This window comes from Podarcis liolepis, assembly GCF_965112155.1.
Source record: "Podarcis liolepis genome assembly, chromosome: 7".
Taxonomy (NCBI): domain Eukaryota; kingdom Metazoa; phylum Chordata; class Lepidosauria; order Squamata; family Lacertidae; genus Podarcis; species Podarcis liolepis.
The window spans coordinates 34,524,142-35,100,857 of record NC_139561.1 but is presented as its reverse complement, the minus strand read 5'-3'; the positions used below and the strand labels follow the sequence as shown (position 1 = coordinate 35,100,857).

Sequence of the window (576,716 nt, the reverse complement as noted above, 5' to 3'; positions counted from 1 at the left end):
TTGTGAACGACATATAGCAGTTATCTAGAAAAATCTCTCTTGTGCAGTAGCACTTAAAACAGCAAATTGTAATTTCTCCCTGACCAGCAGACCTTTAGTTTATCGTGTTTATTTCTTTTATAAACTGTTGGTTTTACCCCTATTTTCATAATTTAATTTCCTCTACTGTTTTTAATGTTGCTACTTTTAAATGAATATTTTATACTCTTATGCAAACCACATATATTATTAAGGGGTTTATAAATCTTGCTTAGCAGATATATATAAAAAACAGACTATTAAACTGGCAGTATAGCTAATAGCTATACCCAGATGCATTTGGTCCATGTTTTGTTAAACTCTGTTTCATCAATAATTACTTACATGGGACCTTGATTCTCGGGGAAGTAATGAGCAAAGAGTTTGTCTGTTCCGGTTGTGGGCATCAAGGTCTACAAATATGACAGACCATGAGCAACCCTGTAAATGGAATAGAAAATTAACACAACATAGTATATAGACAGCCCAAGCCTGGCACAGCAAAGACAAGAAAAGTGAATGGGTTCTTCAAATATCATGATTGCTATCAGCAATCATATACTAGTAACTTCAAATAGACAATGACATTTCCAAGACAAATGTACATAATACCATTTCACTAATATTAAGGGGATTAAATAGACATTTTAAAACCAGTTATCAGATAAGAGACTTGAGATTACAGAAACTTAAATCTTCTCATTTTTTTTAACACTATTATTTAATTACACCTCTAGGAAACAGATAAAAGCTTTAATTATACAGTCAATAACTTGATGACTAAAAACAATTTGATCAAAGAATACAGATCTGGAAGCAGGATAGTGGTTTGGATGCATCTAGAAAATCCTACTACCAACAAGGAGCTTAAGGAGAATTTGTAGGGATTTTTATTTATGTATTTACAGTATTGCATTTGTATCCCTTTTTTTCCTCCAAGGAGCTCAAAGTGGCATACATGGTTCTCCCCTTCCTTATCTCCATAACAAACCTGTGAGCTCCGTGGCTGAGTGGGGATTTGAACCCTGGTCTCCCAGGTCCTAATCCAGCACTTTAACCACTGCATCAGACTGGTGATGGTACATCAAATGCAAGACATCAATATGAAAATGCTGTGGGACCACACCTGTTGGGTCAAGAAGCCCCTTCTGGGCCCAAAGTATAAGCCCACCTTGCTGCTATGTCCTGGGTCAGTTGGCCACTGTGCTGAGAGTGCGAGTGCACTGCCATGGCTTGTAGCTATGGCAATACAGCAGTCCTTGTGCACATGCTCAGTGCTTTACACTTATTTGACAGTGCAACAGATGACAAGATCCACACAAATTAGTAGCAGAAGCTAAAATTGTGTTGTAGTACCACTAATGTGTTACAAACAGTTTTAGCAAAATAGCTGCTTGCCCACCTACTGTGTTTCAGCCTATGAAATATGTCGAAGTCAGAAATTTAATTCTTTGTGAAAAGAAACAAATGAGCTGGAGTGTCTGACAGATGCTCCCATGCTTACTGGATTCGCTAGATCTTGGAAAGAAAACATCAACGTGGTGAAATGACCCTGCCCTCATCCCAACAAAGGAACATGCCAGGGAACCTATTCAATTGCAAGCAAACAACCAGATGTGGAACAGGGGTTTCCAACCTCCTCCCTCCCCATAATGCAGCTTTTGCGAACCATGTGCCTTCCAGATGTTTTGGACTACAACACAACTGTGCTGCCGGGAGCTGATGGGAGTTGTGGGACATTGGCAAAAGCAGCTCTGTGGCTTTCTGCCTTGCTCCAAAAACTGCTCCCAAGGTCGAGGGAACTCTCTGCAATGGGGTATGGAGGCTGCATCCCATGATTTGAACACATTATGAAGCATATGTCTGGCCCTGTGTCAGGTTTGAGGGGGTTCTGGGCAAAGTGGCCTCTGGTGGGCTCCCACTGACTTGCAGGTTTAGCTGGGGGGGGGGAGGAGACAGCAGAGACAAGAAGCAGGGTTGTGATCAGTGCCAGGTGGTTTGAAGCACTGGGAGCCACCATTTTATTCTGCTACAATGCTCTACGAGTTATGTTTTGTTGGGGCACTATGAGACATTAAAATTGTGGTTTCCACACCTAGCCATCCCATACAGGGAAACCAGGGCAGGTATCAGTGCAGTGCTGTGCCTGGTTGAGACACTGGAACCCTCCCTGAAAGCTGTTAAAAGGTGCTGCCTGCTCACAGTGGCCCAGATGCTAGCATTTGTGATTGCATTAGCTCATGTTCATCCCTTGCTACTCTCAAATTTCCCTCCCTTCCCTCTGCTGTCCTTCCTAGGCTTGATTTTAAGCTCCTAGGGGGCAAGGATATGTGATTCTTTGCTTGTGAAACTGCAGGAAATACCATGTGCACAAAATGTTAGCATGTAATATATTCTTGAAAGTTACACAAAAGTTGAAGGCCACTTAAATTTTATTTTTCAGGTCATTTAAGGTTTATTCCATTTTGTTAACAGAACAGAATTTTACAGGATATAATTTCTTTTGTTTCCTGCCAATCCTAATTTTAGAACTTGATCATTTGTAAATGTTGAGACAGTATTTGTTCATATAAAAAGTTTAACAACAGCTAGTTTTCTATCAGTCAGAGATCTCACAGAAAAAAACAACTGGTTCTGAGTTACTGAATCGCGTACGGTATGATTTCTATCTCGTGCATTTAAAAAAACCCACATATTGCAGTATTTCAAAGGCAAACGTAGGTCAACAACCCTAGATTGATTTTTTAAAAGATTTGCAATTATGTCATCTTGCTCCTTAACAGACATGCAAATAGTTCTCAAATATATCTACATTCATTTACATGGTTTCAAGTGTGGGATCAGTGTGTTGGGGGGGGGGATTGGGGGGGGCGATGCTACAAAATCTAGCTGCACTGTTTACAGCAACTGCTTCATGATCAGAAAATGTTGTAGCATAGAAAGAGAACAGCAGCCAGTGATTTCAGATCCAAGGGGAGGGGAAGTAAAATGCATAAAAATAATTAAATGGATAAGCAGAGGCTAGGATTAGGGCAGGTCTATTCACCCACAATGAATTTTAATGTGTACATGGGATGGTTATTCCATTGAGTGGGAACCCCAAGTTCCAAATGAAATAGCACAGGATGTGGTCCTCTGGCCTGGGGGGACAAGGGGTTCAAATTAGCCCCATGGGCCTCACTATCTGGCCTTTGAGACTCTCCCCAAGCCTTGCCTCTTCCCTAAATTATGCCCCTCACTGGTTCTGCTCAATGCCTTCAAGTGATTTGGACTGGTTTGAAAGTGCCCTTGAACTGTGATTAACACCCTTTTTTTGCCCGATGGAAGATGTAGAGATTATGTGTTTGTTTATGACTTCTGCATGGCTAAAATACAGCATATTTTGCAAAGGAAAGGGTCACATCCTTTACTTTTCCCACATTTGCCCTGCCCACCATTTGACTGTGCCCTCTTGGACCCTGCCCATGAGGGAATGTGGCCCTCAAGTTGTTGTTCTTCTTTCCTGGAATAGTGCTCTGAAAAGTAACTAAAATTCAGAGGCAGTTTTTGTGAGGATGCAGGGGTTGTTGCTGGAAGCAGATTCCAGTACAGTGGTACCTCAGATTATAGACACTTCAGGCTACAGAGGCTTCAGGTAACAGACTCTGCTAACCCAGAAATAGTACCTCGGGTTAAGAACTTTGCTTCAGGGTGAGAACAGAAATCACGCCGCTGCAGCGTGAGGCCCCATTAGCTAAAGTAGTACCTCAGGTTAAGAACAGTTTCAGGTTAAGAACGGACCTCTGGAACAAATTAAATTCTTAACCCGAGCTACCACTGTAAAAGGTTTTGGTTTTCTGAAAAGCAATAACCTCTGTTTTTAATGCACCTATTACTTACTTCTACTGAAACTCACTTCTACTTGAAAGCATGGAACTAGATGCATGGATCAGCAAGGGAAAGTCAACAAAAATTACTATACTGTTGTGAGGTGCAATGAGACATGACCCAAGAGAGTTGCTCCAGAAAGGGATGAGAGGAAGTAAGACTACTGTCATTTTCACTTTTTATTACTAGAGAACCACTTCAATCTTGACAGAGAAAAACATTCAGAATTCATCAAGAGCAAACTGAGGACACTGAGCTTTACGCCCACACCATCACACAGGGAGCATGATGAACTCTTCCCTTGTAAAGGGAAAACAACATTTTAATGTGTTTTTTATTGTATGCTTTTATGTATAGTTGTTGTGAACTGCTTTGATAGTTTATAACAAATAAGTGCCCTCTTCCAGGATACTGTAAGTTATAAGTCAATCCACACTCTCCTCCCACCTACTTGGTTTTCCATCTTTTGGCTCCTACCTTGCACAGTCCCCAAAAGATTGGGAGAGATTTTAGAGTTGGGGGGGGGGTTGTACTGTAAACCCAAGACCTCCCCCAAGCATAAGGATTCCTCTTTTTCAGCAACTCTATTTGAGATCCATTTCTATCAGTACTCACCACTTGTGCTTACTATTACAGGGAGTGATGAGTGCAGGCTAAGCCTAGTGGGAAGTACGCTAGCATAAAATGACAAAACTGAACATGCAACCAAATTGTTTTCAGTTGGGTGGGGGTTCTTTCTGCAGCTTGAAGGATGCTGAGATAGGACATTCCTCAGTGACCTCCAGCTGGGTGCCTCAACACCACAAATCTCCACCAGGACAGTTGTTGGGACAACCGTGAGAAATTAAAGAAGTTGTCCCGGGCTAGTGGTCCATGAGGAAATTCCAGTAGCATTAAGGATTAGTGGCAGAAGTGGCATGGAGAAATCATATTCAGTATAAAATATAGCAAGGAGAGTACCTGTTACTCTTGGAGGGAAATGACCATATAATCTATGTTAAGCCTTGGGGACAAAGGCCATGTTTTGTATAGGAGCAGCAGGGAAGAACCGGATCATAACAGCATACCACTTACTGATGCCAAGAGTGAAAAGCAGTTAACCACCACAGAATTTGTTGACAGGAGGCCCAGAGAGGCCCTCAGAAAGTCCGAAAAGTGAGGACAGCAGTGGCCATGACTTTCAAGGGCTACATTTTTTACCCAAAGGCCTTCATGCAAAGTGGGTCACCCCAAAGGGTTAACACCAGGGGGGCAGGGTTCTGGCCTCTGTGAATGCTGATCCATGAATTATATGAGGAGCTGGTAGGAAGAATGTGCCTAGAAGTGCTGCTTGGGCTGGAAAGGTTGCAGCTGTCTACAGTGAAGACTACAATTCAGCTGGCTGAAGAGGATTAATTATATTAACTGAGTGGTAGGGATTGGACTCAGCTATTAATTTCTTGAGTAGATTTTTTAAGTAGTTGACTGGCTAAACAGTAATTTAATGATTACCTTGATATATAGTGCAATTAATATTTGTCATTACTGACTATAGCTCAACTGTTCTGATTCAAGAGGAGTCAATGTTGTGCCATCCAGATGTTGTTGGATTACAACTTGCACCATACCATGCTGGTTGGGGCTGGCAGGAGCTGGAGTCCAACATCTGGGAGGGCTCCATGTTTGGTTCTTGTGCTGGTTAAAGTCCTGTATTGGTATTATACAGGTGATGGGGTGAAAGGAGTGAATTAGAAAAGGAGGAGAAGGGAGAAAGAGGTGCTGTGGTGATGGACAATGGAGGTGTTGACCAGGGCAAAGATGGTTAGACATTTTAGTTCTATCCATCTTCCAGCATTACAAATATTTTAGGCTTATCTTAGCCCTCACGGGGCTGAAGCAAAAAATGCTAAGGTCAGTCAATGGAAAGGTCTTGTTATCATTGACCTTATCCTAGAAGGACATGCCAACTTGGCCTGTATAAATGAAATGTGGTTGGATGAAGGGAGGTGTAAATCTCCCTAGGTTTCTATGTCAGTGTCAACCATGCTTTGAGGGGTGGGAAAATGGAGTAGCTGTGACCGTTAAGGATTTCATTTCCCTGGTCAGGTACTTTATCCTGCAGTTACATTAGACATTAGAAACTCAAGACAGGAGCGGGATTTAGCTGGTGCACTACCCACCCTATTGCCTAACAGTCTTCCCTATTGTCAACAGAGTTGACAGAGGTAGTCTCAGAGGTGGTGTTGAGGACCCACCCCCTCAAGACTTTTGGTCTTCAGGGACTTCAACATATATGCTGAAGCTGACTTGCCTGGAGTGAATCAGGAGTTTATGGCCTCCATGACCATCATGGGCCTGTCTCATGTATCTAGCCCAATGCACACAGCAGGACACACCTTAGATCTGGTCTTCTGTACTGAGGTAGGGGATAAACGTAACGTAAGGCAATAAGGCCTAAGCCATGGATTTCATGGATCCATTTTGTAAAACAAATCAGCTCTATATTCATGGAAAGCATTCAGAGAGCAAGAAGGATGAGCTCTGTTATTTCAAGGCCAAACAGAGGTTACTTGCAAACGCTCAAGCTTCCAAATCCCCCAGATTAAGACATAGTTAAATTAAAGATGAAAGGTTCTTTTTTCCTGGTAGCTGTTTACACTTTGCCCTGTGCTCACCATAAGGATCCAGTTAAAACTAAGCTGAATCCCTTTAAGAAGCCTTAAGCTTTTCAGATAAGTGTGTCTGCTGCTCTGCATGCCAGTGGTCTCTTTGACAGTGGTGTCCTCAGATTAAACAAAGGCGACAATATTTCCACAAAAAGAAACTGATACCATTGGGGGGGGGGTGTCACTAATCCTTAAGAAACCCTTGGTGTCTTGGTTTTCTTTTCTTTTTTACCATTTCTACGGTCTTCCTATATATAGCTAATAATAACTTTATTAATGTGTAGCTATATAGCTATCTGGGACGCAGGTGGCGCTGTGGGTTAAACCACAGAGCCTAGGACTTGCGGATCAGAAGATCGGTGGTTCGAATCTTCATGACGGGGTGAGCTCCTGTTGCTCGGTCCCTGCTCCTGCCAACCTAGCAGTTCGAAAGCAGTCAAAGTGCAAGTAGATAAATAAGTACCGCTCCGACGGAAAGGTAAACAGCGTTTCCATGCGCTGCTCTGTTTCGCCAGAAGCGGCTTAGTCACGCTGGCCACATGACCAGGAAGCTGTACGCCGGCTCCCTCGGCCAATAAAGCGAGATGAGCGCCGCAACCCCAGAGTCGGCCACGACTGGACCTAATGGTCAGGGGTCCCTTTACCTTTTTATATAGCTATCTATCCTGCACTTTTGATTTGTAAATGAAAACAGCTCATTTCATGTGGGGGAAACCCAACGCACACAACATGATTAATACTTTATCAATTTATTGCACTTTTAGTAGCATTAATTCACACTAGAGTAGGAAAGCCAATATTTTTAGACAATAAATGTACAAGATAAACACATACATAAGTATATAAACCACGTGTCTGAAATAGTACAGGAAAGCAATCCTGAAGCCGTTTTAACTCTTTCAGTGACCTCAAATATTCCTCTGCAGTGAGGAAGGAAATGGGGAAGCCTCCACATTGTCTCTTTGCACACAAATCCTGTCTTAAGGGCGTATTTGTGTATGAATAGGGTGAGCCTGTGACCTGGATTCAGGAACTAAGTATTTAGCATCTCAAAAGGAATAGCCAAGCTGCCCAGGTAAAGCAATCAGTGACCATTATCAGGTGTCCTGACAAACAGGATTTCTATTGGAGACCGCCTTCTTCTGTGATGTATGTATGATGTTATGGGGGGGTAGTCCTGAGCTACAGGGTGGACAATTTCAAAAGTCTATATAAGGTCTTGCACACCATGGTTCATGCATGCATGAAAGGTATCTGAAGAAGTGTGCATCTGAAGTAATCTGAAGAAATGTGCATGCATACAAAGCTTACACCAGAACAAACTTAGTTGGTCTCTAAGGTGCTACTGGACAATTTTTTATTATTTTTTATTTTTACTTCTGAAAATGGTTCTATTGTAAAACAATTCTAAACTAGGGACATACGGATCGCACACAAGGCATTAGACCTTTTCCCTTTGTGCTTTTGCCTTTTCTTTTCATTTTTAATGGCCATATAATACGTAGAGAGTGAGACAGAGCTAGGACCAGTTTCTGTGATAATCAAGAGAAGGCTATGCATATCAAAGCAGATTTGGAGCAATTAATGAAAAGCATGGCTATTCAATGGATTCCCAAATTATCTGATAGGGGGTATGGGGGGAGACCCTTAAGAAGGTCAGTAAAAGAAAGTGATGGTGTACTGTATCAGAGGCTGAAAACAGAAAAATGGAAAGAGTATTTGTATAAGCAGCCAGAGCTGTTTAATGTCTTGATCAAAAGACTAGAACAGCAAAAATTTTATACTTTTCATTTTCACAAGAGTTAAATAAATGACTGAAAGGAAAAGTAACTTCTGTTAACTGAGGAAAGAGCTGGTTCTGTTAGCCTTTGAATCCTGTATCTAAAGTAGAAAGAAATAATTTGTTAGCCTAGTTCTTTAAAAAAGAATAATAGAAAATTGGAGAGTGAACAGGCTTTACCATATGGATATTAGGTGTCCTTTGATCTGCAATGAAAGCAATTTACTGAAGAACAAGCAGTTAATTAAAAATGGAAAATGAACAAATACTTAAATATTTTTACTACCTGATTGCCAAAGAGGTTGAATCCATTAATTGCTTCTAGGGCTGCTTTTGCTAACCCAACAGAACTGAAAAAGAGAGGAGAAGAAATAAAAGTTTGTTACGCTCACAACTCTGGAAATAAAATCCAACTCCCTCAAGGCTACCTTGCTCATCAGATCTGTTCTTGCTGAGGAACTGAAAAAAAACAAAACTAGGGTAAAATGATGATATAGTAGGCTTATTCTTTATTATTTTTCAGCCGTTTGTCCTTAAAGGTCACTGGCCATCTGTTATATATATGGAGTCACCTTGTGTTTGGACATCTGGGGCTATGGGTTTGAAGGTCTTGCTGAGAGGGCACCAGTGACAGGAAAAATATCAGTGCTCTATGTGCTCATCTTTCAAGGGCCTGATGATAAAGCACTGGCAGCTTTTGCACATGTGAACTTATTTATTCCACGTTATCCCACCTTTCCCTCAAGGAGTCCAAGGTTGTGTACATGGTTCTCCCCCTCTCCATTTTATCTTCACAACAACCCTGTGAGGTAGGTTAGGCTGAGAGAAGATGGCTAGTCCAAGGTCACCCAGCACCATCGCTAGACATGGAACTGTGCAGAATAGTACCACATGCATAAAACCTAAATTTTGCCAGGCTGGGCAGCAGGGAGAGGCAATAACAGGAGGGATGGCAATAGTGAGGGTAAGCTTCATTTCAGCTGGGGTGAGGACTAAAGAGCTGAAGAGCAAAAATTTCTAAAAAGCAGAAAAGATGGGAGGTTATTGTTGATGTTAGCACTTATTAGTTGCTTGTTACCCTAAGAAGGTCTCCGAATGACTTAAAATAAATAAACACGAATAAATTATACCATAAAAGAGACTAAAGAAAAGTAATATAAATCAGTGACATTGTTTATCATTCAGTGAACACACTCCAACAGACAGTAAATCTGGCAGCACACTAACAAAGAAACATAATCAACTCAATCAATCAAAGGGCTGGGGGAAAAGAATAAGTGCTTCTACCACTATCATGGCAGCCCACATGGTAACACACTGTGTTGGCTTTAAGACTGTACATCAGGAAATGAACAGACAGGCAGGGACCTTTGGCCCTTCAGGTGTAGCTGGACTCCATCTTCTCTCAGCGCCAGCTGGCATGGCCAACAATTGGGGATTATGGGAGCTGGGAGTCCAACCTCTGGAGGGTCAAAATTCCCCTACCCCTGTTCTACACCAAGGCGATATATGACTATCCGACCTCCAGCATCATATTGGGGTCACATTCTTTGCTGAGGAAGACATATTCTGACAATTGAAACATTTCTGGTCCAGTTAATTGGGCATTACCCTGTCCCTTTTAAAATAAACACCTCATTAATATCTACAGAGAATATCTATTTTATGAACCCGAACAGCACCAGCTGTTTCTGTGAAATTAAATCATTAAGAATAGGTGGTAGATGGACTGATGATTCGTTTGTGTGTACCCTGAGGTTATCTGGTGATTATTTAGCAGCAATTGCAAATGTTCACAATGGAGGGTTGTTGCTGAGTTACACACACAGGTGGGTCAGAGATCAGGAGACCACAATAGATAGAAGAAGGGGGCTGCAGCTCAGCTGTAGAACACAGACTTTGCACACAGAAGGTCCCACGTTCAATTTGCCATTATCACCACATAAAAATAATCTTAAAATTGTGCAGCTAATCCTGAGTAAACTGCTGCCCGTCAGAATGGCAATATGGTAGTTCATACAGGCCAGTGCATGTACATGGGTCTGGTGTGTTCTGGGTGTAAAGTCCTTCATTAGGGCAACTATCATTTATGAGGGATAGTGGTGAGAGAAAAGTAAAGTAACTTAATGTAAAAATGGCACTGACAACAGACCCTAAGATCAAAGTAGAAAGCAATGATGGATTTAACCTTGGCCTTCACATTCAGTAGCATGCAGGCGTTTAGAAAATTAAAGCCCAGTCTGTAATACAGATACTAAATACGAGCTGGAAAAACTAATCAGATTCAAATTAAAAGCAACCTTAGCCTGATGATTTTACTGCAACCTCACAGAAGCAGGAATGGAAATGGGAACAAACGTTTTGCTGCGTGTAGCATATTTATCATAAATATAGCTTCTGTCGGAACATTTTCATTAACAGCTTACCATGAAACATTGATTTTAGACTCTTCCTTTATTTCTAACCGTCACACCAATAGGTTTCAAAGCCTTTCAGAAGCAGTGCCAGGAAAAGAAGAGAGAGAAAAGGCTTGTGGGGTTTAATTCTAATTGGTTCAACAAGGAAAAGCTGATTAGGTTGGCTACAAAACTCCGCTCTAAGCAGCTGCCATCAAAGTGGAGTAAAACTCCACAATTTTCTATCTTCTGCTGATTAGAAGTTATTGTTATCCAGATAATGGGATGACACATTAACAGAAGCTGGACTGGCGAGCATGCTGTTTCACTAACAGCAAGCCTCTAAAAGCAGTAAAAGCCAATCTCTAGGGCTAATGAGCCACAAGCAAATTCAAAATATTAGACAGTGCCATGATGGGGCCTGAGCTACACAATGGGGTGGTGCAGTAGACCAAACTTTTGACCCTGTGGGTGGGATTACTTTTTTTGAATGCCCCCTGCAATGTAAATAAAAGGGTTCCTGCAAATGGAAAGGTTCCACATCTGGGTAAAAGTATGGAGCCCTCTCCTTAATGTATTTGATTTATACATGCGGGAAGGGTTTTTTGGGGGGTGCCAGGCCTGTAGGACTGAGCCAATCCTTTCTTTCAAGTTTCTTTTTATCTGTTGCACTTGGGAGTTGATTTCGTTTATTTTGGGAATATATTTCTTTAATGGTTTTTAATGTGATGTGAGCCACCCTGAGTGCTGTTTTACAAGGAGCAGGTAGGAGATAAATACTTTAAATTAATAATAAATACATAAAAATCAAGTAGCTTCTCTTTCAACTCATTCTTATATCCAGTCCAATTCCAATTTATTTAAAAGGTTTATTCAAAGAGCAGCAAATCTAAAATGGATGAGAACACAAACTTCACACAAAAATCTCCAGGAACTACAAGTACAGCAGTTCAGTAAAAGTGTAATAATACCAAGCCATGATCAACTCATCACTTGGATAATCACTTGCATTAGTTATTAATGGAGACCTCCCTGTTTAAACCAGCAAAAATGAGTAGCTTTTCCAGAAACAAGATTAGCCAACTGGTACAGTTCCCCTAGTTTAAGACATCAACTGCGGCAGAAATATAAAGAAAAGGGAACAGACAATATACTGCAATGAGGAACAGCAACATTAGCTGCTGCCTTTTGTCTACACATAGGGCGTAGACACCAATAAAACGGATATAAGAGCTTGTTAGAGGTGCCAATATACTAACAACTAACAGGAGCTGGCAAGTCTGAAGAATGCCAAAGAGCTATTTCCAAGAACAAGCTCTGTGATTAGGTATTATGGCTGCTGTAAAATTTTGGGCACTTGATTGATGCCTTCATGATTGCTGGAGAAAAAGATATGAAAGACAAGGCACTCCACTACTAAATTACAGTCCATTGTCTTCTGGGCATCTTTAATTGCAGGCTCCAAAGATTAATATAAGAAACATGCAATCAGAGCTAAAGACTTCAGGAAAGGTGCAGGTTTTGAAGACTATGGGAAGATTGTCCTTTAACTGCATGAGCCAAAACTCCCCCAAATTATGAAAGGGATAGTATGTACTGTATGTATGTATGTATGAATTAATTAATTAATTACATTTCTATCCCACTTTTCTCCCAAGTTGGGATTCAAGATGGTTTACAACATCTTTAAAACATCATAACAAAATACAAAGTAATAAAAACAAACTTGTTAAAATCCAACAGAACACATTTAGAACCAATATTAAAATATTGATGGCAGTGACAGCAGCTCAGTAATCCACATTGTCCGCACCTGGTTTTCAAAACCCTATCCGACGTTACCTTGTTGACACTAAAAGCCCCTTGGAAGCTAGTTAAGATTTTCCAAAATTTCAGCTACAGACACTGCAAGAATAAAAGCTGCTGTCCTCAAATTGCCTCCCATCCTGGCTGTTCACCCAGCTCACAAGTTCTTTGCATGCTTACAGCTGCCTGCTGAATTCTTCACTCATTCAGGACATGCTGGTTTCCAGCCACTACTAATTAGGAGATCAAAAGCAACAAATCCAGACTAGATATATGGGATTAAAAAGAAAGAAAAAGCTTTCAGACAGAAAACAAAGAAACTAGGTTACAAGCAACGTAAAGAAACCCAGCTACTAAGACTCAGATTCAATTACTGAGAACCTCAGAAACCTACTATGTATCCTGAGTATAATTTCCCCATGTTCACAAATGATGAATCTGTGTGAAACGTTGGGAACAGTGCTAAACAGCATTAAAGAAAATAAAAGAAACCATACGTAGGTGTTTGGGACTGAAAGCTACATTAAAAAGGCAGCCAAGCAGACAAACAAAATAACCCTAATAGGGACAGGCAGCATGACAGCAGCATATTAGCTGTAGAACAAAGGAGAACAAGTTGAAGATTCCGGTGCCTTTCTAAAGCTCGGGAGTACAAAGATGCTGCATTTCAGAAACACCACTATTATCAGTAACACAGATGGGAGATGTCAACAGTGTTTTTGCAGAGGTATTCAGCAGATGCTTGGGAACAGCTTGATCAAAATGGTTACAGGACAAATGAATACTTCAGGAGCTCGAACACATGGGATGGAATCGTACGATTCTAGCAAGATGTTGCAAAGCTTGCTGTTCAAAAATCAGCGGATGATTGCAGGCCGGCAAATCTTCCTCGCTGAAAATTCAGCAGTAAAAGCTGTGCTGTCTGCAAGAAATGTTATGAACCTATTTTTCACAAGGAGCCCAAAATACAAGGTTTTGATTTTGTGTGGGTTTGAGACTGCCCCCCCCCCCCCCGGAATTTCAAAGTGCGGTGCATTTTTGAAAGTATAGACATGGCTGGTAATTATCACACTCTATTAGGGTGCAGCTCTCTTTAAACGAGCAGTCTTACTAGGCAGGACCAACAGTAATTTAGAAAACATGGCATTCCTCTTTCATGAATTTGTGTCGGGCACAGATTTGGGGACCTGATCTAGAATCCCCAGGGATGGCTTTCCCTGGTCCAGTTTTTCAGGGCTGCTTTATTCTCTCACTAGTATTTAAGGTTACACCACCCCAGGGTTGCATTGGCTGGTCCATGTATTATCACTTGGACTCCAACTACAAAATTCAGGCTGCACAGGTGTTAGTAATCTGATTTATTAAGAGGCTTCCAAACAGCTCCCAGCCAAGACACTTAATGCAAGTGTGCAGAGCTGGGTTACCCTTAAAGGGACAGTGAACAGTTAATTTGTTGTGCCTAAATACAGAACAGTCAAGTTATCAATGTGTCAGTAGGAAGAACTGTCTAACTAACTTCTAAGGTTTGCCTGACCTTACCCTCAGGTTGTTCTCTGCGCTTATTCCCATGTACTCCCTGAAATGCTATCCATTTCTGACCCTTGACTCAGTTATTGGCATGACTCTTCTAATTACTGAGACCGGCATATGGCTCCTGCTACTAACCCTTCCACACAGCAAACTGAATTGGTTTTTCATAACACTCTGATCTGTCACAATCTGTCTCACGGCTATCAGGTGCACACCTAATGAAAAGCAGAATTCTCTTTCCCCATACTAACTAATTGGGCAGGGAGAAAAGTCTCCTTTGGTCAGTTGTTTCCTCATTATTTTTTTCTTTGCTATGGCTACATTTGTTAAACCTGAAACAAATATTTTGCAGGTTTAAAAGATAGCTGATAGAACTGTATTGCTGTGCCGCAGCTCAAGATTACAGGGGGAAAACGCAGCCTGAATGGTTCCTACAACTTTCAAGGATCTGACTGGTGCCAAAACACCTTAAATCTGCTTTGAATGTAATGGTTTGGCCCTCAGGGTCATTATCTATCATTTATCTATCTATCTAATAATACCACTTGATCGTAGAAAAAAACCTCAAAGCTATCATGCTCACATGATCCTGCGGCTTCCAGTTTGGCTTTAAGTGTAAACAATGGTTCACATGCAATGGCAAATTATGACTATCACAAACCAGAAATAAGGGAAGAAAAGAGTATGCAGACTCGAGACATGGTCCCAAAAGGCATTCCATGGTTTTGCTGTGACGTCTGAACTGGACATAACCAATTAGCTGCTTGAGAAGGCACCTTTTCTGTGGTCAAAATATCTAGGTAATGTTACATGACCCTAGGATGCTTCAGGTCCCCCCGCCCCCCTTCTGCCTTGCTGAACATCTTGTACTTTGCTTGCACTGGGAAAGAGTACAGTCTCTCCAGCACAGAAACAGCCTAAAGTTTATGACCTTGACACATTCTCTGAATACAACCACTCAGATCAAGGACTAAAGTCTGACACTAAAAAAAAACCAGTAGTTTAAGGTCTATTGAAATAGCTCGGCTTCTTGAGTTAAGTTACCAATATATATTTTAATGTGTACTAAAACAGCAAAAGGAAACATCTAAAATTGTTACAAGTATCTCATTTTTATTGCAAGGAGAACTTACAAATACATAAAATTGCAGACACAAGCGTCCACCTGACTCCCTTAATGTTACTGCATACTGAAATAAACGCACTGAGCCAATACAGCAAATTTTATATATAACTATTGTCATTGTGACTTCTCTTTTAGTCTACAGTATTTGTAAGCCGTTTTCCCGGGAAAATTATTACAGTTGTCATCTAAAAGGCCACAGTTCTACTGACTTCACTGGTAATGGAGCACAAACAGAGGTAACATATAATTTCAGAATTTTATTTCAAGAGGGTATGGGTAATAAAAAGAGCACAACTACAAAGAATATTGGCACTCTTAACACAGAAGCAGTCAGACCACGGAAGCTTTAGCATTATCCTGGAGTCTGTAATGATCTGGCTACATGAACCATAAGGTGTATTTGTCTGAACACTCCCAGAATAATATCAGGCCTAGTATGGTCTGATATTCAGAGTTATATTTAAAACAAGGGGAGCCTGCCACTTGGTCCTTAAGATGATCACTGCTTAGGAAGTGAAGTGGCTTTAGAAGGCTCGCTTTATCGCATGGGGGAGGGAAAGGAACAATTTTCAGTTTCCAGTGTTATTAATCCAGTAGGATGTTGGATATGCTCCTAGGCTGTATCAAGAAAACTCAAAACTTTGCACTCAAATCAAACTGAGAATAGAAATGTACATTAGCTATTCATGTCTATCTGGCAATCTAAGTGATTTCATTTACACTACAGCCAGAGTGCATTTTCTATACAGTCATGTGAATTGATTCAAGTCATCTTTCATTAACCATAAGACTGACAAATAAAGCATTGTTTTACAGTATCCAGGTTGATCAGAAATATAATGGCTTTCCCTAACACTACCGAAGCAGCCATTTGGACTACTGCAGTGCTGTGCATGTGGGACTGCCCCTGAAGACAGACCAGAATCTATCATTAGAATAGAATATAGCAGTTACTACATGGTACTGGGCACGTAGGACAAATCCCACCAGTCCTGAGACAACTGCATGGGCTCTCAATACCTCTGAACACAAATCAAGGCACTGGCTGAACTGTTCCAAGCCCTGAACAGCTTAGGGTCAGAACACCCCAAGGACTGCCTCATTCCATACAAATTTGCCTAGGTATCAGAAGCCCTCCTATGGGTCCTTGTGCCAATGGAGGTTAGGCTAGGATAATCCAAAATTAGACCTTTTCAGATGTAAAGTCCTCTTTTGGGGATTCATTCTCCAGGCAAGCATACTTGGTGGTATCTCTATTAAGTTATTATTATTATTATTTGTAGTGTTTATTTGTTGCTTTTGATCACTTTATTATTCACCAGTGGATTTTTTAGGATGTTTGGTCTTAATGATGGGTTCACCTGGCTTTTTAAAAAGCTGCCATCTTCTGCTTTATCATATTAATATTCTACAAATACAATACTTTTGTAAATATTGTAGGAACCATAGTTTTGAACCATTTGCTAAATTCACTTACAGATACTCCATCTGAAAGGAAAAGCAAAACCATTTTCTTTTCATCTTGAATTAAGGCTCCAATATTTAAGAAACCTGATATGAACTGACCTCATCTGTACCTTCCAGGCTAATGCATGAATCAGAACTTTGCTATCAACCTGATTTCACATTTCTAAATGTTCCATTGCAGTTTTGGAGAGAAAATTCATTTGGCAATGTGGCTTTGGAGAGAAGGTATATTTTAACACACATATTTAAATAACAATTTTCATGTGGGTGTTTTTTTAATGTACATTAATGTGGAAATGGAACAAAATGGTTTTACGGATCAATACATGCAAAAGCGGCACAGACTGGAAACAGAAGGACTTGCCCACACTATACCTGGAGTGCAGTTCAGCACTGCCGTTGTTGTATTTGCTTCCTCTTTCCCACACACCAAAGTCGGGCACACGATATGCCCTTTCCACACAAAATACAAGGTTTTGTATGAAGGTCACCTAAGAGAAAAAGAAAACAGAAAGGAGATGAAGGGGAAAAAGAAAAACCTGAAATACGCCAATATTTCTTCCATAGTTGGATGCTACAAAATTTTCAGATGTCTCTGTTGCTCTTACTTTCTGTTTCAGTATATAGGGCAGGAGTGGGGGACATTTTTGGCTCTTGTTGACTGTATCATTATCTGCCACCACCCCTGAGGGTAATGTCATGATGATGTTAGATGACTGAGAGGTAGGTTGTCCCGCCCACCTGTCAAAGTCCCTTGTGCAACATTTGGAAGCTGTAGCACAAGGGGTTTTGCCAGACCCATGCTTGACACTTGGCAAGTACTGAGCACAGGGCTCAGAAAGTGCTTTCCGTCATTCTTGAGCTCAGCTGATGGTCAGTGAGTTCAGGTCTGATTTCTACAGGGGTTGGCTGCAAGATTGAGTTCGCCATGGGGAACCTGGCTGCGCAACCAATTCAGTGGGCTAGAATTCACCGTCCATCAGCTGAAGGGGTGTGAGCTTAAGCCTGATTTCTGCAGGGCTCGGTAGCACAAAGCAGTTTGCATTGGCACACCAGTTAAAAAGGGGGGGGGCTCAGTTTTAGCAGTGATTTCAGAGCAAATTGAGAGCTCACTTTAAGCTCCTGATTCTTCCCATGTAGCCATGTTGGTACCTGCCTATGATGGTACTTGTGGGAAGAGTGAGCATGGTTTGGGGGGAAAGGTTTCGTGGACCAATATGGGACATCTGCTGGGCCAAATCTGGCCTACAGGTCAAAGGTTCCCCACCCTGGCTATAGGGACATATAACTTGGTACTGTGTTGAGTTGATTGGTCAGCAGCAGTCTGTGCTATGGCAACTGCCAACTCTTTCTCTCCTCTTCTGCATTGTTGCCAGCAGAGGAGGAGAAAGATACACAGCTACAACTGCTAGAACACTGCTTAATTTCTATAAAGCACCCAGAGGACGCAACTGATTGGGCAGTAGAGAGGTGCCTAAATAAATCAATATATTTCACTGCTGAGGCTATTCTCCTGTCTTCCTTCTTTCTGCCTCTTCTAGTACCATTAACTAACAAACCGGTGACCGTTGTCTTGCCTAGTGGTTGCTGCTTTTAAACAACCCTGGCATATAAATATCTTGTAAACATGTTTCTGGCTGTTCGGGGGCCTATAGAAACAGAGATTCTATTGAACGGTCTAATCTTGTCCAGGAGCCCCACACAGAGCAGACACTTCCTAGCTGACAGCTTTGCAACCACCGGCCATCTGTCTGCATCTTGTTAATCCTGCAAGAAAACTACACAGAGCCTAACACATACAAAATTGTTATTTTTCCTCCCAGGTTGGAAACATTCAACTTAATGGTGAACTTGGGCAATTAGATGGAAAACAATGAAGTGATGAACAAATGGAAATAAAGGAAAGGATTAAAGGCATTTCTAAATTATACTGGTATCATCCAACCTTCAGCCACTTCAGTATGGCCATCTTGCCCACTTTTTATTAAAGTTAATAACCAACCACTACAATGAAGTCTTGGCTCTGGAGTTCCAGAAGCAGAATGAATCTTGTGGAATGGAACTGACCCCTCCTCCCCCTCCCTTGCAGACCTCCTAAAAGCCTCTCCAGAGTGTTGTGAGAATCTCATGAACACTGCTCACTCATGGTTCCCAATATAGGTGATTCCCTCCAGGAGCCATCTGAGTCACAAAACATTCTGTTCAGAAGAGTGCCCTGAGAAGCTTTCCAGGAGGCAAAGGGGACCCAAATGTCTCCTTCCACAAGTCCCCCACTCCCCCGCTCAGTTGCTAAGCCATAGTTTATCAATACTCATTTTTTATTTTAAACATATACATGCCATTTCATATATGGAGTCCTGAAATGATATTAGGCTATAGACCAGGTTCATGGATACTTAACCAGGTATAGTGCATTGTATACATCTGTTGCTAAAATAATAAAACTGAAAATAAGTCGTTGTCGTCCGTCCCCCCGCCCCCCCGTTTGTAAGGATTTAACAAAATACTGCTGTTCTATGCTGGGAAACAAACCCCATTAAATTTACCCAACCATTCAAACTTGCTCAGCATTTTCATCTACTACCAGAGGCAGCTCATTTACCTCCGAGGGAAAAAGGAGTAATAATGAATTGCTTCACTGCATTCAATAGGCGTAACATCCTGCACAAGTGAATTGTCTAAATGTGAAATAAAGGAAGACGAGAGGGGGAAGAGGTCCCAAAGAAGTCTTCAAGCATTAAAATAGACTCAGCTATACAGAAAAGGGGCCAATTCAAAGGAAGTCAAAAGCAGTTCAGAGCTAGGAGCAAATTCAAAGTGTATAACATCCAGCTGGGCAACAGAGTCTTATTACTGCCTTGCACAGCCGGATCAATTTTCATCACATGAAGAGGCGATTTGGTGTAGTGTAATGGATAAGAGTGCGAGCTGTGAACCAGTCAATCTTGGGTTCAAACCTCAGCCTAGTAGTGAACCTATCAGATGGCTGTAGGCAAGCCACTACCACCCAGTCCTCTATCTGTAAATGCCAGGATAGTTGTAAAGATTAATGAGGTTAATCAGCTGTGTCCAGTCAGGCAATTGGCAGGTGAAATTTCTGGCAGTCGCTATATCCTGACAAAGGTAGGATGGGGAATCCTAAACCTTACCTTCCAGAACTGGTGGAGCTGATGGTGGGGGTACTGATGAGTGGCTAACGGTCTGGGTGCAGGCTACTGGCATCAATAGGGGCAACTCAGCTGGGTACTCAGCACTGAGTTAGATGGGGCACCCCATCAACATCATCAACAGATCAGGGTGGAAATCCTTTTCTCCACTCTTATCACACCATGCAGTGGTCACTAGCACTTCTCACCTAGCAAATCTCACCAGCCACTGTACGTAACTCAGGAGAAACACTCTGAACACTGTTTAAATACTGTTTGAGATGCAGGCCACATCTCAAATTTTGAGAAAGGGCCATGAACGCCAGCTACAAAATGGCTGCTGTGGGGGCATGGCACAATGCAAAATGGCTGCCACACCTAATAAAACAAGCAAAGAGACAGGACCTCAAAATGGTATGGGCATGCTTCCTGGTCTTTGGGGGAAAGGCGCCTACATCAGCTATCACCACATTTGCTCACACAAAGAAGCTCTTTGCACCTCTCCTCTGCTTTGGGTGGAAGCGCAGGTATCCAATCCTGGCATCCACTGAAGCGTGAGCAAGTTTCAGGGAGCATTTCCAGGTAATAAAGGCTGAGGCTGTGCAAACAGGAACTGAGCAGAAAGAGCAAATAGATTGTGCAGATTTTTGAGGGGATACTTACTAAGACCTTTCACAAGAGCTGTAGGACGTAGGGTGGGCACACTTGTGCACACATGGATCATGTTTGGAAACCCATTATACAGGCTGAATATCAGCTTTGCATGCAATTTCCATCAGGAAATCAGTCCAGAATAAAATGCTGCAACCCGCAGTTGTAAATGGAAGATTGAATTACACATTGTGACTGCAAGATTCAGATTTGATTGAAACAGATTGTCAAAATTCTAACTTTGTTAAGACTAAAACCACATTTAAAAAACCAGCATTCAAAGGGCCATTTCTGAATCTATTCATAAAAAGAAATGGTGGGGACTGTGAAATCTGTTGTGACTCATTAACAAGGACTTGCATGGACATTTTGTATGCATTTTGAACATGTACAGCTCCTAGCACAACAATAAGGGCATTATTCGTTATTAATGGTAATCCCTGCTACACATACATGTACACACACAAAACCAACAAAGTAAATTCCATAAAAGAATGCAAGGTTTTAATGCACAGCTTGTAATACCACTAAAAAACCCCCCACTATTCCTGCTGAGATTAAGGCTTTTATATTATTTTGAAAGGCACTGATTATCCAAATCAATCTATATGGGCTTTAGAAGCAGCTGAAGGATGATGAATGAAAATGGTATGAAAGGAAAAAGTCACATTTAAATGACAGTTTGAAGTTCTACCAACCTATCCTTTATTTCCATGACAGCACCATGAATTTTTGTTTCACATTTGTTTCCCATCCCCTCTTCAAACAGCTCAGAGAGGGTAGCTTCCACAGGGTTACATTTTTCTTCTCACAACAACCCCATGAGGTAGGATAAACTGAGAATAGTGATAAACTGAGAGTAGGAAGCCTGTCATAACTCCCATTGGCCTAAGAGAGCATGGCCAATGGTCAGAAATAAAGTGAGTTGTAGCCCACCAAATCTGGAAGATTACAGGTTTCCCCATCCTGGAGCTTCATAGCTGAACATGGATTTGAACCACAGTTTCCATATACAAAGCCAACACTACTAAGACTGAATGTCGAACAGAGCAATCTCTGCTGCTAGAATATTCTGAAATTGCAACAAGTTGTTTAGGTTAGATTACTGCAATATATTATATATGGGACTGCCTCTGAAGACAGTTCAGAAACTTCAGCTGCTGCAGAATGCAGCGGCCAGGTTGCTCATCGGGGCAAGACAGTTTGAGCCTATAACACCAATCTTGGCCTAACTGGCTGCTGATTAGTTTCCCGGCTCAATTCAAAGTGCTGGTTTTGACCGATAACACCTAAAATGGCGCAGGACCACAATACCTCAAGGACTGCCTCTTCTCATATGAACTGACCTGGACCCTACAACAATCATCTAAAGCCCTTCTTCATATGCATCCTCCATGAGAGGCTTGGAGGATAGCAAGCACAAGAAAGGGCCTTTTCTGTGATGGCTCTCCACTTATTGAATGCACTCCCCAGGGAAGCTTGCCTGGCGCCTTTGTTACATATCTTTAGGTGCCAGGCAAAAGCATTCCTCTTCTCCCAGGCCTTTGGCTAATTGAGCAATCTATGGCATTTTAAACTGGGGGGTGGGGGGATATTTTGTTTGTTTGTTACTATGGGGTGTGTTTTTGTGTTTTTATATTGTAAACTGCCCAGTGGTCCTTGGATGAAGGGCGGTATAAAAATTAAATATATAAGTAAAAGGAAAAGTTATGGGTCACCACATATGATATTTTAAAAGCAACCTTGTGGGTGAAACCTTAGATGTAAAACAATCCAGATGCAATCCACAGAACATCTCTTAACTAAGTTGTATGGAAGACAGGCTAACCTGGTGTAGTTAGTGTCTAAAGCATTAGGCTAGGACTAGCAAAACTTGGGGAACCATAGAACACACTTGGTGACTTTGGTACATTCCCCTTTCTATCAGCTTAACCTACCCCATAGGGTGATTTTATGAAGACTGTAAGAATACCTTCAACATGTTCTAATGATTCATGGGGTTGGTGAATTCATACCTCATCTGTATTGTAGATAATCTGCAAACCAGATGATATCATCTCAACTAGGTAGAGGAGGAACAACGACACAGCATTTATCTGTTAAAAGGAAAAAAGGACAAGAATGGTCAGACAGTAAAAGAAATGACCCTCAAAGCAAAAATGAATCACCTATTATATCTCATGTTGAGTTTGTGCTCCCACTTGAATAAGAAGTCCTGCAGCAAAGTTGTCAAAAACAAAAACAAAAAACGGAGGTGGCTAAAGTGAAACTGTCAGAGTGAGCAGAAAGAACAGGAACAGATGGAGAATTAATGCATGTCCTGTACATGAAGGGGTATGTAAGCTAAGAGCTGTTGGCTTGCTCCTGTAATTAACTATCATCTGTTGATATGGCCCATGGGAATATTAAAGCACACTTGGGGCATCAGGAGATGTACACACACACAATCAATGTTGCTTACAGCGGAATCCACACAGCATCTGTTTTAGAAGGTAAAAAAAAAACTTTTACCTGCAGTTGGAAGTTGTGAAATTAAGCAAATTAAGTTGTGAAATTAATCTAGCTAGCTAGCTAGCTGTTTTTTGGTCTTCTGTTTTAAACAAGCAGGGATTTATTTCAGTGCCATTCATGTCAAAATGCTTCTAGTAGATGCAAATGACAGTGCAGATGACAAAGCAAAAAGAAAAAATATACAGTGGAGGATATTACTGCATCAGGCAGTATACCTCCATCTCCCACCTTGTAAACAAAACATTCATGCAGCCTCCTGCAGAGGGAAATATTAGTCTCAATCAACTCTTCCACATTTGATTAATAGAGTTTAAATTATATTTACGAAAAATGAGTTGTTTTCTTCTGTTAACATAATTATCCATTAGATATCAGCATCAACTGCCGTAGCACTGCCAAGATATTGCATCGTAGGGGCAAAAAAAAAAAAAAAGGTAAGTTATCAGAGAAATGAATGCACACAAAATACAATCATTTCACAGCAGCTTAGATTACATGTTGCTTATTCATGCACCTTCCATTTGGAGATAACAGAATAGTTTCAATTTATTTATTTTTAAAAGAATTGTAACCCTCCTTTCCTGGCAGTTAATAACAATAAAATGAAGAACAAGCAATTAATTACAAACAAACATCGCTAATAAAATGGCAGGAATAAAAAGAGCAACTGCCGTTAAAATAGAAAGTTTGAAACAGCAACAACGACTAAGCAGATTATGGTCTGGTGCCGAAAAATCATGAGAGGAGGCACCACGCAAGCAGCCTTGGGTAGGGCATTGAGGGTGCTACTACCAAAAAGGCCCTTTCCCCATTTTCCAACCACTTCACCTTGATGGGGGTACCAGGAGGAGAGTGTCTGAAACCATAACAATCTGGTTTATACAGGTGCATGCCTCTTTAAGCACCCAGTTCTAAGCCATAGAAAGATGCAAAGTCTGAAACCAACTGTGCTGACTAGGGCTGATGGGAATTGAAACCCAAACATCTGGAGGGCACCAGGTTGTAAATGCCAGATAAAATGCTAGTAGTTATTCTAAAGGTGATGATATGTATTATGACTAACCAGTCACAGGAATCACTGTTTTATGCTCACCACAGGTTACATCCAAAAATCTTTATGATTATGGCCACATTATTGCCATATATTTAAAGCACTATGCCACTTTAAGCAGTCCATGGTTTATCCCAAATACAGTGGTGCCTCGCAAGACGAAAAGAATCCGTTCTGTGATTCTCTTCGTCTAGCAGTTTTTTCGTCTTGTGAAGCAAGCCCATTGACAGATTAGCGGCTTTTAGAGGCTTATCTGCTGATCGGATCAGCTGATAAGCAGCTTAGCGGCTTAGAAAAAAGGGGGGAGGGGAAAAACCCCGCAGGAACTCGCAAGGCATTGTCGTCTTGCGAAGCAAGCCCATAGGAAATTCGTTTTGCGAAGCACCTCCAAAACGGAAAACCCTTTCGTCTAGCGGGTTTTCCGTCTTGCGGGGCATTCGTCTTGCGGGGCACCACTGTAATCCTTGGGAGCTGTAATTTAAGGGTGCTGAGAGTAGTTAGGAGACCCCTCTCTTCAAAACAAAACTACGATTCTCAGAGCAGTTTACCAATCAATCCCTTTTCACAGAGAACACTGGGAACTGTAGCTCTGAGAAGGAAATAGGGGTATCACAACAACTCTCCTCACCTTTAACAGACTACAACTCCCAGAATCCTTTGGGGGAAGCCAATGTGACTGCTTAAAATGGTGTCACAGTGCTTTTAAATGTGTGGTCTGAAGGTGTCCCCAGGCTGCCCATGCCTAGGGGGTATTTGGACTCATGATTCTGGAAGAGCAGCCCCCCTTTGAAACCAATTTTGAAGCTGAAGGAAATCTCATAAGCACTATGAGCACAAGATTGGCATGCCACAAAGAAGTACGTCCAAATTTCCACTAGAGATGTGCAAGACTCTGGTTCCCCTGGAGTAGGCCTCTAATTTAGATGCCAGACACGGGTTTGAAAACGGCAGCTGGACCATTTTCTGAAAAGTGGTCTTAGCTCTGCTGTTCTTGCAACAACATGTCTATTCCTAAGAAGTACATCAAAAAATCTAAGAAGTACATCAAAAAAGGTAGACAAACGATGCCAATAAATGGTGATGACTAAGTTCGATGTGAGAAGGCTGGTTGAAGGTATCTGCAACATTCAGTTCAGTTCCTTTGTTTCAGCTACTGGCCATGACAAATGAAAAAGTAGAATACTAAAAATAACACAATAAAACACATCAGGCAGTAAACAAAGAAATCCACATAAAAGAAAGCCTACAATGTATCAACAGCTCAATGCCAAACTAGGCTCAGCAGCAAACATAATGATTACAATCTGCAATACTGTGAGTCAAAGTAATTTTGAAGAAGCTTGCAGCCAAGGCAAAAGTAGCCATTCTAGTGAAAATTTCCTCGTGGCAATTATCCAGGAGAAACTCTAATTTCCATTGGCTGGACAAATAAATTTCTGACCATAAGCAAACATGACAAAAGCAGGAAGGAAACTGCATTTGTAAATCACAGAAATGTGAACTATGAAAACCAAAGCTAAAAATTAAATGAAAAAGCAGTATCAGAGTACATTAAGTCATTTTTATTAATTAAGCTGTTTCCTAGTAAGTGAAGCTAAAACATGTACAAAATTACAGCATACAGCATCAGATGTTCTCAAATTTTATTTATAATACAAATGGTTTTTTAAATATATATATACTGAAATTACTTGATGACAACAGCTTGTGTTGCTTCAAAGAAAGCAACTTTTGGCCATTGTAGTGCTATTTTATTCAATAAGATATACAGCAGAGAGTTGGGCTACAAACAGCTTGCTTTTATTGGTATGTTAAAGCGGGAAAATCAATTTGCCAAGCTCCAGAGTTTGGCACATCTTTAAAGAACTCTGGTCTTTAACTGAGCAGCAGGGGAAAGGAACAATACTCAAAGCCACTCAGTCCCTGAAGTATATTTAAGAATTTTATTTCATACCTGAAGATGTCCATATTCCTTGTGGGACAAGACTTCATCACCTGTGTGGGCACTGAAAACAGAATGGAGGCATTTGGATGGCTTAGGGTCTTGCTTATATTGTTGAACCTTTAGAGAGAGAAAACAGAGATGATACTCCTAAATAAATATACAGATTATTATGTTTCTATCATGAAAGTATCACAAGGCACTGAAGATTATAATTGTTGGGTTAACATTTTTTATCAAACAAAAACCCCATTATGCAATGTAAAACACTATACTCTAAATATAAAGCTAATTCTAAAGATCACCTACTGGAGCGGTAAAACCCATATTCTTACCAGTCTTATGAATAAGAGCCAGACAGCAAAGGTGGCAGGATCCATCTCCAAACATAAGCTTTCTTCCACATGATTGTTAAGGGTCCAGAATGGCCTATCACATCAATGGACTGGAAAGCCTTCCCTTTCTATGCAATTTCCACATGGCAATGGAAAATGTGGCATTATTATTATTATTACTTTGGCGAAAACCACTGATTTCATTTTGGGGTCTTTCCTTCCAGCTATTTTTATATCTTCCCACTAGAATTCTCACTACAGAGAGATCAGAAGCAGGTCAGATTCCCCTGTCTTTCCACCGTTCCCCTTTTTGAAGGAGAGCGAGCTGAGTGGCAAAACCAATATACCCTGTGGTGATTTCAATGTGAGAAGTCCTTTTAAACCTAGCAGTCTAGACTCTTCCTGACTCCCAAAGTGAGTGGGGAAGGAAGGGGTCATGGAAGCCCAAGGCCTTCTCTGGATTGCTCAGGATTATTTTTTTAATGATTCCCCTCCGCAATCACTTCTCAATTCCCTCTGTGCCCCTCTAGCCTCGTGCTATAGATAGATAGATTCTTTATTGTCATTACACTAGTGCAACATTGCACAAGTGCAACGAAATTGGATGCCATCCCTTAAAAACAACAAAAGCAAAACACAACAACAACCAAACAAACCACCTTCCAACCACACCCACACCCACACCCATCAAACTCCCAGGTCTCACTATCGAGTTACAGCATTCAAAAAGGCCACAGCTCTTGGATAGAAACTGTTTTTCAGTCTATTTGTCCTTGACTTGATGTTTCTATACCTCCTGCCAGAAGGCAGTAGTGCAAACAGACTGTATCCCGGGTGAGATGGATCCTGCAGGATGTTGTTTGCTTTCCTAAGGCAACGGGAACCGTACAGTTCTTCCAAAGGTGGGAGAGGGTGACCAATAATCCTTTGGGCTGTGGTTATGACCTTCTGGAGCACCTTCCTCTCCCTAGCTGTACAACTGGAGAACCAAGCACAAATACAGTATGTAAGTATGCTCTCTATGGAGCCTCGGTAGAAGGACACCAGCAGTCTCTCACTCAGATTGTTCTTTTTTAAAAGTCTGAGGAAATAAATTCTCTGCTGGGCCTTCTTCACCAGAGCAGTGGTATTTGCGCTCCAAGTCATGCCCTGATCCATAGTCACTCCCAAAAACCTGAATTCCGCCACCCTCTCCACCCGTTCCCCGTTGATGTACAAGGGCTGAATGTCCGCCTTTTTTTTCCTGTAATCCACCACCAGTTCCTTGGTCTTAGCCGTGTTAAGAGCCAGATTGTTCTCTCCACACCAAACACAGAGCCGCTCCACCTCGTCCCGATAGGCGGACTCATCCCCTCCTGAAATGAGCCCCACCACCGTAGTATCATCAGCAAACTTGATGATTTTGTTGCTGGAGTAGATGGCTGTACAGTCATACGTATAGAGAGCATAGAGCAGGGGACTCAACACACAACCCTGTGGTGAGCCGGTGTTAAGGCTAAGGGCTGTGGACACATGTGACCCTACTCTAACCCTCTGAGAACGTTCTGACAAAAAATCCAAAACCCAGAGACAGGTGGAGTTGGGGAGTCCAATCGTCTCTAGCTTGGACACCAGTCTATGGGGGAGGATAGTGTTAAAAGCAGAGCTAAAATCCACAAACAGCAGCCTCACATAATTCCCCGGCTGCTCCAGATGGGACAGAGCAGCATGGAGAGTGATGGTGATAGCGTCTTCTGTGGATCTATTTGCCCTGTATGCAAACTGGTAGTTGTCAAAAGTTGATGGAAGACAGGAAATAATATGACGGCGCACCAGTTTCTCAAAACACTTCATGATGATTGGAGTCAGTGCAACTGGTCTGTAGTCATTCAAACTACTGATTGTGGATTTTTTGGGCAGAGGGACAATAGTTGACGACTTCAGGCAGGGTGGGACAATAGACTGGTGTAAGGACTTGTTGAAGATCTTAGTAAAGACCCTCGCCAGCTGATCCGCACAGCCCTTCAACACCTTTCCAGTGATGCCGTCAGGTCCAGCCGCCTTCCTCGGATTCACCATCCTCAATATTTGTCTCACCTCGTGCTCCTCTACAGTGAATGAGGGGCCCCTATGGACTGGTGGCTGTAATACCGGCGTCTCAGGTGGCTCCTTCTCGAAGCGAGCAAAGAAGAGGTTAAGCTCCTCCGCCAGCAAAGGGTCACCGTCGACAGCGCCAAGGTTAGGTTTGTAGTTGGTAATATGCTGAATCCCCTGCCACATCTGTCTTATGTGCCCCTCTAGCCTCGTGCTATGGTTCCCCATTTACACATTTTTCACCTGTGGCCCCCATGGAATATCTTGGGGGCCCCCAGGGGGCCATATGCTCCCCGGTTGAGAAACACTGGCCTGGAACCTAGCCTGTGGGTTTTTTCCTCCCCACATAGAAAGTGTAATAGAGAACATAAGATATTTAATTAACTGAGTGGTTCATCTCATTGATCTTTGGTGCAGGTGATGAAAATGAGTAATTTTGCTACCCTAAGAAAGGTAGCTATCTTCACTAGACAACTGAAACAAATGCTTTATCATCAGAATCAGGAACTACACTAATCTCTTCTATGAATCCATCCATCTTTATTATTGTTTAACCACAGACAATTCTAACTTACTTGAACTGGCACATGGAAAGTAATAAATCCTGGGCATATGCAATCAACAGAAAAAGGCTGACATGACCAAATGAGGTCAACCACCATCATTTTTTTAAAGTCAACAAAAGTATACCCCTGTAAATAATACTGATATTTGTAAATTATACAAAGCACGTAATATCTGCAAAAAACTAAAATAAAAATGTAGCAGTGTGGAGTGCTCCTTCTGAGGATTCTATGAAATCTTGCCCTTTTCCAGGAAATTCCATTAATGTTCCATTCCCCAGTTTTCCATTTCCTCCAGTGAGCATTACATACCCAATTGGTTGTCAATGGGCAATTTGCCCCCTTTTTGCAGATTTTTTAAAAAAAGATCTTCTGCAAAATTTGGCATTCCAAAAGAATTTCATCTTCCCAATCAACACCTTTTGTATCATTTATTATTTATATTATTTTCTTTATTTTCAGTGTGTACACTCCAACTAACAATTACGCAAGGTGGCTTACAATAGAAATATAAAAGCAGTATCCAACAGCAACTTCAGCAAAAGCACAGAGCAATCAAGAATGTGCTGTGTTGGCAACTCCACCAAAAGGCAGTAGCAGCCATAATACATGACAAAGAGCCTTCAAAGGTTTATTTCCGCTTTGTTGGACTATCTGCATCTTAGATTACTAACCAGAAACAGCTTTCAAAAGGTGACCCATCCCTCACTCCTCAAATAAGATATGGATAGATAGATAGATAGATAGATAGATAGATAGATAGATAGATAGATGATAGACATACCGTATTTTTCGCCCTATAGGACGCACTTTTCCCCTCCAAAAATGAAGGGGAAATGTGTGTGCATCCTATGGGGCGAATGCAGGCTTTCGCTGAAGCCTGGTGGTAAAAGCTATTCAAAAGTGGAATGGACTCCTTCAGAAGGCAGTAGACCCTCCTTCCTTGGAGGTTTTCAAGCAGAGGTTGGATGACCATCTATCATGGATACTTTAGTTGAGATTCCTGCATTGGCAGAGTATTGGCCTAGATGACCCTTGGGGACCCTTCGAACTCTACAATTCCATGATTCTATATATTTATTTGTCAAATTTGAATCTTGCCTTTCCAACAAATCGTGCTCCAAGAGGCTAACAATAATAAAACAAATACAATGCAAGATTATATAGAAATATAACACTGGGCAACTATTTTTTACTTTTTGAATGTTGTCTAGATTTCTAAAACTGATTTAGGGTATTTTTGCACTGCTGAATCAGGAAATGGCATCCGTTTCTCTCCATCAGGTCAGGTTTACTGTAAACTGAATGGTGGGAATTGATAAAGGTAAGTACATGTAAATTGCATGTTGCTTCACCATTTTTCAAACTTCAGGGCTTGAACTTCCGTTTCTTGGAACTCCTGGAATCCTCAGCGGCAGGGAGGTCTCTCTTCAGAGTCCAGCAGTAGTCAGCCATCATGACTGCGTCCCAGCGACCCTGATACCTGGTCTCCATCTCTTTCATGCCCTGATGGAATCTCTCCCCCCTGCTCATCACTCATTGAACCCAGGTTCTCAGGAAACCGGTCCATATGTGAAAATAGGTAGTGCATCTTGACACTCATGTTGCAGCCCAGGTTTCTGAAAGTAGTCAGCATGTTGTTGACAAGTTCTGCATAGTTTCTGGCCTTATTGTTGCCAAGAAAGTTCTTCACTACCAGAACAAATGCCTTCTACACTTCCAGTTCCACTTCGTTCATTGAGTTTCCGAACTCTGGATCTCTGATGAGCAGATGGATCTGAGGACCGTCAAAGATGCCAGCTTTCAACTTCTCCATGGTCAATCCTGGAAAAGCCTGGCACAAGTAAGTGAAGCAGTCACCATCCTTGTCCAGAGCCTTGGTGAACTGCTTGATTAAGCCGAGCTTGATGTACAGCGATGGGAAGAGTATTCTGTCTCTGTCCACCAGAGGGTCGTTGATGACGTTCCTTTCTTTGCAAGGCACCAATTTCTCCTGCACAGGCCAGTCCTTCTTCATGTAATGCTGAGCACGGTCCCTACTATCCCACATGCACAGAAAACATGGGTACTTGGTGAAGCCAGACTGTTGTCCCAACAAAAAGTTCACCATCTTTAGGTCAACACAAATAAACCACTTATGCTGATCCCAGTCACATCAACAGCGCGGAAGTAGCAGTCAGTGACATGGTTTTATGACTTCAAACTGATCCCTTTTCGACATAATCACCCAGAACTATCGGACCTGAATACTTCTTGTCATTAAAATAATCATTTCCAATCAAAACAATTATTCGACATGGCATTTTACCCCCACCAACTTCTTCTAAAATGCTCCACACAAGCGTACATGTGAACAAAAACGTAAAAAAAGACATGTGGCCATAGCTCAAAAACTTGACCTGATTGAGCAAAACCAATGTGATTTGTGGATTCAGTGCATCAGATTTGACCTAAATCAACTGAAAAAACGCAGACAACAAATTTGTTGTTGACCAGTGTAATTGACTAATTAAGTCACCACTGCTTTGGACACAACTCCTCCTCAGAATGATGCCACTCTACCTTACAAAAGACATTTTAGTTTTTCTAACCTCCACTGAGGACAATGCTCTTTCAGCAGTTACTAAGTTCTCTTTGCAAATATATTTAACACAAAAGCCTGCATACTCAAAACAATGCATTGGAAGTGTAACAGAGAGCTGCTTATTCTCCAGTTCCAGAAAATGCTCTCGGCAGCTTCAGTTCTGAGATCAACATTGATCTTTTTTTCATACCAAAGACATCTCAACATGTAAAGATTGTATCAGTTTAGCAAAGCAATATGGGCCTCAAATAATATTTCAGTGCTTTATCATTTGTATCTCCCTCTAATACACATGAGATCAGAGCTTAAAAATTTCAAGACAACCATTATGCAGAGGGAATACTAAGTACAAAGGTATAAAAAATTATTTAGAAAAAGAAACAATGAAGGAAACAGTATCAAGGTCCTTAAACTCTGAAGCTGTTAACAGACAACCAATTTAAAAATACTAGGTAAAAAGGCAAAATTGATAACCTTTAATGATTAGGGAGGCATGCTATTTGGGGATTAACATAAATATTACAGGATTAGTATAAAGCAGGAATGAGGAATCCATGGACCTCCAGATGTTGGTATACTACAATGCCCACCATCCCAGCATATTGGCCATGTTGGCAGGGCTGATGGGATTTGTACGCCAATGACGACTGGAGAGCCACAGCTTCCCCATTCTTGGTATAAAATGAAGAAAAGCATTTAACAAGTTTTGGACAGATGCCAGAAAATGCGCTGGTTTGTGTGTGCGCACATGTGCAAACACACACACCACTAAGATTACAATATTATGTGCACTAGGCAAGTTGCATTAAATTCAGTGGGACTAATTTCTAAGTAAGCAGGCACACTATTGGGCTAAGGGTCCCAGCCTGTTAGAATTATCCTTACACTTTTTTATGAGGATTTCCAACTCTCATGTTCAAGAAGAAGAAACATATACCTAATAATCAGAAGTGCATCTGAGTGAGGTTCGGGCTCAAAAGTACAGAGAAAATGGTTTAGCAGTATGCTGCCTTAAATCAGGTCCATTGAGATACACCTTGGGTATTTGCTAGAACATTCATGCTGTAAATAAATGATGAAGAAGACGAGGAGGAGGAGGAGGAGGAGGAAAGGTCCAGATCCATCTAGTCTAGTATGGCCTGTTTTGTTCTGAATGTTGTTGTTTAGTCGTTTAGTCGTGTCCGACTCTTCGTGACCCCATGGACCAGAGCATGCCAGGCACTCCTGTCTTCCACTGCCTCCCACAGTTTGGTCAGACTCATGTTTGTGGCTTCGAGAACACTGTCCAACCATCTCGTCCTCTGTCATCCCCTTCTCCTTGTGCCCTCCATCTTTTGTTCTGAATAGCAATGGTATTTTTAAATAACAGGGTAAAGGTAAAGGGACCCCTGACCATTAGGTCCAGTCGCAGACGACTCTGGGGTTGCGGTGCTCATCTCACTTTATTGGCCGAAGGAGCCGGCATACAGCTTCCGGGTCATGTGGCCAGCATGACTAAGCCGCTTCTGGCGAACCAGAGCAGCACACGGAAATGCCATTTACCTTCCCGCCAGAGTGGTACCTATTTATCTACTTGCACTTGACGTGCTTTCGAACTGCTAGGTGAGCAAGAGCTGGGACCAAACAACGGGAGCTCACCATGTTGCGGGGATTCGAACCTCTGACCTTCCGATCGGCAAGGCTCTGTGGTTTAGACCACAGTGCCACCCGTGTAATAACAGGGTAGGTGGGGTTAAAAAAAATCACACCTATGACCTATCCTACAAAAGGATATGGATAAAATTGGATAAACCCTCAAATATGTTGCCTTGAGCTCCTTGGAGAGATTATATATAAAATGTGATAGATAACCTGTATATCTACTATTTACTTAATAGCTATCCATGCATTTTTGTTATTCCTATTTGCTTTGGAATTGCTATCTTCAGCATGGCACTGTGCACCATCAAATAACAGCTTACAGAAAGTGTTTAGCTTATGCTTACCAAAAGCTTAAAAGCTAAAATTAGAGAAAACACAGGACTGCAAACTCAGTTCACTTGTGCTATTCCATTTATGATTAAGTGAAGCTTATTGCAGGCATCTTCAATCTCAAGATATTGACATTGCTCACATACATAAAATGAAAATATAGGCCATGGTGTAACTATTGGTATATTAGATTACTCCTTCAAAATTCATCAGTTATGGCGAGATGAGTTGGATTTTTACACTGCCATGCTGTAAATGACTGCCACCATTAGCACAACTGGTTACCTCTTTGTACTCTGGAATGAAATTAGTTCTACTGTAGCATAACATTTGAAAAGATCTTTCTTGATAATGATGTGCAATGTCAAGCCTGGGTAGACAAATTATAGGCTTGTTAAATAGCTCTGCCATCAACTAATGAATACATTCACTTTCCTATTTGTTATCATTTTAATGCATTCTTTTCTTGGCAGAGTATTCTCAGGTTAGCTGCATGCATAGGTATCTCAAAGACTGAACATATGGAGAAAGTGTGTGTGTGTGTGTGTGAGAGAGAGAGAGAGAGAGAGGGGGGGGGAGGGGAGAGGGATTCAAATAAGACAAAGAAATATTGTTTCCCAAAGTCCATAAATGGAAAAGATCAATTATGAAAACTGAGCCATACAGTGATATTTCTATGAACACCCTGTCTGCAAGATATTACCCAGGTCATGAGTGCATCCATTTCCCTAGCTGGAATGTTCAAACAAAATCCACTTGAATGATGACATCTAGACAGCAGGTTAAGGCTAGTTGTAAGACTGTGGAGGCCCAGCTTCAGCCCCACAGGGAAGGTTGGAGGCAATTATCTGCCCAGGCTGCTTTATTTGGCAAATGGCCATAGCTCAGTGGTAAGGCAGATACGCTGCATGCAGAAGACCCCATGCAGTGATTGTGAAGAAGCTTCTGCGTGAGGGAAATATCTGAAAGACTGAAAGACTTTGAAAGACTGAAAGACTTTAGGGAATTAATGTTACTGTTACTTTTACCTTTGTTGACTGGAGGGAGCCAGGGGAGACAGAAGACAACTGGAGTAGAAGGTATTACATTGATTTTTTCCACTATATCATACTATGGCCTTGGAAGGATATAACAAGAAAAAGAGACCTGGAGGTCAATTACAGTCTCCAACCCTGCTAATTCTAAAACAATATAAAATTGACAACTTCATGCTAGGTAGTTCTGGCACCCTGGCATCCTCCCTTTCTACATTGATGTACCATGATTAACACAAGGTCGAGTTTGTTTCTTACGGATCACTTTATTACACTGTTTAAAAATATATATATGGGGAGGGGTGGGGAAGAACACCTAGAAAAGTGAAAGGCTTGGGCATGCCTAAAGTAGCTTTTTGATCCCAGCTTTTCTGCTCGTGATAAAGTATTAGCGGGAAACTAAGACTTTAAAAAGTTATTATATGGAACATCCTTCGTTATCTTCAAGCAATATCCAATAATTACCCTTCAGGAACAAGTTCCAGTTTCATTACAGGGAAAATGGTCTCCACATACAGAGTAAATGGAAGGAAAGAAAGTTGTTCCATTTTTGAAGAGCAAGACAAGATCCTCTTGGGGACATGAGCTCATAAATAATCTTTCCTGAATTATCTCTATCAAAGATGTTTGCACAGCACCTTGTCAAATCAACCCATACAGAAAGGAGAGAAATACCTTACTTAAAGGAGACCTTGTCACATTGAATTTTTCAAAGCAGATAGATAAATAAAAGACATGTCAAGTGAATCATTCTTTTAATAGCATGGTCTGAATCCATTCTTAAAGTTCCATGCTATTTTTTTTAAGGTTTAATGAATGGGGACAATGTGTTTTTTTAAAAAAAAAAATACAGTCATACCTCGGAAGTCAAACAGAATCTGTTCCAGAAGTCCATTCAACTTCCAAAACGTTCAGAAACCAAGGTGCAGCTCCTGCAGCCAATCGGAAGCTGCGGAAGCCACGTTGGATGTTTGGGTTTGTGGCATTCGGGAGCCAAAACGTTCGACTCGCAAGGCATTCGGGATCCAAGGTACGACTGTATTTGTTATCCCTTAAGATCTTTTCCCCTCACATAACTAAAGAGATGGCAAATGTGCAAAGATTTTTAATCTCTCCCAAACAGCATTTAAAAGGAGATAAATTAAAAGGTGAGCTCGTTTGCTAGTTCATACAAGTCAACTGCATTGGACAATGTTGTTCTGAGGACATGTTTCCCTCTCTACCGACAGAAAAGTGTTGGGATGGCCCCAATTGTTCAGTGTGTATCCCATACACAAATGTTACACCACAATATAGTTTATTGATTATATATTTATTAAATGTATTTTCCCAAGTTGGGATTCAAGGTGGTTTACATTTAGAACCAGCATTAAAATACAGTTTGCCCTGATAGCCCAGGGATCAGCATCATCTGCTCCTAAGTTTTCAAAGGCCAGTCTAAACAGGAAGGTCGCAGCCTGCCAGCAGAAGGATAACAAAAAAGAAGCAAGTCTAAACACTCCTTGGGGGAAATTCCACAATATGGCAGTAGCTGCAGAAAAGGCTTCCTCTCATGTCACCACTAACCATACGTCTGATGTTGATGGGACCAAGAGAAGGTGCTCACCTGAGGATCTTAGCACCTGGCCAGGTTTGTAAAGGGAGATATAATATTTACAGTAACTTGGGCCCCAAAGCCATAAAGAGCTTTAGAAGTCATAACCAGCATTTTGAATTGTCCCTGGAAATGGACCAGTTGACACATGTTGTAACCAGAATGGCAGAAAGATGCTTCCTAACACTAAGAATGGCTGAGCAACAGAGGTCATACAAATTCCTTTCCCAGGTGCTTTTAAGAATGTATTGACATTTATTGAAGGTGATTTAAAATCTCAAGAATCCTAGTTGGCTGCATGGCTCAGTCAGTTCCAACCATACAATGTAAGCTAATTTGTACAAAAACGCTGCTGATGTAAGCAGTCTACTCATGTGAGCCATATAACAAGGTTGGAGCAAAAGCAAACAAAATCAACTGCTCCCTCCTAGAACTGGAAAATGCCACTTTTCAATTCACAGAAAAGAGCAGACTATTCACATTCCCTGCTCCCATCTGTACGTCGCTCACAGAGCAGCCTTGTAAATGTCTCCCACAAGTCGTTGTTGTTGTTGTTTATTTATATCCTGCCTTTTCCCCAGACTAGGATTCAAGGCAGTTTACACAAATTAAAGCAATACAGATAAAACACCAAAGGCTAAAAATATATAAGATCGTTAAAAAGCAATTAAAATATAATAGAACTAAAAGAATATAAAAACAGATCTATTAAAATACAGAGAGTAAAAACAGCACAGCACTATTTAATAACCCTTTCCTTAAAAAAAAAAAGTCAGTCCCCAAAAGCCTGTTAGAATAAAACAGACTTCACCTGCTGGCTGAAAGACAACAAGGAGGGAGTTTCTAGTGTCTTGTCAAAACCAGTTTTCAGGAAAAAATATTCCCAACTCTATAATTTGATAGTCTATTTATTTATTTCATGAAATTTACACACCACTTGATTGGGCGGCTAAAAACAACAAGGCTCGTAAAAACAACAAAGCTCAAAGCAGTTTATAAAAGGATAAAACAAGAAAATCAAGGAAAAAAATACAACCATCCTTTAAAACATACCAAAGTTAAAATACCAAAACAGTTGTATATGTTTTCCATAGTGTTCCAGCTTGCTGTGCATTTTCAACATTACTTAAGCCAGCAAGCTCCCGTCTGTTGTTTGCTTAAGTTCCAAGAGCAACTGAAAGATGGGATTTCTGACATATATTCAGTTGTTCATTTACAACATCAGGTGCTTCTTCACCTTCACCTTTTAAACGCATTGGGCCCAGAGCCTGGGAACTGACCTTTCCTAGCAGGCTGTATTGTGGCATTACACCCATTGCCCTTTTAATTTGATTCCCAGTCGGAACATTTTTAATGCTTACAATTAACTTAATCCTTTAGAATTAAGTGTGTGCTTGTGTCCACACTGCAGAGTTTTACCTTATCAGCCTGGCGCATGTAGCAGTAGAGAATTCCTCGCATACATTTTATAGCAGAATGCTCCAGCTCATGGGTCCTTCCCTTGTCATCATCAATACGCCTGGGTGAGAGAGATAACCCGTGAAACAAATTGGAAATGCATTCAGAAGGAAGTAAAAGGTACCAGCATCCCTTTCCTGATAATTAAGTATTAAGAATGCTTTATATAGTGGCACCAGCAAACTCTGATACACTCGGGCCTTATCAACCTTGCAACAATAAAGCCAATAGCTTTTTTAAAAAAATAATAACAATAATAATCAAACACTATGTCTAGGTTTCAGGAAATGAAGTCAAATAAAGGTTGCCCACAAACTTGATACCCTTTTATTTGCTAGTTTCGATTATCATCATCATTATTTCAAGGTATTACTTGCCCTTCACCATAAGGTCTAGGGTGAGTTGCAACAATTTAGAATACAGTACTAAAAAGTTTAAAGCAAATTTTTAAGAAAGTAAATCCAAATAATTATGAATCATCAAAGGACAGGCAGAAACAATATTTTTATTTGACAAATAACTGTGACATATTGATGGTTTGCAATGTTGCTAATCATTTCTAAACAGTATGAAGTGAGCATAATGCATCAGATTCCTTCGTATTACTTCTGGGGACAGCACTGGGAAACAGGCTATTGCATCTTCTGCCTCCCGTGCCAGTATGACTCGCAGTGTCCTTACAAAAGCCTTGCCCTCTCGTTAAAAGTCTCCACCCACCTGGTGTACCTCAGTGTCATCATAGTGTTAGGAGTGGTGTCATGTGTGATTAAGGCATTAATACAGTTAGCTGTCACCTTAATACACTCAACGGATTTGCTCAGGACACTTAGAATGCCAGGAAAATTAGCTTGCAGAGTGGCATTCAGCCTTCAACATACACACAAACATACGGCTCATCCCTCCTCCTTGGCCTGTTAATGCAATTACTGTATAGCATGTGAGCTCCTTAAAATTTAATGCATTACCTGGATTACCAATGGCTCAGAAAGCGGAAACCAAAAATGACAGGAGAAAGTATGTGATGCATAGAGATATGCAGGATTAGGGAACAATGGCTGATATGCAGACTTATAGGGTTGAAAGTTCAATTGAGCCATTTTATTTGTTTATTTATTTAGAACATGCAAATCCCAGACTGAAGACCCAGAAGGCTCTCAGCGCAGTTTACAAAAAAATACACAGTACTGGGACTATCAAGTGCCAGCAAGCAAAGATGTGCCTTCATCATGGGATGAGTGAGATTAAACTGCACTGTCCCCCATTTTTGTCCCAGATGAGAGATGTCACCAGTGGAAGCTGTGGCCTAGTAGGTGGTGGCCGAAGGGTAAAACAAGGATGGGGACAGAAAATGCTGCTGGAATAATCCCTGAACCATATGGACACACCATGTTATTGACACTCCTGGTATTATCTTCTCATTAAATATAGAGGGTGGTAGTCTGCTAGTGCCTGGGAGACCAAATTTCGAATTCCAACTTGGTGATGAAGTTCATTAGCTGGCCTGGGGGCTAGTCACCATCTCTTAGCCTAACCTACCTTGAAGAGTTGGAGACGTGGGGACCATGTATGCCTCATTGGACGAAAGGTGAGATATAAATGTAATAATTAATAACAGTGCCCTGCATTAGTAAATCTCAAGCACCAGGCGAGTTAATAATCACTGTTGCTCTACTATATCGGAGGGTGGGGAAACTGAGGCTCGGGGGCTAAATGTGGGCCTCTGGGTCTCTCTATCTGGCCTTTATGACTCTCTGCAGGCCACACTCACTAGCCCCAGCTTCACACCCTTCACAAGTGTCTCTGCTTGTCAGAAATATATGTCTGTGAAGTGCAATAATCTTGCTTGCCTGGATAGAGACTGGTGTAATGTGTGCAGGTGCCAGAAACCTTCGACAAACATAGGGAACCTCTGACTTGTGAATGGGTGGAATACTGCCTTTTGTACAAAGGATCTGCATCCATTGCTCTGCCCACTTTTGCCTCTGATCCCTGCATACCACTAGCATGCACTGCCCAAAGGTTTCTACATGAAGGAATGTGATCCTTGGGCTGAAAAGGTTTCCCTCTCTCTGTGCTACATGAATGCTTTCAATCACCACAGTGTAAGAGAGTCTAAGGCCAGAACTGAGTACTGTGCAACTGTGCACTCACTTTCAGACTTATTTCAATACTACTTGTGTGAGCTGTGCAACAAAGGTGGAGAGAACACACAGGAAATCAAAGCAAAAGCTCTCAACCTAGAGTAGGGAAAGCTTCTAGGAAGATCTTGTTTCTTTTGACAACATAGAAAGAAAAAGTAACATCTGCACAAACCTTCAGATCATCGCTACCTAGTTCTGCATGAATCCCATGGGGAGAAGGAATTAAAGCTATAATGAAAGGAAGATGTCAAGGATTTCTTCCAGAGGCACAAGTAACAGAACGCAGGAGACATTCTGGCTACCTTTTATTCACCAGTTTTAATATGTTCAGTAACTGCATTTATTACTAAGTGTTTTATAATATTTTTAGAAGCAGTGGAATGAAATTAAACATATAAATTCTAAAAGCTGACATTTCTATCTTGTAATTAAATGGAACTCCTTAGGAGGTACTTTGCTGGTTAAGAACCTTTGGGTTTTGATTTGCAGTTACCAAGGGTACTTCAGACAGAGCTGTCATTAAAAAAAAGAGAATAGGACAGGCTTTTAAAAGGTGAGTAGGCTCACCAAGAGAAAAAAAACAGTCTGAGGAATCAAACAGTAGCAAATGAATATTTCAAGAGAAGGCACTGATAGAGCTATCCAGCTTTCAAAAACAACAAAGTCTAAGTTTAAACCAGGAAGAAAAAAAGATTTCATTGGCATATAAGTTCTTTGGCACAGAGATCATCCACACTTGATGCAAAGTCTGTGCAGGAAAACAAAATTATAATTAGCTCTTCAATGAAAATCTAGCAGAGCTAGAGCAATGCTCAAGAAGAAGAAGAAATTATCTCCCTACTGTGTGATGCTGACTGGATATAGAAGTAAATTATTCAGCATTCCCAAGTCATTTTTCTTCCCTCATAAATATATCAGTTAAACTAACACCACCTTCCTGTGTATCACACATTAGAAAAAGAATGCAGAGTTTGATGACCACAGGGAAGCAGTATTTTAAGGAAATAAACACCTTTTCGAATGAACCATAAAGAAATTTTCAAGCATTAACCCAATCGTTCTTCATATCAACAAATTCCTTGGTTGTTGTAGAATGGTTTACCCCTGCCTAAGCTGTACTGGAAGCAAAAGCAAAATCTTCCCAGAAGTCCATTAAAGCACACAATATTCTTGAACAGGTCATTGCTAATGTATGGGTGTTTTATTTTTAAAAAACCCACAGACACCACCCAAAACTACAGGCAGATGCAAAAAAAGACATGGTTGTATCCAATGTTGTGCGAAATTAAAGTAACTTAGCAGTATACTTGTTCTGCTAGTGAAATGTTTTGCACTAGCAGAACTCAGATGCACAAGAGAATGCATAAGAAGGGTACTTGTGATTTGTTAACTTTACTGTGCAACAGATCGCACAATCAATTTGGGGATGGGCCATAGTTCAGCAGTAGAACATCTGCTTTGCATGCAGAATGTCACCGGTTCAATCCTGGCATCTCAAGGTAGAGCTGGGGGAGACTCTTGCCTGAAATCCCGGAGAGCTGCTGCTAAGTTAGTGTAAACATACTGAGTTAGATGGATCACCAGTACAACTGTTGCACTGGGTTCCTCTGTTGCACAACATTAGAATTCACCTGTCCACTAGCAGACACAGAATATTGAGCTATAGCCATTGCATACAGAGTGTGGAAATTGTTTCAGTGTAGCTTTTGCACCATATAGGTAACATCCTTCAGGCCATGTGAAAAGAGTTCACACTGTGGCTTCTCCACATACCATCACAGTGACAGTTTCTGGGAGTGGAGATGCTGACATGGGGAGGAGTCACTGCAGTGATCTAGAGATTTGATCCCATGCCAATAAGGTAATGTGAGAAAGGCCTTTAATATTCATTTGCATTCCTTTATGGATATGAGAACACTATCTGAAACTTGAACCAGAGACTCCAGGCAGTGCTGACCTTCCTGAAAAGGCTCAAATCTTTGAAATGGCAGCAGGTAAAGGGCATACTGGACTCCCACTTTAAACCCTGACAGTGGTACTGAAAATCTGACATTTGAAATAAAGTACAAAATTCATGAACTGCAATAGGGCATGACCTCAAATAATTAAATAAATGTTAAAAGGGATTAATAATTCAGTGGGAAGCATGAGCAAAACCATAGTGGTAAAGCTCTGGATACAAACCACACTTGAATCCCCAAAATGGTACATGCATAACTTCTTCAATATGAAGGCATCCTTCAAAGAACATGAAGGTCGAACCTATTTAAATGAGTAGGTAGTGGGAATTGGAAGAGGAAATTATGTCTATAAAAATGATACTGTGAATGGCACCAGATATTTAATCAACCACTAAATGAGGCTGGAGCTTCCAAAACCATATATGCTGATTTTGAACACTGAATGTAAAACGTAAATTAAAATGATACCAAATGACAAGTGTGCATTATACCATGCTAAAGAAGATTTTGATTGAAAATTATTAAAGTTTGAAAATACTCCTAACTTGAGGTAGGGGAATTTCCTTTAAGTGTAAATTAGAGTAAATTGGACAAAGATAACAGGTGAACTACTAGATTAAAAGTGCATTTTAAGAGTTTGCAGAGAAAGTTATATTTTTTAAAAATAATAAAAATGACAATCTATTTCTGAGGGAAGTGTTGAAATATGTGCCTGAAGACCTCAAATTCTTCCAAATTAAAAATCAAAATTGTACAGTTAAAATTAGGTGAACGAAATCACCTGCCCACATCTGCCAAAATGACACACCATTTCAGAGGACCCACAGGAACTCAAGTTTAGCTGCAGGTCAGGGGTGGGAACCACAGGCAGTTCCAGCTGAGACAGATACGCAGGAAAAATAGAATATTATCCTCCCAGCCTATGGAGGTCAATCAAAAATTTGATAACTTTCCACAGGCTGGCAGAATGAAGGGAAAACACTAGATTATGTGTTTTCCCTTCACTCTACCAGCCTCCCAAAGGCAGTTGCCTGCCCTCGGGACGGAGTGCTTGATCTAACTTCTTGGACAGGATAAATTTGAAAAAATTAGAGACCAACTAAGTTTGTTCTGGTGCATGCACACGAAAGCTTATACCCAGAACAAACTTAGTTGGTCTCTAAGGTGCTACTGAACTTATTTATTTATTTATTTATTTATTTATTTCGTTTGCGTCAGCCCAACATGGCTACCTACTTGATTCTTGGACAGGGAAAGTCACATAACTAAAAAGGTTTCAAAATTATGTTTCCAGGAGAGTACACATAATCTCTTCTAGCCGTTCTGGAAAATGCTCATGAAAAGTAGCATGGCCAGACTGAGTGTTAGGCCAACACAATGGAGAATTTAGAACTACTGTCTTGTCTGTGAAACAAAAAAAGGAAGTTGTCTCTTCTAGGAAGACAGGAACACAGAAGTGTTAAAAGGCATACAAAAAACAAGAACACAGAAGCATTGGTAAAAGGTACATGTAGCAGGTTTCAAATCCCAAGTGATCACCAGTAAATCCAAACATGACATGAAACCAACAGCCATTGTGTCTAAAAGCACACTGGTATTCAGGGCTTTAGATGCATTTAAAACCTCTAGAAATCCATAAAAGCTCATGGGTCAGAGGAAACAGAGGACTGCATAACATGTTGTGGAGAAACAAGCTTTTAAGCAGCCACTGTGGGATACCCAGACAATAATTCAGCTGTATGTGTGAACACAAGACACACTGATTTCAATCATTTAATCATGGGCATTTTACCTCAGGCAAAAACCTGTGCCCTCCCACAGATATTTGTACTTGTGACAACAGCTCCCACTTTGTGCTTCCACACATGGCTAATGTAAGGGTGCACACCATTTTGCTTTACAGTTTGCATTACCTAACAGAATTAAAAAGCTGAAAGATGAATAGCTTAGCCAAATCAAATCTCTGATGATGTGTGGACCACTGATCCTCCAGAGTGCGCGCTCTCTCTCTCTCTCTCTCTCTCTCTCTGCTTCTGGGCTCATCCACACTTCCACTTGTCCAACCACTTTCCCCTGGTGAAAGCCGCTCTTTACTGCTGAATGAGAGCAAATGTCATTCATGTTTTCTGCAGATTGATGTTTGTTCCAATTCAGCAGCAAATAGTGGGTTTTCCCAGGGAAAGTGGCAGGGCAAATGGAAAACCGCTCAGACCCGTGCCTAGAAAAGGAGAAGCAGGAAACCTGTAAGACCTGTGCTTTCTAGGCATGGGGCAAATGAAGTTTGAATGACACCCTCCTTGCACAACCACACATGTACTTTCTCAAGCTGAAGATGGAAGGCATGCAGAGAAGGGACTCTTGTCAAGCGTTCAAAATCCATGAAGGAAACATATTAGAGGTCCACAAACTCATTTCCTAATGGCTCTTCCAGTTTCTCTCAGACTTTTTAATCCATGGGATCAGTCCCCAGCCCAGCTTTAGTTGCTTCTAGCTCTTCCTCTTCTCTCCCAAAAGTTGCAATGAACACAAGAAGAGCCTCACTGCATCAGACTCAGTGGTCCAATATCTGGTTTCCCAGTGGCCAAACCAATGTCCTCTGGAAAGCTGACAAGGACTTCCTCATCTGCTCTAACCTCTCAACACTACCTTTTTGCTGTGCTCTCCTCCAGCCTTAGAATGCTCTGACCCAAATAACTCCACCTGCAGCAGCTCAGGCCCACCAATTCCCCAAGGCACAATCCTATGCTGCCCTGGGAGTGTCTGAAAAAAAGAACCATCTAGGTGAAGTCAATGAGATGGTTCCTTCTCACATGAATGCCACTCATCCTCCAACATTCTTTGGCAAGAAACCATCTTATTGGTCCTGCCTGAGTGACTCATTCATTTTCAGAGCAGAAGACCTCATAGGGTAGCAGCTCCAATACTACTACAGCTGTGAATTAGTCCTCTGAACTGCTTCAAAGGAAAACAAACTACCAAACTTGGGAAAGGTATGCTAGAGCCCTTGCACAGCTCAATTATCATCCTATGCATTTCATTTCGTTAACTTCTGTTCCATACTTTATACACCTGGGGAGGTAATTTGGTTTGAATTAAAATTATAGTTAAAATAGATCCTATTTTATAGATGAAAAATATTTATTGAACACTGATGCACTGTAAAACTAATTCATATTTTAAAGTATTCTCACTAGTTACTATGGTAACACCACCCTGTAATGAATCTTTCTATAGCTACAATTGCTCATCATTTATAATTTAGACAGTTTCATCATATTTAATTATGCAATGTAGTAAAGTATCATACATTAATTATGATACATTTATTTCTGCTTTCCATTTGATATGTTCATCTCCTTTTTCAAGACTGAGTTGTTTTCCATTATTTCAATTTGCCATTAATTTCTGAATTCTAGCACCAAGGCACCACTAAAGATATCCAATGAGCCAAAATCACACAAAACAACAACTTTCAACTATGTGTAGACAACAAAGCTGTTTTTATTCATTCTTACATAGGTGGAAGAATTAACAGCAGGAACTGCACAAGGACACATTTTGACTCAAAAGTTTTAGCAGGTTCTGTTCAGAAATACATTGTTTGGGTTAACACAATGGGCTACAGGTGGAGGACACCACAACTGAATGTGAACCCACCTAAGAATGCAAACATAAACACCTGCAAAACAAACAAACAAACAAAGCCCTCTAAGGTACCTGGGGGAAATGTTCTATTTATTTATTTCATAAATTATATTTTGATTTTCACGAACATATCCTCACAAAGTAGTATACATGATACATTAGTTATACAACAAACAAAAAAACCAATTTAAACCTTTTAAACACTCATACGACACAATCATAACCAAATCCACTCAAAGGAAAGTACTGCTGAATACAACTGGACCAAAACACTGGTTAAGAATTCTGCTTAGGTGAGGAACCTGCTTAACCAAATTTAACACTGGTGCCAATGTATCTCCTATGTGTAAGGCTGGGGAAAGAGTGTGCCCATTTCCCATCTCTTGATTGTGGCAAAGGCAGCACCCTTTGCCACATTTTCACGTGGAGGAAATAGTCAGGAAGCCTACATGGAAGGAATGGAAGCCTAAATTTTAGTTAGTCAGAAAGCCTAACTAAAAACTGTGCTGTTTTGTTAGCCGTGACCCCCGCTAATTGATTTATGGACCTCAATTAGCGATTTATTGCTGCCCGGCACGCTTCCACTCCGGCACTTCTCCGTCACGGTTCAGCAGAGCTTCGCACAGCGATGTAAAACTGTCACCAACTTGACTCAGCTTTCAGACAAACACACAGAGTCCCGTTTGTCTCTATACAGCTTTTATTTCCAACATTTCTCAGGAATTTCCAGGACTAGTTGCAGCCATCACAGCACTACGTCCTTTTCCCCACAGCTCACATAGTGGGACTGGCAAATCTTGCCCAAGCTCCTCCCGAGCTTCTAAAAGTGACGTCAGAATGGTGTAGCATCCTGGGAGAAGCTTAACCCGTTAAGTTCCAGCTCCAACACCCCCCCTTGCTGCACCTTCTGACGAGACCCTTTTGAGTTCAACACCTTCCCTTTTGCCTTGTGCTCCTTCCCAGCATCTTTCCCAGGCACCTGTTGAACCCCTTCAACACTCCCAGAATCACACTGTGCGACACTTTTCCACGCACCTGTGATCTGATACCCTACTGACCCATTAGAGCCAGCAGTTGTGTCTTCTCCGTCAGACTCTTCCCCCTCTGACTTGACAACCCGTCCGTGAGCTTTCTCCATTACCGGAGATGAAGCCTCACACCTGGACACTCCTTTCACAACCCTTGGAGATGCCCAAACCTGCCCTGAACCCTGAACCTGGATCTGGTCCCCATCACCGGGATCTGAACCCTGATTCTGGACCTTATCCCCATCACTGGGTTCAGCCACAGCCTCCCTTCTCCCTTGAGAAGACTTTGCACCCGTCACCTGGTGACGTATTTCCTTTTCCTTGAAAAATTCCTCCAGAGCAGACCCAGTAAACTGTGACCCTCGGTCGCTCTTGAACCCTTGCACCCTGGTGGAGAACCTTAGTTCCACCTCCGCAACCCTATCCTGGAACAGTTGCGCCACCTCCCCCTGTGATTTGAGAGAGAAACACCAGCCAACCTGGCTGTGGTTACCTGTCAGCGACAGCACATACCTGGCCCCACCCAGACTCTCAGACCTCTTGGGTCCTGACAGATCTGTGTAAACCAGCTCAAAGGGCTCTTTGGTTAACCTCCCAAACCCGGGAAAACCAAGCACCTTTGCACCTTTGCATGCCCTGCACCCTTGGGACCTCCTCCCACATTTCCGGAGCTTGTACCCTTTTGTGCACCTGTGCAACTTTTGCACATCTTTGGGAACCTTAGCACACTGCGCCTGTGCTTTTTCAGCATTCCCACCACCCTCCAGAGGTGACTCCAGAACAAAGACGTTGTTCTCCCTCTGCATGTTGACCCGTTGTCTCCCTCCTCTGAAAATGGAACAGGTGTCATTCTCAGAACAAGCATTGTATCCCTGCTTCATTAGAGCTGATACAGATAAAAGACAACACTTCAGTCCCGGCACAACGTTGATTTTTCGCTCCTCCTGTGAAGTAGAGGAAAACACGTTAGCCATACCACAGACTGGCTTTTGTGTTCCGTCTGTGAACCTAACAGTCATCCCTGTTAAAACAGCCCTGCATTTCCGCAGCTTCCCAGCAGATGTCTCTGGAATCAAATTGCAATTAGCAGCAGAGCCAATAACAAAACTTTGCTCTGTCCTTGTCTCTTCCTGGCACCTGGCACGTACACCAGCCTCAGTCCCGCGCCTGGTTGTTTTTCCAGACCGGTTGCCATGGTAACCCGACTGGTTCCCATGAGATTTCAGCAGTTTGACCTTGGCAACATCCTGCCTTTTCTCTCTGCTCCGGTGGGGGCAATCTCGCCGCAGATGTCCCGGAGCTTTGCACACGTAGCAACGACGAACTCCAGTGGAAAAACACTGCCTGGGGCTCCCAGCTGGCTTGGCCTTCCTCCTTCTGGAACGGCGCCTCCCACCAGCCTCGCCCCCCCCTGAAGCCGCTCTCCGCTCCAGCAGGTTCAGTGGAAAACTTTTCAAACTTGCCTTTGGAACTTTCCGCCCCCCCGACATGCTCACCAGCACTCCTTGAGGCTGAATCATCAGGAACAGGGGCTCCAGCCATCTTTAGGCTTTTGTAGTCCTTCCCCAGGGCTCTGGCCTCCTGCTGAAGCTTCACAGCAAACACAGCAGTACATTTCCAAGCGCCAATAGTCCCTTTGCCCCCCCCTCTGGGGCCCACAGCCTTTCACAGCTGTGCACCGGCTCTCACGTAGGTGATCAGCGCCATCTTGTCTTTCTGTTCTGAAGCAGCCATCTCCCGGCCCTTGTTTTCCGCCTCCAGCCTCACAAACACCCTGGAGCGCTGAACGGCCTCTGGCTTCCTGGCACCCAGAACAGTAGACTTCAGATCAGCAGCCAGGTTGCCCAACTTCTTAAAGTGAGCCTCCCACAGTTCTCCAAGACCTGGCAGCCTGCCATCTTCCCCCGGGGCCCAGCGTACTCACGTAAACAACCAGCCGCTCTTCGGCTCCCGGTTTAGCAGATCAGCGCCCCTGCCTCACAACTCCAGGCAGAACTTCAAGCTGGCATCAGCATCGCCGTCAGCTTGCCTTCAAACGTTAGACACAGCCCCAAGCTCTCTGCAGCTTTTTTCAGCTTGCTTGCCTGCTTGCCTCAGATTCCGGCCTCCCGTTCTCCAAAAGCGCCCCAAGCTGTACTCACAAGATTTCCAGCTCCCCTGGCGTGGAGAAACGATTCTGCAGCTGCCCTCGGCTCCTGGCTCCTCAGCAGTCCTCTGCGTTTTTCAGCCAGCCGCTTTTCTTAGCTCCGCAGCTCTGCTTGCCTCTTAACACCAGGCAAAAAGCAACCACCGTCTCCTGCCGGCCCCCTGCTCGACACCGCAGATTCACAGCTCCCGCGACAGTTTTACAAGCGGTAATTTAGGACCCATAACCTGTGCTGTTTTGTTAGCCGTGACCCCCGCTAATTGATTTATGGACCTCAATTAGCGATTTATTGCTGCCCGGCACGCTTCCACTCCGGCACTTCTCCGTCACGGTTCAGCAGAGCTTCGCACAGCGATGTAAAACTGTCACCAACTTGACTCAGCTTTCAGACAAACACACAGAGTCCCGTTTGTCTCTATACAGCTTTTATTTCCAACATTTCTCAGGAATTTCCAGGACTAGTTGCAGCCATCACAGCACTACGTCCTTTTCCCCACAGCTCACATAGTGGGACTGGCAAATCTTGCCCAAGCTCCTCCCGAGCTTCTAAAAGTGACGTCAGAATGGTGTAGCATCCTGGGAGAAGCTTAACCCGTTAAGTTCCAGCTCCAACAAAAACTACATGGAAGGAATGAGGTGAAGACTTCTGGAAGCTGAATCATTCTAATGAAGAGGCAGAGGACATGCAGTGGCACTTGTAGTAGAAAGCCAGAGGATGATCAAGTCAGATTAGTCTGCAGACATTAATGCCTGCCTATTCTACTAATGTGCCCAATGTAATAGGTATATCTGCCAAGTGTGGGAGGGACCAAAGCTCAGCGGTAGAGCACATGTGCTGCATGCAGAAGGTCCAAAATGCAACCCTCAGCATCTCAAGTGAAAAGGATCCAGCAGAAAAGCGCGCAAAAGATCTCTGCTTAAGACCCTGGCAAGCTACTGCCAAACAGAGCAGGCAAACCTGGGCAAATAGTTTGACTGGGTGTAAGACCAGGTCACACATATATGTACCACTAGTTCACACAAGCTATTTGCACTAGTTCTCCCCTACCCAGATGCTTAGGTTTTCCTATAGGAAAGTATCCCCACACACAAGACACACAGAAAGGATTGAAATTGAAGCAATTCTGTAGCGCTGCAAGACTATGATTAGAAAATCAAGTGCTAGTTATTAGGGTTTTCAAAAGCTTTCTTTTCCTTCTAAGAAAATGAATTATTGGAGTGTTTTTAAAATTAATATTATTGTTACATAGAGAGTGCCAATATTTGACAGACAAGGCAGCTCTATTTGCTGAAACAGCCTCTATAATTAAGGATGGGGGAGAAATTGGGGTCAGTTTTTGATGACTGGCATGGAGCTCTGCTGATCAAATAATTTCAATGTATAATAATGATGTACATTAATTACATAAATTAACTGTTTTATTCAGTTGTAAAAGAGTTTAATGGGTGTTTTGAGTTATTTGGGTATTTTCAAATATTACTTTTGAATGTTTTATTATTGGATGTCTACTGCTGTGAGTCTGCATAGTTTAGCTACTTGGTGCTTACTGAAATGGTCTCAAGAATGACTCAAGAAACTGAAAATGAGGAAAGGCAACATGACTTTTTAGATTCAGATTGCCAAGCCAACAATCAGCTATGTGAGAATGACCGCTACTGCTTACAGAAGCCAAGGTAGTTGACCTTAATGATTTTCCATGGATAAAAGTGATACTAAAATCTAGTGATGAGATTCTGGGTTGCTAAGATTTGCAGGGCAGAAGACAATGATTATAATACAACAACCTGAGACATAGTGCATATAAATTTTACAAAACTTTGTGGTGGCTGCCCACCCCCACTCCATTGACACAAATGCCTTTTTAGCATAAGAAGGAAGGAAGGCTGGTCACTAAACATTTTAGTGGACTAATAACTTAAGTGCATTGGACCACACAAACAAGAACTCATCCATTTTTACCTGTATGCAAGTGCCAAGGCCCAGGCGCAGGCAGCGCAGTAAAGACTGTCATGTACTTTTGCCCTTTGGTTGTCACCCAGTGTTTTTGTAGGAAAGAGGCCAGTGGTTGGACTTTGGAAAAGTAACACTGTTGACTTGACTGCCAAGATAAACAACAATTATTACTATTACTTCAAATTTATTCCAGTTTCGGAAAGTACAGTATTTTTAAACAAAGGAATACGACCTGCAAAAACCAGATAACATGGAAAAGGAAAAGTGAGAAAAAATAAATAAGTTAATGATGTTGCAAGGAAAAAGATGCACATACAAAACTGAATGTCAGTTTTCACCATTTCCCCATGTTTCTCTATTGTTTTTTCTTTGTGCCTTTTGCTCTGGATCTGTTCTTGGCAACATCTGTTGACTGCTGTTCCTAGGCTTTGTCTACACTACAAAAAGCAGTTTAACTGTGATAGCATCCCCTCAAGGAACCCTGAGGACACTAGTTCTATGAGATGCCTAGAGAATGCTATCACAGAATTTTCAGTCCCTGAACAAAGCTACAACTCCCAGTTCCTTTGGAACTCTGCATGGAAACAAACTGCCATTATACCACATATTTTAGCATACCCCAACACCTAATAAGAGGCAAAATCCTCCTTAACACTTGCTCATCCTGCCCAGTAGCAAAAAAAAAAAATCTTTTACAATGCGTCAGGTGCAGAGTTGGCCATGTCTATGTCTGTTTTATCCAGTTTGTGTTTCTAGTTTAATGTAATCTTACTATCCTATTTATAACACCTTTAGTTTAGATTCTTCCACTTTTTATGCTTTATAGAGAGTTTAGTTATTGAACAATCACATTCAGAGCATTATACTGGTACCTCAGAACAGAATACTAAAGAAATGCCCTTCCATGTGAAAGCTATTTATGGTTCAATTATGGCTTCTGGGGGGGAAATTAAAATAAAAATCTTTTTTACTCTGTGGATAGTCTTCAGTTCCTTCTCTCTTTACAAGTAAACTTTTTTTCAGTATTTATATAAAATGCCTACAAGCAATGAAAACCATAAATTTTAATTATTCTCAAGGAAGTTCTACCAATAGTATTTTAAAGTTTATTTTAACTAGGCTAGAGGTTCCAAGAACAGCCCATTACTACTTTAGAAGGTCATTTTATAACTTCTATATTGGGAGACAGATGAAAAACAATGATGGATTTATTTAATGTAATATAGAATGTAAAATGAACTGGAATCATGCTCAGAGAAGGAAAAACATGTTTGTCTGAATATGCTGTTTCTCAAATAATAACAACTTCATCATTACAACTGGGCTCCAAAGAGCTTCTTGTGCTATCTGAATTGCAGAAACAGATGCCCAATTTCTTCTGATTTCCTCCTCTGCTTGTAGCCCCTCCTGCCACAACACCATGTCCCATATCACCATTGGGAGTAACTTGGGGTGGGATGCAATCCACTGCACTGAGAAGAAAGAGGCAAAAAAGCCCTGCAGTCCTTGATGTTATTTCCCTAGGAGCACTCGTGTTTCATTGCTTTATCACAACATCCAAGTGGGTATTGTCACAATTTCACAACGCCACATGTCAAAGGAGCCAAGACTGGTAGCAAAAAAAAAAGGTGGCAGGCACACCACAGTCATCCTGGCTTGCCAAAGGAGAGAGAAATTGTTGCAACCAATTGAAGCTGTCCATCACTGTAGTGGACACCGTAATCTGGCCACAACAGCTACCAAGCACAATAAGTCAGCAGACCTGTCTGCTCAGAATTCCCCCCACCGTCTCTCTTTATCTGACCTGCCATAATAAAAAATGAACATTCATTTAAAATATTTTGAACTTTAAGATACGAATTCTTTATATTTGAACTTTGCCAGCTGGGTCACTCAAGTGAAGGCACTTCATCCTAGAGTAGGCTGTCAATTATGAATAATTATGAAATGACGGCATTTATAATTATGAATAATTTTGAATAATTATGAATACTTTTGAATAATTATGAAAAGGATAGCAAAGAGCAGTAAAGTTAGCCATTGCCAAGTTTTAGAATTTAAACTGGATGGTCTGTGTGAGAAGCTCTACTTGAAGGTAGTGTTGTACACACTGTACAAGTGCATCTGCTTGACTGTTTGATGTTGCACTGTCATTGCTTATTTTTTGCCACTGAATAATTAAGCTCGCTGCTCTAGTGGAATCCTACTCTGGCAGGATTCAAACAAATGGGTAGGCATTCACTGCTTGAAAATACAGCACATTTGAGCAGGCCGTATGGCTCACTGTTGGTTGCTTATTTGCCTTAATAGATTTAACGTGACAGAACAACTGAATGTCCCTGAATATAAGCAATGTTCAGTCCTGAACAAATATAATCTTAGTCTACATCAGGGGTTGGCAGACTAAGGTTTGCAGGCTGGATCAGGCCCAACTGCCTTCAGGATCCGGCCTGCAGACTGTCCGTAGATCGGCATGGGAATTCTGTTCGTTCGGCCTGCGCCATTTCCCCCCCTGCGCCATTCCATTTCCCTACCTCTCCCTCACACACAATGTAGTGGCACCTCCTCCCTCCCTCCTCCTGGCTTCTCCCCACTCTGCCTAGAGGAGGAAGGGAGCTGGGCTGGGCTGGCTGAGCACCATTTTAAGCAGCCCCTCTCTGGAGCCAGTCCTTTTGCGCCACTCATCTTCCCTCCACCGGCACCCCCCTGGTGCTCCTGTGGGCCAGAGAGTAGAGCGGACAAGTTCTCTCTGCCTACCCACGAGAAGCAGCGGTGGTGGTGGCAGCAGCAGCAGCCCCAGTGAACGAAAGCGCAGCGGCTGGGGTTGGGGAGGAGGACTACTTGCCCCCCTCACCTTTTCTTCCAGCTCCGCCCCCCCCCCCCCCCGGTGCCGCTTCTCCAGCCCACCACAAGGTCTGAGGGACAGTGGACCGGCATGCGGCTAAAAAAATTTGCCGACCCCTGGTCTACATGGTACTTTTGATTGAATATGTGAAAACAGGTGAGCATTGCTACAATGTAAACACCTGTACTTTTCATGATCCCAGTGATATTACAATAACGTAGAACTATGTATTCAAATTACTTCTTTTACTTTTCATGAAGGCAAAGCGGCTGACAGTAAAAGAGGGGGGAAATAAAGCAAAACAATAAAACAATCAATAAGAAATACATAAAGCACAGCCAATATATCAGCAGAAAGAAATCAGCAAGAAACTAGGGTATTTTGCCCAGCAACATAGCAGAGAGAAGAAAGCACAGGTCCATTTGCCCCCAAAGGAAGTTCCTTAAACAGCTAACTGTGACAGAAGATTAGCAACAACAACAACAACAACAAAATAGGGACCAGGCAGACTTCCCTGGGGGAGGACATTTCACAGTGTTGACATCATAAAGGTCCTGTTCTTGTCCTCAGCTGGTGGAACCCAGAGCAAGACCTTCAACATGGATCAGAATGGAGATAAATGGGAGGAGGTAGTCCTTTTCTAAGGTATTCTAGTTTCCAAACCATTTAAAGAACATTTGAATTTTCACTAATACTGATGGTTCACAGGATGAGACACAAAAATTGTGATTTCCTAATTGTTTAAGTAAGTTACGTTCACAAAAAGTAAACATATTACTTCCAAAACAAATTGCCTCTCCTTTGACTTACCTATCCGATAGTAACTATCCAGCTTATCCCACAGACTTTCTCCATCTGGCCTGGGAAGGTTAATGCTTTTAAGGGGTTCATATACAGAACCTAAAGGAAGAGATTATAACACCTTGATTAGAATTACAGCAGTAACATGAAATTAAACCTTAAAGATATTGCCAAGAATGCCCTTTTATTCATTTTCATGTATGCGTTTTCAGTTTTTATACTTCACCTTTCTAACAGCCAAGGTGGCTTACAAAGGATTAAAAAAATAAAAATAAAACCAGCAACAATATTTTGAAAAGATTTTTAAAAAGCCTATAGTAACATAAAATAATGTGGATAAGCTACTGAAAAGCTTGCTGAAGAAGCAGTCTATCTATAAGCAAATAGTGAAGGGGCCAGGCAAACCTTCTAGATCCTGGGTACCACAGCTGAAAAGGCCCCCATCCCAAGAGTGGGTTGGAATAGAGCTTCATATTCATATGCAATTCTTTGTATCTAATCGCTGGACTGCTACAATGCAGAAAATTGACAAACAAAAGGAACTCCAGATCTACAAATGTAACACAAGTTAACATAAATAAAATTTGTGCAAACCTGAATAAATGAAATTAAAAGTATAGACCAATTTAAAATTCTGAATTTTCCTCACAAAATACCACATTATTCTCCTTTTAAAAAATAATCCTAGGTCTTCAACTTTTTAAAACCGAACGGATAAGGACAGTCAAAACGGGGCCTATCCCTGTGTATTCCTTCTAAAACAGCTAAAGGAGTCAGGATGAACTAAGCTTTAGTACAGGAAATCCCATCTGGGAATTTCTTTTTTTAAGTGGGGGTACTTCCACAACAGACAGAATGCTGAAATTTGGTACACTAGGAGCAGAATTCACCAAATGAATCCATCAAATGAAGCCTTGCACAAGAGCTTTCGCTTGCGTAACCAGCCTGCCCCCATCCTGCCCCCACAATTGACTCAGGTGGAGGGGGGAAACCCCTACAAGAGCACACAGGGGAGAAGGGAGAGTGGCTCTTTTATCTGGCAAGTGGATATGCCTTAACAGACAGAACACATGTGACAGCTTGACAATGAATGCAACCCAAGGCATCCACGATACCGTGATTACTAAAAACCACCTGACAACAGTGTATTTACCTACAAAGTACAAATGTTTCAGCTCCTCATAATAGCAGTCTGTGCTCCATCTAAAAAGTAGCTGAGCCACATGGTAATGAACAGAGGGGTGAGTGAGAGTTCCCCCTTCTCCAGATGAACCAGTTGAAGAGAGCGGGAGAATACGGGCTGTGAGATGTACCATTGGGAGTGGATTACAACAGACAAGTCCTCAGAACCCCACTTCTTATCTCTAGTCCGGGGGAAGCTTGCTTTTGCTATAGCCCCTATTCTACAAAGGGTTTTATTCAGTTGGCTAATACACTAACCTTCCTCGGCACTCTACCCCAAGCCTGCAATGCAGCACCAGTTTCTTCTCTTGGGCCTTGGCTCACCACTGGGCTCTCACCATGCAGATTACCTGCAGTGTGTTGGCTGCCCCAAGGAGGGTGCTCAGTCAGCTTCTAGGACACCCAGCAGTGCTCCCTCTGCCTCATTTTTCTGCCCTTACTCTGCTGCTCTGCTTGCTAGAGCCACCCACCAGCTACCTCTGCTCTTTGTACAGTCAGGGAAAGGATAGAGAAGGATCAGATGGGTCTGTCTGCCATTGCATGCTGCCTCTAGGTTAGTCTTGTTTACATCCAGTCGGGCTGGCTAAGGAGGCAGGCGTCAACCAAGACCAAAACTGCAACAGCAAGTTGTAACTATGTTTACTACCTTGCAGTATTTTTCTTCAGCAATCAGTTTTCACCAGAAAGAATAATTATTTGGATAATTATTTGCAGAGCCTTATACTGTAACACAACTGCACAGAAAAGACAAACATCCATTCTACACCTTTACAATAACGATAGCTATATTATTTCCTTCAACATCTGAAAACTTATTAGTTCTAAATAAAAGTGTATGCAATAATTTCATTTTTTTCTTTATAGGAGATAAAGAACTTCAGGTACTGGATGAAGTGTCAAGGTTGATTTTATTATTGTTTCTATAATTGTGAAGAATAGAACTGTTTGTGCTTCCATCCACTTCACTTTGCCTTTGTATTGCCAACCTTGCTCATTAAAATCAAGAGGCTAATTACAAATCGGTAACTAGCTAAATATATTTTTTAAAGTCTGTTCCTTGAATAATATATTCATAGCTTGTGTATATGGGCTATAAAGATGGACGCCTCTCTAATTAAGCTTGATGCTTCGTGCTCATTTTTTCAATGGAGGTAGAGTAAAAGATTAACTATGTGAAGCACTAACAATGGATTGATTTAGAACAAGTAAACGTGGTTTAGATGCAATGCCAAACTATGGTATAACGTTACATGCACAATCAGACTTAAGTGCTTCTACATTCCCCTCCCCTTGCATACAACAGATTAACTTAATTCTGCGTCCTTGACAAATCACAGTTTGCCAAACCATCCACACTTGGCAAGCTATAGGTTGTGCATGCTAGTTGCCCTACAAATCAGGACTAAAATATGGTTTGTGATAGCATCTTATGAGCAAAATAGGGTGCTGTTCTTCCAGGTAAAGAAGGCAATGAGTAAGGCTGTTTGTCCTTGAATTCTGCAGTCTGTTCTACTTTTAATTTGTTTTATTTTTAATAATGTTAAAGTTTTAAAGTCAGTTGGCTCAGCAGTTAATGTTAAATGCAACATACAGGCTAGGAGCATATCTGTTTTACTTTTATATGGGCTTAAAAGTCATATGTTTCAATTGAAGGACAGATGCTGGGACAGCAACTGTTTTAACATGGTGACTACATGAGCACAGAACCTGGGTGCTTCAGATAAATCGTCCAGAACTCCATTGCCAATTTAGTCCAGAAATCTATGCTGGACTATTGTGACTCAGCAACTGGATCAAGGGAGGCAGAGTTAACTACAAACCAATTGCAGCAAGGTGTAATTAATATGTCTTATAAGGACAGCCCTGGTCCTTTATATAGCACGTATGCAAGTAACGGGGAAGGAGATGTCTTAACCCAAATAAGAGATTTTGCTACATATTCCTCTAATGAAAGCTTAGCTAACTGGTCAATTAATCTGGACTTGTTAAGAACTAATATATATGGCTCCCAGAAAACCTCAGCTCCTCCATATAACGAAACTTCAATTATGTTTAATAACAATCTTGGCATAATAGACTCTGCCACAACAGAGACTGAAACTCCCATACTGTGGAAAATTTTGCTAGAGCAATTAAGAATATACCGTATATGGTGCTTAAACCACTGGTGTATAAACCATATTCTGCTGGTTATGGAATCTGAACCTTGGGACTGGGGAAGCACGGAAATGTTGGGCATACATGGTTTGTTCACACTGGCACAGTCACCTCTGCATTCTTGGAGATGGAAACAGAGTCAAGAGAGCCAGCTTGCTGTCAAACGTATCCTCAGTTGCCTCCCCCAAATGGGAAGATGTTGTGCTGACAGAGGAAGGCACCAGGATTGGCTCAATGGCTTGTGACTTTGCACCTGGGACATCCAATGTCACAGGAATCAGGATGGCCTGCTCTCCAGATAGCCCACCAGGATCTCCCCTGGATCTGGATCTCCAGCTCCCAATCCACTGATGCCCTCCTCCAGGTCAGACTCCATGCACTCATGACAATAGGTATCTCTACCAACTAGCGATAACACTACGTTTATGATGAAATGGAGCTTGCCCACAAAAAGTTTATACCACAGTAAATCAATATTCTTTGCTGGTTTTGCTGAAGCAGACCAACACAACTACCTCTCTAAAATTTGACATGTTAAATTATATAGTATGAATCTTACATTTATTTGTCAGTCAATAAGTAATTCCTTAATGTTATACTCTCAGCATAAAAACAGTTTTAAGTCACAAGTTTTTCTATCAATGCTTTACCAAAAAAAAAATCAGCTATACAAAATGTAACCAAATGTCTTTAAAAATAAAAATCTATTTCCACTCTAACTTGCCGACACATTTTTGTAAAAACCTCAATACTTGAGATCAAGAGAACAAGTGGCATAGCTCTAATATTGCATTTACTTAGCATGTTGATGGGGGAGGGAGGGAGAGAGGAGCCACAAAACATGTTTTTGCTATCATTATCATGGTTAGGAAAACTGGTCAGTACTTTGTATACTGAGAAATCCTGTAGACTATTAAATATGAACACAACTGATTAATTCTAATTAAAATGAACCCTGATGTCAGTTTACGCAGTCAGCATGTATAAAGAATAGTCCTAAATACAAACATGAAAAGGTTTGCTACATAGTAAAGTTACCAAATTAAACAACAACCCTTGTAAAGATTGAGCAGAAAATGAGTCTGTAATACTGACTAAACGAATTCAGCAAAATAAAGGTAGGACAACTGCTATTAACATTATCACCTCTACTGAAAGTATTGTTCACTATTCTATGCAGCCTAGTTCCATAAATATATATGCAAAAGAACTGGAAAACAAAGTCAAGGCACACTTCAGTATTCAAGGTTGCACTTGAGTCAGTTCAAAATTAGACAAAACTAATTCCATATCAATGAGACATAATGGAAATCAGCCATGTACTCTCAAGTCTTTGATGTATCTAATTTGATTACTCCGTGCTGCTTCTTCCACTTACAAAGAAAATTGCATCCTTTTAACTTGAAACATCACCTTCCATTTTCATGGTGTCTTATAAGAGAACTTATGAAAGAAAAGAGGTATTGACAGAAGCCTCTGATTTGTATTAATTTATTAAAATATGTTTGCTTGCTTGACCACACAAGCTCTTGAGTGTTCACTGATTGGAGGTTCCACTGCATTCCTCCACTGGAGGTTTCATAATAAAGAGCAATTCTACCTAAGAAACCATATGAAACCTGCAGTTAATCATGTTGCAAATCCTTTTACACACACTGAGAAGCCATGATTTGCTACAACAAATATACGTGTGCATTCACCATACATTTGTTTATTTGAAGGCATTTGTATTTTGATTTCAGGTAAAGCTGAGATATTGAGTGTAATCTACAAAGAAAATAATAGCATGCCAGCTGGTGATTTTGCAAATTTCCTCTTACTTGAATGCACTATTGCTTAACAGTTTTGAGATTCTATACTTGAAGACCATAGGGGAGCTCATACTTGGGCATTTTTCTCCTGTTGAGGGTTTACATTTTAGACCTCCATGCCTGCCTTGCTCCACTATTGCCCTAATTCATCTGAAGCTAGTTGAAACTCACACATTTGCATTACAGACCTAAATACATCAGGCAATGTTCAGAAATAAATGTGTATAAATTAATGTTTCCCACATGGGAGAGGGGCTGCATTGGTAAAAATATAAATATAAGACACACTCTGGTCTTGAGGCTTACAAAGCACTTAAAGAAATAGCAATAACTATGCAGTCAACAAACACAAATATTTTTCCAAAATATCCTGATACAATTGGATTCAAATTCAAATGTTTCTTTCCCAAACAAGTAGATGAGCTAAGACCAAGGTCAGTGAAGCAGGACAGTTGCCTTTTACTCTAAGCCAGCAGAGGATTTCAAAGACTTCACATCCATATATACCATAGGTTCTTGTAAGGAGAGAGTTTCCATTTGGACAGTAAGTTCTCTGTTGCCCATGGGCATAGCCAGGATTTTTATTTGGGGGGGGGAGGACTTTGTTAGGGAGGACAGGGCTTCTGGGGGGGGAGGAAGAACCAATGTGATTGGTCAGTTAGTTAAGTATTTCTATTGTTGAGCTAGGGGGGCAGCTCCCTCCCTTCCCCTCTTGGCTACACCCTTGCTGCTGCCCCATTCTGCCCTGGGATTCCCTAGGAGGAGCTGCATTGCTCCATGGAGGAAGATGCCTTCTATTTCTATCTGTCCTCTCTTCCCACAGCTGCAGCTTACTTTGCTGCCTACCAGGCCTGCATGCAACACCCCAACAAAACAGAGAATAATGTCAGGGTACATCTTCTGCAGAAATATACAATCTAGATCCATAGTAATACAAGACAAGAAAAGAGACACTCTTCTGAAAGCCCTGCATTGCATTGCAATCCTGATGGTTTAAAATGCAAGAGGGCTTTGGGAAAATGGCATTAATTAGTTCCTTTCTAGGTTTAAGGAGTGCATTAAATACCCATAATGAATCTCAAATTAACTTACTTTCAGCTTGCCTCTTGCCATTTTGTTGTACAGAATCAATTATTACTGTATAAGCCCTAATAGTGCATCAATGGAAACATAAATTAAATCAACCCTTCATGCTCTTCGAACAATCCAAAAGCAGATTTAGGCCATCCAAGTTACATGATTGGAAAAACACACAGACAAGACATTCTACATTAAAGAAGAAAAAACATGAAAATCAACTTGATCTTAAGTTTGCAACTGTAAGCTGATTTGTCTCAAGTTTATTTCACAAGTAGCTTGTCCTATACAAACATTTCATATTGTTGTTTTTCAAAATATTATGGGAAGTGTAGTCATGAAACTGCCTTACAAGGCAGCGGCTTATAATGCAGTGTCACATTTATGAATCTGCAAACATAGTTGTGGAAGTTCAGTGCAAAACTTCAGTTCAAAATCCAACAAGGCGAGACCACAAAGTAAATTAGGATCGTGCATATCATAAAATGTCTGTTACAGAGAATAAAAACTGTTCTTGGCATCATCTGAAATAAGAACTATAATTGTATTTAAGAAATATGATCACTAAAGATACTTATGCAAGTTGTAATGCAACATTAACGGTACTTTTCCACCTCGCCTCCAAATAGAAGTCTTATTCTAATACCAAACAATGGCACCCTAAAAAACAGTCCTAAAGAAGGCCCATTAATAATGTAGCAGAGTAGATTACAAAAAGAAATGTTGGCATTGCAAAATATATACACTTACCAGGAAATCTGCCATCTGCAGCCAACAAAGAAATAAAATAACTGTTGTTACAATCACAGCATTCTCTCTCTCTCTCTCTCTCTCTCTCTATATATATATATATTGACAATGGGAAAATTTCAAGCAGAGAAACCAGTCTTCAGTGTGTCCATTCAATACATCAATTTCCTTTAATCATGTAGCACTTAGTGCACAGTCTACACTGGTCTCCTCTTGATCTTCAAAGAAGATGCTGGGAATAGTCAAAGTATCATAAATTGGCATTTATTCCCAGTTATAATTTCTGACTAAATGTAAACTTGCTCTAAAATATAAACTATCCCTCATTCACTTTGAACAAAGACATTACTCATATTGATGAGAGGAAAGATGCAAACAGCCTCAGTAGTGAAGCCACTACTGGGAAATGTTTGAGCACCGTGACCATTTATTCTTACTCCAACACAAACAAGAGGTAAGATCACTGCTTATAAATTCATGCAATTCCTTTGAAATGTGGGGTGCAAAATGAAACACAATGACAGACTTTCTCTGGGAAGATGATAAAATCTTTTGTCATGTGACTACACCAAATCCTTGCCCTGTGATGGCTTCCTATTTACTAACACATAGCTACCACATCAGTTATTTTAAATTACCCAGGGGCACTGAAGATGTTAACCAGTATCAGGAGCTACTGGAACTAGAACCGGGAACTCTCAGCTCAGCATTCAGCTGCCTTGTGTGGTGAGCCACCAGAGTTGCAGCATCTTCTTGGGAAGTATAATGTACTCTCTGGATTGGCTCAACCCACACAGACTGGCCAGTGGATCCTCCTAGACAGAAAGGACTATAAAATGGCTTCCTGTTTTGGTTGGGACTTTGCTTAAGTAGCAACCATCTACTAGGCTCTGCTATATTATGGTTTTCTCCATTGGCTCTGACTTTTGGCATAATAACTCTGGTCTGGCCCTTGGTATGGCTCTTTTTTGCCCATAGCAGATAGCTCAGTCATGACTACCAGGTGCTTTTAGCCCAGCCAAAAATCTCCCAGAGGTGTGGTTACACATGTAGTGCACTCCAGGATCCTGTAATCACACACCCCTTAGTAGTTTGGTTTCTTAAATGCATGAACATCCTTTCAGCTTGATTGAATCCTGTGTTTATGGCATGCAATTGTGAATTATAGGTGCCTTGAAGATACCATCCCAACTGCCATTCACAGGGTTAGCTAGCCAAAGGTGCTGTTAAAATTAATGATCCTGTTAACTCAGCTCAGGCTCATCCTTTGATCATGTAAACAAATCCAAGGTTGAAACAAGTTAATGAGATCATTTCAGAATAATGGATCCAGCTTCGCAACCATTTCAAAAGTGAAAAGTAAAATGGGAACACCATGTGAATTTAAGACTTGTACACAAATTAACAGTGACCTGTGTTTCTTTATAAGTAACCAAATGTGAGAAACAATTATATCTTGTCTGACCAGCAGAACACAAATCCATTTCTCATATGCTTCATGATTTCCAGACAGCTCATTCTGCTCAAAAGGATTTTAAATGGACAAAATATGTTGCTGTGATCAGACAGCTTAAATTCTCTGCTTAACAAATCCTATGTTAAAATTACGCTTAATCAGTGTTGCAATCTACTCCATAGCAACAAATGGAAGTCATAAACACGGGATTATGGTTTCACTGCAAAATCAAGCAGAAAAAGATATGCATAAATATCTTTCATAGCCTATCTTGATGATAAGCCAGGGAAGGCATATAATGAAAAAAACAGTGTTTTGCTACAAAGCACTGTATGTGTCCCACCCACCCCCTTTCAAACATATTCTGTTGTGAAAAAGCTATTATCTATTTTATTAAAAAAATCATATCCAAATGTTCACAAATTAGCAAACATTAAGATAAGCAGAGAATTATATTCTTGATAGGGTGCTGTGCTTATTTTCTCATTTAACCAACAGCAAGTTTGCCAAAATAACAATGTTTTAGAAACACAGCTCCATTTTACAGCAAGATGAAACAGCCCTGGATTAGTAGCTGCCACATCCAAGAAAGATTATTTTACATTAGAAAGCATTTAGGCATTGACTTGGGAGGCTCTGTATTTTACTGGGCAACCATTAATGCACAACACAATATTCATTGCTCAGTCTCTGTATAGCCTAAACCATTTATGTAGCATCAATATTGCTGAATGGTCATTATTTACAGCTTCATGTTACACAAGGGCACTTCACATTGTCTTTTCAGACTATCTACTGCAATTTCTGCTTGGACAACAGGAGGCAACAAAGCACTCTAGAAACAAACATTAGAAAAGCGACTTTGACAGTTAAACCTAATCCTATGCTTTGTGGTAGATGAACCTAATGCCAAATGACCTTGATGTGCCTAGTGCCGGTGCCAAGCTGTCCCACAAAAAAGGTGGGCAGAAGTTGGTGGGATGGATCAAACCTTTGTGTGACAACAGCTTCAACAGAAGGTAGCATATAACTATAGTAATACCTTACAGGTTTATGGTCTAATCTTATGAGTTGCTGTAGTGGGACATAACATCTCACTGCCTATGTGAGGTCAAAGCTGGTGTCCTTGTTCCAGCAGGGACATGACACAGATTAAGAAAGCAAACTCTGCAGTAGAGTAAGGTCATTAACAGATCAGAATGAGAAATATCCATATTAAAGGACAAGAACTGTGTAGAAAAGACAGCTCTCTTTTCTCATAAGGCATTTTACGTCTTCCCCAAGCAATATGAAAAAGTTAGAAATTTCTCACCCCCGTCAGACACTCAAATGTGTATGACTGAAGCTGTGGTGGTCTTACAGTATCCTAAAAACTACTGGAAGAGCCACCTTTATGTACCTGGATTATTTTAGGATGTTGCTGCTAAAACAGGAAAGGGTTCACATTGGGTGTTATCCAACTAAGTCACACTGAAGAGTAGACCCACTGAAATCAACTGACCTAAATGATGAGTACATTGATTTAACTGTCTACTCTAAATATGACTCAATTGAATATCACCCATTGTAGATTGTTATTTGGTTTATAGATTTTGTTCTTGTTACAGGGACAGATCTTATGTCCCTCTGTAGTCACAACTAAAAACAGTAACTAGTTGCAGCAAGTACGCCTCATTTGACACTTTAAAGCAGGAACTGTCAACATTTCAAGCCTGTCCCTAAAACCTATCAAGATTATAGCTGAATAATTTAACACAAAATTGATAAGCTACATCAAATGCCTGGCCCTGATTTAAACCTAAAAGCAGACCCAAAACTAGATCACATACTTAGTATGTATATAGCACATATACTTGTTTAAAGCACTTCACATATATAATGTTGTAATCATTGCAAAATATCCTGTAAGGTAGGTCAGTATTATTATTTCCATTGTGCACACCAACAGCTGGAGCTGTGAATGGCTGGTTTGTGCAACAGCACACAGTGACTGCACAGCATTATGTCAAATTGCAGCCATATTTTCCTCAGTGTCTGCCATCAAAGACTGAGGATAAAAATCACCTGCTACTAAACTAAAGCTGCTATCCTAACATCTGGCCAACAACAGCAGGGTTCATTGAAATGGCACCATCAGCATTACATCCACAGCCTCAGGACTTGGACCAGCCAGGGCAAAAGATAGACCAGAAGGAATAAAATGCCCCTTTGCTGCATCAGTCTCAGGTTCAGATTGGGTCCATTATCATCACATGCTGGCAGCAGGGTCGCCACAGGATCTTCCAGGGTTTCTGCCAGCTTCTACCCACCCACACGTTAGCCAGGCACATTGGGGCATTCCTCATTGATGGGGTTTTCTGTCAATGGAAGATCTTCCATAACAACAGAAGCCAGCATGGTTAGCAATAGTCAGACAGAGAGACACCTCTGCCCCATCCAAATCCCTCCAGTATGGTGGTTTGTGGTTTGGATTGCTCTAAAAATGTATTCACAGTTTTAAACATTTCCTGTTATTCTTAAAGGTAACATGCTATGTTAACAAACTGGAATTCATCAAACAACTGAAACTGCAGTTTATAACTCTCCATTTTTCATGCTATTCTGACAACATAATGTAAAATCCTTCATTATTCCCTGACAAAGCCTGTTATCCTCCCACAGTTACATGTCTGGGCAAATTCATCCACACATGACTACCTAAGGATATTACTGTATATTGCCTAAATGACTGGTTTACTTATTTGCTAAAGCTGAGCGGTCAACTGTTGTGTGGGTATAGGCTACAACTGCAAATGAGCCCTACTGTCTTGTATGTTATGCAAAATTCAATTTACAGTCTAGAACTGTGACCCAAGCATTTCAGCTAATGAATCATTTCATCACAAGGCTCACAGTAATTCCAATGACAGTCTAAAATTACACTGCTAATTTTGCAATTTTGTACTAGCCTCATAGAACAAACTTAATAAAGCTTATGACGAAAGGCTACAACTACCAGGACTTTTTCGTTTAGAAATAAAGGCAACTAGGACACATTAGTGAGATTTATAAAATTATGCATGGGGAAAGGACCATAGCTCAGTAGCAGAGCAACTGTTTTGCATGCAGAAGATGCCAGGTTCAATCCCCAGCATCCCCAAGGTGGGGCTAGAAAAGAATCTTGTCTGTGATACTGGAGAGCCACTGCCAGTCAGTGCTGACAGTACTGAGCTAGATGGACCAATGGTATGACTTAGCATATGGCCGTTTCCTATGTTATTACGCAGAAAATGGCCAGACAGAAGTTTTCCTCCTTCTCGTAACACCACATCTCTGGGTCATCCAATGGAACAACTTAGCAGGAGACACAGGCCACAAAAGAAAGTACTTCTTCACATAACACAGAACTTTATTATGAAATTCCCTGTCACAAGCTTGGATGGAGATTTGTGGAAAATAGGTTTATCACTGGCTATTTGCTATGATGGAACCTCAAAATTCATAGGTGGTATGTCACTGAATACCAGCAGCTGAAGAGCAAAGGCAAGAGGGAGGGTATTTTTCTCATGCCCTGCTTGAAGGTTTCCCATAGGCATCGTGTTGGCCATTGTGGGAAACAGGATACTGGACTGAAAGGATCTCTGGTCTTATCCACAGGGCTCGTCTCATGATCTTAAGCATCATTACCACTTGTGGCAATGCATATGAGCACAAAAGAAGAAACATTGTTATATTACTGATCATGTGGTTTTGCTTCACAGGTGATTGAGAACTTGTCCTGCTAGTGCAATGTGTCTGTGCTATAAAAATGAGCATTAATGTATTTGGACTTTTTTACCTAAAGCTTTTCGAAAACCTCCAGCAATGCTGTAAGAACTTGCATACCGTGCACAAACCTCTGTAGTTGATAGCCCTACACCCCCCAGATGCATCTGTCTTGATGGTAGCCACTGAAGTGAACAGAACACTTTGTGCTCTTGCTGCTTCAGATTATTATGGCTAAGAATGCAATAGCAATAATCATATTTCTCTCTCTTTGAAAGGGGGAAATTATTCAGCGTGCCGAAAGGAGTAAAGCATTCTTATTTCTGAAATCCTTATTTTAAATGTAGCTTGATACTTCTATATATTCATTGACAGTTTCTTTTTGCAAGAAGTTTACAAATCTGATCAGACACACAGGGCAAGATCCACAAATTCCTACATTTGCCAAACCCTGGCAAATCTCACATTGACAAGCAATTGTGCGACATCTACCAGAGCAGCCATAAACAGTCAGTAGCAATAGCTCCCAACAAGAAACTGAAAGCCTGGAGCACCCAGTAATGGGAAGAAAGGGGAATCATGGGCATGTGGCTCTTGACTGTGGAGTAAGGTAGGGGCGGGTGGTGATACTAAAACCACTTTCACCATTAATTGCTGTGACAGGCACAGCACGCCCCTTTTTGCCGCACAAGGCGAAATGAGAGGTGCCCCCCACTCTGCTGTCGCTGCCAGCACCAACACCATGCCACACTGCCAGCAGCATAAACAGGGGGCAGTTTGGGCACCCACAGTGGTGCCAATGTGGGGGCTTCCACCACCTGTGGCAGCTGCTTCACAAAAGACAGCTCAAAATTGCTTCAAAATTGACAGGCACAATGTTTATTATTGACAGACTGAATAAAAAAAATATAATTCATTCTTCACCAAAAGGATCAAGGGTGGAAATATATGCAGCCCAAACCAAAAACATTAAAATTAAAAATATGCAAGACATAGTATAAAATTAAATTATTGTACCAATATGACCACCAGCAAAAACAGAAATTCAGATGCCTAGGATACCTCACCCTTTCCCAAAAGCCAGGAAGATGAGGCATGTCCGCACCCAAGATGCACCTCAGGGGAAAGTTCATTCCAAAAGGCAAGGGGCCAGCACAAAGAAGCTCACCCACAGCCCTCATTAGCACACATGATAGCTCTTCTTATGCTAATAATTCAAAAGTGCATTAACAAGCAGTAACACACACAAGCCTTAAAAACAAAAACAAGTGACCTGTAAGAGGTCAGCACACTTACCAGACCATGAGAATACACGGGCAGAGGTGGTTCTGTCAGCATCCAAAGTGGCCATTTCAAGCTCTGCAGCTAATCACAACCGTCTCAGGCTAAGCTACAGCAATTTTTGAAAATATTTAGTGAGGGTTAGAGGCAATCAGCTTTGAATTAAGCAAAAGCAGTGTTAGCAGAGTTATTAACATGATGCAGCGTACAATAAAGAGGATAATTAGATTCATTATATTTTATGTTTTCCCTCTACTGCAAAACTTGATTTTCCTATATCATAATTTTCAATAAATCTCGCTGGTTGAAGTACCATTACCTACTTTTACATAATGTCAGCCTACTGTTCTATAACAAGAATGTTATTTGACATTAACATATCTTATTATGCCAGATAATATTGGATATTTACAACAAAGAGAGGGGGAAATCCTCCACTAAGTTGAAATAAATTCCAGGTCCGAACGAAATGCATTTATTCTTTGCTTAATGAAACATATAATTGTTCTAAACCAAAATAGTATGCAATTACACACATTTTTCAATACAATATTGCTTTTATAGAGTTTTGAAGCTTTTCATTAACGTACCCAACAACAGATTTCAAATTTGTTCAGTACGTTTCTGTACTGGCTCAGATTTCATCTGATGATTTCGCCATAGGGTTATGTCAACCCTATTTTAGACATAACACATTAATTTATAATATCCTACTTAAAATTCAACAAGGTTTCAGCAACCTGGTGACTGTTCCCAACTCACTTTTGGGGAAATTAGTGCTAAAAGGAATACAAGAAAAATCATAAATATAAACACTGGCAATTCCTCTGTTTCTTGGATACAGAAAAATATAAAGGAATGTGTCTGTTCTGTATGAATTTGGAAAATGTGGATGACAATTTGGGAAGCAATTGATTCTACAGTATCAGGACTGTATACGCTGCAACTTTTATTGCATCCTTCTGTGTAAACAAAGGTTTTAATTAAGCACAATTCTTCATCAGGCCAGATACTAGCATATGAAGGACACAGATTAACTCCAGTATTTGTAGATAGCACTGTTTCTATTACATAATGTATTTGTTTTGGATTTGTAGTATCTATGGTAGCAACCTCCTTTCTATTATGTCTGATAAAGGGTTCTACACAACACAGTCTACATATTCTTACATTGCAGAAGAGTGTCTTGGTTAAATCAACACACAGGGAGAAGCAAGGACAAGCAAGTTAGCCCCAACTCCCTTTGCTCTCCAAATGTTGTAGGGATAACTTCTTAAACAGGGAGTGTACTCTACCAGTGTCTGATTTCTGAGAAATTTAGAACCCTGAAAATCAGTGTTCTTCATTGTGCAGGAACCTACATGAATAGAGAAAGCTCCCTGCTTCAGAAATTAGCATTTCAATTTGTGGAGGGATACAGAGCAGATCTAGCACACTTGTCCTCACTCTCTTCTATCACATGTTGGCCTAACACTTCTGTAGAACACCTGAACAGGGCCGGTTTCTATTTTTTTAAATTGTTTAATTAAATTAAAATCTACATTGAAGAGGGGCATACTCAAAATTTCATTTAGTTAAACTTGGGTCTACTCCCATGATCACCTTAGCACACAGTGGCTAGCAGAAGCAGCTCTAATAACTAGACTTGTGGTTATGTGCCAAAATTTGACCCAAGATGAATTTTAGCAAGGCATGTACACGACAATCTCAATGACATGGCATGGAACTTGGTATTAATATGTTTCTTGTGGCCTACATCATACACTGAGGGTGCTGTGCTGCAAGAATACGTATTTAATCCTAGAAATAACCACACTCAGCAGCACCCAAAATTGTAGAGATCAACTACATACTATTCAGGCTCAAATACAAGAAGTATGCATATCTGGCAGTAAGGAAGCTATGATCCTGTTCCCCCATTGGCCATAGGCTCCATGTCTCTGAGAACCTCACCAACTACTGGATCACTCTCAACTATAGTGCTTGTTCATTCATCCAGTTTTGCCAGGATTGAAGGGCCCGGGGGCCAAGTGATACACAGCTGCATAATATGGATAAATAAAATTATTTTGCCAGTCTATAAGGCCTCAAAAATTATTTGATCAGTCTAACTCTGTAAGGCCTCAAAAAAAAACCACTGCTTGCAGCACAGTTTCCAGTAACAGTATCAGCAACAGTATCTTGAAGAAGATAAAAAACACTTCTGATGATGAGAGGAAGTATGACAACCATCTTCAAATATCTAAAGGGCTGTCACATGGAGGATGGAACAAGCTTGTTTTCTGCTGCTCTGGAGGCTAGGACCTGAACCAATGGCTTCAAGTTACAAGAAAGGAGATTCTGACTTGTATAGCTCAGTTGATTAGACTGTTGCAGCTTTGATCCCCATATAGGACAGCTGCCTATTCTTGCATCGCAGGGGTTGGACTAGATGATCCTCAGGGTCCCTTCCAACCCTAAAATTTTATGATTCTAAGACTAAACAGAAGAAATTTCTGACAGTAAGAGCTGTTCGATATTGGAGCAGACTCCCACGAAAGGTGGTGAACTCGCCTTCCTTTTAAGAAAAGGTTGGATGTATGATCTGTCTCAACCTGTGGGTCCCCAGATGTTGTTGGACTACAACTCCCATCATCCCTCACCACCGGTCATGCTGGCTAGGAATGATGGGAGTTGTAGTCCAACAACATCTGGGGACCCACAGGTTGAGAAACACTGATCTAGAAGAACTTTCTGACAGTAAGAGCTGTTCGATAGTAGAGCAGACTCCCATGAAGGTGTTTAAGCAGAGGTTGGATGTATGATCTGTCTGTCATATATGATCTAGTTGAGATTCCTGCATTGCAGGGGGTTGGACTAGATGATCTTTGAGTTCCCTTCCAACTCTACAATTCTATAATTCTATGACTACACTTTTCCTATTTATTACCACATATTTTAATATGTCGGCTATTTTTGGTTGATAAACTATTTGGTAAAAAATGTATTTTTAAAAATGTACTGTGTACCATCTATGTATTATGCTGGTCAAAATAACTTTTTGCCATACTTATGGCATTTTTTTAAAGTACTATAGAAAAATGTGGGCCCCAATCCAAAGAAAAGGTAAGTTTTCACTTGTCATATACTGAGTCAGTAATGGTCAAAAGGTTTGCAACATTTTAACACAATATCAATGTACTGCCAGGTATTCTTGTGCATAAATGATTGTGCCTATATAAATACTTTTTGACCTCAGTGATGTTTTCAGGACACCTATTAGAATAATTTAAATGATCTGTTTTAAAGTTCCCAGCAGTTTTCTTCCTTGCACACAATACAATTAAATAATCACAAACTTCTATTTATAATCAAATAAATCCAAATCAAAACATGTTTGCAGTTTTTACAGCTTAAGTTTATACTTGATTTGGCAACACTCCTTTAAGGCAGACTGGGAAACAAATTCAGCTCAAAAGATGGAATGCTGAAACACTTTTGAAAAGGCCTAGAAAATGTTTTAAATTCATGCCAGAGCATAATTTCTTAGCAGTCAAAAGCTTCCCAACTCTGAATGTGGATATCTCGTACTGAAATTGTGAACACCTCTGATTAGCTGGTGGGCATATAGTACTTTCAGCGGAAATTACACATACAGTGTCATGTAAGGTTAAGTCTGGGGTGCAAGTCATTGGTTATAGATCAATTTACACCTGGTCAGATTTGGCAATGAAAACATATATCCATAAGCATGTATACTGCCGTATGAAAGTTAGGTTAGCGTATGTATTGTAGAAAACGTGTGCTCTCTGTGATATTTTCTTACTGCAGTTTGGGCCAGCCAGCCTTAGGATTCAAACAAAACTTCATAGGTTAAATACAAAATGTGAGGGGAAAGAAAGGGTATCTACCCTATTTACTTTTGCTTTAGCCCTGAATTTTAAACTATCATTTGTAGAGTCACTATAGCCTATTCTATACTATTTGTCAGGTAAATAATTTAAAAGTCATGTTCTGAAGTGTGTTGTAATGGAACAAGCAAATCAAGGGAACCATAGTAATTGTTCAAGGTAATAGTAATTTAAGAACACATTAATGTTTATTAGCTTGTCAAACACAATGATGTGTGTAGTAGGCTCCTTATTTACAATGTGCTCAACAGGACTTTGTTCTGGAAGTGCATGGCCCTGGAAGTGATTTGAAATTTAACTATCTAATTAAATGAAATAAGTAGCAAAGTCACTCATCACTGGATAAAGTGAATTTCAAACATCAAGCCCAAATGATAGTCATTTACTGGCCAAATTTATTTGTAGGGATCATCAGTACTACAAAGCAATGGTCATGAGTGGTTGGTGGTAGAAAACTAAGTTTTCTCTTCTCAAGGGAACTACACATTTGATACAAGACTTTGATGTGTTTCCATAAAGTTGAGAAACTTGCACAGAAATAAGGCAAGATGCAGCTGAACACATGCAAGAAATTATACAAGTTACTGAGACCCAACACATGCCTCTGCTAAACTTTCTCTTAAGACTTTTATTAGTGATATTTATAACAGAGCCACAGGGAGAAATATAAACAGGCAACAGCAGAGTTTGCATCTTCAGTGTCAGCCAGAGCTGCTGCCGCCTTTTCAAGTGACTTGCAAAGCTGCCAGATGGAACAAGCAAGACAAAAATAGCTACAAGCTGAGGCAGGGAAAGGTTGTTGATGGACCAGGGAAAGTGAGAACAGTGGGAAACGAGCATGTAGTGAAGGGAAGAGGAAGGAGGAGGATTTGAGGGTGCTGGAAAAGTTGAGAGGCCAAATCATTGGGAGGGGGGAGAACAGAGGGAAACCATATTATGAGGGTGACAAAGAAAGGACAACTCTGAAGGTAAAGAAAAGTGGGGTGGGTAGAGAGAGATGCTTCAACCTCTGCCTTCAGTTATGCAGGGGAAGAAGAGAAAAAGTTGAAGAGTCTAGGACTTCTAAATTCTGCTGTGCCAGAGTTTCTGTGTCTTCAGCATCTATGTGACAGAAGAGATAAAACTGTGATGCTTTTCCCCATTAGCTCGTCCCCATGTCACTGCATGTGATGATGAGGGAAAGTCACATCTGATGCACTTCTACTTAGCTTGAAGCTCTTGTACAAGACCCTGTCCTTAAAAAACAAGGGAGAGGGAGGTTGTCACCTTTTGTCTTTAAAGGTAAAGGGACCCCTGACCACTAGGTCCAGTCGCGGACAACTCTGGGGTTGCAGGCGCTCATCTCACTTTATTGGCCAAGGGAGCCAGCATACAGCTTCCGGGTCATGTGGCCAGCATGACTAAGCCGCTTCTGGCAAATCAGAAGCACACGGAAATGTCGTTTACCTTCCCGCCAGAGCGGTACCTATTTATCTACTTGCACTTTGATGTGCTTTCAAACTGCTAGGTTGGCAGGAGCAGAGACCGAACAACAGGAGCTCACCCCATTGTGGGGATTCGAACTGCAGACCTCCCAATCGGCAAGCCCTAGGCTCTGTGGTTTAGACCACAGTGCCACCCGCGTCCTTTTGTCTTTAGCCATTGCTTAAATGTGCAACGTTACTGGGAGATAATGTTTTATCTCCATGCTGTAAAAACTAAGGGCACCCCTCCCATGAGGAAGTGGCTAAAACATCTGTGGTGTTGTTGTTTTAGCCAAGCCGTCAGAGGTTTGTAAAAACATGCACATTGTGGAGGAAGTGAGCAAAGTAAAGTTTTTCTCCTCTTATAATACTACAGTTCAGAACAGGCAGATATTAACTGCCACAAGATGTGATAGCCCCTGTCTTAGAAGACTTAAAGTGAGATTAGACAAAGCTATGGAGAATGAGTTTAATCAACAGTCATTGACCATAACAGCCAACTCAGGGGACTACTAGATATCATTCAGGTGGGAAGAGAAAGGGAGGGCTGTTTCCTTCATGGCCTGCTTGTGGGCTTCTTAGGACAAGACTGTGTCCCTTACAGCATGCTTCCAGAAAACAAAGTGCGTAAGATGGCAACCATGCTGAGCACATTGACTCAGATAAGTATGTACCACTGAGTTACGTGAGATCTTAACATGACTTACTTTTGAGTAAGCATGCAGCAGATTAAACGGTGCATTAAACTGGACAGTGACCTTCACCTGATTCAGCAGGTCCCTTTTACTTTAGGAGAAAGGCCTTCATCCTTCTTTCAGTGGCGGAGCACCTCTTTTTCAGGCAGGTGTTCCTGATTCAATCCCTACCAACTCCAGCGAAGACTAGAAAACGACTCCTGCCTAAAACCCTGGAAATCTGCTGCAGGTCAGAGCAGTCCAGGAACGAGGAACCTGTGGCCCTCGGGTGTTGCTGGGTTACAAACACCTATCAGCTTCCCACCCTCTCCACCCGCCCGCCCCCGGGCCTAGCCGAAAACTATGGCTGTTGCAACCCAGCAACATGTCGTGGGGCGCCAGTTCCCCACCACTAGAGTAGCAACACTGAGCCAAGAGGGTTTGTCTCAGCGCTGGGCATCTTCTTAGGCACGGAACCTCCACATTCAGGGGTAGTATAGCTGCAAATGCCAGGCCCTGAGGGCAGGTGCTCTGTCTCTGCCTCCCTGCTTGGTGAGGTTCCTGTCCAGCAGATATCTGGCTGGGATGTCCGCCGTTGGAAACAGAGCGCTGGGCTAGTTGAGTTGAGAGAGAAGGAAAAGAGAAAGGCAAGGGCCGAGGAAAAGGAAGAAGCAGCGGGGGCAGGGAGGGGAGCCAGGGCAAGCGGGGTGGGTGAGGCGGGTGGGCGGCAGTCCAGTCAAGCGACACCCGCCGCCCGCCCCCTCACAGCCTCAGGCACAACAAGCGCGGTTCCCCTTCCCCCTGAGGAGGCGAAAGGGCAGGCGAGGGGGGCAGAGGTCAGACCTGAACGCTTGGAGCGGGCCCTCAGCTCCAGCACTTTCCAGCTCACGTCGGCCAGAGCGGACGCCATGGCGAAGGGAGGACCGGCGGCGGCGGCCGAGCACTCAGAGGAAGCCTCGGAGCTCGGCTCTGGCGCTCGCCTCACAGACCCGGACTCTCCCTTCCCCCGCCCCAACTCCCGAGGCAGGCGGTTGAGCGGTTGCCCGGCCCGGCCGTAAGCGCGTCCCTGCGGCGCATGCGGGCTGAAGGGCGCGCGGGCCGTGAAGCAGGGAGCGGGCGCGACGCTGTCGTAAAGCGAACCCGGAAGCCGGTCGGGATTGTGACAGGCGCGCCCCCTCCGCCCTCTCGCTTCGCGGTGGTTCTTCTCTCTCTCCCCCCCCCCCCACCTTCCTGACATTCCTCGCCTCAGCGGATGGGGCTGTAAGTGATGTTGGTGGTCGCGGTGGCAAGGAGGAGGAGGACCCGGTTTGTTGGCGCTGCTGCTGCTGCTGCTACCCGTGCGCGATGAGGGCTCCCTGCTGCCGCCGCCCGCGGAGGGGCCTCCCGTTCCCCCCCTTCCTCCTCTTCCTCTCGTCCCTCCTGGTGGGAGCGAGGCCCGGCTGGGCCCTGCAGAATGTCACGTCCCAGCTCTTCGGGAACCAGGCCTACGGGACGCTGGCCGCCTTCGGGGACTTCAACTCCGACAAGCAGACGGACCTTTTCGTGCTGAGGGGAGGTGAGGAGGGAGGTGAGGCGGGAGGGCGGACCTTGGCTGGGTCGGGGTGGACTTGACATCAACATTATCCTCATCTTCATCATCCGTTTATTTGTATGCCACATCTCCACAGCTGTGTTTACAGCATCCCTCGTGCAACACACCACATAAATATCTTCTTTATTTATCTATGTTACTTCATAAAATTTATACACTACTTGATTGCAAAAACAAAGCAAAACCTCAGAGCGAATGAGAAAAGAGGGTAAGACCACGGTATTATCAGCAGCAACTGCTTTTAAAACATTCAAAAAAGCAATGACACGTCATTTTCTTGTTATATTAAGAACAATTGGAAGTAATCATGAAGTCAGTAAATACAGAAGAGAAATGCATATAAGTTAACCTGTTTGAGCAGCTTGGACTGAAGCAGGAGAGAGAATTATACCCAACATGAATGGGAACAAAATGGTAGTACACAAAACTTTTTTGGGCGGGGGTTGATTACTATTCCCAAGGGTGTTTCGCAGATACTAATCACGATGAACTTTTATACACTGTATGGTAGAGATATCGCCCAGCTTTCAGCTACGTCTCCTCTCTCCATTAGTGGCCCACCTCTCACCTGGGGAGGCAAAGGACCTGGGGGTGGGGAGGTGTTGGACCCAGGCAAGTGGCAAGTAGATTAATCAGTTGCAATGGATCTGCCAAAAGAATGTTGAAGGGTTGTTTACATTGTTAGTTCTGATCACAGTAGACCTACTGAAATGAATGGGCATAGCTAAGTTTTGTTTCCTTTATAACAATTTATATACCACTTGATTGTTTTACAGACATTTGACAACCGTATAAAATAGAACATATAGGTAGAGTTAGGTGCATTCATTTCAGTAGGTTTACTCTGACTAGAGCCAAGTAGAGCAATTGTGGATATGAAGTGAATTCTGTGTTTACAAAAGGAGTGTTAAGCTTTAGCGTGGAAAGCTCTGAGCTGGTGAAAGAAACCTGTTGTTCTTTATTGGTCCTCATGCATGCCACACCCTAATGACTCAATACAACTCACATGTCTGCAGCATGCCTCAGACTTGGTAGTTGATTCCAGACTAAATCACAATTAATAGAAGTAGTTGGGATGGGCTTTTGTTGTATACTGAAGCCCAGCAGCATGGTTAAAGCAACTTTTCTGCCCAGAATTCTGTAAGTTTCATAGGTTTTCTTGTTCTGTGTAAATTCATATAAATTCATAGCAGGCAATTGTCTTTGTAGTGATAAAGAACAAGATTTGTCAAGATATGTCTCTGTTACCCTTGTAACTGATAAGAAACATATTGAAATGGGAAACTGCATAATGCAAGATAAGATTCATAATGCCCAGATAAAGAAAGATGTGACTTTGAAGTGGTTCAGTTGTGAAGCCAAACTCACTTTCCTTCACATGCAGCAGTTACCTCTTTTTAGGCAAACCATAGCTTACAGTTTTGCGTTAATCAGAACACTATGGTTTGTGCTTGCCCTGCAAACAAGAATTGAAACCCATGATATTTTTCAATTCATGGTTTTCTTTTTGAGGCAAAACAAAAGTCTAATTTTTAGGGGAACCATGAAAGGAGGGAAACCATTTATGAAATGAGTGGGAGTAGGGAGCATGTTGACCTGAGCATGTAGACCAGTTAGACGTGTTCATGTAAAGACAAAGTATGATTTGGCATTACATTTAGACCTGAGGTGTGTGTGTGTGTGTGTGTGTGTGTGTGTATCTCACTATAGTTCAACAGTGGCTTTCAAACTTTGTTCCAGGGAACCTAGGGCTTACTCAGTGAGAAGTTTAGTAATGCTGAACAAGGTTCCCTGCAAAAGTTTGTTCATCATTACTTATATTTTCCTGCAGCATTCATGGGAGTGCTAGGTCTGTTCTAGGGGCACTCTCCCACTTTGTATAGAGAAAGAGTGAAAGTCTAGTAGAGCTGGCAGTGTGCCTTGTGAACTGTGTGTGTGTGTGTGCACGTGTGTGTACACTTACCCTAGAAAGTTATGTTAAGCATACGACACTTACTCTAGGGTTCCTTAAGTCTACTCCACTTCACTGTGGTAAGGAGTTGTGGTGGACCACATGGCAACCCACTCTCCTCCGGGGGCTGGGGATGAAGTCCCGTGTTGCCCAGGGGATCCTGGCCACGTCATTGTCCAGCCAGCCAATCCAGTGGCTGGGGGGCGTGGCTGGGACCATTTAAGCTGAGGCACGAGCCAGAGGGCTTCCTCTTGGCTCGCTTCTTCAAACTCCTGCCCTCCCTCCCTATTTTCAGGTTTCTTTTTCGTTCGCCTTGCTATGGACCTCGGTTGGTCACCATTGAGGGGCCTGGTAGGATTTTTTCCACTTGGCAAAATTGGCATGGGGCCATTTGGTTTTCACCTACCTTGTAGCAATGGTCACAACTTTGTAAGGTTTTGTGGTTAGGCACTGTTTGACCTTACGATGGGGAAGGGGAGGTGTGGCCATCATCTGCCCCTCCAAGCTTAAGGGTATTCCGTTAAAGGAATCCAGGGGGTGGGTGAATTTTGTCCGAAGCCCAGGGCAGATTAGGGCCATGACATGACCCCACCAGGAACATCTGGGGGAGCTCGAATTGGTCTGCATCAATGGGGCTCCCCTTTCTGGTGGTTTACCCTTACTGGACTTCCTGCACAACGGGCAGGAGTCAGATAATCGGGTCCATTCAATGCCTAAGCCAATACCACTCGCAGTCTGTAATCAATAAAGTTGTGGCCAAAATTTGCCCAATAACATTAACATAATGTCTGTGTCCTGGTGTCTTATTCTTTACGAGGGGGTGGTTGCAGGAGCTAGACACGCAACAGATGAGTTATTGTGGAACAGGTTTCCCAGAGGGTCGTTCAGAAACCATGTTTTACATGACAGTTTCCTGATCTGATGTTTTCATTTTAGACTACAGTCATGTTTTTCTTTGGTTTTCAGATGGTGAATTAAATATTTTCCTGGCAGACCAAAAAGAACCCTATTTTAAGCCCAAAGTCAAATTATTATTAACGTAAGTATCTCTTTATAAGGTATGTTAAATACATCTGATATATAGCAGACTGAATTCTGTTCTCATCCCATCAGAACAGGCATAAGCCTTTCCAAAAGGCTGTTGTGTGCTATTTGTTATAACTGTCTGATTGCTGAACTTAAATGAGCTGTCCAAATGCTGAATTTATTTACCATGGGATTTAAGTCTGAAGGTTGTGGCTTGTGGTTTTGTGATTTGCACATAGGAAACTTGTGGTAACCTGATATGTGATAACCTTCATAATTAGTGGCTTGTAGACTAGAAATGACGCTTTACATTAAGAATTGGGCAGAGCAATCCTGAACATGTTTGTTATGGAAATTACTGTCCAATAAGTTTGTTTAGGATTGCAGTTTTGAATACTGGCATTGCCATTAGTTTGTGAAAAATTACTGAGAAAATATTCCACTTCTTTCTTATGCTACAGACAAGGGCATGTTTAATTTTTCCTCATTTTAAACCCAGCTGAAGCATTTTTTGTGGGGGAGAGCCTTTGGGGAACTTATTCTAGGAATGCCTCTTATCTCCTTGTGTGTCACACGTAGAAAAGAATCCTGTGCACCACCAAGTGTTACTTAGGGGATCATTCTTGGTTGGTGCAGGGAACTGAAAATGTGAGCCAAGGTAGAGACACTGGCTCCATTGGTAGACTTTGGAATGGATGTTAGCCCTGCCATTTGCCTAATGTATGCCATAATAAACTTTCTATTTATCTTTCAAAAGCTTTATGATGACAGTCCTTCTTTTCCGCTCGCTCCTTCTCTGTCCAGGGTTTCACCTTTGAGTCTATACAGGGACGCAGACTTATAAAAAATATTGGGGGGGCCCGGGAAAGCTCATGAATAATAAATAAGCTCATGAATATGCAAATAAAGTGACGCCGCCTCCTCGTGAGCGAATAGGGGAGAGCGTGCTGCGCCTATTAATCAGCTCCGAAGGAAATTGGGTGGAGCTTTTGCTCGGGAGGGAGGGCAGGAGGCATGCAGCCCGACCCTGTGCATTTTGGGCTGGGGGAGGGGCGGCGATGGCGCTCTGCTGGAAGGGCGCCAGAGATTATTGGGGGGCGGAGCCCCTCCAAACGATTTTTTGAGGGGGCTCGGGCCCCCTCAAGCCCCATGGAGTCGGCGCCTATGAGTCTATATTCTATGTGGAAGCAATTTATTAAGCCCTATTTTAAAAGGATGAAATAGATTTAGCAGTTGGAAACACCTCAGGAGTTTTGTGGGCAGAATATAGAGAATGATATAAGCTCAAATATTGTGCTGCATTAGAAGAGGAATTATGTGCAAGAATTATGTGCAAATCACTGTTAAAGAAAGCATGATTGTTTGCAATCACACACTAAGTAATTAACAATACTTTACCTTTTTTAATTTTAGAAATGTGGTGATAACCAGTGTGGTTCCTGGTGATTATGACGGTGATTCACAAATGGATGTCCTCCTGACAACTCGTCCTCAAAAACAACCTAACGCTGACCTATCAGTTTTAATTTTCTGGGGAAATAATCAAACTTTAGGTAGGCAATACCATTTTAAAATTTCTAGAAAGTGATCATCAAGTTCAGTCCTGAAGGATGTCTAGCCATTGCCCTGTTCACATGTATGGAGAGGGGGTTGGAGAGTTAGTGTCGTACTTGCTCATGCCACCATTGACTTCCATGTGTTCAAGGGCCCTATGGGTACGGTACCTTCACACATAGGTAAGGGCCATGGGTCAATAGTAGAGCACATCTAAAAGGGTCCAGGTCCCAGGCATTTCCAAGTAGGACAGGCAAAATCCACTATCTGAAACCCTGGATAGATAGACAGACAGATTGTCTGGTTTAATATAAGGCAGCTTCCTATGTTCACACATACACCACTATTGTTTTGGGGTAGAGTGAATATGCCTAGTTCAGATCTGTCCTTTCTAGGCACACAGTCAATAGACAACAATTTTATGACTTCCTTTACTCTGTAATGTAGCAATAATAATGCCTCATAAGGGTTCATGTAATGGATATTGATACACGATTAGACTGTTGGGATATATGTTCAAGTAATGTGTGGAGCCAGATCCTCACACAGTCTCTGTCTCATACCTTCATGCACGCACACACTCAGACTGCTATCTATGGAAACAAAGGGCATATATTTAATTCTTAGCAACTGCACTCCTGTTTCTCTTTCCAAGGACATTGTAAAAAAAAAAAAAAATCTGGTAGGTTTTAGAGGGGGGAAAGATCCTCTCTAACACTTTCTTTCGTGACTGCACAAAAAGCAAAAGGGACTCCTTAATCCCAGCAGAAGAATGCAAATAATGTCAATGCACAACTGAACAGCAAGTACTGTCTTAACAACTATTCAGAGACGCAAAATGTAGCTGCATCCAGAAAATTGTGTGGATGCAGTTATAAAATCTATGAACAGTTCTTGCATATTTGCAAGGAACACAAGTCTATGTCTCTGCTTTCATATACTCCTCTCTGATTTGATCTGGCAGCGTATCTTCTTCTCGAGAAAGAAACTGCAGTTGCTCAGTTTGCATGACATCAAAACCCTTTTCCCACTCAGCAGCTCCCCATGGGGAGGAGGAGACCCAGAAGGCTGGATTAAGTCCTGTGGGCCAAGGGGTTCCCCATTCCGGGTTTAGTGCTACATGCACATCAGCTCATTTAAAAGTGTTAATTTAAACAAACTGTATTAATAGTCAGCCCACAGAATTAAATCAGAATGCTTGAAATACTTAGCAGTTGAGAGAACCGAGGTTAACAACTGTATTTTTTCTTTCTTTTCAGATGTAAATCGTAAGTTTGTATTAAATAAAACATTTCATGATGAGCCACTAATCATGGAGTAAGTATATGTTCATTATTATGAGAAGAGTTTACAACTGTAAATTAGAATAAAACAGAGAAAATATAGTTGACTCTCTGTGCAGTGTCCACTCTGAAATAAACTCAATTGAGTTCAGTGGGACTTTTTCCCAAGAAAGTGAATATAGGATTGCAGTGTAAATGTACTAATCATTTAAAATGTGGTATTTAGCCAACCTCTGTTCTTCAGATTTTAAGAAAGGGCTGTAGCTCAATGGCAGAGCACCTGCTTTGCATGCAGAATGTCCCAATTCAATTGGCTGCATCTCCAGGTAAAGAGAGACCTTTGTCTGAAACCCTGGATGGACACTTCCAGTGAATGTGGACAATACAGAGCTTGATAGACCTGTGACCTGATTTGCTATAAGACAGTTTCATATTTTTCTAAGCTTCTGCATACTTGGGGGGGCAGTATTAAACTTAGGGGAAGAAGAATTGTCATATTATTGACAGAGTAGCTGGAAAGTTCAGCTTATCGTTGTTGCTCCTGCAGTTTCAATGGTGACTTAATTCCTGATGTATTTGGAGCTACAAGTGATTCTGACAAGCCACAGGTACTGCTTGGCAGGTAAGCTGAATTCATTCATTACCTTTTGAAAAGATGCATTGTTGAGTCATAAGTTTCTGTCTTACAGTATTGGTGTCATAAATCCTCCTGCTGTGACAGAATTTTGGGCTTGCACTGAGCTGAGCTTTAGATATGCATTTGGTACTGGAGCTTACAGGGAGGTAGAATTCAGTGTATAATTGCCTCTGTAGACACACCAGCCTGATTTGCACATAACACTTGGTGCATATGAGAAAATATCCTGACTCCCAGAGGGGAGATTGCGGACACTTTGCTCTTTCCAAGTCATTTGCCACTGAGCTGATCCATGGTTTGGCTTGGTGTGCTGTCTGAACCTCGGCTTGTGGTTTAGCACTCTCTAGACAAACCATGTGCCATAAGTCATAGGACAGATCTTGGTTACATCTTATGTTTGTCTGGAGAGAGCAAAGCCAAACCACAACTTTTTACAGCACAATGTGACAGCAAATTGAGTGATGGGGAGCAAGGCGGTCGTATTCTCCTCTCTGGAAGCCTGCATGTTTGCTCATTCACACTGAGTAATGGTTTGGCATAGCATTACATACCAACATTTATGTGTGCTTTATCACATTTTGGCATCTTTATCGCTTGTCCTGTATCATGACCGAAAAGGAGGCCTTGTAAGTGATTGAGAGCAGATTATGTGCTCTCTGATACAAATCCCTACTTTCCTTCTCTTGTGGACTCCCAAAGGCATTTGACTGACTACTGAGGGAAGAGAATGCTGGACTAGACAGGAGTTTGGTCTGATCCAACAAGACTATTCTTACACGGTTTGTTTGAGCAGTAGTTAAGAATTACTTCTGCACTATGATGCTTGCCATTGTTAGTTTCACACTTAATCAGGATTTGCAAATGAGCTTTAAACCATGGTTTCAGATCCTTGTAAAAGGACTCTAACATAAATGATAATATAACGGTGTGGATGGTGGTGTTAAACCATGGTCGATGCAAACAAGAGCTTGGAGGGAAATTTTGTGCTGAAAATGTGGAAGGGTACATGACTTTTTGCGTGCTGATGTTTCAGCTCTAGCTGCTGTGTTTCTTTTTATTTATCAAATCAATTTTACGAAACACTATAAACACAAAATTACCAATATTCACAAATTATGAACACAAATGTCTGTTATTCAGAATAATATCTAAACCTATACATTATCCGATTAAAATTGAATTGTTAGTTTACTCGAATCTTATTAAACAAATTAGATTCTACATCTGACTGCTGTGTTTCTTTACAATACTGCAATGGAACAAGTCTGTGATGGTTGGTCACTAGGAACAATAGAGAAAAGTATGGCAGAATGTAAAGAAGCCTATTGTAGAAGCTTAGTGTGAGCTGACTTGTTGAAGGCATAAATGCACAACACTTGTTCTTACCAAGATAAGGCAGTACAGTGGTGCCCCGCAAGACGAATGCCTCGCAAGACGAAAAACTCGCTAGACGAAAGAGTTTTCCGTTTTTGAGTTGCTTCGCAAGACGAATTTCCCTATGGGCTTGCTTTGCAAGACAAAAAACGAAAACGTCTTGCAAGTTTGTTTCCTTTTTCTTAACACCGTTAATACAGTTGCGACTTGACTTCGAGGAGCAACTCATAGAACGTGGTGTGGTAGCCTTTTTTGAGGTTTTTGAAGACTTTGGTGATTTTTGAAGCTTTTCCAAAACTTCTTTTAAACTTTTAAAACTTTTTTTGGTGGGGGGTTGGATTTTGGGTTGGGGTGTTTGGAATTCAAGGACTTGGTGTTGGGGAGGGGTTTGCAAGAATCTGGAGGCTTGTGTGTGTTTTTTCTGCATTTTTATGATTTTCTGTGACCATTGGGCCACTCTGCTGTTCTTAAAAAAAAAATCTGGATTTGAATTTCTGTGTGGTGGGTGACTGGGGGAACAGTTGAGGAGGGGGTTCTTCAGCAAGAAGCAAAGAGTGGAAGAGGAACCTTCTTCGAGTTGTCCCCCAGAGTCTTAGAAAATGTACTGTACACCTTGTTGATTTTTAAATGTTTTTCTGTCATGTTTAGAAACTTAATTTATTGTTCCTTCAATTTTTGAAATGCTCTTTACAGTATGTGTGACTTTAAAGAGCACTTAATAAACTCTTGTTGTACCAAATTTGGCTTTGTTTGGACTTTTTTTTGACCATAGGAACGCATTAATTGAATTTCAATGCATTCCTATGGGATTTCGTGCTTCGCAAGACGAAAAATTCGCTAGACGAAAAAACTCGCAGAACGAATTAATTTCATCTTGCGAGGCACCACTGTAATCACTATGGCTGGGGCTGTTGGGAGTTGAGTTGCAGGTTCCTCCTGTTGTTAGAGGAAATCATCTTAGAAGAGGCATCCTTTCCTGTTTGTGAGAGAAGGGAGGATGCCTCTTTTTAGGAGTACTGTTTATTTGCTATCTATTATGTTGCTAGAAATCATCCTTTTAATAGTAATTTTAAAAATCAGTTGGGTAATAAGTTGTGGCTCTATTTGAAAATCAAATAGGGCCATGTGCCCTATTTTTTACATTTTTACATGTGCTCCTCTTTTCTAAATCAGGTTATTAAATAAATTAATCCACATGATCAATTTTTTAATGTTTCCATCGTTTTAGAGGTATATATGAACACTAGGGGCTGCTGCGCCTTTGCTAACTGTCCTTCCCCACCACCTGACCAAACCCCTCCACACACAGCTCGCTCCATTCCCCATACCATTTTAAAGGAGGGAGGAAGCATATCACAGAGTAACTTACTAAACTTCTATGTGAAGCCTTTCCCTATGTGTTACACCTTGCTGTAGGTGCCTTCAACAAAGCAGGGTGGTGCTTCACAGCTCCTCTTCCTCCATTAAACAGCTCTCCTGAGCCACTTGCCACCCATACCACTTCCTTGCTCACCTGCCTGCCATTTGTCATGCTGCAGTTGTTGTGGCTGCCTATGCATTGAACCAAAGGCAAACTATTCTGGAAGCTCTGCAAATGCCATCTTAGTAGTCAATATAATCCCACAATTAATAGGTAGTTGTTGTAACAATGAGCTCATATATGTTTATATTCACTTGCTTTGGTATAGGCTAATTGACTTGTTTTGAAGCTATCCATATCTGTGAGCTTGGGGTGCTGGGCTCTGAGCACAGAAAAGGGAACAATCTGTTACCACCTATGCCCTTATCTGGTCAGGTGAAGTCATGGGAAGTCCTGGACAAAGTGGTGTTTGCTGCTTTGTGTATAAAGAACATAGGAACATTTACTTGGGCATGGACAAACCATCTCCTTGATGTGATGCCCTGTAAATGCTGGGAGACATGGCAGGCTAATTTACTGCAGGTCTAGACCAGGGCTCAGCAAACATTTTCAGCAGGGGGTCAGTCCACTGTCCTTCAGACCTTGTGGGGGGGCAGACTATATTTGGGGGGGCGGGGGGAGATGAACGAATTCCTATGCCCCGCAAATAACCCAGAGATGCAATTTAAATAAAAGAACACATTCTACTCATGTAAAAACACCAGGCAGGCCCCACAAATAACCCAGAGATGCATTTTAAATAAAAGGACATATTCTACTCTTGTAAAAAACACGCTGATTCCCGGACTGTCCGCAAGTCGGATTAAGAAGGCAGTTGGGCCGGATCCGGCCCCTGGGCCTTAGTTTGTCTACCCATGGTCTAGACCTTTCTTTTAATGAAGCACTAGAACTAATTGTTCTGGTTTTTTGACATCCTTCTTTGGTATCCCTGCACCCAGCCACTCCCACGAGCTCTTTGGACTTAATGGATCAGGGCAGCCTGTCAGTGGCTGTGCGAACTGCGGAGTATGATGACAGGCTTACATTTTTATGTATGTAGGAAGATAGACATATGGAAGGGTACTGAGTGCAGAATAAATCCAGGTGTCTGAAGCCTTTGACAGATGTTTCAGTTTTATATGTAATCAATGGTGATGCTCATCAGCTCTAAAGGAAATGGTTTGTTGTGAAGTGTTTTGCACTTCCCTGGGGCTTTTTAGCTATTGTGTCAAGAGAAGCGCATTAGACCTAGAGAAGTCAATCAGATTATGCCACTGTTTCCATAGAAACAGTACATCAGTTTTTCTAACTTGTGTCCCCAGGCACTTAAATGTTTTAATTAAGGAACCTATTTGTATCATTCAGGCTAAGAGTACTGTTCTTCAATAAAAAGGTAAAATATTCCCTCATTTAGGTAAATCACCCAGTAATTTAATATATCTATATTAGGATAACTAGATGGATTGTTGTCCTTTTCCTGTTTTTAAGACTTGATTTTTTCATCTCAGAAATCTGTTTATAACATCTGTTTTTGACAGGGCAAATTATTTTGTACTATGAAAACAGAAACAGTGTTTAGATGTTGAAATCATTTTAAGTGTCTAGGGGGAAGTTCTTCTGCCCTTCTGAGATAGTTTTATGGCCATTAATCTCTTTCATTTTTATCAAGATGACTTCTGTTTAAAAACTGTGACTTATGGAACAAAGCCTGCACATTCCTCAAGGGTGTGGATGACAGCAACCATAACCTTGCAATGATTGTGTTGGAAGATTTTATCAGCTTTTGAACAAAAAAGTCTCCTTGCTCTTTCCTCTCCCCGCCCCCATCCCCAGTGAGGGGGAATAGTTTTAGTAGAAAGTAGCGTGGTTGTTAGAAATAAAAGGTTGAATATTATGGATCACATTATAATAAATTCCTCACAGTGTGTGAAGAGCACAACTCTCCTTTGCATTTCATGCTTTGTCTTTTAAGGGGGAAAGTGTATAAGTTCATAGGGAACTTCTGACGAAATTAGTGCAGACTTATCAAGGATGGTGTCTTTATCCATTTGGAAATGGAAACATGTGTCTGTCAAATGTAGAGGACATTTTTGGAAAACGTACTTGGACAGCAGTAGGTGCAAAATATGAACAATAGAACTAATAAGTATGGAATAAAGAAGGTGGGGATAATATATTTCATCCTCTTCCCACTAGGCATTTAGTCGGTTTGCTGTTTGCAGTTTGCTGACTTGTCTCCTTAGAGAAGGGTAGCCAAAATGGTACACTCCAGATGCTTTTGGACTGCAACTCCCATCAGTCATGGGAACTCATGGGAGTTGAAGACCAACAACACCTGGAGGGCAGCACTTGGCTACCGCTGCCTTTTTAAGGATTCCCTATAAGCCTTGACTGACACGGAGAAGCCAAAACTGTGTTGTTGTTTTAAAAAACAAAAAGCAAAAACACTACATCTCTATGTTGCCCTTCCTTCAACAAGCTCAGAAGGATGTACCTTTGATATGTAAGGATGGCTTAAGCTGAGATAGAGTAACTTGCTCACGGTCAAGCAGGCTTAGAATCATAGAATCATAGAGTTGGAAGAGACCACAAGGGCCATCGAGTCCAACCCCCTGGTTAAGTTTGAACATGTGTCTCCCTGAAGCTAGATCACACAGGCACTCACCTGTCCTGAAGTGTTCATGTTGATGCTGTGGATCATCCAAGTTTTTTCCAGTGTGGTATGTGTCCCTTTATAATGGGGATTAGGACTGTGTGGCCCTCCAGATGTTGTTGGACTACAGTTCCCATCATTCCTGGCCCTCAGTCATGTTGGCTGGGACTGATGGGTATGGTAGTTCCAGAACACCTGGAGGGCCACAGGTTCCCCAGACTTACCCTAAATGAAGAAACAGGTAATGTTGGCCTGATCCTACTTGCAACTAGCAGTTTCTTTAATTTATTTTCACCTCCAAATACCTCAAGCAAAGAAGTCAAATTCAATTGAGCTCTTATCATCAAAGGACAGCCTGACTGGGATTTTGTGTGTTTTTTTATTTTTTATAAGCCATTAATTTTCAGTTTCTTGCAATGAGTAGGCTTCTGCTTATAAGAGCTGAAGGTTAAATTCTGAGACAAGAAAGGGGCATCGGTTTAAGTAAGAATGAAGACTTTGAAGGAATAAAGTATCTTAAGCCAAATCTTCTTAAAGAATACCTAATCATTGGATGAACTAGTCAGAAGTTCAGCAGGAGCAACAGCAATACCAATTAAGTATGTTTAGGCAACTGTTTGGAAGTAAAAAAAGCTCCTCACCCGGTAAATGACTCAGAGAGATTTCACATAAGCTTTCTTTCTCATTCCTGTTCCAGAGTGCCTTGTCTTATGCAGTTATAGCTATTCTGCATGATCTAAAAATCGAGTTCTTCAAATGTGTAGAATACATTTTCACTATTTGTCTGCTTGCTTAGTCATTCTCACAGGGGCAGAATCTTGGGTATAGTTGTCTGGCTGAGTTCCCAGCTGTGTGTTGCATGGTACTAACAACCTTATTTGAGATTCCATTTATTTGTTGCTTGGAAATGTTCCTATGAATATGCAGAATACAGGCAAATAAGTATGAAACTGAACAAAAACAAAAATCCTAACCATTGTCACTCAGTGTAAATCAAAATATGGAGAGAGAGGAGATGGTGGTAATGCAAAGATCTTTTGGTTAGCAAGTTACAATACTGGGGATGATCGGTGGAATACTAAACAGAGGGAACACATAGCGTTCTGGGCACTACCATTTGAAATTGTTGGCTGGCTTAATTCAAGACAAATTGGCCCATTGGTTTAGCTAGCTTTGGGGAAATAGGGGCTAATTAAAAGGTTAAGATGACAAAATAGGAACATCATATTCCAGAAAATCGACAGCAAATTATCCCAACAAGCAAGCTCATTGTTAAAAGCAGAAGGCAAGGTAACAACTCTGTAATGGGAGAGTGGCCTTTCTTCTTCTGGAAAATAGAAGTATTATGAATGCAAGTAATGTTTACTCAGATCAAACGTTAGGCAGTGTTAGTCCTTTGAAATGGTATTGTGTTTTTCTGTCCTCTTACTTTGTTCTTCCATTTGAATGAACTGTGTCAAAACAGCATGAGGCTCATTGCATTTTGAAGGCTACCAGGTACATATATTGTAGCATAAGCTCTTTGTCAGTAAAGCCTGCTTTCTCAATTACATGAAATGATCACCTGAGTATGTATAAACTAGAGGTTGCTCTCTCTTGCACACATACTATATAACTGAAGTCAAATCAGTTATGTGCAAGTGATTGAATGCCAACATTGATGATCTTCAGGTGTTAACCTTGTTATTAAAACTAACTGTTAACAATTTCCCTTCATAGGAATTTATCATGGCACATAGCTCTGGACACACAGAAGAAATTGTACACACCTCACTCCCATGCATTCATTGATCTGAATAATGATTTCACTGCAGGTGAGTCACTACTTTTGAAATATCTTTTAAGTTCAGTTTGGCATTACATCTACAAGCAATTAAACTGAACATTAAGCAATTGCATATGCATTGAGAAATTTCCAAGGCTGAGTGGCGTCCAGGACTCAGATCCAACAATGTTTTTTTCCCATGCTGAGAAAAAGAGTTTTTCTCAGGAAGAGGAGAAAAGAATCCAAAACTTAACGGGTTATTCTGTGTCTATGGGAGTCCTATAAGAAAAGCTCCTTTTAGATAAAAGAGGGGCCGGCAGTAAAAAACAGTGCTTGAATTATAGGACAGCATTTTGTTATGGCCCTGTCTTCACAATATCTCTCTGTCATAGGAGCCAACTCCTAGGAGCCATGGGGGCTTCGGCCCCCACAATAAAATATTGGAGGGGGCAGGGGCCCCCATAGTTGACGGGCATTGCTATTCAAATGTTGTGCATGTACCTCATGTGATCAGTTATGCAGGGTGGGGCTTACCTGCCCCCCCCCCAAATATATTTTATTCAAGTTGGCACCCCTGCTCTCTGTGCCTGGCTGAGGAGCGCAGTCAGGTCTGTAGCTCTCCATCGCTTTGTTTGCACAGGATGTCTGTTCAGAAACATCCATGCTCAGTGCTTTAATGACAAGAGAATCAGAAGGTGTATTCCCTGCTTCACTTTTGAATGCCCCCTTCTAAAAATAGTGCCTCACTTTGTGGAGGGTATTATTTGGAACCCACAGCACTTTGACCAATATAGAAATAGCAACACCCCGGTTTTTAATAATTAAAAAACACTGTTTAGAGCTATAAGTGCATTGCACTTTCCAAAGTATAGAAGGACAGGTACAGCCTCAAAGAGTTTGCCAGCTAAAATTCTACAAGAGAGGAGCCAACAGAAGTACAGAAGCCTTTCTATTGTTGCTTAATTTATTCTTTCATAGTTTAGCTTCTTGTGTTCTTTCTCTTTCCTACTTTTAGTCTGGGATTTTTTTAAATGATGGATTATTGTTTTATACTCATTTTTATGCTTTAGCTGATCTTTTTTTGGAAGGGAAGAGCGGGGTGTAAATTTTTGCATAAATAAATGCAAATTACATTTCAGTTACGTGTACTCAGGTTGAGTAGGAGCCATGTGATACAGGGACTACAGGCAATGTCCCAAATATTGCATTGAAAATGTGGGATTTGAGAAGGGATTTAAAAAGATTAACAGTGCAAACCTATGCTTGGGTTCAATGGGACTTATCCTAAGGTAAGCGGGTATGAGATGGTAACCTAAACTTGGATTGTAAGGGACACAGTAGGAATGGGGAACTTGGTGCACTCCAGATGTTACTGGACTACAGCTCCCATCATCACTTACCATTGGCCAAACTGGGTAGGGCTGATGGGAGCTAGAAGTTCAGGAACATCTGGAGCACCACAGATTCTTCATCTCTGTGAAAGAGGAGGACAACTAAGAAGGGATGCGAATGATCTGTGCCTTGCATGTAAAGAACACGCTGTTTATTTTTGCAACAGATGTAGCCAAAATAGTCACGCCAGCTAAACTATTTTTGACAGTTATATCATTATAAACAGCTTAACAGCTTTAAATTGTGCCTGAAAGGGGAGAGGGATCCTCTCTAGTCTGAGCATCTTTATGCCAATTTAGTTTAGGCCTAATCCATTTTCCAACTGCCACACTCCTTTTCATCTTTTAAAAAAAAATACTGTATGGATCTGTCCTCTCATTCTATGCTGAAGCACCATGTACATAGATGGTGCTATATAAGTCATAACACAACATTGCAGCAATTAAAACTTTATTTAAAAAGTTGAAATTATTACCAGCAATAATGGAATTATGTAGCAGTTATCTAGGAGACTCTGTTGAAGAGTCATCATTTTTCATAATAGAATTCCATGGACAAATCTATGCACTCAAGTCCTCACTTAAAGCCAGGATATGGCACCATGCGCTTTCTCGCCCCTTGCATGTGAGCAGCAAAATAAACTGTAAACAATAGCTTTCCTATTAAATGTGAACCCATAAACTACCGTTAATGCCCTGCAAACAAGCCAGAATATTAAGCCTTGATTTAAAATTAGTACCCTGGCTTGTTTGTAAGCAAATAAGCGTAGTTTTTGAGGTGGTTCATAACAGAAATGTGTGATTAGGAGCTGAATCCTGGCTTGTTCAACCACCTCTGTATACTTGCATCAGGGCCAGCCCACCCATGAGGTAAGGTGAGACATCTGCCTCAGGCGGCAGAATCCATAGAGGCAGGAGATCTGGCATCCAAGGAATGCATTGCCCGCTGCTGCAGTAGCAGCGATGGCTGTGGCACGCTGCTTGGATCTGCCTCTTCCTCACCAGCCCTTACCCCACATGCCATCTCTACAGCGGCCTCTCAGCCCTAGCAGAGAAAGGCGCCATTTTGTGGTTTGCCTCAGGTGCCAAAATATATTGGACCGGCCCTGACCTGCATGCAGCTCGTGTGTATCCTGCCTTATTAATCCAGAGATTGATTGTGCGGACCAGACCCAGTTTGGTAAACTGCATAAGAGTTCTCTCAGCCTTGAAAATAAGTACAGCAACCAGAGTGAAAATAGCATTGGCCTAATCAATGAGATACCCTGGAAAAGCATCTGAAATAGTGTTATTTTAATTTGGCTACAAAAACAGATTCGTTATTTCAAGAATTATTCCTGGTCTTGAAAACCTCTTTATCAGTGGAATTAATAGTATTGGCCTAAGTAATGTATTTCCATGCATTGCTGAACAAATTCACAGGTTATTTAGATAAATGTGAAAACGATCCTGCCTAAATAAGTATAGAGCTGCCACCATATTTTCTTGGATACAAAAGTACTTTCAGCATATAAAATATAGACTCCATACAGATAGCCGTGGTGTGAAAGCGACGTGGTTTGCTATGAAGGAAACTGTTCAGTCTGAGTGTAGTCAGTCAGATTGTTATTGTTTGTAGCCAGTGGCCATTATCATTTATTGCAGTAGCTATTTGGTGGCAAGTTATACCTGCACTCTTCAGTTCTGCTCAGCTTCATTCACAGTCTTTTTTTCTGTGATGACTTAACCAGTACTGTGCACCCAACGGGCTTTGGATTTGTGGTTATCAAGCACCAGTGCTTGGTAAAGCTCTTTTTTGGTTGTTTGTGATACTATTATTGTTATTAATTTAATTTATATCCTGCCCTTCCTCCCAAAAGAGCTCAGAGTAGCACAGACACAAACAATAAAGCATGATAAGGTCTTGGTGGGGTCCATTGTTCAATAGAAGAAGCCAGACATCCCACCAGGTAGCACAAGTCCTTGTATTCCAAGTTACATACTGGATTGTGACCTAAAGCTTTAAAGAATTGCAAAGAAACCTTTGTGTGATTGTCATATTTGATGGCTTTATTTATCATATATTAGTATTCTCTGTGCAACATTACTTTTTTTCAGCAGGAATAGTGTAAGAGAGGAAGGAGTAAGGTGTGTAGAAAATTGATGCGATGTATGCAAGAAAACTGAATTAACTGTGCACTTACTCCATGAGTACAGTTCTGCCTCCTCTTCTATCCCCTAATCTGCCTTCCTCATTAGGAAAACCCCATGAAAGCCTGTACTAGGAACCCTTCAAGGAAGCTGTGTATGATCTTGTTAGTTATCATCACATGCGTAGAGTCGAGGTTCAGACAGCACAGGAATGAAGGTGCAGAAACTTTAGTGGGAAGAATGTGCATTATAAAACAGACATTTTTGTCTATGTGTGGAAATTGCACAGGTGTCTGCTTGCTTAGATTTTTGCGTCCCAATTTCCTTATGCACAGAATGTGCTTATTGGGAATGTAGAAATCACTGAGTTCCATTAAATCGGCTGCAGTGAAGAAAAATAAGTACGTAAATGTCACACAAGATATCTTCTGTTGGAATAAATGGAAACAATGAGTGTTGGGAAGAGAATTAAGTGGCTGTCTGCAAAGATTTTGCTCAACAGCAGTCAATGCAAATCTCAACGTGTGTTTCTCTCTTTAAACATCTCGTACAGTGTAGGCATTGCAAAAAAGCGTAACCTGATGTGCTGCTGGCTGTTTGCTTGAGATGTTGGATGCTTTGTGTAATCAGTTCTTTGAGGAAGCAAGCAAAGACATTTCAGAGAAAGAGACAGCGCCTTTCTGCCCTGTGCATTGATAATTGTAATGCAGGTAACATCCCTCCCTACACAAGCAAAGGCGCTTCTTTGTTTACTGCCTCAATTCCTTTCCTTTTGGCAATAAATCTGCTAGTTGGACAATAGTTCACAAAACTGTTCCTAGTATCCTGTTCATTACAAGACTATCTAAAGCCTGAGTTTGAGCATGCAGCCCAATAACTTCACAATACAAGCTGCCAAATAGAAATTAAAAGCACTCTGGGGTCAGAGCGCATTTGAATTGGAAGGGATAACGGCATCCATTCATAACTACATGTTCATCTCTTATCTGCATTCATCTGCCCTCTTAGCTGCCCTGACTGCACCCTGGCAGAGAATGCCACAGGGAGATTTGGCTGGTACGATCGCATTAATCCATTTTGGGCACTGCCATTTCTGTGCTGCTCTGATGGTAAACTGCATAGCAGAGTAATGCAGTCCTGCTGCTGCAGTAGCCCTACTGCCAAGGGTGCTGCAGGTTCAAGTGGAGGAGGGTCATGAGATTTACCTAGGCTTCTGGGAAGAGGACAGAGTGGCTCCCTCCCACCCTTCGTTGCTATTGCCATGCATTTTCTGCTGTCATGAACACTGTCGGTGATCACAGCAAGCAGGGCAGCTGGCCTGTGCCAAGCTGGGAAGGGGGCAGGCAGCAAACCAAGTAGAACAGCAAGAGTTGGTGGCAGCATCAGAGCACAAAGGCTTGCATCTATGTAGTTAAATGAATTTTTATTTTCATTATTATTTAATGTATTAACATCTTGCCTTTCCTCCAAGTTGGATTCAAGGCGGCTTAAAACATTTTAAAGCAACATTATGAAACACAAAGTAATAAAAACAAACTAGTTAAGGACAATAATTAAAATGCATCGGAACCCATTTAGAACCTGCAAATAAAATGCAGTTTGACTTGACAGCAGCCCAGGGATCAGTATCATCTGCACCTTAGCTTTCAAAGGCTTCTCTCAAGCGAAAGGTCTTAGCCTGCCAGCAGAAGGGTTACAAAAAGGGAGCCAGCCTAACCTCTCTGGGGTTAGGGTTCCTTCTCCACCACCGCCACTATATTTGCACATGTGTGAAATGAAGAAGTATATGTAAAGTAAAGACACCAAAACAGTTTTTTAATGAGAAAAGGGCCAGAGTCTCTTTATTAATAAACCTGGTTGTAATTGGAACAATCCAACCCTCCCATTCAAACCTGTTAGTAATCCTATTTATATGTAATCATCGTAAGGGGAAAAGATTTCCTCTCATGTCCTTCACCAGCCCCACTGCCCCCTGCCTAACTTGGAACTTTTTAGATATTTTAGACTACAACTCCTCATGCTAACTGGGGCTGATGGGGTTGAACTACAAAGTCTGGAGAGTGCCAAGTCGGGGGAATTGGTCCTTCACACATGTACCTGTACCCTGCAATGCTCAGGATTTGTGCTGTCCTCCGGCAGCACGAGTTAGTTTACCCTTCTTTAATTGCTGTTAACAGGCGACTTTATTTTAGCAATGCTTATCCTTGCCAATTGTGGCACTTGCGGTGTGGAGTGGGGAAGAAAAGCAAAGCACTCCTCTCTTGGGGAACCTGACAAATCCTTGAAATTTCCTTAGCTGCTGTTGCTGCCCTCTTAATGTTGATTTCAATTACCCTTAATGTTGATTTCAATTACCCTCCAAAGAATCCTGTGCTAATGACCCTAGAGTAGTTTCCGTTATGTACATAGTGTGTTTTTCCTTGCATGTGAGAAACTATGTATTCATGTGCATTTTGTATAGTGAACCTGGCTGGGCTTCTAGCTGGATTTTCCCCGTGGAACCAATATTCTGACTGGTTTGCCCCATGATACTAAAGTGTGGCTTAGCAATGTGTGGCCAAGCCCCTGAGCAAGGCATTGGGCTCGCGCACTCCATGCTTTCCCCCCGCTGGTCAGTAAAACAGACTCTGGCTGGCTGATTCTTAGCTAAACAAGCCAACTTCAACCGTAGTTAAAAAACCTGGCTTGTGTAACTAACAATTGCTTGTTTTTAAGTCCCTATTCCTGGCTCACACGTCATACTAAGCCAGGATTCTTTGAAATTGAAAGTACTGTAACCTCAGCTGAAGCCCTTTTCATGGAGGTGTGGGGTGCATACCCTCCAAGATTTTAATGGTGAAAATAGGGACGTCCCATTCCATAATGATGATTTTACTGTTTATACCCCACACATCTTACTGGGTTGCCCCAGCCACTCTGGGCAGCTTCCAGCATACAGTGGTACCTCCGGTTCCGAACTTAATTTGTTCTGGAGGTTCGTTCTTAACATGAGGCACACTTTCGCTAATGGGGCCTGCCACACTGCTGGCGCACGACTTCCACTCGCATCCCAGGGCAAAGTTCGCAAGCAGGAGCATCTACTTCCAGGTTAGCAGAGCTTGTTACCCAAAGCGTTTGTAAGGAGGACGATATGTAACCCGAGTTTCCACTGTATATAAAAATATAATAAAACATTAAAGATTTTAAAAAAACCTTCCCTATACAGGATTGCCTTCAGACGGCTCTGGGGTTGGATAACTCCATACCTTCCAACAATTCTCCAGTGAAAATAGGGACATCCTAAGGAAAAGTGTAACATTCTGGGATCAAATCAGAAACCGGGCCAGCTTCTGTAAATCAGGGGCATCCCTGGAAAATAGGGACACTTGGAGGGTCTGGGGTTGTAATGAGAGAGGAGCATGCAAACTCAATGCCTTGTTCAGCTGACTGAGGCCACTCCATTTAACTGTGAACTGTGTTAGGTGCAAACTAGCCCTCTGATTCTATGTACCTGCCCAGATGTTAATATATTCACCAAAGGCTCAGCTCTGGCATTCTGACCTTCTGAGGAAAAAAGGGTCTCTGGTTGACAAAAATAAGGTCTTTCTTGTGGCAGCATCTCAATTGTGGATCCCGCTCCCCTTATCAGTCTTTGATGTCACTTAGGTACCAGGTAGATATGGTTTTGATTGTCCTGGATGTTTACTGGGTTTAATGCCTCTTTAAATTGGTTCTTAAGAGCCATCATTGATAGGCTCTGTTGATGTCTGAAGCTGATGCTGCTTTTTCTGTTTGTTATCTTTGTTCTTGTATTTTTTAAACTGTATTTTATAGCCTACCTTGAAGATACATTTTTTAATAATTCTGAGTAAAAGGGTTTTAAATGAGTAAGGTAGCCTATAATTGGTTACCAAAAAGCATTATGAGCTTGCAACTATATTTTGCAGAACTACATTTCAAATTATATGCAGGGGGCTAATGTTTTTGCAACATGGTTGTGTTGGGATATTTTTTTCCTCTGGTAAAGTTTTTTTTAATGAGAATCAGATACTGAATGCAAATGAGAAATTAATTGGTTTTCTTGCAATAATGTTTGGCTTATGAACTGTTGAACATAAAAATAATGAGTTTCAAAAGCCTGCTGATGTGGAGTGGGGTTTCTTCCACTGTTCATGGAAACACAGGAAACTTTGCATCCAGAATAATGGTATTTCCCGTCCTCATTGCCATGCAGTAAACGTAAAAATCCCAGAGGATGAATCCCAGTTGATCTGCATAATTGGAAACATAATTTATCTGTAGAGAAGAAATCTTAATACCTGTATGTTTAAATGAAACTCCAGGGTTAAAAATGTAGATGTAGTCGATCGTATTCACAGATGAGCCGTTAGTTATGCCCAATATAATCTCTGCTCAGTGCAGTACTTAACAATTATTGTCATAAATCAGTTGAGTTTTGAAACATTTGTTTAAGGCTTTGCTCTAGAAATCTAGAGTTGCCAGTTGTCCTTGTTCCCAGTAAAATATTTTGTGATAATCTTTATTAGTAGTAATAGATTTTTTTGAGGCTTTGTTTTTAATTACTTAATTTAGTACTATCTGAAAGAATCAGTGCTTTAAAAATGTTGTTATTACATCAGATTACCCAGCGGACAATGCTGTTGTTCCTGTTGCAGCCTAGAACTATTTCTGTACATCTCTCAGGTATTTGCTAAGTGCCTTATAAATTCATAAATAAATAAACTCAATGTTTGGAGTCAGGCAGCAGCGGCAACACTAAGCCAGGGGGTAGCCAACATGGTGCCCTTCAAGTGCTGTTAGACTACAGCTCCCATCATAGCCAATGATTGGGGATGGGAATTGTTGTCCAACAACACCTGGAAGGACCACTTTGCCTACCCCTGCATCTCGCCATGAGGCTGGTTTATGAAGCTGTAATGTGCTTGGTCTGTTTAGTGGTGCACACCGCCCAAACACTCCTCCCTCTTTTCTCCTCCCTTCATGTGAGAGGGTAAATAAACCATGAAGTGGGCTACCTTAACAGTCCACCTGAACCTAGGATATTAGTTTGTTTTACCATAATAAACCACAATAGCAGGTCAGCCTGAAATCAAGGGTTGTTTTCAGCTTAGTTGTCATGGTTTATGACAGTGAAGCCAGTCACAATCCAGGGTTCAGATTGCATAATGCTATGCCCACCTTTTTGTGGTTTGTTTATCTGCTTGCACCCATGCACAGAAAGGCTTAATAAACCAAGGTTTGTGTCTGCACTGTACGAAAATGCAGTTGTCTCTGGCCTCTGTCTCTGAATGCACTTATTAACAACTTGACCTCGCAAGATTGTGACAGGGAATGAGATAAGGGGAACGACCATAGACCTACTTTCGTCACACCCAGTAGGACTTTTGATATCCCCACCCCAACATCCTTCAACCAGCAGATCCCAGTGACATTTCACAAACTGATTCTGTAGATTTGTCATGCATTATGGGGGTGGGGTGCTGCTTAAGAAACAACAACCCAAAGTTTCCTTGGGTGTGGAGAACTAGTTATGAATTCTGTTGATCCCAGCCAAAGACACGTTTAAAGCTCAGCACAAGGTAAAAAATAAAATTAAATCAATGAATAAAGTGACTGTAGCATAACAGACACAAATAAATAAGAATTATGTTTGTCTCGATAAGCAAGGTTGCTTACATGGTTTTGGTGTAAATGTTGAGGTGGGGATAAATTGCAAACTCTTTGCAGACTAATTTCTGCAGAAAACAATTACAGAACTATATTTTGAAACCTGGGGACAGAAAGTCAGAATTGCCCAATTATTATTTCCTTCACATTCCCCAAACACTAACAGCCTAAATGCTGTAATGCTTGAAAATAAGTGTTTTAAAATAATTGTTTTTCAGGTGAGTGTTACTTAATGCAGAATGAAAATTCTTCAATTTAATATAGTTTATAAGATTATATTTTATGTTTCAAAGATTAAAATGCATTAGCTTTCTTATTCTTTTCAATGTAATTACATTTCAGGTTTCCACAAATAAGCAGAATATGAAATATTTTTGCAATCTGTTTTTATGAAATATACAGTCCTTCATTTCACAGTCCAGGAGTGTGAATGTGCAGCATCCAGAAATATACTTTAGGCTAGGCCTAGGGGCATATAAAGAGAGGGTGTAATTTTTTAAAAAAAGCTTTTGAATAGGTGACCCCTGTGTCGCATGGCAGGTTTTTTGAAAACTCCCCCAAAGCCATTTATGTACTTATAAATCCTGGAAATAAATTAATATCCTGCCCTTTGCCAGTAAAGCTCTCACAACAGCTATCAAACAAATAATTTAGAACCTTCATAGAATAAAATAATGCTTTAAAATCACAAAGTAAACGTTTTACAATCTCAAAACAGCATCAGCTTAAAAAACAAAACAGCAGGTGATAACATTATTCAGTTGTATTTTAGAATCCACCGAATGCCTGGTCTTCCAGGTAGCATTGCTATTGGAAAAATACAGGTCAAAGTCATTACACTCTGCATCCTGGCCAGATCGAGAGGCTGCACTGCCAACTCCAGCACAGTTGCCCCTCTCACAAGCACTGTTTGATGGCCATACATTTGAGGATGGGGTACAAGCCAACCAGATTCCCTGACATAATTCCAGATTGGATCTACTATATTAAAAGCAGCCCTCCACTTGAACCGTGGGCTAACAAGGCTGCAGATCTTATTTGCTGTCTGTCTATTCGGCGCTCAGTACAAAGGGACCCTCAATACAAAACTAAATGCACACAAAAAAACCCAAAGACTTAACCATATCCAATTTAAGCATCAGCATTGAGCTGGGATTGGCCAATGGAATTATAGAATTGTAAAGTTGGAAGGGACCCCGAGGAAGTAATGCATTAACTTGGAATTCAGTTTGAAGAAGCCGAGTGGTAGACTATCTCCTTTGCACATGCAAAGTCCCAAGTTCAGTCCCCAGCATCACCAGTATAAGGCTGGGAGCAAACCTGGTTTGTCGTACTCGAGAGCCACTGCCAGTCAAAGTAGACAGTACGGATGGGTCTTACTCAGTTTAAGGCAGCTTCCTGTGTTCCTAAACTGACCTGATTGCCTTTCTGCAAGACACACTGGGCTCTCACAGTAGAGATGGGTGGGGAAAGAGAGAGAGAAAGAGTGCAACACCCATTTCTCCATCAACAAAGAAGCATTGCAGTTAGCGGCTCTTAGTTTAATAGCAGAAACACCAGTAGTGTGTTACTATAGTCTTTTTGTATCTCTCTCTTTGTGACCCAAGGTGGAGCTGAAATCCAAGATGGATACCACCTACTTCAAGGCTGCTGTGCAATACAAGTACATTTCTGGGTTGCTGTCATAGCTTTCCCCAAAGCTGGTACCAGTTGTGTGATTTGTGCTAGATGTTTTAGGCAGCCACTTACCGGGGGGAGGGGCAATATCCTTTCTTCTTTCTCCTCTCCCCCTTTTTCAGAAAACAAACAGAACAAACCAATCTCTTCCTAAAAGTGAGGAAAAGGCAACATGCATTACAGTAGACAGAGCATGCTTCTCTCTCTATAAACACCTTTTTTAAAAAAAAAACAACTCACCAAACCTTTTAGACATTTAAATTATCATCTTTGTGTTAGCTCTTTGTAGCTTGACTTGTGCTTTTGTTTTTTTTAACAAATCCTCACATTTATTCCTCCCACACAGCAAATAGCTAAACACATGTTTTGTTTTATTGCTACGCTGCCCAACATCAGAGCCATTGTGTTGTTGGCTGGTTTTAAGAAAAACAAACCCAATCTCCATTTTGTTTTGGAGATGGTTATTATTCCAGTCCTATTGCTTTGTGGCTTTTTGTGTGTGTACACTTTCCTTAAAACAAATTTATTTTAATGTAGAAGGTTGATGGTATATTGCTTAATCAAGGTAAACTCTAAGCGATTTCCTTAAAATAATTTAAAACATTCATAAGAAAATCTTAATAAAATCAACAGAATTTGCAATCTATAGTTTGTAAGAACAATTATGCATAGTAAAATTACATGTCAGGGCATGCTTGCCTAACCATAAAAGCTTTTAGCAAGCTTCAAAAACAATGAACTTTCTCCTCCGCATTCTCTTCCCACTGCTCTTTTTCCACAACATAATACTGTCTATAACATTAGTGTCTCCATCAGATGTAACTGACCTTTAGAAAGGACTCTGTGAACTGAAAACAGTTGTACTTCTGTATGTATGTACTTTTGTTCCTCAAGAAAATCTTTATTAAAGAAAGGACTTTTATTTAGTGCAGGTAACTTCAACTTTTTTGGACCCACTTTTAACCCAAAGATGCATTTGGGGACCCATTTCTTAATATTTTACTAAATATTTGCATGGTGATGGTGCTCTTGTTACGACCCACCTTGGATCAGGCTGCAGACCCCCACTAGTGGGTCCCAACCCACCAGTTGAAGACCAGTATATTTGTACAAGGACCTCTTCTTGCCCGGCAGAGCTTCCCCTCCTTCTCCTCTTCCTATTCCCCCCACCCCAAATCTGCTCCAGAGGGTTAGAGAAACCCTGATAATAGATTAGAGGAGGGCACAGGGGTTGAAGAAGAAGAAGAAGAAGAAGAAGAAGAAGAAGAAGAAGAAGAAGAAGAAGTTGTTTTTATTTATACCCTGCCCTCCCCAGCCAAGACCGGGCTCAGGGTGGCTAACAACCAATAATAAAAACAAGTTGATTAAAATAAAATTTATAAGCAAAAGTCCCAATTGGGTGACTTCTTTGGATTCAACTATGTACAGCGAAGCCACCTACTTTCTGTTCATACGTGGTTGAGCTTCTGTTGGTTTCTACTATTGTGCTGCTTCCTGACATCCGTGTTTTTTAAAGTAATAGGGAGTAGAGAACCTCACCTCTGACGTGGTGCAGAAAAATGATTTGTAAGTGTCTCTATACCACACATAGAAATAGAAATAAGGGGAAATGTGTCTGAACCTTTCCAAGACTAACTCTAAAACCTCTTCGGTACAAAATAAGGCAGCTAGTGTATTGGTAGCGACCAGCTGTATGGAACACATTTCCTCAATATCAATATCATGCTGGGTCCTTCCAGGCGCAATTGAACCTTATAGCTCTTTGCACCTAATGCAGCAGCAGGCAAAAGGTAGATCAGGATCCAGCTAAGAAATCTCTGGATGATTTGCAGTTGATCAGCAAGCACGTCTAGTTCCTTAGTAGCAATGGCAGAATCTTTCTCATTTCTGGCCTTGTGCTAATTGCTTACCTCTCAATCTGTGAACCCCACCTTTAGAATAATAGTATTGACTTGTTTGCTTTGGCCCAGGCAGGCATCTGTGCAGCTCCACTGAGCAGTTTTAAAATAGATGTTCACTGATCTTTGTGCACATTTGTACATGCAGCTTATCCCAGTTTAGGGCTTGTTTCTACAGTAGGTATTTGAATCCAGCTGTTTAGTGTCGTAACAAATAAAATGGTTACATGTATAAAAACAGTGGAAACAATTGCTTATATAAAAATCATTTTAAACACAGTTTTAATGAGTTCAGATCCAATACAGATACAGTGGTACCTCGGGTTACATATGCTTCAGGTTACATACGCTTCAGGTTACAGACTCCGCTAACCCAGAAATAGTGCTTCAGGTTAAGAACTTTGCTTCAGGATGAGAACAAAAATTTTGCTCCGGCGGCGTGGCCCCATTAGCTAAAGTGGTGCTTCAGGTTAAGTATGGACCTCCGGAACGAATTAAGTACCTAACCTGAGGTACCACTGTACCAACTTGTATGGTTTTGTTAATGTATATTTTTTTATTCAAAATATGGTAAGCTGCTTTGGGAATTTCTCTTTAGAAAGTTGAAATAAAATAAAATATCTCTAAATAATCTATTTTATTCAAACAATTTATATACTGCTTGACTACAGTTGTCCCTAAGCAGTATGCCACATTGTGGTGGTTGGGGCTGATAGGTACAACAACACATGGAAAGCATCATGTTTGCAAAGAATGGGCAAAGGTTTCAACCTCAGTCCCTGGGGAGACACACCTTCAGATTACCCCTCAGCCATGACGCTTACTTAGTCACTCTGTCTCTCAGCTTAGCCTACCTCACAGGGTTGTTGTGAGCATGAAATAGGAGAGGGGCTGTGTGCTACCTCGAGTTCTTGGGGCAATAGACAGGATATAAATGTAATAAATAAAAATAAATTCTGGACTTGCTTGCAAAGAATCTGAGAGCTGTTCTAGGTGTGAGCGGTGCGTGTGTTTTCAATTTCCCCTTCCCTCCGTGTGTTTGTATTTATTTATATAAAAGTTTATTTATAAATCATTTAATACTTTGAAATCTCTAAGTGGTTCTTTGAATCATGCATCTTTTTATTTATATGCCTCCTTTCCGTAGTCAAAACCATGCTCATGGCAGCTTACAACATGAAAAATATTGCATAATTACGAACATAACGAACGTAGTGATAAACAATAAATGAGACATCGAAAAGTAAACCAACAAGCTGAAGCAAGTTCCACATAAATCATAATAAGATCTAAGATAATAATAATAACAGCAACAACTTCCTCCAACAAGTCCCCAATCCAAGAGTCTGTTTGGCAGCCTCAGCTTTTGTAACTGGAGTCACTCAGGGTCCCCCTGTCCCAGGCCCTGGAACAGTGTTCTGGCCAAACAACACCTTACTTTAATCTTAATTTCATTTAATTTGTAGATCATCATGTCAACATTTGTTGTTTGTTCTAAAGTTGTTTTTTCTCTCTTTAGTTTTAGAATTTGAATCAGCCATGAAACTTGTAAGCATTAGTCACCTGGTACAGAGTTGGTAGAAGTTTTAATTGTAAATACACAATTCTCACAAAAAGCTGTTTTAGTTCTTGAGTGTGTTTTTGTTACCGTTCAGACAGAAAGAAATCTCAGAATTCAATTTAGCTCACAAACTACAGCCTGTTAAATAAAATGTGGCTGGCTTTTAAATTCCTGTTCTGAATGCTTCAGTGCCGGACACCTTGAAATAAGCAGGATTTTTTGCTCATTGGACAATTCAGATTTAATTTCTGTAGAGTTTAGCTAAGAGACCAAAAAGTTGTATTTCCAGCCACTTAGTTGCACAACCACAAAATGCATACTGAATAAAATTTACTGCCAAGAGTAGTGTGATGGCCATTAGCTCAGTTGGTTGGAGTGTGGTGCTGATAATTCCAAGGTTGCAGGTTTGGTTCCGTGTATGGGACTTGATCCTCAAGATGGCTTCCAACTCTACAGTTCTATGATTCTATGTCTGGATAGCTTAGGTGGCTTTGAGAAAAGAATTAGATGAATTAATGGAGGATAGAGCTACAGTGGTGCCCCGCAAGACGAATGCCTCGCAAGACGAAAAACTCGCTAGACGAAAGGGTTTTCCGTTTTTGCGTTGCTTCGCTAGACGAATTTCCCTATGGGCTTGCTTCGCAAGACGAAAACGTCTTGCGCTTTTTTTAAAAGCCGCTTGAAGAGGCGCAGTTGCGACAGACCGTGCTTCGCAAGACGAAAAACATCGCAAGACGAAAAGACTCGCGGAACGAATTCTTTTCGTCTTGCGAGGCACCACTGTACCTACAGCTATTAGCCAAGATAGCTAGGAAGTGCCCTGTTCAGAACCAATACAGCTCTGGATACCAGATGCTGGGAAGAGGAAAAAAAGGGGGGAGTCTATCCCATTTATCCCTGCTTATAACCTTCCCAGAGCTCGATGAACCTCTAGCAAGGTTTTATTTTTGTAACTAGACAATGGATGATTTGGATGTAATAGCAAAACTGTTGTCTGGCCATCAACTCTAAGCCTTTAGCTTGCATGCTCCCTTTTCCCTTCCCTCTCCTTTTTCTGGGTATTCTAATTCCTTCCCTGACTTCTGATTTAGAACCAACTATAGTTTGCTGTTATATCTGAATTGGCAAACTATGGACTTTCTTTAGCTTTCAGATCAGAATTTGATGCTGATTCAAATCCTGGTGAGGAGAGGGCAGGATAAAGCCATCATTTCCTGTATTGGATGTCGTGGCAGACCACTGTTTTCTTGAAACCATAATAAGTGGGGAGGAAATTGCAGAGCACAAGCTCAAGGGTGATTTGGAGTTACATGTGAACTGACTTGAAGTGTGTTCATTTGTTTCACTGAAAGCTGGGAGACACAGTACTCCTAACAGGACTGAGTGTGCTGATCGAAAATGTTATACAGCAGGGATGACAAACCTGTGGCCCTACCATTGTTGGGTCTTCTACCTGTCAACCCCAGCCATCATAGCCAATGGTCAGGGATGATGAGAGTTACAGCCCAGCAATATCTGAAGGGCCACACATTCCCTGCCCCAATCTAGAGAATACGTATATTCTGGGAACCTTTCTGCAAGATATACATACATGTATTATTTTATATTTAGGATTAATTGTACCTAGGCTGAATTAAATCCTCAAGCAAAATGTAAACGATACATTTCTTGGTCTCCTGTTGACCTTGTCCTTTATTTTATCTTTACAGATTTGTTTCTTACTACATTAGCACCTTCCGATGAAATCCAGTTTGAAATCTGGGTTAATCAGGTAAAGAAGTTTATATGTAAATGTTTTAAGATAGATATAATTTTTTAAAAAATGTATAAAAGCATGCTCAGAAAAAATAGATAAAAATAAAAGCATGCTTAGGGCCTGTTAAATGAAGAGGTTGTCTGATCATACTGATTTCAAGGATAAATAGTTGTCATTATAGTAAATATAACTTCAGCGCATTCAAATTTCAAAGATTGCTTGGAGGCAATGTTTTACTCAGCATCCCTGCCTCTGCAGGATTTTAGCATGACTGCCAATTAAACCAATCAGTCTGCCCTAATGTGTGCGTTAACAGGGCTCCTGTAGTGATGTCATCTGTTGTATGAGATTACTGTCATTTAATTTGTCAGCATGATGGCTTACAAAGAAAAAGAAAAAGATTTCAACACAGTGCTCATTCTTTGTTGCCCGTAGGCATTTGTCTAGGTTTAAACATGGCTGAAATTTCTTCCTTGGAGAAATGGCAGAAGATAGTTTGGTTATTTATCCAGGCTTCTTCCCAGCTGTTTAATTCCCAAGGAAGACATCCCAGTGCAATTTGGTGTGTTGCAAAATAGGAATCACCCATCTTAGGACAAGTGGCTAACCACAAAGTCGGTATAATTCTTACAATTCCTGCTGATCATGAAAGAAATTAAATATCAAGAGGAAGAAAGTCAACTCTGATGACAATCTCTTTTTAAAAAAATGCCCAGATGCTTGAACATCATTTTTAAGGAGTGACATTTCAGGTTATTTCTGAGTTTGCCATTTAGAAAGGGTGGAGGGGGGTCACCTGACACCCCACACACCTTTTTGTTTCAGAGAGATTTTTGTTTCGTGATCTGAAGGAATTGTAAGAATTATACTGACTTTGTGGTTATTCGGCAGAATAATCTGCTTCACATTTCCTAGTTCTCTGCAGACATTGGCATATTGTTTTTCAGTTTTTTGAAGATCTAACATAAATGTGTCCTCAGTGAACTTGAAGTGTTCTAGGAGTTCAACAGTGTTTAGAAGACAATTCAATTTTTCAGTTCTAATGATTTCCACATGACTAAAGTACATGAAAACACACTCCGAGTTAATGGGAGATTGCAGTTTAAAATCCAAATTGTTTTCAAAGCCACTCAAACATTATTATAATGGATTATTCACATTAATGATTCAGGTGTGTTGAAATAAAGTTGTTCAAAATTGGAACCAGCTTTGATGCACAATGACCCAGTTCAGATTATCTTGGTTTATTATGCCATGAATATGTGCAAGCCTCTTGCCAGTGCACAGAGCCTCTTTGCTTCTTCTTTCCTGGGGGGCCACAATTAAACCAGGAAGTGTCTCATTAGCCACAGTTTCCCATTTTGTCTGAACTTGAAAACTATGATTAGGAACTTTGGATCAAGCCAAGATCCTACACAAATGCTTAGTTTCCTTTGTTCAGACGAAATGAAAAACTACGTAATTGGAGTCTTCCTAGTTTTATTACAGCTCATTGTGATGTGGCTACATGTAAAAGAGAAACAGGATCACCAACACCTCATCAATGATTACAGCTTACCAGAAACCTCATTTGCTTTAATTAATAGGAATTGTGCAAGGCTCCCTGAAATGTGACTTTTGCAGGACATGTTCCAGTGACAATACAGTCAAAAGTTTTATTTGCTAATTGTCATGTGCTGATTTCCTATTCAGCAATAAACTTCTATTTGCCATAACCAGGGGTCAAAATTTTGGTCCAGAGGCAAGTAACATAACTCTTAACTTTCATGTTGTGCTTTAAGGAACCAGAGAGAAAGTCCCTGTTTGCATCTAAGAACACTGCATTGTGTCCCGTCCCATTCCCAGGGGTGCAGCAGGGTATGTTATATAGCAGGCATCCCCAAACTCAGCCCTCCAGCTATTTTTGGGACTACAATTCCCATCATCCCTGACCACTGGTCCTGTTAGCTAGTGATGATGGGAGTTGTAGTCCCAAAACAGCTGGAGGACCAAGTTTGGAGATGCCTGTTATATACTGTAGTCTCCCGTAGCTCATCTGAGCATCCCACACTACTAGTGATGTTGCTTTTCAGAAGCCATCTACTCAGGGTTTCCTGTTCTGATTACTACAGATCTTATTGCGGTGATTATTTGGAAGGAGATGTGAATGAGTATTCAGGAGGTGGCTGTTCTGGTACAGTGGTACCTCGGGTTACATACGCTTCAGGTTACAGACTCTGCTAACCCAGAAATAGTACCTCGGGTTAAGAACTTTGCTTCAGGATGAGAACAGAAATTGTGCTCTGGCGGCGTGGCAGCAGCAGGAGGCCTCATTAGCTAAAGTGGTGCTTCAGGTTAAGAACAGTTTCAGGTTAAGAACGGACCTCCGGAACGAATTAAGTACTTAACCCGAGGTACCACTGTATAGTGTATGTGGTGTTCTCCTGCCATTACCCTTTTGGGTGGTGACCAAATTGTTCTAGTAGTTGAGAAAATGGATATAGGTAACATAATCCTTCTCCAGTGATTGCATCCACTACAAATAAGTTGGGAAAATGCATTGTTAATTAGCACTGGAGCCATTTTACAGACAGGTTTTCCCCAAATCAAAGTCAAAATTAAAAATGATTTGCAAATCATCAGATGTGAAAATCCAAGTAAATGCTTGCATGGCATGGCCATTGTGCTGAAGGGTGGCATAAAGATCCATTAAAAAAAACAAAGTAAGACAGAATTATATTGGTTCCAGAAAGTATCAAGTTCTACTTTTCCCCATGTGTTTATGCTGGGGTTTTCCCTACACTCACAGAGTTGTTTATAGATTACTTTGGGTAATATTTTGACTTTTTTATTTATCTCTGACAGGATGGGAATTTTTCCAAAGCTACGCATATGAAGAGGAAACCCAAAGATGTAAAAGTTGTTGGGCAATCAGTGTTCGCTGATTTTGGTGAGATTCTTTTCTCCTTTTCCAAAATACTTGACATTTGCCAGTGCAGAAGAGTGGCACGACAAAGCACATACACAATAAGCTCTTTTGTTGACTTAACAAATGGATTTATAGTGCTGCTATTATTATTTTTTTAAAAAACACCTTTTCTACAAACCTAAGGCATTCATTTACAAGACTTTAACAGATAAACTGCCTATAAAACTCTGTCATGCATGAGAAACATTTAAATTAATTAAAGTAGCTTATAAAAAGATTGATAAAATGTGTTAACATTCTTAATAGTTATAATTGCCAGTTGTTTCACTAAGCTTTAGAACAAAGGGAATACGTAATTTATATGTAAATCTAGTTTAGAACAGTCTTTGACCAGCAAAATGTACTTTTTAAGCAGTAGCTTAGCTTTTGGGAATCATTGTGTATATTTTAAAAGCCTAAAATATAGTTGTTACTAATACGGTAATCCGAAAGGTCTTTTTCTTTAACTCTAATTTTATTGATGATAGATAATGCTATTGTTTTTATTCTATCAATCCTAATTTAAACACATAGGTTAATATAGGGACTTCTTAGGCAGAGCTAGTACATCCTCTGAGAGTTAACTTTTATAATAGTTAGCTAACTGTTAGTGGCCATTCATATAGTCTTTTGTGGCAAGTCAGAACCTCCCATTGGCCACGAAGAGAGCTTCACAAAATTTTGCTCTTTTTATGCATAACTTATGGGTGGTTTTTTTGGGGGGGGTTGTGGTTGGTGTGTTTGTTTGTTTCAGTTAAATTTATAATCACTAAGGGTGTGCGCCAAAGTCAGGATTAGGTTCAGATCCTATTTGTGGGGGAGAAGGCTGCTTCAGCTCATTTTGGAGGAAACCCACCTCCACTCAGGTCCAAGTCAAAAACTCTTGCTTCAGAACATCCAAGCTTTCCTTCATTGACTAGAATGAGGAACCAAGCAAATACCTTTCACACATATAACCGTGGTTGGCCTCTGGTGGGGTTGCTGAAGACATTTAACTGTGTTAACTACAACAGACAAAGCACAGGGCCATAGGATCCAATTTGTGGCTTGTTCCCCTTTTTTGCCATAGTGTTAACTTAGAATGCTCATTAAAACTCAAATAAGTATCTGCATGCAATTCCTCCCCCCCCCCCTTGTCTTTTATTTGAAAGAAAGAATACCCATGAGATTTGATTTGGGGGGGGGGAGATCTAAACTCTCTTTTGTCCATGCTGCTTCAGTTTTACATTGTCCTGGTACAGAAAGCTGTTAATGATTCCCCCAAAAGCAGATGGTGCTAAAAAGTGCCATGAATACTAATAAGCATAAAGTATATGTCAGATACATTTATTTTGAAAGATGTAAGAAAGAGAAGTAATCTGGAATCGAATTTCATCTCTCCAAGTGTTATAGCTAACAGCAGTGGATAATATCACCAAAGGCTGCACTGTAATTTTAGAAATCTGCCATATTTCAAGGAAGTATGAATTAACGTGGATTTCAGGAAGTGTAGAAACAAACCTTTTGCAACATATACTTTCTATATACAATGCGCCATTTGGAGTTCTACTTCTTGTTATCATTTTAAAGTAAGAATCCTGACAAAAAATTAACAGTTTCAGTGTTGCGAATAAATAAAATACTGAAAAAGAAGTGCAAAACTTCCTTCTCCTGAAAGCACTTATAGCTTTGAAGAGTTTTGTTACTTGGAATTCATTGAAAGATGTGTAGAGATTGCCAGGGGCAAGAGAGTCTGGAGACTAAAGACTGAAAATTTCTTATGCCTAAGGGTGCCTGTGGATAAGAATTCAGTTCAAAACAGGTTGGGTTTAATAAAGCAGAGAGCTCCATTCTTTCAGTGCCTTTCTGCTTTTCCTTTTCTCTGTTAGACTCGCATATCCCAGCCTTGCTAACTTTCTAAGTGATGAAAGGATGTATCCGGTCCTCACTCAAACCCTCACTCAAACCCTGTTCATACATTTACCGTATTGGTCTGAATATAAGCCTCACTTTATATTCGCGACCTTACGGTATGCAGCCAGGAGCGCAGGGCAAACAGTGCCAGGAAGGTGGTGAAATGGCGCCCGCTCTGCACATACTTCCCCATCCTTCTCCCCCAAGGCCAGGAAGGGAGAGAGCGAGGAAGGAGAAAGGCCACCGGCAACGCAGCGTGCCCCCCCCCCAGTATGCAGCCAGAAGCAGCGATGAAGGGAGCAGCTTATATTCGGGGGTTTTAACCCCCCCCCCATTTTTGAAGTTATATTTGGGTGCAGCTTATGTTCGGGCCAATACGGTATTTGTACCTTGGTGGCCCTGCCCTCAGCCCCCACATGCTTAAAGATGCCGTCTGCAATGATTTTGTGCATTCACACCCAACCACATGTAGGCCTCTGTACTCGCAATCCCAGACTTTTTTCCAAGATGCTAGATCACATGTACAGAAGTCTACATGTATTCAGATACGCCTGCCTAGGCGCCTTGCAAATATCACCTTTGGAATATGTGGGAGTGGAAGCCTGATGAGTTACCTCCATATGTTCAGTTGTATCTGAATGAATCTAACTAGATATAGCAACAAAGACACTTTGGCTCGGATGGAGGGAATTATTATAAAAAGAAGTTTTGGTACATTTTTTGTTTGTTTGGATGCTATACTATAATCTAGCAGGAAGACAAGGAGAATTTACAAACATTCTTAACTTTACAAATGGAAAATAAAAATCTTTTCTTCAGAGTATGTCCAAATAATATTTATGGAGCAATAAATCATCCTGCTCTTCTTTTATTTTATTCTGTGGAATGTAATGAAACGGAGAATGGAATAGAAAACGTTTTTAATAAATTCTTTAGAAGCAACAGAACATACATTTTTCTACTGTCTTCTTCAAAATGAATCCAATATAAAATTTGTAATTGTATTTTGAAGAGAGAGACATATACATTTGCAGCTTACGTCTCGTAGCCAATTGAGTAAATGTACATTAATGCCATTTTAAAGCAACAGTTTTTCTACTACCATGAAACAATGTTTTTCCCTTGACTGAACTAAATTACATGCAGTTAAAAATAAAGTAAATTCAATGCAAAATATTTAGACCGATAATTCAGGCAGCATCTCTGCTTCGATATTCCCTGCCTGTTTTCTGTGTTGATTTTGTTTCGTGCTTGATTTTGAATTTGAATAAAATATAGGGTATATTTGCATGCCAGGATCCGTAAATGGTGTAGCATGGGCAGATACTGAATTGTTTTTCGCAGCTGTTGAGTGGGTAGTTGAGGGTAGTTGAACCAGACACCACCTAAGCTTGGGTCCCTTTTCCCACCCATGTTCACCATCTGCATAGAGTTTCTCTATGCAGCAGTAGAGTCATATTCATATTCATTCTGGATGTCAAGCACATTCACAAAAGCTGGCCCATAGCCATTTTTGCTTGAGCTACAACATGAAAAGCTTCTTTGGTACTGAAGCCAGCATGTAAGACATTTGAGTGGTCAAAGGTGCTTTCAAAGAGCATACATTTATGGCCTTTGAAATGCACCCTTATCAAAGCTGATTGCTCTGTGCCCAGGAAACCCAGTTTTTCTCTCTGTCAGATTGAAGACTTCAGTTTAGCTTGCTTGGTTTGTATAGTCCTGGTGGCAGTACTGCATTTGTGCATTCAAAGGATTGGTTAGGACAAAAGGTGAGACAAATGCATTTAGAGAGAGAATGGAACTAACACACAAGTTTCATGAAAGGAAAGTTAAGAAAGGTTCATTAATAGATAACAGAGAGCTGTGCAGGATGCATGTGAAGCCTCACCCAGTCTCGATTTGGTCTTTTGTCCAACACATAAGTCCTCCGTAACCATGAAATTGAAAAGCCTGGAATCATGTGGGAGCCAGTCTGCATGTGTCTGGATTGGGCAAATGGCACGGGAGCTGGTGTAATGCTATAGCTGGGTGCCGGTCTTGACCCTGCCTCCCATCACAACTTTGACAACTTGGGACTAGGTTGACTATGGAAATATATTCCTCCATATAAGCCTGACTGTTTCTAAAGCTCTGCATCTGAGGCTCTGGCAATTTCCCCTTCAGGCTGCAGTCCCTTCACCACATTGAGTGTCCCACCAGACAGTCCCCTGGCCTTCACGGGTGACTTGTTAGGCAGCACATAGCTATGACTGGAAGCCCTGCAAATCCCCAATATGTGGGTGGTCCTTTGGATCCCAGGCATATTATTCATGCAGCAAGTCAATATAACTTATCCCCATGAAGTTCTAACAGGAATCTGTGTAGTGTTGATGGGTAGCAGGGATTCTCTTATGAGGTTAATCAAGTCTGTAGCTTATATATCTGTAACAAAGGGGGCAGAAAGCACCACAAGGTTATATCCAGGTATGGTCCTTCAATTTAGTTTAGCTTTATCCTGCCAAAGACATAGTAAAAGGTAAAGGGACCCCTGACCGTTAGGTCTAGTCGCGGACGACTCTGGGGTTGCGGGGCTCTTTTCGCTTTACTGGCCAAGGGAGCTGGCGTACAGCTTCCGGGTCATGTGGCCAGCATGACTAAGCCACTTCCGGCAAACCAGAGCAGTGCATGGAAATGCCGTTTACCTTCCCGCCGGAGCGGTACCTGTTTATCTACTTGCACTCTGACATGCTTTTGAACTGCTAGGTTGGCAGGAGCAGGGACTGAGCAACAGGAGCTCACCCCATCGCGGGGATTCGAACTTCCGACCTTCTGATCGGCAAACCCTAGGATCTGTGGTTTAGACCACAGCGCCACCCATTTCCCTAAAGGCATAGTAGCAGTACAATATTCTGGCATCTCAACTGAAACAAAATCTGATGACAAATAAGCAAATGTCGTTCAAATATAGTTGCTGAGGCTTTTATCCCATACCCACTTCCCTAGGAGTGAGCAGCATTTTGCTCAGTGGGACTTTTCAGAGTAAACATGTACAGGTTTGTGTTGGTGATGCCTTAACAAAGCTGCCTCGAGTGCTGTAGAAGCAGGGGAAGAGATGTTCTAAATAAATAACTCTTAGGCTTCCTTGCATACATCATAAAAGCATTTATAACATGTTAGAGGTGGATGCAAAACATGCATTGATATATTTCAGCATCTGATATCTTATATTTGTGTCAGCTTTGAAGGGGTAAAATTAATCAGCTTGCTGCAGAAAAGAAGTCCTCAATTGCCACAGATAAAACTGGATAGGTCACAGTGCCACAATTATCATTCACCTGACACCGCTGCACCTCCATAATAGGATATAATTTTGCCGAGATGCATTTTCCCTAAGGAGTGAGGGCTGCTCTTAGGGCTAAACGGGAAGCAGCAGCAGTGGCGGTTTTTTGCTTGTCATGTGGATCTGCCACAATCGCCAGAAAAATGGATGGAGGGGGCTGCTTTTTGGCAGCAAAAGAGGCACAAAGACAGTGATTGCAGAAATCACCAGTCCTTTCCATATCTGAGCTCTGCTGTGGGTGGTGAAGAGGGAGCATACTGTGTGTGGGGAGGAGGATAAACTTCATTCCCTTTGCTTTTTAAATACCAGACCTCCAACCCATTCTTTTCTAGCAGAGTTGTGACAAAATCACATAGAAACTCACAGATCTGATGCCAGTCCATCTACTCTGCCCCTTAGTAGCATGGTCTGTTCCTGTGTGTGCATTTTCAGCTACCAGCTGCAAAGCACTCAAGAGAACACACACAGAGCCCAGATGGAGCAGTTAGGATGCACTGAGGTCAGTGCGGCTACTTAACGTGCATAGTTCCATCTTTATAAGAAGAGACTCCTTTAATGTGGAATATTCGTCAAGAGTATTCTTTTTTTAAAAGGAAAGTCTCTGCTAGATGGGCCCCATTGCTGGTGGCATTATTTGCAGAGGCACCATGGACGTTCCCTTAAAACGTAAGGTCGGCTTTTCTGTCAACATTACCCTCACAAAGTCCTAGGTTGAAAGCAAAGCATTGTTTCTCTGGTTGTGAACATCTCCAAATCCAACTTCTGTGAGGAGTTGTGGCAAGGGGAAACAAGTTTATGTGTCAATGATTCATTCAGAAGTGGGGGCACATGCATTCTCGCTCTCATCCTAAGGCTTTGTAAACATAACAATTTTGGTATGATTGTTATTAGAAATTCGGAGAAATGAAATGCCCCTATATTTTACATGATGCTTTAGATTCCAGTCCTAGTTTATACCAAAGGGTCTTCAGACCAGCTGTAGGCTCATGGCCAACCAGAGTGGACAAAGAAAAGATGGAGTTTGTGGGGAAGGCAATTTAGACCAGACCTACCCACTTCAGAGTCCTCTAAGCCACATGAAGCAACTACTGCTCCTTTTCTGCAATCGTAGGCAAGCAACCAAAAAAGGAAGTGGGCCCCACTTGGCCACCAAGTGGTTGGAGGACTGCATTCAACTTGGTATCATACTAGAACATCATTCTATGAAACTTGTTGGCTGGAGACTCAGGAGAGACAAAAGAAAAAGACTCCGAGTTGAGAGTGGATTTCATGCTCTTTATTCAACTCATAGTGGTGAGGAGGAATTGAAGTTCCCTCAGAATGTCTGCTTTATATACATTATTTACACAGTGGGCCCCACGTGATTGGCTAATTCCGAGATTCACCTGTAGGGCAATCAGGTTGTGGATTCACTTCCACCTGGAGCTGGATTGGGTGGCTCCTGTGGACCAACCCGACTGCTGCATTCTGAATCCTATTGTTCTAGAACCAGTCAGACTGCTGCCTTTTGGATCCTATTCAACTCAGTACATAACATTCACACGGCAGAATTAATTGATGGTGATGGCTAGTTTAGGTGACTGAAAGGGAATTCATAACATTAATGGGGGATAAGTATTTCACTGAACATCAGTTACTAAAACTGGGACCTCACCTCTAGACATAGAATCATAGAGTTGGAATAGACCACAAGGGCCATCGAGTCCAACCCCCTGCCAAGCAGGAAACACCATCAGAGCACTCCTGACATATGGTTGTATATATGACTTTCTTCAGTATGTTCCGTTGTGTCTCTTCCCCTTTTCCAACTGATACCCAACATTCAGTGGCTACTGAGTGTTCTTGATCCTCAGTCAGATTGAATGGGAGGGTGAGTTGCCCTTTATGTTTTATTTAGGGTCTACGTCTGCTAGCACTGACCATCTCAGTTTACTCTTGGAGAGAATTTGCATGTTCACAGGCAGTGTCCTTGAAGTTGTTGTGGTGCAACCACAGCAGAGGAATCTGCCTTGTTTGTGGAATTACCAGAGGTGGCTTGTTGGTTGCTGTGGGTAGCAGGATATTGGAATAGATGGACCTTTAATCTGATTCCCCTGCCCCAGGGATGATCTTATGCCATTATCTCTAGACACTACGCCTGCTGCACTTGTGGCTCTTTTGGGGGGATTTTGTGAAACTAAAGTTGCCCATTTCTTAAATTGTTTGGAGCAATTTAAGTTTCACGAAAGTCCCCAAAGACCTATTTGCTCCCCAGGAAATGATAGAGGGATTAAAGCCTCAGTATGTCAGGTCTTCCTTTCCACTACCCGCAACTCCCTCTGAAAAAAGCTGCTCCCTTTGTGATGTGATGTGAGCTCCTCTTCAAATAAAATTCATCTTTAATATCTGTATTGTTCATCTGCTACAATATTCCTCTTAATCAGTTTAATTTTCTTGTAAAAATTGGTTTTGAAGCAGTACTACAGCATTAAGAAAACTGGAAAATATTATTTCAGCCACTTCAGTTCAACAATGAGCATTAATAATGGGTAAATTAGAAATCTTCATCTATGACTCATTTTCATTGAATTGCATTCTCTCCAGCGCATGCGAATGTCTAGAATATATTTACATGCAAAGTGGTTAGCACTGGGATTGATTAAAATCATTTAATATAGTTGCCAGTAATTTCTAGAGATGGCTGCAATTTTGGAAGCATTCATCTCCTGGAAATGGATTTGGAAGCTCGATTTGGAACACTGATGTTGGGTATATCCCATCCCTTGTTTCAGCCTTCAGTTTCCTCCCTCTTTGGTGAGGTTTTGGAAGTGAATATATACTCGCAACTAACTCTGCATTAAAACAATCCCTTTTCATTTCCACTGATTCAGACTCTTACTGAAGGGACAAAATTTGTAATAAAGGATCTTTACGTGCCTTTATGTTCCCATTACAAATAGGTTTTGCTCATTTCTGTTTGCTTATTTTTAGCCATAACACTTCATTTAAAAACTAAATAATCACTAAAGATGACTAGACGGTGGGTAAAACCAGGATCTGCTCCATAGGTTTCCTGCAGCGGAAAACACTGAAACATCTAGTCAAGGTTACAAATAGCTGGGGTGGGTGCATGATGCCGCTGTTTTTTCCTGATTGCTGAATAAAAGCAGAAAATGCAACTCTCCTTTTGAATATTCAGGGTAACATTTAAGTCTGTCGGAAAGGCACAGTTGGCTTTTAATATGCTTTTATTCTGCATAATTTGATTTAAATCGTTGTTTTAAAAGTGGAAGCAAGTATATGAAACACCATTTTAAGAATGCCCAGAATGTTTACATGAGTCGAGAGTTTAAGGCTATATAATTTAGAAATGCTTTCTGCAGGATGTAAAATATACAGTGGTACCTTAGTTTTTGAACGCGATCCATTCTGGAAGACCATTTGAGTTCTGAAACGTTCGAAAACTGAAAACTCAGTAGCCAACAGCTAGGCCTCAGGATCTTGCACTCAGTGGAAGCTGTGTGACATGTTCGACTTCTGAGGTGTGTTCAAAAACTGAAGCATTTACTTCCAGCTTTACGGCATTTGAAAACCAAAACGTTCATCAACGGAGATGTTCGAAAACCGAGGTACCACTGTACTTAGACTTGTCGTTATTGTGAGGTTCATGTGTATAACTGCCTAGCTATCAGTCCTGGAAAGCCAAGAAAAATGTTGACCCAGTCATAGTCTTCATCACTATGACAAGATGTATTTCTACTTAAATAATCATATTTTGAAATGTGCACATAAAACTTATATACATTTTATGTAAATTGGTTTCCTTTTCTTGTATTTCCTCATTTTTTGGCAATATGTCAGTGGACACACTGGACTCTCTGCCTCAAATTTTTCTCCTAAAATTATTTGTGGTTATCGCATCTTTTAGCTGGCCAAATCTTTAAATTGTTTTAGCATCTGCTAAAGTAATATTTTCATTAGGAAGCTCGGCAGGGGCTGCCTCGTCCTATTTTAATAAGTTGGCCAAGGTGGAGAGATTGTGTTACTATAATTCCTTTCCCATCCCTGTCACCTCCTGCTGAGGTATTTACATCCCTAATTAAAAAGGACAAAGCCTTGGGAGGGTTTTATTTAAATTGAAAATTAATCTGAACAGTGACACAAAAGTTATCTCAGTGGGTGGCAGAACAGAAACAGAATGCTGGCTAATGCCCACAACACAAGTTTTGCCTGTCTTGAGAGCACAACACTGACCTCCTTGTGAAGTTGATTCTCAAATTATTGCCGCACGCTACCCCAGTCTCCAAGCAGTGTGAGATTCCAGGGGTTCCAGGCGCTTGCCCAGGGTTCGTGTTTTCTCCTGGAAATGAGGCACAACAGAGACTGTGGTGTCTTTATGGCATATGGTTTATTTAAACATACAGTGGTACCTCGGGTTACAGACGCTTCAGGTTACAGATGCTTCAGGTTACAGACTCTGCTAACCCAGAAATAGTACCTCGGGTTAAGAACTTTGCTTCAGGATGAGAACAGAAATCACGTGGTGGCAGTGGGATACCCCATTAGCTAAAGTGGTACCTCAGGTTAAGAACAGTTTCAGGTTAAGAACAGACCTCCAGAACGAATTAAGTTCTTAACCCGAGGTACCACTGTATATACAACCTGAGCCTACAATGGAGGGATTCACAACACCCATGCCCCCAAAGGGTCTTGTTTCTCCCATAGCCACAGCCTTGGATTGACAGCAGAAATCAGCCATGGCGCTCTCTCTGCCTGTCCAGTCTGCAGCTTTTTCTTGAGCTTCTAGATCATATGACAGCAAACTCTGCTCCTTGCTGCTTTCCTCCTTGGTGACGTCACACACACCACCCTACTATAAACTCTGGCTTTAACTATTGAGAAAGGGAGCCCTATCCATGTGCCGTATTGCACCGAGCTTCTAATCCTTTGTTCTCTTAATGGCCCATCCCCTGGGCGATCACCTGATGAGGAAACTAGCCTAGCTTTTAAACATTTGCTGGATCCAGGAATTAGAGGAGTATGGCACCCACAAACTCATAACACTTATGTAACAAAAGTGCAGTCTCAAAACACCATTTTAGTGTGCATTTACAGGTAATGAGGCATCTGTAGTATTGGGGGGGGGGCTTTAATTGCTGTATTAAAAGTGTCTCCTATAGATGAATAATTCTCATAACTACTCATAATGGAATCAGTTTATCACATAGTAAAGGAAATGTATACTTTGGGGTGTTTATAAGTTCCTGGCAGTTTCCATTTAATTAAAGGTTATTTTAATAGCAGGACTATAGAAGCAGTTTCACCCGGCCCATTGTTCTTGCTGGCAAAGAGCCCAAACCAAAAGCCTTTTCCCTGACATCTAGTTTGCTGTGTGTAGCAAGTCCCCACCACCACCACATACACACACGTAATCACGAACCTTCAATTTTTGTTTTTACAGACAAAAAGTCTGTAGTAATGTGAGTCTCCCGCCTTGGTAGATTGAAATGGTTTGGCCTTGATCTTGTCAAAGGCTCTTTGTGAGACTAAGGCCATGGCGATCTTGCTGGGTTATGTATCTTCCTTTGTCTTAGGGATATTATTACCCAACTTCTCCTCAATGAAGAAAAGGAGGCATGAATGAAATTATCACATCATCAATAAAATTTTGTGCATAGGCCTAAGACCAAATGTAGATCTGCTGTCCCAAACTTTATAAGCCTAGGAGCTTATTTAGATTGCAGGGTGTGCCCCCCCCCCCGTTGCTTTGCCCTTTTCAGGAGTAGCCGTGGTGCAGTATTCTGTTTGCATTGGTGTTAAATCCTAACCAGAGTTTGGATCTCAAGAATGGTCCCTGTATCCAAGTCCCATGTGTTGGATTTTTTCAGTCATAAAGTGATTAAATATTCTGTACTACCCTGGGGATGAAATGGAGCAGTCAGGCTCACCTCACTCCTCTTGGGTTGCAAGTCAGTGTCATATTAGTAATATAAATCAGCTTCAGCATTTGACAAGGGAGAATCTTGTGCGTTTCGAGATTAACGGAAAGACTAGATAACAGGCTGACAAAGTTTAGCATTACAGCTATCTGGTTAATTATCTTGACGCCTCTATTGTTTACATGCTATCAAAATACATTGTCTTCCTGTGTGAGTGCGCTGTTCTTCCCTGACGATAAAAAGAACACCTTTTTTATTCTCCTTTGCGGAATTATTTTTATCTCCCTCTTCTTTTGCCAGATGGTGACGGACAGACTGAGCATTTGCTGCCAGCCTGTGCTGATTCAGCTTGTCAGAAGAGTGTCATCTACCTATCTAAACCAGGATTGGATTCGGTATGTTGAGCTTCTGTTTGCGCAGATTAAATTAAACCGTGTTTATATTTTGTACATCAGATGAAATGACAAAGATCCAAATCTAGCCCCAAAGGGACAACAATTAGGGCCATGCCAGATGTCAGCAGCAGCCACATATGCTGCAGTAGAAAGTTGGTGTGAGTTTTAATTTGTTTTTAGTCTGTTGTTATTTTAACATTTGTGCATCTTCCATTGTTTTTCTTAATGATAATTTTATTGTTTTATCTTCTTTGTAAACCACTTTGAGGTTTTGGGCAGTCAAGCATTGTATGAATTTTATGAAATACATGAATAATAAGAAATAAAACCGTAAATGTGCAAATGAGGAATGTGCATCCTAACCTATTTCACAGGGTTGTTGTGGACATTCAGTGAGGAGGAAGAGAACCACATACACCACCTAGAGCTCCTTGGAGAAAAAGATGAGATACAAATTACAGCTAATGCTTTATTATTACACAGTTATTGTTGCATTCCACCCCGATCTGCACTGAGCGGTGTGTGAGACTTGGAAGTTTTCCATACACTCACCTAGGGTTTGTGTTTACTTTGGAAAATGAGGCACAGTGGAGACCAGGCATAGGCAAACTCCAGCCCTCCATATGTTTGGGACTACAATTCCCATCATCCCTAGCTAACAGGACCAGTGGTCAGGGATGATGGGAATTGTAGTCCCATACATCTGGAGGGCTAGAGTTTGCCTATGCCTGGTGGAGACTGTGGTGTCTTTATAGGTTTATTTACACCTATATACAACCTGAAGCCTTCAGTGGAGGGGCTCGCAGCAGTAGCAGCCCCAAAGGTGCCAACTTCCTCCATAGTAACAGCATCAACATTCTTTCTCTGCAGCCTCTCTTGTTCTGCAGGGCACATCCCAGCTTAATTGCTTCTCTCTCCTACCTGATTGTGGCACTCCACCCTCCCTAAACTAAGCCCTGTTTATTGACAGAATTTGCATTCTAACACCTTTTTCTTTTTATGCTTTGAACTCTTAATCCTCCCAGACAGTCACCTCACAAAGAAGTTTGCCTGACTTCATTAACACGTGCTGATTTGGCTAGGAGTACCATGTCCAATGCACAACCCAGGAAATGTGCCTAACCTAATTAGCTTTTACATGCTAATCACTGATGCTTAGAATACACACTACACTTCCTTAGATTCTAACCCCTGGATAGTCTGATACAGTTTTTGACATAAGCTTAATTAAGCCCCTCAAACTTTATACATTATTATTAACATCTGTATATTTGGAGATGTGTCAGATGCTCATTAGAGAGATGTGAGCCAGCTCCCTAAATCATTCATTAGTCTTCAGCCGGACGGTCGAAACCCACAAGTGGGTCATGGCCAGACCCAAGGTGGGTCACAACAGGAGAAAATATATGATAAAAGATTAATAAATGCTTGATTAGGTTAAAAGCTTCGGTGCTGAGAAGGCTGAAGATACCTGCCCTAAATGTTTACAGGCCAGTATGGTGTAGTGGTTAAGAGTGGTAGTCTCGCAATCTGGGCAACCAGGTTCGTGTCTCCGCTCCTCTACATGCAGCTGCTGGGTGACCCTGGGCCAGTCACACTTCTTTGAAGTCTCTCAGCCCCACTCACCTCACAGAGTGTTTGTTGTGGGGGAGGAAGGGAAAGGAGAATGTTAGCCGCTTTGAGGCTCCTTAAAGGGAGTAAAAGGCGGGATATCAAATCCAAACTCCTCTTCTTCTTCTTCTTCTTCTTCTTCTTCTTCTTCTTCTTCTTCTTCTTCTTCTTCTTCTTCTTTAACCCCTTATGTACTTCACTACAGCGAACAACCAGGCACTCCTTGTCACATGTGACAACTTTATAATTCACAATGTCTCCCATAGACTAGAAAGAGGCAATGGCTTCAAGCTCAGGAGAGGCAATTTTCGGAACACATTTCTAACCGCAAGAGCAGTTCAGCAGTGGAACAAGGCTGCCCAGGGCATCTATGGAAATTAATAGGGGCACCTTCTTGAGTCACTCAAAATGGTGTTAATCAATCAACCTGGGTAATCAACAAAATGTTACAACCCTACTTAAGCAGGGTTGTTGCCGAAACACTTCCAACAGCTGTATATACGCAGAACAGTAAAGCTCATGTATCTCCAGAGCATGACATTCTCTTTGAAAGCCTGAGAAATCCTCGTTCTGTTCAGCCATTGTTGGAATCTTATTTGTATTCCAAGTATCAGCACAAGCTGTATTTGAGGCTTCTGTTTACAAACTAATCTTCCTGAGGAAGGGGGTGGGAGGGGGGGAGTGAAAACCCAGTAGATTTCTATCAAGCAACTCCTTTATGCCTTTAGTATTGTAGTGGATACAACTGAACCCCTATTTTTAGTGTTTATAGCTCCATCTAGAAGATATTTAGGAATGGTGTATGAATGATCTCCCCATTTCTGATTCTCTTTTGTTTCTAGTAATGGGTTTTTTGCAGTGTAAATTCTTCTTCTGAGTGAAGTAAAACTGCAATTTGAACTTGATTGTTCTGTCTTAAACCAGTGGGAGGGATTGTACAAATGATTTGTCTCAGGCAACAAGAGCGTTTGACTGTTTTCTGTTGAGCAAAAACCAGCGTTAACGAATCTATCATTACTTTGTTTCGCACAGTTCCCCAAAGACAACTTTCTCTCTTTCACATCTTGCCATAGACTTTTCAAAAACCTGGCAGCCCACTAAAACACCCAGATGCATAAAGCACAAAGTTTACAAAAGCCAGGAATAGCAGGAATGGTGTATATGTGTTTCAGAAACAGAGAGATACTGTCTTATTCCTGTTGCTTTTTAATTCTTTAATATGCAGCTCAGTTTCATGGATGAAACAGTCCTATAGGATTTAGAGCACTCCAGAACAGAAAGGCAGAGGGGGAGAGAGAGAGAGAGAGATTGAGCAGCCTTGGGGTCACCAGGGTGGAAGTCTTCAATGGGCTCTCCATATGCACCTGGTTGGTTAAGGGGATTCCTGTTCACCAAGGCCTTTCTCTCCCTGTCCTTCTGAATCAGATATTGCAGTGATTTAATCTCTGCTCTGAAAAAGTATGTGCAGTCATTAGTATTTGGCTTATGTACTGATTTTATAATCAAGTTATTGGTTAGTTGTAATCCACTTAAGATAATTTCAGTAGAGAGGTGTTGTTTAAAAAGAGATTAACCATCTCTCCCTTTTAAGAAAAGGAACACTATCTACCAGATGCCTGCAGCTAAATACTTGGCTCCTTTCTTCATCCACTCATTTTTTCTGCCATCCATTGGCTCCTCCAGCCACTGTTTTACAGCGCACAGCCTACTTTGCCTAATTTCCTTAGGCCCCCCTGCCTCTTGGTCAGTCTCCCTAATACTCCTGCCTTTCCTCCCCCACCTACACACATACCCTTCTGACTCTAAGCACTACGAAATTTCTTGAGTCTCCCTCTCAGTAGCCACTTCTGACAATCTGCCCACATAGAAGTTGGGCAGACAGCGTTCCCCCCTGCACAATTGGAGTGCTTGTGAACAATCCTTACTGTCACATCAGAAGCTACATTGCCACCAGTACAATGTATGTGTGGGTCAGGTCAGTGCCTTGATGGGATCTCATGTATGCAGTCTAGGGTTCCATGATGAAAGAAAGGTAGGGTTTAATCTAAGGAAAACAAAGCAATATGTGTTCAATAAATCCTGACAATTTGTGTTGTTGTTTTTCTGGTTCTCAGTGGTTTCCAGTGTTGCAAAACTTCACATACAAAGGCACCCTCTGGGGCTTTGTTCCATATGATTCCGCTCAAACCAACTTTTCCTTCCCAATCACCCTTCACATTGGAGATTATAACATGGATGGCTATCCAGACGCACTTGCCATACTGAAGAATACATCAGGAAGGTACAGTATATTCAGTAAATAGTGTTTTCAAGTGTTTCTTCTACTTGGCATAATGGTGCATGAAATTATTCTCACCTTCAAATACCGTAGGCCCATGGAGAAGCTGAATCGCTTCTTCTAAAAAAGAAGTGCCTGAATGGTATGAGAATGGATCTATTTATCTGTATCAAGCAGCCCTTTTATTCTTTTCTGCTGCTTAGCAGGATGTTACAAATGCCATCTAGGAAGAAGAGTGCATTGTGAAGAAATGCTGCCTGTTCCACCCTTTCCCATTGGAAAAATGTGTGGAAGGAGCATGGGGAGCTCTCCCCCCCCCCCCTTATTAAGTTCCAATTGTCTGAAAAGCACATACTCATCATGGTTCCTTGTGGAATGATCTCCCCATGGAGATCAAGCAAGCTCCAGTTGTGGTTATTCCTGCCAGCAGTTGAAAACTTACCTACCCAGGCATTTTCTTGACCATTATTATGGGCTCCCATCATTCCTGTTTACCGTGACTGAGATTTTAATGTTATTTTGTTGTGATTGGTATTTTAACTTTGTTTCATTGAACTGGTTTTATTGTGTAGTTCTGTTTGTTTGAAAGCTGTTGTGTAGATTCTGTAAATATATCTGTAGCAGAAGTCTTCAGAAATTGTACTTAAAGATGTGTAATTCCTAAATTTCTACGCTGACTTGGAGAAGCCTTCCCCAAACTAGTGTCCTCCAGATGTCCTCAAATTGTCATCCTCCCACTCATTTGAAGGAGGCAGGAGAACTTCATCCTTGCACTGGATTGGAGTTCCTCCCCTTCCTTGGGGGCTCTGTTTGTTTGAAGCAGCCTTCCCTAAGCTGCTGTCCTGCAGATGCTCTGGACAACAATACCCATCATCCCTGACCATTGGCCATCTGAGGAGCACCATGTGGAGGAAGGCTGTGGGTCAGTACACCTGACTGGAGGTTTGAGCCCACTGAGGGAATCGTATGGGCAGGATGCCTGCATTGCTGGGGGTTCGGCTGGATGACTCTTGCAGTTCCTTCCTCCACAATTCTATGATTCTATGATTAGGAACATGCTGTGGGCTCACATGCTCTCTTCCCACCAATCCCTCCTTCCCTGACATTGTGCTGATTCACTCCTTCACGTTTGCAACAGGACTTTCAAAGGCAGTCTGTGATATGTCATGAACAGCTCTGCTGTTGAAAGGGAGCTAAAGTCAGAAAAGCAACTGGTCATGCACAAGCCATTGCTGGAGACCAGAGGAGGAAAGAGTGCTGTTGCACTCAGCTCCTGCTTATGGCCTTCTTATAGACCCACTGTCAGAACAGGATGCTGGGGCTAATCCAGCAGGCTCTTCTTATGTTCTGATGCCCAGCCACTTTGTGACATAACAGCAGATTAGTCACTCGCTGCCTGACGAGAGGCATAGCCAACAGGCTCTGACCGTACGTGCATACCCAGAGATGCCATTTTCCTGTTAAAGCAAGTGTCAACATCTCAGTCCCTTCATCAGCATCAAGTCCCTTCAATAATAATTCACACCAGCTGAAGCGTCTCTAAAGACATTTCTGCTGATCTTTCAAAGATGCTATTCCTCCCCTCCCCCTGCCAACCCTTCCTCTTGGCCGGCTAGATAGGAAGAATTTTGGTTCTGCTTCTAGGGCATTGTCTCCTTTTATTTTGACATTATGGCTGGCAAATGGAGGCAGTCTTTATACCCTGGAGGATCTTGGTTCATGGCCGTGGTTGTGAGTGTGCATTGTCAGTTCCATTTTTGCCTGAGGCAGCTCCTCTTCCCTCAAGCAGTTGTTGACCCATTTTATTTTGATGGATACACTGCAGATGCATTTTCTGGTAGCTGTCATACACGCTTTTGCTCAGTCACCAGCTCTCCCACCACTGGAAGACCGCCGCTGTCATGACCCTCAGCTGCTTCCTACCTCTGCCCCTTTACATTGTCATGTGCAAACATCTGGATGAATTACGTTGTGGTAATGCATTGCCTGGAGCTGCTGTGCAATACGAAGGATGCATGTTGGAAGTGGGAACATTCCTATGAATGCCTGCAAAATATTTGCAGGGTACATATTTCATTTATCGCCAGGTGTTTAAATCAGAGTTGGTGATCTTAACCCTGTTCTTGAAAGCTAGCTTAAGACAAAGGTTTAAAGTAGCAGAGCTGATAGCAATGTATAAATTTACATTGCTCTTGTAAAGAATCAAAGGGTACGATTAAAATACAAAGTTGATTTTTAACAAGAATAAGGGATAAGGGAAGGTTAAACTGATTCCTGAATCGGGTGGACAGGCAGTTGATTGCAGTCCACCAGTTCTCCTAGGAGCTCCCAGGATTCTTGCAAGTAAAGACATCATGTTAAACCAATGTTAAAAAATAATGTATGGTTTATTGTGCACAAGCACCATGCTGGTGTGTGCTGCTCATTACTGCCCACTTTGTTCTCAAGCAGGAAACAGACCAGAGACTGGCATTGCATTAGATACAAACCAGCATTCACAGTTTGTTCCCCTCCAAACAAACAGTAAACAGTAAGCCAAGAACAAAGCTTGGCTTCCATTCATGGCTTGTTTGAAGAGAAATAAACCACACCCGCCGGTTCATACGGACCATAACATCAGCCCCTGGTTTGATTCTTTCCTCGTGTGGCAAGAGGAAGAGCGAGGCAGGGACTTATGAGCAGCATATGCCACCAGTGCACTGGTCTGTCACCTTTAAACCATGGTTGGTTGATTGGTTAAAAAAAAGTTTTAACATAATATTGAAACCAGGCCATAACAAGGCACTTCCATTCCTCCGCGAGAGTGCATATTCAGAAGCGCAACAGTTTGCCAGTACCACAGAGCTGAATGAACCTGTGTTTTTATTATTTATTATTGGATTTACATCCTGCTTTTTCCCCAAGTTGGGATCCAACATTTTAAAACAACGTAATATATGTTGGGTGAAAGATCCCTGCCTTGCAGGGGACCTGGACCAGATGACCCACATGGTTCCATCCAATTCTGTGTTGATTCTATTATTGTATTTATGTCATTGTGTAGCCCCAGATCTGTAATATTGCTTGAGTACAGGCTTGGGTTTCAGGGCATGTACAAACCTCCTTGAGATCATACGCGAAAGCATTAGTCCCTTGCAGAGCCTTTCTAATCACCTAATTATTATGGTATGATGAGTCTTATCAAATAGCCATATCCCAAGAATCTGCAGAGCTTGATGGATTCAGCTTAACATCTTGACTATCTATGCCCCAAAAGCACACTGTAACTTGATGCTGAGCACAAGCATATTCCCTTTAGCTATTTAAATCAAGTACACACAGTTCAAGTAGCAGGGCGCAGTTCCTGCACATATATCGCCCATCTGCTTTTTCAATCCCTCCCAATAATCCAGGGCTTCATAGCTCATCAAGACAAAATCTTCTTTTTTCCCCCAAACAGCTTTTGTCATATTTCAGTGGCCAGCCAAACTAGCACTCTAACATCACACTGCTGTTTAGTTTGGAGCGGGGTGGGGAATCCTCAAAGACCTTGTTAATACTTTGGAAATCCTTTAAAATCCCCATTTTAAGAGCTGTATAAATGCAGATTACAGCAGCAGACATGAAATGTAATCCATAATAAAGGGGGAATTTAAAATGTGTGTGTTTTGAGCAAAGACTCTTGTTCAGTCACTTTAAGGTTTTAGTGACGTCTAACAGTGAAATAGTGTTTCTGTGCTGAGCATTAAAAAACAATGACAGAAGGAGATGCTTTAATATGGGCAACCTCCAAGGAACCAATTCACTTTCTTAAGTTAATTTTTAAATTTATTTTATTTGTGCCCTGTGTTTTCAGCCAATATTATCTTCCAAGCAGCTTATAATTAAAACCCACAAAAGTGGTACAATATATTAGGGCTAAGTGGAGGTATTTCTGATAGTCCTTTTTGGTTCCTGGTAATGGATGACCTAATCCAAATTCTAGAGGGAGCAAACGGTGTCGCAAAGGCTCAAGGATAGACTGAGAGTAAAGGTATCAAATCCGAGGAAGCATTTATTTGATGCTCATCAAGGAATCTATTTGATAGCTGCCTTCAGATATCTAAAGGGCTGTTACATGGAAGATGGGACAAGCTTGTTTTCTCCTGCTCCAGAGGGTAAGACCCAAAGCAAATAGATTAAAGAAGATTTTGAGTAAACACCAGGAAGAACTTTCTGTTTGACAGCATAGCGAACTCCCTTGGAAGCTGGTGGACTCTCCTTAATTTGGAGGCTTTTAAGCAGAGGTTGGATGACCCTCTGCCATTGATGCTTTAGTTGAGATTCCTGCATTGCAGGGGGTTGGACTAGATGACCCTCAGGGTCCCTTCCAACTGTACATTTCTATGATTCAGCAAGTTAATATTTTTAATTTCTAAATACTGTTCTGAGTATCTAATTGCAAGGTGGTATCTGACTAAGTCCAAAAGTGGACAAGCTGGTCTGTTGATTTCAGCAGGTCTGCTAGGTATCTCTTAGCCAGATGTCAACCACACTGTTACTGCTGGGTCATTAGTAGCAGTACTGTATTCCAATTTTCCCTAATCTAAGGGACAATTGATTATTGTTTCCCAACTAGTGGTATAGTGTCTACATGGGAGCTGATAACTAACATGGATTCAAACAGTGTTGGGAGCACTGCTAATGCCAATGAAATCCAGTGTGCTGTAGTGGTTAGTGTCAGACTAGGACCTGAGAGACGAGGGTTCAAATACCCACTGACTGGGTGACCTCGTGCCAGTCCCTGCCCCTGAGCCTAACCTCCCTTACAGGGTTCTTGTAGGGATTAAATGAGTAGGAGAACCATGTACTTAACAACAACAACAAAACAACGAATTACTATTAGAATTATTTATTATTTATACCTCACCCATCTGACTGGGTTTCCCCAGCCACTCTGGGCGGTTCCCAACAAAATATTAAAAGCACGATAAAACATCAAACATTAAAAATTTCCCTAAACATGGTTGCCTCCTTGGAGAAGAAAGCAAAATATAAATGCAGTTGATTAATAAGCAAACTGTACCGCTTTTAATGGATATTTTTATGTTTTCATGTTGCTGTGCATGACCCAGATATTTTGTGAGACAGCAATATATAAATACTTTTATTTAAAAATTAATAAAGGGCAGCATAAATTCTGGAGTTGAGAATGAGACCAACAGATATATTATGAATAAGCTCAAAGCATTATTCATGTGTTTCTTAAGTCAGATCCATTAGTTTATATCAGTGCAGTTTTTCCAGAATGTTTTAAAAACAAACCAAAACAAAAAACAGTTTTCCTGAGCTAGCTCAAATATAGCACCCAGGAGCCAGTAAATGTGATATATCCTGTACGCTCATAATGCGTTGGACTGAAGTAACTTCACTGCAGGGAAAATAGCCCTACTACTTAAAGTGTGGGGGTTTTTTTCCTCTCTCTCTCTCTTCTCAAAATTGGGAGTAAGGAAAATTCCTGGCTTGCCCTGCTGAAAGCATCCAGCCAGCAAGGAGAAAAATTTTAAGGCGTTTAATGAAAGGTTCCTAAAATGGTAGGGCTGCATCGTGGGGAAGAGGGTAGCTTCCCTGCCGCGGTTGTGTTGTTTTACCATTTTCAAAACTATAGTGTTAACTGAGTGTTCCATATTGTCATGGGGCCTGGTCACCTCTAGGAGCAGTGAAGATCTGTTTCCGAGCCGTGGGCCCCTGAGCACTCTGAGACAGACCTTAACAGGCAGACAGGTTCATATGGGAGACATCAGTCCTTTCGTGATACCCAGGATTTAGCATGTTATTAGATATATATTATGAGATTACTGTAACACAATAATTCAAGAGAAACAGTGTTGGCCAAGTGGACTTCCCGGTTTCTTACGCTGTCTTTCCTGTATTTCATAATTGAACAGAACAGGTAGACATCCTCTTCTTGTGCTACTGGTGAAACTTAATAAATTTGGGAGCTCAGGAAAAGTAGGAAAAGTAGTCCGTTTAGGTGAGGATGGATTTTGCCAGCACTTCCAGCTATATCTGCCATCATTCTCCCACACCAGAGTTGCTACTGCAGCTCTCCAGAGGTGTGGTTTCTGCAAGGAAGTGATTGCACACATGCCCCATGACTCAATTGTTCCCCCTCCCAGCCTTTTAACTATGTCCCCCCCCCCCAACTTGCATGATCTAATCCTTACCATCCTCTGTAATCCTAAATGCCCAAACCCGTTCTACAGTGTTTCTGGATTGTGAATTTTTATGTTGCAAAGGCAGCGTTACAGAATCCAGGAAGGCCCAGTGCCTGCAAAATAGGTAGAATTTTCTTTGAACGTTACTTTTTCAAGGTTCGCTGTACTACACTAATAACAGGGACAGCCGCTTTGCAGCAGCAAGTATGATGTCTTTTGCTGTTCTAATTGTTGATTCGTTCAGCCAGCTTTTAATTCACTGAAGCTGTTTCAGCAGGACCCCCCCCCCAATAAATTGGTGGGCTTTCTTGACTCTCCTTGTTGTCTGTAAGTAGTTATTGGAAGGAACATGTCTTGCTGATTAGAAGGCTGCTATTGAAAGTGATTTAATTTATCTGTGCTCAGCTCTTTGCTGTGACCTGTTTCTATGTAAGGAAAGGGTCAGTCTCAGTTAGACTTCGTATAAGTAAATGTCATCTCATTATTTCTAATAATGTGTTGGAGGATCTCTTATACAGAAATTGGAGGGAAATTGATAGTGGAATCTGTTCTATGTTGTAGTAGTTATTTGTATTACTTTCACCCGTGCATCATAAAATGGCACTAATATGTAAAATTGTGTTGTGGGAGGAATTTCTTCGAGGAATTCCTGATACGGCCAAACACCCTTTGGAAAAATTTCTCTCCTAGAAACCAAAATTGGCCGTATTTTCTCCTGTTCCTTCTTGCACATTGTATTAGGCAAAATGGCTCTAAAAATGAAGAAGCTCAAATCTGATCAGTACTGCAGAAGATTCAAGTTTAAAACCTGCATGGAGAAAAATTGCACTTGAACATTTCCGGCTTAAGTTGTTTGTGGTTTTAAATCCTTGATCCTTGTGGGTTTTGTTTTGAAGTGAAAAATACCTACTAGCTTTGGTTGCAAAGAGGAAGGAGCTTGTTTCTTTTCCATCAGGTTTCGCATGAGTAGGAGGGAACCATCTGCCTTCATAGCTGACTTAGCACTTTACTCCTTAATCTAAGTTGATTAATCTACCAATTACATAAATCAAAGCATTCATACTGCATGGCTCCAGGTGCAGGTTACAGCATCTTCTCAGAAAGGAAGCATGTTCTGTAGGTGAAATACAAAAGACCAAGCATAATGTTCTTTTACAACGAGACTGAGAATAATGTCCTTCTGTTACAAATTCTTGACTTCTTGCCATACATCTATAAAGCATATTATATTTACCTTGCTGCCTCTGCCACGATTTACTTCAGCAAGCACAAAATGCTAGATAAGAAATTGCTCAGCAGTGGAACTTCTTGACCTATTCGAAGTATGAACATAAACTCTTGTTCATAACTCTAGATATGCTTCAAGTGAGTCCTTTTCAGTTTTTGGAGTTCCTTTTCCTTTTCCTTTTTTAAAAAAAGTGTTTGGAACTAATGGTCACCTAAAGCATTTTAGAAAATGAAAACTGAATCCGAAGAACCGTTTTCAGCCTGATGTATGGAATTGCTGTATAAAATGCAAAGAAAATCTTGCTGACAGTGTCAAAAGGTGATTTTCATAGTAGTATTAAAATTTCTACATGCCAAGGCTCTGATTAAGTGAAGCTTTGTAGGAAGAATTCATAATACTTCTATTATCAGCAGTCACACAGATGTTGGGTCTTAGGTGCTGCAGAAAACCTTTGGAGAAGAGTAGTAAGGAGTGATCCAAAGAAGATACTTAGGTGTGCTCATAAGATGACACACACTCTCTTTTCCCACCCCAGCCCCCACCTTGGCAAGCCACAATGACTATGCTTTGCCTCCAAGGTCAGAGCCAGTAATTCCAGTTGCTGGAAACCACAGGAGGGAAGAAATCTAGTAAGAGGGTTGCCATCTTACTGGATGAAGGATGGTCCCTTACCATTTAGGCAAAGGGCTAGGGAAGACACAGTGACCTATAGTGGCTACATACAGTGGTGGTGCGATATGGACGACATGTGACTGATGTTTGCCATGTGCTCCTCGTGGACGTATGTTCTTAGCGCTACAAAATACAAATGTGTGGAACATGTTCCCCAAAATGCAGTTCAGCTCTCGCACACTGCCAAACTGCAGGCTTATGCTTCTGAAACAGGAGCAAAATGAGCTTGTGCATCCAGTCCAAAGGCCAAAAACATGGTATGTTTGTGTTGCAAAGATGTTGGGCTTTGATTAGCAGCCTTTGATTAGCAACTTTTCATGCTAGAGCCTAGATGTGTGAATGTGCATAACATTTATAACTGTGTCTCGCAACTGAGGGCTTCTCAAATACACGGTGTGATGCGTGCGTTAGTGTTGCATGTATAATACCATCCCTTTTCTGTTTCGAAAGCAAGTGATGAAAGCAGTTGCTGATTGCTGTCATTGAGGGGGAAGACATACTTCCTAAAATAAAGAAGCATTTCCACAGCATGTGACGGTGAAACAAGGGGCATTTCCCCCCTTAATTCTGGACCATTTCAAGGTTCAGTTAAGAACCGCTTATTAATGAATGCCCCACTTTCAGTTCCAGTTAAAAGCTTTTAAGAAAGCAAGTGATTTTTCAAGGAGACAAATCGTCCTGACTTTTAAGGAGTAATTGTACACAGCTGCTTAATTGAAGATAATTTCGCTGAGATGTCAGCCCATTTTCAAATGCAGGAAGAGCAGAAGAAAGATAACAGGAAGGGTATAGAATGAAGATGTGTTCCTTGGTGTGTTTGTGGGGCGGGGGTGGGTGGGATGGAAAACAAAACAGCTTAAAAAAGAAAAGAAAGAATGAGGCAGTGAAGCAAAAGAAATAATTATATGAGTAATGCCTGAGAAATACCCATTTAATGTATGCTGGCAAATGTTTTTATTCCCCCAGATTGAGACAGCGCACATCTGGTTCAAACTGGCAGGCGTTCAAACAGGAGGAGTCTCCTCTATTCCAGCATTCTGCCATGGTTCTTCTTCCCCCTTTATGTTTAAACACTTTAATATATTGTTACGGCCTATAAATTAATTGATTAGAACTTGAATTTTAACACATTTACGCACTCTGCTTCTACTGGAGTAAAGAACTGTAAGGATATATGCTTCTTTCAAAAAAAAGAAAAAAGTGGTCGTTTAAAAATAAAATCAGATTTTCCCCAATGGCAAATGAACTGCCAAAGGTGGTTATAAATATTTATAAATTCTTGTAAAATCTGAGCTGATAATTGGCAGGGGAGACTCTTAACATGAAACACTTAGTATGCCATTTTGGAGAGGAAATATATTGACAGTAGTTAACAGCTGCAATATAAAACCAAGGTTATTGTGGTTCTCATGAAACTGGTCTTCGTACAGGTGGCCTAGATTGGATTAACAATTGATTAGATCGTTTTCATGTCTTCCAGAACCCAAGTGCTTATGCACAAGGAGAAACATTCAGAGTTCTCTCTGAATTTTTAAAGTTTTCAGCGCCAAGTGTCCTTTAAATATATGTATGAACCTTTTGGAGGCACATTTGGAACATCATTTTGATATATTCTAAGGATTCACTTTAGTTCTGATGTGTGTAGTACTATCTAGGGACTCAAACAATTCCTTGCTCTTGCTATTAAAAATGTTGTGAAGTTACTGAACTAGTTACAAAAGACATAATTTGTTCACAGTAGTAGTTTTTTGTTTTTAAGAGAGGGAGGGATGTATCGGGAAGAAGAAAACCATTTGGTGGTTTGGCAGATGGCAAGGCAGCATCCATCAGATACATTAGTGGACTTGGGAAACAAGTTCCTTTGCCCAGTAAGTGTTACTATAAAAGAACTGCAATGGTACAATTAATTGAGGTTGTCTCATCATACGAGTCAAATACTCAGCCTTGAGATCAAACAGATGGTCCTGTGAGGTTAGACATTGCTATTCTGCTCAGCAGAGCTTTCCCTTCATTCTTGTTTGCAGCAGCCTGACCTGTATTTTGGTCTTAAATTTTCAGCAGCAGCCAGCTGGCTTATTTGTTGACTCCACGTTGATAATCCCCAAATGAGCGCTTTTGACGTTGGCAGCAAAATACCAATGTAATAGCCTGCTACTCTGCCCACAGATGATTCTTTTCCACCCTGCCATTTCCTGCTTCCAGACACAGGCATCACCATACTGGTGCAGATATAATTTTGCATCATTATCTAACCATGGTTAGAAGACTGGGAGTATCCTGATGACATCTCTTCTCCCTGTTGTGTGTGAATCCCCCCCCCTTTAAGTTGCGTTATTTCGGGAGTGAACTACAGTTTGTATTGCACATCGCCACATCTGCTAACATGGCATGGTTGAAACCAATCTTTCCACCATGATTTTGAGGAGTTGGTTTGCAAACTGGCTCAAGCTAATCATGGTTAGCAAAAACACCTGGTGCAATGCTAAATGTGGGTTAGGTCAGAAAATAAAAGGCAGAGAGCTAGTGGAGTGTGCACAGTATCTTAGTCACAATTTCCTCTGTTCTGTTTGGCATGGCTAGGTCCAATCACCACGCACTCAAGAAGACCATTAAGTCAGATCCTGCAAACTTTGTAGGTTCTCAAAGGATCAAGCGATCTAGAGTAAATCATGAGTAGAATCTGCAGCAATGCTCCAGCAGAAGTTTCTCGTAGGGTTTTTCATAGCCAGCCATGTCCTCCTCAAATTCCTGTGCTTTTTTCCTGAAAATATGTTATACTGCTGCAAACCTCGGGCATGCTGGTTTTCAGTAGCTCTGTTTTGGTTTCAGTCCTGTTGGCACTTACCCCCCTGAGTTCACTAGGAGGAGGAGACATCATAATAATGTAACTGTCAGGATGCTGTTAGTGACTCCTGGCTGGTTGTCGAGGAAAGTATAAAGAAAAAGAAAAGTTTCTTACCGTCCTTTTTTATTTCGATATTTACAGAGAGAGTCTATAAAACCCAGCCTCTTAGATAATGGTGTTGTCCCTAGTGAATCTCCACCCCGTCTCTCCCACATCCTCATTTGTCACTTCTACAGGCACTGCCACATGCCTTCTGTCTTTTAGCTCTTTGGTCTCCTACTTTCAAGGCTTGCTGGGTTCTGGGAGATGGAGCGTCTGGGATGCTTTCTAATGACACTGTGTCAGCCAGCTGCCGCTCCGGTTCTGTCTCGTCCTCCTCTGCCATTATTTCCCAACTTTTCCCCTCATCTGCCTTTGAGTTGTGACCTCCCTCAAACCACTGTTGTAAATCTATACTGTCTTCCTCTTTCTCCTCCCCGGAAGGGTCAGGATGGGGAGGCGGTCTCCACCATTCCTCCTCTGCCCAGTCCCTGACAGTAACACGTCAGCTTTGTGCCTGAGAGAGAGCTGCAAAAATTGAACTGATAACTGATAAAACATCATGTTTTCCCAGAGAAACCACATTTTTCAATGTGTTTTTCTTTTCAAACTGTATGGATGTCCTGGTAATAAAGAAAAGAAATACTGATTTCAAACATTTATAAGGCAGCTTTGGCTTCCAGGTGACACTCAATCTAAATGTACAATTTAAAAATGTATAGCAAACAATGCTACACAATTAATAAAACATTAAGGTCAACAAGTAACCCTAAGAAGTCAAAAGAGCCCATTTTGAGTGGTGCAACTGAGAGAGCTTCTGCCCTGTGTCCTTGCCAAACCTCCCTTGAATGAAGGAGAAAATGCTGAACGGTGCATCTGCTGCTCATCTAAGGGATGGAGAAGAACATACAGGAGTATAGCTTTTTTAAAAGATTTTCTTTTCTCTTAACATTACAAGGAACATTCAGTATACTGAAACAAATTCCCCCTTTATTTCAGATTGTGCACAAGATTCACTTCCATGAGCCGTATTAGGTGACTCACCAAGAAATCTCAACAATTAAGTTAAGGGGTGGAGAGGGAGAGAGACCGAGAGAGAGAAATCTTAAGCTAGTTGCTAAGGATACATCATGAATTGAAGCAAACCTTTTAATTCTTTCCCTTCCAGCTTTTAATACTAGTAACCACGGATCTAATTTTGATGATTGATTACTGTGATTAAGTGATAAGAGCTTTTTTTTGCAAACCTTTGGCTTGAGGCTGTGCTACTAGTCCAGGAAGCCTTGTTCTTAATTGCTAGGATCTGTAGCAAAGTAAAATTAAAAGGGGCCATGCCTCTTTTTATTCATCCAAGGCCACACTGATGTATATAATGACTTCATGACACAGAAGTGACTTAATTATATGCTCTTACCATCATTCTCAAAAATGGATTCAAAATCGTTTGGTGGTGTTTCTTGCTCTCAAAAAGAAAGCTCTGGCAATGTGTGGGATGGTGCTTATAATACAGTACAAGAATGTTGGGGTAATTTGGATATATTTCCTAGGTGAGCTAATAAGGGGTCAGGGAGAATCCTGTAAGTGGCTGGAATAAGGTTGTTTAGTTTCAGCTCTTAGGTCCATGCAGATTTAATGCTGGCTCCCTGCAAACCATAGTTTGCAGACTGAGAGCCAATCTCAGAGTGTGTCCCCCACTCCCATCTCTTGAGCAATTTCCCTTCTCTCATCCCCTTTCCAGAATTAAGCATAGGCTATTGTTTCCTGGTAAATCAGAGTTTGAAGTAGGTTTTCAGACCAAGGTTACATTAGAAACTGTTTCGTGTTAACGATGGTTTGCAGTTGGTGCTTACATATTGCAAAACTGTGGTTAGCGCCAAGTACAGCGGTACCTCGGGTTACATACCCTTCAGGTTACAGACTGCTAACCCAGAAATAGTACCTCGGGTTAAGAACTTTGCTTCAGGATGAGAACAGAAATCGTGCTCTGGCGGCGCGGCAGCAGCAGGAGGCCCCATTAGTTAAAGTGGTGCTTCAGGTTAAGAACAGTTTCAGGTTAAGAACGGACCTCCGGAACGAATTAAGTACTTAACCCAAGGTACCACTGTAGAGAAAAGAAGGATATAGACACACCATAGAGGGAAAGTGCATATTTCCAAATGTTGGCTATAGTTGTGATCACATCAGGTTAGAATTTATTCTCTGAATATCCCAAACAGAGAACTTAAGTGATTTTATGAAGGGCTTTTGATGAGTTTGCTTTGAGGCTTTTCTTAAAGGAAAAATCTATTTAAATTCAGTGTTGGAGGGCAGGTTGTACCTTTATTTGAAACTCGTGAGAAATTCAAAGAAGCATATATTTTACTAACCACATTTGATTTGATGCAGTCCAGTTAACTGGGGAACTACTGCTGAGCCTTAGGATGGGTCAACACCTGAAGCAGGATTAAGTGGTAGAATGGACTGTACCGCAGACTGCAGCTACACACACACACACACACACACACACACACAGACACAACATGGAAAACTAGTACATCAGGAAGAAAGGCTTAGTTGAGCCCGCTGTGCTGATTTTCTTTTTGCATGAAGTTTTTAACACAAGGAAGCATTGAGAAATGCTCAGCCTCCCCCATGAAATGGTACACTCCATTCTAGCATCTTCTGCAAGTGTAGACCAAGAATCTGGTATAGTTTATAGGGAGGAGCTGTAGCTCAGTGGCAGAGCAACCACTTTGCATGCAGCAATTCAGTCTCTGGACAGCTCCAGGTAGGGCTGGGAACGTTTCCTTTCTGAATGCCTACCAGTCACAGAGCTAGATGGGCCTGTGGTCTGACTCATTGTAAGGCAGCAGCCCATGTTCCTACAGCAGGGAGAAGGCTAGAGTAGTATGCAGTGAAATTTGGAGTCTCCTCCTGTGTCCCACTGGATTGGCTCAGAGAAATAAAGATCTCTCTTGTGCCTGCTCCTTCTGTCTCTCTCACTCTCTGGCAGTTCCTGTGTTGTGTTGTTTTTACTGCTGCTGCTTCTTGCCTGGAAAGGACAGGCAGAAATGTGCCAGTGAGGTTGCTGTTTGTTCCTTCCTTTTCCCAAGAAGCTCAGAAGAGAAAGGAAAGGGGGGAAGGGGGCTCCCCATCAGTCTTAAATCAAAATACCTTCACTCTTGCTCAACTATATCTCCGTATTTCATGTTAATTGTTTAGAAATGGACTGAAAACATTAGCATAACTCAGCATTTTATCATGTTAGTGTGCTTTTCAGGCTTGACACTGGTCTTGGATTTATTCCTGCATCTTGCTATTATGTCTGTGGATGTACTTTTTCTTTTTGCAGAAGTAGACATTCTATATTTGTCCAACATCCTATATTTTAAAAGAATGGCAGATGAGCACTACTCTTTACAAACAGTAATTCCCAAACTGTTTCCTAAAGAGATTCACAGCTCGAATCCTGCCTTCCAGACTCATCTGCAGGTCTGAGTTTGTCACCCAGCAGTCACCTGTTCATGACTGACTTGCTTTACTCAGCCTTTCCAGTAGGCTTCTTATGGCTCGCTTGAAGACTCAAACCCACTATTTTGTATTATGGGATGCTGTTCAGAATTTCCTTTCTGACGGGGGTTCCTACAATTAATTATGACCCTTCAGGTCCAGGTCCAGCTTTGAGGGGGGTCTGTGACAAATTGGCTCCTCCCATCATCATCAGTGCCTACCCAGCAGACAGACAACTCCCAGAAAGAGTCTGGGAGCTGCCATGTTTATTTCCCACAATGCCACAGAACAATGTGGGGCATTGTGGGAAATTAAAACACCAGTTTCCATGCCCCCACTAGGAGCTGCCATTTCAATCTCCCACTGTCCTCTGGAGTGACATGTTGCTTCTGATACAACTAAGGGTTATATTTTATTTTACTAAAATCTGAAATGATGGGTTCTTCTGCTAAAAATTACAGAGTTGTGTCAGAAATTATTTTTGAGCCAATAATTGTGAAAAATCTCTCAAGTGCATAGTATTTATGCTATAAATGCAGTGCATAAACAGTAAATACTGCAGTTGAACATGAGATGGCAATGTAGCTTATGCTGCTTCCATGCCGTCACTAATACCAGAATCCAGGTAATTTGAATCTGCATCTGAATGTTTTAAGTTGTCGCAGAAATCATTGTCTCCGCCACTTTAACATCAAGTAATAATTAAAATTAATCAAACATTTATATAAAGAACAGACTGGAAAGTGTGATCTCGTTTGTCAACAGTAAAGGAGAAAAACTTTTCATCATTTTGTAACTCCTGTTTCCCAAAGAGCTAAGTTTCCCATCAGAAAAAAATGTAATCTGTATGATCTAATGAAAAAGACTGATACCACTCCCATGTTTGTACCACTAATGGTCCCATGGAACGTTATCCCCCACCCCCGAAATATGCCAACAGACTATTGAGAGCTGCTTTTCAAATGTTACAGCCACATCCAGAAGCACTTTTCATCAGTCTTCCTGCGGGAGCTGTAATATTTGAATTCAACCTGAGTGTCTCGTTTTGGTCTCCCCAGAAACAAAAGCTCTTGGATGCATAATTGTATAGGTTTTACTGGGCTGTTTATGAGATGGAAGGAAGGGGAATGCAAATATCCCAAGATTAATTTCGAGACCAATAAAACAATCACACAATCTTTCAAACAGAGTAATAAATGCATGGTTTTCATACCTATGTCCCCATAAATTGTGGACAATAGTATGCAAAGCTATAGGGGTAATGGGCTGACAAATGGAGATTGCATTAGTTGCAATATGCATCTATTTTGGAATATTTTATCCTCTACCATTCAAACGGTGTGACCCTCAAGGCAATTTACAACAGGTTGGAATGATACAAACATTGGCAGCCCCAGGGCAACTGACCTTTGAAGCACTATTTCATTTCTAGCAGGCGGAATATCTTATTTTACCTGTTCCTGCTGACCTTGTGAAGGGGGCGCAAACTCTGTAAGGAGAGAAGCCAGTGCAAAGCCCCCCACACCACCAGGTGGGGGTGGGAGATCCCCCTGCTGCGGGAAAGCTGGGTGTTGGTGTCTAGTCCCTCTCTGCCCCTAGAGGCAGCAAAGTTGGGCGGCAAAACGGGTGACGCTTGAGGTGGCCGTCTCACGTGTGGGTCCAGAATTGGCCTCCATAGTCACTTACGGACTCATTGTTAAAACCGTGTTTATGGAAGACAATTTTACTCAGCTATGAGTGATCACCAAAGAAGGAGGAGACCCAGCTTTATGGGCAAGCTAGCTCTGCCACTGAGTGACTGCCTTTTTCAAAATTGACATGCACTGAGGAATAGTGGGAAAGGTGTGTTTGAGCCTTGGGGAAAGGAATATCATGCGTTCAAATCACTTCTCTGTTAAGATTATTGGGTGATCTTGAGCCAATCACGGGCTCTCTGGGCAATCTGCTTTACAGGAAATACAACCAAGGATTCTTGCAGTGCTCTAAAGTCTATTGTGTTTACAGTGGTACCTGGTTAAGAACTTAATTCGTTCCGGAGGTCCATTCTTAACCTGAAACTGTTCTTAACCTGAGGTACCATTTTAGCTAATGGGGCCTCCCGCTGCCGCCGCGCCACTGCCACACAATTTCTCTTCTCATCCTGAAGTAAAGTTCTTAACCCGAGGTACTACTTCCGGGTTAGTGGAGTCTGTAACCTGAAGCGTTTGTAACCCGAGGTACCACTGTATTGAGGTCCAGGTTTTTGTAGGCCTACTTCACGATGCATGAAATCTTAACGTTCAGTTGGTTGAGAGATACAGTTATGCAGGCACTTGCATCTGAGTACAATATCAGTGCAATGCAATCCAATTCAGTAGGCCTGGAGAACCTTTTTGTGCTGGTCCCGGGGGTAAGGTACCTTGGGTGTAGCAGAGTCCACACGAAGAGGGGCGAGGTCCGTGGCAGAGAGCCGGGCGGGGAACAGGAACGCTGGAACAAGAGGCTGTGCATGGAGCAGGAACACCGGATGGTCGGGAACAGGAGGCCGAGCAGGGAACAGGAGTACCGGATAGTCAGGAACAGGAAGCCGAGCAAGGAACAGGAGTACCGGATAGTCAGGAACAGGAAGCCGAGCAAGGAACAGGAGTACCGGATAGTCAGGAACAGGAGGCCGAGCAGGGATCAGGAACACAGGAAGGTCCGAAGCCAACAACGACGTTGCTCCCGCAACCTGGGGCCGGGCTGACTGGGCTTTTATCCTCTTCTAAGGCCAGGGGCGGTCCCGGCCCCCAGGAGCCCCGCCTCCTCTGGCCTTAAGGCGAGCACTCCTCCTGGGGGCAACCAGTTCCCTTCGCCTCTCTGCCCTAAGCCTCTGCAGATCAGGAGAGGCCGAAGGGTTACTGGGCCCTGGAGGAGGCTCACCTGTGGCCACTGAGTCGTCAAGCCTCTCTGGGGCCAGAAGGGTTTCACCTGGGGCCAGCTCCTGATGCACTGCCACAGGTGCAGGTTCTTCAGCATCTAGGCCTTGCCCCAGTTCAGCCGGCCCTGGAGGCGGGGACTCTTGTGCAGGCTGGGATTCCTCTGTTTCATCCTCCGAATCGGAATCCCAGGCCATCACACTTTTTGTGTGTGTGTTGCCTGATCCCATTGTTTGCCTGTTTTCTTCTGCTCTGAACTCTCATATATCTACATAACTGCTAAGTAACACACTGTGCGCTTAATAAGGCATCCATGAAAGCTTGTTACAATGAAAGTGTTTATTCTTTTAAGTGAGCTTAAGACTCGTTTTGTTACTGCAATGTAAGCACATAAGAAGAGCATTGCTGGATCAGGCCGATGGCCCATCAGGCCAAGCAGCATGTTCTCACATTGGCCATCCAGATGCCTGTAGGAGACCTCCAAGTAGGATTAGAGCATAAGAGTACTTTCTCCTCCTCCTGTGGTTTATACCTGCTGGTATTCAGAAGTGTTATTGCCTCCTTCTATAGAGGCAGAGCCTAGCCACCATGGCTAGTAGTCTTTGATAGCCCTCTCCCCCATGAATTTGTCTAATCCTCTTTTTCTTTTTTTCCCTTTTAATTAATTTTTCTTTTTTAAATACACATATATTACAAATATACAAGCATACAAACATACATTTCATGCAATCCTTAAAAGTGTTCAAACATACCTACACTCAATCCCACAAATAATTCCTTTTCCCATCATGTCTAATCCTCTTTTAAAGCCACCCAGCTTGCCGGTCTTCACTGCCTCCTCTGAGTGCTAGTTCCATAATTTAACTATGCTGTACATGAAGAAGTGCTTTAACACAAATACATCTTCGGAATTTGTCTTATAGGTTTGCGTTTGGTACATACAAGTTTGCTTTTCCTACAATTTACAGTTGAACATTTTACACAGCTCCAGAAACGTTAATAATTTATACCCTGGTGTTAAGGGGGCATGTAGTGCCATACCAAATGGAGAAGAAAAGCATTTTCAGTCATTTTAATCTGCAAAATTTCAACCAGGAATACATCAAAAGGATTTTTTAAAAAATCAACACACAGCATGTCCCCTTTTGTCACACCTGAATGGGAACATTTATAGGATATGTAATGAAGAAATTGAAATAACCTTGTAAATTGTATAATGGTGTGTTTTGATATTTGGCTGAGACACAAAGGGAAATAATGGAGATGCAGTGTAATGATAGTTGTGACTCATACTGGAAGTAAATATGTAAATATTCATGAAAGGTGTTGAGAATAAAATTGCTGTGGTAATGAAAAGCTTCATTAGAACATTGAGTTGTGGGGGTGGGGAAGTGTGATTCATGCATTTTGAAGACTTTGCACAGTAAGGAAGCAAAGCTTACAGTACAGAATAAGTGACTTGGCTGATGAAATCATTCTATGTGTGTGTTAAGTTTTCCCTTTTCAAAAAACTTTGTCAACACATACACATAGGGAGATACTACATATACCAACAAACCCAAGAAATGTTGACAAAATAGCCTTGAGATTTATGTGTTTCCCAGAGACTTGACAGAATTTTTATAAGCTCTAGTAAAATCCACTTTAAGAGGGAACTAAGTGTTACATTGGGGGTGGGGAGAGTCATGCATTGCGGGGGGTTGGGGCTAGATGACCCTCAGGGTCCCTTCCAACTCTAAAAGTCTATGATTCTATGAACAGTGAGGCCATGCTGCCCAAAACAGTATCTCTGTGTCTAGGTCAAGTTGTGAATCAACATAATGACCTCATTAAGATCTCTACCCCAGGAGCAATCCATCCTTCGAGTGGGGAAAGGGGAAAGTCATTGTGTGATGACATAATATTGTGTGGTGAGTTTCACATTACAGGGCATAAGTTGGGGTGAGGAATCTGTGGCCCTCCATATATTACTAATCCCAAGTCCCATCTGCCCCAGCTACTAATGGTCAGGGTTGATGTGTAGTTCAGCAATATCTAGAAAGCGACATGTTAGCCAACCCTGGCATAGGTCTACAGACAAGGTGGGTACCATTTCTGGCAGCGACGCAGAATTCAGGAATGTCTAGTTCTGCCCAAAGGATCTCTTTCCCAGCACCCTCTAGTGCCTTTTGCTTCGGAATCTAAAAGTAAAAGTGGGAGTCTACTTAAACTGTCGCTCCATTCCTTTGATTTGGGGGCAAAAGGGTGACTTTACTGCAAACTGAGCTCTTTTTTCTCTTCCATGTAAAAAATGTTAAGTGTGTGTAGATTGTCATGTCTGACAGCCGTATGGCAGGCCCCGTGCCAGAAATGTGGTGAAAAGAGAGCAATCATCAGCAGAACAGCAAAAGCCTCAATATTAAATGAATCAGGATAGTCTCTAGGTGGCTTGCGGTCAAGTTTAAAATACAATGCATTTGTCAAAAGAAAGAAGCATGGGAGGCAGGGAGGCAAATACAAGATCATGGGCTGCTCCAATCAGATTCTTCCCCTGCTCCCCAACCAACAGACACCTCTTGGAAATAAGAGGGCAATGGAAACATTTAATTTTTGTTGTTATAATGTTAACTTCCCTGTGATCTCCAGATGAAGGGTGGTAAGCAAGCAAGTAAGTAAATGATGTACCCAATTGTCTATAGCAACAGAGTGATTTCTTTGGTTATGTTAAACTGTGGTTCTTAACAAGCCAGCAAAAGCCATTACGAAAGCCATTACGAAAGCAAAAAAACACCCCCTGGTTTGGCAGGCTTCTTCTCCCCACAGATACAGGTTTTGAAGGGACCCAGGATGTCATCCAGATTGACCACCCAAACTCATAACAAAACAAATAAATAAATATACTGCTTTACAGAATAAGATAATCGAGTGAGGAGGATGGAGGCTAGTCCCCGCTTCAAGTTGCTTACAATTTAATGTTGATTATGAATAAGGCTCCCTGGAGTTCTAGGTTTTTTGAAGAAAAATGGAAGGTTACGCACTCCCACTTTGCACTGCCCAAGGGGGATAGATAGAGGAATTAAATGGCGGTTTCCCTTCTGAGTAAAAATTATTAACTGACTAGTAGCACAATCCTAATTATGTCTATTCACAACTTTTGAATTCAGTGGCTCTTACTCCCAGATATGTAGTGTTAGGTTTGCAGGAGTTTGTATATTATGTTTTTATATATGCTGTAAGCTGCCGAGAGCAGTTGGAGAAACCCAGCCAGATCGGCAGGATATAAATAATAAAATTTATTATTATTATTATTATTATTATTATTATTATTATTATTATTATTAAGCCCAGCTCACAGTCAGCTTTGCAAGAATAAAGGCAGGAAAACAAAACTGCACCCACCCCATGTTTCTCTCCTTCCTTTGCAGCAACCAGCAAGCTTTCCTGCTGGAGAATGTTGAGTGCAATGAGGCAAGCTGCGCGGGTGCACGGCGTATGTTTAAGGTCTACTGGGAGCTCTCGGATCTGAATCAGATCAAAGACGCTGTGGTGGCAACCTTCTTTGACATTTATGAAGACGTGAGTTGAGCGCTCTTCCTTGTTTTCCTGCCTGCTTAATTGCCATCTGCCCGTTCTTATTTGAGCTTTCGTTCCAAACTGGCATCTTGGAATATTTTGACTGGGCAAATCCACGGCACATAATGAAAACAAACGAGTTGTTTGAAGAGAAGTCATTTAAAGCTGAAGAGAGAGCCGCTGAGATTATATGAACAGTCACCCTTCATTTCAGCTCTTTTGAATAGATCTTTGTTAGTAATGGGCTTCCCTTTTTACATTTGATTTTTATTTATTTTTAAAGGAAGGGAGTGGGACTTGCCTAAGGCACCAGTGTATACCATCACTTGTATCTGCTAAAATCTGTTTAGATGAAGTTCTCAGGCTTATTTTTATGCATTGCTTTATTTTGTTTATTTAAAACATTTTATAAACTTACTCTTTAAAGAAAACCCGGTAAGCAATACCATCAAAACAAAAATACAGAGTGAAAACAGTAAAAGAGTAGTATGAAGGCATGTGAAAGCATATGCAAACCAATATTGGGGAAGGACCAAAGCTAAGCAGATGAGCATCTGCTTTGCATGCAGAAGGTCCCAGGTTTGAGCTTCAGAATCTCCAGGCAGGGCGAGACTACCTGTCCTGAAACTATGGAGAGCCACTACCACTGAGTGTTGTTCCCACCCTAGCAACTCCCTCTCCAGAAACATCTGGGAATGTCCTCTGCCCAAATCCTGGAAAGCCTTTGCCAGTAAGTGTAAACCAAGCTGAACTAGATAGAGGAATGGTCTGACTAAGTGGAACGCGGTTTCCTGTGTTCCTAAAAACAGGAATTCGGGGAGTTAATATAAATAAAAACAGGTGGTTGCTCGCTAAAAGCCTCTTCGTGTCCAGTTTTTACTTACAGGCCAAAGTGGCATTCAAAATATACTTCCAGAACTGCATATGTGTGTATGCAGCAAATACAAGGGGTTTGCTTTTTCACAATCCTTGCGTCTTTCCTCCCAGCTAGTAGTCCGTTCTTCTATTGGTGAAAATCTCAGGCTCAAAGAAGACAAGTTGCCCAGAGCATATGATGAATGCCAGAACAAACAACATGGGAAAGGAAGAGGCATTGTTGCCTTCATGCCTTGTGTGTTACCTTCCTAACTGCCTATGATTGGCTACTGTTGGAAACCAGCTAATTATCTGCTTCATGGATGGGGAACCTATGGCCCTTCAGACATCATTGGAATGCAACCCACATTAAGCCTGCCCATTGGTCTTGCTGGTTAAGGCTGATGGAAATTGGGGTCAAACAACATCCAGCGGTTTCACATTTCTGAACTAGATGGTCTTTTGGTCTTGATCCAGCAGGGCTGCTCTTGCATTCTTACTTCCTAGACCAAGTCCATCTTTCTAGTCCAGAAACCATGCTGCCTTTAAATATTGCAAACCAATATTCCCAAGTTGTTAAGGAAGGGGTGTTTACTGCACTATTAAGCTGGACACACCACAGCTGATCTGCTCAAACCCTAGCAACTTGACCCTCCCGTGCAATTTGGGGACATTTGTATACTAAGCTAAGCTAATATAAATCATAAGGTTCCAGCTTAGTTTCTCCCCTACTGACTGCCAAATATTCACAATAATTTATTTCTGCACAGTACATGAACAGACACTGCATCTGGCTCCCTGCATTCAGTGCCAAATTTCTCCTGGCCTCAGCTTTATTTCTCACTTTTAAACTTTTGTCCACCTCTGTACATCCATTCACTCCAAATCGCAATGGCACTCTGAGTCCCTTCTTTTAGATACAATTTCTTATTCCCTTCCACCCCCAGGCCACATGTTTCTTTGAAAACTCCAAGGGTGAAAAGTACATCTCCACATTTTTCCTGCATATTTCTGCCAAATAAGTCATTCAAAACGTTTTCATGTTCCGTAATATCTGGAGGTGAGGCTTGACACTTTTGAAACATTGTTAAATGCAGGCCTGATATCTGCTTAGCACAGCAGTGTTTCCTGTTGTGGAGAAGTCATAAAACTGACATGTTTCCCGTTAAACATAATGAAGGATGGAATGCCATTGCCTGGAATGCATCAAGTTGTGCTTAAAGCAGGTGCTTGCAGCCTAGATCTGTGCAAAACTGAGCAGAAAAGGAACACACACAGAGGAAACTTATCATTTGGCCATGTGTCTCCTATATTTCCCTTGAGCTTTTAGAATGAGGATGGACATACAGTGGTGCCCCGCAAGACGAATGCCTTGCAAGATGGAAAACCCGCTAGACGAAAGGGTTTTCCGTTTTGGAGGTGCTTCGCAAAACGAATTTCCTATGGGCTTGCTTCGCAAGACAAAAATGTCTTGCGAGTTCCTGCAGGGGTTTTTTCCTTCCCCCCCTTTTTCCCAAGCCGCTAAGCTGCTTATCAGCTGATCCACTAAGCCGCTTAACAGCTGATCCGCTAAGCCGCTTATCAGCTGATCCACTAAGCCCGCTAAGCCGCTAATAGCGCTAATCCGCTAAGCCGCTAATGGGCTTGCTTCGCAAGACGAAAAAACCGCAAGACGAAGAGACTCGCAGAACGGATTCTTTTCGTCTTGCGAGGCACCACTGTATCAACCCTATGGTGCCCATAACACCAGTATGACATATTTCATTGTATATTACCCGAGACTTGAGTTGTTTAATGGAAGTTCCAACATCTCCTTTAAACCGGCCTGAAATTGGCATTTATAGCTTTAGCCAAGTCCTTGGATTTGGAAGACATGAATCCCATAGAACTTAAATGTGCTGTTGTTTTTCACTCGTGCTATCCTGTGTCCTTTGGATAGGGTGCCATTGACAGAGGTGAAAGGGACGCAGTTTTTATTTCATTTTTCTCCCTGACCAAAAGCAGGAGTATGTGGACCCTTTTGCCTTCCCTGGCCTAAGCCCAACATTTTGGTGAATTTAAAGAGATCAACATTTTGGTAAAACTATAAAAGAATTGTTTTCCTTTCCATTTCACTAAATGGAAATATTCAGTTTTTAACATAAGTTTCCTTTATTACATGCAATGCTCATAATTCAAAACTGGTGTGGCTCTAGCTACTATATTGGTGATGGCCACTCATTTTCAAAATACAGCCCAGGAGCCAGAAAGTTGCACCGCTGCATAAAGCAACTTCCTTGCAGGTTGTGAGGCTCAGTCTTAAAGTGGGCACAGGTATGGAGAAAACGTGTGTGACTGCGGCCAGGGCAATGTACTCAAAACCAAAAGGGAAATTCAATGTTAAAATGAAAAATATCTCTTTCCCCCAACGTCTGAAAACAATTTTCTTTTCTTTACAAGTGAAATTGTTGCTAAGCTTTTATTGCAGCCTGATTTACCATTTTCAGTGGGTGTTTTGATAGATAGATTAAACTCTTCGCAACTGTGATCTGACCCACAGCTCTGATTCTGGAAGCTCTGTTTCAAGCGAAAACTAATTTTGTGATCTCATGGTTTTTGCCAGCAGTTATTGTGTTTTTTTGCTTCATTGTATTGACTGCATTTTAGTGATGTTCAGGTTTCTGCTCTTTTTTAAAAAAGAATACTGATATTTTGTTGTTTCTTTAGGGAATCTTGGATATTATTGTCCTCAGCAAGGATAGCACAAAGACAGAGCTTGCCATCCACACATTAAAAAATAACTTTGAAGCTGACGCCTATTTTGTTAAAGTCATTGGTAAGTGGATTGCTACGAAAACATCAAAATGCTGTTAGAGGGGAAATTTGATTCTGTTTCTCATTGCCCACCAAGAACAATAGAAAAATGATTGCATTATAGTAATAGTGTAAGAAGGGGAATGCTATGTGTGGGAGAACTGGGTTAAAGAAAACCTAATTGATAACATATGATTCAAATTATTTGCTTATTTTAGTGCTCCCACTCATATGTTAGCAAGTTTTGTATATTTAGATCACTGTAGTGTATTACTCCAGTACAGAACTTGCTCATGCTTCTGCTGTTATGTGTTTCCTTTTATACAGTATTTAAAATTTATTTGATTTAATTCTTTTTGAAAGTTTGTATACCACCAACTAATGTAAAGTATCAAGGTGATATACTTTGCATGCAATAAAACACCACATCATCCTGCATTTCAGCACTGGTTAAAGGGTGATCCTTATTCATTGTGATTAAGGGGAGAAGGGGGGGATTGAGGTTAGTGATGCCATCAGCCAGTCTTTCCGAACGTGCAGCTGTCCAGATATTTTTGAACTACAGCTCCCATCATCCCCAGCCAACAAAGCCTGGGGTTGATGGGAGTTGTAGTCCAAAGCATCTGGAAGACACCAGGTCAGGGAAGCCTGCTACACCCTCCCGATCTCCTAAGCATGATTAAGAAGGCTCCTTCATTATGCTTGCTCTTGCCCCTTAAATGTTATTGGACTTGATTTGTACTTGAACAGGAAGGAACCTCCGCAAGCCTTGGATTTTCGGTCTCCCCTTGCCTCTTCCTGCCCTTCTGGGAGGAGGACAGTGAAGGCTGATGTTCATTGGAACTGTTAAGGTGGAAGGCAAGGAGGCTGATAGTGGGTGGAGCCAGAGCCCAGGACAGGCAGAGTCCATATTAGGCGGAGCCAACAAGTTCTTGTTCTACCTGCATCCTGCTCCCTGTTGAGTTCTATAAAAGACAACACTTAGGCTAAGGAAGAGGAGGAGGAAGCTGGCAGCCAACTTCCCTCACCAGACTTGTAAGAAGGGAGGCAGGCAGGTGAGGACTAGCTAAGCACAGAGTGTGCTTGGTGGACGAGCCTCTTGGAGGAGGACTTCAACAAACTTTAGTTTCCCTTTCCACAAAATCATGGCTTCTTGCCACATATAAACCAAAGATGGTGGTTTCAAATAAACCAGTTAAATGACCAAGCTTTGTAATCCACGGTTTGTTTAAAAACCCACAATTTGTTTAAAAACTGGCTGTGGCTTTGCATTGTGCTGTGAACCTGTCCCTTTGTTTCTTTTATCAGTCTTCACGGCTTATTTGAGATCTCTGTAACCTATACTTCTGAGTAATAATTCTTAAGTTATTGTATTTTAGTGTTTTGTTGGAAGCCGCCCAGAGTGGCTGGGGAAACCCAGCCAGATGGGCGGGATATAAATATATTATTATTATTATTATTATTATTATTATTATTATTATTATTATTATTATGTGACTCAAGGATTTGGTTTTAAACCCTGAAGCTACTGGTTCACAGTCAGCCTTGCACAAGAGGGAGGGAGAGGAAACAAAATGCCTATATTAATGAAGACCACTCTGTTTTCAAAATTTGGGATTAGAAGTGTTCACAGCAGCATAAACAGGCTCTCTTGCAAGTGTTCAGGCTGTATGTAAAAATGAGGCCATTTAGCCTTCATTACATTTGTGTGTGTGTGTGTGTGTGCGCACACACACACACACACTCTCATCTCATTTCATTCTGCATTTTAAAAGGTATTGAGCTATGCCAAAAGTTTAGAGGGTCTTTTTTTTTTTACTGAGCACCAGAAACTTTTTAATCAGAAAGGGAAAATATGCAAGGTAAACGAAAGTAAAATACTGCTTTCAGCAGCTTTTGTCCAAAGCCCAGGAGTTGGGTTGCTTTTAATCTGGGCTACGGAGAATTAATTTCAATACAATCTACCGCTTGCTGCTTCAGAGTACGTAGGCAGCAGTGATTCCAGTACACAGCTGGTTCAATAAAATAAGAGGCACACTCTGGATCACCAGGCACTCTGATGAGGACTATTGATCCTCAGCCTCTGGAGAACATAATTCATGGTGCGTTTAGGCTACTTAAAGGTTAAACTGAAATAAAGTTAACATTTTTAAGCAAATGATAAGCCCAAAGCATTAGGAACATTGTATTAAACAAAAAACATTGGGATATTTCAGACGTTTACCCTTCAGTTTTTTGCAGATGAAATCAGGGATGCATTTTGAGTGTATACCACCACCTGAGGCAAAGAAGATGGGTCGGTTCATATGGGGGAAAGGGTTCCCTATATATTACTCACACACATTTCTCTTAGATCCAGCTTGTCAAGTAGCTTCAATTGCCCAGGGTGCCATTTGCCAAGTACAGCTGGGTTGCCAGCCTCAACCCCTTCTAGACAAAAGGACCCAGGCCACAGTTACCTATGCATTGGTAGCCTCCCAGTTAGATGACTGCAGTGTGTTTTACATGGAGCTGCCTTTGAAGACTGTTCAGAAATTGCACGCTAGTGTAGAATACAACTGCTGAAATTTGAATGGGAACAGCTCGTTCCGCTGATACCTTGGTGGTCTTTTAAGAGTTTTAGTGGCTTCCTCTCTACTTCCAAACCCAACAAATGTTTTAATGCTTTTAAGTCCTAAACAGATTGGAACTGGGGTACCTACAGGAGTGCATGCTATCCACCTGCCCATGCTCTCCGGTCAGGGTAGCCAATGTGGTGTCCTGGCTGGGACAATGTGGCTGGGACTGATGGAAGCTGGAATCCAACAAGGTCTGCAAAGCACTATGTTGACTACTGTGTTGATTCCTGTCTTTGTGTACCTTCACTATCAGAAGTGAGGCGAGTGACAATCTGAGGGCTTTTTCAGCAGCTGCACCCCAATTATAGAATGTGATCTCCCATTAGACCTGCCTGGCACCAACATTGCTTTTTTAGGTGCTAGGTAAAAACTACCTTAGAGACGTGGGTGGCGCTGTGGGTTAAACCACAGAGCCTAGGACTTGCCGATCAGAAGGTCGGTGATTCGAATGCCCGCGACGGGGTGAGCTCCCATTGCTCGGTCCCTGCTCCTGCCAACCTAGCAGTTTGAAAGCATGTCAAAGTGCAAGTAGATAAATAGGTACTGCTCCGGCGGGAAGGTAAACGGTGTTTCCGTGCGCTGCTCTGGTTCGCCAGAAGTGGCTTAGTCATGCTGGCTACATGACCTGGAAGCTGTACGCCGGCTGCCTCGGCCAATAAAGCGAGATGAGCGCCGCAACCCCAGAGTCGGCCACGACTGGACCTAATGGTCAGGGGTCCCTTTACCTTTTAAATACTACCTTATTCACCTAGGCCTGGGATGTCCAACCAGTAGCTCGCGATCTACCAGTAGATCCCCAGCTGATCCTGGTAGATCACGGGATCCTTATCGTGTACAAAAAGTTGGGGGGAAGCTTAAAAACTCTGTGCAATCCTCCCCCCCAAAAAGCTCAACTCCTCTGGGCACTTCCCTCCTATAAAAAACTCAACAACTCTGGGCAATCCACCACTCACACATACACACACACACACACACACACACACACACACACTCCTCCTCCCTCCAATGATAATGGGTAGATCACTGCCAGTTTTTTATACTGGGAGTAGATCGCAGTCTCTTGGGAGTTGGACATGCCTGACCTAGGCATTTGAATTTATTAGCATTTCACTCCCTTCTTTTCTTTGCTAGCTTATTTTTATTGCATTGTTTTGTATACTGCGTTTTGTTTTGGTTTTTTGTAAAAAAAAAAAAACACACCAGAATTAAATTGTGTGACAAGTGATACACAAATGGGTTAAATAACAAAATAGCTAAATCAGTCCTGGGCTCTTCATTTATATGCTGCTGCATGGCTTACATGGAGCCCCCAGAAGTCTCCCATCCAGGCTAAGCACCTGCTCAACTTTATCAGTGCATACAATGGTGAGAGCTCCTTGCCTCATTCACAAGAGCCCATTTTGCCATCACTTTAGCTTACATCACTTAACAGGGAAAGCAAAAGAATTCACATGGTTCTATGTATGCAAGATCGCTTAATTCTGCAGAGTATGTAATGAAATTGTTCAGCTAAATACAGCTTTCTCTTCTTCTGGGTACCTGCTGAGCAAAAAAAAATGTGACCTAAATATCCTATTTAAGATGCTGTGCAAAGTTGGAAATTATAAAAAGTCCAGAATAATGGTATATGCACTTGCTGGTTTCCATTTCTATTTTCCATTGTTTCCCTCTGAAGCGCCATTCATGTTTTTTTGTGGGTATTTTTGCAACTAAAATTGCAAACCCACCAATTACTTTTAAAAGAGCAGTTTTGTAGAGGGCAAACTTTTTTTCCCCAGAAATGCCCAGCTTTGGCACTAAGTTATTATGGAATTGGCTGCTTAATCACAGCGTGCTACATGGTTGAACTAGCTTTAAATCTTGGCAGAAGGATGAAGTGCTTTCAGGAGCAGATGTTCTTGGAGGTATTGAGGGGCAGGGAAGGAAGGGAAAAGTGAAAGAGATGTGAGTTGGTAGCCTGCTGACAACAAGCCCTTTCTTCATTTTCCATGATCAGTAAGCTGTTTTCTCAGGCATTCATTACCTCTCTGCTCCTCCCCGCCCCCAAACTGATAGAATTTTTTAACATCTGTGTTTAGGAGTGATAAAATGGCACTCTTCTATTGCAGATGAGACCTAAGGTTGTGTCTATTACAAGCTTGGAAGCAAGAGACAAATACGCTTTTATAAAGCTTTATTTTTAAGTGCTTTGTGGTCTATATGATCAAGTCAGCGCCGTGCTCATCCTTTCACTGTGCTCTTCAAAAGTAAATGGACACCTTTTCATATTACAGGTGGTGAGGCTAAATCAGAGAGGCAGTCTGTAGTTGAGCCAGTATTTAACCCAGATCTTCCAAGCATTTTTCCAGCAGCATTTTCTACTCAGCCTACCGTGACCTGCTTCCTGGATGCATAGATAGGCTTCTTAAACAGAGGCTGCTTCGTTTCTCCATAAGTTTGCTCAGTTTTTTCTTTTTAGTTGGGGCTTTTCCTTCCAAATGATGAAGCACACAAACCCATTTATAAAACGTTGCTGCGTGGTACAAAAACACTGATGTGTTCCAGTGTTTTAACATAATATTGCTGTATTGTAGGTTGTGGGGCTTTGATCAGAAGAAACCTGGGTTCAAATTTTCACTTAGGCACAAAGCTCAGTGGATGACCTTGGAATAGTGACTGTGTGTCTCTGTCTCCGTCTATCTCTCAGCCTACTCTGCTTTGCAGAGTGGTTGTAAGGATAATGTAGAATATTATTTGTTCATGCTCATAGACCATTGCAAATAATACATATAAAATGGCTGTTAATGTAACATTAAACATGAGCAAATATACTTCTTATTTAAGATAAGAATGAAGTTAAAATAAATCCTTGACCTATCCAAGAATTGATGGTAGTTCTCTTAAATTAATGAATCGCCTTTTTTACAACCCACAGCCTTGCAGGATGGTTGTGAAAATAAAACAGGAGATTTCCTTGTATGTCACTCTTTGAGCTGTTTGGTGGAAGGCTGGCTAAATGATGAGAAACAATAAATGGAATATTGAATCAAGAGTTGAAAAAAAATAAGCCTGAGGAACCTCTATTTTTAGCATGCATTTTAATTTGTTTTCGTTCTTACATGAATATTGAGTCTATATTTGGCATCACGTCACCCAGACAAGAAATAGGTGTGATAGAACAGTGATTACCTAATTAATGCCTTCATTATGTGAAGCAGCATAATTTGGACAAATCAATAATGTTTTTTAAAAAAACGTTACTGTGAGATAAACAACAGTAATTAAAATTTTTAGGAGCCTTTATAAAGAAAAGGCAACTTGACTTGGATGTGCAAATTGAGCATGAAGCAGTGACAATTATAAGATTGCAGGGAGATGTGTATAGAACAAGCCTGTTAACAGCATAGATAACCATTGGACTCCTCCCCATTGTTTATCCACAGTGCTCAGCGGACTTTGTTCCAATGACTGTCCGCGAAAGATAACGGTAAGTATGCTGCTAAAGGTTGTTGTTATTGAAATGATTTGGTGTCCTTAATCTAAAAGGCAATAGACAGAGATAGGGGAGGATAGTTTTACCCCCATATCTTGCATGCTAAGTGCTATTATGATAACCCAGTACGCTTCTTCCTGGATGAGAGAAGCTTAACTTTTAATTCAGTTGTATGTAGAGTTCAAAGTCCACTATCTCCATTCCTCAGGCAGTCTGCAAGATCTTGCCCATATGGAAAAAGTGAAGGAAGGCTTCAAGACTTCTGCCAAGAGATTAGAAGCAAGGCTCCAAAATGTTAATAGAATGATGGTTAGAAGGGACCATGAGGGTCATCTAGTCCAACCCTAGCAATTTAGGAATCACAGCTAAAAAATCCCTGACCAATAAAGCCACCCAACCTCTGTAATAACTCTCAACAAATGAGAGTCCACCAACTTTCAAAGTAGTCCATTAACTGTCAGACAGCTCCTACCCTCAGAAAGCTCTTCCTCATCTTTAGTTGGAGTCTCCTTTCTTGTCATTTGAATCCATTGGTTTAGGTCCTGCCCTTTGGAGCAGCAGAAAACAAGATTGCTCCATCTTCCATATGACAGCCCTTCAGATATTTGAAGAAGGCTATCATACCGCCTCTAAGTCTTCTCTTCTCCAGGCTAAACATACCCAGCTCCCTCAACCTTTCCTCATAAGGCTTGGTTTTTGTAAAGTTATGCTTTGCTTTCTTGGTCCTTTGTTTCCTTATGCATTCTGAACTCCCCGCTCCCCTTCAGCATCCTATTTCCCCCCCTACTCACTTTGTCACACAATGACACTTAACAGGCACCCAGATTTTAAAAGCAGCCCACAGTGCAAGGTGGGCAGTGAGTGGGCTGCCTTTTCCAGCATGGGAGATGGAGAGAAAGCCCCAGTGCACATGCAGGCTCCATTGAGCACCTGTGCACATGGAAAAGTGTTTGCTAAATCACAGCGCTGGTTATCCAGCATGAAACTTTGCAAAGTTTGCTCTGCCTTTTTCATTGACCATGTTCTATCGTGTGCAATGAAGCCTCTGAATAATAAGCCTTGAGCAAAAATTTTAAAGCAGTAATTTTGAAAGGCATGTCAGCAAGGCCCAATTTGTGAGCGCTCCTTTCAGACTGACTCGCTTGACAGCTGGGTTCCCCAAGGCACGCTGTAGTTGAAACATTTGCCTCTCACTTATCTCCTTTGGACTTTGTTTGAGGATCCAAATCTTCTTGAACGGTTTGCCTTGTTCTTTATTCTCCCTTCCCAAAGGTACCGAATCTTGACACTTGGGGCGGGGGGAATGAGCAATGTTCTCTTTCCCATATGCTTTGTCCTTCTGACTTGTATCCACGTTTGTATTAATCTCCCTAGGAGGCATATGTGAAGTTCATAATGATTTTGACTTCAGAATAATTTATTTATAGTACCAAGCAACGCTGCCTTAAGTGAATACGATAAATGCACCAGAATCCCCATGCCTACAAAGTTCTTGGGTTGGGGGAGGTGGGACGGCAAGCCCTAGAAATGCTCACCCTGTAAACAGATCATTTGGAGCATTAAAGCTGTATTGATATTCAATAAATTGGTGTGTACTGCCTGGCCATATGCAGACTGCAAAGTTCCACCTGGGGAACTAAAATATCAGACCCACAGACAGATAGCATCTGATACTGCATATTGTTAAACACCGAAGACAGATTTGGCATCTTAATATAGGCAACTTCTTGCCCACAGGTTTACAGTTTAAAGAAAATACATTTCAGTGGTACCTCAGGTTACATGCGCTTCAGGTTACATATGCTTCAGGTTACAGACTCCGCTAACCCAGAAATAGTACCTCGGGTTAAGAACTTTGCTTCAGGATGAGAACAGAATTCGTGCTCTGGCGGCACGGCAGCAGCAGGAGGCCCCATTAGTGCTTCAGGTTAAGAACAGTTTCAGGTTAAGAACGGACCTCCGGAATGAATTAAGTACCTAACCAGAGGTACCACTGTATCTATATAAAGAAAGGAGGTAGGAAAGGGAAGAGGTAAATGAAGCAAATCATGGGAAGGAAGGCCTGAGCCAAGAGAAGTATTTAAGGATGGTTGTGGATGGAGCAAAGCAGATGTTATCAGGCAGTGCTGAGGTGGGAAAACTGTGGCCCTCCAGATGCTACTAGATTCCAGGCCCCATTATTCCCACCTTGCATAGCCAATGATCAGGGATGATGGCAGCCCAGCAGCAATTGAAGGGGCCACAGGTTCCCTACACCTGAGTTAGAGAGTATTTCACTGGCAAGGGGTAGCTATGAAAAATATGTCCCGGTAGATGACAGTGATTGAAATTCTGGACTCAGAAATAAGATAGGTGGTGACCAGGTAGAAAGACTGAGAAGACCAAAAAGGTGAAAGAAGATAAAATAGACAGAAAGGAGAAATGGACACATTTAAAAGATATGTAGGAGAAGCTTGAGCAGAACATGATTGAGCAAGTCACAACAAGGTGAAATTGTGTAACCAAAGTGATGCTCAGGAGACGAATGGAGTGGCAGACTCGAATAAGGCAAAAGCGGACTCCATGGTACCCCTTCCAGTGCTAAAAGAGAGAGGCCCACTAATAAAAAGCCTGGGAAATGGTTGCACAACCATTGTGTTTTTCAACTTGCATAAGCCCTTTTCCTGGCATCTGCTCTTCTTATCAACTGTCAGCCTGCAGTCACTCATCTTTTAGACTTGCATTAGCTGATGAGAATAAGTATCTTCCCTGGAAACATTTGCTGTTTTCTGCATCATTGGCTAAAAAGAACTCCGAACATTCCTTTTCCCACACCAGATTGGACTTGCAACTTTAAATGCTGTTATGCTCGTTCAAATCGACGTCAGAACACAATGACTAGGTTAGTGCTGGGTTGCTTTGGAACTGCTGTCTTCTCTTTGCAATCACAGTACATTCAGAAGAGCACGTACAGGAGCAAATTGACAGCCGTATTGTTAGTTTGGTAGGGAAGGGTAGGCACCCCTCGTGGTTATTTGCCACATGAAAACAAAATTGTATTCTAGTCTCAGAATATCAACAATAAATCATTGTAGAGTTCCCAATATTGCGCACATCAAAATGAGTCTGCAGTCATTTCATGGTGGGGTGTTGTTTGTTTCCTTTGCTGATTTTTAAGCTTTGAAAAGAAAAGGGGAAATAATCCAAGTCATTATCTTTCATTCCAGCCCTTCGGTGTGAATCAGCCTGGACCTTACATTATGTATACCACAGTGGATGCCAATGGATACTTGAAAAACGGTTCAGGTAAGACTTCTTTCTGTTGACTGCTTTCAGTGTGAGTTTCCCAATGTGGGGCACACCAGCATTGGTTCTGGGGGTGGTGTCTTCAGAGAAAGGGAACTAGTTGAAGAAAGGGGCAGTTGCCTGGATTCACCAAGCCCTCCATGTAAACACAAGAGCATGGCAGGCAATGATAATCCCATAAACCAGTGGTTTTCGACCAGTGTGCCATAGCACCCTGGGGTGCCTTGAATGAGAGTCAGGGGTGCCAAGGGCAACACTGGCCTCTGTCCCTCTCCTTCCTTTCCGCCTCTGATGCCCTCTCGCATGTCTACCTCCCAAAGGCTTGTGTGACTATTTACCTCACGTTCATCTTTGGCCAGAGGGGAGAGGGAGGAGGCTGAGGGAACACTCCACAAGGGAGGGTGCTCAAAAATGGGTGAGGGGCTGCTGGCTCTGCAAGCAAGGGAATATGGACAGGATATCCTGTCTATGCAAATTTGATGCATTCTTGAGAGAGCTGGCATTCTTAAAATAGTGGTTCAGATACTAGACAGCAGAAGCAAAGGAACAAAATAACGAAATAATCTTGGTTTAAGACCCATTATGGATCAAGACTAAGATACTTGAACTTAGATTCCATTGAAATAAGTGGGGCACGCAAGTCAGAACTTAAGTGTGTCTCACTAATTTCAGTGGGCTCAAGTTCAGTTAACTTAGTTACCCACAATTTGTACCTCTCTTAAGTTTTGTCCCATCAGCATCGTATTCAGCAAACATATTTTAAGAACCTGAATTGTTAAACAAGAAAACAGTGACAAAAAATGGATTTATAACAAATAGGCATCTTTCAGTTTTTCTGTTGTGGGTGCTGTGCTTTTGTTGTTGCCAGTGTAAGGAACAAATAGTAGCCAAATTTCTATAGAAAAAAAGAGAGTAAAAAATAAAATGTCATACTTGCTGTTATCCTGCCCTTCCCCACAGACACACACACTTGTAGCTAGCTAGACTGTTGGATGTGAGCTAATCACTCTAGAGTGTTGGTGTGGAAACACATTGAAGTGTCTCCCAGAGTTGTGAGTTTTTGTTTGGAGAGCCGCCATGGCTAGAAAAATGGTCCTGGGTGTAGAAGAAAACAGCTTTGACTGCCTAGCAGAGTTATTGTGATGGTTGTTGTCAAGGGAGATCATTGAATGATGGAAGAGATAGAAATGTAACAATCTAACATCAATAGCTTTGGGCATGTTTTTAGCAAATTACTTCGAAAGATGTTACCCCGGGGTTAACGCTATCAATTTCTAAATCATTTTCAATTTTTATCTACATTTGTTATCCTAGGGAGTATGTTGTTGTTTAAAGGCCCTGTCCTGTCTTTTACACAGCTCTGCCTGCTTGTTTCAGACTTGAGTCCCCTTGATAGTTAATTTGCTGATAGGAGCCCACTTCTTTACTAAGAGTCAAAGGTAATGATGACCCATGAATATACATGACTGTGCTATAATTGTATTCTCCAAGAGTTGTGACTTTAGGCAAATGGGTCACCTTTTCTCATCAGAAAAGTTATGTGCCCTTTTTTTAGGAATGGGAGAATGGATGATGTTTTTCTCTATATTAAAAAAAAAGCTAGGTTGTTAACCTCCTTATTAGGGCAAGGATGTACACAGTTAATGCAGCTTTGAATGAATGTATCATGACCTTTATTTACTCTTAATTGCACTCATTGGGTCTGTTTATGCAGTCATGACTTCTTTTTCTGTTTACTTTTTCACTCTGCTGGTCATGAATGATAATGGGGTCGGTGCAATCTCAGGCTTGCAATCCTTAATATTTCAAGGGAGCTGATGCCTTGTAAACGCACACAGGGTTGTGGAACAGCTGGCTGCAGGTACCCATATAATTAAGCAGATTATAATAAGCATCTCATATACAGACAGGGTGGTCATATTTTAACTATTCAGAACTGGCAGCAGACCGGATCTCTGCATGAAAACTGTCAGTCTGGGTGGTTTTATAACCATGTTGGCTTTTAATAAATGAAAACATTTTTAGCACACAGATGGTAAGGAAAACCTGTCCCTCTGATAGGAGGACAGAGGGAGAGGTAGAAAACCAGCCTGGAGGTTGTACCAGCAGAGAATTCAGCTCCCTGGGAGCCAAGCTTGTCTAAACTTCCATCAGACTGACATACATAGACTAAGTAGGGCAGGCCACAATGATCAATAACAGGGATCTTTTGAGGACCCAGCCTTTTTACATGGATCCAATTTGGATGTTCATTAGTTCCAGTTATTTCAAAAGCCTGTGCAGCTTGTGACATGCCATCAGACATGTGACTTGTGGATTTTGCCCAGGGGTCATCCAGAATCTCTCTCACTCCAATTTCCTACAGGATTTCAGTATGAAATCACAAGTACGATCCGTTTGTGCTTCTGAAATACCAACAGCTAATGACCATTCACAGCTGCTGCCTTCTGGGGTCAGTGCCGTCTGAAATGGCACCGTCACATCTAGAAGGGAAGGCTTGTGGCTGGCTGCTAAAGGGCTCAAGCCTCGTGATAAGAGATACGATGACTCCAGCACAGCTTAGATGGCAAAGAAGCATGGTTTATTCAAATGGATCAAACCCCAGACAGCGAGTGTTAGTATGGGTGAGGTGATGAATCATACATCATTTCTTTCCATAGTGAAAACGGTAAAATGTTGCCATCTTGGTAGTTTAAAAATCCATACATCTTATAAATATATCCCCTGCTTCCTCAGTGTTAGCAGAAACCCAGGTTCTAATCTATATTCTGTCTGCTTTGAAAGTAGTTGACACTTAATTCGTCAGAGCAGAATATGAATGTTTAACTAATGATTGCAGCAGAGGTGAGGAACCTTTTAAGCCTAGCGAGACAGATCCTTCACTCCCCCACTCGCAGGAGGTCACTTTGGTCACCTGTCAGTCTCATGTCATCAATGTGGCCCACTTTTTCCTTTGTGATGTGGCTTGTGCACTGCAAAGGAAATTCCCAGCCAGTCCACACAGGACTTGAAGTCACCACTGATGAATACTGACTTCCTTCTCCACTTTCCCAAACTCCACTTGGGACCAATCCCAGCAGGGATTGCATTTAGCACCAAATTTTAGGAACAATAAACACAAGCCCCACTTGCCAAAGAGCAATCAGGATCATATTTTCAGGCTTCCAATTGTTCTCTTGCAGTCATATCTTTATCTACGATACACCTGATGTTGTATATAAGAGCTTTTCATTCTGTTTGTCACTCCCCACACTCCTCCCAGGGCTGGAGAGGGGTTAGTTTAATGTTCGATTTGCTAGTAAAACTGAATTACTGTGTCGCGAAACGATGCATGTCTAAAAAGCGTGTCACCAACATGAAAAGTTTGGAAAACACTATTGTATATGATGTCAGAGGTGGGGCTGCCTTAGAAGGAAACAGCCACGTGGGCCTAACTGCTGGGCTTAATTAGACTCACAAGTCAAAGGTTCATCACTGCTGGTTTGGAGCATGTACTGAGAATTCTAGGTATTTAAAACACTCCTTAACAGTTAACCTGTTAACAGTTAAATTTTACTAGGCTCTTTCCCAAATCACAGGTGGTTCAGAAACAACTTAATTCAAAGCTGCCGGAGCAGTTCTTAACTCTGACCTGAGGGTCAAAGGAGCCCTTCTACAAAGAAACTCTTAAAATAAGGAATTATTTGTTTTGGAGCGGGTCTAATTGCATTTAGCAAATAACACTAGCAAGGCACTATGTAGCTTCAAATCATCCAAGGCCTTTTAATACATGATACAAATATGTCAGATATATATATAATTCCAGGTACCATGTGTAATGTAGTGAATTCTCAAGAAAGAGAAGCTAGTGACCTAGATGCCAATAAAGTAATGTGGGGTGTTAGTCCAGCACTGCAGCTAGCCTGCAGTCAGTGCAAGGAAAGTCGTTATCCTTAAGCAATAATTGTTAGGAGCTGGTTTGGCAACTATATTAACTTGGAGGAGAAGAGGTCTGTGAAAGTTATTATTGAGGTCTTTTCCAGCCAGAATGCTGCTCGCTAACATGAAATGTTCATGAACGATGAACTTTCATTTGAACCAAAAATTGTAGCCGTAGATAACAAAAAATATTTCTTTGTGAAAAAGGGCTCGACAAAAAGGGTTCTGGTATAATAGTTTTCTTGTATGATGGTCTGTCATTTCAGAAAAGAAATGCTACCAACTTGCTTGCAGAATGTATGTCTGGGCATAGCATTTTTTTGTTGTATGTTTGGCAGTAAAATGATGTTTGTGTTCTATATGTTAAACATATTAAAGACTCAATCTGTGACCAACATCTTCCGTACAGCATAGCCTAGGGGAAAAAGTGAACTTTTTGCTGTAGCTGAGTTATGCCTTCTCAATATCCGTCAACCTACACTGTGCAGACGTTCATCTCAAACACATTTTTAATGCTGTTAACCTCCTTGGGCACTTCACCAAAGACACCAAGAAAGCCCATCCTCTAGGAGATGAGTTCCTATAGAGATGTGGAGCACAAGGTGCAAAAAAGTGACGTTTTTCAAATCAGGGCCTAAATAGAAAGCCTTGTGGTTTCTTACATTATAAAAGAAAAACAATTAATATTGTGTACCCTAAATTTTCCAGTGTACAGTTCATAGTATAATTAACTTTGTTTTTTAAAGATTGCAGGAGGTCAATCTTTTGCAGCCCTCTTTTACACAGTAATGTATAATTACCTTCAAAATTTTCTGTCCTTTCCATTAAAAAAATCATGTCTTGTTAGACTTGAAAGGTGCAGCTGTGGAGTCCTTTCAGAATTATTTTACAGAATAGAATAGTAACAGTTTTATTTGTTTGGCTATAAGCCATAACAAAGATAAAAGATACTCAGAGCTGAGCCACAAATTTGACTCCTAATTTCCTGGTTGCCAACACAAATAGAGAAATAAGGAAGGTAGCACAATTTTCCTTGTCCGACAGCAAAAGACAGTAGTTGGGGATAATGGTGGACTTGTTAAGTTGTGTGCTGATAGATGTTTGACCTACCTAATTCCTTCCTCCAACCAGGAATCCCAGTAGCACAGGAATTCGAAAATTAGCCCCATGGCATATGACTGTTTATAGTCACAGCCACCTTTAGAAAAGCTAGTGCCGCTTAGTATTATTCTGATGTCGCTGTGATGGCTGCCTAGATAAATATTTGTAGATATATTACTGTGGTCAGCAGAAGGAACCAGAGGAGCTGCTTGCCCCACCCTGAGAACCTGTAGCCATTGTTGGACTACGGCTCCCATCATCCCTAACCATTGGCCATGCCGGGCGATGCTGATGAGAGATGGAGTCCAGCCCAACCAGACGAACCCTGTGCTCTTGATGGCTTAGGGCAGTGGTGGCAAACCTTTTAGAGACCAAGTGCCCAAACTGCAACCCAAAACCCACTTATTTAACGCAAAGTGCCAACACGGCAATTTAACCTGAATACTGAGGTTTTAGTTTAGAAAAAAACTACTCATACATTAGGGAAAATGTAACCCTTTCCATTGATATATAATTTTAGGGTATAACTCAGTGCTTTTTTCTATTAAAAATGTTTAGGGATACTCTCATTTTGACTCAAGAAAATCACCATCGGGGGAAATAAATACAGTTCTAATTGGGGAAATTAAATACAATGAATTTCTTCTCCCGTTAAATTCACAAAATGTTTAGGGGTTTGCATCCCCCTGTGTCCTCACAGAAAAAAAGCACTGGTATTAGTCCCAAAAAAGTAGTATTATGAGCCGTCAAACCTTGGAAATACACTTTTTCCAGAAGGTGCACTGGAGGGCTGGTACTAAGAGCCACTAAGAGCTTCTGGGGGGAAGGGAATTGTCCTGAGTTGTTGAGCTTTTGGGGGGGGGAGGGTTCAATAAAATCGTTCAACACCATCACAGACTTACACCAATTGTCTCCACCACAACGGCAGCCAGTCGAAAACAGCACTTGACACACCCACCAATCACATGCACTAGCGATGCAGGGAATCGCCTGCTTGTGTCTTTCAGGAGCCCAGAGGAGCCGGAGAGCACCATCCACCTAGTCCATGGGTAGGCAAACTAAGACCCGGGGGCTGGATCCGGCCCAATCACCTTCTCAATCCAGCCCGTGGACGGTCTGGGAATCAGTGTGTTTTTACATGAGTAGAATGTGTGCTTTTATTTAAAATGCATCTCTGGGTTATTTGTGGGGCAGAGGAATTCGTTCGGTTTTTCATCTTCAAAATATAGTCCGGCCCCCCACTAGGTCTGAGGGACAGTGGACCGGCCCCCTGCTGAAAAAGTTTGCTGAGCCCTGGCCTAGTCACTTCGTGTGTGCACTCTCTCTCTCACTCTCTCGCCCATAGACCCGTTGCTTCCACACTCCCATCCCCTCCTTCCATGCCAGCTGGTTGGTGGGTGCACAACTTCACCCAATGCTGCTGCGGGCAGAGCGCACTCTACGGAGCGTTTCCCACCCATAACGGCATGGGGGGGGGGAGAAGCCACCCACTTTGCAAACACCCAGCAATGTTCCTGCTTTGGCAACTGCGTGGGTGCCCACAGAGAGGGCTCTGAGTGCCCTCTCTGGCACGCATGCCATAGATTCACTACCATTGGCTTACGGTCATAGTTGGCTTGACCCCACTGCAGTATCTTCTAGTATCTAAAATTCTTATGCTTTGTGAAGCAGATCTTCTCAGGAGCTGGGGGAGTTAATAGTGTGTGAATTGCAAAGGTATGTAGGTGGAGGAGTGATAACTTCAAGTTGCAATAGAGCTCAGCCCAGAATTAAAGCCTTATGATGTATAAATATTGATGAATTTGTGAGATTAGTTTTTAAATATTAATGGCCCGTTGTTTGCAAGCAATATTATAGTCAGCTTCTTGAGTGTCAGGCTTCGGTATCGCTCTTCAACCTTGCCATCAAACAGATGATGATTAACTTATTAGCGCCTAGCATTTACTAAGCACTGAGCAATAAAACCTAGGGTAATAGACTATTCCTTTCCTATGGCTTACAAGGAAAGGAAATTTTGTTTCGAAACAAACACAGATATGAAATTAGTTCATCATCTTACCCCAAGCTATACATTAATAAATTATAATTAAAATCATTCCTGACATTTATATCTAGCATTCAGGGTGTTCAAAGTGTTTCGCATATGTTGTTCCCGTAATCCTTTCAACAGCCCTGCGAGGCATGTCTATATTTTCATCCCTGTTTTGTAGGTGTGAAGCTGAGGCTCATAAAAGGTGGGCTGTCCTGAGGCCGCCTGGTGAATTGGTAGCAAATGAACTAGGGTTTTTCCTTCATTCCCAATGCATTGTGCATTTTGTTATGCTAAGAATGCTTTTTTTTTCCTAATTTAAACACAGGACATAGGTATGCTGGTGGCTTGTATCCAATTAAGTCCCAGTGAGCAGACTCTTCAAAATCAATGGACTTAAGTTAGAGTCCCTTGATTTAAATAGGTCTACTCTGAGTATGAAGGGACGCAGGTGGCGCTGTGGGTTAAACCACAGAGCCTAGGACTTGCTGATCAGAAGGTCGGCAGTTTGAATCCCCGTGACGGGGTGAGCTCCCGTTGCTTGGTCCCTGCTTCTGCCAACCTAGCAGTTCGAAAGCATGTCAAAGTGCAAGTAGATAAATAGGTACCACTCCGGCGGGAAGGTAAACGGCGTTTCCATGTGCTGCTCTGGTTCGCCAGAAGCAGCTTAGTCATGCTGGCCACATGACCCAGAAACTGTACTCCGGCTCCCTCGGCCAATAAAGCGAGATGAGCGCCACAACCCCAGAGTCGGCCACGACTGGACCTAATGGTCAGGGGTCCCTTTACCTTTACCTTACTCTGAGTATGTCTTATTCAGATAGAACCCCTGTGCATTTTAGTGCAGACAGTTTCCTTTTTTAAGTTTTTGTAGTTTAAGCCCTCTCTCTGAAGGTCAACGCTCACTTTTGTTTTGGTTCTGTTTGGCTAGAAATTATCACATTCAAGTATCAGTCACCCAGCTGAAACTTGATTTATTTTCTGAAGTGAAGGGGGATTAGGCAGGGTTTCAGCTTTTAAACAGAGCTTCTTGCAGTTTGGGAAAGACTTCCTAAGTGTCAAACTAAATATTTGAGGGAAATCAATTATTTGCAGAACTGAGATTTATTCAGATGCTCCCGTGAGCAAGGAAGGCATACCATCATCCGGTACAAATTCCAAAGTAAACGTAACTCTGCTAGTTTAAACAACAACAGGCAGAACAACAAACGAGCCCTGTGGCACCTTCACAGTGTTATTGTGGCATCAGGGCTGCCATTCAAGCTTTTAGACCTCCGGCCTATACTGTGCTATCACCGCATTCAAAGCACTTTGCAGAACGAATTGCTGTCGAATAAAATTCCACCGCCCCAAGGACTGTGCTGCTTAATTCAGATTACAGAAGACTACAATGAGCAGCTTCTATAAGCATCTGTCATTCTCCTCTATTGCTAGAATTCTCCCATTTGTACTTGAATAGCAGGGGACCTGCAACAAAACCTGAAAAAGATTTGAATTATTATTATTATTATTATTATTATTATTATTATTATTAAAAGCAGGTTTCCTAAACTACCGTATTTTTTGCACCATAACACTCACTTTTTTCCTCCTAGAAAGTAAGGGGAAATGTCTGTGCATGTTATGGAGGTGATGCCTACGGGTAGCATGCCTACGGATTTTCCTCCTCTAAAAACTACGTGCGTGTTATGGTCGGGTGCGTGTTATAGAGCGAAAAATACGGTATATTTTTGGCTGCAGTTTTCCTGTACTATTAAGAGAATTCTCTTCAGACTTTCTTTTCCTAACTAGTTAGGAAGCTGTGTCTATAATGTTTCAGAGAGACATGACTAATCACTGTTAAATTCTGTAACATATTAACCCCGTGGCTCTGTCCGACAAGCATGAAAGGGCCGCAAGAGCATATCTCTGTCCTTAGCTCTGGGATCATTTTTCTTCTTGATTCATTGCTCTTTATGTCCAGATTCAAACTAGATTCCACAACCAATGCCTTATCACTGAGTTTTTGTTCTTTGCTGGCAATTTTTAACCCTCCTTGGCAGTCTGGCCTTTCACCTTCTGCTGAGCCAGCATCTTCGTTAGCCCTTCTGGGCTTACACCGTTTAGTAATGCCATGATTATTTAGCGCCGTTCTAGGTCCTTGAACTTATGATCTGCAGTAATAGTGTGAGCTGTGTACAAGTTGTTTGCAGCAATTTTACCAATATAGTTATGATAAATACGTTTTCAGCAGCGTGTAAGATACAATCAATTCATGGAGCAGAAGGCTAATTCTCATTAGGGAGTCCCCTCTCTTTTGTACTTGAGAGGCAGCGCTTGAAAGGAATGCTTACAGGAGGCAGAATGTTCCCTAGAAAAGGGAAGGGAGAACATGCCCTAGGTTGGGAGAATGTGAGTGGCCCATGGTCACCCAGAATGTTTCATGGCTGTGTGGGGATTTGAACCTTGGTCTCACAGGTCCTAGTCCAACACCGTAACCCAGTGGGCCTCAAACCATTTTTTCTCTGGGTCACACTATCAGAATAAAATTTTGCTTGCACCACACCAAATTTTGTATTGGTAAGAAATATGTTGGGAAACAAAAAAGAAACTACTCCTAGCAGTGGCTGATTTGTAACATAGAACACAACTATTTTATCATACGATCATGGGACATCCAGAAAATATAAAACAATGGAGCTCCATAGGAGCTTGAATCGTTCCCAAAATATAATTATAAACAAGCCTCTTACATATGTACCTTAACTACAAACTCCATGAGAGGTGTGAGCTTGCTTTTACCAGGTAATCTCATTTTTATTAGGTATAACTCGAGACAAACAAACTCTAATCTCGCCATCACCTCAAAGAAGCCTTTCTGTTTTCTGATCTTTCATATTTGTCAGCGTTGAAAATCCCTGTTCGCAACAATGTGCCATGGAGAACGGTAGAAGAATAGCCAGTTCTCTTGAAGAGAGGTGTGGATACTGTTGTGGTTGTATATTCCCACCCACCCCCGCACCCCAAAAATAAGATACTGTAGTGCAGAGCTTTCCAAACTTTCCATGTTGGTGACACACTTTTTGGATATGCATCATTTCATAACACAGTAATTCAGTTTTACTAGCAAACCAGAGGTTGAAACTAATCCCTTTCCTGCCCTGGGAGAAGCGCGGGGAGCATTCGCGCAACATACCTACATACTGCAGCTGACACACTAACGTGTCGTGACACACAATTTGGAAACCTCTGCTGTGCTGTGCTGAGCTGAGCTGAAATGTTTAAATATTTCTTTGATTGTCCTTGAATCTTCCTGGCACGTTCTCCTTCCCGTCCCCCCACACCAGTGTGGCATACCACAACCTTTGAGAACCACTGCTACAACACTCTGGCTGACTTCTACACACACACACACACACACACACACACACACACACAAACACACACACCTCTCCCTGTCTCTCCTCTATCCAGGAAAGCAAGAGTCATTAACTGACTTCAAGGACACATTACACTGCAGGGGTCAGCAACCTTTTTCAGCCGTGGGCCGGTCCACTGTCCCTCAGACCATGTGGTAGGCCGGACTATATTTTGGAGGGGGGGGGGATGAACAAATTCCTATGCCTCACAAATAACCCAGAGGTGCATTTTAAATAAAAGGACACATTCTACTCATGTAAAAACACGTTGATTCCCAGACCATCCGCAGGCTGGATTGAGAAGGCAATTGGGTCGCATCTGGCCCCTAGGCCTTAGGTTACCTACCCCTGTATTACAGCCTGCCCAAAACTCTCAACAAGGGTGTGAAGCAAGTTTGGGGGGGGGGCAGTGTGGCCTTGGGAAAGCCCAGAGAGAAAGGCCTGGCGGGGTGCATTTGGCCCCTTGGCCTGAGGTTTCCTACTTCCGGAATACGTTTTTCAGGCAAGAATAATACTTTCCAACATAAAAAAGCTTGTAGTTGTGCCAGCATCCCTTGATTAAATAAAAGGCATAATCTTAACCATGTGCACTTTTGCTTGAATTAATATGGCATCTATATTACTAACTGCTGCCAAGTGTGAGGAGTTCTAGGAAGCGAATAGTGATGGAGTTTTGAGAATAGTAGGTGGGTGGAAGGGATAACAGGCTAATACTGGAAGGCGAAGCTAGAGAGATGGGGGGGGGGGGAGTGACAACTGTCAGCCAGGGGAGGGAGGGATACTTGACTGGGAAAGCAGCGAATGTTCGTAAATCGGAAAAGAGAGTAGGATGAAGGTTGCAAGGCCAAAGTGAGGGGGAGTGAAGAAAGCACAACATGATGAGTCTGCAGACTCATGCCTGAAAAAAGAAACAAGTTGCATCCCCTTTCAAGGAGGAGTGCCTCTGTAGAAGAAAAATGGAGCCTTGTACTACCATCAGAAGATGGGGGTACAAAAAAAGAGAGGGGGGAATGTGACTGGCTTCTCTCCTCTATTTTTTTCTTCTAATAAAAAAATCATTCCTCTAAAAGGGATGCAGAAGAAAGCTAGTTCAGCCACAGTATACTACGTTCAAGCTTAAAGGTCCAATTTGCAAAACATCTGCGCAAATGAGATTGTGCAGATGGAACCTCTTCCTCTTCCTGACACCTTCCTCTTGTTTCCTCTTCCAGTCAGCCCATCTCACGAACTCACTTGCTTCCATTTGCTTTTGGCTTTGTAAGTTTAAGTAATTACCACAGTGGCCCCAGGTCCTGCGCCCTTGTCAGAGGGAATCACCTTTCCAGGTATCTTTGCAAAGGTACTGAGTCGCTCTTAGCTTTATTTCCCTAGTATGCCTGAACCTGCTATTTTCTTTTAAAATAAAACAAACCAGGGTCTCTCTTGTTTTTGTTTGCAGTTTTCTCAATAAATTGAAGAATTTTTACATCTGTGACTTCACTTTGATCAACAGTGCCAGAACTGTGGGACTTGAAAGGGGGAAGTGAAAATTTGCACAGCTGTTTTCCTTTTCATAATCACAGCCGTTCTGATCTGCATAACAATGAGAGCCAGCCTGGCATATTTGGCAGCCCACTCCAGTGACCTCTGTGGGAGGTGGTGGAGCAGAAGCAAATCGCAGGACATGGTGGAAGAGCTCATTTGAATGTGCTCGGGAGGCATTTTCTAGTCCTTGAACAAGGGTGGCTGTTCAGTGCATTCCAATCTCTGTTCAACTTGCTCTTTTATTTTAGACCAGTCAGGTTTTTGGATATTTGACTGGAGAAGGTGATAACAGTAGAACAAAGGAGAGAAGTTGCAAATGATTTCTCATTGGCTGGAGCGGGCTATCAGTCACTAATCATCTATGATCTGCCTCCACAGTTGGAGGCAGCAATGCTTCTGAATACCAGTTGCTGGGAATCACAGAAGGAGAGAGGGCTCTTGCGCCCAGATCCTCCTTGAGGGCTTCCTACTTGGCCACTGTGAAAACAGACTGATGGACTAGATGGGGCATTGGCCTGATCCAGCAGTTTCTTTTTGGGTTTTTATGTATTGGTTTTGTCAAGCATTACCATTTCCTGATTCTTCATCAGCACCTCTTTCCAAACAATAACACCATTGTTTGGATGTCCAGCCATGTTTGTTTGTTTTTCTTCGCTTGAATTGTGTGTAGCAACCTTTCTGCATCACTTATGCATGGTGGGACATGTATGAGTGAAGGAACTCCCCTGTGAAAGAATTGGGTGTTTGTCAGAAAGAACTCTGGGAAATGAGCAGTTTGTCTGGTCAAGTAACTCAGCATGTTTCTTAATGACAGAATGAAGTCAAGCCGCCGTATTTAAAAATCAGTTTAAAATATAGCATGGAAATCAGTCTTCCCCATTTGTGTCACCTGTCAGGTTCATCATCAAGTCAACAAAAGCACTGAGGTGAATTAGGCATGTCGGCCGGGCAGTCTGTGTGGGGCTTGAGCCACCTGCAACTTGGGGCTTCTAGAACAGAGAAAAGAAAGGAACAAAATGGTGCTAAGAGCAGCAGTTCTGAAATGCTGGCTATTATCCTGCCTGTGAATTGCTAGTATTTACTATGATTTGTTGTTGCATTTGAGGACACGGGTTCTTTCTCTCTGCCTGGTATGCAACGCTTGAAAATGAGAGGATGGATTTCTGTAAAGAAGATGGAGGCCTGCAGAAGTAATGTCCAGTGGAGAATTGAACATGATCTTAGTTTAGGTTTTGAATCTAATTAGAACTCTGCCATTTATTAATTATCCTTCAGCTTTTTGACAAGCAAACTATGAATGACTTGGCAGTACAAAGAAATCGATAAGCGCTCAGTACATTAGTGCTTTCCTTGAGTTGCTCCATTTGTTTATTTTGTAGAATTTGCCTCAGTTGCTGGCTGTTCCTGCATGCATATTTTTCAGTGACAGAAGCTTGTCATTCTTAACAAATTACCCCTATTTCCAGCCACTAAAACCCAAGAAGTTCACATATTAAATAGAGCAAGGAACAACTGATTTCTTTCCTAATCTAAAGGTACGAAATGTGTGGTGGGCTGTAAATTGAAACTAGAGTTTCTTCTAACATCTGAATTTGAATCCTCTAATAGAAATGTAAATTAGGAGTCTTTCTTGCACAGGTGGCACCCTAGTACCAGGCCATTTTTCTGTGTCCGCCTTCTCCCATTCATGTTTGGGTTTGTTTACCCCACAATGAATAACCTAGTCTAACATGTTTCCCCCAAACCTCCACACATGAGTTCTGCTCCACAGTTTGGGTGAGCCATAGAAATCTGAAGGGGAAAGGAGATGGAGATCCAGCTGGAGACCAGGTGGCCTGCCTTACCTTCCCCAGTACAGAGTCCCGAGCCTTCCAAATTATTTAACATACCCTAAAGTCTGTGGCTCTTGCTTTCCCCATAGTTCAGATCCAAGAAGGAAACATCACAGTTAAAATGCACTCCAGTGTCTTTAAAATTCACATTTTTGTCCTAACGTTTACCTCCTACTACTGTGGTCAATATTATTGATTTTGTTCTGCCACTGCATTTGCTTAATCACTCTGAATGTCAGAAAAACATATTAAAAAACCGGAATGACTCCGTGGGATGCCTTTATTCTGCTGCCTATACCCAAGATTCACTGCTCATGTTCCGGTGGCGATTTCAGATATTTCGGCATTGTTTGATGCGTCTATTGTGCACTGAATGCTTTTGATTGAAATTCCTATTATTGCGAAGATTCCTCCATCTTCCCTAGCTAAACACTGTACTGCTTCTTCGAGGAGTTAAGAATGAGCTGTTGTACCAGTAAACGTGGAATAGCAGGTGGTGGGAAAAGCCCTTGTGGACTGGCCATCGCTCGGTAGCAGAGCACATGCTTTTTATGTCGAAGGTCCCAATTTCAATGTCCGGCATCTCCCATTAAAAGGAGAAAGTAACAGATAGGAAAGATCTCCACCCCAGAACTGCTGCTTATGTGGCCACTTTGTATGCAGGGGAGGCTGGTCCAATAGGGCAAATGGGGCACGACCCCAACAGCCTTGGCCTGCCCTCTTACTCACATCCTGTCAAGAGGGTGTCATTGCTTGTCAACTTCCTTCTCCTTAGTCTCAGTGTTGCCCTTGTAGAGCTTGGCAGTGGGGAGCAAGGAGGGGGCAAAACTAGAGTCAGTTGGCTCTGCCTGTCATTGGATCTGGCTCCACTTACAATTTAGGCTCCCTACCTTTCACCCTACCAGCCCCAATGGGCACCAGCCACCATTGGATGGACAGATAATTTGACCTGGCATAAGGCAGAAAATTCTATGTTCCCCTGACAAGTCATGACAAGTGACATGATCTCTGCTGCTCCCATGCACTGTGCTCAAACCATATGAGTCTAAGTGAGACTGATTCCTTGGATCTGTGAGTGTTTTACATTTCCCAGTTCTTTTTGTAACACTTTCATCAACAATTGAGGCTTAAACTCCTGTTGTTGTTGTTGTTGCTGCTGCTGCTGCTGCTGCTGCTGCTGCTACAATAAGATTCCCTCTTCAAGCACTTGGTAACACTGTTCTCTTTTGTTTCATTGTCAGTGTGGTGGGTATAATTGCAATTTTCACCTGGCACAAGTATCTGAAGTCAATAAAACTGGGCACACGGCCATGCTAGGATACGAAACAAAGTCTCAGAATATGAATTAAAGATGGCAAACTTCATTGCCCCTTGTTCCTTTCGACACTTGCATAAATTGTCAACTCTGTCAATCAGTCCTAATCCCCAGATCAACATAGTGAAGGAAGACATACATTCCAAGCAGGCAGCTCACTACTGCTGACTCTATTCTCAAGAAATATGTTTACATAGTTCTGCATATGAGAGTTGAATATTTAGATATTACAGTGTGAGTTTCATTTAAATATAAATGGCCTAGAGGCAATGGAAAGTGAAAACGCTGCTGGCATGATGCAGAGGTGGTCTCTCCATAATCACTTGGGGAAGTTGTAGAGCCAACACAGGGATTGTTATGCATGCAATTTTTGCTTTGTCAGTGACACACTTTAGAACCATCATATAGAAATTATAGTGGTTGCTATTGTATATAAGCCTGTCCTATGTGGAAATAAACTTACCCTTTAAGTTAAACCATCAGCCCTGTTCGGGGAAGTTTTTAATTAAAAACAGCCCTGTTCAGGGAAGTTTTTAATGTGTGACATTTTAATGTATTTTTAATCTTTGTTGGAAGCCGCCCAGAGTGGGCAGGGTACAAATAATAAATTATTATTATTATTATTATTATTATTATTATTATTATTATTATTATTATTATTTATTATCAAGGAACAACCACATGGTTTCATTCATGTGAATAGTGTCACCGAGTGCAGTAATAGTACTGTAATACTTGGGGTTGTATCCAGCTAAGATCAACTCAGGGTAGGCACACTGAAATTAATTAGTCACAGCCATCATTTTCAAATAGGACTAATATTGGATACAAACATGTTACGTGTACAGTTTTGTGCTGAGTAAGTTTGCTGCTGCAGAACAAGATGAAGAGGAGAACCATTATTCTAGTTCATTCTGAAAATAAAGTGGAAATTCTCAGCAGCTTTTAAGCACTGGAAGATCAGAAAGTCAACCATTAGATGTGTGAAAAGTTCTGACAATTCCACTTTACCATTACATGTGCTCCTTCCTTATCTGTCCAAAAGTGTATCTTGCCTCACAGGAATACAAAGATGGTTTTGACTAAGGAAAGGAGTGCAGAGGGTGCATTAAGGTGTGATAAGTCATGCCTAATTGCAGTGACAAAACTCTGCCTTCAAGCTCCCATCTATCACAAAAGCTGTGTGATTTATTGTATTGTAATTTACATCTCCTGTATCTTACTGCTTCATTTAAGGCCCTTGATTTAAATGCTGGAGCATGTCTTGGAGCACACAAAACATAGAAAAAATTCCATCATTATAACCATAGCAAAATGAAATGATGGGTCAAGGTGGCATATTCATCACAAACATGCCTCCAGATTTATTTTATAAACAAAGTTAAGGACTAAGCGCCAGAGGTGGGTGTGGTGGGTAACCTGTAGCTCTCCTGATTTTGTTGGACTTCAACCCCAGGTGGTCATTGGTTGATAGCAATTACTATTATTTATATCCCACCTTTTAGCCAGAGCCAAGACTCAAACGGGCTCACAAAAATTAAAACAAATACCGATAAAACAAACATAGCTAAAAACATAAAAAAAGTTATGGTTAAAAAGTAATTAAACTATCTATGGAGTTCAAACTATGTAAAAAACAACATCTAGAATAAAAAGAATGGAAAAACGTGCAACACACTATTAAAAGCCCTTTCCTTAAAAGCGGTCAGTTTCCAAATCCTGCTAGGATAAAAAAGATCTTCACCTGCCAGTGGAAGGACAAAAGGGGAGAGCCAGTCTAGCCCTTCTAGGAAGGGAGTTCCAAAGTCTGGGGGCAGCCACCAAGAAGTCCCTCTTCCGCATTCCCACCAAGCATGTCTGTGAGTGTGGTGGGACTGAGAGAAGGGTGTCCTCTCAGAGCCCAGGTAGGTTTGTACAGAAGAATACAGTCCTTCAGAGACCCTAGAATCATAGAATGGTAGAGTTGGAAGGGCTGAGGGTCATCTAGTCCAACCTTCTGCAATGAAGGATTCTCAACTAGATCATACATGGCAGATTGCCATTCAACCTCTGCTTTAAAAACATACAAGGTCGGAGAGTCACCATCTCTTCTGGGTGTCCACTTTCAAACAGCTCTTGCCATCAGGAAGTTCTTCCTGATACTTCATCTCCCTTGAATCCATTAATTTGAGTCCTAGCCTTTGAAGCAGGAGGAAACAAGCTTGCTCCATCCTCCATGTGACAGCTCTTTAGATATTTGAAGATGGTTATCATATCTCCACTCAGTCTCCTCTTTACCAGGCTAAATATACCCAGTTCCATCAACCATTCCTCATAAGGTTTGGTTTCTGCTCTAGGAAGGCATCATCCAAGTCCTCAGTCTGATTTGGAGATTTATAGCAGACACGCACAGTATGGTCAATGTTGTTTCACTCTCCTACAATTTTACCCATATTCTCTTAGTCTGCCAATGCACTGCTAGTCACTGTTCACAGTAGTGAACCATATAGATCAATGGTCTGACTCAACAACAGGCAGCTTCCTGATTCCCAGACCTATCTGCAAGGTAATGTATGTGAGGTGCTTGGAACTCTCCAAAGTATTATATCAATGCTAAATGTTTCTGCTGTTAAAATGTAAAAATGGATTTTAGGGCTCAAATATGGATGAAGAGCACCTAATCCTATGACTCTAAACCAAAAATATTTTGCTTAGAAGGCCTTAAGCAATGTATTCATTGTGTCATCTTTTCAATTGCATTCCAGCGGGACAACTGAGTCAATCAGCACATTTTGCCCTCCAACTCCCATATAATGTGCTAGGCTTGGGACGCAGCGCTAATTTTCTTGATCACTTGTATGTGGGCATTCCTCGCCCATTAGGTGAAAAGGTATGTTGGGACCCCAGTTCACATATAATTTTATTGATATCAATGTGCATTTGGTTTCATACCTTGCTCAGTATCACGCTGGCTTCTTCTTAAAAGGGTAGGATGCTGAGAATGTGTTGATGTGGGCTTCAGCCAGAGAATTGTGGTTTCCATGGCTGACCTACAGGATAAAATGACCAGGTAAACAGGCCTAATGGAATGCCAGTAGACCTTTTCCCTGCAGCATGGGCATTTTTGTTGTTTAAAGTCCTTTGAGACCTTGGAAAGGCATTCTCAACCTGGAATACCTTTAACGTTATGGTTGTACCTAAGCCTGATTGGGACCCAAAGGGCGTGGATTTACATCTATTTTGGCCTCCACCGACAGGGCATTCAAACAGTTGTGAATCCTGATCAGACAGGGTCTATCCCAGGCTGCCATTTTACGAACCTGATCCACCGTTTACTTAATTTTATTTATGATAGCAAAAGGCATTATTATCCCTTGATACATACATACACACACACACATACATACATACATACATACATATATACTGAAGTGGCAGTATTTACTCTTAAGTCTTGAAAATGTATCAGGTCAAAATTGTTTTGTCTTTGAAAGTGGGAAGGAACCAAACAGTCTTTTGGAAATGTCATTCCAGCCAGTTTTTTAAGATAGTGAGAATTTTGAGATTTTGCTTTGACTACACAGTAGAATCAAGAATGAAATGAGCTCGCAAGACATTCACTGAGTGCTTTCATTTTTTTCCTCTTCCAGTCTATAAGGAAACAGGAATGGACAGCCATCATCCCAAACTCCCAGCTGATCGTCATTCCATATCCTCACTACTCCCCTCGAAGGTAATGCCACTGATTGAAATCCTGTCATATGAGTCGCAATGGCCGTTGATTTGAAGGATATTGAGCCTATGCTGCGGTTGGAGCCAGACCGTTTCCTTCTCTCACAGAAATCCTGGTATACTCAAAAATCTAACTACTTTCCTAGTCCACACAGCACATAGCTCAACTATAGAACTCACTCACATAGGAGACAGTGATGGCCACCAAATTTGCGGGGGGGGGGGCACAGAGGCTATCGGTGGCTACTAGCCACAATGACTATGTCCTACCTGCACTCTCAGAGGAATCATACCTCTGAATGCCAGTTTCTGCGATCTGCAAGCAGGCAAATGTTGTACTTGTGTGCGGCTTGCAGGCTTCCCACATACATCTGCACAGGCACCATGAGAACAGGGTGCTGGACCAGATGGGCCTGATCCTGCAGGCGCCTCTTATTTCCTGAGTTGCAGAGAGAATATACAAAGCTTTGGCTGTGCCTCAGAAGCAGAGTATAATTCTATAAACATAGGGCCATATTGCTTGGACTAAAATCAGACAAAGTCTTTAGAGCAATTTAATAAGAGTGTTGGTAGTGATGGTGGTGAAGCCTCTGGCTGTGATTGGCTGAGCCAAAGAAGCAGGGACTTGTTGCCATTGGCTTGAGCTGCTTAGAAATGAAAGAAGAGAGCGATGAGCACGGGATTGGCACTCTTAAGAGATTTAGGCAATGACAGGCTAAGAAACCCCCTGGCTATTGGGAAATTAGGTTTGGTCTGGGAACGGTCCTGAGAAATGAGGGAAAGGGCAGAAGGCTTATAGAGCGAGTCTGAGAGGATTATTCAGAGAAGCAAAACTGGCATAGAGAATCGGCAGATTGAAGCTGTAGGGGCGAAAATGGGTGACAAAGACAACAGAGGGAAATAATTCCTTTCCAAAGAATGAGCAAAGCTGAAAGTGGGCGTGTGATCAGGAACTATGGGCATGAGGTACTCACTTTCACATACTGACTGACTGCCGGTTTCTGGAAACTTAGGCAAGCCTTATTGGATGGAAGTTGTGCAAATGCAACCTCTCAGAAGATGTTCCCTGTGGGTTGAGTTAACTGGCAGGGATTTTTAAAAAAGAAAGAAAGATTCCAAAGAATTGACCATAGATGTATAATTCCATAAAACGTGTCTTCATAAAATGTGTTCTGTCTGGGGTTTTTGTTTTCTTTGTCAAGTAGCAAATGTAATTGTGGAGACAATGGCTTCCTGAGAAGTTTGGTTCTAATCAAATATACATTCTCCGTGTCCAGTGAAGTGCAAAAAGATTTCTATTCAGATTTCCAGCACATGCTGTGTGTTGCCATGGCTCTTTGAATTCTGTTGTAATTAGGGGCACGAAACTTGCTTAGCAGAGGATTTCCACAATGAAATCCCCTTGAAATAAAGTCTCATTTGTATGAAAGTGATTGGCTTTACTTCCCAGCTGCCCTTATATTTGGCCTACTAGGAACCCCCTTGACATATAGTAAAGTTAAAAATGTGCCGTAGGTAGTGTTTATTTACTTATTTATTTACTTATGCACTGCTTTTCCAATGTGTTCCTCATGGCTTCCCACAGTTGCACAGAAAAGAAAAAAAAGAAAAAGAAATAATAAAACTACAATCAACAAATCAATAAAATAACAAAAAGCTACATAGATAGATGTGTATGGTTTATAATTTGGTGATTTTATCTCTATAGTTGTGCTCTTATTGTGGAGACCAATGCAAGGAAATTTCAGTTTACCTTAAAATAAAAGAGAGAATTTTTTATTTTATTTTTGCATCAGTCACCAACCATTGCAATTTATATGCAGACTACATCTCATTGAATGTATGCAATATATTTATGTAACTATGTTGATATTAAAGCTCCGCTCTTGGATAGAAACTATTTTTCTTTAACCACGAACAATTGGTTGTAACCTGAGGTATTGAACAGGCTGTAAACAGCAACTCACCTGTTCACCTGTAACAAAGACCCATTGCTTCCAGATGCCCAGGAAAAGACCATTTCCTTTTAAGCCACACTTTGGTAGCATGGATAAATATGGGACAGGAGGGCAAGCAAAATATTTTACATGTCAGTAACTCTTGTAGCACTTATTTACAGGCTGATAAACTTGAATTTCTAGGCTGATAAATTGGTGTCCATCTCTCCCTTTCAGAAAAACAAAATCACTTGAATTACTACACTCTTTTTACTTCTCTTATGATGGTGATATTTGTATATACTTATACCATTGGTTCATATATCCAGGAACCCAGAGAAAAACTATATGAGAATAGGACCATTTTAAAACTAAAAGCTGTAGAGACCTACCTTTGCCTTAGTAATTAATCACATTTTGTGATTATCTTCTCTGTTTGTAAACTACCCTCCTCTTTCTCTAAATCTTGTGGGTGATATGCAAAGGTGCCTGTCCACTACAGCATATTTTTGCTTTTGCAAAAATCTCTTCCCCCTTCAGCCCCCCATGTTCCCCCCTTTCTGCTCCAAAGTGTTGGAGAAGGACTCTTGATCAGATTTGGGGTGGCTGAGGGATAGGGAGATGAGAGAAGAAAGGGGAAATTGCTTGTGCAGCACTGGATACCATTCCATATATCCACATTTGACATCACAGGCCATTTGAGATGAAAAGAGACTGCATTGTGCTATGAAAAGCAATCAGAAGCACCTTGCATAAAACAAGGAAACACCACCCTTTTCCCCATGGGATTTCTGGAGAGGAAATCACTCATTACACTCTTCCATACATATGCAAGCTCCCTCTGTTCCCCCCTCCCCCAATCTTTCCAACTACCTCTACTATGAAAAAAGTCGGAAAACTACAAAAACTAAACCAGGGTGTTGGTTCAGTTATTGTTTTTTTCGAAGGTGTTTGCCTTGAAATCCATTGGCAAATATTAACTCATTGCCCTGTTGGCAGAACTGATTCCTTCCGCTTCCCAGTGCCCACTAAGATGGAAGAAACTTACCTAATAGAAGAAATTCTTCCTGCCATCAGATGTACAGGTGGTCAAGACAAACTGACCAGCCATCACACTTGTAAGAAGGCAGAATGAAATGATTGCCCCTCATGGAGATATATCCTACCCCTAATTTGCGTGTCAAGCGTGATGGCCATTTCACTGATGTTCAGGCAACCAGATTTCTCTGGAGTTGTGAACTGGAGGTTTAATTATCTTTCTGTGCAGATTAGGGGGAGTTGAGACTGTCTTGGTGTACAGTAAGCTAGCTGTAGACACACTCTATATATAAAATCATAGAACTGCAGAGTTGGAAGGAACCCAAAGGGTCATTTAGTCCTAGCCCCTGCATTGCACCTTCTACCTAGGCAAGCAAGAAGGATTATCAAATTCATTTATACAATCCAGTCAGGAAAAGACACTTGCAAAGCAGGTCTGGTGTGTCCTGGGAAGAGCCCAAAGGGCCAGATAGAGAGACCAGGATGGCCACATTTGGCCCACAGGCCTGAGGTTCCCAAACCCTGCTAGATGCCATCAGTAACCAGTCACTACAAAAAGGTGGAAGGAAAGGTTGGAGCAGATTTTAATGTTCATTCTCCACCCAGTCAACACCTTGCCTTGTACTGCAGGGGGAAGAAAAGCAAATTACTCCTAGAACCAACATACTGTAGGTAGGAAGACTGACATATTCAGATACACTTCCCAAAATGCTTACCAAATATGTTGAAATATTATACATATCATGCTATTGATCACCACGTGAAGTACCCCGAAGCGTTCAGTTAACACTCTAATCCAGTTCAAGCTCCATTGAATCCAGACGCAATAAATGTCACAAGAGCGACTGTTACAATAATGTCTCATTTAGTCAAAGCAACACAGTGGGCTGTGCTATTGCTCCTTTTAACCAGCATCAAGTAAATTCTGGTGCTGATATTTTAGGAGCTGTTGGTGTAGTACTACTTCTTCCTACAAATGAGTTTTTAGTCATTTATCTCTTATTTTGCTCCTTGTGTTTTCTGAAAGAATGCTCTCTCAAATTTATGCCTCTTATAAAATGCACATTGATTTTAGTTTTCAGTCAGTTTCAAGATTTATTGATTGCAGTGGCTGACCTCAGTGGCCAATAAATCTTTATTGTAATCCTAAAACAAAGCTATGCTTGTTTGTTAGAGAGATCACAGCTTTATTAATCTTTGAAATAAAGCAACAGCACTTGAAAAAGTGATAAGAGAATGCAGTTTTGCTTTATACTAATGTAATCACATGGTAGTTGAGAGATATTAAACAAAGGAGAATGTAGTCTGCCACCTGCTTACTCCAAAGCAATCTAATCAATCTTTCCACAGATATGTGGTTCAGCTTCGTGTTCTAGTTTTTGAAATGGCCTGTGTGCCTTTGGAAGGAGAGATCGGAAATATTTTTATGAAAAAAGTTCATTATATGTTGTTTTAAAAACCAGTGAGCATTGAAATGCAGTACTAAGGGATCCGGGAAGTCGTTTTCAAGCTAAATTTAATTAATTTAACAATCTTCTATCATAATTTATACTTGACAAGCTTGTGACCTTTTCGTATGGCTTGTCTAGAAAAGCTTCTGTAAATCTTACATTTTAGTAAAATGGTTTGTTATTCTAATTTGCCTTTGCATATTTTTTGTTTTGTTGTATTCTTGTTTTTAATTTTTTTCAGTTGTGATAGTTGGGTTTTTCTTGTTGTGTTGATTTTCACCAGTCTAACAGATGTAGTAAAATATTGGATTTAGACCATAGTATTCATTGTGCCCCAGTAGGATTTTTATATAGTAGTTGAGTTAATTTGCATCCCAAAGCGGAATTTTACCCTTAGAATATAGTTTTGTCTGAGGAATAGAAGTGTATAGTGAGACTTTGCCCTGTGCACCCACAAATGAGAGTGCATCCTTACTAGGCACTTCAGGTTTTTCACCCCATGCATATTATGGGGTGTGGTGGATGCTGAAACGTTTGTGGCTTCCCACTCGGTTTGCATTGACTCAGTGTTCAATCCAAAGTAGGAGGAAACAGGAATGCTTCAAAGGAGATTCCGCCATTTACAAGGCATCTGAAGTTAGATCAAGGAAGCCCCAAGTCATTCTGTAAACACAGGCATCCCCCCAAAAATGCTGCATTTTGCCTTTTTTTTAAAAAAAAGTGATCACTAATTTTTTTTAAAAAAGTTGTCCTTGTGGGAAAACCATTGCACCTATTATACTGAAAGTATTCATCCCCTGAGAAGGGAGAATCATTATACTGAATTCTAAGACTTTTTTGCTTTTTTTAAAAAAAAAAACCTTAAAAGCTTGCTGCACAAAATCCTTCAGTGAAACTGTCTGCAATTTGGCAGGCTTAATCCACCCTGGAGGAGCGCCTTTATCTGCAAATTTTGTCCACTTCCGGGGGGGGGGGGAATGCAGCCGTTTTTAGATTCCCCATTGTAATCAGTGAGGGGGAGGGAACACTGCTTCAGACCTGAATAACAAGTTGACTTGGAAACACATGGGGTTGTAGCCCAGTAAAATCTACTCAGAGGAGACCCGTGGCTATTAGTAGACTTCAGTTATGCCATGCCCATGAATTTCAGTTGGTCTGTTCTGCATAGAACTAAAAGTAGATGCAATCCATAGAGCAGATTCAAAACAGGTGAGTTGGCTTCCCTTGGCTAGAGATAAAAGTTAAATATTTTGGCTGGCACACATCCCTAGTAAATACCTCCCGTAAAATAAGCCCCTAGAATGGAATTGAATGGAATGCATGATTTTGCAAAATGCTTTAGAAGAAGCCTTGTGCTTGGACCCCTGGGGAGTGTTTCACCTTATCCTAAAGAGTATGGTGGCAATTAACTCTGGAGCCATACTTTTTTCAATCCTAATACTTCTTTTCTTCAGGCAGACCTAAGGATTACAGAAGCACATAGTTTGCACCCGCTCCATCACTGATTGATTGCGCTCCCCACCACCCAAAAACAAGAGAGGGATCAATTACAAAATGGGAGCAGGGGTTGGAGAATGTATTTTAAATGATCTCCTGACGGGTATATTATGATTGTGTTGTTTTCTGCATGCCTGAGTTGGAACCACACTCCACAAATGGGACAGTTAGAGTTCATTTTGCTGAAACACATTAACTCAGATCAATGTGAAACCGTTGCCTGGGCTGTGAGAAAAGAGCAAAATGACACATGATGGGCTAAATGCCGCCTTGTGGCTTTGAATTGACATCCTGTTTATGAACTTCCAATAATCAATGGAGCCATTTGCAAAGCACGCCACAAGAACACTTGAAGTTCTTTTGTATTTCGGTACCCCAAAGATAATTGAAGAATTCTTATGTATATTATTTTCCTGAAATAAGGGTTTCAGGTTTCCAAACTCCATACGCTATTTTAGTCCTAGCTGAGACAGGAGAACCTTTTGATGTTAGCATACTTTGAGTGTGATGTATTTGTGCGCTTATAAACTCAGAACATAGCAATATTACCTGAAAAGTGACTTTGGTAAAGATGATGGAAAGGGTTGCCTTTGCTCTGTTTTGGTATATTTCACCAATAATTCTTCTCTGCTAAGGCCTTTGAAGGAAGCTTTATTGCAGTGTAGTTTCCTGTATTTAATAGAACCCCGTTAAAAACAGGAGCTGGAGAAATATACCTACCAGCTTTTCCCAATTTGTACAGCTTCATATCATGGGTGTAGTTCCTTCCTGAAACATGTGGCCTTTCATACTCAGAGACTAATGTGCAGTAGATTATCTTCTCTCACTGCTGCTGCCTCCTGCTTCTTAAATCCTTCCTTTTGTCTGCGCATTGTCTCTGCTTCCAAAAGCGAACATCAACTTTGCAGTGAGTCAACACATCAAGCGACAAGTCAAAATGTTACTCTGACACGACAAACGTGCCCTGGCTGGGGAGCAGGGAGATGATCTTAACTCATTGCTTTACATCCCATAGAGCTCCAAATCAAACAGGCCTGAAGTCAGGCAGCTTTTTATCATTCTGCTTTCCATAATCTCTGTGGAACATCTTGCCATCAGTCCTGAAAGTAAACTGATGTTTTCTTGGATTCTCCTTTATACCCACAGCTGGAGTGCCAAGCTGTACCTAACCCCAAGTAACATCGTATTGCTGACGGCCATTGCCCTAATTGGGGTCTGTGTCTTCATCCTGGCAATAATCGGTATACTTCACTGGCAAGAGAAGGTAAGCTTAATTTGTTACGAGTGCTTGTCTTCCTCGCATCAAGCTCACACAATACAACATTGCAAACCAAACTCTGCATCGTCCTTTTTTTAATTAAGCCTTTCACTTTGGGAAAAGTTGCCATTTTCAGCATGATGATTTTGAGTCATTTCTTCAATAAACAAGGGGAAAATAATGCATGTTAAAGTATGCAGAAGGTCCCAGAATTAGGCTCCTATTATAAATATATTGAGGGACGTGGGTGGCACTGTGGGTAAAACCTCAGTGCCTAGGACTTGCCAATCACATGGTCGGCGGTTCGAATCCCCGTGTCGGGGTGAGCTCCCGTCGTTCGGTCCCAGCTCCTGCCCACCTAGCAGTTCGAAAGCACCCTTAAGTGCAAGTAGATAAATAGGTGCCGCTTTATAGCGGTAAGGTAAACGGCGTTTCCGTGTGCTGTGCTGGTGCTGGCTCGCCAGAGCAGCTTCGTCATGCTGGCCACGTGACCCGGAAGTGTCTGCGGACAGTGCTGGCTCCCGGCCTCTTAAGTGAGATGAGCGCACAACCCTAGAGTCTGACAAGACTGGCCCATACGGGCAGGGGTACCTTTACCTTTTTATAAATATATTGAGTAACAAGACTGAGAAAAATGTCTGCTTGAGACCTTGAGAAGCCATTGCTAGTCAGAATGGATAGTGGGTTACCCCCCAGCCCCAAATCAAGCTTGGCTCTACACCTTAATGATGGGATGGGGGCAGGTATTGCAGCTAGCTATCCATCCCAGTCTTTCTGAGCAAGTCATATGAGAAGGATTAGATCTGCCCCTCCATGCTGGCCTTAGCTGGTGGATGAACACCATGTTCCTTTAATAAAGTTGTGGCCTACTTATTCCTGTGCATTTGTGTCTTCCTCTTTCTTTCTTTCTTTCTCTCTCTCTCTCTCTCTCTCTCTCTCTCTCTCTCTCTCTCTCTGCAATACAATATGTCACTTGAAATTGCAGTTGGGGGGTCACATTTTTAAATTCTCTTCAATATTAATAACAACCCTGTAAGTAAAAAGCTAGCACAACTGAACTAGACACTCCCTCTCCAATGAGCTAGGTTTTTTGAAGTGGAGTTGCTTTCCATAAGTATCTGCCATCTGCATTCTTAAGAGGTACTATCCCTTCCTCCCATCACATTTTGGTATATGTGGCCTCAGTACACAAATCAAAAAGTGCCTTCATTCATTAAACTTTGTTTGTGTGGCTGTGGCTTTGGATGTCTTGCTCTGCCTGTAGTTTAACTGAAAGATACTTGAGGCACATTGTGGCTCTGTCAATGAATGAAATTTAACCCATGCTTTCATTATTTTCAGTCAGGCTGTAATACAAAGGGATTTCTTCCCTCTTGTGTTTAAGAAACCCTTGCTGACTTTTTATTGACATGCTTCAAACGGTGATATTTTACCATGAGCAAAACTGACTGTTTTTCTCTATAGAAATGCATTGATCCGGAGAAGCCATTTGGGAGGCTTCTTTTCACACTACAAAAGGAAACTGTGTCCCAATTTCCCATATAGCTCTCCATTCACAGCAAACAGTTGAGCCAGCAGGGTAGCCAATAAGTGCTGCCGCCTAGCCAAGCTGTAATCATAACTGTCAAAATTACCGCATTTTAGACTCACGGCGCCTTGTCATTGGCATTCATGAAACAAAAGAGCAAGAGCTAAATGTTTAGAAAGGTTTTGCACGGCGCCTGGAAATTAGTAAGCCTATTGTCATAAACCCTTCCAAAGCGTTAACACCAAATGCCAAAGGCAGGAGGTACAGAAACAACCATGAAGTTAGATATTCAGGGTGGCACTCAACTCAGCAAACAGAACCAAGTTAGCAACAACTGTGCTTTTACTGAGCGGGGATATCTCTCACCTCTAAAGTATGAAATGCTCGCTGACTCCTCACACACCTCCAGCTTTATCAGGGGCATTAGCTGAAATTGGGAGGAAGACCGTGAAGGGCATTGCACTATTACAGGGGGGGCGGCGGGGAATGCATATTCTGAAGAACAGCTATTTGGGGAAGTTGACAAGCAGGTTGAGATCCGAAGGTGCCCCCTCACTTTTTATAATTCTACTAATCTCTCTTTTTAAAAACCAACCATTTTTTTAATAAATAAATAAAAACCGTTCAAATCTAAATCCCACAGTTCAAGATGCATCTTTTAATTCTGTGTGCGAGAACTGGCATATAGCGGAGAAATATCTCTGTATAAACCACAATGTATCCGAGGGGTGGTTTTTTTAGACTTTGGTGTTAAATGAGTCTTACAGGTAACCTTTTCAAAATGCCATGGAAGGGAGAGAGAAAGAGGATACAGCTGGCTTGGAATTACTGTTTGAAGGGAGCAACGGCAGGAATGGGAGAGGAGAGGAGCCAGCACATTATGCTCTGTGAATTTGCCAAGACTGGGAGTGGGATAGAAGGGAACATGTCTCAGGCTTCTTTTATACATTTGAGATGTGTCAGAGCCTTAGTGGCATGAGCATGTCACTGCCAAGAAGCCAGAAGTGATAACGCCTTAAAACCAGAGTTCTTTTCCTGAAAGATAAAAGGCCTGACAGCAAAATCCAGAAGGATACTGTCAGTTCAACATGAAGTCCCAGAGTGCCCTTAGAGAGCAAGCACAGCTTGTCAGATAAGGATGAGGTAGGTGAGGGCAAACTTTTCACAAGCCACCTTAAGATGTAACAACCATTTCCCTTTCTGCACCAGGCCTCTCCTCAATTACAGGTGTAATGTTTGTGCTTAGTCCACTAAACGGTAGAAAGACAGGTTTATGGGCAGTTTTTACTGGACAGGTTGCCCAGGGCATATGGAAGATGGCAAACTGCAGAAGACATACCTGGACCAACATAGGTTAAATATACCCCCAGTGGCGTAGCGTGGGGGGTGCAGGGGGGGCCGGCCACACCGGGCGCAACACCTGGGGGTTAGGGTTAGGGGGTGCAAATCCACTGGTTAGGGGGCGCAAATCCATGGGTTAGGGGGCGCAAATTACTTGCCTTGCCCCGGGTGCTGACAACCCACACTACGCCACTGTATATCCCTTCTTTTGTTTAGAGAACAGGCATGTCAATCATCGTGTGCAATGCTTACAAATATTTCCTTTTCCTGCATTGCAGTACAGTGGTACCTCGGGTTACATACGCTTCAGGTTACACACTCCGCTAACCCAGAATAGTTTGCTTCAGGATGAGAACAGAAATCATGCTCCGGCGGCGCAGCAGCAGGAGGAGGCCCCGTTAGCTAAAGTGGTGCTTCAGGTTAAGAACAGTTTCAGGTTAAGTACGGACCTCTGGAATGAATTAAGTACTTAACCCAAGGTACCACTGTACCTGTAATGATTATTTGAGCCAAACATTGTGGCTTATAAGTTTGCATTTCAAATAGCGGTTGAAGGAGAATGCTTTTTTAAAACACAACTGGAGCAAGCCCACCAGATGTTAGTCATTTTAGAGCTTCCCCTCACATCTCAGCATATAAGCACAGCCCAGACAACAGCAAATCCTTGTGTACCAAGAGTCATTTCTACTTTGACAATTATCGCTCTTAAAGAAAAGCATTTAATGAACCAGCCCAAAGCACTGGGCCATTAACACAAAAGAGAGTTGATCACTGACTGCAGTGGCCATTTCTCTTCTCCTCTAAAATGACACCTATTTAAGTACTAACCGTTAAGGCTTTTAGTGAGCTTTCCATTACCTCTTCACATGATAAAGCAGCTACTCCATGCAATTCAGTAACTCCGGAAGTCAAAATGCAAGATGCATTTACCAAAATACTCTCTTTCATCCCTCCCCCCCCCCCCACAGAAAGCAGATGACAGAGAGAAAAGGCAAGAAGCCCATCGGTTCCATTTTGATGCTATGTGATGCGCCTTAATATGTTGATGGAGGACGTGCTACACATTTGCTTGGTCTCAGATACTGTATTTGAGCCTGCGAGGACCGGGGGGTGGGTGGGGAGGGTATTGTTCCTGTGCTATTTGTAAATGTTGCATTGGTTTTAATTTATTTGTAAAGTGTTAAAATCAAGCCTGTTTCACATGGCCCTCCAATAATTGGTTGTATATATACTGATAAACGTTTTCTCTTTATTTTTAAAAAAGCTGTAAAATCTGCTTTAATAATGGATCATACTGCATGTGTTCAATTGTTTGCATATCCTCACTGTCTTCTGTACAACGACTCACGAAAAGGAAGTCGTATGTAAATTTCAGAAGTGAGTTTCAGTCAGCAAAATCCCCATTAGTGCTACTTGAGTAAGACTTGTCACTTACAGATTCCACAAATGTGAATTGCATTTTTATAATTGTCAGATGAGTGAAGATATCTCATGCTATTCTGACTGTCCTCCAGGGTGTTTGATTTGTAGTTCTCTGGGTTACTCAGCTTTGTATGAATCTACGCAGCCAATCAAGTGAGAGGAAAGGCTGTAAATTGGAAGATACAAACACCCTAATAAGAAAAAGAAACTGGTCACAATGTCTATTAATATATTAATATTTTTAAGATGGAAGTATATTATTCAACTTCTATTTTAAATTATGCCTTCCTAAAGTGGAATAATTTTGCATGGCTTACTCATGGTTATCATGTAATTGCACTAAAGATTAATCATGATAAAAGTTGACCAATAAGGTGAAGTTATTGGGAAAGGAATAAGGAAAGAATCCACCATGGAAAAATATGTTGTATGATCTTTCCAAATTCACTTATAATCAAGGGCTGGACTGTGCTGTATTTTCATATAATCATACCAAACCAATTATTTAATTTTTTTGCATTTGGCATGAACAAAGAGAATTCCAGCTAAGTTTAAGAATCATTTTCCAAAAAGGAGGTATGGGCTTTTTTATTAAACAGATTTTGTTGGAAACATACTTTGTATAATATGGTTGTTCCTTTATTCTTAGAGATTTATTTATAATTGACCATGATTTGAAAACTGTTGTCCTGCATTCCTAATAAATGGCATCTATTAAGTTAAATCATGCATGTTGGCTTAGTTTATGGATGGTGAATCTAAATGTTGCTTCTTTTCAATACAACATCTGTGCTCACTGTGTGGCCCCTTGAATCAACCATTGAATCAATCTTGTCATTTTGGCATTGACCTGTAAAGGAAAATCAAAAGGGGAAAAAATGAGTTGGAGAAACGGGAAACACATGAACATGTGAAGCTGTCTTATCCTGAGTTGGTCTACTCTGACAGCAACTCTCCTAGGTCTCACACACCAGTAGTCTTTCCTAAGCTTATGGCCTGAATTCGTTTCAAATGAAGACGCCAGAAACTGAAGCTGAGATCATCTATATGTAGCGCAAACTGTATGCAAACTCGTCCCCAAGCATGACTGCATTTGCTTTACTTCTTCCCAGTCTTGGCACTTCCTGAGACAGTAGCAAGAGAGAAGCAAGAAAGTGCAAATTTGCACTGGTCTTGAAACTCGTTTTCTATCTGGTTGCCACATGCCTTGCTTATTAGAGAAAGCTTGATGGCGTCTTCCGCCCACATGTTGCATGTCTGCTATTAACCGATCTAGAACAGGGGTAGGGAACCATGTTCAGCCTGGGAGCCACTTTCCCTCACGAGGAACTTTCCAAGTGCCGCATGCCAGTGGGAACAGAGACAAAAGTAGGTGGAGAAAAGCATGTAACAACCTTTGTTCAGTAGGACACATCCAAGCCATGCAAAAGTCAATGAGATTTCTATAAAGCTTCTTATTTATTTGCTGTGGTTAAAATCCACATTTCCCCCCTAAGGAGCTCAAAGTGGCATACATGTTTCTCCCCCTACTCATTTAATCCCTGCAATGGCCCTATGAGGTAGGTTAGGCTGAGAGGCCGTGAGCTTCATGCCTGAGTGGGGATTTGAACCGTGGGTCTCCCAGGTCCTAGTATAACACTCTAACCCAGGCTTCCTCAGCCTCAGCCCTCCAGATGTTTTTGGCCTACAGCTCCCATGATCCCTAGCTAGCAGGACCAGTGGTGAGGGATGATGGGAATTGTAGTCTCAAAACATCTGGAGGGCCGAGGTTGAGGAAGCCTGCTCTAACCACTAAACCACGCTGGCAGCTTGCAACAAGAGGCATTTTTACAGGTCAAGGGCACATTTCAGCCAAGCAAAAACATTCCAAGCATGCGCAAAGCTGGAATCATGACAAGTAGTCAGTGTCAAGGATAGGCTAAGTAGAGAGGTCTGGAGAGCCACACTTGCCTTCAGTAACTAAGGTTCCTCATCCCTGCTCCTGGCAGAGGTCTCCTGTGGTGCACTCCAAATATAGAGAAAGTAGGCTTTGTACGGAGCTATTTCCATCTCCCTTCATTTTATATCACTGATAATACACAGAGAAAGCTATAGGGAGTATTACGGGGATTTTGTATTAATGCTACAGTTTGGTGGTTGTACCAAGGGTAAGAAATGCCTGAAATATCTCATCTCACACTGAGATGTTTAACTTTTGAGGGGAAAGGACAAGAGTGCACATTCAGGGTAGTCTATAAACTATGGCTATTCCTATGTCTGGTGGCCCCGGATTTCCCAAATGGGCTAGGTAAGGTTTCAAAAACAGATCTCAAAGAGTACACCAAGACATGAAGCTGAATGTTGGAAAAATCCAGGACACATAAAAGGAAGTCCTTCTTCATGCAGCACATAGTTAGAACTATGGAAGTCACTCCCATAGGAGGCACTGATGGCCACCAGCTTAGATGGCTTTGAGAGAGGATTGGACAAATTCATGGAGGAGAAAGCTATCGATGGCTACTAGCCATGATGGCTATACTTTGCCTCCACAGCTGGAGGCAGCAATGCTTCTGGGTATCAGTTGCTGGAAACAACAGAAGGGGAGAGTGCTCTTGAATTCGGGTCCTGCTTGTGGGCTTCCAATAACCATCTGGTTGGCCTCTGTGAGAACAGGGTGCTGGACTAGCTGAGCCATTTGGTCTGATCCAATAGGCTGTTCTTATTCCAAGAAGCCACTAGTGTGGAAGTTGTTTTCTTCTCTCTATTCTAATAATGTGTTCACTGCTTGAGAACCACGCCCGTCTTTCTTTAAAACAGTGATGCAAGAGAAGGTGTTACTGGTTTTGCTTGTTATTATGCTATGTACTTTTGTGTTTTTATATTGTAAACTGCCCTGTGGTCTTAGGGCGAAGGGCAGTGTTAAAAAAAATGAATAAAATTAATAATAAATGCAATTCAATAAAAAAATAAAGAAATACTGTTCATCACCTTTTAGATTTTTACCGAATTGTTTGTTAGATCCATGGGATGCACAACTTCTTGAGTGTTGTACCACCTGAGTCTTGGCTAAAATGAATGGAGCTTGTATCGTCAGAACAATTTGAGGTTCACCCCTTTTATAAAGCTATGCCTGGACAGTGTTCTTTATAGCAGGAAGAGCACAATGTAATTATAAAACTGACAGATTAGTGGATAGAAAAAAAATTCTAGCATTACTTTTGTTGCTTTCCCCATTTTAATGGTAAGAAAACATGTGTTGCCTCTTTGCAATGTTCCAACTCTTAGCAGTAACATCAATAAGCTCCACTGCAAACAATAGTAGCACTGCTCAAGTTCAAAACTGATTGTTCAAGTGTGGTTTAAAAAATTCTTTTTAATGGCAAGTCCAAATAAGCTAACTGAATCATTCTGCTGGTGAGCAGTGTTGGAAGACATCTTTAGCTTCCAGCAAAAAGTGAGCAATCTCACATGTAAATTTTTGGATACAATCTTGTGTTTAAATTCCTAAATAGCTTTGACTTCGGTGTAGAAATTTTATACTCTGCAAAACAGCTGCTTGGGAGTTTTTAAAGATCTCCAGACAACTGTCTAGCAGATGCAGGATTTTTTTTTAAGTATAGCATGTTACGTTGCAGTTCAGATGGTTAGTCTAGATGAGCCTGGAGGTGCCTTTGTCAGCTGTTTGCTATTCATGTGTTCTGATCATGTGAAGTGTTCCTTGCTGTAGAGACTCCATTTGGGCATTTTTCTCTCCTAGTCTTGCTTTGGTTTGGAAATTCTAAAGACGGAATCCTATGGAGCCAAAGTTTGCAGGGACAAATATGTCACTGAATTCAACCTACTGCTGTGAGGAATAATTCTCCTTTCCACCAACACCCCCCCCCCATTGATTTATGTAAATCAGACCACAATGTGCCAAGAGAAGATTCACCTGCCTAAGGATGCCTCTGCACAGAAGCTTCATGCAGACTCCTTTTGGGAATGAACACTAACCATGGGAATGTGGGGGACCTGTATCTTTTGTTCCACAGAGCAGCAAACAGAGGTTGCATCGGATTCGCATTGGAAATGCACCACTTCTGAGCCACCTGCATTGGCTCTTGGCGCAGAGCTCCAAAATGCAGGGAAAAACAGGTGAGGCAAGCTCAAGTCTTAGCAGCAGATTGGTAGAAGCAAGGTCAGTCTTTGAGAGGCAGCATCGCTCCATGGTAGAGCAATCCTTTGCATGCAGAATCCCACAAGTTCTGTACCCAGCATATCCGATTAATTGGGTCAGATACCAGGTGATGGCAGAGACCTCTGCCTGAGATGCTGGTCAGCAGCTGCCAATCAGAGTAGACAATGCTGAGCTAGATGGACAAATAGTCTGACCTGGCACACGGCAGATTTGTGTGTTCCTAGATGTACCTTGAATCTGTAATGCACTCTGCATATTGTTTGTGTGTGAGGCGGGCGGCTTATTATAAATAAGCTTTTTTTTCAAGGCAGAGATGCAGTCTTGACTTCTGAAGCATGAGGAGCCACCACAGATTTGGGCCAAACTAAGCATATGCACGACTGAGCATTTGTGGGATAAGGGTCTATAATTTGCACGTGTATAAATGTCTCTCACCTACATATTAGAGGCTTAGGGAATCTCATGTTTTGCTGTGAATAATGATGGTACAATTACACTGGAGAGACACTGCTTCTTAATCCTCACTGACTGGCAGTCAGCTTGTATAAATTATTTCACAGGTGCTTATCTCTGTAGTGCCAAAACAGAGCCACCTAGGTTTAGAGTGACCTCGCCATACTGGAGACCATTCTTCCTGGATCACACATATGTTAACAACCACTATTTTGGTACATCAGCGTGGGGGTTCCACTTTCAGTACAGTTTGTTTCCAGTTTGCATAACTAGTTGTGCATTTTATTTTTATTCCTAGATGGAAACCTACCCTAGAATCTGACATAAGAAGTGCCATGGCTCACAGCCAGTTGAGATTTATTTCTGCATGCTGATATTACCCCCAAAGCTGAACCTACATGGTTATATGTTCTAATTGATCACCTAAGACTGCTGCATATTGAGAATTCTGCAAAAACAAAACAAAACAAAACACCAGTGAGGAAAAATGGGGGGGGGATGGCTGAAGAAAGAGCCACAGGCCCCCTCTGTTTCATTTATTGATCTATTCTTCTCTCTCTCTCTCTCTCTCTCCTTAGTGGTTAATTTTCCCTTATCCTTCCACACACACTTCTAGGAATAATTATCCACTGAGCGGGAGATGGGTAGATAAGGGGAGTAGAAACTTCCTTTCACTATCCCCTCCAGCTAGAAGAAATTAATCAGCTAAGAAGAGGAAGACATCTATACTGCTTGATATGTATAGATGCTAATTTGGAAATAATTAATGCAAATTGCAATACAGTACACCTCTCCTTAATGGGTGTGAGCAGGTGAGCCAGGTACTAGCTGTTGATGGGCTGCTTCAAATCTTCTATGATTCTGCTGCCACTTCACGTGGTTGTTTATCTTAAAAGCCCTTCGAAGTAAAAAGTTTATTATTATTATTTAGAGAGAGAGAGAGAGAATAAGTGTGTGTGTTGCCTAACACATGATGGCTATAGGCAACTTAAAACAAAGCATACAGCACTACAAGATACTTATTTATTTATTTAAACGGCATCAGCGGACACCTTGCAAAAGAGGACTCTCCTCCGGAAAATAGGACACCTTGCCACCCTCCCTCCAGCCTTCTCAGCCTATTGAAGGGGGTGTGATCAATTAGCAGGGAAAGTTCCCATGTGGTGAGTGCAACAGGTTAGCAGTGACTGGCCAAAGGTCACCCAGCCAGCTTCTGTGCTGAGTGAGAATTTGAACCCTGGTCTCTCCCAGGTTCTAGTCTAACACTGAAACCATTGGACCACCCTATGTATACTGAGGGCAGTATGGCGAATAGCAACACCCTCAACAGCCGTCCCAGTTACACCTACACAGGGAGGTAGCACAAGTTTTGAGCTGGAAGCAGCTGCCTTAGCCTGAGTGCAAGCAGAATTCTTAACAAGTTGCATTTCTGTCACTCAAGGTGACTTTTAACACTAGCATTCCAGCTTTGCTGAATAACATGGCCTTTATACAGTGCTATTTTTCTTGAAAAAGAGGTGCCAGAACTCACCATAAACGCCTCCCTTGTTCTCTTATAATGGCAATGGTACCCACCTGAGAGATGCCAGAGCTGAGTTCTGGTGAGTTCCGGCTGAAAAAAGGCCTGACTTTATATCTATATAGTTTGTTTCATTCATTTAAGTTTCACAGGCTAACAGCAACTACATCTCCAACTAGGTGTATATACATAAAGAGGTTCAGGATACCTAAGAGCGAAATAGCACAATAGTTTTACAGTACAGCATGTAGCTCAGATGTCTGAAAATCCTGTGGCTGTGCTTACCCTATGAAGAAACTGCAGGGGAGGGGGGGGAGAATTACAAAGAGAAATGCAAATTAGCACCAGTCTTATGACCCTGACTTCTACAGCACTGATGCAGCATCTTCAATGCCCAGGATCCTATTCTGCCAGAGAGGGGCTATTAGATGAAATGGCGCCATCTGCTGCACCAAAAATACACATTTCATGCCTCTATTTCCTGTGTTGCTAGCTTGTTTCCAGCCCATCCCCCTATTAACTTTATACGAGATTCATAGGCTCCTCTAAAATGCTGTGCAAACTGGAAGTGTGCACAATTTTGTCACCATTAGATGTTGACCTTGCACGTCTGGGGGAAAAAAATGATGTACAAAAGCTAGCAAATGACTTTCGGTTTGGGTAAGGGTGGCTAAGCTACCAACACAATAATGATAGTAATACCAAAAAATAATCAAAGTGGCTAAAACACATTAGGACAACACTAGAATTCATAAGAGATGGAATCTATTGTTGTTCAAGCTCTAGTGAGTAAGCTCAGCCATTAAAACAGATATCAAAAGGCAACCTTTATAAGTGTCCATCTAATTTACAGAAGTTTATTGGATTTACTAGCTCTTTGGATTCAGTTGCAAATTGCTTCCTTAAGTACTGAGACCCTGACAAGTGAAATACTGCCATCAGGATACCAACTGCAAAACAATATTGATCACTAAAGTTTGTATTGGCAGATGTGCCCACTCCTGTGCATGCTATTGAGAATATGCATTATTCTCAAGTAATTGACTTGTCAGATTTAATAATCATAGGAGTTTGTGTGATGCACACATGAACTTGTATAACCTTACTACATTGAAAGCCTAAGACCAGGGCTTGTCTTTAACTCACAGTTTTTGTAAAGCACCTAGAACTTTGAGGCCATTCATAATTATCATCACCCTTTTCAATATTGTTTAGGAGCAAGTTTGCAGGGAAAGCTCTGCTGTTAAACCTTGCCTCAAAGGTTGAGGTAGCAAGAAGGGCGGAAGTGATGATAGGCTTGTGAAAGTGGGATTATCATACACCCAGAAAATGAGGGAGAGGACCAAAGCTGCAAGCTTTCTGAAGACAGTTTCAATGTGCTAATGGCAAACAGCCCTATAGTGAATTCTGAATTATGTGTTCTCAGCAGCTATTCCCACACCTTCATTTTCCAAATGTCTCAGATGTTTCCACTGGAAAACCAGTTGGGAACATTTTCTTGAAATCATTAGAACCGACTTAAGCTTAGAGTGGCAACAACAGAGCAGGACTTTGGGGCAGAAGTTAAGGTCCACAAACAGTGGAATGAGCAAAAGCCACACACACAGCAGGAATGACTTATCACATTTTTAAATAAGTGAAGTAATTACACATTGGCATCTAGCGAGGAGGTTCAAAGTCCAAGGACTAAAATTACCTAACTAGATTTTAGCTTTCTTCCACTACTTTGCCGCAACCAAAAAAAAGAGGAAAAGCTGTTGAGAAGAGATTGTGGCTCATTGTGGGAGAGAAGCAGCATGATGAGCCAAATATTGCTGCTGGACCAGGAATGGAGATGGATGAAGAAAGGACACAAAACAATCCCTCTGGAAGAAGAAGAAGAAGAAGAAGAAGAAGAAGAAGAAGAAGAAGAAGAAGAAGAAGAAGAAGAAGAAGCAGCAGCAGCAGCAGCAGCAGCGTTTGGATTTGATATCCCGCCTTTCACTCCCTTTAAGGAGTCTCAAAGCGGCTAACATTCTCCTTTCCCTTCCTCCCCCACAACAAACACTCTGTGAGGTGAGTGGGGCTGAGAGACTTCAGAGAAGTGTGACTGGCCCAAGGTCACCCAGCAGCTGCATGTGGAGGAGCGGAGACGCGAACCCGGTTCCCCAGATTACGAGACTACCGCTCTTAACCACTACACCACACTGGCTCTCTGGAGTGGTGCAGGCATCTCCTAGATGGAATGTGTGTGCTCACACTCATAGTGGCTCTCCAATTACTGGCAGGAAATAGTTACAGTTCTCTGGAACCAAGACTTTGACAGCAGCAAAGGCTCAGTCCTGGTGTGCACATCAGCAACAGGGTGGGGGGGCGGACAGCAGCCACATGAGAGGGCATTGTTTCCAGGCAGACTTTGATTCTCGGGAGTGCCCTTACTTTAGGCGCTGAGCACGGCTTGGAACAGGGGTGCTAACCCACGTGGTGCCCTCCAGGTGCTGCGGGATACAATTCCCATCAGCCCCGGCCAACATGGCCAGGGATGCTGGGAGTCGTAGTCCACAACATCTGGAGGGCCACGCAGCGCTGGCTGTCCCCGGTCAAGACCAGCAGCTGCAGAATGCATTCATCAGCCAACCGCTCAAGGATGCTTCTTCCTGAATGTTTCCAAAGCAGCCACTGCTTGCGCATTTTTGCCGTCCACGCAGACCATGTCCAGTAGGAAGGACCTTATCTGAACGACCGTCCAGATCGAGATGGATCCGTTCGGTCGCGGGTGTATGGGAAGGGAGGGGTGTCGCTGTTTGTTTGCTTCGGCCCCTCCAGTCGCAGAAGATGGGACAGAAGTTAATCCGATAAAAAGTGCGATCATCTTAACTCACTGGGTTTCTCTCGGGCAAGCGCGATGAGCAAAATGCAGTCAAGGCGGAGGCGCGATCGGCGGGGATTTGCACTTCGCCGGAGTCTCCAGCCGTGTCACCGGCGCCACCACCGCAAATTTATCCACCGATTTCTCTGCCTGGCCCTGTAGCTGGGCAGGCGGAGGTCTTTTCCTGCAAACGGGAAGAAATGGCACTTTTAACGTGAGGTCCGTCTGCTGCTCCCCAATCAATCCGCGCGCTTGGGGATTGGAGCAGCCGATCCCTCTTGGGATCCACCCAGCGTCTCCCACCGAGCCAGGAACTTGTATCGGCAGCAATTGGGGAGAGAGACGCGCGCTTTGGAAAAGGAGACGCCGGGAGGGACACGGCCGCGCCCTGTGAGCTCTCGAAACGCGGAGAGAAACGCGTGAAATCGTGGAAGAACACCGAGGATTTTGCGCTTCGATTGGGGAGCCCAGAGCTTCCCATCCCCGGACAACCGGGTCTCTGAGCCCACCTCGCAGGGCTGATGTGACGATTAAGGGAAGGCAAACGTGCGTTGCCAGGACTCAAGGGAGTCTACAGATGGCGCTCTCTTGGTCCCCAACTCCAGCTCCTCCAGCAGAGGCAAAGGCATTTTGTGTATGCTCAGAAACGCTCTCGCCTTTAGTGTGGCTTCATGGGAGGCCTGGCATTGGTTTCTGGGCAGTCCTGGTTTAAATTAACCTCGTCCACTCTCCTTCCTATTTCTATGCGCAAAAATAAGGACCGCCAACCCCTTTTTCATTTCCTATCTCAGAAAAAAATGATAAATCATCCCATTTCCTATTTCTCCCTAGCCCTTTCAGCTGTTACCCCTTTTTTCCTTTCACTTCACCCAGAATTCCCCCTCTCCAAGCAGTCGCAGGACCTTCGGCCGAGGCGGCGTGACTGGTCCAGGTCACTCAGTGAGCTTCAGGCTGAGCAGGAATTCGAACCCAGATCTCCCAGGTCCTAGTCCAACACTCCAACCACTACGTCACACTGCGTTGGGATGGATAGATAGATTATATGGGGCAGGGCTTACCAGGCTGACCCCCCCCCCACACACACAATATTTTATTCCAGTTGGTGGCATAGATCCTCGCCCAAGTTTTTTGTACTTCTGAAAACCTTGGGATTTCCCCGATTTTTTGCGCGCGGATGGTGCCGTTTTGGCTACACAGGCAACGACATCCTCGCCGTACATCGGGAGTAAGAGGGGGTGGCAATTAAACGCGGCCGTGGCGGCGATGTCGTTATTAAGAGTGGCGGATTCATCTCCGTCTGAAAAGCACTTCCAGGCCCCTCCCTCGGTCTGGCGGCCCCCTGGTTTCAAACGCGCCCTCTGACTCAAGCCAACTGGGCGACATGAAGTCAGCCAGTCAGTGGCTCTCCTTCGTCCCGTAAAGGGCGCGCGGGGACGACGACCCTGCCGGGTCCCTTCATGGGGAATGACCCCTCAGCTCCCGGGAAGAAAAGCCGGGTGCAAAAAGCATGGGTGCCCGTGGGTGCCATACAGCGCACATGGGCCCGGCGCCGAAATTTGTGGGTGCCCGGTCCCCTCATGGGGAATTTTGCGGGTGCTCCTCCGGCACCCACCTAAAATGACTCGCAGCAAAATGAAATGAGCTCCTCGCCTCGGGCTTTTTCAGGCTGCGCGAACGAACCTACACACCCACCCGTATAGGATCGCGCTGGAAGCAGTGGCGTAGCGTGGGGGGTGCAGGGGGGGCCGGCCGCACCAGGCGCAACATCTGGGGGTTAGGGTTAGGGGGCGCAAATCCACGGGTTAGGGGGCGCAAATTACTTGCCTTGCCCCGGGTGCTGACAACCCACGCTACGCCACTGGCTGGAAGACACCCTCAGCCGAGGCTACTTTTTGACTCTTTCCCTCGGCCTCGTATATGTAAAAGGAGTGGATTCACCCCGGCCGTATCCCCTCACCTTAAAAAGAAAAGTGGGGTTATGAGGGGCGAGGGCATATGGGGGGCGGGGGCCGAAGCTGCATCACCCCACACACCCGCCCCCTCCCAGGTGCCGCGAGGCAAGACGGCGGCGGCGGAGAGAAAGAGGGCAGGCGGGACGGAGGGGCGGGAAAGACCCCGGAGGTGCCCCTTGCCTCGGAGGCGGCGCGCGAGGGGCGGTGGGCGGACAGACAGACGGGCCGACGGGGCACATGCGTAGAAAGCGGCTCCTCTCGGGCGGACTCTCCCCTCCTCCCTGCCTGCCTCTCACACACTCTCAGGCTGCCTGGGCGGCGCGGGCGCTTCGTCGTCGGAGCTGCTGCTCGAGGGGCGGGTGGCGGAGGCGGCGTGAGGGGGGAAGCCGTTTCGAAAGAGCGAGCTGAGGGGATGCGGAGCGGCGTGGCTTTCCTTCGCTTGCCGCCGCCGCCGGAGGAGGACTTGTAAGCGCCGAGGGGAGGGACCCGCAGCCTCGCTCCGTCCTGCTTCTTTCTTTGCGCGCGGGCTCCACGCGCTCCATGGGACTCGGCTGAGGCGGGCGGGAGCGGCGGCGCCGCTGCCCGTATCTTCTTCTTCTTCTTCTTCCTCCCCTCCTCCCGCTCCTCTCCTCCGAGGAAGTTTCCCGCCAGCAGGCGCGCCCTGGTGGGCATGAAGGGGCGGCCGGGCTGGAGCCGCGGCCAGAGGCGGCGGGACTCGAGGGCGTCGTGCCGGCGAAGGGCGAAGCGAGTCTGACCGGCGGGGGTCGTCGTCGCCGCTGGCGGAGGCGCGGGGGGCGATGATGGTGGCGGCGGCGGCGGCGGGTGAGGAGACGAGGAGCCCCTCGCGCTGAGAGAGAGGGAGGGAGCGCGGCGCTTCTCACCTCTCGCCCCCGACCCCCTTCGCCCCTCCCCGGCCACAGGTGCGCGGAGAGACCGCGGAGGAGGAGGGAAGATGGCTCTGGTCAAGGTCTACTCGGTGCTGGAAGGTAGGAGGAAAACTGGAGAAGGGGTTGGAGAGCGCCCAGGATTTCAGACATCATCACCATTCATCTCGATCATCGTTTTTTGTTGTTGCCATCGTTTATTTTCCTAGTCACCACTGCCGTTATTGCCATTATTCTCCTTAACAGGGGAGCCTCCTTTGCTGCTCATCTCCCTGAAAAATCTGGATGCCCAAGACTTGAGCATGGCAGGAAGCATGGAGAAGAAAGTCTCTTTAAGAACCTGGGGGGGGGGGGGAATAATTATTCCCTTTCTTCCCCCTGATCAGCTCAACGGGGACCATCTCTCCCTCTCTTAGCTCCCCAAAGTGGCCAGCCAGCTGCTTCTCTCCCCCCCCCCCTTCACATCCACCCTAGGGGGTTAAGTGGGGTTAATCCCTGACATCTAGGAGAACAGCCAGATGCTGGAGCACAGATAAGGGTTGCTGCAATCTTCCAGCCACGAACGGGGTAGGGGGGGTGGGCAGGTGGAGGTGTGCCCCAGGACATCTCCAGGGCTGCCCTTTTTTCTATTTGACAGGGATGTGGGTGTGTTGAGGTTTTCTGCTCAGTCTGTGCGTGATTCCGCTGTTCTTCTGCTCCAGTTTCAGCCATGTTTTGACTTTTCAAAGATGTGTGGAGCATTCAGCTCTTCATTCCCCTGCCCCGCCGCCACCCCCAAATTTCCGTCATCTGAGAATGCTGCAATGTTATGGGAGAAATGGGGTTGGGTGGGGTTTGCCTCCATTCAGGTCGTAAGCCTGTTTGGTAAATACTGCTCCGGCCTCACGGTTTTTAAGCTTCTTGGGAGGTAGAGAGTGAAGAGCTGGACCCATTTTTAACCAACCTCCCACCCCCACCCATATGCCCTGCGATTTGGCATCTCTGTAGGTACATGATGCTGCCAGCACATTGGGTAGTAAGCTGGACATCCAAGTATACCCCAAAGGCACCCTTTGCCCTCTACATGAAGACCTGGCATTTCCTGACTGGCACATGACTTTTCCCCCTTCCTCTTTCTATCCCCACCCCACCTGCACACACAGGAAACAGAGCCCAATGTTCTCCACCTCAGTGTGGTAGGTGTGCTGTGACTTTTTCTTGGAAAAGCTGTGGCCCACACCATGATCTTCCAAGCCCAGGGTTGCTGGCAATAGGCAAGCAGCTCTCTTCCTCTCTCTCCTCCCCATCCTTCCTAAGATTAAGGTTTGGCCCAGATTTGTATCACTTGCTCTTTGTGAAAGTTTAATGGCCTAGATCTACTAATCAGAGTCTGGGTCAAGACACTTCTGGCAAGGTGCCCTTTACCTGTCAAAGGAAATGTCAGCAGTGCTCAGCATGGCTGTGGCTGGCACGGTGCCTGTCTGCCTGGGGTCCCACCAACTAATCCGTAGCATATTTACAACGTACCATTAAACTTTTATTAGAAGTATGTGTTGCATTCAGTGGTGACAAATCCCATAAAGGGTGGAAGAAACTGCCCAGGTGTTCCTTTGTTCCAATAGGATGATCTGCAGCTATAGGCTCTCTGGAAACAACTGCAGCGCTGTAGCTAGTTATAGTTGGCACTTTCCCAGTTCCCTTCCACCCACCCCCGAAATTCCTGGGTTTTCTATACACGCACTGGTTTATTTTCCATAGTGTGTGGAGACTGGCCACCTGAGAACATCCATAGTTGATTCCTTGGGCTCATCTGAGTATGCTTCCATCCAACTACAAAGCTGGGGAAGTTTGTTTTTCTGGGGTGGGTGGGGATGACTGAGTAGCAACTGAGAGTTAGGAAATCCCAAGGAAAATCCCACCCACTAGGTTTTCGGTGGGTGGGTGGGTGGAATTCTGGTTCTGCCACTGACAAAGGTAGTCCAGGTGATTGTGGAGTGTCCCTATGAGTACCTACAACTTTAAGGATTGTCAGGTGTTCGTTTTGTTGTGTCTTGTTGCTGACTGTCACAGAGCTGCAGGTAGCAAGAGACAGCCCTTATTTTAGAACTGTTGAGCTGCACAAGGAGAGAAATAACAGATTCCCAGCCAGGTTTCTAGCCAGGAATAGCGAGTGTATTGAAAGCCAAAGAAACCTCGAGGAAATCCAAGGCTCCCAGTTTGTCTTTGGAAATGGTAGCACAGGTGATGGTATTGAGAACTGAACCTTCCAAAGTTTGCAGCTTTATTACCATTCATAAGTGGAAGCATGTTTAAAATACTTTTTTGAAACAAGAGGAAGCTGACCATAGGTTCCAGCTCCTGAATCTTTTTAATTTTTGATTTCACTGAGCAAGGTTCAAATGGTGTGTCAGTTATTTGTGGTTGATGTTGTTGTTTGGTTTTGTAAAAATCCTTCTTACATGAAACTTCCTTGGTTTATACAATATAGTATTCGTCTTCCATATTTCTGCAGCAAAAGTGTAGAAAGAGAACCATTTATATGGAAACAAGGTGCACCAGATGTTTTGCAGCTTTCTTATATTTTAATTACTTTGGACATGGCATAGCAATCAGGACATTCTGCTAAAATATCCTATCAGGAAATAGAGTTGTATGGAATGTTTGCTTTCCTAATTTAAGGAGCAAGCTGATAAATACTGCAAATAGAATGATGTTTGCCTCCTGTGCTAGGCTGACCTCTTATGGTGTTGAGGTGGCAAAGTTTATCTTCACCCTGTCATGTATTCATACATTTTGTATGACACAGAATAGTTTGGACAGATAATGAAGAAAAGAAATACATTTTAGGTCCAGGAATATTACTCTGTAACACGAAGTTTGCCTCTATGAATACCTTGTATGCGAGTTAATTGCTGTGCTTCAGTGATTTTTCAGTTTTGGCTAGGAAAACAGAGAGCTATTAACAGCACATCTATATAGATATTGAAACATTCCATTAACTATGGTGTAGTAAGATCCGTAGTATAAAGCCTGTGTATCATGAGCTCATCATTGGAAGGTTAATTGCACATGCAAAGTGTAAGTGAGCTATAAGCAAGCATCAGTTCATCTACGTCTTTTAGCGCTCCCACGCCTTTATCCAGCCTGTTTCATTGATGCTGCTAATATTTAAAATAAGTTTGTATGCTACCTAATTCTGATATTTTGCTATAGAAGGTGACAAGCAAGATTTAGCATTTAAATAGGATTGAGAAGTTACCAAGGGCCATCCATAGCTCAGCGAGGTTTTGAAGTTCAGGTCTTTCCTCCTGATCCTTGGATGAGAAGCCCAACACTTTGGGGTGGCATATTTGGGGTAGGATGCATGCTGGCAGCAGCACCAACAGTAATAGGATATTGTGGTTATAAATCAAAGTGCCTGCAATTCATCTCGCTGTTTGTTTGTGACACTTGAGTTTGTGTTGCATAGCATACTTCAAATAACTTGACACTGACTTTGCAAATAACCTATGATTACTTTATCCTGTCTGCTAGGTTTCTGTATAACCAGGTTATTGCATGAATTTAAAAGGAGATTTTTATAAGCTAATTTCTTAGCCGTAATCCAGAAAGTGTCTCCATCTGATGATCTAAAAAGAAACTGCTATGAATAGTTCTCAGTCTTTCTGAAGATTGTAATCCCTCTGAAATTCCATTTTTAGACACTTAATAGAGAATCAAGAGTATGTCATCCCATTAGTTTTTAACTTGGTGCTGAAACTCACTATGATAGCAGTTCTGTATATTACATAACTTGTGTAACGCAGTTATATTTTTGGAGGATTGCTCTGGGTGGTTTAGCTGTTTCACAGCTGAAAACATAATTGGATCCAACATGATAAATGTAGCTTCTTTCGCCATTTTGCTGACCCAAAGTTAGGCTTTGAAGTAAGTTGTATACTTGGATTAATTATATCTAGTTTACTTGGTATAAAAGTAAGTTCCTTAAAGTTCTTATGTGGCAAAGAAGTTACAGTAGACAATTTTGACAAGTTTTGGAGAAAGGACAATCCTGAGGTTGTCGTATCTGACAGAATATGCTGAGCAAGTCCTACCTGACCAGTGTCAACCTAACTTTCCACTACAGGATTGCCCCAGCAATCTCAGTCTGCCCTCAGCCAGCCTCCCCTCTTATTTATAACCTGCCCAGGGTGTGGCAATGCCTGTTCGCTTCCTCCTCCTTAGTCTGGTGTGGGCAGATCTACATGATGCATTTGAAGCACATGACTTCCTCAAAAGAACTGGAAACTGTAGTTTCTTGAGGCTGCTGGAAACAAGAGCTATGTGAAGAGAAAACTACAGTTCCCAGTATTCTTTGGGGAAAGTCATGTGCTTTTAAAGGTGTGCTGAATATGCTTTCAATGCATAGTGTGGATCTGCTCTCAGTATTGCTGTTGTAGAAGGGAGGAGGGTGAGGACAAAACTAAGAATTTGTTGGCTCCGACTCCTCCAGCTCTTGGCCTCCCACCAGTCTTACTGGGTGCCAGCCACCACTGTTCAATTAAGTGTGTTAAGACTGTGAGGAAACATTTCTCAGTGGCGTTTCCACCCTCCTCCTTCCTCCAGAACCGAATGTTAGCAATGTAAATGCCTTGATTCTAACTGTCACGCAGTATTAAGGCATAAAACCTCCCAATATTAAGACATAAAACCTAACTTGCCGATTGCAAAACCAGCTATATAGGAACACATTGTTGCTCTTCTCTGGCTGTGTAATAGCATTCCTTTGAAATGTATCAAATTCTGGAATGAACTAAAGCCTCTGTAAATTCGGTTACTCCTATTTGGTCCTGTAACAATGAAACTTCAAGCAGTGTGTAAAAACTACTCTCCTGTGAAACTAATGGATGTTTTCCAACGATAGGGAGAACTGCCACTTAATGACATTTCTTTCTGAAGATTTAACATTCCAGTCCCTTTATGATAATAAGTAGAGTTCAATCTGCATTCAGTAGAAGCCTACATTTCTGAGTCACTTCAGGGTTTGTTAACTGCTGCATTCCATTTGCTAAAGAAAGCTCCTTTTTCATTTTCAAAATGGAACCTTTGGTTTGGGAGAATAGCGAAGCCCTCACTGCAATTTGCTTCTTCCATATTGTTCTTCTGCAACAATATTAAACTTCTCATTTTGGGTTTTTGTAATTGTACTTTATCCTACCCATCCTTGTCCAGGAGTTCTGGAGAGTAATGTTGTCCAGGTGTTAAGCTTCTTGTTTCTAGGGATGAGGAAGGCAGACCCAACTTCAGAACATCTTTGTGAACTTGATTAACATCACCCTGGGGCAGCATTGAAAAAAGAATGACTATGAGCAAGATGTTGAATTAAACATGTAAGAAACTCAGACATACCCAGCAGTAATTCTACTCAGAGCAGACCAATTAAAACCATTAGATGTAACAAACTGAAGTCCATTAATTTCAGTGGGTCATCTTTTAGTAGATCTTAGCTGAATCCCACCACTTGTTATTGTTTTGAGTCGTGTGTGTGTGTTTCATTTTCTCTTTTTATGAAAACCCAGAAACAGCAGTCATTTGTACAGAGTTATAGGGTGATAGCCAATGTTCCTCATACTTGAGAGTAGACCCATTGAAATCAGTGAACATAAGTAACTTGGGCCTACTAAGACTTAGCTGGATATCACTTGTTGTGGCTTCATATCCAATACTCGTTTTTTATGTGTATTTTAAATTACCTTCTGAAATGTCTTGCATGATAGCAGCAAAGAACCCATTGACCTTTACCGAAGAGAAAGCATATTGAATTGTTTCAGCTGGAGAGGCAAAACATCAGTATAGAATAGACATTGATCTGAAGGTTCCTGAACATGTCTCCAGCTTATGATCTAAATATTGTGTGCACAAACAGAACGGGAATGCCTGAATTTCTGGGAAGTGAGCTGCCTTTGGTTCCCTGTACAGCTTCCTTTGAGACACACACAGAGAGATCATGGAATGGAAGCTAATGCTGCTTCAAGTGGAATTAATATCCCAGATTTTCCACTCACTAAAGGCCTGCTGGGTTCTGAGGAGAGCATGCAAGCAGAGAGCATCTGCCTCGGTGCTGAAACAAACTATAATAGGTCTCTAGTAACCATTGCAAAGCCCCATTGTATATAAAGGTGAGATTGATATGGCAGTGATTCCACTGTTAGCTGAGATAATGTGCTGGCGGCTTAAAAGAAAGAACAGTGGTTCTTATTTCCATTTATTTATATAGAAACAGTTCACTAAAGCAGTCATCTAATGAACCTTATTCTCTTCACAATACAGCCCCACGCATCGCCAACCCAAAGCCCTACAAGAGGAACCTCATTTCATCTCCCCACTCAGTCCCAGTCACCAATTCCTATGGAATGTACAACTTGAAGGAAAAAAAGAAGGAAAAGATATTGGGAAGGGGAAGAGAAGTGGGAAAACTAGGAAGCTTTGCCAGATGCTGTTAAACTTTTTCATACAATCCCTACTATAAAACCTATAAACTCTGGTTGTGAGAATGAGTAAGTTCTATCCAAGACTTCAGTTTATGCAGAACCAATTTTATATATAGTTTTAGGAGCAGAATTGGCCTTTGTGATAGGGTGGGGTTTTAACTCTCTAAGATAAAAACTTTAAAATCAGTTGAGAGAATAGGAAAATGATCAGGGATAGTGTTCACAAGAGTTCATCAAGTGTATGGGAAGTAGATGATGGGATAGGAGGTAGCCAATTAATATCTGTGCTATTTTTCTACACACACACACATCTTAATTAATATTGGGGCATTCAACTAAGTTTTACTTGGAGTAGACTTGTTGAAATGAATGAACATGACTAATTTTCATTTATTTATTTTGTTGGATCTACTCTAAGTAAAACCTAGTAGACTACAACCCATCAGTATAATTTTTTGTCTACCTTTCCAGTTTCTCACACAAAGAGATTGCACTCTAGTCACACACAAACTGTTCTGTTGGAGAAAGGGAATATAGAGTTGTACAGCAGATGTGCTGTGCCTTTTCCCCAGTTGTGTATAGGGTTGGTGAAATTGAGGCATCAGTACTTTGGGGATAACATGGTGAAATATTGTTGTCCATACTGCACCCCCTTTTAAAATAGTCATAGCACACCTCATCACTGTAATAGGATGCTATTTGTGTATCTTTTACTTGCCTGACTGCAACTGAGGTTTTCTGCTGGAGATTTCCCTTCCCTTTTCTGCTAGATGGCTTGTAAACCTGTGATCTCTTCCCAGTAACTGGGAAGAGGGGTGGTATATAGCGTTAGGTATGGTTGTGAAAGTCTAGCGATGGTATTATCAGAATTCTCTAACATGTAAGGAAGAATGACTCAATATCATTGGCCAGAAATGCTAGTTTGATGCCAATTATGAATCTACTACTGCCACCACTTATTAAATAATAAAAATAAAATTCGGAATGGTAAAGCTAAATTCTTAGCCCCTGTGGCTACAATGCCAAGTTTTAAAGAGTGATGCCTTCTAACTGTTTGAGATTAAACAGGCTTTGCATTGGACTTGACAGACAGGAGAAACACATTGTTCAAGGACTGATTGCTACCCCTGTTGAATTGCTATCCCCAATGAATCCTCCTTGTGTTATTGCAAAACACTTGCTTCTCTTCCTTTCTCTCTCAGGCAGAAGTTTGCAGTGGCAATAGATGCTCGCTACTGTAGCAACTGTAACTGCATAGCTCATCCTTCCCTAAACTGGTGCCCTGAAGCACAGCTGCTGGCTGGGGCTGACTGCAAGTTGTAGTTCAAAACAAACTGAGGGCACTAGGTTGGTAGAGGTTGCTTTAAGAACACTGGACGTCCTTCTCCCGCAGGCAGCATGGCCCTGTGATTCTGGGGCTGATGGGAGTTGCATCCCAGAAGAGCTGAAGGGCACCAGATTGGGGAAGCCTAGCATAACCAATATGACAGCCAGTGTGGTGTAGTGGTTAGAGCGTCAAACTAGGACCTGGGAGACCAGGGTTCAAATCTCCATGCAGCCATGAAGCCTACTGGGTAACCTTGGGCCAGTGACTGACTTTCAGCCTAACTTGCCTCACACAGTTGTTGTGAGGATTAAATGGAAGTGCAGAGAAGTGTCCCTTCAAACTCTACAATTCTGTGTTGCTGTGAAATTTTTGTGTGTGTGTGTATTCATGGATAGTTCTAGATCAGGGGTCAGCAAACTTTTTCAGCAGGGGGCCAATCTACTGTCCCTCAGACCTTGTGGGGAGCCGGACTATATTTTTTTTGGGGGGGAGAATGAATTTCTATGCCCCACAAATAACCCAGAGATGCATTTTAAATAAAAGGACACATTCTACTCATGTAAAAACACGCTGAATCCCGGACCATCCGTGGGCCAGATTTAGAAGTCAGTTGGGCCAGATCCAGCCCCCAGGCCTTAGTTTGCCGAACCATGTTATAGATATATGAAAAACCTATACGTTTACTGCATCAAGGAATGGGACCTGCCAAGGAAGGGAGTATGTCAGGGGTGCTTACAGCTGTCCCAATTTCACTACTCCCAACCTGAACCTTGCGAGGGTGATCATGAGCACTGATATGATACCAACGAGGCAGGGGCCATAACCACTTAATAGATTGCTATCAGTTCCACTTTACAGTCCTTGTGTCTGCAGCCCCCCCCCAAAAAAAGAAAGGTTAATGTGATTTATAAAGCAAGTGATAATTGCATCATGTATACTGTGGTGAATTTTCATTGTTTAGCTTCCGTTTTATGGCTTGTAGGAAACCCTGATGTCGAAATGAAGCACTGTGTGTGTGTGAGAGAGAGAGAGAGAGAGAGAGGGGGAGGGAGGGAGGGAGGGAGGGAGAGGGAGGGAGGGAGAGAGAGAGAGAGAGAGAGAGAGACTTAATATCTCAGCCAAGTTCAGTTTCACCTGTAAAAAACTTTTAAGCTAAACCGGGTCATGTGGCCAGCATGACTTAACCGCTTCTGGCACAACGAACACCGTGACAGAAATCAGAGCACACGGAAACACCGTTTACCTTCCCGCCACAGTGGTACTATTTATCTACTTGCACAGGTGTGCTTTCGAACTGCTAGATTGGCAGGAGCTGGGACAGAGCAATGGAAGCTCACCCTGTCATGGGCATTCGAACTGCTGACTTTCTGATTGGCAAGCCCAAGAGGCTCAGTGGTTTAGACCACAGTGCCTGCACTAACCATTCTGTTAGGACCTGGCTGCTAGGTCATCATTTTTTTTTTTTTGTTTCTCTAGCACTGCAGAGAGGAACCATAATAGAAAATTATTTCCTTGAAGTTTGTGTCTGCAGCACTGCCTTCTTTTTGTTATATTATTGCCCAAAGTCGGAGGGACTGAGCGGGGATGTTTTCACAATCTCCAGAAGCATGGCAGAGAGAGAGAGAGAATAAAAGAAAAGGGGCTTCCAGTAGTGAAAGGGTGCAAAAAGGGAGATGCCGAGGGAAATATAAAGAGTGTGTGAACAAAAGCGAATGGGATGGGGTCTGGTCTGGAAAAAAACCCCAAATGTCTTGCCTCTTTATCTGCTGTAATTGGCTGCTTATCTGCTACTTAGCCATGCTGTAGCGGTAGGCTTCTCTTCTACACACACACACACACACACACACACACAGAGCGCTCCAACTATTTATAGAATCAACATGAGCTTTAGTGAAAACCAATCAGATTTTATAAATCCTCCAGGAGGTTTGTTTCTGTAGCTGCAGCAGTGAAAGAAGTGAAATTGCTGGATAGTGGCACTGAAAAATGTAGCCTGTGGTGTCCTTTGTTTTCCCTCTTAATTCAGAATGCCAAAAAGGCTCGTACCACAGAAACAAGCATTGATGTTCATTGATTTTCTTTTTCCTTCTCTTAAAATAAGTGTGCAATAAAGGGGCAGCAGTAGTAAATAGACTTATCACTGTCAATTGAAAGTGATCGGATGTCTGGAATGTTAAATGTGCATTATTGTTAAGAAGCCTGCATATTTCTTGTATGGGATTCTGTGGGTGTTGTCTTGTCTTCCAGGGTTTTATTATCCCCCCCCCCATTGTGTAAAATGACAGCTGTGTATCAGTCCTATCAACTCACCTACATATGCTAGATGTAAAAGCAGTGTATGTTGTAGCTGAAGAGCTATACCGCCAATACAGTGGCCCAATTCGCATGTAACATTAAGCCAAACCATGGCATAGTGTGACTGAACAAACATGCAAGCTCCTGGAGAGGAGATTGTGGCCACTTTGCTCCTCTCTAGCAATGGTGTGTGTGCACCACGTCATGTGATCAGTGAAGTGGGGTGGGGCTTACCCACCCCAAAAAATATTTTATTCAAGTTGGCACCCCTGTCTGTAGTTGTTTTGCCACTGTGCTGTGCTGAGCTAAACCATGGTTTGATTTAGCATGTTGTCTAAACCTGAGCTCATGGTTCAGCTCTCACAGACAGACCATGAACAGAAACCTGAGTTTGTGCTATGGTTTGCAGCTTGTGGTTTGTCTGGAGAGAGCTCAACCATGAGCCTAGGTTCAGATGGCATGGTAAGCCAACGTAGCAGCAAAATGATTGGGGGGTGGGGAGCAAAGCAGCCGCTGTCTCCTCTCCAGAAGCCTACATGTCTGCTCATGCACACTATACCTTGGTTTGGCTTAGCGTTATATGTGTGAACAAGGGCATAATTTTTTCCTGGTTAGGTGGACCACCCCATCCTTCTTCTGCGAAGTAGCAGTGTGCTGTGTCAGGGGAGCTTATTGCCCATTCTTTCTCTACTTACCATCCCAGTCAGAAAGATCTCCTTTCTCCTTGCATCAGAATCTAGTTCTCTTTATTCAGCTGCACATAATAAAGCCCCAGTTCTTTCAGGAGTGTGCAAGCCAAACACAGAATGGTATTTAAACAGTCCCAGATCTGTTTGCAGTATCCATGGAACTGACACATGTACACCACCCACTCTTTGTGTGTGCAGTGCAGCTTTGAAGGATACAGTTTCACAAGGCAGAGAGACAGAGAGCATCCGAATTCATAGGGTATGGTTTGAAACCAAAAGTGCAGTTTTACAGAATCCGATGCACATGTCTGTTAGCAGTAATTCAGAACCCTGAAGAACACACTGACCTACCGGCTTAATTGAAGCGGCCTCCTGTGCAGTTGTTAGAGCATAATGGAACAGAATACTCTCTCTTTCACATGGATCCTTATCCTCAGAGCTTTGTAGAAAATACAGAACCTAGCATTAACACACAGACAGACACACACACACACACACACCTGTATCCAACAGACTTCTCAGTACCATTCCATCTTCAATCACAGATAATTAAGCATCGAATTTTTCCTCGATGCCCACAGCACTACGTAAAGCCTCCTAGAAACTCTCTGCATTGTTTCATTGCCAGATTGGTAGAAAGGTCCAGCTCTGTAGGCTTCTGTCCCTCCAGGCTGGGGTAAAAGAGATTCAGGTGTGTGTTTATCCTTGGTAGTAGGATGCTGTCAAGAGAAATTGGAGCCGTTGGCAAAACTCTGTGGGACAATTCAGGCAATGCCATCGCTATTTGGAATGCTCTCTCTTGTGAGGTGTGGCCTACACTGATGTTGTACAGATTTTGTTGGCAGATGAAGATGCGCCTCCCCCTCCAGGTATTTGGAGATGGGTAGGGCAAGATGAAGTTTTAGTGAACCCTCTACTGTTTTGGTGTTCTGCTGTTCATTTGTTTTCTGTAATACTTTTATGTAGCCCACCCTTAGGTGAAGGGCGGGTTCTCATTATTATAATCGGTATTAGCTTCATTGCACTTATATCAAACCTTTCATCCAAGGAGCACAAGTGCAGTTCATCCTCCCTCCCCATTTTATCCTCAGAGAGACAGACAGACAGTCTGTCCCAAGATTACCCTGTGAGTTTCATGACCAGGTGTCTTCCTGGTCTTCCTGGTCCTAGTCCAACACTCTAGCTGCTACTACCCCACTCTTGCTCTCTTATAAGCACTGGGTTGCATTCAATGTTAGTCCTACTCAGAGTAGACCTATTGAAGTTAGTTAGCATGATTAACTTAGGTTGACTAATTACAACGGGTCTTCTCTGAGGATGTCTGATATTGAATGCAAGCCACCATACATAAATTATGTCACCCATACTTACATCAGAGCAATCTATGTTCTGCTAGGTCTCCATAGCCCAGTAGCGGAAGTTGGGAGTGGTAAGACACACTGAGAGGGCAGTAGCCAACCTTCTACCCACTTCATTGAAGGGCTGCCCCACTTGGCCTTATCAGAGTTCTTCAGTAACTGGTTTTTCAGTAAACAGCTGAACCCGTTAACAGCAACATCTAGAAACCAAGAAACTGGTTGAAATTCGGCCCTTTCTTTTCTTGGTAGTAAGTAGTTGGCTGTTCAGCAATGCCCTGGAAACCCATAATGGAAAATACGACTTTCTCCTTTATGGAGCTTGTTCAATGTCCAGAGTAGGTCAGTAGTGAAGGAAAGCAGTTAGCCATCTGTTGCAGATGGGAGACCGTCTGTTGGGAAGTCATACTTTGCTATAGATTAACACTAATGGAACTTCCGGCACATATGGGAATTTGAAGGGCTAGAGCAGAACTGAACATTGTCTGATGCTTAAACCAGAGGGAGGGAGCAATGTCTTTTAAGAAACATTAGCATTGTTTGACAGACTTTGTGAGCTTCTACGTGCATTGGCTGCAGTAAGGAAATGGTTGTCCGTACGAAGAGGCAGTACAAGTTCATTGGGGAAGGGGTTGAAGATGGAATAATTATTCTGAAGTATGGATCTGTATCTATCATAGCAGTCCAAAACATACGCCTCAGCCCCAAGACTTTTTGTTAAGGAGACTGATTGTATTTCCCCAGCTCCTAATCTGGCCCAGATATGCTTACCGTATTTTTCGCCCCATAAGACGCACTTTTTCCCCTCCAAAAATGAAGGGGAAATCGGGGTGCGTCTTATGGGGCGAATGCCTGCAAGCCTCGCGCGCCCGGCAGGAGGTCCCACCGGGTGCGCGAGGCTTGGGGCGGCAGCCTGTCGCCCGAAGCACGGGGAGCCCTCGGGAGGGCTCCCCCTGCTTCGGGCGAGTGTCTGCAAGCCTCGCGCACCCGGCAGGAGGTCCCACCGGGTGCGCAAGGCTTGGGGCGGCAGCGGACTGCTTGCGCGCACCTAGAAGCTTGGGGCCAGCTGAGCTCAGCCCGCCCCAAGCTTCTAGGTGCGCGCAAGCAGTCCGCTGCCACCCCAAGCCTCGCGCACCCGGTGGGACCTTTCCCCGCGGCTCTCCCAAGGCTAGCGGACGGCTTGCGCGCACGCAGAAGCTTGGGGCGCGCTGAGCTCAGCACGCCCCAAGCTCCTGGTGTAGCGCAGTGATCCGCTAGCCCTGGGAGAGCCCCGCGGCTCTCCCAGGGCTAGCGGACTGCTTGCCGGCATGCAGAAGCTTGGGGTGCGCTGACCTCAGCTTGCCCCAAGCTTCTGGATTAGCGCAGGGGTCCGCTAGCCCTGGGAGAGGCGCCCGGCTCTCCCACGCTAGCGGAGACCTTGCCGGCACGCAGAAGCTTGGGGCGCGCTGAGCTCCACACGCCCCAAGCTCCTGGTGTAGCGCAGCGCACCTGGGGGGGAAATAAATTTTTTCCCCTTTATTTCCCCCCAAAAAATCTAGGTGCGTCTTATGGGCCGGTGCGTCTTATGGGGCGAAAAATACGGTATATGTTCACTTTGTAATTGAAACTCAAGCCTGGTTTATACAGGGAGCAAAATGGAGGCGGTAGAGTGGACTGTGTCACTTCAAACTGCAGTTGTGTTCTCGTGTACAAAGCTATCAGTTTAACTACTGCACCAGGTTAAAAGGTTCAAGCCCAGCCTGTTTCCTACTGTACCAGGTTTCAACTTACATGGCGGTGGTGGTTGTTTTGAAAAAATAAATAAATTGCTGGTCAGTATTCAAAAATGTGATCTCTCCCACATTCTACCTACAGCCTGAAATGTATAATGCATTGCATGTGAAGACCAGGGTTTGGAAATATTGTAGGAAAAGTTCAAAAAGCATGTGTTCTTGGTGTCACAGAGTACAAAATGCAAAGTGTTGGTTTTTATGGGAGTGTAGGATTGCAGAGCATACTTTCTGGAGCTAAGTACACCGGGACCATTGTATAACATGGCCATAAAAGACATGCAATTTGTACTTCAGTTCTTAGCAGGAAAGTGATCTGCAGAGTGTGCTGTCTTCCACATATGTTGCAGTATATCTTATCAGTCTTCTGTCATTTGTCAGAATAAAAGTATCGCTGTAGTACAGGAATGAGGAACCTGTGGCTCTCCAAATGCTGTCAGACTCAACTCCCGTCAGCCCCAGCCAGCATGGCCAATGGCATGGGATGATGGGAGTTGTAGTTCAACAAGATCTGGACTATAGTAGTCCTTGCTGGCTGTATCAGTGGTTTTAAAGAATCCCTGTACAAATTAGAGGTGCACCTCAAAAATTCCTGCATCAAGGAAGTTTCTGTGAGCCCATGACATGCAACCATGTTGGACAGCCAAAACTTGCACCATTCCTCTAACATGGACAAAGAATTGCCAATGTACATGGTAGAGGCAACACTTCTTGCTGAGCCTGACACTTTACCTGCAAGGCTTTGATGATTTCCCAGTTGGGAATTGCTGTGCTGGGAGAAAGAAACGAAAGCATTACACCAAAATAATCCTGTCATTCAAATTGTACGTATTGGACTACATTGTACATATATTAGAGGTCTTGAGAATTAATTTGTTACAACAGGCTTACCTGATGTCTACTGTTTAGGGCTAGACGACCACAAACCATTCTAGCTTTGGAGTCATGAGTGCGAGGGGAAGCTCAGAAAAAGAAGATGTGGGTCATCAAAAAGCTGTAAGAAAAGCAAGACTGATGATAACCTGGGAAACAAATTCATAACACAGTGAGATACCTGCTGCAAGGAAGTCATGTGCTGGTAGTATCAATTGCTCTGTGTTTTAATTTTTAAGAAACGCATGTATCTTGCATATATGCATTACACATATCCAATATACTTTTTAAAAAGGAAAAGGAAAAACTCAGATTCACATGACAGTCTCTGTTTCTTATTGCAATAAACTGTGTTTTAAATATATATATGTCTTCTGACATTGGGCTCCCAGAGGTTTCACATCCAGTAAAATAATAAAGGCAGCACCTGCTTAATTTCAGCAATGACACTGCACCTGGTGTTCTCAGTCATGGGTCCTATAAAATCCCTTGCTCAGTAGTTACTACCAGGTAGAAGGAAGCCCAAGTCTAAGCATAATGCAAATCACAGCAGACAACTGTTTATACAGTAATTCTACTGTACAAAATTTTTATTTATTGTTCTCAAAAAAATATTATGGGGGTGGGATTAAGATTTACATGCAGTGCTGAAGAACTGTTGCTAGTTCCCTAAGGAAACGGCGCTGGCTGAGATTTAAGTTTCTATCCTTTGATGGCTCAGCTCACTCTGCACCACTGCAGTCCTGGGTTAGACCTGCAGCAATGCTGGTATACCTGCTGCTTTGCAGGCAATGTGATAAGCCTTATCCTCAGTCCCCAGGTCTATGTAGGGCTTCTTGCTGAGAAGTGGTATAATGTTCACATGCATTTCCATTTCACTCTCAAGGAAGATTATAATCATGCAATCATGAAACAGACCAAGGCTCTCCAGAATCTCTGAAAACAAACATTGAAGATGCCTTATTCAAGTGCTCTGGGGTGGGATGCCTAATGTTTTACTGCTACTTTACATCTATCTGGTGCAAGCCGTGTGCTGAATCTTAAAACTGAAGAGGCACAGTCCCAACACAGAATGGTTGCAGGAACATTGAGACAAGCCAGTGAAAAAACTTATGCTGAGGAAGAGGAATTCTGCCCCTGAAGAATAATATTTATGCAAATCCACATCCATTTAAATATATATAAAAATTGGCTTAATTGAATAATGCTAGTTAATACTACTTTAATGCATGTACTAAATCTGTGATGGATCGCTTCTCCAGACCTGCCTTCTGGATAGTGATGGTTCAGTGCAAATGCTGCTGCCGTTTTCAGGAGTCCTTAACCCAAGAGCTGCTGGTTACTTGAGAGTATCCTAGTAATCAGTTTTCGCAGAAGCACACAAATATACAATCAACAGACTTGCAGCATGTTTCTTAATAGTGGACAGAACACTGGTTTTGTCAAAAAGCCACTGCATGATGAGGCCCAGAGAACGCCCTGTCCCCATGGTGAAATAACCAGACAAAACACAGTATATTGATTTATGGGATAAATTAAGGCCACAACTTTATTGGTTACAGATGTGAAAGTTTTACAATAGGCACTGGGTGAAGCCACCACTAATCCACTCCAGCCCGTCTGCTGAAAGTGGGGCTGAGGGTAAACCAAACTAGGAGGGGCACCCTATGACTTACATCACATAGGGGTGCCCCCCAAGGGGTGCCCATTCGATCCTTTTAACAGGATACCCTTTACCATGGAGGGGCAGGTGGAGGCTACAACCTCCCCTCTATCCAGTGCCTATCCGCATCCATTACAAAATGTGAGCTTTGTTTACGTTTCTGCCTGGGTTACATGGACTGGATGGGTATGAACTGAATTTCCCATAGTGTGAGACTGAGGAGAGTACATGAGAAAGCTTTCTAGAGTAGCATCAGCTGTTGCCATCTCCACAACAGCCCACCTTGGAGATCCATTGCCCCAGTTGGAGGCTGGAAGAGTTGTAGTTCCCAAGTTTGGGAAGAAACAAAGGATGCTGCTTTGTACTGAAATCAGGGTCTTTCCCAGTCCTACTTAGAGATGCTAAGGATTGAACCTAGGACCTTTTGATGCAGAACATGTGCTCTGTCACTGAAATACACCCTTCCCCCAACTAATGACCATTTAACAATGAACAAGGTAGGGCTTCTCTTTGGCAATGAATGCTTTTCTTCTTCTTTTAAAATTCATTTTTATTGAATTTTCCACTTTAATAATCCAATCCAATCACATTACTATTCCAAATTATACATATAATCAAATAATCCAAATATTCTGCCAAATTATAAATTTTGAATAGGACTTCCCATGCTTCAAGTTCAGAGTCGAATGCTTTTCAACTTGATTGAGAGTTGTTTATGAAAAGGGTACTAAGTGGAGATTTTTTAAAAAAAATCCACTTCAGCAACCCTTCAAAAGATAAAGATTTTTAATCACTGGGGAGAGATATAAATGGAGTTAGCATCCATCTGTCTTGAGAGACAAGAGAGTGTGCCTCCGGGGGTGAAATCTATCCACTGCATTAGCAGCACTGAAGTGCGAAGCCTGGGCAGTGTGTATGGATGTCCTGGGTTGCCCAGACAACAAGACCCCTCTCTTAGCCTTGTGGTCCAAAGGAAAGCAAGGCAATACATTTGGCACCAGCTTGGCTGCAAGAGTTGCTGGAAGGAGGTGAACAAGGCACCATCCAAACGCCTCTGGGACTCCACTCTGGATTTGTGTAAGGTTTACGCCTTAGCCTTTTCTTCTCCTGAAGATGTCCCACAAGGCTGCTGGTACATATATTAGGGAAAGTGAAGTGTGGCACTGATGAAGCACCTCAATTATTAACAAAATAGCCTCAGGAACAATAATATTGATATTTGGAGAGAGGGAAATCAAGCTGTCAGAGAAGAATATACATTTTGTTCAATATCATACTATTTGCACTCTTACAGAGACAATATTTTGACCTCACAGAAAGTGGCAGATCATATGATGAGTAAAACAGAGATTCTGTTTCTGATCATGCGTCTGAAACGACAGATGGGCAATGCCTGGGGTGGAGTAAGAGAAACACATAGTGCTTCAATGTACTACTTCTTCAAATTGAAGACCTCCAAAGGTTTGGTGCTAACCCAGAACTTTTCCCAGGGCAATATTGTTGCAGGCTCATTGGGATCTGAATAAAGTCTTTCTGCACACAGTGGCTTAGAAAATATCACCTTATGAAGAGAGAGTAATAACAGAAGGAACGCTTATCAAGGAAATTGGGAAGCAGAACATAAGCAATCTTGCTCAGATATCATTGGGTAACAAAGTTATTTTCATAGAAACTGGCAGTGGGGAAAAGGTAATTACTAAAATAAAAAGCAGGCTGCAGTCCTATATGCACTTACCTGAGACTATGGTTTACTTGTGTCTATATGCACTTACCTTCTGCGTAGGCACACATAGGGCTGCACTGTAAAGTAGTAACTTACATTATATAACGGAAGAGCTCTTACCAGAGTTTTTCCACACTTTATGAAAAACTTACTCCTCCAAAATATTGCCTGCTGTTCATAATTACTAAATATGAATACTGAGAGATCAGAAGCTCAAGAGATTACCCGTGGACTAAAAAATAATATATATTTGGGCCCATTTGGCTATCTGGCAAAATTTTATTAGCGGGTTTTTCCAGTCATTGATCTGTCCAGCCATTGCATGTATTTTTTTTGAGCTCTAGAAGCAGGAGCAGTACAAAACGAATTGGTTGGCTCTGCTTGTCGTTGGCTCTGGTTCTGCCCATTGTGGGTTTTCCCTGTCTTCTGCCCTACCAGTCCCAATCAATGGGTACCAGCCACCACTGTCTCAGCAAGATTTCTCTTGGATGCTACAGTCATCAATTGGATGGCACAGCCATCAATAATCTCTTGGATGGCACAGCCATCAATAATGAATGTCTTTAATCCTTTTTATTATCAATGCTGATTATACAGGGCCATTTCTCTACAGAATTTGTTATTCAATGTGATTTGCTATTTAAAACACACACACACTGAATTAATCTCAGAAAGCGGTCTTAACTGAAGTATTGGCATAATAGCCAGAGGAATTTTACAGCACTGGTCCCTTTATTGGTTCAGAAAAACTCAACGCTTAGTGAAAATTAAGGTTGTAGTGGGGGGAGGGAGTTGTTTCGGTGATGAAGTAGCTGAGGGATTTTACTTTGTGTTCCCTTCTAAATAAATATATTGATCCAGTTACCCTGAGATACCCAAACTTGCCTCACAGCATGGGTGTGAAGCTAAGATACAGCACCTCCTGCTATATTTATAGATCTATGGTTTTTTTTTCTGTTCTGTTTTTCTCACCAGTGTTCTTGATAACTATACTTGTCGTGGAAGGAATTGCTGTGGCCCAAAAGACTCAAGGTACTTCTCTGGAGAACGCTTGCTGTAATTACATGTCGGTACATAAAAAGTTTGACTTTTTAAAAAATGCAATTTTAAATGTTGTTCCTAGCTTATTATCCTTGTTAGTTAACTGACATTAAGCTGGAGGGACCCAATTCAGATGTTACAGGGAACTCTGGCTTAATGTGAACCAGGATCTCTGCACTGAAGCTGGTACACAATGAGAAGAGTGAGGAGCTCGTGGCCACAGTGCATATCTGGGGTGGTTTTGTGACAACCATAGAGATTGAAGAACAAGAACTCTCAATTCAACACACGTTCACATGCATATTGTTGTTAAAGACCTATGCTAATTAACTTTTTCGCAAGGCAATGCTGTGTATGTTAATTGCTCCCCGAGTAAGAAGCATTCGTGGGGGGAAAGTCACTGCTGAGTAATTAGCACTTGGCTTGCTTTCTTGGAAATAAGTTGACATTTAAGCCTTTTTGCATGATGTTTATATGCATTATATGTACCTTTGCCTTCAAAGCTTCTGTCTTTGGGGAGGAAGAGCAGATTGCAGTCGCTTCCTGTAGAGAAAAGAAACAACTAGCCGAATTCTTAATTTTTGGATGGGGTTAATTTTTTTTCTAAAGGTGTGAGCATTCAAACGTGGAACATATACATTTTTTGAAATTCTAGAAATCTTTGAGGAATGGTCTAGGGAACAGAAGTCTCAGTTATGGGCACTGCTTACAACACTGCCCATTCTTTTCAGCATGCTGCCTTTCCACCTCTGAGCAACAGTATTTCCTCTGAGCGTCAGCATGCAGCGGAGTCTTTGCTCTGGCAATCTCGGAGCCCTTTCTGTGGGATTGGTTTAGCCCATGGGTAGGCAAACTAACGCCCATGGGCCAGATCAGGCCCAATTACCTTCTGGATCCAACCCGCGGACGGTCCGGGAACCACCGTGTGGATCACCATTCTTTCCCTCTTCCTCCCTCGGCGCTGGCACCTCCTCCCCCTCCCTCCCTCCTCCTGACTTCTCTCCGCCCTGCCTAAAGGAGGAAGGGGGCTGGGCTTTGTTGGTGCCAGCAGCAGCAGCAGCGCTCGAGCGGCCGCCATTTTAAGCAGCCCCTCTCCGGAGCCTGTTTGCACTCTGCTCATCGTCCCTTCTCCGCTGCTGCTAGCCCCTGCCACTCACAAGACACAGGTGAGCAGCCACTAGGGCTCTTGGTGCTCTTGCATCATTTCCCCCCAAAAAATATTGTCCGGCCCCCGACAAGGTTTGAGGGTCAGTGGACCAGCCCCCTGCTGAAAAAGCTTGCTGACTCCTGGGCCTTGAAGAGCAAACAGTTTTAAGAAACAAGCACTTTCCCTTTAGAGATATGCTCACATTTAGTGTGGTTTTGAGATCCTTGAGGAATTCGATCTTTGCTCATTCCGATTTAAACTGACCTTATCCTCACATCTAAGACTAATGGGTGGTTTTGGAAGTTGGTTACGAACGAGATTTTACTCTTCTCTAAATGTCACAGACTTCGCACCAGTACCCAGAGCTTGCCTTTCTGAGGGGGATTGTTGTTTGTGGAGGTATCCTGGAATTATTATGAATTGTTTTCTTGTGTTTTCTTCTGAAAAGGTGGGCAGAATATTGGAGGTAACCGCTTAGCAACTACCCAGTGTAGCGACTGGGTACGGACAAGCAACGGAGGCCACTTCGCTTCACCAAACTTCCCTAATTTCTACCCACCCAACCAGGAGTGTGTCTATATTTTAGAAGGTATTGACATTGTTGTTTACATCTTTGTGTACTCCACTGATGGAAAGTATGCATGTTTAAAACATCTTAAGCACAACTTAGTGACATCTAAATAAAACAAAATCTAGAAAGCATTGGCAGGAGTCTGACAACACACCAGAGCCGCTGCCAGCCCAAGCTGGGAAAGAGGCACGTAGCTGCTGCCGTGGCCTCATGTGCCTCTTTCCCCAGCTTGGGCTGGCAGTGACTCGGGTTGTCCTCTTTTTTGTTCTACAGCAGCCCTATTTTTACCTATTGTTGATTTTGATTATCTTGTGGATGTTTTTAAATAACTCTTTCTTAATAATTTTAATGTTTTGTTTTTTATTTTTGTTAACTGCATACAAGCAGTATACAATTTTGTTTAAATAAATAAATAGCAACTGCAGAACTTTGTCGTTCTCTCTTTCCCTGCTACCATCCAGTAGAAATTGCTTCTCTGAGGGCAGCATTTGCATTTCAGGGGGAGCTTCCATTGGTGCCAGTGAAGGGTTCCCTTCAAATATCAATACTACCTGTTCTAGCCAGACTATGATAGGGAGGGTGAGAGTTAAACTTCTAAACAGGACTAGAATAATTCATGGAAAGATGGGTTAATTATTCTCTCTAATACCCCAAGGAGATTATAGTGAGTATTCTGGAGGTGGGGATTAGAGTTTCAGAGGTTTCAAATATCTTTCAACAAATATTGATATCATTGGGAAGAAAACCAGGGAAACAACAGTCCCGGTATCTAGGCAACTATTGAGTAAATAAATCACTTGGACTCTAAATGAAAATACCACAAAGCATTAAACTAAGCAAGGGCAGTGGGTTTTTTTATCATTGCTACTATGTTGTCTGAGATACACATACATACATTATTCTCTACTGACTTCAAACACTGATACAGGAAAATACTCTTCATTCACATGCAGCCCCCATACCACAATGAATCCCATAAAGAAAACACAACCATATCCGGATATCCAGTCACATTAAATCAGTTGTTGTTGGCATTTGTCTGTCTCAAGAGACAATAGAGGAATGCACCATCAGGGCTAAAATCAGACCATTGAAGGGTTACAGCGCCTGCTGTGGCTATACGGGAGAGACATGTTTTATTGCAGCTGAGGCAGATAAAGATATCCAGTTTCAATGTTACAGGTGCACAATGGTTATGGTTTTCATGAAAATGAGCAGTGTGTTCTGGTCATTACTCTCTCCTCTGTTCCTCTCCCACTCCTCTTTACTACACTGAGTCAAATCCCAGAAAAGGCATTAGGAATGATGCTTGCACAAAGTTTTTGTTGCAAAGTAAGCTTGTGTGTGTTGTTTTTTAAAGGATTATTGTCTTGACCAGAGAAAATCTTATCTCTCCACTGCAGGAAATAATGTGGAGAGACTGAGTTACAGCATCCTATGTATTTTTGGCATTAAGTGTGGCAGCACAGCTCATCTTTTCACAACAACCATTCCCTTTTCTTTCATGAAAGCACCAAAAATTGTACCCAAATGTGGACTAAATGCATTGTGATCATTTTCAGATATGGGGGCATGTTGTATTGCACATGTGTGCATGTGCCACATGACCTGGGCAACTACGAAGTGCATCATGCCAGGATGTGGCACGGGACCTCTCTAGAGCAGCCTTTTCTGCCAAAGTACAACCAGAGCAAGACCAGAAAGTAAGAATGTAACTGAATGTTGTAGGGGTTTTACCTGAACCAGGAAAATGGAAGGACTTCCTTCATCAGACAGTAAAGGAGGACCATGCCTGATTTTTCATGTCTGAAGAAATCAAGATTCTCATTGCATCTCTAGCAGCCATGGAACGGTTTACCTGGCTGCTCCTTACAAATCGCACCTGCCTTGAGCCTGGGAAATCACATGCTACACCAATATCCCATGCACTTACAGGATGCAGCATTGTATCATCATTTGCTGGGCGTGCAAAGATGACACCCTGGTCCAGATGGAATGTTCTGTCAGATATGGCTGATGTACCTCTAAGACTAGTGTACGGGCCCCATTTAACATTCCAGAAGAAACTATGCATACCATTTGAGAGGTTCATCAAACAGGTCTATAACTGAACAAGCAGGTGGACTGATCTGGACAAGACAAGAAAAAGGATGTTTTCAAATTGGAAACATCAGAAGCTGCCTTATACCAAATCAGACTATTGGTCCATCTAGCTTCGCATTGTCTACACTGACTGGCAGTGGCTTTCCAGGGTTTCAGGCAAGGGTCTCTCACAGCCCTACCTGGGACCTTCTGCAAAGGAGATGCTCTGCCACTGAGCTTCAGCCTTTCCCTCTTTATATGAACTAGGGTGAGCTTCTTTTGAGTAGCATGTAAAGAAGGAAGTCCACCATCGTGGTTGCATCAGTGGTGAGGCACTATTTTCAAGGCCTGCCCTTGCTTCCCCTATAAGCTAGGCTGGATTCAGATGGATGTTGGACTATTTGAGCCTTTCTGGCCAATAATCCCTTAACTTCCCTGACTTCTTATGAACTGTCTTGTGACTGCATGAAACGGGGTGGGAAGAGCTACAAGTGAAAAAAAGCTGGACTTATGCACTGCACTCTGCTCTTGTGAGGGGAAATGCTCCAACAATTCAGTTTGATCATCTGAAACAATCTTGGATCAGCACTGATTTTTAACAAATGAAAAACCGAAGCTACTTTTTCACAACATATTACCCAAATCTCTGCTTGATTCTATGACCCTGATATGCAACGAATAGACACATTACTTTGTGCATGTATATTATGCCCCAAATGTCTAAAAATTATAACTATATGATTCTCCAAAGCTATCCTTGTGTTTTTAATGACTTCCTTAACTGGGACTTCAAGAATGGTGTTCATATAATCTTACATTCACTATGTGTTGTACCATGCTCAAATATTGAATTGGCTGCGCATGTGCATCACCACACTGAGCCATATCTCAAAATGATCACGATGGATTAGTTCACATTTGGCATTTAAATGAAAAAGCATGTCTGTCACACCATTCACTGTGTTATACCATGCTCAATGGGTTGTGCATGCTTAAAAGTGTAATACCACAATACCCCATAATACTCATGATGCATTGGTCCATGTAGTGTGACTTTGGTGCTCATATGAAAAAGTACACAGTTGTTACGTGACTTTCTACTGTATGTGTTATACCATGCTCAGATTTATTGAATCAGTTGCAGCATGTCCCCCTTATCTGAAAATGATTACTATGTATTCTTCCACATACGGTATAAATTTGGTACTTTTCTGGAACACTGTGAAAAAATAAATCTTATGTTGCCATACTAATGTATTAATTAATGTTATAATTATATAGAATTTGGTAATTCATCTCCATGTTATTTCCTGCGGTGGAATAATGGGTTTTCTGGTCAATGAGTTGTTCCTTTAAATAAATAAATGAAAACCTGAAAACAAAGCCCACTTTCCACATTGTAACAAAACAAAACAAAAAGTGCAAACTTCGCTTTTTACAGTATCTATCTCCAAAGCTGTATGTGCAAACCAGCACTTGTGGTTTGTTTGAGAGCTTCTGTTAGAATGTGAAAAGTGAACAGTAAGCCAAAATCAAACCCTGGCTTCCCCTCATGTTTGGAGAGAAACAACCTGCAAGCACTGGTTCACAGACAACCCTAAGCCAGCTTCTGGTTTGTTTCCAACATGGTGTGGCTAAGGAGAATGGGGGAGAAGCAGAAGTGACTTGTCAAGAGTAGCTTCCTGGCATATGGGTTACTGTTGCTTACCAGCAGGGGAAGAGATGAAGCAGCAAGGGGGTCAGTGAAGTGCAAACATACCAGCAGAGCAAATCCAGTGCTCATGCTGGTTCGTTTGCACCATGCTGAACCTCCCCACTGCCTCTCCCCTTTCCTTTCTGACAAACAACAACAACCCACCTGCTAGGAAGCGAGTGCCCTACCCAGCGAGCCACTTCTGGGGTGGAGTGAAGTGGGCACTAATGAGCAGCATACCCCAGCACACTGCGCTCATTTATTTTTAACCATGGTTTAATGTGATGCACAAACTGGGCCTTTCTTTGAAGATACAAAGGTGGATACCAGGAGGTTCGTTAGGATTTTTCCAAGCTGCGTCAGGCAAACCGAAGAAGAACAATGGCCTGGCTTCAATTCCCATAGACAGCTAAATGTCATGTTCCCAAAGTAAAACGTGTGGTGTCGCTTTTCTGAGCTTTCATACAACACAGAAATGAAGTGTTTCAGAACTTAATAGCTTCAGCATTGGAGAAGGGAGTGAAACAATGTATTGCAGAGCTAGAAAAACTGCCTTCCCTCTACAACCTCAACCTCCCATGCTCTATAATATGAAGAAGTTTTATTAGAGGAAAAAAGCAAAAGGCAATTTTGTCCTGCACCAGGAACACACATATACACCATGAGATGCAGCAATAAAGTGATCAGGTTTAAGCCTGGAAGCATATATTGTACAGCAGGAGAAAGTACCAAGAGGATACTTTCTGTAAGCAGCTCCAGGAAGCACTACAAAGTCAGTTGGAACCCTAAACAAGAACAGTTTTGTTAGGGGCTGGAAATGCACTGTAACATTTTGTTGCGGTTTCCCACTTGTCAGCAGTGGGGAGTTGCAAAATGGAGCCCCCATGTTCAGAGACAGTGTATCTCTGAAGTGGGAAAGAAAGCATGGAATGGGTATAATCTTTTAACGATCTGCTGATGACTTTCCCAAAAGCAAGTTGTTAATAATACTAAATACAAGAGTAGACCCAGTTGGTAGTATGAAAGACCACCAAGCAGAAGTTAATCAGGTCTGGCCCTAGATGGGAAAGTGTCTGGGAAAACTCTGCATGTACCACCCTGGGTTCAATGATGGTGTATTTACAGGTATATAATGAATATAGCATGCCAGTACTGGTTAAAATGGTACAGCCTATCTAACTGTGCGTTCTTGCATTCAGCTTTTTCTTCCAGAGATGTTTACATCCTCCACCTTGCTGAACATTGCAATCTCATATTGAAACTGACACTTGAATGAGTCAGTATTTTGGAAGAAATCTTGAATTTCAGGCTGGCATGAACCTGCAATATAAACCAAGTGCTTTAATCAGAGTAATATTATAATAAACAGAGTAATAAACAGAGGTTTATTTCTGTTGATTGCTGGCTTGGTTACTTTGTTGCATAAATTGATGAGGTTTTGTTCTGTGTGTGTGTGTTTTTTGCAGCCTTATGAATTATTCATGTAAAATAGGTTAAAAATGTGCAAATAGGTGTGTTTTTTTAGAAAGTTACTGTGTGTTTTTTCCTTTTTAAGGATTTCAGCATGGGACAAATTCCAGAATGAAAGCATCAAATCTAGAGGCAACCAACTCATGGCGCTCATGTGTCTCTAACACATGTGTCATTTGTGTGCATGTTCTGGATAATGTTTAGGCTGCAATCCTGTGCCCAATTAGCTAAAACCATTGAAGTCAGTCAGACTTAACATCTGTGTAGGCATCTTAAATTCTGTTTGTGAAGATCTATATTTATATTCATGCTAGGACTGCAATACCAATAAACTCCACACCTATGCTGAGAAATACAAAACTTCACATCTTTCTGGAAATTGTTTTAATTCATTGTTGCTGAAAGTTATATTGATCTAGATTGTTTTTACTCTGTCACAGCTGCCCCACGGCAAAGAATAGAGCTAACCTTTGATGAACCATACTACATAGAGCCTTCATTTGAATGTCGATTTGATCACCTCGAAGTTCGAGATGGACCTTTTGGTTTCTCCCCACTCATTGATCGCTACTGTGGTCTAAAAAGCCCTACTCTAATTAGGTCAACAGGGAGATTTATGTGGATAAAGTTTACCTCAGATGAAGAACTAGAAGGACAGGGATTTAAAGCAAAATATTCATTTATACCAGGTAAAAAATAAATATGCTTTTTCCTTCTTTGCCTGTTAGAGATTCTGCCCAACTGGTGTTGAATTTAGTTGGGTAAATCAATATTAACCCAATATATTTTGCTCAGAATTGGTTATTGTTGAAGGCTGCATATAAAAATCATGGAGCAGAACTTTCTTTTTAATGTTCTTGTGCTCATGACTGCAGGAGGGTAAACGCAGCTATCCAGTTTCAAATGTCAGAAGCAGAGATTTCAAACCAAGATTGTGAATGACAGGGTGCCTTGTAGGCCTTGAAACTTGAAATCATCCTTAAATGGGGAAATTGGCATTATCTGTGTCTTGTTCATTCACTCCACATACACATGTGGAAACTGGCATTTTATATATATCCACACACCATGCAAATATGATTAGAGTTGTGTGCATGCTCATTCCCCTTTCAAAGCTACAATTCCCAGAGTTCCCTGGGAAGAGGGACTGGTGGTTAAACCACTCTGCGAATTGTAGGTCTGGGAGGGGAATAGGGGCCTCCTAACAACTCTTGGCACTCTTTACAAATGACAGCTCCCAGAATGCTTTAGGGGAAGCCATGACTGTTTGGAGTCATATTATAGAGCTTGAAATGTAAGGTACATATGTAACTGAGTGATAAGGAACCTGTCTCCCCTCAGTTCAGTATCCTAGTGTACCATATTATTATTATTTTGGCATCTAGAAGGTCCTTTTTTTGAGACACGGGTGGCGCTGTGGGTTAAACCACAGAGCCTAGGACTTGCTGGTCAGAAGGTCGGTGGTTCGAATCCCCATGACAGGGTGAGTTCCTGTTGCTCGGTCCCTGCTCCTGCCAACCTAGCAGTTCAAAAGCATGTCAAAGTGCAAATAGATAAATAGGTACTGCTCCGGCAGGAAGGTAAATGCTGGTTCGCCAGAAGTGGCTTAGTCATCCTGGCCACAAAGCTGTATGCCAGCTCCCTTGGCTAATAAAGCGAGATGAGCACCGCAACCCCAAAGTCGTCTGCGACTGGACCTAATGGTCAGGGGTCCCTTTACCTTTACCTTTAACAACTCTTGGCACCCTTTACAAATGACAGCTCCCAGAATGCTTTGGGGGAAGCCATGACTGTTTGGAGTCATATTATAGAGCTTGAAATGTAAGGTACATATGTTACTGAGTGATAAGGAACCTGTCTCCCCTCAGTTCAATATCCTAGTGTACCATATTATTATTTTTTTGGCATCTAGAAGGTCCTTCTTTCTGTTTAAACCTTCAGCTCTCCCAGGCCAATCATTATGTTTTTTCTTCTTCATTACAGATCCTGACTTCACATACCTAGGAGGTATTTTAAATCCCATCCCAGGTCTAGTATTGCAGTACTAATCTCTTTTGCATATTAGATTTTAAAAATTTCTCTTACCTTTAATTTGACAGCACATTGTTTCTGCCTCGCTTTAGATTGCCAGTTTGAGCTCTCGGGAGCTGATGGGATTGTGCGCTCCAGTCAGGTGGAACAAGAAGAGAAAACAAAGCCTGGGCAGGCTGTTGACTGCATATGGACCATCAAGGCCACTCCAAATGCCAAGGTGGGCCCTCCAAATCATTCACTGTGAAATGAGCTCTCAGGTCATTAGTAACTTGGAATGACCATTAGTAATGGTTTGCATATCGCGTCTCGTTCATTTAAATTAATTACCTGTTGGTGGTAATGAGAAACGAAGACAGATGTTGGTTTCACAGACTGCTTCTGGTGCACAAAAAAAGTGTTACTTTTTCAGACCCAGTCTGCACCGTTCTGCTGTTTAGAAACCAACCATTATTGGTTGTGGGGGTCAAAAGATGGATATAAATATTTGAATATGGTTTCTTCCAACTCGGCTCCAGTGTCTGATTTATTTTTCCTCTTCGGTGCTACTATTCTTTATATTTAACATAAGTGTTGGTCCAAATGCATGGAAATCGTATTCTTTTATCAGAAAAATCCCTTTGCTACGGGGCCAGGCCAAGGCCAGCAGACCCATGAGGTGGGATGAGGCAGTCACCTCAGGTGGTGGATCTACCCACAACCACTGCTGCCTGCCTCTTTTTACTCCCCAGGCTACCATGCATGCCAATGGGGGGCATTTTCAGTTTTGCCTAGGGCAGCAAAACACCCTGGGCCTAGCCCTGGGCCATGCTTACAAGCCAACTTACTCAGTTTAAAATACTATGCTGCGCAACATATTGGAAACTAATCACCAGTGCTTTAATGGACACCACTGTTACATTTTGTAACCAAATTTTTCTATCCAAACTTAATAAGCTTTGCTAGGTAGCTCCTAAATTACATAAAATCTCATGGAATCTGGTTGGGCCAGGGTGGTTCTGCTATAGTTTTAATTTGTTTTATGATTCAGATCTATATTTTAATATTGCAGATTGTTGACTATTTGAGGGTACAACAAAATAGTCTTCACATTTACCAGATTGCATGCCTTGTTGTGTTATGTCAGGTTAAAAAAGACTGTAACCAGTCTAGCTTCAATATACTTATTCAAATCTTGGCATCTTTTTCTAGTTGACACCACAATACATTTCTCTACACAAGCTTATGATGGAAAAAAATTTTCTTGGTTAACATTCAATAACATCTCCACCCAATCTGTGGTTAAACTTGCAGATTACCGTATTTTTCGCCCTATAGGACGCACTTTTTCCCCTCCAAAAATGAAGGGGAAATGTGTGTGCGTCCTATGGGGTGAATGCAGGCTTTCACTGAAGCCTGGAGAGCGAGAGGGGTCGGTGCGCACCGACCCCTCTTGCTCTCCAGGCTTCAGGAAGCTATCGCCCCAGCCGCGCAAGCTCCCAGAGCGATGCCAAAGCTGCGCGCAGCTTCGCCATCGCTCTGGGACCCGTTCTGGGGGCTGGGATCGGGGGAAGCTCCGGCTTCCCCCGCCCCCAGCCGCGCAAGCTCCCAGAGCGATGCCGAAGGTGTGCGCACCTTTGCCATCGCTCTCCAACCCCTTCTGGGGGCTGGGGTCGGGGGAAGCTCCGGCTTCCCCCACCCCCAGTACCGCAAGTTCCGAGAGCGATGGTGAACGTGCGCGCACCTTTGCCATCGCTCTCCGACCCGTTCGGGAGGCTGGGGTCGGGGGAAGCTCCGGCTTCCCCCGCCCCCAGCCGCGCAAGGTCCCAGAGCGATGCCGAAGGTGCGCGCACCTTTCCCATCGCTCTCCGACCCGTTTGGGGGGCTGGTGTCGGGGGAAGCTCCGGCTTCCCCCGCCCCCAGCCGCGCAAGGTCCCAGAGCGGTGGCGAAGGTGCGCGCACCTTCGCCAGCGCTCTCTGACCCGCTCTGGGGGCTGGGGGCGGGGGAAGCTCGGGCTTCCACCACCCCCAGCCCCTGCAAGCTCCGGGAGCAATGGCAAAGGTGCGCTCACCTTCGCCATCGCTCTCGGACCCTTTCTGGGGGGCTGGGGAAGCTCGGGCTTCCCCCAGCCCCGCAAGCTCCAGGAGCCACTCTGGCTCCCATTCTGGAGGCTGGGGTCGGGGGAAGCTTGGGCTTCCCCCGCCCCAGCCCCGCGCCTGGGGAAAAAAATAAATTTCCCCCCCTTTATTTCCCCCCCAAAAATCTAGGTGTGTCCTATGGGACGGTGCGTCCTATAGGGCGAAAAATACGGTAATTTGAAAGGGGCTTGATGCTGTGCATAGGTTTTCCCACAATTTAGATACCCAGAACTAGGTAGGACCATGACAACAGCATGCACATACATCAATAAACATTCTCTGGTGCTTTTGTTTTGCTCTGTTTTGTTTTTTTTAAAAAAACTATTTAAGAGTAGTTCATAAGGGAATATAAACAATATACTTGCTGTTCACATTGATTTGTGAATCTTAAAGCACTGTAAGCTATTGACATCGCAGCTTATATTCCAAGAGTAAGAAATCAAATTATATCCCTCCCAATTCATCTATATTTGAAATATCTGATGCTTATTTATAAATTTCATTGAATATTGCTGGAATGCATATCTTCAGTTCTGCGCTTATTGAATTGAATTATCTTCCTAACTCGCAGTGCTTTGATTGGATTATTTATGGTGTATCAAGCTCTAAGTTTGTCAGGATTCAAAATGCTACTGGGCTTATCTTGCTAAGGTTTGGGACCATGTGTTTTAGCACTTTACAGCTAAAATTCCATCTGGAAATAAATATCCATCTAATAACCAGACAGTACCACTGACAGGTATGCATGTAAATGCAGATGTGACTAGGTGAGTTAATGGCATGAATTGTTTGAGGAAAATATATTTATTCTGTTTGTCTGCAAAAGCACCACATTTATTTAAGCATGGAATGGCTGTTAGTCACTATTTTTAAAAAAATCAGGCTTATTATGAGAATGGCGGGGTAAGGAGTATAGCTGGAAATTGCAAGTTTATATTTATATATGCCTAAAATATATTTACAAGCTGTTTGCGCCTTTCATCTAAACGAAATGTGTAAACTTTTAAAATTGAAAATAATGTTTGCATATTTGGCTTGTCGTTTTTATTATTATTATTACTTCTTTTAAAAGCTTTCTCCTGCCCCTTACCAACAGATATATTTGAGGTTTCTAGACTACCAGATGGAACATTCAAATGAATGCAAGAGAAACTTTGTGGCTGTGTATGATGGGAGCAGTTCTATCGAAAACCTGAAAGCAAAGTTTTGCAGCACAGTGGCTAACGATGTGATGCTGCAGACCGGAATTGGGGTGGTACGAATGTGGGCCGACGAAGGCAGTAGATTGAGCAGGTTCAGAATGCTCTTCACATCATTCGTGGACCGTAAGTGTACTGTAATGCATCCTTTTAGGAACTATGGCAAAATATTGTTTAGAACTTTAAACTTAGAGCTGTTTGCTGTTTACTCCATGAATGCACGGAATTGACAACAACTGCTTACAGACACTACTTTTGCTATATATTAGTGGGTGACTCCAAACCATATAAAATATCATGTAAGGCTCATCAGCTGGAATCTTTTAAGGAGAAGGCAATTGCGAGATTCAGTTGTCATTTGCAAGCTTTGCCTTGCTATAGAACAGCTACACTTCTACAGTGTTGTGTCCTCTCTTTAGAGCGGGGCGGTTGACCTCTGTGTTTGGAAAGGTCCTGTTTCTTTATTTGTGGCAGAACTGCAGGATGAATAATTAATGTGGCTTTTAGAGTATAGAAGGAAACAGGGTTTCTTCTTTAACAGATTGGGCATTTTGAAACTGGAAGTCTATCTGAAATCATTGACCGCTTTGATCTAAATCTAGTCTTCAGTGCAGTCTCCTGGAAACTTTGGAGTCACTGCCTTCCTTAAACTAAGTCTCATAGTTAAGAACAGCTGGAAATAGCAAGAAGTGTAATTAACTTTAAATTGCATTAATGTGATACCTAATTGGTTGTTGACCTCAATAATCAGCTTTACACTTTAAGCCTCAATAAACAACAAGGCAAAAAGTGTTATAATTTAGAGAATATGACTCATAACTAAAAGCATGGGCCATTTTCAACCACTGACTAGGCTGGGGAAAGCCCAGTAAAGAAAAATGCTAGAACACTTGTATTTACAACAAAATAATCCTCAAAATAAACACCACCCAAAGATCATTGCCGGGGTGAGAGGGTAGAATAGCACTGATATGCTGCTTTGAATAAATACTCTGTGTGCTTGTGTATGATTGATGCTGTACTTTAGTAGTCACAGCTGTGGGATTATTATGAATGTGCCACTTTGTGGCATGCAGAAGACTTCTTTCTTCCTTAAATTCTAAGTCCAATTATAAAGTGCCCTTGCGTTTTTGTTTGTTTGTTTGTTTGTTTTTGTGTTTGTGGGTTTTTTTGGGGGGGTTACTTAAGGGTACGCAGTACCAGCACCTTCCCCCCCCCCCGCACTGGTTAAAAGTGTGGCACCTACTGTAACAAGTTCATGGAGAGTACCGGCACCCTTTTTCCTAGAAGAAAAGCACTGGAAGTGACTATCTATCTATCACTCTTAAGTTTGGGTAACTCATAACTCTTTCCCCTTTCCTTCCTAGCCCCCTGCTCAGGCAGCACATACTTTTGCCATAGCAACATGTGCATCAATAATTCTTTAGTCTGCAACGGCATTCAAAACTGTGCATACCCATGGGATGAAAACCACTGCAAAGGTGAGTGTGTGTTGCTATGAGGGGCAACTGGGGCTGCCTGGCTTGTGCCTTCTGATCCCCCCCCCCCCATCTCTCAAATGAGTCAAGGTCAGGTTCTGAGACCAAGATACTACAGTGGTACCTTGGTTTACGAACTTGGTCTGTTCCGCAAGTCCGTTCTTAAACCAAAGCGTTCTTAAACCAAGGCATGCTTTCCCATAGCAGCGGGGGATTCAATTTACAAGTGGAACACACTCAACAGGAAGCGAAACAGGTTCTGCTTCCAAGGCAATGTTCACAAACACCTACTTCCTGGTTCGCAGCGTTCTTAATCCAAGTTGTTCATAAACTAAGCTGTTCTTAAACCAAGGTACCACTGTATAAGCAAAAAAATTAAAATTTAATAGAATTATTCTCCCTAACGGAGATCTGCCTACCTAAACTTTATAAGGCAAAGTGCACATTAAACTTGAAGTGCAGTTCTGGATTATTTATGTATTAAGCTGCATTTTCTAGCTCGGTATCAATTGTGACTTATTTCTTCACCTTGAAGCACCTTCATTTGAGTTAGTAAACCATACAGATGCACTTACTGTGCAACACTATATCTCTCTGCTCACGGTGACTCGGTTTCGTGTTTTATAGCTTAACAAAAATAAATCAGTCACAGACCAGCTCTGGATCATTTACAACAATCTTTTTTCCTAACGAACCTCCAGCTTGCTAGCATGAATCAATCCTAGTTGGGGTGGCCTTTTTACCAACAATTCTCTAGGCAACAATTATGATGCTTCTGTATATGTTGCCTGTGTCCTTTCAGTTCAGAAATCTGTTCTAGTGTTTGTTGCATGGCTGGAGCCAAAGACCATCCTCTGGGCTGAAATAAATTACTATTCATATTTTGTCTGTAGATGTGAATGGACTTTTCTTTTTAATACCCAAGAGATAATAATGTCACTATACCCCTTCTGAATATCTTATTTTATTCATGCTCATGCCTCTTGCCATACAGAAGAATGACCTTTTCTTCTAAAGCTTGCTTTTCCACCCCTTTCTCTCTTTAAGTAGCTAGATATATAAAATTACTGCAATCCGCTAGTGCCATCTTGTGTGCTTTCATATGAAGTGCTCACATCACTTTATGGTTTTTGTCACATGGTGTTAACTTTTAGCACTTCAGGTTGTGGCCCATCTCTTCCCCCAAACCTCCAGTCATCAAAACAAAGATAAAAGGAGGAGAGGGCTGTCTGTGGCTACTAGCCATGATGGCTTCCAGGGTTAGAGGCAGCAATGTTTCTGAATGCCAGGAAATCATGGGGGAGGGGGGAGTGCTCTTGTACTCTGTCATGAAATTCTACTCCATATTGATCCAGAGTAGATTCCAATGTATAGTTAGCAGAGTAACAACTTAAACATGTTGCAGGATTCCCCCCAAAATAGACCAGAGGTAATTAATATTTCATCCAGCAGAGCTTTACTGCTACTGAAGGCAAATGAGCATAATGGTCGCAAATCCAATACAATCAGGATTGGCACTGTCCTTAAGAAATCCAGTTGCAGCAGATTTAACATAAACTTACAATAACTTAAAATAAGTCAAAACCTTAATGCTATATACAGAACACCACACCAGAAGGAAAAGAGATAGAAAGCGAAAGCGAAACCCAGGCTCCTTCTGACCCTACTTTTATAGTCAGCATGACCTTGCCTGAAAGAGATAACAGAACCAGTTTAAGTCAGCTGTATTCAGCTTCTCTGAAGGTATAACCTAAACATCATGAACCTTCTGCTTGTTTCTTTCACACAGAGAAGCTTCCAGAACCCTCTTGAATTAATTATAATGGGGAAGCTCAAATACTTTCTGCACTAAGAAATGCAAACTGACATACTCCAACCGTTCTTGTTGGGTTCCCACAGACACCTGCTTGTCCACTGCAAGAACAGGATACTGGCCAATATGGGCCCATGTCCTGATCCACAAGGCTCTGCATGTATTCTTATGTAGCGTTGCCCTCATAGCTAGTTGCCCTGCTTTCGACCATAGTCTCCCACAAAAGCAACTCCTATGTAAATAAAACAAGTGAAGAAGTTGTAGCTGGTAGAAGCTGCACAAAGAACTTGTTAAGTTTTAGAATTCCTGGGTGAAGATTACTCTGCTCCACACGGGTTCAACCTTGAGGAAACAGGGGGAAAGATAGCAGATAAAACATGTAGAACAGCTCAGTAGCAAAAGCTGGATTTTTTAAAAAGCAGAGTGCAGGGTTTTCTCCCTCTCTGTTGGGTGACAGACTTAATATTGTCATATGACAGTCTTAATGTTGCTTGTTGCTGCTTCGTTCCTTTTCTTTTCTTTTTTTAGAAAAGAAAAAAACAGGGCTGTTTGAGCAAATCACCAAAACTCATGGGACAATAATTGGGATTACTTCAGGAATCGTCTTGGTCCTTCTCATCATCTCGATCCTGGTGCAGGTCAAGCAGCCCCGCAAGAAGGTGATGGCCTGCAAAACCACGTTCAACAAAACTGGTTTCCAGGAGGTTTTTGACCCACCTCATTACGAGCTCTTCTCTCTGAGAGACAAAGAGATCTCCGCCGACTTGGCCGACCTGTCTGAAGAACTTGAGAACTACCAGAAAATGAGACGCTCCTCAACAGCTTCGAGGTGCATCCATGACCACCACTGTGGCTCCCAAGCCGCAACTGTAAAGCAAAGCAGGACCAACCTCAGTTCCATGGAACTTCCTTTCCGCAACGATTTTGCACAACCTCAGCCAATGAAGACCTTCAACAGCACTTTCAAAAAAAGTAGCTATACCTTCAAACAGGCTCACGAGTGTCCAGAGCAGGTGATAGAGGACAGGGTGATGGAAGAAATCCCTTGCGAAATCTATGTGAGGGGTCGAGAGGACGCTGCTCAAGGCTCATTATCAATGGACTTCTAATCTGCTTTTGAAGGTGAAATGGGTGTGTGTAAATATTATATAAATATAATGTATGTGAATGTACAAAAATGTACCATACGGAATTCGATGGAGACATGTGTATTCATTCTTTTTTTCCTTTTTTTTTTAGCTCATTTATTTTAGGGTTGTTGTTTTTCTTTCCCCCTGAAAGAAAACTCTTCATAAATAATTTTTTTTCCTTGTGAACTGCCCATCTGCTTGGAGAACAGAATAACAGGTTTTGCATGAGGCTTCACACACACAAACACAAAGATATAAATTAGTGTATACTCTCTCCCTTGCCTCATTCCTGCAGGTTCTTAGTCTTCGAGTCAAAAGCTTAATTACTCTCGTAATAATAAAAAATAAGTGGGTACAACACCATATAGCTTAACATCGAAAGCAGTTATCATATTTGTCAAATTGTAGCTAGAGTTATTGTGTTAAGTGCCAATTAAGACTCAAATGAGTTACACTGCATTCCATCTGGTTCATCTTGTCTAATTTTTATATCACTGCCTTTTTAATTACTGACTCCTTAAAGCCCAGTCCTAAGGCTTTCTATGCCAGCAAATAAATGGTATACTGGCGGCTGCTTCTGGTGATGATGGGACAAAATTTTAAGGACATCATACCAGCACAAATATTCAAGACCTCCAAGTTCTGTGGGGGAAATGAATGAAATGGGTTTCTTGCCTTTTAAAAGCATTTTAATTTTATCTTGGAACTCAGTTCCTTCGGGAAAATCAAGTTTTTTGTCTTTGGCAGACAAAATCCATTGGTAATTTCAGCATCACACCAAATCTCTAGTTGTGTTAACATCCTATCATGCACTGATAGCACTTTGTGCTAAGCACAGGTAAGACATCACCACAACACTTGTTTGACGGTTATCAGAAAAATGTGTTAACAACGTTTAGACCATGACTTGTATTATCTTCTTGCAGCAATACATCAGGGATTTCGAAAACTGCTGAAAGGCAATTTCTGCCATATTAACATGGTGCAAACGTTATTGTTGCAGGTACTTAACTGTGAAAGAATATTGGCCCGTGTCTTTCAAAAGATTTTCAGCAATGTTGGTGTCCTAAAGCAGTCTGAGCGTTCTTCCCGCACATGTCGTTGGTGGAATAAATAGCTTTTGCTTTCTTTTGGTGATGCAGGTTGTTGAGAAATACATTTCCCCCCCCCCCCCTGTGTTGCAAGAATTGAGATTACTCTGTATGGCAGAGCTGAGCCAAGCCCTAGGCCAACATTTTTATGATATGTGTATTACATGAACACTATTTAAATTCATTACAAATTGTGTGGAATGCCTACTTACAAGTTAGATTCAAATGCCTTTATGAGGCTTTCCTCTGCTGGAATCTTGGTACCCTTGTTGGAAGGTTCTCCAGTGCCACAATACTCAGGCTTCCCTGACCATCTTCAAAGGCAAAAAGTGTTAACCTGCGATTGGTTACCATTCATCGAGCTCTTTCCCCACAAGTAGCACTGGTTACTAGTCAGTCCAAGCCATCAAAGCCCAGATGCCAACATGAATAAAATATTGGGGGGGGGGAGCAGGTAAGCCCAACCCCACATGATCATATGATACAGTGCATACACACCATTTGAATGGCAATGCCCATCAACTTTTTGGGGGGTGACTCCCCCCAAATATTTTATTGGGTGGGCCAAAGGGACCTCAGCCCCTAGGAGTTGGCTCCTATGCCATATGCTAATCTATAGAAATTGTAATGCAAAACATGTATCCTCTCTACTTGTTGCCTCTCAGAAAAGAACCTGAGATGATGTTGGACTTCAGTTCCCATCAGCCCCAACCAGCACGGCTGATGGTCAGGGAAGATAGGCATTCTAGTCCAACAACATCTGGAGGGCCACAAGTTTGTTACTGCTGCTCTAGACACAAGGTGTTCTGTCTATCCATCAGAGAGAAGGTTCTTTGAAGAATGTGGCTTGGTCAGGGGCTAGACTAGGACACACAAATCCCACTTCTCTAGTGTCTTTGTCCTGCCTTGTCCTGTCATGGAATATTGTAAGTTGTGCTCCTTGACTTTAGGCCAAGGTCTGTTCGCAGGTCAGGCTGAAGAAAGAAGTATCACTTCACATTTTTGTAATATATTCTTAACTCTACAGGTATGGCTTCCATATTTTTATGATCAAATGGTTTATAAATGGAACTCTCCAACTTTTCTTAGACTTTGATATAACTCGACACTGTATGACCTATGTCTGCCACTCAAGCACCTGTACAGCAAACTGATTATCAGTGTGCATGTTAACAGCTATGAACTGCAGTGTTGCTACTTGTGAAGAACACCTGGTTTCTTTACCATCTAGCCTTTTATAAATCCACAGGTTTCTTAAGCTTTCTTTGTTTACATATCTGTTTTTCACTAAATGTGACCTTGCAACTCTGAGCCAATGGGCAATAACCTGTATTTTAAAAAAATGTATGATAAAGGAAAGTTACAAATTTTTTGTTGTACTGACTTGCAGGCTGCTGTGTAACTGTAAGATACTTGCAATTCAAGTACTTGTGTTTTAAGACTACTGGGATTTTGTAAAGGTAAAGCGTAACAACTCAAGTCTTTAGTTTAGGGCATTCAGCTATTGCTGTTTTCCCCAAAACAAGAATGACCAAATAATTAGTTTTGTTCTTCTAGGAAAAAACTTGGTCACGGTTACTCTGTGGAATAATACAGTCCTAAAAATAGCATCATTCAGAAACGATTGCACAAAGATGTACAGCAAGGGTTTTTCACACAAGCAAGGGTAGTACCTTCAGCATTCAGTGCAATAAGCACACACTATTTTGGTGATATTCTTTAGTGCAAAATAATCCCAAAGTGACTTCAACTTTCGGGCTCTGATATCTTGCTGGGTACAAGATTTTTAAACAGTGGGATTTTTAAATAGTGCTACTTTTGCAATCAACTGAGCCAAAGTAGACATGACATGGTCATCTGTAAACAATCTCCCAACAATCTTGTTCTTAAAAGCAGGTGTGCCCTACCTCTCCCGATGCACCTCCCCCCAAAAAACCTTGTCTTTTTCCAACTCCTGGACTATTTAGCAGCTTGTGAGGGGATTGCAATCAGAAAAAACAAGCATTACAAGGAGTAAAATACTTCCTCAGTGACATAGGGTTGGCCAAGCTGAATTTATCAAGTGCCAAGCCTATTTTATTAATCACTTTGACCTTATAATCTGTGATTTCGGCCTACCTGTGTGAAAGGTCTTCCTGGTTTCTGCAGCAGTTCTCTCAACACACAACTGGATTTCAGTCACCTAATAGAAAGGAGAGTTGTCTGTTCCCTGGAAGTTTGCTTGCTTGCTGTGAGCAAGTTGAAGCTTTCAGTCTAACCACAAGACCATTTAGAACAGTGCAGATCCATCTTAGCTGACTTAGTTTGCATGGTTAGTAAAGGGAAACGTGAAAAAAGAGGGCAGCTTAGGTAACTGAGTGGAAGCAGTTGGTATAAAATGTAATCTCCAGGAACCTCCAACAATCTTAAGAGAAACTGTGTTGTGTTCTCTTCGAGCAATATATTTCACTTGGTACCCACACATTATTGGTACAAGAGATGCAGAAATGTTTTGTCATGTTGTGGAACGCTGAAAGCAAACGCTGAATCATCCCAATGTATGACAAGCAATTCAAAAGTGGATTACTACTTCTCTTTTTTTAATCTCGTCTGGTTGGATGAACCACATAGTCACAATGCCCTTTTCTCCATTATTTTCCTAATGCAATCACTGTTCAGACCCAGCTGATGAGGGAGGGGAGAAGGGAAGGTATGGACAAAAGGGAGATCACAAATGCTGCATCAGCTAAATATGTTTTCCATCTACTTCAGGTATTAAAATCATGAAAATTTTGAAATCCAGCTTCTCCTTTTTCCAGCATTTAGCTGTTGTCAGTAATCCAGGATGCAGAACATAATGGCTTCATTGCCACAAGCCTTTATGATTCCACAAGACTGGACCATGAGGAGAGAAAGCAAAGACCTGAAAATATTGGCCACGTTTTCATTTAAATGTGTGCATTTTCAGGAGTCCTTTTAAGCTATAAGAGGGATGTGGGGTGTTTGGCTATTTCAGAGAAAGAATGTTGCTGTCTCGAACTGCATTATTTTAAAGCACTATAGCACAGGTGTGTAACTAGGGTGCCTGATGCCTCCTGAAGCTGCCCCCTTCTCCCATCCCATCAGAGTTCCTTCCCTCCTGTTTGTTCCCTATTTTCCTGGCCTTTAAAAGTGCGTTTCCTTCTTCCTATGCAGCTCCAGAATAATTGGAAGGTGCTGCTTTATTTGAGAAAAACAAGTGATACTTTGATGTTTTTTTCTGGTAGGAGAAAATAAGTTTTTAACCTAGCTGTCTTGAGGGGGGGGGGATGGTAGTCCTCTGCCACACACACTCTGTGTGTCACCTAAAGTCCTAAAAGAATTACTTCCATTTGCTTTCCCAAATGTATTGGTCTAGTGTACTCAGTCTTCTGTAGGACTGCTCAGAAATAACTTTTACTTTATTTTGCTTCTGAGCAGATCTTCCTAGAATTGGGAATTCTAATTTGAGGCAGCCATGGTGAAAACTGAAGGAGGGCAATATTTATCACTCTAGTGATAGTAAGCTGCTTTGGATTGATTCAGCTAGCTCAGTGCTGTCTGCACGGGCTGGCAGCAGCTCTCTGGGGTTTCCTACAGGGCTTTCTCCCTGGAGAGGCCAGAACCTTTTACACACAAAGCAGATGGTCTGCTGCTGAGCTATGGCCCCTCCCCATTTTCTCCTTGGACCCACCTGCTGGATCAAGCCAATGGCTAACCATCTAGCATTTTCATCTCACAGTGGCCAGCCAAATGCCTATGGGATGCTCGAAAGCAAGACATGAACATGATAGCACTCTCTCCATGTGTTGTCCCAGCAACCAGCATTCAGATGTATAATTCCTCCAACAGTAGAGTTAGAGCAGATCTATACTGTGTACTAGCCTTATCCACAAATCTTCCCACCACTGCCCCTAACAGATTAGCTCCCAGGGGAAAGGCTGTCTACCCTGTTCACTAACAGAATGACAACATGTGTGTCATTAAGAGATGGAGACCTTCCCCCACATTCGTTATCTTGTTTGTTATTCTTTTTATTCGCATGGTTACCTGGTATTATGTGCTCATAATGCAAAACTCTTATCTTGGCTTGTATGAGTTCTCGGTTTCTTTGGACATCTCAATGAGTGGTGTCAGGATTGTGCTTCGGTTTCACAATGCATAGAAATAATCATCTCAATATGCAATAGCCGAAGCTATTTAAATTTTGAAAGGATCCCCTTTGGTTAGTTTCCAGGACACCCCCCACCCCCCATTGCTCTACCTTGGAAAAAGATTCATCAGAAACTCAATCCCGAGCTGCAGAATTAATTTTATTAAGAGAACTCAAATGTATGTTGAGCTATTTAAGTTCTCTCTCAAGAGTGTCTCAATAGGAACAGTTTTCCTTTATACTTATTTGCCCGGTGGCTCTTTCCAACCTCCTGAAAGTCATCTGCTCTTAAATGTGCCTCATAGCAATCTACCATCTGATCCAAGTTTTTATTTGCCTCATTCGGAGTCAGCCTGAAGTGAGTTTTGGCCAAGTGAGCAACACTAATTACTTTGCTCTGTAACTTTCTAAGCAAGCCTCTGCAAATGCTTTGTCCATAATACAGCACAAAACATGCAGATATAACACACTTCTCCCTAATCACACCCACAGAGACCAGACATCAGTGCATCAGCTGAAGCATTTGCCATTTTTGAAAGTCCCAGTGTTGTAAATGTTGAATAATCACCTTGTTCATGAATCATGTAGCGCTCATGGCTGCAGCTGACTCTGAAACTTCAGTCACAAGGTCCATATTCTGGAGATTGACAGTAACACAATTTGGAGCTCATACCAGTTTAGATGGGGAAACAGGCTGTGACTAAATTACAGCAGTCAGAAACTATCCTTTTTGATATGGCCATATCACACCTGACATGTTTATGATGTCTGATGTATCAACATGTTCTGGTTTAAGCAAAAAGCTTCCATTTTCTTTTTTCACTTTCACAAACAGATATTAAAAAGCCAGTTATTGTCGGTTTTCACTCATTTTGAAATTATTAGAAGCTGGTAATTTCTTTATTCAGTTGTGATTAAAGCAACACACTTTGAGTTCAAATACCTGTACTGTGCCGGACACTAAAAATTACTTAAAATATTCTGGCACATCACACTTGTACAAAAGCCGAAAAGAACATTGCTAGATCTCAAAGAGTACAAGCCCATAAGTTTTTACTCAGAAGTAAGTCCCACTTAAGAGGACCAACTCTCAGGTAAGAGCAAAGGATCACAGCCTTAGCCTCTTACACCTCTTACACCTCTTTCTTTATAGCAGATGAGGCTATAGTAATTGCGCACAGGGGTGGGTTGTTGGTTTTTTTTGTAATAATCTTGCAGAATTTGATAAGCCTGTGTGTGCCTTTGCTGCTGTGGCAGAAAAAGCCAAGAAATCCAATAGAACAAAGAGAAGAGACATTATTTGTACATAATGGAGAAATCAAAACCCACCAGGGCTATTTTTAGCTATTTCCTTCCCTTTCTCTTTTGTCTGCGAACTGCCTTTAGAAGCCTCCAAGGGGAATATAGGCCAGCTCTGAGAATAATTGGTGGGGTGCTGACGTTAAAAAGCTCAGCCTTTGTTGCAGGTAGCCCAGTTCAAATATTCTGTACCAATGAAATGCTATAGAGACTGTTGAGCTAGGATCATCTGTACCAGTTAGCATAGGAAACTGCATTAGTCTGATAATTGTGCTGCATCAACTACAACTCATGGGGGCCTCCCAAAGCTTAGATCTCTGACACTCAGCTCCCCACTTTTAACCTGAACACTCTTATTTTCTTACACGATTTTGAAGCGTTTTTACGTTTCCTTTCCCCATCTACCTTAGGGCTCACCCACACACCTCAACACTTTCCCCAGGAAAACCTGCTGTATGCCACCGAATCAAAACAAACCTCAATCCACAGTCTGAAAAAAATTGATTCAGTAGTAAACAGCAGGTTTGGACGAGCCCTAAGTCTTAGCATCGTTTCCTAGGCTGGTTGGGGAGGTGGGTAGCACATCCTTCCTTGTGTCATATAGAATGTCTCTTGCCAACCCATGTTCTAAGGTTGCCAAACCAATTAGACCCACCTTATGCGTTTGCCTTGAAGGACAACACCATGCCGAGGTCAGCAAGCACATTGATTACCGAGTCGACCTCGCTAAGGTTGGACATATTCATTGATTTCCTCAAGGAAGCCCTCTGTGAGTCATTGAAGCTGCTATTAGTGGCTGATGTCAAATATCTTCGCCAGCCAGTGTGGTGTAGTGGTTAAGAGTGGTAGTCTCGTAATCTGGGGAACCGGGTTCGCGTCTCCGCTCCTCCACACGCAGCTGCTGGGTGACCTTGGGCTAGTCACACTTCTCTGAAGTCTCTCAGCCTCACTCACCTCACAGAGTGTTTGTTGTGGGGGAGGAAGGGAAAGGAGAATGTTAGCCATTTTGAGACTCCTTCGGGTAGTGATAAAGCAAGATATCAAATCCAAACACTTCTTCTATCCTGAGCATTTGTTTTTGTTTTGTTTTTTGTTTTTTTGCAAACTTAACTGAACAGCCCTCCCCATACATCACAGGAGCTACCAGAAATAAATGCATCTATTTGAATGTTTTATTCCTGCCATGCTCAAAAGCATCAGTGTATTGTAGAGGCTTCTCTGTAGTGTGGGAAGATATTCAAAAGGAAGTGTGTTTTTTTTTAAAAAAAATGCATACAAGAAAAAGGAAGAACTGTCAGATCTATAAATAGTCTCATTGTCAAAAGCAGATATGATCCAACATTTGAACTAGCCCTACCAGAAGCCTGTGGAAATTAAATGTGTGTCAAAACACTTTCTGCAAGCCCAGCAGAGAGGCGTGTTGACTCGACATCTCTGGAGTATAATTCCAAAGCAGACATGCCCAAACTGTATGTTCTGAAAGAACTGTTGTTATGCTGTGATGCTGATAAGAGCTGCCTTGACTATCTAGAGCAGAAGGCAGGCAGTGTGGTGCAGTGGCTGGAGTGTTGGACTAGGACCTGGGAGACCAGGGTTCAAATCCTGACTTGGCAATGATGCTCACTGGATGACTTTGGGCCAGTTCCTGCCTCTCACCCATCTCTGCCACCTTGAGCTCCTTAGGGCTTAGGGGAAAGGATAGGTGTAAATATAATGCCTTTTTTATTATTATTATTTCATAAAATTTATATACATTTTAACGGGGGGGGATGCTCAAAGCAGTTTACAGAAAGAATAAAACAGCAAAATTATCAATAAAAAACAAGCCATTAAAAAAGTTGGAAGAGTAATTAAAAGCAAAGCTAAACCGAAAGCCTACATCTCAACATTCTCATACACGTCTAGGTAGACAAAACAAACCAAACATGTTTTTAGCAGGTGCTGAAAAGAGTGCTGGGAAGCCACCTGCCTGATGTCAATAGGCAGGGAGTTCCAAAGTGTGGGAGCTGCCACACTAAACTATGGATTTCTTGCAAATGCAGAAAGAGTTTTAGGTGGCACCTGTAACAGGTGTAAAGAAATGTAATGTAAAGGAACAGATGTAATGTAAATAAGGCCAGATGACACACACAAACTTACTGTTAGACCTGCAGTGAAGTGGGGGGGGGGAGATATAATATGTTTCCTCACCTGTTTTCTGAAGGGTGGAAAAAGGGCTGGGAAGCTGCTGGTGTCTTTGCTCACAGCCTAAGAGATGCTGTAAAAAAATTAAAAATAGAAAAGGTAGCCTGGAGTTAAAGCAGGGGATGGGAATGTGTGCTTTCAAAAAGACAACAAAATAATACAACAGTAGGTAGGTAATAATTTTATTTCCTTAGCTGTAAGCCATAACAAAGAAGAAAGAAGATGCAGACTTGAGCTGTAAATTTAGCTTTAAATTTTCTGGCTGCCAGTATAATGAAAGAAACTCACAAAATAACATAGTTTTCCTTACCAAATAGCAAAAAGCACATTAACCGGCTAGGTACCCATTCACACCCTACATTTAAAGTAATATCACGCCATTATAAAATAGTCATGGCTTCCCTCCCAAAGAATCCTGGGAACTGTAGTTTGTTAAGTGTGTTGGGAGTTCAGGCAGAGCTTTTTTTTCTTAAGTGCTGGTACAGACCATGAAGTTGTTATAGCAAGTGCCACACTTTTAACCTTATTTGGGTTTAAAAGCACTGGGAGCTACAGTTCCCAGAGATCCCTGGGAGGAGGGATTGCTTGTTAAACCAATCTGGAAAATTGTAGTTCACGAAGGGGGATTGGGGTCTCCTAGCAACTCTCAGCACCCTTAAGAAACTACAGTTCCCAGGATTCTTTGGGGGAAGCAGTTCCTGTGTTAAAGCTGTGTCACAGATTTTTAAATGTATAGAACAGGTCGTGCCCTGAGCGTGGCAAAATTCTCCCCACAGATAAATTCCAACAAATATTTTCCCAGGGGTTTTTTCTAAAGCTGACATTGAGTAATATAAGGGACAATATCCTCTGTAACGGTTTGATGAAATGGGCTTGGGTGCAAGGGAGGGGTAAAAGGTATAGGTAAAGGGACCCCTAACAGTTAAGTCCAGTCACACAGGACTTTGGGTTGTGGCGCTCATCTCGCTTTACTGGCCAAGGGAGCCGACGTTTGTCTGCAGACAGCTTCCGGGTCATGTGGCCAGCATGACTAAGCCACTTCTGGCAAAACCAGAGCAGCGCACAGAAACTCCATTTACCTTCCCGCCAGAGCGGTACCTATTTATCTACTTGCACTTTGACGTGCATTCAAACTGCTAGGTTGGCAGGAGCTGGGACCGAGCAACGGGAGCTCACCCCGTCATGGGGATTCGAACTGCTGATCTTCCGATCGGCAAGCCCTAGGCTCAGTGGTTTAGACCACAGCGCCACCCGTATCCCTGCAGGGGAGGGATATGTCCTTTTAAAAAGGCAGTAATGTAATACAACAGCAGCAGTATATCCTGGAAAGGTAAGCCTGCATCACCTGTTTCCAAATGAGAAAGATACAGAGTCTCAGGGTGGGTGGAATCATCAGCCACCGGTTTGGAGAAAATCAGAGAGGCTTTGATGAAAATGTCAGTATAACAGCATGGATTGCGGCAAGAATAAAGAAGCAAAGGCAGCTTATTCCTAAGTTTTAGCAAACAACACACAAGCTTCAGTCGGTTGGGAATTTCATCAAAGCATACAAAATCTACAAAAGGGAGCGTTGCAGTGTGGTGATGTGGGATAAAAGCAGTGACACCAACCCTAAGATCTCTGGAGGAGTGAGAAGAGGCACACTGCAAATCCTGAGTTGTTTCATTTTGATGCCAGGATGCTATACTGGCAGCTCGGCTGGCTATTTATTGCATTTCCTGAACAGCTGTAGACAGACAGAGTCCTAAGGGGCTGCTGTCTCTGCACAGCCTCAGCCCCAGACATGAAGTTACCCAGGATGCAGTGCAGGAGGGCTGGATCCAGTGGAGCTGTTTGTGCCAAAATTATTCAACTCTGCAATGTTCCCCTGGAATATCTTCACTGCTGTTAGTTCATTTTCAGAACTGCTCAGGCCTGTGTTTGCAGTGGCGTAGCGTGGGGGGTGCAGGGGGGCCGGCTGCACCGGGCGCAACATCTGGGGGGCGCGTTCGCACTCGCAGTGCTAAAATCAGTGCTAAAATCCACGGGTTAGGGGGCGCAAATTACTTGCCTTGCCCCGGATGCTGACAACCCACGCTACACCACTGTGTGTTTCAGCCCAAAAGAGCTATATATCACCGGAGCTGTATATATTTGTTTTGTTTTTATTTATTTCATAAAGTTTATATACCACTTGCTTGACTTTATTTTTTTTAAGGAGGGGAGAACCAACCATAAAGTTTACAAAAAGAATAAAACAATGCAATGTTAAAAGCAATTGTTTAAAACCTTTAAAAAATAATTAAAATCAGCAATAAGCTAAAAACAGATCGAAGCATTCTACACAACTTGCAGAGACCAAAAATAGTACAGTGAAGCTGCCTGCCTGATGTCAATAGGTGGGGAGTTCCAAAGATGCACAGAAAGATGGGATTTCTTTCAAATTCCGACAAGTATTTTGTGGAACAACATGTAACACTTCCAGTTCTGCAGATTGGAGCAGTCAAGTATGCAAATATGGGGCAAGGTGATCTCGCAAATAAACTGATCACAAACTGTTAAAGACTTGGGACTTTTTTTGTGTGCTCTGCCTCTCTGCTACATATATCCCTTCCTGGTAGTCAACTGGTTTGCTTTTAAAGCTACAGAAAGCAAGAGGTCTTTAGCACTGCTATGAAGTCGCCTGTGCAGGAAGACATTTCTTTTTTTAAGATACTGTATAATTATATTTTATTGAATTTTCAAAAATTCAACATGTACACTCAAATGCACTATGATTTTTTCTTTTGAATCACTTCCCACAAGGTGAATCCTTGAAGTGATTTACAATTTTATAACACACGTGCACATATAGCAGTTACATATATAAGAACAATTTGCATATTGGCATTTTTAAAAAAGCAATGGCAAATATTTAAAAACAGTTTGAAACAACAACATTATACGTGATATCAATTCAAATCGAAGACAGATCGCAAGTGGGATAAAGATTTTAGAAGGCTTTCCAATGGAATTCTTACATGGGTAAGGGTTCAAAATTCGGGAATCGGAGACATGGGATTTACTCATCAACAAGAGTGTTGTGCCAGAGCGCTCTAAGTGCCAAAGAACAGCAATATGAAAAGGGAGTGGAGGATTTGAAGGCAAATACACACAGCCTGCATCTCAAAGGAAGTGACCCACCCACATCCCTTCCCTACGGATCATGTCCTCATCCAATTTTTTAGGAAACTGACACGAGGCGATCTTTTGAAACTGAAAGAAAAGCCCTGCTTTGATGGACACTTCAGCAGAAAATTAGAGAAATGGAAACCAATTTCACTTCCTTTTTTTCATAGGTGGAAAAGAATAGAAAGGAGAGGAGAAAAAGAAGGAAGGGCAGAAGAGATGGAGACGCAGGCTACATTGTTGATTAACTCTGAGATGCGACAGAATGAGCAGTGGACAGGATAGGAAAAGATATTTACTCTGGAAGTGGCACAGAGTGAGCAGCAGGTCGGAAGGTCTGTGACTGAGGAAGGGGGCCCTTGCAAACCTATCCTATAATAAGACATCTGGCCAGACTAATGTGCTTCAGTCAGAGTTAAGGTTGGATGGCAATCTGTCATATATGACTTAGTGGAGATTCCTGCATTGCAGGGGGTTGGACTAGATGACCCTCAGGGTCCCTTCCAACTCTACAGTTCTATGATTCTAAGTATTTGGGCACCAGGACTTTGAAGAGAAAGAAACCTGTGTTAAGGCCCTCTCTGCACCATACATTTACAGCCGTATCATACCACTTGAACAGTCATGGCTTTCACCCCAAAGTAGAGATTTCCAAACTGTGTGTCACGACATGATAGTGTGTCGGCTGCAGTGTGTAGGTGTGTCACGCGAACGCTCCCTGTGCTCCTCCCAGGGCTGGAAAGGAGTTTGTTTAACCTCCGGTTTGCTAGTAAAACTGAATTACCGTGTCGCATGTCTAAAAACTTTGTCACCAACATAGAAAGTTTGGAACGCTCTGCCCCTCACACAGTGTGGATAGAGGTCTCAGCACCCTTAGCAAACAATGTTTTATGACTGCTGAGAGATGCTTTAAAAAGTGTGACACAAATTTCGCAGATAATAAATGAAAGTGGTGTTGTTGTTTAGTCGTGTCTGACTCTTCTAGACCCCATGGACCAGAGCACGCCAGGCACTCCTGTCTTCCACTGCCTCGCACAGTTTGGTCAAACTCATGTTTGTAGCTTCGAGAACACTGTCCAACCGTCTCGTCCTCTGTTGTCCCCTTCTCCTTGTGCCCTCCATCTTTCCCAGCATCAGGGTCTTTTCCAGGGAGTCTTCTCTTCTCATGAGGTGGCCAAAGTATTGGAGCCTCTGCTTCAGGATCTGTCCTTCCAGTGAGCACTCAGGGCTGATTTCCTGAAGAATGGATAGGTTTGATCTTCTTGCAGTCCATGGGACTCTCAAGAGTCTCCTCCAGCACCATAATTCAAAAGCATTTAAAAAAGTGAGGAAGTAGCAAATGTGTGTGGTTTTTTAAAAAAATCCCCCTCCATATGTCCCTTCTAGAAGTCAACATCTCTAGGTGGAGAAGTCACAGAGGCCTGGCACTACTTGCCGGCCCATTGGAAACGTTTGAGACGTCTGCCTTCCCAAAAGATTCAATTATTAAGGACATACGGTCTTAATTATATCGTTACATTCACACACAAAACCAGCCTGTCTAATACCATTACCTTTGTAAGCCATAATATGATTACGGGGAACATTAAGGAAATTAAAATCGTGGCGAAGGGGGAAATAGCTCTTGAGTAATTGAAACCAACTTTCTTGCAGGGAAATCATTAGGAAGAGGATCAGCCAGCTGAATTAAAAGGGCAGATTTTGATGACTGATCCCGCTGCAGTTTGAATGCTTAAAGGTGGGCAAACCCAGGATGAACAGAAGCCCATTTGCGGAATGAACACAAGGATTTCTGTGGCAGCAATAATTAATGTTAGAGGGGGAATGCTCCCATTGCCACCATTGCCACTAATGCTATTAACTGTGCTAGTGGGGATTGTGTGTGCGCGCGCATGTGTGTGTGTGTGTGTGTGCGCGCGCGCATGCATACACTCAGAGAGAGAGAGTGATGTGCGTGTGAGTATCGGAGCCCAGGAAGGTAAGAATCAGGACAGACAAATGAAAGAACTTCTTCAGGAGGCAGTGATGGCCACCAAACGAAGATGGCTTTCAAAGACAGAGTCACAGAGGACAAAGCTACCAAGGTCTGCTAACCATGATAGCTTTGCTCTGCCTCCACAGTCAGAGGCAGCAATGCTTCTGAATCTCAGTTGTGAGGAATTGCAGGAGGGGGCAGTACTCACGTCCTGCTTGCCCACTTCCCACAGGCTTCTGGCTGGCCACTGTGAGAACACGACGCTGGACTGGATGGGCCGCCTGCCTGATCCAGCAGACTCTTCTCAGGTTCTTATGTCCTTCCTCCTTAAGGGATATTCTGTGGCTGCTGCTTTGTGGCAGCCTCACAAAGAGTTGCGGGAAACGCACAAAGAACATGTACTAGTAGCTGAGCAGATGGGCATCTAGGTGGGAAGCGAGGTATTGTTGTTGGCATCTGTCTTTCTCAGGAGACAATGGAGGAATGTGCCTTTGGGGGGGAGGTCAAGCAGTTGGAAGGTTGCAGTGCCTGCTGTGGCTATAGATGTTAGATTTCCTGCTCCATGATTGCAGTCATGAGATTGTTGTCTTTCACATGACGGTATATGTTTTGCCTCCACAGAGTGGGAAGTGATGGACACAGGATGTTTGTGTTACTGTGTTCCGTGAAGTGGGACTATTGTCCTTTGTTCTTTTTCTCTTTGCTGTCTGATGCTAGAGAGAGAGGGAGCCATGTGGCAGTGCTCTGTGTGTGTTTATATGTAAATAAAAGTAAATAGCCAAAATGCTGAGTTGCTGAGGTCTGTTACACAAGCTGTGAAGACTCTGCGGATCCCTAAGTGTGCCGTGTCAGTTGGCATCGGTTGCTGGGATGTTCGGGCTGAAGAAAGCTTTTGAAGCTCCCGAACGATCGACCAGGAGGGAGGGAACATGCCAGTTGGGCATGTGTCTCTACCAGGGTCCTACTCAAGTGTAGGCTGAGCTCCTGACAGTAGATACATGTTTTGTTGCAGCTGGGGCAGATGAAGGCATCCAGATGACTTGCTGCCAATGCAGAGAGAAGCAACGCCACTGTGATTTGCAGCAGCACAACTGGAAGCCTTCATTGCATTGCTGAAGCACCTGCTTTGTATGCAGAAGGTCCCAGGTTCAATCCCTGGCATCTCCAAGAAGGGCTGAGCAAGACTCCCGGTCTAAAACCCTGGAGAGTCACTGCAAGTCAGTGTAGACATTGCTGAGCCAAATAGACCAATGGTCTGACTCAGTAGAAGGCACTTTCCTATCTGTCTCCCAGCCACTGTAATTTCCCTTAATCCTGAGCTCAATATATACTTAACAAAGTTTTGAAGAACTGGTGTGGGATCCAAAAAGTATTCAAGCATCTGGCTACGTGCATTTGGAGGCTATGCTTTGGTATCCTCAGCAACTGAAATATTGGGGGGGGAGGGCAGTGAGGGGAAGGAGCATTGTGGTAGCTGTGTAGTCCATACAAGTGGAGGGCATGTCAAACTGATGTGATAGAAGGATAGAGGCTGACTAATTTGAAACCCGAGCATCATCATTTTCCATCCCCTGAGCCCCGGTCTCAGCTTTGAGATACTGCTAATCCTTTTTACGAAGCATTAAGATGGGGGAGGGAGGGGTCACCGTTTGCTGTATTGATTAAGCCCATTTTGGATCACAACTCAGCTCTCAAACAAATTCGCCACGGCAGTTCTGAGCCACCGGTGAGCTGTCACGGACCTGGTGTTGTTACGAGACGTTTTAATTTGTATGCCTTTTATGGAACAGATAAAAACTGTAGCAATGGTTCGTTGCAGAGCTGTGATGTAGTGGCATATCCTAAAAGTGCAAAAGGGCTCTTTGTGATGGGCCCCATAGCCATGCCCCTTTGAAGATGGTGAAAAGTCAAATGAACTTTTGGCCAATGCAGAAGGTCCGTTGCTTCAATAGAAGCATGGAGGTAGGAAGAGAGACCAGGCATGAGTTCAGGTTCTGAGAAAGGAAGGCAGGTAGAGTCAAACAAGGAAGAGCTGAGATTCCAAAGAGAAGATGTCAACAACAACAAAGAGAGAGGACAAGTTTGTGGAACCAGTAAAACAAAGTGCAGGTGAGTAGCACCCTGGATAGCTCCCTGTTAAGCTTAGGCTGGAGAGTCACACAGTAGGCTCAACCACAGGGAAATCCTCACCCTGATCTGCCACTGGGTCTATCTCTTCTCTTAAAGGGGCCTCACCTGCTTCAGTAGTTGCAGGGAGCCCTTAGTTCTTCCAGGACTTCTGCTTGAAACTTTGGAGGTGCCAGTGCAACCTCATGGGGCCTGACAGGCTTCTCTTACAGAGAACCAAAGACAGCTGCCTTTTACTGAGTCAGACCATTGGCCCATCGAGTTCAGTATTGCCTTCACTGACTGGCAGTGACTCTCCAAGGTTTCAGCCAGGGGACATTCCAGCCCTACTCAGAGATGGCAGGGATTGCACGTGATCTTCCAAGGCAGTGAAGAAATCTGGGGTCAGTTCTGTAGGGAAGCCCTTCTCCTCCTCCTTGACATTCCCTGTATCCCTATCCTTGTTCCTTCAAGACTCCAGAGTCCTTGAACAGCCACACTGTGGTCAGTCCCTCTCTGAATGGGTCTGTTAAATTTATTTTTCACAATATACTAATATGTCTTAGAGACACACTGCTTGGCAAGATCTTTTCCCTCCCCTGTGTCCTGCTTTCTATATTTTGATTCTCCAGTTCTCAGAGTTTGCTCCTCATCAGGCCAACTCAAACTCCAATGCCAGAGACCTCTCTATAATTAGCTAATTAGTCCCTGTTACAAATTAAGTGAAGTGAGCACTGCCTGTCGTTTATCAGTCCCTCCTCCGAGTTATTTATAACCCCTCAAAATGCTTACCATGACAATTGAGGGGATGCTTTTAAACCAAGCGTAAATTCTCGAGTAAGCAGCTCTGGGAATAAATACACAAAGCATACATCCATCTAAACTGAGGGAAATGATTAAAGGGGGACAGATTCCCAACTGGAAATGAGCAAGAGCGCAAGCAGCTCCCTTATGTGGAAAGGTTGCAGCCTTTGGGACTTTTTAATTTAGAGAATAGGTGAGTTGGGGGTGGTATGATAAAATTCAAAAAAATTATGCACGGCATGGAGAAAGCTTGTTGAGAAAAGTTTTTCCTCCCCCTCTCACTAGAAACTGAGCAAATTCCTTCCAGTAGCACCTTAAAGACCAACTAAGTTAGTTCTATATAGAAGGATCTGGCAACTTCTGTTTCAGTGTATCTGAAGAAGTGTGCATGCACACGAAAGTGCATACCAAGAACTAACTTAGTTGGTCTTTAAGGTGCTACTGGAAGGAATTTTTTTATTTTGACTATGGCAGACCAACACGGCTACCTATCTGTAATAGAAACTGAGCGTTTGAAGATTCAGGAGAGGCAAAAGAAAGTCCTTGTTCCCAAGGCGTATAATTAAACTTTGGAACTCACCCCTGCAGGAGGCGGGGATGGCCATCAACTTGGACGGCTTTAAAAGAAGATAGAAGAAATTCATAGAGGAGACGGTTATCAATGGCTACTCGCCATTGATGATGGCTTTGCTCTGCCTCCAGAGTCAAAGGCAGCAATGCTTCTGGATGCCAGATGCTGGAAACTGTCAGGAGTTCAGCCTACACTCGAGTAGGACCCTGGCAGAGACACATGCCCGACTGGCAAGATCTCTCCCTCCTGGTCAATCGTTCGGAGGCTTCATAAGCTTTCTTCAGCCCGAACATCACAGTGACCGATGCCAACCAACACTCACACACTTAGGGATCCGTAGAGTTTGCACAGTTGTGTAACAGACCTCAGCAACTCAGCATTGTGGCTAATCTACTTTATTTACATATAAACACACACGGAGCACTGCAACATGACTCCTTCTCTCTCTAGCATCAGACAGCAAAGAGATAAAGGACAAAGGACAATAGTCCCACTTCACGGAACACAGTAACACAAACATCCTGTCTCCGTCACATCCCACTCGGTGGAGTCAAAACATACACTATCATGTGATAGACAACAATCCCATGACTGCAATCACGGAGCAGGAATTCTAACAGGAGTTTAAAGTGTTGCTGTGCTCCGGTTCAGCTTCCTTGGATGTCCATGCGTTTTAGTGTTACGAGAGAGGGAGAAAAACCTTTCTCTAGCCACCTTCCTTATGCCATGCATATTTCTATAATCTTCTATCATGTCACCTTTTACCCACCTTTTCTCTAAACCAGTGTTTCCCAACCGGTGTTCCGCGGCACACTAGTGTGCCGCCGAACATTGCCTTGTGTTCCGTGGGAGGGAGACGGGCGAGTCGGGCGGCGAGAGGCGGGGCGGCGGCGGCGAGCACACGCGGGGCGGCGAGCGAGCGAGCTCCCACATCCCATCGCCGCTCGCTTCGGCCGGCCTACTGGAGGAAGGCGCGAAAACCCGGCGGGCTTTTGGGTGGGCGCCAAGCAAGAAAGGCGGGAAGGCTCTGGTCCCTCCCCTCCCGGCGGGGCTCCCGCACGCACCTTTCTGCGCCGCCGCGTCCCGCCTGAGCAGCAACAGGAGGAGGAGGAGGGAGGCCAGCGCCGGCCGGGTCCCCCGGGGGAGCGGGCGCTCCGGGCTGCTCACCATACCCCGCGGCTCGGGCGCAGCAGCCGGCAGTCCGAATGCATCCCGAGCCGCGCTGCTCTCGCCTTGCCTCCTTCTTCGCGCCTCCTCCCGGCTCGCGCGCCGTCCCTGCGCGGATCCGTCCAGCCTCCGGCCGCCGCCGCCGCCCCCTCCTCTTCCTCTCCTTCCCCCACCCACCAACCCGCACGGCGCGCTCCCACCGCCCCCGATGGGCGCAACCACTTCCGGGTCCGCTGCAGCCGCCCCTTCCCCGCCTCCGGCAGCCGAAAGTCCCCCAGCGGAGCCCGTCTGGCCGCTCCCCCCGCTCCCTGCCCACCTCCCGGTGTTGAGGCGCCCTCTTTCGTTGCTTCGCGGGTAGGGAAAAAACTTTAACTTTTGTGCGTCCCTCCCGGCGTGACGCTGCGCGCTGACGTCACGGGGCGGGGCTTTAATGGTGGTGTGCCGCGAGATTTTTTTCCGGTAAACAGGTGTGCCGTTGCCCAAAAACGTTTGGGAAACACTGCTCTAAACTAAAATGTCCCAAATGCTGCAAGCTTACTTCATAGGAGAGTCTCTCCATTTCTCTGACCATTTTGCTTGCCCTTTTCTGAACCTGCCTCTTGGTGTAGCCGTGCTGTCCTTTCACTTTGTCCTTTCATTTTCTTTGATGCCTCTTAAAGGAATGAAGTGCGGAAATCACAAATCCTTAGGGCTGGCTCTGATTTGCTTTGCAGGAAAAATATGTGCCATTATTAGATTTTTGCTTTAAGTAAACAAAGAAACAACAAAGTGAATCAGAACAAAATGGCGGGTAGGCAGAGAAGAGAAATTTCTCGTTGCTTTTGCAATTACACTAAAACAAAGATTCCTCAGCTACTCGCTGACCTTTTCCAGAGTGGGGATGAAAATATTCTTCCATTGTTACAAGCTTCAAAGGGTGAGTGACTCAAAAATGTTATGTTCTCTAGTTCTTGGCAGTATAGTTCAATCTTTGATCTGGGTGAAAGTGAGGCTTCTCTCTTGGTCCATCCTTCATAAGAAGGTTTTAGGTGAATATAATGTATTAGTTTAAAACAAAAGTTTTTGTACTTGGCTAATGCACTGCATCAGCATCTTAAAAAGCAGAGACATCACATTGCTAACAAAGGTCCGTATAGTTAAAGCTATGGTTTTCCCAGTAGTGATGTACGGAAGTGAGAGCTGGACCATAAAGAAGGCTGATCGCCAAAGAATTGATGCTTTTGAATTATGGTGCTGGAGGAGACTCTTGAGAGTCCCATGGACTGCAAAAAGATCAAACCTATCCATTCTTAAGGAAATCAGCCCTGAGTGCTCACTGGAAGGACAGATCCTGAAGCTGAGGCTCCAATACTTTGGCCACCTCATGAGAAGAGAAGACTCCCTGGAAAAGACCCTGATGTTGGGAAAGATGGAGGCCACAAGGAGAAGGGGACGACAGAGGACGAGATGGTTGGATGGTGTTCTCGAAGCTACCAGCATGAGTTTGACCAAACTGCGCGAGGCAGTGGAAGACAGAAGTGCATGGCGTGCTCTGGTCCATGGGGTCACGAAGAGTCGGACATGACTAAACAACAACAATGCACTGCATGAACAGGTTATCTAACTCGGAATTTGATGCTGAAAATCTCAGCTTCCGTTTTCAAAACAGCTATGTCCACAGCTCTCGTGCGTGTGAAGAGCAGCTTAAAAAGAGCTGTAAAATTTGCCCAAACTTCTCAGGCACACTTCTCCCTTGGCATTAAATTGAAACTGGAGTCACACTAGAAAGGGTCCACATTTAGAGTAGGAATAAGGTAAAGTGGATGCTCAGGACCCTCACTCTAAGCAGCAGTCTAGGCTTGACTCAAATGAGGAGGAGTAAAATGAAGGATCAAAACCATTCCTAGTTGTGCTTGTTGAACTTATTTGAGGATAATAATGAAGACTGGAAGGAAAAGGAAGTGAAAATCTCCTTTTTTTCAGCAAGAGCAACAATAGCTAAATATTAGAAATTGTTAAAGTTCATGAATTTTAGGACATTGATCCTGTAACTTTGGCAAATAATTGTTTTGGAAAGATTGTCTCACAAACCTCAAGGTCAAAGGAAAACGGACAGGTTCTTGGCAGGCTAGCATTTGTTTATTGATTTTATAAATAGCCAGGTATCTGGTAGTTTAGTTTCAGCTACATATAAAATGGCTTGGTCTTTTTAAAAGGATTTATGGAAGAAGGGTTAGATCAATTAAGGAAAAGGAAATGTGGATCTAATTAATGGAGCCATTTGTTCTGATTCTAGGTCATAGAAAACAGTGGATGCTGTAAATGGGGGGGGGGGGAAGTATTATATATTATAGTAGATCAAATATTATGTTAAGCAGAAGATTTCTAATCCTGCTAGCAGCTTGTACAGTATTGTGTTTTAAAGAAAAGTAACCAGACTCTCAAAATACTGTTCGGGAGGGGGCAATTTATGTTTCCATTTAGACAATAATTAATATTTCTTTTGTAACACAGTTTGGTATAAAATAAAAATAACTCCAAAAAGCATTAAATAATTTAATCTAAGAAGAAAAGAAATGAGGAGGGGTCAGCCAGATCCATTGGACCTGTGGCACCAGAAGCAGTGGTGCTAAAACTGACCCAGATCCCAGCACCATAATTAGGCCCGAGCCTTGGTCCACAAGCAAACAGGGACGTAGCTAGCTGCTCTGGCACCCGTGGCGCAGCTGTGGCGATCCACTCACAGAGTCCACCTGGTGGACAGAAGGCCCACACTGCCGTTTTGGGCAGCACGGGGCCCCGAGCCACCATGTCACTCGCAGGAGAGACACGTGGTTTGGGTGCGCTGTAGGCTAGGCCGCACGGTAAGCGCCATTTTGTCACCCCCTCAGGGATGACACCCAGAGCAGACTGCACTCCCACACCCCACTTGCTACGCCCCTGCAAGCAAACACAATAAGCCTGGAATGAATTGTCTAGGGGGCCAAATTCTGAATGATGAATGCTGGAAAATTCAAGAAAGGCAAAAGAAATCACTCCTTCACACAGCACATAGTTAAACTATGGAACTCACTCCCACAGGAGGCAGCAATGGCCACCAACCTCAATGGCTTTCAATGGGGATTAGACAAATTCATGGAGGAGTGATGGCCAGCAGCCACAATAGCTATGCTCTGCCTCCATGGTCAGAGACAGCAATGCTGCTGAACACCAGTTGCTGGAAACCACAGGAGGAGAGTGCTTGAATCCTGCTTGCTGGTTTCCCACAGGCATCTGGTTGGCCACTGTGAGAACAGGATGCTGGACCAGATGAGCCATTGGTCTGATCCAGCAAGCTCTTCTTATGTTCTTATCTTAAAGGTGAAGGTGAAGGACCCCTGACAGTTAAGCCCAGTGGCAAACGACTCTGGGGTTGCTGCACTCATCTCACTTTACTGGCTGAGGGAGCCAACGTTTGTCTGCAGACAGTTTTTCCGGGTCATGTGGCCAGCATGACTGGCGAAACCAGAGCAGTGCATGGAAATGCCGTTTACCTTCCCGCCAGAGTGGTACATATTTATCTACTTGCATTTTGACGTGCTTTCAAACTGCTAGGTTGGCAGGAGCAGGGACCGAGCAATGGAAGCTCACCCCATCATGGGGATTCGAACCGCCAACCTTCTGATCGGCAAGTCCTAGGCTCAGTGGTTTAGACCACAGTGCCACCCATGTCCCATCCTTATCTTACTGGCAATGTAATAATTTAGCCCCACAATTTTTCAGCAGTGCCAATAACAGACATTCCCAAGCATCCTGGTGTATTTTTGTAGCGGAGGCTTCCTTTATTGCTCCCTTCCTTTATTGCGTTTGTTTTACTCGCGCACTCCCAGGAACGCTGAGCAGCGTACAGGGGGGATGTGCTGCACCATCAAGATAATGAACTCCACGGGGAGAAGTTATTGTTCCGTGTGCTTCACATCTTGCAAATATTGTGCCTGGCACACTCATAATTATAAATGGAGCAGTATAGGCTCCCGGGCTCATTTCGGTGGTGAATAGCCCTCGAAGTGCATGGGGGAAACCGGCTAGCTGTGAACACAAAGGCTGTCAGGGAGGACTGAGAGTTAAATCCACAACGCTGAAGTCATCCACAACTGGTTTGCTCCTGACCAGCATCAATGTCCCCTTTGCTCTGCCAAGACACAAAGCCATCCGTGTACTGAGAAATTGTGTGAATTCCTTTCTTTAAAAGGAAATAGAAGGTGTGCCTCTCCCCAGTTTGGATCAGGATGCCATGGATGTGGGACGTGAAGATTAAGGGGCTTTATGCCTTTGCCCTGCAGTCCCAATCCAGATCAGGTCCTCTTTTCTCCTCAGATTTAAACTGCAGGTAAGCTACTAGCTCTTAGCAGCCTAGTTTATATTCTAAAAGGTTGAACTATCTTCCAGGTTATTTTATTCTATTATGTCTTACTATATAATAAAATTGCAAGGCATCACTCAACCTTGTTTTCATTGGCTTTGGGGCACCTGGTTGGCCACTGTGAAAACAGGATGCTGGACTAGATGGGCCACTGGCCTGATCCTGCACTGCTCTTCTTAGGTTTGTATGTTCTTCCTCCCAAAGTAACCCAGGGTGGTGGTCCTGTAAAATAATTAAGGAATATTGGGAAAAGATATATAATGAATTTTAAAAGATACTTTTAAAAACTTCCTCTAAAACACCTGAAATTTTCCTCTTGGGGATGGTAACAACAGAGGTCCTTCCAAAACAAAAGAGTTTACTACTATATGCCACCACCGCAGCTAGAACCTTTTTGGCATAAAAGTGGAGCAAGTACCCACTAAGGAGGAATGGCAGGGTAAAATGTTCGAATATGCTGAACCAGCTGGTCTGACAAACAGGATAAGAGAAAACAAAGAGAAGGAATATAAGGAGGGATGGATAATGTTTATTTACTATTTCAAGAACCAGTGTAGACAAATACATGGCTTAGCAGGTCTTGTGTAAATCCAGCAGAGTATCCAGCAGATAACAAATTGGATGATGAAAAAGATGTGGATTACGCGGAGTAGTAGAAAAGCAAAAGGAACCAGGAAAAGTGTGGAAGGGAAGCCGTATGGTATATGTATACATGCTGTATTTGGTATGAAGTTGTAAGTGGGACAGGGGGAGGGGAGGGGAGGGGGGTTAAATATGTTCTCCGTTCCTGTTTTTGAAAATGCAAATAAAAACAAAAGAAAGTAGCCCAGGGTGGCAAACAACAATGAACAAAACAAGAAAAAGTCTGGAAAACGTCTAAAAACAAAGTTACAATACATATGCAGACTGGGCAGGAGCTCTGTTTAAAGGGCATGTCAGAAGAGGAAGGGAGGTCTACAGTAGAACACAGAAGAGACAGTGCCTGTCTAATGTTTTAAAACAGGGAATTCCTAATGGTTGAGACCACCACACTCAAGGCACAATTCCTTTATGGTGCAGAATGGAACGCCTTATAAGATGGTATCTGCAAGAGGCCCTCACCTGCAGACAGCAGTGAATGTGATCAGTTGGGTATATAAGGGGTGAGACGTTCTTTTAAGTGCACTTCTATCAAATAACTTTTTTGTTTTAAGTTGCTGGCCAGTGAACTTACTGATAAGACTTTTTTACTCCCTTTGGGGAAAATATATTTCAACTGCTTAAGAAACCCCCTTTGCTGTGGTCTGTGAGGAAAAGTCTAATATCCTCAAACAGCCCATCCCCGTTTCACTGCAGCTTGCTTTATTATGGCTTTGGGATGATCAAATGAAACACTTTCACTCTAAGGAAGTTTTAACTTGGATGCTAGCAGGTGCTATGATTTCTGTAGCCCAGAAACGGAAATCATGACAAGATCTGCAGCTCTCCCTCTGGTACAAAAATATGAGAACTTTAGTTATTGCTTGGAAGGGGGGGAATCTCATAAACTAAGTATCTCAAAAGGTACAGAAAATCAACAACAGTTCTGTGCAGTTCTGGGGGGAAGTTTATCTCATATACTTCAGACTCAGATATACAGGACTCCCTTTCTATGGTACAACATGAAATGTGGCTGTCTTAATAAACTCATGTACAACACTTTTCTTTTACTGAACTACACTCAGGATTCTGGCTGTGCTTATATGTTTCTTATTGTTGTCTCTGGTTCTGTTTGTATTCCTTGCATTTCACTCCAATAGTTCATTTTCTTAAAAGGAAAAGAAAGCTTTTGAAAACCCTAAAAACTAGCACTTGATTTTCTAATCATAGTCTTGCAGTGCTACAGAATTGCTTCAATTTCAATCCTTTCTGTGTGTCTTGTGTGTGGGGATACTTTCCTATAGGAAAACCTAAACATCTAGGTAGGGCAGTGTTTCCCAACCACTGTTCCGCGGCACACTGGTGTGCCGCGAGATGTTGCCTGGTGTGCCGCGGGAAAAATTAAAAAATTCGAAAGATAGCTTCATATCCGGAGAGGCGGCCTTCAGGCGAGTTTTAATTTTAATTTTCCTTCTCCCACTTAATGCCCCACGCTCGCCCGAGCAGCTTGCAGTCCTCGGTAACCACGGCGACCCGAGGGAGGGGAGGGAACAGGGAAGTCGAGGGCGGCGGCGAGCCACGATGACGTCAGTGGGCCGCGCCGCCTCGCCCTGGCACGGTGTGAGAGCCCCGGCTAGTGGCGCGAGCTTCGGAATAAGTGGGATCTGTGTGCGCGAGACCGAGATCGCGGGTAAGGAGCTCAGCCCTGGGCAGGAGGAAGCGGGGCCGCGCGTGCGGGCCACATCCCCACAGAGAGCGAGCCTCCCCCGGCCCACCACTCCGGGCAGGTCCACTCGCATGAGGGGGCAGCGATGGCGACGGCCGTCAGCTTGCCTAAATGCCATCCCTCGAGCAGGCGAGGAGCCCGGAGGCTACCAGATGCGAGTCCTCTTTCCCACCCTGCTCGGGAGTCCAGAGCACTTGGTCGCATTCAGGATCTAGAGTGGGGAAGCGGGGCTTGTGTCTGGGCTGGACACATTGGGCTGCCTGTGCCGCTCGACCTGCGGGGAGAAATCAGGGTGGGAGTCACGACCGTGAGGCAGGGCTGCCAAGTGTGGCAGAAGAGGACACGGCCGTCGCACCTGTCCTTAGGTAGGAGCTTCTTCCGTGTCGACCTGCTGCCCTAAAGTCTTGGCTTTTTTCTTGGCTTTTTGGCGGTTGGCACAGAAGGAAGGCAAGGGGGAGGGGAAAAAATTGAAACTTACACTTTCGTGCGTCCCTCCCGGCGTGACGCTGCGCGCTGACGTCACGGGGCTGTAATGGTGGTGTGCCTCGAGATTTTTTTCATGAAACAAGTGTGCCTTTGCCCAAAAAAGGTTGGGAAACACTGAGGTAGGGGAGAACTAGTGCAAATAGCTTGTGTGAACTAGTGGTACATATATGTGTGACCTGGTCTTACACTCTGACTGAGTGCAAAGGTTTGCCTGCTCTGTTTGGCAGTAGCTTGCCAGGGTCTTAAGCAGAGATCTTTTGCACGCTTTTCTTTTTCCTTCTCGCTTGAGATGCTGAGGGTTGCATTTTGGACCTTCTGCATGCAGCGCATGTGATCTACCACTGAGCTTTGGTCCCTCCCACACTTGGCAAATATACCTATTACACTGGAAGCGTTAGTAATGTTGTTGTTGTTTAGTTGTTTAGTCGTGTCCGACTCTTCGTGACCCCATGGACCAAAGCACGCCAGGCACCTCTGTCTTCCACTGCCTCCTGCAGTTTGGTCAAACTGATGCTGGTAGCTTCGAGAACACTGTCCAACCATCTCGTCCTCTGTCGTTCCCTTCTCTTTATGCCCTCCCTCTTTCCCAACATCAGGGTCTTTTCCAGGGAGTCTTCTCTTCTCATGAGGTGGCCAAAGTATTGGAGCCTCAGCTTCAGGATCTGTCCTTCCAGTGAGCACTCAGGGCTGATTTCCTGAAGAATGGATAGGTTTGATCTTCTTGCAGTCCATGGGACTCTCAAGAGTCTCCTCTAGCACCATAATTCAAAAGCATCAATTCTTCGGCGATCAGCCTTCTTTATGGTCCAGCTTTCACTTCCATACATCACTACTGGGAAAACCATGGCTTTAATATACGGACCTTTGTCGGCAAGGTGATGTCTCTACTTTTTAAGATGCTGTCTAGGTTTGTCATTGCTTTTCTCCCAAGAAGCAGGCGTCTTTTAATTTCGTGGCTGCTGTCATCATCTAAAGTGATCATAGAGCCCAAGAAAGTAAAATCTCTCACTGCCTCCATTTCTTCCCCTTCTATTTGCTAGGAGGTAATGGGACCAGTGGCCATGATCTTTGTTTTTTTGATGTTGAGTTTCAGACCATATTTTGCGCTCTCCTCTTTCACCCTCAATAAAAGGTTCTTTAATTCCTCCTCACTTTCTGCCATGTAGGCAGGCATTATTGTCTGCAGACTAATCTGACTTGATCATCCTCTGGCTTTCTACTACAAGTGCCACTGCATGTCCTCTGCCTCTTCATTAGAACGATTCAGCTTCCAGAAGTCTTCACCTCATTCCTTCCATGTAGTTTTTAGTTGGGCTTCCTGGCTATTTCCTCCACATGAAAACATGGCAAATTGCTTTTGCTTTGCTTTGCCAATTGCTAAACGAATAATAAGAATGAAAGAAGCTTCTGCTGGATCAGGCCACAGACCCATCTAGTCCAGCATCCTGTTCTCGAAGTGGCTACCCAGATGCCTGTTGGGAACGCTCAAGCAGAACCCGAGCATAAGAACACTTTCCCCTCCTGTGGTTTCCAGCAAAGGGTATTCAGAAGCATTAGTCTGCTCCTCCATGAATTTGTCAAATGCTCTTTTAAACCCATCTGGGTTGGTGGTCATCACTGCATCCTGCAGAAGTGAGTTCCAAAATTTAACTTTGGGATGAGTGGGGGAAAGTATTTCCTTTTGTCCATCTTGAATCTCCAAACATTTAGCTTCACTGGATGTCTGCGAGTTCTCATTTCAAGAGAGGGGGAGACATTTCTTTCCCCATGCCGTGCATAATTTTATAAACTTTTATCATGCCACTTCTTACATGCCTTTTCTCTAAGCTAAAACACCCCAAACCCTGCTACCTTTTCTCATAGAGGACTCACTCTAACCCCTTGATCATTTTGATGGTCCTTTTCTGATCCTTTGGGAAGGATACAAATTTATTAATAAATTAAAATAAATGTGTGGAAACGTGCAAAAAACATACACTCATTTTCTCTAAATGAAAATTATTATTATTAGTAGTAGTAATATTATTAAACTCATAAAAGCATCCTAGCAAGCTTTGTTATTCAGAATCCATTCACCAGGTATACTTCAAGGACATGCTGATGAGATACTCCACTCACTCATCCGGGTTGCATCCTGATTTAACACAGGTTTACTCAGCGTGCCAGAGTGCGGTGTTTGCCTCTGGCTTCCGCAATCACAACTCTGCAGTTTCAAGGAGAGTCACACCTGTTTCCATCAGGAGCAAGTTTAGCCTTGGAAAGAGCCATATGGTCCTTGCATTCCACCATATGGTGCCCTCCTTTGCTCCTGCTGTCCAGCATGCAGCAAGATTGATCGTGCATTTACCAAGGATGCACTGAGATGCCAGCAGGCAGTTCGCATGCTCTGGTCTCTCGGCCCCCGAAGACTGTCCCTGGACAAACTGCAGAAAGCAAAAGCAATACATAACGCTTAACTAGACCACATCAGCAACATTTGCCTTAAAAATCACCTTCTTTAAGAAAAATTAAAGTTGGGTTGCTTTTTTAACCCACGTTAGCCTATAAAGAAATGCACCAGATGCTAATGGCAAGGTTTAGAAGAATTAAAGAGACCCCTTTGCAGTTTCAGTCTATTTCCACTTAGTATTTATAATCCACTTTTCTTTCCCGTGGGAAAGCCAAAACAGAGAGCCTTGTTTGCTTGCCAGAGTTACAATTCCTAGAGCTCCCTGGCAAGAGGGATTGATGGGGACAGAATGGGGAGCAAGAAAACTATATGTGCTGCCACCTTGGGCTCCTTGGAGGGAAGAGAAAATGGGAATCTAATAAATAACATGTAAAAAATGATGCCTCCTACTTGCTTGCTTGCTTGCTTGCTTGGATGGATAGAGAGGTGGGGTGAGTGGGAATATGAAAACCTTAAATTGCATGGCTGAAATGTAACCTACCATACAAAGGGAAGCATCACCTCTGTTGCTCCACCCACTTTTGCCACCAGCTCCACCCACACTGGAATGTGGCCCCCAGAAAATTGACAGCAAGGGGATGTGTTCCTCAGACTGAGAAAGGTGGCCCACCCTTGTTCTACGTAAAAAGCATGGGTTCTCTGTCCTGAGCTGAAAGGGAATAGCCACTTTTAATGCAATCTGAAAAATGGAAAGCATGTCAACATTTACAGTGGCGATCATTTTTCATCTTTTGTACAGCCTTCTTCTTGCTAACCTTGCAATTTCTTCGGTTTCCCTCCTCGAAATAAGGGGGAAACTTTAGCAAGCAAAAGCGCCCTCTGCTGCCAACATCGAGGAAAAGCTGGCGACATGTATCAGAGAAGAACTTCAGGAGAGCCTTGCTAGATTAGACAGAGACTGAAAGTCTATCTAGCAGGTGTCCCCTCCGGGCATCCTTTTAATTGCAGATCACGATGATTCGTGCTCATGATGGTATCAGGGCAGTTATATAGGATCCTGCTATCACTACTATTTAATACTGTTCCCCCCACCTTTAGGGCTGGCTTGGGTCTGCAAAAGTTTCAGGGTGGCTATACAGCTTCCTTTCCAATCTGCATGTCAGCAAATCACGCAGGGCCAGGAATGGACCTACTATGAAACTAACAAAGCTTCAGGACTCCTAATGCCAGAGCAGCATTAGCCCACATTGCTTCAAAATTTGGGGCCTAGTAGGCCTACGCTGTGGGTCAAACCACAGAGCCTAGGACTTGTTGATCAGAAGGTCGGCGGTTCTAATCCCCGTGATGGGGTGAGCTCCCGTTGCTCGGTCCCTGCTCCTGCCGTTCCACCTTAAAAGGGAGCAGGCTTTGTGAGTCACAGAGTCTGCGCATTTCCTGTTCACGGGAATGGACATCCGGAGGCGACGTGGGGCCATGATGGACTTTGTCTCCCTGGCAGTATCCCAACACCTGCCACCCTAGCAGTTTGAAAGCACGTCAAAGTGCAAGTAGATAAATAGGTACCACTCCGGTGGGAAGGTAAATGGTGTTTCCGTGCACTGCTCTGCTTTGCCAGAAGTGGCTTAGTCATGCTGGCCACATGACCCGGAAGCTGTACGCCGGCTCCCTCGGCCAATAAAGTGAGATGAGCGCCACAACCCCAGAGTCGGTCACGACTGGACCTAATGGTCAGGGGTCCCCTTACCTTTACCTAGGCCTAATTTGAGTCGCGTTGGGCTAAATTAATTTTTGTTGTATACATTTCAACAATCCCAAAGGTTGAGCCTAGCACAGACATTGTAAAGGTGTGGGGATCTGTCATGGAATGACCCCACTGGTTGTTATAGCCAGTGCAGGGGAACGGGTGACAATGCCTTAAATCTGCCTCTACCCAGAAAGGGAAGGGGAGTTTCTGACTAGACACATCTCTTGAACTCACTTCAACCCCTTCGCTTACCTACTCCATCACTGTTCCTGGAGTCAATGTGATTAAGCAGCTTCTAGCGACAGCAGCACAGTTTGAGCAAAACTCTCATGTATTTGCTGCTGCCCCTGAACTGCATCCCCAAGGGCCCACCTGAAGGCCTTGCCTCAGTGATGAGTCCATCTTGCCTCATGCAAAAAGTCAGTTCCTTGACCTGCTCCTGCCAGTGCCAATTGCCAAATGTCACCCATTTTATCTCTTCAACCTCCTGACAGACCCCTCTCTGACCCACACGACATTTGATCCTCTCCCGTCTGCCCACCACTGAAGAATAAAGAGCAGACGGATCTAAGAACCAAACGATGTTAATATCGGAGGAGACATATCAACTGTGTGACCTTTAAAAATGAATTTTACTGTCTTTCATTGCCAGCTGAGTCAAAGGATAAAATTGTGTCCACCCTCACCCTTCCCTGGAAACAGAGAACATCATTAAAAAGCACATAGGAGGCCTCTTACTTTTCTTTTACCTTGGTTCTTGCAGTCACTATAAGTAAAAAATTGGACATCCTTTCCAATTAAAGCATATAGGGACTTTGCTCTTCATCTTTTTCCAGAGCCCTATGGGGAATGTACATGCAGTACATGGAGTCCCCTTTTCTCTCCAGGTTCTCCAAAAAGGAATTACCAAAGGCTGCCACCACCATGCAGGCAGAAACCTGCCTGGAAGAAATACAACTCGGAGGCAGGATGGGGGGGGGATTCTAAGCTGCAGTGTTTTTCTGGATTTCTAAAACAGCCCCCTGCAAGCCCAGAGAATGCCAAACCCAACAGAACACCAAGGTTTAGTAAGATTTAGTGATGTATGTGTTTGCATGTATGTAATCATGTATGTATGTATGTAATTGCGAAAGGCTGGGCTGGATGAATCCCAAGCCGGAATTAAGATCGCCGGAAGAAATATCAACAACCTCAGATATGCGGATGACACAACCTTGATGGCAGAAAGTGAGGAGGAATTAACGAATCTTTTAATGAGGGTGAAAGAGGAGAGCGCAAAATATGGTCTGAAGCTCAACATCAAAAAAACGAAGATGATGGCCACTGGTCCCATCACCTCCTGGCGAATAGAAGGGGAAGAAATGGAGGCAGTGAGAGATTTTACTTTCTTGGACTCCGTGAACACTGCAGATGGTGACAGCAGCCACAAAATTAAAAGATGCCTGCTTCTTGGGAGAAAAGCAATGACAAACCTAGCCAACATCTTAAAAAGCAGAGACATCACCTTGCCAACAAAGGTCCATATAGTAAAAGCTATGGTTTTCCCAGTAGTGATGTATGGAAGTGAGAGCTGGACCATAAAGAAGACTGATCGCCGAAGAATTGATGCTTTTGAATTATGGTGCTGGAGGAGAGTCTGGAGAGTCCCATGGACTGCAAGAAGATCAAACCTATCCATTCTTAAGGAAATCAGCCCTGAGTGCTCACTGGAAGGACAGGTCGTGAAGCTGAGGCTCCAATACTTTGGCCGCCTCATGAGAAGAGAAGACTCCCTGGAAAAGACCCTGATGTTGGGAAAGAGGGAGGGCACAAGGAGAAGCGGACGACAGAGGACGAGATGGTTGGACAGTGTTCTCGAAGCTACAAACATGAGTCTGACCAAACTGCGGGAGGCAGTGGAAGACAGGAGTGCCTGGCGTGCTCTGATCCAGGTGTCACGAAGAGTCGGACAGGACTAAACGACTAAACAACAACAATCACACACAAACATTTTTATTGGAGAAGCTGATGAAGGTGAAAGCTGAAGCATTTTGCAACCTAAATTTTTTTAAATGTTCTGTTTGTTAATCACAGTTATGTATGTATTATTTTTGCGATTAACGAAATCCTTAAAGGGATCCAGACCCATCTTACATGAAGTGCTGTTGGATGATATTATACAAACACACACACAATCACACAGAGAGAGCCAGTGTGATATACTGGCTTAGAGTGTCAGACTAAGACCTGGAAGACCAGGGTTCAAAACCCTTGCTAATCTATGAAGTTTCCTGTGAGATCTGGGGCACTCATTGTCTCTCACTCTAACCTACCTCACACAGCTCTTGTGGGGATAAAATACTGTAGATGAGCTATGTACACTGCTTTGAGCACCTTGGAGGAAAAGTGGCATATAAAAGACACACATGCATCCATGTTCATGCATATTTTACAAAGTAGTGGTATATCATTTCCTTAGCTGGAGCAGTTTTTTGCTCCTCCTTTTCTCCTAATTTCTCTCCTCGTTGCTTTAATCTTCTCTCCTCTCCTTGCAAGTTCTCTGTCTTTACCTCCCCCCTCCCAGGCAGCCTCCTTTATCGCTAGAGTCCCTTATCTCCCCTCTCCATCGCTTGCTGATAAGCTGCTCAGCGGCTTTGTTTCAACACCCCCTTCCCTCTTTCTAAAAAAAAAAAAAGCACAATCTGCTTTTTGCCTGCCCCTGGGCAATTTGGCTCCAGGGACCACACATTCGCTCCATAAGATGCACAGACATTTCCCCTTACGTCTTATGGAGCGAAAAAGGTGCGTCTTATGGAGCGAAAAATACAGTACCTTGGGAATTTGTGAGAGAAAGAGAGAGGGGAGAGGGAGACAGGGAGCATTATATCCCTTATGGCTGCAGGTTATACAGGCCCTTTTATTATATCCCTTACAGAAGTCCCTTAACTTAATGAACATCACATACTTTGAAAAGTTGCCCTTTCTGCCAGAATAACGTAGCCACAAAATATATCACTATCATTTGTTCATGTGATGTTCCCTCTGGGTTTATTTATTTTTTAAGTGATAATTACCTAAGACAAACCAAGTCCTGTGTTACAAAGACCTTGCCCTTTTGTTGCTTACTATCTTTTTTTTTTTTTTTTATAAAATTTTTATTGATTTTACAACATTTTAAAGAAAAACAAACAAACACTAAAAATGACAAACCTACACGTATAATTTCAAACATATTTTCATAAACCTCTTTTCTTGGACTTCCCCATACCCCCCCCTCTCTGCATCCCAATGTCCATAATTCAACTAGCAACTCCCAATTGTTACTTTCCAATCTCTATCATCTTAGTCCTCTTTTATAGTCTAGCCTTGTATCCCTGTACCCTTTTGCTTCTGGAAACCACAACATTTTAGCATTCATTAAGTTTATAGTAGTCCTTAAGATAGCTTTTAAATTTTTTCCACTCTTCTTCCACCGTCTCTTTTCGTTGGTCACGGATTCTGCCTGTCATCTCGGCCAGTGTCATATAGTCCATCACTTTCATCTGCCATTCTTCCACAGTGGGTAAATCTTGTGTCTTCCAATACTTTGCGATGAGTATTCTTGCTGCTGTTGTGGCATACATAAAAAAAATTCTATCTTTCTTTGTCACCAATTGGCCGACAATGCCCAAGAGAAAGGCCTCTGGTTTTTTAGGAAAGGTACATTTAAGTACCTTTTTCATTTCATTGTAGATCATTTCCCAGAAGGCCTTAATCTTCGGGCATGTCCACCAAAGGTGATAAAAGGTACCTTCAGTCTCTTTACACTTCCAACATTTATTATCGGGCAAATGATAGATTTTTGCCAGCTTGACTGGGGTCATGTACCACCTGTATACCATTTTCATGATGTTTTCCTTTAAGGCATTACATGCCGTAAATTTAATACCGGTGTTCCATAACCATTCCCAGTCAGCTGACATAATGTTATGTCCAACATCCTGAGCCCACTTAATCATAGCCGATTTAACTGTTTCATCCTGTGTGTTCCATTTCAACAGCAAGTTGTACATTCTAGATAAATTCTTAGTATTGGGTTCTAACAGTTCGGTTTCTAATTTTGATTTTTCCACCTGGAAACCGATTTTCCTGTCCTGTTTAAAAAATTCCATTATTTGACGATATTGGAACCAATTTTCTACTTTATGCTTCAATTTCTCCTGACTTTGTAGTTTGAACTTATCTCCATCCTGTTCTAAAATTTCCCAATACTTCGGCCATCCGACCTCCATATTGAGTTTCTTCACTGCTTTAGCCTCCACTGGTGACACCCATCTAGGGGTTTTATTTTCCAATAGATCTTTATATCTTATCCAAACATTAAACAATGCTTTTCTAACAATATGATTTTTAAAGGCACTGTTAACTTTATCATACCAAAGATATGCATGCCAACCAAAAGCATTATTAAAACCTTCCAGATCCAAGATGTCCGTGTTCTCGAGGAGCATCCATTCTTTCAGCCAGCAAAAAGCTGCTGCCTCATAGTACAATTTTAGGTCCGGCAGGGCAAAACCCCCTCTTTCTTTAACATCTGTCAATATCTTAAATTTAATTCGGGGCTTTTTGCCCTGCCAGACAAATTTCGAAATGTCTTTGTGCCACCTCTTAAAACATTCCATCTTGTCAAGAATCTGCAAGGTCTGAAACAAAAATAACATTCTAGGCAATACATTCATTTTAATTACTGCAATTCGGCCTAACATTGACAATTTCAAATTTGACCATATTTCTAGATCTTTTTTAATTTCTGACCAACATTTTTCATAGTTGTCCTTATACAAATTCACATTCTTAGATGTTAAGTAAACCCCTAGGTATTTCACCTTCTTTACCACAGTCAAACCTGTTTCCTCTTGAAATTTCTCCTTTTCCATATCTGTTAAGTTTTTCCCTAAAACTTTAGTTTTTTGCTTGTTCAACTTAAATCCAGCTACCTGGCCAAACTGTTGTATTATTTCTAAAACCTTTTTCGTACTAGTGTTTGGCTCTTGCAAAGTCAATACTAGGTCATCTGCAAACGCTCTTAACTTATAATGTTTAGCTCCGACCTGCACACCTTTGACCTGCTGGTCATTTCTTATCATGTTCAGCAACACCTCCAGAACTGAAATAAAAAGTAATGGGGAAATCGGGCACCCCTGTCGTGTTCCTTTTTCTATCTTAAGTTCCTCAGTCACAACATTGTTTACAATCAGTTTAGCTTTTTGTTCAGAATATATTGCAGCCATACCATTCTCAAAACCCTGGCCTACCCCCATCCCATGAAGATTCTTCCTCATAAAACTCCAAGAAATATTGTCAAAGGCTTTCTCCGCGTCCACAAAAGTCAATACTGCTTTAGTGTTTATATTCACCTCTAGCTTTTCCAGAATGTCTATTACATTCCTTACATTGTCTGCCAGGTGTCTTTTAGGGAGAAAACCTGCTTGGTCCTTATGAATCTTCTCCATCAAGACTCTTTTAAATCTTTTTGCCAAAATGTCTGCAAAAATTTTGTAATCCACATTAAGGAGTGATATTGGGCGGTAGTTCTTGAGTTGGGTCTTTTCAGTCTCTGACTTTGGTATGAGTGAAATATATGCCTCTTTCCACGATTCAGGTGCCCTTTTTCCCTCAAGGATCTCATTACAAACTTCTCTTAGTGGTTGAGTCAGCCATTCCTTCAGCGATTTGTAGTATCTGGAAGTCAGTCCATCTGGTCCCGGAGATTTGCCCAGTTGCATATTCTGAATGGCAGCCTCTATCTCTTGTTCTGAGATTCTCTGGTTCAAGTCCATCTTACTTTGATGAGAGATGTTTTGTAATCCATATTTTCCAAGGAATTTGTCTATATCTTCTTCATTTTGCGGGCCTTGAGTGTAGAGTTTTTTGAAATAACTTAAAAAGCAATTTCTAATTTCATTAGGTTTAGATATATTCTTTCCATCCACCTCTAGGCTTGTAACTGTATTTAGTTTCTGCCTTTTCTTCAGTTGCCATGCCAAAAGTTTGCCACATTTATTTGCTGATTCAAAAGTCTTTTGCTTCATTTGCTTTATCTTCCATTCAATCTCTTGGTTCATCAATTCCATATATTGTGTTTGATATAACTTGATCTCTCTTAAAATGTCCTGAGATTTTGGTTTTGTTCTTAATTTTCTCTCTCCTTCCTTTATCATTTCCAAAATCTTCTCTTTTTTCTCATTTTGTTTTTTCCTCTTTATAGAATTTTGTTGAATCAAAAATCCTCTCATAACCGCTTTACTTGCGTCCCAGATCACTCTTTTCTCCACGTCGGTCCTCAAATTTATTTCAAAATAGTCTTTTAGGGTCTTTTGGGCCTTCGTGAGAATCTCCTTATCTCGAAAGAGGGTGTCATTCATTCTCCATCTAAATTGACCAGTTATTGTGAGTTTCATCTCCATCTTCACGGCGTTATGGTCGGAGCAAGTTTTTGGGCAGATTTCCACTTTCTTAATCTTTGGGGCCATTCCACTAGTAACCCAGATTTGATCGATTCTGGTCCAGGTCATCATTGCTTGGGAGAAGAAAGTTCCCTCTCTCTCCAGAGGGTTCCTTGTTCTCCATATGTCTATCAAGTCCATATTTTCTGTCATTTCGAAAAAAGTCTTAGGGAGTCTCCCTTCCTTGCTAACTGTTAGTCTTTGTGCCTTGTCCATGTTGGTGGAGACCACGCCATTCATGTCTCCCATGATTATCATATTGTAATCCAGATAGTCAGTGAGGGTTTCATGGAGTCTCTTAAAGAAGTCAGATTTGCCTTCATTTGGTGCATAAATTCCAACCACTAGAAGTTTTTCTCCTTGTATTTGTATCTCCACTGCCAGATATCTCCCTTGTTCGTCCTTGAATATCATTTTTGGAGCCCATTTCTCCTTCACATATATTACAACTCCTCTCTTCTTAACTTTGTCTGATGAAATAAATTCTTGTCCTAGCCTTTTATTTATAAGTAATCTCCTGTGGGCTCTGGTTATGTGAGTTTCTTGTAGGCATATCAAGTCCAGTTGTTCTCTATTCAATATATGAAATACTTGTCTTCTCTTCAAAGGCCCATTGAGCCCATTACAGTTCCAACTAAGGAATTGCAGAGCCATCTTGCTATTTTCCTGAGGCTCCTCCAACAGCTCCAAGTTGTTGCTCTTCTTCTGATGGTGGTGGTTTTTGTCCAATCGAGAGATTCAGGATATCCAGTGCTCTCCTCTGTTCTGCAAGTACGTCCACAGTCCCCTTCTGTAGGTCCTCCTGGTATCTTGCCAAAAATTTGTCTTTATCTTGAATTGTCTTTATTTTCACCTTCTTTGCCTTGTAGTCAAATGACAGTCCTTGTGGGAATTCCCACCTGAAGCGGATAGAATTTTTCTTTAGCAAAAGAGCTAAGTCCTTGTAGAAGTTTCTTAAGTCCAGAATGTATTTTGGGATGTCTTTGAAGATCTGTACAGCTGAATTTCCGATTTGCAAGGCCTTTTCAAAGTGTAGTCCTAGTATTTTGTCTCTTTCCTCCTTGGATCTGAGTGTGATCAAGCAGTCTCTCGGGGTCTTTCTGTCTTGCTTTTTACCCAATCTAAAGGCAGTCGTAATTTTGAATTCGTCTTCCTCAAGGTCCCAGCAATCCGCAAACTCCCGTGTCAAATATTCCACAAGGTTGTCTCTTTCATTCTCCGGAATCAGTCTTAATTTTAAGTTTCTCTCTTTCCTCTGTAACTCCCACAAGGCCAAAGTTGCATCATGCTCATAGACCTTCTTGGCAATCGGCTCTAATTTCTCCTGTGTCTCTCCCGCAGTGGCTTTGGCATCTTCCGCAATTTGGCGCGTGGTGGCGTTTTCCTCCACCAATTTATTTATAGATTCTGTATTCTGGTTTAATCTTGCTGAAATTTCTGTTAATTTTAGTGTGTTCTCTGAAGTCTGTTTTGTCAAAGACTCCAGAGTTTGGTTTATCTTGAGCAGGGCGTCTGTCACAGCTTCCATAGAGACGGCTGCTCCTTTGTCTTGTCCTGTTGTTCCTGCTGATCCGGCTGTTGCGCCTGAGATTGAGCCTCTTTTCTTTACCTGTTGCTGCTGCAGCTGTTGTTGTTGTTGTTGCTTGGTCTTGGCTCTTGTAACTATCTCTTCTTGTGAGCCACTCATGTCAAGGTCAATTCCCACGGGATTTATTCTCCCTTGGAAAATTCCACTGTCTTAGGCCGTGCCGGACTTTACTTTATCCTCTAGAGGGAGCAAATCAAAATGGCCATAGAGCAAAATTTCCAAATACGAAAACAAAGGAGACTGTCCAAGATGTAAAAAAGGAGATTAACACAGTCAAAGTCAATGTTACTAAGAACTTGTAACTTCAAATTACCACAGTTGCCCAGTTTATGCTGTTTCTTCTTGTATTATACAGTAGCCAGGCACTGTGGAAACTTTGTATCAAAGTATCACTTCACAGGGAAGAGTCAGTTCAGTGTGCTAAGAAGGCAGACCATTTCATGCTTTCAGATGGGTGAGACAGCAGAGGTTTTTTACTTCCAATAGATCATGCAGTTATTGATCAAATTCACCTCCCCTCTGCCCTGCTAGCTAGAGGGGAGATCAAAGGTCTAAATGTCCGGTTTAGCTGATCAAAGAGCGGGTTTAAACGGATGCAAGTTTAGAGCTCCGTTGCTTTCGCTTTCATGCAGTCGGGGGGAGGCAGACTTCCTTTGTTTAAATCTCCCCCGTTTTTAGCCCAATTTTTAAAATTTAAAGGGTCCCGATTATTTTTCAGCTCTTACTCACGGGAAGTCAGTCCAAATTTTCTTTTCAGGAAGGAATCGGCGCTCTCCGCTTATGGCGACGCGGCTTCACTTCGCAGGCTGGGTAGCGACTCTCAGCACCGCGCTCTCTCCCGATGTCGATCCGTAGCCTTTAAAAAGGCTCTTTCACGGTACCGGGGGGCGCAAAGGTGCCCACCGAGTCTCCTTGTTCTCAGGCTTCAGCGCCTGGGATTTTAAGGGTCCCCCGCTTGCCGTAGCGGGTAAGACCCGAACTTGCGAAGCAGTCCTTCTCCGGAGCTCGGAGCTAGGACCGCCATTAAGCGCTGGCACCGACCGGAAGTCCCTTTTGTTGCTTACTATCACAGCATTTAAGTATAAAGTTTGAGGAAAGCACATGCCTAAATCTCCCAAATGTTTGAAAATAGCTTATGGGTACAACTCAAAGTGCTGCTTTTGATCTTTAAGGCCTTAAACCTCTTGGGATCAGTTAACCCACAAGGACCATATACTGTAAGCTGACGTGGATCCTTAGTTCTTCTTCTTCATAGCCTCTTCTTCAGAAGTTGTGATGGGGAGCTTGACTTGCAATAGGACCTTTAGGAAGCTGAAGGTAGTGTGCATGGCTCCTCCATTATAGATACACAACAACCCTGTGAGGTAGGTGATGCTGAGAGACAGCAATGGGGATGCTGCTTTGCCAGGGATCTAGATTCAGGTAGGTAGCCGTGTTGGTCTGACGCAGTCAAAATATACACAGTGGTACCTCGGGTTACATATGCTTCAGGTTACATACGCTTCAGGTTACAGACTCTGCTAACCCAGAAATAGTGCTTCAGGTTAAGAACTTTGCTTCAGGATGAGGACAGAAATCGTGCTCTAGTGGTGTGGCAGCAGTGGGAGGCCCCATAAGCTAAAGTGGTGCTTCAGGTTAAGAACAGTTTCAGGTTAAGAACGGACCTCCAGAACGAATTAAGTACTTAACCCGAGGTAAGGTACCCCTGCCCGAACGGGCCAGTCTTGACAGACTCTGGGGTTTGTGCGCCCATCTCACATCTATAGGCCGGGGGCCAGCCGGTACCTATTTATCTACTTGCACCCGGGGGTGCTTTCGAACTGCTAGGTTGGCAGGCGCTGGGACCGAGCAGCGGGAGCGCACCCCTAACCCGAGGTACCACTATATAAAAATTAAAAAATTGTCCAGTATACCAAGAACAAACTTAATTGGTCTCTAAGGTGCTACTTGCCAGGAATGTTATTGAGTTGTCCAACCCCATTCTAGACCCCATGAAATTATTCTTCAAGAGCATCAGCATTTGTGGCCAGTAGGGATGCTGGAGAATTCCGATGGAAACAGGAGCACAAATTGCCAGCGTTCATTTATCTGTCCCATGTCTGGAGTGGAAAGTAATCCAGCAGACACCCTCCATATTCAATTTTGTTGCTTCTGCTTTTGGTTTCCAAAGGATACATAATTTATTACGTGTTTGTGTGTGTGTGTGTCCCCATTTTGCACTGTGTTTCCTTGCCATTGAAATGAATGGGGTGTAATAATGCAATGACAACCGAATTTACATAATTTCAAGAGCATTGGCATTTGTGGTCAGTAGGGCTTGATTACACAAATAATAGATGAACCAGAACGGGTTGGAAAACAGTGCCTTCTCACATCCCTAGGGGCCAGTTACTGTATTTGTCACTATTATTGTGAACAATCCACTTGGCCCGCACATTGCCTGTGCACAAATTACTGCAATGTGTCTGGTTCAGAAACTCCAGCTGGTGCAGAATGCAGCAGCCAGACTGCGAAGGGGAGCTTCTGGTTGAGAACATGTGATGCCAGCTGCAATGGCTGTCCCTCTACTACTGAGACAGGTTCAAGCTCCTTGTATGAGTTTACAAAGCCCTAAACAACTTAGGTCCAGGATACTTCAGGGGCATCCCAGCTTGATCACAGAGATAATCGGCAGGAGTGTTACTGGTCATTTCCAGAGTTGCTGATGAGGCTCCTTGACAAAAAAAAACCCCCGAACCAAGCCTTTTGCCATCAGCCCAATCCTGTGGAATTCTCTACCAATAGAGATACAGGGGAACAAAAACAGAGGGTGGAGGGGATTATCATTATTACTAAGAATTTTACATGTGATTTTTGTTAAGCCTCAATGGTGTCATCCTGGGAACTTCGTTAGACTTCTTTGTACTCCGCTGCACACCCTTTCCCCATTTTTTCCTGTTCTCTTTCAATAAACTAAGGGGCGTCCTACTAATGTAGATCAAAATAATGCAAGGAATTCAGATCCAAGTTTTTATTATTGATAAGTTTTTCTGAGTTATGCGTACTGGATTTGTTTTTCCTCGAATACACACACACATAGGCATATACTCTGTGTGTGTAAACGTGATATGCAAAATTATATGACATACACACACACCCCTATAAAAATAATGCACATTATGCGATTTGGGCTTAATTAGCTTGTTTTTATTTTGAATTATATATGCGGAGGTTGGGGAAACACAATCAGCTTTTCACCTCTAAAAAGCCTTTAATCCGCCCCTGCCCAGAACTACAATTCCCAGCATTCACTAGGGAAAAAAGGGGCGGCAGTGTTAACAACTAACGTTCAGCACAAACTCCTAAGAACCCCGATCCCTTCAGTCTAACTCCACTCCGGTGTTTCCTCCCCCCTTCTCCCCTTCACTTCCTGGAGTTCCGCGAGCAGGAGAAAGCGGGGGAGGGGCGTTCCTTCTCCGCGAGGCCGGTGAAGGTGGGCGGGGCCTCCTCCTTCTCCTCCCCGCCCACCAACCCTCTCCCTCTCGCTCCCCTGTCATCCGGGTGTGCGCTGCGGTGCGTGCGTCGCGACGTGACGACGTCGGCGCGTGCGTGGCGGAAGGCCTTCCCCCTTCTTACACTCACCCGCTCGCTCTCTCGCGCGCGCTCTCTCTTTCTCCTCTTTCCCCCCCTCCCTTCCTTCTTTCCCTCATACACACACACGCGGGCGCGCGCGCGCGGCCTCCTCCTCCTCCTCCTCCTCCCGGCCTTTCTCCCCGCAACCTACCCGGGCGGCTTCATCGTCGTCGTCTTCGTCGCCCTTCCCTCCGCCTCCCAGCCGGCCGCCATGGCGAACGTAGCCGACACGAAGCTGTACGACATCCTCGGAGTGCCGCCGGGGGCCTCGGACAACGAGCTCAAGAAGGTCTGCCTGGCGGGGGGGGGGAGCCGGTGGGGCGGCAGCGGTGAGAGGGAGGCCCAGGCGGGAGGGAGGCCGCCTTGTGACCGGGGTCATTGGAGACGCCCGGGGTTGGAGCAGGCCTCGCCTGGCTAGGCCTGGCCGGGGGTCGGGCGGGTGGGGGGAGGAGGCGGCGGCCTGGATGGGGCCTTTGGGGCCGGTTGCGGGGAGGGGGAGGCGGCAGAAGCTCAGGGTCAGGCCCGGGCTTGTTGGGTAGCGTTGGGTGGCCGTGTGTTTGTATGTGGAGGAGGAAGGGAAGGCCGCTTGTGGGGGGGGAGGTGGGAGTGAGCTCTCGGCGTGTGCTGGCCCTGGAAGGTGGCCTTCCTGCCAGGAGGAGGGGGAGGGAAGATTATACATTTGCTTATATAATTAATACATATATAATTTGCTTATGGCGCTTGTATCCAACCTATGCACACACACAAACACACACCTCCGCGCTCACCTTGCCGGTTAGTGGTGGGTGTTATGTGGAGGAGGAAGGGCCACCGGTTGAGGCGGGAGCCGGTGTTTGTTGTGGTGTTGGCTCTGGAAGGTAAGTAGGCCCTGAAAGAGAAGGTGGACGCTGATGGTGGGCTGCGTTGTGTTGGATTGATTGCGTTTATATCCTAGAGTCACTTCTCTTTCCACACCATTGAAATATACTTATGCATCCTCCCTGCCATCTTACTTAGACGAATTTGTGGAGGAGAGAGCTGATGGTGTCTACTAGCCACAATGGTGAAGTGGATGCTTTTGAATACCAGATGTTGGGGGGTGGGTGGAGTGCTCTTGTGTTTGGGTCCTGCTTGAGGGTTTCTCATAATAGGCATCTGGTTGAGCACTATGAGAACAGGATTCTGGACTAGATGGGTCAGACAGAGACAAGCTTTCTTTTTTCCTTCTCTTCCCCTTCCCGTCTTTAGTGTTGTTATCTAACCCATAATACTTTACAGGATAGAAAGGTATGTTCAGAAGCAACAATAGCCCATCCCAGCTTCCCAAAAGTTTGTACCTTGGGGATTGTTTTTAGAGTGGCAGTGAGGGAAAGCTGGATGCTGCCCCTCTCCCCATTTTCTTTCCTGCTTCCCTAGATGAGAGGTAAGACTTGCTTCATGATCACAAGGAGGGGAGGGATATTTTTTTTGTTAATTCCACTCTTTATCCTCTCCACCCTTTGCAGACTTTATTATTTAATTTGTTGCTGACCTTCAGTGGATTTCAGCATTAAAACCTAACATTCTATCCAGAACCACAGCACCCATAGATTTTATATGGCTGGTGAGTTATTTTTACGGTGGCAAGAAGAAAGACCTGGGGATTAGGTCCCCCATTTTTCAAAATTCTGTGTGCCTTGCTTCATGGTGGCAAGGGTGAGCCATAGGCTGGCCTTCCTTTTCTCTCCCCATCTTCTCTTTGCCTTCTTCTTGCACCCCCCATAAAAAACCCTTTTGTGCCTTGAAAGTTAGGGTAGCAGTAAGGGAAAACAGAGACTATCTCACCAATATTCTTATTTCCTCCCCACAGTTGAGGCTTGCTGCATGGTATCAAGAGCCTACTTGTCTTGTCTTCCCTCTCCTCACAAGTTTGTGCCTTTCTGGATTGGCCATGTGAGAACATGGATCACCTGTCAGTTTCCACTCTCCACATCTCACCATTTTTTATTCCCCTTGTCACTCCATCTCCTGTAACCTTGAGGAGTTTCTTATGATGGTGAAGGAAATCTGGAGGTTAGCTCTTTGCCCTTTTATTTTCTGCTCTTCTGTCCATTACCAACCCCCAACCAAGGCATGGCCAAAGTTGGCCCTCCATCTGTTTTGGGACTACAACTCCCATCATCCCTAGCTAACAGGACCAGTGGTCAGGGATGAATTGTAGTCCCAAAACAGCTGGAGGGCCAAGTTTGGTCATGCCTGCCCCAATCCCATGCCTCCTGGGAATTGGTTTTACCTGAAGATCATTTCTCCACTTCATTCTTGGGGAGGGTAATTAGAATGGTATCCCAACCTATATTCTCTTTATTTTTACTTCCACGTATGCTGAATCTCATTTGGGCACATTCTGTTTCTGTCTACAAAAGCACAGGCTTCATTCTTGGCCTTCATCCCTCTGTAGGTGATCCCTTCTCATCCTGGCTGTTCAAAAAGGGGAGTGGGGGTGGAAAGGTCAAAAGTCCCTAGGTAACATAACCCCTTCATCAAAATAAAAAATTCCTTCCAGTAGCACCTTAAAGACCAACTAAGTTAGTTCTTGGTATGATACTGTGTATCTGAAGAAGTGTGCATGCACACGAAAGCTCATACCAAGAACTAACTTAGTTGGTCTTTAAGGTGCTACTGGAAGGAATTTTTTATTTTGACTATGGCAGACCAACACGGCTACCTATCTACTACTATAACCCCTTCATGTTAACCCTTTCAAGATTAATTGCCCTTAACTTGTTTTTGTTAGGCACAACCCACTTCTTTTCTTCATCTAATCTTTGAGAACCCCATCCCTCATCAGAACCTTCAGCTGGTTAATAACCATGTCCTGCCTGTTTGTGACGGAAGGGTGGTGCTACTGGGGAATAGATCCTCTTCATCTGGGCGTGTAATAGTATAATTTGTTTGGGCTGGGTATTCGTTGTTATGGAAGCAGGCATTTTGGAGGAAGCATGAGCAATAAGATGGTTCTGAGGTTAACAGGAAAATAAGTTCCTTCATTTGGATTCAGAAAAATCCTATTTATATTCTGTGTACACGTTCCTCCTTTAAAGTGGTGTTTGGTCACTACAGTAATAGGTGATTGCGTACTAAGGGCTGCTGAGATTTAGCAATGTCTTATCCCTTTAAAATGAAAGTTTAGGTGAGTAGCAAAATTAATTATGCCCTGATATTCCTTTTGACTATGTCCTTTAAAAATAGAACATATCCAGGAAAACTTCATGGAAGTTACATTGATATGTGATTTTTGTTTTTGAACCACTTGCATGATCTAAACTTTTCAAAAAAATAGAAAGTCAAATTAGGGTGTGATTTTGAATAACTGGCCGTTTTAATATTTCACAAATAGATGCTTTCTAGGTGAGAGGCAAACATTTAACTGGACTTGCTAGCAGGATTGTGTTGCACTTGCATATATTTTGGAGAAATACATTCCAGAGGCTAGAGAACCTTCTTTTCACAGATGCACATATTGCTTATCACAGCAAGCAGTTTTTGAGCCCTGGGAATATCAAAGGCAGCTAACAGTGTGGCATGGGAAGGCTTCTGTGTGGGAATCAAAATTCCCACTGCTTATTTGTAAGCTTTGGTACATACAGAATGATGGTCTCTGAATTGCAATCATTGGATATAACAGATGGCTGAAGACGCCATTTGACTTTTTAAAGGTTATTCTTTAATTGGTAGATTAGGACCTGGAAGTGGGTTGCATTCCAGCCTATGTTGGTTTGCACTATTACTACCATAATTTTCCTTTTTTTTCCTTTTGGAAGGAGAAAATTAAAACAGTAAAGGTTAAAAATTCAGGATGACTTGAAGTAGAGGGCAGAGCTACATTACTTTTAAATAATGTATAAGAAAATTCTGATGTAATAGCTTGCACATGTAAAATTTCTGTCCATCTTTGGTCATTAGAGAGAAGAGATTCGTGAAACAATTACTGGTTTGTGCCTGTTACAGCTTTGGGTTAAAGATAGGTCGTAGGTCTTAAAATATGAAGTTGTGTCCTGATGAGCAACATTGTAAATCTTGATGCTACTTCATTGCATAGTCTAACAAAATACAGTGGTACCTCGGGTTACATACGCTTCAGGTTACATACGCTTCAGGTTACATACGCTTCAGGTTACAGACTCTGCTAACCCAGAAATAGTACCTCGGGTTAAGAACTTTGCTTCAGGATAAGAACAGAAATCATGCTCCGGCGGTGCGGCGGCAGCAGGAGGCCCCATTAGCTAAAGTGGTGCTTTCAGGTTAAGAACAGTTTCAGGTTAAGAATGGACCTCCGGAACGAATTAAGTACTTAACCCGAGGTACCACTGTATGTAGAGGAAAGCGTAGTTGTGTCCAGGAATCGGGATACTGTAAAAAAAAAGAGATGCTCCATTCAAATATGTACCAATGGTGATGTCATTAATAAAACAGTTCAGGATGGCTGATATTTCTGACAATGTTTGTAATCATAGTAGCATCTCAACTTCAATAGTTTGGCACACGGTATTAACTCAGAGCAGTCATTGAAAATACTTTTCAGTCTTGGTCATGTTACAGAATTACTTCTTAGTAACTATGGCTTTTCTCACTGAAAGTTTATCAGTCACACAGATTTTTAGTGAAGCTTCACTATAACCAACTCCAAATTGTTCTCATTGTTGATCTTTGGAGATTCTTGCTGACTTTGAGGAAATAGTAATGTGTCTTGTTGAGAATTAACTTTTTATTTGTGGGCCCTATTTCCATTCTGTGCATATGGACTTTGAGCACATATCAAACCTTTAGTGGTGATCTTCTTAAGGGGATGGTTGCAAGGTTAAACACAAACAGTTATAAAGTACATATTAAAAGCACTAGGTCATATTTAATTGTAGAAGTAGTGGTGGTTGTTAATGTAAACAGGGAGAGTATGAATATTGAATTGGTTGAGAATTCCCACCATTTTATTAAGGGCAGATTTTTTATGGCAGCAGCAAATATGAATAGGATTTGTGTGCATGGAAGAGATTGAGAAACTCAAGGATATTCAAAAGAGCAAGGATAATTTTAATTTTCTAAGCTGCCACGAATAATGTGGTTAACAGCTACCAGGCAGTCTTTTATTGCACTTCAGTGGTGCTGTAGTATAGTGTGATACATGAACCCCTATGGAAAAACTGTAGACAGCTATAAAGTTTTCCCTCAGGAGGATGTATCTGAGATGTGTTGGGCTTTGATAAGGTTATTATACATCTGCACTGTTCTGAAGCCTCTTCAGATTACTGTAGCTATTCCTGTTCAGACTGCTGAAGTTTGGCCATGCTTGAATAACTGCTGTTGAATTGGGTTCAATCTTTGATAACCTAATGCTGTTGAATCTAGTTTCATTTCAATGGGGGCTCATATGCAAGCTTGTTCTTGTAATGGATTTTTTAAAAAATAAAAAATAAGGTTTTTCAAGCACTAGTTGACTTCAGGGGCTTTTTTGGGAGTGGGGAAGGACAAGCTGAACTCAAAATCTGTATTCATTTCCCCACTAACTAGTTATGTTGGTTCCTTTTGCCATTTAGGCATACCGGAAGCTTGCCAAGGAGTACCACCCTGATAAGAATCCAAATGCAGGTGACAAGGTAAGACTTCTTCTGCAAATTGTTGCATTTTAAGATGAACAAGACACAATGCTGGCCAAAATAGCTTGTGAACACGTAGTCTGAGAAAAACTGAAAAGAGGAAAATATGCAAAAACGATCACACTGGTGGAAGAGTAGCCATCGGTGAGGTGTAGGTAGTACTCAGCTTTAATTGGATGAAATGTTGGTTTAAATCCATACTCTGTGGTGAAGCTTACTTAACAGCCCAGTTCTATCTCAGAGCTGTTGTGAGAATAAAATGGAACAATATTCATGCGCATTAACCTCGTCTCTTTGGAGAAGCAGTGGGATGTGAATGTTATAAGATAATCAAAGCTGCCTTCTTGCCATTAGCTGTGCTTTGACACATGACTGCAGAGAGGAGTTTGTTCAAATCAATGTGAGTAATGGAGAAAGTTCATGAATGACACAGATGTGACATGCTTGTGTAGTGAATCACTGAGATGCCTGAGAGCAAAGCATAGAAGAAGGATGGCTCAGCTGTGCAGAGCAGGATATACCTAGTCCTCCTCAAAAGCAAAGGAGAGGCCTGTTCTTTGAAGATAGGTCAGTAAAGGAATGCAGGAGAGTTGGATGCCCAGAGTCGGCTCACCTGCCTGTTGCCAGAGTCCAGACTGGGCTGGCATTTTGCATATATCTGCTTATAAAACAGTAATTGTAATGTAGTAGAAACGTATCTGCCGAAACACTTTCCTTTCCTATTGTACATATATTGCCAAACATGCAAATAATAGGCATTTCATTTACATTTACCTCCCTAGTTCAAAGAAATAAGCTTTGCCTATGAAGTTCTCTCAAATCCCGAGAAACGCGAATTGTATGACCGGTATGGAGAACAAGGCCTCCGAGAAGGTAGTGGTGGAGGTGGAGGAATGGACGATATTTTCTCCCACATATTTGGTGGGGGACTGTTCAGTTTCATGGGTAGTCAGAGTAGAAGTCGCAACGGAAGAAGAAGAGGTGAAGATATGATGCATCCACTCAAGTAAGTACCTGGCTTATTGTCTCTGGGGGAAGTTCCTGTCTTGAATGCATAATTGCTCTATTAGTGGGCTGACGTTCTCATGACAAACTGAAGGACTTTCAAGTACACATGATTTAAAATTATCTGAAGCTACCTGATACCAAAATAGCCTTGGCGATCCAGCATTTATTTGTTTTGTTTTTTTAAGTCTACCCTGCCTTCTTTTCCAAGGAAACTTAAGACAACTAACTAATAATACAGTATTGTACACACAACATTCCTTACCAAACCCAACAAAACAAATCCAGTTATTAAAATATACACAACTTAAGCCAGCACAACATTTAAAAGCTGTCTTTAAAAGCCATGTTGTCACCAGGCACCTGAAAGGATGCAGTGATGGGTCTGGTGCATCTCACCTGGCAAGCAACTTACGTAGAGTGGCACCACAGCAGAAAATCCCTTCACTTTTTTAAGGCTGAAACCTTACCTGCAGAGTTTGTGTAACACCTGACTCAACACAAATGATTAGCATGACCCCTTCCATTGTGAGTGTAGGTGGGACAAGATCTCCATAGGGCCCAATGTTGCCCCTTTGGATGTGGCAATGGAGGTATACCAAACCTTTACAAAAGATTAATGTTCTTCCTGCTTCTCCATGGAGCCTTCTCTCTCTCTCTCTCTCTCTCTCTCTCTCATCGGATGAGTTGTTGTTGTTTTTTAATTCAGATGGGGTTTTAAAAATGCTAGAGAAAAAAATTCTGGGTTTAGCCTTGAACACAAAAAAGTAATCCAGCATTGTAATAGATAGTCCCAAGGAACTGGTACCTGGTTATGTGTTGGTTTGTTTCTGCCAAGGCAGGTTACTAAAGAAATAAGGCCAAGCCACTAAATCATCAGTGAATGGAATATTAAAGCCTCACCCATGCTTTAGGTAACTTGATACATTTACAAGACGGGTTGGACTAATCATTGCAGCAAAACCACTTATTAACAGCCTAGTGAATAGATCGCTTTAAACCTGAGGCTATCGTTCTACCAAGTCAATGTGATTAAAAACATTGAAGTTCAAGTTGTTCAGAATCCCTTACAATGAAAAGCAGACAAGTTGGAACAGCAGACTGTTCCAATAAGATCAGGTGAGAAAGCAAGCCTTCGCAAGAGCAGATGGAGTGAGGCAGGTATTCTGAAATTCTAGTTTAACGCAGCAGGTGGACTAGGCAGGCAGTGATGGGTACAGAATTGAATAACCTGAAATTTATTTTTTAAAGAACAAAAAATCCTACCCTTTATAGCCAGTAAGATGCTAAGTGTATTTATCTTAGAGTATTGGTGAGTCGGTTTTTTTGGCAGGAGGCGAGCTTAATGTTCTGCATAGCTCCTTTCCCCAGTCTTTAACCAGGCCTTGATTGGGTGCCAAGTGCAGAAAGGCAGCATATAAAATTGAAGCAATAAAAAGCAGAAGCAAAATTAATGGTGCAAAATTAAGCAAATGCCAGTTTGCTTCCATTAATTATGCAAGTTGCAAAATTCAGATTACATTGGTGCAGAAATGGTTTGTTTATTTGATTCATTTTAAAGTGAGTATACAGAAGCCTGAGCAGGAGCTAGCCAAGTGTTACTTCTACTTTAGAATGCTGCATTCTGACAGAGCAAATGTACTAGAGGAGTTGTAGCATATGGTTCTTATTCCATGAATGTGTCCCAAGTCAAAACAAAAACCTTAATTTCACCTGAGGTGGGTTGGGAGTTAACCAGGAAGAGCATTTTTCAGTGCCATTGCTCCATTTATGGAATTTTCTGACATTTAGGAGTTGCCCCATTAACAGAGTTGTAGGGTGATGATCATTGTTGGTTTTGTTTTTTGCTTTTAACTTGAATTCCAATATTTTGTCATGTGAAACAGCCATGTCTTAGCAGATAACATAATTTCATCCATAGTCATGCTAAAGAGAGCCACAAAACACCCTCATTGAGCTTAAACCACAGTGAAATTCAGAGATTCGAATATTAATGTAAATAATTTTAAATGATGTTAAAAGCCCGGGGGGGGGAATACTTGACTGGTACGAAAAATATACTAAACAAGGTTCCTTCCCAGGCAGGCCCAAATAGTGCCAACATTGTTATCCTTTCAGTGCCAACAAAATATATTTTTGTTTCCCTGGCCTTCTAAATGTATTTTGATGTCTGTTTCTCTCTCTCAGTATGATATGTATTTTATATTGGGTTGTTTTTTTAATCTCCCCGGAAGCTGAAGGGTCATATACAGATCTTTCAAACAAATAATGTGTGAAATATTCCATTAAAATGTCTCCATCTGGAATTTAGTGATATTTTATTTTTCCTGCTGAAAGCAGAACTGGAATCTGCTGCCTTTAAAATCTGTATTTTTCACTAAAGGGCTGTAGAAACTGGCTGCAGCTTTTAACTGTGGTTTGTAAAATCCTTCCTTTTTAATCTTCAGCTGATGGCTTTTACTGGTTATGCTCCTACAGTATGTGTTGTCATATTTTTGCGTTGCTCTTGGAAAAAGCAGTGGTACAAAGGAAAAACAACCATGCAGTATGAGATTAGGTCTAAAATGGTTGCTGTGTTGAGTGTGAAAGTCCTTGCTATGCTGCTTGAGAAAGGATGGGCAGCAATTAAGGGAAAGAGGACAGCAATAAAAACTAGTGGCTATTCCTCTAGTCAAAATTTGAATTAAAAATTTCCATGAAACAGCTGAAGCCTCTTGATTTACGGAACACCTTGGTTTGCTGTCATAATCATGTATTTGAAATGTTTGTAGCCTGCCTTTTGAACATAGAATCACTAAAATATCTTACATGTCACCAGACTAAGATAATTGTATATTAAAAAGTCCACACTTAATCATTCAGGGCTGCCAGATTTCCTTCAACAGAAACCATTATTATTATTATTATTTATTAAAAAATTGTTTACTGCCATATACTCATAGGTTTGAAGGTGGTTCATAACATAAAATTACAATATAAAAAAGAGAAACCCCATTGGGAAGGTCAGGAAAGATGAGAGTTCTAGATATTGCTGTATGCCTGTGTGAACAGGAACACTGAGCTGGTGCTTAAATGTTAATACAGACATCTGAGAGATACACACAAGGCAGCAGTTCCTTACTTGCAGAGCCACCTGGTAGCCACCTGCCTTAACCTCTCCCTGAAGGTGAAGGCACCAAGAACACAGCCTCCACTGAAGACCTTGCTGTGGTGAGAGTGCTGAGGTAGGACTGGAGAAACCCAAGTTCAAATCTCCACTGAATTACTGGGTGACCTTGGACCTATTGCTAGCTCTCAGGCCAGGGTTAGCCCTTGCCATGCCTTCCAGATATTGTTGGACTACAGCCTTTATCAGCCGCAATGGCAGTGGTCAGGGACAATCGGAATTATAGTCAAACAATCTGTCAAGGGTGCCAAGTTGAGTATCTCTATTTTAGGCTAATTGCCCCACAGGGCTATGTGAGGATGAATTAGAAGGTTCATGTATGTTGAGTTCATTGGAAGGAAGGTAGAGTATACATGTAGTAATGATTCATTGCTATGCTATGGGGTATGGAGACTTTGGTGCACGTGTGAAATCCTGGTAAGAGAACGTAGAGCTACCGTATAATGGCAACAAGTTGGTGGGCATACTTTTTCTACATTGCAGCTCATCTAGCTCTTGGGCTGGTCTAAAAAGAATAGTGCTAACACTTTTTACCAGTGTATATTCGGTATCTGGAACAAGTTTTTGCCACTTCATGTAGCCTTTCAATAGTTGTGCTTGCAAATATGTTAAAACAAGATGTGTTCAGTTTTCTGCTGATACTTGAACCAAAACCTAAAGTACAATCCCTTTCCCTTACTCAGAGTTTCTTTAGAAGATCTTTATAATGGGAAGACTACCAAACTACAACTTAGCAAGAATGTCCTTTGTAGTTCATGTAACGGGTGAGTTGTTGTTTTTTTTGTTTGCTTTTTTTTTGCATTCATCTGTCTTCAAAAGATTAATGATTTGATTCTTGAAAAATTGAGCAAAGATTTAAAAATGAAAATTAAATATAATTTTTTGTTTAGACGAGCCTATCCAGATATGTAGAATGTTTACATGAGTTCTAATCTGGTTTTAGCTTGTCACTGTTTTTAATTGTTATTTTATTTTTTAAAAATAGCTGTTTTTACTGATAATTTTATTGGTTTCTTTTTGTAAATCGCTTGGGGTTTTTCTACAGTCAGTTGGTATATAAATTGCTGGAATCTAATAACTGCTAACAAAAAAGTCCATGTCCACCTAAGGTTTAGTTGTTTGTAGGGTTACATTGTTCAGCTTTGCAACAAGATGCCCTTGTGTGTGTGTGTTGCCTGCATCCTGCTCTTCCTTGCTAAGTGCTTATACGATTTTTTCAAGTGGGTTGCTATCCAAAGCACTAAGACCCTCCCTTCAGATGTGAAGGAAATAAGCAGTTATCCTATCTTTAAAAGACATCTGAAGGCAGCACTCTTTAGGGAAGTTTTTAATTTTTAATGCTGTACCGTTATTAACATTTGATTGGGAGCTGCCCAGTGTGGCTGGGGAGACTCAGCCAGATGGGCAGGGTATAAATAAATTATTATTATTATTATTATTATTATTATTATTATTATTATCATCATCATCTCGTAAGCTTTAAGACTTGCTACAGGATTAGATGTCCCCAGGCTCCAAAGATGTAAAGCTACATTTCCTTTTTGTGTTTATAATATGAAATCAACATATTTTTGATCTAGCCAAGGGGGTAAATCTGGAGCAGTTCAGAAGTGCGCGGCTTGCCGAGGCAGAGGTGTGCGTATCATGATCAGGCAGCTGGCTCCTGGGATGGTTCAGCAGATGCAGTCTGTCTGCTCTGACTGCAATGGAGAAGGTAAGCCAATCAATTCACCACAAGCATCTGATCTCAAGAAAAGTCCCTTAAGTTTCAATACATTATGATAGCTAAAACTAGGGTGCAGGTTAGCAAGATGAGAAGCTCATAAATCCCTGCTCCCCATTGAATTGTTTAGACACATTGGCAACATGATTTGCCCTTTGCCTTGCTTTCATTGGTGTGGTTTGTCAATGCAGTGGGAATATAGAACTCTTAAGGATGATACACATACAACTAGCCGTCTACAGTCATACCTCGGGTTGCGAACACTGCAGGTTGCACGTTTTTGGGTTGCAGACCGTGCCAAACCCAGAAGTACTGGAACGGGTTACTTCTGGGTTTCCATTTCAGAAGCACAAAATGACATTCGCTGAAGCGCCGAATCACACGTGTGCAGATGCAACGCTGCTGGTTGCCAGTGCTGCAGGTTGCCAGCGTGCCTCCCACACGGATCATGTTCGCAACCTGATGTACTAGATGCATCAGTGGCAATTGCATTATGACACCTTAGGCCTAACTCCTACATTGCAGGAGTGGTGAGGTGGTTGTTCCAGTAATGTAGGAGTATAGAAAGCATATGCAAGAAATGACATGGAAGGAACTGGTCTACATTCCTCATAACCTGGTCTGCAGGGTCATGAGTGATCAGCAGCTCAGCTGTTCCTGAATAGTTGCAAGTTGGCGGCTCCTGTGGTGGGGTCAGGTATCTTAGCCTTAGCCTGTCTTCCTGCTTTAAATGACACGCATTTGAATGGGGAAGTTCCTGACCTGGTTTTAGCGAACCACATTGAGACACCAGCAGCACTTGTTGGTAGGTGTGCCTTGCATCTTAGTAAAGAAGCAAACTATGGAGCAGGACTTAGGAACCATTTTATTATTGGAGTGGGGGGAGTTTCTTATAGATTGCTTTCTATCATAAACCCAAAAGGGTTTCCATAATAAACAAAATGATACCAGTGAAATACAGTTTAAACATACAAGAATAAAATAAGCACCAATACAATTGAGACCAGGGCTAACAGTAATCAAAGCATGGCCTCCAAAAGTTTGTGAAAACACGGGGGACTTCAACATGCAACAGAATCCCATCAGCACAGGGGGATTCAGAGGGCCACATTCTCATTTGGGCAACCTTCCAGGGGCCATGTGTAAGTGACATGGTGGCCAGGGGCAGAAATTGGGTGTGGCAGCAGATGTGATCCTCGTCTTTGTTCAGTGGGTTTCATTCTGACTTCACAAGTCAAAGCATGTTCACACACACTTTCACACACTCCATGCAGGCAAGCCAGAGGCATTATCACAGTTGGGCACATTCCAGCCAGGCAAAGGCACTCCAGGAGGGTGCAGAATAGGACTGTGGACAAGTGTGGTCTGGGGAAAGTCGCATGGGCCAGATAAAAAGGCCTGGAGGGCTGTGTTTGTCCCGCATGCCAGATGTTCTCCACCCCTTGAAACTGGGTCATAACTGGCCGTCTCTCTCTTTTCTAGGGGAAGTAATTAATGAAAAAGATCGCTGTAAAAAATGTGAAGGGAAGAAGGTGATCAAAGAAGTGAAGATCCTTGAAGTCCATGTAGATAAAGGCATGAAGCACGGCCAGAGAATCACCTTTACTGGAGAGGCCGATCAAGCCCCCGGAGTGGAGCCAGGCGACATCGTTCTGCTGCTTCAGGAAAAGGAGCATGAGGTAACTTGCTGCCTGAAATGCAAAGCTGTCTTTTTATAGCAGACCTTTGGAGCCTTTTGAATACTGAGGCTTGTAGTGGTTTGTGGGGGGGGGGCGGTGTGTGTGTAGTGGTGCTCCAGTAAATGCATGGAAGATAATGGAGTTGAACTAGATAGCCATGAGCAAAAGGAAAATTGCTGCTGGTGCTGTTCTGCCTGTTTGTGCAAGAGTGTGAGTAGTTCTTGTGTTTCGGCTTCTCAGGAGATATTGCACCACCTCTTGAAGTTAGAATCACCTTTTGCACTTGGTGTCTTGCCACATGGTGTAAAAACATACTTCCCATGAGCAGAAGAAACATGTATACAGAAGTGCACTTTTTTGTATCTAACCCAGGGGTGGGGAACCTCCAGATTCTGACCCTCCATATACAGTATTGTTGTCTTCTGTCACCCCAGCCAGCATGCCCGGCGGTCAGGAGGGACACAGGCTTCCCCCAGTTTAACCTGTGATAATTTGTGTGAACAAATTAGTTGACAGTAGCAGAGAGAAACATGGGGCCCCACCCAGTAGATTCAGCCAAGGGACCATGTGCTGCTTGGCCCCAGCTATCAGCAGCCCAGTCTCTGTTCAAGCAGGTCATTTATATGAACTACTGTACTACTGTGTGTGATTAGTCTCTTCTCTTTTTCCCTATGTGTCTAATCTTTTTTAGAAATGTAAGCCTGTGGGAAGGGCCTATCATGTTTTTAAATCTGTGTGCAGCATTTGGTACATTCTAGGCACCTAATTGTTACCTAGCAATTAAAATAGGTATGTCTGTGTTGCTTGTTTCCATGCTTTACATATGCGCAACTAGAGAAAGATAACATAGGAGACCTGCTGCTATTTTAAATACGCATTCTGGAAACCAGAGAAGCTAGCAATGGGCAACTCCTCATAATGGTCAGAGGCCATTTGAGACATGGTTGCTTTTGTTCTCGTACCTTTCCCAGTAAAATGTATTGTGAACTCCTTGCTGTTGTGACCCGAACCATTTGAAATACACTTGGCTGCTATTCAGAATTAAACAAAAAACAATTGAATGTTCAGAAGCAAAAGCCTTTCAGCCCAAAGCTTGGTATTTTTGCTCACAAGTCTCTGGGCTGCATCCAGCTAAGCCATGTTTTGAAGTATCCCCATTGAGACAAATGAAACTGGTCATAACTAAGTTGACTGAGTTCATTTTCATGAATCTTAAGTCAGATGGCCCTACTGAATTCTGTGAGTTGTCCTAGTCCTGGAGTTGTCATAGCCAAGGCAATTTCTGCTATTTCCCCCTCCCCCAGTCCTAGTCTCAAAATTTATATACAGTGGTACCTCGAGTTACATACTCTTCAGGTTACAGACTCCGCTAACCCAGAAATAGTACCTTGGGTTAAGAACTTTGCTTCAGGATGAGAACAGAAATTGTGCTCTGGCGGTGTGGTGGCAGCGAGAGGCCCCATTAGCTAAAGTGGTGCTTCAGGTTAAGAACAGTTTCAGGTTAAATACGGACCTCTGGAACGAATTAAGTACGTAACCAGAGGTACCACTGTATAGGAGTGTAGTCAGATGTAAATGTAAGATACTCCTGTATGTGATACTTTTTGTCTACCTGTGAGATTTTAGTGTAATACAAAGCATATACACACTAGGAGTTCATGATCTAGCTAGAGGCCAGTACCCATTTTTTCCCTTCCCTCACAATGGTTCCTACCTGTTTGCAGGTAGCTCAAGACAGACAAAAAGCCTGGTCTGGACCCTGCATTATCATCTGAAGTGCTTCTCTGTGTGCCCCCTTCATGGGGTGGGAATGGGCCTTTTCACTAGCAGCTCTCTGCTTATGAAGTGCACTCCCCAGGGAGGCATGCCTGGCACCATCTTTATCTATTTTTAGGTGACAGCCAAAGACTTGTCTTTGTACCCAGGCTTTTGGCCCTAAATTTTGGACGGTTTCTCGTATTTGTGGCCTCTTTTTCTGCTTTTTTTAGTGGGCCACGATCAGTAAAACGTATATTTTATGTGTGGTTTTTATTGATTTTGTTACAATTGGGTTTTACTGTTTATATTGTGTTTGGGGTAACTTTTGTAAGCGACAATTTTTTGTTTTGTTTTTGTTGTTGTTATGGTAGCCCATCTGCTCGTGCATTTGCCGCTAAACTTCTTTCCCTCCCTTTTCCAAGGTGTTCCAAAGAGATGGGAATGACTTGCACATGACGCACAAAATAGGACTTGTTGAAGCACTGTGTGGCTTTCAGTTCACATTTAAGCACCTTGACGCACGTCAAATTGTGGTGAAATACCCCCCAGGAAAAGTAATTGAACCAGGTAAAAAATCTCATGGGCTTTTGGAGCTTTTTGGAAGCCTGTTACCCTGTATTTTGCCCGTTAATGTATTTGATTTTACACAGAGGGGAAAACTATAGGCTGCCTCTTAACAACAATTGCCTTTGTCCATTCCTGCAGGCTGTGTCCGTGTTGTTCGGGGGGAAGGAATGCCACAGTACCGCAATCCCTTTGAAAAGGGAGATCTTTATATAAAGTTTGACGTGCATTTTCCTGAAAACAACTGGATTAGCCCAGAAAAGCTTACAGTGAGTACCCCAGGATGTATCTCTAAATGCTCACCTCTTCTGCACGCCAGCTGCAGAATATGTGGAATTTGCACATCACCATTACATCTGATCACTATAGGAAACAGTTTTATCCAGCTATGTTCCTCTGCTTGGAGTAGACTCACTGAAGGTGAAATTGACTTAGCTCCACTAATTTCATTGGGCCTACTCTGAGTAGGTCCGACATTGGCTGCTTGATCAGACGACACACCTGCCTGATTCTACAAGCATAGATTTAAGGATGGTGATAAAAACACAAGCTCTAAAACAATTGTACTGGGGAAAGGGCACAGTGTATGTAAAAAGGCCAGATTTTTTTTTTTATCAGTGGAGAAAAGGGTACTGACCAAGCCATGGCTTGAAACTTTAAATAAAACCAAAACAATAAAAAAATAAATAAAAGCAGACATCAGTTAACCATTGTAGTAGGATTTCTTCTTAATTTTCTGCATAGGCCTGGTGGAATAGGAAAGCTTTCAGCAGGTGTTCAAAGGTTGGTGCAGAAGGCGCCTGCTGGAACTTGTGTTCCTGCGAGTACTACATTTTTGCATCACTCTTCTTCCAATACTTTCTTTTTAGGAACTTGAAGATCTTCTGCCTGCCAGACCAGAAATCTCCAACATAATTAGTGATGCAGAGGAGGTAGAACTTCAAGAATTTGATACCACTCGTGGTTCAGGTGGTGGCCAGAGGCGTGAAGCTTACAACGATAGTTCTGATGACGAAAGCGGCCATCATGGACCTGGGGTGCAGTGTGCCCATCAGTAAAAGTTTTGTCTGGGGGTGGGGGCGGGGGAAAGTTACACATGGATTTTTCTCTTCAAATTTTGCCTGACTTGTTTCCAGCAATCCAGTTGGATTGTGTGAGCAATCCACACGAACCCAATGGACATCTGTTGCTATATGTGTAACTTTTAAATTGGTCCATAGTATCTACAGAGTGTATAATTTAAACTAACCACACAAAAAAGCTTTTTTTTCTACTGTTCTGTAGCAGAATAAAGGCACTTGAAAGGAAGATGAGATTCTCTCCTTTTCACCTGGGTTAAGTTTCAGTCCTTGTACTTGTGCTTGATTTTTACCAGTTTTTGTGTAGATTTTAAGTTCTATATTTTAAAAATTCAAATTCTACATTGTAAAGTTTTTGTGTAAAACTTTGTCCCGAGGCTTGGTATTTGGCTGCACCTGCATAAGCTGCTACAATAGAATAAAGAATTTCATAGCCTGTATCTATCACTTTAGATGCATGGTAAGTTATTGGACTTGGCACACAGTGGGGTTAGAACTGATGGGGAACCATGGAAGAGAGAGAGGAAGAAATGAGATGTGGTTGTAAAAGTTTTTTACCATCTTGTGAAAGGTTTCTGAAACTAAATAAAAGCCGTTGGTGTATGATGATACTTCTTGTAACCTTTTTCTTTCCATAAATTCACACCTACAATTACTCTTGAAATAGATTTTTTATTTCCAACTCCAGTATTAACCTCTTAAACTGAAGGCTCAGAATGGGTGGGTGGGCAGTTGTATGGCTCCTGGGCTCAATGCTTTGTTGGCCAGTGCCCCTGAGTTTTAAAACCCCTGATGAAACAGACAGTGGACCATCCTGAATAGCTTGAAACCTCAAGCAGAGAGCAACTCAGAAACAGTTAAGAAAATGGTTAACAAACGGTTACAAGGCAAATCCTATGGTCTGTGCACACTCCTATAACACAGAAATAAATTTGTAAGTAAAAATTTTATCAAAGGGAACTTAAGAAAAGCAATGCAACATTTTGCAGTAGAACATTGCAAACCTCAGCACAACTGCAGGAAGTTGGAATAGTACCTACAAAACTGCTTCATGATTACCTAGCCGCATACTGTTTTACCTGATCAATAGAAAACCCTACAATCCATGGTATAGGTCATTTTGAGCCCCCCTAAGGAGGTTCCTCCAGCCCCTTTCCTTTGCTCATTTTAGCTGCCATTAAGCAATTTAGCAGTGCACCAAACAAAACAAGTTTTCTTTGAAAGCTTAGAATGCATCTTAATTATCCTAATTGTCTCTTTACCTGCAGTGTGGAAACAGCCCTTCCAACAGTACAGAGGTCATGAGACATGCATTACTCTCGTGTCTTTGTGATCATTTTGCTGAGTATTTAACTACAACATCTTCAATCCGAGGAAAATGATTGACCCATTTTTAGGTGCAGTAGTCACAATATTAGTTCAACAGATACTAGGTTAGCCTAAGTATGATTCTACCAGGCTTTGAGTCAAACTCCAAGGGAGCATTGGAGAAAAAAATCAACTAAGGCCAACACTGCTGAAGCTTTAGGAAAGGTTTTCCCAGCTAGCAAGCACCCCTTGAGCTAGGACTTGCCTGATCTCGCTTCACCCCCCCCCCCAAAAAAAACCATTAGTCAAATACTAGCGACAATTTAAAGTATATTAGTTTTCAATGGAGTTTAACATGCCTGTTTGTTTAGCCACTTCTGACCCACTAACTTTCAAGTTAAAACATACCTTGCTCTCTGGATTAGGACCTGCAAACCCTGTGTTTATTGCTTTGCTCCCTGATGATAGCTCTTACAATGGGGATGAGTGGTCCTCCAGAAGTTGAACCTAGCTACTAGTCAGTGGTCAGCAGTTGCAGTCCAACAACTGGCAAGCCACCCATGGTTTCAATTGTAAGACAGCCACAGCACTGACTTAGTTGCAAGAGACCTAGGACTACAAGCAGTAAAATCCTATTCTAAAAGCAGGACTTAACATGGAAATATCCCTGCTGCAAAACTTCCATTAGGTTCTTGGAAACCATCCAGGCTACACTGCTGGAATATTTCTCCAGCCATTTTAGTTCAGCCAGACTGTTTTTAGACAGCCTTAACTTAATGCAGGGAGCAACACGGCATCTGCTGTTAGCTAAGAGCTTGCTGCAAGTTAGGTCACTGGTCCAGGTGCAAAAACAAACTACAACACTGGGTGTCGTAAGGTTGGTGTTAAAGGCGACACAATAGAGCCATGCAAGATCATGCAATGTGTGGAGAAAGTGGATAGAGGGAAGCTTTTGTCTCCATCTCTTTACACTGGAATTCAGTGACCGTCAATGAAGCTGAATGGTGGAAGATTCGGGACAGACAAAAGGTTGTACCTCTAGCTGTTGACAGCTTTACATGGTGCTCTGCTGGCTGGCTCTGATGAGAGTTGGAGGACCACACAGCGGTCCCCAGCCCTCACTGAAGTAGAACTTTCAGCAGATGAGGAGACAATACACTTTAGAAGGAAGCTCCACTGGCTTCCATATAGGATCCAGGTCTCCAATTAAGCGCTAGTCATATATTTCTGAAACAATGTAGAACCAGACCACAGGAAAGTACCCTACCACCACATCCTCCAACTTGGTCTGGTGACATCTGGGCTTAAATATGCTTTGGATCAGGGCACTCCAATAGATGATGGATGCAGCAAAAGAGCCAGTGTGGTGTAGTGGTTAAGAGCGGTGGACTTGTAATCTGGTGAACCGGGTTCGATTCCCCGCTCCTCCACATGCAGCTGCTGGGTGACCTTGGGCTAGTCACACTTCTCTGAAGTCTCTCAGCCCCACTCACCTCACAGAGTGTTTGTTGTGGGGGAGGAAGGGAAAGGAGATTGTTAACCACTTTGAGACTCCTTAGGGTAGTGATAAAGCGGGATATCAAATCCAAACTCCTCCTCTTCTTCCTTATATCTGAACTATGGGGCACAACAAACATATAGCCTGTGTATGGCACTCTTTTAGAGCAAGCACCATTCACGCTGAAAAAATGCCAGCAAGCCTCCATAGAGAAATAACAAGTTTAATAGTACTTTTTAAAAAAAAGCCTGTCTATTTAAACATAAGGAACCAAGGATATTCAGATCCAAGAATGAAAAAAAGGTTGTTTATGGAGTCCATCAACTTCACTTAACGGTTGCTTTTCCGCAAAGGACTGTCAACTGGTTCTAAGAAAGGGGGGAAAGAAAAAAAGGATGGGCAATTGATGGAGCTCTCCAAACATCCCTCTGAACCACCAAAACTCCAGATTCTATGCAAGGAATGCCTTACACAGAAGTATTTCTGAGAACTACTTGCATGGATTTTTCAGACCTGAGAAGGAACAGTGCAGATTGGCACAGCTGACAACGATGTTATGACGAACCCTGCCAGCCCCCCTGCGGGGACAGAGCCATTTCCAAGGTTTATTTGTTCTGCACACTTACCACAAGGCTGTGGATATGCTGGACGGTGTCCTCATTCAATAATTCCACATTGATGTTCTGGAGGTCATCGCCAGCCGAGCAGAGAGTCTGAACAAGAGCAGAAAGTTGTTGTTTGCAAGCCGCATGGGTCGTGCGCGTGCACCATTACGCATGTTATTGCTTCGTGTCATATAGAGAAAGTGGGCAGAGAAAAGTTCCTCTCCCTCTTTCCTAACACTAGAACTCGTGGTTATCCAATATAGCTGAACGTTGGAAGAGTCGGGGCGTAGGACTTATTCATGCAGCGCAGAGTTGAACTATGGAACACTCTCCCACAGGAAGAAGCAATGGCCACCAAACTGGATGGTTATAAAAGTTGATTAGACAAATTCATGGCAGAGAGGGCTGCTGGTGACTACCTGGCCATGGTGGCTATGCTCTGCCTCCACAGCTGGAAGCAGCAATGAAAGGGGTTTGGATGTGTGTCTCAACCTGGATGCATTTATATTTGCAAATCAAAGATTCACAGCCCTCCTCGGCTGATACAGTACCTTCCCATCAGACAAAGGGATGTTGACAAAGGGAACTGAGCTTTCGTGGGGCATCGACATACTCCGGAGCGTCACCGCCTTTGTTCTCTCAGAGGTAGATGTACTTTTGGAGAGACCCCTTTGTGGAAATCTAGGCACCAGAAAGGGGTGGGGAAGGGGGGTGGAGGAGAGGGAAGGCGGTTCAGAAAAGGGCAAAACAACTGATCGAGGAGATGGCGCAAGACCCCTAAAAGGAGAGGGTCCAGACATTTGGCAATGTTTGAGGAGGTTAGTTTTAAGGAAAAGGTAAGACGAGCCATGACAGAGGTGCATGGAATTTCTCTCTCTCATAATGCATTACAATTTAGCAATATCCAATGAAACTGAATGTTGGGAGATTTGGGACAGAGGAAAGGAAGTACCAGCTCAAACCTCTTCCCACACTGAGCTTCTCAGGTAGACTGGAAGGGAACAAAGGCTTGATTATCTAGTTCTTCCCAAGGTGAGGGAAAGGGGGCATAGCTAGACCTGGCAGGACAGCTTACTTGATTGTATTAACCCCTTCATGCATTCATTGGACTTAAGTAGGTTGGCTGTTTGAGTTTTGGTTATCCCACAATATTTATATCCTTAAAAACAGCATGGCTTGCCTTTTAGAGCCCAATGAGATGCACTTGGAAGCAGACACCGGCCGCTCCCGCATCGAGGTCGATCGCTCAATTGTTCTTCCGTTTGGAGTGGCGTATGCAGACCTGATGGGACACAGGGAGCATTTACAGGATTTTAAGGTTGCAGCAGCATTTCCTCCTATGCCTGTTCCTATGAGAATTCTCTATAAGGAGAGGTCAAATGGCAGGCAGAATGATCACAAGGAGCGGAGCTGTTGCAGCTGCGGAGACTTCCCCGTGTAGTCCGTAGATCACTTCATGCTTCTCTTAGGTAGTTCATAACATTATAAAAAGATCAAAAGTACAAAGTAATGCCACATTTTAAAGCAAAAACGGAATGATTAGGGGGCAAAATTCTCTTAAACATCAAGATAAACCCAATTAAAAGATATAATAACCAGTGCTTTTTCTGGGAATACACATACCTCTAAACATTATGTGAATCTTTGTACTTTTGTTCATTTACTGTATTTATTTTTCCCAATTTGAACAATAAAATGGTGATTATCTTGAATCAAAATGAGAGTACCCCTAAACATTTTTTTAGGAAAAAAAGCACTGACCATAACTACTAGCAGATAAGAATAGCACATAATAACTAAATGATGATGATGATAATAGCAGATATTATCATTATTATTTATTTGCTTATTTATTACCTGCTCGTCACCCCAATAATAACTAATAGCACATAATAACTACCAGCAGATTTAAAACACGGAAATGCAGCAGAGTCAAGAAGTCCTACTCACCTAATATGCAAGCAGACAGAGATGCCTGGAGAACCACATTCAGTTCCCAAGGCCTGAGGTTTCTCAGCCATGAGCTACGTGACTGAGGACACGGACAGGTGTTTTTTTTTAAAGCTTCCTAGTACCTAGTACCATGAGGGCTAGCAACCTGCTTTTTCTAAGACTATTCTCATAAGCAGCTTCATGAAGCCTCTTTTTAAAACAGTAGGCATTGGCCATCAACAGCCATCACTTACAAGGAGCAGAAGCAGCTTCCAGCCAGTTAAAAGCTCTAGTGATTTCACGCTTGCAGCCTCCCCCATTGAAATATGTAGAACTTGGTTTTTAGCTAGACAGCACCAAAGTTTACTGGGTGTTAGATATGGCGCAGGTGTCAGCAAACTTTTTCAGCAGGGGGCCGGTCCACTGTCCCTCAGACCTTGATTCCCGGACCATCCACGGGCCGGATTGAGAAGGCGATTGGGCCGGATCCGGCCCCTGAGCCTTAGTTTGCCTACCCATGGCATAGGCGTAGGGTCTCTTGTGCCATAGGCAGAGCTGCTCCTTTGAAAGCCAACGCACGTCGCTGCCTCACAAAAAGAACCAAAACCAATGTAGTAAGAATATAGGGTTACTCTTACCTGGATGGAGTCCCTTGCTTGCCCTTTATGGCGGAAGCCAAGGAAGCCAGAGAATTTGTTTTAAATGCCTGCAAGGGTGTTAAGCAGCAAAACAGGGCATTAGGGCCACAAAGGTAGTCCAAGGAAAAATCAAAGTTGTTTAGCATTCCTGAAAGTCACCCGATTCTCCACTGTTTGGAACAGCAATCTAATTTTGCAGATTTATAGGCAATGAGATGTTGAATAATGTGGGACTTGTATGTCTGTTTCCTCCCGCCAGCTAATAACCCCTGTGTGCCACACAAAGCATTTCCCAGCTCACATGCACTACCTCACACACAGAATGCTGCATAAGATCAGCATATACACCTTTTGTGCCCTGGTGCTAGTGTCAGAATTGAGGGGAGCAAGGGATTTCAGGTAGAGCCTGCCCCTCCCAGCACCTGTCGGGATCTGATCTTGCCATGCACACAAAATTCTCACGCTGACTTCTGTTGATGCTGACTGCACAGAGAACCTTGGGGGAATGGGCCCTTTGCCAATCTTGGAGGCCACTGAACATTCAACCTCACCAGGATGACTCCATTTCCAGGGTTGCAGAGACAAAGAACTCTCCAGCCACACCGCTAAAGAGGGTAGCTTTGAATCAGCAAAAAAGTGTAGTGTGTCTTACATATAGGACCTGCAACAAAACAGTGAGAGTGCTCTCATGCAGATTTCTAGACTGCGGAGCCCTTTCCCAGGATATTCCATTCCATTTGCGACCTCAGTTTTGTTCCCAGGACACTCAGCATTGCATGTGCATTCAGCGTACTCGGTTCTCCTTGAGGTATCTTCAGGTCATCCCTACCCTCTTAGGGTTTCCCCATCTAAGTGTTGTTGTTTTTGGTACATCCACAAACCTCCAGGTTCCTCAGAGCCACCTAATGTCTCCCTCTTGTGCATGGCTACAGAAGGATCCACTCTTAAGGGAATGAATTTGCTATGAGCACATACGGGATACTTTCCCCCACTTACCTTTCGAGACAGTTTCCTGGCCGGAGCTCCACTCCCTTCTTCCTCTCCCTTGTATTCCACAATTGTCGTGACCTTAACTAGAAGGGGCAATTTGGTCAAGGGTTATTATAGGCATGTTATGCATGCATCTTACATCAGTCTCTCCAAAGCTATGGCAGGATACTTTGGCTTGGATCAAACTGTTAGGATTTTACATAAGCCGATGCTGGCTCGTGTGATTAGTATAAATCACATGAGATGTCTGAGAAGAGTGTGGGAATGGAAGACTGTCTTATCTCTTCCGTCTGAGAGTGTTATTGGACTATACTTTTGTTTTTGCTGTTTCTGCCAGAGTTTGGAGAACACAGACGTGATTATGGATTCTCTGTATATATTGTGAATAAAATGTAGTTCAGATCTATGGATGTTTCCATCTTCTTGCTGTGTGATGCCAGAAGACTTGTGTGCACTTTTCATATGAGAAGTGTCGCAGAGGGGCACTCTGGAGTTAAGGGACATGCCATTCCAGAGACTTGCCTACTGGGAGACACTCGGAGGTACTGGGGGTCTGCTGTCCCCCCAGGAGTGTTGGCCAACACAAACAGCATCAGGTTTTGCACACTCATGAACTTTCCTCTTCTTCTGTCCCTTGGGGAAGAAAGAACACTCCCAAGGGCCCATGGAAATAAGATGACTGCTCATAGCATAATGCCATTCTAGAAATCTATGGTGTGACCACATTTGAAATTTTATGTACTCTTCTGGTCGCCTCACCTCAAAAAGGATGTGGAGCGATCCAACTGCAAAGGGGAAATGGCAGCACTGGGGTTTTTATTAGTTTAGGTAAAAGAGATGGCATGATAGAAGCTTATGAAATTATGTGTGGCATGGAGAAAGCAGATAAGAAAAAAAATTGTCTCCTTTCATCACACTAGAAGTCGTGGACATCCTATTAAGCTGAATGTTGGAAGATTCGCAGAGGAAGATAAAAGAAAGGACTTATTCATGCAGTGCATAGTTAAATTAAGGAACTCAATCCCACAGGAGGCAGAGAAGTCAAGCAACGTGAATGGCTTTAAAAGAGGATTGGACAAATTCATGGAGGAGGGGGCTATCGAGGGCTACTAGCAATGAAGGCTACTAGCCATGGTGGCTACGGTCTGCTTTCATGGTAGGAGGCAGTAAATGCTTCTGAATATCAGTTATTGGAAACAACAGGAGGGAAAGTGTGCTCTTGTGTGGGGAGTCTGTTCCCACAGGCATCTTGTTTGCCACTCTGAGAAGAGGAGGCTGGAGTAGATGAAGAGTAGAGTAGAGGAGAGGAGGCTGGAGTAGAGAAGAGGCGGCTGGAGTAGAGGAGGCTGGAGTAGATCAGGCCATTGGGCCTGATCCAGCAGGCTTCTTATGACCCCCCCCCCCAGAACAACTGGTAAGCCAGCTCTTCTGCATTTTGGGCCCCAGATGTCTACTCCAAAGTCCAGCCCTGACAGCATCACTGCCATCGAACATTGACCTGCTTGGCATGGAACAGCAAGTCAAACCTTGGCCAAGCACGAACATTCTCAATCCGTAGTTTAGCACATTCCCAGAGAGGAGACTTCACCTAGTTTGTTTCTCCTCTGCTACTCCACCTGAGAGCTAAGCTGTGGTTTGGCTTAGCATATCCTCCACATCCAGGTTCCTGGATTTTATTTTGCTCCAAACAAACCTTGGCTACTACAACTGTAGTTAGATCTGATCTGAATAATAATAATAATAATAATAATAATAATAATAATAATAATTTATTATTTATACCCCGCCCATCTGGCTGGGTGTCCCCAGCCACTCTGGGCGGCTTCCATAAAAACCAAAAATACAGTAAAATATCACACGTTAAAAACTTCCCTGAACAGGGCTGCCTTAAGATGTCTTCTGAATGTCAGGTAGTTGTTTATCGTTTTGACATCTGCTGGAAGGGCGTTCCACAGGGCGGGCGCCACTACCGAGAAGGCCCTCTGCCTGGTTCCCTGCAGCTTTGCTTCTCGCAATGAGGGAACCGCCAGAAGGCCCTCGGCGCTGGACCTCAGCGTCCGGGCAGAATGATGGGGGTGGAGACGCTCCTTCAGGTATACTGGACCGAGGCCGTTTAGGGCTTTAAAGGTCAGCACCAACACTTTGAATTGTGCTCGGAAACCCTGATCTGGAGGATATGCTAAGCCAAACCATGGTTTGGCACAGCTGTAAAGGGACTCAGCAGCAGCAGCAGCAGCAGCAGCAGCGATCTCCCTTGAGTGAAACTGGTCAACCCTCCCTCCAAGCAATGTTAAGCTTGGAAGGTCAGCTCACCTCGTTTGCTGTTGGTCCTCACTAGTCTGGGAGTTGGCATATCTGCTGCACAGCAATCATTCTGTGGACAGGAGGCAGAAAAAGGTAGTATTATCAGGCCAGAATCTCTGTTGTGGGTTTGGTTGCTGGATCCAAAGAGTTGGGCACATGGATGAATGTCAGAAGAGGCAGGTGACTGGGGCATGTGGAAATCACCTATGTAAAATCTTCCCTCTGGAGCAGAGTCATCATCCCATGGGAAGTTGACTTATACTGAGACAGACCAATGGTCCATTTATCTCAGTATTGTCTACACTGACTGACAGCAATTCTCCAAAATACCAGGCAGGAGATTTTCCCCAGCCCTACCGAGAGATGCCAGGAATTGAATCTGGGACCTTCTGCATGCAAAGCAGATGTTCTATCAATGATCTACTTAGAATCATAGAATTGTAGAGTTGGAAGGGATCCCGGGGGGGGTCATCTAATTCAACTTTCTGCAATGCAGAAATCAACACTCCCCCCCCATCCACTTTGAAACCATTCTGGACCTTGCTTAGCTTTGCAAATGTGCTAGCAGTTTTATTCCCCAAAGGGCCTGGGACAAATATCACAGGCCACCCAGAGCTTGCCAGAGCTTTGAGAAATGGGGCTGGCTTCTACTCCAATCTGCCTCTCCCACCCACTATTTAAAACTGCTTTCTCACCGCTTCCAGTGGTGTCCAAACTTTTTTCATTGAGGGCCAGATTTGATGAAGTGAGGGGCCGTGACCTTTTTTTAAAGGATTGAAGTTGTTGAGCTTTTGTTAGGATTTTACTCCAAAGTTCTTGAGCTTTTTTTAGGGTTGAAGTTGTTGAGGGTTTTTTTTTTAGGATTGAAGTTTGTTCGGGTTTTTTAAAAAGAATTTTACCCCAGGAAATAAACTGCCGCAGGGGCCAGATTTAAACGACTGGCGGGCCAGATTAGGCCCCCAAAACAGACTTAGGAGATGCCTGGCTTACACCTACGAAGTAAGGCATTCTGGTAAGGTGACACAGATCTGGCACCTGCATTCTCCTGGGTCATATCACACAGAATTCCTTGCTCTGAGAAAGGAATCCCTTTTATTAATGGGTGGACAAAAAGAGGAGGAGTGGGAGCAGTAGCAACATAAGGACGGTGCAATACTTTGCACTACTGTAGGCTTTGGGGCAGTTGCCCCAATCTGCCACAACCTGAAAGCAGCATTGCTCAAGAGGCATATGGATCTGTTACTGGTTTTTTAAAAAAGCATTTCCGTGTTACTTGACCATACTTACTGCCATGGCAGTGGCGATGACTGTGGCAGCGGCAGCTTCTTCTTCCTTAAGATCTGTGGTACGGAGACAGGCAATTATACCAAGGCAGACAGTTGCCAATTAATCAAAGGGATTAGCTTCTTATCAATCATACATTCTTTATAAAATAAAGGTTGGAGCAAAATATGAGCACAAGAAGAGCCTGCTGGATCAGGCCAGTGGCCCATCTAGTCCAGCATCCTGTTCTCACAGCGGCCAACCAGATACCCGTAAGCGGGACCTGAGCACAAGAGCACTCTTCCCTCCTGTAGTTTCCAGCAACTGGTATAAGGAAGCATTAACGCTTCTGACCATGGAAGCCGCTCATAGTTGTACTGGCTGGTAGCCATCAGTGGTCTTCTCCACAAATCTGCCTAATCTAAGTTGGTGGCAATCCTGTGGGAGGGAGTTCCACAGTTTAAGAATGCGCTGCATGAAAAAGTACTAAGAAGTGGGAAGGGGGAAAGGAAGGTATTAAAACTGCACATAGTTAAGATACGGTGTTTGTTGATGGCCACCAACTAAGGTGGTTTTGCAAGGGAGTTAGACAAATTTATAGAGGAGAGGGGCCATCAACAGGTACAAGACAATGGCTTTATATTGCTTCCAATATCAGGGGCATTATGCCTCTGAATACAGCTGCTGGGGAACACTATTGAGAAGAATGCAATTGCACTGGGGAAGAATGCAAATGCACCTGGGTCTTGCTTTTGGGCTTTAGGCTTTTGGTTGGCCACTGTGAGCAGGGCCGGCTTATCCATAGGCGCTCTCAGGAGCACCAGGCCGAGAGTCCGGGGCCTGAGAGTTGAACCCAGGGAAGTTGGATGGGCTGTGATGGCCTTTTCTGCTGCGGGCGGCCCTGCGCCGCGAGTTCGGGAGCGACCGAGCCAGCGAGACACTGAGGCGGCCGGCTGTCTCCGCCCTCCTGCACACTGGGACTGGGCAACTGGGGGGAGGGGCCGGGTAGATCTTTGCACCCCAGCGCCGCATATGCTTAAGACAGCCCTGACTGTGAGAACAGGATTCTGGACTCGATGGGCCACTGGCATGGTCCAACACATTCTTCTTATGTTTTATTAGCAGGCTTGTATCTGACTTTGTGCAGGTAGTCTTAAGTAACCAAAAAACTGTGTAGTTGTGAATTCAGCAGTTAAAATCTGTGTGGTTATAAAGGCTCAGTCATGATTCATAATGGCAAGCAATCTTATCCAAACATAAATGAAAACCGGCTCCTTGATCTCAGGATCCATCATGCAAAATTTGGTTGGGATATCTTAAGAGGTGTCTGAATGCACAACAAACAAACCAAGAAACCGCTTTTCAAAATATATATTAGATGATGGGGGGCAAATGCAGCCTTCCAGGTCTCTATCCCCGGCACTCAGCAGTCTCCCTAAGCCACACAGCCCTCACTGCCCTTGCTTTGCACCCTCCTTGTACTCTGATCGTGCTTCCTGCTTGCCTGGGTGGAGAGCAGAGATGGGTGTGTGAGTGTGTGCAGAAACTAGCCTACTGTTCAAAGGTAAAATTGACATTAGTGGCTACCTATTTTAGAGTGGTTTAACAGTCCATCCTTCTTCCAAGGGAACTCTGGGAATTGTAGTTAAACCACAGAGCCTAGGACTTGCCGATCAGAAGGTCGGTGGTTCGAATCCCCACAATGGGGTGAGCTCCTGTTGCTCGGTCCCTGCTCCTGCCAACCTAGCAGTTCGAAAGCATGTCAGAGTGCAAGTAGATGAATAGGTACTGCTCTGGCGGGAAGGTAAACGGTGTTTCCATGCTCTGCTCTGGTTCGCAAGAAGCGTCTTAGTCATGCTGGCCACCGGCTCCCTCGGCCAATAAAGCGAGATGAGCGCTGCAACCCCAGAGTTGGCCACGACTGGACCTAATGGTCAGGGGTCCCTTTACCTTTACTATTTTAAAGTGGTTTAACAGTCCATCCTTCTTCCAAGGGAACTCTGGGAATTGTAGTTCTGAGAGGGAAATAGGCATCTCCTACCCACTCTGAGCAGCCTAAGCCAACCACAGTTCCCAGAGTTCTTTAGAGAAAGCCCTGACTATCTAAAGTGGTGTGATACTGCTTTAACTGTATAGTACAGATGGGGACTTAGTTGGGAGCAAGCCCCATTGAGAAAGTGATTGAGCAAAGTCACGAGGACCTATCTGCATGATAATTCACTCAACACAATTCTAACCAGTCTGAATTCAACAACTCTTACTCCCAGCAGGTAAGTGGGGTTGGGATAGCAGCCTCACCAATCAAGTCCTCCCTCCTCATTTTTCTCATGACCACCGGCATGGCCAGCAGCTCCACCTGGAATGCCTTCTCAGCTGTCTGCAGAAGCGAAGCCAGCTCCTTCTTCAAATCTCGCAGGTTTTCCTTTGCTTGGAGAAAGGGAGAAGGACAGAGGAAGCTGCCTTATGCTGAATCAGTCCGTTCGTCTGTCTACCTCAGTATTGTCTACACTGACTGGCAGCAGCTCTCCAGGCTGTGTTCTCTCTCCCAGGTCTACCTGCAGATGCCAGAGGTTGGACCTGGGACATTCTGCATGCAACAAAGATGCTCTAACCACTGGACAATATGGCCCTTGGCAGAAACACAGCACTGCAAGACCCTGAAATGAATAATCAAGTGAAGCAGCTAGAACTGAGGCATTTCTGTCCTTTGGGGGACAAAATTGCTAGCACGTTTGCAAAGCTAAGCAAGGTCCAGAATGGTATGGATGGGGGACTGAGCGTTGAGACTCATGCATTGCAGGGGGTTGGACTAGATGACCATTGGAGGTCCCTTTCAAGTCTACAGTTCTATGATTTTATTCTTCTAAGCCCCACTCCTTGCTTTTCACTCCACTTCTCCAAGATTCATATAAGGTGGCTTATACATGGTTCTTCCCCTTCTCACTTAATCCTCACTGAAAGGCAGTGATTGAGCAGGGCTTTGAACCCTGGTGTCTCCCAGGTCCTGCCCCAGCCTTTCTCAACCTTGGGTTCCCAGATGTTGTTGGGACTACAACTCCCATCATCCCTGACCACTGGCCCTACTAGCTAGGGATGATGGGAGTTGTAGTCCAACGAAATCCGGGTACCCAAGGTTGAGAAAGGCGGCTCTTACCGCTACGCCAGGCTGGCTCACATTTGCTCACTCAGCCCACCCGTTTTGCCCGCCCCATCCCGAGGCCTCACCCTGGTGCTGGAAATCCCGCAGAAAGAGACTGATGCGCTGGTCCCTCTGCTCCTTGCTCAAGAGGCTCCGATCCGACTCCACGCCGGAGTCCGTGCTGCGCTTCTTCGCCTCGTTCAGGTGTTTCCTTAGCGCCATGTCTCGCTCCCAGCTCACAAATCAGGAAAGCCCAGAAAGGAGAAAGCATCTCTCTGTGTGGATTTATTGCAGTTCCCCGCCCTGGCTGTGGACACGCCCACTTAGGACCCTGAAGAAAGGGGTGGGGGCGCTGATTGCAGGTGCAAGGCACGCTCTTTCCCCGAAGAAGCCAAATCTAGCCCTGGGGATGGAGGAATCAGCTGCAGGGAGCTGTTCCTTTGTGGGTGCATTTAGCTCTCCCAGTTTATTGAAAGGAGGGGTGTTTTCACAACAGACTTGGCTTAAAAAAAAAGTGGGAGGCTCAATTCCTGGATTAGTTTTCCTCCATTAATGTCTACTTTTTCCTAGCTATCTCAGCATGGTGGTGCAGTGATAGATTTCACCTGCTGAATTTCACAGTTGTTAAAAGGCACTGGAGTGAGTAGATATTGTTGCATGTGTGAACAAATGGCTGTATTCAGTTGGGTTTACTCAAGAATAACTGTTTAGGGTCACAACCCCAGGGTAGTTTTGTCAGTGTATTATTTTTTTTACAAGTGTTTTGTTGGCCTAATGACAGACAGAAAGGTGCTTGGAAATCTAGGTGACCATTTTTGCTCGTTTTCTCCCTTGCATCCTAGTGGGCTGTGTTGCTTTAAAAAAAACACCTGTGGCAGATTTTACTCTCCTCTATAAGAGCCTTGCTGCATCAGACCAACTCTCTAACTCTATATATGCTTCTTATGTTCCTAAGTGTCAGCTGTGAGAAAGGCTTCTAGAAAACTCATTAAAATATAGAAAGCACCACAACAAAAGTTTCCAACCATTCTTTTATTTAATTTTTTGAAGTTGTAGGTACGTTTAAAAAGTCATCCGAAGAACAGCATGAGGAGCACCTGTAGGAAATGTGAACCTACGAGCATGCATCACAATGTTTAGATATTGCCTTACTCATTAAGGACGTACATTTTTAAAAAAGAGAACAAAAACTCAGTGTAGTAACATTCTCCACCTGCAATCTCGAAACCGTTTATTTGGGAATTGCATCCACTGAGGTCCACTCTGGAATAGATTCCAAGGATGACCACCTTGCCTCCAGGACAACCAAGTTCAATTTTAGCAGCTCATCACTTACTTACAAATGTGCCAAATCAACTGTGGAAGGATCGTACCATTTCTCAAAAGATGCAGGAAAAAACAACAACAAGCCCATTCATTCTCCCTCGGCGTACCAGAAATCAAAAGGCACCGTAACAGTGTTTAGAAAACACAAAGGTAGGTAGGTCAGGATCCTTGATTTAATAACTAAACCTCTAAGGATTCCTGCTCCCATTTTTATAAAGGCAGGAAGCAACAGGTGTGGGAGGAAAAAGCAAACCTTTTAAAACATCCCTGCAAAAAGAGTTATTTAGAAACATGTAAACCTTGCATTGTTTCCAGGAACACTGGGTGTAAACACAAGGTAAATAGAAAACCCACTGGCTTGTTAAGACTACAAATACTACCCTTCCCTCCCACCCTTCCCAAACCCAAGGGGGGAATAAAAATTACAAAAGTATATAAAAATATATAGTAATCACGAGTAGCGCACAGAATTCTCTTGCACTGTATGTTCAATGACGGCCCTTCCCAAGCAGTGAGCCCGAAGCCAGATTTCAGGGAGGGAAAGTGCAATTCCTTTTTTTGTTTAAACTGCAGTGTTCCAAGAGTGAAACATGCTAGTTTTCAGTAGTTCACATAATCAATGCTTAGGAAACCGTGCCAAGCAGTTGCATCAGCAAGCTGAGTGTTCTGTTCATTCAGCATTCCGATATCCCCATCCTTGTCAGTAAAATGGTAGGTTTAAGGGGACAAAAATGCAGAAAATACGTTTCTGCTGCTCTGGGATGGCAATGTGTCCATTTAGAATTAATGCCACCCATAAGACACAATTGTTTGCCCCTCTGGAATTCAACTCAGCAATATGGTCAAGTACGCAGGGTAATCTGCAGTCGTAATTGCTTTGTTCACATGGACCATTCTGGAAACTTGGGTCAGCAACAGCAGCAGTCCCAAAAAAAGTTACGCCAGGTTTATGTACACAGGAGCCAACTCCTAGGGGCCAAGGGGCCTTTGCTCCCCCACAATAAAATATTTGAGGGGGCCAGCCCACCCCACAAGTTGCTAGGCATTGCCATTCAAACGATGTGCATCGTGTGATTATGTGTGGCAGGGCTTACCTGCTCCCCCAATATTGAAATTGGCACCCCTATTTATGTTCAAGACTGAGATGGATTAATGGGGGAGGAAATGGTACTTTCACACTGTATCGTAAAATGAAGCCCAGTTGGACCAACACGGGAGACTCTTAGATCTACTGTAGGAGAGCAAAGTGTCATGAACCTGGGCGATAGTAGCAGTCAGGCAGTCCACTCCACTCTGGATAGCCATGCTAAATAGCCTACTGGCATTCTTGCAATCTCATTTTCACTTCTACTTCTTAGAAGAGAAACTCAGCCCGTGTGACATACCTTGGAGAAAATGCCTGTCTTTCTGAGGCTAGAAACAAAAGAAACAGCCATGGGATAGCAATTTTCACAGAACTTCCAGTTGCCTGTTCAGGTTGAAATAGCAGCCCTGAGAGGGGGCTGAATATTTAGGCAAGATTATACTACCAGATTGGACCCTTTCTCACTGTGACATTTCCACATTCCTTCAACGTTGGACCTTATTATTATCAGTCAGTGATCAACATATGCTTATTTTTTGCAGAGTATGTTGTTGAACAAAATTGGCAGATCATTTCGCACATAGGAAAATGCTCCCTCTGGTATCGGCATCTTGTATTTATTTGCTACCATGCTGAGGTGCATTCCAATTTATAGCTAAGAAGCGTCTCCTTTGCTTAGCTAATTTACTCAATATCTACATTCTAAAGCAGCACCTAGCCAAATGAAAGGAGGATAGTTCTGTGTCCTGATTATAGCAGTTCCACGCCTCCCTCTTATAGGCTCTCAATTTTATTTATTTAGATCATACTTGTGATTCTTTTCCATGCAAAGACCATGACTGGCATCAGTTCACATGCTGGGGCAGTCTAGTCTGGGTTCACTAGGTTCTCAGAGAATAAATTTGGGGCATTTCTTAAATCCTGAAACAGAAAGGAATGACATACCTAATGCCCACAGCATGGTATAGTGCTCAAATGTTGAGTCTGAACAGGACATCCACCACAAAATGTATCTGTTGCAGCCTTGCTTAGGCCAAGGAGAACGGCACAACAGTTTACACAAACCATATTATACCCAATTTACTGGAAGCATGCAGCTTTTAAAATATGGAAGATAGAAGGGGATGCCTTGTTAAAATACACAAAGTAAGGGATTTTTTTTAATTCTATAGAAGGGTGTTTATTGACACTCAATTGCCAGCTTAGTTAAATTTTGCTTTCATATTTAAGACCAAAGGTAAATTTTGTAGGGTTGCTGTTTCGAAATAGGAAAATTCTCGATGAGAATTATTGGAACTATTACTATCTTTTTTTTCAACAGACCAGCCAGCCACACAAGCTAAGAAATAAAAATTGAGTCAAGGCACTCTTTCCCCCGCCCCCCAATTCTTGCCCTTATTTCCATTTCTTTCCATGAAATTAAAGCAACAGTACACACTCAGGCTGGAGGTACGCAAATTTCATAGCTGGGCTCTAGCCGTTCTAGTGTGGATTTGATTGATTAAAAGAAGACAAAGAACATTTTCCCCTCACAGCTTTGTTTGGATTTCTCTTCTGGAAAGAGAGAGCGAGAGCAGAAGAGAGTCTTAATTTTGCTTAAGAGTACTCTTTGAGAAACTTTATGTGGAAGTCTTTCACTTTCTCCAGCAAGATCTTTAGCTTCTCTACCGGAGGGAGAATGGTCATCCTGGGGAAACAGGAGGGAAAAAAGTATTATAAAATGACTTTTAGAAGCATGGAGACCATGTCATCAAAAAGAAAGAAAATTTAATTCAGCTGCTGAGACTGCAGCATGCTTTGTCAACCCTGTACCTAAAGTGGTAAGTGCCTTCTCTTTGGCCAAAGCCACTTCCAGGAACAACACAGATCCCTGTTTCCTCCAGAAGTTTCATACAGTAGAACATGTCAGGAGCCATTTTATGAACCTGCAGAAATAAAAACGATGTAATAATTAGAAACTAGAGAGTGAATAGCAAGTCCCATTTTCATGGAATCATAGAGCTACAAGAAACCTCAGCAGCCACCTAGTCTATTGAGCAGTTACGTTCCTTTCATTATAAAAAAGGATGCTTCCAAATACTTTTATCTGTTCATCTATCTGGCAAAGCTAAAGTTGGTCACACCAGGGACTGTCAACTTGTCCCTGTGTTTCTTTAACAGCTGTTTGACAGACATGAATCAGACGGGTGGTGTGTTCACCACAATGTTTCCATAAACATTATTATTGATTGTCAAAGGACCAATATCGAAGGGTAGGAATATAATCATACTAGTGTGCTACAGGTGGCCCAAGATGAGATCCTGCAAATCCAGGACACGCCACCCCTGTTGAGTAATGGAGCTTCAGGAAAATTCAATTTAGCTCCTGTAAAAAAAGTACTGATGTCTCCCCAAAGCAGTATAGCAGCTCCAGAAAAGCAACAAAGCTCCCCTGGCCTGGAGAATGGCTCCTCCAAAACTGGAATGGCAACAATTGTACAGCTGCAGCAAAAGTAAGAGCAGAGGTTGGGGAGAAGTCTCACCTTTGCTACCTCGATGGCCTTGGAAGGGATGAAGATTCGTGGAAAAGCATACATAGCCCCCTGAAGAGGGTTGCAGTGAATCCCCGGTACTTGATTGAACATGTCTTCTGTCAGTTTGGCTTTTTTGGCGAGGTTGTTCAAGACAGACTCTTTTTCCTGATTTGAGGGGAAACACACAGCAACATCACACCAAAGGCAAAGGAACTATGTACAACAGAAATGGCTTGTGTTGCCCTGCAGTTCCTCTCTTCCTTAGGGTGGTGCTTCTCAAAACTTCTGAGCACAGCCCTACGCTTTCTAAACTTCCTAGGCCTTCTGTCATCCTCCTCCCACCCCACCCTGCCGAGCAACACAAACCACCTTAGTTTGACAGATGTGTGCAAAGGGAGCTTTGGTGAAGTGTTGTGTATCCCAGCACTGAATATAAGAATCTGCATGTGGATTCAGGAGATGCAGGTATCACTTTAGCTTCCCTCTCATGCTTGTCATTCTGATTCTCTTGTTATTACTGCACAAGGTAGATGTAGACACACACACACACCTTGATGAACTGTGCATACGATTCCTCCCCAGGTACAGGAGGATTCACGACAATATCCATGGCTGCTTGACCTGAGACCGGCGGACACAGGCGGACTGACAGAAGCTTCACAAGTTGCCCTTTAATATCTGGGTGCAAGTTAATCACCTCCATGTAGCCGCCTCTGTAGCCACACCTGAGAAAAATGGGAGAGTCAGGAGGGTGGGGGTAGTGAATAGAAAAATAGAAAAATAGAAAAGGAGAAAAAACAACACATTCTGAAACTCTCAGGATGATGATAGCATTGTGTGTATTACATGCCAGCTGTTGCTTCTCAACACCTTGAACATTATTTGATTGAAAGGCAGGGTAGAAAAATCTTAAAATAAAACCAGTCCACTAGTATAAAACCTCAAGGAAGCGTTGAATTTTAGAACACAAGTGGGACAAATCTCAAGCCAAAGGGGTGTGTGTGTGTGTCCCAATGCATTGCCCTTGGGATGCTGTTGGACTCCAACTCCCAGAAGCCCCAGCTGATGGACTAAGGATGATGGGAGCTGCAACCCAGGAACATCTGGAGAGTACAGCAGATGTCAATTGGTATGTGGAGGTCATTAGCATCTTTAATGGGCAGTCATGAAGCAGCTGGAGCAGTGTCTGTACAGCCAAAGATGTTATGAATTCTCTCTCTTTTTTTTACTGTAGCTCAGTAAAATGGACAAGCCTTTTAAAAATAAAAACACAATTTACTTTTTTGAAAATATAGGGGGGAGAGTAAACAGAATAAAGTGGGATGGTGGAGGTGAAGTCCCTTACATGTAGGTGCATAGCTGCAGACCGCCATACATTTAACACACACGGCTGCCCCACAGAATCCTGGGAACTGTAGTCTGAAAGGGTGCCAGGAAGCACATGCCACCTGCGTGTGATTCCTAGCAACTGGCAATCGGGGCTTCAACAGTGGAGGATGAACATAGTCACCACAGCCAGTTGGTGGCCATCACTACTTCTTGTGGGGGGGAAACATCCAAGAAGCTGCGTGAAGGAGTACTTTCTTTTGTCTGCCCTGAATCTTTGAACATTCGGCTTCATTGAATACTCCCCAAATTCTAGTGTCATGAGAAGAGGGCGAAGTTGATTTGGCAAGACACCATCCTGCACTGACCTCAATAGCCCAGCAGGGAGCAAAGTGGGTAGAAACTCCTCTCTGGGAGTCAGTATGGTTGGGTGGACTAGAGAAACAAAGCTCCAGCTTATTGAGATACGAAGACCAGGACACAGTCATGGGGGGGGGGGGGAGGAGGCACTACGAAAACTTACTCGCCCATGTATCCTTTAGAGGTAGAATGAAAAGAAGCAAGCTCCACATTGTTACAGTAATCTGGTCCCATCTCATAAAGGATCTTTTTGAAGGAGTGAAACTGACAGCTCTCCGAGTAGACATTATCTTGATAAACCTGTAACCAGCAGAAAAAGGCACATGTATTCTTTGTTTATGAACAAAGTAAAAGATGTGGCCTGCAATTTAATGCTTTTATTACCTCATCAGCTAGAAGGAACAACTTCTCTTCCCAGGCAAAGTGGATCACATCTTCAATGCATTTTCTGTTTTGAACCTGACCTAAATTAGGAGGTGCGAGAGAAAACAGAGAGCTCTGTTTCATAAAAATCTGTAAGCAATAAATCTGTAATCTTTCAAACCCAGAAGAAAAAATAAAGGGTGTGTGTGTTCTGTTTTAAAGCCCTTTGCAAAAATGCTCATTGAAGCAGCCCGATGCTGCTCTAAGTAAGTGATGGGGGAGGAGAGACTCCTTGCTTCTCCCCCCTCCCCTCCATTAAAAGAGAAGCACACATCTGCTTCAAAGGGACTTTTTGCAAAGGGTCTTAACTCCCACTCATGAGCTGATGAGCGGGGATTTAATTTTGCTGCTTTGGCACGCAGCAAAGGCAGGATGAAAAGCTGTCCTCCTGCCCATCGCCTAACATCACCACTAATGTCACTTGATGGACAGGTGGGTGAAAAGTCATTAGAGAAGGAAAATTGCAGCATGAAGACAAAGAGGAGTTCTGCAAACCTGTGGGATTTCCAGGGTTGATGATGCAGAGGACCTTTGGATTGCAGTATGTTTTGGCTTCATTCAAGGAGCGGCGTAGTTCATTGACGTCTAGGGCCCAACAGTTCTCTTCGTCAAGGTAATAGTTGATCTGAATGGCATCCAATTCCGATATAGCAGCTGAATACAAGGGATACTGGGGGATTGGGATCATCACTCCAGTTCGGGATCTTCCACCCCCTGAGACAAGGATCTTTAGAATAGTCTGGAGGGAGAGGGAAAGGCAAAGGTTATTTAACAAGTTTGTGTTCCATTTCTCCCCTAAACAAATAAAAGAAAGCATCAACATTACAACAATATTTTGCAGGCTTTTCTAAAAAGTGCTTAAGTTTCTTCTTGAGTGTGTTTTTAAAACCAAGAGTGTTTGGGGAAGGGCAGTATAATAAGCCCTGTGGTTCATCTAGTTAGGGGTTGTCTACACGAATTTTCAGCAGCCCTCCAGGATTTAAGACAGGGGTTTCTCCCAGCCCCACCTGGTAAATGAACCAGGGATCTTCTGCTTACAAAGCACATGCTCCCCCACTAAGTTACAGGTGGAACTTTGGTCTGATCCAACCAGGTTCTTTTTATATTTGGAACACAGAGCAGAGATGGGGGAACCTCAGCCCCAGGGGCCAAATACTATCTGGCCCTTGGAACACCCCCCAAGCCACACCCCCTTACTGACCCTCCTTTTGCCCTCTCCTGGGGGTGTTTTTGCTTGGCTGGAGTGAGCCCTTGAACTCTCTTGCTGGCTTGGATGGGCACAGGCCATGCCAAATCCTCCAAAATAATGATCCACCACTGAGCTCCCGCTGAATTTGATTAATTGCAGGCTTTTAGGGATAATGAATCTAAAGAAGCGATTCCTGCTTCTCCAAGAAGAAAAGGAGCAAGTGCGGCCAAGTACAGAGATGTGTGCCGTTTCTGGCAATGCTTCACAAAAGCAGCTAGTAGTCCACCTCGATCCGCTGCCAACCCAGAGGCCAAGAACACTGGGTGAATCAATAAAACTGCAGGCCCAACAGTGCTGCAATACCAAACTGTGCCAGGCGATGGCATTTTCATTAAGGTGTTTTTTTTTTGTTTTTTTTTTGCAAGGCAGCCAAAATGCCTGAATGTATAAGCAGGATGGGGAAGTGGGGTGTAGGATTTCAAAGTTACATATTGACAGACTCCCCATTTGCAGCAAACCTACGCCACCCTATAGATACTGAAGCCGAGGTGGGTTTCCTGCTGAAGGTCAACAAATATTGCACTGGCACTATTTCACCCACTTGGGTTGCCAATGTTAGTGGGAGGGAAGGGGGCGAGGTCTGGGGGAGGAGATCTTGTACCATGTTTAACTATGCGTTATGTCCTTTAACCATGGGTCCCTATGCAACTCACACCACCCACAGACAGCTTAGGCAATGGTCAGAAATGATGGGGGACCCAAGGTTGAAGAGCATTAGTTTATAGAATAAAGGAATTTCCCCCTCAATGTGCCAAACAAAATCAGTCCCCCCCCACAACGGTCCTTGTTTTGGTTGTTAGATCAAGCCAGGCCACTGACACACAAGCAGGGCCTTGATCTTGTTTTTCAGGAGAGAAACCTTGCAAGCAGGGCCTCCACATGAACAGGTCCTGACATAGACGCCTTTCATTCCTTTGAAATGCCTGGGGCCAGAGAGACAAAGAACTGAAGCAATTATATGGGGGGGGGGGAATGATCATAAACAGAGAGAAGAACGCCCGTCCACTTCTGCACCATATGAAGGCCGCAGCTAGAAATTTCAAAACTAGGACTATTTCTTTGCCCATCTCATCCCTTGTATGGCTGCTTCTATATTCCTTCTCCCCTTCATCTCCTCTTTTCTCTCTGGACAACTGCAAAACAAATATTCAAATCCTGCAGAAGCTCAGAAGTTGCTGTCAGAGTAACGTGTGCTGTCCAAGTATAGCTCGGCAGAGCGTGAGACTCTTAATCTCAGCACCATGGGTTCGAAACCCACATTAGGCAAAAGATTCCTGCATTGCAGGGGGTTGGACTAGATGGCCTTCGTGGTCCCTCCCAACTCTACTATTATAGGAATCTAGGGATTTATGTACAGTACATTCACTCAGGCTATGCCGCTCATGCCAAGCAATAGGTTTGTATTTTATATGGCCAGAGTACACCCAGCTTGGGGTCTCAATGTCTAGAGCTAGTGGGGTGTAGGTGTTAGGAGACTGGACTAGGACAGGGAAACTTTTTAAGCCTGAGGGATGCAGTTCCTTCTGGGCAGCCTTCCAGGGCCACATACCAGTGCTGAGCAGGGACCGAGGCAAAAAATAATAATGGGTGGAGCAATGAATGTAAATTTTTCCTTTGTACAGTAGGCTAACGTCTACACATACTCACACACCCCTCTCTGTCCAGGGAAGTAGGAGGCGTCATCAGAGTTCAAGAGTGCATTTCATCCAGGCAAAAAATACTTGAGGAGGGCATGATGGGAGAGAGCATGAGGCTTGAGGGCAAAACAGAGAGGCCTGGAAGAGCCCACTCAGCCTCTGGGCCTGAGGTTCTCCACTTCTGGGCTAGGGCCCTGGCCACCAGCGTTCAAATACGAAACTCACTGGGCGACCTCAAGGCCAGTCTCAGCCTATTATTTATCATGTTATGACGATAAAACATATATACTACCTCAAGTTCCTTGGAGGAAAGAAGGGATATAAATATAAATATAATGATTTTACTGCAGTTTTATCCCACCTTTGCTGCAAGGAGCTGAAGGGAAGGTTCTCCCCCGCCACTTAATCCCCACAACAACCCTGTGAGGTAAGTTAGGCTGAGAGACAGTGACTGGCCCAAGGTCACCAAGGGAGCTTGATAGCTGAGTGGGGACTTGAACCCTGGGCTCGCAGGTCCTAGTCTGACACTAACCACCAAACCACACTATCATAAGAACAATAATATATTAAAAAACAAAACATACAGCAATACCGTCGCTAGCTCCCGTTGTCAGGTATATGTTCTCTGGATCTGCAGGAACGCCTCCATCCCGTCGCTCAATGTAGGCTGCAACATCTTCACGGATACAGTTCACCCCTTGGCTGGCACTGTAGGAACCTGTAAGGGAAATGGGGTCATCATTAGAGATTTGCACTCAGTCAAGCAGAAACATTTGCAATCCCAGAACAGGTTTGTCACTAAGATGTCCAGAACAAAACTCAGCCACCCTTCAAAATCCACTCTGAATTTTGCAGTGCAGCTCCCCAGCCAGGTAGTGTGTACTAAAACAAACAAACGAAACACACTCATAAAAATATTAGTGAAAACAGACCAAAGTTATATTAGGAAAAACTACTTGCAAAAAAGGGGAGGGTATTAGGCAAAACTGCATACAAAAATGGATAAGAGGAAAGATTTGCACAAAAATGCTGAGAAATTTTCCTGATAACTTTAAAAAAACAAACCTAACAGATAATGGTAATGTGGAGAACCAAACTTAAGTGTAAAAATGAGAAATTAAAAACCATGAGAAAACACGAAATTGGCAAATTTGCCTATCCCTACTACCGGCCCATTTCTTTTCCTTTGAAATGTTTAGAGGCAGAGGCAATCCTAATCACACTTGTGCAAGTGGCTCTTCTGCTTACCCGTTTTCAAATGCATGGGTAGGTTTTCCTAGTAGGAAGAGCTGTAACAACGGCTCTTCCATGTTAACTCTCTGCATCACCTTTACTACCAAGTCAGTTATGAGCACATGCCTGAGAGATGCAGATCAACTCATCCAGCAGCCTACTTATAGCTAAGAAGGCCCTGCAGTCTCCATAGCAGAATGCATTCAATAAGCTGTGTACTTGTCTCTTCCTTCTCCATCAACCATGAGTCCCAATACCTTCAATTAATCTCGAAGGAGGCTGCCTTTCCTTTCTTTTGTGAGCACAGCCAGCCTAGGATGAAAGACCTGCTTTTTAGTACCAAGCACAACAGTTACCACACACAATACAGTGGTACCTCGGGTTAAGTATTTAATTTGTTCCGGAGGTTCTTAACCTGAAACCGTTCTTAACCTGAAGCACCACTTTAGCTAATGGGGCCTCCTGCTGCTGCTGTACTGCCGGAGCATGATTTCTGTTCTTATCCTGAAGCCAAGTTCTTAACCCAAGGTACTATTTCTGGGTTAGCAGAGTCTGTAACCTGAAGCGTATGTAACCCGAAGTACCATTGTACTTGTGGTACTAGGATGGCTTTGTATAGGAACTAACTAACTGAGACTCTGCATTCAAGTAGTGTGCCTGTGATACTAGCAGAGCTAAGGCTGCTACTTACCAGTTTCTAGCATCACAGGGACTAGAAACTTCCTTGTGAAAAAAACTTTTGCTTTTTTCCCCCTGGGTCAGACAAAGAGACTCCTCATTACACAGCAAAGAGAGACGGGAACTGGCTGGCTTCCCTCTCACACAGTCGCACTTCCTTATAGATCTAGTTAAACTAGTTTCAAAATTGAATCAATATTAGGCAAATCTTTATGGTCTAGGAAGTTGTGCACGAGTGGGAGTGGAAGGACAGAGAACACAAAGGCAAGCATTTGCTACGTGGCTACTTAAAATCAGCCCAGCAGGGGATTTTATCTGCCAGCTGGCCAAGGTTATTGAAGTTCAGATTTACTGTTGAGCAACAGGGAGTATTTAATGTGCAGCTTTTAAATTTTCTTGCTGTATCTCATTAAGAAATTACTGTTCAGCCATCCTCCAGACGCAGGTAGCAGTCTTAGAAGGAGGCTCTTATCTCTCATGGGGGATAAGACAAAACAAACAAACCCACACGGAACTTATGAACCTTCACCACTTGTCCAATGCCAAGGTTTCTGAGCACATCCTGGTCATCAAGACACAACATGTCTGCTTATCAGTGTGCTTTCAAAAAATGTTACATGCTGCTCTGGTCCTAGGGTATTATTCAGGAGTAAGCAGACTAGCACACAAAGTATTTACATCAGGAAAAAGCAGCAGCTGCAATGTCGTTTCTGCTTCAGTGAAAACAAAAATTGCTGTGGGATGGGGGCTGTGCTGATCTGGAAATGGTCCTTTTGGTTTTGTTTTTTTAAAAAACAAATAGCAATGTTCAGAATAGGCAGGATTGAAGCCATTAGAAGTGAGCCTATTGTAAGCTGCTAACGTTCCTTTATAATGGTTTAAAAAGATATTTTTGCAGTGAGATACATTGAAGGCCATCAAAGCGCTGGGAAATGCAAAATAAATAAATAAAAATGTCACATGCCAAACTAACTAAGAGCAGAGCTGCTAGTCAGAATTCAAGGCTGCCTACCACACACACACACATACACACACACACACACACAGAGAGAGAGAGAGAGAGAGAGAGAGAGAGAGAGAGAGAGGGAGGTGAGAAAGTCACTTCCCTATGGTGTGATCTCATTTGACTGTAGTATGCATGTGAATCCTGGAGCCAAATTGGTGTAGCCAAATGACGCGAGTCATTCCCACCTTTGTACTCCGTTTGGACAATGATCAGATGGAAATAATTAATGCAACTGACCTTCCCCATGATTCCTGTATTTGAGAGAATATGGCCGGTATGTGAAATCACACAAGAAAGTGGTGTGTGTGTGTGTGTGTGTGTGTGTGTGTGTGTGAGAGAGAGAGAGAGAGAGAGAGAGAGAGAGAGAGAGAGAGAGAGATATTTGCATGCAAGGTGCCAGGTTCAATCCCCAGCATCTCCAGCTGGAGCTGGGAGTTGTCCCCTGTCTGAAAACCCAGAACTCCTCTGCCAACTGGTGTAGACAATACTGAGCTAGATGGACCAATGTGTCCAATTCAGTATTAGGGAACTTCACATGTTCCCATCTGAAAAAAGACCTAGATTGACATTCTGAAGATAACAGAATCTGAAAGGGTATGTTCACATATCCCAATCCAGGCAAAACTAAAATTTGGGCTGGTGCTGATTTCACAGTATGTAAAAGGAGTTAACAGACCTTTGGCAATTAGCCACATTTACACTGGAAATACCCAAGCGTGAATGTATCTTTTATTCCATGACAACTCTGCTTTGTGCTTGTTGCTTTTCACAGGTCGTGAATGGATTCCGGATTGGCTGGCTCCTACAGCCCAGTCTGTTAATGCACAAAAAGCCTTCAAGTGATTTCATGAAAAGGAAAGCAGTCAACAGAAAGGAAGGAGGCCAAGCACAACCTAGAAGAACAAGCAAGGCAAACATACAGGCTGCCCCAACCTGGTGCTGCCCAGATAATTTTGGACTTCAACTCTCACCAGCCCCAAGCAATGGTTATGCTGGCTGGGGCCGATGGGAATTGTAGTCCACAGCATTTAAAGGGCACTAGGTTGGGGATGGCTGTGCCTCAGAACAATATAAAAATATTCAAAGGAAACAGGGAGCAGCACTGAATGTTATCTAATGCAAGTGACTGTACTTCCCTCGCCCTTGATTGGTCCTGCCAAATGTCAAGTAGGCTCTTATCACACAAAAATTAGCGAACAGCTCTTTTATTTTAATTATGCCTCTAGTCATGCCATGATAACTCTCTTTTCCTGCCTGGAAAGGAAGTAATAAAGGCTGTCAGATTCTGAAGTTCTCAGTCATACCCTACAACAAAAGCACTACCTAGATAACAGCAGCATAAACACAATTTCTCTTAACTTTTCTTTGGGGTGGGGGGAAGAGTTATGGCACTGGGTTAAATTAGGCTGCAATTTTATGTACACCTGTTTGGGAATAAGTCACGTGGGACTTATTTCCCAATAAACCAGGCTGGGATCGAACTTAAATGCATGTAAGAGTGAGCCCCTGAGACTGTGTCATCTTTGAACACAGCAGGACTCACTATTGAGATGTGCATAAGACAGTATTGTTGGCCTCGTATTTACTTGGGCTCCCTATTCCTGAGGAGGACAGGCTTGAGCAAACTCTATGCAATGGGAATTCTGTTTTGCCTGATTTTCCTGTTTGCAGGAAAGTTAATTCATCTGAACATGGCTTGAGCCTAAAAGGCTTTTTGGTCTGCAAGAAAACAAAGAATAAGCAAAGAGGAGTTGGCTACATGATGCAACTATGTACAGCGTCTCACAAAGCTTTCAGAAGTAATTCTGCCACTTTCATCTCTCTAACCCAGGGAACTCTGGAATGGGAAGTCTGTGAAGGGGGAATAGGAGTCTCCTAACAATTCTCAGCACCGTTAACCAACTACAGTTCCCAGCAGCCTTTTGGAAGAGAAGTCACAGCTGTTTAAAGTAGTACAATACTGATGTAAATGCATAGTGCAAATGAGGCCCAGGAAAGAAAATACACAAAGTTGTCAACACTACCCAAACTGGTGTGCAGATTGTGGAAGGTTGGGTAAGAAAAGGCATGCACATTGATAAAATGTGCATGGAAAAAATGATTTGGATGTTCTCCTTTCTTTAAAAGTCCAAAGAAATATGGCTGTATACTAACACCCTATGATTAAAACCATTGCCATGGAAGATCTATAATTTAAATTAAATTAGTAATATGAGAGGAGTACCTAAGCTGTTCCCTCCGCAACCCTGCAAGATTCGTCTCGCTCTCTTCTTAGAGTCCTCTGGGAAGCTTGGGCTGTCCAACAGGTTTGGGTACGTACAAAGTGCAACTACCTACATGGTTGAGAAAAAACAAAGCACACAAAAACTGGTTTTCAAACATGAAAAAAACCTCACTGCTACTGAACATTCCTTGTTCTATTTTCAAACATCATTTTTCAACCTTCCTCCATTACCTAAAGTACCTGGTAGGTTTCAAATCAGGACCGCTGCTTAGTTTTTAAGTCAGAAAGGTCATAAAAAACCCCCAAAAAAGTCCCTTAGGATTTGCCCGTAAAGTCTGGCAGCTCCAGAATGATCAATGACAGCTGATCAATAGGCACCAGGGCCTTAATGCTAACACAAGCAGCTTTTCAGAGATCAGGGTGTGTGTGTTTTTTGAGGGTGGTAGCTGCTTGCCCTTGTCTTAGGGCAGAGATCAGCAATGTGTCATCCACAAGGACACACACATACAACTGCAGAGGCTTTCCCTGGTGCCAACAGGGTTCCTCCTCCTCCAACTCCAACTGGGCTTGAAGTGCTTCGGTTGTAGCATAGGCTGTGATTTGTGCTCGGTGGAGAGATATTTGTGTGTGGTGCCAACAGCAATTTCTCCAGTTTGCAAAAGAACCCATGGGGTGTAGTGGTTAAGACCACTGGACTAGGGTCTGGGAGACCAGGGTTCAAATCCACACTTGGCCATGAAGCTCACTGGGGAACCTAGGGCCAGTCACTGTCTTTCAGCCCAGCCTACCTTACAGGGCTGTTGTGAGGGGAAAATGGGAAGAGGAAAATCTTGAGCTCCTTGGAGGAAAGGTGGGGTATAACTAATAATAATAATAATAATAATAATAATAATAATAATGTGCCCATGAGTCCAAACAGGTTGGCAAGCTCTGGATTAATGCTTGAAAACGGCACAGCCTCTAGCCTAGCCTTCCTTTTTTGACAGCAGCTCAAACTGCAGCAAGTGTGAATTGATTACATCTGAATCCCACTTTGCTTCCATAGAAGTCAAGGCCTCCTAGTCTTCTATCCAGGTACCTCCTTGGCTTCTGCAAAACAACGCTGCCCTCGTAAATCCGAGCAGGATGGGGACAAAACTAGAATGAGTTCGCTCTAATTGTCATTGGTGAGTCTACTGGCTGTTGGGAGCCCTGCCTCCTGCTCTACCAGTTGCAATGGGCACCAGCAACCACTGGGAGAGCCTGCAATGGCTTGAGAACTATCGTACCTGACGAAGGAAGGTGATGGGCTGTTGACCCATGGCGTGTGCGTCCCCAATGTTGGCCTTGATGACCTCCGTGAAAGGCTTTTTGATCCCCTAAGAGGAGAAAGCACATGAGCAGTACATCAAAGCTCTATTCAGATACAGCAGATTGGAAGGACACACTGTATTGCTTTTTACATGCATTACCATTTGCAAAGGACGACGGCAACAAAACAACACTGACAAAGAACAGAAGAGAATCAAGGTGCTAGAAGTTTTGCCTACTGCTATCCAGGGTGAAAGAAGGAATTGTACCTGGTCCCCCACAAAAAGGCAGAAGCCCAGAGAGAAGAGTGTTTGAGTCAAGCCAGCACAGTGGGAAAACACTGGCTTTAAACCCTGCGCATTTGCAGCAAAACAAAAACCCTTGTAACACCTTTCTCAAAAGATGGTAGATTTGTGTCTCCTTACACAGATAATCTCAGAGTAGGGCAAATGTCACCTCTGAAGCAACCCTAAGACACCCCCCCCCCACTTCCATTTTCAAGTCCTGGGAAAAACACGTGGTTGGAGTGTCACATTTGAACTGGAAAGATGTGGATTCAAATCTCTGCTCATTCCAGCAGCAAGCTGGGTGGTCATGGGCAAATCACTGAGATATCACATTTCCAGTTCTCTAGTCTAGGTCATAGCTTGGAGGATCAGTAAAATGTCCTATGCTGACACATTCTCTTCACCCCTTGCAGGCCTGGTTTAATGAATAATATCCTGGCTTGACCAAACCACAAGAGTCCTGCAGGATCAGACCAAAGGTCTTTCTTACTCAGCCTTGTGTTTCCAACCATGACCAACTGACCGTTTCAGAAAAGCCCAGAATCAAGAACATAATGACAATAACTTTCTCCGGTTTTTCTCTCCTAGTAGTTGGTATGAAGAGGCATGGAGGAAAGAGCATCTCACCTGTTGGGGCAGAACTACAGCAGAAGCCTGCTGGCACTGGCATCACGGAAGAGAGGGGCATGGGTGAAACTAGAATGAAGATGGGGCTGCATGGACATCTGGCTGGACTGCAGGATTGGCTCTGCCAGTGTGCCCTTGCAGCCCCAACAATGCTTCCACCTCACCCCTCTGAGGAAGCAGTAGGGATGCTGGTGCATGGAGGCTATTGCTGCAGCTCTGCCTCACTGGATGACTAACACCACAGTTTGCAGTTACGGTGGAAACAGCAAACTATAGTTTGATCAAACCCTCCTTTCCAGGATTGCAAATCAGGATCAAACTGTGGCGTTTAATCATGAATTTTATTTACATTAAATAAAGAAGCTTGCTCAAATGACAGTTTTCCAATTAAAACAACAAGTGATCAAACCAGGAAGGAACACATGAACCACAGGGCTTGCTTCCCATCCTCCGAACCATAGTTTGTAGAATTGGAAACATGGAACCTATGAACAGCCACTGTTTCCAACCCTAGCCTGCCTCACAGATGCTGTCTGTTCAAATCAGCAGAGGTTCACCATGGTATCTTGAAAAGATCTTTCCCAAACCTGCCATGGGAAATCGAGCCACCCAATCTCTGGGCTAAACATGCAATCTTGTTAGTCACCTAAATTGACTTTTTGGGAAGCTGTCCTGACCCTATGCTTTGACAGAGGGTTATTTTTAATTATTTCCTTTTAGACTGAGCCTAAAACACAGGAACATAGGAAGCTGTCATATACTGAGGGAGACCATTGGTCCACCTAGCACAATTTTGTCAAAGCTGAGTGGGGGTGGTTCTCCAGGCTTTAAGACAGAGGTCTCTCAGCCCTACCAAGAGATGCAAGGGGTTGAATCTGGATCCTTCTGACTGCAAAACAGATGCAGACAAGAGCCATGGCCCTTTCCTGCTGCAGTAACTCTATACTGACCGACTAAGTATAAGGTAACTCTATACTGGCAATATAAGGAAAAGAATGTACTTTGGGCGTATTTTGAACAAGCAATGACGGAGACCAAAACTAGAAAAATAAGAGAGACAGCAAGTGGAAGATTTGGATGTCTTGCAAAAATTATAAAGAGAAAAGGGGGGAGGGATAATCTTTTACAAGCATTTTGCTGAGCACTGATTAACTAGACCTATCTGTTGCATGTTTATGCTGCGATTTCTTTTGTTTCTACAATCTCTTAGTTTCACACTGTGCTTGGTACAAGGACTTCTGATATTAAAAGTATTGACATACATTTGAAAGGTACGCCATGGCCCTTAATCCTTACAAGTTACAGCTCCAGTGTTGCTGCTTTTTCCTTTCCTTTCCTTTTTTGCCGGGAACAAACCTTTCCAAGAGAACATTTGGTGAGCGCTGGCTTGCCATCAAGCTCTCTTTATATTAAAATGAAGAACCCTGCTGAAAACATTTTGCTAAGCATATATATTTACAATATTCAGTCAGCCTGTGCAAAGATGTACAAAGGCCAAGCTTGTTCTCGGTCTCCCATCAAGAGTGACAAGGCTTGGAATTAAGGGAATGTTTTTGTTTTCCCAAAGAAAAACATCAGGCAACCCCTGGATATAGTTACTAAAGCAATGGCTGTCATGGATACAAGGTTAGAGAGGTTTGAAACATGGGGTTCAGGAAAGGGAGGATATGTTGTATTAGATGAAATAATTCAGGTCCTCATCCTGGTCCCATTACAAACAAAAGTAGAAAGGCTGTCCAGAAACTGACTGTGAATTGAAAAAACAACAGAACCACCACCCCAGGCAGGGATCTAATTTCATTTACACAGGGCATCTCAGAGAAAAGGTCTTCCTTGACATGAAAAATACCAGGGGGCTATTTGCTAAAACACAGCAGGCCTGCAAACCTTCCTACTGGCAGGGCCCCTGGCAAAAATCCAGGGTACGCAAGGCAGAAATCCAGTTGAAACTTCCCTCCCTGCCATACCAGAAGAGACTTAGCTTGTGCAATTCCTTCAAAACTGGCAACCTTGGAATAGAGTCAGTTGGCCATTTATCTGCAGGCTCTCTTTCCCATCGCCTCTAAGAAGTGACAACCAGCCCCTCCACTTATTTGGGGAGGTAAAAGGGCAACTAGGTCAGAAGGCTGGTTAGAGAGGAATTGCCCCCTCCCTCAAAAAGCACTCATAGGAACACAGGACAATATGTTCATCTAGCTCAGTACTGTCTACTCTGGCTGGCAGCAGCTCTCCAGGATTTCCATCAGAGGCCTCTCTCCCAGCTCTCACCTGGACATGCTGACTATTGAATATGGGACATTTTACACACAACGCAAGTAAGAACATAAGAGAAGCCTGATGGATCAAGGCAACAGCCTATCTTGTCCAGCATCCTGTTCTCTTAGTGACCAACCAGATGCCTATGGGAAGCCCAAAGGCAGGATTTGAGTGCAGCAGTACTCTCCCCACTTGACATTTCTAGCAACTGCTATTCAGAGGCACACTGCTTCTGAGAGTGCAGGTAAAACATAGCAATCTGAGTCTCTGAATACTAAGCACCTTTGATATAAGTAAAGGTAAAGGGACCCCTGACCATTAGGTCCAGTCATGGCCGACTCTGGGGTTGCGGCGCTCATCTCTCTTTATTGGCCAAGGGAGCCGGCGTACAGCTTCCGGGTCATGTGGCCAGCATGACAAAGCCGCTTCTGGCGAACCAGAGCAGCGCACGGAAACGCCGTTTACCTTCCTGCCGGAGCGGTACCTATTTATCTACTTGTACTTTGACGTGCTTTTCAAACTGCTAGGAGCAGGGACCGAGCAACAGGAGCGCACCCCGTCGCGGGGATTCGAACCGCCAACCTTCTGATCGGCAAGTCCTAGGCTCTGTGGTTTAACCCACAGCGCCACCCGCGTCCCTTTGATATATACATCGCAAAACTATATTAGGAAGCATGAAACTTGTGTCCAAACAACTATGCAAAGCATTGCTGCAACTGGCTGCAAACTTGGGAATAAAGAACCAGCAAACTCAGCTGGAGTCAACTTCCATGAAAATGTGCAAAGGACGGGGCTGTCAACCAACCTTCTTTTCCAGTAAGAGAAAACCAATTTAAGCACGAGTCAATTCAGCTTCATAACAGACCAATGCATCTTTTAAAGCTGTCCTCGGCTGTCCTTGTGGCACTTAAGCAACCACAAAATGTTGGCAGGCTGGCAGTGCGATCCTGCATGCATCTACTCAGAAGGAAGTCCCGCTAAGTTCAGTCTAACAGGGCCAGCCTGTACACACCTGTCTGGGGGTAAGACCCATTGAGCTCATTGGAGCTAACCTCTGATGGTGCAATCCTACACGCGCCTATGCAATCTCCTGTTATCAAACAGGTTCACCGCAGATGCAACTGTCCTGCTTGTCAAACCAGCTTTACTCTGGGCTGGTGTCATTTCGGTGTAATTGAAGCCGACAAGAGCTGTAGCTGAAGGGGGAGGCTAAACAGTCTTGATAGTGGCCTCAAATGGCACCGGACTGTTTGATGAGCCTTACGGCTCCCTAGAAAGGGGTGATGTAACTAGAAGGAACTGAAGTATATTGCTATGCCTTAGCAATATAAGTGTGAATGGGCTTTTCTGATGAATAACCTCGTTTTAACGTTATTATTTGTATGTATTTATCTAAGAAAATGTATATGCTGTTTAATTGTAAGTAAAACCTCTAACAAACAGAGGATGTCACTGTACATTACTCCTCATATTAAGGGAACCCTGAAAGGAGAGTGGTCAATTTTTAAGAAAATTAGGGCAAGGGAAGGAAAGCCTCAGGTCTTTTAGGCTGCAATTCTCTTGTAATGTTGCATTATGTTGTAAAACCAATGGCTCAGTCTTGAATTTAGCATGGGGAAAAATGCTGCAGGCTTATGATGTACAACACATTACTATCAGCACTTAGTATATACCATACCCTCCAACATTTCTCTGATGAAAATAGGTAGTAGTAGTAGTAGTAGTAGTAGTAATAATAATAATAATAATAATAATAATAATAATAATAATAATAATGCCCCATCCATCTGACTGGGTTGCCCCCATCGAACTGGGCAGCTTCCAACATATATAAAAATAAAACATTAAAAAATTAAAAACTTCCCTATACAGGGCTGCCTTTAGATGTCTTCTAAAGGTTGTATAATTACTTATCTCCTTTGCATAACTCCATACCCTCCAACATTTCTGCAATGAAAATAGGGCTGTCCTCAGGAAAAGCAGGAAATTTCTGGATCAAATCAGAAATTGGGATGACTTCTGTAAATCCCGGGCTATCTCTGGAAAATAGGGACACTTGGAGGGTCTGAGATACAGTATCTAATACCCATCATTACAAGCACATTGGAGGGTTTTGAACCCTTCTGTGCAAAGCGGAGGAGGAGGGAACATTCGGTGTTCCCTACCCCACTAGGAGCTGCCACAATTCATACGTCTGCTTGCTACGTATCTTTCCTGTTCCAATTCTTCCCTAACTCAACTGGCAAACAATTCATTTTATTTATTTAACCAAGTTGTTACACCTCTTGATTGCAAAAACGCCTCTAAGCAGTTTACAAAAATATAAAAAGGTAACAACAAGCCCACAAAGTGCTTACAATCTAAACTGGTACAGGAAGGACACATTGCAGTGCCTTCATTGCCTTTATATACTGTCCAGCCTCTACCTTCAAGGAGCTCAATGTGGTATACATGGTTTTTTCCTACTCCCCTGTGAGGTAGGTTAGATGAGATATACTGCAGTGACTTGCTCAAGACCAGCCAAGTGGGGATTTGAACTTGGACCTTTCTGGGCCTAGTCAGTCATCCAAACCACTGCATCAAACTGCATCCCTTGTACGGAAAACCTGGTCACTACAGTGGTACCTCTGGTTACGAACTTAATGCGTTCCAGAGGTCCGTTCTTAACCTGAAACTGTTCCTAAACTGAGGTAACACTTTAGCTAATGGGGCCTCCCGCTGCCGCCGCTTGATTTCTGTTCTCATCCTGAAGCAAAATTCTTAACCCGAGGTACTATTTCTGGGTTAGCGGAGTCTGTAACCTTAAGCGTTTGTAACCCAAAGCAGTTGTAACCCGAGGTACCACTGTACACTGTAAGGAACAGGAGGAATGAGCAGGGCTTTTTAAGGGTAGGCTGTGTGCAAATAAACATGGCATAGGCCAGAACCAGGTATCACTTTGTTTTTCTGGTATGGATCCAGGTACAGGATCCCGGATTCTTGTTGAGTCGTGTCCTTGGCACACTTCCATGTATGTATTCAAAAGATTTCTTCCCTCTCTCTTTTATTTAAAGAAACATGTTTCGTTGGGAGAGGCTCGAAATAACTTAAGCGATGCCAATAAAGCTCCATCCTCGTTGATGTTGTACGCAAATTGGACAAGAGTTATGACAAAACACACATACTCATTTTCCCTCTGTGCTGGCATAGATCCAAAGCATTTTTCAGGTGTGCTCAAGAAAGGGCTCTGCACCTCAGCAAGTCAAACATGGTACATGTGTCATGGATGGCAGCTCACAAGGAGTGGGGCCAATAAGTCTTTGGGGGCCTCAGTCAATTTGGCAGAGCCCCAAAGGGGGTCCAACATTATGCCAGCCTGCCTCCAGGCTTGGAGCATATCCAGAGGAACTTTTGATTGTGCTCTTTGAAAATCTGATTCCATGCTATATCATGATCCATACAGTGGTGAGGCTAACTTCCAAGTGGACATGTGTAGGAATGCATTGAGCTGTCAGACCTTTTTGGCTCTACAGGCCAGATCTTTGCCATAGAAGTACACCATTGGCCAAATTTGACAAGTGGGAGAGGCTACCCACCTATCAATCACACATCTTTAGGAAGTGGGAAAATTTTGGGTTTCTGCTTGAGAACAACGAACTAAAAGCCCCCTTGGGTGTATGAAATTAGTTATAATTCTCTGGTCCTGGGCATTCACAATTTGGCATGGTGACATCCAGGAATCACTACAATGGATAACACTTTTTTGTGTGTGTGTCTGATGAGAGGGTGATAGTAGTAAAGAATGGAACTGAGTTAAGGGTCACCAAGTTGCTGATGTTTTAGACTAAATATAGACCCAGCACGAGCTTTTAAAAAACTTGGGTTTTTTACTGCTATGAATGACTTCCTTCTATATTTGCAGACAGCAATGTGCTATGCATATCGGATGAAGAGGATTTCCCTACCTGCAACTGAAATTAAGGAAAAGCAATGCAACATTTACAAATTGTGCTGCATAAAAATTTACTCTTGGGTCATGAAGGGTCAAATAACCAGAGCAGTGACTAAGTACCGTATTGACTCGAGTCTAACGTGTCATTGAATCTAACACACACCTCCATTGTCAGAATCTTGAAACCAAAAAAAGTATTTGCTGGTGAATGTAAATGTGCCACTGAATCTAATGCACACCTTAATTTTCGCATTGCAATTTGACCAAAAAATGTGAGCATTAGATTCGAGGAAATATGATATCTGCTACAAAGACCTCATTTCATACTTATGGTTATATTCAAGTAAGGCCTACTCAGAGTAGACCCATTGATATGAATGAACCAAAGTTAGTCATGTCCATTAACTTCAATGGGACTATTCTGAATAGGGCTAACACTGAATACCACCCTAGGAATTGTTGCAGATGCATTTACTCACCCCTTCACACCAACACTCCCTGCGGGTGGCACATTTTATTTGTCTTACATGTGCACAGAGAGCCTAAATGTGAATTGCTGGTAATAGCACCCTGGTAGGTTGATCTTAAGGGAGGCAGGTGGCGCTGTGGGTTAAACTACAGAGCCTAGGACTTGCCGATCAGAAGGTCAGCGGTTCGAATCCCCGTGATAGGGTGAGCTCCCATTGCTCAGTCCCTGCTCCTGCCAACCTAGCAGTTCGAAAGCACGTCAAAGTGCAAGTAGATAAATAGGTATCGCTCCGGCGGGAAGGTAAACGACGTTTCCGTGTGCTGCTCTAGTTTGCCAGAAGCGGCTTAGTCATGCTGGCCACATGACCCGGAAGCTGTACGCTGGCTCCCTTGGCCAATAAAGCGAAATGAGCGCCGCAACCCCAGAGTCGGTCATGACTGGACCTAATGGTCAGGGGTCCCTTTACCTTTACCTTTAGGTTGATCTTAAGAGGAGCACAGTAAAGCATTTTTACACCACCTTTCTCCAAACAGCCAAGTTTTATGTTTCTAAACAGAAATAAACTGAACCAAAACAAAAGTTCCCCCAAGGTTACTCTTCCCCCATCTTGGCAGTGTATACGGCTGGTGAATTCTTGGGTCATGTGCAAACATGCATCAAGACTCATGGCCCTAAAGCCTGAGTAAAATGCAAAACAACTAAAGTAAACTGAATCTGAAAAAAGCATTAGCTCAGAGTTGAACTTGTGCCTGAAGAATGCAGCTGCAGGCTCATGCACATTATTACTTTCCTCTATACAAATAATAATAAAAAATCTCTGTACAAGTAAGTGTAGCATGTTTGGAAAGGTTCTAAGCCTAGCCTCCTTCAGGACATGGTAGCTTACTGTGTGGAGGCTCACATGAAGTTTAGTCACCCAACTGAGAACTACACTATGCAAGGGGAACCTGTGGCTTTCCAAATATTTGAACCACATTATCCCTAACCATTGACCATGCTGGCTGGGGTTGATGCGAGTTAGAGTCCAGCAACATCTGGAAGGCACCAAGTTTCTTAATCCCTGAAGTAGGGCTTAACAGTGCACTAAAATGAAATTATCTTAATTAGCAGTGTTCTCTAGATCAGTGGGAAAAACAGTTTGTAAAATAGCAAACATTGTTTTAATATCCACTGGAGGGGGAAAGACCAAGGTATTAAGCCAAAAAGTACCTGGGCCCAACCCAAGGTCAATTCTGACAGTTACTATAGGCATATGTTCCATTGTTGCAAGTTTCCCAATGCTTTGGGGATTAAGGGCATACAACTTCTCTGAGCTAGGATCCAAGCATTGCCAAACAAAGGGCCAAACAACCTAGGTATGAATCACAAAGTCAGGCAAACCTCTCTGTTCTCCTCAATCTCTCCATTTGCAATAAGTAGGATGTTACCGACTCAGACAACCATATGAGGTAAGGCAACAAAATGAGCTTTGTGAAACAGCTGAATACTTTGAAGTGTTATACAAATAAAAATATTTTAACATTATTCAGAAAGGACTATTGATTTGAAACAATCTGAGAAAACATAAAACATATGAGCCGGAGAAAGGGATTCAGAAGTGAGAGATGCAGTGGAAGAGTTTACGGTAATTTATAGTGGTTTCTTTCTGCAACAGGAACTGACTCCAGGTTAACTCTAAAGAATCTGCAAATGAAGCACTGAATGGCAAAACCAAACAAAGATTCTCATGGCACCTTTAAAATGTATTACATTTATTGTGGTGTCAGGGTTTGCTGGAACAGACTTAGCATGGCTAACCTTCTGAAAAACTGACCAGTTATCTATTACCCCTTTACATAAGACAAAGGAGTCATTGATTACATCAGAGGGCAGCAGAGGCAGAAGAAAAGTAAATATTAATTTATAAAGTATCTAATCACAAAATGACGCAATTGGATGACACAGATTGGGGGGGGGGTATTTGCTTTTTTGGTTGGCTTTTAAAAAAAGAGTTCCGAGTGATTGCCTAGCAAAAATATTAGGCTGTAAAAACTCAAAATGGATATGATATGCAGCTTGAAGATCATCATTCTAGTTTCTTAATTCTTTAAAACAAAGCACTTTTTACTGTTCTTTCCTGATGTCAGTTTTACGAGCCTGTAGATCGCCCATCCCAAAAAAATGTCTAATTGAAAGTAGACCCAACTTTTTAGTGTGGTAAGAAAGCAAAGTGAAGCTTCTCAAAAACTATCTTGGAAAATATTACTGAAAAATAAATCTATGCTAACATGATTACCTCAAAGATTTTTTTTTCAGCAAAACTTTATTTCCATGGTCACAAACCTATTTATGTGGAAACATGTTCTGCTGAAAACCATTGAACTTACTTCAGTGCAAATTGTAGACTATATACTGCATAAAATTAAGGTTGCAATCCTTAAAACACTCAGTAAACCCCACTAGATTTACTTCTGAGTAAGCACACATAGGATTACTCTGTGCAAAAGCTTTTATTCTACTGAAACCAGTATTCGAACATGGCTGTTATTTTAAAATGGTGTAAGTGTAATTTTATTCAAAGCAAAGGCAGCCATGGAAAGTTAGGTCCAAGGATTAACGCCAGAGAAGTTCTATTTACATATGCCTGGTAGTATAATGGACATGACCTGCAGGAATATCTTAAGTACTGTATGTTTAATCAGAATCAAACCAGCCATTTTTGGGACGGGGATTTGCGCTTGCCTCCCCTCCCCGGGACGATTGTCCTATGTAATGCAATTGTCTTATAACTATTAATTAGTAAAGCCAGAAGCTTGGAAAGTTACAGGGCCATTCCCGACCCTTGAAGTGTGTGCGTAAAACAGAATTAATGCCGTTCCGAGATGTTGTCCACCAGCCTCCGCCGCGTTCCCTCCCTGGGCCAAACTCTGTCCCGGTTGTTGATGCAAAAAGCAGCGTGCCTCCTTCGCTCCATGCGGGCTGGCAGGCCTCCCTCGCCTGCCCCAATCAAGAGCCGCAGCGGCGGAGGAGTGGCCCGGGGGCGGCGGCCCAGGCCGGCGGCGAGAAGAGCTGCAAGCGGCGGAGGGGGAGGGGGGGAGGCGTGAAAGGAACAAAAGCAAGCTCTCTCTCCGTTGAAACCGGCCAGGTACCAGCTGTTATGCCTATGACACTTCTAGTGCCAGAGCCATTAGGCACATATTTCCGGGAGGGGGGGGTGTCATTTCCCGCATGCAAATAGGGGGTGTCTTTTTTTTCTGAGCAGACCACCCTTTTTCCCATTGCAACAAAGCTAATTCATTCAGGCAGCCCAAACCCTCCGCTCCCCACCCGCTTACCTTCCGCAGTTCGTTCTCGATCTCGCCCGCTTTCAAGACGATGGGCCCCCGCACGGCGTACTCCACCGCTTTGACCTGGGGGTTCATGGATTCCAGCGTGAGGATCTTTTCCCGGGTCTGCTTCTCCTTGATCGGGATCGCAGAGGCCTTGGCAGCGCTGCTCCAGTCTTTCCCCGGCGGCCGGCGGGGCCGGGCGGCCGATCTCGGCTGCTTGTTGCCGGCCACGAGCGAGGAGACGAAGCGCACGGCCGCCTCTGTCCGTTCATTCTTGCTGCTCGGGCGAGCGGCTTCTTTCGCGAGTCCCGAGAGGCGATGCATGCTCCCCCTTGGAGGGTGCAAATTCCAGAGGTGGTGGGGAAAGCAATCACATCCACCTCTTAAAAAACAACAAAACCCCCCAAAAAACAACCCCTGCAACAGAGATGCAGTAAGACCTCACGAGCAAAAATTTAAAATAAAATAAAATCAACGTTGCCCGAGTACAAGTGCATGCTTGGCAAGGTTCTTTTTTTCCTCCTCCAAGCTTCCAAGCAACTTGGCGGAAAGAGGGCAGAGTTGGGTCTTTACAAGAAAGAGCAGTTATGCTCTCGCCCAATGAGGAGGAAGACTCCCAGCACTGCAAGGATTAGGTCCTCGCAGTCGCAATCTGTATTCTCTGCAGAGGAGCAAAGTCCGGGGAAATCCCATTCGGCCAAAGACCCGAGACACCCCCAACTGCAAGCCCGCCCCTCCAAGACCCTCTTTTCCCCGCTACCGCCTGTGGAGATAAGAGATTGCACCAGCCAGAACTGTCAGCCGCGCTGCCTGGTGGGTCTTGTAGTCCTGCTTCCCTCTAGCTGAGCCAACCCAGTAGCACCAGGTGGTGACATATAAAACTACCACGCCCAGAATCCCCTCCCAGGCAGAGCAGCCTAGTGCTTGTATTTTGTCATTGTGCTTGCGAGGATGTGGGATGGAGTTGGCTGCGTGGGTAATAATGGGGAGATCACGCCACGTCTAAAATGCGATCTCCTTAAATAGTAGCTTGTGTAGTTTGCTAGCTTTTAATTTTAAAAGGCGAGGCTGTTTGAGAAACGTTGCCGTAATTATTGTTTCCCCCACGGCGGTGCAGTTCCAAATTGAAGAAGGCTCCCCAGGTCGTGCAAACAGTGCATGCATTAAAGAGAACCTGGAAGAGAAATGCGTCTGCAATTTCAAAGCCCGTGATAAAGACTACAGTCCTCTCGTATCCTGTGCATACTAATAGCGTGGTCATTATCCGCGTGCAGATTATTGTGCAGCGACAATGGATCCAGCTGCAGGAAACGCCAAAGTATACACCAGTAAAAATCTCACACAGAGAGAAAAAGGGAGAAGCCTTCTCAAAATACAACCCAATGAAAACTCAACAGGCTTAGTGGTCACAGAGTACATGGCTAGGGGGTGGAATGGAGTATCCTAATAAGGGGCATGGCTAGCAACACACTGTACAGGTGCAGCTATACTGCAACATTCTGTTGCAGGCACACTTAACCACAGTTTCTAGGGATATGGCTCCACTGAGCTGGATGTGACATCCAGATAAACTTGTTTAACATAAAAACTGTAAAGTGTCTTGGCTGCACTGTAAAACTCACTCATAGGGATATAAGAAGAGCCTAGTCCACAATCCTGTTCTCACAATTGCCTGTTTGAAGCTTGCAAACAAGGCCAGAACTCAACAGCCTACAGTTTCCAGCAACGTATTCAGAAACATTACTGCCTCCAATCATGGATTGCAAGGTTGCGGGTTCGAGCCCCCCATTGTGCAGAAAGGTTCCTGCATTGCAGGGGGTCAGACTAGATGACCCTTGTGGTCCCTTCCAACTCTTCAGTTCTATGATTCTTTGGCGCCACAGCATACGTATCATGGTTAGTAGCCATTGGTAGCCTTATCCTTCATAAATTTGTCCAGCTCCCTCCTCCCCACAATGAAATCTCTGGATGTTGCTCAGAAACTTGCAGCAGTGAAAAATAAGATTGTTAATATTATTACCTACAGCTGGGCAAGGTTAAATCCTCATGTTGCGTCATCCTGTGCAGGGGCGGATTTAGGTTTGATGAGGCCCAAGCTACTGAAGGTAATGGGGCCCTTTATATGTCCAGCTGTCCTTTGTCAAAAACAAATTGTTGTTGTTTTTAGTGTTGAATATATGCTATATGATAATTTATGGACCTACTAGGTATCTAAAGCCATTTGCCACTGTTGCTGTATGTAGGTTTTATTTTATTTGCTTTTTATCTTATATTTTGGAAATGTACATCCATTTTTTTCCCTTTAAAATTTTTGGGGGCCCCCAAGAGAGTGGGGCCCTAAGCTATACCTTGTTTAGCTTATACGTAAAACCGGCACTGATCCTGTGTATCTATCAACTGGCTAGAGGCTTGCACAAGATGTGAGTGGCTTGTCCTATTCTCAAAACAGATTTTCAAAGGTAGTTCCCCTCTAGTAAATGTGCCTAGGATTAAGGCCCTAAGGCGAAAGCAAAGAAAGAAAAAGTGGGAGTACAACTACTTTTGTACAAGGAAGAGCATTTATGACTCAATATAAGCCACCAGCAACGATAAGAGAACAGCACTGAACTGTTGCACAATTAATTGGGCTTGTTCAGCAACAGTGTTTTTCCACTAATGATGCTTACATTTTTGACATGGAAAATAACTATGCAGTCTGATGACTTTATATGTAAATTTGAGAGCCATGGGTGGTTGCTCCCAGGTAAATGTATATTGAACATACAGTAGTACTTCAGGTTAAGTATTTAATTCATTCCGGAGGTCTGTTCTTAACCTGAAACTGTTCTTAACCTGAAGCACCACTTTAGCTAATGGGGCCTCCTGCTGTTGCCGCGCCGCCGGAGCACAATTTTTGTTCTTATCCTGAAGCAAAGTTCTTAATCTGAAGCACTATTTCTGGGTTAGCAGAGTGTGTAACCTGAAGCGTATGTAATCTGAAGCAGATGTAACCTGAGGTACCACTGTAATAAGAAGCTGCTGGATCAGTATACTGTATACTGTTCTCATAGTGGCCATTCAAATGCCCGTAGCAAACCAGCAAGCAGGATTTGAGCACAAGAGCCCTCTTCCCTCCTGTGTTTTCCAGCAACTGGTATTCAGAGACATTGCTGCCTCCAGTTGTGGAGGCAGAGCATAGCCATCATGGGTATTGGATAGGTCCATACATTTGTGTGGCCAGCAAGAAAATAATAATTGACAACAATGATGTTCTATTCACTATGAATGATAGTTGTGTGTACTAATCTACAGCACAAGGCACATAAGGCTTTACATAGAGAATAACCAAATCCAGCACATGCTTTCATATGACAGCCCTTTAGGACGCATTTAATTGGCATCTGTCAGGGGTTCAGGAGCAGAGGCAAGGGCAAGGGAGGAAACAGAGAGCGAGGGGGAGGAGGCAGAAGAAAAGATGAGTGATGACGACGACCCGAGATCTCCGAGTCTTTCCAGTGAATCAGAAGATTCACAGAAAGGAGCACCAGTGGCCAGGGCAAGGGGGGAGCCTAGGGGGACACCCCAGGAAGAAAGGGCCAGAGGGGGCTCAGAGGGGAGCAGTTGGAAATCGGGACCAGCGTCACCAACAGAGAGCAGGGGAGAGGAAGGGCGCCAGGTATCAAGCGCTGGCAGCTCACAACAGGAGGGAGGGCACGAGTCAGGAGTGGCCACACCTCCATCGGGGAGCGAAGAAACGGTCAGACAGAAAGTGGAAGGTTGGGCGTGCACGCCAAGTTCAAATGCACAGGAAGGTGGCGCAGTAAGCAGCCCGGAAAGGGAGCCAGGTCCTAAAGCCCGGCGCAAGGAGACAGGAGGGTCCGGGGGGTCAGCGTCAGAAGAATCCCGGAAGGAAGAGACACCGGGGGGCAGAGGGACCCAGAGAAGAATGGTCAGGCGGAAAAGGTGGAGTAAGGCTAGGTTAGTAAGCTGGTGCACAGGGGGCGGAGACTCAGACGGAGCTTCGCCGGTCTAACCCTTAAGACGTAGAGCTGCGCGCAGCAGCTTGAGAATGGAAACTGTAACTCAATAAAAGACTTTTACAAGTGACCGCTGGCTAGCGTGATCCTCTGTGAGCTAGGATCTGGAAGCAGCTCTGACAGCATCTCTTACAAAATCCAGTGCACATGCTTGAGAAGAGGGCATATAATTAATTTGAATACAGTCATACCTCATGTTATGTTTGCTTCATGTTACGTTCTTTCAGGTTATGTCCCGCGGCGATCCGGAAATACTGAAAAGGGTTACTTCCGGGTTTCGCCGCTTGCGCATGCACAGAAGTGCAAAATGACATCACGCGCATGCGCAGAAGCGGCGAATCGCAACCCACATGTGCGCAGACGCACCGCTGTGGGTTGCACTCTTTTCATGTTGCGAACGGGCCTCCAGAAGGGATCCCGTTCGCAACCAGAGGTACCACTGTACATATATTATAATATACACACTGCTTGTTTTTTTTATTAAAAAAAGATTTTAAGGGGAATTGAATATTTCTGAACCATTTAAAGCTCATCTACACAGAATGGAAGATGGCAGGATCCTCAAGGACATACTCTATGGGGAGCTGGCTTCAGACGATGGGCTTGTAGGCAGAAAAACTCTACGTTACAAAGATGTCTGCAAAAGGTGTTGGCAACATCAACCCCGCCTTATGGGAATCCCTTGCCTGGAGACAGTCAATTTGTGTATCCACAGCAGTGACCAGAGCAGGAATGACTCCTGGGAGGAGTGCAAAGAGAAGAAATGCCATAGTGCACCTGTAGAAGCAAAACCAGATGCCTACATCTGCCCCACCTGCAATAAAACATGTCTCTCCTGCATTGGTCTCTACAGCCAGAGCAGGCGCTGTAACTCTCCAGTGGTCTGATTTTACCTCCAGGCGCATTCTTCCATTGTCTCCCAAGACAGATGGATGCCAACAAATTTAAAGGCTGTTTTAGCAATATGTAGAAAAGGCCCTTGCATATCTACACAGAAGCAACAGCAAAATCCTAGTCATGTCCACTCAGAAACGAGTCTTGGTGATTTCAGTGGGATTTATTTCCAGGTAATCATGTACAGAATTGCAACCGTAGACAACAATCCTATACCCATTGAATTCAATGTGCCTTCTGTATATGCAGGTATAGGATTGCTTGTCAGTGTTACAAGCTGCACTGCCATTTACGCAGAAGTACTTTGATTTAAAATTAATTTCCAAAATCTTCCGATTCATCAGTTGTACGTGTCTCAGTATGCAGCACTATAAGCTGTGACACAACAATGCCATCTCTATGATTAACAAAAAGCTGCTGGATATTGTTGTTGCTGTGCAGGTTGGTAATCTTTGATGTTTCATGAGAACTATTGGCAGAACTATGACCTTTGCAAAATAATGATGTAAATACTCTGTCTTCACCAGTTTTGATGTTTACTTAAATTTCTGACTGTTGCACAAATAACTTGTATGTGTTAAGTTAATTAAGGAAAGAGACTGTGTTGTTACATTCTTGGTTTGGAGAACTCTAGTATGATCAAACAAGTACTTTGGCTATAGGTGCTTCATTAAATTAAAAAGAAAACTAACAACATTCCAGGCCTCATTTAACTAATGCCCCAAGGGATAACTGTTTCATTCGTTGGTATTATACTAAATTTTACTCAGAGTAAATAACTGAAATTAATGAACATGACTTAGTTAAGTCCATTAATTTCAGTTGGTCTACTCTGAGTAAAACTTAGTTGACTGCTACCCACTCCGTCTAGTTTTTGTTCAGGAATTAAACTCACTTTGTATGTGAGTTTATTTTTTTTTATTTTTTGCTACAATGTATATATCAAAGAGGAAGAATGTTTGAATAACATGCTACAGCCTGTGTTATTCTGAGCCAAAATGAGAAAAGTTGATATGCTCTAAAAATAGAGATTAATTATCTCAGTAACTAGGTGCATAATTGGAGTGTTCTTTATTAAAAGGCATGCACTGCAAGGTCCCTGGTCCAACCCTCAGCTCATATGGGAACTTCCTAGATGGCTTTATATAATATGCCACATTTCTTAGCCTTAGCATCTCATTTTTAATCTGAAGACAAGCCATTTGTGAATACGGTATTATTCAGGGTGCATTCGCACCTATGTTCTCAAACAGCTGCAGTTAGCAAAACCTTCAGCAGGAAAATACTTCTCTTCTGTACTGTCTGCACTGTGAAATGTGAAGCACTAGAGAACTTAATAAATGCATTGTGCAAATACAGTACAGTAATAAGCATTTAGCATTCTGCAGGTGTGGAGAAACTATGCCCTTGTTTTTTGCTTTCCCATCTAGGATGGAGAGAGTTAAGTTCAAGCAAGAACTATAAACGAAGGCTATATATAAGTGCAAAGAGGATAGCTGAAATTATTAGGCACTGCTTCTGACAATATTTCTGAAATGTTACTAAGTTTAAAAAAGATAAAAAGAAAATAAGATACTAATGCTGGCACAGTAAAATTAGACAGTGATCAAGAAATCAAGATCATGAGAAGGGATAACTTTCTGTAACTGAATAAGTAAAGGGAAGGGCCTTTCCAATATATTTTGGTGCCAATGTATAAAGTCTGATTTATGTTTTTCCTTAATGATAAATATATACTAATACATTAAGTGGCATAAAATCTTCAGTCCTTTAATGGTGCTTGAAGTCTGCCACTGGAAGTAGCTCCTATGAGTTACATCACTTCTAGAGCCAAGATTATTGTATGCTGCCTACACTGGAAAAGACAGCATTGCAAGTACATCTTTGTAATAATGTTGACAGGTCTATGGGCTGTCTAAAGCAATAATCTTCAGAGAGATTCCCCTGCCCGGAGACCTCATCCTCCTGGATGCATTATGAAATCAAAGTGTGGAAACTGAATAAGAAGAAATGAATTAACATTTTGTTCAAAATAAGAACATTGCATAATTGTAAGTTGGAATTTCCCCTCTTAAATATGATGTTCCCTGTGTCAGGTGCATGGAATTAGTAGGTTGTTCCCAGATATGACTAAGGTCTTCATTGTATAAACTTTTAGGGGCCCTTTAATAAAGATGTATAAAATAAATATGTATTCTCAGGGGGAAAGTATTAAAATAATAGAATTTTAGACTTGGAAGGGACACTGAGGATCATCTAGTCCAGCCCCCTGCAATGCAGAAATATGCAGGTATTCCCATATGGGGATCAAATCTGCAACCCTGGTGTTTTCAGCAGCATGCTCTAACCCAACTGAGCTACCCAGGCAGGGTGTGGGAAAAGATGTAATATGTAGGATTTTTTAAATATCTGGGTGGCACTGTGGGTTAAATCACAGAGCCTAGGGCTTGCCGATCAGAAGGTCAGCAGTTCGAATCCCCGCAACAGGGTGAGCTCCCGTTGCTCGGTCCCAGCTTCTGCCCACTTAGCAGTTTGAAAGCACGGCAAAGTGCAAGTAGATAAATAGGTACCGCTCCGGCGGGAAGGTAAACGGCGTTTCCGTGCGCTGCTCTGGTTCGCCAGAAGCGGATTAGTCATGCTGGCCACATGACCCAGAAGCTGTACGCCAGCTGCCTCGGCCAATAAAGCAAGATGAGCGCCGCAACCCAAGTCGCCCACGACTGGACCTAATGGTCAGGGGTCCCTTTACCCTTTACTAACAAAATAATAGTATCAACACTGAAAAAATGGGAGAGGAGTTTAATACAAATGGTAGAGCCAGACATGACAAATATAGGTTTATAATCCTCAGATATGCTTCTTTTGTCCTGAGTCTTTATCTTGTGGGCAGAGAGGTGATGGATTCTGAATTTACTCAGTTATGTAGACTAGAAGGTCTGCTTGTTTTATGAAAACAGGTTATCAGAATTCTATCACTATCATCTTTGTTACTCATCTCTGTCCTAAAGTTTAAAGTGTCTTCTTAATTTCCTTTATTTTTGTGATCACTTTGCATTTTTATAGAGCAGTCAGCTGTGAAAGTGGTTAATGTGTAAAAGTCATTGTCCTTGAATAACATCGCATTTGTTTTCAGAGACAAATCAGGAAGACAGCCTTGCTACAAGGACTTGTGAAGAAAACCTCTTTGCTAGGCCCCTGCAGCAAGTATAGTACCTGAATGTACAGTATGAGGAAATCATTTGGAAGCTACGCAGAAGAGACAAGATTAAACTTGCTTTACTTTGGCAGATGTTTTTGCTTGAGCTGTTTATTTTTGCCATTTTAAGTGAAGGACTTCACTTCTATTGGCATTCACCCATATCATTTCAGTGGCAAACTAAAATGCTTCATGTTGAAGAGCACAAGAATATGGCAATAGCAAATACCAGGCAGAAGAATGTCTCTGTGGGTCTCTGTTGAATACATATGAGAAAACATGGGTCTGTGAGAAATATCTTCAAATTAAGTTACAACTAGGGATGGAGGAAATTTTCTTTTTCTTTTGCATTGTAAAGTGAACCTACATAATTTGCACTTGAACCAATGTATGAATTGAAACAAAGCGATCCTTCAAAATTTACACTTCTCCAAATTTTGTGAGGCAGTTCTCCAACCAAACAATATATGCAAAAATGTATAGATTGGAGGGCAATGTACATTAAACACACTAGTGAAAATAACATACAAAAATCATTTATATTAGGGCAAATTGTTTACAAGAATGTTTACAAAGATTACATACAAAAATGTGTTTATTAGGAGAAATTTGCCCTGAAACGTTGACTAATTTTCAAGTTTGTTTTTTTAAATTGTTACAGAAATGTGAAGAACGGAATTTAAAATTGGGAAAATGAGAAATGTAGAGAAACAAAAGTGACAGGTTCATCCATCCCTAGTTACAACCTTTGCTTGGAGCTGGAAGCCTGTTTGAACAGTGTCTATGCTCTGAGTCTTTGGAATCTGTCCTGTGTGAACCAATTATGATACCATTTTGTGAATACCATTTTGTGGAAATTTCAAAATGTAAAAACCAGGACACCCCAAAAGTTGTAGAAAATTGACTTGCCTAAGATCCAGGGCAAAGTGCCACCTTTTGGAAATTCCCCCCAGATGTCAATTCTGCCTTTGAAATCCCTGTAATGTCCAAGAAAATCCGGACGTATGGCAGCCCTGTGTAACATACTATATTTTGCAGAGTGTGGTTTGAGTATCTCCTTGATTCAGATAGATGAAGCCATAAGAATTAACCCCATGGTTCTATATTTGACGACTCACCCAATTTATAACTTCCTTTCCCCTTGAGGCTTTGGAAGTGTGCTGTTTCCAGCAGGAGTTCATCTACAAGCCTTGCCATTACAGTCACTCTGGATTGTTAGTACTGTACAGTACTGTACAAAAGGCCATGCAGCCTCTCCACCCCCACCCCTGCAAGCATTCATAGGAAGCTGCCTTGTATTGAGTCTGGCTATCTAGCTCAGTATTGTCTACTCTGACTGGCAGCAGCTCTCCAGACAGGAGACATTCCTGGCCGAACCTGGAGATGCCAAAGATTGAAAATGGGATGTCCTGGATTCAGTGCAGATCCCCTACCATGGAGCTATGGACCTTGCCCAAAGGGAGCAGGAGTGGAACCATTAACAATTTGATCACCAGGCTTTCAAGTTTTGTCTTTAAGGGCACTCAGCAAGGACTAGTTACCTCCTAACATTCCTAGATTTGAGAAGGTGTGGGGCATTGCCTTCACTGAGTTATGAAACAAGACCATTTTGATGTTGCATTGTTTCAATTTGTATGTTTTTAAGACAAAAAATATGGTGCTGCATGGGCGCCCAACAACATGTCTCTATGCGGCAAGCTTACCATATCAATATGTGACTCTTATTAAAAAATGTCCCTTTGCAGAATCTATTTTATTGTGATGTTTTCAAAAGTAGACTGGCTCTTCTGATTATTTTAGTCTAACTTCAATAATGCACTCCATGTGGTCATTTAAAAAAAATATAATTATCTTGTTTGTATGTTGTTCTTTTTGAAAACTGAATAAGCACCTCATTTTTTAAAAAATAAAATCCCCTAGCTATCCTGCCACACGAAGAATCAGAATGACTGAGGGGTGTAAAAAAAAAAAGGAAAAGGGTGTGCTCCTCCTGTGTCTTTTTTCTATCTTTGAGACCTCCAGATACTAAGCGGTCTATAAATACTCCTAATGATAATACAAATATGAATAGTAAAATGTGTTTATAATGAGCAGGCATGCCTAGGATGGCGCTGTTAATAAGAGAATAAGTTGAATTATGTTTCAAATGTTTTTCTTTGCTGCCTTTGTAAATAGATGCTACTCTTTTTATTTTTAAGATATTGTATATTCAGAGTTGATATGATTTACACAAGTATGATCCATGTGAGTTTGCCGAACATTTTTGAATTTTGAAAAATAATAATAATCCAAACTTGAATATTAACTTTTTTTAAAAAAAATGTCGTCGTCCATTTCTCCCCCGTTTCTAATCCGTGCCTGCTTTTATTTGATGTATTTCCCGCCTTTTCCTCCTCAGGCGTATCCCCTCCCCTTCTGCTCCATCAACCCCCAAACCGTCACTGAGGCGACTCTCCCGCCCTCCCCTCTTGCCCCCACCCTCGCCGCCGTCTTTCATATCTAACTCCACCAATCCCTGAGTGAAAACGAGGCTCGTCGTTTCACAAGCTCCGCCCCGTTACCTCTCGCAACTGATAAAGAGGTGTGGCTTTTGGAAGGAAAACGGTTTCCTGTTTCGGCTTTGAAAAGCCTCCGTTGTGCCCGCGCGCGCGCAGACGCACGCACGAGCGTCCCCAGGGTTTGGCAGTGGTCGGGCCGCCGGCGGAGCTTTGGAGGTCCAGCCCGCGCGCGCGCACAGAAGGGGAGGGAGGGGTGAGTGTGGGCAGGCGCGCGCGCGTGGCGGCGACTGCTACTGGCTGTGATTGGCGCGAGGGCTTAGTTCCATCCAGGTGGGAGGGGCGGCTCGCTCTCGGTCTCTCTGTGTCTCCTTTGCAAGCTGAGCAGTAAGTAGCATCTGCTGCTGTGCGCGAGACCAGGCAAGGAGCATGTCTGCAGGCAGGGCCAAGAAAGTGAAGATGGCCACCAAGTCCTGCCCAGAGTGCGACCAGCAGGTAAGGCTTTAGTAGTGTGAATAAGGAGATCGCCCCGAAAACGTGGACCACGTCCTCCCTGGCTCAGGTTGTGGGTAAAGGAGGACTCATCGAAATGCCCCAAGTGCTTTTTCTCCATCCTGAGTTTAACAGCTTACCTTAAGCATCCAGGTGTGTTTCATTGCATTGCATTGTATTGCATGCCCACATAGGCATTGCATGCCCACATAGGCATGTCGAGGACGAAGATGGCACTCCTCCCCCCCCCGCAAAAGTCTTAGCCTGAAATCCTGCACTGAATAATTCTATTACATTTGTAGAATGCATTTAAAAACAAATATTTTGCTTTACACCCCCCAAAGTATTTGCTGCAAATGTCATTGCATTGTATTGTTGGCAGCTGCAGTTCCTTGGCAAGAGGACAAGAGGAGGTTTGGAATGGTGACTTGTGAAGCTTTAAATAAAGGAATCCTGTGCTTTTAGCCCCTGCCCTATATAATTTTGTGGCGCTGCGAGTCTTCTGAATAAATACATTCAGTATGTTCTCTTGAAGAGTTATCTGGAAGAGGTGACAGATGGAAGAATAATAAGGCTGTTGAACTTGCAATATTAATATTTCCTGATGAACAGGATTAGGGATTGGCAGTGCACTCCTATGCACATCTACTCAGAAGAATGTCTTACTGATTTAATCAGGGCATATTCCCAGGGAAGTATGTATAAGATTGCAGCCTTAGGAGCTGAAAATGAGACTGAAGACTTACATACACTCATATATTGATTTTAGTCTTTTAAAAATACTGCTGTGCTACTTCCTGTAAATGGTGTTTGTTCTTGCCCATGTTTTGAGATTATATCAGTCAAGTTTGACTCTGCCACTATTCCTTTCAAAAGATGTAGCAGAGGTTTTGAGGTTTTACAACTTTATGTAGCCCATTGCTGCCCTATTTATTGTTTGTCTGAGCTGGAGATATATACACACAGGTACTGTCGTGACCAGGTCACTCAGTGGCTAAACATCCTTACATTTGACACCTTGTGTTGCAGTTGAGAATCAGCTGTTCTTCATTCTGCTGGGTGAAAAGGTTCACGAGACTCAAATAATTATATACCCCACAGCATTGGTATGGTAAAAATTATTGTGCGTTTCATACCTTGTTGAAATAACACAGAAACTTTAATTATATTGAAGAAAGAAGCCTGTGTTTTTCTTTTTCCAATCCCCAGATGCTATATTTAATTGTCATTTTCCTCTGTCCTTAATCTGTTTTGTTTGAGGGGATTCTTATTGCAATTTTCTCCTTAAAACTGAGATTATAAAATACTGGAAGTTGCCTTGGTGGGGGTCAATACTAGCAGAACACTGTTGTTGACTCTTAGAAATGTTATGTGTCTGGACAGAGCTGGTACATGTTGCTACCACTATGACCTTTTATTTACTGATTTATTAATTTCAATCTTTCCTTTTCCCCAAGTTGCTCAGGGGTGCAGTGAGGGCCCCCCCACATTTAATCCTCACAACAACCCTGTGAAGTAGGTTATGCTGAGAGAGACTGACTGGTCTAAGCTCATCCACAGCTCAGTAGGGATTTGGTCTTGGGGGCCCCTGGTTTCTCTATTGGGCACATTAATTACTGTTGATTGTATTATGGTAGCATTCGTCTTTTAAGCTTCAAGTTGATCTAGTTGATCTGAGTAGGCCCAGAATCACTCAAACTCAAATCTGTTGGTTCAGTTCATCTCCCCACAATGCTTAATGGGTTTAAGCTGGGTTTGAAACTACTTAACTAGCTTTAGCTTCACACTTCATGTGACAAACATGTTGCTGCATGTAAACTGGGTGTTTACTGTAGCAAACATGTAAAGTGTGGATGACGTGTCTTTGAAGGCCTCATTATGCCCTTTGGGGAAACCCGTCTCAGTCAGGTTTCCTAGATGCTCCCTCTCTCCCACAGTTTATGCGTATGCTTTAAGAATCACCAGATACATTTTCCATGCAAAGTGTGGAGCTGCTTTTAATTACGGCATTTTCCTGATGCAACTTCTCAATGCTACGCAGTTCCTCACAAAGCAAGGGTTCCTATTTTGTCAGATGGGTGTATTTTACACAGCATGGAAAAGTTATTCTGAGAGTACAAGTTTGTAAGTAGCTTATGGGATATCTTGTGGCCCTATAAGGCCTTGTTTCGCTTGCCCCAGTGAGAATCTGCTCAGAGTTTATTTTACCCTCTAAGACTACTGCATCACAAACAGCTGTCTCTGGATATGTTGGAGTTTATGCAGTTGTGTCTGGCGTCTGTGTCTTGATCTTCAACCTTGTGAAAGCAGGCCAACTCTGTTTCCTTTTTTCCCATCCTAGAGATTGCCTTTGGAAGGAGTTTGCTCTGTGCAATCTGTCCTTACCGCCCAAGAAGGAACCTGACTCAAATGTGGGGGATTCTGCATAGCTATTGCTGTCTCTGCCTGTGCTCCAGTTCTTTCCATATGCTCCATTCACTCTTACCACACTTTTTCGTGTTCTGAGGGGGTTTGCTGAATGTGTAATAGGGAGGTAGTCATCGTGCTCTGGCAGAATTGTGCCGAATAAACCGCCCCGCCCCCAAGGCCTAGTGGCACACAGCTGTGAAGAATCAGAAACTAAAAAAAGAAAGAGAGCTTATTATAAAACAGCTTCTGATCTTTAGCATTTAAACACACCACCCGGCCAGCTTGCTGCTTAGTCATTTAACGGCTGTAATTTTTTAATATTACGTACGTGCTGTGTTGTGTTAGTGCCCTGATAAAAGGGTTTGCAGCGGCACCTCAGTTTGACAATCTCTCAGCCTATCCTGCCTAACAGGAGAGACCCTATTGCCCTCACGGAGATACAATTCTCAAGAGTGGTTTAAGAAGCACCCCTCCTCCCCAGGGAATTGTAGCTCTGTTAAGTTGAATAAGGGTCTCCTAACCTGGAGGTTAGTGCCAGAGCTTGGCTAACCGTAGCCAGGCTGTTGCTGTCCAGGTGGGGTTGCAAGCTGGTGCACCAACTCAATTGGTGAAAGGTACCCAATGTCACCAGAGACTGCATTCCTGATCCTTGACGGGAGTGCAGCCCCATCGAAAACAGGTTGGACAGATGAACCATCTCTTGACAGCACATCAGGACAAATACTGAAAGGAAGTACTTCTTCATGCAGCACGTAGTTAAACTGTGCAAGTCCCACAGGAGGTCGTGATGGCCACAACCTTGAATGGCTTTAAAAGAGAATTAGGCAAATAAATTCATGGAGAAGAGGGCTCTCAGTGGCTACTAGCCATGGTCCTGTGCTGCCACAGTTGGCAGCAGTAATGCGTCCGAAGGCTAGTTGTCGGAAACAAGAGGAAGAGAGTCTGCTTGAAGGTTTCCCAAAAGAGGCACCTGGCTGGCCACTATGAGAATAGGATACTGGACTAGATGGGCCATTGGCCTGATCCAGAAGACTGTTCTTACGTTCTTTGTTGTCAGGGTGAGCTTTAGTTTATTGGCTGACATCCAGTCCACAACTGATTCTGAGAATGACTCGGCACTTCCTCACATGTGAATATGAGAAAAAGGGGAGGGAATTGTGAAAATATTAATGCCGCCCACCTTCAGAAGACATCTCATTCTGTGGTTGTAAAAAGTGGGAGGGGAATGCCACAGAGCTGAATTCTAGTCTTTTAGTATCATATTCTGAAATGGGCCCTCCAGAGAGGTGGAAGATCACTCAAACACTATTTTTTCAACTCCCTATCCAGAGGGTCAAATCTAACCGAGTAATATTCGGAGTAGGCCCATTGAAATCGGTGAATGCAAGTTAGTCATGGCCAGGTAGCTCAGTTGGTAGAACATGAGACTTAATCTCAGGGCAGTGGGTTCCAGCCCCATGTTGGGTGGAAGATTCCTGCATTGCAGAGAGTTGGGCTAGATGATTCTTGTGGTCCTTTCCAACTCTATGATTCTTTGATTAATTTCGGTAGGTCTCCTCTTAGTAGGACTAATATAGCCTCTGAGAGATCCAGGAAAATTGGCAGGGCACACTCCCTCTGTCCTGCTGGTTAACAAGTCATCAATCAGGGTGCCCAAGATGGCTTCTGAATTGAAACTAGGCCAAGCTGAAACAGATCCAAATTAACAGTTGCATCCAGGAGTGCCTGGAGTTGTGTGCATCTTAATTCTGACAGTCTGCTGCTGTTTGGCGGAAGCTGCATTTCCAATAATTAGGTTTTTACGTCGAGGCTGATTTCAGCATGCCTCTGCTTTGAGTGAAGGCTTCCCACTGACATTTACAATAATAGATCTAATGCAAATCTTTCAGGCTGCCGTCCTAAACAGGCTTGCCTAGGTGTAAGACCCACTGGAAGAAGAGGTCCTTGTTTCTGAATGAGCATGTTTAGGATTGTACTGTGGTGCTGTTACCTTTTTTTAGCTTTATACAGTTAGGTTTTGTGGCCTGGCCTCTTTCATGCTTTAAGTCTGCAGGCCTTTGCTGACACTGACAAGTTCAGCTAAGCATGACATAGTTTCCTGAGCTAAACAAGTCAAATTCTCATCTTTTGGGCCCAGGACGAAAGCAAAAATAGCAGAGAATCTACTGTGGCATAAATGTGTTATTGAGGAGTTTGGGTTTTATTTGTTTTCATACGGTCCTTCACTAATTATTTTGAATTTGTAGGTTAATATTTACAGCTACTCAGAGTGTCTTTTCTCAAGTTCTTTGGTGGAAACTTTCGGGGTCCTTACCAAAGGGAGAAAAGTCTGATTTGTATGAGTTCTCTATGAGATGCTGACGTACAGATTTGGGTAGGAAAATAAATTGGCTGTTGAATAGAGTGCCTCTGATGAAATGTTAACAAAAGTAGCACCCATTTTTAATCCTCCGCCACATGTAAAAAAGCACATTCCTCAGGTTGCAATCCTGTACTTTTTTTAGCCTGAGGACTACATTCTGGGCAACTTTCTGAAGGCCAGTGGTAGCCCGAGCCAGAGGCAAAAGTGGGCGGAACCAGAAATGTGAATGTTACCTTTCTACGATAGGCTCATTTTGACACACGCATGTCCCTTTGTCTCTTCCATGCGGACAAGGCCTGAGACGGAGTTTAAGGACCTATTCCAGCCAGGCAAAGACACTTGAGGTGTGAAGCCTAGGGAAGCCAGATTAAGAGACATGAGGGCCGCATCCATCCCCTGGGCCTGAGGCTCTCCACCTCTGCTGCACGCATTTAACTGGGTTGATTGCCAGCCCCACTGGTGTGAGAAAACACATGCAACAAATATGGGTTCAGACAGAGCACCGCGCTCCACATTATATCAAAATGCACAGAAGGCCATTCACACGTGGGGATCTCTTGAGAGAGTGGCAAACGTATTTTGTGTCTTCTGTATGATGACAGAAGCTTTAATATTAGTCAGGCGCATAACCGTAGCTGCATGCTAGGCTGTAATCAAAACTAGCCAATGCAACACTGCAGGGTGTTGACTTAAAAGGGGTTGCTGACGTTTTCCTGGAAATGGCAGAATAGACGGTTGTCGATTAAGGAATCAGTGTTTCCACTGAAGCAAGCCTTTTTGTATGCAAGCATAGATCGCTTCATGAGCAATGGAACTCCTTCCTTTCTCTGAATAGCAACTTTGTGCTGCCTCGGAAACTGCTTCTGAAAATTGTTGTGGGGGTGGGACGCTTCTTCCTGTTTTCTTCACTGGATGTGGAAGCTCCATGACTTCTGGCTCTTGTAAGGGAAGCAGCAGTAATAAATACCCCTGCAGTCTTAAGATTGCGTGTGAGTGGTGTTCTGGAAGAATGCCTTTCTCATTTTTGTTTTTCAAATGGGCTTATTCATAAAAATTACGTGAATGAGATTATCAATGAAGGTTGCCTTGGGGTTTTTTGATCCAATTAATTACCTCCAAGTTCATCATGAATGGGGCCCATTGTGAATAACGCAGAGCCTTGGCAGATAATGCATGACCCAGGAAGAGCAATAATCTGCTGTATGAGGGCTGTCTGCTCGTAAACTTGCATCTGCATGTAGGGTTGCACAGGAAACGGAGCCCTACCTCTGGTGGCACTAATAACTCAGTGTGATGCATACAGTAGGAATATTCTCGCCCCTTTTCAAAGAAATGCAGGGGCTGAATACCATTTGTTCTTCTAATATTAGCTCATGAAAGGGAAACCCATATGTGGTTGGGACAGCTTCAAGGTTTCATTCTGATTTAGCCTGGGTCTAAGCTGTTTTAGCAAAGCTATCTGAAATACCATGTTTTTAATGAAAGGGGTACGGTTGTTGTTATTATAATACGTATTTTTAATATACATTCTTAATATATTGTCTCAAATCCATTACTGCTTAATTACTTTTTCTTTGTTTTAGCGGTTTCCATTTTATCTGTGTTTTTGTACTTTTTGCCTGTAAGCCGCCTTCAGCCCCGGTCTGGGGAAAGGGCTCGGTATAAATAAATATAATAAAAAATAAAATTTATCAGGACTAATGGCAGGCACAACGACGAGCGCTATGGCAGCTGGCAGGCGTAGATTCGCGATGTGCTCGTTGTGCCAGACGTAGAACACGTAACCAATACCTGGTTTGTTAATAACAGGTGTGATAACTGGGCAGCAGGTCCTTCTGCCACGATGCTGTTTTGTTAACATTTCCCGTGGCACAACCTCTTTATTGCACGGTTCGTTTATTGTTAAGATAATGACTTTATGAATCAGAATGAGTTGAGTAGATCATTTACAGTGGAATCCCATGCTTGGGAACATGGGGGGGAAGTTGCCTTACATTTTGAACCGGGCCATTGGTCCATCTAGCTCAGTATGGTCTACACTGAGTAGCAGCAACAGCTGTCCAGAGTTTCAGAGGGAGGACATTCCCAGCTGTACTTAGAGATGCCAGAGATCAAACCTGGGGCCTCCTTCATTCAAAGTGGATGCTTGACCACTGTGCTCGCAGCCCTTGTCCTTGTCTACTCAAAGGAAGTCCCACTGAGTTCAATATGGCTTACTCTCAGGAAAGTGGAGTTGCAACCTTAAACTGCCCAAGTATCAGTATCACCAGCAGGTATTCTGCACAAACCACAGATGACATCATAAAATTGTTCCTTGGACTGCGTAGCCATAGATGGTAGTTGAACATTGGAGTGTTCACCCATTTAAAAAAATTGAAGAGATTGTCTCCCCCCCCCCCCCCGCCAGCCAGCCTTCCCCAAACTGTTGCTATCCAGATATTGTTGGATGAAAGCTCTCATCAGTCACAGCCAGCATGGCCCAATGGTCATGGTCAATGGGGGCTGGAATAAGCATTTGGACCACACATAATTGCACTCTAAAATATATGGGGGAAATTGCTATAGCTCAGTGCTAGTGCATAATCCTTGCATGGTAAAGATCCTGGGTTCAGTTCCTAGCATATGGCTGCCTGAATCCCCGGAGAGCTGCTGCCAGTCAGTATATAGACAAGGCTGTGCTAGATAAGGGCCTAAGGGGCTGCTGGATCAGGCCAGTGGCCCATCTAGTCCAACATCCTGTTCCCACAGTGGCCAACCAAGTAGGAGCTAAGCACAAGAGCGCCCTTCCCTCCTGTGGTTTCCAGCAACTGGTATTCAGAAGCATTTCTGCTACTGTGGGCCAGTAGCCATCAATAGCCTTTTCCTGCATGAATTTGTCTAATCTTCTTTTGAAGCCATCCAAGTTGGTGGCCACCCCTGCCTCCTGTGGGAGTGAGTGTTGCGTGAAGAAGTACTTTCTTCGATCAGTAATGGATTTTCCAACAGATGGACCCATGGCCTGACTCAGTGTAAGGCAACTTCTCATGTTCCTGAGTAAAGAAGTGCAGTCCTGGGGCAGTTTTAAACTTGATTTTTCTCAGTTCTTTTGAAATGTAGTCCTTTTCTCTTTTGTCTCTCTTCCAGGTTCCTGTTGCATGCAAATCCTGTCCGTGCGGCTATATATTTATCAGTCGAAAACTCTTGCATGCTAAACGTTCTGAAAGGCTGCCGTCCTCAGGTACTTTTCTACTTGATGGCTTTGCTTATACTGTTGTGGTTTTAAAAGAGTACAGCTGAAGGGGAAGGATTACGTAGTGCCCCCCCCCCGGATATCCCTGGGTGCCAGCTTCTACTGCTGGCTCCTGGCACAGACCAAGACTGCTGTACATCTCTACTATATAATATCTGTTTTGTCCAGGTGCTGTAATGGGTATTCTGCTGCTGGCATATCAGTTGGGTAAAATGTGGGTTTTCTTTTGACACAGAGGTTCAGAAATGTTTTCTGCCTCTGGCTTTGTTTACCCAACCCTTTCCCTACCTCCTTCCTCTACTTTCTTCTGTATCTCTTGTACAGTGGTACCTTGGGTTAAGAACTTAATTCATTCTGGAGGTCTGTTCTTAACCTGAAACTGTTCTTAACCTGAAGCACCACTTTAGCTAATGGGGCCTCCCACTGGCGCTGCGCCGCCATGCACGATTTCTGCTCTCATCCTGAAGCAAAGTTCTTAACCCAAGGTAATATTTCTGGGTTAGCAGGGTCTGTAACCTGAAGCGTATGTAACCCGAGGTACCACTGTACTCCTTTTCATTTATGCCAACTCCTGCCTGTTTGATGAGTTCCCTCCTTCCTTCCTTCCTTCCTTCCTTCCTTCCTTCCTTCCTTCCTTCCTTCCTTCCTTTCCAGCCTTTTGATTTCTAACCACTTTCCCTCAACCTGTTGCCCTCCAGATGCTTTAAACTGCATTTCCCATCAGCCTTCTGATGGGAATTGTAGTTCTAAGCATTTGGAGGGCGCCACCAGCTTGGCAAAAGCTGCTCTTACTTCCTGTACACCTCTGCTCCTGTTTTCTTTCTGGTTCAGCAATTTGGATATTATTCATTGTGCAGATTGTGGCAAGAAAAGGCGAATCTGTTTGGTTATGAGATCTTTTGAAGCATTGGATTTGGAAAGAAAAGCATCACTGGTTATAGAGGCAATTTCATTTTGACATTTATGCTTTGTGAATAATATCTCTTTTTAAAAAAGCTGGGTGAAGAGGCTGGGGTGGTGCAGAGAAACACTATGGTGGAGTCAAAGGGCTCACATTGAGCAATGTCAGAGAAGCAGATCTTAAAATGTACAGTATCATAATAATGGTGGTGATAATGTGTTGAAACAGAAAGCAGAAGTGAAGCTAAGAGGAGACGGACAGAGAGAGTTACAAGAGAGAGGATAAACTCCGTGGTAAATAAAGATTTAGAAAACAGGAGAAGATCCAGATCAAACAGCCATTCGGATCACAGTAGAAGAGGAAGAGGACGACCAAAGACCACCTCAGCGAAAAAACACGAGGAGGAAAGAGGTATAAAAGGCAAAGAGCTGCTGCTTGCTGATCTTAGCATGCTGTAGAGGCCACAAGCATGTGAGGGTCTGTGAATTTCTTTCCCCCCCACACACACGAGGAAGAAGGGGAGGGGAGCTTCGTTTTTGCCTTTGTGATGATTTCCTCATTTTGGTCAAACAGACTGGGGACTGTTGTGGTAGGGAAGGCAAACATCCTTCTGAGGAAATTAGTTTTATAAGCTATGCTTACAGGGCTGCCTTGTGAACCTACCCAACCTTTGCTTCTGAGGCTGCCTCTTACTTGCAGAGATAATCACTGGGTGGGGAATGGAAGAGGCCAAAACATCAAACACCCCATCACCATTTCCAATGTCAAACCTAGATTGGGCAGGTCAGGGAGTGGGGGAGCAGGATACTGTCACCGGCCTCATGTGAGGCACAATGCAAAGTCACATTGGCACAGGGCAGGATCCTGGTGGCCACAGCAAACCGCCAGTCAGATATAGTGGACCGCTGAGGATCAAGCTTAAACACTGATGTGGTTTGCCAGTGGTAAACTGTGGCTTGCCGTGAATGAGACAGCCTGCTTGTGCCACTGTGGCTGTTTTGCTCTTCCTCAAGTCCTACTGCTGCCACCACACTAGGCATGGTTTGGCTTAGTGTTTCGTGCAAACCTGGGCTCATGGCTTGTCTCATTCTGAACAAACCATGCTTTTTTCCTTGGCATGTCCCAAACGAACTACAAGCCTGGGTTCAGATGCGTTGCTAAGCTAGGCCGTGTCTTAACTCACAGCGCAGCAGGAGTGGGAGAGGAGTGAAGCATCTATAGTTGTCGCCCTGTGCACCCTGCATACATGTCCATCTGTGGTAAGCCATAGTTTGGCTTACAGTGGCATGCAAATGAAGCCATTATGATGATTATAAAATCAAGGCAGTCCCAGCTGTCATAATTTGCCATGGGGAGCTCCTATTGTGAGTGCAGTAAGTAGGACAAATAAAAGAAAGCCTGCTAAGAAATTGCTGAGTTACAGCACTTCAAAGATTTCCGACTTGAAGTGCAGTTTGTAATATATCCTGCCCCCTCCCCCCGGCCACCTAAAGCATACCTCCTAGCTTTTCCTTTCTTCAGGTTTAGGTTGTCTCAAAATTACAGGGGTCTGTTTTGGTAAAATTTCTGTTTTTCTTTAACTATTTGGTTCATTAAAGTAATGTTCTCATTTCTGAAAAATTGGCTCATAAATTAAGGGGATCTTGGGGTGAAACTAAACTTATGGATTCTGCCTTTCTTTGGCAGCTGTGTTTCTTATGACAGGCCGGTCATGGTTGTTCATAACAGTTGTTTTGTCTTTTCTGTGTATCTGGTTGGTTTTTTAATCCAATGTGTAGTCTCTTGAGAATACTTTATTTTATGAGAATGGCTGTGAACCCTGTTTGTTTTGTACAGTTTTTTTATTTTTAATAGAGTTCATACTTGGTTGTTACTTTCACTTCATAATAAAGCCTTGAAAATTATAGATTAAAAATGCCTGACACATTAATAACATTAACTGTCAAAACCTCTTTTTTCATGGTGTATACATTTGAGTCACAATCTGTTCATTTTATCTCTATGCGACACGGCTGTATATAACTAGAATGACTGAAATGGCCTATATAGGGTCATTCTTTTATAGGACGGTATCTGTCTTCACATAATCTTCATGTTGGCAAAGTGCACAGCATAATTAATTGCATGACTTAAATCAACAGAGCGATTATTGACCGCTGTCAGGTTTTATACAAGCCGGTTTTTCTTCATGGGGAGAATGTGGCTAAATATATTTAGACCAACACAGCAAAAAGAGTGTTCGTCTGCGTGTCCAATTCCCGCTTTTTAAAAGTAGTTGAAATAATACTTGGCTCATGCAATGCCTTTTCTTTCTCTGCAGAGAAACAAGAGAAAGAAGTTGACATGTATGCAAACCTATCTGACGAAAAGGCTTTCGTATTTTCCGTGGCCTTGGCAGAAATAAACAGAAAAATAATCAACCAGAGGCTTATTCTGTGATTGCCTGGCCCAGGACCTATGCATGCTATGGTGTTTAAGCCAGGCAGTGGATTTCGAACTGTCGGTGGCCACTCCAGCAAGGAATGCTGCTGCCTGCCTTAGTGAAGACTGTATGTCTCTTTTCCTTGCTGACCTTCCGCTGCGGCTGCTGCTGTTTGGATCATGCACACTTCTTGTTCCAGCTAATTGTCAAGAAGGAAGACGACCAGCACTTTGCTTGGGGGGGAAGAAATCGAAATCTGATGAACGTGGCATCTTGAAGAACTCAACGGAGTTATTAAAAACTGTTCTTTTGAACACTTCTGCAATTAAAATGCAACGTTTTAATTAATTTAAATCTCCTTCACCATAGGGTTCAGATTTTGCAGCTTTATTGAAGCTTACATGTACATAGTTAAGCTAACTTCTTAATAAATCGATATTCTGGTGTTTGTTTTTATTAATCTGCTGAATTGATCTGGGAGCCATAGCGTGCTTTTACTTCCGGTTTAAGAGAGTCTGAATAAACGCTTCTTAAGTCAGCATATAGATCATTTGTGCTCAGAGCAGAAATGTGATATATGGGCAATAAAGTGAAAATCAATTATTCCTCTTTTTTCCAGAAGCATTGATGCATTTGTGTTGGACTGTCACCCCTTTTAATCTCAGCTGCAGAATCAAACTAGTTTGATTAAATATGCATACATCTACATGTGACGAAAACAGCAGCTTTGAAGCGTGTGGAGGGGGGGGGAACGACCCATACTTTTGCTGGAAGACTAAAAGAGTTTTTAACAGGGAAGACCTGAAATCTTGCAAGGAAATCTTCCGGATAGATTCCATGTTGGGCTGTGTTTTAGGTTTTTTTCTAGAGATGCTTTGCACTTGTGCAAACCTTGTTTGTTTTATTTATAGAAGTATTTCCATAGCTTATCTGCAGATGGTCCCATTTTGGATACATAGTCAACAACATTCATACATTGAAAATAGAGGGAGCCAGCTGGGCCTGCAAGAAAAGGCAACAGTATGCAGTGCTCTTTCTAGCTGGCTAGAAGACACACTGCCTTTTCGAGGACACTCTGTTACATCCCCTCTTAATTTTATGCCTGCCCCTTCCAACAGTCATTCCATGGCCACTGAGCTTGCTCAGAGTCCACAGCCTGGGGCCACCACAATTCCGTCAGAGGCCAAGTTTGGGCCGTGAGCCACCTACTGGTTCAATCCTGGTACTGCTAGTGCACTTAGCTTATTTGAAAAGCTTTCCTTTTGCATGCTGATAAGAATTCCTTTTTCCAGGGGGCATCATGGACCCTTGCGACTGAGTGGGCTAAGTGAGTGCCTTGAAGGGCTTTCTAATGAGGATAAGCAGAACAGCCCACTAAAAGCTGTTGACAGTCAAATGGAGAAAACAAAATTTCCAACAACTTTCAGAATGCTATATATATATATATATATATATATATATATATATATATATATATATATACACACACACACATACACAGTGGTGCCCCGCAAGACGAATGCCTCGCAAGACGGAAAACTCACTAGACGAAAGAGTTTTCCGTTTTGGAGGTGCTTCACAAAACGAATCTCCTATGGGCTTGCTTCGCAAGACGAAAATGTATTGCGAGTTCCTGTGGGGTTTTTTTCCTCCCCCCCCCCCCATTTTCTAAGTCGCTTATCATCTGATCCGATAAACTGATAAGCCGCTAATAGCGCTAATCCTCTAATCCGTCAATGGGCTTGCTTCGCAAGACAAAAAAATCGCTAGACAAACGGATTCTTTTCGTCTTGCGAGGCACCACTGTGTGTGTGTGTGTGTGTGTGTGTGTGTGTGTGTGTGTATGAATGAGATCTCCTTTAAAAAAATGGAAACAAATTTCTTTGGTAAAGCATATATCTTGTCTTTTGGGAAACCCTCTCAAGAAACCAACCTCTCTGCAGGGAAAAAATAAGCTGTTGCCTCTTTAATTCCGAATGCGATTAAAAATAACTCTCGACTTCACTGGAAAATCATTTCACTTCCTGCAAGCAAAGCCTATAATTTATAACATTGTGGGGAGCTTTTGTTTCTGTTGTGTGGTTTCTCTCACCCCCCCCTCCTTTACCTTCCTGCCCAGTTCTCCAGCTCTTCAAATTGTAGGCTGTGCCTCTACATTTTTAATTCGTTGTGCATGGAGAACATTGGCACTGAGTTGTCTTTCAGCCCTTGAAAGCTGGAGCTTGGAAGCTGGACTTCGGGTGCTTATTTACAGCAAGCGGGCAAGCTTGCCATTGCTTTAAGTACTTGAGGCCAGGAGCAATTATGGAAATAGGATTGTAGAACTAATAAGATGTGTCTCTCTCCCTACCCGCCCCCCCCCCCAAACCAATATCCATATGGGCAACTTGGAACAACTTTGGAAAAGGACCAACATCATATTTATTTACATTCTGGTCTGTGAACAGCAGCAATAAGAGCATAAGAAGTGCCCTGCTGGATCAGGCCAGTGATCCATCCAGCCCAGCATTCTGTTCTCACTGTGACCAGCCAGATGCCAGTGGGAAGCCGGCAAGCTGGACCTGAGCAGAGCAGCACACTGTGTATATCAGCAAGTGGCATTCAGAGGCAAGATGTATCTGACAGTGGAGGTAGAGCTTAGCCATTGTGGCTAGTAGCCACCAATAGCCCCCTCTCCCATTATTTATTCCAATCTTTTAAAGCTATCTAGGTTGGTGGCCATCACTGCATCCTGCATCCATACTTTAACTGCTGCATGAAGGGGGACTTTTCTCTGTCTTGAATCTTGCAACATTCAGCTTCATTGGATGCCAGCTAGTTCTGCCGTTATGAGACAGGGAGAAAAACTTTCCTATCCATTTTTTTCCGTGTCATGCATAATTTTATGAACTTCCAAGCATGCCACCATGGGTGACATATGTGTGAAGCTTGTGTCTTTCCAGGTGGTTGTTGGACTCCCAACAGCCTCGGGCAGTGTGAGGTCAACATCTGATGCAGAAACACTAGGAAAGGAGGCAAACATGGACCATGCATTTAAATCCAAATCAAATTTGCCTTTTGAAAATACGCAAACCGAAACAGCTATTCTTTGAAATTTGTACTTACCTGAATTTTCTAACAAGGTTCTCCAACATTCACAAAAATGCATATATTAGGGGAAATCGTGCATGGAAATGAAAATATTAGTGACTATAACATGCAAATATGCTGTATATTCGGGAAAATAGCTTGCAAAACTGTATTTGTAAAAACCATATAAAAAGTGTTTATTGGGGGAAAATTGAAATAAAGCACTGATGAATTTTCATGAGGATTTCTGTTTGAGTGCAAAATGTAGAAAACAGAATTTAAGAATGAGAAACAGAGAACCAAAATTAACTGATCCTCCTATCTCTAATAAACACCCTGCAAGCCTTTCAGGAAGGATGCACATTGCTGCATAAACCACACTGCCAACAAAATGAAGATCAATGCTCTGCGAATTGGGATCAATGCTCATCTGGAGGATGCATTTGGGACTTCCTTTATCTAGCAGTTATTAATGCTTGGCACCTATTGAAAATCCAAATTGGGACGAGGCGGCTTCTCTTTCCCCATTCTACACTTCTTGCTCAAAGTAATCAGAGATGAAAGCAAAACTGCGGAGCTCAATGATGTACACATGATTTGCATTCTTTCAAACAACATTCCAGATGCACGCAGGAAAGAAAAATATGATTAACAATAAATCGGAGCAAATGCTTGTCAAAGCCCAGGCATAATAAACACAACAACTGTAAGCTTTATTTATGCAAACAAGATCAGGACGGCTGCTCATTTAGCAGGCTGGCCTGGAGGGGGAGCCCCATGACATTATCTTGCCTGACTTTGGGGGGGGGGAGAGATACATGGCAACTTCTACTGCTAGGTGGCAGTATATTCCCAAGAGAAAAAAGCACACCCTGTATACTGCAGTACTGTGGCTATTTGGCCATTAGAAGCAAAGGGCATGCCATGCTGCTGCCAGGTAGACTTGGCTGCCCCTTCTTATTTGCAAAGCACCCTCAGGAGGGAGTGATTTGCATCAGAGAAATATGAAGAAGGCTGTGCCTTACCCTCTCCTTGCCACATGCTTTCAGCTGAAACTGCTTTCTGGCCCACACCCAATACTTTTACTGCTGGGACGCTCCAGGCCCATGCTGGTGAGCTTTGTTTGTTTTTTAAACACCTCATCCATCACTGTGGAAGGTTGCCTGGATGGAAAAGTGGCCATTATTCTGGAAACCCTCCACTGTTTTACATCTCCTTTCATTATGCATCATGGGCTTGATGGTGGTGGTGTTGAGTAGAAACATGCCCTGCGTGCCCCTCTGGCAGATAGAGAGGAGGAGACCATTGGGTCAAGAAGGCGGTTTTTGCATATGATATACAGTAAATAGAATAAATGTTCATAAATGTACAAGGCAAACACACACGTACAGTGTCTGAAACAGTACAGGAGAGCATCCCTGAAGCCATTTTGACTCTCCCAAATTGACCTCAAATATTTATCGGCAAGGAGCAAGGTAATGGGAAAAGCTTTCCAGTTGTCTTTGGACTGTAGGGGCTTACACCTCCCTTTGCAAATACAGTCTGACAAGTATCTGTTAAGCTGAGCAAACTATCAATATATGTAAGAGATTCGGGAACTACAGTATTTACCATCACAAAAGAATGGCCAGAGTGCCCAGGTTGAGCAATGATTGACCATTATTAGGTATCCTGGGGGGGGGGTCTTCTTGAGCTACAGGGGATGCAATTTAAAAAGTCTATATAAGAGCTTGCACACCATTGTTCGGTGTTCGTCTCCTCCCTCCCTGCGTGTGGTGAGCAACAGTTTAATAATGATCAGGCTTACTTGCTGCTTTGCTTCTTAATATTCTCTGGTTGGCCTCTGTTTTTTTCTCTTACCGATAGAGAACCTACTTAAGGACTCTGTACGGGCTCTTGGATACCCCATAAGGGAAAAGGAGCAGTATTTTCTTATAATACTTGGAAACAGCATCATTTTTATTAGAGCAACTGATGAAGGTGGAAGCCAACATGTTTCGCTTTAAGAAATCAAATTTTCTGTTTTCTACTCACTGTAATAAATACAAACAAACAAACACACTTTCTTTTTCTTTAAAAAGAGGCCATGACCTAAACTCGTCTCCAGAGGGCAGCCTACGCTGGCAAACTGCATTTTATAAACAAGAAACAAGCCCTGATTTTCTCCCCAGCCTCATGTATCCTACCTCAAAAATGAGAAACAGCCGGGAGAAGTGTCCTGTCCCTGGCAATGTTGCCAGGATGTATATGTAGGTGATCAGCCTTTTGGGGGAAGGTTTAAAAATGGAACGCCTTTGGTCCTGGGGGGATTTCCTCCCTCTGTGTTAAGAGATGCAGGAGACAAATAGATACTAATTAGCTGTGGAGAGAGCCTTGTGGCTCCCTGACCTTTCGCTCTAATCCATTTGGAACGGAGCACCCTATTGAAATATGTTTGTGCCAAGGCAGGGCAGTCAGTGTAGCTCAGGCTGCCGCATGATGCCTCTTCGGCTGGAGACCTTGACAGATCCATAAGTGTATGTTCCCCTTTCCCCCTTTCCCCCGATAACAGTTTGCAACGGTCCTTTTACATCTTTCGTTCTGCCCTCCCAGCCCATCTTCCAGGCTTTCAGTGTTGCGCTGCATTCCTTCGTCCCCTCTGCTGCTCCTCGGAAGTGCTATATGCTGGTATCCAATGCGGCTTTGGTGCACGGATGGAAGACAAATGAAAGGGTAGGTACCAGTGGAACGGGCAATGCTGGCTTTTCTTTCTATTTGTGGCTCTTTCAGGTATATTTCTTGCGAATCATGAATGTGACGTTGCAGCCTGGGGCCCCCTTCCAAGCTGGTGTTTTTCTGCAACATGCAATCGTAATGGATTAGTGGTGGAATTATCCCAGGCCGCCCACACATTGTGCAAATAACTAAAATAAGCATGAACATTCTGGCTATCTTGGTAGGCTTGTCTAAAGAAAAATGCTTTCAGCAGGAGCTCAAAAGAGTACAGTGAAGGCACCTGCCTGGTATCAATAGGCAGGGAGTTCCAAAGTGGGTTCTTCTGTCTTGATTTAAATATATATGTTTCTGTGTTTGCAACTCTTTTTACGTGTAAATCGCCTTGTGGCGGTGGTTTAGAAGATGATTAATAAATCAGTAACAACCACAATATAATGTTTTGCAATACCTCCTTAATGTTGTTGCATTATTGCCATCTGGAGGGACACTCTTGTTCCACAGAGCAACAAAAGTGGAAGGAAAAACAATAACTCCAGAACACTGGCAGTATGAAAAGTTAGAGGATTTTATCAGGAAGTTGTAGGACACACAATGATTGCAAATGAAGCAGTCTGTCCACCCTGGAACTTTTGCAGACACAAAGAGTAGGCAAAGTGGGATTGCATCTCTCTGCCCTGAATGTCAGCACAAATCATGTGTCTCTTATTCCCATCTAGTTCCACTCTTTGAATTCAACCGTCACGCTGTCTCATTTTAACAGGAGCAGTATATGTTCTCTTGCGGGAACGGGGCACATTTTCTTGTTATGTTTTCTTGATCTCTCGCATAATATTGAAAATTGTCAGCTACTTGGCTGACAGTGCTATTTGACTCAGTTCAGACAAAATGGCAAAATGTAGCTCGGAGCTATGAAAGCAAGCCTTGAAAGAGGCACACACACCCCTCAGAGTAATTGGCTGCTTCCTGGGTTTTAGAAAACCATAGCTGGTTGTTACGTCAAAACAGGAAACTATGGGTTGGGTCCAGAGATCCCTAAACGGAAGTCTGCTCATGAACCAGCGTTCTTTCATCTCCTGCAAGTGGAAGGGTGCCGTGTGTGTGTGTGTGTGTGTGTGTGTGTGTGTGTGTGTGGTACAGCCATTTTTATGGGAAATGGCAAGGGGGCTGCAGGCAGCAGTGAAATATTTGTGTAAGTCTCTGCTGGATTGTAGTCTCTTCTGCAAATGGAAGGGCACTCTCGTTTGGATATCCGAGTCTATGGGTTTCAAACCATATCCAGACACCGGTTTGCAATTCTGATTTGCAGGACAGTTGTAAACTACAGCTTGGCAGTTCAGATGCAATGACAAACTATGGTTTGCCACAAACCAGGAAGTAGTACAAAATGAGAAGGAAACTTTGTATGAGCTTTAGACTTCCAGGTACATTTGTGTAGCACCAAACTATGGACTAGCCTTTGTCTTGGGAATTTGATGGCTTGACTTTGCTGGTGCATATTTTTGAAATGTTATTAAAGTCTAGTGTTTGGGAGCCGTTCTGTTTGGAGTAGGTGGCATAATACTTTTTTTTTTTTAATCAGTATCTGAAATGATCTGTGCTGCAAAACCTCTCTTGGAAGCAGTTCTCTCACAGCCATGTTCCCGCTTCCAATATTCTCTTGGGAACAGTGTGGGTTAACAGATTTGTAACGCCAAATGAAGAACATGCTGGCCATTTGACTTTTCCTCCCAAATGCCAAACACGTTTGCTTTCTCCCTGCCTGCCTCTTTTTGAATCTGAGAAATATGAAGAGGAACAACATATTCTGGCTTGCAGAAGATAAAGCAGAATGGCTCAGAGAAGCTGATCGATCAGTGGAATTATCTCCACGAATTGCATGTAAGACATGCATTGATTGAAGACAATGCAGGACGGGCGAGGTGTCCTTTTACACTAGCATTCTCTATTTAGAGCCGCTAATGGAGGGTGGCAGGGTGGTGAGTGTGTTTGTTCCAGCCTGGCTGCCAAATTTCCTAACGGGGACCCACTCGATCACGCAAGCCTTGTCCTTTTTCTTCTTTGGCACTCGCTAGTTCTATGTGCATTTGCCGCTATCTGAACGCCTCTCCTCTGCAAAGCACAGGATAATAGTGTTATTTGCAAACAAAAATATTAACTTGCCTCAAGTGCCCCTATCTAACCATGGTTGTTTGTCACATTTGCATCACTTCCTTCAATAAGCTCTTTTTTTCTGCGGGTGGAGCTTAATGGCTAAGATCTATGATCCAGGAAGTTCGCTGTCTGAATTTTGCCTCTGTCGCTAGGGAATGAGACTGATGCACATAGCTTCAGCTGAGAGCGGCAGGAAGCTGGTTTGTAGCAAAACAGACCATTGTTCCATTTTGTTCAGTACTATCTAAACCAGGGTTCCCCAAACTTGGGTCTCCAGATGCTTTTGGACTACAATTCCCACCATTCCTGCCCACTGGTCCTGCTAGCTTGGAGTTATGGGAGTTGTAGTCCCAAAACAGCTGGATACACAAGTTCGGGAAACACTGATACACTCACAGGGAATGGCTCTCCAGGGTTTCAGACGGGGGCCTTTTCCAGCACTAGCTAGACATGCTGGTTCTTGAACCTGGGACCTTTTGCATGTAGCTGTGAAGAGCCTTCTGGAAACATTCACTTCAGGTTTCTATTTGTTTATTTGTCATTTAATCTCAATCAGACAGAGGTACATCTTAGTTGTGGTTAGTGGAAACAAGGTGTCCTCAAGCCATCGTTCATGGGGGTGGGGAGGGCTATCAGTGGCTACTAGCCATGATGGCTATGCTGTGCCTCCACATCTGGAAGCATCTGCTTGGCTATTGTGTGAGCAGGACTTCTGTACTACATGGGCCTTTGGCCTGATCCAGCAGGCTCTTCTTATGAGAAATTAAATTCAGTTTTCATTTAATGGTGCACTTGCCATTCATACTTTCCGAAACAATATACCCTTCCAAAACGACATAGCCCTCCTTCAAGAGTTGCACATGAGATGCCAAGAGAAACTGAGATTGACATAGTTGCCCTAGGAGAAACAAGCTAGCCTGGCCCAGTGGATTAAAACTGCCTCAGAGACAAGCACTCTGGGTAGTTTGAGGTAAGTGTCCCCACCTCCCAACTCGGGGCATCATGTGGGGGGGTGGGGGCGGGGAGAATCAGCCCTCCCTGTGTTTCGAGGCCTCATGACTATTCCTATTGAGCACTTGTATTGTCAATCAGCCTATTCAGTCCTATGCACTGTGTTTCACAGGCACAAGGAAGCCCGTTCCTCACCCTCAAGGGCAAATAAGCATTGTGAAAAGGAGAGAGAAGTATTGGGGATGGAGGGATATGGGCCAGTGGAGTCACACCCTTATTCAAAAGCTAGGTCTTCATTGTTGGCAATGAGGATCAAGAGAATTTCTGGCCAACTCAATGGATTCTGTACAGTGATGGCATAGCAAACCATAGTTTGGTGTTACAAGAATGGGCATGGCCTCCCACTGGGCTCACACTTCCCTTCCTCCGGTGTAGTCAAAAAGAGAGCAGAAGCTTTTCCTTCTGTTTAGTGTGTTGCCTGAACCCTCATCTGTGCTTAACCATAACTATGGTTGATGAAAACAAGGCAGATTCATAAGCTTCACAAGTTTCCAGCAACTGGTATTCAGACACTGCCTCTGACTGTGGAGGCAGAGCACAGCCAGGCGGAGTAGCCATCAACATTATTATTTTTTTATTATTTATTGAATCTATATACCGCCCTATACACGGAGGTCTCGGGGCGGTTCACAGAACAAAATCAAAATATAAAACCATAAAATATATAATCAAAATAAATTTCCATGAATAATAATCAAAATAATTAAAATAATTTCCATGAATTTGTCTAATCCTCTTTTAAAGCCAACCAAGTTGCTTCTTGCTCATCCTTATACCTTTCACACACATTTTTTGCTCATCCAATAGCCAAATTACAAGGGGTAACAATGTGGAGGGGGGGAGGGTGCCCTCTTGGGGGGGGGACTTCAAATTAACAGCATCCTCTGTTTTTGCACCCACAGACTTTATCAGTGACCCAGGAAGTGAGCTGTAGGAATACAGATAAATGCCAGGGCTTGGGAGATAAGGAAGTGGCTGAAATGCCTTGTGTAGTGGCAGATAAAGCGGAATGCCTGTTATGGCAATGTCCACAGAGGCTTTGTTTCTTAATGCAGTCAATAGCTGCAGGGCGCCTTGGTGGTTTGGCCCAGCAACAAGGCCAAAGGGGGAGGGAATGGGGACGCTGTATCAAGGATCCCCGTTGCATAAGACGCTTCGCTTGAGCATGGGAGGGTCTTGCGTTTCCGATTACATAAAGAAGTTTGCGGTAAGCAAATATATATATTTATATATTTGTAAATATATATATATATTTAAAGTAACTTTAAAAACTGCTTGTATGTAAGGTCTAATTGACTGTGTCACGTTTTGTCTCAGATATCCAGACCCTTTCCAAGTTAGTCATTTTCCAAGTGACCTAGAGATGTGTGCTGGTTTTAGTTTTAATTGTATGTTACATTTTTTTATTTTATTTTTTTGTAAATCTCATTGATATGCACTGTTTTGATGCATGCTACGCTGCAGTCCTGTCTGATGAATAGTGGCATAAGAGAGGACCAGATTGATAATAATGAATAAAAAGTCATAAATACAACAAGGGATCTGTGTGTGTGTTTGTCCAGAATGGATCCTATTTAAATTATGTATTTTCATTTTGTTCTGCTTTTCTTCCAAATCTTATCACCATTGTGTTGTTGTTTTCCTCTGTCCTGTCCTATATGTGTTAATAATACATCATCATTGGAGGTTGGGGAGTAAGGTCTGGAATGGTTTCACTGGAAAACTGTCACAAATCATGCAAAGAGAGGGATGAACTTCAAGGAGTTTCCTGCTGAAAACTGTTCAGTTATTCTTCTTTTTGCCCAAGAAAGCAACACAGCATAAAATGAAAATCAGATAGGTGGGACTTGGGGAAGCCCACTTAACAATGTTTAGAAAAATAAGGATATGACAAGAATTTGTTTGTATTGTTTGTCTTTTCTGTTTGTGTTTTTTATTTGTGTTATAAAATAAATAAAAAAATTGGGAAAGAAAGAAAGAAAGAAAGAAAGAAAGAAAGAAAGAAAGATTCTTCATTTCTAGTTTTTCTCTGAGTATGCCACTTAATCATTTATCAGAGATGGCAGGGAGAGAGGGAGCTTTTGAGGCGTGGGGAATGAGTAATAACCTTGGTGGTTTACTTAAAGGATAGAAACCTTTGCTTTTAAATGTGCATTCCTCTAATCCTGGGATTGGGGACCTTGTGACGCTCCAGATGTTGTTGAGCTCCATCACTCATCAGAACCAGCCAGTAAATCTAGAAGTGAGAGTTGTAGTGGAGGCCTAAAGTTGTCCACAGTTTTTCTAATCCCTTAAATCCACAATTTATTTTCAGCGAAGAACAGTAATGCAGCTAGGGCTGGACTTTGGTGCTAAAATTCTAGGCCCCACAGCCCTTCCCTGCTCCACCCACAAATGACCACCCGGTTAAAGGCAGATGGTGTGGCAGTTGCAAATAGGCTCCATATCAGCACCTGACTTGGCACTGATATCGTAGAATATCAGTTGTCTCTATCACCGTCATTTTATAATTGACTGGCAACCAGCCAACTATGGAGATGTTATGGTACAGTGGTGCCCCGCAAGACGAATGCCTCGCAAGACGGAAAACTCGCTAGACGAAAGAGTTTTCCATTTTGGAGGTGCTTCGCAAAACGAATTTCCTATGGGCTTGCTTCGCAAGACGACAATGCCTTGCGAGTTCCTGTGGTTTTCCCCCCCTTCCCCCCTTTTTCTAAGCCGCTAAGCCGCTTATCAGTTGATCCGATCAGCAGATAAGCCGCTAAAAGCCGCTAATAGCGCTAATAACGCTAATCCGCTAATCCGTCAATGGGCTTGCTTCGCAAGACGAAAAAACTGCTAGACGAAGAGAATCACAGAACGGATTCTTTTCGTCTTGCGAGGCACCACTGTAGTTACAGGTGCTCCTCTTACGGTTTTCACCTTGAAAATATATCATACTTTTCTACATCAGAATGAGGGCTTATTTCCAAGCAAATGTGTTGATCGTTAGATGGCCACCAACTCGGATGTCTTTAAAAGAGGGTTGGACAAAGTCATGGAGGGTAACGCTACCAATGGCTGCTAGCCACAATGGCTCGGCTCTGCCTCCACTGTTGGAGGTAGCCATGCTTCTGACTACCAGTTGCGGGAAACCACAGGAGGGGCTCTTGCGCTGGGGGCCTGCTTGTTGGTAGATAAGAAATAAAGTAGACAGGAATATTTGTGGTATAAAAAGTTGCAGAATTTTGGCAAGGAGTTGATTGGAAGTGAAACAGTATGTCTACCCTTAAATTTTTGCAGGTACAAACAATATTGAAAACTTCAGAGCATGGGAAGTCACCCAAAAGATATATAATTTGGCATTGAATATTTGTTGTTGTTTTTATTGTATCATAATTTGGAATGTTTTAATGTGGCTTTTATAGGATTGTTAAAATGGAAAATTTAATAAATATTATTTAAAAAAGAAAAAAAGAAAACACATCATGTATAACTGCCCCAATACAAATGATCATGGATGCACAATGGAAAGGGCATCCGAAGGGACCATTAATGGCCTAACTCCAGTGTCATGGTAAACCAAACCATGGTTTACCTGGGACCACATGAATGCAGCTTCCTAGAGAGTCACTTGCAGCCTCATTGCCCCTTCCATAACTTTTTACTTCTACGTCATGCTGAGCTAAGCCAAAGTTTTGCTCCACATGTACTCTGAACCCAGGCTCATGGGCCCCACCTGCACATTACATTTTAAGTATCTTCATATGACTTTAAACGGTCATAGGTTCCCTCAAAGAACCGTGGGAACTGTTGTTTGTTAAGGGTGCTGAGAGTTGTTAGGAGACCTCTGTTCCCTGCACAGAACTACAATCTCCAGTGTGGTTTAAAAATTGACCCTCTTCACAGGGAACTGAGGGATTTTGCCAGGCCTGTAGCTGTTTTTAGCGGCAAGTTGATTCATGTGGAGGCTTCTGTAGGTGGTCAGTTGCTGCTGGCAGACCAGCCCTGGGAATGTGGCTCCAAGTGGGGAGACACCAAAAGGAAGACATCAAAAGAGTTGATACCCTTTTGGGTATCTCCTTTGGGATATGGTGAGGCTGAGAACGTTCCCTTTGATGATGCTTCTGAGGATGGGCTTGCTCCTGGGTGACAGAGAGAAGCAGGTACAAAGATGTGAGTCAACGTGACTTCTACACGAGGGGTAGATGCTGAGGAGCTGTATCTCTGGTGACAGTATGAATGTGGCTTGTGTATGTATTTTCAATATGATTGATGGTGCTTCTGGTGGTTTTTGCTCTTTTATATTTGTATTAACTTATTGTATTTATTTATTTATTGTGCATTTGCATTTACTGTACTTCTATCATATCCTGTATTTGTTTTAATTGGTTTCCCGCTTGTGTGTTGGAGGGGCAGTTTGGGTGAAAAGCAGTACAGTGGTACCTCTGGTTACAAAGGCTTTAAATACTTGGGTCATGTAAAATGTAGTAGTTTCTAATATGTCTATTGTAGTACAGTGGTACCTCGGGTTAAGTACTTAATTCGTTCTGGAGGTCTGTTCTTAACCTGAAAACGTTCTTAACCTGAGGTACCACTTTAGCTAATGGGGCCTCCCACTGCCGCCATGTGATTTCTGTTCTCATCCTGAGGTAAAGTTCTTAACCCGAGGTACTACTTCCGGGTTAGTGGAGACTGTTAGCCGAAGCATTTGTAACCTGAAGCGTTTGTAACCTGAGGTACCACTGTATATAAATAAACCAATGAATGAATACTGTGGTTAGGTGATCAGAAACTCTTGCTTCTCTACTAGAAATCCCCCAGAGATCTACCAGTAGATTCAGATTTACCTTCTGTGCACACCTGTGGTAAATAAAATAGTCTTAATTGCCTTTCCTACAGCAGACAGTGAAGGAACCAGGCATATCATTCTTGAGAGCTCATTAGCCAAATCCAGATGTTGCAAGGCACTAATTGGCAAAGTATTAAGATCCAAGAACTTCTTCTCAAAATACCAGTAGCTTTTAAAAATTAATTAAGCTGTGAATGAAAGAGTTCTTGGTCTGAATTGCATCTCTGCTGTGAATGCGCTGGATATTCTTCTTGGAAGGACTTGGACCCCTGCCCCCACAGCAAGAAGATAATGGTCTTGGCCTACCTCATAGGGTCGTTGTGAGGTTTGCAACAAGAGAACCAATGTGCAGTGCTTTGAATGCTTGACAGCTAAGTATTGCTGTTGCCAGGTATGACTGCTCCTCTGCTCAAGCTGTTACCCCTTCCTTGGCTCTCTGTTGTTGTGGAACTGCCGAGCCTAAGCTTCAACTGATAAATTATTCTTGTACGTGCGACTGACGTCAAATGAAAATGTCACAGAGATCTAAGTTGGCAGGTGAGCATGTGCCAGAGAGCACACACTGAGAGGAAGGTTGTGGGAGACCCGGGTATCGAAAGGGACTGCTTGGGGAGCTATTCCCATGGTTGGTGTGGTGGCTGGGAGTTGTCCCTGCCCCTCCAGGAAATACTCCAGTTACTGCTAATGGAAAGAAGATACTGACACTCTCTCTCTCTCTCTCTCTCTCTCTCTCTTTCTCTCACACACGCACACGCACACACACCTCGGTACAGATGGAACTACCGAAACAAACACATAATCAAAAGCTTGTAAGAATTAGCCTGGCCCAATGATTTCAGCGAGATTCAGGTGCTGCAAACATTTCCAGCTTTAGAGCCTCAGTAATTTTTGTGGGAAAATCATTTTTGAGGGCTAATTATTTTACCGTTAATTGTGGAAACAATGTTGACATGCCATTCTGCAGAGATTTTCTCTCCCCCCGTTTTCCTTTTACACTGGGGGCTCTCTTGGCACCGAATGAAGAATTCAGTTTGAGTTGTTTCAGTTGACAAAGGCATGCTGGCAGTAGATATATACTCCATATCGCTGTCATGACGGTCTATTTTTAAATTTCAACTGCCGGCCAAGCTTGGGCGCGGAAGGCATGTATGTGTTTTGATCATTGTGCACGCATTTCTGCTTTCACAATGCTGGCTTCTTTTAGGCCATACCATGTTGTATCCAGCTCAATTCCATCCTTTCCTTTTGGGACAAAGCAAAGCATTTTATGTGGTTTCAGTGCACACCGCTGGCCTTCCCCCAGGAGTAGGGGAAAAACAGCAAAACATTCTTGCCCTCTCCTTTCTCTGGGTGGGGATGTCTGCTACATGACCATTGCCAATTCTCAACATGCTTGGTTATCAACAGCCTCTCAAGGAAAGAATTTTAAACGATTCTGTGACGTCAGAAGGCCAAGAGGGAGGGGGAGACATCCCTCAAGCCCACCGCCAAGTTAAGATCATCATTATAAGCCTGCAGGAGGAATATCTTACATAGCAGCTAATTAGTGACACCCTCACAAAGTGTTCTAGAATTTTCCTTCCTTTCCAACTCGAGATGGAATTTCATAGAGCTATCCTCTAATTTCAACAAGTGATGGGGCTACCTGCCTAATCCATTTTTTATTTTTTTTGCCACGATGTCTGAAAGCAACCAGGAGATCGACGAAGAGTTTGTAAATAAGTCACAGGTTACGAAAGGGAACAGTTTAAGCACAATGGACCGAAAACTGAACCTTCTCAACGAGAAGGTAGACAAACTGCTGAATTTTCAAGAAGACATGACGGGAAAGCTTCAGAAGGTTAACCAAGGGATCAATGATTTGGGGAAAGGCCTTCACAGGCTCACCGTCTCACGGATGCCTGCCGACCAGATCGGTGGAGTAAAAAGGGGCCTGAAATTTGAAGACGGGGTTCACCAAATGGACACCCAAAGCACATGTACCGAGATCCTGAAGCTTATAAAAGTGACCCATCAAGATGCTTCAAAGTACAGGGAGAGGCTGGAGAAGATGGAGAAAATGGTGGACTCGGTGGACAAGGTTGTGAAATGTTTGGGGGAGACTTTCAAAAACTCAAAGGTGGTGGATTTTATCCTGAAGGGTGTTGTCCCTTGGCAGAAAGGGAGCCTGGTTGAAACCGCAGAAGAGGTGAGTCCCCCTCTCCCCACGTTGCTTGTTCAAGACCTCCTGCATTAGTAGAAATCTTATCACATTTATTTAGGGGGATGGGGAACCCATGACCCTCCAGGTGGTGTTGGCCTCTATCAGTCCCAGCTAGCATGATCAATGGCCAGCAATGTTGGGAGCTGTGGTCCAACAATATGCTTTAGATCCCCTCCCACTGTGTATGATTTTACATTCCAGACAAGTGGTCTTCAACTGATGAATCAGGACCTTGAAGTGGTAAAAATATATGAAAATATTAAAACAGAAAACCAAGTATACATAACTAAGGAACATATTTTCAATATTTGCTGGATTAATATTTCCCATGGGCAGCTGGCTGACCACTGAAAGAAACTGGATGTAATGTTGATAGTTTTTGAATAAAATTGTTTGTGCCCTGGAACTGTAGGATTCAATGCTAAGTTTAGCATTCTCTCTGTCATGGTATTCTGCCCATCCTTTCATCTGATTATGCTTCCTGAAAGAGAAATAAATTTTTAGTTTTCAGGCAGACATATTCTATAAGCCTTTACATTCTTTTTTTGTCTCTGTTTATGAATTGCTAAAAGAGCTGTTTTGACACATAGCACCACTGTTTCATTGTATTTGTTTATGTGTTAATTTTATCTGTTTTGCCTTTGTTACGTGTTGTCTAAATTTTGGTAAGTCATCACCAAGAGGGCTGGACCAGATGGTTCCCCCCCCCCCAATCCAGACGATCTTCCCTTAAGTTCTTTTGTCTGGATAGACCTGTTGAGATTCATTTGTAGCAGGAGACGGCGTCAGTATTATCAAGTGTAACAGTATTAGCAAGGGGGTGCAGGCCTGGTGTGCATGTGCACACGCACAAAAATCACCCCAGAAATATGTCTCCAGTTATCTGTGTAAGGTCGTGAGTTTAGACAAGAGCTGGGAGCTGAGTAGTAGGAGAAATGGCAAGGTGGTATGAAGGTAGACTGCTGGAGACTATAGGGTGCATGGTATATGCATGTGGCAATGTGCTGCAGCTGTCACAGCAAGATCAAACTGCAAGAGAAGCTTCTAGACCTCATGGCACTATGGCACAAACATGTGCATTCCCCCCCCCCGCCCTTCCTCCTCGCCTCACTCTGGATGCTTTAAGTACTTGGGTCATGTAAAATGTAGTAGTTTCTAATATGTCTATTGTAGTACAGTGGTACCTCGGGTTAAGTACTTAATTCGTTCCGGAGGTCTGTTCTTAACCTGAAACTGTTCTTAACCTGAAGCACCACTTTAGCTAATGGGGCCTCCTGCTGCTGCCGCGCTGCCAGAACACAATTTCTGTTCTCATCCTGAAGCAAAGCACTATTTCTGGGTTAGCGGAGTGTGTAACCTGAAGCGTATGTAACCTGAAGCGTATGTAACCTGAGGTACCACTGTAAAGTGATGTGTGTGTGTGTGTGTGTGTGTGTGTGTGTTGCCGACACAGCTCCTTGACAAGGGCAACTCTAGGTAAGCCTCCAGCCTAATGTTAAACATGCAGGGAGTTTCAAACCACTGGTGCTGCTACACCGAAAGATGCAACTCTGAATGCAGGCAGAACAAACAGCCTTGCAGAAATGTTCATTGCACACATTGAAGTGGTGGAGCAAGGAGGTCGAGAAACCACCTCCTCTTACTTGCTGTGCAGTGATATGGATTGGGTCCAGAGGGAGAGGGCAAGGGAAGGAGCATTGATTTCCATGGCAAGGACACTGACGCCATTTTGACCAAACGCTTCCCAGCCCGAATCTGAAAATGACACCAAGGGAAGTAAATGAGGGGAAAGGTTATTTAACCTTTGCAAGTTAACCGTGGCAAGTGGGTGGCTATTAGCCGCAATGGCTATGTTCCCCCTCCATTATTGGATGAAGCCCTAAACGGCCTCGGTCCTGTATACCTGAAGGAGCATCTCCACCCCCATTGTCCAGCCCAGACACTGAGGTCCAGCTCCGAGGGCCTTCTGGAAGTTCCCTCGCTGTGAGAAGTGAGGTTATAGGGAACCAGGCAGAGGGCCTTCTCGGTAGTGGTGCCTGCCCTGTGGAACGCCCTCCTAGCAGATGTCAAGGCAATAAGCAACTATTTTACTTTTAAAAGACAACTGAAGGCAGCCCTGTTTAGTGAAGTTTTTAATGTTTGATGCTGTATTGTTTTTAATATTTGGTTGGAAGCCGCCCAGAGTGGCTGGGGAAACCCAGCCAGATGGGTGGGGTATAAATAAAAATTATTATTATTATTATTATTATTATTATTATTATTATTATTATTATTATCCCTCTGAATATCCAGCGGCTGAGAATCACAAATGGGGAGAGTGCAGATGCCCTCAGGTGTTGTTTTGGGCTTCTAGTAGGCAGAGTTCTTCTAATGTTCCTTTGCTCATCCCCAACCACAAGATTTTGGGATGGCCACCGACTTGCATGGCTTGTGGGAGGGAGGGATAAGACAAACTCATGAAGGCTAAGACTTGTCAAGAGTCCTGCTCTTGTACTCATTGCCTGCTTGCAGGCTTCCCACTGAGGCATCTGGTTGGCCCCTGGTTGGTTGGGAGAACAGAATATGGGACTAGATGGGCCATTGGCCCTGATCCAGCAGGCTCTTCTTACATTGACCAGACTTTCCCTTTCCCCCCCTTTTAGACTAAAGATAAACCAGAAGAAAAAGGTGCAAAAGGGAAGCATGCACCTAGCAGCAAAGGAATCCAGGCAGAAGGCAAGTACTCCTTGAAAGGTATCTATAAATGTATCACACTGAACAGATTTGCAGAGCGGGCACAGCGTCGATTGCTGAGAAATTTCATGGCACTTTGGCCAATATCAGGACCTTCACTCAAGTTGGGGTCTTAATAAGATAAGAAATGCAACAAATGAGCTAAATGTTTATTTTATTTCTTGATTTCAAATATTCGTTCTACACCTTTAGGTGCCAGACAAAAACATTTCTCCTTAACCTGGCCTTTGGTTGCTCGACATCCAATCCCCTTTTAAAATGTGTGTGTGGAGTTATTGGGTTGTTTTTGTTTTTATTGTGATTTTATCTCATGAACTGCCCTGAGATCTGTGTGTATAAGGTGGTATACTAATACTAATACTACTACAACTACTACTACTACTACTAATAATAATAATAAATGTAGTGCACACACAGAATGGAAGGCGAGATGTGGTTGTGGCACCCAATTTTGGCCTCGCACAGGGCACCGCTGAAATTTGAAAGACCAGAGTCTACCCCTGATACCACTTTACAGTAGCTGCTCCCAAAGAATCCTGGGAACTGCATTTGTTTCTGTTTCTCTTTTTTTAAAAAATAGGGTTCAGTGACTCTTACTTTCCTCCCAGAGGTACAATTTTCAGAGTGGTTTAACAGTTGATCCCTCTTCCCAGGGAACTCTGGGAATTGTAGCTCTGAGGGGGAAATAGGGGGCCTCCAAACAACTCTCAGCACCCTTAGCAAACTACAGTTCCCAGGCAGCAGATTTGATTCCTACATATAAAATTCTATGATTTAATACTTCCCCCCAGAGAATATACATCCTTATTCAGAGGCTCCCCAAAGTTTTTACAGTGAAGACACACCTATCAAGCCTTAGTCTTAAGGACCAACATACACATCCCATGCAACTGATACAGGGAACATCATTTTTAAGATTCTATGGGAGAAGTAATAACTGCTTGAAATGGTGTGGTGCTGCTTTAAATGTACAGTGCAGATGGAGTCTTAGGAAGTGCTCTCCTATCTTTTTTCCTTTTTTCTTTTGCAAAGTGGGTCCTCCGCCCCATATATACTGCCTTCCACTAATGGTTCATCCAATGCTTTCTCTGTTCGTATCATTTCTGTCCTTAGGAAACAAAAGGGAGAAAAAGTTGGATGGCGGTGATGGAGCATGTGAAAAGGTGAACGTGGCTGGTCCGGTCCTTTCGAAAGTTGACTGCAGTCCAAGTACGGAACAGCAGGCGGCCCAGTTGGAAACCAAAGAAGCTCAGGGACAGGCAGCTGACCCCATAGCTTGCCCAAAGCAAAAGGACGCTGCTGGGGTCAGTGCCGTGCTCCAGAACAATGGCCTCTTCTGCGTGAGCAGCGGCAATCCAGCTGGATGCCAGAAGACAGACAAAGCCTCTGGCCTGGAAGATCCTCTTAAGAAGCATGTCAATCCAAAAGCAAAGGGAAATGAAAACGAGGTTTCCCGGCTTGGTGCTCCTTCTGTGAAAACTGTGTCATCTGCCTCTAAGCCTGGTGGTGAAGTTATACGGACAAGGTAATGGCATAGCCTAGAGGTGGGCAAAGCTTTTTCACCTTGCAAACAAGGCTTCCGGGGACTGCATGCTCATGGTGGTGGTGGTGGTGGTCAGGGATAAAAGTGGGTGGAGCAACAGAGGTGACTCATAATTTTGTAGGGGAGGCTACGTTCCAACCATGCAAAAGCCAGAGCCTTTGAGAGACAGGTCTGTCTCTCCTCCCAGGCAAACAAGGGGCGTGGTTGCAGTTCAAGGACACATTCTAAGCAGACAAAAGTTCTCAAGGGAGGCATCAGAGCAGGGTAGCTGAGGGGTATTACCTGGGGAAAGTCCTGAGGGCTGGATAGAAAAGCCCAGAGAGCCACATTCAGACATCGGGTTCCCCACCTTTGGCATAGCTTCTTATTTTCTCGTAAAATGCTTCAGAATGCCAGTTGCTGGGAAACACAGGAGAGAGTGCTCTCATGCTTGGGTCTTGCTTGTGGGTTTCTCATTGCAGGCATCTGGTTGGCAGCTGTGAGAATAGGATGCTGAGCTAGGTGGGTCATTGGCCTAATCCAGCAGGCTCTTCTTTCTTCCTTATCTGGACTGGAGGGCACCATGTTGGCCACTCTTGAACTAGAGTACGAAAGCCGTATACAAAATGTGGCCGGGGAGGGGCATTGCTCATGCTACAAGATGCTCTTTAGATCCAGGGTTATATACTTAAAACAAACAAACAAACACAAAAAAATTCCCTCCACTGCAGGCTTTTGGAACAATGTTATTGACAAGTAAATCTATTCAGCAACCAGGGACAGCCTGCGTATGAGGCTAGGAGAAGCAATTGCCTTTGGGTGGCAGGCTCTGGACTGTTGCAGAGAGGCAGGGAGAGACAAGGGACCGCAAGTTTGCATAGGTTGTGTCCAGCAGATGGCAGTATTAGAAATACAGGCATTGCACCAAACAGGTTACTTTGTGTTCCTGCCATGTTGAAAACTTGATCAGGCGATACCTTGAATTTACGGTCAGATTGGTCATGCTGCAAAAACTGAAGTTTTCACCTTGCAATAGTCTTAAGTGAAGGAAGTATTCTGCAGATTTAATTAGGGTAGGTCAGCCTTCCGCAACCTCTAGGTGTTTGGAACTACAACTCCCATCAGCCTCAGCTGGCACAGCTGCTCTGAATCATATTTCCAGTAGGAAGAAAAAACCCCAGAAAGGTAATACCTTCATTAGGGCCAGCTAAAACAGTGGCTCCCAAATGGGGCAGTGGGATTATCTAGTAGGGCGCTAAGAGGCAAGGGTTTGGCAGGGAGGTGCTAGAGATGCAAATGACCGTCAGACTTTGAAAAGCTGGTATCAGTGGATCAAGTTCATCCATTTGGTCGATTTAATCAAACTAAATAGTTTTAATTGGATTTTGACTAAATGTGCAATTAATTGTTACTGCTTTGAATTTTATTGTCGTATTATCTTCTTTAGTGGGTTGTGCAGAATGCAATTGTGAACAATGCTTTTCATGGGGTAGGATAGGGAGCACTGAGGATGAGTTTGTGGAACTAAGGGGGAAGTGGCCCAAATAAGTTTGGGAACCACGGAGCTAAAAGTTCACAAGGAAACATCTGAAACTGAAAAGTGTTTGCTCTGCAGGCTTTCGATCAACATGGAAATGAGCGATGCCCAAGACAAAGCGTCAAAGGGGAAAGAAGCTGATGTTGGAAGTCAAGGAGGCAACAGCAATGGAGCATCAGCAATTTGCCCACCGCTATCAAAAGGTGAAGGAACAAAATGCTTGCCAGACTCTTGTAAAGCTAAGCAGCCCTCGAAGAACAGCAGGGCTGAGCCAGCCCAAGAACCAAGAGGGGCAAAGTCTTCGGATAAGCAATCTGAGCAGGCGCCCAAACTGATGGGTCCTCCTCCTCCATCACCACTTAAGAAGACCGAAGGGAGAGCAGAAGTCAAATGCAAAATGGCTCCATGCCCAAATTCAGTGGCAAGGGACTCCGGGAAAGATCCAGGAGGCAAAGTGAAAGCTCCCAAGGAAATGACAAGGATAACGAAAGACTCTGTGAAAGACGGCAGATTGGAGACTGTGGAATCGGGTAGCTCACCTGCAGAAAGGGAAGAGAGAAGAAGACCCAGTCAGGTTGCCACGAAACTGACTGAAGATGCTGCGTCTTTAGCAGCCGGCAAAGTGGAGGAGGTCATCATTGGTAAGAAGCGGGACATGTGCTACCCAGACACGCCTGGGTCACATGGACACTACAAATCTAAAATATTTTGAAACTGATTCAGTGGCATTGAGGAGGGGGTTAGACACTATGTCCATTGAGTGCAATATTGTCCACACTGACAGGCAGCAGCTCTCCAGGATTTCAGGAAGGGGGTTCTTGTGGTCCTACCTGGAGATGCCAGGAGTTGAATCTGGGACATGCCAAGCAGATGCTCCTCCAGTGAGCTTTGGCCCTTTCATTAGTTTCATTAGCAGTTTCCTATCAACCCACTGACCAGACAAAGACCTGTTTAGGTCCAGCAAGGGAGGGCTTTCATTTTTTATTTTATTTTATTATTGGAAATTTTATTTACAACATAACATAAATCCCCCACCCTCCCCAATACAGAAATCCACCTGTGAACATAACACGGGCTTTCAGACCAGGGGTGGGGGGACAGTAGGGGCTTAATTTGCAAATAGGTCATTGAGATGAATTGGTCAATTCTGGCTCCCTTCAGCTTCTCATTTTTCCAGTCTTAAATTCCATTCCTTTCATTTCCACTTCACTTTGCATTAAAAAAAAAAAAGTCCTGATGAAGATTCACCGGTATCTTAGTGTTAATTTGGTATGCCACTTTGCCTAACATGCACAATTTTTGCAAAGAGGTTCCTAATGTAATGCATTTTTGCATCCCAATATATGCATTTTGTATGCACACTTTAACCCCAGTACATACATATTTGTACACATTCCCTTGGCTGGTGAAAGGCATGGCAAAACTGTGAGGAAGACAATGATTTTCAAGTGGGTGGGACATCACACAATATAGGCATAATTGCCTATAGCGTACAGACACTCTTGACATTTTAACAGCCTCATGTCAAACTGGTTGGGCAGATTTCAGAAGCACTCGAAGACCTATAGGCTGCATGGAATAATTAGTTGAGCGTACTCACCATAACCAGTTATGATTGGATCAAGTTAATAAATTCTGTTGATCTAATAGATTTTGTTGATTTATTTAAACTAAATAGTTTTAGTTGGATTTTGACTACATGTGCACGCAAGAAAAACTAGTGCCATAAGCACGGTTTGTTTCTGCTTCAGACGACAGCCCTCCGCCTCCTGCTCCTTTTGAACATCGGATCGTGAGCATCAAGCAAACTGAGCTGACGGCGTGTTACTCTGTGTGCCATCACGAAGTCTTGGGAGGGTGAGTCCCGCTAAAACGCCCTCCTTATTATTTTTATATATTTAAAAATCATACCAGGTATGATAACATCTAAACCCAGGGGTGAGAGACGGGATATGGTTGCCAAGCCAGAAGAAGAGGGAAGATCAGTGTGGCCCAAAGTGGGCAGTTGTGGCTGCTGGAGGTTGGTTGGGTTACCTAAGCAAGCAGGGGTGCCAACTTTAATAAAATATTGGAAGGAGGCCCAGGTAAGCCATATCCTGCATAAGCGATCACATGATGTGGTGCATGCACACCATTTGAATGGCAATGCCCATCAACTTAGGGGGAGCCTTGCCCCCTCAAATATTTTATTGTGGGGCTGAAGATGCCTCGGAGTTGACTCCTAAGCAAGGGGGTAGCAGCGGGGCACTGGAGATGTAAATAACTATCAGACTTTGAAAAGCTAGTACCACCGGATCAAGTCCATCAGTTTTGTTGAATTAATTCAACTACATCATTTTAATTGGATTTTGAATACATGAGAAATTAATTGTTACTGTTTCTATTTTTTAATCATTTATCTTTGTAATTATCATTATTATTCATTTCATTTCTAAACCACTTTATATATTTTTTAAACAATAATCTAAAAGCGGTTTGCAATAAAGCATCAAATGAAACAATCCAGAATAAGACCTTACACAAGAAAGTCAAGTATAAAATAGAGTACATTCAAAGCAACTTGATTAATGGGAACCTGAAAAGATTTCAAAACAATACATTGCCAAGGAGATGAAGTACAGAATACATTTAACGCAGCAGAGTAAACAACAGCAACAAACTCAAAACCAATTATCTTAACATTATAAAGGAAGTCGAATGTAAAATGCACATTTAAAACAACATAATTGGTGAGAGAATAAAGTATTATCTTAAGCATGGACCAATGATGCTGCTGTTGCTATCAGTCTTGCCAATGTTGGTTCATGTTAGGCAGTGGCTGTGGAAGTTTGGGCTTTATGACCTGGGTCTGCACTAAGAGGCAGCTAAGATGGTCTTCCTTAGTGTGTTGTGCAAACCGCAGTTCTGAATAATGCCCTTTTAATTCCCACAGTGGTTTAACAACTACGTAGTCTCTTTTCCTAGGAGACTCTGGAAACAGTAGCCGTATGGATCTCCTAACAATTCTCATAACCCTTAACAAACCAGAGTTCCCAGGATTCTTTGGGGTGGAGCCATGCCTGTTTAAAGTGCTATGATACTGCTTTAAACACGTAGAGCAGATGGGGCCTTACTCAGGTCCTTTCATGTCAATGGGTCTATCTTGGGTAGGACTTAGTGGAGAAAACCCTACAATGTTACTTTGACATTTCCCAACATCTGGACTGAGGTTGTAATGTAGAAATTGAGAAGGCCCGCCCGTAGCTATTGACTCTGGCATCATTTAGAAACAAACAGATTTAGCACAGAAATATCCACTCGAAGGAAGCTTCGGTAATGTGTTGCTAAAGGACAGAGACCAGGCGTGTCCAGTTACGGAGCCCAACGCAGACCACCGTCAGGTTGTCATTCCACGGTGAAAACGAGGAATACAAATGGGGTGCAATATTTTAACGTAAGCACTGGACAACTGGCTGGAAAGATCAAGCCTAATCCCCCCCTAAGCTGGGAGAAAGAAGAGCCCTTAGACCTCCCGACCTCCACGATTCCGTTCCCTTTGTACCAAGTTATTTTTAATTGACGATAAGAATAGTTTGTCTCCGGAGGCGTCTGCGGTGAGTGGGCCTCTAAGCCGCTTCCCCTCCGGGCTTCACTGCTTTGTCTTCTCCATCAACAGGGGGCGTTTTGGTCAAGTTCACAAGTGTACCGAAAAGTCAACGGGACTCTGCCTGGCAGCCAAGATCATCAAAGTGAAAGTAGCAAAAGAAAGGGTAATTATATCCTCATTAAAAATAAAAAAGCAAGGCAAAGAGTGGGGACCTTTTCTTTCAAGCCACGTCTAGCCATTGCCTCCAAGCAAGATATCCTACTCTCCCTTTTCCCTTTCTAGCCTTCTCTCTAAACCCCATGGCTACAGAGCATCCTCAGTCCTGATTAGGCTGTTTTGGGGCTCTTCTGCTCTTCGGTTTTTTTTTTTAAAAAAGCTTTTTTAAAGCTTTTTTTGTGCATTTTTGCAAACCTTGAGGTCTTCCCAATCATGGTGATACCAACCTCCTCTCTCAGCTGAATCTGTTTTGGTTACAAACTTGGCAGCACTTGCCAGTTGAGTTTGCTGTTAGAAGGGCTGGATAGAAGGACTGGATAGTTCTTCCCACAACCTAAAGCCCAGTGGGGTTAGATCCTGGGACTAATTGGGGTTTGTGAGAAGAGATCAGGAATGGTACGCAGGTACACAGTACACAGGTTTGCATTTGATCACAAATAGCAGATCCAGGCCTGCAAATGCACAACAGTGAATATTGATTCCTTTTAGGTTATGCACTTGGTTTGTGGTGGGCAGTTTGCTGGTGCGACCCAAAAACCATTTAACTGGAAGCTAGACTCCATTGAAATCAGCAAATCACACTTCCAGGCTGCTTGCATTTTGGGATACAGCGTACTCCCAATCAAGCTATTGTTTATGGGAAAGTGTCAGGCTTTGGGGGCTCTGCTTCCTCCCCCCCCAGCTGTAGATAAGCAGTACAAAGAGAAAGCAGTCTCTTACCAGTAACAGAAATGTTTAATGAATGCAGCAAAAGAACAAGCAACCATTCTCGGAGTGCAGGTGCTCCCAGTTAAGGTTCCGTCCATTTCCCTCTAGTCACTTCCGTCCTCTCATCTCCTAACCTCCTGATCTCTCAGCCATTGAGCCTTTTGCACAGCCACCTTATCTAATATCCCAGCCTTGGGACTGAGAGGCTGCTCATCTTCCAGTGTGTGAGAGAGTCGGCTAGCTCACACTCTTCCCGTCCTTCTTCTTGCTGTTCACCTCCCAGTTCTGTCTGACGATTGTCTTCTGAACTGTGCCCCTCAGCAAACCATTGTTCCAAATCAACACTACTCCACTGCTCCTGTGGAGTTTCAGGATCCTGGCCATGAGCCAGGAGGGGGGAGGGGCTCCACCATTCCTCATCAGAGTTGTACTCCTCAGCCTGGTTTCTGACAGAAAGCCACCTTAGCAGTGCAGGATCACCCAGAGCCCTAGCAATGGACAAATAAATCAATTTTGGTTCATAGAAATTTCACTGGGACCCGCTACTGTTGCTGGGCCTGTGTGGGTGCCGCCATATTACCCAGCTAAGGGAGGCTTTAGGGGTGGGGTGGGGGGTGGCCTGCAACAGGTGGGGAGGCAGCTTTCTGTTTCGCCTCAGGCTGCTCCTGCTGTGTGCCTTCTAAACCCTCCACCCCACTGAAACGCAACGTCTGCAGACTGCTGCTAACCAGTGGCGTAGCGTGGGGGGTGCAGGGGGGGGCCGGCCGCACCGGGCGCAACATCTGGGGGTTAGGGTTAAGGGGGCGCAAATCCACGGGTTAGGGGGCACAAATTACTTGCCTTGCCCCGGGTGCTGACAACTCACGCTACGCCACTGCTGCTAACGCTCACAATACTCTTAATCTCTAATATTTCAGGAGGAGGTGAAAAACGAGATCAACATCATGAACCAGCTAAACCATGTGAATTTGATCCAGCTCTATGATGCTTTTGAGTGCAAGAACAACCTCACCTTAATCATGGAATAGTGAGTCATAAAATATCTTTTGAGTGTCTTGTGCGAGCAACTGCAGGAGAAACGCTACAGAACTTGTCCGTTATAACATTGCATAAACCTGCCCTCCCCGCTGGGTGCCTTCCGGATGTTTTGGACTACAACTCCCATCATCCTTGATCACTGGCCAGACTGGCTGGGGCTGATGGCAGTTGTAGTTAAGGGCACAAGGCTGGCAAAGGTTTGAGCAAACAAAATAATACATAATATATAAAACAGCTTGGGTTGTCCTTTATTCCCAACTTTACCCATTGAAATTGAACCTTTCTGATCTATTGATAAATCAGCTAAACCTGTGATCCTGTGCACACTACAGGATGAATTCTACTGAGTTCCACTCCTGTTCCCTCTCACAGAGCTACAATTCCCAGGGTGGTTTTATCACCAATCCCTCTTCCCAAGGGGCTCTGTGGACTGTAGCTTTCTGAGGTCTGCTAGCACCTCTCAGCACCCTTAACAAGCTACAGTTCTTGGGATTCTTGGGGGGGGGGAACTGTCACTGTTTAAGTGGTATGGTACTGTTTTAAATAGGGATGGGGTGGTGCTGTGGTCTAAACCACTGAGCCTAGGGCTTACTGATCGGAAGGTCGGCGGTTTGAATCCCCGCGACGGGGTGAGCTCCCATTGCTCTGTCCCAGGTCCTGCCAACCAACAGTTCAAAAGCACACCAGTGCAAGTAAATAAATAGGTACTGCTGTGGCAGGAAGGTAAACAGCATTTCCATGCGTTCTAGTTTCCATCACTGTGTTCTGTTGCGCCAGAAGCAGTTTAGTCATGCTGGCCACATGACCCAGAAATGCATATTGTTGATGGGGCTATCAGTGGTTCTGCCTGTCATTGACTTGGGCTCCACCTCCTAGCTGCCCTGCTTTCTGCTCCAGTTGTTCCAGCAGGTACCGCCACTGCCTGATCCATCAGGTTCAAATTGCAAGACAAGGGAGTTTCACTAAAGATTAGGAAGTACTTCTTGGTGGTGCAAGCTTTCTGACAGTGGAATAGGCTGCTTTGGGAAATGGTGGACTTAGGCTGGATGGCTCAGTTGGTATAGTTGGCTAGATAACTTTTGATGTCCTTCCAACACTTATGAGCCTATGACTGATGTCTGCTGAAGTTGGGACCTAATGTATGTAAATCAATTGAGCTGAAAAGAGGATACCCATCTCACTTCCATGTTCTGCTCTGTCTCCCTATTAGTGTCGATGGTGGTGAACTGTTTGACCGGATCACAGATGAAAACTACAACCTCACTGAACTAGACGCTATCCTTTTCACCAAACAAATATGTGAGGGCATCTATTACCTGCACCAACAGTACATCCTTCATCTGGATCTGAAGGTGATGGAAATTTCTACTCCATGCCAATTTATAGCCAAAATAATTGCAGCTTATGCAATTGCAGCAAAGAAAATCTGAGCAAGAATTTTGAACCAAACCCCCGTAAGAACAACCCCAAGAAGTTCCAAGGTTGATTTTAAATTTGATTCAGTTTTAACCAGAGATTATAGGAGACTTCTGCTTCTATTTGTGCATTTTTATTTATTGCATTGACTTATGGCTATGAACAATCAATATTTATTGTATTGTTAAAATTCAGTAACACCTCCCAATCACAATCCAGTGAGAATGGTGGCACCATTTTTTTCCTGATCTTTTATACTTTACTTACTTTAAAAAAAACAGGTTTTTTGTTTGTTTTAAAAACACAGCTTTATCATAATTTATGGTTATGTGTTGTTGATATCTGTGTTGCCAAAGTCAGCTGGTAAGCTTCATGGCTAAGTGAGGATTTCAACCCGGGTCTGTCTGGTCCTAGTCCGACAGGCTAATCACAACACTTCATTTGAAATATCAAAGTCAGGCATCCAAGGCTAAAACCCAGTGGGCAAAATTAATCATGTTTTGGCGCCTGAGCAAATAGCATTTGAGCTTGGGGCTTTCCCCTTGCCATGCTGAAACATAATTTTACACAGATGAGCTTTGTAATCACATACAAAGATTGCAGATGACGACTTCTCAGATTAATCTAAGCATGCTTTCTTCTTCCTCTGCAGCCTGAGAACATACTGTGTGTGAATCGCACAGGAAACCAGATTAAAATAATTGATTTTGGATTAGCAAGGAGGTAAGCCTCCCCACCCACCACTTTTTTTGGCTGCTAATGTTTTCTTTCATCTAATACTTTATATCCTTGTTTGGGAGTTCACATAATAAGACCCGCTAATGCAACAGGTTTTCCCCTTTCTTCTTCCCCTGACCCCACACCCCTTGGCTCTTGAGGGGATGTTGGCAAAACGCCTTGAACAGTGCACAGAGTGGGGCGGGGGCAGGGGGGGGGGTTGTTCCATTCAGCAAGCTGAAATGCTTGAGCTGATATCATAATAGCATGATGCCGAATTCCTCTCCTTGCAATGGAAAGGCGAAGCCTGCATGTTTTCAATGGCATGATAGAGTGTTTAGCTGTATGTATAGTACAGCTGGGAACCTCCAGCTCCCATCAGCCCCAGTCAATGTAGCCATTGGTCAAGCACGATGGGAGTTGTAGTCCAACAACCACTGTCAGGTTCATCATCTATGCATGGTCCATGCACCTGCCTACTGGAGCACCACATCATCGATGACAAATCTGCACCTCTCTCTTTCTTTTTCCTCATTGTTCATCAAGGTACAAGCCCCGTGAGAAGCTGAAAGTTAATTTTGGCACGCCAGAGTTTTTGGCTCCCGAAGTGGTGAACTATGACTTTGTGTCGTTCCCGACAGACATGTGGAGCGTGGGCGTCATAGCATACATGCTGTGAGTAAATGCTCTGGAGAACATTAGCTCCGTAGAAAAGGCCACCGAGTGGCATTTTGTAAGGTCAGGATGCAGAAGACTTCTGTCGAGAGACTTTGTGGGCCACCAGGGAGTGGATCATTGCGTTATCCTCCAGCGTGGGGATGATGGATATGGAAAAGAGAAGAGGAGTGGTGTCACATAGCAAAAGAGGGAAAACCCCTTGTGACGCAGCTATATTTACACACTCAGACCGTAGCACCAAAGCAGCACTAGTTGGAGTGCATTGGCACATTTTATTTATTTATCTTATTATTATTTATTAAATTTATTGGCCCTCCAGATGTTGTTGCAGTCCAACTTCATCAGCCTCAGCCAGAATGGCCAGTATTCAGGGAAGCTGATGATGGGACTTGTAGTCCAGCAACAACTGGAGTGCTGCAGATTGCCCATCTCTATAGGCTGGATTGCTGCCCCCTTGCAGAATGTTCCAGAGTTGGAGCAGCCCCTGAGAAGGCCCTGCACAACGTGCTGTTCTTCCACTGCATCAGACTAGACAGATTGCACAGCCTCTTGGGCATTAAAAGAGGCAGGACTGTCTCCATATGACACCTTGGTTTCCTGTTTCAGTGTGAGCGGCTTGTCACCCTTCTTGGGAGAAACTGACACGGAGACCATGAATTACATTGTCAATTGCAGCTGGGATTTTGATGCGGAAGCGTTTGAACAAGTGTCGGAAGAAGCAAAAGACTTTGTTTCCAGGCTCCTGATCAAGGAGAAAAGGTACAGTGCCTCTCGTTTGAAAAAGCAATTTATTCCTAATAATTCTTGTTGCCACCCCTTGACTTGGATACAATCACCCAGCCTGCCAGATTCCCTTGAAAATTCTCAGCCCAGCTGAATCCACCTCTGTCCTTGTGCCCAATGAACCTGCTTCCCATCTGTTGCACACCAAAGGGATGGAGGGGAATGGGCTTCTATGGTCTGCATGTATACTGAGATATGGAATCTTGGAAAGAATGAGTCCAGGACTGGTGCACTCCCTGTGGGTCGTTTCTGATGCATGGCAGGGCATGCATCAGATTCAGAATTCCTGCACAGGCTTGTCTCTTACCTACAGCATTAAGATCTGAGATGAGTCTCTGCCTGCTATGCCTTAAAAGAAGCAGAATCTTGTCTCCAGTGGTGCTAATACAGGTAATAAGAGATCCCTTGTCTTCCAATCTTAGCAGTCGGTGCTCAGATTGCAGATAACAGATCTTGCGGATGTGATTGGTCCAGAGTTGGAAAGATGACAAAGTCCCTACCAGAGAATAATGGCAAACCAAGTTGATGGACTATGCCGCGATGGCAAAGCTGACTGGAAAACTCAGAAACCAAGGGGATAAAAACTTTATAAAAGAATGGGAAAAAATTGTAAGTTATCTAGGAGACCACTGTAAGCAGATGGAAACAAGAGCAGGATTCTGACACACTTGTAGTGTAAAAAACATTATAGATAATATGGTTCAATATATAAACTGGAGTACAGACTAATATGCAGTTGTGGATATTTAAAATAAGACTCTGTGGATGGGATGGGGGGAAGTCTTGAGATTTGGAGAATCTCCACATACAGTATGACTTTATTGATGTTTGTTTATTTGTATTTTTTATTTGTAAAACTAATAACATTTCTTGAAAATAGATAACAGATCTCAGCGACTGACAGGTGGGTGTGATTTGCCTAAAACGACCTCGCAGACCAAATTCAGAGGCCCGCAGGCCAGAACTTCCCCACCACTGATGTAGACCATCCCTGCAACCTGTTTGCTTTCATTTGGTTCCAAAATAATCAAACAAGACATTCAAGCCTAATACTGAATGACTGTTGTTTCATTTCCAGAGAACGTCAGATTCCACCTCATGTGTCCATTCACAAATTCTCTTCCACCCTCCCTCGTATCTTCACAGTGGCAGAACAAGTGCCGCAAATTGCCTTAAACACGAATGGCTGGCAGACCTGCCTGGCAAAGCCAAGAAGTCCAAGGTGCGCTTGAGGTCTCAGCTGCTACTACGGCGTTACATGGCTCAGAGGAAATGGAAAGTAAGTTCTGCATTGACTTCTGACACTTTTTCCAAGCACCATTCAAGGTTATTGTGACTGTCATCCATGATGCCCACTGGCTGCCTCTCTCAGCTTGCCAGGCCATGTTCACGTTCTTCTTACTCAGAAATGAAAACCCTAAACAACTTGGGACCAGGGGTGCCTCCAGACGACCTTTCTGTTAGCAAGCATATTCTGTAATATGTCATTGAGGCTCGCCTGGCACCATGATTACATGTACTTAGGCAGCAGGCAAAAACTTCCCTTTTTAATCAGGCCTTTGGCTTTTATCTATGGCCTTTTTGAGTGGGTGGGATGTTTTCATGTAGGCTTCATGTTTTGCTTTTTGCTTAAAGTACTGTAAGTCGCTTGGAGTTGCCATAGCGAAAAAGGTGACAAATTTAATTACAGTGGTACCTCAGGTTACAAACACCGCTAATCCGGAAGTAGTACCTCGGATTAAGAACTTTACCTCAGGATGAGAACAGAAATCGCACACCGGCAGTGCAGCAGCAGAGGGAGGCCCCATTAGCTAAAGTGGTACCTCAGGTTAAGAACAGTTTCAGGTTAAGAACGGACCTCTGAAATGAATTAAGTTCGTAACCAGAGGTACCACTGTAATTAATAATAATTGATGCAACAATGGTGCATTTATGCAGTCAGTGTGCTTCTGAGTATCAGCTGCAGGAGATGGCTGTTGCCTTCCAGCCCACCATTTGTGGGCTTCCAAAACACATCTGCTTGGCCACTGTGCTAAACACAACAGAGGATTAATCCAGCAGTTTTCTTACATTCTTATGAGATTTCCCGACAGAACATTTGCTTTGCATGCAGGAGGTTCTAGGTTCAATCCCCAGCATCTCCAGGTGGGCCTGGGAGAGTACCCTGCCTGGAATCTGCTGCCTGTCAGTGTAAACAACACTGAGCTAGATGCACCAAGAGCCTGACTCAGTGTAAGGCAGGCATAGGCAAACTCGACCCTCCAGGTGTTTTGGGACTACAACTCCCATCACCCCTAGCTAACAGGACCAGTGGCCAGGGATGATGGGAATTGTAGTCTCAAAATACATATGGATGACCGAGTTTGCCTATGCTTGGTATAAGGGAACTCCCTCTGTTCCCAGTCCTTTGAATCTGACATCTCCTGCATGGCCAGTGCTGCTCTTCGGAATCTGAGCTGTCTTGGTTGCAGTGCTGGAGGAGTAACCACAAGAAAGGCAGTGACTGCAAAAAGGCGTTTGCTCCACGAAGATATTAAGAATTCCATGTCCCGCCTCCCCAGGAGGGTTCAGGTATCGCTCTGCATTGTCTGCGTGACAAAGACCAGAGGCAGCTGCTGCTTTGTTCTTTGAGCCTGTCAACACCTTGACATGCCCCAAATGGTTGCAATTAACAGCAGGGTACCTCCAGGCATTGGGTATGCTGGCAACTGGGCAGAAAAAGGATACCCAGCAGGCTAGATGAGAAGGAAGCTGTCCAAAAGGACCCCTTGAGCCAAAAGAGGACATATGCATGTGAGACCCTCCCCGTCAAGAGGCAATACGCCTCTGAGTGAGAGTTGCCGAGAATCACAGGTGGGGAGAAGGCTCTTGTGCTTGCATCCTGGTCTAGATGGGCCATTGGCCTGATCCAGTAGTGTCGATCCGATGAAGCAAGATTCAAAGCATTTCCAGCTCCGTCTCCTTCCTGTGCGACACGACACCCAATCCTGTCACTCTTAACATCCCGGTGTTGTTTGTTTTCTTTTGCAGAAGCATTTCTACGTGGTGGCCGCTGCCAACAGGCTGAGGAGGTTCCCGAGCATGACTGAGAATCCTGCATAACCTGTTGTAGACCGAAAATGGAAGGACTCTGGTTTTTAGCCATTGGCCCACCCTCACCCATTTTGACAATTAGGATGCATTTCCTCCTCTCCCATTATCCCATAGCCACAAGCGTGCTGAAGTTTCTGCCTCTGAGCCCTAATAGGATAGAACGGGACTTGCTATACAAGGAGGAAATGGGTTCTGTTGTGGAGGGGGACAGCGACCATGAGTCTTGCCTCATAATACCTTCATTTCTCTAATTATATCTTAGTGCTTAGCAGTGACCCTATCTGAGTGGGACTGGTTTCCTTTGAGTAGTTTGAGAACTGTGAGGTGTATGCTATAACAAAGCAACACAGCATGTCCTTGCTTACAGCTGATTTCAGCCTGTTTGCTTTCAAGTTAGTACATTGGGTGGGTGCGACGAAACACATTGTGTATCTTCCCAAACATTTGTTTCCCACTGGACACTTTTGCTTCCTCTGCTGCTGCTGCTTTTTGATCTCATTTGCCTCCTTCCGCTTTGTCGCCACTGCTGGTTGCAATAAATAATTATATTAATTCAGGATGAAGGGTAGAGATGTTTCAGGCTTGCGGGATTTACTTTCTATTTTACAATAATACTGAGGTCCCTTCACCTGAGCCAGGTGTAAAAACAGTGGCTATGAGGGCAGCACCACTTACCTTAAGCATCACACCAGCCTCACAGTGGGACAACTTACACAGACAAGTCTGAATGTTCATCAAAGTTCCTGCAGATCAAGAAGCTGATCTCCAAATTCTTAAAATCAGCCAGCAGACACTCAAAAGGCAACCAAGTAACACTTCTCTTTCGGCGAGGATGCGATGAGCAATTGAAAAAACCAACCAGCTATCACAGCAAATTAATTCTTTTTCTTTACGTTTACTTAGTTGGAAATTCTTGCAGATAGACCCACTGCAAATCAGTAATTACAAATTACATCCTGGTGACACACCTGTTTAAGCCCCAATTGCCTGTGGTGATCCACACAAATGTTTGCTGTGATCCATAACATCAGTTGTTACTATCGACTTATTACAAGACACCTAAGGAGGGAGGTGCAGTCTCACTTTGTGGGGAAGGCAGGATATATTAGGGATCCACCTTTTGGGGCCTGTTTGCAAACTGAAGAAACTGTCATTCAACATGCTAAACCACTACACTACCAACTGGCTATTCTCAGTAGGGCGGGTTTCCTTTTTTTACACTTCCTTCAGCAGCCTCAGGCATGCATATTTTAGACTTCCACACAGGGGATTCATCAATGACGAGTTCTGCATGCATATGATAATTTGGAATGCGGTTGACTGGCAGTAAGATAGGGGAAACAACACTGACTCTGATTTATATATTGATCTCTGTCATTTGTAAAACAAGACTAAAAAGGATAAGAAGAAAAAATATAGAAATAAAAGTATTTATTGATGTTGCTGCAAGGGAGTAACGTCTTACACAAAGCCACAATAAAAATAAAGCTGAGAGACAGAGTTAAAATGCGGAGTTAAAAATTGTGTTGTCTAAAAAGATTTTGGAAGTGGGAATGAGTTGGCAGCAGGCATATTCAGATACCAAATCTTTGCACCCTGATTTGAAGTGCCTTCCATGGAAGCAACCTCCATTGCAAATAATGGTTTACACCTGAGCAAGCATGGTTATGGCTGAGATGCCTGGATTGCCAAATCCAGAATCTGCCATGACATGCAAGGTTCCCTCCACCTCCAATAATCTGACCTGTGGCACAGAAGTTCTTTCTCACTGCAAAAAACAGTTCCAAGCTTCACAGAACAATATAAGGTGTAGTTCACAGAGGCCCTTAACAGCAAAATAAAGAGCCCACACATTTTGAAGGGCCATTTCAGTAGTGTAGCCCTCCTGACCAAGGAGAACCAATCAGTAGGGCGGGCTTTCTGCACTCATCCCAGAAGCCTCCAGGGGAGGAAGCAGGAAGCAAAGGCCAATTCCCACAATCCATGTTTTGCGCTACGACACCCAGCTGGGAAGTGTGCGCGCTCAAACCAGCGCCTAGAAAAACCATCACAAAGGTTGCTGGCCTAAAAATACCATTGATTCTAAAAATCCCGTCAGAGCTGCCTGCTCAGGTCAAACACTGTCCCTTTGTGATTTAGCTGCGCTTTCCAAAATTCTCCTCTTCCATTCTTCATACTCTTCTTTTGCCTCCATTTCAATTTTTGGACGCTTGCGAGGGGCCTCTGCTTCCGTTTCATTTGCTGTCGTGGGGTGGAAAAGAGAGACAAGACTTTGGAGAAGATGCTTGTACAACAAGTAGTCTGGAAGAACCCAAATCAAGTATACTTCTAGCTGGTTAAGGACTTGCTCCACCCTCTCAGTCATCAAGCCCCCCCCAAGATATATTTACGTATGAAAGTATTTATAATCCCGCCTTCTTGCAAAGCACCGGGGCAGTGTGCAACCATATTAAAATAGTAATAAAAGAAATGCAAAACAATCATTAAAAGGTCTGGTTGCTCAAGGGACCTTTCAGACAGCTGCATAGGCCTGCTGGCATGAATAAAGGCCTTCAATAGATGCTGGAAATTCATAAGGGAAAATACTTGATGAATCTCCGTTGGATGAGGGCTCCACAGCATGGAGGCCAGTCAATCTTATTTAACACGGAGGACAAGTATTAGCACCACTTCTGCCATATGTCTGCAAACCTTGGGGCTCCTTTGAGCTTGCAGACACCTCCCTCTTGTGGATAGATAGCAAATGCTTTAGCTAGATAAGCAATGGCACAACACTGGAAAGAAAGGGAGCAATAGATGTGGCAGAGAGTTCTCTTGATTAATTCCCATTTCTAATGTTTGCGGAGAATCAAGATGACTAGTGTGTCCTTGTCTTCCCTTTTTATTTTACTCTTATTTATATCCTGCCTGCTGTTTCAGAATTCAAAATGGAGCCCATCCAGGCACTGCCCGAATCATGACCAGTTTAGCTTTTGCCAGGTTCCCACATCTGGTTGCCTTAGACAAAACGTGGACCCAATCTTCCAGGCCTGGAATGTGGCTTTGCACAATTGCTTAAGAAACACAGTTATGTCTGACTTGAAAGCAAAACACGTCCATCACTGGAGGAACCTGTTTCCCGCTGCAGACATTAACTCAAAGGCATGAACTGTGAGGGTGGGCAAAGGTCTTGCAGGAGATGGTTGGCTTAGAAAAGCCGTGGGGATGGGGGAACCCCCAGCCCTGAAACCTAATTCAATTCCCTATTTGGTCCATGGGCCTTTTTTTTTTTTGGCCAAGCCACGTCCACCTGTCCTGTACCTGGCATCAGGTGTGTGTGTAACAGGTAACAAAGTAGTTCCTGCGTGGTTTGCAGGCACTGCTGATCACAGATGCTCGCAAAGCACCATGCCAGCATGACAGGTGAATGACAGATGGGTGGCTAACCACACCTATCAAAGCTGTTCCACATGTGTGTCTGCGTGGAGCTAAGAATCCAGCCAGTGGTGCCTGTTCCTCACCTACAGCACATGGATGCACACACCAGCTCCTGTGGCCTTTACACAGACCAGAAGATAACAGGGTCTATCTGTAAATATATAAAATATGGTATGTCGTGGAATGTCGCCAAAATTGGGGTATTACAATTTTATGCCTACTGATACATTGCCAAGTTGAAGGTCTTGGTACTAACATAATAAGGCCCTTTACAATTTAGGACTAGGTTATCTTAACCCATAGTAGATTGCTACGGTCTGTGGGAGAGTTTATCCTGCAAGTTCCAAAGATCTCAGAACCCTGCTCAAACAGTAACTCGGAGCAGGGCTTTTAGTGTGGCTGCCCCTGTTGTCTGGAATAGCCTTTCCTGGGGAGATACACTCTGTACTTTCCAGAAACAACCGAAGACGTTTTAGTTCTGAAAAACCTTCCCAGCTGGACAAAAAGGTCACTGCCGCAAGGTCTACTCTGTATGGTCTTAGTTTGGTTTTAAATGTATTGGCTGTTTTTGTGTTTTTAACTATCTTTACCGCACATTGGTTGTTTAGAAAGCGACTAATAAAAACAACAAAACATTAATCTAAATATCACTATAAAAACAGCAAGATGACTCTTTCACTTTTACCAACCCTGGACGCCCCAAACTGGTTCATCCAACACAGCTGAGAACACTTTCCTATCACTGAAGCTGCTCTTAGAGCCTGGCTCCCAAGTTTCCGACAAAGGACCCTGTTTTGCGGAAGCAGTAGGCGAGCGAGTCAAGTTTCACCTACCAGCATTCTTGCCAAGGCCTTCCAGCAAGGTATCCTGAGGTTTGGAGGCCTCCGTGGCCAATGGAACACTTTCACCTTTGGAAGAAGAGAGAATAACCTCCTCAGTGTGGTTTATGTTAAATCTGGACTTCTAGACCAGGGCGGGAAGTTGTTACCATCATCCAGCCAATTTTTAGGGGTGATGGGAGGTGGCATTCAGCAGCTTCACAGACTCCCCACCTCTTGTTTCAGATCATGGGTAAAAATTATCACCTGCACATGCTGGAGAGGACTGAGGCTACAATGGATGAATAAGAAATACGTACGGCCCATTTGCTGGCTTATCTTCTCTAGCTGGCCGTGGAGACGGTCAAATATGGTTTTCTTCACCCCAGACGCAGCTACCATTTTGTTCTTATCCACTTTAAGTTTCAAACACCTGCAAGAAGAGGCAGGCTGATTTTCAAAAGGATCATCCAACCAAATATTTCACCATACTCTTCGCTCCGATTGTAAACAGTCATTTGCCTGTAGCAAGTAAGAGTTGACTGCAGGAAGCCGGACATCTAGAAAATGCAGAGGTGGCCAAAAATGGTGCCCTAAAGATCCTGCTGAACTACAACTCCAATAAGCCCCAGCAAACATGACCCACAGCCAGGTACAATGGGTGCTTTAGTTCATCTACATCTGGAGTTCCTTGAAGTGCAATTATGATGGAAAGGACAATCCTAGGGAGGGCAATCCTTGAGTAAAGGTAAAGGGTAAAGGGACCCCTGACCATTAGGTCCAGTCGTGACCGACTCTGGGGTTGTGGCACTCATCTCACTTTATTGGCCGAGGGAGCTGGCGTTTGTCCACAGACAGCTTCCGGGTCATGTGACCAGCATGACTAAGCTGCTTCTGGTGAACCAGAGCAGCACACGGAAACATTGTTTACCTTCCTGCCGGAGCAGTACCTATTTATCTTCTTGCACTTTGACGTGCTTTCGAACTGCTAGGTTGGCAGGAGCAGGGACCGAGCAATGGGAGCTCACCCCGTCACGGGGATTCGAACCACCAACCTTTTGATTGGCAAGTCCTAGGCCAGGGGTCTGCAACCTTTAAGACAAAAAGAGCCACTTGGACCCGTTTCCGAAGGGAAAAAAACTGGGAGTCACAAAACCATTACTACATTTAAAACAAATATAACACTGCATATATTGTTTCTGACAGTGGGTGGGAAGGTGACGTCGGGATGGTGTGTGACTAATGCACACACCACCCCCATGCGACGTCACAGCCAGTACAGCGCCCGCCACAGTGGGGAGTGTCGGGGCGCACAATGCGCCTCCTCCCCTCGCTAGTATCTGCCCCGGAGCCGCAGCAAAGGTGTAAAAGAGCCACATGCAGCTCTGGAGCCGCGGGTTGCAGACCCCTGTCCTAGGCTCTGTGGTTTAACCCACAGTGCCACCCACGTTCCTAATCCTTGTGTACTGTCTTCTAAATTGAACTGCACTCCCCTCTGTCCATGAGCTGTTGGGCAGGCTGGGGACAACATGATTGTGATGGGGAATGTGTGTGTGAGTGAGAGTGAGAGAGAGAAAACTTGTGTTGCGGGGGGGTGGACTAGGTGACCGTTGGAGCCATTCCAATTCTGCAATCTTAAGCTTCTATGAATGGGTCCATTTACTATCAGCTCAGGCCCCAGCCATGAGCATGTGGCCCTTGAGTGCCTACTCCCTGCTGCGTGTGGCCCTCTGGGGAAAAAAGGCTGCTAATTTCTGTCCTAAACGATCTCTGCATTTCTTCCTGGTGCAGAATCCTAGTTGCTATCTCCACCTGCCCATCACCTGAGCAGAACGAACACAAGGAGAACTTCTTAGTACCAACCCCACCCCAAATACAAAATGGAACCTGGCCAAACTTTACCTGCAAGCTGTAAACAATGCTGCGGTGGTGAATAAGGACTTGGACAAATCGAGATCCATCTTCTGAGCTTCTGGCAGGCTGGATTCATACCTGAAAGAGCAAAGCCACTTTCTGAAACCGCAGCTGTTTTGTCATGACACTAACAGAGGTTGCCCAGAAGGGAGTGAAGCTCTCAGAAAGCAAACTGATGCAGCCAAACAGCACCATCCATACAGAGTATCCTCACCGGCTAGAACTCCGAACAGGAAGATAGGCAGCGATTGTTTTAGGCACATCTGATATGTGCGTGACTGCACACAAACACATTGTGCCAAACCCGGAAGTGACCTGAAAGTGTCACAAAAAGGGACTTGCAGGCTTCTCAATGGTGTTTCAAATATACGTGATTTCACGTAAATGTGTGGTGCCTTGGAAAATAACCCCAGTGTAAATTGAGAGTTGCCTGTACTACAAACCAGAATGTTTTGTTACCAGCCCCGCTGACCTTTCTTAAAAGCAAGGGTAAAAGCTTGGGATGCATGGTCTCCTTAAAAATTCCCTACCTTTGCAATATTTTTGAGGCCATATTCACTGCCTCCAGGCAGCAAAACTGAACAGCCAGATCTCGGATGCCAAGGCTGGAGTTCACACCCAGGAGGCTCTCAAAGGACCTCAAGCAGCTCTGGTAAGTAGTCTTGTTCATGCCAGACAGTTTCACTAAATAAGCCTTGAGAGGGAAGAAAAGCACAGAAAACCATGAGAAAATTTCTCCTTGCAAGTAATAGCCTCTTACCTAGTCACCTGGGGTAAATAAGGATCTCTTCTATGCGACCAGCTTAACAGAAGGTGGTCTTGCATAGATATATGTAGTGTGTCACACAAGAAACTAACTTCTGTTGAGTTTTCTGCTCTTGTTACAAGCATGGGATCCTTCCCACAGCTGACTTGATTGCAAGTCTGACATTGGTGCATCAGACTTGCAATGTAGATGGGCAATTCTAGTGTTAAGAGTGAGAATGCCGCATGTACAAATTTCATCGTGCACGTGGGTTCAACAAAGAGCCACCCTGATGCGTCTCCGTGTGTCTTATAGCATCCAAGCATCTGGAAAGCCTTGAAGCTAGAATAACAAGGGGCTTAACTGCCCAAAGGAGTAAGAACATAAGAGCCCAGCTGGATGAGAGCAAAAAAGACCCACCTAGTCCAGCCCTGTTACTCAAAGCAGCCAACCAGATGCTCATGAGAAGCCCCCAAGTAAGATGTGAGGGCAGCAGCTCTCCCACACCCCCTCTAACAGCTTGCCCCCCAGCAACACGTATCATGGAGAAGGCTATGTCAATAGCTACTAGCCACGAAGGCTATGATCTGTCTCCACAGTCAGAGGCAGCAATGCTTCTGAATGCCAGTTTTGGAAACCACAGGAAGGGAGGGCGGTGTTTTGCTTGAGTTCTGCTTTCAGGCTTCCCACAGGCACCTGGTTGGCCACTATGAGAGAAGGATGCTGGACTAGGCTATTCTTATGTTCTTAATTGACTATGTCAGCTAAGGCTGATGGGAGTTGAAGTACCAAGATCCATTCTATTCACTATCTCGTCCAATAGCCATTGACGGATTTGTTTCCTACCAACTTGTCCGATATCCTGTTAAAACCCATCTAAACCTGCAGGCAAGCAGGGTGCCAGCACCTGGGATGCTGGAAGGCAAAGGCTGCTGCCCCCAGGCCCACCATGGTCGACACTGGCTTATCTTAATTCCCTTCCTCCTGAGAAAGATAATTCTTAGGGACTGGTGCTGTGAAGGGAAGAACAGAACCAGGAGGCTACAAGCACAGTTCACTGCCATTTTTATGATCTCCAATGCACCTCATCTAAGCTGAGTATTGTGTACAATGACTGGCAGTGGCTTCCCAATGTTTCAGATAAGAGGCATTCTATTTGAAGATGCTGGGGCTTGAACCTGGGTCCTTCTGGGTGCTCCAGCCACTGAACTACACAGCCCGTCCCTATATCTGCCCAGTCCTGCATTTGAAGCAAAGATTTCTAGTTGCCATGTGCAGTCAAAAGAGATGGCTTAAGGAAAAAGCACTTGGGGTGGGGAGGTGGTCGTATAGCCATTTATTACTTTGTCCACGGGGTTCTTTGTGAAGGCAGCAGCCAAGTCCAGGCAGATCACGGCTTTGCTTGTGGCAGTCATCTGAGCCAGCAAGGTGGCACATTTCACTTGAGACAGGCGCAGATACTCTTCAGCTTTCCTGTGGTGCAGCAAAGGGAAGAGACGGTTAATTCCATTTTCACAGCTGGGACAGCCAAACAGAACCTGCATATATCCTATACCTTTAAAGCACTTTCAAACCACATGCTTTCCTGCAAAGGATCCAGGGCTCTGTATTAACACCTCATGAAGCTGCAGTTCCCAGTAGCCTTTAAGGAACTACAATACCCAGAATCCTTTGAGGGAAAGCAAGCACTTTGGATGTGCTTTAAAAGTACAGCGTGCACAAGGCTAGAGCCTTCGGTCCGATCCAGCAACTGGGCCCTTATAGCGTTTAGGGAAACATTTAGGTTATCATGAAAATATTTTTGTGTTGTGCCAATTTGAATGCAGCTGGTTTATACAGAGGACTTAAATAAAGGAAAGACAAAGAAATACATTCTATGAACCCCCGATGTCATTAAAGGCAAGATAGTTTTTAACCCAAACTGCTTTTCGATGTTTTAATTGCAACTGTTTTCAGAAATGTTTTGTTTTAGAATATTTTTGCTTTTCTCTTTGCTTTTAAATAACGGTGTGTCTGTTTGCCTCCCTTTGAAGGGTGGGATAGAAATAAGCCATCATTGTTAATTTATTGGTCGCTCCCTGCCACCTCCTCCCCGTAACTCAAAACGACAATACGTAAACGAACACATACGTTAGAACTGGCATAAAAGAGGTGGGGGGTGGGGACAAAGAAAAATCTAAAAGTTTTTTTTAAGGCAGGATTAAAACATCCCTCTAACTTCAAGGAGGCCACAGATGATAAAAAAATACCAAAGGCCTTTAAATAAACAAATACAAAAATTCAATGAATGAATGCAATAAAATAAAATCCCTTTCCGCCAATTCACCTGATAACTCCGGGCGCAGTGACGCCCAGCTTGGAAGCCAAACACTGGATCACTTCGCGCTCCATTCCCGGCCCGCTAAACTCAGCCTACGAGTCTCCTTTTCTTTCCCGCGCGCGCATGGAACGACGCGACACCTTCAAAGCCTGCCGGGAACGTTGCGACACGCTTGCCGCGCCCCTTTCGAACGCTCGGCTGCCTCTCCGAACGTTCCCGCCCTGGCTCCACCCACTCCTCTGCTGTCACTCGCCGGAGGCTCTCCTCAACCCACTTCTTCCCTTCCCTTCCTTCCTTCCTTCTCCGGAACGTGACGTAGCGCCGTTCCATCCTATTACCGCTCTCCAGGAGGAAGGGCTGGTGAAGAGGCACCTAATCAGTCAGGAAGACGAGCCCGAGGAGCGTGGAGGTCCTATTGGCGGAGCGGAGCGTCCGTTGCCGCTCCCGAGAGCCAATGACTGCAGCGGAAGGGAGTCTTCCCCCTTCGGCTTTCGGCCAATGGGGAGCGAGAGTAGAAGAAAAAGAGGCGGGGTCCCGAGCGGGTTTCCTTTGTCACATGACAGTGGTGGGAAGTAGGGGGGCGGCTGAGCAGGCGCCTAGCTAGGAGGGGGTTTGTTGCAAGCGCTGCGGGGGTTGCAGTGAGCGACGCGCCACTATGGTGAGTAAGAAAAGAAGAAGGGGGTGGTAAAGAGGGGGGTGGGTGGGGGTCGCCCTGGCAAGAGGGGCTGCTCAGGCCTCCTTCTCCTCTGCAGTCCTTTCTATGGGGCAAGGCTGTTGGCCTGGCTGCTGCTGGTCCCCCCCCCCCCATTTAATTCTATTAAGCCTTATCAGTTAATTGGTTCTATTTATATAGCCGTCGATAAGTGTTCTTTGGGTGCATTGCAGTCAAAAGGAAACTGCAGAGGTGGACTACTGTAATGTGCTTTCCGTGGGGCTGCATCTTGAAGACGGCTTGGGGAACTTCTGTTGCTGCCAAAGGAAGCTGTCAGGGCCCTAAAAGTGAACGGGACAGGAGGTTTGAACACGCGACATGACTTTTGTGATTAGTTGTGCTGACTGTGATTAGGTGTGTTTTTCAGTGCAACTCAAAAGGGCTGGTATTAACCTTGAAGCCCCCCAAGCCTGCCTTTCCTCAACCTCTGGAACAGGTGTGGGCGACCTTTGACCCTCCAGATGTTGCTGAAGAACAACTTCCGTCATCCCTGGCCACTGGGCATGCTTGCTAGGGCTTTGGGAGTTGTAGCGCAGGTTCCCCGCTGTTGCTCTCGAGATGTTTTGGGCTGTAATTCCCAGGTAGCGCGGCTGTGCTGACCTGGACTGATGGGAGGGCACATTGTTGGGGAAGGCCATCCTAAATTGGCTGGGAATGAATTACTTTAAGATTGCCTGCACTCCTGTGATACTACCTGTAATCCAAGACTTGGATATGTGCTTGTGTACTGACTGGAGAATTTGGTTAGGATCAGAAGACCTTGTTGGTGGTGGCCTCGCAGTTGTGGAAGTTTTCCAGTTAATATTTCTTTGGACCCCTTCACTTCAGGCGTTGAGAATGTCTGCCAAACTTTTTACTAATGCCTTTCCTTAAGAGAATTCTGGTGATCTTATTAAGAATCTCTTACACATCTGTCTTCAGCCACTCAGTGCTTTGTACTCTAAAGTTCATTTTTCTCCATGGCTTTATAAGGGATTGGCTCTGAAAAGGGACGAACGTATAACTGTAACAAGCATATCAATATTAAAAATGCAACAATAATAACTGAATATTTTAATGCCACTCTTGTTTCAGGTTCAGGACAGTGTACAATATAAAACATATATATTTTTTTTTAACCCCCCACGATACACACTTAAAAAAAAGTTGAGCACAACCCTAAGTATGTTTACTATTGAGCTCAATGGGGGTTTATTATCTTCAAGAAGTGTGCTTAGAATTGCACTCTACAACTAAAGTAATTTAAACTGCTAAATTAAAAGACCATTTGAATTAAGGAAGTCTCTAGTTCATGTGGAGCTGCAAAGGTCCTGCTTAGCTGGCAAATACTTTTTCCAGAAAGGGGAAGCATTAAATAGCCCCAGGTGTGGCTTCCTTCATGACTAATGCTGCCATCCTGTGGAAGCCTACTCAGAAGTAAGCTCCACACTATGTAGTAGTGTCCTAGTAAGTACAGAGCCTTGCAGTGTCTTAAAATACTGAGAGGTTAGGGTAGGGCTGATGGGAAATGGGGGTCTGGCAACATCTGGTGGTCCAAAGGTTCCCAGCTCTTACATTGGGTGCTTTGTGTACATGGAAACTTCTTCATATGCAGATACAGAAATTACAAAAGAGGGGAACAAATGTGAAATCTGGATATTTTTAAATTGTTAACCTTATCAGAGCAATGAAAAAGCTACCTTGATCAACAACCAGGTTTGATAATATGCTAATTGCAAAAAACCCCATAAGTCCTACATAAGTTTGTGCAAACAGGAACTCCTAGATTTGGGTAGCTTTCTTACGTACCATTCTTTTGTTGGAAAGGCGCCTTCTTTGAGCCCAAAGAGACCTCTTCCTCTGCTGTTGGGATAGCCAACATGGAGTCTTCCAGAGATTATTGGACAACAACTCCCACCATCCCCACCTTTTGGAAGCACTGGCTGGGGCTGATGGGATTTGTAATCCAAAACATCTGATGAGTATCACTTTGAGGAAGACTGCATTATACTTAACAAGGCTGTGCAGCTGCATGGAAAAGCTGGCATTGAGGTAGATGGTTGGAGGTCAGGAACACTATTGAGTCTTGAGCTGAGGAACTTAAAAGCTCTCAGTGTGTTTGAAAATGGTAGGGATGAATAATCTTCAGATCAGAGCAGCGATAAATCATCTTCACCCAAGGAGCTTGTTGAAATAGCTGGACCAATAGTGATGATTAATTTGTCAGCTTATTCTATGTGGTGGTTTGCCTTGCTGGCTGTTATGACCATCATTGGAGGTCTTCCTCTTGGTGCCTGCACCATCAGACAGGACATGGGTGGCATCCTCGTTTCTGGAACCCTCCCCATTTCTATTCATCTGGCGCCTATTGTAATTTATATAGTTTATTTATAAGGATATATACTTGTCCCCACCACCAGAATTCCCAGGGGGGCTTCCAGAATATGAAAGTACAATAAAGCAAATCAGGTTAATGGTCTCTGGGTGTCGGCTAGAAACACTTTTGCTTATGGGGACATTCAGAGGCCTTGACATAGAGTAGCTAGACCATGCCAGCAGGGGCTGATGGGAGTTGGAGTCCAAAACATCTGGAGGGCACCAGTTTGGACTCCCAACTCCCATCCGCTCCAGCCAGCACGATTGTGCAGAAGGGTACCAGTTTGGTGAAGGCTGGGTGAAGACAGTGTTCTTCAACCCTAAGTCCCCAGATGTTGCTGGACTATAACTCCCATTATCTCTGGTGATCGGCTAAGCTAGCTGAGGATGATGGGAGTTGTAGTCTAACAACCTCTCGGGACCCAAAGTTGAGGAATACAAGAATATTTAGATTGCAGCCCTGTACTCACTCACCTGAGAGTGAGTGAACTAAATGGACTTTACTTTTTAAGTAGACACAAGCTTGCTGTTTGGGTCTCCACTGTGTTTTATGTTTTATGTTGCATTGTTTGAAAACTTAGATTGTCAGGTTGTCCTGAAAATGTGTCTTAAATGATACACTTTTAAAAACATAAACTAAGAGTGTTGGGCGTGCTTTCAAGAAAGGAGGGAAATGAGTCATGATTGTTAGCTGTCAGTATACATATGGCTATAGAATATATTTTTTAAGATTACTGAAAGATACGGGGCGGGCGGGGAGAATATAACAGCATGGACTTCTAAAAGCAAATGTACTTCACAGAGTACAATTATTCAAAATAATATACTCGGAACATACCGTAATTGGCTTTGTACACTAAAATAAATACAGTTCTTCTGGGATTTTGGTAAATCATTCAATGTGGTAACCAAGAAAAATAAAATCATTGTAAAAGTTGGCTGTATTGGCATTTCATTAAATGGACACAAGGAAACTTTGCAAGACATGTGAAATCCTTTCTAGGCCGGACTTTCTTGCGCTACCTTGGAAGAAAATCCCATGTGTTGACACTCTGCAGGGCCTTATTTACTTACTGTGAGGTGCTTATATCTTGCCATTCAATCAAGGAATCCTCAAGGTGGCTTACAACAGATTGCACCAATACAGCGCAAACAAAGGCCGCACGTTCAGCCCCACAGCCTTCAGTTCTTTGGCCGGTGGGTGGGGTGAGAGTATGCTTCTCTATGGCCAGAATGGACTTTCTACTTTTACATCTGCAGTCCCAGGTCCTTGCTGATCCTAGGGTCTGGTTGTCTTTGCCTACTCTTGGGCAGCTAAGTGCAGCATTCTCCATTACTGATCACCAGTAGTGTTGGTCCCACAAGAAATCACCATTCGCTTACTCCCACAATGGATAATTAACTTAAGAAACTGATTGCCGGGAGATGGGCTCCTGGGACCTAAACTCAGATTATTTTAAAAGAGAATTAGACGAATTTAGGGAGGAGAGGGTGATCAGCTGCTGGCTTAAAAGATCCCCCCCCGCCCCTTTCCATAAGGTTCTAGGTGGGGTTACAACAGTATGATATACAGTTATGAGAAGAGATTGAACTGCTACAATTATGAAAGGAGAGTTGTTCCAAGTGGAATGGAACCGTATAAACGGTATTTAGCCATGTGACCTACTTATTTAAGAAGTCCTGCCCTTCACTACAAGGTTGCAGGGTGGATCCCCAACCATACAGTAATGAAGCCCAATAAAGCAAATGAAAGCATGTACATCAGGCAGCAGAGGTATAGGGATCCTGCGTTGTTCGAAGATCGCACGCCAGTGGAAATGAATTCCTGGGGAGCAACAGCAGGGGAGAATGGTAGCTTCCTAGAAGCCTACAAGGAGGGCTTGAAGGGTTCTGATTGGTTTCTGGTTGGGGGAAGCGGGGTGATGGACTAGGTGGAATATCACTCTGACCCAGCAGCTCCTGCTCCCATGTTCTTGCTAGGAAGTAATCACCTGTTTCCCTTACCCCTTTTTCCTAGCCGACTACACAGCAGTCTCCTCAGGATGAGCAAGAGAAGCTCCTGGATGAAGCCATTCAAGCTGTCAAGGTCCAATCCTTCCAAATGAAGCGGTGTTTGGTAAGAACTGTGGGGCTTGATTCCCTTAATAGTTTGGGCCCAGAGTTCTTCAACCTCAGGCCCCTCAGATGTTGTTGGACTGCAGCTCCCATTATCCTCAGCCAGCTGTTGTTGATGATGGGTGTTGCAGCACAGCAACATCTGGCCCAGTGTCTGTTAAGGAGCGCCATCTCCCCTATGAAACCACTTACTAAGGTCTGCCAAGGAGACCCATCTCTTCAAGGCAATGCAGAACACCACAGGCTGCTGCTCTGGAGTATTCTTCCCCAAAGGCTGCCTCTCCAACCATTCTTAAGCATAAAATTACATTTCTTGTTCTTCTCAATTCATTGATTTCTGATATTGTGTTTTCAGCTTCTGCTGTTTTATTTGTGTTTCAATTTTATTTATCTTTGGATATAATCTTACTGCTGTAAAACTGCCTTTGAATGCCTATTCAAAATAGTGGCCTGGACGTCATATCAAAAATATATTTCAGGTTGTTCTGGAAGGGTGAATTGGCAGGTCGCTCCTTGACCTCCAGAGCACTGGATATTCCTGAAAGTTACAAAAGGCAATCACTGCCTGGTGGGGAACTAACTGGGAAATGAGATGTGTGACCAATAATCTTACTTTTAAATGTTTTGTTTTGTTAGGACAAGAACAAACTAATGGATGCCCTGAAACATGCTTCTAACATGCTTGGTGAGCTGCGGACTTCAATGCTTTCCCCAAAGAGCTATTATGAGCTCTGTATCCTCTTGAGACTTACCTTGCTGCTAGCTGAGTCTTGTTTGGGGTGATGGTGATAGGGAGGGAATGAACCTGGAACAACACCTGCAGATGGAAGAACCATGGGAGTGATTTTCTTGCTCATTGTATGATCCAACTCCTTGCTCCCATGCAGGGAATCCAGAACTGTATTATTTATTACATTTCTCAGGGTTGGGTGGATTAGCGCAGTGGTTCCCAAACTTTCAGGCCACCGCCCCCTTGGTTCCACAAACTCATCCCTAGTGCCCCTATCCCTATTAAAAGCATTCAGAACAGCGGTCTGCACGACTCACTAGGGATAATAAGAACATAATAAAATTCCAAATAATAACATTTACGTGCACATTTATTCAAAATCCAGTTGAACCATTGAGTTGAATTAATTCAGCAAAATTGATGAAGTTGATACCAGCTAATAGTTATTTACATCTCCAGCACTCCCTGCCACTCCCTTGTCTCCTAGGTAATCCCACCACCTGCAAAGGTTGGTACAACTCACTTTGGGAACCATTGGATTTCAAAGTCTTTCATTCTTCCTCTTGCCTAGCTATCTCTGCTTGAAGACTTGAGCTTTTTGCCCTCTGAAATGTCAGCGCCTTCCTTCCCGCTGTCCCTTCATCTGCTTTAAATTCTGAACTCTTCAAGGACTACTGATTTTCCCTTGGTATTTCTGGGTAGTCACCCACCCACTCACACAGCACATTACCTACCTGCTGCTCTAGTCTGAATCCTTAACTGCAAGGAAAAGATATGGCAATCTCCGATGAGCTACACTACCTGGAGGTGTACCTGACGGATGAGTTTGCCAAGGGAAGGAAGGTGACGGATCTCTATGAACTGGTGCAGTATGCTGGAAACATCATCCCGCGGCTGTAAGTAAATAAGAATCGAGGGTGACGTCTTGTGTTCTGGGCCCAGTAATCTGCTTTCTGCAACTGCAGTAGCTTTTCCATATCACCTGAAATTTTCCTGTGGTAGAAGGGAGCATGGTTTGGTGGGCCGCAAGTAAGTGGCCTCACTTGGACAGATGTTTTAGACTACAACTCCCATCACCCATAACAACCACACGATGGGAGTTGTAGTCCAAAACATCCAGAGAGTACAGTGTACGAGCAGGTTGCTTTTGCTTCTGTGATTTCACTTAAGTATCCTTAATGGTTTCACTTTCTCCTCCCTCCTCCCCTAGATATTTACTCATAACCGTTGGGGTTGTCTACGTGAAGTCCTTTCCTCAGTCCAGGAAGGATATCTTAAAGGACCTGGTGGAAATGTGCCGTGGTGTCCAGCATCCTCTGAGGGGCCTGTTTCTGCGCAACTATCTCCTTCAGTGCACGCGGAACATCTTGCCTGATGATGGGGAACAGACAGAGTAAGGAGCCTGGTGGGGCGGAAGTGGAGCTTTCGTAAGTGTGTTGCGTGTGTTTGGTAGGCAGACACTGGAGAAAAGCTGTCTGGACCCCAGGCATGGGCTGACGTCACCTGAGGCCAGCAGCAGCAGGTGCAATTAGTACCTGGAAGAGAGGTCACCTAAGACCCCTGTGTGCACTGCCTTGGTTCCAAGATGGAAGACGCTGGAGTGTAAATGGAGAGTCCAATCAGGAGCTGCCAATTTCACCTCTGATAACAGCGATGGCTCCCAACTTGGGCAGCCTTTTAAGCAGATCAGACAAATTCATGGGAGGATAAGGCTGTCAATGGCTGCTAGCTGCCATGGCTGTATTAAGAATATAAGAGGAGCCTGCTGGATCAGGCCAGCATCCTGTTCTCACAGTGGGCCAACCTGATGACCCTGTGGAAAGCTAGCAAGCAGGACCAGAGCACAGACACAGTCTCCAGCAGCTCTTGAGACCCAAGATGCTGATGCTTGGTCTGATTCAACAGGGTTTCCGTGCAGTTTGCCAATCATTTGAGGTTCCTTTTCCTGTCTGGAGAGCGGCCCAGAAAGTTTTCCAGGATCTTCTTTCTCAGTTCAGCTCATCTGCTGGCAAATTCCCACGTGGGAGTGAACATCTCACCCATTCTAGTTCTGCTTAAAACATTTAACTTGAAGAGTTAGCGTTACAACTTATACAACTGCTGGTCTAAGGAAAACAAAGTAAAAAAACTGTACAGAGAATCCTTCCATCCTGTCTGCTCTGGACAGAGTAACACGCACCTCTTTCAGAGCCCGTCTAATAGAGAAGTCGGTTGCTGGGGAGAAAACTTGTTGCTAGGGGCAAAACTGTGCAAGGATCATTTCAAGCCTTATTTTTTAGACTACACTTACACAGAGCTCTTCTGATGGTCTTAAGTCGTGGTTGGGCAGGGGAAGGGAGGAAACCTGGCTCTCTGCTTTGGGACGTTTACCAGCTATGCAAGTTGCTTCCCAGGAAGCTGAACATTGCAAGTTGGTTGCATTCTTTCGCTTTCGTTCCTTGTTTAAGAAACAAAATAGCTTGGCCCTCCAAAGTTATGAGCTGATCTTCTATTGCAGCCCCAGGGGTAGAATGTGGCCCTCTAGCCTTCTCTCTCTGGCCTCGGGACTCTTACCGAGTGCACTGCCATCACTGGCTCTGCCTTTTCCCCTCCTGGAGTGTTTTCTGCTGGGTGGAATGTGTCCTTGAATTCTGAGGACTCTTGTTTGTCTGGATGGAAGATAGAGAGGGTTGTGTGTGTGTGTGTAGAAAGTAGCCTCCTGTACAAAAGCTACCGTATTTTTCGCCCTATAGGACACACTTTTCCCCCTCCAAAAATGAAGGGGAAATCTGTGTGTGTCCTATGGGGCGAATACAGGCTTTCGCTGAAGCTTGGAGAGCGAGAGGGGTCGGTTCGCACCAACCCCTCTTGCTCTCCAGGCTTCAGGAAGCTATCAGCAAGCCTGGGGAGCCCTGCGGGAGTTCCCGCAGGGCTCCCTAGGCTGTGGATAGCAGTCTGCCGCCCGGTGCGCGGGGCGCCCTGAAGCAGAGTGCCCCGTGCTTTGGGCAGACATTGGCCAGCCCCACAAGCTCGGGGGACAGCGGGGAGGCGCAGCGCCGCCATCCCGCTATTCCCCGACCTGGTTTGGGGGGGGGAATAAAGGAAATTTCCCCCCTTTATTTCCCCCCAAAAAAACTAGGTGCGTCGTATGGGACAGAGCGTCCTATGGGACAAAAAATACGGTAAGTTTGTATTGATTTATTTGCCTACTTTTCCTTGAAAGGAAAGGACCCCCCCCCTTCACCCCCATTGCCTGATACATTGTCATGCACAAAACCTCCTTGCTGAGCACTTCTATGGGAAGAGACACATTATGTACAGGAGCACAGCACAGCTATGGGAAGAGACACACTATGTACAGGAGCACAGCTGAAAAGGACACTCAAATCTTGTTTGGAAGAGATGCAAATTGTATGATACAGTGTGCGGCTTTCTCCCTAATCCGGCACAGGCTTTTAAAATGGAGTGGTTCCCAGCGTGCGTTTAAATCCAGACAGGGGTTCTTCAAGCTGCGTATATTTAGCCCAAAGAGGGCTCTTTTTAATGAGCATCTCTCTTCGTGGTTCAAAGAGGATGCTGCTTTGTTTTATTTAAAAAATGGATTTGACCCTCATCTTGAAAGCAAATCCTCTCTGACCTCCTATATACCCGTAAAAAGGAAGTGCTTGCTCTCTTGACTTTACAGCGAAGAAACGACCGGGGACATCAGCGATTCCATGGACTTTGTGCTGCTGAACTTTGCTGAGATGAACAAGCTCTGGGTGCGAATGCAGCACCAGGGACACAGTCGTGACCGAGAGAAGAGGGAGCGCGAGAGGCAGGAGCTGAGAATCCTGGTGGGAACCAACCTGGTTCGGCTGAGTCAGCTGGAAGGGGTCAATGTGGAGAGATATAAGCAGGTGAGATGGTTTCTTGGCTTGGCTTGGCTCCAGTTCTGAGTTGGCCTTTTCAGGTGTGGCTCTCTGCTTGTGGAATGCTCTTCTATATTCAGGCACACCTGGTGCCATCACTGTGTCTATTTCTAGGCAAAATCATTCCTTTTCAACCAGGCTTTGGGCCCTTAATTTGGAGGGGTTTAAGTATATTTGTGGTCACTCCCTTTCTTATCTTTTAACCACTGGGTTGTGTTAAACCTGCCTTTTTATGTACATTATGGAGGTGTTTTTAGATTTTTCTTTTGGTTTTAATTTTTGTGTTATTTTGTAAATTGCTCTGGGTAATCTTTCATGAAACAGTGTGATAATATGCTATTAATAATAAAAAGAAGAACAGCAACAATAAAAATGAATTGGTTAGTTGTAGTTTTTTTACAGCTGCAGAAAATAAAGTTATATTATTTTGTCCCCAGTAGTCATAGCTTTTAATTCAGATTGTTAGTCACCTAACAGAGAGTTTTCTCTAGGCCATTGGTTTTCAAGCAGTGTGTCGTGGCACCCTGGGGTTCCTTGAATGATGGTCAGGGGTGTCGCAGGCAACACTGGCCTCTGTCCCTCTTTCCTTCCCTCCCTCCTCTGACACCCTCTCATGTTTCTGCCTTCCCAAGGCTTGCACAGCTATTTGTCATAGCAGCCCTGGCTGCAGGTTCCCCAGGTGAATGGTGCCTCTGGGGCTGGCCAGGGGGTGCTTCCCAGGCCCCTGTGGGGCAGTGTGAGGAGTCACTTCTCTTAGGGGTGGGGGGGCAGCTCAGAGACCAGGGGCAGCAATGGCAGCTGCTCAGAGGATTCCCAAGGAGAGGGGAGAGATGGCTGAGGGAACACTCCACAAGGGAGGGTGTTTGAGAAAGGGCGAGGGGCTGCCAGCTCTACAGGCAAGGGGTGACATAACTGGGCTCCTGAGCCCTACAGGGGTTCTCCAGAAAGAATGTAGTTGGTCCAGGGAGCCGTGGACTCAGAAAGATTGATAGCCTCTGATCCAGGCAACTAGGAATACAACTTAAAAACCACACAAAATCAAACATCAACCACCAGCCATCAAATTTAACAAATCAGTAGCAAAACCACCAGCAGCCTCCACAGGGAACAAACTAGCAACTCTGAGCAACACTAACATAAAAATTTGACACAGCAGGATCACATTCAGTCCAAGTGCCGGGGTGAAGATGAAAGTCTTAACCTGGTGTTGGAAAGCTTGGTGGTGACACCAGGCAGGCCTCATTCCAGAAAGTGTTCTGTGTTGGTGGTAGGGGAGTGGACAAGTCAAAAAGCAGCCTTCCAAGTCTTGGAGGGAAACACTCAGATGAGGGTCTTGGAGGGTCTGGGTACGTGCATCCTGGGAGAAGTGTTTAAGTGGGGAATAGATTTTAGAGATGGGAGCAAGCGGGGAAGCTTGCAGAAGGCCCAAGGGAGGGAATTGACACACAGCTCTTTTTTTCTTCTGACCAGATTGTCTTGCCCGGCATATTGGAGCAAGTTGTTAACTGCAGGGATGCCTTAGCTCAGGAATACCTCATGGAGTGCATCATACAGGTGAGCCTGCAGAGGGATATTACAGACTGCTTTGGTTAAGTGGCATGGCCAGTACATAACAGCATGCAGGGTGTTTCTTCCTTTCGACTCTTCTGGGCCAAGGAAACAGGAAGCAACTGGGCATAGTGGTGAGTCTGTGGGAAGTATGGCAAGCGTAGAGAAACCATTGCCCTGTTCTGCTCAGCCAACTGACTCTTACTGCTCTGTCTAGGTCTTCCCGGATGAATTTCACCTCCAGACCCTGAACCCTTTTCTACGAGCCTGTGCAGAGTTGCACCAAAATGTGAATGTGAAGAATATCATCATTGCTTTAATTGACAGGTGTGTAAGGAAGCATTTTAATGACACATCAGGTGGGGAGGAAACCAATAGGCACTCAGAAAGAACAGCTTATCTATCTTTTCCCGGTTATGAATTTCTCTTAATGGTTTCCAGGTCCTTTGCTCCATGCAGTCTTGTTATCTTAAGCAAAAAAAGCCCCCACTGGTACAATTCCTTCCAGTGATTGGTGGAGCTCCTGTGATGTCATGGAATGCTCACAACCTTTCTTTGGAGTCTGGCAAGAGTTAACCCAGGGAAGTCTTATAGACAGTGTAGCTTTCTGTTGGGATTAAAACACACAGTTGGGGGTTAAAAAAGAAAAGCTGGTCTTGTTTGTAAGAAGTAAAGTTAGACTGGGAGTTTGACTAGAAAGCGGAAGCAGGAGTAGAGTAAACAGAAGACTGAGAAGAAGGAGCCAGAGTGAAGGCTGGGCAAAAAGGCTGCAGGAAAAGTTTTGTTAAGGGGGGAATGCATATTGCTGCTAAGCTATATGCCGCTTAACTCCCAAAGGGAGTTCTGAGTGGCTTATAAGTATAAAACCAAAGCATGAAGATGCATATTTAAAATACACAATATGACGATTCCATCAGAATAAACACCCACAATTAAAATGTGTGAAGAAGCAAGCCAATTAAAACAGCACGGCAATTAAAACTGCTTAAATAGCCATTATAAAACAGGAGGTTAGGTCAGGTGGAACGCTTGTCTGGAGCAGGTGTGCTTTTCAAGAGCCCACTCTGCAAAATCATGAGGAAATGAGGTTTTATCTGATTTTTGTTTTTGTTTTTTGGAGGGGGCAGAAGAGATCTAGCATTGGCAAACCAGAATAGGGATTCTCAAGCTCACATGTGGCCCTCTGGATCTCTCTCTCTGGCCCTTGGGAGCCTTCCCAGGCCACAGCCCTCACTGCCCTTACTTCACATCTTCCATGCATATTTTTGCCTGCCTGAAATGTGCCCTTGAAGTCTCATGTTTCTCGCTTGCCTGTGTGGAGGGCGTGTGCAGAAACCAGCCTACTGTGCAAGGGTAAAATTTATATCCCTTGCTCTGCCCACGTTTGCATGTGGCCCCAAAAAGGTTACCCAGAAGATACTGCGGCCCCCGGACTGCAAAAGGTTATCCTCCCCTGCTTTAAGCAGTAGCAGTTGTGTGCTGTTGGCAGGGAGGAAGATAGGGAGGAGGGAAGGATGTCTGCAAGCCAGCAAAGGCTCTTGTCCATGCCGACAGCTTGCTAACAGGATTGGGGCATGTGCTGTTGTCAGAAAAGGGTATTGCTGGGTTTGGGTGCTTGGAGGGCAGAAGAAATTAAGACGCATAGAGGCAACAGGAAGGTTGAATTTCACATGGATTGTTAAGCCAGCCAGCCATGCCTGTTTTGCAGGTTTTGGCATGGTGGTTTGGGAGATGTCGAAGCAGAGTTTTGCCATTCCCTCTTGCCTTTTCCCTTCCCTTTCTGCAGATGGATAGCTGTGGTTGGAGGCAACAGTGCTTCTGAATGCCAGTTAAGGAGGGGAGACGGCTCTTGTGTTCTGGTCCAGCTTGCTGGATTCCCATTGCAGGCATCCGGTAGGACGCTGGGCTAGATGAAGCCATGGGCCCGATCCATCAGACACCTCTTTTATGTTGTTGGTTGCATCCAGCTAAGCTTTACTCAGAGTAGACCTACTGAAAAGAATGGACCCCAATTAAGTCATGCTCATACTCTTCCAAGTAGGTCTGTCTAGCGTTGGATACAAGCTCGGATGGCAGCGTTATCAGCATCTTTCCGAGAAATGTGTGTGGGTGCATTGGTGTCTGTGTTTATAAAGCTGATTGCCTTTTCAATATTGGCAAACGTTTGCTTTTGCATGGCAGACAGGGATAAGCTGTGCATTTGTGTGGGAGCAATGGGTGATTCAGCCGCTCGGAGTGAGCTGAGCGCCTGTATGTTTGGAGGTGGCTTTGCTTTGATGACCTCTCTGACTCACGCAGGTTTGCATTGCTTCGGGAAAAGCCTTTGTGCAACGTGAAGCAGGCAACCTTTGGGTGACTTTTTGTACTCTCTCGCTTGAGTGTTTTCCCCGGTTATTTCTCTGGAACATCCAGTCCTCTCTGCAGCTTGAAATGGCGAGAGATGCAGGTGCAAACCATCCATTTATTTCTCTAATTCCAGTGTTAAAAGCCCAGCGCTTGACAGATTCCCCCCCCCCCCCAGTTCATCCTTTTGGCATCTACAGTGGTGCCCCGCAAGACGAATGCCTCGCAAGATGAAAAACTCCCTAGACGAAAGGGTTTTGCGGTTTTTGAGCTGCTTCGCAAGACGAATTTCCCTATGGGCTTGCTTCGCAAGACGAAAACGTCTTGCAAGTTTGTTTCCTTTTTCTTAACACTGTTAATACAGTTGCGACTTGACTTCGAGGAGCAACTCATAGAATGCGGTGTGGTAGCCTTTTTTGAGGTTTTCAGGAATGATGCAAACTATAGTCCAAGAATCTGAAGGGCCACACGTACTGATGTAATGCTTCCTAATGTAATGTCCACAGGGGCTAGGAATTGTAAGGCGGCTGCTCACCATACATTTAAAGTGCATTCAACACATACTGGAAGCACTGATTTCCCGCTCCAAAGAATTCTGGGAAGTGTAGTTCCCCCTCATAGACTTACAATCCCCAGTACACTTAACAAACTACGACTCCCAGGATTCTTCAGTGGAAGCAATGTGCTCTTAAATGGGCATTGGATATATTTTAAATATAGGATGTCTGTACGCTCTAGAAACCTAGATTTTACTTTGAGAGGAAGTAGATGCTAACGCCCCAGCTCTCAAGCACCCTGACTTGGGAAAGAGCTTCGGTGGGTATTGCTTATGAGTAGGATTGGCCTGCAAATCACATTTCCCCAAACTTCCTTTCCACGGCTTTAGGCTTGCGCTCTTTGCTCACCGAGAGGATGGGCCAGGGATCCCTGCTGACATTAAGCTCTTCGACATTTTCTCCCAGCAGGTGGCTACTGTCATACAGGTAAGTGGAGAGTGCGGCCACTTCCCTCAGCAGTTTTTTTAAAAATCGGACTAACTCTGGGTAGTCCACAAGTGCAGCTGCTGAGTCTGACGATTGGCTAGTCAAAAGTGGCTACTGGGCTGGGTCTCCTCCCGGTCCTTGCAGTGGGCTTCGGAGACCCTTCAAAGTGGCACCTACCGCCCCCACCTCTTGTGTCATGCATGACATCAGGTTTAGGGCTGGTGGGTGTGGCTTACCTGAAACAACTTCACAGGCCAAATGGGGAGGTGTGGTGGGCCAAATATGGCCTGCAGTCCAGAGGTTTCCTGCTCCTGATGAAGTGTGTCGAGGGCATCTGAAGGCAGCCCTGTTTAGGGAAGTTTTTAATGACTGATGTTTTAATGTATTTTTAATCTTTTGTTGGAAGCCTCCCTGAGTAGCTGGGGAAACCCAGCCAGATGTGTGGGGTATAAGTAATCATTTTATATTATATTATTATTATCGGCTCCATCCTAGCTTCCTTGCGTTGCACGGGAAAATCTGAAAGATTCTTCTAAGCCTGTGTTTCCCAAACTTGGGTCTCCAGCTGTTTTTTGAACTACAGTTCCCATCATCCCTGACCACTGGTCCTGCTAGCTAGGGGTGGTCGGAGTTGTAGTCCAGAAACAGACCCAAGTTTGGGAAACACTGTTCTGAGGGGAGGGTTGGACTAGATGACCCTTTGGTGCACTTCCAATTCCACAGTCTTGTGCGTCTATGAAAAGCCTCTCTGCAATTAGGGTCCATGACTGCTTAATGCAGAAAGGTTGGGACGGAGGAGCTGGTGTTGGGACTCACTTTATGCACCCCAACCCATTTTGCAGTGGGGATGCGGGTGGCGCTGTGGGTTAAACCGCAGAGCCTAGGACTTGCTGATCAGAAGGTCAGCGGTTCGAATCCCCATGACGGGGTGAGCTCCCGTTGCTCGGTCCCAGCTCCTGCCAACCTAGCAGTTCGAAAGCACATCAAAGTGCAAGTAGATAAATAGATACCGCTCCGGTGGGAAGGCAAACGACATTTCCGTGCGCTGCTCTGGTTCACCAGAAGCGGCTTAATCAGGCTGGCCACATGACCCGGAAGCTGTATGCCGGCTCCCTCGGCCAATAAAGCGAGATGAGCGCCGCAACCCCAGAGTCGGCCATGACTGGACCTAATAGTCAGGGGTCCCTTTACCTTTAACCCATTTTGCACCCTTATACATCTGTCTGAGTGCCTCAGCAGTGCTTGTGTGTGTTAAGAAGGCATTTGGGAATCCAAAAGAGTCTCCATACGAGTGCCTCTTCCAGTTCCGATGCGTGTAGGCCTTTGACGTGGACATCTTGCAGAAGTTGCACAAGCCTGGGTCTGAGCAGCGTCTGAAGGAGAGAGCACCTGTCCCGTCCCCCCGTCCCCCATCAATGCTGCCCTGTGTCTGTGCGTGAATTATAAATGTAATAAATGCAAGTGCCCTTTCTGCAGCCGCCTGACATGCAGATCTCCTCTTTATTTTCCCCGCGGTGTCCGCAACTCCAGTCTAGACAAGATATGCCTTCGGAGGACGTGGTGTCGCTTCAGGTCTCTCTCATTAACCTGGCGATGAAGTGCTACCCGGATCGTGTTGACTATGTCGACAAAGTGCTGGAGACAACGGTGGAAATCTTTAACAAGCTGAACCTGGAGCAGTGAGTGGAGGCTGTCTGGCTCGCGGCAGAGCAGGCCGCGCTCCCTGCTAATTGGGGGTGGTGGGCGGAAGGGGACCGAAACCAATTAAGTCTGCCTGGCTAAATTGGCCTGGCTCTTTTTCTTCCAAGTGCAGCAGATGGTTCTGTCCTAACAATGAATTGTTGCTGAATGGCTGAACCTTGACAACAGGAGGTCTAAATGTTTGCATTGGGCAAATATCACTTTGCTTCTAGATCTGTTTCTGCTGTTTCCCCCCCTCTATTTTCCTGAGATGTCAACTTCCAAAAGCAGGGCCAGGGGGTGGAATCCATTTGTTGTTTTTCTCCGGAAGCCAGAGGGCCCTTGAGTGGCTCCTGCGGCAAAAGAATGAAGTACAGTGGTGCCTCGCAAGACGAAAATAATCCATTCCGCGAGTCTCTTCGTCTAGCGGTTTTTCGTCTTGCGAAGCAACCCTATTAGCGGATTAGCGCTATTAGCGGTTTAGCGGCTATTAAAAGCTTAGCGGCTTAGCGGCTAAAAGGCTATTAGCGGCTTAGAAAAAAGGGGGGGAGCGAAAAAAATCGCAAGACTCGCAAGACGTTTTCGTCTTGCGAAGCAAGCCCATAGGGAAATTTGTCTTGCGAAGCGCATCGAAAAACGGAAAACCCTTTCGTCTAGCGGGTTTTTCCGTCTTGCGAGGCATTCGTCACTGTAGAAGTAAAAAAAAGAAAGAAAAGAATATTGAGCCTAGGGAAACTGGTTTATGAAACCAAACTTGTCTGGAAACCAAGCCCCCATGGGGTTACATTTAAAGGAGCTGGGGATATTTAGCCTGGAGAAAAGGAGTCTGAGAAGTGGTAGTGTAGTAATCTTTAAATATACAAAGGGTTGTCTCAGGGAAGATGAAGCAAGCTTGTTTTCTGCTGCTCCGGAGAGTCGAACCCGAACCAATGACAAGAAAAGAGATTCCAACTAAACATTAAGGAGGACTTTGAGGGTAATTGCTGTTGGGTCGTTTCCAACTCTTCAATTCTGTGAGAGTACCAGAGTGCTCATAGCCCTTCCATACTCATGTTTTTACTCCTGGTTTACTCCTAGGCGACCTTTATTTCAGTAATATAATTTGGGGGCATGGAGTCACTTTGTTCCTGTTAAGAAAACAACTGGGAGTCAAGAAATCCTTTGCTGCTCTGCTGAAAATCACCCAGAAATCTACCAACAGATCCTGATCCCTCCTCTGCTTCACCTGTGTCCTAAACTATAGGAAACTTGATACGTGCCAATCCATTGTTGCCTGCTTAATTCTTAATTCATTTTTTTTTTTTTTTAGCATCGCCACAAGCAGCGCTGTATCCAAGGAGCTGACAAGGCTCTTGAAGATCCCGGTCGACACCTACAACAATGTCCTGACTGTCTTGAAACTGAAACATTTCCACCCGCTCTTTGAGTACTTTGACTACGAGTCCAGGAAGAGCATGAGTTGTTACGTGCTCAGCAATGTGCTGGATTACAACACGGAAATCGTCTCCCAAGACCAGGTAGGGAAAGAGCGTAATGGAGTTGGCAGCATCCGGACTTCAGAACTGCCCCCTCCCTGTTGACGTGAATACCTTAGTTGTATTTCTTTCGGTGCCTGCCTAAAACCTTTTGGTTCGTGGCTGTTTGATCCAGGCCAGTAGGCGTTGCATACTGAGCTGCAGGGAGCATGAGCTGGGCCTCACTGCCCTTATCCTCCGCCTCCTGCAGGTAGATGCCATCATGAACCTCGTGTCGACGCTGATCCAGGACCAGCCAGACCAGCCGGCTGAGGATCCAGACCCCGAGGATTTTGCAGACGAACAGGGCCTCGTGGGCAGGTTTATTCACCTCCTCCGTTCCGACGATCCTGATCAGCAGTACCTGGTATGGCTTCTTTAAAGCGTTGGAGTGGGGCTGCTTCAAAGAGATGCTGTTCAGCGGTGGGGGACCTTGGGCCCAGGGGCTGAATGCAGCCCCCCAACCACTCTTTCTGACCCTTGGGGCTCTCCCCAGGCCACACCCCCCCTCCTTGACCACACTCCCTAGTGGCCCTTGCTTTACACTCCTGAGTGCAAAAGCAACTGTATCCTAACTTGTGATTCCCAGCAACTGCCATTCAAAAGCGTTGCTGCTTCTAACTGTGGAGGCAGAGCATAGTCATCAGCCCTCAATAGCCCCCTCCTCCATGGATTGGTCAAATCTTTGTTTGAAGAGAGCCAGCGTGGTGTAGTGGTTAAGAGCAGTGGGCACGTAATCTGGGGAACCGGGTTCGCGTATCCGCTCCTCCACATGCAGCTGCTGAGTGACCTTGGGCTAGTCACACTTCTCTGAAGTCTCTCAGCCTCAGTCACCTCACAGAGTGTTTGTTGTCAGGGAGGAAGGGAAAGGAGATTGTGAGCCGCTTTGAGACTCCTTAAGGCAGCCTTTCTCTACCTGTGGGTCCCCAGATGTTGAACTACAACTCCCATCACCCCTAGCTAGCAAGGCCAGAGCTCAGGGGTGATGTTGAGTTGTAGTCCAACAACATCTGGGGACCCACAGGTTGAGAACCGCTGCTTTAAGGGGTGTGAAAAGCGGGATATCAAGTCCAAACTCTCCTCCTCCTCCTCCTTCTTCCATCCAAGTTGGTGGCCATCCTTAGCTCCTGTGGGAGGGAGTCCCACAGTTTTAACTCTGCGATGTGTGAAGGAAGTAAACCTGATACTTCTTTTAAACTGGAAGGGTTGAGGACTGAACCTGTATGCAAAGAACCTGCTTTGCTGTGGTTCCTCCGTAGCCATCTTTCTCTTGTGCTTGCACATTGGCAAATAAGATTGCCTGCTGACTTGTAGAATCGTGGAATTGTAGAGGTGGGAGGTAACTCCCCCCCCCCCCCGGTCTTGCAGGGATCTTTCAAAGCCAAGTTGATGCCTGTTATTTAGTTCATAAAGCAGGGGGTTGGTTTTTTCGGAAGGGGGGGTGGCGCCTCCCATCTTGCCTCCCGTCAGTTATGGACATATCATCGTGTGATACATATATTCTCTTGATTTAGATTTTAAACACGGCCCGGAAACACTTTGGTGCGGGAGGAAACCAGCGCATCCGTTTCACGTTGCCTCCCTTGGTCTTTGCTGCCTACCAGCTCGCTTTCCGCTATAAGGAGAATTCTAAAGTGGTGAGTGAACTGAGCCCAAGATGCAAATCCTGACAGGTTTTTCCTCTGTTAAGAACATAAGAAGAGCAGTGCTGGATCAGGCCAGTGGCCCATCTAGTCCAGCATCCTGTTCTCATGGTGGCCAAGCAGGGAGAGGCTTCTTCTGGGAAGCCTGCAAGTAGGATTCAAGTACCAGAGCACACACTTCTCCTGTGGCTTCCAGCAACTAGTATTCAGAAGCATTGCTGCCTCCGAAAGTGGAGGCAGAGCATAGCCATCATGGGTAGCAGCCGTCAGTGGCCTTTATCCTCCATTAGATGGGGTTTGGGTAGAAACAGTTGAGTAAGAGGACAGTAAAATGGCAAGCTGCAAGAGATGAAGTGCTTAAAGAGAGAGGGAGAGAGACATGTTCAGTGATCAAGGGTTAAATATCTTAAAACTTTCAGGAACCGCCCCTTCCCCCATGGCGAATAGAGCGAGAACAAGAAGCAGCTTCCTTGAGCCTGTCTATATGGAACTGGAACCCTTGTCATCTTGGGTTCCATTCTGGTGGGATATAAATATTCACAGATTTGGGTTTTCCATACAGTGGTACCTCTTCAGGTTACAGACTCCGCTAACTCAGAAAGAGTACCTCGGGTTAAGAACTTTGCTTGAGGATGAGAACAGAAATCGTGCGGTGGCAGCAGGAGGCCCCATTAGCTAAAGTGGTACCTCAGGTTAAGAACGGACCTCCAGAACGAATTAAGTTCTTAACCCAAGGTACCACTGTAATTTGTTCAGGTTGCGGAATTCCAGTTCTTGTTGCAGATAAATGTGGAAATGTTAAGTGGAGCCCTCTTCTTGGCCTCGTCTACCAAGTTTGCTTCTTTTTTCTGTCGTACTTTTGTGACAAAGTATTTTCCTTTGATGTCTTGGCGTTGTCGTCCCCCCCCCCCCCCGCTTTTAGGATGACAAATGGGAAAAGAAATGCCAGAAGATCTTCTCGTTTGCGCACCAGACGATCAGCGCTTTGATCAAGGCCGAGCTGGCAGAGCTCCCTCTGCGGCTGTTCCTCCAGGGGGCGCTGGCAGCAGGAGAGATCGGGTTTGAGAACCATGAAACGGTGGCTTACGAATTCATGTCCCAGGTGAGCTCGGCAACGGTTTTTCTTCCCATTCCTTCCAAAAACATAAGTTTGATGTGTAGACTGGTCTGATAACAGAGTTGCACATGCTTATTCTATGGGGTTGAACCCTGTGCCGGATCGAGAGCCATAACTGAATAAGGACCTAATTAGTGTTCTCCTGGAGAGCATCCTGTTCTCACCAGTAGCTATCAATAGCCCTTCATGAATTTTCTTATCTTTTAAAGCCATCCAAGTTGGCGGCCCTCACTGCCTCCTATGGGAAGGTGTTCCGTAGATTAAGTATGCACTGCATAAAGTACTTCCTTTTATGTGTCCTGAATCTTCTAGCACCCAGTTTCATTGTACATCCATGAGTTCTAGTGTTACATAATTATAGTAATAATAATTTATTATTTATACCCCACCCATCTGGCTGGGTGGCTCCCAACAGAATATTAAAATACAGTAATGCATCAAACATTAAAAACTCCAGATGTCTTCTAAAAGTCAGATAGTTTTTTATTTCCTTTGACATCTGACGCCACTACCGAGAAGGCTCTCTGCCTGGTTCCCTGTAACCTCACTTCTTGCAGTGAGGGAACCACCAGAAGGCCTCAGCGCAGGACCTCAGTGTCTGGGCAGAACGATGGGGGTGGAGATGCTCCTTCAGGTATAGTGGTCCGAGGCTGTTTAGGGCTTTAAAGGTCAGCACCAACACTTTGAATCATGCTCAGAAATGTACTGGGAACCAATGTAGGTCTTTCAGGACCGGTGTTATATAGTCACTAGTCCAGCTGGAAAGAGGGATAATTTTTTTTTATCTATCCACTTTCTCCATGGCATGCATAATTTTATAAACTTATATAAGCGGCCTCGGTCCAGTATATCTGAAGGAGCATCTCCACCCCCATCGTTAATATCCAGAGATTTCAGGGACTGAAGCAGAGACTTCGCACATGGGAATCAGGTGCTCAACCCATTCCCCGCTCTCCCTGAAAAGTACAAAAGACCCTGTATAGCCACCCTCTCCTGGCAAGGAGATCCAGCTGAAATTGATCCTACGAAGCAGAGCAAGATGTGCTACTAGACCATAGTTGTCAACGTTTCCCTTTTTTAAAGGGAAATTCCCTTATTCCGAATAGGATTCCTTGCAAGAAAGAAGTTGACAGCTATGTACTAGACAGTATGTTAGGAGACTGGCCAGAAGCATGGCATCGAGTCATCAGAGAAGTACTTCGTCCTCCAAAGTGCCATGCAAACACTTTTATTTATTTCATAAAATTTGTACATCGCTGGATTGGAGAACAACAACAACAACCCTCAAAAGTGGTTTACCAAAGATAAAATAATGACACGATCACTAAGAAAAGTTGACAATATTTTACAACTAGCAATACTTTACGACTAATAATTTAAAATAACAATAGACTAAAAACAGATTAGAACTCTCATCAACTTTATAAAACACCTGAGTTAGGCTTGTCCTAAACAAAAGTGGTGTGAGGGGATCATATAGGCCAGGGTTTCCCAAACTTGGGTCTCCAGCTGTTTTTGGATTACAGTTTCCATCATCCTTGACCACTGCTCCTGCTGGCTAGGGATCATGGAAATTGCAACAGCTGCAGGGCCACAGATTCCCCATTCCTGCTGTAGAAAGTCATCTTGAACATCCCCTTCTCTCATGTTCCAGGGAGCTGAGAGCTCTAGCTTTCTTCGCTTGTTTGTTTTTGTGAAAGCCAGGAATTGCCACAAAGCCAGTAATCAAAACTTCCGGCTGTCCGTCCTCCCTCATTTCTCTTCTGAATCAGGCATTCTCTCTGTACGAAGACGAAATCAGTGACTCAAAAGCCCAGCTGGCTGCAATCACCTTGATAATTGGGACATTTGAGCGGATGAAATGTTTTGGCGAGGAGAACCACGAGCCCCTGAGGACCCAGTGCGCCCTGGCGGCTTCCAAGCTGCTGAAGAAGCCGGATCAGTGCCGAGCTGTCAGCACCTGCGCCCATCTCTTCTGGTCCGGCCGGAACATGGACAAGAACGGAGAGGAGGTGAGGGAGTGACTTGGACCGCAGCTCTTCCATCAGCTCCAGGAAGCACAGCAGCTGCTTGGCCCTGCTCCTGGGGTGGGGTGGGAGTCAGCTACTGTCCCAGAATCTGCCCAACCTTTCCACTTGCTGATGCTGATTCTGACTTGGATTTGAGGGGTTGTCCGTGTGTCGAGGGCTGTGGTCCTCTGCGTGGTCCCAAGACACTTCTGCGTTGCGGGGGTTGGACTATAGATGACTACTTGCATCCCTTTCAACTCTGCCATTCTCTGACTCTGTGGTCTAAAGGCAAACTTTCTGAAGTTAAGCAGGTGTGAGTCTGATCTATGCCTGGATGACAGACTCTAGGGCTGGGTGATTCCTGGTATTCAACATTGCGATATATCACCAGCTAAACATTGTGATAAACTGATATATCACAGCGTCTGAAATAAGAATGGAGCTGTGTAGAGGTGCTGGCTTGCTTCACAGTTTTCCCCATGTCGTGATTTTGCATAGCACACACACACACACGTCATGATTTGTGATATATTCCCCGGTCAAAAATTACAAAACCGATATCACAATATGGGCTTCAAACCAGTTTTGGATGATACATCAGTATCTCCCAGCCCTATGATAGACTGCCTGGTAACCTCGCATTCTCTGCCTTGAGTTTCATGACGGAAGCAAGGTGGGAATCGAAATGTGCTTCAGTCAGAGGTAGGGAACCAAAAGTGCCCCTTGTGGCTTCTCTTTCTGGCCATTGGGACTCTCCCCAGACTACACCTTTCACCAGTCTTCCTCCACACTCTCCTCTTGAGTGCTTTTTGCCTGGGAGGAATGTGTCCTTGAGCTCTCAACTTTGGCTTTCCTGAACAGTGGGGGATTAGAGAAGGGCAGTGTGTGCTCGCTGTACTCTACCAAGCTATGTTTTGTTGCCTCTGGTCCCACCCAGTGCTGGAATGTGGCTCTCACCAGGTTCCCTGGAAAGGAATGTGGCCCCTCTGGCTTTGGATAACTTCATGGGCCGAGGTGAACACTGAAGCTGAAAAAGGATCCCCACTCCTGTACTAAATGAAATAGTTTCTTGCGAAAGAGCCCCGTTGAATATGGCTGGGCTAAGCTGAGTAAATGCTCATAGGTTGGAGGTGGAAAAACAAGTTGGTGGTGACAGTGACTGTGTAGCTATTTGCATGCAGTTGGGACTTGCTGGCTCAGTTGCAGTTGCAGTGGGGTGAGAGCAGGAACGGGGTACATTGTGCCCCAAGAAAGTAAGACTTGGATATATGGGAAATGCTGACCAGCTCTTTTCTGTTTGGTGCTTAGCTCCACGGCGGGAAGAGAGTCATGGAGTGCTTGAAAAAGGCATTAAAAATAGCAAATCAGTGCATGGACCCCTCTCTCCAAGTCCAGCTCTTCATAGAAATTCTCAACAGATACATCTACTTCTACGAAAAAGAGAACGATGCGGTAAGCGGAAGAGTGCCGAAACAGCACATGGGTTTGGAGGTCTTCTCAGTGAGGAAGGCTGGGCTTGGATGCCAGTGGCCTCCAAGATGTTGCTGAACTACAGCTCCCATCATCCCTGCCTGTTGGCCTTCCAAACTGGCTAGGACAGATGGGCACTGGAGTCCAGCAACATCTGGAAGACTGCAGGCCCCCCCCCCCAGTCTAAATAAATACTTGATAAACAGCTCCGCGTTTTCCTCTGAATAGCAGTGGAGTTTTCCCTCTGCTCCCCTTCCATCTTTTGGAGATCCTGGGTATTTCACAAGCCGGTCGAAGACCCTGCATGGGAAAAGCAGCTGTGATGGAGGGAATGCATTAAACACTCCACCCACACTGGCAGCGAGTTCCTGCCTTGTGGAGCTGTTTTGCAGTGTGGCTGCAGACCTACAGAGTAGTGCTATGTGTGTGTGTGTCCAGTTGCTGGGGATGATAGGAGTCAGAGTCCGGCACAATCTGGAAGGCTGCAGATTCCCTATCCCTGATTTATGTAGTTACTTAAGAGTTGTGTTCAACATAGCGCTAGGCAAAATATTACACCAGTGTCCAGATTTCATCGTGTGCAGCAGAGCCTTGTCCCCTCCCCCTGTGCCACCCCCTAAATCTGTTCTGGGGGCTCCCCCAACCCTTCATAGCCAGATTAGGGGACTGCAGGGCATGCATTGGGGGAAGGGAGGAGCATGGGGGGGGGCGTTGGAGCTAATTCAATTATGTAGTTGAATACCGCCCCTGATCATCTTAGTCCCAAGCACTGCGAGGAAAAATAGTTGCAGGGTAGCTTATCTGCAGCTACCGATTTCTTGACTGGGAAGCACCCAGAATATTTTTATTTTATCTGTTTCTATAGAGCTGTTCTTCAAAGTAGGTTGCAGGGCAGGAACCGCTGCATGGTTCAGTTGGGCGACTAGTTCCATGGACTAATAAACCCAGCTGCCTTCTGCATCCTGCCTTCGTTATATACCGTATTTTTCGCTCTATAAGACGCACCAGACCATAAGATGCACCTAGCTTTTGGAGGAGGAAAACAAGAAAAAGAATAATCTGAATCCCAGAAGCCAGAACAGCAAGAGGGATCCGGCTTCTGGGATAGCCTCTTGCTGTTCTGGCTTAGCCACGCGAAGCCTCTCCCGGGCAGTGGGATGAAGTCTCCCCCAAGAGCCGCGCTCCCCTCCTTGGGGAAAAGCCCCCAAGAGCCGCACATATGCTCCACGGGGCTCTTTAAAGGGAGCGCTGAGGAGAGCCTCCTGCCTGCATTCACTCCATAAGACGCACACACATTTCCCTTTACTTTTCAGGAGGGGGAAGTGTGTCTTATAGAGCGAAAAATACGGTACATTGCTCTCTTCCTTCTGATCAAAGGTTCTGACTTCCTGTTTTTTTCACACGCCGGGCTTCATTGGTTCTTTTCCTTTCTCAGGTGACAATTCAGGTTTTGAATCAGCTCATACAGAAAATCCGGGAAGACCTCCCTAACCTTGAATCGACCGAGGAAACGGAACAGATCAACAAACACTTTCACAACACGCTGGAGCACCTGCGCTTGAGGAGAGAGTCCCCCGAGTCGGAGGGCCCCATCTACGAAGGGCTGGTCATATAGAGGGGGAGCCTCCTGTGTGTTTGCACCACACCCAACCGGATCACCTTTCCATTTGCAACACAGTACCTGGCTTTTGTTTTTATTACGGCGATGCTAGAGTTTTCATAGATTTGTGCCTTTCGGAAGTGCCAAGTTAGGCTATCTGCTCTCTCTGTCTCTCTCTCCCCCTTTTTTGCTTTCATTTCTGTACTTGGCATGTATGTGCGACGTGTTCAGCGCTTTGCTTCCAAGCACTTGCGTTCACCACTTCTACCAGGTTTCTTCCCCCCCCCCCCAAACTTCTTGGACCAGCAGCTCTGTAGAGACCATCAGAAAAATTAGCATGGCTGAAGTCATTACTTCCTTTTTAAAAAAATAAATAAATAAAATCCATGTGGCAATGCCTCCCCCTGCCTCTCTCTCCCCCCCTCTCTTGCATTCTAATTTGTCTTAGATAACTTCTCTTCTCTGCCCCCCCCCCCCAGTTCAGAAACCTTTAATGTCCTAACCTGGCTTTCCATCTGCAAGTGTTAATAGGTAGGGGGGGTGTTGGTTAGTTTTTACAGAGAGCTTTCATTTTCTTTATAGGTTGGATTCTGCTTCTACCCTTTCCCCCCTCCCTACCCCCTGAGGTTATGTCAGATTTTTCTTCCCTCCTATCCCTCCCCCACCCCTCTTAAAAACTAGAATATATTAATGCATGTTTTTGGAGTTGTAAAGCACCATGCTTAAAAATTAAATTCAGAAGTTTATATTTTGCATATGGAGGCTCTGTGACCCACGGTGGAGGGCCAGTCATTGTGCACAGGGCGATATTTATCAAGGAAACTTTATTTCCGCATAGTATTGAGGAGGAGGAGGAGGTGGTGGAGAAAAGTAATAGATGAATTGTGGTCTCTATATAGTTCTATGTATAACCTTTGTTACTGTAAAATTTAGAGGGGTGGGGGAACGCATTACACAGTTCTGCTCCGTATCATGAATTTGCACCAGTGAAACCAATAAAGTTGCTATTAACGAGTCTGGCTCTGAATGTCTCCCATTGCATCTTAAGGCGGAGGGGTAGCCATCGTGGTGTCCTGCGGGTGCCGTTGAACTACAGCTCCCATTGTCTCTGCCCCGTTGGCCATGCTGGCTGGAGCCGATGGGAATTGGAGTACAACAACATCTAGGCAGGGACACAGGTTCTCCACTCTGTTTTAAAGGTTGGATTTCTCCCCCCACCCAGGTTTGAACAAGGTCCCATCATGCCCCCCCCCAAAAAAAAAACAAGAAAGGGCAGCCTTTTGGCTTAAGCTAGGGATGAGGAACCTGTGACCCAATGGTCGGGGCCATAGTCGTAGGCCATCAACAACACCTGTCTTGTGTCTGTCCCTACCCCAAACTCATTCAACACCAGGAGTCTATCTACAGCAGGCATAGGCAAAATCCGGCCCTCCAGATGTTTGGGACTACAATTCCCATCATCCCTGACCACTGGTCCTGTTAGCTAGGGATGATTTGCCTATGCCGGGTCTGCAGTGTGAGCAAACAGATGGCCACAAATGACCTCAGGTTTATATTTATAGTTATTCTTGGTTGTAGTTGGCTCTTCCACCCGTAGATACCTGGAGCGACCTGCAGAAAAAGGGGGCAGAAACACTAAAAGCAACCCCTGTTAAACCATCACTGAAAGTGGCAACTAAAACAGCAGCAGAATTGGATAGTAAAGCCCAGAGGAAAAGAAAAATCCAGCATTGTCAGAAAGGAGTGACCCATTGCAATGAGTAATGTTTGATGTTTTATCGCGTTTTTAATATTTTGTTGGGAGCTGCCCAGAGTGTCTGGGGGAACCCAGCCAGATGGGACGGGTATAAAGAAATTATTATTATAGTAACCACATGTAGCACAACTTAATTTTAAATGGATGTAAAGCGGCCCCTGGGGGCAGGGATTTAATGTCAAAATTCAGCACTGATCAAACAGAAAGGCCACTGAAAAGCAGACCTCTCCTACAAACTGTGACCTCTCCTGTGAGCTCCTCAGAAACTAGTCTCCTGTGTGGCACTTAGAGGCAACTCCTATGCCTGGTCTACTGCTTCATGTTTACAAGTGACTCTTGGCCGCTTTGATGCCGACGTTGTTAAGGTGGTGAGCCAAAAGGTTTCTGGTATGGAGATGCTGGCCTGGATCCAAAGAGCTCTTGCGTGAATGGAAAGGCACTTTCGCTCTTGGAAGACTCCCGCTTGTTGTACAGCACCTTCTCCCTCCCTCCTGGGAATGTCTAACCACCTGCCGTTTTAGAAGGTCATTGATCCTTGGGAATGCTGGCTGCCATCTGATTGTGTTAGATCCTGCCAAGCTGTCAATCTACAGCAGGAAGTGCAGAACATAAGAGTCTGCTGAGTCAGGCCAATGGCCCGCCTAGGCCAACATCAGTTCAATCCCCAATAGCATCTCCTAGTGAGTCTGGGAGATGCTGCTGCCAGTCAATATAGGCAATACTGAACTAGATGGACCAAATGGTAGGCAGCTTCATGTGTTTCTGTGATATACATGGAGCGGGTGGCACTGTGGGTTAAACCACAGAGCCTAGGACTTGCCGATCAGAAGGTTGGCGGTTCGAAACCCCGCAAAGGGGTGAGCTCCCGTTGCTTGGTCCCTGCTCCTGCCAACCTAGCAGTTCGAAAGCACGTCAAAGTGCAAGTAGATAAATAGGTACCGCTCCGGCGGGGAGGTAAACGGTGTTTCCGTGCACTGCTCTGATTTGCCAGAAGTGGCTTGGTCATGCTGGCCACATGACCCGGAAGCTGTACGCCAGCTCCCTCGGCCAGTAAAGCGAGATGAGTGCCACAACCCCAGAGTCGGCCATGACTGGACCTAATGGTCACGGGTCCCTTTACCTTTACCTTCACCTTCTTAGAAGATGGTGCTATCTAGCCCAGGACTGGCCCTCTCCAGATGTTAGAGTCAATTCCCATTGGCCCCAGGAGGCATGACCAATGATTAGGGGAGAGGGGAGTTGTTTAGTCCATGAAACATCTGCGGAGAAGTTTGCACTGGCATGGCAGCAACTCTGAAAGAGTTCCAGGTCTTTTAGTAGGAAATGGAATTGGGCCCCTTTGGGCATGCAAATCTTGTCATTTGCTAAGCACAGAGCTGATGCCAATAAACCCACATCTTAGCAGCTTTCTGTGTTTATTTTCCAAGTTAGCAAGGTGCCTGCCTTAAAGCATTTCCATAACATGTTAAAGGTGCTTCACAATCATGAAAGCCAATAAGCTGACTTTGACTAGAATATCAAAAGTGGATTACCTAAGGTTGAGCAAATCACCTCCTTTTGAGCCAGTTCTCCAATATTAAAAACATTTATGAAATACATACAAATGCACCATTGACCTACCAAAGGCTAGACCAGTTCACGGTTCATGATGCCAATTTATTATGATACAATGAAGCATGGGATTTTTGAGGTGGGAGATGCCAAGAGACACTGACTACAGGAAATATCTCTAAAATACATAGGAAATGGAAGTCTGTTGAACTGAACTTCAGCAGGCCTGAATGGGTCATGTTGCTAATCTTTCCGTCTGTATGAAAATTATGTACAGGAGGTAACAGCCCAGTCTGATGAACTGCAGTGACCGCTGTGTTGCAGCAACTTGCAGTTTTAGCTATGTTATGCTGTCCTTTGTAGCTATACACATCAGGGGTGGAGGAACCCGTGAACCTCCAGCTGTGGTTCTGCTCTCACAAGATCTCACCAGCATGGCCAATGGCCAACCCTAAATGACTCGGGCCCCAAGAATCTGAAAGACTGCCTCCTTCCCTACAGACCCTCTTGGGTGCTGAGAATGGCAGACAGGAGCCTCTAGGGCAGGGGTGTCCAAACTTTTTTCAAAGGGCCAGATTTGAACCAAAGTTGTTGACCTTTTTTTAGGATTGAAGTTGCTGACCTTGTTTTACGGACTTTGGACATGCCTGCTCTAGGGTGTTTCTCTGCCATCAGAAGCACGGGGAGGTGGCCTTCTCTGTGGCAGCCCCTAAGTTGTGGAACTCCCTCCACACAGAGGTGCACCTGGTACTTTTTATTACACAGCTTCCAGAATATGTATTCATTCATTTAATTTCAATTAAGTTGATTGATGACATTTGTATATCACCAATTCTTCCAAGGAGCTCAAGGTTCTGTACATGGTTTTCCCCCCCTCCCAATTTTATCCTCACAACAACCCTGTGAATGAGGCTAGGCTGAGAAACTGGACCAAGGTCACCCAATGAGCTGCATGGCAGAGTGAGGATTTGAAGCCTAGTCTCTCCCATGTCCTAGTTTTGGCACTCTAACCATTTACACCACACTAGCTCTAAAATGCAGATGACGTAAGTCTTTAACTTTTGACACTTTAGATGTCTATCTTTAGGTTTGTTTTGATACACAGGCAGCCACAATAATCCAGCTATTGAAGGCAACTCATCATCTGCTTTAGCACAAATCTTGGGAGTGGTCTTGAATTCAGCTGCACTAGAATCTGCAGCTACAGTAACTAGAAACCTTTCAGGTTAAAGCTGCTGTGTTAAATCTTGCTGCCCTGTTATACCTGCTTGCCTCGGGTTAAGCCTTTCCTCCCCATTTGCACCACTGCAATGCAGCCAATGCAGTAATCAGGCTTGGAAACAGCCTTCCATTGGCTCTAATAGAAAAGGGGAGAAAGGAGGCTGTGGGGTAGATCGAAAGACCCATGGGCCTCATCTGGCCTCCCATCCCATAATTCCCCACCCCTGCTTGAATGAAAACCTTGATTATTATTTTTTGCAGTTAAGTGCACCAACATACAGTGCCAAATAGGCAGTGCATTTCATAACATTGCAGACAGAATTCCACTGACTGCTAACTCTTAAGAGACAAGGCTCCAGTTTTAAGATGCCCAATGTATGAGTTGAGTTTCCTTACAACAATATCAATAATCAATCAGTCCTCATTGAGCATACATTAGCACTGCAGGATATTAGTCGCAAAGTCTTGTATTTTCTCAAAACAGCACTGAATTTTTTAAATTTCTGCAGCACTGCAAAATAAAATATAAAAATCCAGCACATGTTTGAGGGTAGAATGTTGCAAGGCCATCTTTCAAATGCAGACAAGTCTTTAGGTCTTCAGACTAGCGTACAATCAATGTTTCTTTCTCAAATGAAAAAAACCACATCGCTCTTAAAACCTGTTCTCTCGCCTTAAATGTTCTCACAGGAACATATTGGGGTGGATCTTAGCTTTCCCTGGGCACAACAGTTTGAAAAAAGCTTTTCTGAAACTCATGTGGCACAAAGGGTATAAAATGGGGTTAATGGCTGAATTCAACCACAGGAGCCAAAAGGAGGCTTCGTAGAGAGCATGTGGGATGCATTTCCCATGGCAAGCTGCTCTGATGATCATCAGCAGTGTGTAAGGAGCCCAACAAAGAGCAAAAATGCAGACGATGATGGCCAAAGATTTGGCCACTTTTTTATCCCGGGAAAGCCGGAACCGGCTAGCCATAGTGTTGGCAACCTCTGTTTTTCTCTTGGTGGTGGAAAGACTCTCCAGAGCTTTGTAGAAACCATCCCATGGGGATTTAGTCTGAAGTTCCACTTGCAAAGGCAGAAGATCTTGGTTGACGTTAAAATCGGCCGGCTGGCTCTGGAGGTGACCAATGCTGAGCTGCTGGACTGCGGGTTCAGCAAAGGAGGAACTGCTTGCTGTCTTCTCCTTACTCCTTTTCTGGTTCACTTTCATAAAAAAGTTGGGGTGTTCTTGCTTCTCTCGGGGGCGACTTTTGCCGCCTCTGTGACTGAGTGGCAGCGTCTCCCTCCTCAGGGGGGTCCTCTTCCTAATGTTGATGTAAATGCTTAAGTTGAAGTAGGAGACGCTGATGAAAGGAGTGAAGAACTCTATCGTGGAGGCAATCATGAGGAAGTACCAATTGTAGAAGAACTCAGCATAGCACTCTTTCTCGGGCAGGATGCTTCGATGTGCAATGTATTCCCAGCTGATGATCGCTGGGCCATAAAGGAGAAATGCTGCTACCCAGACCATGACCATTTTTACCACTGTGTTCCTGGTCATCCCCTTCTGAGCTCTGTAACTCACCTAGGTGGAAAGGTAAGAGGAAGAGTCAAGTGATGACTATACCATTAAAAACCCATTGCCATTAAAAAAACAGCCCATGTTGTTTCTGGGATTGTGGAAGTGCTCATGGAATAGCTGCACTAGCTGCTGCTCTCGGCCGGAGGCTGAAATTAATTTTCAGCCTTTCTGCAGCCAGGTGTGCGAAGGTTGAAAACAGGTTTGTCCTGCTCCCTTAGGGCAAGAAATGCAAATAGGTCTGAGAAGAGGGCTGGGATCGGTGTGATGGCTGCTGGTGTCCCAAAGTTTTCTGCTTAGAGCAGGGGAAAGTGGTGGGGACTGTGACATTAGCTCGGCAGGGATGCAGAGATACTTAGTGGGGGTTGGAATGATGTGATGAAGTTGGGTAGAATAAGGAAGGGGTGGCTTGAGCTTCACAATAGTGGGTGCCAGAGAGCCAGGGGTGGAGGGGGGGTCACAAAGGAATTGGGACAGGAGGAAGAACAGCTTGGCAGAAAATGAAAGGCAAATGGGGGCTTTGGGAGGGGGTTTTATTTCTTTTGCATAGGGGCAGCTATGGGTACCAGAAGGTGAGGTGGGGAGATGTAAATACCACACCTCTGAAATCCATTTCAGCTACAGGTCCTTGAACAGACAAATGCAAGAAAATTCCTAATATTAAAGCTATGACAGGAGTGTACATTTTTGCTTTGATAAGTGACTTCTCATGGCTGTTCTTTTGTACCAAGAAGCTCCTTGCATGTGGATGAAATGGATGCACTCAAGCCACTTTGCGTTTTACTCTGGCTTGTGTTTACAATGCTAGAGGTGGTGGAGAAAGAGGAGGGGAGGGGAGCTTATTTTCCAAAGGAATGTGAAAGCCTCATAGTGTGCATCTGATTAGCATAGGGCAGTGAGGGCTGAGATTAATACCTAGAGGAAATTATGGTAGCACCACGAACAAAACGTTGGGAAGAGGAATGCAATAAAAGCACTTTCCTTTCACCGCAAGCCCTTTGATAAAGGGAAAGTGATCTCAATGATAGAACGAGGTCCAGAATAAAGTTGGTTTTGCTGCGGGTTTAGCTCTCACAGCTCCCTGAAGGTCACTCAAATTATTCAGGGTGGCTGGCTGGTGCGGTCCTGAAATGCTATGGACAAAGATCTGGAGCAGGGTTGGGCAGCCTGCAGTCCTAAGGCCACATGTGTCTGCCAAGGCTAATTTTATGTGGTCCTTGCACTAATTTCAGGTGGGTAGTAAGGAAAGGTGAAAAGAGGGGAAAGGGAGTGGGAGGGAGGGAGGGAGGGAGGGAGAGAGAGAGAGAGAGAGAGAGAGAAGGAGATGGCAGGGAGAGAGGGAGGTAGAGAGTGAGAGAGTGAGTGAATGAGAAAGGGGTGGAAGAGAGGAAGAGAAGGGTTGGCAGAAATAGAGAGAGAAAAGGAGAAAGAGAGAGATGGCAAAAAGAAAAGTGAATTGGGGTGGCAGAGAGACTGGGATGGCACAGAGAGAGACACAAAGAGAGAAAGAGTGGCATAAAAAGAGAGGGAAGGGGAGAAGGGAGGGCAGAGAAAGAGATAAAAGACACACAGAGAGAAAGAGATAAAAGACACACACAGAGAGAGAAAGGGAAGAGGTGGAAGAAAGATAAGAATCCCCACACACTTTGACTCTGGCCTCATCCACAAATATTATGCAGCCCCTAGGGAATTTGGCCCTCAGCAATTACAGAAAAAAATGGAGCTACACAGGATATAACCAATTTTTCATAATTGGGAGGTATTGATAATGGGAATTACCAGTAACATACTGATGGAGTAACAGGAGAGCAAACAAAAGCAACTTCCTAGGTTGGCTTTTTGCAATAGTGCTGTGCTCAGGCACCTCCTCTCACTCCAGGGACACACAAGCAGCCCTGGGACTTTGGAAGGCCTTAAGAAGCTCAGGGTGTCAGTAGTAGAAAGCGATGTTCCTTACCGCCTTTGTCACAGAGATGAATCTGTCAAAACTGATCAGAACAATGTTGAAGACGGAGGCGCTGCAGACCAGGTAATCGGCCACCAGCCAGAGCTTGCACAAGCCCTTTCCAAACTTCCACTCGCCTGTCAGGATGTAAGGGATGTACAGAGGGATGCAAAATCCACCTGTGGATATTGACCAAGAAACAGCACTGGTGAGGGAGTCTTAGCCTAGCTTTCTTACCAGAGAGACAGGTTTTGATGTGGAGGAACTTTCAAACAAATATACATCCCACCCTCCCCATTACACAGAACATGAATTCTGAGGTGGCACAGTCAAATATCAGTTGGAGACCTCCATTTTGTCAGAATACTTAAGGCAGGAGTGGGCTAGGTGATTATTGTTTGCACTCCAGTTGTCCAGCTGGGGCTCTAGTTTTGTGTCTGCAATGAGGTTAGCTGACACAAGAGGGGGAGTCTTCCTTTGGTGGCCCCGCACTTGTGGAACTCTGTTCCTATGCAATACATCAGACTCCATCACTGCAGGGCTTTAAATAAATGGTGTGTGCGTGTATACGTGCATATGTAATAATTCATGCTTGTGAATGGGGGTGTATGCCATTTCCAGGACATATTTTATTTTCCATTCTGTGTAGAAAAATACATTATGGCAGTGTCTTCCTGGTGTATGTAGTGAGATGAAACATTTTGCAACCTTTCTTACACCACAAAAAAAAATCATAGAGCTTGTACAGCAGGAATCAGTTCTCATTCTGCTTTCTCCAGACTTTCATTTGCTGCAAGCAGACAGCCAGTGCTACTAAATAGTACACTAAAGGTTCCTTAAAGATTTAGTTTAGCACATGTTTGTAGGCTCAAATACACGAGCGATTTCATATTTTGCATGGTATTACAAGATAATCACTCTTGAGTGGAAAGCCCTCCCTTATTCCAGATGTTGCAACTGATTAGATACCACATAAAAATAAAAGCCACCTTTAAGAGCCAGTGTGGTGTAGTGGTTAGAGTACTGGACTAGGACCTGGAAGACCAGGGTTCAAATCTCTACTTGCCCATGAAGCTCACAGGGTGACTCTGAGCCAGTCCCTGCCTCACCGCCTAACCTACTTTGCAGGGTTGTTGTGGGGATGAAGAGAGGAGGGGGAGAACCATACACACCCTCATGAGTTCCTTGGAGAGCAAACAATACTTATTGAGAGGTGGTGGAAGCAACCTAATGCAATGTCTACTGATACAGCTGCAAGCTACAAATTTTCTCATGTACAATTAACCCAACCATGTGTTGTTGATCATCTGTATAATGCATATGCAAAAACATTTTCTAATCTTGTTTGTGCTTACAAATACACCTGCATAGTGACTTCCTCTATCTACTTACATACATGGTAAGCTGAGGGTGAGAAAGATAAAGCCACATAGAGGCCATTTCAATGGAAGCATCTTGGCTGCAGTTTACTGTTTATCATTTATACAGCGTGTTCATTTTGCCAAGTACCGTACTTTCATCTTGGGTTTCCCTTTACCAAAATCCCCATTGTGTATTATTGTTGTGTTTATACACACACACACACACACACACACACACACACACCACATTTAAACCCTGCCTTTGCTCCAAAGAGTTCAAGGGAGCCACATGCTTCTCTTCAATTTGATCCTCACAACAACCATGTTGGGTAGGTACAGCTGAGAGACAGTGACTGGCTGAAGGCCCTCTCCCAGTGAGTTTCATAGATAAGAGAGGATTTGAAACATGGGTCTTTTTGGGCTGAATCTGACATACCAGCCACTACACTGCACTGATTTTGTTACACGCACACACACACACACAATTTTTTTTTTCCAGTTAATGTTTCCAAAGTGGTGCCCAAGTAAATAACTGCATTAAAACAATTAAAAATATAAATATCAAATTAGCCTAGCACACAGGAAAAACAATATTTAAACCCCCATCAATCAGCAGGAAATAGGCAACATTAAAAAAGGTTCTGTTCCAAAACCCCAGCAAAACTAGTTTGCTCACACTTGGTTAGGGAGGGTGAAAAATGACAAAGGGTGTTCTGCTTCTGTGGGGCTGCAAGCATGAAGTTTCTGCTGCTTGTGGAATCAGTCACACCTCCAAATAAGTTGGAACTTGAAACACGGTTTCATTGGCTGACTTTAAACTTTGGGGGCTTTCCATATATAATTATTAGTGTACCCCCCATGGGGAAAAGGGGCCAAGAGAGGAAGCTTGGGGCCAGATTTCACTCCACCAGATCCAACTTTCTTGATCCCCTGTCCCAGTGTCCTTGAACCTTGTAGCCCAGAAACATCTGGGGACCCAACTCCCATCACTCATGACGATTGGCTGAACCAGCCAAGGGTGAAGAATACTGTCCTGGCCCCTGCCCCAAACTCAAGTTGTTTGTGGGGAGCTCCCTGGCTTCACTCACCTACTAAAAGATCAGCAATGGCCAAGTTGAGAAAGAAGAAATTCCCTTGGGTCCGGAGGCTCTTGTCCACCACGAAAGCCAAGATGACCAGCGCGTTGCCCAGCACCGTGATCAGAACCACGAGTCCCATCAGCGAGGCCAGTAGGGCGGAGACGGGCGCGGAGAACTGTCCGTGGTGCTGAAAGTGTCGCTCCTCGCCCGCCGCGCACCCGTTGCCCAGCGAGGCTGAGACGCTGGAGAAATTGGTATCCAGCCGCTCTTCCGCCATAGCTGCAGGGGGAGGGGAGGAGAGAAGAGGCAGGGCGGCCGGAGACCCCCAAATTGCAAGGGCGCGATTTCAAAAAAAAAAAAAAGTATTCGTGTTACAAGAACGACGAGAAGCGTTTCATTCCTTGACTGAGACGCTCTACTTGGGAAGGCGAGTGAAGCTTCTGGCTTGAGCGCGGGACTTGGTCGGCTTGAGTGAGTCAGCGGTCGATGGGCTCCCCCCGCCCTCCGGCTGGTGGGGGAGGACGGAAAATGAACGGAGGGACGCGGCCGGGGGATCCGAAAAAGAAGCGGCGAAACGCAGAGCAATACAACCTGCTTTCCTACCTAGCGCATCTGCCAGAATCTGCATCCAATTCAATGCCATTCCCTTGTACGCTTGAAACTTGCAGAAGGTGTGTGTGTGTGTGTGTGTCCCTCTCCCGCTTAGTGCTGGACTACCGAGTGAACAGACTAAGCACATGCTTAGGCACTTTTTCCTTAGCAAAAAAAGGAAAAAGAGAGGGTTCGTTTTTTTAAAGAAAGAATTTGATATTTCAAACGACGACAACGACGACAAAGACATAAGGGCAACAAAGAGCACCCGAGTGCAGTAGGGGAAAATCAGAACTTTGATAGACGTCCTATCTCCCAACGCCACACTCTCCCCACATTTTTCTGTTCTCTTTTTATTATTTATCCCCACCTAAACCAGGGGGTGTCCAACAAAAGCAGATCAAAATAGCGTGAAGAAATCGCATCTGGTCATGCGTTGCAATAAATCCATGCTTTGTTATTTTAAAATTTTGTTTTTATGATTGAATTACATATGGGGAGGGGGGCGGAAGAGACTATAATCCTTTCAGTGCTTAGAGACTCCAATTGTCTTAAATCCAGCCCTGGCCCCACTATATGGACTTTGGTCCTTTCCCCTCCAGATCTTGCAGTTCTCCCTCCTTGTAGATTCCAGAGCTTTGCTGAATATTATTTCAATTGAAAGCATTGCAAGGTACAAAATGGCTCCTGTTGTCCAGCGGAAAATGCCTACAGCTGTAGAGGGTGGGGACCATGCTTTCCCCTCTAGCCAATGGGGAGGGTGGGGGGAGATAGGAACAAGACTTACCCTACAAACTTTTGGAAAAAACCAAAGTGATTGTGGTTAAGTCAGCATAAATGGACAAGTTTCTAGAACAGAGGAGGTGGATGTGTGGCCCTCCAGATGATGCTGGACTACAGGTGGCCAGGGAACACGCTAACTGCAACCAATCCAATGTGAATCCGGCTTGGGGAACTTGGCTGCCTCCATCCCAAATGTTGGACTGCAACACATTTTCTTTTGCCTTAAGCTTTGTTCTGGGCAAGTAACTCTGAAACAGGATGATGCCACAAAGCCAGTTTTTTCCTCTTTTTTGCCACTCATACACCAGCAAAGCTCACTGACAAACTGGTGCAGGTGCAGAGAAGTTCAACCAGGTTGGTGAAACCAAGTCTGATAATGAATTGTTGAAAGAGCTGGACACGTCTAGGCTAGAGAAGGGATGACTAAGAGGAGACGTGCTAGAGGTCTTCAAGTGGTTTAACATTGAGAATGGCTTGAGGAAAATAAGTCTCTGTCTCTCTCCCAACCCCAGCTGTCTGAGAACAAATTCGCTGTGTGTGCATGTGCTGTTGTTGTTTTTTAAAGAAAAACACTTCCCCAATTTTTTTCTTCTGCATATGTGGATGTTGAGTATATCCACATGCTCCCTGCATACTTGATCGTTTGGCAAAAATATTCCCTGAACATTTAGATCTCCCATAATATTTGGATTTAGTGTTTGACAAAATGGGACAAAGAATAGTGTTCAATATTTGGTAGCTGCCATGAAGTGATATTTCATTCTTGCCAGCATCTGATGGCTGCTGTACAATGGCATTTAAAGTGCGAGATATATATAAAGTTTTCAAAGGGGAAAAAATTACATAAGTAAAAAGAATAGGAAAAAAGACAAAAATAAAAAAAAGAAAAATACAAAATACAGAAAAAAGATAAACAACATTTAAAAAGAAAACACATCAATCTTTCCATGTCATATATTCATATCCTTGCTTCCCTGACCTCCTCACACCTCCCTTTTTTGTATTCTAATTTAGTTAGTTGATTCAGCAATTTCTTTCCCTCTTTGTTTTTATCTTAATCCTTTAACTTAATATAATATAACTTTAAGTTCTCACCTGTTAATAATCCATTTTTCATACACCTTTAAAACATTACTGCTTAAACCACTTAACTTCATTCTGACATCATTCTAACATTCATTAATTTTACAATATTTCTGTAAATAGTCTTTAAATTTCTTCCAATCTTCTTCCACCGACTCTTCTCCCTGGTCTCGGATTCTGCCAGTCATTTCCGCCAGTTCCATGTAGTCCATCACCTTCATCTGCCATTCTTCCAGGGTGGGTAGATCTTGCGTCTTCCAATACTTTGCAATAAGTATTCTTGCTGCTGTTGTGGCATACATAAAGAAAGTTCTGTCCTTCTTTAGCACCATTTGGCCGACCATGCCCAGGAGAAAGGCCTCTGGTTTCTTCAGAAAGGTATATTTAAATACCCTTTTCAGTTCATTATAAATCATCTCCCAGAAAGCCTTAATCCTTGGGCACGTCCACCAAAGGTGAAAGAATGTACCTTCAGTTTCCTTACATTTCCAACATTTATTATCGGGCAAATGATAGATTTTTGCAAGCTTGACTGGTGTCATGTATCACCTGTATATCATGTTCATAATATTCTCTCTTAAGGCATTGCATGCCGTAAACTTCATACCTGTGGTCCATAACTGTTCCCAGTCAGCCATCATTATATTATGTCCAACATCTTGTGCCCATTTAATCATAGCAGATTTCACCGTTTCATCCTGTGTATTCCATTTCAACAGCAAGTTATACATTTTTGACAAAATCTTAGTTTTGGGTTCTAACAGTTCTGTTTCTAATTTTGATTTTTCCACCTGGAAGCCAATTTTCTTGTCCAAATTGTATGCCTCCATTATCTGATAATAATGAAGCCAGTCTCGCACTTTGTTTTTTAATTTCTCAAAACTCTGCAATTTCAGTCTCAGTCACGTTTAATATAAACATATTGCAGAAAGAAAAGAATGTGGTAAGACTGCTGGTTGAAAGAATAAAGGATCTTTATAAAGGAACTCCTGGCAAACCCCTGATGCTTAAAGTCAGGGTATTGTGTAGTGGGTTTTGTTGCTGATATTATTCCCCATTGGTTAAATTTTTTTCAATCGTCTTTAACTGCTTTTTAAACTCACGTGTTTTAAAGTTGGGTTTTTGTTGTTGTTGAATTGATGTGGGATGTGTCTGGGAAGAGAGGAACTGGGGAGATCAGGGGGTCCCCAATCACAGCGGTTCTGGGTAGGAGGAGCTAGGGTGTAGGAAGCTGGGCAGGCCTGGTAAGGGATGCGGCTCTGAGTAGGACCTCCCTCATCCATGACTTGATTATGGTTGAGGAAGCTAATCTGGTCTGTATCACAGAGAACTGGGTGGATGAGCAGGGTGGAGTTGGTCTCACCTGGCTACTCAGGGCAGCATCAGGGTAGATGAGAGTTGGGGAGGGGGAATTGCTGTAGTCTATAGAGATTCCATCTCTTTCTCCAGCCTTTCTGTCCAGTTGTGGGGGGCGGGATCTAGAATATAACTACCAGTCAGTTATTTTTGTTTTGTTATACATTTTGTGTTCTCTGTTGTATTTTTATGTTGTGAACCACCCTGTGACCTTTGGATGAAGGGCAGTATACAAGTTAGGTAGATGATAGATAGACAGAGCCATTCTGAATACAAGCTTGGTGGCATGGTCTAAGACTAGCTGACTGAAGGAAGGAAGTGAAGCCTGGAAAAACAGGTGGTTGCATAACAAGGAATCTGCGAGGGAGGAGCATGTTACCTCTCTGTCTATTGCCCCCACCCCCTGCTCTAGTCCAGGCAACTTATTGCAAGTGCTGTTGCTTTACTTCCAACCAGAAGAGAACAACCCTCCTCCCAGCTTAAGAGTTGGTCTTCAGGTGTGTATATGAAGGAACAACAGAAGCATTTTGGGGATCAGAGGCACAGACAGATACAGCACATGACAGATCGCCCAAGAGCTAGCTGGAGGCTCAAAGCTGTTTTGGGGTACTGGAGTGCCTCTGTGGATCAGATGGGGTTAGGAGATTGTAGATTTGCACCTTCAGCTGTTTGCCTGCGTAATAACATATGAAGAGCCTGCTGGATCAGGCCAATGGCCCATCTAGTCTAGCATCCTGTTCTCACAGTGGCCAACCAGATGCCTGTAGGGACAGAGCATAGCCATCACGGATAGTACCATCAGTAGTCCTCTCCTCCATGAATTTGTCGAATCCTCTTCTGAAGTCTTCTAGGTTGGTGGCTATCACTGCTTTCAGTGGGAGCAAAGTCCTCAGTTTAACTATGTGCTGTGTGAAGAAGGGCTTTCTTTTCTCTGACTTGAATCTTCCAACATCCAGTTTCACTGGATGTCCTTGAGTTCTAGTGATGATATTAGAGAGGGAGAAAAACATTAATCTATCCACTTTCTTTGTGTCATGCATTATTTTATAAACTTCTATCATCTCGCCTCTGACATGCCTTTCCTCTAAGCTAAAACATCCCAAATGCTTCAGCCTTTCCTCATAGAGGAGTTGCTCCATCCTCTTGATAATTTTACTTGCCTTTTCCAACTCCACAATATCCTTTTGCAGCCTTTCCTTGCAAAGCACTATATTCACAAAATATACTTGCAATTCTCTGAGGCCATGAAAAGGAACATTTCTGTATGTATCCTGAAAACAAAACATCTCCGGAAAAGCAATGAAAAGACAAAGAAATGGCAATAATAGTATACGCTAGGCTCACAGGAATGCCCAATAACCAAGCCATACTATAGGGTATAATGTATATTGCCTATGCCTATTGCAATTGACCTTTAGCTCAGTGGTGGAACACCTGGTTTACAGAGCCTGGGTTCAATCCTCAGCATATTCTGCTCACAGAATCTCAAAAAAACAACTGCTGTTTGTTTGGGAATGATCTGTATCCAAGATCTTGGAGAGCTGCTGCCAGTCAGAGCAGGGGATTCTGGACTGGTGGACACATTAGGGTGGGGGACGGGGGATGGGGGACAGGACCTAAAGCCCTTCAGATATTGTTGGACTTCAACTCACATCAGACAGCATACCCAATAGGCATGGAAACTGTATTCCAACAACATCTGGGAGCCTGCTAGGTTCTCATCCCTGCATTAGGGTTGTATTCAGCTCAGTCATACTTAAGAGTTGTGTTAGCAGAACCACTTCAATAATGCATATGGAGTCCAGAGAGAAAAGAAACTGATAATTCTTTACTGTGGGAAATTGAACGAAAGCAGGGTATAACACGAGCAGAAATAAACAGAGAGCTTTTGTCCTTCTTAATAGTTCAAGCCCAGTTTGTAGCAGGAAGATTTTCAACATATAGGGGGAAATTCCCTATGGCCTACACAGAAAGCCAGAGCATGAGTTACCTCAGCAAGGATCATGCCATTCTGACTGCTTGCTAGTCAACACTCCCCTTGTTTGGCTGACTAATTGTCAACAGAGTTAACCCTCACATGACTAACTGAATGATCCCTGCTTCTGTACTTCTAAGAAGTAGGCCATTTGAGATTAATGGACCTATGCTAATCATGCCTAATAATTTCTATACTTCTAATCTGAGTATGACACAGTTGGAGGCAACCCTTGGGATCTGACTCAGTAGAAAGCACCTTGGCATGCAAATGTTGCTGGCTGGAAGTGTCTGAGGATGTTTTATGAAAAGAGTAAGGCGGCAGGAATTACTTGATCACAGGCTGCAAATCATTCACAGCCAGATTTGAGCTTTGACTCCCTGTGGTGCACAAAGAAGATTGATCTATAAATGTTAGAGATTGGTAGTTAAGAAAGTGCTTCAGTTCAACCCAGCTCTGAAAGGTTGCAGCCAACGATTTATCAGCCAGAGAATTCAAAAAGCTTTCATTAGAAAAAGTCTAAATTTAATTAAGTGGCTGGAGAAAATCTATCACACTCATTTCCTATCTGCTTACTTCACTGCGCTTGACAAATTAACATTTTTGCGTCCACATGGATTTATTTGTGGTTACAGCATCTCCGCTGCCCTTGGGTCATTTCCAGGCAAATAATAAAATCTTAGTTTGTTTACAGGAGTGACTCTTTCCTCTACATGCCTGCACTGTAAAGTGGTAATGACAGGAGGAGTTGGCTGCAAATTCCTGAAACGTTTATTTGTGGAGAGAATGCAGTTAGAGCCCCTCACTGGCATGACCCAGCTATGCTGCCACCTGCAGCCCTCCTCCAACAGGATCCCAGAAACTTTTCAGCGGTGAGCAGCAATGCTGCTTTTGAATGGAGTCCCTTTCAATTCTACATATCTGTGTTTCTAGGAACAGGCACCCAGCTCAGCTCCCTTATGCAATGGCTGCACACCATTTTAAGTGACTCAAAATTTCAATGTTCTGGCCCACAGATCTATTGTTTTGATAGATCTCTTGATTGAGACACTGTATTTTGGTTAAGATGGCTTGGTTCCCAGACCCTTTATCAACTTTGTCACCCTCCCCTGCACACATTCCTTCTTAACCTGTGGTGCCCAGAACTGGACACAGGACTCCAGGTGGGGTCTAACCAAGACAGAATACAGTGGTATGTTTACTTCATTTTATTTGGGTCTTATGCATCTCTTGATGCAGTCTAGCATCGCATTAGCTTTTTTTTTGGGTGCTGCATCACACTGTTGTCTCGTTTTAAGCTATATCCCTTTAACATGTATATGTCAAGCCAGATGTCCCCCATCCTATACTTGGGCTTCTGGTTATTCCTTCCTAACTGTAGAACCTTACATTGGTCCCTACTGAAATTCATTTTGTTGGTTTTTGCCCAGTTCTCCAATCTGTTCATGTCATCTCGAATTTTGATTCTACCTTCTGCAGTATTAGCTGCTACTCCCAGTTTGGTGTCTTCTGCATGTTTGATTGTCATTTTCAGCTGGATCAATGTGATCTGGAGGTGAGGAGAGCAGAGATTGGCATGGAGAAAGAACTGAGTCAGATTCAGCTTGGGTTGGGTTAGCCCCAGAACATCCTGAGTCAGAACAGGCCACCCCAAGGCCACCAGGTTGCACTCCAAACTGGATCCATGGGCCTGTGCACAGCCTTAGTTTCCATCACCATATCTTGTGGGGAGAAATAGGTACTTTGTTTTGCCTTGGCACACATCTGTGCTCCCTGGGGGAAACCATCACCTGTAGCACTGGCAATTATTGTTCTGTAAAGTGCTCAGTCTGAGCTGAAATGGAAAATGTTCCATCTTCTTGACAGCATGTTCAGTATGCCAACTATGGCAGGAACACTGGCCCAAATGACAGGGAACTGACACCCGTCTGCTTGCTTTTCTGGCAGGCTTGCACCAATATGTTCCAGTGGAATGGTGCTAATTTGGAGCTGAAGCAAGGGTGCATTGGCAGAAATTTATTTCATTTCATTTATGTATTGCTTCCTATTAAACATGATTGCATCCTATGATCGTTGCTAAAGAAAACAATATAGTGGTTGTTACATCCATGTGAGGTACCATTCAGACAGAGTCTGGCTCTTGTAAACACCTGATCTGTTGCTGTGATCACATATACCCTTTGCATAAAACATACTTTCACCCATAAGAACATGCTCTATCTGCTTTGTATGTTTCATGCTTGTTGATGTCTCATAGTACTAAAACTGGCAGCTTCAAGTGGGATATATCATTAAAAAAACCAAATCTGAACACAACTGATGAGCCTTCTAATTTCCCTGAGTGCTTGGGGTTAATTATCACTTGTTAGCTGAGCAGCAGATCAAAACTATCCATTCTGAAGGAAATCAGCCCTGAGTGCTCACTGGAAGGACAGATCCTGAAGCTGAGGCTCTAATAGTTTGGCCACCTCATGAGAAGAGAAGACTCCCTGGAAAAGATCCTGATGTTGGGAAAGATTGAGGGCACAAAGATAAGGGGACAACAGAGGATGAGGTGGTTGGACAGTGTTCTCGAAGCTACAAACATGAGTTTGACCAAACTGCGGGAGGCAGTGGAAGACCGGAGTGCCTGGCGTGCAATGGTCCATGGGGTCACAAAGAGTCGGACACGACTAAATGACAACAAAGCTGAGCAGCATTGGATGAATGTGTATACACTCTTAATTTCCCAGATGACAAAAGAAGTTTGAAACAGGGAGTTTTGAAAACCTTTTTTTTTTAACTTTCATTTTTAAAAGATGGCAACCACTTTATTTTAATTGAGACAGGGATTTATCCATAGAAGTAAAATAACACCATTCTAATGATAAAAAGCATTGAAATGATGGCAGCAAACAGCTAGACTACATCTCTCTCTCTTACTAGCTTAGATTGTAAGGCAGTTGTCACATTGCAGCATTGCTCCCCAGTAAGGGAAGTGACATCAGGTGCTGTTGCACTGAGTAGATTCACATTCAGTAAGGTCACACTAAGTAGAGCCATTCTGGTTAATGGTCGGAAAAAGGGAACTGTAGCATGGCTCATTCACGTTCAGGAAAACTAGACAGAAACCCTGGAAAGCTCACAGTGTGCTATGACTGCTGGGAGCTCTTAGGAAGTCATTCATTCAGCAAAGCAAAAAAATTCCTTCCAGTAGCACCTTAAAGACCAACTAAGTTAGTTCTTGGTATGAGCTTTCGTGTGCATGCACACTTCTTCAGATACCTCTGAAGAAAGCTCATACCAAGAACTAACTTAGTTGGTCTTTAAGGTGCTACTGGAAGGATTTTTTTTATTTTGACTATGGCAGACCAACACGGCTACCTACCTGTAATTCAGCAAAGCGTTGACCTCATCTGAATTGATTGATTGAATACATTTATAACTCACCTTTCCTCTTCTCCCTGTCTCCATTCTTACCTGCACAACAACCCTGTGAGGTAGGTCAGGCTGAGAGGCAGTGACTGGCCCACGGTCACCTGGTAGGATAAAAATACAAAGATGGTAAAATAATACCCTTATCAGGATGAACATTCGCATCCTTTAAATTCTGTGTTCTGTACTCTCTGTATTTCATCTCCCTGAACCTTTAAAAGAGCTAATTAAAACTGGGAAACACGCCCCACCCTGTTCAAAGGCTGGCAGGTATTTATGATTGAAAGCTTGGTGGTTATTTAATAATTAGTGAGTGGCAAAAGGGCAGGGGGAATAGGGTGGGGATTTGAATGGGGCAGAGGGATGCTCCTACTTCATCCTGGCAACAATGGAAACTAATAACCCTTCATTGTTCACACCAGTGGGATGGAAAACCGGGAGCGCTTTAGAGAGCTCTTTAGAACATCATGAGGAACTGGTAGGGGTTCTCAAACAGAAATTAGACAGAATGGCAAGCTAATTATTAGCTGAAACAATGAGAATACAAAATACAACGTGAACGGACACTACATTTAATTATAAGAACTAGCAAACCTTAACCTTTCCATTAAAATTGAATATTGCTGATACAAATGGACATCTATACTAATTTAGACTCTCCACCCTTCCTCGAAATTTAGCAGGAGGATTAAATTTGTATGATCAAAACTAAACGCTTTGCAATATAGCTCTTTTGATCAGCTTGTGGAGGATCAGAGATGTGCCGCAAGATGCTTAGCTTTAATCCAGCAAGTCTGGTTCTTGAGCTGCTAAATTGCTGAATAACCATGACTCTGTGCAGATATTTGGTTTAAGGGTGGAGGAGGGTAATGATCACACCAGGCCTGAGCCCCTCACTCTTCTTGATAGCTATATATTGCACATAAAAGAGTTGGTTCGTGCTTAGAGTAATGTAAGCCCCGTTGAGCTCAATGGTTCTGCACTAAGCATGACTCAGTTTGAATTCTGTACAGAGTCAAGCCCTACCATTAGGCAGAACGAGGCAGCAGATGCTGCAGTGCAGAGAGGCCTCTCTAGTAGGGGTGCATAAGTGGCCTGCCTAGTCCAGTTAGCAGGTCCTGTCTGTGGAGGTGGCATTGGGTGGGGGTGGGCTGCCGAGGAGGCAGCAGATCTGACCTCCAAGGAGCGTGCCTTCATGGCAGCAGCAGCGGGCGATGCATTCCTCGGAGGCCGGATCTGCTGCCTCTGTGGAGCCTGCCATCTGAGGTGGTTGCCTCCCCTTGCCTCATAGGTGGGCCTCTAGTTCTCTTTGCTCCATTCTCCTGGCTGAGTTCTACAAGAACATTGCTGAGAGTGAGGAGGAGGAAGTTGACAGCCCTTCTACTAGATGTAAGTAGGTAGGGAATCAAGGAGTAGGGCTGAGTGAGGACAGCATCAAGTTGGTGGGGCAGCATTCCATTTGCCCGAAGGGACCAGGCTCCACTGTCTCAAACCTTGGTGTAATTCACCTAAATCAAGGGATGGGGAACATATGGTCTTCTAGATGTTGTTGGACTATGTTTCCCATCTTAAGAATGTAAGGACATAAGAAGAGCCAAACCAATGACCCATCTACTCCAGCATCCTTGTCTCACAGAGACCTGTGGGAAACCCACAAGCTGGACCTGAGAGCAAGAGCACTCTCCGTTCCTGGCCATGCTGCCTGGGGATTCTGGGAGCTGGAGTCTAATGACATCTGGAGAGCCATCACTTCCTCACCTAAATGTTCCCTTTGTTGTCAGCTGATGTGTTGGATGCATGCATTTCTTCCTCCTTATTATTCAAACTGCTGCAATGCCATCTATGGAAGCGTTCTGCCTTTGTTACCTTCTTTGTCAATGGAGATTGAGTATCCGAGTCTCCATGGTAATGTGACCCCATATTTCCTGTTTCTTGGGCACGGTACAATTGACATAATTATGTCTGCTTGCTGAATGGGAGGCATCATTTGTGAGTTTTTAGTTTTTAATAGCGTTGCGGTTCAAGCAGAGAGATGGTGTTTCATTCTAATTCATCTCGTATGGTTCAAAAGCATCAATTCTTTGGCGATCAGCCTTCTTTATGGTCCAGCTCTAACTTCCATACATCACTACTGGGAAAACCATAGCTTTAACTATACGGACCTTTGTCGGCAAGGTGATGTCTCTGCTTTTTAAGAAAAGCACTAAGGCAAATTCAGACATGGAAGGTCCCTTTATGATAATCATAGCCATGCCCTCATCTAAGATTATACAATAAACTTATAATTGTGCAACAATCATAATAAATAGGGATGCATTGCAACAATGCATGTGCTACCTTATAGCAAGACCTACCATGGTCTGTGTACGTACATGGGCAAGTGATTTGGAGTGCTCCAATATCTTCCTTCAGCATGACTTAGGTTGTGTTTTCTGCGAAATTCCATTATATGTGACAGAATTTGTATACCCTTCCCTTGAAACTGAAGCACCTTGTGTTGTCAGGTTTACTTTGGAGCACACAGAACAACTCCTCCTTGGTGTTCTTCCTACACACCTTTTCTAGACTGTCACCCAAGGAGCCAATCCTCACTGGTTCACTAGACTCCTTTCACTCTGATTGACTCCAAACCTCCCATTTCAAGCTGATTGCATGGAACTAGGAGGCTTCAGGCCGGGACCCTGCTGCAAGAAGAGTAACTCGTCTTTGAGCCACAACCTTGGACCACAATAGCACTGAGCTCACTTAAAGAAGGGGAGAGGAAACTGTGGCCTTCCAAATGCTGCTGTAACTACAGTTTTCACCACTCCTGCCCATTGACTTTGCTGCCTGGGATTGATGGGCCTTGCAATCCAATGAGAGAAAGTCGCTATGTGCACTCAGGTAGCTACTGTGCTCTCAAGAGCTGGGGAACTCTAGCAGCTTAACCATGGACTCTGTCTGTAGCCTTGGGCTAGCCACTTCGTAACCTCACAAAGATGCCCCTTCAGCATCTGCAGTACGGAACTGTTGTTGACATCTTTACGAAGGTCAAAAGCGAGGGTGAAGGGGGAGGCAGATAGTGCCTGCCAACTGGACTAGGGAGGCCACTTATGCATCCCTACAAGAGAAGACAGAGATTTGCACAAAATTTGCAAGTGCTGATTTATAAGCATCAATGCCAATTTAGAGAAAACTGTTGTTTCAATAGAAAGGCAATTGTTATCACTGTAACGCGGGGTAAAGACAGTGCCCATGTGGTCTGTGTGCTTCGTCAGCCTGCTGTCTAGGTACCAGAGGTGGATTTAGGGCAGCACAGCCAGTTCCCCTGCCCTGGGTGCTGGGCCAAGGGGGGGCATTGCAACTTTGACATAGTGCACACTCAAAACGGAAGGCGAGTGGCGGGGGCTGGGGGGCTCATACAGGGCTCTGCTGAAAGACCAAAGTCTGCCAGGGCAGGAACGGACTGTCAATAGACTATGGTTACCAGATGTTCCCATTTCCCAGGGACAGTCCCCGGATTTACAAATCTGTCCCCCGACAAAATCTGTCCCCGGAATGCATTTAATGTCCCTGGATTTATTTTTTAAGTGTTGTCGATTTATTAGTAGGGAATGAAAGTTCCGTGATTGGTTCAATGGCACAAGACACAACATATGGGGACTTCCGGCAAGGCAAAATGGCGGGTGGCACGGCAGCGAGCAGCTCCTGAAGCCAGGCAGAGCCAACTGTGCTACCAGGCTGGCTCTGGGCTGCTGAGACTGCCGCTGCCACTGCCGAGGGGGGACCAGGGACACTGGGGGAACTGCTGACCCCCTTCCCTGCGACCCAAATTGAGCCAGGAGCAAGAGCGCACAGCCACCCGGCTGAATGCCCAGCGGCGCTCCGGGGCGAGAAAAACCCCAGAGCCAATGCAGGGAGAAGGAGGAGAGGAGAAGGAGAAGGAAGAGAAAGAAAGAGGAACGAGAAAAAAGAGGGGAGCCCCGACCTTGCCGCTGAGGAGAGGTAGGAGAGCACTGGGAGGGCAAGGACACATGGCCAAGCCCAGGCCCTGCCCTACTCCACGGTGGCTAGCACTTCAAGAGAGCAGGCCAGGGCCCAGAGGAAGGCTGTGTGACAGAGGAGACCACAGAAGAGAAGATATTACTTCTTTTTTTAAAAAAACAACACAACTTTTTAAAAATATTTTTTCCCCCTCTTTTCAAAAAAAAAAAGTGTCTCCGGATTCTTCGAAAAAAATCTGGTAACCTTACAATAGACAGCTTTGTCTTTAAACTAGGCTTGGGTCAGACTATCTCTGACAGCTCTTCAAATAAAAAAGTAGGACACGTGGCCACTCTATATTGGATGCTTTAGCAGAGGGCAAATTTTTGAAATCAAGAGTTTAGCCATCACCGCATGTATTGTTCCTTGTAGACATTTTCATTCCACGGACCTTGACAGACATGAAAGAGCTCAGATGTTCAAGTCTGGCCTCAATTAACTTTTGATTTCAATAACTGTTCAGACGGCCTTCCGCTGTACAAATTGCAATGCAACCTTACCTTGTACTGCTGGAAACGTTGATACATTTGCTCACTAGGCCTGGCTCTTGTGTCAATCTGTATTCATGGAATAAACATGTGGATTTAGACACCTTGTTGCTAGGACTGAGGACGTCTCCCTCCTCCCACCCTTGTTTTAACTGGGACAGTGTGTTGGACTTCCAGTTGGCTCACTTGCTGATCAGCGATGAACCTTTCAGCTGGTTTTTGGGCACAGCTCATATATTCAGCCATCTATATAACAACAATCGCAGTGTCATTATTCACCATGGCTACACCACTTCCAGGATCAGAGGTAGCATGGAGGATATAACTAGACCTGACTGCTATGCTCTTCTCTCCATTGTTGGAGGCAGTGATGTTCCTGAATTCCAGTTGCTGGAAACTGCAGGAGGAGAGAGTGGTCTTGTGCTTGGGTCTGGACTGTGCACTACCGCCGTATACCCTCAGGTCCCAGGGCAGTTCAGACAATACGATATGATATGATACGATACGATAATCTTTATTGTCACTGTCCCATACAGAACAACGAAATTGCAAAAAATCTACATCAGACATTCAAAAACCAACAAGCCTGCTATCCCAGTTATCCCAGCCTGGTTAGCCCCCTAAAAACTCTGATACCCTATAATTAAGTACAATATACTCCCACAGAGACTACCTTATTTAAAACCAAAATCACATTTGGATAGAAACTGTTTCTCAGGTGGCTAGTCCTAGTCTTTATAACCCTGTACATTCTTCCAGAAGACAGAAGCTGAAAGAGATAATTTCTGGGGTGCACACTATACTGCAATATCTCTGCAGCTTTCTTATGACTCCTGGAAGCGTAGATTTGATCCAAGGTGGGAAGAATGCACCCAGTTATTCTCTACGCAGTCTTTACAACCCTGGACAGCATTGTTAAATGGAAGATTATGGCTATCAAGATTATTGCCATAATTTCCTCCCATTTGTCCTCTTTCCATAGGTATCTGGTGAACCACTGTGGGAAACACGAGGCAGGAACACTAGAACTCATGGACATGCAATGAAGCTGAAACTTGGAAGATTCTGGAGAGATAAAAGCAAGTCCTTCATGCGGCACATACTATGTGAACTCACTCCTGTGGGAGGCAGTAGTGGCCACCAACCTAGATGGCTTCAAAAGAAGATGCATGGAGGAGGAGGCTATTGATGACTAAGCTCTGCCTCCATGTTTGGATGTAGCAATGCTTCTGAATACTGGTTTCTGGGAACCACAGGAGGGAAGAGTGCTTGCAGGCTTCTCACAGACATCTCGTTGGCCACTGTGAGAATGGGTTGCTTGACTAGATGGGCTATTGGCCTGAGCTCTTCTTTCATTCATAGTAATTCTCAGTTGATTTAGTAGGATTGCCAACTAGGATTTTCTTGGTTACAGGATGCTGTTTGTACCTGTGTTCCCCCTCCCGGGGATGCCTGGTCTGGCCATGGAGACAGCTCCTTCTAGCCCTCTCCTGAGGTCCAGATGTGCCCCCTCAATGTAACCCTGTGTTTCAGGGATGCTGAAGGTCATAAAGGGCTCCAATCATAGGAACTGCAATCCAATTGTGAAACGGCAATAAATAGGCATTCCGTTGATAGCAGCTAATTGCAAGAATTTGGCAGGCTGATGATGCTACGCAGAGCTGCCAGGTGCAAATTTACTCTCCCAACCTCCACTGCGTGGGATGTGTAACCTTTACATAATCAACACATTCCCTTTGGGAAGACCTGCTTCATCGCAGCAGGACAATGGCAAACAAAAGGAGTGTGAGGTTCTGAATCACAGCGGATTGCCTTGCCAAGCGAATCTCTGGGTGGGCTGCAAACAGTAGGGGAGCAGCAGCAGGATGTGTTTGGTGCCTTTGAGAGCTGCAATTCTTTGTTTCCCCTATTGTCTGAGCTGTGAATACTATCACATTTTGCAATTATTCAAGATGCAGCCTTGCTTCCATTTTATTTTGCCGTGCTCAGAGGTGCCCCCGAGGAATATCCACAGCCTGCTCTGTCTTGGTAAACCTAAAGAGTTTAATAGCTCCTTTAAGCACTCCTTGTCATAGCATTTATGTTGTCATCACTATTTGGAAATAAAGCGGGTCCAGGAAAATGGAGGGGGACATATTGACATGGCATTGAATATAGCTCAGTTGCTCTGATGGGGAGATAGATCCACTCCCCAGTTCTTGACACAACTGCTCCCCAGTCCTCTCCATGTTGCTCCCCAGAACTACCACCTCTTCCTCTGAATCACAAGGGACGCAGGTGGTGCTGTGGTCTAAACCACTGAGCCTCTTGGGTTTGCTGATCAGAAGGTCGGCAGTCTGAATCCCCACAACGGGGTGAGCTCCTGTTGCTCTGTCCCAGCCAGCCTAGCAGTTCGAAAGCATGCCAATGCAAGTAGATAAATAGGTACCACTCCGGTCGGAAGGTAAACAGCGTTTCCGTGCGATCTGGCTTCCGTTACAGTGTCCCGTTACACCAGAAGCAGTTTAGTCATGCTGGCCAAATGACCCAGAAAGCTGTCTGTGGATAAATGCCAACTCCCTCAGCCTGAAGGTGAGATGAGCACTGCAACCCCATAGTCACCTTTGACTGGACTTAACTATCCAGGGGTCCTTTACCTACCTTTTACCTGAATCTCGAGACACCCCTGGCACAGAAGCCACCCCCTCTCCAGCAAGAACAATACAATGCACTTCTACTTCCCAATATTTATATTCTCTAAAGTAGCTGACAGTTTCAGTGACAAGCTTTAGGAGAGGAAAGGCTGAAGCTTAGCTTAGACTACTGCAGGCAAGCCAATACTGGTTAACATGACACATCAGAAAGGAATGAGTATGTTATAAAACCAAGGTTGAAATGTCAATTCTCATGCATTGTGCTATGTATTGGACTGAGAAGCTAACGGGAACATGATGCTCTCCATACTGTGTTGAAAGGCATGGTTGTAGCTGAAAAGGAGTGGGTCCGAGATATTAATTCTCTAGGATCAGGAACATCTTTTTGTCCTGGAATGTATTGTTATCTTATAGAAGAGCATTGAAAGGTGACTAATAGAGTGTGAGCTGAAGTGCAGAAACCAGAGGGGCTGTGCGTCAAAAGTATTATTTTATTCTTGTATTTATTTGTAAGAGTATTCACACACCAGACTCTCATAAAATATCAGGGCAGTTATTTAGAGGGAGCTGAGCTGGAACTGTATGTTGTAAAAATAAAAGTTGCTCCTACAGTAGTCATGTTTTGTGTCTGTGTTGCATGAACATGTTGTTCAGCTGCTATCATGGCTGTATCTCCCTATACATATAAAAATGTAAGGTTGACATTGCACAGCCCCCATTGGAGGATCTGCATTACAATCTTGGATTTCCATGATGGCAGGGGAGCAAAAGGGGGAAATGGTGGTTTAAAATAATGGCAGGAGTTTCAGTCAAGCAAGGATGGAGTAAATTGAGAGGAAAATGATTTTTTGGTATAAAAATATCTATAAAATTGATTTTCAGGTATTACAACAATAAAATAACAAAAGGAAAAAACCCCAATAAAAACATAGGAAGATTTAACATCAAGTCCAAAAAGAAGCTTCTCTCAGGGTTATCTCCAGCGAACATACTATTGTTTTCCAGAAAAGAGTTTAAGATATAAATAGAAAATTGCATGTTTTCTTTTTACAATGGCAGAGATTTGAGTAAAAACTTTCATATAATGGGCTATCTGAGGGCTCTGCAGCCTTTAGTTCTTTCACCCGAGGCAGCTGAGAAATGGAAGAGGGAGAAATTTGAGCACAATGAGAAGGGAGGAACACTGGAAAGAAATAAGTGGCTATTTTCAAAGAGTCCCCTCCAAAAAAAAAAATATCCTATTGATTTTGCAACAATATACATTAAATGAACATAATAAACAATGAGAAAATATAAACATCTCCTCTCCACTTCTCACACCAGAAGCCAGGGAAGTGTTCTTGTCTTCCATTGTATGATCTTCACTCGTGCTTGTTTACTGTCTATTTTTACCATTCCTTCAGCAGGCATATTGTGTATCTTATTTGTTTATTTATTGCATTTATATCTCACCTGCTTCTCCAAGGAGCTCAAGGTGATGTGCATGGTTCTCCTCCTTATTTAATTCCACAACAACCCTGTGCGGTAGGTGAGGCTGAGACGGAATGACTGGCCTAAGAGCGCTCCCAGAGAGCTTCATGGCTGAGTGGGGATTCGAACTGTGAGCTCCCAGGTTCTAGTCCGACCCTCTAACTGCTATTCCACATTGGCTCCCATATCATCACCGTCTCCATCAACCAAAGGAACCAGAACACACACAAGCGTAGTTCTAACAAAGGGAAAGCAATCAGAAAGTCCAGAACTGCCCTAATGTAGCTGACATGGTGTTCTCCAATTCCGGATGTATTAATATGTCTAATAAATGGACACCAACTGGCACGGAAAGCTTCTGGTTTCTTTCCCCCCTTCAATGCTGCTACAATATTTTGCTGCAGGTTCCACTTGCTCCCTCTGCAAGTGCTGCTGCCTATGTAGCCCAAATTGCTGCCAGAAATAACAATTTCCTGCCCTTTCATGATACCCTGAATCAACTGACTGAGACGGATGCTTCAGTCTGTCTAATTGTAGGACTGGCCCTGTTTATGCATCACTTTGGTTACATGATTTATTTTATGCTGTACTCTGTTGGACACCCTGGCCGGGGCACCTGGTTTCTACAGTCCTCCTCTTGCTTTGCAGAAAGCTACATTCTCAACTCATGGCTTTTATTAGGCATTAATGTCTAATAATGTCAATCAACATTTGATGATCTCCTTCTACCGGTCAACAATAGAAAGTGTCCTTTCATACTGCATCACGGGGTGGTAAGCTGGTTTGACATCATCTGATAGGAAGTGCCTACAGAGGGTGGTGAATACAGCACAATATATTATGGGCTGTCCCATGAATCTGCTGGATGAAATAGTGGAAGAAGGTTGCCTCAGGAGAGTGAGGAAAATTCTCAGGGATGATTCACACCCTGGCCAGCACTTTCTTGATCTCCTGCCCTCAGGCAGAAGATATAGAAGCATGGGTAAAGAACAGCTTCTATCCGTGGGCTGTTAGGCTGCTGAATGCAAAGATAACAACAGGGCAACTGACTTTTGGGTTTGGTGGGTGTGCGTCAGTAAACAAGGGGAATTAAGACTAAGAGAGCTGAGTGCGGGGTGCTCGTGTAATCGCACTGTATACAAGTTGTACAAGTGACAATAAAGTATTTCAATTAAGTCTCACACAGCACCTTCTAATTACCCCAGCCAACACCAGTGATGCCTCCCCCTGCACGTTAAACCAGTCTTCTTGCATTAGGGGTTTACACCAGGGGTGGGAACTGTATCGAACCACCGCTGCCTTCATTCCCTTATCCCTCACTCTCTAAATTTACATGTAGGGACAGGCTTCACTTGTCAGTTGGGTGATAGGGTGCTTTCCTCCCCAAACGTCTGAACTTCAAGCACCATGCCGGGCTTGAAAAGAACCTTGCTGGATCCACTGAAGTACTGATATCCCCTATTCCCCATCCAGATCTATGGTTCTCAGAGTTTCCTGTGAGGAGGCTCTAATTGTTACACAACAGGGAGGGGAATAGAGGCCTCCTAACAACTCTCAGTGCCCTTAAGAAATGACAGCTCCCAGAATTCTTTGGCAGAAGCCCATGCCTGTTTAAAGTGGTATCATGCTGCTTTAATCATGCTGGTGTGAATGAAGCCACCATCTAGCTCCTTTTATGAAAAAGCCACTATTGCTATTTTGGAATATTTATGTTTTCCTAATGTACTTCGGCTTCTATTCAGTGAAAGCCACAGAAATAGCAACAAACTCTGGACCAGGGACACAGTGTTCTAACGATAAATGAAGGAACTGTGACCCCATCAAGGCTTGCTAACACAGAAGTTCGACACACTTTTGAGGTGGAAATCGAGCATCTTTTGTACATGCAACAAAGGAAGAAAGCGAAGGAACGGCCTTGGGAGCCCTATTAGGCCACTTAAGCAAAACAAAACAAAACAAATATCCTGTCAAGAGTCAGGATATTTATGGAAGCTCTGGAAAGCATGTTTGCCAGACATTTTTCGCTGTCTGCTTTCCAGCTAGTTTAATAATAATAATAATAAAAAGCAGCGTCTGGATTAGGTTTGGTTATTGAACAGCACTGCCATTTTCATAGACCAAGGGTTGACTTGTTTATTCTACATTCCACCCCTTCGAGATAAATGTTATGTACCCAAGGGACAGCTCACAAAGCACTTGAGTATAACGAAATAGGAAATAGGAAATGAAGGTATACAACCCCCACCACCAAAAGCAGCAGCATCCCTTTCAAATAGACAGAAATAGCAATAACAATATAAGCAGTTTTTATATATATAAAAAATTGAGCAAAATATTTCTAGCCCATCTTTCTCCCTCACAAAGTAGAAGCCTCCATCCTAAGACAGCCAGCAATGAAGGGTTGATTCTAGTGCTAATCCTACTCAGAGCAAACCTATTGAAGCTAATAGGCAATACTAATGCAGGCCCATTAATTTCAATGGGTCTAGTCTTGAGTAATATTTAGTCTGACAGGACCCTAACTTGTAATTTAGTTTAAAAAAGCAAACAGCAATCAGCAGCAAAAGCACCAAAACAAACCCAAGACAAGAAAACCCATTAATTAAAATATGCAAACAGAAAAAGGAGAGACCTTAGTTGTCTTCCCAAGGGAAGTCAAAACAGAACAGCTTAACTCAATGTTAAAATGTGTATAGAGGGAACCAAATGAGCCTCCTGGAGTTAGGAATCTCAAAGTCTTGGTGCCACAAGCAAGATGTCCTTGGTCACAACATGCATTTAAAGCAAATTTATAGTATTTTAAAAGTCAGGTAGGATGGGGAAAAGCTCCCACCTGGAACCCTGGAGTGTTGCTGCCACTCAGCAATGCTGAGCTCGATGGCTTAATGGTCTGACTCTGCATAAGGCAGTTTCCTATGTTCCTTACTAAAGATGCCAGATTGATCTTGGGAAGTTTGGCATGCAGAGCATCAGTTTCCCTGTTCAGACTTTATATATTACCTTCACAATAGCAAGCATTGGGATAACTAGTGACTGTTTTCTCTTGGCTTGAGAAAAAGCTATGGGCAGTGGAGGCTGGTCCCCATTAGGACTGGTAGGGCAAAAAGCAGGCGGGGCAACAGTAGGAGGTAAAAGGTAAAGGTACCCCTGCCCGTACGGGCCAGTCGTGTCCGACTCTAGGGTTGTGCGCTCATCTCACTTAAGAGGCCGGGAGCCAGCACTGTCCAAAGACACTTCTGGGTCATGTGGCCAGCGTGACGAAGCTGCTCTGGTGAGCCGGCACCAGCGCAGCACACGGAAACGCCGTTTACCTTCCCGCTAGAAAGCGGTACCTATTTATCTACTTGCACTTAGGGGTGCTTTCGAACTGCTAGGTGGGCAGGAGCTGGGACCGAAAGACGGGAGCTCATCCCGCCGCGGGGATTCAAACCGCCGACTGTATGATCGGCAAGTCCTAGGCACTGAGGTTTTACCCACAGCGCCACCCGCGTCCCTCAACAGTAGGAGGAGCCAGTGTCAATAATGGTTGGAGCCATTGGATTCTAGTTTTGACCCCATTGACCTCCTCCCTTATAAGTTGTACAAGGGCAACATTGAGTCCAAGGAGGAAGAAGCTGAGTAGTGGCAGGCAGTACAGTGGTACCTCGGGTTAAGTACTTAATTCATTCTGGAGGTCTGTTCTTAACCTGAAACTGTTCTTAACCTGAAGCACCACTTTAGCTAATGGGGCCTCCTGCTGCTGCCGCGCCGCTGGAGCACGATTTCTGTTCTCATCCTGAAGCAAAGTTCTTAACCTGAGGTACTATTTCTGGGTTAGCGGAGTCTGTAACCTGAAGCATATGTAACCTGAAGCGTATGTAGCCTGAGGTACCACTGTAATGTCTTTGGAGAAGATGGTGCCCTGATTTTACTATCCTTTCCTACCTGTGGTCTTTTATTAGAAATTAATGTGCACTCCTCTTAAACATATTTTTTTTTACAAAGTGGCTGCCACAGGTCCTGAGCCAGGGATCCTAGAGTGATAAATCTTGGGTGCTTGACCCTTATCTCCGTCACACAAATAGTGAAAATATTTCAAGCTCTTCTGTTCCCAACATAACGGCTAAGCAGACAGGGCAACAAAAACCTCAAGTAGATTATGGCACCTTTGTAGGGCTTGTTCTACAATTGAGCAACAATGTATTTCAAGAATGGTGGAAGACAACAACTCCTCTGAAATAAGAAACAGCTTGCCTCTCAGAAGCTCTATAGGACTTAGCAAAAACAGCAGATGGAGCCTCTGAATCATGAATAGAACAGCTGTAAAGCAAATCAAATGCACACAGGTCAATGTAAAACTTCAGCTGGAGGACCTCTGTGATTGCAGAAGACAATTAAATATTAAGGCTGGGGAAAAGGATCCAACCACTGCATTCACAGACTGGACACTACTTTCCCTACTGCTAAAGTGCAACTGCAAGTTTAAGAATGTATGCACCACTCGCTGAGACTGAAACCTAAACCGGGTGAGAGACAAGGGCCATCATAAAACATTTTGCACGTTTCTTGGTTAGAAATTCTTTAACGCAGCTCTTTTGTGCAGCGGGGGTCTGTTAAATGCAAGGTCCAAGAGGCATAAAAGGAGGAGGAAGCTGCCAGGCAGGGCCGCTTCCTAGGAGTAAGTAAGAAGGCAGTCAGGTGGGGGCTGGTTTAGGGCAGTGTGAAGCTGGCGGGGCAGTTACCCATTTGCCCCAATGGCTTAGCTTCCACTGCCCAAGCAAACAGCGCCTGCACTTTCTAGAATAAACCTGTCACTTAGACTTCCTCATCGGGTGTATAGTACATCATGTTATGAGCCATTATTACTAGAAGACATTAAGCTGACACACCATATGATTCAGTGGATGTCCTCAGATGCTTCCACATACTTAGACACCGATGAACACCCACATATAAAGACAAATGAGGACACCACAGAAGTGAGCATAAGATAAGCACATGAGATCAGACCAAAGGCCTGTCTAGTCTGATTCTCTTTTTTATTTTTTATTTCCATGCTTATTACATACAAAAACAGAAATAATAGTCATAATAATAATTTATTTGTACCCTGCTCATCTGGCTGGGTTTCCCCAGCCACTCTGGGCTGCTTCCAACAAAGATTAAAAATACATCAAAATGCCACACATTAAAAACTTCACTGAACAATACTGAAAAGGGGGTACAACTTAAGAGGGGAGGGAAAAGGAAAGAAAAGGAAATTTACACAATCTGTTATTAAGATAAAAATTATGATTACAATTTCATGTTACAATAAAAGTAAAAAATCTCATTATCTTTTATACCCACCTTCCCATTTATTCCTTAATCCTTTTTGCATAAATTTACTGCCATATCTAAATACTATTTATGTTAATATTTTCACAATTTATAAATGTTTATATTTATATAAGCAATTAATAAAAAATGCTGGGATCACTCAAAAGCTGCTACAGAGTTTAACACGGTATAATTTTGTTTAAGATATATTCTGAAGGCCTCCTATTTTGATACAAATTCAATTCTCAGTTTGTTTTTTATTTTTTCAGATAGACTATCTAATTCAGCATATTCAGTCAATTTTTGTATCCACTCTTGTCTAGAAGGAATTATGTCGCTCGTCCACCTTGTAGCTATAAGAACTCTCGCTGCCACTGTTGCATACAAAAAAAATCTTCAATTTTTTTAGGAATATACTGATTCTCATGTTGGCCAACCAAAGGCCTCTGAGCAGAGATGCCCATGAGCAGAACATGAGCACAACAGCCTTCTCCCTCTTCTGTTTCCCAGTAACTAGTTTTCAGGGACATACTGCCCTGAGGTACTACATGGCCATCATGATGACAACTAGCAGCCATTGGAAATAGCCTTAGCCTGCACAAATTTGTGTAAGCCCCTTTCAGTGCCCACTATGTTGGCATCCATCGCTAGATCTAGAGGTAGTGACTAAATAAGGAAGTAAATAAGTACTTCCTTTTGTCTGTGTGGCATACACAACTCTATTAGCTTTAGAGGAAGGGGGCTGTGAGCAGGGGAACCTGAGCACGATAGGTTTCTGCTTCTCAGCAACTGGCAACAGGACAACATTCTCTCTGCCTAATGATAGGGCCGGCCCTGATTCCAGATAATAGCTGTGGAACCCTCTCCCCAAAATATTCCTTTTTTAAAGACTGCTTTGTTATCAGAATAAAAAGGGGGTCAGCAACAGAATCCAAGAAGCAAAGAGAGAGAGAAGTCAGTCTCAAAGCAGGGCATTCTCTCTCACACACATACATGGGACACATCCAGGCACACAATAACCCCTGCCCCCACAGCTAATCTGTGATTTATTGCCCAGGGTTGTGTTAATACTGTACTTTAAAAAGGTTTGTTATTGTTGTTTCTGCTGCCTGGACGGGATAAAAAATTACCCAGGGCTCCCCATCAGGTCCCTGAATTGGGGGTTGGGCCCTCTCAGTACAGATCATTTAATTATGATAAGCAACATATTTGTACAAGGCAAAACCAATTATTCATTCAAAGAAGTAACCAACGCCGTGTTCCTATCCCAGAAACAATGTGATTTTGTGTCGATCACATTTATTCTACAGGAGAGGTGAAGGACTAAGGGGGAAGTAATGGCTTATGTTGCCAAATAAATTCTTTCTTTTATCAATTTCCCCCACAAGAGCTCTGGGGAAATGTTGGAGAAGACTTTCAGTTAGAAAGAAAGAGAGAAAGAGATTGTCAAGAAATAGCAGGTTACCCTTGCACATCTTGCACGTGGTTGCTTCATCTCCCAAGAACTAGCTGTTCTTGGCCTGCTAGAATGTGTGACAATCTGCCTCCCTCCTGCCTCTCATCGGTAGCTAAGCTTTCAGGCGACCTAGGGAGATCAAGACCCTTGATGTTGCTAAACCCAAATTGCATTAATAAAAGATGATGTTAGCGGGCTCTAATCTGGCCAGCCTTGAACTAGCAGGCATCCAAAAAACCATACACAGGCCATGTTTCCATCCCCACGTATATGGCACATTTCAATAGGCATCATATTGAAAGATAATCCTGGAAGGTAGGAAAACATGCTGTTTTGTTAAGAAACCTGCAAGGTGTTAAAAAAAGAGAGTTTGCAAAGTTGCACCTCCTGGTCGGTTTGCTCCCTCACCACCCCACAAAGGCTACCAACTGCCTTGTGGGAAGGATCCTGATAATCTATGCTACTGTATTGTATTTTTAATTATGCATTTTCATTGGTGTTGCTAGTAAGCTGCCTTCGGAGGATCAGTATCCTGAAACGTTGGATATAAAGATTTGAAATACAGAAGTAATAGGGGGATTGCTCAGTGGGGCTTACTCAACCTAGCAAGCATGTTTATGATGGCAGTTTAACAGTGCAATCTTATACATTTCCAGTTAGAGCAGGGGTCAGCAAACTTTTTCAGCCGTGGGCCAGTCCACTGTCCCTCAGACCTTGTGGGGAGCCCGGAGTATGTTTTTTGGGAGGAAATGATCAAATTCCTATGCCCCACAAATACCCCGGAGATGCATTTTAAATAAAAGCACACATTCTACTCATGTAAAAACACGCTGATTCCCAGGCCATCTGCGGGCCGGATTGAGAAGGCGCCTGGGCCAGATCCAGCCCCTGTGCCCTAGTTTGCCTACCCATGAGTTAGAGGAAAGCCCCATTCAGTTCAATTGGATTTTCTCCCAGATCACGGAGCAAAAAGGATTGTAGCCTAAATCATGTTTGCTACATCTCTTTGTGGAAATTACTTACAAAGGAAACCTCTTGTAACAGAAAGTGAAGCCTCAACAGAGCAAGGCTCAGACTAACAAAAACCAATAAAATCTCTATTACTTCCAACTCAGGAAGGATTTATCCTTTAATCATTTGAATGGAGTGCCTTCTTGCATCTACTTAATGAGACAGCTCATTCTGTTCTGAGAATTACAGAGAGCATTGTGGTTTATGGGCAATCAAACTAATAAGGTTGTTTATCGAAAAATGGATTACCAGGCAAGAATCTGACCATGGAAGCAGAGTGCCTGTTTCCAAGGGCTTCATTAATGGACACTTAAAACAAAAACAAAAAAACCATATGTTTACTGCAGGCTGTCACTCACTTAGCAAAAACAAAACAAAACAAAATTACATCTATTCCACACCATAGATATATACACACACTTCCAAAGTTCCACCTCTTAGTTACACAAGTCCTTTCTGAAGGTGTAGTCCCATCAGACATCTTCTCTGTGGCCTGTCTATCTCTAGATCAGCAAGTCTGGGACTTGCAAACAGGGATGCAGAAGGTCACCTGGGGTGAGGATAAATCTTTTCCAGGTGACCAAATGGGTAAAGTTTTAATTCTTCTTCTTATTTTTCAAATTTATATAATGCCATTCATCCGAGGATGACAGGGTGGTTTAACAATATAAAAACACCAAAAATTATTTATTTATGCATTGCATTTATATCCCACTTTTCCCCCTCCAAGCTCAAGCTGGCACACATGGTTCTTCCTCTCCTCATTTGATCCTCATAACAACCCGGTGAGATGAGCTGACAGAAGACTGTGATTGGTCCAGGGTCACCCAGTGAGCTTCGTGGCTGAGTGGGGATTTGAACCCTGGACTCCGTGAGACAGGAGTGTGCAAAGTGCTGGCAACTTCCTCACCCAGGAGGTTGGTTTTCGTCAAGCTGATGGTGAGGCCAAACTCCCCGTAGGCTTGGACAAAACGGTTGATGAGCCTCTCTAGAGCGTCTTTGTAGTATGCTGGCAAGGCTGTGCCATCTGCAAACACATCTTTCAGATAAAGACCTGCCATACTTTCGTCTTGGGGCAGAGATTTGCCAGGTTGAGTCTTGGAATGAAAGGACACACCTCACACCGCTGTAAATAAATCACACTTCCTAGTTTCCCATTGTTTGTGTTTCCCCTCTTATAAAGTCCCTGAAACAGAAGCATTGGCTGCTGTGCAATTTGATGCTTCTCCTTCTCAGGCTGAAAAACAAAGGATGGCTGTTTTTTCTTGTATGCTGAACAGACAAGAGAATAGGTGGGATAGACATTGCCCTGGAATCCAAGTTTTTCAACAGGATTTGAAATGTTACATTGCCCCCTTGTGGCAGTTCTAATCAATTCCAAATCCTTCTCAACTAGTCTATTTCATACAGCCTGGAAGTTTACAGGCTATACAGACTATAGCCCTTGATTTCTTTTAACTATCCCTGCCAAACCACTTACTGAGGCTGCACCCTACCATCGTGAACTTGAGAGCAGACACAAGGCGAGGCATTTAACGAAACCCTGCTTCTGCTGGGCACTTTAGATTATTTCTATTTAGGAGGGATGAGGAATCCTGTGACATTCTAGTTGGTTGTTGGACTATTTATTTATTTATTTACCCACCTCAAGCTGGCCTGGGCAGGCCTGGTCGTCCTTTTTTATACCTGCTGGGATTGACAAAGCTGCCTCTGATTGGTTGACAAGGCATTCTGGGATTGACAAAGCTGCCTCTGATTGGTTGACAAGGCATTCTTTGATTGACAAGCCATCTGACCCTCCCCTTCATCTCATTAACCAATTAACCAATTAACCAATCTAGGCCAAACCAACCAACCAACCAGAAGGATTCCTGTTAATCTCTTTTCCTTAGGGTGTCCCTATTTTCAACGGAGAAATGTTGGGGGGTATGGAGTTATCGGACTCCCGAGCCGTCTGAAGGCAATCCTGTACAGTGAAGGATTTTTTCAACATTTAATGTTTTATTATGTTTTTATATATGTTGGATGCTGCCCAGAGTGGCTGGGGCAACCCAGTCAGATGCATGAGGTATAAAGAATAAAATTATCATTATGGAATGGGGCATCCCTATTTTCATCCGAGAAATGTTGGGGGGCATGCTAGGTATATTTCAAAAAGGAAAGGGTATGAAAAATCTGGGAGAAGGTAAAGTGGGGGAACGCACAGATTTGGAGGAGAAGGGGAAGAAGAGCTTGCTATCCACATTACATAACAATACAGAGGAGTTCTGGACGTCTGGGTGACCTTGGGCCAGAAACCCAATCTCATCTACCCTATCAACGTTCTGGCTCCTCCTAACCGTGAACTCAAGATGGTGGGTGCACCTCAATTGTAGCCAAAAGGAGGGCACTGAGAAATATTACTGTGCTTGGGGGAACTTGTGTTTCTTGTTCCTGATCACAAAGATGCAGCTGATGAGGCCTGGCTGCAATATCCACACAGAACATATACAGAAAATTTAAAACACATGGGTTCCCCCCAAATAATCCTGGGAAATGGTAGTTTACAGAGCTGCAATTTCAAGCACTCTTAACAAACTACAGTTCCCAAGATTATTTCAGGGAAGCCATTCGTCCCTGCCTCTGCCCTGCCTCCCCTCCATTTTTCCTTTCTCCTCTCTACTGAGGCCCTCCATAGAGAAATGTTTGGGGCGGGGAGAAACTGGGACAAGAGCTAGAATGATTCAACTGAGAATGCTAAATAAACCATGGAATATAGATTGGCACTTGGGGTGTGTGTGTGTGTAATGCACTTGGAGGGAATAGCCGGCTGGAACCCTAAACAGAAGCATCAGAATGCACTGCAACATTTTGTTGCGGGTCCCATTTGTGATTTACCACAGATGAAGTTCCCACTTTGAAGCACTTACCCTATAGAAATCCTCCTCCTCCTTTTGGGCTCACAATTGTAAAAGCATGAGACAAAAGGAGCTGGAAGGAAAGAGGAAACTTTGCACAATCTGGAAGAGAGTGAAAGAAGGAAAGAGTGGTAAAGGAATTAAAAAAACAAAACAAAAAATCTGAAAATAGGTGTGCGGGGAGAAGATGGGCAGACCTATGGCCTGGGCAGTATTGAAATGATTTAAATAAAACTTGCTTAGAAGTAAGTCCTGTTGTATCACAGAGTATCATAGAATTGTACAGTTGGAAGCGACCCTGATCTAGTCCAACCCCCAAAAATACAGGAATCTTTTGCCCAACATGGGGCTCAAACCTTCAGATTAAGAGTTTCACGCTCTGTTCAAAGAGAGTTTCTCTCTCTCTCTTTTGTGCACACACATATACAGTCTCTCTCTATATGTATATGTTTTCCTATATATATCGAAATAAAATGACACAAACGAAACAATAACAGAAACACTATAAACAATATACTCCCAACATTGTATTGCATTCTATTTATTGCATTGTCTTATGTTTCACTTTGCGCGTGTGTGTTCATATTGTTGTACCCAACCCTGCTCCCTGTTTGGCTGGACATAGGAGAGCTCTGCTGTTGCACCAATCTAAACTACCATCCTGTCTCCCCAATGACCAACCAGTTGCCCATTTGGGAATCCCGCAAGCGGAACCTGAGCGCAACAGCAACTCTCCCCACTTGTGATTCTCAGCAATTGGGACTCAGAGGCACATACTGCCGCTCAAAGCAGAGGTAGTAGAGACATCGCGGCTAGAAGCCACTGAAAAACGTATGTCTTTTAATTAAAAAAATTTTTTTTTTGAAAATTTTATTGAATAATACAAGAATATCAAATCAAATTTCAAACATATCCATGTACACATAATTGTTTACATATTTGCCAAACAAAGAATATAGAAAAAGATAAAGAAAAAAGAAAAAAGGAATAAAAATTACTTTCCATAAACAATAATACCAAATTTGTACTTACACACATTACAAAATACAAATCTTAGTTAAAATATTTTAAAAGACTTCCACCGCCTAAACCACTTTTATTATTTGTTCACCTTAACTCTGTTCTTCACTTCCTTCCCTTAAGTTCTTCCCTAATCCATTAAATCTTTGTATTCTTTATAGTCCTCACAAGGTTAATCTAAACACAACCAAATTTTCGTGGTTGAGCCCTGTTTATGTAAATATTCATTTAAACAACCCCACTGTTTCTGTACCATAGTTTTGGGTTTTTGCCTTATTAAGTCTGTCAATTTAGCTAACTCCAGGTACTCACATAGTTTACTTAACCATTCTCTTTTTGTTGGGTTATTATTTTCTTTCCAGTGGCTGGCTATCAGTATTCTTGCTGCTGCTGTTGCGTATAAAAATATATTGATTTTGTCTTTAGGGATATCTTTACTCAAGATTCCTATGTCTTAAGAGCAGTGCTGGATTTACGAAAAAGCTAAAGAAGTTATAGCTTACGGCCCCAAAAAATTTAAAGGGGAAATACCCTGGATGTACATTTCCAAAATATAAGATAAAAAACAAATAAAATAAAACCTACATCATTTTAAGTTAGAGCTTAATAATTATTTCACTATTAATATACTTCTTCTTAATTGTATTTCGGTTCAACAATTACTTTGATAAAATACATATTTTGTTATATGCAAATATATACCTATTAGGTCCATAAATTACCATATAGCATATATGCAACACAAAAAACAGCGACAATTTGTCGTTGACAAAGGACAGCTGGACATATAAAGCTCCCCATTACATTCAGTAGCTGAGGGCCTCATCAAACTGAAATCCGGCCCTGCTTAAGAGAGATTTCAGAGTTGTCTCTCTGCACTTTTCTTCTCAACCTTCCATTACTTCCTTTTCCCCGCCCACTTCGAACGCTGGGACACCGCCCTGAAGTCTCAACGTTCCACAACTCCCCCGCTGCCAGCGCACCGATTGGCTCCCGCGACGTTCCGAGTCTCCCCTTTCGGCCAATCCGAGCTCTCCCGCGCCGTTACGCAGAGGAAGACGGTGAGCTCATTGCCCGGGAAGGTTTGAAATTTACAAGGAAAGGCTTGTTTGGCCGCTTGGCTGTCGTTGAGGGTTGAAGTTGCGGGGACCCGGGCCGGGTTGAAGGAGAAGGGGGACGATGGCTGATCCGGCGCCCGAATCGTTGACGCCGCCGCCGCTGGAAGAGGCAGCGATGGAGACAGAAGCCTCGGATGCCCCAGCGAGAAGGGAGGAAGCGAATGAGAACGGACCAGGCGAGACGGTGAAGGGCGCTGTGATACTGGAGACGGAAGCAGGAGAAACGGAAGAAGGGCGTGATGGACGGAGAGAGGAGTCCCTGGAGCCCGCGCCAAATGCCAGCATTTCTGAGCCACAGGAAGAACCAGAAAACCTTAAACTAGGTAAACAAGTGGTTTGTTTGTTTGTTTACCTTCTGCCTCCTTTAACAAATCTCATTATTGCGTACTTGTTTTAAATCCTGTAACTGATTACTCACATTGGGGTTTTTGTTTTCCAAACTAAGCTGTATTACAAAAGTACAATATGGATCACAGTGTAACTACAAGTTTATGCCACTCCCTCTATGAACAGTTTTCCAGGATTCAAATTACATTTGTTTGAAACACAATCCATTCTATGAGTAGGATTAAGTATCTTGTTAATATATTTGTTCTACTACAATACAGTGGTACCTCGGGTTACATATGCTTCAGGTTACATGCGCTTCAGGTTACAGACTCCGCTAACTCAGAAATATTACCTTGGGTTAAGAACTTTGCTTCAGGATGAGAACAGAAATCGTGCAGTGGCAGCGCAGTGGCAGCAGGAGGCCCCATTAGCTAAAGTGGTGCTTCAGGTTAAGAACAGTTTCAGGTTAAGAACAGACCTCCAGAACAAATTAAGTACGTAACCAGAGGTACCACTGTATCTAGTTCTAATTCCCCCCCTTTACAGTGTTCATTGTTTCCCATAACTTATAACCAAAACAAATGATGCCTTTAGTTAACTCCACATTTCATTTTATTAATCCAACCCTTCTTCAGTTGATCCTGTCTTCCATTTAAAAAGACCAAACCATTTTATCTGTAGTTGGAGCTGACGTTGGTTACCATTTTTTACATTTTCCATGCCATTGTTCCTTCCAAAGAACTTGGCTTGGTGCAAATCCTGTTGTTGTTTTTTTTGTAACAACCACCTTGTTAGATAGGTTAACCTGAGAGGCTGATGCAGTGACCCCTCTGAACAAAGCCTCTTTTCCTAAACATAATGCTGTCAGCAAAACCTACTGTGTGAATATATTTGGAATACTGCGTACAGTTCTGATTGGCTCACCTCAGAATAGTATAAATGTAGAGTTGGAAAAAGTTAAGAAAAGGGTAAGCAAAATGATCAAAGAGATGAAGTGACTAAAGTTTGCAGCGTTGGGGATTTTTTAGTTTAGAGAGCAGGTGAGTAAGAGCTGACATGATGGAAGTTAATAAAATTATGTGTATGTGTATACACACACACAGAGTGGTACCTTGGGTTACATACGCTTCAGGTTACAGACTCCACTAACCCAGAAATATTACCTTGGGTTAAGAACTTTGCTTCAGGATGAGAACAGAAATCGTGCAGCGGCGGTGCAGCGGCAGCAGGAGGCCCCTTAGCTAAAGTGGTGCTTCAGCTTAAGAACAGTTTCAGGTTAAGAACAGACCTCCAGGACGAATTAAGTTCTTAACCTGAGGTACCACTGTATATATACTTTTCTGTCTCAAGAAACTCTAGAACTTGTGGGCACCCAATGAAGCTGAATGTTGGAAGATTCAGCACAGATAAAATAATTTCTTTATGAAGCACGTGGTTAAAGTGTGGTGCTTGCTCCACAGGAGGTGGTGATGGCCAACTTGGATAGTTTTAAAAGGGGATTGGACATATTTATGAAGAAGGCTATTGCTAGCTATAATTGTTATCTTCTACCCCACCCCCCACGGTCATGCCTCTGAATACTAGTGGCTGGGAGTTGCAGGAGGGCAGAGTGTCCCTGTGCTCCTGGCCAGCTTGCAGGCTTCCCATTGTGGCCACTGTGAGAACAGGATGCTGGACTAGATGGGCCACTGGCCTGATCCAGCCAGGGCTCTTCATATGTCCGTACACTGGGACCTCTGAATCTGAAGGAATACTTATTCCCATATGAAGCCACCAAGGCCTTAAAACATCTGGAGCACAGCTGGGTCCCTACCTGGGAATTAGGCCTTGCACTTTAGTAGAAAGACATTATGGGTGTGCTAAAAGCGACCAGTGTTTAATGCATCACAAGTTTTCTATATGGAACTGCAAAATATTTAAGTAGCATGTTTTTTTTTAAAAAAGGCTTCATCTGATGTGTTCAAGAATAAATCAGTTGGATGTATGATTTCTCTCTCTCTCTGGTCTAAGATGAGGGCAAAGGCGGAGAAAGCGATAGTGAATGCAGCAGCTGCAGCGATTATGGGAGTCATGGCAAGCCAGGGACCTCTTTGCAAAGGCTTGTGCCAGAGAGGAATGCCCTCTTCCCAGACACTTTCCAGACAAACAACCTCCTGTTCTATGAGCGCTTTAAGACCTATCAGGACTACATGTTGGGTGAGTAGCCTCTTGGTTTCCGAGGCTGTGCTCTTGATATCAGGGTTCCAGATGAATTTACGGTTTCTGTATTTGTCAATTTATTTACACCTTGCCTGTTTCAGGTGCAAACCTTCACAAGGTGGCTTACAGAATGACCAATAAATGAATAAGTATAAGCATGAAAACTGATGAGTTAAAACGGCAGCAGCTAAAACATTACATCGGGATGGTCAATAAAGCCAGGCAGAACAACAGCGAGTCTGTTTTAAAATGAGGGTTGTGCGGGGGTTGAATTCTGTTTATTGCCATTTCAGCACAGATTAATATCACCATTAAGCAAGTTCAAACCTGCTTCTGAGTTAACTACAGGCCAGGGATTCTACCAGCTGAGCCTTTCCCCCCTTTAAAATCCGGCTGGGATTCAGGCGCCATTTCTGAGCTGCAGATCACCCAGTGATTCACCAGTAGATTCCAACCTCTTATCATCTCTCTGCCCAAATGGAAACTATAGCCCATTGTTGCAAGCCTTGTCTCCTAGGAGGTATTTGTGTGGGTTTGCAGCAGATTGTGAGCCCCTTCTAGTTTCCGCAAGGTCTGTGCTGCTCAAATTCTTGCAGCTAGCGAAAGGGGGTTGGGGACTTGCAGCTTCTCCATATTTCATTGTCTCCAACCCTGCTCAGCCCAAGCCAGCATGGCCAGTGGTCAGGGAAGATGGGAGCTGGAGTCCTGCAGCACTTGCAATGCCTTGGGTTCCCTAACCCTGGCCTGTTGGCTTCCTTAATGTTGCCCAGTAACAACTGAGCAGTTCTCATTGTATCTCTTTGTGCATTGAAAGTGCTCACATAAAGTAATAATAATAATAATAAGTTTCCCCAGCCACTCTGGGCGGCTCCCAATCGAGTGTTAAAAACAATACAGCATTAAATATTAAAAACTTCCCTAAACAGGGCTGCCTTCAGATGTCTTTTAGAGATAGGATAGCTGCTTATTTCCTTCACATCTGAAGGGAGGGCGTTCCACAGGGAGGGCGCCACTACCGAGAAGGCCCTCTGTCTGGTTCCCTGTAACCTCACTTCTTGCAATGAGGGAACTGCCAGAAGGCCCTCGGCGCTGGATCTCAGTGTCCGGGCTGAACGATGGGGGTGGAGACGCTCCTTCAGGTATACAGGACCAAGGCCGTTTAGGGCTTTAAACGTCAGCACCAACACTTTGAATTGTGCTCGGAAACGTACTGGGAGCCAATGCAGATCTCTCAGGACCGGTGTTATGTGGTCCTGGTGGCCACTCCCAGTCACCAGTCTAGCTGCCGCATTCTGGATTACCGTATTTTTCGCTCTATAACACGCACCCGACCATAACACGCACATAGGTTTTTTTTAGAGGAGGAAAATCGATAGGCATGCCACCCGTAGGCATTCCCTCCATAACACGCGCAGACATTTTCCCTTACTTTTTAGGAGGAAAAAAGTGAGTGTTATGGTGCAAAAAATACGGTAATTGCAGTTTCCGGGTGACTCCTTTTCATTTGTTTTCTGTCTGCTCTGCTCACAAACACATTCAGGGCATTGCCTGTGTCTTTTCTGATGCGTGGATGTGTGTAATTTCCCCTCCCCAACCCATTTGATTTCCAGCTGACTGCAAAGCCTCAGAGGTCCAAGAATTCACAGCATCGTATTTGGAGAAGGTCCTTGAGCCGTCCGGGTGGCAGGCGGTGTGGCGCACCAGCGTGTTTGAGGTCCTGGTTGAAGTAAGTGCAGCTGGGCAGCCCAGAGGCTTGGTTCCACATGAACCATTGACAAGAGCTGTGTGTTTAGATGCTCGCCTTGTTCTAGGGGGATTGCTTTCGTTGCATGACCCAATGTGCAATATAATAACAAAATAAAAATTCAAAACACTATTACTTGCACGTTTACTCAGAATCCAGTGAAAACTGATTCATTTAATTAATTCAGCACCATTGATGATTTTGATCCAGTGGTACCAGCTTTTCACAGTCTCTTTTTAAATAATATTTTTTCCATATAGAAAATTACATTTGTTAACAATTATATACCAATACCTCCAGCATCGCCCTGCAGTCCCCTTGCCTCTTAGCACCCCCAGTTGGCAATACCACCCCTGTTGGGAGCTACTGTTTTTAACTGGGTGTTTTAATTGTTGTAATCCGCCCTGGGATGTTACGGTGAAGGACGAGGTATTAGAATCATAGAATTGTGGAGTTGCTCTGAGGTCCTCAAGTCCATCCCATTTCAGCACATGAGTTGCAGCTAAAGCATCCCGGACAGTCTCTGTTTGGAAACCTCCAACAAAAGAGAGTCCACTTTCTGATGGTGTCCGTTCCACTACCAAAAGCAGATTTTGGCGTCCAAAATTCCTTCCGAATGTTTAGTCGGAATTCTCGTAACTTGAATCCAGTGATTTGAGTCCTACCCTCCTCCGGAGCAGCAGAAAACAAGCTGCTTGTTATTAATTAATAGTATTATTAATACTATTCTTATTACATTGAGGTTTTTTTGGAGGGTCCTTGAAGCCATCCTCCTGCCCCCAAATGGCGCTGCGCAGACCATGAAGGTGCCTCTTCTTGCCTCTCTTTTTAACACAACAGGTTGTTGATGTGGATTACTCTGCTCTGAAGGCGGTGGTGCACCTCTGTGACCCTTTCCTGTGTGAGACTCGCGGGGGCGATGCCTTCACTCAGGAGTGTATCCAGGAGCTTTTAGAAGTGAAGGGGCAGCGGCTGCCGTTGCGGGAGTTGTGGGTTGCCTTTGACGAGTCGGGGGAATTTGACCACACCGCACTGGCTGTCGAGCACGTCAGGTAAGATTACGTGGCCTGCCTATGCTGGGGACCTGCTCGCCCATGGCTCGGCCTAGACCCAACATGATAGACATTTATGAAAGAGAGAGAGAGAGAGAGAGAAGTTTTCTCTCTCGTAACGCTAGAACTCATGGACATGTAATGAAGCTGAATGTTGGAAGATTCAGGACAGGCAAAAGAAAGCACCTTTTCATGCATTACTGTATTTTAATATTTTGTTGGAAGCTGCCCAGAGTGGCTGGGGAAGCCCAGCCAGATGGGCGGGGTATAAATAATAATAATATGTTGTTGTTGTTGTTATTATTATTATTATTGTTGTTGTTGTTGTTGTTAAACTGTGGAACTCAATGCCACAGGAGGATGTGGCATTGGATGGCTTTAAAAGAGGATTGGGCAAATTTATGGAATAAAGTTCTTCCAAAGGCTGCTACCCAAGATGGCTATGCCCTGCCTCCATGGTCAGAGGCAGCAATGCTTCTGAATGCCAGTTGCTTGAAACCACAGAAGTATTTTTATCCTGCTTTCCCATAGGCATCTGGTCGGCCACTATGAGAACAGGATATGGGGCTAGATGGGCCACTGTCTTGATCCAGCAGGCTCTTCCTTGACATCCTTAACATTTCCCCCTTTTTGATTTTGAAGGTTTTTCTACAAGCACCTCTGGCGGAGCTGGGATGAAGAGGACGACGACGACTTCGATTATTTTGGCAGATGTGTTGAACCTCGGCTCAGGCTGTAAGTCCCTCTTGAAAACATTTCTGAGCTTGGGAGTTGACTAAACAGCTTCCACTCCCAACTCCAAAGGAGTTATGTTGTATTGCAAATGTGCTGGTGGCAGTGAATCTTCCCACATAGTTTTGGCGCAGAGTTGGTGTCCTGGCTGGGAATGTTCAGTTACTTGGGCAAGAAACCCGCTTGCAGTGCAGCTCCTGTGAGGGAAGGGGAAGTTGTCAGCTTGACTGAGTGTGAAACCTTGTTGGCGAGGATGGAGAACTGGAAAGGTCCCAAGAAGCATGTGGGGTTAAGAGGCAAGAAAAGGGTGCAGAGGAGGAACACCTAGGAAGTGTATGTGGAGAATGAGGCGAGGCTTGAAGAGATGGGGAATTGAGTTGAGAGGTTAACTGGAGAGCGAGCTCTGAAGAAACGTCAGCACAATACTGGGGCCTGGGGCCACCCAATGAAGGTGAATAGGAGAAGCTTACAGGACATGTAAGAAGAAATACTTTGGTCAGTGCTTAGTTGGACTATGTAATTCACTGCCGCAACACTTAGAGATGACTTCAAATAGACACCAGACAGATTGGTGGAGGAAAATGCTGTCAATGACTATATACTAGTCATGATGGCTGTATACTAGGGCTGCACATTGGTTTTGTGTGTACCCCGAATGACAAGGCAAATCGGGGTGATTTGGGTCAGAAGCTCGCGTTTCTGAGTCAGATAGCACAGTTAGCAAGCTGTCTCAAATTGCATCATGGACTGTCTAAGCTTGTGAGCCGTTCTGTGGCTTTGGCTGCCTCAAAACATAAACACACAACTCCCTGACCCCTCCACTTTAGTTCTGGAAACATTGCTGTGGAATGAAAAGGAATCTTGGGGACAGTTCTAGGGGTGTTTTCTAAAATATATCCCATGCATGGGGTCATTTTACCTCTAGGTGGTGCTATAACACCAACAGTAGGATTTTATAGGCAAGAAGAGGCGCTTTGAGGAGTTATGTCCAAATTAAAATAAAATTGGGCGTTCTGAGTTTCCCTTCAGTGGCCCAGGGCTATATGATAGATTTAAAACAGGGTTGTATCCCCTTTCTACCCCCTCTTTTTTTTTTTTTTTTGCTAAGTCCATCTTAAAAATTACCCACTTCCCCACATGCTTCTTGCTTCACAACTCTCTTTTGCTCGGAAATATTTTACTGTTCCATTTCTGGTGCACCTCTCCCCCCCCCCCCCCGGATCTCAAAGTGGCATAGACCTCTCCATTTCACCCTCACAACAGCCCTGTGAGGTATGTTAGGCTGTGAGGGTTGGTGACCGGCCCAAGGTCACCCAGTGATGTTTGTAGCAGAGGAGGAGTTCTGAACCCTGGTCTCCCAGGTCGTAGTCCAGCAACTCTAACCACTACATCACACTGGCTCCAAAGTATCGCAGGTCATATTACGAACCCAAAGTATCAAATGTGGTGACAGTAATAATAATACAACAAAACAACACCACCACCACAAACTGGCTTATAAGTATACAGTGGTACCTCGGGTTAAGTACTTAATTCGTTCTGGAGGTCTGTTCTTAACCTGAAGCACCACTTTAGTTAATGGGGCCTCCCACTGCCGCTGTGCCTCCAGAGCACGAGTTCTGTTCTCATCCTGAAGCAAAGTTCTTATCCTGAAGCACTGTTTCTGGGTTAGCGGAGTCTGTAACCTGAAGCGTATGTAACCCGAGGTACCACTGTAAAGCCATATTTACTAGAATAATAGCTAGAATAGAGTTAGACTTGTAACCATTCAAACAACAAACATGCTAAGGTGCCATGTGCAAGACAAAGCCCGGAGATACTGTAAACATGGAGTAAATAAATATACAACTGTTGTATCTCCAGTCTTTGTCTTGCACATGGCACCTTAGCATGTTTGTTGTTTGAATGGTTACAAGTCTAACTCTATTCTAGCTATTATTCTAGCAAATTTGGTTTTATATTTATAAGCCAGTTTGCGGTGGTGGTGTTTTGTTGTATCATATTATGAACCCAGCCTTAAGAAGAACGGCTGAGGCAGCTGGGTATATTTAGCCTGGAGAAGCATGAGTGGTGATATGGTGATATGATAGCCCTCTTCAGGTATCTGAAGGGCTGTCATGTGGAAGATGGAGGAAGCTTGTTTTCCTCTGCTCGGGAAGGCAGAATCTGAACCAGTGAATTCAAATGACAAGAAAGGAGAGCCTGACTGAGCATGAGGAAGAACTTTCTGACTGTAAGAGCTGTTCGGCCATGGAGCAGCCTCCCTTGGCAGGCGGTGAGCAATCCATCCCTGGAGATTTTTAAACAGGGGGCGGATGGCCACTGTCAGATGGCTGCTGCGGTTGCTCGAGAGTAACCAGGCAGGACTCCAACCTGTCTTTTACAGGCTTTATTTTGGTGCAAACTATTTACAGTGAAGAGCGTCATAAGTTCATGTCTGGCTCAATCGCTAGCAGAATCCAGGAGTGGTCTCTTTTTTTTTGGACCTCCCCCAACATAAAAGTTTTGTTACTCCCAACCGTTTCCACCCCTCCCTGCTCCTCAGACTACTGCGCAGGATGGGCGATGGCAAAGGCGAGCTTCCCTCCTCTCCGGCTTGCTCAGGAGTGGCGTTAAGGCTCTTCCTAGCATCCTCTGGTCCTTGCACCTCTTCTCCACTAGAGGTGGGGCTTTCCTCCTCCCCGGAAGAGGAACTGCTTCACAAGATTTTCGGAGGCTCCCTGTAACACAACTGCCCTTCTATTTCTTGCCTCTGAGCCGATGGCACTTCCCTGGCAGCCACCTGTCAGGGATTCATTAGCTGTGATTTCTGCATTGCAGGGGGTTGGACTAGATGAGTCTTGGGTGTCCCTTCCAACCCTAGATTTTTATGATTCTAAGGTGCAACTAGACTCTGGGTTGTAGTCGTCCCCCCCCAGCAGACTACCCTGGCTGTTCCACCTGGAATTTCTTTATTCTGGCTTCCTTCATGCAATGTTTGATTCTTGTGCCTCTTCCCCCAACCGATGATGTCCTAATTTTGAATTCCAGGTACTATGACATTGCTGAAGATCGTGTCCCTTCCGCGCTGGTGGCGGACTACCACAGCCTCCTCTCCCAGTGTGAAGAGCTCTACCGCAGGTTTCTAGTCCTCAGGAACAGCCTCGCAAGTAGCGATTCCGACACGGAAGCAGAGAACGTCTCTGTGGTGGAAGGGATGAAACTCTACAACAGGATAGAGCACCTGAAACAAAAGTTAAAGCTGATTGAAAACCCTCTTTTGAGGTAATGCATTTTCATTTTAATTGAATTTTTTTTTTTACTGCCTTTTGAATAAAAAAATAGCAACAGCGGAGTAGGGCTTGGTGACCAGGGTTGCATTTGGGATCTTGGAAGATCTTTTCTTTCTGGATTCAGTCCAACCATGGATTAATCTGGGTGGCTTTGCCCAGTCTTGGGCACAAGACAGACAATATTTTAAAGATGTGATTGCATGTTTAATCTATCCCCCCATTTTTTAAAAGTAGCTTGTGTGTGAGGGGGGGTTGGGTAAGCTATCAGGACCATGGGGAGGGGGCTTTCTTTCCCACACTGTCTTCCATTCTGGTGGGATACTGGTATAATGGCCACATTCCTCCAAGAACAAGTAACTGCTTGGAAGTGGGAGTCCCCCCCCCCTCCCCGGTCTAAAACGGATTAGATAAATTCATGGAGAATAAGGCTTGCAGTGGCCGCTTGCCGTGATGGCTATGCTTCACCTCCATAATCAGAGGCCGCCATGTTTCTGAATCCCAGTTGCTGGAAGCCACAAGTGGAGACAGTGCCCTTGTGCTCAAATCCTGCTTGCTGGTTTTCCCACAGGCATCTGGTAGGCAACTACAGTGGTACCTCGGGTTAAGCACTTAATCCGTTCCGGAGGTCCGTACTTAACCTGAAACTGTTCTTAACCTGAAGCACCACTTTAGCTAATGGGGCCTCCTGCTGCCGTTGCGCCACCAGAGCATGATTTCTGTTCTCATCCTGAAGCACTATTTCTGGGCTAGCGGAGTCTGTAACCTGAAGCTTATGTAACCTGAAGCGTATGTAACCTGAAGCGTATGTAACCCGAGGTACCACTGTATGAGAACAGGATGCTGGACTAGAAGGGCCCCTTTGGCCTGATCTTGCAGGTTCTTCTTATGTTCTCATGGTGCCATTGTTGACTGATGGGAATTGTAGTGCCTCACATGGGTTAATCCTGAACTCTACCTTCCCCCACATACTATAGTCCTGATCCTGATTTTTGTGTGGGTGGTGTGTGTCCTCTATTTTTACAAGAGAAAATATGTTCTGTACAATTATTTATTTGTCTGTAACGTCCATCTAGGAACTGAACGTGCTTAAGGAACATTCTCTCTTTTTTGCAGGTATGTGTTTGGCTACCAGAAGCACGCTCGCCTCCAGGCGAGGGGAGTGCGCCCTTCGGGCGCCACCATCACCCATATTGTGTCTGCCACCATGATGTCAAGCCTGCTGCAGTGTCTGCTCAGGGACAAATTTTCTCCAGAGTCTTGTAATGAAGAAATGGAAATACAGGTACGGTGGTCGAGGGTTGTATGGTATGTTGTTGTTGTTGTTTGCCTGGATCATAGAATTGTAGAGTTGGAAGGGACCCTGAGGATCATTCAGTGCAGGAATATGCAAACCCATATGGGGATTGAACCTGCAGCCGTGGCGTTATCTGCACCGTGCTCTAACCAACTGAGCTATCCAGGCTGAAAACATTGCTGTAGGGAAGCAGCGCTTTCTTGACATACGCGGAAGTTGCAGTTGGAAGTGGTGACTGCATGCTGTAGGCTGTCCATCCATGAATTAACATTATTTATTGCAGAATTAAAATTTCTGGAAAGAGACAGTCTTTAGGTAGCTGCCAATGTTCCTAGACTACAACTCCCATCATTCCCAGCCAGCATGGCTGATGGGAGCTGTAATCCATCAACAGCATCTCAAGGCCACCAGGTTGGTGAAGGCTGGAGCATGGCGTTGACTTGGTCAGGCATCTTCCCATTTTCATGCGATTTCCCCTGGTAATAGGTTGGTGGAGAGAACCTTGATGTGGCCTTCCAGCTTTTGCTGGACTACCCCTCCCATTGTCCTTGGCCCTTGCCATTGGAAATGGTGGGAGTTGGAGTTCCACATCATATGAGTGGCCAAAGCTTCCCCACCACTGCCACAATGTCCTGGGTACGTGTCCTCTAAAACTGTGAAGACCTGGAATGGAGAGAAGGTCTGAGTCCTCTCCCAGTACCTGAACATTGCTTTTGATGGTATTTCTTTCCTCTTCCTCAGTTCCACAGCGACCCGCTGTCTGCTATGAACGCCTGCTATGCAGGGGACAGGATTGTGGTTTGCCCTGGTCACTACCTTGTGGAGGGCACCTTGTGCATCGCCGACAGCATTGAACTGGAAGGTTAGAGCTTGTGTTTGTTAAAAGTCTTGGTGGGTTTTCCTTCTCTATGAAACCAGGAGTGGGGGAACCTGGACTCCAACTCCCATCAGCCTCAGACTATATGGGCAGCTATATGGGACTTCCATCCCAGGAGAAATTGGGTTGGGAGAAGTATTATTTCTTGTTTTTTCCTGAAACTAAAACTCGCGGACATCCAACGAAGGTTCAGGACAGATAAAGGAAAGGAAGGACTTATTTATGAAGTAAATAGTTTAACTGTGGAACTCGGTCCCATAGGAGGCAGTTATGGCCACCGACTTAAAGGTAAAGGGATCCCTGACCATTGGGTCCAATCGTGGCCGACTCTGGGTTTGTGGCGCTCATCTCGCTTTACTGGCTGAGGGAGCCGGCGCACAGCTTCCGGCTCATGTGGCCAGCATGACTAAGCTGCTTCTGGTGAACCAGAGCAGTGCATGGAAACGCTGTTTACCTTCCCACTGGAGTGGTACCTATTTATCTACTTGCACTTTGAGGTGCCACCGACTTAGATGGCTTTAAAAGACAATTAGTCAAATTCATGGAGGAGGAGAGGGCGATTGATGGCTACGCGCCATGATGGCTTGGTTCCACCTCTACAGTTGGCTTCTGAATACCAGTGGCTGGAAACCACAGGAGGGGAGGGGGATCTTGTGCTGGAATCCTCCTTCTGGATTTCCCACAGGCACCAGGTTGGCCACCGTGAGATCAGGATTCTGAACTAGATGGGCCATTGTCCTGTAGGATCCTCTTATGTGAGCCAGATATTGGCCCTCAAAGGGGTGGGAGAGGAGACTGTACAGTGGGGCTTACACATGTGTAGCTCTTTATGTGGAGTAGCTGTCTAACATGTTCTGCACATCATGGAGGAAGGGGCATGTATGAGGGAGCAGCACCCCTTTCCGGCTAAGTCAGTGGGCCTGTCCCCTTGTTCTGTACAGAAATTTAATAGATAAAATATAGGAAGAAACCCGTGTTCTATAGAAATGTGTATACAGTGGTGCCTCGCAAGACGAAATTAATTCGTTCCGCAAGTTTTTTCTTCTTGCGAGTTTTTCGTCTTGCGATGCACGGTTTCCCATAGGAATGCATTGAAAATCAATTAATGTGTTCCTAGGGAAACCGCCTTCAGACCAGGTCCGGGGACAGTCTGTCCCCCGACCTCTTCTGAAGGCTGGGGGGGGGACAAGGGCTTTTCTTCCCACCGCCAGCCTTCAGAAGGCTGTTCTGAAGGCTGGGGGTGGGAAGAAAAGCCCTTCTCCCCACCTCCCGCCCCGCAAGCTCCGGGGACAGGAGGGCTTTGCTGCCGACCGCCAGCATTTTAAAAGCCCCCGCTGTCCCCACTGTATATAAAAGCTATGGCGATCAGTCAATCCTCTTAGCTCTGTTGCTATTCCTTCATGTTCTGATATTTTACTGGCACCGGCTGGACTTTCTGAAGCTTATCTCCATAGCTAGCCACCCTCATCCAGCAATATGGGTCCAAAATGAAATGCTTATTTATTTGTAAAAACGTTTGTATACCGCTGTGTCATTAAAATAACCAAAACAGTTTACAGTGTTAAAAACATAAAATTAAAACTAAAAACAAACATCAATTAACCGTGGTGGAGGGATGTATCCTTAATTGCCTGCATAGGCCTGGCGGAATAGAAAAAAGTTTTCAGTAGGCGTTTAAAAGTTGGCACAGAAGTTCTAGTGGCAGAGAGTTCCACAGGACTGGACTGATGGCACTAAAGGCTTGGTTCCTTGTTGTCAAACGAGCCTTGACAACTCATGCTCCTGCAGGTGATCTCCCTGACTGAGCTTGGATATATAAGGGTTCATTCAGGCAGTGCTGGAAAGGCTTCTGTCTTGTTTTGGAGAAACAGACACAAACCCCTTTTTGTTTCTACCCTGTAACTCTCTCCCTGGACTTCCTCCACTGCGGACAGCTCCACCTCCCTTAAGTTTGCCAAAAGAACCTGGGGTCTGCTGTGCGGTTGTTAGCATAATAGGCTGTACGTTGCTGTGGGGCTTATGTTGCAGTCGCTATCTTTCTCTTGTCAAAAGTCTTTAGTGGAAAAAGAGCCAAGGGTTTAATTTCCTGCTGTTCAGACTCTTCTTTCCACCCCCCCCACTCTTTCCGGCCTCCTTTAAAAACAACAAAAAACCCAACAACTTTTGCTTCCTTTATTTTTATGACAATGATTTTCTTTTTCTCCCAGTCTTTCTCGAATGTTTGATTTATATAGATATGCATGCCAGTGTGTGGTACCCCTGCAGGACAGAGGCTTTCAATAAATTTCTTTATCAGTAGGAGTGAGAATAAGATGGCTCGGGAACTCGGGGTGGTATTTATGACAAATCGCATCCTATCAAGAGAGGTCAGGCGAATGTGAGCAAGCAAATTAAAGCGTACTAGACCAGACATCGCCACGAGCTTTTAAGGAACAAAAGCCGACATCTAGTTTATTCATCGAGTCGACGCTTCTGATTGAACAAGTGCCAGGAAGTCTTATTGCTTGTCGTTTGATAGATCTGCTTTTTCCTTTTTTGGAAGCTGTGAAAAATAAAAGCGCTGGGTGGCATTTTAGCAACGTGGTCTGTTAATGATGTTGGATGGGTGTTAATGATAAGGGAGGAGTCTCTCTCTCTCTCTCTCTCTCTCTCTCTCTCTCTCTCTGTGTGTGTGTGTGTGTGTGTGTGTCTCTGTCTGTGTGTGTGTGTTTGTGTTTGTATGGACCAATTTGAGCCATTGAATGTTATTGTTGGCGCATGACATGCAGCAGTACAGTGGCAGATCCAGAAGGGCAGGGTCCTTTCCTGATAGTCATGGCTACATCCCTTCCAATATTATGCTTCCTAGAATTATATAACCTTGTAATTATACAAGATAATAACGGGGAATGCATTGCAACGGTCGGTGCAGATCTCCATGTGTTGCCTTGCACCCAGACCTGCAATTTCCTGTGCAGGTATGTGGGCAAATCATCTGGAGTGCTCTAATATCTTCTTTTGAAGTCCTATCATACAGTACAGAACTTGCACACTCCCTTCCCTTGAAATGGAAGCAACTTGTGTTTCCAGTTTTCCCAAGTGCTTAGCTTTGGAGCGTTTGGGAACAACTCCTCTGTGTTCTCCCCTGACTTCTCCAGAGCTGACCCTAGGAGCTGATCCTCGGCTGACTCCGCCTCCTTCGATCTGATTGGCTCCAGTTAGCCCAGAGGGTGAGAGAATTTATTTTCAGTGGCTAAAAAGCTCTCTTTCCAAGCTGATTGGGTGGCTCTCTAGGACAATGTAGGGCAGGGGCCCCTGCTACAGAAATAGTAATGGGTCTTTAACACACACTCCCAGTGACCCTAGGCCTCTATACTAATGGTAGCATGGACTCCTTTTTGGAAAGGCAGTGGTAGCTTTACTGATAAATTGATCCAAGACTTTTAAAGTGAGCCCACCAATGCATGCTCCTCTCAGGCGCACCAAAAATTGTAATCAAATGAAAGTATCTGTATCTGTATGTTGATGTACGGTACCGGTTCACACTTAACGGGAAACCGTGGATTCCTGCCACATGAATGAGCCTTGGGAAGCCCCTTGGGAAGAAACTGGGAACTGAAGCCACTTAGAATTGTAGAGTTGGAAGGGACCACGAGGGTCATCCAGTCCAGCCCCCTGCCAATGCAGGAATCTTGCCTCTAAAGTGGGTTTCAAACCCATGGCGCTGAGTTTTAAGAGTCTCATGCTCTACCGACACAGATAGGTAGCCGTGTTGGTCTGCCATAGTCAAAATAAAAAAATTCCTTCCAGTAGCACCTTAAAGACCAACTAAGTTAGTTCTTGGTATGAGCTTTCGTGTGCATGCACACTTATTCAGATACAGAGTGTATCTGAAGAAGTGTGCATGCACACAAAAGCTCATTTTTTTATTTTGACTATGCTCTACCGACTGAGCTATCTGCAGCTAACGTTGCTGCTTTGTGCTGACTAGAGTTTGAAGCAAACCAGTTTCCCAAGTTTGGACTTCAAGGGAAACAGTGATTTAGTTAAAAGTGGGTGTTCCCAATTTCCTCCTTGCTGTGAAAGGAGAGGCGAGGCCAAGACTCGTTGGAAGGTTCGTTCACATACTTCACTACAGTTGAACTAGTGGAAGTTTAGCACTTATTTCCGTGTAGATTGCTACAAGAGAGAGAGAGAGAAAAATCCAGTTGCAATTCCATTAACCCAGAAAAGAACCAGGAGCAAAGTGACAAAATTTGGGGTGGTATATCAGCAAATAGTTCTTCCTGGCCATTTCTGTGGATGAATTGTGGGGGAAGAGAAGTGTGCATGTGTGGAAAGGGTGGGGGAGTAGTGGCGTGGCCAGTGTTTAGGGTGACCTGCCAGTATATCAGTAAAAAGCAACAGCAACCCCACAGTTCTGTGATGCAACAGTTCCTGCAGTGTGAAAGGAATGTTACAAATGAGCACAGAAGTGCCAGCATCCTAACTGGGAAAATGCTGCAATAAATCCCGTGTCTGAATTCAGCCTTGCTATGGTTCCTAGTGCTTTCTTCATAGAGTTGGAGAACTGTAGAGTTGGAAGGGATTCCAAGGGTCATTTAGTACAACCCAGAACCACAGCTAAAGAGCTACTTTTTAGAAGATTCCTCCTTGCTGGATGTGGCTTGTGAACAAGAGTTCCTGCACTTTCTTTCTTTTTAATTCCAGAAAGATCTCATGGCTCTCTAATGGCATCGTTATTATCGCTTGCCTTGTTGTTTGTTCTTGCTAGTGACGAGCCATAAATTTTTTTTTTACATGCTCGTAAATTTCTCTTAAGTGCTTCAGAGCGAGCGGCTGTGGAGAGCTTAGTTAACTCAGCGTTGCAGCCTTAAAATGGGGGGGGGGGGCATTTGTTGTGTATGTCATTTAACTAAATGCCATAGAACTGAGCAGAATGTCCCTCCTAAAATGCAGAAGTGTGTAAGAAGGAAGCTGGTTTATTGTTACAAGTATATCCCACCGTTTTTCCATGGAGCTCAAGGTGGTAGACGTGATTCTTCTCCTTTGCTGTGTTATCCCCAAAACAAATCCAGTGAGGTTGGTTAGTGCTGAGACTTAGTTACTGGACCGAGGCCACTCTCTGAGCTTTGTGGCCAAGAGCAGGATTTGAACCCCAGTCTCCCAGGCCCTAGTCTGATGCTCTAACCACTACAGCACATTGGCTGGTGGTGTGGCTGCTACAGGGTGGTCATAATAATAATGATAATGTTATTATTTATACCCCGCCCATCTGGCTGGGTTTCCCCAGCCAACGTGGGCAGCTTACAGCATATCTAAAAACATAATAAAAACATCAATCGTTAAAAACCTTCCGGTACAGGGCTGCCTTCAGGTGTCTTCTAAAAGTTGTGTAATTCTTTATCTCCTTGACGTCTGAGGGGAGGGTGCCACTACTGAGAAGGCCCTCTGCCTGGTCCCTGGGTTTGTTGCAACCTGCCAAAACTATTCTTTCCTTTTGCCTCCTGAAACGTTCTCCGCAGGCTACGGTTTGCCAGACGACATTGTGATAGAGAAACGAGGGAAGGGGGACGCTTTTGTGGAGTGCACCGCCGCGGACGTGAAAATCTCCAGCGTGAAGCTGGTCCAGCACGATGCCGTGGAAGGCATCTTGAGTAAGTACCTTAAGCTTGCCACCTGGCTTTGGCGTGCTACCCCGTAGCCTAGACTGAGGAACTAAGTGGTGGATTGGGCCCCGTCCCTCTTCTGCTGTGCCAACCCTAATAACAGGTGAAATAGACAGTCTAGGACGATTGCCGCAACTTGATCCATGCCTGGATGACTTCTGTTACTACTCATGTATTGAAATACCCCAAGATTTTTCTGCCTTGGTGGCACTGCCATAGAGGAGAGGGTTGCCTTAACCCAGCAGGCAAGGCTCATGACTTGGCTTGCAAATTGTCCAGGCACCACACCCATTCTTCATCTGTTTTTTTTCTTCTTGTTCTTTCCCTTCCTCCTTATCTGAATTTGGGGTGGGGAGGCCCAGACCTGTAATTCCATAGAGGAGTGCTTCCGAATACCAGTTCCTGTTAACCACAGGAGGGCAGAGGGCAGTGCTGTTCATGGGCTTCCCATTGGGGAATCTGGCTGGCCACTGTGAGAACAGGATGCTGGACTCAATGAGCCATTGGCCTGATCCAGCAGGCTCTTTTTATGTTCCTAGCCTTTAATGGCAGGGACCCAGTTTAATTCTTAGAAGCATCATATTCCTAACATCATCCCCCCTGTATCTGTTGCATCAAAGCATCACCTATTTGTTCTAATTCAAGTTTCATCTTCTTACCTTTCATCTCTGCTTTCATTAATAACCTAGTTCTGCTGTCACCATTGTGGTTCGCCCTCCAGATGTGTTGGGCTGTGACTCCCATCAACCATGCTGGCAGATGTTGTGCTGGCTGCGGCTGATGGGAGTGGACATCCAAAACATGGGGGGGGGGGCCACCTCGTTGGCGGCTGGTGATCAATGGTCTGTTCCAGAGAGGCGTGTCATAACTTGGATACTTTACCCGCCCGCCCCCATCGTTCGATATCAAAAGTTTAATTTTAAATTTTTTGTTCCATAATGGGAATCTGGCACCCCTCCACCCCTATCTGAATTTGACAACAATCTTGTTGGCTCTGCCCTTCTGTCTTCTGGAGCAGGTGATAATTAACACTTCGTCATCGAGAGGTAGATTTGAATAACAAATGTTACATGGGCTAGCAAGACTATTTCAGCACCTTCTACATGTGAAAATATATTCACGCACCACGAAAAGAGAGGGTTCTTGGGCCACTGCTGGAGAGAAGTTACTAACTGTATGTCCCTAAAATGTTCTTACGAAGAGTAACTTTTTATAAAAATTCTGGCTGTTGCAATAAATACTTAATGGCGGGTGGGGAGGAGAAAAATAGGAGGTCCAGAGGCCAAATCTGGCCTGCAAAGGCTTCCTGTTCAGTTCCAGCGTTGCCCCTGCTTCCAAAGGACCTTCTCACCCCACATACACAATTGTTCATTTGTTTAGAAGATTTTCACCTGCCTCTCAATAGGACACTTCTCCAAAGTGGGTAGCGACAACTCAAACCACAAAATGCAATCCAAAAACAACAACAACAAACCACTTGAGAAAACGATTCAGCAGGAAAAGTTTCCAGCAGCTAATAATTGTAGACCTGGTGCAACTTCCAGCATGGCAATATGTCCTGAAAATAAGCCACTGAAATGTTTCCCCTAAAGACGAATCCATCACTCTAGAACTAATGAGTGACAATTTTGCAGTGGACCAGCAACCAAAGGTTATATTGTGAAGAGTTTCTGTTCTTGATGCTTTTGCAAGATACTCCTCTCTGTCCCTCCAACCCCTGGTTCCCCCTTCCCCCGCACAAAAGACACTTGGGTCTTCTGTTGCCTTCTACTGAATCAGGCCACTGGTCCCTCTAGCTCAGGATACTTGATATAGAATGGCAGAGCTCTAGGGTTCAACATAGGGGACATTCCCAGACCTACCTGGATGTGCTGGACATAGAACTTGGAACCTTCTGCATGCAAAGCAGATTCTCTACCACTGAGCTTCCCCAGGCTTACGTAACTCAAACACCCTAGAATCCCTTGCTTGTGTTTCTTGGGGTTCACCAGGAACCACTTCTAAACCTGGGCTACAGGGGCAGCAGCTCAGAGCGTTCTTCTCCCTCCCACCCAGGTGTCCATCAAGGGAAGACCACCCTGGAGAACTGCGTGTTGCAGTGCGAGACCACAGGGGTGGCGGTGCGAACATCGGCTGAGCTTTCAATGAAAAATTCCGACTTGTACGGTGCTAAGGTAGGAATTGATGCTCTTCTTGCGATTGACAGACGCATTGAAAAGGAAACAAAAGCAGCTTCGGCAGATACGTTCGACGCCGGCTAATAATCCGCTCCTCTTTCAAAAGCACACGTGAGGCGCTTCCTCGGATACGCTGGAAAATTACAGAAATTGCAAGAAGATTACAAACAGTTACTATAAAATAGGTTTGCCCTTTCAAATCAGTTTATCTAGCATTGTGTGGCGTTACGTGGCGCTTGCAACGTGTGACAGTGCTTTTGAGCAACTTTTTGTTGTTCTGGTTGGAGCAGAATGCGGACCATGCAAATGCCACCTTCACCAGCCATCGCTCGCCGCATGCGCACTTGAACTGTTGACCAGAGCAAAGTTCATTTGTCGATTATTCAGGAGTCTAGGCCTTATTGATTTCTCCAACAGCCTCTTAGAATTGCCTATTGATTAGCAACATCTCCGCCTCTTAATTGCAGGGTGCCGGTGTAGAAATCTATCCGGGCAGCGTGTGTACGTTGATGGGGAACGGCATACACCATTGCAAAGAAGGAATCCTAATAAAAGTGAGTGTCTGAGAAGAACTGGGGTTAGCAGGGCTGCTTCCTATGCTTCTGGTAACATCGGATTGGCAGAGCTGTGCGGGCAGAGAGAAGGGCATAGTTTCATGATCTCAGTAAGCTGCACATCATCTGTGGGGAACCTGTGATTCTTCAGATGCAGCTGATCTGGAGTTCCCACCATTGGCCATGCTGGCTGCGGCTGTTGGGAAGATGCAGCCCAAGAACACCTGGGGGGGGGCACCTCAACCCTGCCATAAACTATGACTTAGACTGTGTGACCAAATTGCACCCTTTTTGCTCATCCTGACTCACTCTAGGAGGAAAGAGGTCACCATCCTTGGCTTAGTGTTATGCTGGAACCTGCTTTTGGTCTCTCCATTGCGGTTATTATTGTCCACTGTGATTTGATGGGGAGGGTCTGCTGATTGTATTACACAGCACCTGGCTGTGGTCTAGAAGAGGGCCTTCTTTGTAGTGGCATCTACCCTGTGACCTCCCTGTTGGACTGCTGCCACTGGAAGTTAAAAATGTATTTATTTCTTCACATGATTCCCTGGCCATTTTTCCCTTTCTAGTTTCTGGTGTTGATCTTGTTGTCTGTCTTTGATCTGATAGTTGAGTTTTGTTGATTTTGTTCTTATTAAAGATTACCCTACATTTATTATTATTATGGGAACTGCTTTGACAATTGTCACAGTAGAGGAAAACAGAGTACAGTTGTACCTTGGATCCCGAATGTCCAACAGGGCTTCCACGGCTTTCTGCAGCCAATTGGAAGCCGTGCTTTGGTTTCTGAACATTCTGGAAGTCGAACGGACTTCCGGAACGGATTCCGTTCGACTTTCGAGGTACCACTTGTATAAACTTCCTAATAATAAATATATGAAATGAGAAGATTAGCAATCTTACCTTCTGGACTGGGCATGTCTCTCACCCTTGGCTTTTAGGACTTTTTGGATGAAAATTATGACGTTCCCAAGATAACAATGGTGAACAATGTAATACATAATAACGAAGGGTATGGAGTGGTCCTGGTGAAGCCTACTGTCAAAGAGAGCGCTCCAGAAAGCTCGGGAGGCACAATCTTAAGTGGCCCAGGTAAGTTGTTAATGAAAGGTAGTTCTATCTGAGCACCCAGAAACAGCAGGGAACAATACCTGTGAACTGCTCTGAGGCCTGCGGGTATAGGGCCGTATATAAATTCAATAAATTAATAATAATAATAATAATGCCTGTTCTGAACCCCAGGATAAGAGGAGCCATGCTGGATCAGTCCAGCATCCTGTTCTCACAGTGGCCAACCAGAGACCCCAATGGGATCTGGCCTCCTGTGGTTTCCAGCAACTGGCATTCAGGAGCATTGGTGCCTCCAACCATGGAGGCAGACATAGCCATGATGGCTAGTAGCTCTTCCCATGATGAACTGCTTTGCCTTTGGCCAGGTTGATGCATTCAGAGGGGGGCTCTCTTGGCGGTTCCTCCACCCACAGAGCCTTGGGGGGGGCAGCCTGGGCGAGGACCCTTCTCTGTGGCAGCTCCTAAGCTGTGGAACTCCCCACAGAGGTATGTTGAGCACCTTCATTATACACTTTCAGGAGGATGCTGAAGATGCATCTTTTGTCCCTGGTTTTTTGACACTTGAGGTGTACATTTTCAGGTCCTGTCTTATTGTGTTAGGATTCAAAGTTTCAAACTGTTTTTAAGATGTGGTAGTCAATAAAATCAGTTGTACGTAAGGATTCCACTTAATGTCATTGTTTCTGGCTTTAGAGCAAGCAAAGGACCTTCATCCCACGGGCGACGGCTCCATCCCGGCGTGCGAAGATGCACATCAACAGGTCGGTGGTGGGTGGGAGCCTCGTGGAAGGGCAGGCGTTTCTGAGCACACGGAAGGCAATTCTGAAATCGCCAACGAACTTTCCGCCGCATCTCTCAAGAAGAGCCATCTGCGTAAGAAGAGGCTGAGCAACCTGGGCATCACGGAAGCGGACGACAACCTGATGTCTCAGGAGATGTTTGTGTCCATTGTGGGCAACCACTTCAAGCGAAATGGCAAAGGGAGCTTTGGAACATTTCTCTACTAGATTTCCCTAGTAGAATGGCATCGGAATAATATATAGCCTGGCTGCCGGCTGGCTTGTTGCAGAGTAGCTGAAACTGTTGACACCCATCCCTTAAAAATAATTATTATTTGGCTCCATTCCTTGCTTGCATGTGATTCCGGTGTATTTATTCTCCTATGCAGCACACCTGTTGCACAACTGAAATTTCTACTCCTTGGTGTGAGTTTTGAACCCAGCACTTGAGAGCAAAAGAAAACTTCCTCATGGAACCTTTTGAATGGATATACTCTCTTTCTGCTTGCTATACATACATACATACATACATACATACATACATACATATCACTTACTGTATTTATTTCTGATAGAAGACACCTTATTAAAAAATACATTTGAAGCTCCAGCTGCGGGAGGAAGGAGGCTGTTCACAGTACCGTAAAACTGTTGACCTCTTAACCACAGCTGAAAAGAGTGTTTTGCTTCCTACGTAGTAGTGGTGGTCTATTATTTTCAGCTGTTTTTAAATAAAACCTTTTTTAAAAAAATATATTTAGGAAATTGTCCCCCCTCTTTGATTTGTACAGAGTTCTGTCTGTCCCTTTCAATAAACATTACCTGTTACACAGCTGATCCATGTGAGCATTCTTAAAATATATTAGGGTGTAGAACTGCAGTGCTTAGATTTAATGGGTGTTAGAAAACTGTAGTCTTGTGCTTTGGTGAAGAAAGACCTGGTGGTTCTCAGGACAGTCTCAGTTAACTCAGAAAATGTTTCCCTGAGTGAGTGGCTTGGAAAGGTGTGGGCAAGATCTTCCATCTTTGAACTTGGAGGAATGAGAGAGGCGTGGTCGTCCGTCCGAATGCTCGGGAGTTCTTGCGAGTGGCTGAGAGGGGAACTGGCGTTGTACCAGGGCCAGGAATGTACATCTGGTGGATTTCTTCAATAAACACACCACTGAGGCAGCTTTGCTTTCGTCAAAACATCAGTCAAAACAACGAGTCCACAGGCCTGTAATGACACAATGCTTCTTTTGAGATATTCTCCTGCCTCATCTTGACACGTGCGTAAGGATTAAGTCATGTTCACAGAGGAAAAGCATGCCTGCATTATCAGAGCTGGATGCCCAATTCAATGAAAAGAACAGGGTGCCTGATCTCTGTCAGGTTAGCTCAAGGGTAAGGGAAATTGGTTCCTAAATGTGGCTACCTGGGAGTCACTCATCTAGGCCCTGACAGAGAAGCAATGGAGACTGGGGAAGCGTATTCCTGCCTACCTGCTTAGAGTTGGTTCCCAGGGGTCTTGTGTGGGTGATGCTGTTTTGGCTACGTAAAGCAGCACTCATGCCTGAACATCAGAAATGGAGGGAAGGATGACCGAGTGGGAGCTCCATAAAAGGTTCTTTGTTCTCTACTGTGAGATGTACCTGTGTATTGCTCATGCACAAATCCACTTCCCTTGGACTGAGAAAGGTTCCCTAACCCCTGTTTTAGTGTTAGATTTGCTTTCTCCCCATCCCCTTATTGCAGGCATAGGCAAACTCGGCCCTTCAGATGTTTTGGGACTATAACTCCCATCATCCCTGACCTCTGGTCCTGTTAGCTAGGGATGATGGGAATTGTAGTCCCAAAACATCTGGAGGGCCGAGTTTGCCTGTGCTGCTTTATTGCTTAGGACAGGCTTCCTCAACCTCAACCCTCCAGATGTTTTGAGACAATTCCCATCATCCCTGACCACTGGTCCTGCTAGCTAGGGATCATGGGAGTTGCAAGCCAAAAACATATGGAGGGCCGAGGTTGAGGAAGCCTGGCTTAGGACAGAAAGGCATGAACTGTGTTTGGTCAACGTATAACTCCCAGGACTTTTAAAATCAGGGCAATCAATAATTAAGTTCTATAGAAAGCATCCTTCCTCGTGCTGCCTTTAGTTTTCAAAGGGCTGTTGCTTCTGATGTGCTGCTAGCTTGCTTCAAACAAGTTTTTGGCAAAGGCCTTGTAAACTGAAAATTGCAAACTTGCCAGTCCATGGTGCTCATCGTGGAAGGCTTTCCAAAGGAGATGCAGTTGTATAGTGCAGATGTTACATCACAGTTTCTCCACTCGTGACATTTTATGTACAGTGGTTCCTCGGGTTGCATACGCTTCAGGTTACATACGCTTCAGGTTACAGACTCCTCTAACCCAGAAATAGTACCTCGGGTTAAGAACTTTGCTTCAGGATGAGAACAGAAATCGTGCTCTGGCGGCAGCAGGAGTCCCCATTAGCTAAAAGTGGTGCTTCAGGTTAAGAACAGTTTCAGGTTAAGAATGGACCTCCGGAAGGAATTAAGTACTTAACCCGAGGTACCACTATATTTTACTTTTCATGCACCCCTGAAAACTTATTCAGGTGTAGGGACAGACCAGGTGAGCGTGCTGGGCTGTACAAATTTCAGCATTCTTCTTGGATGGGGAGTAACTTTTTAGAGTCAAAGAAGCGTGTTGGGAGGAGAAGCAGAATCTGCCCCTCACTTCAACCTATTTTTCTGGGCTTGGCTGATTTAGACAGTTCTCCTGCCTGTATAAGGTTCCAGGCTCAATCCCCACCTGGGAAAGAAACACCTGTCTGGACACCTGGCGAGACACTGCCGGTCAGTGTCGGTTCAGAAAAGGGAAATCAAAATGATCAAGCAGGTAGAGTGACTCCCCTGTTAGGAAAGGTTGCAGTGTTTAGGGAAAAGATGAATAAGAGGCGACATGATAGAAGTGTATAAAATTATGCACTGGACAGAGAAAGTGGATAGTGGGAGGGTTCCCCCCTCTCTCATAACACTAGAAATCGAGGACATCCAGTGAAGCTGAATGATAGTTAAACTATGGAACGCCACTGCCGCAAGAGGTAATGATGGGCACCAGCTTGGATGGCTTTAAAAGAGGATTGGACAAATTCATGGAGGACAAGGCCACTAGCCATGAGGACAGTGCTCTGTCTCCACAGTTGGAGGCAGCAGTGCTGCTGAATACAAGTTGCTGGAAACCACAGGAGGGGAGAGGGCTCCTTGTGGGATAACCAGCCTCATACAGCCAACATGCTTAAGTCTAATTAGTGCATGAAAGGGTTACTACCATAGAGTAAGCTGTCCTGCCAAACTTAGCTGTGTCCCTTCTCCTTACCTTGGGAGGAAATAGATAATCAAGTCTTTGTTCCCTTCCCAGTCTACCTGAGAATCCAGTATGAGGAGGTCTGAAATGGTTGCTCCAGCTCAGTCAAAGGACTTTAATCACCCCTTCCTTCCTTCCTTCCTTCCTTCCTTCCTTCCTTCCTTCCTTCCTTCCTTCCTTCCTTCCTTCCTTCCTTCTTTCTGGCAAGAACAGAGTCTGAAAGCAATGTTTTCGTATACCAATAGTTTAGGAATTTGTACTCATTTGTAACTAAGCTACGTTTTACTGCTTGTGCAACTTTTCTGACCGATGTAAAGAAAAGCACATGAATCTGACCTTTGGAAAATTTGTAAGCAAACATTTTTCAACTTACCAAAGTGTGGTCTTTTCTCTGATAGGGGAAATGGGAAACTTTGGAACTTGCTTGGAGGAGCACATTTTTAAATGCTTTTCAGTCTACATTTTACTTTGCTTTACGTTGCTGATTTAAAATCTCTTCAGGGGTGTTCTCACCAGAGTTTTTGTCCCCCAAATTGGACAAAAGGAAATTCTCCTTTTATCTGTTTTTCCTTGAACCAATGCTCGTGTGCTTGGATTCTGCTTGTGGCATTTTGGTAGCCACGGTGAGAGCAGGATGCTGGATTAGGTAGTCCCTTGGCCTGATCCTGCAGGCTCTTCTTAGTGTAAGCATCCAGTGTTCCTAGATATGTGTACTGAAAAGGCACAGTTTTGTTCTTAATGAAATAATGTTCATAGTTCATTACTCCTTTTTTATATATGAACTAGTATACCATTTTTACAGGCTGAACTGTAATTCATCTTTTTCTCTGGCAGCGGAAAGGCCTGTGCTTCTGTTTCCCCACCATGCCTTTACTCTTCCCCAAAGACTTCTTGCCAACGCAGATGCTCGTATAACTAAGCGCTGATATTTAGATGTCTTCATCTCGGTCAATAAAGTGGAATGTAAAATACTTTCTCCGTGTAAGTAGCTGTGTGCCTTGGGGGCTTGTGAATGGTCCTTTGTGGCAAATCAATAACTCCAGAGCTGCTCTTCGGAAAAAAAACAACCCTTTGATAAATGATTAAAAAGGCGAGTTAAGAGCGATCGATGCTGGAATATATTGTCACCTTGCTGTTTACTCTTGTGCATTCAGCTTGTTTTTGGAGAGGGAGATGGGGTTGGGGGGCAGAGAGAGAGAGAGAGAGAGAGAGAGAGAGGAAGCTAAGATAAATGAACATCTCCCCCCCCTCTTTTTCAAATGAGAAAAAGAGATGCGTTTCCAAAATAAAACAGGGACTGTTCCTATTGAACATCTTTTGCATCAAGGTTCCAGCTGCTTTTCAAATAGTCCGCTTAGTTTTCAGAGTTAATATGGATTAGTTTCTTTGGGTTTGCCAAACTTAAAGCTGCCTGAAGCCTGTTTTTCACGAGAACTTGAATACTTGGTTCAAATGCCTAACTTTTCATTTCAAGATTTTCATTCATCTGGGTGAGGCATACTGCAGTTCAATGTTTCTTGCTATTTATTTTCTCACATTCACATATAACTTTTCTTCTATCATGGAACCCAACAGGGGTGCCAACTTGAATAAAATATTGTGGGGGCCCATAAGTCCTGCTCCTCATAATTGATCACATAATTGCACACACATTATTTGAATGGGAATGTCCATAAACTTAGTGGGGCCCCGCCACCCTTAAATATTTTATTGTGTGGGCCGAAGCCCTCACGACCTCTAGGAGTTGGCTCCTATGGAACCCAAGGTGGAGTTCATGAGGTCATCATGCAGTCTCCCTTTCAGGCACTGACCACATCACGACCTGCTTAGCTTCAGCAAGGGAAGGGGGTGGCCTCATATACCTTCAGAGCATTCCTTGGGACCTTAGCTTGCCCACCTTTAACCTTGGAGTGGCAGGACTTGATTTGATGATGGTGCCTACACTTCATGCTTTCAGATACCAACAATCCTAACCATGACTTCTAGGTTTGTGGGATTAGGGTTGTAGTCTGACTGGAAGCAGCTGCTGTGCATAGGATCACAGATACAGTAGCTCCTTTATGACAAATCAAATCATGGTTCCATCTTGTTCAGTGCTGTCTACGCAGTGACGGCTAATGGGCCACAGCCTGTTAGAGAGCTTTGGAAGAGATATTCTTTCTCCTAGCAGAGTTAGTACAGTGGTGATTGCTACCAAGCACAATAAAGCTTTGTTAGATTTTACACCTGCCCTCATTCTTCTTTAAACAAGCATTCCCCATGAGAAATACTTAGGCTAGAATAAATTACAGACTGCTTTGCAAATAAGTGAAGATTTTATAGGGTTTCAGAAGTTAAAGCAAACAAGTCTCCATCTGTTGACAGAAATGATAAAGAAGAAGAAAAGGTTCCAAAAGACTTAAAAAGAAAGAACTTGGTTTGCTTACAAAAGAATCATGCAGTCCTTGCATTAGCAAAAGCATCAGAAATCCCATTTTGGAGAGATTTTCCATTCACATGATTTTTCTACATGAGCCATACTCAGCTGCAGTGTCTTTGAGGAAACAGGAGAAGAGGGAGAGGTAGCAAAGAGATAGGGTTGCAATACGTCCAGAATTTATTGGACATAGACAATTTTCCTTAAAAATAGTTTGTTTGTTTTTTGGTTTGAGTGTGAGTCAGTAACTGTATATTATAACACATCTGACCCACTTTCCTGGTTGGTCTATGAAGGACTCTTCATGCTCTTTAGAAAGTATATCTAAAGTGTAAGACAGAGTGCTTTATCTTCTAATCACCTGGTAAAGCTGGGTCATGCTGACTGGGGCTAATGGGAGGCCCTTATAACACCTGGAGTGTCACAGATTAGTCCTTAACATGATGATTTAGCAAGTTGTTCCTTAAGAGTTTTGGATACTTGATATTTTGGCCCTTACGATAGTGTGAACATACCCCAAAAGAAATACTGTAGATTTGGGAGATCTGTCTATAAAGAGGCAGACTTGTGTTAAAATATTCACTATAATTTCTAAGGGTGGTTTTCAACTTAATTTCACTTGGTGTAGACTTGCTGAAATGAATGGACCTAACATGCCCATTAATTTCAATGGGTCTGCTTTGAATAAAGCATGAATAGCACCAAACGTTCTTCCCCTTAATTCTGCCTGACTTCTTCTTCTTCTTCTTCTTCTTCTTCTTCTTCTTCTTCTTCTTCTTCTTCTTCTTCTTCTGTACTGCTGGCATACTTCCTTTTAAATACGCTTAAGCTACCACCTTGTAATTTTATAATCTAGTATTATCTAGTCAGAAAAGAAATGGATGTCAAAATTACATTTAAGTGGGAGGGTGTTGGTGCTGGGGAGAGAGAAAAAGATTATTAGCTGAATTACTCTTAAATAAACATCTCCCAATCTCGTTTTGGGGGTGGGGGAAGCCAACCTTGCCTCTAAAGTCTAAAGCACAGCGTTGTACAGAGTTGAGGGTTCCGTGGCCCTTTGGATCTGAGGTACTCAAACTCCCATCATGAAGGAATGATGGGAGTTGTAGTCCCACCGCATCTAGTGGGCCAATTGTGTTTTACCTAGGGTGTGGGTGTGTAGGGCATCAAGAATTAGGATCCTGGCCGATTATAATTCTTGTATCTATATATGTATATAAAGTTAAATACCGAAATGGCCTTAACTTTGCCACTGTCCTTTTCACTTGCAAGCCAAGAAAGAGGCGAAACAGAGTATCATGCTAGCTTATGTGAAATTTTAAAAATATGTGCTTGATTTATCTTGTCAGAAGTGATAATTAAGTATTATAATACAGCCAGCCTGCCAACAGCAGTATATTATCATGTGTTCGGAAAGATTTTTTTTTCTAGGGCAAAGAAAGTGCTGTCAGCTGGCTGGGCCCCCCCCACCCCATATTCACTCCTAATTAGTGGAAGTTATTTCTTTCTTACTTGGCAAGTACCAATTTCTTGGCGTGAATCTCGGTGTATCAGGATAGCACTGCTGTGCTGGTCCCACAGAACATGGGTGCCGAGTGAGTGCAACACTGAGAAACCTTGCTCACTTATCTGCATGCAATACTTGGCCGCGGCAGCAAAATATTGTGGAGTGTTTCCACCCCAGAGAAATAATGTCCCAGTCAGCTAGTCGTGCTGTAGAGGGGAAGCAGTGTATAGTGGTACCTCGGGTTAAGAACTTAATTCGTTCCGGAGGCCCGTTCTTAACCTGAAACTTCTGTAACCCGAGGTACCACTGTAGCTCAGTGGCAGAGCATCTGCCTTGCATTTAGGAAGGTTCCAAGTTCAATCCCCAACAGTATCTCCACTCAGAGCTGGAATGTTCCTCGGCTGAGACCCTGGACCGCCTCTGCCAGCCAACGTAGACAGGACTCTGGCTTGGTTTAAGGTGGCATCCTATGGCTAACCTGTTTGTAGCACAAAAATGTACAGGGGAATCCCCATTTACATAGGGGTTCTGTTCCCAGGGGGATGAAGGCAAGTCCGTCCCGTCCCACTCCCACTTCACCCCCTTCGGGCGCCAAAATTGGTGCATGTGTCAGCCGTGCGTGCATGTGCTGATCACATGCAAGTGGCAGTGTGCCTGTAGGTGCAAGTTGTTTTAAAGTGTTTTTAATACAGTGGTACCTCGGGTTACATACGCTTCAGGTTTCAGACTCTGCTAACCCAGAAATATTACCTCGGGTTAAGAAATTTGCTTCAGGATGAGAACAGAAATCATGCTCCGGCGGCATGGCAGCAGCAGGAGGCCCCATTAGCTAAAGTGGTGCTTCAGGTTAAGAACAGTTTCAGGTTAAGAATGGACCTCCAGAACGAATTAAGTACTTAACCCGAGGTACTACTGTATAACCCTGCCCTGGGACCCTAGGATGAAGGGTGGGGTAATAAGAATAGTCATACTTTCCCCTCAATCTGGAATTGTTCATGCTTTTCCTCAACAGGCTGCTTTCTATCTAGATTGATTCTGGAATCCCGCCTCCCACACAGGGTAGGTGTGATTCCTTGATACACATTTGAAAACCCCTCCCCTCGATTAGGCCTGCACATACCCCAGGTGAACGAAGAAGGAAATGGGGATTACAATCCTGTTCCATGCCCAGAGACAACACTCTCCCACTTTCACTGCTGGGACCACCGCCTACAACTCTTTTCGAATGGACACGCCCGCTGGGGAATGCAGAATCAATCTGCAATGAGCATCGATGTTGCTCGACTACAACTCCCAACATGGCTAACTATGGCTGTCCTGGCTGGGGCTGATGGGAGTTGGAGTCCAACAGCATTCAGAGAGTTTCAAGTCCCCTCGCTCCTGCGCTCAAGTAAGAGAAGGGGAGACATTTCTCGTCAAGCCTACCTGTGCCACCTTCGATGCTGTTCTGGAGGCTCCTTTGACCCTTGACAAGATTTTGAGGCACGGCGGGGGGATCCTGCAGCAGGAAGGGTGACTAGATGAAAATCGCCTTGCTTTCCCTCATGTTGGCAGACGCCTCTACTGAATCAAAAGCTGTTCCATAAGCAGAACTGCGACATTGGAGTTCCCCCCTTCGTTTCTGAATTGCAAATTGATATTTTAATGAGGTTGGGTATGGATTGAAGCAGATACCTAGGATACATCTGTCATTTACACCCTGATGGATTATTAGCTTTCTGTGCCACTCAACGGGTGTACAGCATTCCTTATTTTTAGGCACTGCTAATGAAACTTCTTTAACGTGCTCAGTGATTAGATAGGCTTATCTGTCAAATATCTGCCATGTAGTGCCGGGCCCTCAAACTCACACGCAGCATGAGATGTGAATTAATGGGATGGCGTGCTCGCGTGCTTCCTCCTTCTTCCATTCCCAATTTTCATTTTCCTCAAATAATTCTGCCATGAATTTCCTACAGTTCATACATGGCCCATGCTGCTTTAAACAAAATGAACAAGCATTTGTAGCTGGGCCTAGTTTGGAACTAGCTTGCTGGCTGGGATGAAGTCCTAAGTGCCTCCAGGAATAGGGAACCTTTGGCCTTCCAGGTACCACCAGACTGCAACTCCCACCATATTTGATCATTGCCTACGTAGGCTACAGACTGTGGGAGTTGAAGTCCAACAGCACCTGGCATAAGAACATAAGAGAAGCTTGCTGGATCAACCCAATAGCCCATCTAGCATCCTGTTTTCACAGTGGCCAACCAGATGCCTGGATAATCTGGTAGATTTCATGTAGGAGCAAAGTGGAGAACCTAGTCGTCCTGATTCCCAGGAACTTCTCTTTTCCAGAGCTGAGGCTACCGGGCTAAATCCCCGAGCCTGCTGTCCATACCACGGCCAACATATTGCAAAGTAGTAATGTAAGGGCTGCTGGCAATGTGTAAAGAGTGTCTAAAAGATAACCACCCACTCTGCTCATGGGTTAAGACAGGGGTCAGCAAACTTTTTCATTGGGGGCCGGTCCACTGTCCCTCAGACCATGTGGGGCCCCCCCGGACTATATTTTGAAAAACGCACACAAACGGATTCCAATGCCCCACAAATAACCCTGAGATGCGTTTTAAATAAAAGGACACATTCTACTCATGTAAAAACATGCTGATTCCTGGACCATCCGCGGGCCAGATTTAGAAGGCGATTGGGCCGGATGCAGCCCTAGGGCCTTAGTTTGCCTACCCATGGGTTAAGAGGAAAGGGTATTCAGGTCTGAGAAAGCTGTCTACTTCAGCTTGCTACCTACAGTGGTACCTTGGTTTACAACCATAATCCCTTCCGGAGGTCTGGTTGAAACCAAAACAGATTGTAACCCAAGGCGCGCTTTCGCCAATGGGGCCCCCAAAAAGAAAAGAAAAGAAAAAAGGGTTGTAATCCTCCTGAAATGGGTTGTAGTCCAAAAAAAGGGGCACGCACTTCTGGGTTTGACATGGTTGTAATCCAAAACGGTTGTAATCCAAAATGGTTGCAAACCAAGGTACCCCTGTATTGCTTTTGGAAACGAAATGTTTCCTAGCAGCAGCAGCAGAACCCCTTCCTCCTGCTTTCCAACCCTCCTGGTCTAACCTGCAAGACATCTATATCCACTTAATCCAGATTGACCTCAGTGCCAGAAAACAGTTTCATGAAATGGGACATGAAAAAATTAAGACACGGAAGTAGTGCCAAGAAATAACAACAACAACCACAAATCATTAAAAAAGTGCCCTTATTCACCCCCCAGCTACCCTTCTTTTTTGGAGGATGTTGTAGCTCTTAAATAATGTTGGAAACGAAACTGTCTTTAGTGTTGACACTTTGTCTTCAGATTGATAAAGATTTAGCAAGGAGAAACAATTACAATGGTTGGGCATTGTTCATTTTTCATTTTTAGAACCTGTATTGATTCCACGTATACGATTCAGTTTCAAAGCTATTTAAAAACAGGTGCTGTGTGTAGCCTCCCGTGGTTATTCAGAAGGGTGTGATCAGTTGTGACAGTCTGGCTGAGCTGCTCCAGGCTATGTGCTTTGAGGCTGTGTTGAATCCCCCCTCCCCCCAAAAAATTACCTGTAGTTTCAGAGGGCTATTTTTACACTACCACCCCTCAAATTGAGCTAAAGGTTCTCCGCTGAGATTTTTTCAGTTCGGCACTAATTAAAAGTCTAAGATCATTGCTGTCTGCTGATGTGCATAACATGCTTCCCTTTAAAACAAAACCCAAACCACACTCAGAATTCTCCCCATGAATATTTTTGATGCCTTTTGAGTGCTTCGCCCACGGTGTGGGGTTGCTGTTTTCAAGAAAGGTGCAAAAGGACAGGTGCTTGCTGTGATGAGCTTAGAATGGGAAATTCGACACAGAGAAAGGGGTGAGCAGAGTCAAGGAACTTCTGGCCGGCCAGGTCTTGCTGAACTACATTTCCCATCATCCCTTGCCCATTGGCCATTTGGCTGGGACTGATGGAAGTTTTTATTTCTTTTATTTATACAAATATTTTTATACCACAAATTCAAAAGGTAAATATTAAAGTGGTTCACAACAATTGTACGCAAAGCCATACAATAAAAACTGAAGAAGTGTGCATGCACACGAAATAAAATCTGAAGAAGTGTGCATGCACACGAAAGCTCATACCAAGAACTAACTTAGTTGGTCTTTAAGGTGCTACTGGAAGGAATTTTTTTATTAATAAAAACAATACAGATCTTTAAGAAATCAGCTGGCTTTTGCAGGAATGTGTATTCTTCATTGCCTGAAAACTGGACAGAGCAGAAAAGTTTTCAGCAGATGTTCAAAAGTTGAAATGGAAGGCACCTCTTGAATCTCTGTTGGCAGAGTGTTCCACAGGGCTCCTTTTCTTGTTGTTGTCAAATGAGCTTCGCCAACATGGAGAACGACCAATGACACTCCTCAAGATAATCTCCACAATCAAACTGGGATATAAGGGTTTGGGTGGTCTCTGAGGTACCCAGGACCTAAATAGTTCAGGGCTTTGTCAATTAACACAAGGAACTTGAACCTGCCTCTGTGGTAGATAGGCAGCTGGTGTAGATGCTTTAACAAAACGGTGCTACATGTTGTTGGCTAGATGGCCCCATCAGCAATCTGGCTGCCTCCTTCTGCACCTGCTGGAGCTTCTGAACCAGACCCCAGGGCAGCCCCACATAGAACACATTGCAGCAATCCAGCCTTGAGGTTACTAAGGCATGGGCTACAGCGGTCAGGCTAACACTATCCAGGAGTTCAACTTACATCAGAAGCACCATTCGTTTCCAACCCTGCATTTAAGGATGTTGAGAAGGGAAGTCTTCCTGTTTCTTGGAAGGTATTCCATGGATCTCTTGTTGGTTATTGCTCCTTGGTGTTTGAAATCCAGCTGCCTGATGTTCCTCTCACTGCGATTTCATCTGTCTTCTCCACCATCACTCTATTTTATTCCCGACTGGACCTTACCAGACCCCTCTTTCTTCCAGCTAAAAAGCAGCGTCAGTAAGAGGGACCATTCTGCTTCTGCGAAAAGGTAGCAGAGAAGCTCTTCTGCTCTGCTGTCCCCCCCCCCCCATGCCTCTGACAAATCTTTAAGAGACAGAACACAGAGACGCAGCTCTCATTAACATTTGCAGCGACCCACCAGGTAGAACATTTTCTGTAATATTTTCACATTTGTCTTAACTGACACCTTCGACTGCGTGACATTTTTCACAAAACCAGTATTCTGCTTCATTTTGTTACAGGAATGAGTTTTGGGGTGTGGGTAGGGGGTGGGGAACAAAGAGAAGCAATATTCCCCCCCCCCTGCACATTCAAATGGGAAAACATTTTGTTTTGAATTTTTTCACTTGGCTGGAGCCAATAAGCTGTTGGAAATCAACCAAATGGAAATCTGTTTCTCAACATCTGTTTCCTCTTTTATCTTTTATTTTTTAATGAAACAAAACCATGGCATTTACACACGGGTTTATTATATTCCAAAGCTGACTGCCCTTTTTTCTTTTTTCTCGAAGGACCAAATTGGGACTGAACAACTGCTTCCTTTTGGGTGAATCATGCCACAGTTTGATTTATTTAAAAACATTTATATACCACCTACTTTTATAAAACTGTTATGTGCTGAAGTTCTCACCCTGGGCCAGCAGGGGGATACTGTAGATAGTTCAGGTCCACATATGCAAATAAGGGATCAAAAGTGACGTTCAGTGATTGGATAGTTACAGAAAATGGTTACTGTTGCGTTCTAGTGGAGCTCTATAGAAGCAGGCTGGCTGAACCCTTCAGCTCAGTTCTGTTCTGGCCTGTGAATAAACAAGAGCTGTTTGAAGAATCGCTGTGTCATCTGATATGTTCACCCACAACTTAACAAAAACATCAAAGCAGCATACAACAATATTGTTTAAAGTTTTGGAGGGGCGGTTAGGCTGTATGCTTGAGCCCTGCTTCTAAGCCCCAGATCCAGCACAGATTCAATTGCTGGAATAGCCAGGCAAACCTGGCAAATGGGTTGGTCTCCCTCCCTCAACTATCTGTTAGTTAGAAAGACAGAAGCTGAGAGCTGTGTTATGTGACAAGCTGGATGCAAAAGTTGTTTTCATGGACCAGTGGTTGGGTAACCTGTGGCTCCCCCAGATTTTGATGGACTCCCACAAACCCCAGCCAAAATGGCCAAAATTGACTATTATAATTATTACAATATATTTCCCGCCCTTCACCCTAAGGTCCCAGGGCAGGTTAAAACACAATATTAAAAACAGTTCTAAACAACTTAAAATTACAGAAGCAAGATGAGTCCTAAACATATGCAACTCAACGTGTCAAAAGTATTGTACTTATTTAATGGAGAGAATCAGCCCAAGAAAGTTGAGATCTGGGTATATTTGAGGGCAGGGTGGGGGACAGGTGGGAGACAAATTCAAAATACAGAACTAATTATAGCCAAATGGATCATTTCACTAAAGAGACAATTCTAGATGTTGAGAGCAGAATGGGAAACAGCTGGGGAACAGTTTAATCAGCTGAAAGCAGCTTGCTTGGACTCCTTTAAGGGATGATAGATTTAATCGATGTGTGCTGCTTGGTTTAGCTGAGGAAGAGAATGATAACTCGAGTGAATGGAGGAGAGTAACTTCAGAGAAAACTGCTGCAGTGCAAAGCTCCAGGGGCCTTGGGGCCAAACATGGTGCTTGCCATGTGATTTGCCATTGTGTAGATGCAAATATATAGATCTCTCTCTAGAAAAGTGTGTGTGTGTGTTTGTTTGGGCAGCAGCAACAATTGGTCAAATCAGGCATTGGCCAAGGGCCCTTGACTCCAACTGACTTCCTAGCAACCACTCTCTCTTTTTCTGTGTGATTGGGATCGTGGTATGTGGGAGTCTCTCACTCTTTGCCCATGTTGTGGCTCCTGATTGGACATGGCCCCTGCACCTATTGTTCTCCAGAGTAGAAATGCTCCCATTGGTGCCAGCCAGGGTGATTGCTCCAACTGGCACCAAAGGGGGATGCCAGTCGGGACACAATGGGAGGAGCTAAAGTTTAAAGCCCTCTCTCACCCACACATTGGTATTTGTCTTCCCCCTGCAACCTGCTAATTGTTATTAAATCACATTTGGTTTCATAGAGATTGAATCGCTCCCCACATTCTCCATTCCTGTTTCTATGAAGTGCTCTGCTCTGAAAATGATGTAGGTGTTCATATTGTTTTGTTTTGTTTTTAAAGACAGGGAGTGCATTGTGCAGAACATGACTTAAATTTATTGTGTGACTTGATTCCCCCTTTCATTTTTTTTTAAAGCACAACCTTTCCATCTGATATATTATAACAAAATTATAGTGATCCAACTGCTATAGTGTATTATAAAAAGTTATAGTGCTCTAATATGTTTTGAAGTTGTACTTTGTAGCTGGTTTTGGAGTCTGATAACATTAGTTTCATATTTGTATATTATTATTATTATTAATTTGCAAGGCTTTGCTTTTTTAATAAAAAAATTGTATTGTCTTGCATTTGTATTTCTTACAGCTATTGAGCCTGGCTTGGATATAAACTGGTGGAGATTAATGCTTTGCAAACAGACCAGAAGAAAAAATGATTGAGGTTTGCTGCTGTGTCTATCCCTCTCCTACCTTAAAATGTATGAAGGTCCTTCAGATCCCATAGCATGGAAACTGTTCTTTGCTTCTGCCTAGTCTGCCAGCTCTTTCTTTTAGCAATACCGACCCTCTGGGAGGGAGAGAGGGGATGGATGGATATGCCAATTGATTTGATTTGATTCAATCCATTTACTACGGTCAATGACCAGCATTCAAAAAGAAACTTTTTTGCAAATATTAAAAACACACAATAAAAAAAGCAGAACAGAGAGCCGCAAAATAAAGTTACTAATAACAATTGCTCACTATAAAATGTCAGGCATGGAAAACAGTGGTACCTTGGTTCTCAAATGCCTTGGTACTCAAACAACTTGGAACTCAAACACTGCAAACCCAGAAGTAAGTGTTCAGTTTGTGAACTTCTTTCGGAAGCCGAACATGCTCCGCTTTGAGTGTTATGCTTCTGTTTTGAGTGCCACACTTCCGTTCTGAGTGTTCTGTTCCGCTGATGATTTGAGTGTTACACTGAGGTCTGTCTGATTTTGCTATTTATTTTACGGTTTTATTTTTGTGGCTTTTTTGTTATGTTTTTGTGACTGTGTGGAACCCAGTTCAGCTGCTGACTGATTGATTGTGTGACTGCAGTACATTGTTTATTGCTTTTATTTTATGAATCAATGGCCTTGTTAGATAGTAAAATCCATGTTAAATTGCTGTTTTAGGGGTTGTTTTTAAAAGTCTGGAACGGATTAATCCATTTTGCATTACTTTCTATGGGAAAGAGCACCTTGGTTTTGGAATGCTTTGGTTTTGGAACGGACTTCCGGAACAGATTAAGTTTGAGTACCAAGGTGCCACTGTATAAGCTTACTAGAATTAGTCCCCAGTTAGTTTTACATTTAGCGACCCTGGAAGGGGTGTGTGTGCCTTTTGATCTGAAAGGAGTTAAAGAGCATAAAATACATATGACTGAACATCAGGATCATTGCTGCTACTACTACTAATTACCCAGCCTTCACCCATATGTCCCAGGATGGGTTATAACATTAAAACACAATATTAAAAACAGTTTAAAACAACTTACAATCTCAAAAATAAGGTGGGACCTAAAAGTACACATCTCAATTATCAAAAGCCAGGGTAAAGAGTGGTGCATCTTCATTATTCTCCAGAAGCTGTACAATGATGGTGACAGATGAACCTATATGAGGATGGAATTCTACAACTTAGGGGCCACCACAGATAATGCCCTCTCCCAGCTCTTGCCCCTGAGAACCTCTGGGGGAAGAGGAACTACCAAGAGGGTCCCCTCTGATTATCTTACCCCCCCCCCAGGAGGGCCTGTAGGGAAGTAGGTGGTCTTTCAGGTGCGTGGGACCTCACTTGAGTTTTTGATTCTGCCTCTTCAAATTCACAAGGACATTTCTGTTGACAATAGGGGATTTTTTTGGAACCTCCCCTCCAGAACTGCTGCTGGATCTGTCCATTTCAGTCCTCTCGGTTTCTCATTGTTTCCCATCCTTAAATGGAGTTCTCCACATTTCTACAGAAATAATAATAATAATAATAATTAAAATACTCAGGGAACATTTTCGTGCAAATTTATCCTAATAAAGAATTTTTTGCAAGCCCTTTTGACTAATGTACATACCTTTCTCCCCTAATATAATGCATTTTTCTATGTTATTTTCAGTAATGTTTTCATTTGCATGCCCCATGTCATGTAACATGTGCATACAAACAATTCCCAATTTACACGGGGGTTACATTCCAAGACACTGTGCATTTAAGTGAAATCACATATATTTGAAACACTATTGAGAAAGCATGCAAACACCCTATTCAACCCCCGCACTGCCCCATTCTGCCCCTTTTGGTGATTTTTTTGGGTCACTTTTGGGTTCGGTGCGATGTATGAGGTGGTGGTCATGCACATATCAGATGCGCCTAAAATGGCCGTCTCCTGTATTTGCAAAAGCTGTTTAGTTGGAGAACAGAATTGCAAGTTTCAGATAAATGTGAATGTCAAAGAATGATGGTGGTTCATTTCTCATGTTGTTTCAGAGTGCGCGAATCATGTGGGTTCCTAAGCTTGCTCTATTTAAAAAGTCACCCCCAAAGTTGTTGAGCTTTTTCTAGGAAACCACTGAAATGGTTGAGCTTCACAACTACCCGCCTCGGTTTCTTAATTTTTTAAAACTTAATGCCTCCAGACAGTCTGGCTGTCCTCATTCTGTTGCGGCAGGCAAACCCTCAAAGGCACCAGCTACCTTTAGCAGGGAAGGTGACCGACAGTGGCAGAAGCTGTGGATTTCAATGAGGAAGACAGAAAATGTGGAAGATTTTTCTGCCCCAAACTGCAGTTGAGGCAAACTTAGCAGGGTTTTTATGAATAACCACCACCCCTCACGGAGGAGACCCACCAGCTTTCCTATAGCAGTACAGTGGTATCTCGGGTTAAGTACTTAATTCGTTCCGGAGGTCCATTCTTAACCTGAAACTGTTCTTAACCTGAAGCACCACTTTAGCTAATAGGGCCTCCTGCTGTCGCCGCGCTGCCAGAACACAGTTTCTGTTCTCATCCTGAAGCAAAGTTCTTAACCTGAGGTAATATTTCTGGGTTAGAAGAGTCTGTAACCTGAAGTGTATGTAACCTGAAGCGTATGTAATCCAAGGTACCCATCAGATGTCAAAGAGATAAACAACTACCTGACATTCAGAAGACATCTTAAGGCAGCCCTGTTCAGGGAAGTTTTTAATGTATGACATATTAGTGTATTTTTGGTCTTTGTGGAAGCCGCCCAGAGTGGCTGGGGAAACCCAGCCAGATGGGTGGGGTACAAATAATAAATTATTATTATTATTATTATTATTATTATTATTATTATTATTATGTGACACTGCGGGGCGATTGCATCCAGCACGTCTGGGTGGACACACTGCTCAGCTCTGACAGGGGAAAAAACACCCCAGCGAAAACTCCTGGGAATCCCCCCCCAATCCAATAACGGCTAGGCTTGTGGTGGCTGCGTCGCCTCCCCACCCCCAGGCCAAGGAAAGTGACCTCTCATCACTTCCACTGCCGTTGGGGTGCAGCCTCCCCTGTATTTTTTAAAAAATAAAACCAGAAAACCGAAAAAAACCCCAGGTTGCCATATGTCCCAGAAATTCCTAACATCTCTTAAAATTCAAAAAAATCCCCCGGACACTAATTTAGGTGCCCAATTTCCGTACATGTGGGGAATGTTCTTCACTTTACATGAAAACTGAACCTGACTGGAGCTCATGGGAATGATGATCCAAAACAGCTGGAGGGCACCTGATTGGGGAATGCTTGCTCAGAGTTGAACAGCTGCTCCTGTAGCATTTCCCCCTTGCATTTTCAGAGAAGGATGCGATTCTTGAAAGCCTGCTTGCCTCCCCCCCCCCCCGATTTTTTTTTAAAAAACGCAAGTATGGAAAGTGAGTCTTATTGCTCATCTTTATGCCCTGCCTTTCTGCTTTTCTCTCCCCCTTTCAACAGAACATTCCTCTCGCTAGAGCCCCGCATCCTTGCATGCTAACTATTTAAGATTTAAATCCAGCGTTGCAACTTTATAGCTGAAGACGACTCCTGCTGCGGGAAGGGAATGGGACAGATGGCGTGAGATATGACTGTAATTTTACTGACAAAGCACTAAGCAACCCACAGAAGTAGTTCAAAATGCATCCATCTCTTTCCCAGTCGAAGGAAGTTTAGCAGTCACCAAAGCGCGGGCTCGATAATCGGTGGTTGTTGTTTGTGACGAGAAGGAAAAATTAGCTCTGTGAATAGAAAGGGGGAACGTTCACACTCTCTGCCTGCTTGTTTCCATCATCCCCAGGTTTTTTTATATAATAAAAAACCCCACACCATTCTATTTAAAATAAGTGCTGTGTTCACATATTTATCAAAAGCCACAGCAGAGCATGGGCTGCGCATAGAATCTGGAGCCCTCCCATCTTGCTGTCTGGCCTTTATTAATTTAGCTCTGATCTGTTTTATAGCACAACCTCAGGCTTAAGATATTTGGAGCTCATTTGTACTGAACTGGAACAAAGCATCACACTCACCCCAGTCTCTGAGCAGCTCTCCAGATGTTGCTAGACTCCATTAGCCCCAGCCAGCATGGGCAATGGCCAGGAACAATGGGTTTGGAGTTCAACATCTGGAGGGCTACATGTTTCCCATTCCTGGATTAAACCACAAAAAGTCCAGGTAGGTCTGGGAAGCTCCAAACAGGGAATCAATGCACTCCCCTGTTGTTTATCTCTAGCAGCTGTTATTCTTAAGCTATACTGCCCCTGTCCATGCTGGTTCCCTATAGCTACCACAGCTCTATCCTTTCTGAAGTTATTTAATCCTTTTTTTAAAAAGTGTTCTGGTCTTTCAAACACAACATTTGTGAAATGTTATTGCGAGTCGGCTGTCGACACTCTCAAACGTTGACTACTACCCCATCAGCTGTCAAATGCTGACAGTTACGCATCAGACATTTTGAAACGTTGAGTGCTATTAAGAAATCATTGGCTGTTCAGGGGATATTTGTGATCAAATATGCAGAGGAGAATTTCTGGAGGCCAATTTCTTTCATGGCAACCAAGAGTGCCTTCTGGTGTGGGGAGATGAAGGCGGCCTTCAGGCTGCCATTCTTCTGCAAGAGGCATCCAAGGACGTCCTGGCACTGTAGTTTAATGCATTTAAAGTCGATTAAAGCTCCCTGTCTTCTCCAGAGGGACAAATGAACTTTTAAAAAGAAATGGGCATTTTTTTGGGGGGGTGGGTGGGTTGGAAAGCGATGGGGAAATGCATTGAAAAGTGTGAGGTGAACAAATTACTAACAGCTGCCCCCTGCTGCACAAGCAAGTCAGAAGGAATGCACAACGAAGACTGGATAGAATTAATTCATTTAAAAGCATTTCAAGATTACTTTTATTTATTTATTACATTTTAATCTCACCTTTCCTGAAGGTTGTGTACGTAGGCCTCCCCCCCCGCCATTTTCACTTCACAACAACCCTGTGAGGTAGGTTAGGCTGAGTGTGAATGACTGGCCCAAGGTCACCCAGCGAGCTTTCATGGCTGAGTGGGGATTTGAACCCTGGCCGGTCACAACTCACAGCCCCACACTCTAACCACTGAGCCACATCGGCTGTCTGTGATTCTAACACCTGATTTCCCCCTGAAACGGTTGTGCCTTCCAGAGAAATGGGACGGCACATTTTAAAAACTAGTGAGCAATCAACTGATAAGAAATCAAGCGATGTACAGGCATGCTATGAGCCTAACCAGCGTGCATCAAAGGCTACTTCTGATCCTAAATTAAAGATATGCCGGTCCACAGTGAGTTCATGTTTAATTTCAGAGCCAAATAAGAAAGAAACTATTTGAATAATAGATTGGAGGTGAGCATTCACAAATCCTCAGCCATGTCTGCCTTTTTCTCCGGGAATATGTAAGCGGGCCCAGCGGGTTCTCTGCACTCTGCGTCTCATTACTATTGACAAAGCATGAATTTATGTATTCGGAACGGCATGTGGCAAAATGTGTGTGAGGGGTTTTTTATGAAAATCCTCCATTAGCTTTTTTTTCATATTTTCTGGAGCTATTAAAATGTCACTTGGGGTAAATAATACGTGATAATGTACCTGATAAATCTCACCTGCTTTTGTTTGCTGTCTCGATGTGGTTTGGCAATAATTCAGGCCTTGGATGGCTTCATTGGTGCTCGCTCCACCGCCATAAAGAAATCCAAGCTTTTCTGCTTGTAATTCCAATTTCATCAAACCCAATTCTGTTATTCAAGGTGTCATGCGATGGGAATTTAAACAGCATCCTTTGTGCAGTGCTGCAATGCATCATCCCCTCCGGCTTAAGCAGTCTTTAATTTACCACGGTTATGGATGCATTTTGGCTTCTGTTTATCAACAAGGATCCAGGCTTACTGTGTGGTATAAGGTGGCAGAGAGCCTTTCCCAAGGAACCTGTGACTCTCCAGATGTTGTTGGATTACATATCCCATCAGCCCCTACCATCATTGGCCATGATGGGTGAGGCTGATGGGACCTTGTGTACAACGACATCTGGAATTCCCCATACTTGCTATTATAGGTTAGAGATCTGCACCAGTTTGGTTGGTTCAGATCTTCTCATCACTTTGTGGAGCTTACTCTTCCCCTCCCTGATGGAATGGTCCACAGTTCCTGAGCCACCAAACCTTCCTTGTTTGTTTTCTTTCACAACAGCACACGCTCTCTTCTGCCCCTGGACCCTGTGTGAGATTTCCTCATGCTTCTTTAATACATAATTCTCTCAAGTGTTGTAGGTTTGTATAGCCAGTCTGGCTGTTGCCCCGAATCCCTTCCAATTCTTAGGGTCCTGTATCTGGTGAGGATTGGAATGCTGGCCACTGAAGAGTCCTCATCAGCATCCTAAAAGAATGAGCTAGGTTGCAAAATCTACAACTAAGTGATGCCATTCTCCGGGTCCTCCACCCCACACACCTAGCTGCTAGGTAGGGGAGCGATAGCCAGGGAGTTGTATGTGAGCTGAGCTGGAAGCAGGCTGGAAGCTGGAGACACAGAGTCATGCTTGATCTGTGATGGATCCAAAGTTGCAATGAACGGAGAAGCAAGATCTTCATAGAAAAGCTGTGAGCCCCTCCAACTTATGCTCAGGTTGTATATATGTGTAAATAAAACTGTATATATAGTATTATATGTCAAGCTGCTGTACTCAGCTCACTGCTTAATTTGGTCCCCTTCCATCAGCCAACTCTGGGATTTGTGCATTTTGATCTAACCAGCTTCCTATTGGTTTCTCAGCCTTCAGTTGCTCTCTTGACAGCATGCAGCCATTCCTACACCCTGTCTGTGGCTTTTCTTAGCTGCACTAACCTCTAATTTTCCCAAGAATTGTTTCCCAAGAATCTGCATTGTTTGCTAACATCCTGTTGACAACAGTTTCATTCTCCTTGATATATCAGAATGTTTCTAAACATTCCATGCAGGCCCAGAAGCTCTGTCAATGACTTGCAGGGTCTCAATGAATGGTAGACAGGTTTTTACCCTATCAGGGATGTAAGGACACAACAGTACACATCCAATCAGATCTGACTATTTGCTGATATCGCTGAATATAAAAGAGGGCAATGATTCCTGGTCTGGTCATATAGAATCACTCAGTGAACTGATGGCGTAATTGAGGTCAAGCAAAGCTACTCTGGCTAATGCTTAAAGCGAATACTTTCATAGCAATTTTTGGATGCTCCTGAAAAAACAACCCCAGTGAAATTGGAAGCAGAGAGATTTCTGTTGCTGATCAAAATGTTTGTGAATATTGTGTCTCTTTCCCTTTTTACTCTTTTGTTTAGTTTTAATGCTGAATACCTAAGCTGTGAACAAGCCATAACTGAGAATGTGCTTTAGGGTTAATCTCCTTCCATATCACGGACTCTAAAAAAATAAATAAATGCCAGATTCAAAATGCTAAATTTTATAATATAAAAGGGCAAACAGAAATAATCTTTAAAAATAAATAAAAGTGTGTGTGTGTGTACAACCCCCCTTCTATTGACGGTCCCTTACAATAAATCAATAATCAAAATGCAAATGCTGCATCTAGCATGTTGCAGTGTTAAATGGAGACACAGGTAATGCTGAAAGTGTAATGGGCATGAAAAAAGGAGTAGTATTGTGAGAATGGTTTGGAGAGACTGGAAAGAGTTGGGGTTTTTGTGTGCTCTTGCACCATTCAAAGTGTCTGTCATTATGAAGGAGGTTCAAAGCAGATCCAGACTTGGCTCATGGTATAGTGATTGACAGCAGCTTGGAGTCACATGGCTTAATCTGCCCATGGCATTGTGGGTGACGGTACTTGATGGCCTGGCAAAAACATCCCCCAGCCATATCAGTCTGTATTTCGTGTCCTATAATATTCGACTTTAGCATCTGACAACATGGCACATTGTTGTCTCGTTCTGCCCTCTTACTCTTCTGCTTAGTTTTAATGCTGACTACCTAGGCTGCGAACCTTTTTTTGGTAGGGTTTGGTAGCTGCCACAAAGTCATCTTTCATTATTATTTATTTATATTTATAGCTCACCTTTCCTCCAAGGAGCTCAAGGTGGCATGCAAGGTTCTCCCTCTCCTCATTTAATCCCCACAACAACCCTAGGAAGTATGTTAGGCAGTAGCAGGGCAGGTTTATGGCTGAGTGGGGATTTGAACCCTGGTCTCCCAGGTGCTAGACTGGCACTCTAACCACTATGCCATGCTGGCTTTCTTGTGCTCAGGTTCAGCTTTCAAGCTTTTCATTGAGGCATCCAGTTAGCCGCTGTGAGAAGAAGACAACGGACTAGATGGGCCATTGGCCTGATCCAGATGGGCTGTTCATATTCCCTTCTCTCCATAAAGCTTTCGAGAGTCTGCTTTCCAGGTTAGCACCAACCTACAAAGACTGCACGCCACACACACACACACACACACACACACACACACACACACAAACACACACACACACACCTCAGACATTCTTAACGTGTTGACTTAGATCTTTCTTGGTTTTAAAATGGTTATCTTGTCTTTGGGAATAGAAGAGTCCCACCTCGGAGCCTCGCCAAGCAGCTGTATGATCAGCTAGAAAAAAGTATTACGAGCGACGCTGCTTAAAAATGCAAATGTGCCAAGTGTTTACAATTGCGTTTATGCTCCGTTGCCGTGTTTTTGCTGGGATTTCTGTTTAAGCACATTAAGATCCACATAATGAAAATGCAGCAGTGTATCCCCCGAGGCAAGCTGATTTATCTCTCCGAAAGTTTGCGACTGTAACTTAACGGATGCTTTCTCCCCACTTTTGCTTGGCTTCGCCGGGGTCTTCCTTGTTAAGAAGCAAGAACGTGAGAAAAGCCTGCTGAATCAGACCAATGGCCCGTCTGCTCCAGCATCCTGCTCTCATAGAGGCTGACCAGATGCCTGTGGGAAACCTTCAAGCAGGATTGGACCACAAGATCACTCTTCCCTCCTGTGGTTTCCAGCTACTGGTGCTCAGGAGCATCACTGCCTCCAACTGTGGAGACAAAGCATAGCCATCATGACTAGTGGCTATCAATGGCCATTTCCTCCATGAATTTGTCCAGTCTTCCTCTTAAAGCCATCCAGGTTTATGGTCATCATTGCCTCCTGTGGGAGCGAGTTCCACCCCTTAACTACCGTATTTTTCGCTCCCCTAAAATCTAAGGGGAAATGTCTGTGCATCTTAAGGAGCGAATGTGTGGTCCCTGGGGTTGGGTGGGCGGGACGTGGGCTTCCCCCGCCAGCAACACTGCTTCCCCCCAACCTGTTTTGGGGACTGGGGGCGGGGGAAGCCTGAGCATTCCCCACCCCCAGCCCCCAAAACAGGTATTTGGGGGGTGGTTGGAATTACCCCCCCCCCAAAAGTAGATGCGCCTTATGGTCAGGTGTGCCTTATTGAGTGAAAAATATGGTATGCGTTGCATGAAGGAGGACTTTCTTTGATCTTTTATCGGATGTCCACAATGAATTCTTGTGTGTTAACCTTTTTCTCCTTCAGTATTTGTTGAAAGAGGGCACTGTTCCATTTGATATCCTTGTTGTCTCTGCCTCTTCTTCCCCACCTGAAGTTGCTCATCTAAAGAGCAGTTAGAAAATGCAAACCAGAGTTTGTGTGTGTTAACGTGGTTAGAGACCATCTTACATTGCTGGGTATATTAGAAGCGTTGGGCTTGCTGTTTGAAGACAGCTGCACTGGCTGCCAGTTCATTTCCAGGTCCAATGGAAGGTGCTCGTGCGATTGTTGAAACTTAGGCTCCCTAATATCTGAATAGTTTTTGCCATCCCTACAGAAACTTATGAGTGTTCAGATTGGCTCTCTTGGTACTTATAGCACCCTTTGATTTTTGGGAGGTTGACAGCCAGGGAAAGAGTCCTGAGGCAGATTTAGGGGAGCACGAGAGGTTTGGTCGCACTAGGTGTGGAGCCTCGGGGGCATCACAGTGGACATCACACCTGTGAAGTAGATTGGAGTCTGGGGTTTTGGTGTCGCATGGGGCATCACTGAAGTTTGAGACCCCGAGGTCTGCCATTAAAAGGGCCTTCGTTGTGGCAGCCCCAAAGTTGTGGGATTCCCTACCCACACAGGTGATTCTGAGCTTTCCTTGTGTAGCTTTTGTGTTATTCTAAAGATGCACGTCTTTCCCCTGGCCTTTGACATTCTATTGTCTTGATCGTAATGTGAAGGGCAGGAAAAGTTATTGTGTGACCAGGCGGCAACAGCCCCAGCCCCCAGGGATCATAAGGAAGGAATAAAGACTCTGACAATGTTATATGGAATTAAAATCAGGCCACAACTTTATTAAACTTCCGAATGTAGGAAGACCTTGGCTTAGGCCTTGGGTGTGTATCCCTTCCAGCCCCCCAGCCGGGGGAACTGGGGCACATCAAGGTAAATGGGATATGGGGGTGCTCTGCGAGACGTTAAGTGTAGCAGGCAGCCCAGCCCATATCACCACACACAGGGTAGTTCACTGACAACCTTTTAGTGTATGGCCAGTGACCCCCATATATATAACACCCTTTAAGAGGGGACCCTGGAATCGGCGCTGCAGGGGGGTGAGTCACCACTTTACCCCCCCCCCCATTTAGGGAAGAAAAGACAAAAGGATTCCACCCAAGGCCATAACCGCCAAAGTTGTGACGAATTGCTACGGGGAAAACAAAACCTGCAAATGCAGGAAAATATCTTCCTGGTCCTTAAACAGCAACCAGCCATAGACCGTAGCAGTGCCTGCTAAACAGGAAGAAAAAGTTAATCTGCAAACAAGAAAACATTAAACTAAGGGAGGGTAGGGAGGGTGAATCTCCTAAGCCGACTGCCTGGATACTGTCGGCTCCACTCCCTTATATATATGGGACTGGCCTCCCAGTAATGAAACTTGACTACTGAGGCTTGGCGTGAACTTCTAAAAATTAACACTCAGTGGCAGGCCAGCTCCTGTTTGCCAGTAAGTTCCCTGGGAACTGTAGCATCGCGTGTGATCCCGCAAAGGGCACCCACAATGTAAAGTGTGAGTGCTCATTGTATCATGTATAAAGTGCTCACCTGATTGTTTAGATCAACCGCTGCAGAAGGAAAGTGTCTTTTCCCAAAATTCATTAGGCAACAATAAAATTGGTCACTTATTGAGGAAAAACCCAGTTGTTTTTCCTTATTGCTTTTACGCTAACCAACACGCCTCCCCCTTTTATTTCCTTGGACGCAGTGTGGCTACCATAATGTTGCTTCATTCTGACCTCTGACTGGGTGGAACTGAGCCAACACTGTCAACACACTGATTTGACGCAGTCAAATGTAAGCAGAAATTAAGAAACTTAGCATTGGCACCATTTAGTGGCGCCTGGTTATTTTGAGCTGTCCTCAAGAGTCTGTGGACGTCAGCCCAGTTTCTATTTACACCCTCTGTGTTTTCTTCACAGTGCAGAGATCTGCCAATTAGATCATGTGACTTAAACTGTTATGTGGCGATGGCTCAGAATGTCGGGGGCAGTGCCTTCACTTGCATCTCCTAAGATGGCACCAAAGAAGGCTTTTCACGGTGCTCATTGGAGATGTTAGAGCAACTTTCCCTAAGCTGGTGCTCTCCGGACATTACAGGACTCCAGCCAGGGATGGAGGAGAAATCGGATTCAGTTCAAACATAAAAACAAATCTACCTACCGTAATTCACACTTTTCGAAATGATGCATGAACCGAACCACAGCTTTCTTTCAAAATCTGCACGTCTCTGAATTTTGCAATGCAGTTCTTTGTTCAAATCACCTGTACAATCACTAGGGTAGCTTGTGCATTGCAAAAAAAAGTGCACCTATTACTGAAAATAACATGCACAAAGACATTATATTGGGGGAAATTCTTTTGCAAAAATGTGTGTCAGGAGAAATTCACACTGGAATGTGAATGGATTTTCATGAGGACTGAAAAATACATCCCCCCCCCCCGCAAACTGATGTGGAGAACTGAACTTAAGAGTGGACAAATAAGAAACTGAAAGAAACTGAAGGGTTAGATTTACTTATACATATTGCCATCCAACATGGCCAGTGCTCAGGGGTGATGGGGTTATAGCCCAGCAACCTCAGAAGGGCACCTGTTGGAGGAGGTTTCAGGATCTTATTTCCCGTCTTGAGGCTTAATAATGTAAGAACAGAAGACTATAAGAAGAGCCCTGATGGATCGGGCCACTGGCCCCTCTAGTCCAGCATCTTGTTCTTACAGAGACCAACCAGATGCCTATGGGAAACCATAAAGCAGGACTGGAGCACAAGGGCCCTCTCCCTTTCTGTGGTTCCCATCAGCTGGTATTCACAAGCATTGCTGCCTTCAACTGTGGAGGCAGAACTTAGCCATCATGGCTAGTAGCCATTGATAGCCCCCTCACCCAGGAATTGGTCTAATCTTCTTTTAGAGCCATCTAAGTTGGTGGCCGTCACTGCCTCCTGTCAGTGCAAGTTCCATAGTTTAACTAGGCTCGGCATGTAGAATTATTTTATTTTCTCTGCCCTGAATCTTCCAGCATTCAACTTCCCTGGGTGGCCTCACAAGTTCTAGTGTTAAGAGAGAGGGATGCAAACTTCCTCTCTATCCGCTTTCTCCATGTATATTTGATTTCACTTTTCCAATTAAAAAAAAATTTTTTTTTTGGTAATAATTCCTCTCTGGCTATTTTATTTAGAGACTTGAAAGGGGTGGAAGGAGAAATGGCACCCTAGACATGGTAGAGCTGTCAGCACTGGTAATGCCACGTCTGTTAATCCAACCTACATTTGACAGCGTCAAGCCGCGTCTGGCTATTTCCAGCCGTCCTTATCATTTGTGGATGTTAGCGCCGTTTTGAGTCACACTCTGTGTTTTCTTGCAGTGCTGAAACCAAGACATCTTCTTCTTCTTCTTTTTTAAAATCCATGAATAGTTGCGAATGGGTCAAACATTCAATGAAGTTCACTATGCATTCAGCTTCTGTGTCTCCAGGGAGGTATTCATACAGAAAATACAACCATGGCTGGAGTGTAATGATGGGTGCTGAAAATTCTGCTTATGTGATTGTCCTTGGAAAGCTGCAGCTATATTTAGTGGTGCTCCAGCCATACCTTTCTTTCTGTACCTGAATCAGGATGAAACAGGGGTTAAGTTTCCTTTGGGTGGTATCCAGCTAAGTTGTACCCACAGGAGTTCCATTGAAATCATTGGATCTGTGCCGAGACCACATTACACAGGTCTTGAAAGACCTACACTGGCTCCCAGTACGTTTCCGAGCACAATTCAAAGTGTTGGTGCTGACCTTCAAAGCCCTAAACGGCCTTGGTCCAGTGTACCTGAAGCAGCGTCTCCACCCCCATCGGTCTGCCTGGACACTGAGGTCCAGCACCGAGGGCCTTCTGGCGGTTCCCTCACTGCAAGAAGCCAAGTTACAGGGAACCAGGCAGAGGGCTTTCTCGGTAGTGGCACCCGCCCTGTGGAACACCTTCCCACCAGATGTCAAAGAGAAAAACAACTACCAGATTTTTAGAAGTCATCTGAAGGCAGCCCTGTTTAGGGAAGTTTTTAATGTTTAATAAATTATTGTATTTTAATATTCTGTTGGAAGCCGCCCAGAGTGGCTGGGGAAACCCAACCAGATGGGCGGGGTATCAATTATTACTATTACTATTACTCATGGGAGGAAGCACATAGTACAATGGCAATAACTCCATTGGTGTCAGTGGGTCTGTTCTGAGAATGACATAGGCTGGAATCCAAACTGTGCCCCAGGGATTTAGAATTATAGAATGTAAAGTTGGAAGGGAGCCCAAGGATCATCCAGTTCAATTCCCTGCAATGTAGGAATCACAGCTGAAGAATCCCTGGCAGATGGCCATTCAACCTCTGCTCAAAAACTTCCAGTGATGGAGAGTCTATTACCTTCTGAGGGAGTCTGTTTCACTGTTGGACAGCTCTTGCCACCAGGAAGTTCTTCCTTATGCTTAGTCAAAATGTCCTTTCTTGTAATTTGAATCCATTGGTTTGAGTCCTTCCCGGCTTGCTGCAAATTGGTTTTGGGATTGCAGCTTAATTAAGTCAAGCTTTCAACTTGAAGCCAGAGAAGTGGAGCAGGTGGACTTGTACTAAGGGACTTGGTTTCAAATCCCTGCTGAGCTATGCAGCTCTCTATCTCTCTCAAGGTCTCTGGCTTTAAGATGTAAGCTTGCTAAGCAAAGGTTCTTTATTTCTTGTGTTTGGATTGGAAAAAAGCTGAGCTGTGTGTGAAAGTGCTCTGATCTAACATGCTCAGCTCCTGCAAGGTTAACCATGAACATAACTGAACAGGAAAACTTTTAAAAATCTAGGTGCATACCGCAGCAAAGCCAAAGCTAGGTGGCCCTATTTCAAAACAAGGAGGGGAATAATTCCTAATATCTATTGTTTCCTACTTGAAGCAAGAGCCGCAGGAAGGTTAGACTGCAGTTCTTGGATGTCCGTGTTCTTCTATGGAACACACCTCCCTTCCATTTGAAATGCTTTACCTGGCATCATCCTAGCTAGGTAACTTTGCCGATCGCAAATCCGGCTGCTCAACAAGATCTCCTGCTGCGATGCTTTGTAATCTCTGCTAGGTTTGTTGTTGTGAAACTGGGATTGTGGGAATCTGGAGGCAGGGGAGTTTGGGAGCTGGGGGGAAAAGGGCATCCCCTCTTGCTAGTGTGACACTAATTACCAATGACACATCTAAATACCTCGTGTACACAAGGGGCCCACGAAAGCATGAATAAAACATGTCCCAAATGACAAACTGTCAGAATGGTAAAGATGTTGCTGCCTGCTGCAAGCAGACGATGCTCCTTGCCAGTGGTGGTTTTGTTTGCAAATGTATACTAGATTGTGCTGTTGGTCTCTTTGAAATGCTTCTCTACCTCCCTTGACGAAAAGAGGAATCAACCCGTTTCCAACAACCACCCTTTGTTCTGGGGTTATGTCAAATGCAAACCATATTTCATGTGGTGATGTTGTTGCTGCTGCTGTTTTTACAGTTTATTTATTTATTTCCTATTGTGATTTGATTTAATATTTGTAGTCAGCTTTTCCAAAAACAACAACGATGAGCTCAAAGTAGCTCAGGGTAACGTTAAAAGTTAAGAAACATTACAATCGCTATAACTGCATCGAAAATGCAAAAGCGTATAAATAAGGTGAAAAACAAGTTAACCAAACAATTAATACAATCCAGCGCAAAGTCATCGTGTTTCAGAATGCTAAAAATGGTTGCTGAGTACCAGCCCTGAGCCAGTTAATTGAAGGGTCCTCTTTTTTCTTTTTACTTGCCATTTTGATTTTGAAAATAATCAACAGAGAAAATCCTTCCATTACGATTAAATTATTAATTGCCTTCTAAGCCTCCGTCTCCAAGTGATTTACACTAAAGTTAATTAAAAAATAGTTAAAAACAACAAATGCATTTAAAACAAAGCCAACAAGTGGGCGCTCATGGTAAAGACCCATCTACCCAGCTGGGGAAATATTTCAGAACACAAATGTCTTTAACTGTTTCCAGAAAGTGGAGATAGTGGGTGCCTATCATATCCCAGTGGGCTTCTGGGATCTTTGGATCTTGCAGGAGAAACTCTCCCACAGACCCCAGCAATCTACTCTCCCTCTTGCATGTGTGCACAAGATTTCTGTAAACACTTGGACTGCTTAAAGCACAAATAGGAAGGTAAGCAACCCAAGATGGATGGATATGTAGCCTTGGTTCTTCCTCACTTCTCTCTGTGTGCTGTCACTGTTTGCTCCATCCAATAAGGTCATTGCCTAGCTACCTGATGGTAACCTTGACTGTTACATGGATGGAAAGTGTGCATGTGCTTAGTAGTGTTAAGTTGGAAGCTTATAAAAGTTGATGTGCCTTTATGGGGTTAGAATCCATTTTCCCACTGGCTGCTGCTTTGACCAAAATAAAGCTGACTTAAACGTCACAATTGGTGTAGTTACTGAAGAAATCCACAACACCACTGACTTTGTCTTGGGTTCTCATTTGTCTCAGGCTGCCTCTCCCTTGAATACCTGCTTGCCTGCTTCACAGTTCACTCTTCAGGCTGCCAGCTCTGATGTGCCACGATGTTTTGGACCAGCCCTTTTTAAAGGAAATGAATGATGGAGCAGAATCCAAAGTCTCCACAAAAGGACTTGATTTATGGCAGAGAATACTCTCATTCAGATGCAGTTCTGTTTGGCTGAGCATCTGACTTGCAATGCCATGGAACTGATTCTCTTGGGAGAAAAGACGAACAGATGAAATTCAACCAGAGAATCTCAAAGCAAAGGGGAGAACCTGCAGCCTCGATCCAGCAAACCTGGGTAGCTGATTGCCAAAATGGAGCTGGTTGGCTCACTCTGTCATAGCTGAAGCTTGCGGAGCATCTCATCAGATGGGCCAGCCAAATAAAAGCAAATGGGCAGCAGGAGAAGTAAAGGGCTCACTGATGTCTGGCTTATGATTCATTTTCAGACATTGTGGCTGAATCTGTGTCTCCCAGATAGGCTGACATAACCCACAGCAGAGGCACAGGAGCACCATTGAACAGGAAGCCATTGGCACTGATGGCTCACTCAATCATCACAGCCATTATCACGTTAAATCAGTTGCCCAGGAAGCTGCCAAGGGACTTGCCCCGGTAGTATCTTTCAGAAACCACTCTGCATTAGCCATGATGACGATGGCGGTAGCCGGTTGAATTTAATGCTGGGGAAAATGAGAATTTGAAATTAGAATAGCTGTCTAATTCTGAGAAGCAGGAGAAGGAAAGAACTTAGGAGACATGAATTAAAGTCCTCCTGGATGCAGAGCGTGGTTAAACTATGGAACTCGCTTCCTCAGGAGGCAGTGAGGGCCACCGACTTGGAGAGCTTTTAAAGAGGATCAGACAAATTCATGGAGGAAAGGGCTATTGATGGCTACTAGCCATGATGAAGGCTCTGCCTCCACAGCAGGAGGCAGCAATGGTTCTGAATACTGGTTGCTGGAAACCACAGGAGGGAAGAGTCATCTGGTAGTCGAGTCCTGCTTGAGGGTTTCATGCAGGCATCTGATTGGCCACTTTGAGAAGAGGATTCTGCACAAGATGAGCCATTGGTCTAATCCAGCAGGCTCTTCTTATGGAGGAGACTCTTTGAGGAGGCAAACAAGACAGATCCATCCTAGACATCCCTCCAGGGGTTAAACATCTTTCCCTGTATCGTCTGATGTTAGTGACTGTTCCTCAAATGGTCCTTGAACCCCTCCCCCATCACCTTTGAGTGTATTTCATTTTTTACAGAAGGCTGCCTCGCGCAACAGCAGCACTGTTTCCCCGCCACCACCAACGGAAAGGCCTTTTCTGCTTCATTAAAAATGAATTGATCATGAAATGCTTTTTCATTGTATTCCTTCCTTTGGTATTCAAGTAGTGCCATTTACCCCGCAACAAAACAGGCAGCTGGGAAGAGCCATATCTCTGTCCCTAATGTTTGCATGCCGACACACGGAGAGCATCTTGCTATTCATTATTTGACAGTAGCGTTTTTATTATGAGGGAACCTGTTCATTGACCGGAAGGAAGGGACATGGGTGAAATCAACAGCAGAAGTGGTTCTTATAGACAAATTCATGAAGGAGAAGGCTATTGATGGCTACTAGCCATGAGGCATATGCTCTACAAACATAGTTCTGTATACCAAGATCGGTGGGGTATAAATAATAAAATCATCATCATTATTTAATCCCTACAACAACCCATGTGAGGTAAGCTAAATGGGGATTCGAACCCAGGTCTCCCAGGTCCTAGTCGGACATAGTACACCATGCTGCTTATCTTTCATTCTTCTCGCCCATTTTAACTTGTCTGTTAGCTTTACAGTGAGACTACATGCCACACTCTTCTATACCAAAGTTTTAAAGTACACTTGTACCTTGAATCTTGAACGCCTTGGCTCCTGAACAAATCGGCCCCCGAACAATCTAAACCCGGAAGTGAGTGTTCTGGTTTTTGAATGTTCTTTTGGAAGCAGAACATCTGATGGGGCTTCTGCGGCTTCTGATTGGCTGCAGGAGCTTCCTGCAGCCAATCAGAATCTGCACTTTGCTTTTTGAATGTTTTGGAAGTCGAATGGACTTCCGGAATGGATTCCATTCGACTTCCAAGGTACAACCGTAGCTTAAGGTGTTTCCAGAAGCTGGTGACGACCATATGTGCTGCCACCAGAAGAAATCCAATTAAAGCTTTGTCAGTGAAGTCCTGATTTTCATTTGTAAATAGGCTCAACGGTGCCAACTCTGGGGTTTTCATGACTTGCCGGTGTGTGATTTTGTAAATTTCCTGCATTATCTGATCCCAGAACATTGACACTTTCAGGCATGGCTACTGTGTTAGGTGATTGACAGGTGGGTAGCCACATCCACCAGTCAGACTTGACCCATGGTGATTAGGGGAGGTAACAATCTGCTGGCCACACCCACACCTTGCTCTAAAAAATGTCACCAGATCCTCTGCAATGTGCACTAAGATTGCATGGCACCCCCCATGTGCATTGGTGTGCGTGCGCGTACACACACACACACACAGAGGCTGGAAGCCTCAATGGTGTCCCTCTGGAGGCTCCATCCAGGGCAAAAAACCTGGCTAGACCCCCCGGAGCCACAGCTCTGCCTGTAGGTGGAAAGTTTTGTGTCTGGAAGGGTCTTGAAACCAAGCTTTATGAGGAATAGTTAGAGAAGTTGCTGAAAACATGCATTGCAAGAGTTGGGACTAGATAACCCTCGTGGTCCCTTCCAACTCTATGATTCTATGACCTGGTTTCACCTGTTTTAGGGAATTTCCTGCCCGGTACTATATTTTCATTTGGCTGCTTTACTTTGATTTCCAGATCCTCAAGGAGGCTATATTTAATAAATATAAATTCTTCTCGTTAATGCTGTGTCCTGAGTCTTCTTTAAGGCAAGTTGGCAATGTGCCCGCAGGTCCAAAAAGACTGGTGGCCCCTGCCTTGCAACACTAGTCACCATAGCAGAGTTCTTATTGTTGAGTTGTTGTTGTTGTTGTTTGCGCTCATCCTGTGAACCCATTTCAGAGACCCCAAAGGCAAGGACCTTGGTTAATGGTTTAAGCCAGTGGTGGCTAATCTCGGCCCCTCAGATGTTTTGGAACTACAATTCCCATCATCCCTGACCACTGGTCCTGTTAGCTAGGGATGATGGGAGTTGTAGTCCCAAAACTTCTGGAGGGCCGAGTTTGGCCTCCACTGGTTTAAGCTAAAGCAATCTGTTCAGCTCAGGCAGCTTCCAGCATCAAACAGAGACCCACCAAGCTCTATTCCTGCTGGAAGGCAGACTGTTCAGTGTCAGGAGATCCAGTATTAATGTCCCATTACTAAGATATTATCTCCAGCTCATAGCGATGCCCATGCACAGTTCAGGTTAGGTTTAGCAGTACATCAAGGAAGCTGATTTCATGCCAAGGCTGAATATGCAGCTCCTGCCCCCCCTCCCCTTGCTCAGGACTACAATCTTTTTCCTTTCATTATTAATCAAAGCGTTGGTCATTTTGACCCTCTGCAACACATCAGCTTCATTAGCCATCTGGCCTCCCATGGAAAGCTCCAACAAGCATTAAAGTTGAACAAATACAGCAGTCGAGCACAGAGTGCAGCCACACTGGGGCAGAAAGCGGGGCTTTTGTGGGGGGAGTTGGTAGTTACAAACAGGAGCATAGAATCAGAATTGTAGAGCTGGAACGTATCCCCAGGATCATCCCCCTGAACTGCAGAAAACACAGCTAAACAATCCTTGGCAGATGGCCATCCAACCTCTGTTGGGAAACCTCCAACAAAGGAGAGTCCACCAACTTCCAAGGTAGTCCATTAACTGTCAGACAGCTCTTAGCCTCAGAAAGCCATTCCTAATGTTTAGCTTGAATCTCCTTTCTTGTCATTTTAATCCATTGGTTCGGGTCCTCTGCTCTGGAGCAGCAGCAAACAAGCTTGCTCTATCTTCCACATGGCAGCCCTTCAGATATTTGAAGATGGCTACCATCTCACCTCTCAGTCTTCTCTTCTCCAGGCTGAACATCCCCAATTCCTTCAGCTGTTGTGCCTCATAAGCGCTGGTTTCCATGAGAAGCCACACCTACCCAAATCATCTCTTCTGCCCAGTCTACAAAGGTGCTCAAGTCTTTGGCTGGTTCTAGTTCCAATCATACCAATGCTCAATGTAGCTTTTAGATTATGGAATTAGGAACGTAGCCCTCAAAATTTAGTTGTTTGTGAAGCCTCATTCTGGGCGCATTATGTGTGAAGTGACTTTTCCTGGCAGTGCATGACCCAGAAAGCAGTGGGGAGGCGGCATCATGCTCTCATGGTACCTCCCAAGAAGGAGGATGGGCTGAGGCTTTGAAAGGTCTCGCCCATGAGGGCTTGGGGCCATTTTGCCCCATAAGCTTCCCACCCATTCTCAGGTTACAGCCTAATGTAACTACTTGGGTCACTAGTTGATGGGGCCAGAAAGTAATTTGTTCCAAGTGACCTTAATTCACCCTTGGTTGTCTCTCTGGGTTGTGTTTTGTTTTTTTTGCCTTTCCCTCAGCAAAATATGACTTATCTATATTAGGTATTTGGCAATACAGTGGTACCTCGGGTTAAGTACTTAATTCGTTCCGGAGTTCCGTTCTTAACCTGAAATTGTTCTTAACCTGAAGCACCACTTTAGCTAATGGGGCCTCCCGCTGCCGCCGTGCCGCAGGAACACAATTTCTGTTCTCATCCTGAAGCAAAGTTCTTAACCCGAGGTACTATTTCTGGGTTAGCAGAGTCTGTAACCTGAAGCGTATGTAACCCGAGGTACCACTGTATTTTGTTCCAACTGTGGGTGGAAATGGTACAGTGCAGGATCAGCATAGGAAAGGGGCCTCTCTCTCTCTCTCTCTCTCTCTCTCTCTCTCTCTCTCTGTGTGTGTGTGTGTGTGTGTGTAGGATTGGCCATGCCCTAAGCATCTCTTACCCTGGTAAGTGAGACCCCGGATGCTTGGCTTGTACCATGGCAGGGTTCAACACTGGACACTTTTCATATTGAGGGTTTGGATACCTCCCAGTCCCCATGAATTCCATTCCACCAACAGGAAATGAATGGAAAGATGGTCTGGTCCTCACCCTACAGTCATGCCAGCCCTGTCTGCCTGCTGCAGTCGGTAAATATTTGGCCTGATTTTTCACCCAACACCAGGTGTCCTGTTCCACTTATTTCACTCTTCTTATGGGCTGCAGTCTGTGCCTGCCAGGGCAAGAGCTCTCAGCGTTAGCTTATAGAGTGCTTTCTTGCAGCAGGTCCATTAGCTGCAGTAACCCAAACTAAAATGTTTTTGAGGATGGCATTTCTTGACTTGGGCTTTTTTTTTTTTTTTTTAAGGAAGAGATCTGCACTTGCATGCACCCACCCAAATAAAACCCTAAAGCCAGAATTAATTCATGCAATTTAAAACATGACACACAATTAATATCTCAGTTCTTACTGTTTTAATTTTACCCCAGAACAATCCATCTGCTCAGTTATTGCAGCAAGCTAATAACTGTATTGGATTTCGCTGGATCATTTGTAGATTATCTTTTGCCCTACTTTTCCCCCCCAAGAAAAGAAATGATACAAAAGCGAAATAGCCTTGTTATGAAAGTTAACAATTAAATCAAAGTTGTTGTTTTTTTAAAGCAGTTTACAAATTCTTTTCTTTCCCACAGATCAATCCCACTTCCCAGGGAACTCTGGGAATTGTAGCTCTGTGATGGGAATAAGGACTTCCTACAGTGCTGGATTAGGTTAATGAGGACAGTTCTCCTACACAGGGTGCCAAGCGGAAGGGCACAACAAAGTTGGGAAGATACATACTTGACATCCATTAGGTGGGCACCAAATTTTGGCCTCCATGTTATGAAAGGAAACTAAAGTCCACTCCTGGCCTCCTAACAACTCTAGGTACTCTTAACAAACTACAGCTCCCAGAAATCTTTAGGGAAAATCCATGATTGTTTAGAGTGGTATCACAGGGCTTTAAATGCATGGTGTGAGTGTGGTCTATGTCTAGGACATACGTAGAAGTATGGAGGGCATGGAGGAATGGAAGCATTCCTGTATATATTTTCTCCCCCACTGTTCAGGCTAAGCCAGAGACACAGAGTGGCTTTCACTATTCATTTACCTCCTTGATGGCCCCCCATATTGGCTTAATTCTTTGTCACCACAGCTCTCTTCATCTAATTCTGAATCTTTTGATATGGTGCTATCATACTCCCTTTGCCAGTTTCACAGGGCTGTTGCGAATCATTAGCTAGTTTCCCTGCCATTGTCACCTCCCAGACGGACTTGAAAGATGAGCTATAAGTGCAAAGTGCTATGATGAATATATTTTCCTCTCTCCTTACCTTGAGTGGTCACTCGAGTTTCAAAGGGATCTTTTGGAAAAACTCTCCAACTTCTAGATGACACACCTGGGCATCTTTTTAAAAACAACAACAAATGAACACGGGGAAAAGATGTGCACATGCTTTGAGGTGCCAGAGGTCCCTAATTCAGTTCCTGGCATCTCCAGAAAGGATGGGAAAAAACATCTGTCTGAAGGGATGCTACCACGACAATAGTGAGCTAGATAAGGCGATGGCCTAATTTAGCTTACTTTAGAGAAGAGGCATGTGAGAGGTGACATGGCAGTAGTTTATAAAATTATGTATTTTTTCTCCCTTTCTCCTGACACCATAACTCATGGGCATCCAGTGAAATTGAATGAAGGAAGATTCAAGACAGAAAGGAAAACATTTCTTCATGCAATGCGTAGTTGACCTATGGAACTTGCTCCTGCAGGAGGCCGTGATGTCCACCAGCTTGGATCGCTTTAGAAGATTAGACAAATTCATGGAGGAGACTATCAGTGGCTACTAGTTTTGAAGGCTACTTCTGAATACCAGTTGCTGGAAACCACAGGAGCAGAGAGTGCCCTTGTGCTTGGATCTTGCTTGTGGGTTTCCCACTTGGGTGTCTGGTTGGCCACTGTGAGAATAGGATGCTGGACTAGATGGGCCATTGGCTTAAGCCAGCAGGCTCTTCCTGTGTCCTTATGAATTATGGCCTATTGATTGGAAAGGGATTCATTACTTTCCACAGACCTTTTTTCTGCCTTTGCTGTTACATACGAATGACGACCCTTCCATAATTTATGCCATGCACAGAGCAACTAGAGGGACTTTTTCTTTTATGAGTTCAATTTATTTCATTTTTGGGGAAATTTCATGTGACTAAAGAGGCGTCAAATTATTTTGATTTACAGGCGAGCTGGCAATGCATCCTTGGGCTCCACTTCAGCTGACACCTTGGGACTCTGGATTTCATGCTTAGAAATGAACAGTGATAGAGGAGAGCAGAGTCAAGGACAATGGCGGGTGGCTACTGATTGATGCAGAACAGCCGTCAGGTACACTTTGCTCACGCATTTGTTACTGGTGCTATAGATGTAATTCTGAAAATCTGTGCTGGGGCACCGTAATGTTAATGTGCTGTACGAAACATGTTACTATTATTATTGTTTTTACAAGGTTCCAGGGTGCTCAAACTAGCCAGTCATAGGGAAGGTTGCCCCGCCATGTCTCTGTATGCTTTGCTGCTCAGCTTCTGCTAAAGGCAGGCAGTTTTGCTGAATCACTGCACTAGATGAGGTTCAGGGCTGGGTTTAGGGGCAAGCAATCTAGGTGACCACCTGGGGTGCTAGGCTAGGCCAAGCTCCTGAGGACCCTGTTATGAGCTATCTACTCAACCATTCATTCATATAAATTCATCTTCACTTGTAAGGCTGGAACAGCTGACGTGTGTGGCCATGGTTGTATTAACAGTCACTGATTCATGCGAAAGATGACTCTATCCATGTCAATTCCTCATCCCCCCCTCCCAATCCTAATGATTCTCAGAGCAGTTTCACACCCCTCTCCTTAGGGAACTCTGGGAACTGTAGCTCCACGAGAGGCCTGCTTCTTGGGAGAAAAGCAATGATAAACCTAGACAGCATCTTAAAAAGCAGAGACATCACCTTGCCAACAAAGGTCCGCATAGTTAAAGCTATGGTTTTCCCAGTAGTGATGTATGGAAGTGAGAGCTGGACCATAAAGAAGGCTGATCACCGAAAAATTGATGCATTTGAATTATGGTGCTGGAGGAGACTCTTGAGAATCCCATGGACAGCAAGAAGATCAAACATATCCATTCTTAAGGAAATCAGCCCTGAGTGCTCACTGGAAGGGCAGATCGTGAAACTGAGGCTCCAATACTTTGGCCACCTCATGAGAAGAGAAGACTCCCTGGAAAAGACCCTGATGCTGGGAAAGATGGAGGGCACAAGGAGAAGGGGACAACAGAGGATGAGATGGTTGGACAGTGTTCTCGAAGCTATCAGCATGAGTTTGACCAAACTGCGCGAGGCAGTGGAAGACAGGAGTGCCTGGCGTGCTCTGGTCCATGGGGTCACGAAGAGTCGGACATGACTAAATGACTAAACAACAACAACTCTCAGCACTTATAACAAGCTGCAGACCCCAGGCGTTTTTTTTTGGGGGGGGGAGGGAAGCCATGACTGTTTAAAGTGGTATAATACTACTTTAAATGCAGAATGCAGATGGGACCCTTGTGTCCTATTATCCAGGTTAAGGGTGAGAAACCAAACCTGTGGCCCTCCATATGCTGTTGGATTCCAACTTCCATCAGCCCCAGCCAGTCTGGCCAATCAAGGATGCTGGGATTTGGAATCTGTCAACATCTGGAGGATTGCAGGTAGGCCACCCTTGGTGTAGGTCTCAAGGAAGGTGTACAAACCCATTAAAGTAGTTCTGAAGTAGCCTGGCTGGATCCAACCACAATCTCTTTCCCACAACCAGTTGCCTATGGGAAGCCTGTGAGCAAGACATGAGAACTATAGCTCCCCTCTGCTGTCGTTCCCCAGGGACTGGTATTCAGAAGCATGCTGGTTCCCATCTTGGAGGTAGTATTGTGATAAAAATGTGCCCTTTGCTCGTTCCCTGGATAGGCAGAGTCCAATTTCCTGACAAGAGATGGAGTTGGGAACAATGAGAAAGGTGCAATTGCATTTTATTATTCCAACAGTGCTGTGTGGTCAACTCCCCGACTCATGCTCCAAGGGGAATGACCCAGAACTCTGGGCTGTGCCCTCCTCTTATGCACAAATAACACAATGATACTAGTCCAAGAAATTACATATTGGCAAAAAGCAGTTAGAAGTGGTCTGAACACTCTAAGGCAGGTACAGTGGTACCTTGGGTTACAAACACTTCAGGTTACATACGCTTCAGGTTACAGACTCCGCTAACCAAGAAATAGTACCTCGGGTTAAGAACTTTGCTTCAGGATGAGAACAGAAATTGCGTGGCGGTGACGGCGCAGCAGCAGTGGGAGGCCCCATTAGCTAAAGTGGTACCTCAGGTTAAGAACAGTTTCAGGTTAAGAACAGACCTCCAGAACGAATTACCGGTAAGTTCTTAACCCGAGGTACCACTGTATAAGCAGTTCATACTAGCTTTGGCCAGTTCTGTGATGGCCAAGGTAAGAAAGATTGTATTACCATATCATATATAGGTTTTCACAGCTAACACATTCCTTAGGGGTTCAAATACAGGTCATCATGGCTGCACTTCAGCTAAGGGAGCAGATACAAAAGGCAAAGCAAGAGGCCATTTGATAGATACAAAAGTAAATCCAAGAAGGTTTCCATAACACCATTCTGACTAGTAGTCCTTGATAGCCTTCTCCTTGAATGTATATCACACCTCCTCTTCAAACCCGCTAAGTTGGTGGTCATTTCTGCAGCCCAGATACAACTTTTCCACCTGACTGCTGAAGGCTAGGCCACAATCAGGCTCTTGTGTATATGCCAAGAGGCTGCTGAAAACGTTAAGACTGAAGATGAATGGCAGATCATTGGGGTATTTTCCTGGCCATAGTGATAATCTTGGAAGCAATTTGCAGAGCCCACATGCAGGAGAGCTACCCCAGGTATTCATGCCACTGTGATTAAGAATCCTGCCTTTTTGCAGGATTGCAGTTCTCTGTCCCCAGCGCTAAAGAGGCCATTCAGATCAACAACCACAAATGCCAATGGATAGATAGCAGGTAATCCTAAGTAAGGTCTGCTCAATATTTTGTCCAGATTGGATTCTTTGTTTGTAGAGCTTGCTTTGGCTCTGCACATTTCTTTAACCACTAGAAGGCACTCTGGTATAATTTCCCCCCATCTCCCTGCTATCTTTTCAGCTATTCAAATATGAGAGAGAGAAAAAAGTCAAACAAACAAAACATGCCTGTCTTTAAAATGCCTAATTGCATAGATAATCACTCTTTCCTTTCACATGAAAATATAACTCCCTGACTTGGCTTAACTGGTGCCTGCCAGCGATCCCTGAGCAAATGTAACTATTGATTTCAGTAAAGGGTTGTGAATCAAAGATTAAGGATGTGCTGGGGTGTTCAAAACACCATGCGTTCAGTGGCAGAGGACATATTTTGTAAGCAGAATATCCCAGGTTCAACTGCCAGGCTTTGGGCTAGGAGCAACCCCATGTGAAACCCTGGAAAACTGCTGCTGGCCCATGAAGTCAAGAGGTGGCCAGCATAGTTCCCTCAAGAAACTGTTGGACTACAGTGCCCACCATCCACTGTCAACATGGATGATAGGTGATGTGGCCCAATAACACCAGGAAGGCACCTAGGCAGAGTAGATGGACAAATGGTCTGACTCAATATAAGGTACCCTCCAGTGTATAGCTAGTGTTTCCTGAAAAAGACAAACAACCCAGGGACATCTACCATATGATCCATTTCAGCAGTTGTATGTGGAGGTGTGTTCCGGGATCTTGATGTTTCCTCCCCACTTTGTTGACGATGTCAACAAGTTGGCAGCATGGTCCATGTATTGTCTTTGGAACCTAGATCACCAATTCAGTCTCCATGCAGATGTGACAGTCTTATAGTCCCCAGGCAGGGCTTCTAACTCAGGCCTGCAAGAAGGTTTCTACTCCTAGGGAAGAAAGAGATGTGGGAGGCTAGCACCCTCCCATTCCTGGGTTGGCAGTAGGACCTTACAGTATGTCAACACTGACGGTGGTACAATGTCCTCTGCTGCACCTGAGAGTGCAAAGGGAATGGGGGTCTGCCACCCTTGCCCCAGGATCTTCTGCTTGAGACCACTCACCCTGCTTTATGGTAGGTGTCCTGGCCCATCCCAGCTTAGGATAGTTACGTTTTTATTGACAAAGAAAGTAAAGAAAGAACAGCAACTCCGAAAGTGCCTCTAGCCACTGTTCCCCACAGATCATAGTCACTAGAATTAAGGGAGGGGGAAGGCATCCTGGGCTCAGGTTAACATGCCATATACTGTACAGAGCAGAGCATGCTATGCCCTATTACAAAGAGGAAGGACCCAGGTGCGCAAAAGCCAATTTGCAAAGAGATGTTCTCAGGCAGGGTACCCCCCGCCTGCCTCCACCGCAACCATAGCTGGGTTTACAAAGATCTCCCTGCATAGACGTCCATTAATTAAACATAATACTAGTTTACATAATCTCTTTCCAAACATATTATCTTCAAGCTGCCCTGATGCTGTCACTTCCACTTAATTCCTAGGGAACACTTAGCAAAGATAGTCTGGAGAAGTTGGGGAGGAAAGTCTCCGCTTCCGTGAAAGTGCAGAAGTGAATAAAATATGCTGATGTTTAAAATGAAGAGGAAGGAGGAAGCCAGACCAAGATCCCCTCAGGAAGCCCTTTATCAAAACATGGGCAGTCTCAAGGGTTAGTTCAGCGGTGATGATTTGGGGGTCCTTCAGATGTTACTGAACTCCAACTCCCCTCAGCCACAGCCAGCATGGCCAATGGCATGAAGGGGGTTACTGCCCAGTAACATCTGGACAGCTACAGGTTCCTCATTCCTAGGATAGTTCATACAAACAACAGGTTTAATATTCAGTGCATATCTAATACTTCCCATGCATGCAGAGAACTAGGGTTACATTCACACGGCAGTTAACTCTATTTCCTTAGCTGTTTATTTCTGCTTGCTTTATTTGTTTGTTTTATTTACAGTGATACCTTGGGTTACATACGCTTCAGGTTACATACACTTCAGGTTACAGGCTCCGCTAACCCAGAAATAGTACCTTGGGTTAAGAACTTTGCTTCAGGATGAGAACAGAAATTGTGCTCCGGCGGCATGGCAGCAGCAGGAGGCCCATTGGCTAAAGTGGTGATTCAGGTTAAGAACAGTTTCAGGTTAAGAACGGACCTTCGGAATGAATTAAGTACTTAACCTGAGGTACCACTGTATATACAAAAGGTAAAGGTAAAGGTCTCCTGGACAGTTAAGTCCAGTCAAAGGTGGCTATGGGGTTGTGGCGCTCTTCTAGCTGTCAGGCTGAGGGAGCCGCCGTTTGTCCACAGACAGCTTGTCCACAACCACAGCACATGGAAACACTGTTTACCTTCCTGCCGCAGCGGTACCTATTTATCTACTTGCACTGGCGTGCTTTCGAACTGCTAGGTTGGCAGGAGCTGGGACAGAGCAACGGGAGCTCACTCTGTCATGGGGATTTGAACCGCCAACCTTCTGATTGGCAAGCCCAAGAGGCTCAGTGGTTTAGACTACAGTGCCACCTGTGTTATTTATATATAGCCTTTCTGCCAAGGCACCCAAGGTAGCTCACATTTTTAAATGGCTAAAACAAATGATATAGCATGTAAAATTTCCTGGGGGATGAGGAAGGGAGGGGACAGTCAACCTGGAGCAGGCCTTGACCCTGTCTCTGTGCCTCCTTCCCTCCCCTTCTTTTTCCACTTGATGGGGCAGGTGGTGTCTCTCGGCCCTGGAGCGGGAAGGAAGGCTGCAGCAGCCCTTGATGCAAAAGACCCTTTTGGGAATCGAGCAGAAGTTTAGCACTCATTTCCATGTTAATTGCTTCTAGGAAAATAAAAAATCTGCCTGCAACCCCATCAGGTTAGAAAACTGTGGAAGTAAAGTGGCAGAATTTGGGGCAGTATACCAGAGTACAGTTCTTTCCTGCTGTTTTCATGGTGGACCAGAAACACACATGTGTGGAAAGGGTGGGGGAGTAGTGACCTTGCCCAATGTCCTCTGTTGCTGTGCTGCAACAGTGGGAATGAAATTTAGCATGACATTCCCTTTAGGATTCCAGCCACTTCATTCAATTCCATTCTTTCTCCCAACAGCCCGCCAGCATTCTGGGGCTACTGAGCATGCTCAGCCCTCACTGGTCTGTTTTCATCCCTTCCTTCACCAGTGTGTTAAAATACTTTTCATATTTCCTCAAACTTCCAAGTTCCCTTCAGGCATAGCTGAGTCCTTCAACCTGTGTATGGGTAGGTGCCCTTTTGTTGACATGCAGTGGCAGACCTACATTTTGGGAGCCAGGGGGCCCAATCGCAATGAGGTTTGGGTAACCATTGTTATCTTTTCCAATGGGAGTTATTCCACCACAAATCGCCACTTTTTAAAAAATGAACTACTACATGTCAGATTTTGATTGAAATTGCTGTACTGGATTATCTCACATGTCAAAGCCACTGGTGTGAATTAAAAATCCCTCTGCCTTATAGTTTTCGAGTTATGGGAGGGATGGAAATTAGGGAAATGCATGATGAATTTTTAGGGACACGGGTGGCACTGTGGGTTAAACCACATATCCTAGGACTTGTCGATCAGAAGGTTGGCAGTTCGAATCCCCATGACGGGGTGAGCTCCCATTGCTCGGTCCCTGCTCCTGCCAACCTAGCAGTTCGAAAGCATATCAAAGTGCAAGTAGATAAATAGGTACCACTCCGGTGGGAAGGTAAACGGCTCTGGTTCTGGTTCACCAGAAGCGGCTTAGTCATGCTGGCCACATGACCCGGAAGCTATATGCTGGCTCCCTCGGCTAATAAAGCAAGATGGGCGCCACAACCCCAGAGTCGGCCATGACAGGACCTAATGGTCAGGGGCCCCTTTACCTTTACGATGCACTTTGTAAAGCAACATTTTAAAGAAATGTGGACATTGTTGCTTTTGGGGGCCCTCTGGGATTAGGGGCCCCGAAGTTTAAGCTTCATTAGTTTCATAGCAGGTCTGCCCCTGGTGGCATGAGCATTGGGCTGCAAAGCTTGAATCTTGGAGATGGAAGCAATGGCTTTTGAAAAGGTTTCCCTTAAACTGCAATTAGTGAGAGGCGGACTGCATGGCGGAGTGAAGCAGGAGGATAGAAGGAACAAAACAAGAGAACCCCTTTCATTCCTCCAGTTCACGCCTTTACTGTAAACATGATGGACCAACCGGTGATGATCATTGACAAGCAAAGTTCTCCTCCACGATCCAGAGTAAGTTTCTCCCACTTCAGAAACTCAGCTGCGGTGCAGGCACACGGCAGCCACCTTCCGTTTGACCCTTATTTTCTGCCATCTCTAGCAGTGACACACGGTGTGCTTGCACGCAGTGGAAGTCATCATGCTCAATGTGTGATCGATGAGCAGATTGCAGGGCAGCGTCTCAGGCTCATTAGATCTACCAGAGAGATTATGTGGGTGGCCAGCAGAAGAGGCGATGTTTTCCAGCGTAATCATTATGGCTAAGGAAGGGAGGCCAGGACCAGGGAGGAGGACAAGAATTATGTGTTTTTGTTTGTGTGTGTGTATGTGTATGTATTTTTTTTAACTGTTGTATACTGCCCACATTACTAAGTTCTCTGGCTGGTTTGCAGAGACATTAAACATCCGCAATGCAATACAAAATCGACACAATGGAAACGCTAAATCATGTGTTTAAAATAAGTTGCAAGGGCAAAAACCATCTGGATCTAGCATAAGCATAGCAACAGAAAACAATTTCAGGTCAGCATAAAAACAGCTTGGGAAAAAGTTATGAGCCCATCAATATCTCAGATTAATGTGGATTGTGAACCCCTTGTGCCTCCTTTAAGCCTCCCTTGTCCATGCAGCATTCTCCTCCAACTACTGCTGCCCCATGCAATCAAAGTAGCTCTCCTATTCCGATTTTGAAAGGATAGGGAATCTGCGGATTTAGGGAGGAGACAAGGTGGGACAGTGGTAGCCGGAGGAGAACAACAGAGAGTTCAAGGAAGCACAAGGGCTTCACAATCCACATTAAACTGAGGTATGAATGGGTTTCAGGTATGAGTTTGCTGGTTGTTGGAGCAACAATTAAGCCTGCCTTGCCTGAGTGCAGCCTTGGGGCTACTTGGACCAACTTATCTATCTGGCTTATTTGCCTTTTGGACTGTGGCCTTCCCTTGTCTGGACTCTCCTATGCTGTGTCTGACTTTGCTTTGCTAGACCCTGACTTTGCTTCCTAGAGTGCTTCCAGACTTCTCATAGCCAAAGAGAGAAGCCATTCTTGAGGGATAACCCCCCCCTGTGTTTTTGCCTCTTTGACATCTGCTGCGTCAGACACAATGAAGAATCCCCCAGCTGCAGGAACGACTCTTTTCTTGAGCAGGCTGCACATTACATCTTTGGATCTTCTTGGCTCTCACTTTCTTAAGTGGAATAGCAAAATTAAGATGCAACTGAGTTCCTCTCCCACATTTTCATAATTTTCTTCCACCTGTCTGAAGTGAAATGTTCTGTGCTTGAAACTATTGGGGTAATTATCAGGTCAGCTAACCTGTGAAGAACAAGGATTCTTGGTCTTTCCCTATTGCTTCCCTGAACTTAAAGCAGCCATCTCACATTTTGCTTCTGTTTTCAACCAATCAAGTACAGGAGGGTTGTCAAGCAGCACATCATTACCAATGTTATGCTAATGAGCAACAAGGGATGCAGATTACATTTGGAGGAGGCGCCTCTTTTTTGCCGTGATAAAAATTGCAGCAGATGTCATGGTGTAAAGCTTCGTCTCTCTTGCAGATGTGTCATCACCTGATAAGATGAAGATGGTGTGATGCTCATTAGTGTAATAAGATCCTATATATAAAATCAAAGGCTTGCCAGCCTAAGATTTCTTCTCCCTCTAAGAAGAACAAAGATGGAGGGAGGGTGCTATTACTGTAGACTTAGCAGCAGAAATAACATAAAATGAGTCTTGCTAGGCCAGGTCAATGACTCATTTAGTCTAGTACTCTGTTTTCATAGTGGCCAACCACTTGTGATACCCAGCAGCTGGTATTTAGAGCCATGGTGTCTCCAGCAGCGGAGGCAGAGAATAGCCATCAAGCCATCAATAGTCCTCTCCTTCATGACATTGTCTAATTGTCTTTTAAAGCCATCCAAGTTGCTATCCATCACTGCCTCATGGGGGAGCAAATTGCAAAGTTTAATCCTGTGCTTCATGAAGAAGTTCCTTTCTTCCAGCCTGAACCAGTAGGACCTTGCCCTGCAGCCCGTCGGTAGTGACTGCCATTTCCCCCACCCAGGGACTCCTGCTGCTGTGGATGTTGGGGGTGGACGCGGCTGTCTCCCCCACTTGGAGGACTGCTGCTGCTGCTGCTACAGAAGCGAAGAGGACTGCAGAGAGTAGGGTCTCTAGGCAGGTTGGCAAAGTGGGAACAGCTGCTGTTCCAGGGGCATGGTCCAGCTGCTGGAGCAGCATTATAAACAGTGGCGGAGCAAGCCGATTGGGCGAGTCGGGGCAGGATGCTCCGTGGGGCCTCCGAGGAGTCTGCCTGCCTCCTCCCACTCAGCCACCCTACAGCTGAGGGGGAGGCGGTGGGCAGACCATTTGGGGCAGCGCGGAGCCTGTGGGTGCTCAAGCCACTGCATCACTCCGAGGAGAGACGCGTGGCTTGGGCACGCTGCAGGCCCCGCAGTGAGTGCCACCCGGCATTTTGTCACCCCGCCTGCCTCCACTGCGACCCCTTCCTCCACCCCCTAGGGGTGGGATGTGGATGAAGGCTTTTTTGCATTTTAGTTAAGTTGTGTTGTTTTAAGGGGGGGAAGGTGGGGCTGCCTGGGACTGGACCCCAGCCAGCACAATAGATGGAGGAATTGACCTGGCATGTGTGACAGAGACTTGGTTGGACGAAGCAGACGGGCCTGTTTTTGCCGCTGCTTGCCCACCAGGTTTCTCTTATGCACAGCAACCCAGGTAATATGGGTGGGGAAGGGAGGGTTGCAGTGGTTTCTAGAAAGTCATTAGCTTGCACCAGGCATCCTATTGGGAAAACCCAATTTTCTGAGTGCATGCTCTTGGCCACCTGTCTCCTTGATCCTTGCCCATCCTGGCTCATAAAAGTGAGCTGGAAAGAGCTGGGTGATGGGCTCTGTGGGGTGGTGAATGCTTCCCTCTGTGAAGGCATCTTTCCAGATCTGCTTTAAGAAGTGGTTTTTAAACAGCTTATTAAAATATCTTCTTTGGCCCGGCGAATATGGCCAACTATTGCCCAGTCTCAAATCTTCCATTCTTGGACAAGGTGATTGAGCGGGTGGTCGCTTAACAACTCCAGGCACGCCTGGAGGATGTGGACCACTTGGATCCCTTCCAGTTGGGATTCAGGCCCCATCATGGGACACAAACTGCCTTGGTTGCGCTGGTCGATGATCTCCGGCAGGCCAGGGACAGAGGTGAAAGCTGTTTCCTGTTCCTGCTGGATCTCTCAGCGGCCTTTGATACCATTGATTGTGACATCCTTCTGGACTGTCTCGAGGAGTTGGGAGCTGAGGGCACTGTTATACACTGATTCTGCTCCTTCCTCCTGGGCTGTGTCCAGAAAGTGGTGTTGGGGGATGAGTGTTCAGACCCCTGGGCTCTCACTTGTGGGGGTCCTCTCCCACATGCTTTTCAACATCTGTATGAAGCCACTGGGAAAGATCATCAGGGGGTTTGGGCTGGGCGTTCACCAGTATGCGGATGATATCCAGCTCTACCTCTCCTTCAAATCTGAACCAGCGAAGGCAGTGAAGGTCATGTGTGAGTGTCTGGAGGCAGTTGGAGGATGGATGGCAGCTAACAGATTGAGGTTGAAGTACTGCTTTGGGGGGACAGGGGACGGGCAGGTGTGGGGGACTTCCTGATTTTGAATGGGGTAACTGTGCCCCTGAAGGACCTGGTGCACAGCCTGGGTGTCATTTTGGACTCATTTTGGAGGTGCAGGTCAATTCTGTGCCTAGGGCAGCTGTCTACCAGCTCCACCTGGTACGCCGGTTGAGACCCTACCTGCCTGCGGACTGTCTCGCCAGAGTGGTGCATGCTCTGGCTATCTCCCTCTTGGACTACTGCAATGCACTCCATGTTGAAGGTGACCTGGAAACTACAACTAATTCAGAATGGTGGGAGTGGCCACCAGGACCATATAACACTGCTCCTAAAGAATCTTGTCTCCTAGTGTGTTTCCAAGCACAATTCAAAGTGTTGGTGCTGACCTTTAAAGCCCTAAACAGCCTCAGCCCAGTATACCTGAAGGAGCGTCTTCTCCCCCATCATTCAGCCCGGACACTGAGGTCCTCCTCCGAGGGTCTTCTGCTGGTTCCCTCACTGCGAGAAGTGAGGTTACAGGGAACCAGACAGGGGACCTTCTCGGTAGTGGCGCCGTCCTTGTGGAATACCCTCCTTTCAGATGTCAAGGAAATAAATAACTATCTGACCTTTAGAAGACATCTGAAGGCAGCCCTCTTTAGGGAAGTTTTTAATGTTTGATGTTTTAGTATGTTCTGATATATGCTGCAAGCTGCCCAGAGTGGCTGGGGAAATAATAATAATAATAATAATAATAATAATAATAATAATAATAATAATGATGATGATGATGATGATGATGTTCTTAGCTCAGGGCACATGATGCCACCACTTGGCTAAAGTTAAGCAGTACTAGGTCTGGATGGGGGACCTCCTGGGAACCATAGAGAGATCAGCTTAAATTCCCTGATGGAAAGAATGTAGGATAGAAACGTACAACAAAATAAATGCCTGCCCACCCCATGCTTGGAAGGGTGTTCTAAGCATGAATCTGCACAGACCTAGCTAATTCACTAGCTCAGGGCCCTGGCATCAGCCCTTGAGGTTGGTGGATCAGGCCCCAGAGGCTCGACATTTGCCATACTAAGTGATGGTGCCTGGGAAGTGGAGGCACTACATTTTTAGAACGGGCCAGTAAAACTGTTCCCCTGGCTTGCTAGGCTGATCTATCATAGGTTCTGAAATAACATTCTTTACGATGCTTATAAATGCAGGAGGCATGGCCATTCACCAAGGATCCATTACATTTATAGAGGCGGCCGTGAGGCTTCATTTCTTCCTGATTCATGCATCAGATTGAGTAATAAGAACACAAGGCTGATGATCCAATAATAGGCTATTTCCTAAGTGGCAAGCCACATATCTCCACCTTCCCTTTCCCTCTCCCTCTCCTCCTCCTCCTCCTCCTCCTCCTCCTCCTCCTCTAGTCTAATATGTTCAATGGCAAGCAGGGCTTATTGACAATATATTCCAAGGGAAATTAATCTCTACCCCTATCTAAGGTATTTTTTTTGTCAATTATTGACACTTCCAGACAAACAAGTTTCCATGTAAATAATGTGATGCAGTCTTATGTGTAAGTTACTGATAGGTAGGGCCGGCTCCACCATTTGGCAGAGTGAGGCAGCCTCCTTAGGTGGCATATGCTGAGACATGAGAAGAAGAAGAAGAAGAAGAAGAAGAAGAGAAGAGTTTGGATTTGATATCCCACTTTATCACTACCCGAAGTAATCTCAAAGCGGCTCACAGTCTCCTTTTCCCTTCCTCCCCCACAACAAACACTCTGTGAGGTGAGTGAGGCTGAGAGACTTCAGAGAAGTGTGACTAGCCCAAGGTCACCCAGCAGCTGCATGTGGAGGAGCGGAGACATGAACCCGGTTCACCAGATTACGAGTCTATCGCTCTTAACCACTACACCACGCTGGCGGAGTATGCAGAGCTGTGTGTGCCTGCTCTGTATCCTTAATTTAGCCTGCTGCCCTCTTGTGCAGTGGAGAATTCATTTGGGGGAGAGCCCATCAGACATTTTCTGTATTTCATTGGGTGCCTGCTGGCATGTTGTGGCTGGCATGTTGGACTAGAACATGGGAGATCAGGGTTCAAATCCTCACTCGGCCATGAAGCTCACTGGGTGGGCTGTGGGCCAGTCATAGTCTTTCAGCCTAACCTATCTGAAAGGGTTGTTGTGGGGATAAAATGGAGATGGGGAGAGTTGTGTACACCACCTTGAACTGCTTGGAGAATGGGTGGGATATAAATATAATGAATAAATAAAGATAGGGATTACGCTATTCTGTCTTCTTGGGTTGGGTCTTCAGTGTGTGGATAATGTGGATAATGAGCCATTTGGGGGCATCTCTTTCAGGTGGGGAGTATTATTGAGTTTTACTCCAGGTTGACTCACTGAAATGAATGGACCCACATTAGTCAGGTCCATTAATTTTCACCCTGAGTTTGACTAGCATGGGATACAATCCTCAAATAACAATTCAGTTCAAAACAAAATAAACGGGTAGCCAGGATGGTGCTCTCTAGACCTTGTGGAACTCCATCTGCCATCATTGGCCGCACTAGCTGGGGCTGATGGGAATTGGAGTACAACAACTTTCTGGGAGCGCCACAACAGCTACCCTCTGGGTCTGGGGGCTTTCAAGCCACATTGAGATCCAACTGTGGGACGTTGCTTCTTACCTTTCCCAGCTCTAAAGGAAGCCCATGGAAGAATGAAGCCAAACAATCTCAAAATGATTAATTTGCATTGGCGCAAAATCTCTAAAGCTGTTCTATTGCATTAAAAATTATGGCATTAGATTCTCTTTGCTCCCCCTTCCTCTTGCTTGCCCAAACGGGCCACTGCTAAAGTATTGCTAAAGTGCTTTTAGCAGCTTAGGTTTTTCGAGCGTTTCAATAAAGTATCACTATTAGTGGATTTTACGCCTTTCCATTATAGACTCCTCTGGAAATTTTCTTAAGTATGTGAATTCCTCTCCACTCCCCTCTACTTTTTTTTTTTTTTTGGTCTTCTCTTTTGATTTTGGAATATTAAAGCATCCCGATGAGGAACGTGGTGTAAATGACTTGGATGATTTTATGCTACTCTGGCTTGCCAATAAACCTCTGAGTCAGATTCTTGTTTAAATTGTGGCAATCATAAAAGACGTTTTAAAAAAGTGCAATAATGCTTGCTAAAGAAAAGGGGGTCGTCCAAGAAAAATGTTGAGTGGCTGCAGAGCAAGGGAGGGCTTGCCACATAGAAATGGGTGACTGCAGTATCCGACATCATGGAAAGATTTGCATATTGCCTTGCCTGCAATGCTTTCCAGGGCTTTAAAAAAAGGGGGAATTTTGGCTGGGAAGGGAATCATGTGAATGGGCACTTTAATCTTCATCTTAATGAAATAAAAACACATTTATTTAAATAAAGAAACATCACTGATCACCTTTTTTATAGTTATGCAAAAATGTTTACTCTTTTAATGGACAAAAATTATCACAAACAAGTTACATAAGGCATACCTTTACACTTAAACAGTTTTGGTCCTTAGCTTAAAATCTATGGCTGATCTTTGTTGGGTTTCCATATTGCTGTCTGCATATTTTCTTCGTGATTGTTTGAGTTTTCTCCTTTTTTCTGTGCATCCACAGGTTTCACCAGGACTAAGCCATGTATCGTAATAGCAAATGATTGCAATTTAAAGAACTTGGCATTTAAAATTTAACTAAACTAATCCAGGACTCCCAAATGATTATTTAGTTAGTTTGCAAAATCCTGTTCGGCATGAATTTCTGAACCAGGCTGATACTGTCTCCTGTTGAAAGAAAGTGGAGAATAGCAGATCAGGGATCAAAACAGTCCAGGAGTGGAAAACCTACAGCCTATGGGTCAAGCGTGGCCTACCAGCCCTCTCCATTTGACCCATGAGACAGTTTTCCTGAAAGCACACCCACCTTACAGCATCTTGCACCAGCCACTGTTGAGGGTAGGACACTGGGGTGAAATGAACCCAGTGCCAAACTGCTAACAGATGCTGCTCTGATCATTCCACATTTGATGATATATGTGGACACTTGGAGCATCTTGAGCCAGCTACTGTTGGGGACAGTACGCTGAGTTAAATGAACCCAGTGCTGAATGTACGATAGGTGCTGCTCCTAGGACATCCAGCTCCAGAGAGTGGATAGAAGTCCGTGTGTCCTAAAATGAAATCAGTGCCTGGGGGTGGGGGTGGGGAGAGAGAGAGAGAGAGAGAGAGAGAGAGAGAAAGAAAGAAAGAAAGAAAGAGAGAGAGAGAGAGAGAGAGAGAGAGAGAGAGAGAGAGAGAGAGAGAAGAACACCTTGCAAGACAGGACTTCATTGACCTCCCCATCCAGACTCACTCCTTCATCTAATGAATCTGTTATGTTGATCGACAGTCTGGGGTTCAAGTGGACTGCTTTTGAAAGTCTCCGCCATCTCGTTTGTTTTGCTGTCCTCGTGAATGAATCATATTATTTGGATAATGAGCCATTTAATGACTTGTGTGTTGATTTATCTGGTGGCAGCTGCTGGAGAGGCCAGTTTGAACAAAAGGGAGATGGAGATATGTGTCAGAGACTGCTTCAGCTCCCTTATCAATGGCTGCAGCTTCCATCAAAATGCAGGCACAGGTGGGCTTTTCTGTAGGGCATGTGCGTTTGTGTGTGCATAAGGACCTAACTCAGGATAAGGGAGGAATTCAATCCACTTCTCATTTAAAGGTAAACCTACCTAATTTACACTTTCTGAAGCAATGCTAGAATCAAATCACAGCTAGAGCCCAACAACAGCTGAAGGGCCACTGGTTCCCCATCTCTGATCTCCAAAATGCTGCCATTTCTGAGACTCCCACGAACAGGTATCAGAGAACCTGTAATCCCATCACCAACTATGACTTCCAAGTTTCTAAGAGGTAGGGAAGAGAGGCCCAGAATCACATAGAGTTATCCTTCTAGGCTTGTCATCAACCTCCAATAGTTGCAATTGCAAGTTGTTGCTTTTTTTTTAAAAAAAGAAACACATCTGGAGCTTTTTTGCTCCATTAAGCATCAGTCTTCTTGATTAGCATTTACAGTGAAGGAAAGTGATATTGTTGGGAGGAGGGAGCCTAATTTAAATATCAAAGATCCTTCAGCAGAGATGGGATAAATTACAGGTGCGCTGCTTGCGAACCCCTGAGTGATAACTCTTAATGTGCATGCACAGTGACAGCCTGAATGGGTTCCCCAGGCAGCAGAGTGCATCAGCTTGCGGGTCCTTTGTTTTGATGTGTTCTCCTTCTAAATAGAGTCTTCTGAAAAAATCAGGATCAATGGCTGGGCTGTGAGAGGCTTCAAAGACTTTGTTTTATGCCAATGTACTTTAACCCTGTCCCGATTTACCTCAAAAGAAAATTGTTGCTGAGACTGGCATAATTTTGTCAGTGATATCAAAGCAACCACATTAGCCAAAGTGGCTTTCATTGAGGGTTCCTTTTTGAAGGTGGAATAATCTCCACAATGGCAGCTGATTCATTACAACTGTAGCTGATTGGTGTGTTCTGAAATAGGCATGTGATTCGGCTTTCCTGGACTGGGCCACTTCAGCAAACAGATGAGGGCATTGTGTCTTTGAATGTGGACTTTTTATGTGTGCGTTCACATACCTTTATTCAATTATTGCAATGTGCTCTGTGTGGGGCTGCCCTTGGGCTTGGTCTGGAGGGTCCAACTGGTGTAAAATGCTGTGGCTAGACTGTTGATGGGGATAGATGATAACCAGAACACAACTTCAGTGCTCAAAAACTGCCCATGTGCTACTTGGCAAGCTTCAAGTTTTTTGCATTAATTTACAAGGCCGTTAACAACTTGGGTCCAGGATACCTTAGGAACTGCCTGATCCTTTATACCCCAGAGGTCTTTGGTGGAGTCGGTGGTCCACCATGGCTCAGATATACATGACTCACATCCACCAAGAGCTGTATGTTCAACATTGTGGATCCTGTTCTATGGAACTCCTTTCCAGCTCAGGTCAGACTGGAGCCCACCCAGCTGAATTTCCAAATTCTAGTGAAAACATTAAAAAAAGAAAAAAATATCCTGGAATTCTGATCCTATAGCCATGATGACTGGGACTCGTGGGAACTGGTGTCCAAGAACTTCTGGAGGAACACATTTCTGCTCCCATATAGACATTCCTTGAATATCCAGGAGCATTACCAAGCTTCAAAAAAGGTATTGTGTGGTCAGTGTTCAAAGCAAAAGATGCGAGACCAATTATGCCAGGGCCCCACAAGGATTTAAGATACACGATCTTTTGTTTCCCTTGCATGGGAGAAAATAGACTATGGATATGGCAAATGTGTATCTGGATATGTCCGCACCAAACTTGCAATTCATTCTTATGTATTTTCGACCACCAACTGGAGATGAAGGGAAATTATGGTGGCAAAATGTCCATGATAGTCATGCATTATCATTTAGAATATTTATATGCTACTTTTCAACAGGAAAAGTTCTCAAAGCAGTTTCCTACAAACATATCTCAATTAAGTTGCTTCCAACCTTAGCAGGGAATGGGTTGACTTTCCTATGTCAATCTTCCATCCACAAACAAAGGAACTGGGTCCCTCATCTCATGCTCGATTGTCTAAACAGGTTCTGCCTACCTTGAAGAGGCAACCTATTTCTGGAAGCACCTGTTACCACACCAAGACCAAATTTAGAAATGGGTCAGATAATGTCCAGGCCAGAAGCACAAGGCTGGTCCTGCTATTCCAGACAGTTGACTTCATGGCACTTGGATTCCTCCCAGGTGCAGTTGGATAGAGTTGCCCTCCTCTCTTGCGAATCTCAAACCTTCCCCACAGGGCTGGATGACAGTAACCATTAAGGAAAATAAGCATGTGTTTAGGGCATCAAGGGAAAGGGGGGCACCACAGAAATTTTCCATTGGACTAGGTTCCACAAAAAAGGCTCCCACAATATATACATCACTGGACTAGATGGGCCATTGGCCTCATCCAGCAGGGCTCTTATGTTCTTGGCCTCTTCTTATGTTCTTACATTCCAATACATAGCCTACATTTAGTTTTATATGCCAGATACTGTTGTGATATAGAGGACAGATTTAGAGCAGTGCCCAAATGAAAGGAATGCTTGAAGAACCACATCTTGAGAAATTCCTTATTCAAGGTCACCTAAAAGCAAGGTGTCTTTGTCACAGATGAATCTAAGTGAAATATGTCAATGTAACACACATTACATTGCAGAGGATAGTAGCTTTAAGATGATCACATTTTTGAAAATGTTTCCCTTTGATTTTTTTTGTTTAATCTCCCTTGATTGGAGGAGGAAAGCCATGCTCTAATTATATGCCACCTATTGGTAAAAACAGTCTTCCTAACTATGAATAAAGTGATTTGTGCCACTTTGTAAATGCAGAAGTATCTTGTAAACCACAAACAGATGATTTTCCAAAGGAGTAATTATTATTTCCCCTTTTTATGATGAAAAAGGAGTCTTCTTTGTTTCCAGGCCTCCCTGTAATTCTTTCACCATTTAATGAGGAAATCACACCACCACCTCCAATAAATGGCAGAAAACTTGTTGAACTAATCAAACACGGACATTTAAAGGGCAAGTCAGTGTAAAACATTACGTTGTTTTATTCAGCAGAGTTGCACATTAGTGAGGTCTTGCTTTAATGGGATTATCAATAACTACAATTGTCCTTTTCTTACTCATCTGCTTGAAAGCTCTTTTTATGTTGATCGTCAACAGAAGCTGTTGTAAGTGTGATTTCCTGGTGTTTGTCAAAAGGCTGGAATGGTTTCAAATGTGCTTTTAACACCTCTTTGGAAAAAATATATGTGCATGGTTGTGTGGCTTTATTCATGCACAATCCCTGGGCACCACAGTTTAAGAAGGATGTTGACAAGCTGGAACATGTGCAGAGGAAGGCAACCAAAATGATCAAGGGTCTGGAAACCAAACCATTGAGGAAGCTGGGTATGTTTAGCTTGGAGGAAAGGCTAAACTGAGAGGTGATATGATAGTCACCTTGAAAGCTCTGAAGGCCTATCCCATGGATGATGGAGAAAGCTTATTTTCTGCTGCTCCAGAGGGTAGGGCCCAAACCAATGGATTCAAACAAGAAGAAAGGACATTCCGACTAAACATTAGGAAGAACTTCCTGATGGTAAGAGCTATTTGAGAGTGGAATGGACTACCTCGAAAAGATTCTCCATTTTTGGAAGCTTTTAAACAGAGGTTGGATGGCTGTCTGCCATGGATTGTTTAGCTGTGATTCCTGCATTGTAGGGGGTTGGTCTGGATGACTGTTGATGTCCCTTCCAGCTACTAGTTATGATGACTATATTCTCCTTCCGATGCCGGAGGCAGTATGCCTGCAAATGGCAGTTGCTAGGAATCATAAATGGGAAGAGTCCCACTCATCACTCACACAACAGATGCATCATTGCACAGTCCTTTACGGGCCCAGCTGACTTCTGGTGGAGGAAGACAACAGATGCAACCAATTAGAGCAGTCCTGCCCAGTGTGTCTGAGGCAGCACCTGCAATTACAGATCGATGGGCGCTGGCCTCATGTGGTCTCTTCGACGGGGTTTTAACTGCAACCATGTCAACATCTTCTGGACCTTCTAACCCTGAGAACAGACTTGGCGTCTGCCATGCTCTCTAATAACAGATCTGTTGCCCCCATTATGTTGTTATAGCTTCAGGTTATTGGCTGCAGCGAACCTAAAGGCTGCTTGGGTGAAACTAAAGCTGGGAGAGAGTGGGAAATGCATCCAAGGGAACACCATTACGGGGAAGCCTTTATCTCCCCAAAACACCCAGGGTGCTCTTAGCCTGCAGTTAAATATTCATAAGGAAAAATTAATAAGCAGCAATGCATGAAATGATGTTTATTTACCTGCACATGATATGCAAATGGCAACACAGTGGCGTTTTGTTCACTGGCTCCAGAAGGGGATGGTGGGGGTGGAGTTTCACAACACTGCAACAGAAACATTGCTGTTTTGTGCTCCCCAAAGAAAGGCTACTGTCCCAGTCATTCTTAATCCAGAGGTGTTGATGTGCTGAACCATGAATGACTGGAATGCCCTGGCGACAAATGCACCCCCCGCTGTGCTGTCCGTCAACGTTATCTGGGGAATGAATCACCCTTTTTTGTTTTGTTTTGGTTTTTGGCCCGGTACAAAATATAGTACACCAAGTGTTTGGAAAAATACGACCTTTCTGCAGCGGAAATACAACCTCAAGGGAAGGCTGGCTGCAATGTGTGAGCAGCAACTGTGCATTTAATGTGCTAAAAACAAAAATTCTAATCATGTGGATATGATACTCTGAGAATCATTAATTTTAGGGGGAACCACGCATAGCTCAGTTAGGCTGTTGGAGGGTGTCATTTGTACCACATTTCTAAGTGAACTGGCCTGATCCACCAGTGCTTTGATGGGACCCTGGGCAGCTCCATGCAGAGAAGAGCTCAGATGCTGTTTCAGCAACGCTCCCCAGAGTAATACACAGATCAGAAGGTGGCACATCTGCTCAGTGGAATAGCACCTGTTTTGCAGACAGAAGATGCCAGGTTCCATCCCTGGCATCTGTAGGTAGGGGGTGGGAAAAACTCCTGCCAGAACTGCTGTCAGTCACAGTAGACCATATTGAGCAAGATGGATGAAGGAACTATGGGAATTGTAGCTCCATGAAGGGAATTGGGGTCTCTTAACACCTCTTAGCACCCCTAACAAACCGCAGTTCCCATAATACTTTGGGGGAATCCATGACTGTTTGCAGTGAAGGTAGCCTCTGGCTCCCCTTACTGTTGGTTTCTGTGGGATGCTACCCTACCAGCCCCAATGGGCACCAGCCATCACTGGTCTTGTGAGCCACCACCTGAATTCTGAAGTGGTACAGTCCATCCTAAACTTTATCACCACTAAGGAAATTAGATCACATAATCCACAACTGGGGGAAGAGATATAGCTCTTCTCCCAGCTTCCTTCCTAGGTAGTCTATGTGGTTTGCCCTCTGAAATACTCAGGAATTCTCCCAAGGGGCTTGCAGTTGTCCACAGAGCCATGGGATCTGATTTATCACGAATCTCCATCTAGCATTCCTGCTTGCTCCTTGCATCTATCCACAACCAATTGCGTCTGTACCAACTCTCGTTCTTCCCTCTGCCCAGGCATTCACCCTCCCTCAACTGAATACAAAGTGAACAACACAATGGAGACTGAGCAGCCATCGCTGCTGATATATCTGAGTTTCATGCCTGGGGTCAGATTAAAGGTATTAATAACAAACATCGCCTGATTGCAATGGATTTGCAGCAAGCAGCTTTGAAATCAAATGGTATTGAGAGAACTGTCTATGACTAAACTGGGGATATGCTGTGAATTCTAACAGGCTGCTCAGATTGGAAGGAAATGTCCAAATTCTACACATAGAAACTTTGCAACACCCAATCAGCATGGAGCAGCAATGCATGAACATAGCCTACTTTAGCTTGAAACATCAGGCGTATTACAAACAGGAGAGGTTGTCAAACTCAGTAAGTTATGAGAGTTTAGCACCAGAATAGTTTATTTAATCTTAATCATAGGAATGTCAGGGTTTATAAGAGCACAGTGCTAAAACCTTCTTCAGAAGCACTTGCTAATCTTACTTGCAAAGCTCCTATTTAGACAGCATTGACAGAAGCATTTTAAAATTTCACAGAATAACCAGCCATTCTGGAGTGTGTTTTTTTTAACCCCCCACCATTTATAATTTGCTAAACCACAGAGCAATAAATACATAACCATTAAGACCCTATTGCAAAAATAATACTGTTTATCTTGAATAACGATGGCAGCCAACAACAGCAGCAGTTTAAAGCAAATGATGTTTCAAGATTTAACCAATGATAGGAATTGACTGGTGAACTGTAACTACTATACAAGACATCTCTAAATAAAGGATTGAAGGGAGAAGGGGCAAGGAATGGAAAACCACCCCAAGTTTCAGTAAAGGGGATGCCCAGAAACTAAGTGCTCCATGTTTTCTTGACTTTACTCCCTACCCTGTATAACAGGAATGGACAACCTTTGGTCTTGCAGGTGTTGCTGAACCACAACTCCCATCATCCCCAGCAAGCACAGCCCATAGATGGTGTGAGTTGCAGACCAGCAACCTCCAGAGGGTCACAGGTTCCCCACTCCTGCTAAATAGCTATAGCATTCATTGTCTCAGATTCTTTCAGATTCATAGATAAGTAAAATCCATTTTAGGGTCAAACTAGATACTGCTCCAGCGGGAAGGTAAATGGCGTTTCCGTGCCCTGTTCTGGTTCGCCAGAAGTGGCTTAGTCATGCTGGCCACATGACCCTGAAGCTGTACGCCGGCTCCCTTGGCCAATAAAGCGAGATGAGCACCACAACCCCAGAGTCGGCCATGACTGGACCTAATGGTTAGGGGTCCCTTTACCTTTACCTTAGATGTGACACTATTCATGTGATTAACAATTGCACAGATTTGTTTTAAAAGGTAAATTCCAAGCTCCTAAAAAGAAGATAGAATCCCGCCCCCCTGTGGTTTTAGTTGGCTTTAACCCTTTCCCCTCCATTGTTGTCCTGATCCAGATCTGGGCTCTTGCAGCTGCCATTTGAATTGGGGGTGAAGTTCCAACTAATGCTAATTACAATTGAGATTGGAACCATGAGGGGCACAGAGTTACACCAGAGTTCCAATCTGGAATGGGCTCCCACACGCATGACATATCGTAGAAATTGCTTGAATGTGTTGTTTTTTTTTTAAAAAAATCCAAAACATCTGGAGGACACTACCCCGACAAAGGCTGTGTTTTAGATTGGACTTTGGTGCTACATCATAAGAACATAAAAACTGTCCAGCTGGATCAGGCCAATGGCCCCATCTAGTCCAGCATCCTGTTGTCATGGTCCAGTTTACGAGTGATCGAAGTCCTGGCTGAGGACATCAGGACCGGGGGCAAGACGGCGGGGTGGGAGCAGGAATGAGAGTCCGGAAGCCAGGAGTTCGAGGGTCAAATAATAATAATAATAATATCTTTATTGTCATTGCCCCCTTCGGGGACAACGAAATTACTCAAAGAGCCGGGAGTCAAGAAACCAAGGGTCCGAGGATCAGGAAGCAAGGCGTCACAAAGCCAAACGCAGCAAGGCAGGAAGCATGTTGCTGTGGCAAAGAGTGAAAAGGGAAATGCTGACCTTATATCCCTTCTCGGCTCTTGCCACCAGGTGCTGTGAGTTACCAATCAGCCTCACCTGTACGGCCGCGCCTTGTCTCTTTAGAACAAACTTAGGAAGGCCCCAGTCCTGCGAAGCCCTACTGGTCACAGGGCCTGGCTCCTGCACGCACTCCTGACACCTGTTCTCACAGTAGCCAAATACATGCCTGTGGGAAGCTCCTAAGCAGAACCTGAGTGCAGCAGTACTCTTCCCACTTATGATTCCCAGCAATGGGCATTCAGAAGCATTACTGCCTCTGACAGTGAAGGGAGAACATAACCATTGTAGTTGGTGGCCAATGATAGCCTTGGACACTATGGATTTGTCTAATTCCTCTTTTAAAGCTGTACAAGTTGGTGGCCATCATTGCCTCCAGCGGGAGCGAGTTCAACAGTAACAATGTGCTGCATGACAAACAACTTTCTTTGATCTGCCCTGAATCTTCCAAATTCCAACTTCACTGGATGTCCCTGAGTTCTGGTGTTGCGAGAAGTAAGACAAAAACTCTTCTCTCTCTGCTTTCTCCACAAAATGCATAATTTTTCACTGCCCAGCAGGACAAAAGTAATGTAAACTTAGGGAAACTGCAAGAACAAAATCCGATAAGGTCAAAGTGAGGATAATAAATTGGAAGGTTGAGTGGAAATTAGGAGGAATGTTGATATCATTATCTCTCCTTCCTTCTATCACACCCCTCTCTTTTTATCTAGGAGTCAGATAATTCAGAATAACAATTTAGCTGAACGAAAGGTGATTAGCAAGACCATCCTATAGCCCTGTTTGTTTTATACATGAGGCTGATTGGGATATATAGAGACACTTTAAGCAGACTCCAAAGGGATGTTGTATTAATATGAGCCAGACTCAGAAGGAATGGGCCTTGAATGTGAACAAAGGCAGTTATTAAAATGATCATAAAATGTGGCAATTAACTCAGCACTTTTCTGTCCATACATTTTCCAAATGCTTTATGAAAGCCATTCTGCCAAATTCTCTCATGCAGCAATCATTATGAGAGAGAGGACAAAATGAAGGCACAGTAGCTAAGACAGGACTGTCAGGAGAGAAGGCAACGGCACAGTGTGTAGAGCAAGGATCCAGGTCTAGCAGTGCTGATTATGCAAGTTTTTGCTGCAAGGCCCTGCAAGTGTGACAGAGGGGCAGAGCGAGGATGAACCTGCAGGTTCTTTTTTTTTTTTTTAAAAATAATATTATTAATTTTTCAACAGTTTAAACACAACACTACAGAAAACAAAAAAACAAAAACAAAAAACAATACAACAATACAATACAATACAATACAATACAATACAATACAATACAAAAAACACTACCAAACACTAACACAAACAACTAACAAAACAAAACAAAACAAAAACCATTTAAAACACAATCCAATTTCAATATCTTATCTTTCGTTCACTTATTTCCACGACCTCCTCACACCTCCCTTTTTGTATTCCACTTCTATTAATTGTTTCAGCAATTTCTTTACATCTTCCTCTGTTTTCTATCCTATAATTATCTTAACACATTCTAACCTTATTTTTCCCTTTAATACTCTATTAATCTATCTATACTTAATTCCTTATAACATTTCTACTAAAGCCATATAACTTCATTCCAACATTTTTCTAACATTCATTAATTTTACAGTATTTCTGTAAATAGTCTTTAAACTTTTTCCAGTCTTCTTCCACTGATTCTTCTCCCTGGTCTCAGATTCTGCCAGTCATTTCCGCCAGTTCCATATAGTCCATCAGCTTCATCTGCCATTCTTCCTGGGTGGGTAAATCTTGTGTCTTCCAATACTTCGCAATGAGTATTCTTGCTGCTGTTGTTGCATACATTAAAAAAGTTCTATCCTTCTTTGGCAGAACCTGCAGGTTCTTATTATACACATGAATATCAGGTGACTGTTAACCTGTTCACTCCCATCCATTTGAACCTGCCCAGGCTCTGAGGTCTTTGGGGCAGGCCCTTCTTTCAGCCCTGACACCCTCATAGGCATGCTTGGCGAGGATGCAGGAGAGAGGCTTCTTGGTGGCTGCTCCCAGACTTTGGAACTCCTTTCCTAGAGAGGCTAGACTTTCCTAGAGAGGCTAGCCCCGTCCTTGTTGTCCTTCTGCTGACAGGTGAAGATTGTTTTATTCCAGCAGACTTTTGGGAACTGATTATTTTTTTAAGGAATGGCTTTTAATAGTGCTATGTATGTTTCACAACTTGTATTTTAATAATTCAACACATTTTTTAATGCAACTTTCTCTAATACAATGCCTTTATATATGTTATTCTCCCCAATGCATTCATTTTAATGCATATTTTATCCTAGTGTATGCAACTTTGTAAACATTGGTTGGCTGGAGAACCGCATTGCAAAATTCAGCTAAGTGTGAATTTCAAAGGATCAAAGAATTGTAGACTTGGAAGGGACCACTAGGATCATCTAGTCAAACCCACTGCTATACAGTCGTACCTTGGTTTTTGAACAGCTTACTGTATTTTTCGCTCCATAAGACACACTTTTCCCCTCCTAAAAAGTAAGGGGAAATGTGTGTGTGTCCTATGGAGCGAATGCAGGCGGGATGCAGATGGGAAAAGCCCCTAAGAGCCTCACACATGCTACGTGCAGCTCTTGAGGGCTTTTGTGGGAGGTGGGAGAAGGGGCAGAGGGCAGCCCCTCAGTCCCTTCCCCCACCTCCCAGAAAAGCCCCCAAGAGCCGCACTCCTTTTCACTAGCCTCGTGGAGCATGTGTGCAGCTCTTGGGGGCTTTTCCTCCCAAGGAGGGAGAAGGGCAGCCCGTCAGTGATGGGCTGCCATTCTCCCTCCTGGGAAAAGCCTGCAAACGCCGCACACACGCTCCACGTGGCTCGTGAAAGGGAGCACTGAGCAGAGCCTGGGATGCATACAGGCTCTGCTCAGCGCTCCCTTTAAAAATATTTTTTCCCTTGCATTCCCCTTCTAAAAACTAGGTGAATCTAATGGTCAGGTGCGTCTTATGGAGCAGAAGAAATGGTAGTTCCTGAATGTTTGGGCTCCCGAATGTCACAAACCCAGAAGTGACTGTTCCACGGTATGACTGTACAGGAATCTTTTGCCCAACATGGGGCTTGAACCCACGACACTGAGATTAAGAGTTTCATGCTCTGCCATCTGAGGTATTCCAGATGGTTGTGTTAGAGTGCTCAAACTGTTTTGAAAAATGCACATTTGATGAATTTGCCTTTAAATGTGAACTGAATTGAATTTCTCTCTCGTTTCTACTTGCCACTGTTTCTTCTCTTGATTTTAAAATTTTATTTACTGCGCTACTAATGCGATCTGCCAGTGAAGCCAGACGTCCTTCAGTGACTGGCTCATTTCTCTGATGCAGGTTTAAGCACTGCCATTTGGTTGTGCATCTGAGCAACCTGAACTGATTTCCCAAGAAGGTTTTCATGTGTTAAAAAAGAAAGAAAGTAGGGATGCTTTCAGGATCCCCATCATCTGAATTTCAGAGTTCTGAAAAAATAAAATAAAATAAATTACCCATTGTGCAACATTGATGGCCGTTGACCCATGATGGGGCCTTTTCAGTGGTGGTTCCCTATTTTAGGGAATGCCCTCCCTGGTGAGGAGGTATGTCTCGCTCTCCCTTATTACCGACTTTCCAGAGGAGGTTAAAAACATTCTTGTTTACCTAACATTTGATAGCTGAAAGACACTGTTCCTGGCATCTCCAAGATCACTGGTTTTAGAATGTTTTAAACTTTTTCATAGTATATATAATTTAAACAATTGCTTTATTATTGATGTTGCAGGGTATACATTGATTGACTGACTGACTGAATAATAATAATAATATAAAACAATGTGAATCACTTCTATGGTTTTCAATGTGATTGCTTCTATGGTTTGGCAATGTTCTATCAATGTGCATGTACACTTTGGTAATGAAGCGGGAACCTACATCGTCACCTGAGGACCTTCTTTCTGTGCCTCCTCCACAGGAGGTCCGGATGGTGGCAACACAAGAATGGGACTTTTCAGGGGTGGCTTCCAACTTATGGAATACTCTGACTGGGGATTATTACCTGGAGCCATCATTTCATATCTTTAGGAATCAGGCAGAAGCATTCCTTTTCCAGCAGGCTTTTGGCTTTTAATTATCTGTTTCCTTGAGTGGGTGGGATATTTAATTCAGCTTTTAAAAAATGGAATTCCTGACCCCCTCGGTGGAACACGCCCACTCAGCCCCTGCCCTGCCCCGCCTCCATTCCGCCCCCTTTTCTGGTCACTTCCCGGTCACCGTGATGCCTGTATGTTGGGGAAAGCAGGCACAATGCATATATTCAGGGGGGAAAACACCACACAGAATTTAGAAAAATTGCTTGTAAAATATTGTACTTTAGACAAAATTGTACACACAAATGTGTGTGTTAGGAGACACATGTAAGAAAATGCTGGCTTTTTGTGAGATGGGTTTTAAAATAAAAAATAAACAAACATTAAAATAAATTACAAACTGATGCCAAAATGTGGCGAAATGAACTTAAAACTTGAAAAACAAGCAACGGAGAGAAACCTAAACCGACAAATTTGTCCATCCCAATAATGGAGTGAAGGAGACAAAAAGTGTGACCAGAGGTGCCTCCTTTATTTCTGGAATTAATTTTAGAGACTGTTCAAGTTAAACTAGAATTTGGAAGGTGTGGCCTGCAGTAAGCTCATGAAAGACTAAAGCCAGGCTGAGGAACATTTGGCTCTCCAGCTGTTGCTGAATGACAACAAGAATCATGTCTGATTCTTGGCCACAAAGCCTGGGGCTGATGGGAGTTGCAGGGCTCCCCATTCCTGGAATAAAATAACTGATCACAGACAGCTGAAAGGATCAAGCCTGCCCAACCACCACCATTGCAACAAGAGTGTGGCTTTGTGAAATCTTCTGAGCCTCGCTTAACTTTGATTTCCCATCATCCTCTGCACTTTACAGCCTAGGTGGCTTCTTAAGCACTAGACTTGCATGGAGCCATAAAGCAAGGCACCGTGGGTAAGATGACAAAGGAAGGCACACCACCGTGAATCTCCTTTATTATTACTACCAGCAGCCATTGAGCAGCCAGAGTTGATATTTGTGGCTTCGAGCCGTTTGTGGGAGAACATTTTCCATTAACGCAGGCCTGGTTTTGAGTAAACTGCAATGATACATGGAGCGTTTTCTTTCTTTTAGGTCATAAACTTTTAAAGGAATCTGTCTCGGCCCAGGTTGGGAAGCTCAGAGATAACTGAGTTCACCTTTTTTTTGGGGGGGGGGGGGCTTTAGGACTTGGAAAAGGAGTTGATGGAGGTGCGGGGAGAAGAGAGTTTGTGGCTCTTTATTAGCTCTTGCCTGGAAGAAATATAAGAGGAGATTTCCATATGCATTTCTTTCTTCTTTTCCCTAAATGCTTCTCCCCACCCCCAGTGGTACTGTATACATTTCAAATGGAGCTGTGAAACACTCCCCACCTCACATCTCCAGATTTTCAAGATGCAACACAGGCAATTATTTAATATGATATTTGCAGTAAGCATTCTACACACAAAATATCAGGGGATATAAAAACCCCACATCTCTTCCTTCTCCTTCTCCTCCTTATTTATTTATTTATATCCTGCCTTCACTTGTTAGCATCCATTTGTCTCAGCAGACAATGGAGTGTGCCTCTGAGGGTGAAGTCAAACAGCTGTGTTAGCAACACCGAAGTGACCTCTCTGGGTTGTAAGTCAGGGCAGGTTTATGGAAGTCCTGGGCTGCCCAGATGACAAGACTCCACTCTCAGCCTCGCTGATGTGGTCCAAACGAAAGCAGAGCAATACATTGGGCACCAGCTTGGCTGCAGAAGTTGCTGGAAGGGGGCATAGAAGACTCCACCCAACCGCCTTAGAGCTCCACTCTGGATTTGTGTAGGGTTTGCTCCTTAACCTTTTCTTCTCCCAAAGAAGACAGTGGAGGTTTAGATGCAGAATTTTCCTCCTTCTAGATAGGCTGCCTTCCTAGGCTGCCCATCTGTCCCTCACTTCCCTCTACAGTATGTGCAGAAGCTGCCTTCTTGACCATTGGACCCATTATTGGTCTTATCCACTCAGTCCGCTGGAACCTGTCTTTACATGCAGGGAAAGTCCCTAACTCACTGAGGGTACGAGACCCATCAGCTACCCTCACCTGGTTCAGCCGGCCAGTCAAAATTATTCCCAGGTTGTGGCCGCTGTCACATTCTGACAGCTTCTATGAGCCGCAGGTGACAGCAGATTGCAGGCTGAGGACCGGGAGTGGTGGTGGGGGGCAACTTGAATAAAATATTGGTAAGCCATTTCCTACATAATTGATCACAAGATGTGGAGCACACACACCATTTGAATGGCAATGCCCATCAACTTTTTTTTGGGGGGTGCTGGACCCCTCAAATACTTTTTTTGGGGGGGGGGGCTGAAGGGACCACAGTCCCTAGGAGTTGGCTCCTATGGTGGGGACCAAGAGTGGGTAAACTATCCCAGAAGGAGCACAACATGTCCCCCATCAGAGGTACAACCCCTTTCCTATCATAAAACAACACAGATAACATACAAAAAATGTGTGTGTGTGTGTGTGAGAGAGAGAGAGAGATAGATAGAGAGATAACAGGTAAAAAATAACTAAACTATATTAGACTTTAGATTATAAAAACAAATCTATTAAAATACAGATAGTAAAAGCAATACAATAGTATTAAAAGCCCTTTCCTTAAAAAAAAAAAAAAGTCAGTTCCAAAGGTCTGTCAGAATAAAGCAGTCTTCACCTGCCAGTGGAAGGACAGCAAGGAAGGAGTCAGTCTGGCTTCTCTAGGAAGGGAGAGCCAGAGTCTGGGAGCAGTCACTGAGAAGGCCCCGCTCCATGTCTCCATGAAGTGTGTCTGTGAGTGTGGTGGGATTGAAGATCCCAGAGCCTGCATGGAAGAATACTGTCCTTGAGACAACCTGTGCCTAAGCCATATTAGAGAATGATACACTAACATGTTGTTAACAAAGCTGAACAAAATTTGAACAAAATTACCTGGATTGCTTGTGATTTTAAAAAAGCTCATTATGCAAGAAAGGTGGTCATATGGATCCTGTGTTTCTCTTATTACATTTCCCCATCTTTCACTGTCATTCTTATTCTTATTATTATTAAAAAAGCCCACACCATTCTCTTCTACTCCTAAGTGAGGCAACATCTTAGAAAAACAAAAGCAGAGCCAGGAACACAATTGGTAATTCCGCAGAAAGTGTATTCGCTGTAATTAGCTGATAATAGATGCTTGACATGCAATATTAATTCCCATTATAGATCAAGGTTGTTTTGTCATTGTCAAGCCAAGTGCAATATCAGATCATATGTGAGTGCATTTCAATGGGTGAGACTTCTCACTGGACCAGGAGTAAGCTAAAGTCTTTACAGTATTTCTGTTCTTTGAAATGTTTCATTGGTGATTGCTGGCACTTTTACAGAACATTTGTATATTTTATTTTTGGTGTGTGTGGTTTAAAACAATTCTCTATATTTCCCCTATGTGTAGTACATACTCTTGGTGCTCTCCCCCCTAGAAAAATAGATGTTGTGTACCCTGCAGTACAGGGATGCGGGTGGCGCTGTGGGTTAAACCACAGAGCCTAGGACTTGCCAATCAGAAGGTCAGCGTTTCAAATCCCTGCAACGGGGTGAGCTCCCGTTGCTCGGTCCCTGCTCCTGCCAACCTAGCAGTTCGAAAGCATGTCAAAGTGCAAGTAGATAAATAGGTACCACTCCAGCGGGGAGGTAAATGGCGTTTCCGTGCGCTGCTCTGGTTCGCCAGAAGCGGCTTAGTCATGCTGGCCACATGACATGGAAGCTGTACGCCGGCTCCCTCGGCCAAAAAAGCGAGATGAGCACCGCAACCCCAGAGTCGGACACGACTGGACCTAATGGTCTGGGGTCCCTTTACCTTTACCCTGCAGTACACCCCTGGCCACGTGACCCGGAAGTGTCTGCGGACAGTGCTGGCTCCCGGCCTCTAGAGTGAGATGAGCGCACAACCCTAGAGTCTGTCAAGACTGGCCCGTATGGGGAGGGGTACCTTTACTTTTACCTTTACACCCCTGGAAAAAAGCACTACATACTCTGCTGTTGCTTATTTTATTATTTGGTGGGTTGTTTTTACATTAGTCTTTATTTCCACTGATCATGGATGTGCAAATTTGTGACTTCCAGAAGTTGCTAGACTTTGTCATTTTCATTCTATTTGTTTTGTCATGTTGCTTATCAGCCACATTTCCCGCAAGTAAATGTGTTCAAATATGTTTGCTGAAAAAGCAAAATACAATAATACAATAACAGTATACTACACATACAAACACAAGAAGGGCCTGCTGGATCAGGCCAATGGTCCATCTAGTTCAGCATCATGTTCTCACAGTGGCCAACCAGTTGCTCATGGCAAACCCGCAAGAAGGAACTGAGCAGAAGAGCACTCTCTCTTCGTGTGGTTTCCATCTACTGGTATTCAGAAGCATTATTGCCTCTGACCATGAGGCAGAGCATAGTCGTCATTGCTGGTAGCCATTGATCGCCCTCCCTTGCATGAATTTGTCTAATCCTCTTTTAAAGCCATCTAGATTGGTGGCCATCATTGCCTCATGCGGGAGCAAGTTCCATAGTATAACTATGCACAATATCATTGCAACATAACACTAAAAAATAATAACAACAAACAACAAACATTTCATTTGGCATATATCAAAATATCCATTGAGCAACAGTTGTTCTTCTGGACTCTGTTCTCTTATGGAGGTTCCCAGGACTGGAGGGTGGGACAAGGCTGGTGGAAAAAGCCACCCTCTGATGTCCAACATGTAGTCTTTCACCCTTCATAGTTATTCCTCTGGAAAAGCTCCCTTATGAAGGCTCCTAGGACAGGCACCTCAAGTGAGATCAACCATCTCCTGATGACAGCCACAGAGTCTTTCTCCCCTTCCAGTTCTTCCTCTGGAAACAGCTCCCTTAGGAAGGCACCCACGTCCCGCTCCCACTTGTTCTTCTGACTTCAACTCCCACCACCCCTGACCATTGTCCAACCTGGCTGGAGCTCATTGGAGCTGCAGGCTGTGAACCTTCTGTAGCACCACACGTTCTCCATGTACAAATGAAACAAGGGTTATAATGATTCAATAAATACATGAATAAGCACCTTTACCTTCCGGAAATCCTATGCAGATTTGGCTCTACCATTAGGCATGGTGAGGCTGAAGACCTATTACATGATGGATGTAAGGGAGTACTATTAGAGCAGGGGTACCATTGTGGAGCCCTAAAGATGCCACTGGAGTCCAACTCCCATCAGCTGTCAGCACAGCCAACAGGAAGGGATGCTTGGAATTGTGGTTCCGCGACATCTGGAGAGCATCACATTGGCTTCCTTTGTATTAGAAGATAGCAAATTGTCCACCATTTAAATTTATTGTGTTTCTTCCACTATTAAGGGCCACCATTTTGATTTTCTGCCATAGGGAACAAAAGCCCTGTACCAAGTGACATGTACTTTTGGTGACACGTACCTTTACTTGGAAGAAAACTTCTCTGAAATTAATAACATTTGCTTGGGACTGGGGCAGTTAGGATATTCCCCCAGATGCTTCTTTTTGCAACAGGTCCATGTGTTAATGTATAAATTGTGCCTTCTGCTAATATAGAAGAAACAGCTGCCAACAAAAAGTTTGTTTTGAAATCATATTCATAGCATATTTTTGACTTGTTCCAACCCTAGAGGGATGTGGAATGGATTTGTAAACAGCCTTTCATATCTGATGGCAAGGGGTCAAATTCTAGCATGATCAAGAAAACTCCCCATGGTGTAAGGCAGGTCAGGTACTGGCTGGAGCTCAATTGGAAGGAAGTCGATTGACAATGATTGAAGAAAGTATCCCAGTTATGGGTCACTGAGCTGGCTGTAATTAATTTATGAGATTGACACATTCAGGCTCAAACAGCTGCCTCCTTCTCTCCGCTAAGTGGCATGAAGGGTAAAATTCAATCTATTGCTGCTGATTCAGGATTTAAGGGAGCAAGGCAAGTTGTTCCAAATGCTTTTAAACGGCAGTCTACCATTTCTGCTTTTGATCCCAGGTTGCTCTCCAGACATTTTTCAAATGCTTGTTTCATTGATCATTTTAGGGTATTGCCCTTTGCAAACCAGGTGATGTGATGGTTTGCTTGGCTTGGTGCTAAAAGGAAGAATCAGGAAGAAAGGGGAATTGATGAGAGGTGTGCGAGGTGACACAAACAAACTCTCTCTCTCTCTCTCTCTCTCTCTCTCTCTCTCTCTCACACACACACACGTTCATAGAGTCAGAAGGGACCTCAAGGCTCATGTAGTCCAACCCTCTGCAATGCAGGAATCTCAATGTTAGACCCATAGTAGACAAGCTGGTCTCTTGACTTCAGCAGGCCTACTCTAAGTATGACTTATCCAGATACTAACCAGCCTTTGGATTTTCCCTAATCTAAGGAACAATTGATTATTGATTCCCAAAAAAATGGAATTGTGTCCACACGGGAGCTGATAACTAACACAGAATCAAACAGCATTGGGAGCAATGTCAATGAGAGCCAGTGTGGTGTAGTGGTCTGAGTGTCAGACAAGGATCTTGGACAGACCAGCATTCAAATCCCCACTCAGCACGGATGTGTATTGGTTGACCTTTGGCCAGTCACTGCCTCTCAGACTAACCTACCTCACTGGGTTGCTGTGAGGATTAAATGGGGAAGCAGTGGTAGTGGGGAGAACCATGTATGCCACCTCGAACTCCTTGGAGAAAAAGGCAGGATTTAAATGCAATAAATAAATAAATATTATGCACATATACACACATCAACATCTGCATACACACTGTACATTTAAAGCACACGTCTTCCCCCCAAATAACCTGCAGTTTGATAAGGATGCTGAAGTTGTTAGGAGACCCCTATTCCCCTCCTCTATTATGTTCTCCTTACTCAGGTCCCTCCCCACAAATAAACTTCCAAATACTTTATCCTTTTATTGTATAGAAGAGCACTCTGACCCTTCAATCATTTCCCCTTCCTTTCGCTACATCTTTTTCTAGCATCCTCCTCTCTTAAAAGGAGGGGGGTGAAGGGGGCAAGATGGTTGTTTGTAGATAGAGATCTGCTTATTTTGGAACTGAATCAATGAACTCCAAAGTCACATTTTTGGCAACCCAAGAGCTGTTATTTAAGAGAAAGGAAACTGTGGCATTCTCAAGGGCTGCTGCTCAAAGACAGTGGCTGGATCTTTCCAGATGTCAAAGATGGCAGCTATAATGAAAATAAAATAAAATGCAGGAACCTTACAGCTGCCTTAAACCTCTTAAATGACAAACCTATAATTTGTGGGAGGGGGAAAAAATGATTCCCTGAATGCACGTTATATCTATGAGTTCCAAATTGCCGAGTTCTTGTCGAAATTGGTTTCTGCCCAGGAGGAGATAATGTCAGTCAAGTCACTTGCTTTCCGGTGTGCCTCTGGGGAGTGTGGGGAGGGGTGTGAGAGGGCTGGGGCTAGGAAACAGAGGAGCCTTCCCATTCACGTTAACAGTCCTTGTTGGAGAGCTAAACGTTAAATTCAATTTCAGCTCCTTCGCTGGGGCTTCACCAGCACTTCAGAGCAGGGAGCACACAGGGCTGCAAAGGAGAAGTCAGGTGGAAGGAAGCCTTCTGATGTGTCAGTCGGCATCAAACTTTGCAAAATCAAATCAAATCAAAGTTTATTGGTTAACCCAATACAGATCAGAGCCGAAAATACAAATTAGCAAACATTCTTTTTTAGTAAGCAAGCAGAGATGATAAAAACAGCATAAGAAATCACACATGGTAAAACATATATAATACATAAAACATGCATATATAGATGGCACACACATCTTAGGTTGTGATGCTAGAATCTGAGGCTTTCCTCAATCTGGAAGCTTTTACTGCACACTTAAATGTATTGAACGTAACAGTCTTAGCCATTGCTAGACAGCAGATGCACCAAACTTTGCAGTGAGTTGTGTTAGCTTGGTCTTTTTAAAAAAAATTAATTGTGGTACAAATATTTTCAGGATTTCAGCAGGATGCTACAGGTAGAGAATTGTAACAGAAATTTCCAGTGCTTGTTTATTCATCCTGTGCCCAGAAGGGAAATCAACCCAGAGAATATGAACAGTATTCATTGTTGTTCCTTTCATTCTGCAAATGATACGTCATTTATTACCTCTTTACGCCCCTTCTGCATTTGCATTGCTTTTCCTTTGCATTGAAATGAATGGTATGGAAGAAGGACCATCTAATTTGCATATAATACCACTCCTCCATTGGGCTCCAAAAGGGAGAGGAGTGGGCAGACAGTATTTAAGGGCCTGCCATCAATCTTCTCCTTATCCACCACCTTGTGCTTTTTATTTTCTAAACTGCCCAGTGATCCTTGGATGATGGGTGGTGTAGAAATTTAATATAAAGAAATAACAACAACAACAATTTTATTATTTATACTCTGCTCATCTGGCTGGGTTTCGCCAGCCACTCTGGGCGGCTTACAGAATATATAAAACATAATAAAGCACCAGACATTAAAAACTTCCCAAAATAATAATGATTTAATAAATAAATAAAAGTTGGATTTAAGGTCAGCTAGGTAGACTCCCTGCAGGGTAGAATCATCCAGCTGTCAGGCTTAGGAGCCTGGTATAATTTTGAATGATTTCCACACTAGGTCTGTTTCTCCTTTGCACTTCATAATTTATTTAATTCTTTTCTTAAATAAAGTGGCCCTAGTTCAAGCAGTATATAATTTTTTAAGAAAGAAAGAAAGAAAGAAAGAAAGAAAGAAAGAAAGAAAGAAAGAAAGAACAATACCTATGGGACATGCGCTGGTTGGAAATGAAGCGATAGATCTACCCTAAATCTTTTGTGGCTGTAAATGGTATCGTAAGTGGTGTCACACACACACCCACCCACACCCACACCCCCACACACTCCTTTTTCTTTGTTTTTATCATTACAATTTTGCTATCAAGCAGTTTATATAATCATTTTGTGAGATTCTCTGAATCTCGTGACTTCCCCCCACCTCCCCTACATAGGTCCTCATTACAATATTTAAAACTACATATCAGTACCTTCTCCACAATTTACATTTCCCCAAATTATCTATAACCTTTGTTACTTTACAATTGATTCTTAGAGTCCAGCTAAGGTTTTGATTTGCTTACAATGGTCTCCTAGGTAGTAAGCAGTGTCACACTGTATAAAGGTCCCGACTCCATTGTGAAAACAAAGAATGTACATTCTTTCCTTATGCTCTACCCAGAACAGACCAGCAAAGCAGTTACGTTGCCCTCTACTCTCCTGGACAAAGTTCCTTGAGGTGTTCTGCATGCTTGAGAAGTTTCCAAATAAATCATTTGGGTGGCATCTGACCAGAGTCAGGCTAGCTCTTGAGCAGCAGGAATGATTACTGTTTCATCAGCTTGATACTTCAGAAGTGTCAACACAGGAAAGTAAATTGGCGTTAGGTGCTGGTGGGGATAAACACCCTTGCAGAATCCAGGCAGACCCTTTTTCATTGCTAAGTGATGAAAGGCTGATAGGAAGAGGCACCACCTTCTTTATTCCGTGGCTGGCAGGAATGAGTAATGCCCGAGAGTCTGTTTAGCAATACGAGCAGCAATCAAGGCCTGTGAGCATTGCATGCAAACAAAAGAACACGTTTTGATTTCTTTCCAATGGATCGCAATAATAGGGGGCAACATTTATGTGTTTATTTTAGGCTGGGGGCAGGAAACCTAAGGTGGTTCGTTCCTTGAGGTCTCTCTCTCTCTCTCTGGGCAAAAATTATAGCAGGGGAACTCTCTTCTGCTGTTCCATCCCTTTCCAGGTTTTTAAAAATGCCAGCTATTTTCATCACATTGGAAAAAATGGTAAGGAAATTAACCCCTGTTGCCTTAGTCTACAGCCTCCGAAGGTTACAACAATGCAGTAGGATTGCTTCAGAGCCCAATGTCTACTCAAATTTACAGTGGTGACTTGGTGGGATTCTTTGCTCAGGATATCTGGATGTCTCTTTGCATCACAAGGCTCCTGTGAGGCTTCAATGTTCAGTTTTAATACCTTCCCCCCCTCCCCAGAGTCTCTGTGGTGTCCAGGACTGTGCAGTCACTACATCCATAGCCCTATATTTTAGCTGCCCCCATCTTAAATCTGCCTCTCCTCAGCTTTCTTTGCTACCTTTCAGGCCATGGTGATGCTATTCTTATAGCTTCATCACTTGCTGCAGCCTTGGCTTGCCTTTCCATTGCCTTATATGCAGATGGGGCTGAGAAGCAAGGATTACTTTCACAAGTTTCTGTTTACATTCAGCTTTGTCAGATCTAGTGAACTGCAGCAGCCAAGGCTGTTCATGGCTACCTCCTTTTACTCGGCTTGTAGTTGTGTTGGGAGACTGGAAAAGTGTTGGATCCAAGCATTCCTCTGGTCCACCTTGGAACCCTCTCCTTTTTAACGCTACTGAGGTCAGAGCTTCAACATTGGTAGGGTAAAGGCTACAGATGTATCTGTTGTATTGTAGTGGTTAGAGTGTTGGACTATGACCTGGGAGACCAGGGTTTGAATCCCCAGCCTTGAAGCTCACTGGGTGACCTTGGGCCAGTCACTAACTCTCAGCCTAACCTACCTTGCAGGGTTGTTGCAAGGATAAAATGGGGCAGAAGAGAACTATGTATGCCACCTTGAGCTGGAAAGATGAGATGTAAATGTGATTCACTGATTAAAAAAAGGAAAGAACTCCAATAGTGCTGCTGCTACTAATTTGTTGGAATTCTAAGTTGGTTTGAAATTTGCTTTTAGGTGTGTGTTTTTTGTAGTTTTTTGGTTGCAAGCTGTTCTGGATGGGCTCTGCCCATAAAAGTGGCATGTAAGTATTTTAAGGTAAAAATAAAAGTACAGTATACAATTAATCAACAACACCAAGCTTTTTGTTCTTGTCTTGAGTCATCTGCAATGTGTGCATTCTCTTTTTCCAGAACCTGAAAGGATGGAATTTCAGATCATGCCATTCCCCCAAAAGCACAATGAGAAATCCCACCTGTGCTGGGGTGGGGGGTTTGTATGAAACAACCCAATTGCTTTTGGTTAAGGCAAAGAGACAGCATTCCGATTTCATGAAGGAGAAATAGGGGGGTGGGAAATTGAAATGATTGCTGTGCCAAAGGTGGAAAACAGTCTTAATTCCCATTTCAATGGGTTTAATTGTTGCTGTTGCCTCAGCACTGCCTCAGCAATGAATTAGATGCACTCCGCAATGCCACAGTATTCAGCTTGACTGGGTAATAGGGCTATATATATTTTTTGGAAATACGAATTAGTGATGGCTGTATGCTTCATTTTCGACTAATAAGCAAACAACTTTTTAAGATATATATAATTGGTGTGCTGGCTGCCCTTGAAATTCTTTGAGCTTTAGGGACTGAGCGCTTGAGGCAGCAAGAGGGATGAGCATCCAGGGAATTTGAGGGTAACACAACAATCAGATATAAAAATTTTAATGAGCTCTCTTTTGACACTGCAATTTGTCTTAGCGAGTTACTTCAGCACACAAGGCCAGGAGCCATATGTAGATGAGCTTTGCTTGTGACTGGTGGTTACCAGCCTGCTGAAGCTTCCAGGGCATATTTGGGTGATGAAATGATCTCGCAAGTAATGGGGTTGAAGAAGGCTACAAGTCATTTCCTTCAGGGAAACACACTGCGTTCATTTTTTAAGAGCAAGCTCACGCTGAGAGCTGGAAGTGCAGATTATTCCTCTACGCCTCCCCCCCCCGCCTCCGCTTTTAATGTTGCAACTGAGTTTCAGGAAACAAAAACAAACAAGAATCCTGGGCTTTGAGTCGGCTGCTTCCAGACACTGCTCAGTGCTTGGAATAAACTAGTATGGTTTAATGAAGGTCGCTGAATTTGGCATGAGGGGTCTGTGGACGGGTCCTGGAGGGATCAGTCAGCTCGGGGGCAGGGATGGGAAGGGCCTGGGGCATCAGAATCAGGTGACTCAGGAGAGGGTCTCACTTTGCTCAGGAAGGCAAAGGCCGTAAGAAACACCAGAAACAGAGGAGGAAGTTAGTGGGCAGGGGATCAAGGAACTGGATCTTGCAGAAGGGCCAAATGAGTTAGAAGTCCTTACCCCTATGTTGCCAGAACCCCCTAGCTAGACTTCACCTGCTGTGGAACAGCCTCCTTCTGCCAGTGAGTTTTCTTCCTTGGAAGAGGCACCTGGTGACAAGTTGGATGCCAAGCAGGCACTGTCAGGAGTTCAACCTACACTCGAGTAGGACCCTGGCAGAGACACATGCCTGACTGGCATGTTCTCTCCCTCCTGGTTTTTCGTTCGGTAGCTTCAGAAGCTTTCTTCAGCCCAAACATCACAGCGACCAATGCCAACCGACACCGGCACACTTAGTGATCCGCAGAGTTTGTGCATCTCGCGTGACAGACCTCAGCATTTTGGCTATTCTACTTTATTTACATATAAACACACACGGAGCACTGCAACATGGCTCCCTCTCTCTCTAGCATCAGACAGCAAAGAGAAAAAGGACAAAGGGCAATAGTCCCACTTCACAGAACACAGTAACACAAACATTCCGTCTCCATCACTTCCCACTCTGTGGAGTCAAGACATAACATGTCATGTGAAAGACAACAATCCTATGACTGCAATCATAGATCAGGAATTCTAACACTAACTCCCCCTCTGTCTCCGAGGTCCTGGAGACACCAGCTCCAGAGACTACAGGCAATACTGAGCTAGAGTACTTCTTCATGCAATGTGTAGTCAAACTATGCAATTTGTGATTCTGTGATGGCCACCAACCTAGATGGCTTTAAAAGAGGATTAGACAAATTCATGTAGGTGGAAGATATCAATGGCTACTAGCCATGATGGCTGTGCTCTCCCTCCATGTCTGGAGGCAGCTATGCTTCTGAATACCAGTTGCTGGAAAGCACAGTATTGAGAGAGTGCTCTTGGGCTCAGGTCCTGCTTGTAGGCTTCTCATTTGGGCATCAGGTTGGCCACTGTGAGAACAGGATGCAGGACTAGATGGGCCACTGGCCTGATTCAACAGGCTCTTCTTATGTTCTTAGATAGACTCAGTAGAAGACAGCTTCCTATATTCTTGGGACCATCAGTCTGCAGTACTCCCAATTTGTCTTAGCATATCCTGGTCTCCTGGTGCTCATCTGAAGAATACAGTGATGTTCGAATAGAGCAACTGTGTTGCTCCGAAATGGACTGATACCTGTTCTAAGCTACATGACCAACCCATTCACGAATTTTTCTTTTCAGGAACATATTGCCACTTTCCAATATTTTTCAGGTTGCTTTTGTCTCACTCCATTATGGATTCATAGAACACCTGTTCTCGCCCCCATTTGTTTTGACAATTTCTGAGTGAGGCATCGATATGTGCATTTCATTCTTTCCTTATTTATGCTTTGTTCTCTTCTTGTGATATTTTCCAGAATTGTGGTTTATACATTCGTTTCCTACCTTTTGGTTTACCGGTGCTGATTTCTTTCTCCTCCCTCTTTTTTTGCTTAGTGCATTTGAGTTATATTGTATAAATAAATCTCACTTGAGCTCACTCCTGTAAGCTGTGCAGATGGTTATGGGTAGATTGTTGTTCTGAGACGGAGTGTTTTGAGTCAGAAATAAAGCCAAAAGATATTTTACAGTGTGCATCATTCATCTTCAGTGCGAGAACCCTGAAAGGCATATGCTAAACTGTGTGCTCTAAAGGTAGCGTTGGACTTTCGGCGGTGGTGAAGAAATTTGGTTTGATATGCATTCAAATGTGAATCTAAGTCACACTTTCTGGAACAATGCATGAAGCAAAATGCAGCTATCTGTTGAAATTCTCGCTTTGAATTCTGCAATGTTAGTCTCCAGCCAAAAATTGTGTACAAAATACATATATTAATAGCAGGAGATGGCTGTCAGTGGCTATTAAACATGATGGCTATGCTCTGCCTCCATGGTTGGAGGCAGCAAATTCTTCTTAATGCAAGTTTTGGAAATGGGCGTCTGGTTGGCCGCTATGGGGACAGGATGCTAATCTGAATGAGCCATTGGCCTGATCCAGCACACCCATAAGTTTTTATTGGTACAAAGCTACAAAGCCCAATCAGGATAAAATGGTTCTTCTCATGTAGGAAAACTTTATCATTATCATTACCTTACATTTATACTCCACTCTTCTTCCATCACACTAATCAAAGTAATGTATGTGTGGTTCTTAGGTGCCCCCACTTCAAACACTGACCAGACCTAGATCTGGTTAGCTTTAGCAGGCAGTGACCTCATGAGCCTTAAAACCATGTTATTTCACCTCTTTGGAGTGGGTAAAAGTGTCATCTCTTAACTATCAGACTAGCCTTGCTTCACAATAAAGAGGAAAAAGTTCCAAAGTAGGGATAACTTTCACCTAGTTTCAAGTGATGGATTTCCCCCCAGTTGCATCAACAATGATGATAATGAAACTTAATGTGACTATTATCTGTTTGTATGTTTCCATAAAGAAGATCCATTTTGTATTAAAGTCTCTAGGGTTTAGGTCTATAAAATCTCTTTGCTATATCAAATTGAAAGCTATCACTGTCTCCCAGCTTGACAGAAGCTGATAATCCTGTCATTGCTAAATGTACCTGTAATATTTTCTGTTTGAACAGATCTTTATTCCAAAGTGATGAATTTAAGGGAGAAAAAGCATATATTTAAAAAAGTGTTTTTAATGCTTCAAACTGTCAGTAACTTTGCCATTATTTTTGCGTTGTGTCTTTTTGTGGATATTGTTAATCATTTAGGAGGGATAATTTGAGATTAAGAGATGTGATGAATTACATTTTTTGACTTGGATGTGGGTGGATGGAATGTATTTAAAATCCGATAGGATGATAATGTAACCAAATATAAAATAATAAATTAACGAGATCCTTAACTGATCAGAATCAGTTTTGGGGAAAAAACTCATTTTACTTGCACAGCCACCAGTGATGCAGAGCCTCTGTTCTTTAGCACCTGCCTTGAAGTATAATGCACATGAAGTCTATGGGAATTCAGCACTACTTTGATGGACAGGTCCTTCCATAATTTTTGTTCTTCATTTTGAATTGTAGGGCTGAACTTAAGCCAAAAGGAAGGTAATCCTCAAATAGTCAAGCAGAGTTTTTGACTGCAGAATCTGGCTAAGCCTGTGTTTGTATATCTTTCATGTTAAACTGAAGTCTTTCACCTTTTCATTTGCTTACTATGGTTTAGATCAGGCTCAGAATATAGGGGTTATAGGCTGCATTCCTATATCCATTTATCTAAAAGTCAGTCCCATTGAACCTACTGGGGCTTAAGTCTGAATAGATATGTATAGGATCGTACTGTCAGATTTCTGCCTGAGCTTCTGGGTGAACATGGGAAGTTGCCTTATACTAAGTCAGACCATTGGTCCACCTAGCTCAGTATTGTCTACACTGACTAGCAATAGCTTGCCAGGGTTTCAGACAGGATTCCCTCCCATATTTTCTTATATTGAAGGAACAGGTTACCCAAACCTGACTATGCAGTCACCCGAACCGGGCCCCAAAATTCCTAAATTCTTTCTTCAAGGATCCATTGGCTAAAATGCATTAGCTTGAGCTGTATAACACAAACCCAGCTGCATAAACAAAGCCTTCTCCTTTATCAGTCCATGAAGGCTTAATGGATGGCCTTGTCAGTTCTGAGTGGAGACGGGATGGCAGCTCTGGGTCTTATCTTATCGGTTGTAAATATCCTAACCACGCTGATGCACAGACCTTGCAAGACAGGCCTGTCAGCCCCCACACCCGGGGATGGTGCCAGAAGAACTCCTATAGTTGGGTGATCTTTTTACCCCAAGATAAGACTGCAGAAACAGGAACTTCTGTTCATGCTCAAGAATGCACACTTACGTGTACAAACTCATGGGGCTGGATTCCTGGGGAGGGGGAAAGGGGACCTGAAGGGGATATAAACTGTATGTAACTGCTCTTTAAGTGTGCTTGCTGTGACTGATCACACAGTGCCTTTCTGCTATCCGGAAAGCAGAAATAAACTCTTTCTCTGAACCAACCCTCGGTGTCCATTGACTCCTCCTTCCCTTCCGGGAGCAACGCGCACCCAACCAATGGGAAGGGTCTGAAAAGGCTACAATATGTCTAAATGCAAGCCCTGATATTAAACTAGGAGACACAGTTGAACCCCATATCTCTTGTCTAGGATGTACATTAAAATTTCCCAGTAATGTTGCGGGGAAAGCTTGATAAATATTGTTTCACACAGTTTGGGATTAAGATGACATGATTGCTACAATGAATGCCTTGCATTTCATTTCTAATTCATGCTCCCCTTCATTCCATTTTTGATGAAATAGCTCCCTTCTCATTAAAATTGTCAGTTCTTAAAATTACAATCTTTTGATGAGCACATCTAAGAAATGACCTTTCTTCATTGTAAATACCATAAAAACTGCATTTTTGCAGAACGTAGGCAGGCTCGAGGGATGGGCCTGCCTTAATATACAGAATATTGCTTTCAAAGTACACTAATTGACTAAATTAATAATGCCTTTCCTTCTCTTTCAGCTCCTATAAGGGACGTGTGGATTTGAATCACTCTCCAAGGGATTGAATCACTGGCTATCTCGTTTTGATTCCTTTTTGCATTCATTATAAAATTATAAATGAAAGCCAAGGTCACCTTTTTGGCATGGGGCATTTTGTTTGTTTGTGAATGCAACGGAGTCCAACTCCTGGATTTCTTCATCACCTCCAAAGAAGGCGTGGGGGCAAAACTCATGGAGGGGTGTGGGGTGGGGCTTGCTCCACTTCCTATAGCCTTGTCTTTGCCAAGCCCGCCCCCGGTAATTGTGTCTTGAGGCTGATGGCCTAAACTGTCATTTTCCATATACAGACCTTCATGCACAGATCTGTTCAGAATCCTCTCTGCAACCGAGAACCCAGTGCAATCAGGGGTTTCCAGTTACAGGAAGGATTCCATGCCCATTCAGCTGAACATACTAGGATTTCACCTTCAGCACTTCTGACTCAATGCCGGAAACTCAGAGGTGGAGTGAGTGAGGATGTTGAGTGCAAGACTGACATGCATGGCTCCACATTTCATGGTTTATGTCCACACTTCTTTTTTTTAAGGTCTGAAGGCTGTCCTGATCCATGAGAATGCTCACCACTGTGGATATGCCATGTCCCAAGCAAGGGGATGACCAGTAGTCCCAAGCTTCCAAGAACAAAGGAAGATGAGGCAAAGCAGGATCAGCACCTTGGAGAGGAACATGTGTGCACATTTCAGGATTACGGTTAACAATCTTGCAGTTGAGGCAGAATATACCTGTTGTCTCAGCAGTGTGCTGGCAAATCATTATAGCTTGGGTTAGGCATTCATTGGCCAGAGGCCCCCCAATACTGAATCTGGCCAAATGATGCCTTTTCCTGCAGCTGCTGGCTTCTTCTATGCCCCAGAGTTTTAATCTGTAGGGATATCTCCTTAGGGTACAGGGGGAGATATACAGGCTCTGGCGACTGTGGCTCCACCTGGGACTGGCCAGTGAGTGGATCAGACTACTCATATTTAATGCTGTATTGTTTTTAACACTCGATTGGAAGCTGCCCACAGTGGCTGGGGAGGCTCAGCCAGATGGGTGGGGTATAAATAAATTATTATTATTATTATTATTATTATTATTATTATTATTACTGCTATCAGAGGGGGGCACTGCCTCTGAGAGTTCCTGGTCAGGAATCATGAAAAAGAGGGCTATCAGCCTTCCTTAACCTGGTGTTCTCCAGATATTCAGCCCCAGCCAGCATGGTTAAGTAGTCAGGGATGATGGGAGTTGTTGAGCATATATATATATATAAGTGTGTGTGTGCATGTACACACATCAGTACAGTTGGTATAGATATACCAACATGAGGGAGTAGGAAGAGAGAGAAAACAACTACTCAGGGGAAATACTCAGGGGGAAAAGAATCCAAAATAAATGTTGGGACTTCCATCACCCTAGACCCATGCTGGCTGGGGCTGATGGGAGCTGAGGTTCAAAAGCATCTAGATGGCATCATAATGACTACCTGTGCCATGTACCAGTGTTGGAAGATTCAGCACAGAGAATAGAAAGTCTTTCTCCACACAGCACATTGTTAAACTATGCAACTCAGTCCCACAGGAGGCAGTGATGGCCTCCAACCTAAATGGCTTTAAAAGAAGGTTAGACAAATTCTTAGAAGAGTGATCTCTTGATGGCTACCAGCTATGATGGCTGTGCTTTACTTCCACAGTCACAGGCAGTAATGCTTCTGAATACCAGTTGGTGGAGGGGAGAGTGCTCTTTTGCTCCAGTCCTACTTGTGGGGCTTCCTATAGGAGTGTATGTTTGGCCACTGTCAGAACAGGATAGTGGACTAGCTGTGCCGTTGGCCTGATTCTGCAAACCCTTCTTATGTTCTTGTGTACAATAGATGTTTTTTTTGGGAAACCTACTATATTGTAATATATACAATAACCAGAATGTTCCTAAATGTTATAGATAGTTCAATTTTTGAGTTTCAACATTTCTATTTTTAAAATATTTTTCTTTGCTTTACTGCAAACCATAAAATGTCCCACATCTACAGTATGCAGGAGTGAAAACAATTATATGAGACATTATTAACACAGCATAGAGTACCTGCGTTGGTTTACATGAAGGCTGCATCAGCATTTGCAGTAAGTCAGAAAAGGCAAGCAGATTCTTCCAGAATTTATCTTACCTCTTTCTCTCTTTCTCTCTATTATTATTGTCTCAATTATTTTTGTTATATTGTCAACATGATGAAATTTACCCACTCAAATCTTGAATTTTAGAGGATTCTATGGGGTGCCGTTGGAAGTGGCTAGAACATTTGCTTCTATTAATACGTTCAAGATGAAGACTTAATGATCTAGATTGTCAACAAAAGGTTTATGGGACTAAAGGGGATGTTATAATTTGTCTTTGAATTGATTATCTCCCCGCAAATGGTTTTATTTTAAGACATCAGCTGTATGCTTAAGGAAATAAGAGGATTTTTTTTAATGCTAAGAGAACCATGTGATAGATACGATTAAACTTTTCTATTTGATTTTGTGTTTGGCTTGTAATGAGCAATAAAATGTGCTAATTTGTAATTGTAAACCATAAACCAACAGGATGAAATTCAGCAGAGATAAATGAGAAGTCCTGTGTTCAGGTCCAGAACAAACAAACAAAAACAAACACTGCAAATCCAAAGGCACAAGAGTAGGCGAGTTTGGTGGTAGTCCATGTGAAAAGGAACTGTAGTTTCACCCTTCACAGAACTACAGTTATCAGCAGCCTTAACAAACTACAGTTCCCAGGATACTTTGGAGAAAGTTGTGTGCTTGAAATTTATGGTGTGTATGCAAACTTAGCTGATCACAATTCTGAGCATGAGCAGCATGTGACATGGCAGCTAAAAAACCCTCAAATGTGGTCTTAAACTGTACTAACATATGCAGAGTGCCCAGGTTATGAGAAGTATCAAAAGGACTGTGTGTTCTGGGCACTATGTTTGAAGAAGGACCACTGGCAAACTGGAACAAGTCTTAGGAACAACCATCAGGGCTGGTCCTACCATTAGGCAGTGTGGGGCAGCTATCTCAATCATCCAAGGAGCAACCACACATCCTCTTCTACTCCCCTGAGTCCCCTAAGCTTGCCTACTCTGTGCCTCTTAAGATAGGCGGCTGCTTTCAGATAATGGTGAAGGATGTTGTCCCATTGCTGGTGTTAAAAAACTGCTGGCCAACTCTGAAACTTCTGTTGGTCCAAAATACTGCAGCTAGATTACTGACTGGGGCTCCGTTTAGATCACACACATAACTCTCATTTTAAAACAGTTGCACTGGCTGCCAGTTTGTTTCCAGACCCAGTTCAAGATGCCCTTCCCAAAGAATCAGAACTCAAGTACTCAAAAGACTGCGCTTTTCCTTACAGACCCTTTCAGGTGTCAGCAGAGGGGGCGGTGATTCTCCAGGGTTTCAGACAAGACTCTTTCCCAAGCTCTATATGCAGTTGCTGGGGATAGAACCTCCTGCAAACGAAGCAGATACTCTACCACTGAGCTACAACCTTCCCCTTATCTTTCACTGGGAGTATTTAAGCAGAGGCCATCTGCTGTTTCACTCTGTAGTTCTTGCATGCAGCAGGGGGTTGGACTAGATTACCACTCAGGGCTTTTCAGACTCTAAAACACACACACACACACACACACACACACACACACACTATGTTATTATCTGAAGCATTATAAATAGGTTGCGGCTAATTAGTTAATCTTGCATGTACTCCTCTGGGGTCAAGTGGAAGGTGGGTCAGATGCAGATTGTTCCCCAGTATTTCTTCACCTGTAAGCTCTGGGTATTAATGTGCAAATCCGCATGATGCACTGCAGATGAATTTGCTGCACTCCATCTGGCAGCTGAGGAGACAGAGAAAATTAGTCAGGAACTTTATTAATCACTTGGGGATCAGCTGAGCACTGCAATTAGCCTGGAATGGCATTTTAAAAATGTTGCAGATAGTGTACTGTAAATCAGCTCCGACTTAGTAAATCAAAGAGCATTGGGGAAGTTGACTTCCTAAAGCCAGTAGTCTGTGTATCATATTGACTCGTCAGACCTCAAGCTTCTTTTGGTCTGGACTGGGAGGGCGTCACTGGTATGAAGTAGGAATGGCAGGTGAGTTCTCCCAAGGTTGGGTTGGGATTGTAGCTTATGGTTGAAGGGATACAAAACTGAGACTCCTAACTTCCAAAATTCATCTCCTGGATGCTGTAAACCAGAGTGCTTGGGAGAGGGTGCCCAAAGCCTACTGCAACCCCCCCAAAAAAAATTCATCCTGACTGCCCCCTGAGCCCCAAACACTTCTTTCATTGCTTCCTTCCTTCTTAGAAGTGTCAGATTTACTCAGATTTGATGACACATAGAATCACAGAATTGTAGATTTGGAAGAGACACTAAGGGTCATCTCGTCCAACCCCCTGCAATGCTGGTATCTCAGCTAAAGCTGAGCCATGACAGATGGCCATCCAACTGCTGCTTAAAGACCTCCAAGGAAGGAGAGTCTACAACCTCCTGAGGGAGACCGTTTCACTGCTGAACAGCTCTTGCTATCAGAAAGTTCTTCCTGATGTTTAGTTGTAACTTGAAGTCATTGGTTTGAGTCCTACCCACCCCCTCACCCCAAGCAGGAGATGACCCATTTCCTTGTTGAGGCAGCTGCCTCAGGCAGCACCCTGGGGACAACTGGGAGCAGTGGCAGATCCGGAAAGAGAGTGGCATCCCTGTGTGCCTTTGACACCTTTGTTTCCCTTCCTTCAACTGCACACAGGCACCACCACCATCCAAGTCATCGAATTAGGGATGTTGCCTGCTTCTCTCCAACCTTCTCTTTTCTCCTCCATCATCTTCAGTGTATGGAGGCTTCCTCAGGCCACCTTTATCTGCCTCAGGTGAAGAAGGCAGTGGTGGCAGGATGAGTGTTCCCCACTGCCATTTTCTGATTTGCCCCAGGTGGTTAAATGTCTTGGGCTGGCTGTGGATGAACCCTAACAATATGAAGTTAGATCGCTGGTCCATTTAACTCTACTGCCTACACTGACTGGTGGTGGCTCTTAAGGGTCTTTCTCAGCCTGTAGGTGCCAGAATTGCACCCTAGACCCTGCAAAGCAGCTGCTCTAGCACTGACCTGTGGCCCTTTCCTGGTTCATTGATCTGCTGCCTGGATGGCCAGTGCATCCAACACCCCCCAAATATTGCTGAATGGAAGGAAATAAATTTCTCAGCACCGTAACTCAGGCAGGGCTTACAAAGATTAATCTCGTTTACACTGGGAAGGATATCTGTTAACTCAGAACGAACAGGCAGGGGAAAACATCTTGCTCGCCGCTGGGAATCATCATAACGCCACAGTTGGCTTAATTGCTTTGCCACTGCTTTTATAATTAAGGCCCATTAACTTGTCACATATTGATAACAGGGATGACCCCCGAAACAAGCAGCAAGAGGAAAGTCTCGTGGACGCCTCATGTTTCCATGCGGCTCTGTTAATCCTTATTGTCATTGGGCGAAGTGACATGTGAGATAAGTGGGAAGGAAGATTTGGAGAGAAGAGTGGGTTGTTCTGCTAATGGAAAGAGAGGTGTCCCATACGATTGCCTTGCTGTTCCCATGATGAAAGAAAACATGGCAAGTAAAAAAAAACCTGTAACACAAAAGCAGCTTGCTGGGTGAGGTGGAGCTAGTTTCTTAGATGGTAGGTTGCTGGTGCTCACCAGGAGGCAGAGGAGAAAGGTGGTGTAGTACAAGTGGTTTTGCTTGGTTTGCCAGTGCATTTGTACCCTGCGGTTCTTCCTGTTTTCTCATCCCTCCCTCTCTCCGTCCTGGCAGGCAATATCCCTCCAAACAATCAGGGGGATGGAGTGACACCAAACTGCTCAGACCTGTGGCTAGAAAGCGTGGGACAAGCAGAAAACCACTTGGTCCTGTGCTTTCTAGGCATGGGGAAAATTGAACTGTGGAGGAGCCATAAGAGATGACATGATAGACTTTCATAAAACCATGCATGGCATGGAGAAAGTGGATGGTTTTACACCCTCCCTCCTATAAACCTAGACGTCGTGGATAGCCAATGAAGCTGAATGTTGGAAGATTCAGGACAGATAAAAGAAAGGACTGGAGAGCCAGTGTGGTGTAGTGGTTAATAGCGGTAGTCTCGTAACCTGGGGAACCGGGCTCGCATCTCCGCTCCTCCACATGCAGCTGCTGGGTGACCTTGGGCCAGTCACACTTCTCTGAAGTCTCTCAGCCTCACTCACCTCACAGAGTGTTTGTTGTGGGGGAGGAAGGGAAAGGAGAATGTTAGCCGCTTTGAGACTCCTGAAGGGGAGTGAAAGGCGGGATATCAAATCCAAACTCCTCTTCTTCTTATGCAGCACACAATTAAACCATGGAACTCCCCCCACAAGAAGCAGCG

General features: G+C 43.7%; 12 protein-coding genes and 4 long non-coding RNA genes across 31 annotated transcripts in view; 8 read left to right on the top strand and 8 right to left on the bottom strand.

Annotated features, from left to right (window-relative positions):
- PHKB (phosphorylase kinase regulatory subunit beta) overlaps positions 1 to 74,656 on the bottom strand; it is a 139,042-nt gene extending 64,386 nt beyond the window's left edge. For 2 of the 9 annotated variants that reach the window (XM_083513567.1, XM_083513568.1), the window contains exons 1-11: positions 74,398 to 74,563; positions 67,543 to 67,636; positions 61,047 to 61,061; positions 54,079 to 54,168; positions 50,430 to 50,568; positions 37,510 to 37,609; positions 25,949 to 26,056; positions 22,448 to 22,528; positions 17,011 to 17,126; positions 8,597 to 8,660; positions 364 to 459 (exon numbers count right to left, since the gene is read on the bottom strand). In XM_083513567.1, the coding sequence (XP_083369693.1) occupies positions 364 to 459; positions 8,597 to 8,660; positions 17,011 to 17,126; positions 22,448 to 22,528; positions 25,949 to 26,056; positions 37,510 to 37,609; positions 50,430 to 50,568; positions 54,079 to 54,168; positions 61,047 to 61,061; positions 67,543 to 67,597 (864 nt within the window). In that variant the 5' untranslated portion in view covers positions 67,598 to 67,636; positions 74,398 to 74,563. Of the gene's footprint in view, positions 1 to 363; positions 460 to 8,596; positions 8,661 to 17,010; positions 17,127 to 22,447; positions 22,529 to 25,948; positions 26,057 to 37,509; positions 37,610 to 50,429; positions 50,569 to 54,078; positions 54,169 to 61,046; positions 61,062 to 67,542; positions 67,637 to 74,397 lie in introns of all 9 variants that reach the window. The other 7 variants (XM_083513570.1, XM_083513571.1, XM_083513573.1 and 4 more) reach the window with 6 other exon arrangements.
- Positions 4,052 to 8,578, bottom strand: LOC310711712. Its single transcript, XR_014528613.1, has 2 exons — positions 8,491 to 8,578; positions 4,052 to 8,411 (listed from the first exon to the last, which is right to left on the bottom strand). It is a non-coding gene; the product is annotated as an uncharacterized lncRNA (long non-coding RNA).
- A 10-nt stretch (positions 74,657 to 74,666) lies between the features above and the next one.
- On the top strand, positions 74,667 to 188,173 carry ITFG1 (integrin alpha FG-GAP repeat containing 1). Its single transcript, XM_083513660.1, has 18 exons — positions 74,667 to 75,109; positions 78,063 to 78,135; positions 79,536 to 79,675; positions 80,936 to 80,993; positions 81,507 to 81,581; positions 88,742 to 88,836; positions 104,821 to 104,882; positions 107,712 to 107,796; positions 119,245 to 119,339; positions 123,065 to 123,231; positions 143,979 to 144,129; positions 147,688 to 147,796; positions 153,815 to 153,858; positions 157,071 to 157,149; positions 175,011 to 175,135; positions 175,896 to 175,978; positions 183,047 to 183,164; positions 186,996 to 188,173. Exons 1-18 carry the CDS (start codon positions 74,899 to 74,901, stop codon positions 187,053 to 187,055), a joined length of 1,830 nt encoding a protein of 609 aa, XP_083369786.1. The 5' UTR covers positions 74,667 to 74,898; the 3' UTR covers positions 187,056 to 188,173.
- Positions 188,174 to 198,420: 10,247 nt separating this feature from the next.
- NETO2 (neuropilin and tolloid like 2) lies at positions 198,421 to 237,637 on the top strand. 2 transcript variants are annotated; one of them, XM_083513695.1, is made up of 9 exons: positions 198,421 to 199,363; positions 218,380 to 218,436; positions 220,041 to 220,181; positions 225,849 to 226,097; positions 227,392 to 227,415; positions 227,532 to 227,659; positions 230,654 to 230,882; positions 232,124 to 232,237; positions 234,576 to 237,637. In XM_083513695.1, the coding sequence occupies exons 1-9, from the start codon at positions 199,330 to 199,332 to the stop codon at positions 235,154 to 235,156; spliced, it is 1,557 nt and encodes a 518-aa protein (XP_083369821.1). In that variant the 5' UTR covers positions 198,421 to 199,329; the 3' UTR covers positions 235,157 to 237,637. The 2 variants fall into 2 exon arrangements, with proteins under 2 accessions (XP_083369821.1, XP_083369820.1); XM_083513694.1 differs by having other exon boundaries at positions 198,423 to 199,363; positions 227,392 to 227,436.
- LOC310711698 lies at positions 211,769 to 476,615 on the bottom strand. The gene is made up of 3 exons (XR_014528599.1): positions 476,521 to 476,615; positions 212,957 to 217,495; positions 211,769 to 212,142 (listed from the first exon to the last, which is right to left on the bottom strand). It is a non-coding gene; the product is annotated as an uncharacterized lncRNA (long non-coding RNA).
- DNAJA2 (DnaJ heat shock protein family (Hsp40) member A2) lies at positions 276,604 to 293,873 on the top strand. The gene is made up of 9 exons (XM_083514012.1): positions 276,604 to 276,968; positions 282,229 to 282,288; positions 283,071 to 283,294; positions 287,143 to 287,223; positions 288,040 to 288,173; positions 289,665 to 289,861; positions 292,042 to 292,186; positions 292,325 to 292,452; positions 293,053 to 293,873. Exons 1-9 carry the CDS (start codon positions 276,891 to 276,893, stop codon positions 293,239 to 293,241), a joined length of 1,236 nt encoding a protein of 411 aa, XP_083370138.1. The 5' UTR covers positions 276,604 to 276,890; the 3' UTR covers positions 293,242 to 293,873.
- On the bottom strand, positions 296,274 to 307,233 carry LOC310710504 (borealin-2-like). Its single transcript, XM_083511371.1, has 10 exons — positions 307,026 to 307,233; positions 306,099 to 306,227; positions 303,825 to 303,877; positions 302,547 to 302,607; positions 300,240 to 300,316; positions 299,244 to 299,311; positions 297,854 to 297,955; positions 297,225 to 297,354; positions 296,695 to 296,781; positions 296,274 to 296,436 (listed from the first exon to the last, which is right to left on the bottom strand). The coding sequence occupies exons 1-10, from the start codon at positions 307,159 to 307,161 to the stop codon at positions 296,395 to 296,397; spliced, it is 885 nt and encodes a 294-aa protein (XP_083367497.1). The 5' UTR covers positions 307,162 to 307,233; the 3' UTR covers positions 296,274 to 296,394.
- GPT2 (glutamic--pyruvic transaminase 2) lies at positions 307,957 to 335,264 on the bottom strand. Its single transcript, XM_083513685.1, has 11 exons — positions 334,173 to 335,264; positions 323,267 to 323,356; positions 321,999 to 322,107; positions 317,442 to 317,575; positions 314,467 to 314,710; positions 313,933 to 314,012; positions 313,712 to 313,848; positions 312,413 to 312,587; positions 311,872 to 312,027; positions 311,162 to 311,274; positions 307,957 to 311,036 (listed from the first exon to the last, which is right to left on the bottom strand). The coding sequence occupies exons 1-11, from the start codon at positions 334,488 to 334,490 to the stop codon at positions 310,946 to 310,948; spliced, it is 1,647 nt and encodes a 548-aa protein (XP_083369811.1). The 5' UTR covers positions 334,491 to 335,264; the 3' UTR covers positions 307,957 to 310,945.
- Positions 333,362 to 342,326, top strand: LOC310711695. The gene is made up of 3 exons (XR_014528596.1): positions 333,362 to 333,982; positions 340,979 to 341,127; positions 342,210 to 342,326. It is a non-coding gene; the product is annotated as an uncharacterized lncRNA (long non-coding RNA).
- Positions 342,337 to 344,967, bottom strand: LOC310711688. The gene is made up of 2 exons (XR_014528586.1): positions 344,834 to 344,967; positions 342,337 to 342,528 (listed from the first exon to the last, which is right to left on the bottom strand). It is a non-coding gene; the product is annotated as an uncharacterized lncRNA (long non-coding RNA).
- On the top strand, positions 344,873 to 357,187 carry LOC310711657 (UPF0547 protein C16orf87). The gene is made up of 4 exons (XM_083513863.1): positions 344,873 to 345,262; positions 353,154 to 353,247; positions 354,389 to 354,571; positions 356,481 to 357,187. The coding sequence occupies exons 1-4, from the start codon at positions 345,197 to 345,199 to the stop codon at positions 356,597 to 356,599; spliced, it is 462 nt and encodes a 153-aa protein (XP_083369989.1). The 5' UTR covers positions 344,873 to 345,196; the 3' UTR covers positions 356,600 to 357,187.
- MYLK3 (myosin light chain kinase 3) lies at positions 362,002 to 391,146 on the top strand. 7 transcript variants are annotated; one of them, XM_083513616.1, is made up of 14 exons: positions 362,002 to 362,167; positions 362,244 to 362,363; positions 375,205 to 375,295; positions 376,409 to 376,820; positions 378,433 to 378,995; positions 380,106 to 380,211; positions 382,010 to 382,103; positions 383,782 to 383,891; positions 385,113 to 385,254; positions 385,971 to 386,041; positions 386,582 to 386,710; positions 387,320 to 387,472; positions 388,643 to 388,775; positions 390,527 to 391,146. In XM_083513616.1, the coding sequence occupies exons 2-14, from the start codon at positions 362,313 to 362,315 to the stop codon at positions 390,596 to 390,598; spliced, it is 2,127 nt and encodes a 708-aa protein (XP_083369742.1). In that variant the 5' UTR covers positions 362,002 to 362,167; positions 362,244 to 362,312; the 3' UTR covers positions 390,599 to 391,146. The 7 variants fall into 7 exon arrangements, with proteins under 7 accessions (XP_083369742.1, XP_083369743.1, XP_083369741.1 ...); XM_083513617.1 differs by lacking the exon at positions 362,002 to 362,167 and having other exon boundaries at positions 362,214 to 362,363; positions 375,205 to 375,277; XM_083513615.1 differs by lacking the exon at positions 362,002 to 362,167 and having other exon boundaries at positions 362,214 to 362,363.
- On the bottom strand, positions 392,006 to 400,036 carry ORC6 (origin recognition complex subunit 6). The gene is made up of 7 exons (XM_083513832.1): positions 399,810 to 400,036; positions 398,827 to 398,956; positions 397,269 to 397,432; positions 396,727 to 396,816; positions 395,145 to 395,257; positions 394,840 to 394,914; positions 392,006 to 392,830 (listed from the first exon to the last, which is right to left on the bottom strand). The coding sequence occupies exons 1-7, from the start codon at positions 399,872 to 399,874 to the stop codon at positions 392,703 to 392,705; spliced, it is 765 nt and encodes a 254-aa protein (XP_083369958.1). The 5' UTR covers positions 399,875 to 400,036; the 3' UTR covers positions 392,006 to 392,702.
- Positions 400,346 to 426,526, top strand: VPS35 (VPS35 retromer complex component). The gene is made up of 17 exons (XM_083513620.1): positions 400,346 to 400,461; positions 404,888 to 404,986; positions 405,622 to 405,718; positions 406,488 to 406,611; positions 406,926 to 407,108; positions 409,380 to 409,593; positions 411,076 to 411,159; positions 411,371 to 411,480; positions 414,383 to 414,479; positions 416,010 to 416,158; positions 417,469 to 417,676; positions 417,885 to 418,040; positions 419,188 to 419,310; positions 420,239 to 420,418; positions 422,206 to 422,445; positions 423,751 to 423,894; positions 425,348 to 426,526. Exons 1-17 carry the CDS (start codon positions 400,459 to 400,461, stop codon positions 425,525 to 425,527), a joined length of 2,391 nt encoding a protein of 796 aa, XP_083369746.1. The 5' UTR covers positions 400,346 to 400,458; the 3' UTR covers positions 425,528 to 426,526.
- Positions 428,828 to 436,673, bottom strand: LOC310711605 (histamine H3 receptor-like). Its single transcript, XM_083513745.1, has 3 exons — positions 435,998 to 436,673; positions 433,561 to 433,727; positions 428,828 to 431,609 (listed from the first exon to the last, which is right to left on the bottom strand). The coding sequence occupies exons 1-3, from the start codon at positions 436,263 to 436,265 to the stop codon at positions 430,725 to 430,727; spliced, it is 1,320 nt and encodes a 439-aa protein (XP_083369871.1). The 5' UTR covers positions 436,266 to 436,673; the 3' UTR covers positions 428,828 to 430,724.
- SHCBP1 (SHC binding and spindle associated 1) lies at positions 466,556 to 489,173 on the top strand. Its single transcript, XM_083513632.1, has 13 exons — positions 466,556 to 466,927; positions 468,945 to 469,130; positions 470,744 to 470,859; positions 471,718 to 471,929; positions 472,572 to 472,664; positions 475,692 to 475,925; positions 477,047 to 477,215; positions 477,969 to 478,089; positions 483,609 to 483,740; positions 485,808 to 485,926; positions 486,397 to 486,483; positions 487,428 to 487,578; positions 488,251 to 489,173. Exons 1-13 carry the CDS (start codon positions 466,666 to 466,668, stop codon positions 488,562 to 488,564), a joined length of 2,196 nt encoding a protein of 731 aa, XP_083369758.1. The 5' UTR covers positions 466,556 to 466,665; the 3' UTR covers positions 488,565 to 489,173.
- The last annotated feature ends 87,543 nt before the right edge of the window (positions 489,174 to 576,716 follow it).

What these genes read in the sequence shown, in the direction of transcription:
- ORC6 (XM_083513832.1), bottom strand. Translation starts at nt 399,874, where the DNA reads ATGGAGCGCGAAGTGATCCAGTGTTTGGCTTCCAAGCTGGGCGTCACT. An exon ending in CAAAGAACCCCGTGGACAAA is followed by an intron (nt 397,433 to 398,826) that starts GTAATAAATGGC and finishes TTCCCTCTCAAG; the next exon opens with GCTTATTTAGTGAAACTGTC. An exon ending in GCCTCAAAAATATTGCAAAG is followed by an intron (nt 396,817 to 397,268) that starts GTAGGGAATTTT and finishes TTGCTCTTTCAG; the next exon opens with GTATGAATCCAGCCTGCCAG.
- DNAJA2 (XM_083514012.1), top strand. Translation starts at nt 276,891, where the DNA reads ATGGCGAACGTAGCCGACACGAAGCTGTACGACATCCTCGGAGTGCCG. An exon ending in ATCCAAATGCAGGTGACAAG is followed by an intron (nt 282,289 to 283,070) that starts GTAAGACTTCTT and finishes TTACCTCCCTAG; the next exon opens with TTCAAAGAAATAAGCTTTGC. An exon ending in GATATGATGCATCCACTCAA is followed by an intron (nt 283,295 to 287,142) that starts GTAAGTACCTGG and finishes TCCCTTACTCAG; the next exon opens with AGTTTCTTTAGAAGATCTTT.
- LOC310711605 (XM_083513745.1), bottom strand. Translation starts at nt 436,265, where the DNA reads ATGGCGGAAGAGCGGCTGGATACCAATTTCTCCAGCGTCTCAGCCTCG. An exon ending in CATTGCTGATCTTTTAGTAG is followed by an intron (nt 433,728 to 435,997) that starts GTGAGTGAAGCC and finishes CAATATCCACAG; the next exon opens with GTGGATTTTGCATCCCTCTG. An exon ending in TCATCTCTGTGACAAAGGCG is followed by an intron (nt 431,610 to 433,560) that starts GTAAGGAACATC and finishes CTTTCCACCTAG; the next exon opens with GTGAGTTACAGAGCTCAGAA.
- LOC310710504 (XM_083511371.1), bottom strand. Translation starts at nt 307,161, where the DNA reads ATGGCGCTAAGGAAACACCTGAACGAGGCGAAGAAGCGCAGCACGGAC. An exon ending in GCGGGATTTCCAGCACCAGG is followed by an intron (nt 306,228 to 307,025) that starts GTGAGGCCTCGG and finishes CCTTTCTCCAAG; the next exon opens with CAAAGGAAAACCTGCGAGAT. An exon ending in TCATCGCCACTGCCATGGCA is followed by an intron (nt 302,608 to 303,824) that starts GTAAGTATGGTC and finishes TCCTGTCCACAG; the next exon opens with AATGATTGCTGTGCAGCAGA.
- LOC310711657 (XM_083513863.1), top strand. Translation starts at nt 345,197, where the DNA reads ATGTCTGCAGGCAGGGCCAAGAAAGTGAAGATGGCCACCAAGTCCTGC. An exon ending in TGAAAGGCTGCCGTCCTCAG is followed by an intron (nt 353,248 to 354,388) that starts GTACTTTTCTAC and finishes GTGTTGAAACAG; the next exon opens with AAAGCAGAAGTGAAGCTAAG. An exon ending in AAAACACGAGGAGGAAAGAG is followed by an intron (nt 354,572 to 356,480) that starts GTATAAAAGGCA and finishes CTTTCTCTGCAG; the next exon opens with AGAAACAAGAGAAAGAAGTT.
- SHCBP1 (XM_083513632.1), top strand. Translation starts at nt 466,666, where the DNA reads ATGGCTGATCCGGCGCCCGAATCGTTGACGCCGCCGCCGCTGGAAGAG. An exon ending in ATGAAGAAATGGAAATACAG is followed by an intron (nt 477,216 to 477,968) that starts GTACGGTGGTCG and finishes CCTCTTCCTCAG; the next exon opens with TTCCACAGCGACCCGCTGTC. An exon ending in AAGAAGGAATCCTAATAAAA is followed by an intron (nt 486,484 to 487,427) that starts GTGAGTGTCTGA and finishes CTTGGCTTTTAG; the next exon opens with GACTTTTTGGATGAAAATTA.
- VPS35 (XM_083513620.1), top strand. An exon ending in GGAAACATCATCCCGCGGCT is followed by an intron (nt 406,612 to 406,925) that starts GTAAGTAAATAA and finishes CTCCTCCCCTAG; the next exon opens with ATATTTACTCATAACCGTTG. An exon ending in TCATGGAGTGCATCATACAG is followed by an intron (nt 411,160 to 411,370) that starts GTGAGCCTGCAG and finishes TGCTCTGTCTAG; the next exon opens with GTCTTCCCGGATGAATTTCA.
- MYLK3 (XM_083513611.1), top strand. Translation starts at nt 372,038, where the DNA reads ATGTCTGAAAGCAACCAGGAGATCGACGAAGAGTTTGTAAATAAGTCA. An exon ending in GATTTTGGATTAGCAAGGAG is followed by an intron (nt 386,042 to 386,581) that starts GTAAGCCTCCCC and finishes TTGTTCATCAAG; the next exon opens with GTACAAGCCCCGTGAGAAGC. An exon ending in CTCCTGATCAAGGAGAAAAG is followed by an intron (nt 387,473 to 388,642) that starts GTACAGTGCCTC and finishes GTATCTTCACAG; the next exon opens with TGGCAGAACAAGTGCCGCAA.
- GPT2 (XM_083513685.1), bottom strand. Translation starts at nt 334,490, where the DNA reads ATGCATCGCCTCTCGGGACTCGCGAAAGAAGCCGCTCGCCCGAGCAGC. An exon ending in TTGCGGAGGGAACAGCTTAG is followed by an intron (nt 317,576 to 321,998) that starts GTACTCCTCTCA and finishes TTTCCCTTACAG; the next exon opens with GTTCCTACAGTGCCAGCCAA. An exon ending in GAGCTAGCGACGGTATTGCT is followed by an intron (nt 314,711 to 317,441) that starts GTATGTTTTGTT and finishes CTCTCCCTCCAG; the next exon opens with ACTATTCTAAAGATCCTTGT.
- ITFG1 (XM_083513660.1), top strand. Translation starts at nt 74,899, where the DNA reads ATGAGGGCTCCCTGCTGCCGCCGCCCGCGGAGGGGCCTCCCGTTCCCC. An exon ending in CCTTTTCGTGCTGAGGGGAG is followed by an intron (nt 75,110 to 78,062) that starts GTGAGGAGGGAG and finishes TTTGGTTTTCAG; the next exon opens with ATGGTGAATTAAATATTTTC. An exon ending in TACTTCACTGGCAAGAGAAG is followed by an intron (nt 183,165 to 186,995) that starts GTAAGCTTAATT and finishes CCCCCCCCACAG; the next exon opens with AAAGCAGATGACAGAGAGAA.
- NETO2 (XM_083513694.1), top strand. Translation starts at nt 199,330, where the DNA reads ATGGCTCTGGTCAAGGTCTACTCGGTGCTGGAAG. An exon ending in CTTCACATCATTCGTGGACC is followed by an intron (nt 230,883 to 232,123) that starts GTAAGTGTACTG and finishes TTTCCTTCCTAG; the next exon opens with CCCCCTGCTCAGGCAGCACA. An exon ending in GGATGAAAACCACTGCAAAG is followed by an intron (nt 232,238 to 234,575) that starts GTGAGTGTGTGT and finishes TTCTTTTTTTAG; the next exon opens with AAAAGAAAAAAACAGGGCTG.